Below are 525522 nucleotides of genomic sequence, written 5' to 3'. Positions count from 1 at the left end.
ATAAAAATGGTAATTTCACTTGACTGGAAAATAGTGTGGTCTTTACATTATTATTGGAATTTTGGTACATTTTTCTAAATGTGTTTTTGTAGGTTTATCACATTTGTCATTCTGTAAAGAATTCACTTAAAAGAAATCATTGTTGGTGATCTGAATTTTTATACATCTTGCATTTAGGTGTATATTTCTTGATTTTTATTCTTTGATTTTTCTTTTTTAATTTCCCTTTCTGTATTTGTATAATAGCTTTATCTGAAAAGTTGTCATTTATACTCTTAAAAATCTGTGAAACAAGACATTTATTCCTTCTTTCCCTCATAAATGTATGAAGGAATTTATAAAAGCATTTATTTAAATAATGGATTCTTGCAGATCATGTGTAAATAAGAACAGTATTATTTTTTCTAAATGTAGATAGGTGCAACAGATGTATTTTACTGATTTTTCAGAAGTATAAAAACCCCTAAGATGTATAAAAATCCCTAATTACCTGCAGGAAAATTTACAGCTAATTTTCTTTATATATTTCTCTCAACTTTATTGCATAATACCTATATATTAGATTCCCTCCCCACTCTCATGTGGAGACTGGTGGTAATTTATATAAGTACTTTTAACAGTCAAACAGTAAGAGCAATTTTGTACTTCTTTGCTTTCTGTTTTCAAAGGTAATTTATATATACAGGGCAGGATACTGTTGAGCTGTTGGTTTTTATTTCAATATCAGTTGAACATTTTAATCAATAACTATCACATTACAGCAACAATTTGCCTATAAATGCAGTCATACATAGTATCATAAACACAAATTTTTTAAACTTAGTTATTTTAAAATGAATAATGATAACTCTATAACTGTATTAATGTTGTCACTGTTTATAACTCACTGGATTCTGTCAGTGATATACAGGAATTGCATGCAAGAATATAAATGCAGCAGTTAGACCTCCCTTCATGTGTACATTCTCTTTCTAAAGTGAGGCAGTGGTTTGCCTTACTTTAGGAAGAGGATGTATAAGGGACACTCAGATTTTTACCTAAGTAATAAAGAAACAATGTAGCCTATTTTTTTTTCTCATTATATATACCCCCCCTTGAATTCAATATATTCTCCTCCATTTTGAGGGCAAATAGGGAATAGCTAAAAAAAAGTCATTGTTCTGATGATCTCCTTGATCATCACTGGAAAATTGATGGCCGTGCAGGTGTTTCTTCAGATTTCTGAACAGGAAATAATCACTGGGGATATTGTCATGAAGGAGCAATACACATTATGTCAATTTCCCATCTTATCTGTTCCTTTATGATACCTCCTAAATTTTTGAGAACAGCAGCAGAGGAATTGTTACTGGCTTAGCCGGAATTATATTCCAGTTAGGATAAGGAAAGTTTGTTGCATAAACACCTTAAACTCTTACTAAAAATGCACCTTATGTCTCCAAGACTATTTTATAACTAAACTAGAAAAGCATAATAATGACAGTTATGGCAACGTGCAGTACTGCCATAAATCTAAAAAAATTCGCATGCCACTCACCTCTAGCAGTACAAATGCATGAACCAAGGAGAGAGCACCACATTCGGAACAAAAACCACTTCTTAAGAGAACAATTTTCCCTGTCAGTTCCAAATGGAATGCATTTCAGTTATTGACTGCTATTGAACAAAATGTATACAAAATGCCTATATGATCTGAATACAGAACAGGAGGTAATGAACAAACTAAGCTCAAAAATGTAATATAGGCCATGGCTACCAATCTCTTTAGTATAAAATAAACAACAAACATAACAATCTCACTGTATGAGTCAATTGTAAGACCCCACTTTGCCATAAGTTCATATATCATAGGGAAAGAGATTTAGGATTTTAGAAATTTTCTTTTAGTCAGTAATTTGTTAATTACTGGAATAAGTTACTGCTGTAGGTAGTTTGAGGGATTAAGTGAGAAGATTCAACAAGAAATTGAGAGTACTCAATTTCTTATGATGATGATCAGTGGCGGCTGGTGACTCTGATGTTTGGGGGTGTTGCGTTTGATTAGAAAGCTGCATAACTAATGAGAGAGTGAATGCATTTGCTTGAATTACTTTTTAAGACTAAAATTGCATTATTTATGCTGGTAGTGTTTTTTTTTTTTTTTTGTTTTTATACAAAATTATATCAGTTGATTCAACTTATATTGCAAAACATAAAACCACCAGTTTCCAGTTACACCTTAGAAGATTTATGTTCCATCACTGCAGTGTTGATACTGATTGCAAAGCTGCATAACTAACAAGAGAGAGAGAGAGAGAGAGAGAGACTGCATTTGCCTTTTGTTAGTTTTTAAAAACATTTATGCTATTTAAAGTTTTTTTTTTTTTTTTATATATATATATAAAGTTTTCTCAGTTTGTTCAACTGATATTGCAAAACAAAAACCACTAGTTTGCAGTCATACCCTGTATAAGGTAAGGAATCAGAAGCTTTATGTTCTTTACTGCAGTGTTGATATTTAAGTATGATGGAAATAATTATTTGTGTTTTACAGTCATATTAAGGGGACTATTTTAATCTGGCAGTGGTTGTGCCCCCAGTCGTAACAAAAATGATTTGCATGCACATTTCTCCTTATGTATATAAAAATTTTAAAAAAATATATTAGATAATATTAGTCATCACTTCAACTTTCAATAAAATATATATACTGTATATAATTACTACAGTAAGGGTGTATATGTACGTTATAGTGTTCAAAGTGAGTCTTCAGACCAAAAAAGGCCATATCCCAGTTTATCAAAAAATAATTTGCACAATCTTGAATTCAATTTCATGCTTGTATTTTTTTTTTATATATGTATATATGTTAATTATGATGTTTAAATGAATTGTTGAAACTTCTTTTCAGCAATTTACTTCTCAGTAACTTCCATCTGTTTTTTGGTAAACTGATATATGGCCTGCCCAGATATTTTTATTTTGTTTTTTTTAAAAGTGTGTGTGTGTGTGTGTGTGTGTTAGAGAGAGAGAGATACTGTTATTTGCAAAATTTCACACACGTACATATTTCTGTTTAAAAATAAAAAAATATATATCTTTAAATGTATTTAAATAAATATGGTCTTTACAGTGAACCTCTAACTTTCCAGCACGTTATAATAACCATGATAGGTCCCAGCTGACTTCCCATGCTATTTTACATTCATTATAAAGATCTTGAAAGAGAAATTCTCTCTAATGGCCAAAAAATTTCTACCACTCTATTTTTTCACTCTTTTATTATTACAATATTCACATTTCAAAATGAAAGAACACTAGTTTGTTGAACTAATGATGAGCTTTCAGGCTATCATGAGAAATTGCCCATTGGCAATTCTCCCACTCGTTGGCTTAATGAAATTAACTTCAGCTGGTTCATTTTATTATATGGTGTGTGTATAGACTGCATGTGTATCAATACATATGTTTATCAATATACCAATCTCAGACAAAATTACAGACAGACAAATCACATATACAATTTTATAAGCCATAGATAATGACATGCATTCTAAGACCGATATTGCTAAACAGTTTGGCAATCCAAAAAGTACACTGCTGAATTCTAAAAGATCAAAAAAGATATACTCTTGGAACGGCTAATGATGATGATCAGTGGCGGCTGGTGACTCTGATGTTTGGGGGTGTTGCGTCTTAAAGTTACATTAAATTGCCTTGGTTATAAGACATGTAGACATACACAGTAATAATAATAAGCAAGTTAAAAATACTACAAAACATTAACAGACTTGAACTTTTATTTAAAAACAAAATCCAGTCTTCGGTTTTTATTTGTTGAAAATAGATTAACTTTTTCATTCAAGTTTGGTGCACTGTTGACCAAGCTTTTCTCTATTGAAAGCATTGCTTGAGCATTTAGTCTTTCCTGATTCATAGTTCTCCTTAAATATATTTTTATTCTTTTTAATGTTTAATGGCAGTGTTCAGGCTCTGAAGTGGTCATCGGAATGGTCAAAAGAACTTTTATGAGTTAGCATTAGTAGAGGCATATGATGCAAGAAAGCAAGCTTATGCAGCATCAGCCAAAAAAAAAACCACCCATTTCATCCCTCCATTCATTCCAAATGCCTGTCCAGCTCAGCCTTAAATTTATTTAGGCTATTAGCTTCCACAACAAAAGATGGAAGCCTGTTCCACCAATCAACTACTCGCTGGCTAAAGGCAAATTTCCGCCCATCTAATCTACAACTATCTTTCCTCAGTTTGAAACTGTGCCCCGCAGGTTCTTAGTCTTAGCAAGACGAAGAATCCCATCAGCATTCAACTTGCCCAACCCATTCAAGGCCTTATACACTTCAATCAGATCACCTCACAGGTGCCTACTCTCTCCAGGTGCTGCAATCTGCAGAACTTAAGCCTTTTTTGGTAAGAGCATGCACCCCCTTTGTTCCCCTCACCAATCTTGTTGCCCTTCTTTGTACTCGTTCTAGCAACTCTACATCCTTCCTAAAACCTGTACACAGTACTCTAGGTGTGGCTTGACTATTGGCTTGTATAACGAGATTATCACCTCCCTGTCCCTGCTAGCAAAATTCCTATGATATATAGGAATTTTGGATAGGAAAAAGCTAGATTTTGGCTTTTTCCTTTGTCTTCCTTCCATATAATTGAAATTTCAACGCTTTTTACAAATTACACCTCACCTGGATGCAGCCGTTCCTGAAGAAAACCCCAGGTAAGAGTATTCTTCTGCCTTAAAATAAAATATATAATATTCCTAAAATTTAATATTCCTAAAATTTAATATTCCTTTAAAATTTCCAAAAATAGCCTATACTATCCTTTTCAAAAAAATCCACAAAATTTATTTTAAATCCATAATGAGATCGCAGATCCTCTACAAGGAAAAATTACAACAAATTATTAGCATTTGTCTGAAACTTTTATGAAAATGAGCGGGTCTCGACTACCTAAGTTGTCTGTCCAACAGTACATTGAATTCCTGATTTTTAGAATGGCATTCTTAAAGTTTCCTGTATATTCATGTATTTTAACTGCCTCAATTTCTTGAGATTGCATTTGATTAAAAATAACTTCCATGTGAGGCATTATCTGATGGAAAAGTTCTAACCAGAACTCAAATTTTTCATTAGTCAAGATGTGCAAAATTCCAGTTGCTTCTGAAATCGTCTTATCTGCGTTTGCTATCGCTTGTAGTTCCTCCATGCACTTTAAGGATTCAAAATTTTCATAAACACTGTTCACAGTGTGTATATTGAAGTTCAATCTTGTAGAGGAAGATGGGACAACACGGCTGTCCATATGCTTTCTGAGAACAGCGAGACGCTGTCGTGATCTCGAGAAAAATGTTGGTATCGACATGAGGTTCGAAAAGAATATTCTTGAATCTTGAGTACTACTTATTGCATTTCTCATCATCAGATTCAGTTGGTGTGCATAGCAGTGAATAAAATGTGCATTTTTGTACACTTCTTTTATTTTAGCCTGAACTCCCCCTTGTCTTTCATCACACTTGCACCATCATATGTCTGAGAAACCAGTTTTTGAGTATTTCCTTCGAGGATCTAGAATGCACTTCGATATTCCGTTTGCCGTTTGGTTTTCTGGAGTGAAAAACCCCAAAAATGCTCAAAAATGTCTCCATTCAGTTCATATTTCAGAACGGTTACCATTTGTATATGTTCTGAAACATCTATTGTGTCATTAGCCATGACAGCTATGAATGAAGCTTCTTTAATTTCTCTTTTTATTTCATCCTGGCATATTTGCAGCAAACAGTCAGAATATCATTCTGAATAGTTTTTGAAATGCCTTTAAATGCTGCATTACTTTCTAAATTCTGCCCCTGTTGATGATGCATTCAACGACAAACCTTTTAGAAATTAAGGATGGTTCTTTAAATTGGAATCTAATGTACAGGTGAAATTTATTAATCCTCTGAATACTCCTGGATTTTTAGAATCACCTTTTTCGTCATGTCCACGTAAAGGAATTTCAAACTGTCCATTATTTTAGACAATACCTCATGATTCTTGGTAACTTTTCTCTTATGTTTGCAGATCGAAAGTCTGTAGGCCCCACTAAGCTGTTCTTTAATATTTATGCTTCCTGAAAGCGATGGTGAAATCACATTATCAATATGTTTCTTCGAACTCTCATGTTTTAGAGTTTTTTTCTTTCATTCTGTTTGTTTATAAAGCCACTTTTTGTCCACATTGTCACCTCCGAACAGTAAACATGGAAAACAAAACAATGCATTTTTAACTTCACAACCACAAAGCTAACTTTTCCTTTGGTACCATTCAGTTTTAAAACTGCAAATATATTTCTTATTATTACTTATTCCCCACTGAGAAATTTGAACCTTTGGTGTGGGGCAGCTTTCTTTTTTAATCACATTTTTTTCTTGGAGAGATAATTGTGAAAAATTAAGTTGCTGAAGTTTATTCACTGTCATGCGATTTACTTCATGAGGGCCATGATCGAATGAAATTTCACAAAATCGTGTGTCGTAGAAATAATGTTTTACTTACACATCACCTCATATATAACTTCAACTTACCAAGTTCAAGCTCAATTCACAATTAAGCTGTAATCACGTAATTACAATGTTGAGTATTGATATAACACTGATATTTAGTTACTTAATGAGAATTCGGGCGAATAACAAAAAGACACCGACATTGTGGCTACACACCCATCATGGTCAACGATGAAATCTGCACTGTGCACTTTACAGTGACTTTGACCTATAAAAAATGTATATTGGAAGTTTGGAAGTTGCCAATATGCTGGTTGCCAATGGCAACCAACTACCAGATATTCACTGGAATGCAAAATGTGTTACTGCCTGGCAGACAGTGAGGCCTACAGTTAATTAAACTTCAAAGTTGAAAATGATTTCGTGTTTTTATTTGTTTATTATTGAAATGATTACTGGAAATACAGGATGCACATACTATATGCTGGTCCTGTTAATAAAAATATTCATTGCGTTGCATTGTTCTCCACAAAATTTCATATAACTCCATTCACTGTATATCTAGATTTAAATAGCTGGGGGTGCTGCAGTGTCGCAGTGCCCCTGGACGAGTTGCCCCTGATGACGATGATGCATTCAAAGACAAATCTTTTAGAAATTAAGGATGAATTTGAAGATTTCAGGTCTTCTGATGGATGGCTCCAGAAATTTAAGACTTGTAATGGCTGTCTTCAAAAAGTGTGCAGCTTTTGCTGCACACTTTGTTGACACAGAAGCTACAAAAGAATGGAAGAATTGTTTACAAAATAAATGTTTTGTTGGCATGCAACCAAAACATCTTCAATGCTTGCAAAACTGGACTTTTTTTTTTAAGTCCAGATAAAATGCTTATATTTAAAGATGAGAAATGTAGTAGCAGAGTGAGAGATAGAGAGAAGGCAAAACAATGGATTACCACCATATCTCAAAGAGAAGCTCACTCTCTTATCACTGGGAAAGCCCATATAGCCCAGACACTTTAAGGGTTTGAAGACATTGCCAGCTGTGACAAAGCACAACCCAAGGGCTCTTGAATATCATTAATCTATGAAGAATGGATCGGAGACTTAAATCACAAAGATGGGTGGAGAGAATAGAAATTGTTGTTTGTGGATAACTGCACCCCTCATTGCCAAATGTATGGCCTATGTACAATCACTGTTTGAGTACCTGCAATCTAATATGACATCACTTCTTCAGCCCATTTGATCAAGGTGTAATTCAGTGTTTTATGAAAAACTATCGAAGGATGCTACTAAACAGAATTGTGCTTTATCTTGAAAGCAAAACAATGTGAAATTGATGTGCATGATGAAACACTTGTGCTGCAGGCAATGCATTCATTGCCTGAAGCACAAGTACATTGAACATGTTCTAATGTACACGACACACTATGGCCATAGATGCCAATGTGCCAAAAAAATCCCCAAACAAACAAACGATCTAATGTGCATTAAAACTTTGTTGTGGCTTTTAATATATGACCTGGTTTTGGCACATTATAGCCTTAGTTGCTGATGCGCCAATAAAACCCAAACCAAACCAAACCAAACTTTGTTGTGCCAAAGGAAGTAAGAAAATCCTTAGCCATTATTATGAGAGTACCCAAGGGCACTGGGGAAATCACCATGGACTGGAAATGTGCAACTGTATCACCAATTCACAAAGGGTGAAATGAGTAATTACAGACCTGTTAGTTTAACTTTTATTCCGGGGAAAATAATGGAGTCACTGGTTAAAGAAGTATTGCAGGCTCATCTAGACAAGACCGCAGTAATAATTGAGACACAGCATGGGTTACTTAAGGGAAAGTCTTTTCTGACAAATTTGATTGGATACTGTGATGTGGTTACAAAGGAACTGGATGCAAAAATTAATTTTGATATCATATACAGTAGATTCCGGTTATTTGGGCCACCAGTTAATCAGGGCAGTCATTTATTTGGGACAAATCTTAAAAAACAGAACCCAGTCGAGAAAATAGCCAGGGTTTACTTCACTTAATTGGGGCAACATGCTGTTTAATCGGGGGAAGAGACCGCAGCACTGGAGATTACCCTACGATTGTCTACGACCATACCACATGGTTCGGTCAGATTTCTGAAGGTCACAACCATAAAACAATTAGCAGTGGCCTGTTTATTGGGCTTTTCTGCAATCTATCATAAAATGATATTGAATTTGTGATAATACCAACAGCTGGAATTTTGTGGGTTATTATGGTGAAATGTGTTTACACTTCCATGAAATCTTCAATCTTATAAAAAAAATTAATTTTCAGAATCTTCTCTTCATTCCTATTTTTTAAGCTTCGTAACTTGTTACTCCGTTCTCACTTGCGTGTATCGCGTTACTTGCAATTTGTGTATGCCATGCTCTTTGTTATTGATTGCTTATCTTTTTTACTGTTTTAAATTTTAACCCCCACCCACAAATGTCAGTGAACAGAAATGTCAACTAGTTGGTATGTACATATTACAGTATGTATTAATTATTCCGATTTTCACGTTTCATTTAATTTTTTAATTGGTAAGGTAATAAAGGGTAAATTTGTGCTTAATATATCTTTACTTTTATGGCCTGTGGATAATATTCCTCCTATTTTCACTAATTAGAATCACTGTTCAATAGAATTAAAATTAAATTCACAAATGTGATCACAATGACCGGCGCTTACTACACATTGTATAGTGAATGGTACTTTACTATGGTGAGTCCATTGTAACGTGATATGATTGTACAGTGAACCAACTGTAAAGTGGGGGTCTATTGTATTTTTAACTATTTATGTGAAACTTCAGCTAATTGGGGCAGCTGCTTAATCGGGCCAAAATGCACTAGTCCCGATTTGTCCCAAATAACTGGAATCGACTGTACTTGGATTTCAGGGAAGTTTTTGATGCTGTTGTGTGTGGTAGCTACTGTACAAATTGGAGCAGTATGGTATTAAGGGCAAGTTGCTACAGTGGATAAAACAGTGGTTGAGTGGTAATCAATAGACAGTGCTTTTCATGGACTAATGTTATTAGTGGAGCCCCCCAGGGTTTGGTGTTGAGCCCACTGTTGTTTTGTATATTTATAAATGATATTGATGAAGGTATATCAGGCATAATGTCCAAGTTTGCAGATGATACAAAGGTTGGCAGGGTTGTTAATGACTGTAATGGTAGTCTGCTACTGCAACAAGATCTAGAAAAGTTTGGCAGATGGGCTGAGAAGTAGCAACTGAAGTTTAACATTGACAAATGCAAATTTGTCAATTTATATGAGTAGAAGTAACCCCAGAGAAACGTAACAATTGTGTGGTACTACACTTAGGGTGGAAGAGAATGAAAAAGACTTGGGAGTAATTGTGAAGTCAGATATGAAGTTTTCTGAGCAGTGCAGACAAGCTGCTAGAGCAGGTAATGGGATATTGTCAATGATATACAGGAATTTTGTTAGTAGGGAAAAGGAGACGATTATCCCTTTGTATGAGTTGTCAATCCATGCCTTGAGTACCGCGTACAGGTCTGAAGGCCTCATTTTAGGAAGGATGTAGAATTGCTTCGGCAAGTACAGAGAAGGTAAAAAAGATTGGTGAGGGGAACTAAGGGGGTCCTCTTACCAAGCACGGCTTAAGTTCTGAAAATTGCAGCATCTGGAGACTAGGCACCTGTGAGGTGATCTGATTGAGGTGTATAAGGCCTTGAATGGGTAGAGCAGGCTCAATTCTGATAGGATTCTTCCTCTTGCCCAGATTACAAACCTGATAGGGCATAAATTCAAATTGAGGAGAGACAGTTCTAGAATAGATATATGGAAATTTGCCTTTAGCCAGCAGAAAGTTGAATGCTTAAATAAACTTCCATCTGTCGCTATGGAAGTTGATAGCTTAAATAAATTCAAGGAGGAACTGGACAGGCTTTGAGAGAATGGATGTGTGAAATGTTTTTTTTTTTTTTTGGCTGATGCTGCATTATATTCAGCATCATGTCAAGTTGATGCATGTAATGCAGCATCAACTTGAAAATGGAAGCAGTAGAGGCATATAATGCAAGAAAGCTTGCTTTATATTGCCTCTGCTGCTTCCATTTTCAAGTGTATAAAACTATAAAAAGGTGCTGAAAATTTAGAGTGTCACCCTGTTGGTTGCATGCAACTAACTGGATGATAAAAACAATTTAACAAAAATGGTAGCATAGCAATTGACAGATGCTTTCCATATCTAGTTAAAAGTAAAAAAAAAAAACAAAAAAATCTGCTCAAGTATTTAGGAAAGTTGTGCAAAATAGTTTCTGCTATTAATTATGTGCTTGCATACATACACAATTCTCAAGTTGGTTAATGTTTCATGTATAACTTGTTTAGAAATAATATTAAGGTTTGGTGTCATATCTGTATTTTTCCAAGTTATTGTATACAGTTATAACAGATGGCAGTTAGGAAATATCTTTGAAAATCCAAAAAAAAGGATGTGCTTGATAGCTCCTGCTGAATTATATTTACAAAAGCCAGCATTTTTTTAAATATCTGATTTGGAAGTTTGATGCATAGAGTTTTTTTTTTTTTTTTTCTTTTTTAATGATTTTTGTCATAATTTGAATTTTTACAGTAATTTCATTTGATACTGGACACTCAAGTCAAAATGAGAACACTAAAATCATTCATGTGCAAAGTATTTATTTATTTTTTTAAAAAATTCAATCAACAAAAAAAGAAATTGCAAAATTCAGCAAAGAAACTTGCACCACCGAGCCTACCACCAGCACCTACAGCTTACATGTATTCAGCAAACTGAACACCACAAGCCCACACAATGAAAGGAATCTTGAACTAACAATTAATGCGATCAGTATTTTGGAGGGTACCTGTTGGGTCCTGTATAACCACTGCCAGATTAATCACTACAGTGCTTACAGGATTTTGCCCCATCCAATTTATGACTATTTTCAATATTATGGTTGGGACCATATTTATTTTAAGTTTAATTTTGTGCTACATAAATTTGTGACTTTTAATCAAGAAATATTTATTTCATCAGTTTTTACAAGGTGTGCTTAGCATAAATCTTGGTTTTATTATTTGGATCTATGGTGTCTAGCATAGTGGTTTTAGGCAATTGTAATGCATTAGTTTTTTGTATTTTGGTATAACTAATGATGTGTTCAGCTATGAAAAAGCTCTCCACCACTGTACCCATTGTACTAGTTTGTTTGTGATCAGTATTTAAAAATTACAGATTTGGAGGGTAAAGCATGTGCTGCAGGTAGGCAACTGCTTCTGTATCATATGAAAAATCTTTAAGAAATTATATTGCTTCACTGTCCAAGAAAGTCCAGCCTTAAGATGAATGTGTATCTTTCAGTGGACAAAATTAACTTGATATAATCTGTTCTTGTTTTGTAAAATTTTGTACTTAATGATTTTTTGATTTTTTTCATGTATAGCATAGCCTAAAAATTTATGTATATGCATCGTATCATCTGTTTTTTAAAACTATATACTTACTGTTTTTCCCTTAAGATTTTGCTTAATGTAATTCTAGTCATATTGCCATAGAAAAACTATTGTAATATTTCTAAGAAATATATTTAAGTTGAATGTTTTTTTTTTTTTTTTCAATGTCATAGAATGTATATGTTGATCATGTTAAAATTTAAAATAGAAAATGACTTTAGTTTAAAATATATGAGGACCACCTGAACTAAATCACTGGATTTGCTTATTTAATTATATAGTAACATTGATTTCATTAGCAATGTAATTCTATATATATCAGTACTATGAACATGCAGTGTAATGACTTTTTGTTGGATAATTATTGAGGATTGAGGAAAAATTCACATCTGTGACTATGCAAGAACCAACCATACTAAAGGACTCTAGTATATAATAGTTTTATATTTGAGAGATATAGAAGGAAGAGGATTATTCTCTCTCATCCTAAGTAAAAAGTGAGAAGCCTTGTTGATGAAGTAACACTAAAATGTAAAAGAAAAACATTTCTATTTTTTAGATTTAAAAAAAAAAAAAATTAAAATCACCTGTTAGTTCTTATTCACCAACTATCCTAATGTTGTTGGTTAACAGCAGAAGAGTTGATTACTGAATCTCAGTTTCACTTTTTTTTTTGTTTCTTTTTTATTTCTTTTTTATTTCTCAAATCATTTTATTTACATACTTTTTTCAGTCTCCGAACTAATAAAAAGAACTTTAGGTACATATGGGAATTTACGTTAGGATAACTTTGGAACAGCACCATTTTATCCCCAAACATCACACAGCCTTATAGTATACTATAGAAAGTTTCATTGTAAAAGAATCCTACAAAAATGCAAGTGCTATCTTTAAAGTGCATAAAAAGTTCTCTAAAAATGAAAATATAATGCACCAAAAAGTTGCCTTCTTGAGCAGTGGCATAGACCGGCTGGGTGCCATCCATATATGCACCTGATTAGCGGATGAAACCAAATAATACTAATTCTAAAGAAAAGCTTCCAAGAACTCTCACAGAAACATGTTCTGTTATGAGCTGTAAAATTCATTCATTCATATTTTGTGAGAAATGTTGGCTTTCCTCAATAATGTTTGTCTTTGTTACATGTACATCATGCATGTATATAGATGGCAGTCCACATCTTTATTGCTGTTTGCGTGAGTCCGGTTTGTCCTTAAACTGCTTAACTAAATGCCAAACTGTTATTTTTTGTTGGCAAATAATGTAAACTACTGGATTTTCTGTGTACTTCAACTGTAGGATTGTCATTTTTGTACTGGGTGGGAAAAGATGCCTATAGTTAAATTTGCTGCCAGGGCCCAGCATAATATTGTGTGGCCATAAGTTATTTGGAATTACTGCAGTAAATAAACAAAATACTCTATATACAACTAATATACAGGGTGTTTCAAAAGTGATGGTCAATAAATTTAAAGGTGAATTGTACAGACTACAATATGCAAAATAAGCCTAGTAAACATGGGTCCTTAAGTGAATTGTTTTTGAGATATTTGACATTTCTAATTGGGATCCACCACTAACAAGGTGAACTGTACATAAGTTGGGATCCACCACTGACTTGTTTGTTTAGGTTATGCTCATTCTCTCCCTTTCCCCTTTCTCAATACTCTGAGACATAGCAGTCATACTAGTATTTTGTCAAAGGGGATAGTCAACATGGAAAGAGGTTACAGCAACGAAGAGTATGCGGCCATATACATTTCATGTATGGTAAAGCCAACGGCAGTGTACCCGAGGCTGCACGTTTGTATCAAGAAGCATTTCCCCGCCGAAGGCAGCACAACAGGCGTACATTCATCAGTCTTAGAGAAAATAGGTGCTTTGCACATGGAGTACGAGCAGGTAGGCCCAGAAGCATAACATCTGATGTTGAGGAAAGGGTGTTAGAAAGAATAGAACAAAATTCGTGAATTTCGACAAGGAGGGTTGCTATGCAAGTGTGTACTGAGTCATAACAGTGTGTGGCAAATTTTACATTGCCAATTACTGTACCCCTACCCTATCCAGCATGTACAAGGTCTCAGCAATATAGACTACCCTCCTAGAGTGCTCCCATAGTCAGTGGTGGATCTTAACAGAAAATCTGCATTATCTTAGCATTAGTAGAGGCATTTGATGCAAGAAAGCAAGCTTATGCAGCATCAGCCAAAAAAAAAAAAAAAAAAAAAAAAACCACTTCCACTTCACCCCTCTGTTCGTTTGAAATACCTGTCCAGCTGAGCCTTAAATTTATTTAGGCTATCAACTTCCACGACAAGGGATGGAAGTCTGTTCCACCAACCCGCTGGCTAAAGGCAAATTTCGGCACGTCTATCCTACATCTGTCTTTTCTCAATTTGAATTTATGCCCTCTCAGGTGATTATTCTGAGCAAGAGGAGGAATCCCGTCAGCATTGAGCATGCTCAAACCATTCAAGGCTTTATACACCTCTATCAGATCACCTCGCTAGTGCCTAGTCTCCAGACATTGTAATTTGCAAAACTTAAGCCTTTCTTCGTAAGAGCACCCCTTTGTTCCATTCACTAATCTTGTTGCCCTTCTCTGTACTCATTCCAACAGCTCTACATCCTTCTTGAAATGAGACCTCAAGACCTGTATACAGTACTCTAGGTGTGGCCTGACCATTGCCTTATACAAGGGAATAATCACCTCCTTATCCCTGCAAGAAAAATTCCTGTATATCATTGACAATACACCATGAGCTACTCTTGTAGCCCATCTGCACTGCTCAGAGAACTTCATATCTGCCTGCACAATTACCCCCAGGTCCTTTTCATTCTCTACCACTGTCAGTGTAGTACCACAGAGTTGATACGTTGCTCCGGGGTTGCTGTTTCCCATATGTAGTACTTTACATTTGTCAATGTTAAACTTCATTTGCCACCTCTCAGCCCACCTGCTCAACTTATCTAGATTCTGTTGCAGCAGCATACTGTCATTAACAACCCTGCCAACCTTTGTATCGTTTGCAAACTTGGACATTAAGCTTGATATACCATCATCAATATCATTTATAAATACAGAAAACAATAATGGACCCAACACTGAACCCTGAGGGAGTCCACGATGAGCAGTGTCCATTGATTACCACTCTGTCTTCTTCCCCTCAACCACCCCTTTATCCATAGCAGCAATTTGCCTCCAATGCCACACTGCTACAATTTGTGCAGCAGTCTTCCATGTGCAACAGTAGGTCTATTCCAACTGCCATTCATGTATTCAATCTGAAGAAGGCTGCCTCCCAGCCGTAAGCTTATTAATTGTAACTCCAGTTTTGCTCTGAGAAACAAAATAAAATTTTTCGTAAATTGGTCAGGCAAGACTTTCCATTAACAAAACCATCCTGTGTCTGAGCTATAACTGAAGTCTTGTCTAGATGATCCTGCAGTGCTTCTTTAACCTGTGCCTCCATTAATTTTCCTGGAACAGAAGTTGAACTCAAGTGTCTATAATTACTTGTGTCAGCCTTTGATCCTCCTTTGTGAATTGGGGTCACATTTGCACATCTCCAGTCTGTGGGTATGTCAAGGAAGTTCTCATAATTATGGCTAAGGGTTTGCTTACTTCCTTTGCTGCCTCCTTTAATATAACTGGATAGATCCCATCCACCCCAGGTGCCTTTCTTGTGTTTATCTTCAACAATTTCTCCTCCACTTTACTCTCAGTTATTACAAGATTCTCTAGCTTACTGCTAGAGTTGAATACACCTCTGGCATTCCCCTCGCTGAGTAACTCCTCGTGTGAATGTCAGTGCAAAACATTCATTTAGTTTGTTAGCTACCTGAGCAGGATCATCTACAGTTGACCCATCGATATCAAGTGGACCAATCTGATTCATCCCCTTCCGTCTAGAGTTTACATAAGTAAAGAGCTCTTTGCTTCCCTTGCCAAAGATTTCTCGTAATCTGCCTTCGCCTGCCTAACCTCCTTTGTAACTTGGTTACAGATCAACTTGTATCTATCATAGGCTTCTGTGTCACGTGTTAATTTGTATGTATTCCATTCATTTTTCTTCTCTGCCATATGTCTCATCAGTTCGTCTGACATCCATTTAGGCCTAAACCTTGAACAATATTTCTTAGTTGGTATGTAAAGCCTAGTAGCTTCCAAGATAAGTTCTTTGAATGCTTCCCATTTTGAATTTGCTGTTGGTAACATCATCAGTTGGTCCCACTGTATAGAATTTAAGTACTGTCTCGGACCATCGTAGTTGCCTTTACGAAAGCAATAACCCTTCCCTTTACCCCTAATGGTAGTTACCTCTTTGAGTAAGTCCCACTTCAGCACACTGCGATCACTGCCACCTAGTCGTTTTTGAAAACGGGTCATTTGCAGCCTGATGTTCACTGGGACTTTTTTGCTTATTTTAGTTTGTACTTTTCACCTTTAAATTATTGACCATCATTTTTGAAACACCCTGTATATCACTTTATTTTCTATTTAAGTGTTTTTTGTAATATAAATAATTTCTATCTAAATATACAGGGTGTTGCATAACATGGGCCATACTTTTCATGATGAAATTATAAACAAAAAAACAATTTGTGTGTATTCCCATTTCTGAAAAATTATGGAGCCATGGCTGTTTGAATTTAAAACAAGTAATATAAAAAAAAAAATTTTAAAGTCAATTCCTACTTAGGTCAACAAAGAAAAAATTTATTTTTTTCTTTTTATTAAATAATTACAATTAATATAAATATGTATATACATATGACAGAATCACAATATTAAGTGGCAAAATAGAAAGCGAATTTTCCATTTTCCTTTCTATATATGGTGTTGGACTATTATTTTTATTCACATGTTTCATTTTCCATTTTGTTCCCTCCTTGACTCAGACTAGAACCCAGAATGAAAAAAGAATCTGAAAAAGAAATTTTTTTCCAGCGATCTACATGCTTCGCCACTGACGGTATTTATTCCTAAATTTATATCCTGCTAAATATCTTATATAAGGGAAATTTTTTTCTCCCATACAAAACTAAAATTAATTAATTAAATTTAATTAATGAATTAATATTTGAAAAAACTGTATTAACATCAAGTGTCATCCACTACAAGTTTAAAAAAATGTATTTGAACTTGAGTGGATGAATAACAAAAATTTAAAATTATTGATTTTTGCAAGAATTGAACTCGCATTCTTCACCTTCACGTGAAAAATACTGAAATCCTTGCATTTTACCGATTGAGCTACTGCCTGTTGATTTCAGTTTTATTCCTAAATTTATATCCTGCTCAATATCTTATATAAGAAATTTTTTTCTCCCATATAAAACTAAAATTAATTAATTAAAACTGTATTAACATCAAGTGTCATCCACTACAAGTTTAAAAAAATGTATTTGAACTTGAGTGGGTGAATAAAAAGTATTTTATTAACGATTGAAAATTTGAACAAGATATATAAATATATATATAGGGAGAGTGTGAACTAATAGTAGGAATTGAAAAAAATAGCTATGGTGTTTTCAGTGGTGAAAAATAAATAAGCAGATTCATTCATACTAGGCATGTGTTTGCTTATTCTTATTTTATTTGTTGCCATTAAAAATAGCCATTTTTTTTAAAATTCAAGCAGCCATAGTTTAGAATCAGTCACTTTTTTTTTCCCTTTTCATTGTTTTCAGACCCTGAATCAGTCACGAAAGTATGGCCTACATGTAATGAAACACCCTGTAATAAAATGGGAATTTTAAAATTAGTGAATTAAAGGCCCCATCACAGCATAAACTTTTATGCCCATCCTGAAGTGCTGTTAGCATTATTAGAGGAATATGATGCAAGAAACAGGCTTATGCAGCATCAGCCAAAAAAAAAAAAAAACCCTCCCATTTCACCCCTCCATTCATTCCAAATGCCTGTCCAGCTCAGCCTTAAATTTATTTAGGCCAATATATCAACTTCCACAACAAGAGATGAAAGTCTGTTCCAATCGACTACCCACTAGCTAAAGGCAAATTTCTGCACATCTATTCTACAACTGTCTTTCCTCAATTTGAATCTATGCCCCCTCAGGTTCTTAATCTGAGCAAGAGGAAGAATCCCATCAGCATTCAGCTTGCTCAACCTAATCTTCAATCAGATCATCTCACATGTGCCTACTCTCCAGGCAATGCAATTTGCAGAAATTAAGCCTTTATTGGTAAGAGCACCCCTTTGTTCCCCCTCACCAATCTTGTTGCCCTTCTTTGTATGTGTTTTGTTGCCCTTCTGTTTCACAATAACTCCCTGATGTGTGATGTTTTCGGTTAAAAATGGTACTGGTGCATTGCCAACATAAATTTCAAATATATATCTAACGTTTTCAGTTTTGATATTGCAAACATTGTAAAAAAAATATGCAAATAAGATATGACAAATTATCTTCTCCTCATGTTGTTCACAGATGAGCAACACAAATTCAGGATATCCAGCAAGGTAGCAGAATTAAGAAAATAAAAATGTGGTTTCAGTAGTAAAGATTGCAAAATAAGAGTGCAGTACTGCTGCCATTTCAGTTGGATTTTTGATTATACTACCTCTTGGACCTTATTAGGGCCCATCAAGTTTATATATAGAACTCCTTTCCCAATTCTTAGCTCTCCAGTGATTTTTCATAATCAGATTTTGCAGGTCTCACCCAGTCTTGCAAAAGATGAGCATGAAAAGTATTAGTAACACTCCTTTCTGCTGCTGGCTACATGTTTTTCTCCTCCCTATTTTTGTTGAAAGTTAATACATGACTGTGCAAGCCACAATTTGTGACCCCTAGGCCACACAAACTGCTTATTTCATAAACCCATAAGCATTGAAAATATAGTTTCAATGGCTTCATTTCCTCCTGAATTTCTTTTGTTTTAGAATAACATCATGTTTCTGTGCATTCAGGGAAGTGGTTATAGAAATATACAAAAATTTGTTTCTGTAGTATTTAGGGGCATTTTGTTTAAGTGAGAAAAGATATTTCCATTGGCTTTCAGGCAGTTGTTCCAAAGGGGTTCTGAGTATCTTTTTAACAATCATAAGTAATATAAAATCCAGTTTTATCATATAATTAGGAAGGTGAATCAAATGAAAACAATTGTTTTGTTATAACATATTTGCTTTTGATTACCAGTAACTTTTTCTCAACGTGCCGACTTCCATTCTCAGTCTGTTATTGGAACAGACGTGAATGCCATCACATCAAAATGTGATGCCATTTTGAAAGCAAATTGGTTTATGTAGCCAACACTACGCTTTGTGGTCAGTATTGAAATCAGATTGTCATTTTCAAGGGCCTAAAAAAGTGATAATTATGGACTATAGGATAAATTCCTTGATTTATGTCATTACATATGAAGAACAAAATAGCAGCTTTCTACAAATTGCCTGTTTACTTTTGATGGAAGTTACATTGAACTTCACCAACTTGCTACAATCTCCTAGTTCACTATGGACCACATTTCCAGCTGATGGGACTGCACTGTGTGAAGGACACTATCACCACTTCTTGCTAGTTTCATTTGGATTTAAGGCTGGCAGTGATGGATCTTGACTTGGTGCTTAATAAAATAAAATAAAACTTTCATAGCAGGCCAATAGTAAACTACATGCACCTTCTTTAACTCCACTCAACGTTATATTAAGATCAGCCAAAGTTCTCTCAATTTTCCTGTATCACATTTTCTATAGAATTAATAATGCAAGAAGGCCTGGCCAGAGAGCATTATCCAAATCCTGTAGAGTACACTGATGCTAGGAATATTGTAATGCTCCTAGAATCAGTGCTTCAAATTTTGATGAATTTGAAGTACTGATTAAGTTATCAGATGCAGACATTGTAGGAATAGCAGAAACACGATGTAACTCTGACATAAGTGATGGTGAATTTGAATATCGGAAGTATAATATATAAAGGAAGGACAAACAGGATGGGAGAGGTGGAGGATTTATGCCCTGAGTTAAGAAGAATATTAAATCTAAGGCTGTGCATTTGTTTGACTTGGGTGACAAGTGCAATGTTGAGTCAGTAGGAGTCTGTTATAGGGCTAATAACTGTGATGAGTATACCAAACAGCTATACAGGGAAAAAGAGTGGGCCAGCAAATTAAAAGTCTCATAATAGGGGATTTTAAAATTGGAATTTGTGGATTGGTCACACACACATTAGCAAGACTTTTGTGGAGTTCTTGGATTACTGTTTTCTACAGCAGCATGTTGGAGAAGCAACAAGAGAAAGCAATACACTTGATCTGGTTATCAGCAGTTGATGCTTCATGCATTAAGAATCTGCAGGTAAAAGATCCACTGGGTGGCAGTGATCACATTGTACTAATGTGGAATTTAATTAAAGATATAGCTAATGTCAAAGGTTTTGCTTTCAAAAGGGTAAGAACAATGGTCTCAGACGATTTTTAAATTCTGTGAGTGGGACCAACTGATGATGTTACCAACAGCAAATTCTAAATGGAAAGTATTTAGGGAAATAAAGAAGCTACTAGACTTCATATCAACGAAGAAATAGCGTTCAAGGCTTAGACATAAACGAATGTCAGATGAACTATTCAGACACTTGGCAGAGAAGAAAAGTGCATGGGATGCATACAGATAATACAGAAGTCTATGGTAGATATAAATTAGTCTATAATCACATCACATCACAAAAGTTAGGCAAGCTAAGGCAGATTATGATAATATAAGCAGACTTCTCTGCTTATATTATCAGTAAAAGAAAGGGGATGAATCACATTTGGCCACTTGATGATTATGGGTTAACTGTTGATGACCGTGCTCAGGTTGTGGACAAATTGAATAGGTATTTTGCATCTACATTCACACATAAGGAATTCTTCAGGGAAGGGGAAGCCAGAACTTTATTAAGCTCTAACAAAGAGCTAAATGACTGTGATAACTGAAAGGAAAGTGGAGGAGAAAATTTTGAAGATGAACATAAAAAAGGCACCTGGGGTGGATGGAATATATCCAGTTATATTGGAGGAGGCAGCAAGGGAAGATACCCTTAGCCATAATTATGAGAGCATTCTTAGATTCAGGGGAGGTCCCCATGGACTGGAGATGTGCAAATGTATCTCCTATTCACAAAGGGTGACAGGCCTGTTAGTTTAACTTCTGTTCCGGGAAATATAACAGAGTTACTGGTTAAAGAGGTGATACAGGATCACATAGACAAGACTGCAGTAATAGTTCAGACACAGCATGAGTTTGTTAAGGGGAAGTCTGACCAATATGATTGGATATAGAGGTGTATAAGGCTTTGAATGGTTTGAGCATGCTCAATGCCAATGGGATTCTTCATCTTGCTCAGAATAATCACCTCAGAGGGCATAAATTCAAATTGAGGAAGGACGGATGTCGGATAGATGTGTGGAAATTTGCCTTTGGCCAGCGGGTGGTTGGTTGGTGGAACCGACTTCCATCACTTGTTGTAGAAGTTGATAGCCTAAACAAATTTAAAGCTCAACTGGACAGGTATTTCGAACGAACAGAGGGGTGAAATGGGAGTGGGTTTTTTTTTTTTTTTTTTTTGGCTGATGCTGAATAAGCTTGCTTTCTTGCATCATATGCCTCTACTAATGCTAATGCTACGATGTGGTCACAAAGGAACTGAAGGCAAAAAATAATTTTGACATGTTCTTGGATTTTGGAAACCCTTTTGATACTGTTGCATATAGAAAACTGTCGTACAAAGTGCAATCTGGCATTAAGAGCAAGTTACTGCTATGGTGAAAGGGATGGTTAAGTGGAAGAAGACAGAGTGGTTATCAATGGGCAGTGCTCTTTGTGGAGGTCCTCAGGGTTCAGTACTAGGCCCATTGTTGTTTTTAATATTTATCAATGATATTGATGAAGGTATATCAGGCTTAATGTTTAAGTGTGTAGATGATACAAAGGTTGGCAGGGTTGTTAATGACAGTTATCAGTGTGAGCTACTGCAACAAGATCTAGGAAAATTGGATCGACGGGCTGAGAAATGGCAGTTGAAGTTCAACATTACCAAATGAAAGGTACTGCATATGGATTACAGTAACCCAGACTGACTTATCAATGTGGTACTGCAATCAGGGTAATGGAGATTGTAAAAGATGGGATAATTGTGTAGTCAGATATGAAATTCTCTAAGTAGTGCAGACAGGCTGCCATGACAGCTCATGGGGTTTTTCAATGATATGCAAAAACTTTGCTAGCAGGGAGAAGGAGGTGATTATCATTTTGGTTAGGCTACATATTGAGTACTGTATACAGGTGTGGAGGCCTCATGTATGAAGGATATAGATCTGCTGGAACAGGTGCAGCAGATCTATATCCTTCATATGTGACGAACAACCAGACTGGTGAAGGGAATAAAAGGGTGCTCTTACCTAGAAAGGCTTCAGTTCTGCAAATAGCAGCATCTTGAGACTCGGCACCTGTGGGGAGATCTGGCTGAGGTGTTTAAAGCCTTGAATGGATTGAGTAAGCTGCATGTTAATGGTATTCTTCCACTTTCAGAGATTACACACATGAGGGGGCATAAATTTAAGTTGAGGAAGGATGATTGCAGAATAGATGTGCAGAAGTTTGCCTTCAGCCAGCGGCTGGTTGATTGTTGGAACAGGGTTCCATCTGTGGTAGAAGTGAATAAGTTGAATAAATTCAAGGGAGAACTAGACAAAATCTTGCAGGGTACAGATGGGTGAACTGTTTTTTTTTTTTTTTTTTTTTTTGGTTGATGCTATATAAGCTTTCTTGCATCATTACTACTAAGAGCTGGTGAGTGGTAGATAAGAATTATGCAATTGGTCTCAAAGCATATTTAATTTAATCACAATTCCCAAAAAATATAATTTTATGGAGAACATCAATGCCAGAAATTACATTGATACTGATAAAACTGTATAATTTCAGGAAAAAGCTTAAGCTTCAGAAATCCTATGGTAAATACAGAAGTGCTTTAGCATTATTGTATACATGGCTAAATAAATAATAGCAAATAGGTTTGCAGAAGGCATCATTATTTGAATAGTAGTAGCAGCAGTGGCATTTGATGCAAGAAAGCAAGTGTTATGAGCTTATGCAGCATCAGCCAAAAAAAAAAAAAAAAAAAATCACACCATTCCTTCCAAATGCCTGTCCAGTTCCTCCTTAAATTTATTCAACCTATCAACTTCCACAACGACAGATGGAAGTTTGTTCCAGCAATTAACCACCCGCTGGCTAAAGGCAAATTTCCGCACATCTAATCTACATCTGTCTTTTCTTAATTGGAATTTATGCCCCCTTAGGTTCGTAATCTGAACAAGTGGAAGGATCCCATCAGAATTCAGCGTGCTCAACCCATTCAAGGCCTTATATACCTCAATCAGATCACCGTGCAGGTGCCTAGTCTCCAGCCACTGCAATTTGCAGAACTTAAGCCTCTCTTGTTAAGAGGATCCCTTCATTCCCCTCACCAATCTTGTTGCCCTTCTCTGTACACGCTCAAGTAAATCTATATCCTTCCTAAAATGAGGCCTCCAGACCTGTACGCAGTACTCAAGGCGTGGCCTGACCATTGCCTTATACAGAGGGACAATCACCACCTTCTCCCTGCTGGCAAAATTCCTATATATCATTGACAAAACCCCATGACCTGCCCTGGCAGCCTGTCTGCATTGCTCAGAAAACTTCATATCTAACTGCACAATTACTCCCAGGTTTTTTTCATTTTCTACCACCTTAAGTGTAGTACCACACAGTTGGTACGTTTCTCTGGGGTCACTTCTACCCATATGCAGTACTTTGCATTCGTCAAGGTTAAACTTCAGTTGCCACTTCTTAGCCCATCTGCCCAAATTATCTAGATCCTGTTGCAGTAGCACACTGCCATTACTGTTATTAACAATCCTGCCAACCTTTGTATGCCTTCTGGCAAACCTTCAAGTTGTCTTACTTATTCTCAGTTTCGTGCTACAACCCAGATTTCAGAGACTTTCTCATCCTTAGTTCATAGGAGCTGATGCATTTATGATTTGATCACACAAAGTGTGAGAGAGAGGGCAAATGGCGTTAGACACTATAAATCTGTAACAAAATTTAGAACATAGCCGTAATTTCTGTAGCAAACATACAGAAGTGCTTTTGCTCAATTTTATCCATGACTCAGTAAGTGTTGTCACTCTGGCTGTGGTGGTGACACTTAACTGAGAATAAGTAATAATAGGATTTGGAAAGGTAATTCATAATGTATGAGTAGGGCAATTACTTTGAAGAGATTCACAATATGAGATGTTCAACTTAGTTTGCTATTTTTGATTTTGCCATGAAGCACTTTTGTTAATTAACTTACCTGATTTAGTTTTTAAGTTTCCTTCAAATTCTCATCTACAATAGATGGTGGGCCTGCCTAAACAATTAAATGTAATCTTGGACCTCTATCGAATGGATTTTTAAAATCATTTTATAGGTTGATTTTAAGACAACATTTATTTTAAAAGTAGCTCGTGTGGTGTAAAGGGATCTTGGCCCCCTGCTGTAGACTAGCTTTAAACTTCTATGCACACACTCGTGGTAGTATCCTTAGAAAAACACATTACCACAATTGAACTTCATTCTGCTGATGTGTGCTTGTTTTTGCTGGTTTTTTCACATTCAGCGGAAAAAAATTCTGTAGCACTTCACATTTGTGCATAATACCACTATTCTGAAAGTGGGTAATGCAATGCACTTGCTGCCAGATGTTTTTGTGTAAGTTGTAGGAATTCAACTATTACTAGTATTGATAGCAAAAATAAATTAAATGTTTTGAATCTATTATACCAAAACAGTTGTTTTCAGTGGTTCTGTTCTATCCTTGTAAGAATAACTTTGCTGATATACACAAATATAAGAAAAATCTCTGATAAGGGGAATTATAATCAATATATATATAGATTAAATGTATTTTACATTACATTTTTCTCAAAGATTTTTGTCCTAGAAAGTTAATTCTTGTTAAGATATAGGATTAAGCTGTTAAATATAATATTCATCTGTTACATTAAAAATACATTTTGACTTTTGCATATTTAAGATTAGGATAAAGTACTTTTTCTCAGGAAATGTATATGTTCATGGTTGTGCCATAAGTTAAGAAAAATGCTAAAATTTTGGATGAACAATAATGTTATTGTTGTTGGCAACCCTACTACATAGTCATAAATAATAATAAAAAAAATTCTTGAAAATTATAAAATTTTAAGTGTGCAGTTAACTGAATTGTGATTTGCATTCCTTATAAATTTATCAATGAATGAATGAATATATATATATGAGCGGTGATCATTTAATTCGTGGACTGGTGCAAGATTTTATGTTTACTGCACGAACATTCCATAACTGCCGGTACAGGTTCTCTCCCTGATCACTAATGAGCACACTGTGTGTGTGCTTGCCGGTATAGTCGAGCTAGTGTTGCGTGAAGAAAGGTTTTTAGCCACATGTCACCGACAATCGTTTTGAAGCAAGTATTGTGTCGGATATACAGGTTGAACAACGATATGTGATCTGTTATTGTGTCAGACATGGCACAAATGGTATTGAGTGTCTTGGTAGGACTTCCATATTCTGCTGTGACCAAACTTTCCAGTGTGAAGTGGTTTCTCCATCAAGACCCACACAGCTAATATTGTGCAGGCAGTGAGGTTCTGCCACATCCCCTCCCCCTTATTCACCGCATTTAGTCCCGTGTGATTTCTTCCTGTTTCCATGTCTGAAGAAAGCTGCAAGGCAACCATTTCTCGTCCAACACAACAATGCTTGCAGCTCCACGACAGAAGCACTTCGGAGTCTTTTGAAAAATGGCTTGCAAGAAGCACTTAATGCATGGGTACGATGGTGGTGAAAGTGTGTAAAGTTAAGGTTCTGTGTATTTTGAGAAGGAGAAGCAGTTAGTTGGTCATCGCAAGAAACTTGGATGATATAATGCAACCCAATGCACAAGGCCTATATTCTAAGGGGAAATCCACAGAAAATTCAAATGACAACAATTAAGATAAGATCTTGCACCATTCCACAAATTAAATGATCACCCCTTGTATATATATATATATATTTTTTTTTTTTTTTTTTTGAACTGCATCATATGAATAAACTTAGCTTAGTCTAAGTTACATGAAAATATTAATTAATTGATATGTTTATCATTTTTGGTACAAAGTTTTCTGAAGGAAAGCGAAACCTGGTTTTCTAAAATGTTTCCTGCACCATAAGCAAAAACTTTCTAATAAATTGATATGACCAGTTAAAGGTTAAAGTAGTGGATTAATTATTAGAAGGAATGGTCTTTTAAGGTTAAAGGTAAAATAAATTTTACCTCAAAGAACCTTAAAATAACACCACACCAAATATTCCTCCAGAAAAAAAAAATCTTTGGCATCTCTTAGACTCCACATCTGGTACAGGGCTAAGGGGATAGGTTTTCTGAGTATTTTGCATTTACATTCACACATCACGAATTCTTTAGGAAAGGGGTGCCAGAAGTTTATCAAACACTAACATAGAGCTAAACGATTTTGTAATATCTGAGAAGACAGTGGAAATGAAATTGTAGCAGTTAAACATAAGAAAGGTACCTCGGGTGAATGGGATCTATACAATTATATTAAGGGAGACAATAAAGAAAGTAAGCAATTGGCTGCATAAATGAACAATCTGTGCGAGGTCATTATTAATTGTAAAAGCCTCACCATCTCGACCAACTGGGTCCATGTGACTTCAAAATGGAAGCAGGCGGGTTTGTGAACATTAAAATCACCAAGAAAAATTACCTCACTGGTAGGAAAATTGTTCTGGAGAAAGTCAAGTTTCAAAGAGTTCCAAGTGATTAGTGAAGTTGGGAGAATGATAGAGACAACAGATGAATTTGACAGAATGTGGTAGAGAGATTTTAAGCCAGAGAAGACCAAAATGAGGAGATTCCAAATTATTAAGTCACTGATAGGGAATATCAGAATGAACATATGCACAAGTACCACCTTTGAAACAAAAGGAATAATTCATGCAATTGAGTTGAGCAGTGGTTGAATCAAATGATAACTAGGATTCTGTCAGAAAATATTCTGGCAAAGTGGAAATGGACATCATTGAGATTAGAACAGTGACCACATATATATGTGAAATGAGCTTTCTTGGCATCAGGATTCTTCTGACTTCCTTTTGATGGAACACCACAATAGACAGTAGAGTGTACTGGGAATGGTAGGAGGTGGTTTGCCACCAAGATACAAAAGTTAAAAGAAATGTAGGATACGAATACGTATGCCATATCTTAACTAAGATGGTAATGGATCCAACAGTTTTAAACATAGTTTGGAATATAGATGGGAAAAATGTTACACACAATGGGTTTGGAAAGAGACCAGAATGCTCTACTACTATTTAGACAAAAAGAAAGTTTTCTACTCTTAACCTGTTCAAAATATGGACCAATCAATAACACTTTTCAGTTGTGGCGAGCTTTGAGATAAGCAGAAAATGAACCCGGAGATTTGATGCAAGCCAATTGTGATATGCAACATTCTTATCTCGAACAGCCTTAGCCCCCTTATTGTAAAACTAAGGCTTAGTTAAAGGACGAGATTTTGAGGAGTGTGGAATAAAGGATTTCATTATAAAGAATAATTTCACTGGCATGCTCTAAGCACACATTGACATCAGAAGATTTAAAACAGTAATCCAACCAATGAAAAGAAAAATACCAACCACACAGATCATTTCATTTTTCATTCTTGTAAATGTCAAACAACATGAGAAAGGCTCCATGGGAGAAGGGACCACAAAGTTGAAGTGCCTAGACAACCACTTACCTTGGCCATGTACTTTGAAGGGTTCATGAGAAAAAATCAAGTGTTGGGTGTGTGGTTATCACTTTTTTTTTCTGGTAGGTAAATGACAATCTGTGCAAGGTGATTAGTAATTTCAAAAGACTCAACATCTCAATCAGTCTGGTCTGTGTGACTGAAAAACTGAAACTAGCTGGAATTGCGAACAGTAAAATTGCCAAGGAAAATTCCTCACTTTTAGGAAAGTTGGAAAGGAGCAAGTAGGTCAAAGAAAGGAAGTTAGATTTCCATGTAATTAGAGAAGTAGGGAGAATGATAGAGGCAGCAGATAAACTTCACAGATGGGATAGATTCCAAAGCTCTGGCGGGAATATCAGAGTGAACACATGCACAAATATCGCCTTTGAAGTGAAAGGAATCATAAAATTAATAACTGAGATAAGCAGTGGTTGAGGCAACTGATGATTGGGATTCTGTCATAAAAATTAAGTGAGGCGGCTTGGAAGACTGCAGGTGGAAATGGACCTCATTAAGATCGGAACTGAGATCACATTTATTGGGAAATGAAAGAAGGGTTATGAACGGTTTATATCTTTTAGCAGTTAAGTTTTTCTACTAGCCCATTCATGATGTATTCAGTAATAAAGTGGGGGTGTTGTACGAAGTAATGAAATTTTTGGATATGGCATACACAAAACTAGAATACACCCAACTCCTTGACTATCTCCTGTATATACATACTACTAGGGCTCCCTCTGGTCACTGCCAACAAAATAAAGGTAAGGAAATGATACACTAACTAATCCAGATGCCTTCTGGAGAGCTGTGCCTTGAAATATAAGGAAGATTAGATCTTGCCCATCATAACCTCAAAAGACATTGATCGTATTGCATGATTGAAGAGACTGGGATTGTCGAAGCATTGCTCTAAAGACTAAATATGGATTTCACCACTTTGAGCCTTCAGTAAGCAGAGTTGTGGTATTGCAACCATTTATGAAAGTCATCTACCACCTAGTATTGCCTGAAACAGATGATATGGACACACCTTGATCCCATTTACATTGCTTGTTTATCTCCAGTATATTCTTTGCAGCATTTGTACACAGGCATTATACCTAGGGGCACCAAGAGTCATGAAACAGAGGATTTTGTTGTCACAGGACTGGCAAAGTTCAATCCATTTCACTGAAATTCAGTCTACTCATAAAGAAGTGTCACCTAAATATTAGTTCCACCAGTATTTTAGACTCCCAGGTGGCAAGCCCTAGCTTGTCATACTTGCAAGAATGTCTGTGATCTCACAGACCAAATATGCTCAAAGACTTAGAATATATAATAGATCACTGATACTAGTATGTTCTTATGTGATCCAAGTATAGCGTGTGCAGCTCTGCAATGTATATGTTGTATTCAGGGCAGGGGGTGGGATTCTAAGCACAGTAGTAAAGTACAATTAATCTCAAGTACGGTAATCTTAGATAAAGTAATATATGGAAAGACAGCAGAAAATCCTGCCCAGCACTTCGAACCATCTGTGTAAGCTGGCAAGAAGTCAATGTGATGGGATTCTGCCTCTTGCTCAGAAAAATCACCTGAGAGGGCATAAATTCAAATTGAGGAAAAACAGATGTAGGATAGATGTCCGGAAATTTGCCTTTAGCGGGTAGTTGGTTGATGGAACAGACTTCCATCCCTTGTTGTGGAAGTTGGTAGCCTAAATAAATTTAAGGCTCAGCTGGACAGGTATTTCGAACGAACGGAGGGGAAGCTTTTTTTTTTTTTTTCTGGCTGATGATGCTGCATAAGCTTGCTTTCTTGCATAATATGCCTCTACTAATGCTAATGTTCAGCTCTGTATTCTGAATAAAGCTGTAGGCAGAGAGAAGATGGAGTATCAGACTTCACCCGGTTCTTAAGAGAGAAGCCGCATGGTGGAACATGAGCATGTCGAGGTCGAAAGGTTTGCTTTTGTTTTTGGGTAGCTTTGTTTACTAAGATATGTAAATATTTAAGTAGCATGTAGCAAAATTCTAAAGGGACAATCGATTGGCATTATACAAGTTTTCCTGAGTTTGCGTGTTGATGCCGATGAGAGTAGACACGCAAGTGAAAAGTCTGCTTGATTGTGTATGGTGGCAGGAGACCCTCGATGACCGTCCAACCTGTTACCACCAATTACAGAACTTTCCAGATTGAAGCTATGGACGTGGAGACTCAAACCAATGCAGAAAGTAAGTTTTTTTTTCAGGTAAAAACTTAAATTTTTTTTCACTGAGTTTTTGTTTAATTCTGAGTGTTTTAAACAGCTACATGTAAAAGGAGGCAATTCGCAATGGCCACCATTGTTGCAACATTGTCTTTGTTTCGAGATTTAGCTGCCATGCTCATATCTTGCTGAAGTTCAGTGAAGGAGAACTCCTCATAGAATTTTATGAAACTGCATGCAATTTATGTAGATCAACTGATTTAGACAAGATTTATGTAATTTAGATAGTAAAACTGAAAGAATTGGGGTTGTCAGAAATTTTCATCCCTTCCCCATATTTTGTGTTTGATTTGTCCGACAGCTGCTCGGCAACAAAAGGGAAATCTTTCGTGCACCATATACCATTAGAATCATTAGTCTACCCTTTCTGATGTATATGGTACCATGTCTTAGAAACAGTTAAATAATAAGCCACAAGACTTAAATTCCAAAACAAAAAAAAAAAAGGCTGGAAAAATAATTTCCGAATCTGAGGATGTGGAACAGGATTTGAGCCCTACAGTTCAAACCCCATAAACTAAAATTGATGAAAAACCACCTCAGACAAAGTCTGGACTAGTATCCAGCAAAAGAAACAACAGGAAAATGAAGATATTACAGAGGGCACAGAAATAATTACGGATGGTGGATTTTTGGCTGCTGTAAACAGATTTGTATTTCTTCGTTATTTAACATAGTACGTTGTAATAGGTTTAGTGGCGTTTCTTAGCTTCTTATTTTGAATTTAACCAGCGATTTTTGGAAGTTATGACTCCAGATGTTAGCGCCAATATTGTTGAACTAGCTGCCATATTGTAGTCGAGCTTAACATATACAGGGTGATTCACTACCAGTGCGACAAACTTGCAGGAGGTGTAGGGGGCACAAAAACGAATCGGAATCACATAGCATTGCAGGGTCCGAAATGCCTTCGTCATGCGGTAGAGGACGTTGAACGGGAGGTCGCGTGAACAGTGATCCCGCTGGAAGTCAGCATTTGCGAACCGTTTCTGTTGAAGTAACCAAGTAGCAAAAGTCCTCCAGAGTGGATAATCTGCATGCTCCAATGATTGGACGCATTGCAGATGGTATGAACTCATTTGGTTTGTTGACAGTATCCTCCATACAATGGATTGGGAAATATCCAATCGTTCGCCTATCGCTCGAGTACTCGTACTCTGATTGCCTTCTGCAAGACGTAGGACATTCTCCTCATTGTCTGGCATCCTCGTCGTTCGCTCTCGATTCATGGTACCTCTTGTGAAACAACCAGTCTCACGTAACCTTCTGTGCACACGTGCAAAAATCGTATGATGAGGAGCACGCCTGTGCAGGAAACGTTCCTGGTACAAGCGCAGAGCGGCGTGTCCGTTACAGTCCGCAGCTCCATACGCGAGGTGCATGTCGGCCAGTTCAACATTTGAATACGCGTCCATCCTACTCCCTCGGGAACCAGTTCGCAAATGCCGACTTCCAGTGGAATCGCTGTTCACGCAACCTCCAGTTCAACATCCTCTACCACATGATGAAGGCATTTTGGACCCTGCAATGCTATGTGATTCCGATTAGTCTTTGTGCCCCCTACACCTGCAAGTTTGTCACACTGGTAGTGAATCACCCTGTATATATATATCTCAAACTGATAGTATAAGGTATAAAGTTCAACTAGATAGTGTAATACGAAGCACTGTATTAGGAATCTGTTAGCTTATTATAGTATATTATCAATTAATCAAAAATATTATTAATCTTATTAAATTGTATTTAAACGGAAATCATGACCCAGACTAGAGCTGCGAAGCAAAGGTCACAGACTAGCGAGAGTGCTGTGGCACGGGGGGGGGGGGGGGGAGAGAAACGAAGGGGGCAATTCTCCAACACATCACAGTCTCAAAAAATGTGAAATGTTTGCCGACCTTTCTAAAACAGAACATGATCTAGCCAAGGAGGATGCTTTTATGGGTGCTAGGTGTCTGGAGTGTCAAGAAATTAGATGCCAACTCAGCGTTCTGATGGGCGTCTATAAGAGCTTGAGGTGTAGGGCAAATGCCCTCGAAGAAATTAATATAAGGGGCCGTCAGGCTCTCAGCTGCCCAGCTCAACGACAGAGCTCAATCCTGTGCACCACGCAACACAGAGGCAATCTCCAAGGCAGAATGCACTGCTCCCAAAGGAATTAGTTATTGTTGGTGACTCTTGTCAGGGAGACGTGGAATATACCATGTAAGAAGGATAGGTGGAACAGGACCAGGGTATGTCTGCTAGGGGCAAAAGTTGATGTTGAACAGTTATCATCTTTTCAGGGCACAAAAGGTGATATGTTGTATACGGAACTAATGAGATTAAGAGTAAGAAATCTGCAGATTTACTCAACAAGTACAGGTCAATGTTGAAAAAAAGTCTCGAGTTAGGGTTAGGGTTGACGTGAAAATGACTGCAATTCTGCCCAGACACGATAGAAGGGAGTATATGATGAGAGCCTTGTCAATCAATTCGGTCCTGGAGAGATTGTGCAAGGCTCAAGGGGTAGAATTTTTTTCAGCCTGGTCTGTGTTTGTTGACAGGAGAGATTGCTTCTACAGGGATGGGATACACTTAAATAGAAAGGGTGCAAGAATATTTGCTGATGCTATCGAGGCAGTGTTAGGTGGGTCGGAAAACTGATAGCTTGGGGGGGATACAAGGACTAATACTTTAACAGTAGCCGTAGGCAGAGGTGAAGGTGATTCTTGCACAACTTCTATTAGAATAAGTAGCGACCTGGAGGGTAGGGTGTTGGGAGTTTCAGGACGGATGGCAGTCATCCTGAAATAGGTGGGTATATGGGATGTGTTAGGGTAACTAGGAATAGGAGCATGTATGTTTGCATGTATACCAATGCTAGAAGTATAGTAAATAAATTTGATGAATTTGAAGTGTTGGTCAAGACATCAAAGGCGGATACTGTTGGGATAGCAGAGACATGGTGTCACACAGATATAAAGAATGCTGAACTGGAATTTCGGGAGTACAATGTGTACAGAAAGGATAGAAAGGGAGGAGGTGTTATGCCGTTAATTAAGAAAACATAAAATCAAATGAAGTGCATCCAGTTGATATAGATGAACAGTGCACTGTTGAGTCAGTTTGGTGTGACATAAGCATTGCGAAAGGAAAAATAAGAGGAGTGTGTTATAGGCCTAATGACTCGAATGAGTACAATGAACAATTGTACAGAGAAATAGAGTGGGCTAGTAAATCGGAATGTCTTATAATGAGGGATTTTAACTTCCCAGATAATGACTGGAACTTGTGGGTTGGTCACTCACACACTAGTCAGACTTCTGTGAATTTATTGGATGATTGTTTTCTGCAGCAGCATGTTCGAGAGGCAACCAGAGAAAGTTATACTCTTGATCTGGTTATCAGCAGTGATCATTCGTGTATTAAGAATTTGCAGATAAAGGAACCACTAGGTGGCAGTGACCACAATGTACTGATGTGGGATTTACTTACCATCAGGGGTAAAGGAAAGGGTTTTTGCTTCTGTAAAGGTGAGTACAGTGGTCTCTGACAGTTTTAAAATTCTGTACAGTAGGATAAACTGACGATATTACCAACAGTAAATTCTAAGTGGGAAGCATTCAAGGAATTAATCGTGGAAGCTACTAAAAGTTTCATACCTATTGAGAAATATCGTTCAAGGTTTAGACCTAAATGGTTATCTAATTAACTAATGAGACTCGTAATAGAGAAGAAAAATGCATGGGATGCATATAAATTATCAAGCGACTCAGAAGCTTATTGCAGATATAAGCTAGTCTGTAATCAGGTCACAAAGGAGGTTAGGCAGGCTAAGGCAGATTACGAGAAATCCTTGGCAAAAGATGCTAAGAAAAACAGCAAGGATTTCTTTACTTATATAAACTCTAAAAGGAAGGGGATGAATCTGATTGGTCCACTTGACATCGATGGTTCGACTGTTGATGATCCTGCTCAGATAGCAAACAAACTGAATGAGTATTTTGCATCTACATTTACACATGAGGAGTTATTAAGGTTTGAAACGGCAGAAGGTTATCAAATTGTAGCAGGGTGCTTAATGATTTTGGAATAACTGAGAGCAAAGTGGAGGAGAAATTGTTAAAAATTAAATAAGAAAGGCACCTGGGGTGGATGGGATCTATCCAGTTATATTAAAGGGGACGGCAAAGCAACTAAGCAAACCCTTAGCCATAATTATGAGAGCAGGGGAGGTTCCCACAGACTGGAGATGTGCAAATGTATCCCCAATTCACAAAGGGGGGATCGAAGGGTGACAGGAGTAATTAGAGACCAGTTAGTTTAACTTCTGTTCTTGGTAAAATAATGGAGTCACTGGTTAAAGATGCATTGCAGGATCATCTAGACAAGATTGCAGCATAAATTCAGACACAGCATGGGTTTGTTAAGGGGAAGTCTTGTCTGACAAATTTGATAGGATATGATGTGGTTACAAAGGAACTGGATGCAAAAAATAATTTTGATATCATATATTTGGATTTCAGGAAAGCTTTTGACACTGTTGCGCATGGGCAGAATGGTATTAAGGGTAAGTTGCTACAATGGATAAAAGGATGGTTAAGTGGGAGAAGACAGAGGGTGGTAATCAATGGGTGCTGCTCTTCGTGGACTAATGTTATTAGTGGAGTCCCACAGGGTTCGGTGTTAGGTCCACTGTTGTTTTGTATATTTATCAATGATATTGATGAAGGTATATCAGGCTTAATGTTGAAGTTTGCAGATGATACAAAGGTTGGCAGGGTTGTTAATGACAGTAATGGCAGTGTGCTACTGCAACAGGATCTAGATAATTTGGGCAGATGGGCTAAGAAGTAGCAACTAAAGTTTAACCTTGACAAATGCAAAGTACTGCATAAGGGTAGAAGTAACCCCAGAGAAACGTACCAACTGTGTGGTACTACACTTAAGGTGGTAGAAAATGGAAAAGACCTGGGAGTAATTGTGCAGTCAGATATGAAGTTTTCTTAGCAATGCGGACAGGCTGCCAGGGCAGGTCATGGGGTTTTGTCAATGATATATAGGAATTTTGCTAGCCGGCAGAAGGAGGTGATTGTCCCTCTGTATACGGCAATGGTCAGGCCACGCCTTGAGTACTGCGTACAGGTCTGGAGGCCTCATTTTAGGAAGGATGTAGATTTACTTGAGCATGTACAGAGAAGGGCAACAAGATTGGTGAGGGGAATGAAGGGATCCTCTTACCAAGAGAGGCTTAAGTTCTGCAAATTGCAGTTGCTGGAGACTAGGCACCTGCACGGTGATCTGATTGAGGTGTATACGGCCTTGAATGGGTTGAGCATGCTGAATTCTGATGGGATCCTTCCACTTGTTCAGATTACGAACCTAAGGGGGCATAAATTCAAATGTAGAACAGATGTGCAGAAATTTGCCTTTAGCCAGCGGGTGATTAACTGCTGGAACAAACTTCCATCTGTGTGTTGTTGTGGAAGGTGACAGGTTAAATAAATTTAAGGAGGAACTGGACAGTCATTTGGAGGGAATGGTGTGATTTTTTTTTGGATGATGCTGCATAAGCTCATACACTTGCTTTCTTGCATCACATGCCGCCACTACTACTACATGGAAGACTGTTGTACATATCGGAGAGGTATGGCATCAAGGGTAAGCTACTACAATGGATAAAGGGATGATTGAGTTGGAGACAACAGAGAGTGGTAATAAATGGACACTGCTCTGCATAGTCAAATGTTATTAGTGCAGTTCCCCAGGGTTCGGGGTTGCATCCAATTTTGTTTTGTATATTTATCAGTAATATTGATGAAAGTATATCAGGTTTAATTGCAGGTGATACAAAGGTTGGCAGGGTTGTTAACAACAGTAATGACAGTATCCTACTCCAACTGGATCTAGATAAGTTGGGAAAATGGGCTAAGAAGTGGCAACTGGAGCTTCACATTGACAAATGCAAAGTACTGCATATGGGTAGCAATAACTGAAGAGAAACGTACCAACTGGGTGGTACTACACCTGGGGAAGTGGAAAGTGAAAAAGACCTGGGTGTAATTGTGCAGCCAAATATAACGTTCACTGAGCCGTGCAGACGGGCTGCCAGGGCAGGTCATAGAGTTTTGTCAATGATATATAAGAATTTGTCCTGAAGAGTAGGCACCTGCAAGATGATCTGATTTAGGTGTATAAGGCCTTGAATGGGTTGAGCAAGTTGAATGCTAATGGGATTCTTCGTCTTGCTCAGACTAAGAACCTGAGGGGGGTACAGTTTCAAATTGAGGAAAGTTAGCTGTAGAATAGATGTGTGGAAATTTGCCTTTAGCTAGCAGGTAGTTGATTGGTGGAACAGGCTTCCATCTTTTGTTGTGGAAACTAATAGCTTCAATAAATTTAAGGCTGAGCTGGACAGGCATTTGGAATGAATGGAGGGATGACATGGGAGGGGTTTTTTTTTTTTTTTTTTTTTTGGCGGATGCTGCATAAGCTTGCTTTTTTGCATCGTAAGCCTCTACTAATGCTAATGCCAATAACACTTGAGGCAGCTGGCTCTGCTCTGGATATAGCAGTTGATGTAAGACTACAATTAGAAGAGCTTATGGCCACTCAAACAGGTAGGACAATGGACACAGTTTGAAGATGTATCATTGAGTGTTGGACTGAGCATGAATGAACAGTAACTGACCCACACAATGAAAATGTACTACTTAAAGCTAAACTGTAAGTTTGGTTTTGGAAATAGAATTCCAAAAGTATCAACAAATGACCTTCATAAAGAGCCCACCATGACCAGAAAGCTGTTAAACCTCAAAGAAGACTTCCAATAAACAAGAGGATAATATTGTCATAATCAGGCCTACTGAATCAAATAAATTAAACTCTGAGGCAATAAAATTAGGGCTATCCATACAAATTTCGATCCTAAATTTTGAACCATCAAAATAAAAGGCTTGAGAAAAAACAGTACGTGGCAACACCACAAGCCATAGAATACAAATTCATAAACTAGCATGTGCAGGAGGCCTGCACTGCATCTGACCACTACACTATTACCTTTCCAGCCAGTGTGCCAACTAGATCAGATCCCCTCCAATATAGGATATCAGATATAACATCAAAAAAGCAAACTGGAAAAGATAACAAGAAACCCTTGGGTCCCTCCTTTAAGGGATACCCCCCCAGAAGGGAATAATGAAATGCATCCAGATCAAGGTCAATAAACGGATAAACCATTATCAGAGCTGAATATATGAGAAAGAAACAACCAAGATCATATGCAGTTCCCTGGTGAAGCTCTTAGCTCCAGCAAACCAGATTAAACATTTCCAGACATCCAGAACAAATTGACCACCAGCAGAGATAAATGCCAGAAGGGAAACTTACTGTAATTTAAGGAATCAGTACACAAGCCTTATAAGGTGGAAAAAGAAAGAATTCCATCAAATGCTTGTTGGTACCACTTGTAATCCCGACCAATGGAGTATACTGAATTTACCGAATTGTCACCAACAAGCTGCCAAAAGGTGACGTGGTAAACACTACCAACACTTGGAAGGAAACAGCAATATTCTTGATACACAAGACCAGTCCACTACTTGCACTAAAAACAATAGCTACCAAAATCTGGAGAATGAGACCCCTTTCACCCATAGCACTAGAAAAAACCAAAAACAATAAATGTCCAGGTAATGACCTTGTAGAAATAAAAATGGTAAAAGAACTGGCCAAAAACTATCTGCACCACCTATTGCAACTGTACAATAACTGTTTACAAAAGGATTGCTTCCCCACCTCTTGAAAGCAGGCTAACATAAGATTAATATCACACTTTCTTGAAGAACCCAGAAAAACCACCAACACTATATGCTGGAATACCACGAAATCTATACCAGCACAAGACTATCTCAGGGGATAAACAGGTACAGTCAAAACCATATATCAGTGCATTACCAGATGAGTGGCCTTGTTGCCAGTTTTGGACAAGGTAATGGAGAGGCTGATACTATTCAGGTTACAGACTTACTACCTCAATGCCAATTTACAATCATCAGACAAACAGTTTAGATTTAAACAGGGATTCCATGAACTATCTAGTCAAAACAAAACATATAGTAGAGGAAAAATATGTACAGGCCATATCCATTGATTTTGACGGAGTCTTCGATGCATCATGGTGGCCCAACATACTTTGCAGATTGCAATATGCAGAATATCGCAAAATCTATACCAGCATATACAAGACTATGTCAGGTTTCACTCAAAACCAGGTATCAATACATCACTAGATAAGTGCCCCCAGGGTTCAGTGCTGGGTTCCTGGTACTGGATGAATTCCTGGGGACAGATATTGGTCCAACTGACAGAATTGCCTTTGCTGATGACCTTATCCTGTTTATCAAAGGCACTTAGGCTGTTTTAGAACAGCATGGAAATTTAGCAATCTGTACCCTCCAGCAATGTGCAAGAAAACACAAACTAGCAATATCAGGCAGTAAAACCAAATTAATTCTGTTATCTTAAACAGACATCCACAGATTAAAATATCAAAAAAAAAAAAAAAACAATAGCCGTAGTAACAAAAATGAAATATCTAGATATAATATAATAAGTTAATTTCCTATCCCCATCTTATGCAATTGGCCAGAAAGGTCAAATTATGCTGGAATGATTGCTAGGATCAGTCACACGAACTGGGATTTTAAAAGGAAGATTGGTTGGATTCTCTTTTACTGGCACAAAAGAAGTTGAGGCTATAGTGTACCATGACCATTTCATAAAAGAGATAAAAAGGATTCTCAATGCAAAGCCTTTCAAAAAGATATATACACAAACATAAAAATATATGCACAAAATTATAAATATTTATAAAAATTAATAATTTGTAGATATTTAAAAACATCTCGCACATGGTCATTGTCTCATAAAATCTGACTGACTGTATAAGCCCCATGTCAGATGAGTATATGCTGAAAAACATATACTGTGAGCATGAGTAAGATTAATGCAATTTACAAAAATATGTTCGAAAGAACCTAAGGGGCATAGATTCAAATTGAGGAAAGACAGTTGTAGAATGGATGTGCAGAAGTTTGCCTTTAGCCAGCGGGTGGCTGATTGGTGGAACAGACTTCTATCTTTTGTTGTGGAAGCTGATAGCTTAAAGAAATTTAAGGCTGAGCTGGACAGGTACAGTCAGTCCTCATATAACACGTGTTTACACTACACAAATTTGATCATACACGATTTATAAATAGGGGAACGATATCTTATATAACATGAACCGAATTTGCTTATTCGCCTTTGTGTTTACAAGAAATGGCAGTCGAACGCAGAATCACCCCAACCGAATGCAACACGATAGGAATGAAGAGAAGATTCTGAAAATGTATTTATGTGTTTTATTTCAGTGATAGTCATAATAACGTAAAAACCAACACAATTCCAGCTATCGGTATTATCGCAAATGCAATTAGATCGAGTTTACTACCAGTTTATAACAGATTCCAACTAGCAGAAACGCAACTGGAAATTGTTTTTATTGTTTTATGGTAGTAACCCCTAGAAATGTGCTTTAGTAAAATGTGAGGTGTTAATAGTGTATCTCTGCCTTTACGGTGTTGTTTATTCAGTTGCTACACGCGTGCAGTTTTATTTATGTGTATCAAGCGTGCTTCCTCGTTTTGTAATTGTGCTTTATTCCCTAAAAATGAGTAAAATACTTAAAAGGTGTGAAAAGGAAGCGTCCTGGTGAAGATACTGCAGATTCAGAGAGAAAAAGAAAAGCAATATCGATAAACAGAGGCGGACTGTGTCAAAAATTCTTATCCGGGAAAATTTGTAGTGGCCTCATACTAGCATTTATGGCCAAAATCACACCGGCCTCCGGCCCACCGGGGTTTCGCCGGTAAGGCTTATGGCCAGTCCGCCTCTGTTGATAGAGAAAAAATATCAAATTGTGGAACGCTTTGAGCAAAATGAAAGACCATGTGATATTGCACGTGCTACAGGCCTAAATGAGACAACGCCGAGAATTACAAAGAATGCGGAGAAAATAAAAACAAGTTTCACAGCAGGAACAACTCAAAGTGTAATTAAAATCCATTAGATTAAGACACAAAGAATTAGAGATGGAACGGCTGTCATCTGTTTAGATAGAAAATCAAACAAAAAACAAGTTTGCTTACAATAGAAGTAAAAGCATTAGCAATATTTTATTACGTAATAGTCGTAATAAAATACGTAAGTATTTTATTACGATTATTTATTGTGTTTGGTAATGTTTTGGTTACAAATGTGTGTTCAATCTTGGGTGGTCGGCACCTAACCCCATTTTTCCCATAGGGCCTGTTGTTTATATTGCACGAGGGTTTCTAGGAACACAACTATCGTGCTATACGAGGACTGACTGTATTTGGAATGAATGGAAGGGGAGTGAAATGGGAGGATTCTTTTTTTGGCTTATGCTGCAAAAGCTTTTTCTTGCATCATATGCCTCTACTAATGCTAATACCTGATATCCTTGCTGATGAGGTAGAACATGTATTGAAGAAAATGAAGAATCAAAAAATCCCCAGGTGAAGAAGTTAATGTAGGGGTTTCTAAAATTAGGAGGAAGACAAATTACACAAAAACTGGCAAGACTGAAATACATTAGGAAAAGTATGATGCCTAAGAGGTGGAATAATTAAATCATAATTTTGCTACATAAGAAAGAAGATAAATTGGAAATTATAGACCAATTAGCTTGTTGTCCCACATCTACAAGTTGTTCACAAGAGTATTACTAACAGATTAAAAAGAATACTTGATGAAAATCAACCAAAAGAGCAAGCTGGCTTTAGGACATGATTCTCAACTATGATTCACCTTCACAAATCATAATGTATATCAGAATGATATACATTATTATTTTGAAGAAAATATATGAGAACACTACCTCCTTTATTAAACTAGACAAAGACAGTAGCACATTTAAAATTGAGAAAGGAGTTTGACAAGGAGACACGATGACTCCCAAGTTGCTTACTGCTGCCCTTGAAGAAGCTTTCAGAAGATTGAACTGGTCACAGAAAGGAGTCAATGTGAATGGAGAGTACCTAAACCATTTACGATTTGCAGATGACATTGTGATCATAAGCCAAGATCCCGAAGAAACAGAGGAAAATCTTAACCAGTTATGCAGAGTTAGTAAGTATTTCTAAAGATGAATATGGTTAAAACAAAAGTAATGATGAACAAGTATGCCACAGGAAGGGCATACTTGTTCATCATTACTTTTGTTTTAACCTGAACTGTATATGAATCTGCCTTTTCAGGCGGATTCATATACAGTACAGTCAGTCCTCGTATAGCACGATAGTTGTGTTCCTAGAAACCCTCGTGCAATATGAACAGGCCCTATCGGAAAAATAGGGTTAGATGCCGACCACCCAAGATTGAACACACATTTGTAACCAAAACATTACCAAACACAATAAATAATCGTAATAAAATACTTACGTATTTTATTACGACTATTACGTAATAAAATATTGCTAATGCTTTTGCTTCTATCGTAAGCAAATTTGTTTTTTGTTTGATTTTCTACCCAAGCAGATGACAGCCGTTCCATCTCTTCCAATTCTTGTGTCTTAATCTAATGGATTTTAATTACACTTTGAGTTGTTCCTGCTTTGAAAGTTGTTTTTATTTTCTCTGCATTCTTTGTAATTCTCGGCGTTGCCTCATTTAGGTCTGTAGCACGTGCAATATCACATGGTCTTTCATTTCGCTCAAAGCGTTCCACAATTTGATATTTTTTCTCTATCGACAGAGGCGGACTGGCCATAAGCCTTACTGGGAAACCCCGGTGCGCCGGAGTGATTTTGGCCATAAACCATAGTATGAGGCCACTATAAATTTTCTCGGGTAAGAATTTTTGACCTAGTCCGCCTCTGTTTATCAATATTGCTTTTCTTTTTCTCTCTGAATCTGTAGTGTCTTCACCAGGACACTTCCTTTTCACACCTTTTAAGTATTTTACTAATTTTTAGGGAATAAAGCACAATTACAAAATGAGGAGGCACAGTTGATACAAATAAACAAAGCTGCACGCGTGTAGCAACTCAATAAACAACACCGTAAAGGCAGAGATACACTATTAACACCTCACATTTTACTAAAGCACATTTCTAGGGGTTACTACCATAAAACAATAAAAACAATTTCCAGTTGCGTTTCTGCTAGTGGAATCTGTTATAAACTGGTAGTAAACTCGATCTAATTGCATTTGCGATAATACCGATAGCTGGAATTGTGTGGTTTTTACGTTATTATGGTGAAATGTGTTTCCCCTTCACTGATATAAGAAACATAAATACATTTACAGAATCTTCTCTTAATTCCTATCATGTTGCGTTCGGTTGGGGTGATTCTGCGTTTGACTGCCATTTCTTGTAAACACAAAGGCGAATTCGGTTTGTGTTATATAAGATATCGTTCCCCTTGATCGAATTCGTGTAATGTAAACACGTGTAATAAGAGGACTGACTGTACTTATTATGGACAAGTCATTAGCTTAATGATAAATAGCTGAACTGTAGTAAATGAACATGGAACTAATGCAGCCATCCAAACCCAGAGAGTACTAATGCACATGCCCAATGCTAATGAAACCATTAATGTATTTGGATTTGATTAGTGTTAATTGAGCATAGCAAGTTCGATTTATGTTGCTTTTTCGTTATTATAATTATTTGTGTAGTAGTCTGCTGACATCATGGACAGAAAGAAGTGTTTCTTTTGTAACAAAGCTGGAATGTGATTACACCGATTTCCGAAAGAACATTTAAGGTAATTTATCAAAATTGATAGAACTGGGAAATATTTAATGAAGAGTTACAAAAAAAAAAAAAAAAAAAACCCTACTGAATAGCTAATTAATAACTAATTCATAACTTTTTACATTAATTAATATAAATAGTGTATTGATATTAATCAAAGTAATGGAAAATTGAATAATTAAATAATTTAAATCTATAGATATTTCTAGATGACAGCTCCCACTTTTTTTAGTCTAGTGCACTTTTAGTCCACAAGATAGTCAAGGATGTTTCAATCTCTATCTGTATCAGTACCTTTCTTACAACTCCAATATCAAAATTATCTGAATTTTGAAGCTAGAATTGTAAGAAAGATACTGATATTTGTATTAGTAAAGGAAGCAAAGCTTCTCTCTCAGTAACAGCATGGAATATATGTCATAGCATCTTTACAGTTTACGAAATCAAGGATTGTATTATAGACTGTGACACACTGCTTTATTATTACTATTATTAATTTATTTAGTTTTGTTGCTTGTACTGGGCATATAATTCTTTAGTCTTGCTTTTAATTTTATGATTTAAATGAGCATGCTTTTTATATATATATATATATATTTTACAGGCTAGTTCATGTAATGATATTATTATTTCAATTTACAGAATACTACATATAATTCAAATATCTAAATGAAAGAATGCTAAATTACTTTTGTTAAATAAAATAACTAACTCAGTAATAAAGCAGTCAAAATTTAGTCACAAATTGTCTTCCAAATTTTCCATTGATTCCAGATTCTTTGTATTTTTGTGAAATATACAAAAAAAAAAAAAAATATATATATATATAAAAAATAATTATTAGTGGCCCTGGTTAGCAGCTAAATGATGCAGGGTTCATTTCATAGGATGCCAGGCCTAAAAGAATTAAATAAAAATTTAAACCAAATTCAAAAGGAGTTCAGTTCATTAAATCGAAACCTAAAACAAGAGTTCAGGTTAGTCAAATTGACCATATGTAGATAAGGTCAAATAAGTAATATTTTAAAATATAATGGCCAGACATTGGCTAAAATTCAGCCTAGAAGGAGATTAAGTTGAAGTCATGTGGGCCAGTTGCAATAAACATTAATAAATAAAGAATTTTATATACATACTACTGTATATAAATTGTGGGTAATTATAGCAGGTTTCAGTACAGTCAGACCAGTGCACCTGTCTCACTGTACTGAAACCATTTATTATTACATACCTGAATGTGTATATAAAAATCCAGTAGTGTGTATATAAAATTCTGTATTTATTAATGTTTATTGCAACTGGCACACATGACTGTCATCTTAATCTCCTTCTAGGCTATATTTTAGCCAGTGTGTGGCCATTGTATTAAAAATATTAAAAATATTTTAAAAAATTACTTATTAAATTATTATATGTGTGAAAACATAAGTAAATTACCATATTAAACTGGAGAAATGAATTTAAAGTATAAGAAGAAAAAACAAGGAGGGGGGAAAAAGAAAAAGGTAGGTGCAAAGGGAAGTGGATTTTAACTGAGGAAGGAGTAAACAGCTGTCTGCAACATTACCACACAACTGGTATTATAACCGTTGTTTCTTTATTCTTGAAATATTTACTTATGTTTATATTTTGCTATTCTGCCGTCTTTCATAGTGTATTTTTTTTTTTTATTGGAATAATATTTAATTATGAATATCTCATACTAATAATCGGTGAATAATATGCTGTCCATCGCAATTACAAAACTGTAGAAAATTCTCCAGCAACTCTTAGCAATGTTCCGGCCTGTTGCCATGTTCATACAATGATGGCTCCACTTGCTATGCATTTTAATATGTAAAAGGAATTAACATTATCTCCTTTGAGAGTAATTGGTCTATGATGTGGTTACAAAGGAACTGGATGCAAAAAATAATTTTGATAACATATATTTGGATTTCAGGAAAGCCTTATACAAGGGGACAATCAGCCCCTTATCCCTACTGGCAAAATTCCTCTATATCATTGACAAGACACCATGAGCTACTCTTGCAGCCTGTCTGCACTGCTCAGAAAACTTCATATTTGACAGCACAATTATCCCCCAGATCCTTTTCATTCTCCACTATTATGAGTGTAGTACTACCCAGTTGACATGTTACTCTGGGGTAATTGCACATATGACCCATATGCAGTACTTTACATTTGTCAATGTTAAACCTCTCAAGTAGCCACCTCTCAAGCCCATCTGCTCAACTTTTCTTTTCCAGATCCTGCTGCAGTAGCGTACTATCATTAGTCATTAACAACCTTGCCAACCTTCATATCGTCTGCAGACATTAACCCTGATATACCTTCCATCAATATCATTGATAAATACTGAAAACAACAATGGGCCCAACACCAAACCCTGGGGAATTCCACTAATAACATTATTCCATGAAGAGTAGTGTCCATTGATAACCACTCTCTGTCTTCTCCCACTCAACCATTCCCTTTTAGCAACTTGCCCTTAATGCCATAATGCTCCAATTTGTACAGTAGTCTTCCATGCACAACAGGGTCAAAAGCTTACCTGAAATCCAAATATATGTTATCAAAATTATTTTTTGCATCCTGTTCCTTTGTAACTACATCATAGTATCCAATCAAATTTGTCACAGAAGACTTTCCCTTAACAAACCCATGCTGTGTCTGAATTATTACTGCAGTCTTGTCTAGATGATCCTGCAATGCAACTTTAACCAGTGACTCCATTATTTTCCCTGGAACAGAATTTAAACTAACTGGTCTGTAATTACTTGTTGTTGTTTGGTTTTTAGGAGCATTAGCAACTAAGGCCATATTGCTCCGGGGATATGCGGTGGTCATTCCCTGACCTTTCCGCATCCTCCGTATTTGGTGGTCACGGGCTCAAACCCCGGTCTAATCAAGAAGTGTGTGCTACGCACTGCTGCTCCTGCCCACCTGGCTACGGAGGCGCCTGTAATTACTTGTGACACCCTTACAGTCCCCTTTGTGAACTTGGGATACATCTGCATATCTCCAGTTCATGGGGAACTTCCCCTGAGTCTAAGGATGATCTCATAATTATGGCTAAGGGTTTGCCACCTCCTTTAATGTAACTGGATAGATCCCATCCACAGCATGTGCCTTTCTTATGTTCAATTTCGACAATTTCTACTCCACTTTGCTCTCAGTTATTACAAAATCATTTAGCTCCCTGCCAGAGTTTGATAAGCTTCAGGCCCCCACTTCCCTACAGACCTCCTCACGTGTGAATGTAGCTACAAAATGCTCATTCAGTTTGACAGCTACTTCAGCAGGTTCATCAACAATCGAATGGTCGATGTCAAGTGGACTAATGTGATTCAATCCCTTCTCTCTAGAGTCTAAGTAAAGAAGTCTTTACTGTTTTTATTTGCATTGTTTACCAAAGATTTCTTATAATCTGCCTTTGCTTCCATCTACCATAGGCATCTGTGTCTCCTGATAATTTATGTGTCCCATGCATTTTTATTCTCTGCCACGAGTCTCATTAGGTCATCTGACATCCATTTCACCCTAAATCTTGAACAGTAACAGTATTTCTTAGTTGGTAAAAACATAGTTACTGCACAATTACTCCACAGTTTTTCTCCCTATGGTGACAGATGTTGTAGAGGATGGTTTCATAAGGTTAAAGTAATAAGCTTCAGTGCAAAATTATATTCATTACATAGAATAATGCTATTAGCCATGAGTTATTAGGGGCAATCCCACTGGATTTATATGTATAGTACTGAGGGTATAAAAGAAAGGTTCTCACTCGGGTTCTGAACATCAGTATTAATCTACAAACAGATAAGAAGACTGAAAAGAAAAGATCTTGGACTGAGCTGAATATAGCTTGGCAGAATAGGTGGAATTCATTCAGTCCTAGGACTCAGACCAACTTATCTGCAAAATAAAAAGGTTCAAATATGAGTTTGAGTTACAGTGTAACTCAAAGAGAGACTATTTCTGATTACGGGACACAGCTCTTTGAATGATAAATTATTCATGTTGAACCTTGCACACATCATATCTGCATATATGTGGTGTTAAAGAAAATTGGGTTCACATATTATTTAGTGCCTTGTATGAAGACCTAAGAAGTAAACTGAAAGAAGTTATGACTTTGTACCCAAAAAGATTTTGCTGGGTCAGTGTTCTCTAGAAGACAGCACCCAGACAGCACTGTTTCAGGGCTATTTGGCCCTTCGTCAGTGAGTGGGTAGGTACCCAAGTGATGCAATGATGGCAAAAACAGTTATGAACAGTTATGAACAGTTATGGGTGGTGGTACCTATCTGAGAATAAGTAACACTAGTCTTCTCCTTAGGTGAAGCGTTACTTATTCGAAGTAGTGCAATATCATGGCAACTCGTTGTGAAGGTATTCACAATATGAGATATAACCTAAAACGATGCCACCTTAAAAATTTTCTGTTTATTCAGAAATGGCTGTGTATTATGATGCTAAGCACTTTATATACATAGTCTAAATTTGTTCGCAGCTTGAGGCTCTAGCCCTAAATGCGCCTTAGTCTAAATACATCATACACCATCAGGCATCTCTCATATTGTGGAGTTATACTTCATAACTGTTTTTGCCATCATTGCATCACTTGGGTACCTACCCACTCACTGACGAAGGGCCAAATAGCCCTGAAACAGTGCTGTCTGGGTGGTGGTACCTATCTGAGAATAAGTAACACTAGTCTTCTCCTTAGGTGAAGCGTTACTTATTCGAAGTAGTGCAATATCATGGCAACTCGTTGTGAAGGTATTCACAATATGAGATATAACCTGAAACGATGCCACCTTAAAAATTTTCTGTTTATTCAGAAATGGCTGTGTATTATGATGCTAAGCACTTTATATACATAGCATAAATAATATGTAAACAGAACTGGAAACCAAAATTAAACTGAAAACAGCATTGCTGAGCAGTATTACATCACTTCCTGACAGGGAGTTTCTTTGCTAAAAGTAAAGTCAGGAAGAGACAGTCCCTCAGTCCTTCACTTAAATTCCCCAACCAGAACTTCCTTTTCTACAAGGTGTATCCTACTACTACTACAGGCCTCTGCTACTACTTTCCCGTGACGTTTCCGGATTTGTACCAATATTTTTGAGACACCCTGTATAACACTACTCATGGGAGAATGTTTAATGTGTATATTTTTATAATATGCAAGAAATGTATACACTTTTAAAATTTCTCATCAAATTTTAGCAGGCAATCAGGCAATTTTGTTTTGTTTTTTTGTTAATTTTGTATCAGTTAAAAGTCAATTTAAATCAGAGAACACCCCTCTTAAATCACGTATAGGTAAACCTCGTATAACACAGTAGTTTGGTTCCTATAAAATCTCATGCAGTACGAAACTGTGTTATATGGGACTAAGAACCAGTACAAAAAGGGGGTTACATTCCAAAAGCTAACAAAAATACACCATTTTTTTTATAACTATTGGAAACTTAATTTTTATTAAAATAGTAATAACTTAACAAACATCTTACAAACTGTGATACATATGTCAGATAATGCATGTTCATTAAATTTTCTTCCTCTTCATTACTGCTAAGCACAATCTTGGTCCTTGAGGTTGTCACAGACATTCTCTCAGATATGCCAGACAAGCTGAGAGAATAAAACGCTGATGGAACTGATATTCGGGTGACACTCAAGTCAAGAGGACCCAATTTCGGTGAAGTCCGGACGGTCTGTGACAGCCAAATCCTCTGCTTGCACCTTCAAGATGGTGGGACTGTTAGTAATCCTGGATATAACCTCCATGCACAAGTACATGGTGGGTGACCACCCAGGTGTGAACCAACGTAAGCAGGGGTCGAGGTGTGGCGCCCACACCACATGGAGGAACGCCGCCCCTCTATGTTACTAGGCAGTACAAGGTGGTAGATGACTCTCATCAACCGGTGAAATACCACCACTTTGCTTATTGGAGGCTTGAAGTGGTGGAACACATGTTTAGTCTCTAGAGATAAGTTCCAGTCAACCCTTCCCTATCTCTTCCATCATGCAGTATGATTGATGACTTTTGATGTTATGATGAACATCGTGGTGAGATCCAATATTCCTTAAATTTCGAGAGTACAGCTCTAAAATGATCGCAGGCTGGCCGCTAGTTAATACACCAGACAGAACCTATTGGTAACTCTCTAGGAGGCTTCCGGATAATCTTGCTACCTCTACTCTGCAGGATAGTGACTGGAGGGAGTCCGAGTAGTGTGTATGCAGGGAGCATTGTCGAGGCCACAACGTTATGTCAAGGATCTGGGTATATTCTTACCATGGGTACGCCATATCCAAAAATTTCATTACTTCATACAGTATGTCCCATCAACTTTTTCTTACTATTGAATATACTTGATGAATTGTCAACTAATAGAGTAAGCTTATCTGCGAAAAGATCTAAACCACAAAAGCACTTCCTAATTCATTTCACAAATATACGTGGTCTCAATTTTAATCTCAACGATGTCCATTTCCACTTGCAGTCTGCCAAACCCCATGTACTTTTTCTGACAGAATCTCAGTTATCGGCTGATTCAACTACTGCTCGTCTCCAATGCCCAAATTATCCGCTGTAGGATTCCTTTCGCCTCAAAGGTGGTACTTGTGCATATGTCCGTTCTGATATTCCCTGTCAGAGACTTGGCAATTTGGAATCTCCTCTCTTTGATCTTCTCTGGCTTAAAATCTCTCTACCTCATTGTGTCAAATTCATCTGTTGTTTCTACCGTTCTCCCAACTCCACTAACCACTTCGAGCTCTTTGACTTCCTCTCTTTGCAACTTGACTTTCTTCAGTCCAACTTTCCTAACAGTGAGGTAATTTTCCTTGGTGATTTTAATGTTCACAACTCCAGTTGGCTTCCATTTTCTAGTCACACTGACCTAGCAGGTCGAGATGCTGAGGCTTTTGCAATTACTAATGACCTAGCACAGATTGTTCATTTACCTACAAGAATACCGGACAATCCTAATCATACAGCCAATATGCTTGATCTTTTTCTCACAACCCTTCTAAGTACACGGTCGAAGTGAGAGGTCCTTTAGGAACTTCAGATCACAACTTGGTGATTGTCTCTTCTCCAATGGAACCTTTATCTCATGGCTATTCCCAACCTCGTGTTGTATGGCATTACAAGAATGCAAAATGGGATGACCTGCGAGACTTCTTTTCTTCTTTTCCTTGGTCGAATTACTGTTTCAAAACTTCTGATGTCAACATTTGCTCAGATCGTGTCAGTGAAATTATTCTTGCAGGAATGGAATCTTTTATCCCACACTCCACTTTAAAATCTCGTCCTTTATTTAAACCTTGGTTTTCCAATAAATGTGCTAAGGCTGTTCAAGAGAAGAATGTTGCATATCGTAATTGGCTTGTTTCTAATTCTTCAGTTTCATCTTCTGCCTACACCAAAGCTCGCAACAATTGTAAAGCAGTTATTAATCAGTCCAAACTAGAGTTTGAACAGGCTAAGAGTAGAAAACTTGCTTCTTGCCCTAATGGTAGCCAAGCATTCTGCTCTCTTGCCAAAGCTATTGGCCGCAACTTTTGCCCATCTCTGCTCCCAACTCTGTCCAAACCAGATGGTTCTGTTGTCACTTCAGCCAAGGATAAAGCTGACCTGCTAGCATCCCATTTTTCTTCCAACTCATGTATTAGTGATCTTGGTAAAACACCTCCCACCATTCCCAACATGCTCCATTCAATGTCTCCTGTAGTCTTCCGTCAAAAGGATATCAGAAGGATTTTGACGAATCTTGATGCTAAGAAAGCTCTAGGTCCCGATGGTATTTCTCCAGTTGTTCTCAAAACTTGTGCTTCTGAACTTACTCCTATTCTTTGCCGCCTTTTTTTCACTTTCTTATTCCAAAGGTGTTTTTCCTTCTGCTTGGAAATTTGCTTATATCCAGCAAGTTCCTAAAAATGGTGACAAATCCCTCCCATCCAATTATCGTCCTATTGCAATTACTTCTACTCTTTCTAAAGTAATGGAGAAATCAATTAACCGCCAACTCTTAAACTACCTAGAAACCCTCCGTCTGATTAACGATCGCCAGTATGGATTCCATCAGTGTCAATCCGCTGATGATATTCTGGCTTATGTTACCCATTTATGGACTAATTCAATGGAAAGGTTCGGTGAAACACAAGTAGTTGCTCTTGACATCTCAAAGGCTTTCGATCATGTTTGGCATAAAGGTCTACTAAACAAGCTTCCACCTTATGGTTTGCCAACTGTTTTTAGTAATTGGTTATCTAGTTTTCTCTTTGATTACTCACTGAGGGTGATGGTAGATGGCTCTCTGTCTTCTAACTTCTCCACTAATGCCGGTGTCCCCCAAGGTTCAGTTCTTTCCCCCACTCTTTTCCTCTTGTATATTAATGACCTTCTTCCATTGACTGGAAATCCTATCCATAGTTTTGCCGATGATAGCACATTGCATTCCACTTTCCATTTTGAGAAATCTTGCCCAGCTCAATCAGCTTCAACTTCTCGAAAATCTGCTACCAATTCCTTAAATGACGATCTCCAGGTAATTCTCCAGTGGGGCAAAGACAACTTAGTTGATTTCAACCCTTCTTAAACTCAGTCTTGTCTTATATCTCACAAAAAGGATTCTTCTTCTCTTATGCTTATCTTTAGTGACACTCCAATTTCTAAGCAAAATGATATATCTCTTTTGGGGATTACCCTGACTTCTAATCTCTCTTGGCACAAGCACATTACAAATATTGCTTCTTCTGCATCGAAAAAACTTGGTTTTCTCTTTCGCTATCAGCGTTACTTTTCTTCCAAACAGCTGCTCACTCTGTATAAATCGCAAATCCACCCTGCCATGGAATATTGTTCCCACGACTGGGGTGGTGCCCCTAAAACCTCTCTTAGGCTTCTTGATTCCATTCAGAACAGGGCAGTTAGATTAATTAATGATTCATCTCTAACAGAGTCTCTCCACTCGCTTTCTCATAGACGTACTGTTTCTGCTGCATGCCTCTTCTACAGATACTTCCATGGGCTTCTATATTTCTTCTGAATTGGCTTCTATAATTCCCGCTCTCTCTTTCAAAACAGTCCGAACATGTGCTTTTTCGTGTTGCCAAAAAAAAAACGTGGTTTTTTTTTTTTTTTTTTTTTTTTTTGGCTGATGCTGCATAAGCTTGCTTTCTTGCATCAAATGCCTCTACTAATGCTAATGCGCTGCCACCAGCCGACATCCATTTACTGTCCAACTTCAAATACACAGAACCAACTTTTCATCTTCCTCATTTATTCATTCAACTGCCGTTTTCTGGAACAACCTTCCTTCATACGTATTTCTGAAAATTACAATCTACAGAAGTTCAAGTCCAATGTCAACAAATATCTTCTTTCGTCTTCTCAACCCAAGCATGGTACTAAGTACTATAGGTTCTTACCTCTCGTGTTTGGGGTTCACTTAAAAAAAAAAAAAAACAAGAACTCTTCTCTGCAGCAGCATATCTTCACCTTCTGAAATTTTTTCTGCAGCATCCAGATTTTGTGTTTGTTGCTTATTTTAAAAAATCAGTAGTCTGGGTTTGTTTGCTTTTGCTTGATAGATCTTTGTAAATTTCATAGTATGGAGCTCAGCTGAGCATTTTTGAAGATCCCTATTGAACTTTGTAGTCCTTTCAGTTGAAGGATCTGTACTTGAAAAATAAGATTCAACATGCCCGGCTAAGCTTATGACTTCCCAAATGTTTCTTTGTGTAAAAATTGGAACTTCAGAATTTTTATTTCCACTATCATCCTGTTTGGATGACTTAAATCTTTCAGATGGTTTGGTACATTATCCAATAGTAATAAAACTTAGAAATCTAGGTTTTTTTCACTTTAAACCATTTGTCCATGTGGTGGTGGAGTTTTCCACAGCTGGCACAAAACAATTTAGAAACCATTATTTAAATAAATCAGCAGTTACTCAAGCTTTTTTATTTGCTTTCCATTATGTCTCCTTAGGAATGTAATCTTCTGTCTATTTGAAGTGGCTACTAGACAAAAGACTACATTCCACATCGGTAACTCTAGATTAGAAATATCCTTCTTTAAAAGAACACTGGCACTCATGAATAAGTTTCATCTCGATATGGCTGTGAACAGAAAAGAGTTTCACAGAACTATTTGGAGTAGATTGACTGGCTGACGGATGAGTTCTGGGTTAAAGATGTCTTCATTAATTTGTGTGTGTGTAAATGATGTCTCTTGCAGCTACCTGCTCTCTACGATTTTCTTCATGGCACAGGACTTGATGTCATGAATACCATTTTTATTTCCTTGATTTGGACTTTTTCTGTTTGAATGAACTTTCATTGTACAAAGAGTGTTATTCCTTTTTTTAGGCGTCTCCGTAGCCAGGTGGGAAGGAGCAGCAGTGCGTAGCACACACTTCTTGATTAGACCGGGGTTCGAGCCCGTCTCCACCAAATACGGAGGATGTGGAAAGGTCAGGGAATGACCACCGCATAGCCTTAATTGCTAATGCTCCAAAAAAAAAAAACCAACCAATTTTTTATTTTTATTTTTATGTTTTGTACAATCTTTGTTCTGTTATATTTTTTCTTCTCTGTTATATACTTTAACTGGGTGCATACCTGTTGTGTATATTATATGCTAAAATAAATAAATAAATATACCAGTAACATGCTTTTATTTACATCTTTCATTGCATGAGGATTAGAGGATCTATAAACTAGCATAGGTTTTATCATGAAATCTCCCGATTATCTTTTGATGCATTAAAACCTGGTGCAGTTTTCTCTCTTTTTGAAATAAACGTTCCATTGGGCAATTTTTTCACCAAAGGCCTGTCTCATTAACTTTTAAAAATGTTTTTAATCTCAATAAAAATGTTTGCTATGGCAAACAAGTGGGCCACACTATAAAAAAGGTAAAGTGCAGCCATTATCAACCCACTGCAGAATGGAAGCCTCCTCAACAATTCATGCTGAGGGAAATGGACCTTAGTCTGCCACGCTGGTCCAGTGCGCGTTGGCAGATCGACCATATTTAGCAGTCAGGGGCTAGAACCCCGGTCTACTCAAAGAGCGTGTGCTACTGCACTCCCGCTCCTGACCACTCGGCTACTTGGTGGCAACTGTACTTTCCTGATTCCAAAATTTCTTTCAATTTCAACCAAGTGTCGTGTTGTGTGAGTATATTGTATTTCTTGTGCATTCTGTTCTCTTCCCTTGCACTCAAAATTTATTCCACTCTTGCAGTGTTAAAAAGAACAAATTAATAAAATGAGGCATTTATTATTACCTGCAGAATTTATGAAAAGCTATTTCTGAAATGAATAATTCCACTGGTTACCATATTTGTCCATGAATTTTTTCTTGTCTAAGGTATTCAAAGTTGCTGCCACTCTTTTTAAACTAGATCTGCAAGAAATATCGAAGAAGTGCAGTTATAGAGGACTAGAATTTTAAGATTGAAATTTAAAAGTAGCTTAGAATTTTCATCATTATTTAGGAAAGAAAATTATTCTAGTTTCCTTGACCACATTACACCATACCCCAGAAAAGACAAATTTTAAATCAATAATATATATTTACATTATTTGATAGTATGAACCGCAGCTATAATGCTCAAGACGTTCTACGTTGATATCAATATTTGTAAAAAATAAGAGAAGTTTACCTCAATGTGATATGTAGAACACTTCCGTATAATACTCTCCAGAAATTAAAATGAAAAAAAAAAATTTTTAAATCAAAAATCATACATAACAGTAAGAAATAATTAAAAATCAATTGAACACAATTAAAAATCAACTTAACTCAATTAAAAATATAAAAAATGTATTTAACAAAAAATTGCAAAACGATTTTCCTTCCTTTGTAACCTTGTTGATATATCGGTTAGTTGAATGTTAGGCGATGGCGTGTTAGCGAACTAGCTGAAGTATTCTGCAGTAGCACACTGTGTGTATGCGGAAGTGGGGGGATCATCACCCAACTCGTATGCAATTGGTCACAAGCTTGTGACCAATTGCATACGAATTGTTTGAACTCATATAAATGTGTCTTGACCTTCCCAATAATGTATTCAATTTGTTAACATGTCTGCTTTTTTATTTCTGAGGCATGTGCTTCACGTTGCAAATCTATGGAGGTCTTCGATACAGACCAATCGTTAGGATGCAGATAATTTTTTTTAATTTTCCTCACTTGGGAAAGGTATTTTTGTTTATTAGAATACCAAGATCTTAAGGCAAGTTTAACTATATTATGCGATGTGGCAAGTGCTAGTTGCTTAATGCCCAAAATTTTAAATTGACCCTGGCAAACTTCGGAATGATGTTGTTTTGAAGGCAATATTTTAGAAAAGAAATATGATAACTTTGGGTCGAGTATCTTAGTGTTAATCTAATGTCATTTTGCACCAAGGTGTTCAAAAAATCCCATATAATTGTGTGTGTCGATAGGTTATACCTGAAGAGGAAGGAAGTGCCTACAGTGGTCTCAGACAGTTTTTAAATTCTATGTAATGGGACCAACTGATGATATTACCAACAGCAAATTTTAAACGGAAAGTATTCAAGGCTTTTTGTTCCTAAGAAATACTGTTCAAGGTTTAAGCCTAAATGGATGTCAGATGAACTAATGAGACACGTGGCAGAGAATAAAAATGCATGGGATACATACAAATTATCAGGTGACTCAGAAGACTATGGTCTTCTATATAAGCTAGTCTGTAATCAATTCACAAAGGAGATTAGGCAAGCAAAGGAAGATTATGAGAAATATTTGGCAAAAGATGGAAAGAAAAACAGCAAAGACTTCTTTACTTATGTAAACTCTAGAAGGAAGAGGACAAATCAGAATGGTCCACTTGATATCAATGGTTTGATCGTTGATGATCCTGCTGAGGTAGCTGACAAACTAAATGAGTATTTTACATCTACATTCAAATAATGAGCAAGTCTGTAGAGAAGTGGAGGCCAGACGTTTATCAAACTCTAGCAGGGAGCTAAATGATTTTGAAATAACTGAGAACAAAGTGGAAGAGAAATTTCTGAAGTTAAACATAAGGAAGGAACCCGGGGTAGTAGTAGTAGTAGTGGCATGTGATGCAAAAAAGTAAGTGTATGAGCTTATGCAGCATCAGCCAAAAAAAAAAAAAAACACACCATTCCCTCCAAATGCCTGTCCAGTTCCGCCTTAAATTTATTTAACCTATCAACTTCCACAACAACAGATGGAAGTTTGTTCCAGCAATTAATCACCCGCTGGCTAAAGGCAAATTTCCGCACATCTATTCTACATCTATCTTTTCTTAATTTGAATTTATGCCCCCTTAGGTTCGTAATCTGAACAAGTGGAAGGATCTCATCAGAATTCAGCATGCCCAACCCATTCAAGGCCTTATACACCTCAATCAGATCACCGCGCAGATACCTAGTCTCCAGCCACTGCAATTTGGAGAACTTAAGCCTCTCTTGTTAAGAGGATCCCTTCATTCCCCTCACCAATCTTGTTGCTCTTCTCTGTACACGCTCAAGCAAATCTACATCCTTCCTAAAATGATGCCTCCAGACCTGTACACAGTACTCAAGGCGTGGCCTGACCATTGCCTTATACAGAGGGACAATCACCTCCTTCTCCCTGCTAGCAAAATTCCTATATATCATTGACAAAACCCCATGATCTGCCCTGGCACCTGTCTGCATTGCTCAGCAAACTTCATATCTGACTGCACAATTACTCCCAGGTCTTTTTCATTTTCTACCACCTTAAGTGTAGTACCACACAGTTGGTACATTTCTCTGGGGTTACTTCTACCCATATGCAGTACTTTGCATTTGTCAAGGTTAAACTTCACTTGCCACTTCTTAGCCCATCTGCCCAAATTATCTAGATCCTGTTGCAGTAGCACTAAGCCTGATATACCTTCATCAATATCATTGATAAATATACAAAACAACAGAGGACCCAACACCGAACCCTGTGGGACTCCACTAATAACATTAGTCCACGAAGAGCAGCAACCATTAATTCCCACCCTCTGTCTCCTCCCACTCAACCATCCTTTTATCCATTGTAGCAACTTACCCTTAATACCATTCTGCTCCAATTTGTACAATAGTCTTCCATGCGCAACAGTGTCAAAAGTAATCCTGAAATCCGAATATATGATATCAAAATTACTTTTTGCATCCAGTTCCTTTGTAACCACATCATAATATCCTATCATATTTGTGAGACAAGACTTTCCCTTAACAAACCCATGCTGTGTCTGAATTAATGCTGCAGTCTTGTCTAGATGATCCTGCAATGCATCTTTAACCAGTGACTCCATTATTTTACCAAGAACAGAAGTTAAACTAACTGGTCTGTAATTACTCATGTTACCCTTCGATCCCCCTTTGTGAATTGGGGATACATTTGCACATCTCCAGTCCGTAGGGACCTCCCCTGAGTCCAAGGATGCTCTCATAATTATGGCTTAAGGGTTTGCTTAGTTGCTTTGCCGCCTCCTTTAATATAACTGGATAGATCCCATCATCCACCCCAGGTGCCTTTCTTATTTAATTTTTAACAATTTCTCCTCCACTTTGCTCTCAGTTATTACAAAATCATTAAGCACCCTGCTACAATTTGATAACCTTCTGCCATTTTCAAACCTTAATAACTCCTCACGTGTGAATGTAGATGCAAAATACTCATTCAGTTTGTTTGCTATCTGAGCAGGATCATCAACAGTCGAACCATCGATATCAAGTGGACCAATCAGATTCATCCTCTTCATTTTAGAGTTTATATAAGTAAAGAAATCCTTGCTGTTTTTCTTAGCATCTTTTTCCAAAGATTTCTCGTAATCTGCCTAACCTCCTTTGTGATCTGATTACAGACTAGCTTATATCTGCCATAGGCTTCTGAGTCGCTTGATAATTTATATGCATCCCATGCATTTTTCTTCTCTGTCATGAGTCTCATTAGTTCATTTGATAACCATTTAGGTCTAAACCTTCAACAATATTTCTTAATAGGTATGAAACTTTTAGTAGCATCCACAATTAATTCCTTGAATGCTTATATCCTTGCTAATTCCTTGAATCACTTATAATTTACTGTTGGTAACATCGTCAGTTGATCCCACTGTACTGAATTTAAAAACTGTCTGAGACCACTGTACTCACCTTTACGGAAGCAAAAACTATTTTCCTTTACCCCTGATGGTAATTATATATTTAAGTAAATCCCACATCAGTACACTGTGATCACTGCCACCTAGTGGTTCCTTTATCTGCATATTCTTAATACACGAATGATCACTGCTGATAACCAGATCAAGAGTATTACCCTCTTTGGTTGCTTCTCGAACATGCTGCTGCAGAAAACAATCATTCAATAAATCCCCAAAATCTTACTAGTGTGCGAATGACCAACCCACAAGTTCCAATCAATATCTGGGAAGTTAAAATCCCCCATTATAAGACATTCTGATTTACTAGCCCACTCTATTTCTCTGTACAACTGTTCATCGTACTCATTTGAGTCATTAGGCCTATAGCACACCCCTACTCTCAATTTTGATCTTCCAATGCTTATGTCACACCAAACTGACTCGACACTGCACTGTCCAGCGATGTTGACTGGCTTCACTTCCTTGGATTTTGTGTGTTTCTTAACTAATAGCATAACCCTTCCTCCCTTCCTATTCTGTTTATCCTTTCTGTACTCCTTATATCTGTGTGACACCACGTCTCTGCTATCCCAACAATATCCGCCTTTGATGTCTTGACCAACACTTGAAATTCATCAAATTTATTTACTATACTTTTAGCATTGGTATACATGCAAGTACACATGTATACTTGGGGTGGATGGGATCTATCCAGTTATATTAAACAAGGCAGCAAAGGAAGTAAGCAGGCCCTTAGCCATGATAATAAGGGTATCTTTAGACTCAGGGGAGGTCCCTGCCAACTAGAAATGTGCAAATATATCCCCAATTCACAAAGGGCATCGAAAGATGACACAAGTAATTACAGACCTCTTAGTTTAATTTCTGTTCCGGGGAAAATAATGGATTCTGGTTGAAGAAGCAATGCAGGATCATCTAGACGAGGCTGCAGTTATAGTTCCATCATAGCACAGGTTTTTTAAGGGGAAGTCTTGTCTAACAAATTTGATTGGATACTATGATGTGGTCACAAAGGATGCAAAAAATAATTTGATATCATATACTTGGATTTTAGGGAAGCTTTCGATATTGTTTTCAAATGAAGACAATTTTGTGAATTGGAGCAGTATGGCATTAAAGGCAAGTTGCAGCTATGGATAAAGGGATGGTTGAGTGGGAGAAGACAAGAGAGTGGTAATCAATGGAGACTGCTGTTAGTGGACTAATGTTATTAGTGGGGGCCCCCAAGGTTCGATGTTGGGCCCATTGTTGTTTTCTTTATTTATCAATAATATCGATGAATGTATATCAGAGTTAATGTCCAAGTTTGCATCTCATATGAAGGTTTTCAGGGTTGCTAATGGCAGTACACTACTTTAACAGGATCTACAAAAGTTGAGATGTGCTCAGAGGTGGCAACTGAAGTTTACAAATTAGGATAAAAAAAACAGAGCTATCGTGCCCAATGAGTTCTACATTTATATTAATATGTAGAATAGAGGAATTTACCTCAATGCTTTTTTGTAAATTCTTCACTACAACATCCTTCTAAATTCAATTGGACGTAAAAATATTACTCAATGGTTTCCTTCTCTCACAGACATATGAATGGTCTGACGTATCTGCAATCGGTAGTCAAGGTCTCCCAACTCGACCACCAACACATAAAACCACCACCACATAACGCTGAGAGTTAGAAAGTATCTTGTCTAATAATAAAATTATTAAACCCATTAAAATGATCGTGGTATATAAAAGTTAAAATCTTTAAATTAGCTAAAATAATTGAACCCAATTTTGAAAAAACTTCTCTTCTTTAAGCAGGCCTGGGCTTAAAACCATCCACTTTCAAAAGAACAGATGGAGGCCTGTTCCAACAATCAACCACCTTCTGGCTGAAAGCAAACTTCCACAGTCTATCCTGCAACCATCCTATCTCAACTCAAGCTGTTGTTCTTTCATTGATAAAGACTAGACAATATAGTAAAAAATGTTTAACTATTTGTTTTATGTGGTACTGATTACACTGGGGTAGTCTTTCGGTTTAAGAAAATAAGAATGGGTGAAGTATGTACATTCTATCTAGATTACTTCTTCCTTACTGACAGATCTTTCACTGTATTTTCACCGCTTTAAATCTGGCTTTATTTGTAAGAGTTTATTAGGAGTTTGCTCATTCTATCTGCTGCCAATGTCTTTTGCTGTTGACTTGGATGTTATATTTGTTGTTTGTACAACTTTTAAGGTTGAATTTATGGAGCTTGTTGCTCTTTTTGCTACATGGTGAGCTTGTTCATTTCCTTTAATTCCTGTGTGTCCGGACCCCATCAGAACATTACATTTTGTTTCTGCATGAGGAGTTTAGTTTTGGTTTGGATTTGTCTCAGGATTGGGTGGTAGTCCTTTCATCACACTGTTTAGACCCTAATTCTGATTTTCCCAGTCTGATCTGTAGGGAAAATTGAAGTGCCATATTTGGTTTATTGCTAACCACACTGCTTTAATTTGGCTGTACAGATGCTACTGTTGCGCAGGCTTTTTCTCCGTTGTAGTGTGTGCTTGCGAGTGTTCCAAAGCTTCTCGGTTATGATGTGACATGCTAGTTGGTCAAAATTAGCTGGGAACCAAACGGTCTCTGGCAAGTCAACACTACTATTTGTATCCAGAGAAAACTGGGTTTTATATGATTGCCTAGAGGTTTTGTATTAGGACAAAGATCTTGTGTTCTGAAAACTTACCCAAGGTGGACATTGAGCAAGCTTGCAACATCGAAGATTGCGTTGTGTTTTACACTCTGGTCTCCAGAGTGCCGCAATAACATAGTTCGTCTTCAATGACTCATTCAGAGACTTACGTGTCGTCAGAGAGTAATCATGAGGCAAACATTAACAAACAAAACATGGTTTATTACACAATACAATAGGTTACACATACAGTTAGGCGAAAACAATGCATATACCTATAGCATAGTGACATTAGGCTCTATACCTTTACATATTTAGGTAACCGACATATTAATATAACAATGGTATGTATTTGCAAAGTTGTTGTGTTCTTCATGTGGATTCGTACAACCAACTATTGCTCGTACACCGTGTAGCTGACGAATATTACAACACACTTGTGGAACATGTAAGTTTGTAGATTATAATTATTATTAAGGCATGCGTGGTGATAGGTTACATCATCATCAGCCATTTTCAATCCACTGCAGGATGAAGGCCTCTCCAGCAACTTTCCAGTTCCTTCTGTTTTGAGCACTGGCCATCCATTTACTACCCAAAAACTCATGAATTTCATCTATCCATCTCCGCCTTTGTCTTCCAGGTTTTCTTCTAGCTCCTCTTGGGTACCATTCTGTTATTTTCTTAGTCCATCTGTCATCATGTCTTCGAGCTATGTGTCCTGCCCAAGACCATTTTAGTTCTTTAGTTTTGATAAAAATGTCCTTTACTTGAGTTTGCTGCCTAATCCATGTGTTTCTCTTCTTATCTAACAGTCTGATTCCCAATATAATTCGTTCCATTCTTCGCTGTGTAGTTCTTAGCTTCTCTTCCATTCTTCTGGTGAGTGCCCAAGTTTGACTTCCATAAGTCATGGTGGGGAGTATACATTGGTTCATTATTTTACGTTTCAGACAAACTGGGATATTGCTCTTCAGTATGTGACTATATTTCCTGAATGCTATCCATCCAAAATTTATTCTTCTCTTGACTTCCAGCCATTTATCATTATTACAGCTAATAACTTGTCCCAGATAAGTATATGACTCCACCTTTTCAATTACTGCTCCTTCAATAATTATTTCCCTTTCCGTGGCATACTTGTTCATCATTACTTTTGTTTTAGCCATATTCATCTTTAGTCCAAAATCCTTACTAACTGTGCATAACTGATTAAGATTTTCCTCTAATTCTTTGGGATCGTGGCTTATGACCACATTGTCATCTGCAAATCGTAAATGGTTTAGGTACTCTCCGTTCACATTGACTCCTTTCTGCGACCAGTCTAATCTTCTGAAAGCTTCCTCAAGGGCAGCAGTAAACAGCTTCAGAGATATTGTGTCTCCTTGTCGAACTCCTTTCTCGATTTTAAATTTGCTACTGTCTTTGTCTAGTCTAATAAAGGATGTAGCACTCTCATATATTTTCTTCAAAATCATAATATATGGAGTATCTATGCCTTGTCTTTCCAGTGCCCGAAACATTGCCTTATGCTGTATGGAGTCAAATGCCTTTTCATAATCCACAAATGCCAGGCATAATGGTGTTTTATATTCATTTGCTTTCTCCATTAGCTGTGATATTACGTGAAGGTGATCCATAGTTGAGAATCCTGTCCTAAAGCCAGCTTGCTCTTTCGGTTGATTCTCATCAAGTATTCTTTCTAATCTGTTAGTAATGACCCTTGTGAACAACTTGTAGATATGGGATAACAAGCTAATTGGTCTATAATTTCCAATTTCTGATTTATCTCCTTTCTTATGCAGCAAAACTATGATTGCATTATTCCACTGCTTAGGCATCACACCTTTTCTAATGTACTTTGTGAAGAGCCTTGCCAGTTTTTGTGTTGTCTCTTCCTCCCAATTTTAACAACTCTACAGTAACTTCATCTTCCCCCGGGGCTTTCCGATTCTTCATTTTCTTCAATGCATATTCTACCTCATCAGGAAGAATATCGGGTATGTCATATGTGTTGCTACTTTGCAATCCATCTTCCCCACTGCTGGTATCATTCCCTCGCTCCTTGTATAATTCTCTATAGTAGTCTTCTGCTATTTGAATTATGCCTTCTCTGCTGTTTATAAGTACACCATCGCTATTCTTCAGTTTCAGTATCATTTGTCTTTCTGTATTACTGCTGATGGCTGCTGATTTAAATCCTTTGTTTTCCCTTAATGCTTGTTCTACTTTTCTTGTGTTAAATCTTCTTATGTCCTCTCTGAGTCTCTTTCTAATGGCTTTGCATAACACAGTATACTCAATTTTCTCCCTGTCAGTGTTTTTCTTGCTCTTCATTTGTCGTCTTTGGTTCATCATGACAAGTGTTTCTTGACTAATTTTTTCTTCTTTGGATTTCTGTTTCCCTATAGGTTTCTTGGGCTTTATCACTTTCAGAAAGTTGTAATATTCCTCGTTGATATCTTGGTCCTGAGCAGTCTGCAGAAGCTCAAACTTGTTCTTAAGTTCCAGTACATACTGCTTTTTCTCCTCCTCTGTTATTTCAAAGATCTTTGTATTATTTACTCGAGTCAGTTTTTTCCTTTCCTTTCCTACATCTATATCAAGTGTACATCTTACCATTCTGTGATCACTTCCAACATTTACCTTATTCAGGACGGTAACATCATTCACAATATATCTTCTGTTAGTGAGGATGAAGTCGATTTCATTAGTTGTTAATCCATTTGGACTCTTCCATGTCCACTTTCTGTTCACCCTTTTCTTGAAAAAAGTGTTCATTACTGACATTCCTTGAGATTCTGCAAATTCCACAAGTCTTTCACCTCTTATTTCTTTCACCAATTCCAAAATTTCCTATAGTTCCTCTTTCTGTGCTGTTTTGCCTTTTTCCAACCTTAGCATTGAAGTCCCCCATAATAATAGTGTAGTGGGTTTTCTGCTCATCTAGAAGACTCTCAATATCAGTGTACATTTCTTCAACCTCTTCATCATCATGGCTTGATGTTGGTGCATAAATCATTATAATCTTTAGCTTGTACCTCTTAGAAATCTTGAGTATTAGTCTTGACACCCTTGGTGATGTACTTTTGAATTCCAAAATGTTGTTTTTAAAATCTTTATGGACCAGAAACCCAACACCACCTTCACTCCTTTCACTGTTTCCATTGGTGTACAGCAGATTTCCACTTGATAAACTTATAAGTGATTCATTTCTTCTTGTTTCAGCCAAACCGATGATATTCCAATTCACATTTTCTAATTCCTTTTCCAGCTCTAATATCCTGTCTTCACCGTGATATCTTTCCAGTGATAGGTATCTATTAAATATGAAATTTACAGTATCTATTAAATATGAAATGCTAAGTGTAATAACAAAACTCTTATCAAAATGTGAGTGTCCATGAGGAAAGATGTCTTTAAACACGAATAATACAGGAGGGGGGTAGGTTCAACTTTGGGCAATATAGTAAAGTTTGTTATTAAGCCACAAGGGTTGACTTACCCGAATAATTCAGCATCGCCTCTGGAACTGTAGTTACACGACAGTAGTTCATCTTCGATTCCTTTCTATCTCTCCTCAACGGGTTTTATCCTTTTCTTCTCCCAGCTCTTCACCTTCTCTTCTTAAGGGTATTTTCTCCACATTCTACAAAAGACTATCATCACGACGGCTCTCCAACTTACTCAATACCAACTCCCTGCCAACTCCCACTTCCAACTAACTACTCCCACTGACTCCAACTCCACCTCTTCACGTATATGTCCCCCTTTTCTTGCCAACCCCTCTTGCATTCCTCTGGTTAATTTCATCTGGCAGAACATCTGGGGAACTGTCATTTACAGAGACCTGACTCAACCAAAAGTCCGATTTATGAAGGTAGTAAAAAGAATTTCATGTTTGTATGAGGTTGTATCTCTGAACCGGACAAAGGCCAAATGGACATAAAACTCGCCCACTCCGACACAAGGAATCTACGAAATAACAAACACTCTGCCAATGCCCGATTCAAATTACAACAGAAGTATTATTCTCCCAAATGTGACTCCTCTTCTCTGCGATTAGCGTCACGTCTAACCCCCCTGTTTTGTCAACAGTGTGCCCCAATGCCTATCCACTCCGAACGAATAAATAACCTCCGGCTGCGTTACGTAGCAGGCACCCGACGGTGGTTTGGTATTTCGTGTGTGCGGCCTCTGCTGCACGTGCCAAACCGAAAGTATTACAGCCTCCTCCGGGAAGTGAGTCTTTCTTCAAATACAGGGCAATGGCAAAAGTATGGGCGCCTTTTCTCTCCAAGGATGAATCAAAATGGTTAAAAATGAATGCATTTTTAACACTATACTGTTGAGAATTTCATCTGTTGCTATGTCAGTTTTGGATCCATCTTTATATATTTGCACATATAAGTAGAGTGAATTTTTTTGATAGATATACAGCATTTAGCCTTTATAAACAACTTCCTGGTAATGATCTTTTTCCCCAAATGTGGATGTCACAGATAAGCTACTGCAGTAGTTTTCAACATTTTTTTAATAATGGCACTTTTAAGTGATTTATTTTTATTTTGTGACACCCCTACTCAATTTTCTGCCTGATAGACAGATCGAAATCGCTTTCCCTCTTACATGATATCTAGGTTATATGGTATTATAATAATATAATTATAAGGATGTACCTTTTTATAATGAAATAAATACTTAAATTTAAAAAAAAATAATAAGTTTAAGTAACTTTAGCCAAATAATGTGGCACCCCTGGGATGGTGTCACAGCACCCCGGTTGAAAACCATTGGACTACTGTTTGCTGAGGAAGTCAAATACCCACTTAAGAAATAGTTCTTTAAGGTGCATATTTGCTGGTTTGTTAACTGTTGGATATGCTCTTCACATATTTTTTTTATTTTGGTGTATGAAAAGTTTCCTATACAGGAAGGTTGGGTATTGTAGGCTGGGCAACCAAAGTAAGTAATACACTTACTTTGGCTGCCCAGCATAAAAGTAATACTTGTCTTCTGAAGTGAAGTGGTGGTTAGCATTAGCATTATTAGAGGCATACGATACAAGAAAGCAAGCTTATGCAGTATCAGCCAAAAAAAAAAATCTCCCATTTCACCCCTCCGTTTGTTCCAAATGCCTGTCCAGCTCAGCCTTAACTTTATTTAAGCTATCAACATCCACAACAAAAGTTGGAAGTCTGTTCCACCAATCAACTACCCGCTGGCTAAAGGCAAATTTCTGCACATCTATTCTACAACTGTCTTTCCTCAATTTGAATCTATGACCCCCCCCCTCAAGTTCTTAATCCAAGCAAGAGGAAGAATCCCATCAGCATTCAGCTTGCTCATCCCATTCAAGGCCTTATACACCTCAATCAGATCACCTCACAGGTGCCTACTCTCCAGGTGCTAAAATTTGCAGAACTTAAGCCTTTCTTGGTAAGAGCACCCCTTTGTTCCCCTCACCAATCTTGTGCCCTCCTTTGTGCTTATTCTAGCAACTCTACATCCTTCCTAAAATGAGGCCTCTAGGCCTGTACACAGTACTCTAGGTACTGTGTACAGGCCTGGAGACAGTACTCTAGGTACTGTGTACAGATGATACAAAGTGGCCTGACCATTGCCTCGTATAATGGGATAATCACCTCCCTGTCCCTGCTAGCAAAATTCCTATATATCATTGACAAGACTCCATGACCTGCCCTAACAACCCGGCTGCACTTCTCGGCGAACTTCATATTTAACTGCACAATTACCCCCTGGTCTTTTTCACTTTCCACGTCCCTGAATGTAGTACCACATAGTTAGTACATTTCTCTTGTGTTACTGGTACCCATATGCAGCACTTTGCATTTGTCAATGTTAATCTTCAGTTGCCACTTCTCAGCCCATTTGCCGAACTTATCTAGATCCGATTGAAGTAGCATACCGTCTTTACTCTCGTTAACAACCCTGCCAACTTTTGTATCATCTACAAACTTGGACATTAAACCTCATATACCTTCATCCTCTTGCTCAGAATAATGTCCTGAGAAGGCATAAATTCAAATTGAGGAAAGACAGTTGTAGGATAGATGTGTGGAAGTTTGCCTTTAGCCAGTGGGTGGTTGATTGCTGGAACAAACTTCCATCTGCCGTTGTAGAAGTTGATAGCTTAAACAGATTCAAGGCAGAACTAGACAAACATATGAAACAAGTGGATGGGTGAAATGAGAATGGTGTGTGTGTGTGTGTGCGTGTTTTTTTTTGGCTGATGCTATATAAGCTTGCTTTCGTGCATCATGTGATCTTGCTAATGCTAATATCATTGATAAATATACAAAACAACAATCAGTCCAACACCGAACCCTGGGGAACTCCACCAATAACATTTGACCAAGAAGAGCAGTGTCCATTGATTACCACTCTCTGTTGTCTCCCACCCAACCATCCCTTTATCCCTTGTAGCAACTTACCCTTAATGCCATGCCTCTCCAATTTGTACAGCAGTCTTCCATGTGCAACAGTATCAAAAGCTTTCCTGAAATCCAAGTATATGATATCAAAATTATTTTTGTGTTCAGTTCCTTTATGACCACGTCACAGTATCCAATCAAATTGGTCAGACAAGACCTCCCTTTAACAAACCCATGCTGCTGTGTCTTAACTATTACTGTAGTCTTTTATAGATGATCCTGCAATGCTTCTTTAACCAGTGATTCTATTATTTTCCCTGGAATACAAGTTAAACTAATAGGTCTATATTTACTTCTGTCACCTTTTGAACTCCCTTTGTGAATTGTTGATACTTTTGCACACCTCCAGTCCATGGGGGCCTCCCCTGAGTCAAAGGAAGCTCTCATAATTATGGCTAAGGGTTTGATTACTTCCTTTGCTGCCTCCTTTAATTTAACTGGATAGATCCCATCCACCCCAGGTGCCTTTTTTATGCTTAACTTCAACAATTTCTCCTTCACTTTGCTCTCAGTTATTACAAAATCATTTAGCTCCCTGTTAGAGTTTGATAAACTTCTGGCATTCTCCTCATTGAATAACTCCTCATGTGTGAATGTAGATGCAAAATACTCATTCAGTTTATCAGCTACCTGAGCATGATCATCAATAGTCAATCCATCTATGTTAAGTGGTCCAATCTGATTCATTCCTTTCCTTCTAGAGTTTACATCAGTAAAGAACTCTTTGCTGTTTTTCTTTGCATCCTTTGCCAAAGATTTCTCGTAATCTGCCTTCACCTACCTAACCTTCTTTGTGACTTGATTACAGACTAGCTTATATCTGTCATAGGCTTCTGTGTCACCTGATACTTTATATGCATCCCATACATTTTTCTTCTCTGCCATGAGCCTCATTAATTCATCTGACATCCATTTAGGACTAATCCTTGAACAGTATTTCTTAGTTGGAATAAAAGCCTAGTAGCCTCCAATATTAAGTCCCTGAAGGCTTCCCATTTAAAACTCAACATTGGTAACATCATCAGTTGATTCCACTGTACTGAATTTAAAAACTGTCTGAGACCCCTGTAGTCATCTTTACAAAAGTAAAAGCGCTTTAGCCTTGATGGTAGTTACATCTTTAAGTAATTCCCACATCAGTACTTTGCGATCAATATCACCCAGTGGTTCCTTTATATGCAAATTCTTAATGCACGAATAATCACTGCTGATAATCAGATCAAGAGTATTACTCCCTCTGGTTGCCTCTCGAACATGTTGCTGTAGAAAACAGTCATCCAATAAATGCACAAAAGTCTTGCTAGTGTGTGAGTAACCAAACCGCAAGTTCCAGTCAATATCAGAAAAGTTAAAATCCCCCATTAAAAGACATTCTGATTTACTAGCCCACTATTTCTCTGCACAATTGCTCATTATTCTAATCAGATTAATAGATTAGAAGAGAACATGACAGGTGGAGATATAGTTATCATGGGTGACCTGAACGCAAAAGTCGGAGTGGAGAGACAAGGATTAGAATACGTTATGGGTCCGCATGACTGGGGACCTAGGAATGATGATGGTGACAGGCTGTTGGATTTCTGTTTACGGTCATAGGAAACACCTGGTTCAAGGAGAGAAAGAGTCACAAAGTGACAAGATATGGTTGGGAGAGTCAACAGGAACCCCGCCTTGACTATATACTCGTGGATATGAGCGACACAAGTCTAGTGGACAACAAGGTCATTCCTAGTGTCTCCCTGGGTAGTGATCACAGGTTAGTTGTTGGAGTTTTAAGATTCCCTAAATTGAAGAGGATCAAAATAACAAGAAAGAGAAAACTACGGGTGTGGAAGTTGAAAGAAAAGGAAAAGGGGGCGATGTTCAGAGAAGAGTTCGGGAAGGTTGTACCTAAGACATTGGTGAACAGTGTGGAATCAAAATGAAAAGCATTCAAAGACTGTATAGTAGGACTGACAGAGCAGGTTTGTGGACAGAGAAGCAATAGAAGGAGATGGAAAAAAATCCCATGGTGGAATGGTAGGACGAGAGAGGCTGTGAAAATCAAGAATAATGCATTCAGGACCTACTTTCAGAACAGAAATGACAAGAATAAAGAGAGATATGAAACCATGAAGAGAGAGAGGCCAAGAGGATAGTTAATGAGGAAAGAAGACTGTGATTGGAAGAATGGAGTGAAATTCTACGACAAGATATTGACGGTAATAAAAAGACGCTGATAAAAAGATATTGACTGTAATAAAAAGGTGAAGAGATGGTGAACAGAGCAAATACTCTATGGATGAGAATGAGAACCTAATAACCAAGGACAAAGAGATAAGAGGAACATGAAAGGAGTATTTTGAAAATCTGTTGAATGTGCAGAACAGCTAGCAAAAAGTGACAAAGGCAGGTTGATCATAAAAGAGGTGATGAAAGTGAAGATACGGAGAGAGAGCAGACAGACTTGATGTGGAATGATGTAGTGCAGGCATGGAAATACATCAAGACAGGTAAGTCTACTGGTATGGATGATATAAATGGAGAGATGCTGAAGGCTACAGGCAAGGCAGGGATAGCATGGTCATACAGACTTTTCCCTAAGATCTGGGATGAGAGACAGGTGCTGAAGTACTGGAAAGAAGCTTTGATCATCCCATTGTTTAAGAACAGGAACAGGAAAAATGTTCCCATTATAGAGGCATCACACTGACATCACATGTGAGTAAGCTGTATGAGAGGGTGTTAGAGTGGAAGATAAGAGGAACGATTGAAAATAGGATGGCCGAGGAACAGTACGGTTTTAGGCCCTGGCAGATCAATGATGGAAAATTTTTGCATCAGGCAACTGACGGAAAAGTGTTATGAACACAATAAAGAATTATGGATGGCATATTTGGATATAAAGAAAGCGTTTGATGCCGTAAAAAGAGAGAGAGAAAGTGTGGTAGGTTTGAGAAACTTTGGGGATTGGAGAGATGTGGAGAGAATTGAGAATATGTGCACCAATACAGTGAGCAAAGTAAGAACAGTGATGGGGTTGACAGAACTTTGAGGCAAGGAGGCGTCCTGTCACCACTACTGTTCATAGCTGTTATGAATGATGTGCAATGAAGAGTGGTGGAACAACTTGGACAGGACCAGATGAAAGTCATGCTCTTCGCAGATGACCTAAAAACAACATTTTGGAATTCAAAAGTACATCACCAAGGGTGAAGACTACTATTCAGAATTTCTAAAATGTACAAACTAAAGGTTAAAATGATATATGCACCAAAATCAAGCCATGATGATGAAGTTGAAGAAATGTACACTCAAAATGAGAGACTTCTAGATGAACAGAAAACTCATGAACACTTTTTTTCAAGAAAATAAACAGAAAGTGGACATGGCAAAGCCCAAATGGATTAACAACTAATTAATAATATAGCAATATTATTAATATTATCAGTGTGCTATCACACTAAAGTTATAAGAACGGTAAAGACATTAAAATTAGAAAAGTTGAGCTACATTAGTAATTTAAGATTAAGCCCGGAGGAAGAAGAAGTGCACTGCCCATTCCCCTGGTTGTCATATATAAAATCACTATGTAAACGAAAAAAAATAAATTCTTAAAAGTTGTAATGTAACAGGCCAAGAGTCCAAATGATAGACTTTCAAAGCATTCATCGTCAGTTGGCTGAAGGTGAGTGAAGATGAAGTTTAAAAAGGAATTTGATATGCGTAAGACTCCATATTGGAGAAAGACTAACTGGTAATTTTGTATTTAATATTTCAAGTGAAGTGTTATGATGGGAGCCATTATATTGCTAGTGTTTCATATTGAAGTATTTTATAATTAGACTTTAATCTAATTAAGGTAATGGCGGAATCAACTAAAGGATTATGAACCTGTAAATGTTGTGTGAGCTCAGTACTTGACTGATGGTTCTAAAACTATTGTAATGGTAGTATGCTCTCGTATTCGCTGTTTTGATGAACCATATTTTGTAGTGGTGCTGCCTATGTAGCAAGCATCGCAACCTGGTTGATGAGATATACTATATTATTAACATCTTATGTTTGGTATGTGTATGTTTCTTTATATTTACTGAAGAAAGCACCTAATTTATTATAATAAGAGAATATTAGTGTGATGTCCGTGCCTGCGAACACTCTGCGAAGTTGTCTTGCAAATTGGCTATGGTATAGGAGTAGAATTTGGGTGCTCTGTGTGAACACTTTTCTACAAAATTTCTACAAACGTTACTAATGTTGTTTTCCACATATGATATTGTATTTCGAATTAACTGTATGGGATATTTCCTAGCTGTAAACATTTTTTGTTAAATATTGCAATTCTGTGGCTAAATCTTCTTGCAAATGTGCATTCGCAAGAAATATTATATCAGTCAAGTAACACTGAAGGTAAGTCACAGTTGATCCCAGTTGAACTCCGGTTTAATGTCAACAAGATCTCTTTTTTTTTTTCTTCCCAACACCTACAACCATAGGGTTTTTGTTTGGGGTTCCCTTACAACATGCGCACGCATGCACGTAAAGTTAGTTACATAGATACTTTGAAAAGGCGTAATTAAAAATATTTAACAGAAGAAAACATCAGCAGCTATAAATTTAGAATTTTAGGGTATGTGTAGAAAAGCAAAAAGAAAAAGAAATAAAAGGGAAAGAATAAGACAGGTTTCCAAATATCAAGACAAGTATGATTATGTGGTATATATCATGACCTATTAAGCAAAGAATATTCTACATTTAGAAACTTTTTATTTATTATAATTTTGTTGTTAACAATATAAAGGTGCCACCCAAATGTTCCTGAAATTTTAATGTTGTGCAGGAACTATGTCTAATACAGACTTGTGGTGCCAGATAACACTGCATGCATCCTTTGTGAATCAGTGTACCACGTGGTGTCGGGCTAAATAGAGTCATTGAATATTTATGCACAGTTCTTTGGCAGTGTGTTTCGCATAGTTTGGGATTGTTGCAATGGCTGATTGTGAGAGAGCAATGTGCTTGCATCAAGTTTTGTTTCCTTCTTAATGACACAGCAACAGAAACTCATAAGAAGTTGAAACAAACTTTTGGTGACAATGCTTTAGGCCAGACGCAGACCTACTACTGGTTTAGCAGTTTTAAAAATGGTCGAATGTCGACTGATGACGTCGATCGCCCTGGGCATGCATCATCGAGCACCACCCCAGAAAATGTCACAAAAGTTCGGGTGCCAATCCATGAAGACCGCAGGCAGGCCATCCATGATATTTGTGGCATTGTAGGACTATTGTATGGCACGTGTCGGCAGATTTTGTTTGCTTCTCTCATGTTCAACTCGCAATGCTTCTCATGTTCAAATCGAGAAGCATTGTGGCGGTTCGTGCCACAGTTACTGATTGAAGACCAAAAGCAGCATCACATGGAAGTTAGCAGAGAGATCTTCAAGAATGGGCTAGGAGTGATCAAAACTTCCTTTCTACAGTCGTCACTGGTGATGAGAATTGGATATATGGGTATGACCCATATATCCAATTCCAGAAACCAAGCAACAATCATCCCAGTGGAAGAGACCATCTTTGCCCTGACCAAAGAAAGCCCAATAAGTGAGGAGCAATGTGAAGTCATGCTGATCTGTTTTATGGACATTGACAGGATTATCCATAAGGATTTAATCCCTCCTGCCAGACAGCCAACACAAAGTTCTACTGCAATGTCCTGAGGCAGTTAAGGGAAGCTGTCGGGAGGAAACGTCCAGAGAAGTAGTGCACAAAGAACTGGATCCTTCATCGTTACAATGCGCCAGAAGTCCATTGTCACGATGCCCACATATCTCTCGCTGTGGCACAGATTTTGGCACCCAACAATATGACAATTACCCCCCCACCCTTATTCACCAGACTTAGCCCCCTGTGACTTCTTCCTCTTCCCAAGAATGAAATCAAGCTGAAGGGTCAAAGATTTGACAGCATAGAGGATACCCAAACCAAATCGTAGGTGGTGCTGAACACTATGATGAAGAAGGACTTTCAGGATGCATTCAAATCATGGGAGAAGCACTGGGATCGGTGTTTACACTCTCAAGGGGACTACTTCAAAGGTGAAGAATAAGACCCAGGGTAATTCTAATTTATTTTATAAATACGTTTCAGGAACTTTTGGGTAGCACCTCGTGTGTGTGTGTGTGTGTGTGTGTGTAAACTGGAATCTAAAATTTTAAAACAGGTAATAGATTCAACATACTTGTTTAACACTTTTTTTTCAAGCCTTTTCCGGGAAGTGTTTTCAATAGCCTTAATATCTGTGAGTCCAGGATATCGTTTTCCTTTTCCTGACAGTCTTTGTTTGGTCCTTGTTTTTTTCTTTGAGGTTATTTTAAGATTAATACCTGTAGCTGCCTCAATATCATGCAACAATTCTGGATCTTGCCAATCTGGAATTGTCTGTGGATCTAAATTAAGCATAATCAATTTTTATAACAAATCTTAAGAATTGTTTGTTTAAACAGAATTTCATACATCAGAATAATAGCAGCCATTTAACATTCAAACCAGTAAACTAATCTTCATTTTGAAATACAGTCAGTCCTCGTATAACACGATGGTTGTGTTCCTAGAAACCCTCGTGCAATGCAAAATCGTGCAATATAAACAACAGGCCCTATGGGAAAAACAGGGTTAGGTGCCGACCACCCAAGATTGAACACACATTTGTAACCAAAACATTACCAAACACAATAAATAATCGTAATAAAATACGTAAGTATTTTATTACGACTATTACGTAATAAAATATTGCTAATGCTTTTGCTTCTATCATAAGCAAACTTGTTTTTTGTTTGATTTTCTATCCAAACAGTTGACAGCCGTTGAATCTCTTCCAATTCTTTGAAAGAGATGCAACGGCTTCAAACACAAACACCATATTGCAGTTACACAACTTCAAACGCAAATACCATATCGCAGTTAACACCATTCCAATAAAATAATGGAAAACCAACTGAAAAGCATAATTTTTTTTTTTTATAGGGCTTCTCAAACACCGATATACATAGTAATATGCAATTTTTCCCAGTACAATATATGAATAGCACTATTCTGGGGAAACCGAGTTTCTCCCTGGATTAAAAAATGCATTGCTCTCTAGCCTGTGGCAACTGTAATTTACAATATATATATATATATATATATATACACACATATATATACACATATATATATACACATATGCTTGTTCTTTATTGTTAATTGAACAACATACCGTATTTCCCCATGTATAAGACGCACCCTTTTTCGAAAAATTTGGGATCTAAAAACTGGGTGTGTCTCATACAGTAGTTGTAGATTTTTTTACTTGCATTTCCCACTTTTTCGCACTTGTTGTCTTTGCACTCATTGTTTCGCACTTGTTACCCATATATTAGGTTACGTTTTGCCATGTTCTGCCCAGAAATGGCTCAGAAAAGATTTTTGTACAGTGCTGAATTCGAGTTAAAAGTGATCCAGTTTGCAAAAGTGAATGGAAATCATGCTGCTGAACGTAAGTTTGGTCCTCCTCCAACTGAGAAAACAATCCGAGACTGGCTACAGGAAGAAGAAGAAACCCTACTGAAAACGCCATGGCAGAAGAAGGCCATGAGAGGCAAGTCAGCAAAATGGCCTGATTTAGAGAGGGAATTGAAGAGCAAAGGGCAGTTGGAATTATTGTGTCCACAAAGATGGTTCAGCATGAGGCAAGAAGAATTGCTGATGAAAAAGAAGTTACTGATTTCAAAGGAGGACACAATTGGTGCTTCACGTTCACGAAACGGAATGAACTAAGCATGCGTACACACACCAGACTTGCCCAGAAGATGCCTGAAAGCTATGAACAGAAGGTCCTTGAATTTCATCGTTTTGTCATTCAATGTCGGAAGACACATCAGTCTGAGTTGGGATAGATTGCAAATATGGACGAAGTCCCCCTTCAATCTGATGTCCCAAGTTGGGACATCAAATTGAAGGGGGACTTCAAATTTGAAATAAATCAAAATAAATCAAATATATATTATGTATATCAAATATATACCAAATTAAATCAAATGGATTATATCAATAGGTTTATCAATTAGACAAATACCAAAAAGTACCAGTTATTTCACCCCTTTCTTATCAACAGAACTGTTGATAAGAAAGGGGTGAAAATTGTAACTGTGAAGACAAGTGGACATGAAAAGAGCCATTATACAGTTGTTCTAGCTTGTTCTGCCAACGGAACCAAGCTGCCCCTGTGATGATTTTCAAACACAAAACAATGCCAAAAGAAGACATTCCTCAAGGAGTGATTGTCCATGTTCATGACAAGGGTTGGATGGATCAGGATGGGATGAAGATCTGGTTTGAGAAAGTTTGGAGCAGGAGACCAAGTGGGCTCTTACGCAAACCTGCCCTATTGGGACTTCATCAGTTCAGGGCACACATAACAAAAAACACAAAGAAGATTGCTGCAGAGCAAAAAACAAAACTTGCCGTCATACCTGGAGGCTTGACATCCCAGCTCCAACCACTTGATGTGGTTGGAGCTGGGATGTCAAACCCTTCAAAGCTGCCATGAGAGACGAATGGAACCAATGGATGAAGTCTTCTGGGGACAATTTGACACCAGCAGGAAGAGTGAAGAAACCAACTATAGGAGAAGTTTGTACCTGGTTGAAAAGATCCTGGGATAATATCAAGATTGAGATAGTTGTCAAGTCATTTAAGAAGTGTGGCATTTCAAATGCCATAGATGGAACTGAGGACGAGGCAATATGAAGACAGTGATTCGTCATCAGACACAGATGAGGACAAGCTAATGGATGGGAGTTTTGACAGTGATGAGGAGTTGTATGAATTTTATGATGAATAAAACTTGAGTTCAATAACTTTATTTAATAAATTTTTTTTCAAATTTCGGGCCCCAAAATTAAGGTGCATCTTATACATGGGGAAATACGTTATGTACTATTGTTCACTGAACTACAAGACAAATATCAGAGTAATGTTTGCAGTGCATTACATTTCAGGCACATTTGATTTTCATTTCTTAAATGAATTAAAATTTTTTTTCTCTTCTGTTATTAACAGAATGATTTTTTAATATTATATAAGGTAATTCATTTTACTTTTATTGCGCACACACACACACCCCATAATATTCACTTATCTGAATAGAGGTTTTGATTTATATTTTTCTTACCAACAGGTCTAAAGTATGGCAGAAGAGGGTTTTCTACTGCAATTCAGACTCGTTTTTTTTAAATTTATTTTTGAAAATAATAATTAAAAATAGGTTTTAAAACTTTTAAAATTAAAAATATGGTTTAATATAAAAAAATTAGATTTTTCAAAGTTTTATTCATAACAGACTGAAAATAAAGATGGTGTCAAAGAGTGAACCATAAACTGCACATGCATGGGGTTAATTAGACCCCCTTCGCCTAGTGGAGTAACAATTCTTTGCATTGTTTGCACTGTTATGACTGTTTATAATTTCCCACTTATTTCAATGATGTTCTGTGATTTATATCAAAATAAATCAAATATGTAATAAATCAAAAACAAAATCAAATATATTCAAAAATCAAACAAATTATTAAAAAAAATCAAATATATATAATGTATATCAAATAAATCAAAATAAATTAAATATATATAATGTATATCAAATATATACCAAATTAAATCAAATGGATTATATCAATAGGTTTATCAATTAGACAAATACCAAAAAGTATCTCAGATCACATATACAATCAACATACTTGCAATATAGTTATTTCCTCGTTGATTTCAATAAATATTACATTTTAATAAATAATAATAAATATGCTATGTTATGTCATTTATTAGCCTTAGTAGAGGCATATGATGCAAGAAAGCAAGCTTATGCAGCATCAGCCAAAAGGAAAAAAAAACACTCCCATTTCACCCCTCTGTTAGTTCGAAATACCTGTCGAGCTGAGCCTTAAATTTATTTAGGCTATCAACTTCCACAACAAGAGATGGAAGTCTGTTCCACCAACCAACTACCCGTTGGCTGAAGGCAAATTTCTGCAAATCTATCCTACATCTGTCTTTCCTCAATTTGAATTTATGCCCTCTCAGGTGATTATTCTGAGCAAGAGGAAGAATCCCACCAGCATTGAGCATGCTCAAACCAATCAAGGCTTTATACACCTCTATCAGATCACCTTGCTGGTGCCTAGTCTCCAGACACTGTAATCTGCAAAACTTAAGTTTTTCTTCGTAAGAGCAACCCTTTGTTCCATTCACTAATCTTGTTGCCCTTCTCTGTATTTGTCCTAGCAGCTCTAGATCCTTCTTGAAATGAGGCCTCCAGACCTGGATATAGTACTCAAGGTGTGGCCTGACCATTGCCTTATACAAGGGAATAATCACCTCCTTATCCCTGCTAGAAAAATTCCTGTATATCATTGACAAGACACCATGAGCTACTCTTGCAGCCCATCTGCACTGCTCAGAGAACTTCATATCTGCCTGCACAATTACCCCCAGGTCCCTTTCATTCTCCACCACTGTCAGTGTAGTGCCACAGAGTTGATATGTTGCTCTGGGTTTACTGTTTACCATATGTAGTACTTTACATTTGTCAATGTTAAACTTCATTTGCCACATCTCAGCCCATCTGGCCAACCTTTCCAGATCCTGTTGCAGCAGCATAGCATCAGTAGTGTCCTTAACAATCCTGCCAACCTTTGTATCGTCTGCAAACTTGGACCTTAAGCTTGATATACCATCATCAATATCATTTATAAATACAGAAAACAACAACAGACGCAACACTGAACCCTGAGGGACTCCACTGATAACATTAGTGCACGATGAGCAGTCTTCCATGTGCAACAGTATCAAAAGCCTTTCTAAGATCCAAATATATAATATCAAAGTTATTCCCTGCATCGAGTTCTTTTGTGACTGCATCATAGTATCCAATCAAATTGGTCAGGCAAGACTTTCCCTTAACAAAACCAAGCTATAACTGAAGTCTTGTCTAGATGATCCTGCAGTGCTTCTTTAACCAGTGCCTCCGTTAATTTTCCTGGAACAGAAGTTAAACTCACAGTTCTATAATTACTTGGTTCAGCCTTTGATCCTCCTTTGTGAATTGGGGTCACATTTGCAATATCCAGTCTATGGATACCTCCCCAGAGTCCAAAGAAGCTCTCATAATTATGGCTAAGGGTTTGCTTACTTCCTGTGCTGCCTCCTTTAATATAACTGGATAGATCCCATCCACCCCGTGTGCCTTTTTTACGTTTATCCTCAACAATTTCTCATCCAATTTCCTCTCAGTTATTACAAAATCATCTAGCTCACTGCCAGAGTTTACTTCACCTCTGGCATTCCACTTCCTGAATAACTACTCCTCATGTGTGAATGTAGATGCAAAATACTCATTTAGTTTGTTAGCCACCTGAGCAGGATCCTCAACTGTTGAACCATCAATATCCAGTGGACCAATCTGATTCATCCCTTTCCTTCTAGAGTTTACATAGGTAAAGAACTCTTTTCTGTTTTTCTTTGCATCCTTTGGCAAGGATTTCTCTCATAATCTGCCTCTGTCTGCCTAATCTCCTTTGTGACTTGGTTACAGACCAGCTTATATCTATCATAGGCTTCCATGTCACCCATTAATTTATATGTATCCCATACATTTTTCTTCTCTGCCATATGTCTCATTAGTTCATCTGATATCCATTTAGGCCTAAACCTTGAACAATATTTCTTAGTTGGTATGTAAAGCCTAGTAGCTTCCAAGATAAGTTCTTTGAATGCTTCCCATTTTGAATTTGCTGTTGGTAACATCATCAGTTGGTCACACTGTATAGTATTTAAATACTGTCTCAGACCATCATAGTTGCCTTTACGAAAGCAAAAACCCTTCCGTTTACCGCTGATGGTAGTTACCTCTTTGAGTAAATCCCACTTCAGCACACTGTGATCACTGCTACCTAGTGATTCCTTTATCTGCAGATTCTTAATGCATGAAGAATCACTACTGATAATCAGACAACTGGAATTTGGGGAGTACAATGTGTACAGAAAGGATAGACAGGATAGGAAGGGAGGAGGGGTTAAAAAATCATCCAATAAATCCACAAAAGCCTTGCTAGTGTATGAGTGACCAACCCACAAATTCCAGTCAATATCTGGGAAATTGTCTTTTCAGTTGACAGTTTCTTATTATACTCATCAGAGTCATTAGGCCTATAGCACACGCCTACTCTCAATTTTGATCTCACAATACTTATGTCACACCAAACTGACTCCACACTGCACTGTCCAGCGATGTCGACTGGCTTCACTTCCTTGGTTTTTATGTGTTTCTTAACTAATAGCATAACCCCTCCCCCCTTCCTATCCTGTCTATCCTTTCTGTAGACGTTGTACTCCCCAAATTGCAGTTCTGCATCCCTTATATCTGTGTGACACCACGTCTCTGATATCCCAACAATATCCGCCTTTGATGTTTTGAGCAATATCTCAAATTCATCAAATTTATTTACCAAACTCCTAGCATTGGTGTACACGGAAGTATACATGCACCTGTTCCTATTCTTAGCTACCCTAACACAACCCATGTGTTTACGTGTACCACAATGACTCCCAGCTCTCTCTGAAATATCCTGCATCTTGTTTTCTAGGCTCCTGCTCATTCTAATAGAAGCAGTGCTAGGATCTCTTTCACCTCTGCCAATGGCTACTGTTAATCTATTAGTCCTTGTATCCCCCCCAAGCAGCAGTTTTCCGACCCACCTATTTACTTATGTCACACCAAAATGGCTCATCATTGCACTAGCTACCATGGTAACTGGATGCAGTGTCTTAGATTTCATGTACTCCTTATATAAGAGTATAACTCCTTCCCCCCATGCTATCTGTCCTTTCTGTATTGGCAGGTACTGCTTCATACTATAAATAAATACAATAAATAATCAATACATCAATCTGGATTGACTGATGGGTCATCCATCAGACTGGTACCAGAATTGAAATATTTTAGCATCATCTTTCATTCAAAGCTGAGCTTCCTACTGCACCTAGTGCACCTTCCAAAAAAAAAGTAAGGAAACAGTGCAGCCATGATTACCAGATCTGACTAGGGACTTAAAGGCAGTGGTGTATTCGGGCCGGAACAACGTTCCGGTACTTTTTTCTAAAAGTCGTAATAGAAAATCATTAAATTTATACACTTAATATTATGAAACAATGGCATAATCAAAGGGGAGGGGGAAATAATATCTATTTTACCCACTGCTATTAAAAATATATATTAATAGTAATCTAAACATGTGGCAAGTTTGTTGTTTATTAAACTACATGGTCCACCATTAGAATTATGGAATCCAAATTATTTTTATGTCCGAACTTTTTGTGGTCTCATCGTTCTGCTGTTGACCAACAAACAAAAAGGGCAGTCACACAAGAATACGTAATCGATCCTGTATGGGAATTTCTATGATTCTTCTGAACAGTACTTTTTATATTATTTTGGAGTTTTTGTTTTTGTTTTTTTTTGTTTTTTTTTTCTTTTCTGATTTTTTTAAATTTTTTGTCTTCGTTTTTTACTTTTGAAATTTTTATTTAATAGTTATAAATATTCTAATCTTTGACTTATTTATTTTTGCAAATGAAAAAAGTGTAGTTAACTATTTGTAGTTAATCGACGAGCATTGCAGTACTATTTTTTTTTAACAATACACCTTACACCTTTTAATATTGCTTAAAGGACACCAGCCCACATTTAAAAAGCCAAATATCCCCCCATTATAGGTTATGGGACAGGCATATGATGTAACAACAAAGGAAGATAAAGCAAACCCAACACACTGCACAATGCATTATATTTCTCACTTTCACATGAGCTTGCTGCACAGTCAGTACCCCTGGCATCCAGGTACTTGCTGGGGCTTTCCCCTGGACTTGGAGGTGATTAGATGTGAAATGGCTTATCGTCACAGACAAAGTATCCCAAACAATATCCTGGGGATAGAACTTGACAACTTGTCACAGGGGAAAAACAAGAGGAAGAACATAATGGCAAAACTCTAAACGCTGACAGGGCTGTTGGGAAGAAACCCCTAACAGTGCAGTGAAAATGATCATCGTCAGGCCAAAGGCACCATCATGGTTCTCTCCAGGGCACTATACATTACTTTTCATCACCAGACATGGATCCTTTAACAACGAGTTCACAAGCCTTGGTCTTGGTTTGTTGTTTGTTTGAGTTTCAATGGTGCATCAGCTACTAGGGCTATAATGCACCAAAACCTGCCTTGGTCTTGGTGATGGCCCAACATGCAGCTATGACTGAATGAAACTTGGGAGAATGTCCCAAGAGAGCAGTGCCCATTTATATCCAGCCTCTCCCTCTTCTGCCTTGGTCTGAATGGAACCTGGGAGAACGTCCAATATGACTGCCCCAATGACGATGACCACAGATACCTACCTAATATTCAAAATTAGACATTTTGTCACACAGAGGTACCACTAACTACAAAGCATTGACTGCATTTGCACAGGCAGTGTTCAAGGCAAGGCATTGCCTTGAACACTGCCCACGCTGACATGGGTCTAAGACATGTGAGCTCCCCATTGACTCCTGTCTAATATAAACTTCACAAGAAGACAATGGGCTGCCATCTGTTTTGGACTTCACCCCCCCCAGACATAACTACTGCTGACACCTGCCAAAACAGCTGCGGGATTAATGATCTCAAACGATGTCCTAAAACTCCCTGCTAGACTTAGACACTGCTGACATCTGCCCTGGACAAGTGTGGGATATGTAACCTCTCTGCTTTAGGGAAAATCCCCTTTTTCATGGGTCTCTAATGTCTCCAACCAAGCTACAGACCAGACTACTGCGACAGGACCTGCTGGTGTGATATGGTATCTGCACCTATCTACTGATGAATGTGAGACGTCCAGATAGTAACTGCAACTTGACCAGTGGAAGCACAAGACCAGATGCCAGAGGCTTCCTGCATATGTCTGTGCAGGAAGTATATAAGCTCCTGAAACTATCAATATAGCCTTGGACTTGACAACAATGTCAATTGCTAACACTTGCAGTAGTGCAAGTGGTAAGCACCGTACCTAACTTTTACTTCACCCCCCCCCCATTCCCAACCATGCCCAGAACTCCACAGTGCTGATTGTTGTCAAGTCTCTAAGGCTTGAACCACACCTGACATTGGATGAGCATATGACGTCAGACCTCAGGCACCCAGTGTTATGGTGCAGAAAGTCCATAAACTTCAGGATTCAGACATACCGACTTAAAGTGCCTACAAAGTGGCAAGTGAGTACACAAGCTTCAGAGCAATGTTTCACTGCATGTTGGTTTGAATGAGAGCCTGCATTTTAATAGGTGAAATTTTAATAAGTGAGTGTTTTAAAAACTTCTGCTATTAAATAAAGCACCTACATGTCTTTCCCTGTCATCTATCAACTCGATTCCTAGTAGTGGTAGTAGTAGTAATAATAATAATAATAATAATAAATGTCAGCTTATTATTATTAGTAGTAGTAGAAGTTTTTATATATAATAGTAGTATTAGTATTTTTCCTAATTTTTATTTATTTTATTTTATTTATAGTAGTAGTATTTAATAGTAAAATATATCTTATATTTTATTATTATTAATACAATACGAATTCCTTGTTTCACTCTAACAAATGAGTATCTTATTTCTTAGAATAAATTTGCATATTTTATTTCCCCAATTTGAATAAAATTTGGATAGGCTCGCATTTTCTTTTATTTTTTAAGCCACATTCAAAATTAGAAGTCGGTTGTTGCATGCAAAAACCACATATACCAAATAAATTTCCTTTATTGTGAATAAGCCTAAAAAACTTATTCTTTAATAGGCGAATATGATTTTTTGTTCAAAACTTTATCCTCAGATTTTTTTAGAATTCACAACTTGATGCTTGCTCACTCACTCACTCAGCAATGTGAAGGCACTCTGAAATACTTGTTGCTAGCATGCTCTGTCATGTGCTTGCTTGCTCAACAATGTGTAGGCACTACCCTTAGACAGTGATGACACTTGTCCTAAATAAGTGTGGTGCCACTGCTGCCATGCTGTACTCTGATGTTCTCTGGGATGTTGTCTTCCCCTGAGCATAGATAAGAGCTGACCAGAGTAAACATCAGACTGGACTTGACCTTTCTGACAGTGTCTTTAGACATCGGGATATGCTGCTGTTGCCATATCTGCTACTGATGATTGTCTTCTTTCCCTGGGCTCAGGCATGTACTGGCCTAACAAGTAGTGAATATCTTCAGGTGTAGGAGTTCTTGCAGACACCCTATAAGGGTGTGGGATGACTTGCTGGCATTGCACAGTGGCTGAAACAGGAATGCTGTGCCAAGGAGCAACTACATAGGGCTCTGACCCTGTGACTTTTAGCTTCTCCCTCTAGGGATCTAAGCTCACCTCTATTCCCCTCCCTACTTTGCTTGGTGCCTCCTGCTTACACCCACTCCTTATTCTTCACTATCCCAACAAAAAAACACACATAAGGCACTCTGCTCCTATGCCTTTCACTTACCCCCCAATGGAATCCTCTTTTCCAGCTCCCTCTGGTGGTTACCCCCTCCCCAAAAAAAAATCTCATTTCTTCTTCACTTCAACAAAAAAAAAAAAAAAAACACCGGGCACTCTGAACCCTATGACTTTCTTTCTTCCTTCTATCTCCTCTTCTCACTACCTCTGGTGGGTGCCTCCAACTTATGTTTACCACTTTACTCTTCATCTATTCCCCATCTGACCCTCTAACTATCACCCCATACTGCTCTTAATTTTTTTTTTTTTTTTTTTTATGAGCCCTTCCCAGAAATCTCAAGCGATCCTGGGGTTGGCTCTGCCACATTTTACTGCATTACTTTCTGTCCTGGCTTTTTATGTGGGTGCACAATAACTAGGGGTGAGTGGTGTTCCACAGGAACCCCCTAGGCCAAGAGGCTAGATGAACACATAACCCACTTACACATACAAAACCTCACATTCTGGACTTTACAAAATATTATATGTTACGGAAATATTGCCACAGAGTTGAAGGACACCCTTGTTGCCACTAGACAAGATAAAACACCATAATATGTCCTTTCCTGAAGTGATTTAAAATTTAAAGTGGTTTAGAGTGACTAAATATGAAACAAAGTAAAAGGTACATGAATATCTGGTGAGTTATGTAATAAATCTAGACATTGGGGGTAGCCTGTTCTCAAGATATTGAGGTAAAGTTGATAAATAAGATTGATATTTGTTATACAGCTTATAATAGCTACCTATGTAATGGACGCATACAAAAATTCAAGGTATTGGTATATTAAATGTAAGGATGAGGTTTCTAGTCAGGACTAGATTCCTATTTCTTTGTACATACATTCACTTTGCAGCTATCACTGCTTGGCTTTTAAGCTCTGAACAGATTTCCCCCTCAGAAACTTTGAGAAGGTCCCATTCTGAGCTTATGCCTTGGGAGTTCAGTGTCTTGTGAGGGTGTAACTACAATTGGCATTTCCCCAACAGATGTTATTCAGAGATGTTCTGAGGGCCTATCTGTTTTAGCTTCAACAAGAATGTCACCAGAACTAAGCTGTTTAACCAATTTGGGTGGGTGCACCTGCTAGCCCTTCCAAACCCTTCTGGATGAAGGACAACATTTTTCCTATGGGATATTCACTGGTGGAATGTACAATCAGGTATCGCGGTGTTGGACCTGATGTATTTTCAGTTCTGGGTTTTAAGCTGATGTAACATTCTCCATATCAGTAGTATAATTCTCTGGTAGGGACTTTGTTGGAGTCACACAACAAGAATTTAGACTCTCAGCAGTCATAGTGGATTTTATGTCTGTTCAGTGCCGGGGCTCCCCACCCACCACAGAACTCAAATGGGGCACTCACTACCCAGCAAGATAAATGCGCTCGGAAATAGTAGTAGTAGTAGTGGCATGTGATGCAAGAAAGCAAATGTATGAGCTTATGCAGCATCAGCCAAAAAAAAAAAAATCACACCATTCCCTCCAAATGCCTGTCCAGTTCTTCCTTAAAGTTATTCAACCTATCAACTTCCACAATGACAGATGGAAGTTTGTTCCAGCAATTAACCACCCGCTGGCTAAAGACAAATTTCCGCACATCTATTCTACATCTGTCTTTTCTTAATTTGAATTTATGCCCCCTTAGGTTCGTAATCTGAACAAGTGGAAGGATCCCATCAGAATTCAGCATGCTCAACCCATTCAAGGCCTTATATACCTCAATCAGATCACCGCACAGGTGCCTAGTCTCCAGCCATTGCAATTTGCAGAACTTAAGCCTCTCTTGGTAAGAGGATCATTTCATTCCCCTCACCAATCTTGTTGCCCTTCTTTGTGCACGCTCAAGTAAATCTACATCCTTCCTAAAATGAGGCCTCCAGACCTGTACGCAGTACTCAAGGCGTGGCCTGACCATTGCCTTATACAGAGGGATAATCACCTCCTTTTCCCTGCTAGCAAAATTCCTATATATCATTGACAAAACCCCATGACCTGCCCTGGCAGCCTGTCTGCATTGCTCAGAGAACTTCATATCTGACTGCACAATTACTCCCAGGTCTTTTTCATTTTCTACCACCTTAAGTGTAGTACCACACAGTTGGTACGTTTCTCTGGGGTTACTTCTACCTATATGCAGTACTTTGCATTTGTCAAGGTTAAACTTCAGTTGCCACTTCTTAGCCCATCTGCCCAAATTATCTAGATCCTGTTGCAGTAGCACACTGCCATTACTGTCATTAACAACCCTGCCAACCTTTGTATCATCTGCAAACTTCGACATTAAGCCTGATATACCTTCATCAATATCATTGATAAATATACAAAACAACAGTGGACCTAACACCGAACCCTGTGGGACTCCACTAATAACATTAGTCCAAGAAGAGCAGCACCCATTGATTACCACCCTCTGTCTTCTCCCACTTAACCATCCTTTTATCCATTGTAGCAACTTACCCTTAATACCATTCAGCTCCAATTTGTACAATAGTCTTCCATGTGCAACAGTGTCAAAAGCATTCCTGAAATCCAAATATATGATATCAAAATTATTTTTTGCATCCAGTTCCTTTGTAACCAGATTATAATATCCTATCAAATTTGTCAGACAAGACTTTCCCTTAACAAACCCATGCTGTGTCTGAATTATTGCTGCAGTCTTGTCTAGATGATCCTGCAATGCATCTTTAACCAGCGACTCCATTATTTTACCCGGAACAGAAGTTAAACTAACTGGTCTGTAATTACTCGTGTCACCCTTCGATCCCCCTTTGTGAATTGGGGATACATTTGCACATCTCCAGTCCGTGGGAACCTCCCCTGAGTCCAAGGATGCTCTCATAATTATGGCTAAGGGTTTGCTTAGTTGCTTTGCCGCCTCCTTTAATATAACTGGATAGATCCCATCCACCCCAGGTACTTTTCTTACGTTTAACTTCAATAATTTCTCTTCCACTTTGCTCTCAGTTATTACAAGATCATTAAGCACCCTGCTACAATTTGATAACCTTCTGCCATTTTCAAACCTTAATAATTCCTCACGTGTGAATGTAGATGCAAAATACTCATTCAGTTTGTTTGCTATCTGAGCAGGATCATCAACAGTCGAACCATCGATGTCAAGTGGACCAATCAGATTCATCCCCTTCCTTTTAGAGTTTATATAAGTAAAGAAATCCTTGCTGTTTTTCTTAGCAACTTTTGCCAAGGATTTCTCGTAATCTGCCTTCGCCTGCCGAACCTCCTTTGTGACCTGATTACAGATTAACTTATATCTGCCATAGGCTTCTGAGTCGCTTGATAATTTATATGCATCCCATGCATTTTTCTTCTCAGTTACGAGTCTCATTAGTTCATTTGACAACCATTTAGGCCTAAACCTTGAACAATATTTCTTAATAGGTATGAAACTTTTAGTAGCATCCACGATTAATTCCTTGAATGCTTCCCACTTAGAATTTACTGTTGGTAACATCATCAGTTGATCCCACTGTACAGAATTTAAAAACTGTCGGAGACCACTGTACTCGCCTTTACGGAAGCAAAAACCCTTTCCTTTACCCCTGATGGTAAGTAAATCCCACGTCAGTACACTGTGATCACTGCCACCTAGTGGTTCTTTTATCTGCAAATTCCTAATACATGAATGATCACTGCTGATAACCAGATCAAGAGTATTACTTTCTCTGGTTGCCTCTCGAACATGCTGCTGCAGAAAACAATCATCCAATAAATCCACAAAAGTCTGACTAGTGTGTGAGTGCCCAACCCACAAGTTCCAGTCAATACCTGGGAAGTTAAAATCCCCCATTATAAGACATTCCGATTTACTAGCCCACTCTATTTCTCTGTACAATTGTTCATTGTACTCATTCGAGTCATTAGGCCTATAACACACTCCTACTCTAATTTTTGCTTTCGCAGTGCTTATGTCACACCAAACTGACTCAACAGTGCACTGTTCATCTATATCAACTGGATGCACTTCTTTTGATTTTATGTTTTTCTTTATTAAAAGCATAACACCTCCTCCCTTCCTATCCTGTCTATCCTTTCTGTACACATTGTACTCCCCAAATTCCAGTTTGGCATTCCTTATATCTGTGTGACACCACGTCTCTGATATCCCAACAATATCCGCCTTTGATGTCTTGACCAACACTTCAAATTCATCAAATTTATTTACTATACTTCTAGCATTGGTATACATGCAAGTATACATGCACCTATTCCTATTCCCAGCCACTCTAACACATCCCATATATCCACCTGTTTCACGATGACTGACATCCGTCCCTGAAACCCCCAACACCCCTCGCTCCAGGTCGCTACTTATTCTAATAGAAGTTGTGCAAGAATCACCTTCACCTCTGCCTACAGCTACTGTTAAACTATTAGTCCTTGTATCCCCCCAAGCTATCAGTTTTCCGACCCACCTAACACTGCCTCGATAGCATCAGCAAATATTTTTGCACCCTTTCTATTTAAGTGTATCCCATCCCTGCAGAAGCAATCTCTCCTGTTAACAAGTACAGTCCAGGCTGAAAAACATTCTACCCCTTGAGCCTTGCACAATCTTTCCAGGGCCGAATTGATCGACAAGGCTCTCATCATATACTCCCGCCTATCGTGTCTGGGCAGAATTGCAGACACTTTCAAATTCAACCCTAATTCACGGCTTTTTTTCATCAGTGACCTGTACTTGTTAAGTAATTCTGCCAGTCTCCTACTCTTAATATCATTAGTGCCAACGTGTACAACTATATCATCTTTTGTGCCCTTAAAAGATGATATCTGCTCTACAACGTCATCAACCTTTGCCCCTGGCAGACATACCCTGGTCCTGTTCCATCTATCCTTTCTACAAAGGATGTTTCCCGTTTCCCTGACAATAGCATCACCAACAACTACTAGTTCCTTTGGGACCGCCGACCGGGCTAGCCGAGTGGGTAAAGTACCTACCCGGCAACCCAAAGTCGCGGGTTCGATTCCCGCCTCGGGCTTGGATCAAAGTACTGCAAAAACCTTGGGAGGTGCAATATGGCCACAGAAGCCGATGCGCCAACAACTACCAAATCAACCAACCTTTGGGACCAGCGCAATCTGCCTTGGGGGTTGCCGCTGTGTTGCGTGATGACCAAGTGCAAGCTCTGGCGTTGATGTGGGCAGCTGAGAGCCTGATGGGCCCCTCAATTTAGATCTTTCGAGGGCATCCACCCTGTCCTTCAAACTCTCATATAGGCCCATAACAACGCTGAGTTGTCGCCTGATTTCCTTACACTCCTTACATCGCGCACACACAAAGACATCCCCCATGGCAATATCATGTTCCGTTCTAGATAGTTCGGCAAACATTTCACAAGTTGCACATTTTTTTAGGCTGTGATGCGTTGGAGAATCGCCCCCCCCCATCAGTTCTCCCCCGAGTCACAGCACTCCTGCCACTTTGTGCCCGTTGCTTTGCTGCTCTAGTTTGGGGCATGATATTTTAAATTAATAAGATCAATAAATTAAATTAAATTAAATGTCAATACTATGCTATCTAATAGAAACAGTGAAGCGTATTACTGTTTCTATAATTATACGTTAGAGCTATCTAACTACCTCAATTAAAAATTTGAATTCTCTATCACTATATACAAAAACAATGCCTGCAATATTCGAATGAAATAACTGTTTTATAAAGTATTACGTATATCTACAAGAACTGTTTATACAAATTAAAATAAAAATAACCAGCGTAATTAGAACTATAAGACTACGTATTAAGTACAATATAAAATAACAATTATGTAAATAAAAAGCAAAAACTTATCGTTTTTTTCGGAGCCTGTAACACGCAGCTCAAATGGGATGCCATTCTAGTTGCCAAACTACCCAGACACTGTGTGCATCTCCACCAGCCTGAATCCTGTCTCTTGGACCATGACACCGACATTTTTGACCCTTGCAGGCAAACCCACTAGCCAACTGATCCTGGCCAAACCATCCTGGACCACCTATCTTATCGAATCAGGGGCCAAAGTGGTGTGTGTTAAAGCTGAGCCTTATCTCCCTATCTAAATTTCCACAGGTTGCAGCATAAAACAAACATGGCAGATTCCTAATGGTATTAGCCTGGAACCTAGGCTGTGGACATTGGATCCCAGTGATGCTAATCTGGATGTCCTTCTGCTGTCCATCCTTGGACCCTTTCAAGAAAAGTCTTTTTTTTAATGAAATTTCCACACTCACACACAGTATTCCAAGTGCAGTCTTACAACTGCCTTATACAATGGACTTGTGACACCCTTCCAAATTTCTACAGGTTATTGTTCAATAAATCATTGATTCTGACCACCTGTTTACACTGCTCAGAGAACTTCATATCCACCAATATCATGACTCCCATATTCCTTTCTTCTTCTACTGTTTTTAATTCAAGCTTACCAAGAGTACAAGTTATTTTGGGGTTGCAATACCCAAAGTGCACTTTCCACTTTGCTGCATTGAACTGCCACTTTTCTGACCATTCTTGAAACCTATTCAAATCATCTTGAAGGAGCACTGATGTTTGGCACTGACCATACATCTCAGCCTTAACTTGTACAGCACTTCTCAGTGTGAAGGGTCTTTGCATTGGTCTTCCAATGCAAAGCACCTATTCATTTCATCAACATCAACTAGGTTGCCTAAGACTTTCCCCATCCCCAGTACACAACGGTCCAATCTGATTCGTTTTCTTCTTCTTTGTATTTGCATACATGACAACTCCTTGTCTTTCTTTGCTCTCTTAGCAACCTTAACCTTTTCTGTGGTACTATCATATGTACAGTATCGTATATACAGCAACTCCAGAACATTAGTTCTACTCCACCTTCTTACACTGTAATGAATACAGAACTCTGTAAAAGGCCAGAAATGTGTAGGCCCTTGTTATTACGCTATTCACTTTACACTCATTCGCTATAATGTTCTTTTACAGGCATACAGATTGGATTTTTGGCATGTTTAATGAAAACATTTCATCTGATGTAGTCGAGAGCATGAGAATGAATAGTAAAACAGCATTAAAATGTTTCCCACACCGACTTGAGAAATTTTCCAACACTCAATGAAATTTTTTCCCACACTAATTTAATTGCAGTATTTGAAACTGCAACGTTTTTGCAGTATTTGCAATTGCAACAACAAAAAACTAGTTTAATTGCAACATTTGAAAAATTATCAAGTTAAGGAAGGAATATGCAGTATTGCTTGTAATATATGCATTATATGCATTTATCTGAAGTCTAGTCATCACTCAATACAGTGTTAGACATCATCCGTAACAGACAGTTTACTTGAACACTGTATAATGATTAATGCAATGCAGTTACATTTTCGAATAGTTAATAATGGTGGATAAGAATGAAAACACAACAATGTCTGGATGCAATATGAAGACTACAAAGGTAAGAAAAAGATTGAGTTTGAAAATTAAATTAGACTTTTTAAAGTGAATTGATTCCAGTCAACGACAAGTGGATCTGTGCAATAATTTTGGACTGGCAGGTTCAACTGTAAGAATAATTTAAAAAAAATAAAGAATTATATTTAGTAGTGGGAAAGACAGCTGTTACAATCAGGCAACTAAATTGAATAGGACTATTACGATTAAAATGGAGAGACTTCTAAATAATTTTATTGAAGATAATATCCTGGATATGAAGTTCCACATAATTATATGTATACTACACAGAATTCCGTTAAGGTCAATTTACATTAAAGAAAAAGCAATTAGCCTATAAGAATATCTGAAGAAAGCTCACCTCGAAAAAAAAAAAGTGGAACCATTTAACACTAGTAAGGGTTGGTTCGATAGATTTAAAGCACTATATCCTACACAACATAGCACTCCAAGGAGAAGTCGTAATGTGCAGATCAAGGAGGAGCCTAAACTTTCAAAAAAGAACTTGCTAAAATTATTGAAGAGGGTCTTATATTGCTCAGCAAGTTTTTAAAATAGATGAAATAGGCATTTTTGGAAACAAATGCCTAAAAGAAGTTTCATATCGAAAGAAGAAAAAAACATGCCAGGCTTCAAAGCGGCAAAGGACTGGTTGACTTTATTGTTGGGTGGTCACACTGGAGGGATTTTAAATTAAAACCCCTTTTAGTTTACCGTTCGGAAAATCCAAGGGCTCTTAAAGATTTCACTAAATCAAACCTCAATATAATTTGGAAGGCTAATAAAAAAGCTTGGTCAAACCAATCCCCTTTTCATTGATTGGTACACTGAAATCTTCTGTCCCACAGTGGAAAGATATTGTGCAAAAAATAAGTTTGATTACAAAACAATTCTGATCATGGACAATGTGCCAGGACATCAAAGCAAAGAGAGCTTACAAGACTTGAACAATCATAAAAAAAAATTTTTTACATGCCTCCAAACACTACATCTCTGATCCAGCCAATAGACATGTGTTGCCGCCACATTTAAAGCTTACTACATAAGGAACACCTTTTCCCAAGCTATTAAAGCCATCAACACTGGTGAAAATGTATCGAGCCTAAAGGAATTTTGGAATTCCTACATTAAAACTGCTATCTACAACATTTCAAGTTCCTAGGAAATTAATTATGACGACGTACAAGAGATGATCGACAATGACAGGGATGGCCTCTCTAACGAAGAACTCGTAGAAATGACAAAAGAACAAGAGCATGCAATTGAGGGAGAAGATGATCAAGATCCTACAGATGATGAACCGATAAAGTCACTGACTGCAAAAAGACTTAGTGCTTTCGAACACTGAAAAAATCTGTGATTATTTCCAGGAAAATGACCCAGACATGGAAAGAAGTTCAAAGGAAATAAGAAATCCCTAGATGACTTTGTACAATGAGAGGAAGAGGGCCAAAGTAAGCACAATTTAAAATCGACACATTTTTCAGTCCAAAGATACGAAAACATAACAGCCCAGGGCCATAAGATTAATAAATTCATGATTTTAATTGCCATTTTAAGTTTAATTTTGATAAGTAAAAGTAATGTAGTTACTTACCACATAATTATATGTATGTAATATTTGTAAAAGAATAAGAGAAGTTTACTTCAATATGATATGTAGAATACTTTCGTATGATACTCTCCAGAAATTAAAACGGAAATAATAATAATAAAAAAAAAAAAATTGAATATCTTACATTACAGTAAGAAATAATTAACAATAATTAAAAATCAAATGAACACAATCAAAAATCAATTTAACACAATTAAAAATTAAGTAAAATATTAATTTAATGAAAAAAATGCAAAACGATTTTCCTTCCTGAAGCTGACAATGCTTTTCAACCACATGTCGTGATCACAGGAATGAAAATTACCGAATGGGGTGAGCATGGAACTTAAATAGGGATTATTTGTCTTTGCACATGTGCATAAAGGACCACGAGTCAGATATTAGATATGGCTGGAGAACATTAACAGAATTCTCATGTATTTTAATTTCGACGGTTTCTGCAATGAATAGTCTCGTATAATTACATTGGACACAGTATTTTGGGCTCGTTAAAGAAAAAAGTATGTTTTTCATTAACGGCATGAAAGGTTAATTCTGACGCTGCTGAATAAGAAGCACAAAATGAGGCTACGTGTTGATTAACACGAAAATTCAGAGGAAACTGCGTAGAAACCTGTTAAGGCGAGTCACTATCACTACAAGAAATGTATACTGGGTCATTTATTTGTGTTGCGAACGAGGAAAGGACTGAGCGATTGTTCAGTATAGTGTGCAATTTCCATATTGGCCTGGCTGCAATTTTAATTTGGTATCTTTAAAGAATCTGTTAAGTTGTTTGTGCCACTGTTCAACATATGAGGCAGAAATAAAGTATTTTTTGATATTACTATTGTTGATTTGTGTATTTTTTTGTATTCTATCCTTAGCTTGTACCCTAATTCTGTCTATTGTAGCAAGTGGGTAACCCATGTTTGAGAATCTGCTGGTTAATATTTGTATTTCTGAGCCCAAAGCAGATTCCGTCGTTGAATATTTATAAGCATTGAGAAATTGATTAAAGATAATTGATCTTTTGTAGGTGAACGGGTGATAGCTGTTATAATGCAGAAGCATACCAGTGTTTCTAGGTTTATGATAGATGTTAAATTGGATTTTATTCATGTCCCAAGTAAGCATGAAATTTGGAAAATTTAATGACTTAGTATCTGAATTTTCCCTCTCCAATTTAAATTTGAGTCTAGAATGAATATTATTAAACGAATGTAAAATGTCTTGGATAGTGCTACTATCGGTAATGACTAGAACATCATCTAAATACCTCCCATAGTATGTGATACAGGGTAGAAAAGGCGTCAAATGTATACATTAAATCATTGAGAGATAGATTTCCAATATTAGCCTTTTATGCCATTAATGAAAAACATACTTTTTTCTTTAACAAGGCCAAAATACTGTGTCCAATGTATTATACGAGACTATTAATTGCAGAAACCGTCGAAATTAAAATACATGAGAATTCTGTTAATGTTCGCTGGCCATATCTAATCTCCAACTCGTGGTCCTTTATATGCATGCGTGAAGACAAATAATTCCTATTTAAGTTCTTTGCTCACCCCTATTTGGTCGTTTTCATTCCTGTGATCACAACATACAGTCAAAAAGCATTGTCAGCTTCAGGAAAGAAAATCGTTTTGCATTTTTTTCATTAAATTAATTTTTAATTGTGCTAAATTGATTTTTAATTCTGTTCATTTGATTTTTAATTATTGTTAATTATTTCTTACTGTAATGTAAGATTTTCGATTTTTTTTTTTTTTTTTTTTTAAATTGTTTTCATTTTAATTTCTGGAGAGTATCATATGGAAGTGTTCTACGTATCATATTGAGGTAATCTTCTCTTATTCTTTTTCAAATATTGATATCAACACAGAACGTATTGAGCATTATAGCTCTGGTTCATACTATCAAATATGTATGTAATGCAGAATATGTTATATGCACAAAGTTTTGAATATTAAATATCTTATGGCATAGACCGCAACTCACAAATACATATGTTACCTTATGGGAATATGGCACTCGCTTAATGCCAATTCACTTAGCACTCTGTTTTTCCAGACCAAATTTCAGCGTTAAGCACAGGGTCACCTGTATAATGTTATGTTTGTGCAGTGTGTTCTTGCTGTGTTGTTTCTGGCCATTTTTTCCACCAGGAAGGCAATCACCTGGAAAGTCTGCCTAGTGGCTGTGGTGGATCTCAGGTACTACAATCATTGTCTACCCTAAAGGACAAAATCCAGCACCCATTGGAGGTAGTGAAATATTGGTCACTCAAGCATATATTTCTGTATCATCACACTTCATCACTCAGCTACAGTGATTGAAAACGTTATTTCCTTTTAATTTGCAATTCTCATTTCCAGTAACAATTATTGTGGTGGACATAAGTTACTGCAATGCATCAGTTCAGTTCATAATAAATCACCGAAATTGGTTTTTTTACAATTAGCATTAGCAGAGGCATATGATACAAGAAAGCAAACTTATACAGTATTAGCCAAAAAAAAAAAAAAAAAAACCCAACTTCGAATTCCCCTATCCATTCATTCCAATCATTTGCCCAGTTCTTCCTTGAATTTATTTAAGCTATCAACTTCCTAAACATAACATGTTAGTGCATTAGCATCATGTTTGTATGTAGCGAATAACCAAAAATTGTAAAATAGCATCATTTTTATTATATCTCAAATTGTGAATACCTTCACAACAAGTAGCCTGATATTGCACTACCTTGAATAAGTGAATATATCACCAACCAAAACATCCTCGATTTTGCTCAAAGGAACACTTGAACTACGCAGACCACCACAAATCAAAGTGGAAAATAAAACTAGTAGAAAATAAACTAGTGGAACAACTAAAACACCTCGGCCTTATACTTGACTCTAAACTATCATTCAAGCATACCTGGCATATAATCAGAATCACAAGATGAGATTGGGGGCTCAACAAATGCACTGTAACTGTATTATAAAACATCCTTCCTACCAGCAATAACCTACGCCTCTCCAGCCTGGTTTCAAAAAGTTGTAACTGCTGTAAATTGACGGACACTGGACACCACTCAATGGACAATACTGCTAACCATTACCCGTGCCTACTGTACCACCAGTACTCCCACCCTACAGGTATCAACAGGGGCCCTACCCCTGGACTTAGAGGTGATTCGCTACAGCATCACTCACAGCATTGCAAAAGGACAACCCTGCACCTTCCTTGGTTTTACAGTAAACACAGCTGTGAATCAGAAAGAAGAAAAAATCAGACTACAAAAGCACTTACAGCAGGTATGCCAGGAACAATGGACTGCCACAACCAAAGGCGAAATTACAAAGAAATTTCTGCCCACCATAGACAGGGTGTACCCCAAGCCCCCACCCTGGTTTCAACTCGGCTTCTTCACAACCTATTTTCTGATAGGCCACGGAGCGGTCAACGTCAAATTACCATCTTTCAGAATCCTAGAGGACCCACGTTGCTCCTTGGGGAACCAGACACCTGGACACAATATATGAATGTACCAACTATAAAGATTTACGGTGCAGACTTATTACAGCAACCACATACTTCCCAAGACATCTCGAGTCGCACCTACTAGATTCATGCGAAGAGTACAAGGTACTAACCAAATTCACGCAGGAGTTGTTTACCCGGGTGCTGAACACAAATTGCTGTTCAGAGGGAACCACAATAATAAGGAGAAACTCATGCAGGAGCTGCTTTCTCCCTCCAGCACAAAACACAACTGCTGTATATAAGAAACTTCAATAAGGAGGGACCTCATGGACCCTTAGGACAATGATCTACCTGATAGAGATGTGTAAATATGACTGACGCACGTGTGCAGATACCCACTCGTACATTGCCTGCACACAAGTTGATATGCTAACAACTGGACGGAATGGGACTGTCCCAGGAACGACAAACTTTCAACTATTGTGACTACATGCAGCTATGCTGCCATTGCCATGAGGCGATCCTATACCTGTGCTTGCTTGCACAGTGCTTTTACTCCTCTTCCTGGGCATGGGAGAGAGGGGACAGCTCTGCTGTTTCCTCTTCCCATCGCTCACTCCCCTCTTTTCCTCCTGGTAGGGCATGCCTCACTGACTTTCTCTGAGGTAGTCTTTCCTACTGACCCCATATTTCTGACTTTTCCCCCCAGCCTTCAGTCTCTCCCCCTCACTCTGACTAAACATCATAGCGTAAGCCCCACACATGCCCTTTTGGCCTCTAATAATCTCTTTAGCATCTTGCCCTGAAAATCGGCGCGTGTTACGTTATCTTTTTTTTTTACATTAAAAACATCTTTACCAGCGTTATTTGGAAAAAAGCATTATGTTAATTAGAAATCGTTATATGAAATCATCATGAAACTCGATGTTAAAAACATCTTTTCTTGGGTGCATACATTGTACTTGTTGCATGCAGTGATGCAACAAGTACAACGCATGCGCCCAAGAAGACTCAATTGAATTCAACAAGTGTAGTGATGCAACAAGTTCAATTGAGCAGTGATGCACTACATTATACTGTTATATCAGCATAATGATTAATACACTAGTGACTGTGCCATAATCTACAGCCCAGCATTCAAAGGAATATCGTGAAAGAAAGGGAAGTTGGACAGAAATGTCAATCCAGATGAAATTCAACAAGTGTTTCGTCATGCCTGGGACTTCTCAAATTGCACTCAAAAAAACTCGAAGGAATATTGTGAACTGAAGAAAAGGAAATCAGAATTAAAACTATTCCGAATCATAATGAAATTCAACCACAGAGTTCTACTATGCCTGATACTTATCAGGAATCTAAAACTCGAGCAGAATGAATGAAGGAATATTGTGCACGAAAAAAAGCAAAATTAGAAATGGCAGAAATTCCTGATTACATCCCTATAGTGTCTACATGAGCTGAAAGTGAGTTTGAAAAACTCAATTGTATTTAGTTGTAATGTTTGTGATCGTTTATGTTATGGTTTCAATTAGATTTGTAACCATTTCCAACAACTTCATAAGAATTACTTCAAAATGAATTTCCTTTACAAGAAGTGAGTACTTTCATGATGTGTAATACATGTCATACAAAGGGTACTAGGAAAGTTTTGCAATATGACGCAACAATGAATCACAGGAAGCTGCTTGTTGCTGCATGTTGAGACATGTTCATACGTGCATAGTAGCCGCCACGCCAAGTCGATGGGCTCAGTTATTCATTAGTAGTGAGAGTGTAAAGTGCTTGCGATGGCATCGTGGTCACGAAATGAGATAAGGACAGTTTTGCGGTATAATTTTGTGCGTGGTTTAACCACAGACCAGTGATTAGAAGAAATGACTCTTGCACTAGATGATGATTGTCCACATTGTACAACGATATTCAGGTGGTATAGAGAATTCCAAAGGGGAAATTTCACTCTGGAGGATTCTGAGAGGCCGGGAAGGCCACGAACGTCAGTTACGGAGGAAAACGTTACTGCTGTGAGGAAAATGCTTGACGAAAACAGGCGAGTGACCTACCAACAGATAGAGGATACTTTGGGCCTAAATGCACCATCAATTCGTTCGATTCTGCAAGATCATTTGCACGTGAAGAAACTTTGTTCTCTCTGGGTGCCGCATCAACTGACTGAAAAGCAGATGACACGACGTGTGACTTGGTGCCGGGAGATGTTAAAAAAGTTTGATAAGGGACAATCTCGGTATGTGAACAACTTCGTGACAGGTGACGAGACTTGGCTGTACTATTACGATCTGCCGACCAAGGCTCAAAACAAAGTTTGGGTCTTTGATGATGACGATACACCCGTAATTGTCAGAAAATCCCGATCTGTAAAGAAGAAAATGATAGCTGTATTTTTCAAATCGAGTGGAATTGTGGAACGTGTCGTTTTGGACACGCAGAAGACAATCACAGCTAAGTGGTATACTGAACAATGCCTGCCTAAAGTCATTGGATCTATGAAGAACCTGCGGCCAAAGTCAAGAATGGACACCTGGTACCTCCATCACGATAATGCTGCAGCTCACCGCGCCAAAGCCTGCACCGAATATTTGACCACGACAGGACTGAAACTTCTCGAGCACCCTCCCTACAGTTCAGACCTTGCTCCCTGCGACTTTGCACTGTTCCCGCATGTGAAAATGAAGCTAAAAGGGAGGCAGTTTTCCAGTGATGAGGACCTTCTACGGGCTTGGGACAACGAGTGTGCTTTACTCCCTAGTGAAACTTGGCAGAACTGGTTTAAAGATTGGTTTCGGAGGATGGAGAGGTGTATTGAATGTAGAGGAAATTACTTTGAAAAAATTAAATAAACAAAGCTGTATTGCAAAACTTTCCTAGTACCCTTTGTACTTCATTAAAAGAGGGATGGATACCAACTATGGCCACGTCAAATGGATTTATATATCCAACATATCCTACTGATTTGCCTCCACTGGATGTTGTTTTTTTTTTTTTTTTTTTTTTTTTATTTGGTAGTTATTGGCGCATCGGCTTCTGTGGCCATAATGCACCTCCCAAGGTTTTTGCAGTACTTTGATCCAAGCCCGAGGCGGGATTCGAACCCGCGACCTTTGGGTTGCTAGGCAGGCGCTTTACCCACCTGGCTAGCCCGGTCGGCACTGGATGTTGTAACTGAGCGTTTGATATCACCACAATTACCCTTTATGCAAATTCATCATTTACGTTATGAACATGGACAATATGGAATCATCATTAACTGGTAATAAATGTACCAGTTAACGTAAATACAATGGTTCATCAATTATCTAGAGAATTAGATGATTATGCCATTAATGTACATATAAAACGAAGACATACATAAATCATCATATCTACAAGGATGTGTGCAGAAGAAAATAGTGAAAATATGGTTACAATATTTGATAAATTCACCATTGTATAAATTCTACGGCATAAAAGTGAGTGAGTGACGATTTCTTGGGGACAAATCATGAGAGTGAACAGGAACATTCAGATGAAATTGTGAAACCTGTCAACAATGATGATGAACTATTGTTAATTCAACAATAAACATTATTATGATCTGAAGATAAATATTTATGTATAGCACCGAGTCAAAAATCATCTCCAACAAGTTTCATATTTGATATACATGCAGAAGAACTTTCTTTTCCAGCTATATATTTGGGACATGCACGAAAACTTAAAAATGGATTGAAAATTACTTCCTTCATTGAGTGAAATTCGTAGATCTGATTGTCATGAAGTAACTCCCCAACATTTGCTATATATGGCAATGAAAATTATGCAAATGCGTACTGCAGAAAATTTGCAAACTGCATTTAAATCTGTAGGCTAACAGCTAACATTACTCGTTCTATATTGGAATCAAAAGAATTTATAAACAAGTCATTAGAGTTTAACTTGGCAATAACTTTCTAAAATCAATTCCCAATTTAGCATATTATTGGAGTCAACGTAAACGAGATGTGTTTGCCATGATTCGTCAATTGGGAAAACCTACAATGTTCTTGGCGTTCAGTGCATGTGAACTAACATGGCCCGTATTACTATGTATGTTATACAAATTCAGATATAAACGAGAAATTACAACTAATGAAGTTATGGATCTATCTTACATGGAAATAACTACATTAATAAATGAGGGACATGTAATGTGTGCTATATACTTTAATAAAATTGTTGAGAGTATACTCAAAATTTTAAAAACGAAAACCTATAATCATTTAGGAAATATTATGTTGTGAATTTCTTTAACCGCATTGAATTTCAACATCGAGGAAGTCCACATGCATATATATTATTATGGATGAACAATACACCCTCTGCACAATTAGAAAAAAAGGAGGCGGGATGGAAGAAGAAATCCAAATGATAGATCCATTATGTTCTATAGAAAAAAACTTCAGATTATTCAAATTTATAGCAACATAAACATACTTTTACCTGTTATAAAAATAATGCAAACCGACGCGAATGTCGATCTGAAGTGCCTTTTTGGCCAACGTCGTAAACTCGTGTATTGATACCGAAAACCACAGATGACAATCGAAGATCCGCTTATCACAAAAAATATCGTAAAATGTATGACTCATTAGTTTGGATAATAATGTTAATTTTGAAGAATTCCTTAAATCAAATCAATGCCAATCAGAAGAAGAATATTTAAATATTTTGAGGGCTGGTATCAAACAACCTCATGTATTTCTTAAATGCAAGATAGAAGAGAAATTTATGAATAATTATAATCCTTGGATTTTAAGAGTGCTCAAGTCTATTTCGAATTTACAATTTATTATAGAAGAATATTCATGTAGATGAATATGTAGTTGAATAAGTGAATAAAACTAACAGAGGAATAGGCAACCTGCAACAGAAAATTATAGAGTTACAAAAAGAATATCCTGATATGGATATTAGCATTTAGCATTAGCATTAGTAGAGGCATTTGATGCAAGAAAGCAAGCTTATGCAGCATCAGCCAAAAAAAAAAAAAAAAAAAAAACCCACTTCCACTTCACCCTTCTGTTCGTTCAAAATACCTGTCCAGCTGAGCCTTAAACTTATTTAGGCTATCGACCTCCACCACAAGGGATGGAAGTCTGTTCCACCAACCAACCACCCGCTGGCTAAAGGCAAATTTCCGCACGTCTATCCTACATCTGTCTTTCCTCAATTTGAATTTATGCCCTCTCAGGTGATTTTTCTGAGCTAGAGGAAGAATCCCATCAGCATTGAGCATGCTTAAACCATTCAAGGCTTTATACACCTCTATCAGATCACCTCGCTGGTGCCTAGTCTCCAGACACTGTAATTTGCAAAACTTAAGCCTTTCTTCGTAAGAGCACCCCTTTGTTCCATTCACTAATCTTGTTGCCCTTCTCTGTACTCGTTCCAGCAGCTCTACATCCTTCTTGAAATGAGGCCTCCAGACCTGTATACAGTACTCTAGGTGTGGCCTGACCATCGCCTTATACAATGGAATAATCACCTCCTTATCCCTGCTGGAAAAATTCCTGTATATCATTGATAATACTCCATGAGCGACTCTTGCAGCCCATCTGCACTGCTCAGAGAACTTCATATCTGCCTGCACAACCACCCCCAAGTCCCTTTCATTCTCTACCACTGTCAGTGTAGTACCACAGAGTTGATACGTTGCTCTGGGGTTGCTGTTTCCCATGTGTAGTACTTTACATTTGTCAATGTTAAACTTCATTTGCCACCTCTCAGCCCATCTGCTCAACTTTCCAGATCCTGTTGCAGCAGCATAGTGTCAGTGGTGTCCTTGACAACCCTGCTAACCTTTGTATCGTCTGCAAACTTGGACATTAAGCCCGATATACCATCATCAATATCATTTATAAATACAGAAAACAATAATGGACCCAACACTGAGCCCTGAGGGACTCCACTAATAACATCAGTCCACGATGAGCAGTGTCCATTGATTACCACTCTCTGTCTTCTCCCCTTCAACCACCCCTTTATCCATAGCAGCAATTTGCCTCCAATGTCACACTGCTCCAATTTGTGTAGCAGTCTTCCATGTGCAACAGTATCAAAAGCCTTTCTAAGATCCAAGTATATAATATCAAAGTTATTCCCTGCATCCAGTTCTTTTGTGACTGCATCATAGTATCCAATCAAGTTGGTCAGGCAAGACTTCCTCTTAACAAAACCATGCTGTGTCTGAGCTATAACTGAAGTCTTGTCTAAATGATCCTGCAGTGCTTCTTTAACCAGTGCCTCCATTAATTTTCCTGGAACAGAAGTTAAGCTCACAGGTCTATAATTACTTGTGTCAGCCTTTGATCCTCCTTTGTGAATTGGGGTCACATTTGCACATTTCCAGTCTATGGGTACCACCCCTGAGTCCAAGGAAGCTCTCATAATTATGGCTAAGGGTTTGCTTACTTCCTTTGCTGCCTCCTTTAATATAACTGGATAGATCCCATCGACCCCGGGTGCCGTTCTTGTGTTTATCTTCAACAGTTTCTCCTCCACTTTACTCCCAGTTATTTCAAGATTCTGTAGCTTACTGCTAGAGTTGAATACACCTCTGGCATTCCCCTCGCTGAATAACTCCTCATGTGTGAATGTCGATGCAAAATATTCATTTAGTTTGTTAGCTACTTGAGCAGGATCATCAACACTTGACCCATCAATATCAAGTGGACCAATCTGATTCATCCCCTTCCTTCTAGAGTTTACATAAGTAAAGAATTCTTTGCTGTTTTTCTTTGCATCCTTTGCCAAGGATTTCTCGTAATCTGCCTTCGCCTGCCTAACCTCCTTTGTAACTTGGTTGCATATCAACTTGTATCTATCATAGGCTTCTGTGTCATGTGTTAATTTGTATGTATCCCATGCATTTTTCTTCTCTGCCATATGCCTCATTAGTTCATCTGACATCCATTTTGGCCTAAACCTTGAACAATATTTCTTAGTTGGTATGTAAAGCCTAGTAGCTTCCAAGATAAGTTCTTTGAAAGCTTCCCATTTTGAATTTGCTGTTGGTAACATCATCAGTTGGTCCCACTGTATAGAATTTAAATACTGTCTCAGTCCATCGTAGTCGTCTTTACGGAAGCAATAACCCTTCCCTTTACCCCTAATGGTAGTTACCTCTTTGAGTAAATCCCACTTCAGCACACTGTGATCACTGCCACCTAGTGGTTCATTTATCTGCAGATTCTTAATGCATGAAGAATCACTGCTGATAATCAAATCAAGAATATTACTCCCTCTAGTTGCCTCCCAAACATGCTGATGTAGAAAACAATCATCCAATAAATCCACAAAAGCCCTGCTAGTGTGTGAGTAACCAGCCCCCAAATTCCAGTCAATATCTGGGAAATTAAAATCTCCCATTATAAGACACACTGATTTACTGGCCCACTCTATTTCCCTGTACAGTTCCTTTTTATACTCATCAGAGTCATTAGGCCTATAGCACACTCCTACTCTCAATTTTGATCTCCCAATGTTTATGTCACACCAAACTGACTCCACACTGCACTGTCCAGCGATGTCGACTGGCTTCACTTCCTTGGTTTTTATGTGTTTCTTAACTAATAGCATAACCCCTCCCCCCTTCCTATCCTGTCTATCCTTTCTGTAGACGTTATACTCCCCAAATTGCAGTTCTGCATCCCTTATATCTGTGTGACACCACGTCTCTGATATCCCAACAATATCTGCCTTCGATGTTTTGAGCAATACCTCAAATTCATCAAATTTATTTACTAAACTCCTAGTATTGGTGTACACGCAAGTATACCTGCACCTGTTTCTATTCTTAGCTACCCTAACACAACCCATGTGTTTACTTGTATCGCAATGGCTCCCAGCAGTCTCTGAAATACCATGCATCTTGTTTTTCAGGCTTCTGCTCATTCTAATAGAAGCAGTGCAAGAATCTCTTTCACCTCTGCCAGTGGCTACTGTCAATCTATTGGTCTTTGTCTCCCCCCAAGCTAGCAGTTTTCCGACCCACCTAACACTGCCTCGATAGCATCAGCAAATATTCTTGCACCCTTTCTATTTAAGTGTATCCCATCCCTGTAGAAGCAATCTCTCCTGTTAACAAGTACAGTCCAGGCTGAAAAAAATTCTACCCCTTGAGCCTTGCACAATCTTTCCAGGGCCGAATTGATCGACAAGGCTCTCATCATATACTCCCTCCTATCGTGTCTGGGCAGAATTGCAGACACTTTCAAATTCAACCCTAATTCTCGGCTTTTATTCAACAGTGACCTGTACTTGTTAAGTAATTCTGCCGGTCTCCTACTCTTAATATTATTAGTGCCAACATGTACAACTATATCACCTTTTGTGCCCTTAAAAGATGATATTCGCTCTACAACGTCATCAACCTTTGCCCCTGGCAGACATACCCTGGTCCTGTTCCACCTATCTTTTTTACAAAGCATGTTCCCCGTTTCCCTGACAATAGAGTCCCCAACAACTACTAGTTCCTTCGGGACCAGCGCATTATCCTTAGGGGTTGTCTCTGTGTCACGCGATACCCAAGTGCAAGCTCTGGCGTTGATGTGGGCAGCTGAGAGCTTGATGGGCCCCTCAATTTAGTTTCTTCGAGGGCATCCACCCTGTCCTTCAAGCTCTCATATAGGCCCACAAGAACGCCGAGTTGTTGCCTGATATCGATACACTCCTTGCATCGCGCACACACCAAGACATCCCCCTTGGCAGTATCATGTCCCGTACCCGATTGCTCTGCAAACATCAAGCAAACAGTGCATTTTATAAGGCTGTGAGTCAGAGGACACCTCCCCTCCCTCAGTTCTGCTCTGAGCCACAGCACTTCCATTAGCTTGAGCCTTTTGCTTTGCTGCTCTGGTCTGAGTCATGATTCTATTAATTTATTAATTAATTATGTTATGTTATTAATTATATTACGTTTGTAATCTAAGTCGTTATATGTATTTATTTAAACGTACAATTTAACTGCTAACGAAGTTCAACTAACGCTATCTAGTACGGTATATCTAGTACGGTATATAACCTACGGTATATCTAGTACGGTATCACAATGGCGGGAAAGTTACTAACGGTAGCGGTAGTTACGAACGGTAGTTACGAACACGTGGAAACCCTTACCGATACTTTTACAAGGCCGAGTAAAGAATAAATACACCAAATTAATCAAAAAATCACAAAATAATGTCATACTACTAAATTTAAATCAAAAGTTTTAGAAAAACAATAATTTCAAATCAATAAATAAGAAAAATCCACTTAGCGGCTTTGAACACGACCGTCACCAGTAGCCTCGTCAGCAGGCTTGCTGATATAACTGATCTAACAGGAGCGCTAAGTGTAGATGAGTTCACAAGAGGCAGCTTGGTATTTATTATAAGCTTGGTATCTGCTTGTGCTTTGACTATACATAAATCTCAAGGAGGGACCTTCGACAAAGTTGTATATAATTATGAGAAAGATCATCAACAGCAACTTGTATATGTGGTGTTATTTCGAGTGACCTGATTACAAAGTTTATATTAGCATTAGTAGAGGCATATCATGCAAGAAAGCAATCTTATGCAGCATCAGCCAAAAAAAAAAAAAAAAAAGCTCCCATTTCACCCCTCTGTTCGTTCCAAATACCTGTCCAGCTCAGCCTTAAATTTATTTAGGCTATCAACTTCCACAACAAAGGATGGAAGTCTGTTCCACTAACCAACTACCTGCTGGCTAAAGGCAAACTCCTGCACATCTATCCTACAACTATCTTTCCTCAATTTGAATTTATGCCCTCTCAGGTGATTATTCTGAGCAAGCGGAAGAATCCCATCAGCATTGAGCATGCTCAAACCATTCAAGGCTTTATACACCTCAATCAGATCACCTCAAAGGTGATCTAGTCTCCAGACACTGTAATTTGCAAAACTTAAGCCACAAAAGCAACCCTTTGTTCCATTCACCAATCTTGTTGCCCTTCTCTGTACTCGGTCCAACAGCTTTACATCCTTCTTAAAATGAGGCCTTCAGATCTGTATAAAGTACTCAAGGTGTGGTTTGACCATTGCCTTATACAAGGGAATAATCACCTCCTTATCCCTGCTAGAAAAATTCCTGTATATCATTGGCAAGACAGCATGAGCTACTCTTGCAGACCATCTGCACTGCTCAGAAAACTTCATATCTGCCTGCACAATTACCACCAGGTCGTTTTCATTCTCTACCACTGTCAGTGTAGTACAAAAGAGTTGATACGTTGCTCTGGGGTTACTGCTTCCCATACGTAGTACTTTACATTTGTCAATGTTAAACTTTATCTGCCACCTCTCAGCTCATCTGCTCAACTTTTCTAGATCTTGTTGCAGCAGCGTACTGTCATTAGTGTCCTTAACAACGCTGCCAACCTTTGTATCGTCTGCAAACTTGGACATCAAGCTTGATATACCATCATCAATATCATTTATAAATATAGAAAACAACAATGGACCCAATACTGAACCATGAGGGACTCCACTAATAACATTAGTCCACAATGAGCAGTGTCCATTGATTACCACTCTCTGTCTTCTCCCACTCAACCATCCCTTTATCCATAGCAGGAATTTGCCTCCAATGCCACACTGCTCCAATTTGTTCAGTAGTCTTCCATGTGCAACAGTATCAAAAGCCTTTCTAAGATCCAAATATACGATATCAAAGTTATCATATATTTACCTGCATCCAATTCCTTTGTGATCACATCATAGTATCCAAGCAAGTTGGTCAGGCAAGACTTTCAGTTAACAAAACCATGCTGTGTCCGAACTATAACTGAAATCTTGTCTAGATGATCCAGCAGTGCTTCTTTAACCAGTGCCTCCATTAATTTTCCTGGAACAGAAGTTAAACTAACAGGTCTATAATTACTTGTGGTGCCCTTTGATCCTCCTTTGTGAATTGGGATCACATTTGCACATCTCCAGCCCATGGATACCTCCCCTGAGCCCAAAGAAGCTCTCATAATTATGGATAAGGGTTTGCTTACTTCCTTTGCTGCCTCCTTTAATATAACTGGATAGATCCCATCCACCCCAGGTGCCTTTTTTATGTTTATCTTCATTTCTCCTCCACTTTCCTCTCAGTTATTACAAAATCATCTAGCTCACTGCCAGAGTTTAATTGACCTCTGGCTGTTGTGGTTGTTGTTGTTATTTAGTTTTTAGGAGCATTAGCAGCTAAGGCCATATTGCTCCGGGAATATGCGGTAGTCATTCTCTGACCTTTCCACATCCTCCGTATATGGTGGTCACGGGCTCGAACCCCGGTCTAATCAAGAAGCATGTGCTACGCACTGCTGCTCCTGCCCACCTGGCTACTGAGGCACATCACCTCTGGCAGTCCCTCTCACTGAATAACACCTCATGTGTGAATGTAGATGCAAAATACTCATTTTGTTTGTTAGCCAGCTGAGCAGGATCATCAACAGTTGAACAATCAATATCCAGTGGACCAATCTGATTCATCCGTTTCCTTCTAGAGTTTACATAGGTAAAGAACTCTTTGCTGTTTTCCTTTGCATCCTTTGCCAAAGATTTCTCATAATCTGCCTTTGCCTGCCTAATCTTCTTTGTGTCTTGGTTACAGGCCAGCTTATATCTAACATAGGCTTCCATGTCACCCATTAATTTATATGTATCCCATGCATTTTTCTTCTCTGCCATATGTCTCATTAGTTCATCTGACATCCATTTAGGCCTAAACCTTGAACAATATTTCTTAGTTGGTATGTAAAGCCTAGTAGTAGCTTCCAAGATAAATTCTTTGAATGCTTCCCATTTTGAATTTGCTGTTGGTAACATCATCATCAGTTGGTCCCACCGTATAGAATTTAAATACTGTCTCAGACCACCGTAGTCGCCTTTACGAAAGCAAAAACCCTTCCTGATGGTAGTGATTTGCCCTGATGAGATTTGAGTAAATCTCGATTCGGCACACTGTGATCACTGCCACCTAGTGGTTCCTTTATCTGCAGATTCTTAATGCATGAAGAATCACTACTGATAATTAGTTCAAGAGTATTACTCCTGCTAGTTGCCTCCCGAACATGCTGATGTAAAAAACAATCGTCCAATAAATCCACAAAAGCCTTGCTAGTGTGTGAGTGACCAACCCACAAATTCCAGTCAATATCTGGGAAATTAAAATCCCCCATTATAAGACTCTCTGATTTTCTGGCCCACTCTATTTCCCTGTACAGTTTCTTTTTATACTCATCAGACTCATTAGGCCTATAAAACACTCCTACTCTTAATTTTGATCTCCCAATGTTTATGTCACACCAAACTGACTTGACACTGCACTGTCCAGTGATGTTGACTGGCTTCACTTCCTTGGATTTTATGTGTTTCTTAACTAATAGCATAACCCCTCCTCCCTTCCTATCCTGTCTATCCTTCCTGTACACATTGTACTCCCCAAATTCCAGTTCTGCATTCCTTATATCTGTGTGATACCATGTCTCTGATATCCCAACGATATCGGTCTTTGATGTTTTGAGCAATACCTCAAATTCATCAAATTTATTTACCAAACTCCTAGCGGTGGTGTATACACAAGTATACATGTACCTGTTTCTATTCTTAGCTACCCTAACACACCCATGTGTTTACTTGTACCTCAATGGCTCCCAGCAGTCTCTAAAATACCCTGCATCTTGTTTTCCAGGCTGCTGCTCATTCCAATAGAAGCAGTGCAAGTGTCACTTTCACCTCTGCCAGTGGCTACTGTTAATCTATTAGTCCTTGTATCCCCCTCAAGCTAGCAGTTTTTTGACCCACCTAACACTGCCCCGATAGCTTCGGCAAATATTCTTGCACCCTTTCTATTTAAATGTATCCCATCCCTATAGAAGCAGTCTCCATGACCTGCTCTGGCAGACCATCTGCACTGCTTAGAGAACTTCATGCCTGACTGCACAATTCCACCCCCCCATCTTTTTCATTCTCTACTTCTCTGAGTGTAGTACCACACAGTCAAAGTACTGCATATGGAATACTACCCATATGCAGTACTTTGCATTTGTCAATGTTAATATCAATTTGTCAATGTCAATGTATATATTACAAATCCCCACAACAATTTCACATTTCACCATGTCAAAGCTACTAGTAATATCAAACTTCATGGTGAACTAGATAAATCTATATCTTCAATGAAGGAAACAAAGTTTACAGACCCAAGTTCGATATATTGAAATGGACCCAATCGTACAGCCATGTAAAATATTGACATTAAGTGAAACATGGTTGGATAATGATGAACATACAGTAGATTCTCGATTTTATGGGATGGATGGTAAAAACAAATTTCCGGATAATTGATTTCCCAGTTAATCCAAAAATACAGTAAGTCCCCGACATACATAAGAGATACGTTACAGGACTTCTTACGTAAGTCGAGTTTTATAAACTTTGGAATGACTAATTTTGCTACTATATCTATTGCTACTATATCCCTGATATGCCAAAATTACAAAAACCACATAATATCCTCAGAAGAATGAAGAGAAATAATTATATATTTTTAATTAGTTTAATTAAATTATCTTGGGACATCGGTGAAGTAGCCGGAGTGACACATAAGAAAAGAAAACATAAAAGGAAGAAAAAAAGCATTTTATTGTACTTTAAAAACTGATATGTGTTTCGTAGCCTTGGTTATTATAGTTGACTTCATTGGTGCTGATCCCTTCACCGCTTCTCGTATTCTGTTTAACGTAACATAAATCTTGGAATTACTGTATTGAAAAATGTTCAGCAACCTACATAAAAAGTATGGCGATAGTAAAAAACAAAAGAAACTTGCTACGCACTACTCGTGTGTCTAGTACGATGCTTCCCTTTATTTTTTATGATGTCGATTTTAAATCGAATAGCTTTCCTTTATTTTTTACAGTGTTGAGTATGGTTTGGTTACCAACATTATAATGGTCATCAGAGATTTAACAGATGCACCATTTTCAAACTTTTGAAATGAATATTTTCAAGTTTTTGTTTTACTGAAAGCACAACTCTTGCGTTGGCCCATCATTTTCGCGATTTCTAAACAAAAAAAAAAAAAAAAAATGCCAACATCCCTGACATAAATAACAAAACAAAATTTGTCCTTTTGCGGTGTGATGAAACACAACAATCGATGCGGCTTACTGAACTAAAGATAATAGGTACTAATCTCCCAATGATGACTTATAATGGCTCTTCTTAGATTTCGCAAGTCACTTATTTATGACTTGCAAAACATCTGTTTATGCCTATTCTAGTTATTACTTGAATTTTATGGTTTCTGGTTAATTTTTTTTTTTTAATTTGGAGTCTTGAAGTGTCCCGGTAAATCGAGAGTCTGCTGTATATCACTTAAACCATTCCAATGTGTGACTCAATTCAAAAGATCAGATGTTCGTAGTGGTGGTGTTGCGATACATCAACGTGAAGGATCAACTATCATCAGTACACCACATATCTTTGCACAACATAATAGCAGTAATGCGACAGCGGTATCAGATGAAATTGGAGATATTTGTGGATCTTATGCAAATTCAATAGTAAATCTATTTTCATTGTTGCCAAATACATCACTCCAGGGATGTCGTTAGATATAATTCAAAAATTCATAAACAAGAATTTGATGCCGTATTCCATTGAAGGTACAAAATTATTGGAAGAGCCACTGGATCATATACCTATAGTTCTCGCTGGTGATTTAAATCTAGAATTAAATTCTGAGGCTGGAAAGAAGTTTTGTAAATTTATGAAAGATGACTTCAATTTAGATATTAAGTCAAATACTGTAGTACAGGAACTCTCCAATTTATGTAATACTCGACTTACAGAAATTCGACTTTACATAAGTTTTTGCCAGCCAGTGCAAACTTAAAAAAATTGTGAAAACGTGTTTTGCATCCCACAGGAATAAATGGAGGTATAGTGAAAATATCGTAACATGAACCCAATAACACATTGTTTTTTCTAATTCATTCCAAGTCCTTGGAAGCTGAAAATTTCGCTATATTACTAAGCTATTTATCTCTCTAAAAGATCATTTTTATAATGGAAATTGCACTACCCTTTCATCGTTATCATAATTATGTTCCCGTTATAAGAATCAATTTTGAACACCTTTGTGATATTTTTCTAAAGCACGCTTCTGGAGGTCACTACCATAAAATAATAAAAACAATTTGCACTTTCCAGTTTATTGGGCTTTTCTGTTAGTGCATCTAATTATAAATGGGTAGCAAACTCGATCTTATTGCATTTGCGATAACACCGATAACTGCAATTGTGTGGGTTTTTACGTTACGGTATTATGGTGCAATGTGTTCCCCTTCACTGAAATCTTCAATCATATAAAAAACAAATTTCCAGAAACTTCTCTTCATCCCTATTTACATATTACAATGATGAAGGAAAAGCGACCAACGGAAAGTGCAAGTACTGGCAGTGCTAGGAAACGAAACAAAACTGATTTAGAAATGAAGATGAAAATGATTAAGAAGTACTAAGCAGGACAAAGTTTGTCACCTGTTGCACAGGAATTAGGTCTCGTTGCTTCAACAGTGAATACTATTTTAAAAGACAGTATTGAGTATTACAGCTCTGATTCATACCATTTAAAGGACAGTGCATGTATAAAATAACATGTCAAAGGATCAACGCACTTAAGATCAAAAAAGTGATCACAAAACAACGTTCAGGTGCTATATCGAAGATGCTTGTGTACCATTCTGGAAATCCTCGTGCATTTAAGGGCTTGTGTACCATTCTGGAAATTCTCATGCACTTAAGGGCATCAATAAAGGCACCCTACCCGTGCATTTCGGATCGAACCAGAGAGCATGGATAACAATCTCTCTCTTTGAGGATTGGTTTAAATGCTACTTCATTCCCAAGGTTGAAAAAATATTGTAAAGACAATGACATTCCTTTCAAGATTTTACTCTATTAGATAATGCTCCTGGGCATCCTACACATCTAGATGATTTCAATTCGAACGTGAGAGTCATATTTCTACCACCAAACACAACTTCACTTATCCAACCTACGGATCAGGGTGTTATTTCGAATTTAAAAGCATACTATTTATGCACCACATTTCTGCATAAATAGTATTTATGCTCAGGCATTGTCTGCATAAATAGTATTTATGCTCAGGCATTGTCTGCATAAATAGTATTTATGCTCAGGCATCGTCTGCAGTAGATGATGAGAAAAATTTTACATTAAGAGACTTTTGGAAATCTTACAATATTTACCACTTCATCTTAAACATTAATAAGGCTTAGGCATAAATTACTAAAAGTTGTTTAAATGTCGCATGGAAGAAAATATGCCCATGGCACGTAAAAGGCTTCAAAGGGTTTGAAAAAGATGAATCATATGAAGAGGTTAGAGTTACTTCAGCTGGCGGTTGATGCCAAAGATGTGGAGGAGTTAACAGTGGAAGCAGAGAAGGAATTATCTAACGAATAACTTATTGATTTGCAGGCAGTGATAGTGAAAGAAGAAAATGCTGATGAAGCTCAAGATGAACCAAATGAGGAGCCGAGGCGCTTCATCACCAGAGCAATGGCAATGGCATTTCGTGAAATTGCATCAGCAATGGTGACGTTTCAGAAGATGGATCCTGACAGCGAACGATTCTTAAAAGTTAACAGAGGGGTGAATAATATGCTTGCTTGCTACAAAGAAATCTACAATGAAAAGAAAAAAGCCACAGACCAGTCATCCATTAACATGTTCTTTCGTAAGGTTGAGCGGTCGACCAATTCTAAATCTTCTCAACCTCCACAGCGGCGTACTTATCAGCTGATGATGTCGATTCTGACAACGATGCTCGAGAGGTAAAACTTACTGGCATTATGCCTGTCTCCTCTTTTTTTTTTTTTTTGTAATTTTATAATTTTGAAATTGCACACTTTTGTAATTTTTCCTGTGCATGAGATAAAAAACTGAATAAATAATTCTATTTACACGTTCGTCGAACATTTCTTTTTTGATTCAATCAATTCAGCGAGCACAGCTGCGAGTGCTGCACAAGAATGGGGGAAATTCCGCCTTACATAAAATCCGACTTACATAGTGTTCCGCGGAATGCAACCCTAATGTAAGTTGGGGAGTTCCTGTAAATACTACATGTAATGGAATGACAATTGATGGAGTATTCACTTGGGAATTAAAATCACTCGAGTGTCAAAATTATATATCTTATTTCAGTTACCATAGACCAATAATTTTAGTGTTATTATAATATTTTATACAAATTATCTCATTGCACACTAGTACAATGAAAAATTCCATTCATTGTACTGAAATTATTTTTTCAATAAAAATAATGCAGCAATACTTTTTTATTTATTTTACTGTACCAGTTTCATAATGAGTTCCTGCAGTAAAGAAGTTTTTAATGGCTGCCGCTATGACATTATCAGTGACACTATCAGTCTCAGAGTAGAGCGGCAGCAAATCATTATGTACCTGGTACATCATTTCGGTTTGCATTTTTTTTTTACATAGGCCAGAGTAATACTTTATACTACTGGGTACATGGTCTGCCTCCATGGGGCAACATTTGGCAACGTGTGGTCAATGCTGGACCTCAGCAGGGTCCAGCGGCTAAATGGCCAGATGAACAAAGATACACAGCACTACACATATACAGAATCCACACACTTTTTAAATCTCTGGCCTTCCCAGCAAACTGCTACACCAACAATGAAAGCAACGTGAGTAATGCTTCACCAGTGAAGAAGACTACTGTTACTTATTCTCGGTGGATAGCACCCCGTTTCAAGGCTGTTTGGACTCCGTCGATGGGTGGATAGGTAACTTGGGTTGCAATAAGTGACAACCCACTTATGAAGTATAACTTCACAACAGAATAGATTGAAAAGATTTAGGGCTACAGCCTCATTGACAAGACCTCATACCCACTCCAGCAGCCTGTCTGCACTGCTCACAAAATTTCATATCTGACTGCACAATTACCCCCAAGGTCTTTCCAATAGCCTACCAGAGAGATGTACCACGCAGATGGAACATCTCTCTAAGGTTTCTGCTATCTATATGCGGTATTTTGCATTTATCATCAGCAAATGTGGGCATTAACCCTGATATACCCTCATAAATATCATTGATGGATCCGGAAAGTTCACCGCCCACAATTCACCGTGCACACTATTCATTGCCCACAATTTATTGCTGGGAAAATTCATCGTCAGGGTTTAATTAAATACTTTAATATTATAATAACATTCTGTAGTAAGAGTATTTAAGGTGGGCTTGGCATAAGTACAAAGAAAATATTCAAAATAGAACAATGATAAAAATTTTGCTATTACACACAGAATAGTCAAATATAAAGTATTTTATTATGATACATACTAAACAGTTTATTACATATAAAATATTTTATTACGATAAAAATTTAGTTATCACTAATACTATTAAGAATACTATTAAGCATTAAATAGACAATTTAATAAGAAATGTTATTAGCATTACAAGCATAAGATGCAAAAAAGCAAGCTTATGCAGCATCAACCAAAAAAAAAAAAAAAACCCTCCCATTTCACCTCTCCATTCGTTCCAAATGCCTGTCCAGCTCAGCCTTAAATTTATTAAGGCTATCAACTTCCACAACAAAATATGGAACTCTGTTCCACCAATCAACTACCTGCTGGCCAAAGGCAAATTTCGGCACATCTACTCTTCAACTGTCTTTCCTCAATTTGAATCTATGCCTGCTGAGGTTCTTAATATGACAAGAGGAAAAATCCCATCAGCATTCATCTTGCTCATCCCATTCAAGGCCTTATACACCTCAATCAGATCACCTCGCAGGTGCCTACTCTCCAGGCACTGCAATTGGCACTCCCTTTGTTCCCCTCACCAATCTTGTTGCCCTTCTTTGAACTTGTTCTAGCAACTCCACATCCTTCCTAAAATGAGGCCTCCAGACCTGAACACAGTACTCTAGGTGTGGCCTGACCATTGCCTACTTCCACTTCCCTGAGTGTAGTAACACTCAGGGAAGTGGAAGTAGGTTTCTCTTCAGTCATTGCTATCCATATGCAGTACTTTGAATTTGTCAATATTAAACTTCAGTTGCCACTTCTCAGCCCATTTGCCCAACTTATCTAGCATATTGTCTTTACTGTCTTTAACGACCCTGCAAACCTTTGTATTATCTATAAATTTGTACATTAAGCCTGATATACCTTCATCAATATCATTGATAAATATACAAAAGAGCAATGGGCCCAACACCAAACCCTGGAGAACTCCACTAATAACATTTGTCCACGAAGAGCAGTTTCCATTGATTACCACTGTCTGTCGTCCACTCAACCATCCCTTTATCCATTGTAGCAAATTACCCTTTAATGCCATACCTCTCCAATTTGTACAGCAGTTTTCCATGTGCAACAGTATCAAAAGCTTTCCTGAAATCCAAGTATATGATATCGAAATTATTTTTGGCATTCAGTTTCTTTGTGACCACATCATAGTATCCAATCGAATTGGTCAGACAAGACCTCCATTTAACAAACCTATGCTGTGTCTTAACTATTACCGCAGTCTTGTCTAGATGATCCTGCAATGCTTCTTTAACCAGTAATTCCATTATTTTCCCTGGAACACAAGTTAAACTAACAGGTCTATAGTTACTTGTGTCACCTTTTGAACCTCCTTTCTGAATTGGTGATATATTTGCACACCTCCAGTCTATGGGACCTCCCCTGAGTTCAAGGAAGCTCTCATAATTATAGCTAAGGATTTTCTTACTCCCTTTGCTGCCACCTTTAATATAACTGGATAGATCCCGTCCACTATAGTAGGTGGTAGATGACTTTCATCAACTGGTGAAATACCACCACTTTGCTTATTGGAGGCTTGAAGTGGTGAAACCCATGTTTAGTCTCTAGAGCAAAGTTTCCGGCACACCCCTCCCCTCCCCCCATACTTCTCCTTCAATCCATGCACGGTACTATAGGTTTTGATACCTTCCGTGTTTGGGGTTTTCATAAAAAAAAAAAAAAAAAAAAACTCCAGGTACCTTTTTATATGTTTAACTTCAACAATTTCTCCTCCACTTTGCCCTCAGTTATGAGCTATGCCTCTAATAAAATCTAGAATATTATTCGGATCATATTCATCGACAAGTTTTCTCACACGCACCTCACAGTCACTGTATTTTTTTCTTTGGCATTTGTGATTCATGTCTACTCACATATTGTTCGAATCGCACTTTGTTTAGGCTTTGTTCTTTTTTTTTAAACAGTTTATAAATTTCCATATGTTTGTATGATGGGTTGATACCTGTTCTTCAAAACCTGTATGCCAACCTTCCACAGAGTTGTTTGTTTTTGGCAAACCTTCCAAAACAATTTCATATAAATTCCACATTTCATATGGAAAATGTGGTTTCCGTCGTTTCTGCTTTCTTTGTGGATGTTCAATCCACGTATCTTCAAAGTAGTCAAGAATTTCTTGAGGAAAAATCCCACTTTCAACATAAAAAGTCAAATACACCTACTACTGCAATTGGTGGCACAAAAGCTTTTGCAGATAACATACGCAACTTTAATGTGAAAACTGCGTCAGTTTCGTATCGTTGCTTCAGTCCATTTCTCTGAAGTGTAAGAAAAATACAACCTCAGTGTTTTGCGTTTGGAAATTCTTTCTTACACGCACTAATCATCGCCTTCTCAAAATCAGTGGTTATCGATAACGGTGAAAGTGATGGCTCTAAATTCTTTAACTGTTGTAAAAGAGTTAGGTAGGTACATCCTGACTTGTCAGGTAACAGTGCATACACTAACAGCAAAGATACATTCTGTTTCAATCTATGTATTGAGTATAACTGATGGAAATGAAGCAGAATAGTTTTGAAAGTTCCATCAGTGTGCCAGTGGTCACTTTGTGCCAATAAATGGAGGTTGCGTTGTGTTGAAAAAATTAATATCCACTTCTCTTCTCGACTGGAATCAAAAAGTAAAAACTGTTCTCCATTGCACGTTTTGATATAATCTTCGAGAAACTGAATATCACTACGGTGAGTCGGAAGAGCTAGACCAGATATATGTTGATTTCTAATATTTCTTATTGTTCTTTTAATACAGTCTTCACGTGAAAATTTAGGTGCTGCTGTTAGACTGCATTCACTATTAGCCCTTGATAGGGGCTCACATCTGTTGAGTATGGGCTTGGCACACCCAGGATTCTGAGTTGGATATCGTCATTCTTCTCTTTCTTGGTGATTCCCTTCTGCTTCTCTCTCTCTCTCTCTCTCTCTCTCTCTCTCTCTCTCTCAGGGTAACTCAGAATTTTTTTTTTTGGCTGGTGCAGCATAAGCCTCAGGCTTCCTTGCACCATATGGCTAATAACAATAATAATAATATGTAATGCGGTGCATCATTTGTAGTTTTCACATTTGTATGAATGATATCCAACTTTCACTGTCTCTACTTCTGCTGCGTCACCATAATGACTGTGTTTTTCTTCCATGTTCTAACAATTTTCTCATCAACTGTATTGACTCACATTTGACATTTTGTTTTTTGATACTTTTCACATTTCCAATGAGTCTTTTTTTGACTCTGCTTGTCTTTAAAGAAGCACTGACTGCCAATTATAAACTTCCTCTTTCCTTTCTCTGTCAGAATAAACTGGAGAGACATTTTGGACTGCTAATAAAGTAGAACAAAATAAACTAGAGCAAAATTAAGAAATGTCATATTTATATGTCCTCTTAGGTATACTACTAAAATAAAATTATAATATCCATGCACTAATTATTGGCAAAAATTATATTTTGGCTACATTGGAAATATAAAATAGAAAAATAGGTTATTCCATAACTTTATCTGAGCGAGATATGCCAATACAACCAAAATAAAAATACAATTTTATGAGAAATTTTATAAGGATTGCATACATTAACAGATAATTGTTAGACTGAACTCGAATTGCATATACCTGCAAATTACCTGCAAAGGATTATACCTTGATGGAACTGCAGGGAAAATTTCTGAATATCCATTAATCCCTCAATCGAATTGCATGCAAGTACCATTACTAAGATTAAATTAAGGCACTTAGATTTAACAAACAGTATATTTGATTATTCTGCAAAACATTTCAGTCAAATTTTTACTGTGCATACTGTGGAAAATGGGCAATTATACCTACCGTATTTGTACTGTTAAAAATCAAAGAGGAGAATTCACATGAAGGTGCCTTACATATGATAAAATAAGACTGTGCAGAACTCCCACATTTTTTATGAACAAAATGCGAAAATTCTTAGATTGCAAGTGAGAGAAAAAAATACTATTTTATAAAATAAATAAATAAAATCATTACATAAACAAACCCTTTTGATGATGAATTTTCCAGGCGGCAAATTGTGGGCGGTGAATTTTCCTAGATCCAAGCTTAACCATGACCGCTCAGGGACTCCGCTAATAACATTAGTCCATGAAGAGCAGTGTCCATTGATTACCACACTGTCTTCCCCCACTCAACCCTCCTTTTATCTATTATAGCAACTTGCCCTTAATGCCATACTGCTCCAATTTGTATAGTAGTCTTAATGCACAACAGTATTAAAATCTTTCTTGAAATCCAAGTATATGATATCAAAATTATTTTTTGCATCCAGTTCCTTTGTAACCATATCATAGTATCCAATCAAATTGATCAGGCAATATTTTCCCTTAACAAACCCATATTGTATCTGAATTATTACTGAAGTTTTGTCCAGATGATCTTGCAATGCTTCTTTAACCAGTGACTTCATTATTTTCCTCAGAACAGAAGTTAAATTAACAGGTCTGTAATTACTCGTATCACCTTTTCATCCCCGTTTTTGAATTGGAGATAAATTTGCACATCTACAGTCCATGGGGAACTCCCCTAAGTCCAAGGATGCTAATATAATTACAGCTAAGGGTTTGCTTACTTCCTTTTCTGCCTCCTTTAATATAACTGGATAGATCCCATCCACCACAGTGCCATTCTTATGTTTAATTTCAACAATTTCTCCTCCACTTTGCTCTCGGTTATTACAAAATCATTCAGCTTCCTGTTAGAGTTAAATAAACTTCTGTTCTCCACTTCGCTACATAATTCCTCACATGTGAATGTAGATGCAAAATACTCATTCATTTTTTCAGCTACCTCAGCAGGATCATCAACAATCAAGTGATGATCAAATATCAAAGATCCACTTGATAACAATCAAATGATTGATATCAAGTGGACTAATCTGATTTTTCCACTTCCTTCTAGAGTTTATATAAGTAAACAAATCTTTGTTGTTTTTCTTTGCATCTTTTTCCAAAGATTTCCCATCATCTGTCTTTGCTTGCCTAACCAGCTTTGTGGCTTGATTACACACCAGCTTTTATCTACCATAGGCTTCTGTGCTGCCTGATAATTTATATGCATCCCATGCATTTTTATTCTCTGCCACAAGTCTCATTAGTTCATCTGACATCTATTTGGGCAGAAACAGTATTTCTTAGTTGGTATGAAAAGCCTTGTAGCTTCCAAGATTAATTCCACAAATATTTCCCATTTACAATTTGCTGTTGGTAACATCATCAGATGGTACCACTGTATAGAATTTAAAAAATCTCTGAAAGCAAAAATCCTTCCATTAAATTACATCTTTAAGTAAATCACACATTAACAGATTAACAATAGCCTCTGGCAGAGGTGAAAGTGATTCTTGAACTGCTTCTATTGAAATGCATGCAATTGAGCAGCAGCCTGGAAAGCAAGGCAATGGGGGATTTCCAGGACTGCTGGGAGTCATAGTGGAACAAGTATATACATTGGCTGTGTTAGGGTAACTAAGAGTAGAAACAGGTGCATGTATACTTGTGTGTACTCCAATGCTAGGAATACAGTTAATAAATTTGATGAGCGTGAAGTGCTAGTCACGACATCAAAAGCAGATAATGATGGGATATCAGAGACGTAGTGTCACACAGATATAAGCAGTGCAGAATTGAAATTTGGGGAGTACAATGTGTAAGAAAGGATAGACAGGACAGGAAGGGAGAAGGGGTTATCCCTGTTAGTTAAGAAACACATAAAATCTAAGGAAGTGCATACAACTGATGTTGGTGGACAATGCAATGTTGAGTCTGTTTGGTGTGACATAAGCCCAGGGAAAGGAAAAATGAGAGTAAGTGTGTGTAATAGGCCTAATCAATCTGATGAGTATAATGAGCAATTGTGTAGAGAGAATGAGTGGACCAGTAAATCAGAGTGTCTTATAATGGGAGATTTTAATTTCCCAGAGATTGACTGGAATTTGTAGGTTGGTCATTCACAAACTAGCAAGGCTTTTGTCGATTTATTGGATGATTGTTTTCTATAGCAGCACGTTTGGGAGGCAACTACAGGGAGTAATAGTCTTGATCTTATTATCAGTAGTGATTCTATATTCATTAAGAATCTGCACATAAAGGAATTATTAGGTGGCAGTGACTCACAGTGTGCCGAAGTAGGATTTGCTGAGAGGTAACTAGCATCAGGGGTAAAGAGAAGGGTTTTTGCTTTCGTAAAGGTGCCTACGGTGGTCTGAGACAGTATTTAAATTCTATGCGGTGGGACCAACTGATGATGTTACCAACATCAAATTCAAAATGGGAAACATTCAAAGAAATAATCTTGGAAGCGACTAGGCTTTTCATACCAACTAAGAAATATTGTTCAACATTTAGGCCTAAATGGATGTCGGATGAACTAATTAGACATGTGGTAGAGAAGAAAAATGCATTGGATATATATAAATTAACAGGTGACACAGAAGCCTAAGATAGATATAAAATGGTCTGTAACCCAGATACAATGAAGGTTAGGCAGGCAAAGGCAAATTACGAGAAATCTTTGGCAAAGGATGCAAAGAAAAACAGCAAAGAGTTCTTTACTTAAGTAAATTCTAGAAGGAAGGGGATAATCAGATTGGTCCACTTGTTATCGATAGTTCAACTGTTGATGATACTGCTCAGGTAGCTAACAAACTAAATCAATATTTTGCATCGACATTCACACATGAAGAGTTATTCAGGGAGGGGAATGCCAGAGGTGTATTAAACTCTGGCAGTAAGCTAGATAATCTTGTAATAACTGAGTAAAGTGGAGGAGAAATTGTTGAAGATAAACATAAGAAAGGCACTGGGGTGGATGGAATCTATCCAGTTATATTAAACGAGGGAGCAAAGGAAGTAAGCAAACCCTTAGCCATAATTATGACAGCTTCTTTCAACTTAGATGAATTACCCATGGACTGGAAATGTGCAAATGTGTCCCCAATCCACAAAGGAGGATCAAAGGTAATTACAGAACTGTTAGTTTAACTTCTGTTCCAGGGAAATTAATGCAGGCACTGGCTAAAGAAGCATTGAAGGATCATCTAAACAAGACTTCAGTTATAGCTGGGAAACAGCATGGGTTTGTTAAGGGAAAGTCTTGTCTGACCAATTTCATTGAATAATATGATATAGTCACAAAGGAACTGGTTGCAAAGAATAATTTTGATATCATATATTTGGATCTTATAAAGGCTTTTGATACTGCTGCACATGGAAGACTGCTGCACAAATTGGAGCAGTGTGGCATTGGAGGCAAATTGCTGCTATGGATAAAGGGATGGTTGAGTAGGAGAAGACAGAGAGTAGTAATCAATGGGCATTGCTCATCGTGGACTAATGTTATTAGTGGAGTTCCTCAGGGTTCAATATTGGGTCCATTGTTTTCTGTATTCATTAATGATACTGATGATGGTATATCAGGCTTAGTGTCCAAGTTTGCAGACGATACGAATGTCGGCAGGGTTGTTAATGACACTAATGGACAGTACGCTGCTGCAACAGGATCTAGAAAATTTGAGTAGATGGGCTGAGAGATGGCAACTGAAGTTTAATATTGAAAATGTAAATACTGCATATGGGAAGCAGTAACCTCAGAGTAACGTATCAACTGTGTGGTACTACACTGACAGAGGTAGAGAGTGAAAAGGACCTGGGGTAATTGTGGAGACAGATATGAAGTTTTCTGAGCAGTGCAGACGGTCTGCATGAGTAGCCCATGGTGTCAATGATATACAGGAATTTTTCTAGCAGGGGTAAGGAGTTGATTATCCCCTTGTATAAGGCAATGGTCAAGCCATACCTTGAGTACTGTATACAGGTTTGGAGGCCTCATTTCAAGAAGGATGTAGAGCTGCTGGAACAAGTACAGAGAACGGCAACAAGATTAGTGAATGGAACAAAGGGTTGCTCTTATGAAGAAAGGCTTAAGTTTTGCAAATTGCAGTGTCTGGAGACCAGGCACCTGCGAGGTGATCTGACTGAGGTGTACAAAGCCTTGAATGGTTTGAGCATGCTCAATGCTGATAGGATTCTTTCTCTTGCTCAGAATAATCACCTGAGAGGGCATAAATTCAAATTGAGGAATAGATGTGCGGATAGATGTAGGATAGTAGGACAGATGTGCAGAAGTTTGCCTTTAGCCAGCGGGTGGTTGATTGATGGAGCAAACCTCCATCTGTTGTTGTAGAAGTTGATAGCTTAAACAGATTCAAGGCAGAACTAGACAAACATTTGGAGCGGGTGGATGAGTGAAATGAGAAGGGAAGGGGGTGTTTTTTTTTTTTTGTTTTTTTTTGTCTGATGCTATATAAGCTAGCTCTCTTGCGTCATGTGCCCTTGCTAATGCTAATCAGTACACTGTGATCACTGCCACCTAGTAGTTTCTTTATACACAGATTCTTAGTGCATGAATAATCACTGCTGATAATCAGATATTATCGGCTCCCTCTCGAACATGCTGCTGTAGAAACCAATGATCCAGTAAATCCACGAGCCTTGCCAGTGTGCAAGTGATCTGGGAAGTTAAATTTCCTTATCTGGGAAGTTAAAATCCCCCATGATTAAGGAATTCTGATTTCCTGGCCCACTTTATTTCTCTGGATAGTTATTTATTGTACTCATCAGAGTCATTTGTCCTGTAGCCCGCTCTTACTCTCATTTTTGCTTTCCCAATGCTTATTTCACACCAAACTGACTCAACACTGGAATGTCCACCAATGTCAACTGGATGCACTACATTATATTTTGTGTTTCTTAACTAAAAGCATAACTCCTCCTCCCTTTCTATCCATTCTGTCTATCCTTTCTGTACACATTTTACTCCAAATTCCAATTTTGCATTCCTTATATCTGTTGAAGTTGATATTTCTTCTACACTTAATCCCAACAATATCTGCATTTGATATCTTGACCAACACTTCAAATTCATCAAATTTATTTACTATACTCCTGTTCTTACTGTTAGTTACCCTAACACCCATGTTAGGGTAACTAACACTTGCTTAGTACCTTAAACATACTTGAAAGTTGCTGGAAATTTCAGGAACTTCCAGCAGTTCCTGAAATTTCCAGCAACTTTCTTTCCAGGATGCTACTCATTCCAATAGAAGCAGTGAAAGAATTACTTCCACCTCTGCATGTGGCTACTATTAATCTATTAGTCTACGAATCCCAACAAGGTAGCAGTTTGATGACCCTCCCTCTAACATTGCCTCAATAGCATCAGCAAATATTCTTGCACCCTTTCAATTTAATTGTATCCCATCCCTGTAGAAGCACTCTCCTGTTAACAAGCACAGGACCGCACTAAGAAATATTCTACCCCATTAGTCTTGCACAATCTCTCCAGGACCAAATTGATTGACAAGGCTCTCATCATATACTCCCTCCTTTCATGTCGGGGCAGTATTGCAAACACTTTCAAATTTAACCCTAACTCACAACTTTTTTTCAACATTGACCTGTACTTATTATGTCTGCAGATCTTCTACACTTAATGCCATTAGTGCCAACTTGTACAACAATATTACCTTTTGTGCCCTTAAAAGATATCTTCTCTACAACGTCATCAACTTTTGCCCCTGGCAGACACACCCTGGTCCTATTAAACCTATCCTTTTTTTGCACTATGTATTTCCCGTGTCCCTGACAACTGAGTCACTGACAATAACTAGTTCCTCTGGGAACAGCACATTCTTACCTGAAATTTGCAGCTGTGTTGCTTCATTTCGATTAAACTGCAAATAACACTAACTGAATTCACATACTACAAATACAAAATTTATTTGTAAGTTACAAATAAAAATATTATTTAAATAAGAATAGATGAATAATTTTTTCTTCTTAACAGAATAAGTTTCATTCTGAATAACTACTTGTTATTTTATTTGTATATAAAATAAAGCAGTTTTTATTCTTATTATTTTGAATAAATTTTGCTCAATGCTGCTCCCAGAGATGGGTTACTATTGCATACGGTAAACGGCAATAGTAATTGAATTTTCTACATGCAGACATAGTACAAATATTTTAGATAGTTTTTACCAATATGGTATCATGACATTTGAATTTGATAACAGAATATAACTAATAAAGTAGAATATATCAAGAAACTCCTTAAAGAAGGCTTTCTTGATAATAACAAGTTTCTTGTAAAAATTTATGAACTTTACCTTTTGATGCTGATGTTGATGCCTGCTCTAACTGTTGCTGTGGTTTTTCTTCATGCTTCATGGGATTTCCCTTTTCATCTCGAGGTATTATGCAACCATGAAATGGACACTGTATTATTATGTTTAAATATTTCATCAGGAAACAAAAAAAATCTAATTTATATAGAGTATCAGTAAAACTCGTCTATAATAAATGAAGTAACTGTAACATACCTTTTCAAATTGATATTTTTAAATCCCATTTTAATTTTAAGTTATTTTTTTTTAAGTCAGAAGATTCATCTAGTTAAAAATGATCATGATTACATTTATGAGCATCACTACATTTGAAATCAAAACAAATATATTTTTTTTACTTTCTTAAAATTTTAATTAGAAAAATACAACTACTATTCAAACAAAGAATCTCACACTTTCATAAAGATGCTTTGTGATTTTTCTCCTAGAAATTCAAAAGCAATTTTTAGTAACAAAGGCACACTTTTTTCCATAAAGAATGTCAGAAAAATAACCAAAAAGTAATAAATTAAATTTTTAAATGGATGGGGTAATAATAATAATAATTATCATTATTATTAATAATAATTTATTTATTATTATTATTATTAATAATTTATTTATTATTATTAATAATAATAATTTATTTATTATTATTATTATTATTAATTTATTTATTATTATTTATTATTTTTTATTATTTATATTTTTATATTTAATATTTATTTGAATATTTATTATTTTTAAAAAAAGCCTAAACTGCATGTTGTGATTTTTATTATTGATATTTTTGATAACACTACTTTTAATAACTTGAATAATAGATCAATATTTCTCACATGTATAATATACATTAAAAAAATTAATATAAGTATTATGAATTATCAATATACACTGAGTGATCACTGACTTATGACCACCTACCTAATACTTCGTAGGTCCTCCTTTTGCCCTCAGTATAGTAGCTATCCGACGTGGCAATGATTCAACAAGATGTCGGAAGTATTTGGGAGGTATGGCCAACCAAGCTGTGTGTGTGTGTAATGCAGTCAGCAATGCAGGTATGGAGGTGATTGGTGTATCCAGACGCCTGATATGCCTTTCCATAGTGTCCCATACGTGCTCTATGGGATTGATATCGGGGGAGTTCGGAGGCCAATCAATATGCTGGAAGTCATAACTGTGTTCCTCAAACCATTCCTGCACAACAAGTGCCCAATGGCTCGGCACAATGTCATCTTGGAAGACACCATCGCCATTGGGTAAAAAGTGTAACATAGTGTGATGTACGCAGTGAGCAAGCACAGTTAGATTGATATCCCCTGATATCAATCCCATAGAGCACTTGTGGGACACTATGGAAGGGCATATCAGGCATCTGGATACACCAATCACCTCCATACCTGCATTACACACAGCTTGGTTGGCCATACGTCCCGAATACTTCCGACATCTTGTTGAATCATTGCCACGTTGGATAGTTGCTATACTGAGGGCAAAAGGAGGACCTACGAATTATTAGGTAGGTGGTCATAAGTCAGTGATCACTAAGTGGATGATAGTGGAGACCACTGATACGTTGTTCTACATGCACCAGAGGTCCAAGTTCCTGCTAGTGAAACATGCCCCACACCACACAATCGCCTCCACCGGCTTGCACTTTTTGACACCATGCATGATGGATCAAGAGCCACATGTTGTTCATGCCAAATCTGTACACGACCATCCACGGTGTGGGGTAAATAATGTGACTCATCTGACCAGCACACCTTCTTCCGGTCTTCTAGTAGTAGTAGTAGTAGTAGTGGCATGTGATGCAAAAAAGCAAATGTATGAGCTTATGCAGCATCAGCCAAAAAAAAAAAATCACACCATGTACAACTTGCATGCTCTTTGCACCAGGTGATTATTTTATGCCGATAAACCTTGGTTAGGAGAGGATGCCGTAGGGGTTGTCTGCTGGTATAGCCCATACATGCGAGCACGCTATGCATGTATGGTTGGCCCATGCTGTATTGGGTAGTCAATTCTTCAACAGTGCTGCGCCTGTTTGCCTGTACAAGTCGTCAGACCCAGTGCTCACCTCTGACATCAACCTTTCACTGATCTTTGCAGTTTTGGTGTCAGGTCGTTGTTTGACCATTTTTGACGCCCATCCTGGTACACTTTAACTACGACAGCTCTCAAACACTCCACCAGTTCAGCCATTTGGGAAATCGAGGAACCAGCTCGTCGAGTACCCACAAGCTGTCTTTTATCAAAGTCCGATAAATCCTTCCTTTCACCCATCACGCTCAGAATTTTATTACGTATTGAATCACTGATACCTTATCTATGCTACGTAGGTCGATTAACTCCGCACTCTCATACCTGACGTGGTCAACGGGTCGAATTCAGTTTTCATAAGGGTGGTCATAATTCAGTGATCACTCAGTGTATATCATAAACCACTCTTATACCACGTGGTGTTACTAATATATTTTATTTAAGGATTAGCCTAAACTAATATACATTGGGTAACGTTTCAGGTACCTTGCCGACATGCATCATCAGACCATGCTGTCTGGGAAACAAAGATAAAGGTTACAAATTAGATTTTTCATTGATTTGGTCACAATTTAATAAATTTATAAGTTCTAAGACGAATTAACAGATGTTCATTACTATTTACAATTACACTGTCATTAATTCTGAGTTGAAATAAAATTTGAGAGTCTAAGTTATAGTTACGATATAAAGGAGCAATCCAATGTTACAGCAGAAATTGGTTACAATGAGCTCTTTTTATGTTACTTACTGTTAAACTATTTTCATATAAGATGATTATATTAAAATACAGTAGTAATACATAATAAGTATATATACATATATCTGAAGCAGGCAAAGGGAACACACAACAGGCATCATTGACAAGAAAAACTACATTGAGAATGTAGAAGAATTTCTAAAAGACACCAGCACCTACAAAGAATTAATAAACAGACCCCCCACCGGCAGCCACGAGAAAACAGTCAAAAGGAAACTACAATCATTAATGGACAGTAAATTTTTTGATGAAGATCTCCACAAGAAGTTGAACCCAAGCAATTCTGAAACGTCGTACATGTTCGCCAACATTAAAGCACACAAACCAGGAGGCGCCTCCGTAGACAGGTGGGAAGGAGCAGCAGTGCGTAGCACACGCTTCTTGATTAGACCAGGGTTCGAGCCCGTCACCACCAAATACGGAGGATGCGGAAAGGTCAGGGAATGACCACTGCATATTCCCGGAGCAATATGGCCTTAGTTGCTAATGCTCCTAAAAACCAAATAACCAACAAACCAGGATTCCCTGCCAGACCCATCATTAGCGGTAGCCATCACCCAAGACAGAAGATATCAAAATGGCTGACACAACTCCTCTCCCAGATAGTGTCGAAGAACCAAAGAGCATTAAAAAACACCTAGGATTTAATAAAACTTAAGGATGTTGATATCAACAAGAAGATATTCTAGTATCATTTGATGTAGACAACTCCATGTTTACTACCATTCCCTTAGAAGAACCAAAAACATGTCTCCTCCAAACTATAGACAGCCATTTCACAATGGGATACCCAAGACCCCTTCCGGCCACAGAAATAATAGAACTCATAGACTTCTCCATAGTTAAACCATACTTCACATTCAATGAAAAATTCTACATGCAGATCTCCAGCCTCAGCATGGGTAATGCCCTTTCTCCTCTACTAGCAGAAATTTTTATGCCTAAATTTGAAGATTTCCTGGAAAACCAACTGAAATAACCAAATTTCTGGAGTAGGTATGTGGATGACATCATAGCTATCTGGAATCATGGTGCAAATAATTTACAAAAATTCTTTGACGCTCTCAACAATCACAACCAAAAAATCAATTTCAAAATGGAAATTGAGGACAAAGGCCAACTCCTTTTCCTGGACATCCTTTTTTAAAGAAAACCCAAAGATACCGGCATCATACTAAACTATAAATCCTGCCACCCTTTCTCTACAAAAATTGGCATACTAAAGTCCTTTTTCTGGAAAGCCTACAGAATATACAAAGAAGAGAATATACAACAGGAGCTTCAAACTATTACCAGAATAGCCATAAAAAACACGGATATTCACGTCATCAATAAAGCCAACACCGACACAGCCAAGTCCATCGCACACCCCAAACCTAGCATCGACAGGGTAAAAAACTCCATATGTATACTATACATACCATCGATCAGCACCAAAATAGCCGAAGAAGCCAAGAAATTTGGTATTTTCACCTTTTACAAAAGTTCTGCCTCCATCAAACAGATCATAAAGCTGAGTCCAACAACCCTAGAGGCCCCATATATAAGATAAATTGTAGATGTGGAAGTACATATATTGGGGAAACATACAGATGCCTACAATGTAGAATAAAAGAGCACAAAAAAGATGTAGAGTATAGCAGAATTCAACAGTCTGATACAGCTCTCCACACCTTCCAATGTGACGACACCTGGAATTTCCACAACACAAATATCCTTTCCACAGATAGGCAATAGAAGAAAATTCAAAGAAGCATTTCTTATCAAATTATCCGGATATTCAGCAATCAATAGAAAACAAGGGGTTGAATTTAACCCACAGTATTTTCATCTCTTTAAGGAGAAAATAAGTGGTGAAAATGGGTAAAGTGGATAAAGGGATGGTTGAGTGGGAGAAGACAGAGTGGCAATCAATCAATGGACACTGCTCTTCGTGGACTAATGTTATTAGTGGAGTCCCTCAGGGTTCAGTGTTGGGTCCATTGTTGTTTTCTGTATTTATAAATGATATTGATGATGGTATATCAGGCTTAATGTCCAATAAATTTACAAATTTTCAAGTTTGCAGACAATACGAAGGTTGGCAGGGTTGTTAATGACACTAATGACAGTACACTGCTGCAACAGGATCTAGAAAAGTTGAGCAGATGGGCTGAGAGGTGGCAAATGAAGTTTAACATTGAAAAATGTAAAGTACTACATATGGGAAGCAGTAATACGGAAAATTCACTAACTGTAACAGGTAATGCATCAGCATCATGTTTGCACATAGTGAATTACTGAAAATGGTAAAATGGCATCTTTTTTATCATATCTCATATTATGAATACCTTCACAACGAGTAGCCTGATATTGCACTACATTGAATAAGCAACGTTAAAGTGTTACTACTAAAATACTTAGTAAGTCCTAAGTATTTTAGTAGTACTAAATAATTAAATGTTAGTAACTTCCTAATAAATAACACTAAAGTGTTTCTTATTTCAGGTAGTGCAATATCAGGCAACTTGTGAAGGTATTCACAATATGCGATATGATAAAAACAATGCCATTTTACCATTTTCCGTAATTCAGGACCCACAAACGAATTTTCCATAAGTTGAGGCTTTAGCCCCAAATCTCTTAAGTCTATACTGTTGTACACCATCTGGCATCTCTCGTATTATATTTCATAATTGGTTTTAAAAAAGTAAGAGTTTACCTCAATCTTTTTCGTGGAATGCTTCCAGTCAATTCTCTCCCAAATGTGACGAATAAAATTTAAGATGAAAAAAAACGAATTAATGAATTCCCTCACTCATAGAGATACAACCAAATCCGATGCGCAAAGGAATCGAAAGCCGAGAGCCCCAACCTGACCCCGAAACACATCAAACCACCACAGCAAGACCATGAGTGCAAGAAGACATTGTGTCAGAATAAATAGGTAAAACTGCTTCCGATAATAAATAATTAAAATCACAATTAAAAAGATTAAAAACACTATTAAAATTAAAAGGATTAAAAGTTACAATTTGGATGAATACTCAAATTAAATAAAGGAAGGGAAACAGATGTGCTTCTTTTGGATAAAGTCTATGAAGCTCGAAAGGGAAATTGTGGGAGCACCAAAACCTTGTGGGAACAACATTCCATGGTAGCTCAGATTGAAAATTTGTGCAGGATCAAGCTGTTTGTCAGCCAGTAAAAAAAAAACCTCTAATTTTTAAGATGTACAGGAAGCAACATTTATGATGTACTTATGCCAAGAGAAAAAAATCAAAGTGATTCCAAATAAAGATACGTGATCTTGTCAGAAATCAGTGTTACTGATGATCAGCATAGGAACAAAAGACTGTTTTGTGGGAAAGAAAAAAAAAAAAAAAAAAAAACATGGGACTGGTTATAGAAGGATGCTAACTAAATTTTCTTGGACCATTCAAGAACTACCTAGATATTGGGATTTAAAGAATTGACACTGGATATTCCAACAGCTGAAGCTATCTGAGCAGAGCAAGGTCTCCAAAACTGGAGGGTGTATATTATGATATCATCGGCAAAACTATGGATGGAATTTCTCTTCCACTTTCATCTCAGTTAACAAAAAATCATTTAGTTCTATGGCAGAATTTGATACTTCTGCCATCCCCATCCCTAATAAATTCCTCATGTGTTCAGTTTGTCAGCAACTTGAGCAGGAACATCAAAAGTTAAACCATTCATATCTAGTGAATCAATGTGATTCATTCCACTGCTTCTAGTGTTTACATAAATTTTTCAACAACTACCCATACCTTGATATGTGCAGAGATGGAATCTGAAGCTGTGCTGCAGAAATACTGATGTGCATTATCTTTATCACTGTCTATATTCCAATAAAGGACTCTGCTGCTGAAGTCCTCACTACAGTACAGGAGATGAGATTCAAAGGGCAGTTACAGTGCATATGCTGCACTTTCTCATCAACTGAATGAAAAGCTTTCTGTGAAAAAATGTGTTTCTATAAAAGGAACAATATCCCATGGTAGCTCAGAAAATCTCCAAGTTTTAAGATATAGAAAGTGTTTTGACTTTGCACTACAATATCTTTACTAACTGGAAGAGGATAAGAAATGATCCATCAGATGAACACTTTACTGTACTGAGTGGTGTAAACACATGAAACTCACATTCCACTCAAGCATCAAGCTTTCATGTACAAGACCAAAAACATGTACCACATGTTTTGCATAATTTATATCTACAATTGTTATCTAATCAGGCCACAGCTGCTCTGAAACAGTGACTCAAAAAGAATAGTTGTGTTCATGCAAATCAGTGTTCAATGTGCATGGATCACAATCCAAGATCTTTAATAAAGATTTTCCGAACAGTGAAATTTCCTATTGTTTTCTATGCATATGGCCTCCAACACCACATTTCTGGTTGTGAGGATATCTTCAAGTCCACAAAGAACCAGAACTGAAAGCAACTTTAAATTAAATAATCAATAAACATCCCAGAAAAATGTTTTCCTCAACTGTAGTGATTTCATCACAGATTTATTTCCAGAAGTTACTTAGTAATAACATGTGGTATGTCAAAGGCATATCTGAAAGTTTATACCATAAAGTTTCCTGATAGTCTGTTCGCAAAGTTTCCATAAAGTTGATCAAAGTTTCCGCAAAGTTGATCTAATTATAGCTATCCTTCATTTTATAGAACAAATTTATGGAATTATGCAAATCTAGCATAAATAACTTGGATATTTTGAGTTTGTGCCTGATATCAGAATATTCCACAATTTCAACTCTCTTGCAAGTACTTTGAGATGTAAGTACAGGAAATTATTATAATCATCCTATATATATTAAAATTAAATACACTTTACTAAATAGTGGTTTTACCCAAAAGAAGCTAAGGAAGAAAAGATAAAAGACAACTGACCTTGTATCTATCCTGCCGTGGACAAAGTCGTCCACTTGCCAGAGGGGTTCGACAAGTCCATTTGACAGGAACAAATTCTCCACTAAAATCTATTACCCTTTGCCTCAAGGATGCAACACTATCCTATTAAGAAACAAAAGTTATTAAAAGTATTATAATCAGAAATGTGATCTTCATTTTTATAACACTTCCTACTAGGTAAAAACATACAACTGGTTCTAATGTGTGACATATACTTCACATAACTCAAAAAAAAGTAGAACACCTGCCTACTTTCTGAAATCAGAATTTCCCAAATTTTTAACAGATTCATTTTTTTGCCAAAATGACAATCTAGAATGGTTCTTCCAAATAAATAATTTCAAAGTTAGGCAACTTACTCTATACATATACGAAATGGATATTTATTTTTCAAAGCTACTTTACTAATAACAATATCTGAGTAATTAGGAGATACTAAATACCAGGAATCATGCAAGTGTAGCTTCATTTCCTAATACTAAAGTTTCCATCCCATTTGATGATGTTCCACAAATATCAATGCCTTAAAATTAATAATAATAATAGTAGGCCTCCCAAAGAATACTTATATGCAACTCCCACAATCCTGAACAACTGTAGGATAGCAAGAGCGTTCCTCAATAAACAGTAATAATAACAATAATAGCAATAACAACAACTTCTGGACATAATGGCGAGATCCTATTTTCGTTACATTTCAAGGGTACAGCTCTAAAACGGTGTCCGTAGGCCAGCCGCTAATTAGTACACAGGACTGAACCTATTGGTAACTCTTAAGGAGGCTTCTGGATCAGCTAGTGTATAATCTTGCTACCTCTACTCTGCCAGATAGTGACTGGAAGGAGTCCAAGTAGTGCGTATGCAGGAAGCATTGTCAAGGCCACATTATGTCAAGGATCTGGGTATATTCTTACCATGTGTACGCCTTATCCAAAAATTTCCTTACTTCATACAGCAGTCCCCCACCCCCCACTTTTGCTTACTATTGAATACACCATGAATTGTCAAACTAATAAAGTAAGCTTACCTGCGAAAAGATCTAAACCTCCCAAACACTTCCCAGTTCATTTCACAAATAAACGTGGTCTCAATTCTAATCTCAACAATGTCCATTTCCACTTGCAGTCTGCCAAATCCCATATGCTTTTTATGACAGAATCTCAGTTATCAGTAGATTCAACTATTGCTCATTTCAGTTGCCCAAATTATTCACTGTATGATTCCTTTTGCCCAAATATATTCCTTTATCAGAGACTTGGTAATTCGCAATCCTCCTCTTTTTGATCTTCTCTGGCTTAAAATTTCTCTCTCTACCTCATTCTGTCAAATTCATCTGTTGTCTCTAACGTTCTCCCAACTCCACTAATCACTTGGAACTCTTTGATTTCCTATCTTTACAACTTGACTTGCTCCAGTCCAACTTTCCTAACAGTGAGGTAATTTTCCTTGGTGATTTTAATGTTCACAACTCCAGCTGGCTTCTGTTTTCAAGTCACACCGACCCAGCTGGTCAAGATGCTGTTTGTTTGTTATTTGGTTTTTAGGAGCATGAGCAACTAAGGCCATATTGCTCCGGGAATATGCGGTGGTCATTCCCTGACCTTTCCGCATCCTCCGTATTTGGTGGTGACGGGCTCGAACCCCGGTCTAATCAAGGAGAGTGTGCTACGCACTACTGCTCCTTCCCACCTGGCTACGGAGGCGGCGGTCAAGATGCTGAGGCTTTTGCAATTACTGATGACATTGCACAGATTGTCCATTTACCTACAAGAATACCAGACAATCCTAACCATACAGCCAACACACTTGATCTTTTTCTCATAAACAATCCTTCTAAGTACACGGTCGAAGTGCGTGGTCCTTTAGGCATCTCAGATCACAACTTACTGATTGTCTCTTCTCCAATAGAGCCTTTATCTCATTGCTATTCCCAACCTTGTGTTGTTTGGCATTACAAGAATGCAAAATGGGATGACCTGCAAGATTTCTTTTCTTCTTTTCCTTGGTCGGACTACTGTTTCAAAACTTCTGATGTCAATGTTTGCTCAGATTGTGTCAGTGAAATTATTCTTGTAGGAATGGAATCCTTTATCCCACACTCCACTTTAAAATCTCATCCTTTATCTAAACCTTGGTTTTCCAATAAATGTGCTAAGGCCATTCAGGAGAAAAATATTGCATATCGTAATTGGCTTGTTTCCAATTCTTCAGTTTCATTTTCTGCCTACACAAAATCTCGCAACAAATATAAAGCAGTTATTAATCAGTCCAAACTAGATTTTGAACAGGCTAAAAGTAAAAAACTTGTTTCTTGCCCTAATGGTAGCCGAGCATTCTGGTCTCTTGCCAAAGCTATTGGCCTCAACTTTTGCCTATCTCTGCTCCCACCTCTGTCAAAACCAGATGGTTCTGTTGTCACTTCAGCCAAGGATAAAGCTGACCTGCTAGCATCCCATTTTTTTTCCAACTCATGTATTAATGATCTTGGTAAAACACCTCCCACCATTCCCAACATACTCCATTCAATGCCTCCTGTGGTCTTCTATCAAAAGGATGTCAGAAAGATTTTGACGAATCTTGATGCTAATAAAGCCCCAGGTCTCGATGGTATTTCTTCACTTGTTCACATTACTCCTGTTCTTTGCCACCTTTTTTTCACTGTCTTATTCCAAAGGTGTTTTTCCTTCTGCTTGGAAATTTACTCATATCCAGTGGTGACAAATCGATCTCATCCAATTATCGTCCCATTGCAATTACTTCTCTTTCTAAATAATGGAGAAATCAATTAACCGCCAACTTGTAAACTACCTAGAAACCTTCTGCCTGATCAACGATCGCCAGTATGGATTCCGTCGGTGTCAATCCACTGCTGATATTCTGGCTTATGTTTCCAATTTATGGACAAATTCAATGGAAAAGTTTGGTGAAACACAAGCAACTGCTTGTGTTTCACCAAAACATCTCTAAGGCTTCCATCTTATTGTTTTACAACTGTTTTTTTGTAATTGGCTATCCAGTTTTCTCTCTGATCGCTCACTGAGGGTGATGGTAGATGGCTCTCTGTCTTTTAACTTTTCCACTAGTGCCGGTGTCCCCCAAGGTTCAGTTCTTTCCCGCCCCCCCTCTTTTCCTCTTGTATATTAATTACCCTTTTTCCATTGACTGGAAATCCTATCCATAGTTTTCCCGATAATAGCACATTGCATTCCACTTTCCATTTTTGAGAAACCTTGCCCAGCTCAATCAGCTTCAACTTCTCAAATATCTGCTACCAATTCCTTAAATTCCGATCTCCAGTGGGGCATAGACAACGTAGCTGATTTCAATCCTTTTAAAACTCGGTCCTGTCTTATATCTCACAAAAAAGATTCTTCTGCTCCTATGCTTATCTTTGGTGACACTCCGATTTCTAGGCAAAATAATATCTCTTTTGGGGATTACCTTGACTTCTAATCTTTTTTGGCACAAGCATATTACAAACATTGCTTCCTCTGCTTCTAAAAAAACTTGGTTTTCTCTTTCGCCCTCGGTGTTACTTTTCTTCCAAACAGCTGTTCACTCTGTACAAATCGCAAATCCGCCCTACCATGGCATATTGTTTTCGCATCTGGGGCGGTGCCTCCAAAACCTCTCTCAGGCTTCTAGATTCCATTCAGAAGAGGGCAGTTAGGTTAATCAATGACTCATCTCTAACAGAGTCTCTCCACTCACTGTCTCATAGACGTACTGTTTCTGCTGCATGCCTTTTCTACAGATACTTCTATGGGCACTGTTCTTCTGAATTGGCTTCTATTATTCCCTCTCTCTCTCTCTCTCTCTCTCTCTCTCTCTCTCTCTCTCTCTCTCTCTCTCTCTTCCAAAACAGTCCGAACACAATGCCATCACCAGCTAACATCCATTTACTGTACAATTTCAAACTCACAGAACCAACTTTTCTTCTTCCTTGTTTATTCATTCAACTGCCATTTTCTGGAACAACCTTCCTTCCTTCCTTCCTTCCTTCATATGTCTTTCCTGAAAATTACAGTCTAGATAAGTAGATTAATTTTCAGGAAAGACATAGTTCAAGTCTGTGAACAAATATCTTGTCTCATCTTCTCAACCTTCAACCCATGAATAGATAATTTTCAGGAAAGACATGGTTCAAGTCTGTGAACAAATATCTTGTCTCATCTTCTCAACCTTCAACCCATGAACAGTACTGGGTACTATAGGTTTTAATACTCTTGTGTTTGGTGTTTTCATTAAAAAAAAAAAAAACAGACATAACTAGACTGAGTGCATAGTGCACATGTGCAAGTGCATGCACTTGGTACCAGTACACACCAACATGAAGGGAAAAAGTTGTTTATTTTATATATAATAACAAATAATGATGATGTTTTGCATCATCATCATTATTTTTTTAAAACAATAATATGGAGCATGATTAACCCAGTGATTACGATGCTAGACTGCCATTTTCATAGACCAGGGTTTGAATCCCACTGTAAAGGGAAAAACAAAAGAGAAAGTCGCTTCAGACGTACCTTCTCCTAAGTCAAAGTTACAGCTGAGGCAGAGAGCGGTACCATCTGTTGTTGCTCCTATAACTACCACCCACCACTGGATGCAAAAACTAAACTAAAACAGGAGCACCTCCATAAATGGATGAAGATGACAAGAAGAAATACTGAACAAATCCACTGCACTGGGTGTAGATCAAGATAAAGTCACTTGCATCCAGGCCTTAGGTAGAGGGGTCAGTTTGAAAAGTTGAAGCGGAGAGCAGTGAAACAAGTGCCACTGTCTTCAGTATGGCTACCACAACTGAAGGACAAGACGACCCAGCCCAACCACCTGAAAGTGCTTCCTGTGCAACTGCGTTAGTGACCACCCAGGTAGGAAGAAGAAGCTAATGAATGAAATGGAACATTACAATGAATACATTCATAATACGAGCATACTATGAAGTAATGAAGCTGCAGACATACCACAATGTACTGGATGAAACTACACACCAAGAGTTTGGAACGTCTCCCAAATGTTCAGGTCACCAAACAGTGAGTAGCAGAACAGAGACGGACCATCATTAGCATTAGTTGAAGCATACAACGCAAATAAGCAAGCTTATGAAGCATCAGCCAAAAAAAAAAAAAAAAACCTCCCATTTCACCCATCCATCACACCAAATGCCTGTCTAGCTCAGCTTTATTTATTTATTTAAGCTATCAACTCCCACAACAAGAGATGGAAGCCTGCTCCAGCAATCAACTACCCGGCTAAAGGCAAACTATTCTAAAACTAAAGGCACATCTATTCTAAAACTGTCTTTCCTCAATTTCAATCTATGCCCCCTCAGGTTCGTAATCTGAGCTAGAAGAAGAATCCCATTAGCAATGAGCTTGCTCAACCCATTCAAAGTCTTATACACCTCAATCAGATCACCTCACAGGTGCCTAGTCTCCAGACTCTGAAATTTGCAGGACTTAAGCCTATCTTGGTAAGAGCACCCCTTTGTTCCCCTCACCAATCTTGTTGCCTTTCTCTGTACTTGTTCCAGCAACTCTACATCCTCCCTAAAATGAGACCTCCAGACCTGAACACCATAGTACTCAAGGTGTGGCCTGATCATTGCCTTACACAAGGAGACAATCACCTCCTTGTCCCTGCTAGAAAAATTCCTATATATCATTGACAAGACTCCATGACCTGCTCTGACAGCCCATCTGCACTGCTCAGCAAACTTCATATCTGACTGTACAATTACCACCAAGGCCCCTTAAGTACCACACGGTTGGTATGTTTCTCTTGGGTTACTGCTACCCAGGGCCGTACCAACCCTGTGTTCGAGTGTGCGATGAACACGGGCAGCCAAATCCAAGGGCGGCCGAAATGATGTAGAATCTAAGCATAATTTGAATAAAGAAATTCTAGTCATAATAAACTTTTTAAAAATGATTAGATAGTGAACCTGCAACTTTTTTGATTTTTCATTCATATATCAAACTCTTCTGACCATGTGGTTGTCCCGAAATATAAACAGAAAATTTATTTTATTTATATTAGTAGTTGTTGAGAGCCTATTATACAATATTACCTCGTTTAACGATAAGGACGCATTCACTGAGACAATTGGATCAAATTTAGGGGATTTAGTCGTTCGTACCTAGTTGTCACCAACTAAAAACTTTTGTCAGTTACATTATAGTGAGTGTCATTTACAGAGGTATATTATAATTAGATTTGTAAATATAAATTAAGTTAACAAAAAAATAGATAGCACACTTTTTAGGTTTTTTCCCTATAACAAATTCGACAGGAGAAGGGTTAAGTGCATTTATTTTCAACAAGTTTAATGAATTAGGCCTTGATATTAATGATATGCGCAGGCACGGTTATGTCAATGGAGCTAACATGAGGGGCAAACAATGGTTTGCAAAGAAAAATTTTAAATATCAACCACTGCTTTTTTGTACACTGTGCTGCACATAGTCTCAACTTGGTTGTTAATGATGCTGCCAAAATTAATTTTGAAACAGTAGATTTTTTTAACTCAGTTCAAGAATTGTTTATATTTTTTTTTTCTTCGTCCATGCATCGCTGGGACGTTTTTAAAAAATGTTTCGAAATTATTTTTAAAACCAGTAAGTGATACAAGATGGGATAGTTGTAAAGATGCAATAAGGCCATTAAGACAAGAAATTGGCGAAATTAATGATGCCCTTTTAAAAATAATGGAAGATAAGAATAAATGTTAAATCACGACACCGGTCAAAATGTTTAGCGTCAAAATTAAAATAATTTAAATTTATATGTTCAATAGTAATTTGGTACAAAATATTAAATAATGTGAATGCATTAATGCAAAATCCAAAACTGAATATAAATTCTTGGCTTGATCAATTAAATAATTTATCCAGTTACTTACAAAGTAAATGATCTGATAGTGGATTTTTAGAATTTTTAAATGAATCAAAACAATTAGCCAAAATATTGGAAACCGAAACTAAATTTCCTAATGTCGCTCTTGTACATCGACGTAAAAAGAAAATTCAATTTGAATCATTTGATTATGAAAATCCTGATGAACGCATAAATGATGTACAGTTAAATTTCAAAATTAATTTTTCAATACTAGACACAACAATAAATTCTCTTAAAGACAGGTTTGATTTATTAAGAACACAGTGATGATTTCAATTTTTTATGCGGCATACATAATTCAAAGCATGTAACCGATCAAGAAATTCTAAAACGTTGTAAAGATTTGCAAAGTAAATTAACAGACTATATCAAGAACGAAAAGGATATTGATGCCATTGACATGACCGACAAATTAAAAGTACTTAAAAATATTTTAAAACCAGATTTGAGAGTAACAGAAGTATTAGAGTATATTTTTGAAAATAATTTATCCACCACTTTTCCAAACATAGTGGTTGCTCAAAAAATACTTCTTACATTGCCAGTGCTAATGGGGAAAGATCATTTTCCAAATTAAAAATAATAAAAAATTATCTTTGTAGTAAAAAATCCCAAGACAGATTGGGTAATTTGGCACTAGTCTCGACAGAACATGATTTAGTTGAACGTTTAGATATGCACGGCGTGATAAAAAAATTTTCAGAACTGAAAGCCCGAAAAGAAAGTTCAATTTATTTATCTAGTCATTTTATTTCAATTTATTTTATAAATTAAATATGTAATAACATATGAATTAAACTTTATACATGTAATTATGTTTACTTATAAATAAACTTATAAATATATTATAAACAAAATATATAATATATTATTATATATTTATGTATTTTTATAACAATTATTATTAATATCTGTTTTCATGATTTTTTTTTCAAAACTAAGTGATATTATTCATACATATCAAATTTCGATAAAATTTATTCCACAAAGCTGTCTTAATTTTATGTTACTTTTTCATGTTCAAATATATGTAGCATGAATAAAGCGTGATAAGGAAATAAAATAAAAAATGTAAATATTATTTATAAATTTTAATATCGATAAAATATTATCACAAAAAATGTTATTTATTTTTGGGAAGGGGTTACAATGTTCCGGCGCAGCATATTTTTCCGTTGAACACGGGGGGGGGGGGCAATATATATGGTGTGGCCCTGCTGCTACCCATATGCAGTACCTTGCATTTGTCAATGTTAAACTTTAGTTACCACTTCTCAACCCATTTGCCCAACTTATCTAGATCCCGTTGCAGTAGCAGACTATCTTTACTGTCGTAAACAACCCTACCAATGTATCATCTGCAAACTTGGACATTAAACCTGATATACCTGATATATTGATAACCTTCATCAATATCACTGATAAATATACAAAACAACAATGGGCCCAACACCGGACCCTGGAGAACTCCACTAATAACATTTGACCGCGAAGAACAGTGTCCATTGGTTACCACGCTCTGTCATCTCCCACTCAACCATCCCATTATCCACTGTAGCAACTTGCCCTTAATGCCATACCGCTCCAATTTGTACAGCACTCTGCCATGTGCAACAGTATCAAAAGATTTCCTGAAATCCAGGTATATGATATCAAAATTATTTTTGCATTCAGTTCCTTTGTGACCACATCATAGTATCCAATGAAATTGGTCAGACAAGACCTCCCTTTAACAAACCCATGCTGTGTCTTAACTATTCTGCAGTCTTGTCTAGATGATCCTGCAATGCTTCTTTAACCAGTGATTCCATTATTTTCCCCTGGAACACAAGTTAAACTAACAGGTCTATAGTTACTTGTGATTTGGTGATACATTTGCACACCTCCAGTTCATGGAGACCTCCCCTGAATCCAAGGAAGCTCTCATAATTATGGCCAAGGGTTTGCTTACTTCCTTTGCTGCCTCCTTTAAATAACTAGTAGATCCCATCCACCGCAGGTGCTTTCCTTAACTTCAGTAGAGAAGACTATTGTTATTTATTCTCAGTGGGCACCACCACCCAGATGCGTTTCACAGCTTGTTGGTTCACTCATCAGTGAGCGGGCAGATACCCTGATAATGCAGACATGCCATCACGGTTGCAGAGTTAATTCCACAATATGAGAAATGTCAAATGGTGAAGATAATGATAATATTTTGAAGGCTAAAATGCACAAGGCATAATATGTTATGGGTTGAAATTAACTATATATTCTAAATATATATATAAGGTATATTAACTATATATAATTAACTTCGCATAAATAATGCTTCTCTAGTAGAGGAGACTACTTCTCTAGTACAGGAGACTAACAGTAGTCTCCTCTACTAGAGAAGCGTTATTTATTCAAAGTAGTGCAATACCTGGTATCTCGTTGTGAAGGTAGCCACAATATAAGATAAAATCAAATGATGCATTACACTACTTATGTAGTTAAATTTATGGGTAAACTATGGTGTATTTACACCAATATTATATAGTTAATTTCAACCCATAACATATTATGCCTTGTGCATTTAGTCTTCAAAATATTGTACAGTTATATAGTTCTTAAAACATAGACCAAGTAAATTTCATGTATTCTTTTTTCTAAAGATCAAACAGTATGATTATTTATTTATTTTATTTGTTGGATGGAATTTAACTCTTATTAAATTCTGATATGAATTCTCACAAATTTTGAAGTATTTTAACCAGTCAATTTGTATCCAAACTACTTACTCGTGCTTGAAATTCACTGATCTCATTTTCATTTGGCTGCCAGAATCGATGATTAGAATCAAATCTGAAGGTATAAAATATAAAAAATAAAATGTTACCCCAACTGTATACACATAATAAGTTTGATATAAAAATACTTAGATGTTACAAAAACTAATTAGTGTTGACAGAATCTGCATTTCTGCACAACATTGTTCAGTTTTTCAGTTTGGCTAGACTCCATTTTTGGAGTCGACCCAAACCACAGCCCATGCCACAAATATGGTCACTGTAACAGGAAGTACCATGCTGTGCAGCTATAAGTCACTAATTTTAACTTCCAAATTTACAAGATCATTTTGCAATATATCAATATTGTAGTTCAAATTTCAGATTCTGTTTCATTTACTCTGTTTTTTGTAATACTGTTTCTCAATTAATAGTCCCCTCCATTACAAATGACTGCTTCTGCACCCTATCATTTGCTTAGGCATGCAGGCACCAGGCTTCCACTTTTACTCCAGATTTATACTTATTAGATTAAAATTTCAAACATTAACTCTGAATATAAAATCTATTCATTTAAAAATGCATTGAAGTATGAACATTTTTAAATAGGCAGATTTTTTGAAAATTATAATATAGTGCATCATTATTACAAATGAAAATTTCTCAAAAGAAATAATTTTAAAATATTTAATAAATAAATAGTATCATCATTAGTAGTGGCAGATGACGTAAGGAAGCAAGTGTATACATGCATCATACAAGTGCATCACCAAAATAAAAAAAAAAAGAACTTCCCACATCACTATCAATCTCACCTCTAATAATTTGTCTAATTCTTCCTTAAATATATTCAAATTTATCTGCTTCCAATACACCAGATGGAAGTCGTTCTAACAATCAAATATCTCAGGCTGAAGGCAAACCTCCACACATTTATCCTGCAACCATCCTTCCTCAATTTAAATTTATGCCCCATTATGTGTGTTGTCTGAAAAAGAGTAAAAATATCATCAACATTTAGCTTACTCAATCCATCCAGAGTCTTAAACACATTAATAAGATCTCACAGGTGTCTAGTTTCCAGACACTGCAATTTGCAGAACTGAAGTCTTTCTTAGCACAGTAATCTTCACTTCACTAATCTCATTGCCCTTCTCTACACCTGTTCTGACAGATCCACTAGCTTCCACAGCTGTATGAAGTACAACAGGATATTACATTCTTAACACTGATGGAAAAATTCATGTATATTAATTACAAAACCCCATAAGCTGTCCTGGCAACCCATCTGCAATGCTCAGAAACTTCACATCTGAATTTCTGCATTTACTCCTCTTTTTCTTTCTCCATTACACTGCATGGAGAAGTTGTCATTATCTTGGAATTCCTGCTACCTATATGCAAGTACCTTGCATTTGTCAATATAAAAACTTCAATAGAGAGTTTTTTGCCCTTCTAATTTTTCTAGATCTTGTTTCAGTAGAATACCTTGATTACTGTCATTAAACACCCCATAAACCTCACAGTCATATGAAAATTTAGATACTGAGCCTGCTTTGCCTTTGCCAATATCATTAATTAAATACTGAAACAATAATGGGCCCAGCACTTAAACAAAAATGGGCCCTTAGGGACTCCACTAATAACATTAGTCCAAAAAGAGCAGCACCAACTGATAACCAATACAGTGGGGCCTTGACTTATGATGACATCGACATCTCATATACCTTCCATACGATCATTTATTTTAAGGACTGATAATATGACTCAAATTTAATAGCAATGCTTAATTTAGCGGTACTCACCTTAGTATGATTTGCAATTGATGCTTTGGGATAGGGAATTAAATAAATTGAGGTTGGGGTAATGAACTGAAAATCGAAATTAAAATAAGCTCAAGGAAGTAGGAGCGCACAACTTCGTCCTTGGTTGTCATTAATGAAATAGTTGATAAATTAATTAAGGGAGGAATTTAAAAGTTGAATTGGGTAGGCCAAAAGTCGTAACGAGTTGACTTTCGTTAGTTAACGTCTTCAGTTGGCAATGATGAAGTAAGGAGAGCGCGCGTATATTTAAAGGAGTTCTAAGTTCCCGTGATGCTCTTTGAAACATGTGGGAATCTCAGGAGTGTGAGATTCCAGACCAGGGAAAGATTGTAGGGTAGTTTGGTATTTATGACGTTGAGTTTGGAGTGACGGCGAAACCATTCAATGATGAGGGCTTTGTACTGAAAAATTTTATAACTGGATTTTAATTTAATGATAGTGATGGCTGAGTCGATTAGGGGGTTGTGATTATTGGAATGTACATGTTCTGTAAGTTCGGTACTTGATTGTCCTGTTCTAAAACTATTGTAAAGATAATATGCTCATGTATTAGGTGATTTGTGGAACTGTATTTGGTTGTGGTATTCTGATATAACAGGTATTGCAATTTTGTTGACATTTTATTAGGTATATGATGTTATTCATGTCATTAATTTGATATTTATATGTTTCTTTGTATGAGTTGAACATTGAGCTAAGTTTGTTATAGGCAGAAAGTGTGAGTGTGATGTCTGTACCTGCACACACCCGGCGGAACTATCCGGCCAGGCGGCTGTGGCAAGGGAGAACAATACGTGTGTTGCTATTTGCATTATGTTTAGGTGAATTATTGATGTTATTTTTGGCGGTAGAAATAGTATGTTGAATTAAATGAAATGGATATTTTCTGGCCATAAACTTTTCTGTAAGATATTGAAGTTCAGTCTTGTGTGGAGCTATATTTGATGGCGTTATAAACCTGATTATAAAGAACGGCTGTTTTCGTACTAAGTGGATGGTGTAAGTCAAAATGCAGGTATTTATTTCCCTGTATGTGTGTTTTTTCTGAAGATTCTGGTTCCAAGTTTGGTGTACATTTTGTATATGGTGAGATTAAGAAAATTGATCTGTCCATTTTCTTCTGTTTCAAGTGTATATTTTAATCTGTCATGTATTGAATTCAATTTAGTGAAAAGGATATCGATTATGGTTCTATTGCTTATTATTAGTATATCGTCTGCATAACGTATGTATAATACTGCTTGTATTGTATAATACAAGCAGTATAATACTGCTTGTATAATATGTATAATCTTGCACTGCTTCTATTGGAATGAGCTGCAGCCTGGAAAATAAGATGCAGGATAGTTCAGAGACTGCTGGGAATCATTGGGGTACAAATAAACACATAGGTTGTGTTAGGGTAGCTAAGAAAAGGAACAGGTGCATGTATACTTGCGTGTACACCAATGCTAGGAGTTTAGTAAATAAATTTGATGAATTTGAGGTATTGCTCAAAACATCAAAGGCAGATATTGTGGGGATTTCAGAGACGTGGTGTCACACAGATATAAGGATGCAGAACTGGAATTTGAGGAGTACAATGTCTACAGAAAGGATAGACAGGGTAGGAAGGGAGGAGGGGTTATGCTGTTAGTTAAGAAATACATAAAATCCAAGGAAGTGAAGCCAGTTGACATTGCTGGACAGTGCAGTGTCGAGTCAGTTTGGTGTGACAAGCATTGGGAGATCAAAATTGAGAGTAGGAGTGTGCTATAGGCCTAATGACTCTGATGAGTATAATAAGAAACTTTACGGGGAAATAGAGTGGGCCAGTAAATCAGAGAGTTTTATAATGGGGGATTTTAATTTCACAGATATTGACTGGAATTTGGGGGCTGGTCACTCACACACTAGCAAGGCTTTTGTGGATTTATTGGATGATTGTTTTCTACATCAGCATGTTCGGGAGGCAACTAGAGGGAGTAATACTCTTAATTTGATTATCAGTAGTGATTCTTCATGCATTAAGAACCTGCAGGTAAATGAACCACTAGGTGGCAGTGATCACAGTGTGCTGAAGTGGGATTTACTCAAAGAGATAACTACCATTAGGGGTAAAGGGAAGGGTTATTGCTTTCGTAAAGGAGACTGCGATGGACTGAGACAGTATTTAAATTCTATACAGTGGGACCAACTGATGATGTTACCAACAGCAAATTCAAAATGGGAAGCAATCAGAGAACTTATCTTGCAAGCTACTAGGCTTTACACACCAACTAAGAAATATTGTTCAAGGTTTAGGCCTAAGTGGATGTCAGATGAACTAATGAGACATATCGCAGAGAGGAAAAGGCATCGGATACATGGCGAAGGCAGATTACAAGAAATCTTTGGCAAGGGATGCAAAGAAAAACAGCAAACAGTTCTTCGCTTATGTAAACTCTAGAAGGAAGGGGATGAATCAGATTGGTCCACTTGATATCGATGGTTCAACTGTTCATGATCCTGCTCAGGTAGCTAACAAACTAAATTAATATTTTGCATTGACATTCACACATGAGGAGTTATTCAGCGAGGGGAATGCCAGAGGTGTATTAAACTCTGGCAGTAAGCTAGATAATCTTGTAATAACTGAGAGTAAAGTGGAGGAGAAATTGTTGAATATAAACACAAGAAAGACACCTGGGGTGGATGGGATCTATCCATTTATATTAAAGAGGCAGCAAAGGAAGTAAGCAAATCCTTAGCCATAATTATGAGAGCTTCTGATGACAGGGGAGGTACCCATAGACTGGAGATGTGTAAATGTGAGCCCAATTCACAAAGGAGGATCAAAGGCTGACACAAGTAATTATAGACCTGTGAGTTTAACTTCTGTTCCAGGAAAATTAATGGAGGCACTGGTTAAAGAAGCACTGCAATATCATCTAGACAAGACTTCAGTTATAGCTCGGACACAGCATGATTTTGTTAATGGGAAAGTCTTGCCTAAAAGTCAAAAAACAACTGGATGCAGGGAATAACTCTGATATTATATATTTGGATCTTAGAAAGGCTTTTGACACTGTTCCACATGGAAGACTGCTGCAGAAATTGGAGCAGTGTGGCATTGGAGGCAAATTGCTGCTATGGATAAAGGGGTGGTTGAGGGGGAGAAGACAGAGAGTGGTAATCAATGGACACTGCTCATCGTGAACTAATCTTATTAGTGGAGTCCCTCAGGGTTCAATGTTGGGTCCATTACTGTTTTCTGTATTTATAAATAATATTGATGATGATATATCAAGCTTAATGTCCAAGTTTGCAGATGATACAAAGGTTGGCAGGGTTGTTAAGGACACTACTGACGCTAAGCTGCTACAACAGGATCTAGAAAGGTTGAGCAGATGGGCTGAGAAGTGGCAAATGAAGTTTAACATTGACAAATGTAAAGTACTACATATGGGAAACACCAACCACAGAGCAGCGTATCAACTATGTGGTGGTACTACACTGACAGTGGTAGAGAATGAAAAGGACCTGGGGGTAATTGTGCAGGCAGATATGAAGCAGATATCTGAGCAGTGCAGACGGACTGCAAGAGTAGCTCATGGTGTCTTATCAATGATATACATGAATTTTTCTAGCAGGGATTAGGAGGTGATTATTCCCTTGTAAAATGCAATGGTCAGGCACCACCTTTTGAGTACTGTATACAGGTCTGGAGGCCTCATTTCAAGAAGGATGTAGAGCTGCTCGAACGAGTACAGAGAAGGGCAACAAGATTAGTGATTGGAACAAAGGGTTGCTCTTACGAAGAAAGGCTTAAATTTTGCAAATTACAGTGTCTGGAGGCTAGGCACCGGTGAGGTGTTCTGATAGAGGTTTTATAAAGCCTTGAATGGTTTGAGCATGCTCAATGCTGATGAGATTCTTCCTCTTGCTCAGAATAATCACCTGAGAGGGCATAAATTCAAATTGAGGAAAGACAGATGTAGGACAGATATGCGGAAATTTGCCTTTAGCCAGCGGGTAGTTGGTTGGTAGAACAGACTTCCATCTTGTGGAAGTTGATAGCCTAAATAAATTTAAGGCTCAGATGGACAAGTATTTCAAACGAACAGAGGCGTGATGTGGTAGTTTTTTTTTTTTTTTTTTTGGCTGATGCTGCATAAGCTTGCTTTCTTTGCATCATATGCCTCTACTAATGCTGATAAAAGACTTTGCCCCTGCAGAATTACCTGGAGATTGGCATTTAAGGAATTGGTAGCGATTATTCGAGAAGTTGAAGCTGACTGAGAAAGGCAAGCATTCTAAAACTGGAAAGTAGTAGTAGTAGTGGCATGTGATGCAAGAAAGCAAGTGTATGAGCTTATGCAGCATCAGCCAAAAAAAAAAAAATCACACCATTCCCTCCAAATGCCTGTCCAGTTCCTCCTTAAATTTATTCAACCTATCAACTTCCACAACGACAGATGGAAGTTTGTTCCAGCAATTAACCACCCGCTGGCTAAAGGCAAATTTCCACACATCTATTCTACATCTGTCCTTTCTTAATTTGAATTTATGCCCCCTTAGGTTCGTAATCTGAACAAGCGGAAGGATCCCATCAGAATTCAGCATGCTCAACCCATGCAAGGCCTTATACACCTCAATCAGATCACCGCGCAGGTGCCTAGTCTCCAGCCACTGCAATTTGCAGAACTTAAGCCTCTCTTGATAAGAGGATCCCTTCATTCCCCTCTCTTCTTGGCGCATTATAGCCTCAGCTGCTGATGCGCCAATAAAACACAAACAAACAAACAAACAAACAATCATTCCCCTCAACAATCTTATTGCCCTTCTCTGTACACGCTCAAGTAAATCTACATCCTTCCTAAAATGAGGATTCCAGACCTGTACGCAGTACTCAAGGCGTGGCCTGACCATTGCCTTATACAGAGGGATAATCACCTCCTTTTCCCTGCTAGCAAAATTCCTATATATCATTGACAAAACCCCATGATCTGCCCTGGCAGCCTGTCTGCATTGCTCAGAAAACTTCATATCTGCCTGCACAATTACTCCCAGGTCTTTTTCATTTTCTACCACCTTAAGTGTAGTACCACACAGTTGATACGTTTCTCTGGGGGTTACTTCTACCCATATGCAGTACTTTGCATTTGTCAAGGTTAAACTTCAGTTGCCACTTCTTAGCCCATCTGCCCAAATTATCCAGATCATGTTGCAGTAGCACACTGCCATTACTGTCATTAACAACCCTGCCAACCTTTGTATCATCTGCAAACTTCGACATTAAGCCTGATATACCTTCATCAATATCACTGATAAATATACAAAACAACAGTGGACCTAACACCGAACCCTGTGAGACTCCACTAATAACATTAGTCCACAAAGAGCAGCATCCATTGATTACCACCCTCTGTCTTCTCCCACTTAACCATCCTTTTATCCATTGTAGAACTTACCCTTAATACCATTCTGCTCCAATTTGCACAATAGTCTTCCATGCACAACAGTGTCAAAAGCTTTCCTGAAATCCAAATATATGATATCAAAATTATTTTTTTGCATCCAGTTCCTTTTAACCACAGCATAATATCCTATCAAATTTGTCAGACAAGACTTTCCCTTAACAAAACCATGCTGTGTCTGAATTATTGCTGCAGTCTTGTCTAGATGATCCTGCAATGCATCTTTAACCAGTGACTCCATTATTTTACCAGGAACAGAAGTTAAACTAACTGGTCTGTAATTACTCGTGTCACCCTTCGATCCCCTTTTGTGAATTGGGGATACATTTGCACATCTCCAGTCTGTGGGAACCTCCCCTGAGTCCAAGGATGCTCTCATAATTATGGCTAAGGGTTTGCTTAGTTGCTTTGCCGCCTCCTTTAATATAACTGGATAGATCCCATCCACCCCAGGTGCTTTTCTTACGTTTAACTTCAACAATTTCTCTTCCACTTTGCTCTCAGTTATTACAAAATCATTAAGAATCCTGCTACAATTTCATAACCTTTTGTCATTTTCAAACCTTAATAATTCCTCACGTGTGAATGTAGATGCAAAATACTCATTCAGTTTGTTTGCTATCTGAGCAGGATCATCAACAGTCGAAACATCGACGTCAAGTGGACCAATCTGATTCATCCCCTTCCTTTTAGAGTTTATATAAGTAAAGAAATCCTTGCTGTTTTTCTTAGCATCCTTTGCCAAGGATTTCTCGTAATCTGCCTTCGCCTGCCGAACCTCCTTTGTGACCTGATTACATATTAACTTATATCTGCCATAGGCATCTGAGTCGTTTGATAATTTATATGCATCCCATGCATTTTTCTTCTCTGTTATGAGTCTCATTAGTTCATTTGACAACCATTTAGGCCTAAACCTTGAACAATATTTCTTAATAGGTATGAAACTTTTAGTAGCTTTCACGATTAATTCCTTGAATGCTTCCCGCTTAGAATTTACTGTTGGTAACATCGTCAGTTGATCCCACTGTACAGAATTTAAAAATGTCGGAGACCACTGTACTCGCCTTTACGGAAGCAAAAACCCTTTCCTTTACCCCTGATGGTAATTAAATCTTTAAGTAAATCCCACGTCAGTACAGTGTGATCACTGCCACCTAGTGGTTCTTTTATCTGCAAATTCCTAATACACGAATGATCACTGCTGATAACCAGATCAAGAGTATTACTTTCTCTGGTTGCCTCTCGAACATGCTGCTGTAAAAAACAATCATCCAATAAATCCACAAAAGTGGAATGCAATGTGCTATCATTGGCAAAACAATGCATAGGATTTCCAGTCAATGGAAGAAGGTCATTAATATACAAGAGGAAAAGAGTGTGGGAAAGAACTGAACCTTGGGAGACACCAGCATTAGTGGAGAAGTTAGAAAACAGAGAGCCATCTACCATCACCCTCTGTGAGTGATCCGAGAGAAAACTGGAAAACCAATTACAAAACACAGCTGGCAAACCGTAAGATGGAAGCTTGTTTAGAAGACCTTTATGCCAAACATGATTGAAAGCCTTTGAGATGTCAAGAGCAACTGCTTGTGTTTCTCTGACCTTTTCCATTGAATTTATCCATAAATGGGTAACATACGCCAGAATATCAGCAGTGGATCGAAATTAACGGAATCCATACTAGTGATTGTTGATCAGACGGAAGATTTCTAGGTAGTTTATAAGAGTTGGTGATTAATTGATTTCTCCATTACTTTAGAAAGATTAGAAATAATTGCAATGGGATGATAATTAGATGGGAGGGATTTGTCACCCTTTTTATGAACTGGCTGGATATGAGCAAATTTCCAAGCAGAAGGAAAAACACCTTTGGAATAAGGAAGTGAAAAAAGGTCGCAAAAATAGGAGTAAGTTCAGGAGCACAGGTTTTGAGAAGAAGTGGAGGAATACTATAAGGACCTGGAGCTTTCTTAGCATCAAGGTTCGTCAAAATCCTTCTGACATCCTTTTGACGGAAGACCACAGGAGGCATTGAATGGAGTGCCTTGGGTATGGTGGGAGGTGTTTTACCAAGATCATTAATTCATGAGTTGGAAGAAAAGTGGGATGCTAGCAGGTCAGCTGAAGTGACAGCAGAACCATCTTGTTTTGACAGAGATTGGGAGCAAAGATGCGGCAAAAGTTGCAGCCAATAGCTTTGGCAAGAGACTAGAATGCTCGGCTAACATTAGACCAAGAAGAAAGTTTTCTAATCTTAGCCTGTTCAAAATCTAGTTTGGACTGATTAATAACTACTTTACAATTGTTGTGAGCTTTGGTGTAGGCAGAAAATAAAACTGAAGAATTGGAAACAAGCCAATTACGATATGCAACATTCTTCTCCTGAATGGCCTTTAGCACATTTGTTGTAAAACCATGGTTTAGATAAAGGACGACATTTTAAAGTGGAGTTTGGGATAAAAGATTCCATTCCTACAAGAATAATTTCACTGACATGATCTGAGCAAACGTTGACATCAGAAGTTTTGAAACAGTAGTCCCAAGGGAAAGAAGAAAAGAAATCTTGCAAGTCATCCCATTTTGCATTCTTGTAATGCCAAACAACACAAAGTTGGGAATAGCCATGAGATAAAGGCTCCATTAGACAAGAGAGAATCACCAAGTTGTGTTCTGAGGTGCCTAATGGGCCACTCACTTCAACAGTGTACTTAGAAGGGTTGTTTGTGTGAAAAAAATCAACCGTGTTGGCTGTATAGTTAGGATTGTCCGGAATTCTTGTAGGTAAATGAACAATCTGTGCGAGATCATCACATCTCAACGAGTAGGGTCATTGTGACTGGAAAATGGAAGCCAGCTCGAGCTGTGAACAGAAAGAAAATTAGCTCAACAAGGAAAATTGTTCCTCACTTTTAGGAAAGTTAGACTGGAGAAATTCAAGTTGCAAAGAGAGGAAGTCAAAGAGCTCCAAGTGATTAGTCGAGTTGGGAGAACTGTAGAGACAACAGGTGAATTTGACACAATAAGGTAGAGAGATTTTAAGCCAGAGAAGATCGAAAAGAGGAGATTCCAAATTACCAAGTCTCTGACAGGGAATGTCAGAATGGACATATGCACAAGTACCACATTTGAGGCAAAAGGAATCATACAGTGAATAATTTGGGCAACTGAGATATCCCGTAGTTGATTCAACTGATAACTGAGATTCTGTTAGAAAAAGTACATGGGGTTTGGCAGACTGCAAGTGGGAATGGACATTGTTGAGATTACAACTGAGACCACATATTTTCGTGAAATGAACTAGTAAGTGTTTGGCAGGTTCAGATCTTTTCACAGATAAGCTTGCTCTATTAGTTTTGACAATTCATGGTGTATTCAATAGTAAGAAAAACTGTAGGGAGGACATGCTGTATGAAGTAATGAAATTTTTGGATATGGCATACACATGGTAAGAATATACCCAGATCCTTGACATAATGTGGCCTCAACAATACCCCCCCCCCGCATACACACTACTCGGACTCCCTCCAGTCACTATCTGGTGGAGTAGAGGTAGCAAGATTAGCATTAGCATTAGTAGAGACATATGATGCAAGAAAACAAGCTTATGCAGCGTCAGCCAAAAAAAAAAAAAAAAAAAAACCCTTGCACTTCACCCCTCCATTCGTTCGAAATACCTGTCCAGCTGAGCCTTAAATTTATTTAGGCTATCAACTTCCACAACAAGGGATGGAAGTCTGTTCCACCAACCAACTACCCGCTGGCTAACGGCAAATTTTTGCACATCTATCCTACATCTGTCTTTCCTCAATTTGAATTTATGCCCTCTCAGGTGATTATTCTGTGCAAGAGGCGGTATCCCATCAGCATTGAGCATGCTCAAAACATTCAAGGCTTTGTACACCTCTATCAGATCACCTCGCCGGTGCCTAGTCTCCAGACACTGTAATTTGCAAAACTTAAGTCTTTCTTAGTAAGAGCAACCCTTCGTTCTGTTCACTAGCCTTCTTGCCCTTTTCTGTACTTGTTCCATCAACTCTACATACTTCTTGAAATGAGGCCTCCAGACCTGTATACAGTACTCAACGTGCAGCCTGACCATTGCCTTATACAAGGGAATAATCACCTCCCTATCTCTGCTAGAAAAATTCCTATATAGCATTGACAAGACACCATGTGCTACTCTTGCAGCCTGTCTGCACTGTCAGAGAACTTTATATCTGCCTGCACAATTACCCTCAGGTCCTTTTCATTCTCTACCACTGTCAGTGTAATACCACAGAGTTGATACGTTGCTCTGGCGTTGCTGTTCCCCATATGTAGTACTTTACATTTGTCAATGTTAAACTTCATTTGCCACCTCTCAGCCCATCTGCTCAACCTTTCCAGATCCTGTTGCAGCAGCAGCATAGCGTCAGTAGCGTCCTTAACAACCCTGCCAACCTTTGTATCGTCTGCAAACTTGGACATTAAGCTTGATATACCATCATCAATATTATTTATAAATACAGAAAACAACAATGGACCCAACACTCAACCCTGAGGGACTCCACTAATAATATTAGTCCACGATGAGCAGTGTCCTTTAATTACCACTCTCTGTCTTCTGCCACTCAACCATCCCTTTATCCATAGCAACAATTTGCCACCAATGCCACACTGCTCCAATTTGTGCAGCAGTCTTCCATGTGCAACAGTATCAAAAGCCTTTCTAAGATCCAAATATATAATATCAAAGTTATTCCTTGCATCCAATTCTTTTGTGACTACATCATAGTATCCAATCAAATTGGTCAGCAAGACCTTCCCTTAACAAAACCATGCTGTGTCTGAGCTATAACTGAATTCTTGTCAAGATGATCCTGCAATGCTTCTTTAACCAGTGCTTCCATTAATTTTCCTGGAACAGAAGTTAAACTCACAGGTCTATAATTTCTTGTGTCAGCCTTTGATCCTCCTTTATGAATTGGGGTTACATCTGCACATCTCCAGTCTGTGGGTACCTCCCCTGAGTCCAAGGAAGCTCTCATAATTAGGGCTAATGGATTGCTTACTTCCTTTGCTGCCTCGTTTAATATAACTGGATAGATCCCATCCACCCCAGGTGCCTTTCTTGTATTTATCTTCAACAATTTCTCCTCCACTTTACTCTCAATTATTACAAGATCATCTAGCTCAGTGTTTAATTCATCTATGGCATTCCCCTTCCTGAATAACTCCTCATGTGTGAATGTAGATGCAAAATATTGATTTAGTTTGTTAGCTACCTGAGCAGGATCATGAACAGTTGAACCATCGATATCAAGTGGACCAATCTGATTCATCCCATTCCATCTAGACTTTACATAAGTAAAGAACTCCTTGCTGTTTTTCTTTGCATCCCTTGCCAAAGATTTCTCGTAATCTGCCTTCGCCTGCCTAACCTCCTTTGTAACTTGGTTTCTGATCAACTTATATCTATCATAGGCTTCTGTGTCACATGTTAATTTATATGTATCCCATGCATTTTTCTTCTCTGCCATATGTCTCATTAGTTCATCTGACATTCATTTAGGCCTGAATCTTGAACAATATTTCTTAGTTGGTATGTAAAGCCTAGTAGCTTCCAAGATAAATTCTTTGAATGCTTCCCATTTAGAGTTTGCTGTTGGTAACATAATCAGTTGGTCCCACTGTATAGAATTTAGATACTGTCTCAGACCATCATAGTCGCCTTTACAAAAGCAATAACCCATCCCTTTACCCCTGATGGTAGTTACCTCCTTAAGTAAATCCCTCTTCAGCACACTGTGATCACTACCACTTAGTGGTTCCTGTATCTGCAGATTCTTAATGCATGAAGAATCGCTACTGATAATCAAATCAAGAGTATTACTCCCTCTAGTTGCCTCCCGAACATGTTGATTTAGAAAACAATCATCCAATAAATCCACTAAAGCCTTGCTAGTATGTGAGTGACCAACAGACAAATTCCAGTCAATATCTGGGAAATTAAAATCCCCCATCGCAAGACTCTCTGATTTACTGGCCCACTCTATTTCCCTGTACAGTTTCTTATTATACTCATCAGAATCATTAGGCCTATAGCACACTCCTACTCTCAATTTTGATCTCCCAATGCTTATGTCACACCAAACTAACTCGACACTGCACTGTCCAGCGATGTCCACTGGCTTCACTTCTTGGATTTTATGTGTTTCTTAACTAATAGCATAACCCCTCCTCCCTTCCTAACCTGTCTATCCTTTCTGTAGACGTTGTACCCCTCAAATTCCAGTTCTGCATTACTTACATCTGTGTGACACCACATCTCTGATATCCCGACAATATCTGACTTTGATTCTTTGAGAAATACCTCAAATTCATCAAATTTATTTACCAAACTCCTAGCATTGGTCTACACGCAAATATACATGCACCTGTTCTTTTTCTTAGCTACCCTAACACAACCCATGTGTTTACTTGTACCCCATTGACTCCCAGCAGTCTCTGAAATATCCTGCATCTTATTTTCCAAGCTGCTGTTCATTCCAATAGGAGCAGTGCAAGAATCACTTTCCCCTCTGCCAGTGGCTACTGTTAATCTATTAGTTCTTGTATCCCCCCAATCTAGCAGTTTTCCGACCCACCTAATACTGCCTCGATAGCATCAGCAAACATTCTTGCACCCTTTCTATTTAAGTGTATCCCATCCCTGTAGAAGCAGTCTCTCCTTTTAACAAGTACAGACCAGGCTGAAAAAAATTCTACCCCTTGAGCCTTGCACAATCTTTCCAGGGCCGAATTGATCGACAGGGCTCTCATCATATACTCCCTCCTATCGTGTCTGGGCAGAATTGCAGACACTTTCAAATTCAACCCTAATTCACGGCTTTTTTTCAACAGTGACCTGTACTTGTTAAGTAATTTCCCCCTGGTCTCCTACTCTTAATATCATTAGTGCCAACGTGTACAACTATATCACTTTTTGTGCCCTTAAAAGATGATATCCGCTCTACAACGTCATAGATTATACATTACCTGATCCGGAAGCCACCTAAAGAGTTACCAATATGTTAGCTCCAGTGTGCTAACTAGCGGCCGGCCTGCAAATACCATTTAAGAGCTGTACCCTCGAAATGTAAAGAAGATTGGATCTCGCCATGATGTTCATCCTAACCTCAAAAGTCATCAGTCATACTGCATGATGAAAGAGATGGGGAAGGGTTGACCAGAACTTAGCTCTTAAGACTAAACATGGGTTCCACCACTTCAAGCCTCCAATAAGCAAAGTGCTGGTATTGCACCGGTTGATGAGAATCATCTACCACCTAGTAGTGAAATGGCATTTTTGATATTTTCACGAAGATTATTCCAGGTTTTTGCACCTCTGTAATTTATATTTTTCTGACCTATGGCTTTTCTAAAAAGCAGAACCTTTAGATTTGCGTCATTTCTTAAATTATATGTTATTTCTTCTTCTATTGTTATAAAAGAGGATCTGAAGAGTGGAGGAAAGTTTGATGTTTTCAAAGCATTGTAGACAAAGACCGCCTCAACTTTTTGTAGCAGTTGGTAGATACTTGAGAGTCTTGCTTCCTTATATCTCAAAGTCACTGATGCATTCTAGGGAAGGCCTAATATTGACTGAACACATCGATTGACAAGGCACCCAGCAGATGCTTGGGCATGTATTCCTACTAGTGACAAAGTCTTCTTTCATAAGGTGATCATTTGTTTGTCCCAACTCAGCTTATCATATAGCCAGATTCCTAGAAACTTGGTATGATTCACCCTTTCGAGTTGTTTTCCTTTGTATGTTATTTCGAAATCAATATTTAATGGATTATTTTTCGTCCTAAACACCATATATTTGGATTTTTCTGGGTTTATTATATGCTGATTCTTTTGAAGCCAACTATGCATTACAGAGAGCAAGGCAGAGATTTTGAGTTGAAGCTGGTTAGGGTCTTTATCAGTGATCAGAATGGAAATGTCATCGGCATATGCTACTAGGTGGGAAGATGGAAGAAGAGAAAGAAATTCATTAATGTGAAGAACAAACAGGATAGGTCTGAGAAGTGAGCCTTGAGGTACTCCCCTAGAGAAATAAGAAATATCTGAAAAAGACTGGTTTGTTTTGATGACAAATGGCCGATCAGTAAGGTAGTCTTCAAGGAGAAGGTTAATTTTTCCTCTCAAGCCAAGATTGTTGAGCTTGTTGAGTAGAATTTTATGATTTATGCAGTCAAAAGCTTTAGACAGGTCTAGAAACAATGCTATTGCATAGTTAGTTCTGCTCAGAACTCAACAATTGCAGAACTCAACAACTGCCAGGTCAGTAGATCTTTTTGAAGGATAAGCGTACTGTTGTTGAAGGATAAGCTGATTGACTTCCAGGAAGCCCATGAGTCTGCCATGAAGAATTATTTTGAATAATTTTGCAAAAACTGAGAGTAGAGCTATTGGACGAAAACTGTTGATAGAGTTGCAGTGTTTCCCCTTAAGAACAAGAACAATGACTGTTTTTTTAATTGAGATGGGAACTTACCAAATTGAAAGGAAAGACTGTAAATATATTTGGTGGTTAGAATTGAGTTAAGGACCTTCTTCAGAAGAGCAGGAGATATTTCATCAAAGACAGAGGCTTCCTTTACTTTTAACTGATGTCTTCTAAAATCTCTTGATCTGAGAGCGGAGCGAGAAAAAAAGAGCTCCTCATTGAGTGCTTGACAGATTGTCTTTAAAAAGTTATAAAATTTGTCTTTGAAGAGGTTATTCACACTTGAGATAAAGTGATTACAGAAGGCTGCGAATTTTTCCCGGTCATCTGAAATCAGTACCTTGTTCTCAACTACATCTCCAACATAGCTCTGTGATTTCGATTTCCTTCCAAGTAGCAGCTTGTCCAAGACTATTCACTTTTCCTTGCTTGTAATGATGCCTTTAAGTTGGAAACTATAATATTTCCTTTTCTCCGAACGAATACTGTTGGTGGCTTTGTTTCTGTACATTGTGTATTTGTTTTTATCTGCCTCCTTTCATGTTGCTCTAGCAATTCTTGCAAGTTTGTCCCTTTTCTTTAGCATGTTACAAATTTTGTTTGAGATGAATGGGCATAATTTCCATCTTCGCCTAGTGGTCTTTTTATTCCCTGGGTTCCTGATATATGATGTGCATTTTTCGTAACTATTTAGGATATGCTCAAAGAAGAAGTTGATTGCAATTTCAGGATAATCTGTAGCAAGCGCCCCATCCCACGAAGACTTCTGGAGGTCATAACAAAGTTTATTGAGAGAGCCTGGAGTGACAGTTCTGTAAGTGTGCATGATCGCTTCCACAACTGCTTCATTTTCAATTACCATTATGATGGTGCGATGTTCAGAAACAGTTGAATCCAGTACTGCATAGGTTAGTGAGCATTCCCCAATTGCAAAGTCAAGAAGGGAATTGTGGGATTCTCCCATTCTAGTTGGGATATTTCCATCAGTCAGAAGAGAGAAACCATTGGAAGAAATGACATCTAGGAGTTGTCATTTCAGTGGTGTTAACATTTCAAACTAAATTTTGAACACGCTAAGAATATTGTTTGTTTGTTATTTGGTTTTTAGGAGCATTAGCAACTAAGGCCATATTGCTCCGGGGATATGCGGTGGTAATTCCCTGGTCTTTTCGCATCCTCCGTATTTGGTGCTGACAGGCTCGAACTCCAGTCTAATCAAGAAGCGTGTGCTACGCACTGCTGCTCCTTCCCACCTGGCTACAGAGGCGCCCAGGCTAAGAGTAGAAAACTTGCTTGTTGCACATATGGAAGTCAAGCATTATGGTCTATAGCCAAAGGTACTGTCTGCATCTTTTGCCCATCTCTACTCCCAGCTCTGTCAAAACCAGACAGTTCTATTGTCACTTCAGCTAAGGATAAAGCTGACCTGCTAGCATCCCATTTTATTTCCAACTCATGTATTAATCATCTTGGTAAAACACCTCCTACCATTCCCAGCAAGCTCCATTAAATGCCTCCTGTGATCTTCCATCAAAAGGATGTCAGAATTTTGACAAATCTTGATGTTAATAAAGCTCCAGGTCCTGATGGTATTTCTTCACTTGTTCTCAAAACCTCTGCACTCCTGAACTTACTCCTGTTCTTTGCCACCTTTTTTCACTTTCTTATTCCAAAGGTGTTTTTCTTTCTGCTTGGAAATTTGCTCATATCCAGCCAGTTCCCAAAAAAGGGTGACATCCATCCCATCCAATTATCATTCCATTGCAATTACCTCTACTCTTTCTTAAGTAATGGAGAAATCAATTAACTGCTATCTAGAAACCTTCCATCTGATCAACATTCGCCAGTATAGATTCCGTCAGTGTCGATCCACTGGGGATATTCTGGCTTATGTTACCCCATATATGGACAAATTAAATGGAAAAGTTTGGTCAGACTCAAGCAGTTGCTCTTAACATTTCAAAGGCTTTTGATCGCGTTTGTTATAAAGGTCTTTTAAATAAGCTTCTATCTTATGGTTTGCCAACTGTCTTTTGTAATTGGGTATCCAGTTTTCTCTCTCTGCTTGCTCACTGTGGATGATGGTAGATGGCTCTCTGTCTTCTAACTTCTCCACTAATGCTGGTGTTACCCAAAGTTCAAATATTTCTGCAAAGATATTTAAGTTAATGGCAGTTAACTCAAATATCTCTGGTAATACTACTTTATTCACTGTGAACTTGATATTCAGGTGGCAACACTGCCATCTTCCTTATTCTTTCATCTATTCACGAAAATGGACACTAATATTTTCGTATAGGGAAAAACAAATTTATATCTCTCCCACTACTTAATATTTCTTTAAACTTTAAAATATCCCTTGGATGCTCTGCACCAGACCTACCTAGCTATATAGTATTTATGAAGTTCTATTGATTTCTTAGTATTTAATTAGATAATTATCTTTCTAAATTTCAACTTATCTTCAATAAAATGGCTACCACTTTGTTAACCTATTTTCTGATACAAATTTATGCATTTTTCAAAACTGAATATTAAACCTTAAACGTTTAAATAGTGATTTATTATACAATGCCTTTATTTCTTATTGGGATACATATTTTTATTCAAAAGTAGTAGTAGCAGCAATATCGGCAAACGATGCAATAAAAAAAGTTCACCCTGCAAGAATTTGTGTAGTTCTCCCTTGAATTTATTCAACCCACCCACTTCCTCTTCCAACAATCAACCACCCCGCAGGCCGAAGGCAAACTTCAGCACATCTATTTTACAACCATCCTTCCTCAACTTCAATTTATGCCTTTTCATGTGCATAGTCTCAGCAAGTGAAAGAATACCATTAACATTCAGCTTACTCAATCCAATCTAGACTTTAAGCAACTTAAGGTAAGAGCACCCTTTTGTTCCATTCACCAATCTGGTTGCCCTTCTCTGCACCCATTCCAGCAGATTTATATCCTTCCTAAAGTCAGGCCTCTATACCCATATGCAGTACTAAAGATGTGGCAAAACCATGGCCTTATACAAAGCAATAATCACCTCCTTATCCCTGCTAGTAAAGTTTCTGTATATTATTGACAAAATCCCATGAGCTGTCCTGGCAGCATGTCTGCACTGCCCAGAGAATTTCATGTCTGAAATGCACAATTTCCCCCAATTCTTTTTCATTCTCTACTACACTGAGTGTAGTACCCACAATTCATAAGTTACTGTGAGGTTACTGCTACCTGTACGTACTTTGCATTTGTCAATTTTAAACTTTGATTGACATTTCTCAGTGCATCAAACAAATTTTCCTAGCTCTTGTTGCAGTAGCTCTCCCTGATGACTGTTGGTAACCACCATGCCAACCTTTGTATCATCTTCAAACTTAGACATTAAGCTTTCATCAATATCATTCATAAATATTGAAAACAACAATGGACGCAGCACTGAAACCTGAGGAACTCCACTATTAACATCAGTCCATGAAGAGCAGTGCACATTGTTGACCACTCTGTCTTCTTTCACTTAGCCATCCATCTCTTTATCCATAGCAGTATCTTGCCCTTAATGCCACATTGCTCCAGTTTGTACAGCAGTTCTTTTATGTGCAACAGCATCAAAAGCCTTCCAGAAATCCAGGTATATGATGTCAAAATTATTTTTTGCATCCAATTCCATGGTCACTGCATCATAGTAACCTATCAGATTGGTTAGTAGTAGTAGTAGTGGCATGTGATGCAAGAAAGAAGTGCAGCTTATACAGCATCAGCCAAAAAAAAAAAAAAAAAAAAAAAATCACACCATTGCCTCCAAATGCCTGTCCAGTTCCTCCTTAAATTTATTCAACCTATCAACTTCCACAACGACAGATGGAAGTTTGTTCCAGCAATTAACTACCCACTGGCTAAAGGCAAATTTCTGCATTTTGTATTCTATTCTACATCTGTCTTTTCTTAATTTGAATTTATGCCCCCTTAGGTTCGTAATCTGAACAAGTGGAAGGATCCCATCAGAATTCAGCGTGCTCAACCCATTCAAGGCCTTATATACCTCAATCAGATCACCGCGCAGGTGCCTAGTCTCCAGCCACTGCAATTTTCAGAACTAAAGCCTCTCTTGGTAAGAGGATCCATTCATTCCCCTCACCAATCTTGTTGCCCTTCTCTGTACACGCTCAAGTAAATCTACATCCTTCCTAAAATGAGGCCTCCCTGTACGCAGTGCTCAAGGAGTGGCCTGTCCATTGCCTTATACAGAGGGACAATCACATCCTTCTCCCTGCTAGCATAATTCCTATATATCATTGACAAAACCCCATGACCTGCCCTGGCAGTCTGGCTGCACTGCTCAGAAAACTTCATATCTGACTGCACAATTACTCCCAGGTCTTTTTCATTTTCTACAACCTTAAGTGTAGTACCACACAGTTGGTACGTTTCTCTGGGGTTACTTCTACCCATAGGCAGTACTTTGCATTTGTCAAGGTTAAACTTCAGTTGCCACTTCTTAGCCCATCTGCCCAAGTTATCTAGATCCTATTGCAGTAGCACACTGCCATTACTGTCACTAACAAACCTGCCAACCTTTGTATCATCTGCAAACTTCAACATTAAGCCTGATATACCTTCATCAATATCATTGATAAATATACAAAACAACAGTGAATCCAAGGATAGGCTCATAATTATGGCTAAGCATTTGCTTACCTCCTTTACTGCCTCCCTTAATATAATTTGATAGATTCCATCCACCCAAGGTGCTTTTTTTACATCCATCCTCAACAATTTCTCCTCCACTTTCCTTTAGATTATCACAGTCATTTAGCTCCTCATTACAGTTTTATAAACTTCTGGCCTCCCCTTCCCTGAAGATTCCCTCATGTGTGAATGTACATGAAAATACCTATTCAATTTATCCATAACCTGCGCAGGAATCTGCAGATAAATGAACCACTAGGTTGCAGTGATCACAGTGTGCTGAAGTGGGAGTTACTCAAGGAGGTAACTACCATCAGAGGTAAAGGGAAGGGTTTTTGTTTTCGTAAAGGCGACTATGATGGTCTGAGACAGTATTTAAATTCTATACAGTGGTACCAACTGATGATGTTACCAGCAGCAAACTCAAAATGGGAAGCATTCAAGGAAATAATCTTGGAGGCTACCAGGTTTTACATACCAACTAAGAAATGTTGTTCAAGGTTTAGGCCTAAATGGTTGTCAGATTAACTAATGAGACATGTGGCAGAGAAGAAAAATGCATGGGATACATACAAATTAATGGGTGACATGGAAGCCTATGATAGATATAAGTTGGTCTGTAACCAAGTCACAAAGGAGATTAGGCAGGCAAAGGCAGACTACAAAAAATCCTTGGCAAAGGATGCAAAGAAAAACAGAAAAGAGTTCTTTACCTATTTAAACTCAAGAAGGAAAGGGATGAATCAGATTGGTCCACTGGATATTGATGGTTCAACAGTTGAGGATCCTGCTCAGGTGGCTAACAATCTAAACGAGTATTTTGCATCTACATTCACGCATGAGGAGTTATTCAGGAAGGAGAATGATGTAGGTAAAGTAAACATTGGCAGTGAGCTGGATGATTTTGTAATAACTGAGAGGAAAGTGGAGGAGAGATTGTTGAGGATAAACATAAAAAAGGCACCTGGGGTGGATGGGATCTATCCAGTTATATTAAAGGAGGCAGCAGAGGAAGTAAGCAAACCGCTAGCCATAATTATGATAGCTTCTTTGGACTCAGGGGAGGTACCCATAGACTGGAGATGTGCAAATGTAACCCCAATTCACAAAGGAGGATCAAAGGCTGACACAAGTAATTATAGACCTGTTAGTTTAACTTCTGTTCCAGGTAAATTAATGGAGGCACTGGTTAAAGAAGCACTGCAGGATCATCTAGACAAGAATTCAGTTATAGCTCAGACGCAGCATGGTTTTGTTAAGGGCAGGTCTTGCCTGACCAATTTGATTGGATACTATGATGTAGTCACAAAAGAACTGGATGCAGGGAATAACTTTGATATTATATATTTGGATCTTAGAAAGGCTTTTGATACTGTTGCACATGGAAGACTGCTGCACAAATTGGAGCAGTGTGGCATTTGAGGCAAATTGCTGCTATGGATAAGGGGATGATTGAGTGGTTGTTGTTGTTATTTGGTTTTTAGGAGCATTAGCAACTAAGGCCATATTGCTCTGGGATATGCGGTGGTCATTCCCTGACCTTTCCGCATCCTCCGTATTTGGTGGTGACGGGCTCGAACCCCGGTCTAATCAAGAAGCGTGTGCTACGCACTGCTGCTCCTTCCCACCTGGCTACGGAGGCGCCTGATTGAGTGGCAGAAGACAGAGAGTGGTAATCAATGGACACTGCTCAGCGTGGACTAATGTTATCAGTGGAGTTCCTCAGGGTTCAGTGTTGGGTCCGTTGTTGTTTTCGGTGTTTATGAATGATATTGATGATGGGATATCAAGTTTAATGTCCAAGTTTGCAGATGATACAAAGGTTGGCAGGGTTGTTAAGGATACTACTGACGCTATGCTGCTGCAACAGTATCTGGAAAGGTTGAACAGATGGGCTGAGAGGTGGCAAATGAAGTTTAACATTGACAAATGTAAAGTACTACATATGGAAAACAGTAACCCCAGAGCAACGCATCAACTCTGCGGTACTACACTGACAATGGTGGAGAATGAAAAGGACCTGGGGGTAATTGTGCAGGCAGATATGAAGTTCTCTGAGCAGTGCAGACGAGCTGCAAGAGTAGCGCATGGTGTCTTGTCAATGATATACAGGAATTTTTCTAGCAGGGATAAGGAGGTGATTATTCCCTTGTATAAGGCAATGGTTAGGCCACATCTTGAGTACTGTATACAGGTCTGGAGGCCTCATTTCAAGAAGGATGTAGAGTTGCTGGAATGGGTACAGAGAAGGGCAACAAGATTAGTGAATGGAACAAAGGGTTGCTCATACGAAGAAAGGCTTAAGTTTTGCAAATTACAGAGTCTGGAGACTAGGCACCGGCGAGGTGATCTGATAGAGGTGTATAAGGCTTTGAATGGTTTGAGCATGCTCAATGCGAATGGGATTCTTCATCTTGCTTAGAATAATCACCTCAGAGGGCATAAATTCAAATTGAGGAAGGACGGATGTCGGATAGATATGCGGAAATTTGCCTTTGGCCAGCGGGTGGTTGGTTGGTGGAACCGACTTACATCACTTGTTGTTGAAGTTGATAGCCTAAACAAATTTAAAGCTCAACTGGACAGGTATTTCGAGCGAACGGAGGGGTGAAATGGGAGTGGTGTATTTTTTTTTTTTTTTTTGGCTGATGCTGAATAAGCTTGCTTTCTTGCATCATATGCCTCTACTAATGCTAAAGGATCATCAACAGTTAACCTATAGACATCAAGTTATCCGATGTGATTCAACCCCTTCCTTCTACTCTTAATATGAGCATATAATTCTTTGCCACTTTACTTTTCTTTGCATTCTTTGCCAGAGATTTCTCATAATCTGCCTTAGTTTGCCTAACCTCCTTTGTAACTTGATTACAGACTAATTTATATCTACCACAGGCTTCTGTTACATGATAATTTATATGCATCCCATGCACTTTTCTTGTCTGCCATGTGTCTCATTAGTTCAACTGAGATCCACTAAGGTATTTCTTCATTGGTATGAAAAGCCTAGTAGCTTCTCTGATTACTTTCCATTTAGAATTTACTGTTGGTAACATCATCAGTGTCTGCGATCTCTGTAATTACCCTTATGAAAGCAAAAGCCTTTACCCTTCCTAATAGGGAAGGGTAAAGGGAAAGGCTTTTGTCTTTAATTAAATTCTACATCAGTACAGTGTGATTGCTGCCACTCAGTAGATCTTTTACCTGAGATTCTTAATGCACAAAGAATCGCTGTGATAACCGGCTCAAGAGTATTGCTTCCTCTTGTTACCTCTCTAACATGCGAGAAAACAGTCAACCAAACAATCACTCATACACAAAAGTCTTGTGCATGAGTGACACACACACACAACTTTTGTGTGAGTGACCAAATTCTGTGTGTGTGAGTATGTAATTCCGGTCAACATCCTGAAAGCTAAATCCCCCATTATGACACATTCTGATTTGCTTGTCCCATTCTATTTTCCTGTATAGTTGTTTGGAATACTCATCACAATCATTAGGCCTGTAACACACCCTTACTCTCAATTTTGTTTTCCAATGCTTATATATCACCATACTGATTCTTCATTACACTCATCACCCAAGTCAACTGGATGCACTGTCTTAAATTTAATATTCTTCTTTACAAAGAGCATAACCTCTTCACCTCTCCTGTCTGTGCTTCCTATATACATTGTACTAGCCATATTCAAAATCAGCATCAATTATGTCTGAGGGAAACCATGTCTCCGCTATTCCTACAATGTCTGCATTTGATGACTTAATCAGTACTTCAAATTCATCAAATTTATTTACGATGCCCCTAGCATTAGTGTACATGCAAGTATACATGCACGTGTTCTTACCCTTAGTTACCCTAACACAGCCCATGTATTCATTTGTTCCATGATACCCACAGAAGGGCTCAAAATCCCAGACACCTTGCTTTCCTGGCTGCTGTATGTATCAATGGTGGCAATGCAAGGATCACTTTCAACTCTGTCTGCAGCTCTGGTTAAAAACTATTAGTCTGTGTATCCCTCCAAGCTAGCAGTTTTTTTGACCCACCTATCACTGCCTTGATAGCATCAGCAAATATTCTTGCAATCCTTCTTTTCAAGTGTAACCCATCCCTTTAAAAACAGTCTCTCCTATTAATAGGCACAGATTTTCATTAGTTTTTCACTATTTATATCTTGAGTCAATGAATTTATTTATGAGGTGGCACTATTAGTATCCTTCTTCCTCCCAGTTCATTTTCTAATATCTGTTATTTTCAATTAATTATTTTCGAATATATTTAAAATATTATTTTCTCCCAAACCATTTAGCTTACAACAATTTTTCATTTTCTTAGTCATATTTTCATGCTCATTCTCCCAGTCTCAATCCCCAATGAATACATCCCTTACATTTTACAATATTCACTCCTATATTTCAATTTTTAAACCTCTTTAAATAGCATAACTGCCATATAGTTTCCTGCACTCTTAGAAAAAATCCTCTAAGATTAATCCTAATCTTAGGGCCTAAATATTTATGACACCAAAATAAAATAAGTCTGAATCATCTTCACCTCATCTTCCTTATGCTAGCATTTATTTCCTGTTTATTATACTTTAAACCACCAAATTTTAATAAAACTGGGAGCACATTTTAACACAGCTACGCAGCCAATACATTGCAGCTCCACTTACTATAGAAGTACTGTGAAATTAATGCACACAACATAAAAACATTATTGATTGTTTATATTTTGCAAAAACAGACTACTACAGCACATCTGACTGTCTATTTTCTGATAAAAAGCAGAAATTTGCAAAATTAAGAAAAAAATTTTTTTGCAAAAAGAAAAAAAATGGAGAAAAACTAATTTTTTTGCAAAATGGAGAAACTATTTGTTTGGCCCTTACTCCACCTCAACAGTGAGACAGAGAAGGGTCAAAGTGAGTTAAAAAAAAATAAGAATTCTGTGGTATAAAATCCAGAGAATTGGCAGCTATGCTATTTATAGTCACTCCTGTCTGCTGCCACTGAACCATCCCTTTATCCATAGCAGTGATTTGCCCCTAAAGCCACACTGCTACAATTTGAGAATTCTCCACATGAAAGGCTGCAGTAGCAGTCTTTCATGTGGAGCATTCTCAAAAGTTTTGCTGCAATCTACCTAGATTGCAGCAAAACTTTTGAGTATGATGCCAAAATTATTTTTTGCATCCAGTCTGATTAGCTACTGCATCACAGTACCTAATCAGACTGCTCAGACAAAATATTCCCATGCTGTGATTTTGGTTTAACTATTCCTGTTCACATAATCCCAAAATTTAGCCACCAACTCCATTATTTTCCCTGGAACAGAAGTCTGGCTTACAGGTCTGAAATTACTCATTACACCCTTTGATTCCCATCGTGAATATGAGACACATTCCCAATCCATAGGTACCGCCACTGAATCCATGGATGCTTTCATAATTATGGCCAAAGGTTTGCTTTCTGATTTTGCTGCTTCTTTTGGATAGATTCCATCAACTGCAATGCCTTATTTACTTTTGGTTTCAATAATTTCTCTTCCACTTCATTCTCAGTATTCATTCCACTTCTTCTGGGAACTAAATGATTTACAAAATCATTTAGTTCCCAGTTATAACTTGGTGCAGATCCCAAAAACTTCTTCACAGATAAATGTAGATGCAAATATTTATTCAATTTATCATCAGCATACAGGATCATCAATAGTTATACCATTCATATACCAAAGTGGTCCACCCCTTTCCTACCAGCATCAACAGAAGCAAAGAGAGTTCTCGATTAAAAAAGAAAAAAAAATCTTTATGCATAAATTGAGAACATTTTGTTTCTGCTCATATTGTCATTAGAACCAAACAGAATATTGAATATTCACTGCTTCAGCTACAGTACATGGTACATGGATAACCTATATGATATGAAAAAAAGGAAATAATATTTGCTAGATTATGTATAAGTATAGTGCGAAAGCATCAATAATACATAGCCAAATCTGAATGAACAGAATATTACCAAAGCGGCATCATTTTAAGTTATACCTCATATTGTGAATACCTTCACAACGAGTTGCCATGATATTGCACTACTTCGAATAAATAACGCTTCACCTGAGGAGAAGACTAATGTTACTTATTCTCAGATGGATACCACCACCCAGACGGCACCGTTTCAGGCTATTTGGCCCTTCTTCGGTGGGTGGGTAGGTACCTGAGTGATGCAATATAGTCTAGACTATATATACATAGTCTAGACTTTTCCATAGCTTGAGGCTTACGCCCTAAATGCTTTATATTTGCTAGATTTGTATGTCTGGTTTTAATGAAATTTGAGATTGTTTAACAAATCTTTCAAAAAAGACCAAAATATAAAACTTCATGAAAATAAAGTTTTATATTTCAAATTAATTGGGAATTAAGTTTTTAACACGTGGATAGACAGAAATGGTGATAACAATATGGGCGCGTGCATATATTTAAGAATGTGTCTAACAAGATCAACTAACAATAAATGTGATCACATTTTTTTAGCAAGATTATCACCCTCAGTAGAGGAAACTGCTTTAAAAAATTAAATAAGCTTAGCCAACAAAATTATTAAACTTGATCAATGTACTTACTTAACTACCATTGGTGGCTCTAGCTTTTCTTCTTCCCAATGATAAAGGTCAATATCATATGGTCTGTGTGGAGCATTTTCTAGTAACTTGGCTTTACAAGATTTTTCATGGATATCAGGGGCAAACTCATTGTTATGAGTGAAAGTTAAATCAGTCGAGTGCCGTAAATGACTAATTAAAAAAGAAAAGGAAGAAACAATACCAAGAATATACCAATTTTGAGTGTGTTTAATTAAAAAAAAAATTATATATATATATATATATATATCATTTGAAAAATAGCATTAATAGACTTATCATTATCTACCTTCAAATGCATTAATTAATGGTCTCTTCAAAAAAAAAAAACTTCAATATTATCTACCTTCAATGCATTAATTAATGGTTTCTTCAAAAAAAAAAAAAAACACCTTGAATTTTTTTTTTTTTTTTTTTATGAAAACCCCAAACACGAAGGTATCAAAACCTATAGTACTTAGTGCCATGCATGGGTTGAAGGAGAAGTATGGGGGGAGGGGGATGCCGGAAACTTTGCTCTAGAGACTAAACATGGGTTTCACCACTTCAAGCACTTCAAGCCTCAATAAGCAAAGTGGTGGTATTTCACCGGTTGATGAAAGTCATCTACCACCTGCATTAAAACTGGGAAGAAGAAAAAACGGAAATATAAATGAATTTTTAAAGTTGAATCACCTTTAAGGCAGGTCATTCTAAGGATCAAAGTTGGAGAACATTTTATAAATGAGAATTAATTTTTTTTGATATCAACAGAAAAAAAAATAATAAAAATGCAATAAAGTTTACTTTTATGTGAAGGAAATCCATAGCCCGGCCCAGTAATTCCATACTCATGGATATCAGAACAGGAAAAATACACTAATATGAAAATGATTTTTGTATTGGAAAACAACAGGTTGCATTCTGCTAATCTGCATTTAGGCAAAAAATGGCATGTTACAATGAATGAATGTTAGACAAGCACTTCCTAATTCATTTCACAAATATACATGGTCTCAATTCTAATCTCAACGATGTCCTTTTCCACTTGCAGTCTGCCAAACCCCATGTACTTTTTCTGACAGAATCTCAGTTATCGGTTGATTCAACTACTGCTCATCTCAGATGCCCAAATTATTTGCTGTATGATTCCTTTCGCCTCAAAGGTGGTACTTGTGCATATGTCCATTCTGATATTCCCTGTCAGAGACTTGGCAATTTGGAATCACCTCTCTTTGATCTTCTCTGGCTTAAAATTTCTCTACCTCATTGTGTCAAATTCATCTGTTGTCTCTACCGCTCACCCAACTCCACTAATCACTTGGAGCCCTTTGACTCCCTCTCTTTGCAACTCCAGCTGGCTTCCGTTTTCTAGTCACACTGACCCAGCAGGTCGAGATGCCGAGGCTTTTGCAATGACCTAGCACAGATTGTTCATTTACCTACAAGAATACCGGACAATCCCAATCATACAGCCAATACGCTTGATCTTTTTCTCACAAACAACCCTTCTAAGTACACGGTCGAAGTGAGAGGTCCTTTAGGCACTTCAGATCACAACTTGGTGATTGTCTCTTCTCCAATGGAACCTTTATCTCATGGCTATTCCCAATCTCGTGTTGTTTGGCATTACAAGAATGCAAAATAGGATGACCTGTGAGACTTCTTTTCTTCTTTTCCTTGGTTGGATTACTGTTTCAAAACTGCTGATGTCAACATTTACTCAGATCATATCAGTGAAATTATTCTTGCAGGAATGGAATCCTTTATCCCACACTCCACTTTAAAATCTCGTCCTTTATCTAAACCTTGGTTTTCCAATAAATGTGCTAAGGCTGTACAAGAGAAGAATGTTGCATATCGTAATTGGCTTGTTTCTAATTCTTCAGTTTCATTTTCTGCCTACACCAAAGCTCGCAACAATTGTAAAGCAGTTATTAATCAGTCCAAACTAGAGTTTGAACAGGCTAAGAGTAGAAAACTCGCTTCTTGTCCTAATGGTAGCCGAGCATTCTGGTCTCTTTCCAAAGCTATTGGCCGCAACTTTTGCCCATCTCTGCTCCCACCTCTGTCCAAACCAGATGGTTCTGTTGTCACTTCAGCCAAGGATAAAGCTGACCTGCTAGCATCCCATTTTTCTTCCAGATCATGTATTAATGATCTTGGTAAAACACCTCCCACCATTCCCAAAACGCTCCATTCAATGCCTCCTGTGGTCTTCCGTCAAAAGGATATCAAAAGGATTTTGATGAATCTTGATGCTAAGAAAGCTCCAAGTCCTGATGGTATTTCTCCTCTTGTTCTCAAAACCTGTGCTCCTGAACTTACTCCTATTCTTTGCCGCCTTTTTTCACTTTCTTATTCCAAAGGTGTTTTTCCTTCTGCTTGGAAATTTGCTCATATCTCGCCAGTTCCTAAAAAGGGTGACAAATCCCTCCCATCCAATTATCGTCCCATTGAAATTACTTCTACACTTTCTAAATTAATGGAGAAATCAATTAACCGCCAACTCTTAAACTACCTAGAAACCTTCCGTCTGATCAACGATCGCCAGTATGGATTCCGTCAGTGTCAATCCACTGGTGATATTCTGGCTTATGTTACCCATTTATGGACTAATTCAATAGAAAGGTTCGGTGAAACACAAGTAGTTGCTCTTGACATCTCAAAGGCTTTTGATCGTGTTTGGCATAACGGTCTTCTAAACAAGCTTCCATCTTATGGTTTGCCAACTGTTTTTAGTAATTGGTTATCCAGTTTTCTCTCTGATCGCTCACTGAGGGTGATGGTAGATGGCTCTCTGTCTTCTAACTTCTCCACTAATGCCGGCATCCCCCAAGGTTCAGTTCTTTCCCCCACTCTTTTCCTCTTGTATATTAATGACCTTCTTCCATTGACTGGAAATCCTATCCATAGTTTTGCCAATGACAGCACATTGCATTCCACTTTCCATTTTGAGAAACCATGTCCTGCTCAATCAGCTTCAACTTCTCGAAAATCTGCTACCAATTCCTTAAATGACGATCTTCAGGTAATTTTCCAGTGGGGCAAAGACAACTTAGTTGATTTCAACCCTTCTAAAACTCAGTCTTGTCTTATATCTCGCAAAAGGGATTCTTCTGCTCCTATGCTTATCTTTAGTGACACTCCGATTTCTAGGCAAAATGATATATCTCTTTTGGGGATTACCCTGATTTCTAATCTCTCTTGGCACAAGCACAACACAAATATTGCTTCCTCTGCATCTAAAAAACTTGGTTTTCCCTTTCACTCTCGGCGTTACTTTTCTTCCAAACAGCTGCTCACTCTGTGAGCAGCTGTTTGGAAGAAAAGTAACGCAATAAATCGCAAATCCGCCCTGCCATGGAATATTGTTCCCAAAACCTAAGAGAGGTTTTGGGGGTGGTGCCCCCCAAAACCTCTCTCAGGCTTCTTGATTCCATTCAGAAGAGGGCAGTTAGGCTAATTAATGATTCGTCTCTAACAGAGTCTCTCCACTCGCTTTCTCATAGACGTACTGTTTCTGCTTACATGCCTCTTCTACAGATACTTCCATGGGCACTGTTCTTCTGAATTGGCTTCTATGATGCCCACTCTCTCTCTTTCAAAACAGTCCGAACACGTGCTGCCACCAGCCAACATCCATTTACTGTCCAACTTCAAACCCACAGAACCAACTTTTCATCTTCCTCATTTATTCATTCAACTGCCGTTTTCTGGAACAACCTTCCTTCATACGTATTTCCTGAAAATTACAATCTACAGAAGTTCAAGTCCAATGTCAACAAATATCTTCTTTCGTCTTCTCAACCTCCAACCCAAGCAAGGTACTAAGTACTATAGGTTCTAATACCTCTCATGTTTGGGGTTCACATAAAAAAAAAAAAAAAAAAAAAAAAAATGACAAGTTTGATTTTTAAACAATTTTAAAATTTAAATTCTTAAATTAATTGAATTTTATTAATTTTCTATTATTAAACAATGTGAAAAGTAAAAAAACTGCCATGTCATCAATTAATTACAAATTGATAAACTAGAAGACTAGACTGAACTGTGAAACACAGGAAAAAGATCATGTGGTCTAACAACTCTCAATTTACATTTTTATGCAGTGATGGTAGGGTGAATATTGGCGTGAATCTCAAGAAGCCATGGATCCAAACTGTCTCACATCCACCACTCAAGCGGCCGGTGGTATCATAGTATGGGCTATGTTCTGTTGATATAGAAAAATGTCTGCTTGTTTCCATTGAGAAGAAGAATAAAAAACAAAACCATTCACCAAAGTGAGATCAATGCCTGTAGCTCTTGCAGTTTCATCCAATATTGATCGCCTGTCACTTAAAACAATTTCTGCCACTTCCAGGTCTCGGTAGTGGAACTTGAAGCTTGTTATGGTAAACATCTCAACGTGAGAAAGCAGGATGAGTAAGTATTAGTATGAGTAAGTATTTGTATGAGAAAGCAATGTTCGCATCTGCCAACACTACTGTCTCATACTAAATGCTCCATACAGAAATCTGCATCCAAAAATAGTTGAATTAAATCACTTGAAAGCATCACAGTATTCGTATTGCCATATGGTGCCACAGAAAGTAAAGGCTTTTGTTTAAAATTTTTTAAATTAAAATAAAAAAAAATATGAGATAAATCAGGTGAATATGTTCAATGTAGAGAGTGACTGAAAACTGTTTGACAGAATGGTTGAATGTAAGGGACAATCAACCAGGAAATGACGGACTGTAAGTTGCGTGTGACAGGATGAGCACTGTGGTGGGCTTTCACTCAATAACAGGAAGAGATGAGTATGGTGAGTGTGTCCAATTCTGAGTCTTGCCAGTACCACTTCCTCTCGTCTGTTTCTTCGGAAGCCAGACAGCCACAGCTTTGGTTCTTCTTTTATCTGGTAAAGTTTATTGTTAGTGTTACTTTTCCAGGTCTGTGACCATTTATCGTAGCAGGCCTTGCATATGACACACTTAAAATCAGAGAAAGGAACCTGAGGATGTTGTGAGAGAGCAGGTTGAGGATGTTTAGCGGCAAAGTCAGCACCTTCATTTCCCGGAATGCCTGAATGGCCAGCAAAAACGGATCCAGCAAAAACTGATTGGACACACTGCAAGCGAATAGCTGGGAATGAATCTGTTTCAATGTAGGGTGAGAAATGGAGGAATTCTTCCTTATGGCAGAGACAGCACTAAGAGAATCTGTGTAAATTATGGCAGGTGAGATGGAAAGCTCAATTATCTTACTAAGAGCTAACTTAATGGCATATAATTCAGCTGTGAAGACGCTGGGCAAGCGGTAGTGTGGCTGAACTTGTACATAAAGGGAAAACCGCCGCAGCACCTACTGTACTCCCAGTTTTTGACCCATCCATATAAATTTTACGGGCATGGTTGTTCATAGCATGAGCTGAATGTAACTGTCTGATATTGCAGGAAGGTATATTTTTCCCCCACTGGAAGAAGTGTGTATCTTGAGAGACAGACACATATGTCCAAGGAGCAACAGGTGTAGTTGTGTCTTGGAAAATTTCATTTAAATTGACATTCCAAGTCTGAACAAGCTCTTTGATCCTGAGAGAGGAGGGTCTATTTTCATTTGGCCTGCTCTCATAGAAGGCATTCCAACGAGTATTATAGAGATACTCCCAACTTGGGTGCGATGGTAGACTTTGGATCTTAGCAGAGTAGTGTTTTTCTACGCAGGTGTAATGGGGGATCAGGCGCTTCAATATACAGACTTTGGATCGGAGAAGTCCTAAAAGCCCCCAGCGCAGTCCTCAGAGCTCTGTGATGAATCATATTTAGCCGTTTTAAAGTGGTGCTCCTGGCAGAGTCATAAACTGGACAACCATAATCTAGTCATGAATGGATTAAACTTCTATAAAGATGCAGCAAAGTACACCGATCAGCTCCCCATGACACAGATGAGACCGAACGAAGTATATTCAAATGCCTTAAACAAGAAGTTCTCAAATAAGTGATGTGAGCTTGGAAATTTAGTTTGCGGTCTAATAGTAGTCCAAGAAATTTAACGGTGTTAATGAGCGGGATTGGAGTATTGTTTATTTGTAGTTCAGGTTTGGGATGGAGAGCTCGCTTCTTGCAAAAGTGAGTGACAGTGCATTTCTTTTCTGAGACAGTCTATAACCGTTCCGTTAAGTCCAGGATTCTATTTTGGTTATGGCAAGTTGTAGCTGCCGTTCAATGGTATTCATACTTTGAGATTGACAGGAAATGGTAAGATCATCTGCATACATATAAGTTTGAACAATTTTTGGGATATCTCGTGTCATGCTGCTAACTCGGATTGAAAACAGTGTTGGACTGAGTATTGATCCCTGCGGGACTCCCTCTTCCTGAATGTGAGATGTAGAGAAGACGTTTTTGTATCGGACTTGAAAAGAGTGCAATTGCAGGAAATTCTGAATTATTTCTGGCAAATGACCCCTAAGCCCCAGATGGTAAAGGTCCATAATAATACATGCCATGTAGTATCAAATGCCTTTTCAAGATCTAAATTGACCATTACTAGGTGTTGTTTCATGACAAAGGCATTTCGGATATGAGACTCAGCTTTAATGAGCACATCTAGGGTTGATCTATTTTTTTTTAAAGCCATACCGGTGATCTGGAAGGAGATTCTCTGACTCCAGGATGTGAGTGAGCCTAAATGAACCATTCTTTCCAAAATTTTTCCCATGCCGCTTGTAAGAGATATTGGCCTGTAGTTTTCAACACAGGAAGGATTTTTTCCTGGTTTTGGTAAGGCGATAATGAACGAATGGTGCCATGAAGTTGGATAGGCATTTTCAGAGAAGATCCGATTGTAAAAAATTAATAGGGTCCTTCTCCAAGTAAATGCTTTAACATAATGTAATGAACTCCATCTGGACCTGCAGCACTATTGAAAGTTCTGTTTAATGATTCTTGAAGTTCTATTAACGTAAACGGTTGGTTGTACGGGAATGAGCAGCACGTGGAAAAGTTAATTTTATACCATTCTGCACCTGCTTTGATGTTCTGGAAGGTGGAGGCATAGGTGGCAGAAGCTGAGATTTTTGCAAATGATTCTGCTAATGCATTTGCAACTTCTTTGGGAGTAGAAATGTCTTTCCCTTTCCAATGAAGAATCGGAGAGGGCAGCCAAGCAAATTTGCCATTTAGTGCCCTGTATTCTTTTCCAGATGACTTGTGTGTCCGTTTCTTTGATAATGGTGGAGGCAAAAGCAATCTGTTTCGCTTTTTGCCTAACTTGTCTAGCTTTTGCTTTTAGTCTTTTAAAAGCAATTAGGTTACTAGTGGTGGGATACTTGCAGAAATGATTCCAGGTACGGTTTTTTTTTTTTTTCCTGTTTGGCAATTAAACAATCTGTAATCCAAAAGTGATTTCTGTGTTTTCGATATGGTGTGGATTTTGGAATGGAGGCCTTAGCTGCAGTCAGAATCTGATTGGTTATGTAAGTGTTTATGCCGATCGGGCTAGCCGGGTGGGTAAAGTGCCTGCTGGCAACCCAAAGGTCGTGGGTTCAATTCTCGCCTCGGGCTTGGATCAAAGTACTGCAAAAACCTTGGGAGGTGCATTATGGCCACAGAAGCCTATGCGCCAACAACTACCAAAAAAAAAAAAAAAAAGTAAGTGTTTACATCATCAATATGTTGTCTTTGAACATGAAATCTGTCTAAGCGTATCTGGGCAGAATAGCCACCCCAGTTTGTCTTTTTAAACTGCCAAGTGGATCGTTGGTCAGGAGTTGAAGTTACTCCTGTTTGTAGCAAGCAAATAATTGGAAAGTGATCACTGTTGAAGGGATCGGTTAATACCGACCATGTCATGACTGGAAATATGGATGGTGAACAAATTGACAAGTCTATTGTGGAAGCAGATCCGGTTGCTAAGTGGATGTAGGTAGGAGATCCATAATTTAATAAATTAAGATCATTATTATGCATGAATTCCTCCATCAATTTGCTTCTTATATCCATTGTGGCTGATCCCCACAATGGATGGTGTCCATTAAAGTCACCAAAAAGACAAATTGGAGTTGGGAGTTGTGCAATGAGGTTGTCAAGTTCTGAAAGCAGAAGTGGTGCAGATGGCGGAATATAAATGGAAACAATGGTAAATGACGTACCAACTGCAAGGCGAGCTGCCACAGCTCCTAGGGTAGTTCTCAATTGGATCGGCCTGGATGGTATGTTAGTGTTAACAAGAATAGCAACTCCTCCACGTGCAGGTGATACTGAGTTCCTATCTCGTCTGTAAATGGTATAACTTGAAAATTTTGGCAAAACTTGGAATGACAAGAATGTTTCCTGTAAGCATACACCTATGGGATTAAATTGAGCTATTAAATCTCTTAAGTCATCAGAATGAGTGCTTAGTCCTCTGCAATTCCATTGTATGATCTTATTCATTATTTAGGTTTACCTGAGGGTGATTCATCTGACTGTTTTCTGTATGTGGGACATTTTTTCCGGTCCTTTTTTGAGAATGTGGGGCGTCCAGTATCCATGGTGTCATCTGCATGGAGTTCTAGAATAGATTCCTCATTGTCTAGCAGCTCATCTACATCCATGCTTTTGGAGGGAGATTCCGTGTTTTTAGAGACTGATTCAGATTTTAATTGTTCTTTTCCAACTGGGACTGATGGGGTATGAGTAGGAATGCTGATTGGAGTATTTGTGGCTTCACTAGTTCTTTTTGGAGGATTATCTTTCTTTGAGGTTGAAAGCGTAGATTTGAGCCAGTTCGCTAGAGAGGTGTTAGGTGGAACTGATACATCTGTTTGAGTTGCAGTAGAAACGAAGTTCCGAGTGCGAGCTGCATAGGAACGACTACTAAGCATGGTCGACATAACTTGTCAACGTGCCTCAGGAAAGGTGACTTTATTTTCTATTTTGTACTTTTGAATTTTCTTTCCTGTAATCCATAGCTCACATATTTTGGAAAAAGCTGGGTGGCTTTCTTTGCAGTTTGGACAAACAGGGATTTTGACAGAGCAATCCGCTCGAGTGTGATCTTTAGAGCCGCAGATGGGAAATATGGCCTCACCTCTACATGCCTGCTGCAAATGCCCGTATTTCTGGCATTTGAAGCAGCGAAAGGGATTCGGGATATATGGTCTAATACGACAATTCAAATAGCCAGCTTTAATTGAGGATGGTAAGTCTGGCGTACTGAATGTTAAAATGATGGATCTTGTTGGAGTGAGATTTCCATCTGTTTTAGTCATAATCCGTTTCACATTTGTAACTTTTTGACTACTTAGTTCTTGAAGTAGCTCTTCTTCGGAGACTGTAATTAGGTCCCACTCACTCAATACACCCTTTGATGAATTTAAGATTCTGTGTGGAGTTTGTTTGTTTGTTTGTTTGGATTTTTTTGGCGCATTAGCTACTAAGGCTATAATGCGCCAAGACAACATGTGTGGAGTAATTGATACTGTGAGCCCACAAAATGATGTTGTGTTTAAGAGACGCTCAGAATGTTTTGCGGTGGCAGTTTCAATGAGGAGATCTCCGGATTGTAGTCTTTTCACCATTTTTGGTGATCCAGTAATTGATTCCAAATATTTTTGAATCAAGAATGATGATAATTTGCCTACAGGTTGTGAGGATAAAGAATGAATCACCAAGAAATTTGGTAATTCATCATGGCATTGAGGTTCCCTTCTAAGCCTTTTGCCTGGTTGGTGTCACGGTCGTTGTCAGGAATTTCTGACCTTGATGGCTCTAAAGGTGGATAACTACTCGTATCCATGTTAGCTCCTTTTGGCCCTGGGGGTATATTTTTACCGCCCAGATTACCGGCCCCCGCCATGGGGAGGCAGGAGCAGTGCCGCTTGTGACCAAATGTATAGGTTAGTACAGTTAGTAAGATGAATTAAATTTAAAAAAAAGGTTCTTTCCTTCTTCTGGGCTCTTTTCTTAGTGCTTTTAAGAAAGAAGGGCTACTTAACGGAAAAGTTTAATAAGCAAGGGAGAAAACAAAAGAGAACCTAGTCGCTTAGAGAAAAACGCTTTTCAATCGCATGAGAATCGCTTGGCCACGGAAACGTTTGCCACCCGGGGCCGACCAATGTTGTAGTCTCCACTTTTGACATTATACCAATCTGAAAAATACCTACCGAGCATAACACTGCCTTCTGCCCTGCAGCTATTCTGCAATCCATCATAGAATCTTTTCAGTAATCCCAAAATGTTCCAGCTTATAGAGTAACCTCTCATGAGGAACTGAGTCAAATGCTTTGCTAAAATCTAAATAAACTATGTTGAAATTGTTACCTACATCTGGTTCATAAATAACTGTGTCAAAAGAGTTTACTAGGTTAGTTAGAAAATATTTTCCCTTAATAAAATCATGTTATGTGTCCTTGAGAATGCCATTTCTTTCTAAATATCAATGGATTGCACTCTTAATCATTGTTTCTAAGACTTTCCCCACCACCACTGAATACAGACTAACCAGTCTGTAGTTACTAACTTCTCTCTTAGAACCACCTTTATGTATTGGCAATACATTGGCACTTCTCCAATCCAATGGAATCTCTTCCGAGCCTAATGATGTCCTCATAACTAACCTCACTGGTTCAATACACTCTCTGAGCAGTCTCCCTCAAAATTACTGGGTATATGCCATAAATTCCAGGAGCCTTACACTCATCACACAGCCTCTCTTCCAATACAAAGTACCTATTCAATTCATCAGCAACATCCGCAGGGTTATCTAAGACTCTACCACATCCAGAACACAAGGGTCCAATCTGATTTGTTGTCTTCCTCTTTGTATTTACATAGATGAAAAATTGCTTGTCCCCATTCTTTGCTCTCTATATTAGTGCTTTCTCATACTCGGCCTTCGCTTCCCTAACCTTATTTGTGGTACTGTTACAAATCAACTTGTAGCTGTTGTAGACTTCAGTACTTTTCATACTCTATAACTTTCCCATGCTGTCTTTTACTGCTCTATTAGACCAGCCAGCCAGCTCTGTGTTTATCCATTTCAGCATCCTCCTCGTGCAATATTTTCTTAATGGTATACTAGGAGGGCTCTGCTTGCTTCGCTTGCCAACCCCCACTGATGTAGACTCAAACGAGAAAACATTCGAGTCTACATCAGTCCTTTTCACTCTTTTAGCTCATTCCATCAACACTTCTCCATCAGGTGCCTCTGTAGCCAGGTGGGAAGGAGCGGCAGTGCGTAACACACGCTTCTTGATTAGACCGGAGTTCGAGCCCGTCACCACCAAATACGAAGGATGCGGAAAGGTCAGGGAATCACCACTGCATATTCCCGGAGCAATATGGCCTTAGTTGCTAATGCTCCTAAAAACCAAATAAGAACTTCTCCGTCATCATAAATGTAGATTTGGCCGAATTGTGAAAGTGGCTAACGGACATCAAACTCATTGCTCCTTTCACCATGGCACCTCCTTGTATTCGCATCATATAAGGGCTGCTGCCACCTTGAAAGTCCATGTTTTCGGCATTAAAAGATGTGAAGGCATAAATATTGTTGTATACTCAAACCTTTTCTTGGAAGTGTCTCCCTTTTTCCGTGTTGTCAAACAACAAAGTCTTTAAAGAGTCTGGATATTATTATTATTATATTAGGGTTACCTGTAATTGATTACATAAACCCATATTTCTGTCTATAAACTGTGTGTGCTCTCTGGTCGATTTGCCTGTTTTGTTGGAAGAAAAAAAACCCAGTTTCTGGGGGGAAAACCTTGCTATCTATGCCTGAGACCAACTAACTCAGCCACAGAGTGAAAATAGCCCATTAAAGTTCCTTGCATCATCGACAGGATTCTAACTCGGGCCTTTTCCACCTTGTGTGGGGAGGACAGTGATGATACCACTGTGCTACATGTGTAGACTAAAGTGTTTGGACAAGTATCTGCTGTCAGCAAATTACCCATCCACTAAATATCTTAAATTACCTAAAAAAAATTACATGAATACCTGGAGAGGCCAAGTGGCAAATCAAGCGTCACTGATTCCAGACACACCTGTCAAAGCGCACTGATAGATATCTAATCAGGATATGACCTATGTAATGCATGAGCAATACTGATGCAACCGAAAAAGCAGGATTAAAATATTTACAACCTATACAAATATTTACAAAATACTAAATTATTTACAAATATACAAACTATGTCGGGTCCCTTCATCAGCTAACATTACAATGGAACATCAAATGATGCTGGGCGTGGTCATGTATTAGACAGTGAACCACTTGCAAAAGGTTGGTGAATGTTATGGAGGCAGTTATGGCTCGAATAACTGATGTAATTGCCCAGCACTCTTCTCCCATTAGCTCGAATAAATATCGCTAGGAGGAAAATTTTTTTTAATGTATAGAGAGATAAGCATTAACAGGACTATGGATAAATGCAAAAATAAAATAAAATAAAATAAATAAATAATGAAATATGCTGACTCATATTTTTTGGATAATTAATTTAGTCAACTGACCTTAAAGTGGAAATAAATTTTAGCTAACCAAGCAACTGAACAGATTGTTAGCATTTCAGAACACACTTTGAGAGTACCACTTTCAAGATAACTGTAACAATAAGATGGAGAAAATGGCAGGTTAACAGTGGTAAGGTAATTATGTCACTGCTCTCTATTTATAGGTGTCACTATTTATAGGTGTGAGTATATATTTTTTTTAATATATGTTTCTGGCTTGGTGTGTTTTATAAAACACACCAAGCCAGAAACATATATTAAAAAATATATATATATTTTATCATCTTCACTGTACTATAATAAACACTGATTCGTAGACAAAATTAATGACATTATTTCTAAACAGAACAGCTAAAACTTAGTCTTTGTGTACTTATTTTCAACTGTACCATCACATTGCTTAATTAAAACAATATACGAGGGGTGTTTGAAAAAGTTTGTGGCCTGAGTATGAAGCATTTATTTGAGGAGTCTGGTAATTAGTTTTCAACATAGTCCCCCCCACTTGGAGTAGGGTGACCAGATGTCTCATTTTTAATGGAATTGTCCCCTTTTTCAGCCACTGATCCCATTGCGCTGAAAAAAATGCAAGCAGGAAGCCAAATGTACCATTTTTCTTTTCTTTCTTCTGCACATGAGAATCAACTTTTATGTGAAGCATGGCAGATGCGATAGACACGTGTGAATGAATTCTAATATTTTCTTTGTTGTTTTCAAAGTATTGATATGTTGGTGGTAACACAAACTCTGTAACATTATTTGAGGGGTTTCGTAATTAATTATAAATTCAATTTGTTGATAATAGGTCATGAGATGCCCAAACGAAAGTGTAGTTTCACAGACACGCTGAAACAAGAATTCCCTTTCCTAACTGAAAGTCATATCAACAGTAAAGTTTTATGCACTGTTTATACAGCTAAATTTTTTATTGAACATGGTGGTCATTCAGATATTACACAGCACACTGCTAAAAAGAAGCATAAAGAAGCAGTTGTAGCAAAAAGTGCAAGCCCGTAAACTAACCTCTTTCATGACAAAACAACAAGGTGTAAATGGCTAATGGAAACATCTTGCTGCACAAGAAGGATTGCTAGCTTTCCACAGTATCAAGCTTAACCATTCGTTAAGATCAGTGGATTGCACATCTACCCTCATATGAAACTTATTCCCATGTGCAAAAACAAAATGTGAAAGTATAGTTGTGGATGTACTGGCTCCTTTTGCATTTCGTGAAGTGATAAGTGACTTACATGAGGCAAAATATGTATCTGTTATGGTAGATTCATCAAATCACTCAAGCCTGAAGTTGGTTCCAGTTTTCGTGAGGTATTTTATACCTACAAAAAAAGGAATACAAATTAAATTGTTGGAATTCCAAAATCTCATAGGAGAAACGTCTGAGATATTAGTGGATCACATTTTGTTCATATTGGAGAAATATAAATTAACTAACAAGATAATAGCATTTTGTGGTGACAACTGCAACACCAACATCAGTGGCACTGCGAGAAAAGGAAGGATAAAGAATAATGTCTTTCATAAGTTAAGCAAGAACATTAAAATTAACATTAAAGAAGTAAAGATATGTGCCAATTGATGTGGAATCAATTATTAACAAAGTGTTTCCACGCTTTTTTGTTTTTGGTATTAGAGTTGAGGCACTGAAATCTTTCGGCAATTTTGTTGAAGTGAAATATAAGCAACTTTTCCTTGCTACCTGAAGTGGGAAGAATGATCGAAATGTTTGATCGTCTCCAAGTCATATTTTCTATCACAAGATAAAAGCCCCAAACTTGAAGAATTATTTTAATAATCCACAGTCTCTTCTCTGGTTCAAGTTCATTCACAGCCAACCTAAAATGTATAATAACACTATCAAAAAGATTGAACTTTGTAGCAGTGAAATGGCATAAGAACTGATTGCCCTCACAAAACAAATGCTCAATAGAAAGGAGCAGCATTTCTTTACATCTTTTTTGGTATCGGTATTTAAGGGCACAAGGGCAGCTAAGGCCAAAATGTGCCAGGTCCTATATTATTATTCTAAAGTAATATAATGTGTTCCATTTTGGCATCAGAGGAATTCATATTTATGTATTTAATTATATTTCCAATGATGTTCCAATGATGATATTTCCAATCATGTGGTTAAGCAATAGCGGTTCTTGCAGTTGTGATTGAGAGTGGAAAGTACTTCTGAAATGGGAATAGTGAGGGCAATCTAAAAGTATATGCTTGACTGTAACCGGTAGTGTACAATGTGTGCATCGAGGTGGGTCATCCCCCATGAGTAGGAACAAATGGGTTAGGTGTGTATGTCCAATCCTTAGTCTTGCTAGTACAACTTCTTCCTGTCTATTTTGTCTGAAGCTGGAAATCCATAATGCTGGTTCTTCTTTGATTTGGAGCAACTTGTTATTACTTTGTGCCTTCCATATTTCTGACCACTGAAACATACAGACTTTTTTTATATGCTTCAAATAATCTCTGTATGGTACTTGGTAATTTGCTGGTGTTGTACTGTTTGGTTTTTTGGCTGCCTGATCTGCTCTCTCATTGCCTAAGATACCAGAATGCCCTGGGATCCAGCAGAATTTCACTGAATGATTCCTACTTCGTAGATGGTTTAAACAGCAAATGATTTGTTTTTTGATTGGTTGTGATGTGGAAAATTGATTGCCCAAAGCAGACACTGCACTCAATGAATCAGTGTATATTATACTGCTAGCATTGTGGAGAGTGTTAATATTCTGTAAGGCTAGTTTGATTGCATATAACTCAGCAGTATAACTGCTGCATTCAACTGGTATTAAAGTGTATCTAACATTAAAGTGTATCTAACTTTTTTATATTGTTGAGGGCATGTTCTTTATGTAGTTGTTTGATATTTTCATCTGCCAGGGAGTTCTTTCCCCATTGCTGAAAGTGGGTATCACAGTGAGGGAGATTTACAGACCAGGGTGGGTCATGAACATCGCTCTCTTGAAGTATGTTATCAAAATCAATATTCCAGGTGTGAAGCAAATCTTTTAATCTAATGCCAGTTGGTCTATTTTCAGTCGGTTTACTGTTATGGAATGCTGTCCACTCAGGGTTGGAAAGCAACGGTCGAACGGGATGGTCTGGAAGGCTTTGAATTTTAGAAGCAACATTTTCCTTCGAAGGTGAAGTGGAGGTTCGTGTGCCTCTACATACAGACTCTGAACAGGGGAGGTTCTAAATGCGCCCAGAGCAGTGCAAAGGGAACTGTGTTGGATGGTATTAAGTCTGATTAATGCACTTTTCCTAGCTGAATCATAAACAATACCACCGTAGTCTAAACGAGATCTGATAATAGCACAATACAAATGTAATAGAGTGTATCTATCAGCTCCCCATGTCATAGCAGAAATGGACCTAAGTATATTAAGTTTCTTTAGACAAACAGTTCGGAGGTATGTAATATGTGGAATGAAGTTCAGTTTGGTGTCCAATATTAAGCCTAGGAAACGAAGATTACTGGTGAGAGGGATCAAACGGTTTTTTAATCTGAGTTCCGGTTCTGGGTGTAGCTTACGTTTTTTGCAAAAGTGAACTGCAATTGTTTTTTGATCTGATAAACGATATCATTCTGCACTGTCCATGTGTTCAACTTATTTATGGAGAGCTGCAGCTGTCTTTCAATGGTATGGATATTTTTTGAACGGCAAGAAAAAGTAAGATCATCCGCATACATATATAGTTCTACAGTATTTGGGATGTTGTGTGTTATGGTGTTCAGTCTAAGTGAAAAAAGGGTACAGCTCAGCACTGATCCTTGTGGGACACCTTCTTCTTGGGTGTAGGACCGAGAAAGTACAGATTGGTAGCGAACCTGAAAGGTTCTGTGTTGAAGAAAATTTCTAATGAATTCTGGTAAGTGCCCTCGCAATCCTATGGAATGAAGTTCTCTCAATATGCCATACCTCCAGGTAGTGTCAAAAGCCTTTTCTATATCGAGACTTACCATTACGGAAACCAAACTGATTGTTGTTCATCAGTGCTTTAGTTTCAAGAACCGAGGTAAGCCGTCTGTGTATCATTCTTTCTAGGATTTTACTTAGGCAGCTGGTTAGAGAAATAGGTCGGTAATTTTCTGAAAGTGGGTGGTCTTTTCCTGGTTTAGGAAAGGCTAAAATGATGGAATGATGCCAGGAAAATGGATATGTATCTTCAAGAAAAATCCGATTATAGAAAATTAATAGTAAATTCAAGGCCGTACTGTTTATATGTTTCAGCATTACATAGTATATACCATCAGGTCCAGCTGCACTGTTGGGTGATCTATTTAATGCTGTCTGCAGTTCAAATAGGTTAAACGGTTGATTATAGGCAATATATTGGGTTGTATGGAATTTTATTTTGTACCTTTCAGCCAAAGCTTTGATTTTAAGAAAGGAGTTAACATACGCTGACATGGCAGATGTTTAGTAGAAATTCTCTGCAAGGGTGTTAGCTATTTCTTCAGAAGAAGAAATTTCCTGTCCATTTTTGATTAAGATGGAAGAAGGAAGAGGTGGATATTTCGCATTTAATTGCCGAATCTTTTTCCAGATGAGACAACTGCAAGTATTCTTTGTAATAGTGGAGGCAAACTGTATCCATGATTCCTTTTTGGCTTTTCTTCTAATTTGTCTAGCTTTTGACTTTAGCCTTTTATACTGAATTAGGTTGTTGGTAGTTGGGAACTTCCGGAACAGGTTCCAAGCTTTATTTTTTTCCTTTTTGGCATTGGTACAAGCTTCATTCCACCAGTGTTTAAGGTTTTTGTGTTTACATATGGAGGCTTGAGGTATTGCTTCAGAGGCAATGGTCAGTATTTGCCTGGTAATATGCTCTGTGACATCATCAATGGGTTGCAGTCTGATCAATTGGCTATCAAAAGAAAGACGGGTTGAAAACTTTTCCCAATCTGCTCTGGAGAATTTCCATTTTGAGCGATTATCAGGGTATGATGTTTGAAGCGTTTGGATTCTGCATATGATTGGAAAGTGATCACTATTGTGTGGGTCATTTAATACTGTCCATTCTATACTGGGATATAATATGGGGGACCAGAGAGTTAAATCAATTACTGACATAGATCCAGAGGTAAGATGAGTATAAGTATTTTCACCAGTGTTCAGTAAAGTTAGATTCAGTTGGTCTAGTACCGTCTCGATCAAGTGTCCTCTATTGTCCATATGGTCTGATCCCCACAATGGATGATGCACATTGAAATCACCAAGGATACAAAAAGGTGGTGGTATTTGTCTTATAAGGTCTTCTAGTTCTTTAAACGTGCACATCTTGTTAGGTGGACGGTACAGAGATACTAGAGTTAGAATTTGTCCAACTGATACACGTACAGTAATAGCTTCTAAGTGGGTTTGAAGCGGAATGTTTCTAGAAGGTATTTTACAGTCAACTAGAATCGCAACTCCTCCACGTGCGGATAATGAGGAGTTTCTATCTTTTCTGTAAAATGTAAAATTTCTGATTGATGGAGTTACTTGTGGAGTTAGATTAGTCTCTTGTAGGCAAATGGCTATAGGACCATATCAGGAGATTAAATCATAGATGTCATCGGTATTGCTGCATAAACCTCTACAATTCCATTGAACAATGTTCTGCATTATCGGAGTTTGAGGAGGGAAGGCAAGTCTGTCTGTTTCTTGTGAGTGGTTTGCTTTTGACGGTCATATTTCATTTTATCTTTTTTAGGAAAATTGGGACGTCCGGGATCTTCTACGTCATCAGTTTGACCTGATGAAAATCCAGTCTCCATATCATCTTCTGTATGAAGATTAAGGACTGTTTCATCGTGTGTAGCTATATTTTCAGAGTCCATTCTATTTGAGTTTGTCTTTTGTAATTCAGTGGCTTGTTGCTTTCGTGATTTATTTGAAATTTTATCACATGATTTTATTTTAGGCGGAACTGTGATAGGGGTATTACTTATTTCATCAACTAGAACGGGTTTGGTGGTAGGTTGAGATGTCGATAGCACAGATCGTGCCCATTCTGCAATGGATGTATTGGGCGGAATTGATACCTCAGTTTGGGCTGAAACAGCTTGGCACTTTAGTGTAACGGAAGCGTACGTGGTTTTTGGGATAGTTGACTTTATTTGCTTTCTTGCTTCTTGATATGTGACCTTATTCTCGATCTTGTACTTTTGTATTCTTTTTTCAATTTTCCAGAGTTCGCATGATTTTGAGTATGCTGGATGGTAATTCTTGTAATTTGGACATTCCAGAGCCTTTGCAGTACACTGTTTGTGAATGGTTTTTTGATCCGCAGTTAGGACAAGTAGTTTTGCCTCTGCATGTTATCTGGGAGTGACCAAACTTCTGGCACTTGAAACATCTTAAAAGGTTTGGAATGTATGGACGAATACGGCAGTTTAGGTAGCCTGCTTTAACTGAGGTCGGCAAATTCGGTGTACTAAAGGTCAATATAATATTAAGTGTGGGAACAAGTTTGTCATCCTTCTTTATCATAATTCTTCTTGCTTGAGTTACTTTCTGTTCTAGTAATTCTATGACTATCTCCTCTTCGGTTACGTTCAACAAATCCCACTCACTTATTACTCCTTTTGAGGAGTTCAAGGTGTTATGTGGTGAGACTGATTGGGATTCCGCTTATAGATGACATTTTTAGTAAAAATTCTGAATGCCTTGCTTGAGTGGTCTCAATTAAAATATCTCCTGATTGGAGCCTTTTCACCATTTTCGGTGTACCTGCTGCATTCTCCAGACATCTCTGGATGACAAAGGGAGAGAGTCTGCTTAGCGGCTGAGTCGATAAAGAATGTATAATCAGAAAAGCTGGTGGTTCTGATTTGTTACAGTCCTTTTTCATTTTTTTTGGAAGATTGAGATCGTCTTCCATTCTTCGGGTCGCTCTAGTGGTGGACATGCATCACAGTCCATTGTTGCTCCTTTTAGCCCTGGGAGTGAGAGCTTTTCCTCCCAGATTTCCGGCCCCGCCACGTGGAGGCAGGAGCGGTGCCACCTTGTGGCCAAGCAGTTGGAGAGGTTAGTTTGTTAGTGCAAAAATTAATAAATATACTAGGAAAAGAATGGTAATTTTTCTTTCTGGGTTCTTACTTAGGATCTGTTAAGTACAGAACCACTTACAAAGAAATGAGGATGAGAAAAGCACTGGAAAGAAAATATAACTAAATCAATGAGAAAGAGCCCTATATATCACTTAGGAAAATCGCTTGGACACTATCGCTTGGCACTTGGGGCCTCTTTACATCTGCTGTCCTGGACCTCAGAAACCAACTGATAGAGGATGGTGTCATCAGAGCTTTGGTATTTACTGAAGCTGTCAACAATTTCTATGATACTTCCTAAATATGCAAAAAACTGGGCCAAGCCTTTTGCAGAGCTATGTGACTTTAAATGGGTTTTGTTAAATATCCCTTCATCTTGGTGTGTTGTTCAACAGTGTGTCCAAAACATATCCAAAATTGATACCGGCATACTAAAAGTAATAGATGAAGACGAACTATTCAATGAAGTGAATCATGTGAAGAATATATGTAATCTAGGATTGATCATTGGAAGAAATGTGGTGTTTAGGGAATATAATACACGTTGTGAGTTTTGTGTTAGGAATACAGGGGACAAATGCATCATTAGAGAGGGTGTTTGTTTTCTTTAATGAGTGCATTTTAGACTGATGAAAGGAACCAGTTGTCCGTTGAAACTGTACAGGCAATATTAATAATAAAAACATGTTTTAAAGACATTTCTTGTATGGACTTCTACAGTTTTATAAAGGAACGGCCAAACCTTTTGGAAGAAATCCAGTCATCAAAAAATAACAAAAATATTAATAGTGTATGTCCTGGACTGTCTGCTCAATAAAGATTTGTATAATTTGATAATGTTAATCTGAGACTAAGACAGTGATAAATATGTAAGTAATCTATGTTAATTTTAATCAGGCTAAACAGTTATGGCTAGTTGGTAAGAAACAAGTATAAGAGGATCATTTTAACTAGTATGACAGTCAAATCATGTTAATTGCCATGAGTGTCCCATTTTTTTTGTTTTATAAATCTGGTCACTCTCTACCTTGGAGTCAATACACTTTTACATCCTGGAATGTGTACAGTGCAGCAATGATGCAGCTATCATTGGGAAAATAGATGCCATCTAGGTATTTTTCCAAATTAGGAGATAGGAAAAAGTCCAATTGCATTAGCATTAACAGAGGCATATGATGGAAGAAAGCAGGCTTATGCAGCATCAGCAAAAAAAAAAAAAAAAAGCACGCTCCTATTTCACCTCTCCATTTGTTCCAAGTACCTGTCCAGCTCAGCCTTTAATTTATTTAGGCTATCAACTTCCACAACAAGGAATGAAAGTCTGTTCCACCAACAAACTACCCACTAGCTAAAGGCAAACTTCAGTACATCTATCCTACATCTGTCTTTCCTCGATTTGAATTTATGCCCTCTCAAATGATTATTCTGAGCAAGAGGAAGAATTCCATCGGCATTGAGCATGCTCAAACCATTCAACTTTATACACCTCAATCAGATCACCTCGTAGGTGCCCAGATTCCAGACACTGTAATTTGCAAAATTTAAATCTTTCTTCTTAGATCAACCCTTTGTTCTATTCACTAATCTTGTTGCCCTTCTCTGCACTCGTTCCAACAGCTCTACATCCTTCTTAAAATGAGGCCTCCAGACCTTTATACAGTACTCAAGGTGTGGCCTGACCATTGCCTTATATAAGGGGATAATCACCTCCTTATCCCTGCTAGAAAAATTCCTGTATATCATTGACAAGACACTATGAGCTACTCTTGCAGACTGTCTGCACTGCTCAGAAAACTTCATATCTGCCTGCACAATTACCCCCAAGTCCTTTTCGTTCTCTACCACTGTCAGTGTAGTACCACAGAGTTGATATGTCACTCTGAGGTTGCTTCTTCCCATATGTAGTACTTTACATTTGTCAATGTTAAACTTCATTTGCCACCTCTCAGCCCATCTGCTCAACTTTTCTATAGATCCTGTTGCAGCAGCGTACTGTCATTAGTGTCCTTAACAACCCTGCCAACGAAGGTTGGCAGGGTTGTTAAGGACACTAATGATGTCTGCAAACTTGGACATTAAGCTTGATATACCATCATCAATATCATTTATAAATACAGAAAACAACAATGGACCCAACACTGAACCCTGAGGGACTTCACTAATAACATTAGTCCACGATGAGCAGTGTCTATTGATTACCACTCTCTGTCTTCTCCCACTCAACCACCCCTTTATCCATAGCAGCAATTTGCCTCCAATGCCACACTGCTCCAATTTGTGCAGCAGTCTTCCATGTGCAATAGTATCAAAAGCCTTTCTAAGATCCAAATATATGATACCAAAGTTATTCCCTGCATCCAGTTTCTTTGTGACCACATCATAGTATCCAATCAAATTGGTCAGGCAAGACTTTCCCTTAACAAAACCATGCTGTGTCCGAGCTATAACTGAAGTCTTGTCTAGATGATCCTGTAGTGCTTCTTTAACCAGTGCCTCCATTAAATTTCCTGGAACAGAAGTTAAACTAACAGGTCTATAATTGCTTTTGTTGCTCTTCGATCCTCCTTTGTGAATTGGAGTCGCATTTGCACGTCTACAGTCCATGGGTACCTCCCCTGAGTCCAAAGAAGCTCTCATAATTATGGCTAAGGGTTTACTTACTTCCTTTGCTGCCTCTTTTAATATAACTGGATAGATCCCATCCACCCCGGGTGCCTTTTTTTTTATGTTTATCTTCAATAATTTCTCCTCAACTTTCCTCTCAGTTATTACAAAATCATCTAGATCACTGCCAGAGTTTAATTCACTTCTCATATTCCCCTCCCTGAATAACTCCTCATGGGTGAATGTAGATGCAAAATACTCATTTAGTTTGTTAGCCACCTGAGCAGGATCATCAACAGTTGAACCATTGATATAAAGTGGACTAATCTGATCTATCCCCTTCCTTCTAGAGTTTACATAGGTAAAGAACTCTTTGTTGTTTTTCTTTGCATCCTTTGCCAAGGATTTTCTCATAATCTGCCTTTGCCTGCCTAATCTCCTTTGTGACTTGGTTACAGACCAGTTTATATCTGTCATAGGTTTCCATGTCACCCATTAATTTATATGTATCACATGCATTTGTCTTCTCTTCCACATGTCTCATTAATGGTGACAGATCTGGTGAACTGGGTCCAAGATTCTGAAGCTACACACATAGAGTGCTGTTGTTGTTGTTGTTATTTGGTTTTTAGGAGCATTAGGAACTAAGGTAATATTGCTCCGAGGATATGCGGTGGTCATTCCCTGACCTTTCTGCATCCTCCGTATTTGGTGGCCACAGGCTCAAACCCCGGTCTAAACAAGAAGCATGTGCTATGCACTGCCACTCCTGCCCACCTGGCTACGGAGGCGCCTCATACAGTGCAACCATGGCAATGACACACTTATGAGTAGGCACATTGTCCTGGTGGAAAGACTCCTTTCCTAAGTTTTCCTTGGCATTTGTCTTTGTTTCACACAAATGCTCCACAAGGTTTCCATAATATGACCTTTTACAGTGTGGTTTTTCTGAGGATAATTTACTAGCAACACTCCATCAGCCCAAAAAAACCAATGCCATTTTCCAGCAGAAAGAATCAAGTTTAAATCCATCATGCTGATACCTCTTTCATAGCAAGGACCTCCATTACGTAACACATGTTGTAACACATGTTCAGATGAGATGGCCAAGATGCTGACAATGTACTAAACTATCACTCATCAGTAACTCATTACCAAATCATGTACACCCACCTACAACTTCTGAACTTCTGGATGTTGCAGGCCTTCCACAGCATGGGTCATCTTCAAGGCTCATCTCTCCCTCCCTCATTTAAATTTTGCTGCCCACTATAACCATAGAAAAGCAAAGGGCATCCACCCATCATGTTGCAACATATCTTTAGAAATTGCCTTTGGCATTAGTCTCTTTTTTCCCTCCAAATACTGGATGACTTTTGCCAATTACCTTTCCTCATTCACACAACTTTCATCTTCTAACGACGTTAGGTGTAATTAAAAAAAGAACATTATTGAAACTGCATGAAACTTGGTGGGTTACTATTTGAAGTTATATATTAAGTATAACACTTCAAATAGTAACCCACCAAGAAACTCAGAATTTTTTTACATTTTACCACTACCCATTCATACCCAGGCCAGAAACTTTTCAAACCCCCCTTGTAAACTTCACAATGGTTCCCCTTTATGTACATTAAATTAGTATAACTGTCTTTGTGTGGCCATACGGATAACCCAATGTCTCCAGAAATTATGCAACGTTTCTGTTGATTTCAAGAGACAACAATTCATAAAAGACAATTTCTTTTGTAATTAAAATTGTTTCCAAATACATCAATTGTTAGGCTAACAATATAAGATGCTGTTGTTGGTATGTACAATACTTCTCAAACTTATTAGCTCATCGAGGACATCGAACATCAAACAAATCATTAATTCACCACTTTTATAGTTATCGTAAAGGTTTCAACGAGTGACAAGAGCAAAATGTTAGGGGGGAAAGTCCACTGGGTTCTAAAGTTTATATTTCTTTTCTAAACAAATGAAATATTTTGTCCCCATAAGCTTTCCGTTACAGGTGCCACAAACTTCGAATTTAAATGTGGGGTTCATAACATGCAAAAGTAGAACTTATTTCCAAAAATCTTACTTTATATTTTCTTATTTTGACCAGAATTTTATGTATAAGTGTAATTTCAATGTTACCAGCTTTTTATTTAGCTTTTAAAAATATTAAATTTTCAGCTCCATACAAAATATTCTGTATTCCAAATCACTGGAAAATTAGGAATCAGAATCACTTCGTAATCTCATTAAATTCACTTTTTAAATAAGAAACAAGAAAGTGTTTCTACAAAGACTTTATCATAACTTTTTCTTACTTTATCTAGGGAAAACAAACTTTGCACTATAGCAAAAACTATTATTAACAAGCATTAAACTACATATTCACTTGAAGTTTCTATATCTAGCTCTTTTCCTTTTACCTTCTTTATTATTGTGGTCTTGTATCTATGCATTTTCTGCAAGTGCTAGTTTCCAGTGTTTGAAAAATCGAAACACTGGAAACTCATTACAAACAATGTCAGATACATAAACAACAATGGAAAGTGTGTTTCCATGTCATTTTTTTTTTTTTTATATACAATTGGCTTTATAAGCAGAAACAAGTACAATGAATACCTATTTCTAAACTTAATGAATTAACTCCTACCATCAAAAAGAATTTTCAGTAAGAATAATATAAAAAAATGGAAATTAGTGAAATAATGATCATTTTGATCTGCATGGAGTGTAACCCGCCTTTTATTTTCTTAAAGAATTATAGATTATTCTCAAATGTTTTGTAGTACTTCCTGTACCATTTCTTTGTTGTAATGCTTTAGGACACATTCAGCCATAACAGCATTGCGGCACGGTACTACAGGGACAGCATTACAGCCAGATTACACTCCATAGACGTTGAAGTGCTCATTATTTCATCAATTTCTATTTCTTGATATACTTGAGCAATGTGCCACTAAAAGAATGTTTACATATAAATACTTTTACTTATATATATATATATATATATATATATATATATATGTGTCAGATGTGACTATTAAATAATAATAGCCACATTTCATAATATATATACAGGGTTTCTCAAAAATATTGGTACAAACGTTTAGGGGAGGTAGGTAACATCTAAAGGAATGTGAATCACATAGGAACCCATAACCGGAAACGTCACCATAAGTTGGTACACGGCACTGTTCATCAGTTCGCAAGAGGGAAAATTTCTGGTTTACTCATTCAAGCAGTAGTTGCCGCAATAAGAGCATGCATCGATATACAAACTGTGAGCTGGCAGACATGCACCTAGTGTATGGATTGGCAGAGGGCAATGGACGAGCCGCTCAATAAATTTATGGAGAACGCTTCCCAGACAGACATGTACCGGACCACCGTTTGCTTGCACATGTGCATCAAAATTTGTGCAATTATGGGTCATTTAGAGGTAATAGGAGTAGTGTGGGCAGACCACGTTCAACGCGAACTCCCGCCATGGAAGAAACTGTGTTGAATGCCGTCCAGAATAATCCTACTACCGGCACACATGCTGTTGCCTCTGCCTTAGGAGTGTCTCGTTGCAGCGTACAGCTTGTCTGGCACAACGATTCCTTACACGCCTTTCATCTCCAAAGGGTTCAGTTACTGCTCCCCCAAGATCATCCTGCACGTGTGGCTTTTGCACAGTAGTTTCTCCAAGAAAGTGTTCAAGACTTGAATTTTCCAGCCTATGTTTTGTTCACGGATGCTTATTTCACTCGGGAAGGCTTATTCAGTCATTAAATATGATTCAGTCATTGTGTGGGCTCACGACAACCCACACGGTGTGCGCCCCCATGCAGCACAACATCGCTTCGCAATAAATCTGTGGGCAGGTGTAGTCGGTGACTGCTTAGTCAGCCCATACCTGTTACCATCCCGCATGAACTCCGCTAAATATCGGATCTTTCTTGAACAAATTCTACCAGGGTTACTTGACAATGTTCCAGCAAATGTGAGACGCAACATTTGGTTTCAATATGACGGGGCGCCTGCCCATTATGGAAGGTGTGTTCGTGATCATTTGAACAGGCGTTTTGGGTGTCGATGGATTGGCCGTGGTGGACCCGTTGCCTGGCCCCCACGCTCACCTGATTTATCGAGCCTTGATTTCTTTCTGTGGGGGGGCCCTCAAATCTATTGTGTATGAATAGCCTGTGGAGATGGAAATGGATCACGTGGCGAGACTCGTCTACGCTGCTGCTACTGTCAAAGAAACTTCAGGTGTGTTCGACCGTGTCCGCCAATCCATGCTGCGTCGGTGTCACGCATGCATCACATCTCGTGGTGAAACCTTCGAGCATCTGTTGTAACATCATGAAATGCATCCATCTTGTACTCCATTGTTAATATTATGTCAAATAAATGTTTGCCACTAATTACTCTCTTGTGTCATTTCTGCTTCTTGTGCCTCTGCTACTACTTTCCCGTGACGTTTCCAGTTATGGGTTCCTATGCGATTCACATTCCTACAGATGTTACCTACTTCCCCTAAACGTTTGTACCAATATTTTTGAGACACCCTGTATATAGGTAAATATATCATATTTTTATAATATTATGTGGAAGATTATAGGAAGATAACCATATTATATATACCTAGACAGATCTATAGAAAACGCACAGGATAACATAATGTACAAAAGTTAGTATACAAAAGTATAATATACAAAACTGAACGTTGCTTACCCATAATCTAGGTGACTTTGTTTGGAGTCAAACCACCAAAATTGAATTTAAAACAGCAAAAACAGATTCTCTGTTTCTGTGATGATCAATATGCACTAAGGCAAAATCAATTTTGAGGTTGAATAACCAATAATACAATTTGGTGTAATATAACATAATATAAATTTGATGAAATAAATTTAGAGGTTAAATAAATTGAATTATCTAAACTATAATACAATAAGAAAGATTTTTTAAAATACTGCATAGTGATCATTGATCCGACAGAGAACGAAGGATGTCAGTTTAGAAATTAAAATAGGAATAAAGCATAAGGGATATTTACCATGTCCAAACCAATGAACCATGTGTAGTTAAAAAGGAAATGGTATTGTGTGTAATGCATGGCCCTCTAGTGACCCCGTGTGTTGGATGTGCATAGAAATGCCTATAAATAGCCAATTAGTTATTAAATTAATGTAAAAAGAAACATGGCAATAATGAGGTAGCCTAAATGGCTAATGGAGTAGGAGTAATAGTACCTGATCTCCACAAAGGTAAAATAAAGGGAACTATAGTAGTAGGTTTAGAAGTAGTTTCTCCTATATTGTCAGATTGCCCTAATAATTTTGGAGAAATAAGAACGAAGAATATAGGACAGCTTAAATTCTGATGAAAGATATAAGGTGAGGCTCAGGTAAGCTCAGGATCGCAAGCCCATTCCTACAGTAGAATCCTAAGCTGAATTTGCACATCTCTTTTGCATGAACTTAAGTGGTGTTAAGTAAATATGCAATGCTATGATAAAAATAAAAAATAAGTAATACATTATAGGTTGCTAGCCAGTGGGTAGAGATTTTCCAGGCCATAATACACCAAGAAAGCAAAGTGTATCCTATATACATAATATACATAACTCTAAGGCCTATGAATCTGAAACAGTAATTTTTTGCTTTATAGTTGTTAAATGGGTGCAATGGTTCTGGAAGGAGTTTTGAAATATATTTTATATATACAGTGGATTCCGGTTATTTGGGCCACCGGTTTTATTTGGGGCAAATCTTAAAAAACATAACCCAATCGAGAAATAGCCAGGGTTTACTTCGCTTAATTGGGACAAAATGCCTTTATCAAAATGCCTTTATCTTTTGCCCCGATTAAACGGGGCAAGAGATCGCAGCACTGAAGATTACCCTGCGATTATCTCCGACCATACCACGTAGTTCGGTCGGATTTCTGGAGGTCACAACCATAAAACAATAAAAACAATTAGCAGTCACCTGTTTATTGGGCTTTTGTGTTAGTGAAATCTATCATAAACTGATAGTAAACTCGATCTTATTGAATTTCCGATAATACCGACAGCTGGAATTCTGTTGGTGATTATGGTAAAATGTGTTTACACTTCTATGGAATCTTCAATCATATAAAAAAAAGAATTTTCAGAATCTTTTCTTCATTCCTATTTTTAAAGCTTCGTAATTTGTTACTCTGTTCTCACTTGCGCACACCGTGTTACTAGCAATTTGTGTGTGCCGTGTTCTTTGTTATTGATTGCTTATCTTTTTACTGTTTTAAATTTTAACCCCCACCCACAAATGACAGTGAACAGAAATGTCAACCAGTTTAGTTAGTATGTACACATTATTACAGTACGTATTAATTCTTCTGATTATCACGTATATTCTTCCGAATTTCACGTATCATTTAATTTTTTAATTGGTAAGGTAATAAAGGGTAAATCTGTACTTAATATATCTTTACTTTTATAGCCTGTGGATAATATTCATCCTATTTTCGCTAATTAGAATCGCTGTTTAATTGAATTAAAATTCAATTCACAAACGTGATCACAGTGACCGGCGCTTATTACACATCGTATAGTGAATGGTACTTTACAATGGTGACTCCATCATAACATGATTTGATTGTACAGTGAACCAATTGTAAAGGGGGAAGCACTGTATTCTTAACTATTTACGTGAAACTTCGGATAATTGGGGCAGCCGCTTAATCGGGCCAAAATGCACTAGTCCCAATGTGTCCCAAATAACCAGAATCGACTGTATATATATATATATATATAGGGGTAAGTGATAGGGAAATTATTGTAGACCAGTTTATTGTACAATATTTTAATGTTAGCTGCATAAGTTGACTTTTAATGCAAATGGAAGCAATGGGATAGAATGATATTTGCATGTACTGATTTGGATATGTTGGATTCCCAGTTTGTAAGGCAGACCAAGTTGAAATTAAATGTGTCTCTTTTGTTATATACATTTACAGTTAGTCCCCAGCTTACGTAACTTCACACTTAACGTACATTTTTTTGGTAAAGTTGTAAAGATTCTTTTTGTATAATTTTTAAGAGTGAAGTCGAATGAAGGAACAATAAGAATAAGTTTCTATTTTCATTCCCATACAAACTGTGTTGGATAATAACCCGCAGCAAAACTAAAATCTAGGTAAATAACTAAAGTTAACATTTCATGTTCTGCTTTAAAAATTCTGAAGAAATATTTGACGTGTTTGAAACAGATGAACTACGTCAAAGCACTTCAGAGAAACCCCCACAATGTTCAAGCCACTGGACTGTGTCCCATCGGCTATTTCTTCAGAGAATTGCACTCTAGCCCTTCATCTCCACATCCTTTCCTTCCTTTCTTTCTAGATTGTAGAGTCAGTTCAGTTTTGTTGGAGAGCAAAGTGAGAGCTTTTGTTTGCATTTTATATATAATATTTGTTACACATGTTGGATTATTGTGAAGTTCAAATTCATGTTGTCCTACCATTTTTCTTGTTTAGTGCACACTTCATTCGCATGATGTAAGGTGTGACAGCATCTCTTGTAACTTAACCCTGTAAAGTTCTTCACAGACAATTGCATTTTGGATATTGTCTGTTGTAATCCTGAATGAAATGTGGACAGTTAAATAAACGTAAACCATCTACGTATCTGAACATTAATGGGTTATCTGGAAATCTTTATTCTGCTGAATATAGGTAAAGGATTGCAATTATACAGGATGCTGAACTTCCCATAGGAGTGCCTTTTACTTGTATAATGAATATAATGAGGTTCCGCTATATACATAATTATTAAAAATATAGGTAACCCCCGATTTATGCAGATTCGCTTTTACATGGTTTATTTAGAAGAGCAACAGCAAAGCTTGGGTGATGCAAACAATTTTTGAAGACTGGTTCAAAAATTATTTTTGTCCATTGGTTAAGAATTATTGCTCTAAAATTGGTGTTGAACCTCGAGCTTTACTGTTATTAGATCATGTTCCTGGCCATCATCTTAATTTGGAATCACTTAATGATTTTCCAAATCAGATTGAATTCCTACCTCCCAACACAACATCAATTCTGCAGCCTATGGATCAAGAAGTAATAGCCACATTCAAGGCATACTATTTAAGGCGAACATTTCAACAGTTAATTGCAGACACTGAGGGTCAAGACAAGGACAGTATGAGAGAGAATGGTGGAAAAAATTTAGAATCCTACAGGCAATTCGTAACATACATGAGTCATGGAAAGAAGTTTCAACATCTTGCTTAAAAGGAATATGGAAAAAAATATGCCCAGAAAATGAAGAGAGCTCACCCTCAGATACAAGTCCCAGATTTGTCAAAGAGATCGGTATTATGGCAACTGAAGAGGGAATTGACAGTGATGTCAACCTTTACAAATGAAGAGCTGCAACACCTAGAATTTAATGTGGCATTCATCGAAAAAGAATCTCAATCAACACTACAAAAACCATTGTCAATTTAAATTCAAGAAAAAGCTCTATCACTGCATGATTAAAGCATGAATTTGTTATAGAAGCACGACAGTGATTTTGCAAGGATAGATGCAGTTAGACGAGGTTGCGATCAGCTGATGGACTGTTATAAGCAAATTTTATAAACAAAACATAGGTAAGTGAGGCACACCATGTTGGATTCGTATTTTGAAAAACATAAAATAAATCTGCTATGACATGAATGAGTTCTATGTGATTTTTGTTCTAAGTCATTTTGAAAATTGCAATATGTATGTAATTAAAGTTTGTATTTATGCATACTTAAAATAAAAGTTTCATATTATTTCAATGTATTTTGAATGTAAATGATTTGTTTCACGATATTTTGTACACTGCATTGATATAAGAAAAGAAAAAAATTAATCAATAAATACAGTTAAAAGAAGTATATATAAAAAAAAAGTATCCCCATTTAACGCAGAAATTCGTTTTACATGGATTTCTTGAAAAGCATCCCCTGCATAAAACAGGGGTTGCCAGTACATGTTGATTATAGTGTCCCAGTAAGTTAATTCTAGGTTTATGGATTTTTGTGTTTCACGTTTAGTTAGCATTGTCATTAGTAGAGGCATATGTCCAAGAAAGCTAGCTTATATAGATCAACAAAACAAAACAAAAAAAAAAAAAAAACTTCCCATTTCACCCATCCAATCACTCCAAAAGTTTGTCTAGTTCAGCCTTCAATTTATTTAAACTGTCAACTTCCACAACAACATACGGAAGCTTGTTCCAGCAATCAACCACCATATGGCTAAAGTTTCATTTGTAGAATAGATGTGTGAAAATTTCAACACATCTATTCTACAACTGTCTTAGCTCAATTTGAATTTATGCCACCTCATGTATGAATAGTGAGCAAATTATTATTATTAGCTATATGGTGCAAAGAAGTCTGAGGCTTATGCTGCACAAGCCAATAAGAAAAAAAAAAAAATTCTGAATTGCCCTGAGAGAGAGAGAGAGAGAGTGTCAGCAGTAGAAGGGAATCACCAAGAAATAGAAGAATGATGATATCCAGCCCAGGACCCTGGATGTGCCAAGCCCATACTCGCCAGATGATGCCTGGGGTTAATGGAAAAAGTCCAACAGAATTGAGCTTGCTCAAATCATTCAAGCCCCTATACACCTCAATCAGATCACCTCGTAAGTGCCTGGTCTCCAGATGCTGCAATTTGTAAGCCTTAAGCCTATCTTGGTAACAGCAACCCTTTGTCCACTAACTAATCTCATTGCCCTTCTCTGAACACGTTCTAGTAGCTCAACATCTTTACTAAAACGAGGCCTCCAGACCTGTATGCAGTACTCAAGGTGTGGCCTGATCATTGCCTTATACAAAGGGATAATCACCTCCTTATACCTGCTAGCAAAATTCCTATATATATAATAGACAAGACCCCATGAGCTACTCTTGGAGCCTGTCTAACTGTTCAGAAAACTTGATGTCTGATTGCACACTTATCCCCAGATCTATTTCATTCTCAACCACCCTGAGTATAGTACCTCACAGTTGGCATGTTACTCTGGGGTTACTGCTACCCATATGCAGTACTTTACATTTATCAATGTTAAACTTCAATTGCCACCTCTCAACCCATCTGCTCAACTTTACTAGATCTTGTTGCAGTAGTGTATCGTCCTTATTGTCATTAACAACCCTACTAATAAACCTTTGCATCATACCCAACCTTGGACATTAAGACTGCCATACTTTCATCAATATCACTGATAAATACAGAAAACAACAATGGACCAAGCACCGAACCCTGGGGGACTCAACTAATAACATTATTCCAAGAAGGACAGTGTCCATTGACTACCACTCGCTGTCTTCTACCACTCAACCATCCCTTTACCCATAGCAACAATTTGTCCATAATACCATACTGCTCCAATTTGTACAGTAGTTTTCTATTTGATAATAGAGAGCTATTAAGTGCTCAATAATTCCTATATTCTATTATATTATGAGACAACAGGGATTACCTTTATTTCAGATATAGGAAGCTTCTTTTCCAACTGACTCTCCTGGTCAAACGCGCGCTAATAATTCTTTGGGAAGGCGATATCAATTTTACAAAACATGTGGGACATCTTCCCCACTGTCAGAACCGTAGTGTTCAGATCCCTCGGTCTCAACTTTGAGCGGTATCCAATCAAAGTGGTCAGATAAGACTCTACCCTTAACAAACACCATGCTGTGTTTGAACTACAACTGCAGTCTTGTCTAGATGATCCTGCAGTGCTTCTTTAACCAGTGACTCCATTATTTTCTTTCCCCAGAACAGAACTCAGAGGTCTGTAGTTACTCATTTCACCTTTCGATCCCCCCCTTTGTGAACTGAGAATACATTTGCAAATCTCCAGTACATGGGGACCTCCCCAAGGGTCCACGGATGCCCTCATAATCATGGCTAAAGGCCTGCTTACTTCCCTTGCTGCCTACTTTAATATAACTAGATAGATCCCATCCACCCCAGATGTCTTCCTTATGTTTAACTTCAACAACAACTCCTCCACTTTGCTCTCAGTTATTACAAAATCATTTAATTCCTGTTAGACTTTCATAAGCTTCTAGCCTCCACTTCCCTACAGAATTCCTCATGTGTGAATGAAGATGCAAAATACTCATTCAGTTTGTCAGCTACCTAAGCAGAATCCTCAACAATCAAACAATTGATATCAAGTGGACAAATCTGATTCATCCCTTCCTTCTATAGCTTACATAAGTAAAGAACTCTTTACGGTTTTTCTTTCCATCCTTTGCCAAAGATTTCTTGTACTCTGCCTTTGCTTGCCTAAAGTCCTTTGTGACTCGATTACAGACTGTCTGATATCTACCATAGGCATCTGTGTCTCCTGATAATTTATATGCATCCCATGCATTTTTATTCTCTGCCATGAGTCTCATTAGTTCATCTGACATCCATTTGAAAAGCCTAGTAGCTTACAAGATTAATTCCTTCGATGCTTCTCAGTTAGAATTTGCTGATGTATCATCAGTTGGTCCCACTGTATATAATTTAAAACATTTCTGAAACCACTGTAGTCACCTTTACGAAAGCAAAAACCCTTCCCTTTACCCCCGATGGTAGTTACATCTTTGAGTAAATCCCACATCAGTACATTGTGATCACTGCCACCTAGTGGTTCCTTTATCAGCAGATTCTTAATGCAGGGAGAATCACTGATGATAATCAGATCAAGAGTATTACTCCCTCTAGCTGCCTCTCGAACATACTAGTGTAGAAAATAATCATCCAATAAATCCACAAAAGCCTTGCTAGTGTGCGAGTGACCAACCCACAAGTTCCAGTCAATATCTAGGAAGTTAAAATCCCCCATTATAAGACAATCTGATTTACTGGCCCACTCTTATTTCTCTAAGCAGTTGTTCGTTTTACTCATCAGAGTCATTACGACTATAACACACTCCTACTCTCAACTTTGCTTTCCAAGTGCTTAAGTCACACTAAACTGACTCAACACTGCACTATCCACCCATATCAAATGGATGCACTATCTTAGATTTTGTGTGTTCCTTAACTAACAGCATCGCCCCCCCCTTCTATCCTTTCTGTACACATTACACTCCCCAAATTCTAATTCTGAATTCCTTGTCCTTGTGTAACACCAAGTCTCTGATATCCCAGCAATATCCACCTTTGACGTCTTCACAAGCACCTCAAATTTATCAAATTTATTTACTATACTCCTAGCATTGGTGTACATGCAAGTATACATGAACTTATTCTTACTCTTAGGTATCCAAACACAACCCATATATTTACTTGTTCCATGATGACTCCCGGAAGTCCTTGAAATTCTCAAAACCTCACTTTTCAGGCTGCTACTCATACGAATAGAAGAGTGCAAGAATCACTTTCACCTCTGCTACTGTTAATCTATTAGTCCATGAATCCCCCCCCCCAAGTTCTCTGACCCACCTAACACTGACTCGAGAGCATTAGCAATTATTCTTGCACCCTTTCTATTTAAGTGTATCCCATCCCAATAGAAACAATCTTGCATGTTAGTCTGTTGAGAACTTCTTTTAAGTGGTTAAGATTGATACTGGTGAATAAGCTCTTAAAGTCAAATGTTTGTAATTGTGCTATATTGTTATTTTTTAAAGCATTTAAAATAGGTGCATTGTTATTTATGATCATACTTTTATTTATGCTTTTTATTATTGTTTTCAGTGATTTTTCTAGGGTGTTACCTGGGGCTTTAGCATAACTGTTTCTACATGAGGTTATGAATCTGAATGCAATAGGCAATTTACGCATACGGTATATAAATGGCTACTTTAGGTTATTGTAGTTTAGTTTTAATTTTTTATTCAAAGCTATTAGTTTTTTGCTTATTATATTAGGGGAGCATGCTATGTATTTGTATGTGTTGCTAGATTGTAGTTCATTCTTAATAATTTCTATATAATATGTTTTACAAATCATTGCGTAATCAACCGACATGTAATTACACAATTATTTGTAAACCATTTAATTTTTATTTTTATCATAGCATTGCATATATACCTAAGTTCACGCAAAAGAGACATGCAAATTCACCTACTATAGGAACGGGCTTGTGATCCCGGGCTTACCTGAGCTTTACCTTATATCTTGCATCAGACTTTAAGCTGTCCTGTATTCTTCATTCTTATTTCTTCAAAATGATTAGTGCAATCCTGAGGATGTAGGAGAAACTACTACTAAACATACTATAGTTGCCTTCATGGAGTTCAGGTACTATTACTCCTATTCCATTAGCCATTTATCCCACCTCACTATCATCATGTTTGTTTTTGTGTAAACTTAATAATAACTAAATGGCTATTTATAGGCATTTCTACACACATTTAGGGGGAGTAGAGACTAGGCACCTGCGAGGTGATCTGATTGAGGTGTATAAAGCCTTGAATGGTTTGAGCATGCTTAATGCTGATGGGATTCTTCCTGTTGCTCAGAATAATCACCTGAGAGGGCATAAATTCAAATTGAGGAAAGACAGTTGTAGGATAGATGTGCAAAAGTTTGTCTTTAGCCCTCATTTCACCCATCCACTCGCTCCAAACATTTGGAGCGAGTGGATGGGTGAAATGAGAAGGGGTGTGTGTGTGTGTGTGTTTGCATCATGTGCCCTTGCTAATGCTAAAAAGATATAAAATCTTTATTGCAACTAAATTAATACAACGTACATATATAGATTTAAGTAAAGTTGCAATTGTCCAATCACGGCCAACGGCCAGGGGCTCACATCAGAATCGATTATTAGATAATAGATAACGCACATGGATAATAGATAATGCTCATATCAGGATATATGATGGATAATGCACATTCTAAAATTGAAGATGTAACATGTAAACATGTCATTACACTTCCTCACATTACACAGTATTAACTATATTTACAAGTGACATTGTACGGTTATATTTACAATAAAATTTACAATCAAATATGTCATTTACAATTTTATTTACAATAAAATATATAATATATATGAATAGCACTTCTCTGTCAAACGAGTTCTGTCATGGCACAGGATAGCTTGGCAGATGGTGTGGAGGATGCACGAACTTGTTCTCATTAGATTCTGGGATTGGAGCGAGCTGCTAATACTTCTTTCCTGTAGGTTTTATTGCTGCAAAACTTCTGGAGGTCAGTGTCGAGGTGCTGTACTTCCGGTAGCATTTGGTTTGGTTTGGGAGGAAGTGGTCTGAGATATGAAGCCTCCAATTCCTCGAGCGGAGCATCGGGGTTGACCGAAGTTCTGGCTTGGGTATTCGCCAGTAACACGAATCCCAAATGGACGGTGTTGAGATCTGGCCCATGATCATTTTAACTGTAGCTATCAGTTGTTGTATTTCAATGATGTCAGGGAGTCGCTGCATCCCCAGTGAGGTAGATAAAGCTGTAGTTCTGTCCTGTGGTGGGAGACAAGCTTTCCGGTTAGCCCATTTAAGTAGCCAGAATTCTGCAGCGAGGATTGGTTTCTTCATTATAGTAGCTGCTGATATCCACACTTCAGCAGCATAGAGGAGTGGAGAATAAACTACTGTTCTGATATATCTCTTAATTATACGAGGCTCCTTAAGTTAAATTAGTTGTTGTTTAGTTAGCCATCGGAGAGAGGCTGCTCTCTCCGATGGTCTACATGAGCATGAAACCGGAGTTTTGGGTCAAATACTATTCCCAAATCCACATGTGTAGGAGTGGCAGATATTACAGTTCCATCGAGTGTTGGGACTATTATTGTAGGGGTTGGTCTGAGAGAGAACACCATTAGTTTTGTTTTTTGTGGGTTGATTGAGAGTCCATACTGTTTGAGGTAAGAAGCGACGTTGATGAGACTATTATTGATACATGCTGTAGCCTCAAGGTGATTGTTGGAAGCAACAGGCATTAGAATTTTTATATCATCTGCATAGGTGATGATTTTCTCATTGTTACGGACAAGAGGCGCAATGATGGCTGTAAATAATAAGCCTGATAGGACTCCTCTTCGCGGAACACCAGCAGAAATTGCCTTCTTGTGCGATTGTGCATAGGCGTCGACTTGTAGTACCCTATCATAGAGGAGTGAAGCTATGAACCAGAGGACATTACCTTGGATTACATAGTGGTCTTCCAGTAAGCAGAGGAGCGCCGACACGTTGATGGCATCAAAGGCAGCTTCAATATCCAGGTACATGATTGCGAGTTCCTCTTGCTGTTCAAAGGCGGACAATATATTACATGTGGTTGCAAGGAGGTTCGTCACTGTGGATCAGTTTCGGATTGCGTAGTGGACCTGTGGCGGGCTATCTCCAAGAATCTGATTCATTAAGGTGGGCAGCATAGATTTTTCCAGGATTTTTCCAAAGATTTATTAAAGATGCATTGCAGGATCATCTAGACAAGACTGCAGCAATAATTCAAACACAGCATGGGTTTGTTAAGGGAAAGTCTTGTCTGACAAATTTGATTGGTTATTATGATGTGGTCACAAAGGAACTGGATGCAAAAAATAATTTTGATATCATATACTTGGATTTCAGGAAAGCTTTTGACACTGTTGCGCATGGAAGACTACTGTACAAATTGGAGCAGAATGGTATTAAGGGTAAGTTGCTACAATGGATAAAAGGATGGTTAAGTGGGAGAAGACAGAGGGTGGTAATCAATGGATGCTGCTCTTCGTGGACTAATGTTATTAGTGGAGTCCCACAGGGTTCGGTGTTGGGTCCACTGTTGTTTTGTGTATTTATCAATGATATTGATGAAGGTATATCAGGCTTAATGTCGAAGTTTGCAGATGACACAAAGGTTGGCAAGGTTGTTAATGACAGTAATGGCAGTGTGCTACTGCAACAGGATCTAGATAATTTGGGCAGATGGGCTAAGAAGTGGAAACTGAAGTTCAACCTTGACAAATGCAAAGTACTGCATATGGGTAGAAGTAACCCCAGAGAAACGTACCAACTGTGTGGTACTACACTTAAGGTGGTAGAAAATGAAAAAGACCTGGGAGTAATTGTGCAGTCAGATATGAAGTTTTCTGAGCAGTGCAGACAGGCTGCTAGGGCGGGTCATGGGGTTTTGTCAATGATATATAGGAATTTTACTAGCAGGGAAAAGGAGGTGATTGTCCCTCTGTATAAGGCAATGGTCAGGCCACGCCTTGAGTACTGCGTACAGGTCTGGAGACCTCATTTTAGGAAGGATGTAGATTTGCTTGAGCGTGTACAGAGAAGAGCAACACGATTGGTGAGGGGAATGAAGGGATTCTCTTACCAAGAGAGGCTTAAGTTCTGCAAATTGCAGTGGCTGGAGACTAGGCACCTGCGCGGTGATCTGATTGAGGTCTATAAGGCCTTGAATGGGTTGAGCACGCTGAATTCTGATGGGATCCTTCCACTTGTTCAGATTACCAACCTACGGGGACATAAGTTCAAATTAAGAAAGGACAGATGTAGAATAGATGTGCGGAAATTTGCCTTTAGCCAGCGGGTGGTTAATTGCTGGAACAAACTTCCATCTGTCGTTGTGGAAGTTGATAGGTTAAATAAATTTAAGGAGGAACTGGACAGGCATTTGGAGGGAATGGTGTGATTTTTTTTTTTTTTTTTTTTTTTGGCTGATGCTGCATAAGCTCCTACACTTGCTTTCTTGCATCATGTGCCACTACTACTACTACTACTACTACTACAAAGGGTACTAGGAAAGTTTTGCAATATGACGCAACAATGAATCACAGGAAGCTGCTTGTTGCTGCATGTTGAGACATGTTCATACGTGCATAGTAGCTGCCGCGCCAAGTCGATGGGCTCAGTTATTCATTAGTAGTGAGAGTGTAAAGTGCTTGCGATGGCATCGTGGTCACGAAATGAGATAAGGACAGTTTTGCGGTATAATTTCGTGCGTGGTTTAACCATAGACCAGTGCTTAGAAGAAATGACTCTTGCACTAGATGATGATTGTCCACATCGTACAACGATATTCAGGTGGTATAGAGAATTCCAAAGGGGAAATTTCACTCTGAAGGATTCTGAGAGGCCGGGAAGGCCACGATCGTCAGTTACGGAGGAAAACGTTACTGCTGTGAGGAAAATGCTTGACGAAAACAGGCGAGTGACCTACCAACAGATAGAGGATACTTTGGGCCTAAATGCACCAGCAATTCGTTCGATTCTTCAAGATCATTTGCACGTGAAGAAACTTTGTTCTCTCTGGGTGCCGCATCAACTGACTGAAGAGCAGATGACACGACGTGTGACTTGGTGTCGGGAGATGTTAAAAAAGTTTGATAAGGGACAATCTCGGTATGTGAACAACATCGTGACAGGTGACGAGACTTGGCTGTACTATTACGATCTGCCGACCAAGGCTCAAAACAAAGTTTGGGTCTTTGATGATGACGACACACCCGTAATTGTCAGAAAATCCCGATCTGTAAAGAAGAAAATGATAGCTGTATTTTTCAAATCGAGTGGAATTGTGGAACGTGTCGTTTTGGACACGCAGAAGACAGTCCAGCTAAGTGGTATACTGAACAATGCCTGCCTAAAGTCATTGGATCTATGAAGAACCTGCGGCCAAAGTCAAGAATGGACACCTGGTACCTCCATCACGATAATGCTCCAGCTCACCGCGCCAAAGCCTGCACCGAATATTTGACCACGACAGGACTGAAACTTCTCAAGCACCTTCCCTACCGTCCAGACCTTGCTCCCTGCGACTTTGCACTGTTCCCGCATGTGAAAATGAAGATAAAAGGGAGGCTGTTTTCCAGTGATGAGGACCTTCTACGGGCTTGGGACAACGAGTGTGCTTTACTCCCTAGTGAAACTTGGCAGAACTGGTTTAAAGATTGGTTTCGGAGGATGGAGAGGTGTATTGAATGTAGAGGAAATTACTTTGAAAAAATTAAATAAACAAAGCTGTATTGCAAAACTTTCCTAGTACCCTTTGTACTACTATTTCACTACACCCAACACACAGCGATCACCACATAGTAATTCTCACTAGAGGGCCATACCTTACAAACAATCCCATTTCCTTTTTGACTACAGTACAGGCTACACATGGTTTGCCATCTTGGACATGGTAAATATGCCTTATTCCTATTTTAATTTCTAAACGTGACATCCTTTGTTCTCTGTCGGGTCAACGAGCACTATGCAGTATTTTTAAAAATCTTTCTTATTGCATCATAGTTTAGATAATTAAATTAAGTAACCCCTAAATTTATTTAATCAAACTTCTATTATACGTTACATTACACAAAATTATATTACTGGTTATTCAACCTCAAAACTGATTTAGCCTTAGTGCATATTGATCATCACAGAAACACAGAGCCCCTTATTGCTGTTTTACTTTCAATTTGGGTGGGTGACCCTTAGGCAAAATCACCTAGATTGTGGGTAAGCAATGATAAGTTTTGTATACTAACTGTTTTACATTATATTATCCTATGCATTTTCTATAGATCTATCTAGGTATATATCATATGATTATCTTACTATAATCTTCAACATAAAAATACAATATACAACACATTATGGACGTAGTGCATCCATTGCTATCACAATTGCATTAGCCCATAAATATAGTTTATTAATGTCAATGTATTAATGATTACCTTCCATACTACTCATTTAATATATATAAAAATATACATAGGTAAATACACTGTGTGATCACTGAATTATGACCACATGAGGTATAAGAGTGTGCAGTTAGTCGACCTACGTAGCAAACAAAAGGTGTCAGTGGTTCAGTAGGTAGTAAAATTCCGAACATGAAGGGTAAAAGGAAGGATTTATCAGACTTTGATAAAGGACAGATTGTGGGAGCTCAATGAGCTGGTGCCTCGATTTCCCAAACGGCTGAACTGGTGGGGTATTTGAGAGCTGCCGTAGTAAAAGTGTACCAGGACTGGCTTCAAAATATTCAAACAACGACCAGGCAGCAAAACTGCAAAGGTCACCGAAAGGTTGATGTTAGAGGTGAGCACCGGGTCTGATGACTCATACAGGCGAACAAGCGCAGCACTGTTCAAGAGTTGACTACCCAATACAACATGGGCCAACCCAAAACAATATCTGGCATGACCATGCATCGTACGCTCACACATATGGGCTATACCAGCAGACAACCCCTACGGCATCCTCTCCTAATTCATCAGTGTAAAAGACACCTGGTGCAATGAGCATGCAAGTTGGACATTAGAACACTGGAAAAAGTGTGCTGGTTGTATGAGTCACATTATTTACTCCACACCATGGATGGCAGTGTACGGATTTGGCATCAACAACATGAGGCTCTTCATCCATCATGCATGGTATCAAAAGTGCAAGCTAGTGGAGGCGGTTGTATGGTGTGGGGCATGTTTCACTGGCAGGAACTTGGACCCCTGGTGCATGTGGAACAATGTATCACTGGTTTCCACTATTGACAACTGCATTATGAGTGTGTACACCCTATGTTACACTTTTTCCCAAACGGCGATGGTGTCTGCTAAGATGACAATGTGCTGAGCCATCGGGCACTTGTTGTGCAGGAATCGTTTGGGGAAAACAGTTCTGACTTCCAGCTTTTCAATTGGCCTCTGAACTCTCCAATATCAATCTCATAGAGCACTTGTGGGACACTATGGAAAGGCATATCAGGCGTCTGGATACACTAATCACCTCCATACCTGCATTTCTAGCCGCATTACACAAGCTTGGATGGCCATACCTACCCGAAGGCTTCCGACATCTTGTTGAATCAATGCCACATCAGATAGCTGTTGTACTGAGGGCAAAAGGAGGACCGACAAAGTATTAGGTAGGTAGTCATAATTCAGTGATCACTCAGTTTATAAGGTACTGTTGAAAAAAAATATATAATGAAATATTTTGTTCCTTACAAATTATTGCCTTCAAAACAATTGCCTTGGGCTTGCATAGCTGTTTCATGTTTCTCCCAAGCACAGAAACATTTTTGGAAGTCGTCTGCTGTAAGCTCTTTTAACACTTCGGTCAGTTTTTTCTGAATGTCTTTAGTGGACTGAAAATGGGCTCCCTTTTCCCTAAACTGTTCAGTTTAGGGAAAAGAAAAAAAGTCACAAGGGGCTAGGTCTGATGAGTAGAATGCATGTTCACAAACATGGATTTGCTTTTTGGCTAGAAACTGGTGAACAGAAAATGTACTGTGTGCTGAAGCACTGCCCTTATGAAGCATCCAACCAATCCCTTCACAATTCAGCTCTCTTCCTTCGAATTTTTTCATGCAACCTTGTCAGAACTTCAATGTAGTATGTTTGATTAACATTCTGATTTGATGGGATCTATTCAACCACAAAATAATTCCTTTAATATCAAAGAAAACAAGAAGCATCTTTTTCATTCTTGATTGGGCCTTTCTTGGTTTCTTTAGTCTGGAGGATTGTTTTGTCTTCCATTGCACTGACTGTCTTTTAGTTTCTGGGTCATTCTGAACTTTCATTACAAGTAATTACAGTACTAAGAAAGTCTGGATCATCTTCATTTTTTTTTTTTAAAACAGCTTCAAAGACTTAGAGTCTTCTCATTCTTTGTTTGTAATTAAAAAATTTTGGCACCATCTTGATGCACACTTTTCTCATGCCTAAATTTTCAGTTAAAATTTGTCTAACTATTTCTTTGTCCATATTGACTTTAATGCTTAAACAATGATCACTTCTAATCAATGTCCTTACCTGATGCTCATTTTCATCAGATTTTGTGGATACCAGATGGCTGTTTGTTGTCTTCCACACTCTCTCTTCTAAAAATCTTTTATGCCATTCAATTATGCAAGCTCTTGGCATAACAACTCATAACTTTCAGTTGCTATTTTCTGTAGTTTTTAAAAATTTGAGGTTGATTCAATGTTTGATTCTTTTGTCTATCATTTTTCCGACATTGCAAAAACACAAAGTAATGAAAACCTGTCTCACTGTAAAGTGAACATTAGCATATTGATATGTAACTTGGTAGACAAAAAGGGAAAGGTTCAAGGTTAAATGATGTGCTTTTTTTTAATGTTCCTTGTTCTGACTGGCGTTCAGTTGCTGCATGTGCAGTCTTGTTATTTAATAGCCACACCTCATATGAATATAATGCTTTCAACAAAAGATCAATGTGCACATTGAATAGGATTTTCCCCTTTTATTTTTAATTAATTTTAAAATAAGTCTAAATCACAAACTAAGTTGTTCTAATTTTCTTGCTTAAGTGTGCACATTATAATTTACTGACTGGTAGTTCACATCTGTTGAAGGACAAATTAGCAAAGTCTGAAATGCAAGAATCCTCATTACATTCAACTGCTCCCTTTATTCCATGATTTTGAGAATCTGGTATCAGCAGGTCTTTATTATATGGAATAGTCCTTACTTCAAACAATATGTTACGATATTTGACACTGTGTTCACTTTTTCAGGACTCCCTGATATTTTATTCATTCAGAAATAGCAATTGTCAATGCAGTTCTCCCCACACCAGAGCAACATCAAAAAGCATACTTTTAATTTTTGTCAATTAGCCACATTCTCAGTTTGGTTTGGTTTTAATGGGAGGTTTTCTGGCACAAAGAAACTAAGACCAAATTGTGTCTGTCACAGTAATTATGCCAATAAAATAAATTTTCCTAGTTGTGTTAGAAATATTCATATAAGTGAATCTGCTTTAGAAACCTAAATAAATAAAGAGAAAAATGCATGAGATGGATATAAATTATTGGGCGACGCAGAAGCCTATGGTAGATATAAACTAGTCTGTCATCAAGTCATAAAGGTCAGGTAAGTGAAGGCAGATAAGAAATTTCGGGCAAAAGAAGCAAAAAAAAATCCAGCAAAGACTTCTTTACTTATGTAAACAATAGAAGGGGATGGGTCAAATTCATCACTCAAATTCGATGGTTTGACTGTTGATGATCCTGCTCAGGATACTGACAAACTGAATGAGTACTTTGCATCTACATTCATATGTAAGGAATTCTTTAGGGAAAGGGATACATATTCATTCCTCCAATAGCTTGTCTGGTTCTTCCTTGAATTTATTTAAGCTATAAACTTCCAACAACAACAGATGGAAGTTTGTTCCAACAATCATGGCTAAAGTGGTTTGAGCAATAGGAAGAATCCCATCAGCATTGAGCTCGTTCAATCCATTCAAAGCCTTAAACACCTCAATCAAATCATCTTGCAGGTGCTAGTCTCGAGATGCTGCAATTTGCAGAACTGAAGCCTTTCTTGGTAAGAATACCCCTTGTTCCCTTCTTTGTACTCGTTTCTCTTATACAATGGGATAATCAGCTGCTTAACCTTGCTAGCAAAATTCTTGTATATCATTGACAAACCTCCACAATCTGTCCTAGCAGCCTGTCTGCCTTGCTCAGAGAATTTCATATCTGACTGCACAATTACCCCAGATATTTTTCATTTTCCACTACCCTGAGTGTAGTACCACACAGTACGTTACTCTGGGATTATTGCTACTCATATATATATATATATATATATATATATATCAGTGTTAAATTTTAATTGCAAATTTCTCAGCCCATCTGCGTAACTTTTATAGATCGTGTTGTAGTAGCATACTGTCATTAACCACACGGCCATCCTTTTTCATCATCTGCAAACTGTGACATTAAGCCTGATATACCTTCAATATCATTGATAAAAATATAAAACAACAATGGGCCCAAAACCGAACCCTGGGGGACTCCACTAATAACATTAGTCCATGAAGAGTAATGTTCATCAATTACCACTCTCTGTCTTCTCACACTCAACCATCCCTTTATCCATAGCAGCAACTTGCCGTTAATGCATGCTGCTCCAATTTGTACAGCAGTCCTTTTATGTTAATGTTACACATTAACATAAAAGACTGCTGTACAAAAAAATCTAAGTGTATGATATCACAATTATTTTTTGCATCCAGTTTCTTTGTGACTATATTGTAGTATCCAATCAAACTGGTCACAGGGGAGACTGCTTCAAATGGGATGGGATACAGTCAAATAGAATGGATGCCAGAATATTTCCTAATGCTATCGAGGCAGTGTTAGTGTGCCTAGGCTCTCTATATAAGCAAAATAATTCACACTACCATTAATATTGTTCTAACAACTGGGTTTGTACCCTTAAAACATTTCTCAAGCTCCTTGACTATTCAAAAGAGGGGGCAGTCAGATTAATTAATGACCCACCTCTTACAAAGTCTTTACACTCTGTCTCATAGATGCTCAAGTTTCTGCTACTTGCCTTTTCTAGACATTTCCATGAGCACTGTTCTTCTGATTTGGCATCTAATTCCACCATTCTTTTCATTACCAGACCAAATCTGTGCCAAAACTGGCAACCATTCACTGTACAACTCCAAATTTACAGAACTAACTTTTCCAATTCATAATTTATTCCTTCTATATCCATTCTCTGGAACAACTTCCTTGAAATGTTTCCCAAAAATACAATCTACAGAAATTCAAGTCTAATGTCAATAAGTATCTTCTGTCATTTCAACATTTAACCCATTGCATGTTCCTAATACCTTCTATGTTTGGGGATTTCCATTTCTTCCATCTTTTTCCAGCAGAATATAAAACTATTGAATCCTTATTTCTAAAATCTTTTATTCACCTTGTCTCATACAATCCTACCACGTTTACTTCTATCCATCTTCCTTCTTAAAGTTTCCAATTTCCCCCATCATCCTAATGTTCCATGTTACTGTCCTAAATCCTTAATATTCCTTTTTTTCAATTCAACATGAATTTACTAAACTGCAAGTTTAGTAGGCTAAACCAGGTAATCTTGAAGCACGTAATCAGGTAATCTTATATTTTTATTTGAAAGAAGAAGCAGAATTAGGACAGTAACATGGAAATGTTCTATTATGAAAGATTGTGAGGAATGAAATAAAATTCACTCTAAAGTTATTTATGCTACAAACCATTTATCAAGTGACATATTTGCACATTTTTTGGACAGGACATGCAGAGTTGATAACCGTGAAGTAGGATCATTAACACTGTCTTCCATTGATTTTAAGTTCCAGAGCCTATCTGCAGAGAGCTGTACAGATGAAGTGCTCTTGCTAGTAGATGGCAGTGGTTCCAAGCCTAACAGAAAGAAAAAAACTCATTCACATATTGTCTCTTCAACCCTCTAGTGTAGCAGTTCCCAACGTTTTTTGACCTGCGAACCCCTTTCAACATAATATTTTTATTGCGAACCCCTTAACCTATATTCTCTGAAATCGTATAAAAGTACTGAATTTTTATTATAAAATATTTCCAGTACTATGTTTTTATAAGCGACCTTGAGTAATAATAAAAATTATTATTAAATATTATTTCTACTTTGTAAAGCAGTTATTAATTAGTCCAAACTAGATTTTGAACAGGCTAAGAGCAGAAAACTTGCTTCTTGTCCTAATGGTAGCCGAGCAGTCTGGTCACTTTCCAAAGCAATTGGCCACAATTTTTGCCCATCTCTGTTCCCACCTCTGTCACAACCAGATAGTTCTGTTGCCACATCAGCCAAAAGATAAAGCTGCAAGCATCCTAGTTTTCTTCCAATTCATGTATTGATGATCTTGGTAAATCACCTCAAACCATTCCCAGTACATTCCAGTCAATGAATTCTGTGATTTTCCGTCAAAAGGATGTCAGAAGGATTTTTATGAATCTGATGCTACGTCCTGGTAATGCAACGTGGTACAAGGGTATCTGCCCACCCACTGATGACGAAGCCCACCAGCTTCGAAACGATCATCTGGGTGGTGCTATTCACTGAAAATAACAGTAGTCTTCTTTACTAGAAGAGCATTATTTATTTGAAGTAGTGCAATACCAGCTATCTCATTGTGAAGGCACCCCCACAATATGAGATACAATTAAAATGATGCCTTTTGATTACATACGTGCTTCAAATTTATGGGTAAACTATGGTATATCTACACCAATATTATATAGTTAATTACCTAAACTCATAAGAAATTATGCCTTGTGCATTTCATCTTACAATACATTATTGTTATCCATCTATGGAAAAATTCAATGGAAAAGTTGACATTTCAAAGGCTTTTGATCATGTTTGGTATAAAAGTCTTCTAAATAAGCTTCCATCCTATGGTTTGCCAGCTGTTCTTTGTAATTGTACATCCAGATTTTTCTCTGACTGCTCACTGCGGGTGATGGTTGACACATCTCTGTCTAATAACTTCTCCACCTAATGCCTGGTGTTCGCTAGGTTCAGTTCTTTCTCCCACTCTTTTCCTCTTGTATATTAATGGCCTTCTTCCATTGACCGGAAATCCTATCCAGAGTTCTGTTGATGATAGCACATTGCTTTCCACCTTCCAGTTTGAGAAACCCTGCCCTGCTCAAACAGCTTGAACTTCTCGAATATCCACTGCCAAATCCTTAAATGCTGATTTCCAGGCAATTCTCCAGCAGGGCAAAGAAAACTCAGTCCTGTCTTATATCTCTCAAAAAGGTTTCTTCTGCTCCTATGCTTATCTTCGATGACACTCCGATTTCTATACAAGATCTTGGGGATTACACTGACTTCTAATCTCTCTAGGCACAAGCACATTGCAAATATCGCTTCCTCTGCATCTAAAAAACTTGACTTTCGCTCTCAGTGTTACTTTTCATCCAAACAGTTGTTTACTCAGTAGAAATCGCAAATCTGCTCTACCATGGAATATTGTTCCCACATCTGGGGTAGTCGCCCGAAAATCTCTCTCAGGCTTCTAGATTCCATTCAAAAGAGGGCAGTTAGGTTAATTAATGACTCATCTCTAACAGAGTCTCTCCACTCACTGTCTCATAGACGTACTGTTTCTGCTGCATGCCTTTTCTACAGATACTTCCATGGTCACTGTTCTTCTGAATTGGCTTCTAATTCCTGCTCTTTCTTCCAAACCAGTCAAAAAACGTGCCGCCACCAGCCAACATCCGTTTACTGTCCAACTTAATGTCTGCCAGGGGCAAAGGTTGATGACGTTGTAGAGCGAATATCATCTTTTAAGGGCACAAAAGGTGATATAGTTGTACACGTTGGCACTAACGATATTAAGAGTAGGAGACCGGCAGAATTACTTAACAAGTACAGGTCACTGTTGAACAAAAGCCGAGAATTAGGGTTGAATTTGAAAGTGTCTGCAATTCTGCCCAGACACGATAGGAGGGAGTATATGATGAGAGCCTTGTCGATCAATTTGGCCCTGGAAAGATTGTGCAAGGCTCAAGGGGTAGAATTTTTTTCAGCCTGGACTTTACTTGTTAACAGGAGAGATTGCTTCTACAGGGATGGGATACACTTAAATAGAAAGGGTGCAAGAATATTTGCTGATGCTATCGAGGCAGTGTTAGGTGGGTCGGAAAACTGCTAGCTTGGGGGGAGACAAAGACCAATAGATTGACAGTAGCCACTGGCAGAGGTGAAAGAGATTCTTGCACTGCTTCTATTAGAATGAGCAGAAGCCTGAAAAACAAGATGCATGGTATTTCAGAGACTGCTGGGAGCCATTGCGGTACAAGTAAACACATGGGTTGTGTTAGGGTAGCTAAGAATAGAAACAGGTGCAGGTATACTTGCGTGTACACCAATGCTAGGAGTTTAGTAAATAAATTTGATGAATTTGAGGTATTGCTCAAAACATCAAAGGCAGATATTGTTGGGATATCAGAGACGTGGTGTCACACAGATATAAGGGATGCAGAAATGCAATTTGGGGAGTACAACGTCTACAGAAAGGATAGACAGGATAGGAAGGGGGGAGGGGTTATGCTATTAGTTAAGAAACACATAAAAACCAAGGAAGTGAAGCCAGTCGACATCGCTGGACAGTGCAGTGTTGAGTCAGTTTGGTGTGACATAAGCATTGGGAGATCAAAATTGAGAGTAGGAGTGTGCTATAGGCCTAATGACTCTGATGAGTATAATAAGGAACTGTACAGGGAAATAGAGTGGGCCAGTAAATCAGAGAGTCTTATAATGGGAGATTTTAATTTCCCAGATATTGACTGGAATTTGGGGGCTGGTTACTCACACACTAGTAGGGCTTTTGTGGATTTATTGGATGATTGTTTTCTACATCAGCATGTTCGGGAGGCAACTAGAGGGAGTAATACTCTTGATTTGATTATCAGCAGTGATTCTTCATGCATTAAGAATCTGCAGATAAATGAACCACTAGGTGGCAGTGATCACAGTGTGCTGAAGTGGGATTTACTCAAAGAGGTAACTACCATTAGGGGTAAAGGGAAGGGTTATTGCTTCCGTAAAGGCGACTACGATAGACTGAGACAGTATTTAAATTCTATACAGTGGGACCAACTGATGATGTTACCAACAGCAAATTCAAAATGGGAAGAATTCAAAGAACTTATCTTGGAAGCTACTAGGCTTTACATACCAACTAAGAAATATTGTTCAAGGTTTAGGCCAAAATGGATGTCAGATGAACTAATGAGGCATATGGCAGAGAAGAAAAATGCATGGGATACTTACAAATTAACACATGACACAGAAGCCTATGATAGATACAAGTTGATATGCAACCAAGTTACAAAGGAGGTTAGGCAGGCGAAGGCAGATTACGAGAAATCCTTGGCAAGGGATGCAAAGAAAAACAGCAAAGAGTTCTTTACTTATGTAAACTCTAGAAGGAAGGGGATGAATCAGATTGGTCCACTTGATATTGATGGGTCAACTGTTGATGATCCTGCTCAGGTAGCTAACAAACTAAATGAATATTTTGCATCGACATTCACACATGAGGAGTTATTCAGCAAGGGGAATGCCAGAGGTGTATTCAACTCTAGCAGTAAGCTACAGAATCTTGAAATAACTGGGAGTAAAGTGGAGGAGAAACTGTTGAAGATAAACACAAGAAAGGCACCCGGGGTGGATGAGATCTATCCAGTTATATTAAAGGAGGCAGCAAAGGAAGTAAGCAAACCCTTAGCCATAATTATGAGAGCTTCCTTGGACTCAGGGGAGGTACCCATAGACTAAAAATGTGCAAATGTGACCCCAATTCACAAAGGAGGATCAAAGGCTGACACAAGTAATTATAGACCTGTGAGCTTAACTTCTGTTCCAGGAAAATTAATGGAGGCACTGGTTAAAGAAGCACTGCAGGATCATTTAGACAAGACTTCAGTTATAGCTCAGACACAGCATGGTTTTGTTAAGGGGAAGTCTTGCCTGACCAACTTGATTGGATACTATGATGCAGTCACAAAAGAACTGGATGCAGGGAATAACTTTGATATTATATACTTGGATCTTAGAAAGGCTTTTGATACTGTTGCACATGGAAGACTGCTACACAAATTGGAGCAGTGTGACACTGGAGGCAAATTGCTGCTATGGATAAAGGGGTGGCTGAGGGGGAGAAGACAGAGAGTGGTAATCAATGGACACTGCTCATCGTGGACTGATGTTATTAGTGGAGTCCCTCAGGGCTCAGTGTTGGGTCCATTATTGTTTTCTGTATTTATAAATGATATTGATGATGGTATATCAAGCTTAATGTCCAAGTTTGCAGAAGATACAAAGGTTGGCAGGGTTGTCAAGGACACTACTGACACTATGCTGCTGCAACAGGATCTGGAAAGGTTGAGCAAATGGGCTGAGAGGTGGCAAATGAAGTTTAACATTGACAAATGTAAAGTACTACACATGGGAAAAAGCAACCCCAGAGCAACGTATCAACTCTGTGGTACTACACTGACAGTGGTAGAGAATGAAAGGGACTTGGGGGTGATTGTGCAGGCAGATATGAAGTTCTCTGAGCAGTGCAGACGGGCTGCAAGAGTAGCTCATGGAGTATTGTCAATGATGTACAGGAATTTTTCCAGCAGGGATAAGGAGGTGATTATTCCATTGTATAAGGCAATGGTCAGGCCACACCTAGAGTACTGTATATAGGTCTGGAGGCCTCATTTCAAGAAGGATGTAGAGCTGCTGGAACGAATACAGAGAAGGGCAACAAGATTAGTGAATGGAACAAAGGGGTGCTCTTACGAAGAAAGGCTTAAGTTTTGCAAATTACAGTGTCTGGAGACTAGGCACCAGCGAGGTGATCTGATAGAGGTGTATAAAGCCTTGAATGGTTTAAGCATGCTCAATGCTGATGGGATTCTTCCTCTAGCTCAGAAAAATCACCTGAGAGGGCATAAATTCAAATTGAGGAAAGACAGATATAGGATAGACGTGCGGAAATTTGCCTTTAGCCAGCGGGTGGTTGGTTGGTGGAACAGACTGCCATCCCTTGTGGTGGAGGTTGATAGCCTAAATAAGTTTAAGGCTCAGCTGGACAGGTATTTTGAACGAACAGAGGGGTGAAGTGGAAGTGGGTTTTTTTTTTTGGCTGATGCTGCATAAGCTTGCTTTCTTGCATCAAATGCCTCTACTAATGCTAATGCTAACTTCAAACTCATAGAATCAACTTTTCATCTTCTTCGTTTATTCATTCAACTGCCATTTTCTGGAACAACCTTCCTTCTTACGTATTTCCTGAAAATTATAATCTACAGAAGTAGTAGTAGTGGCATGTAATGCAAGAAAGCAAGTGTATGAGCTTATGCAGCATCAGCCATAAAAAAAAAAAAAAAAAAAAAAAAAATGCCTGTCCAGTTCCTCCTTAAATTAATTCAACCTATCAACTTCCACAACGACAGAAGGAAGTTTATTCCAGCAATAAGTACCCACTGGCTAAAGGCAAATTTCTGCACATCTACTCTACATCTGTCTTTTCTTAATTTGAATTTATGCCCCCTTAGGTTCATAATCTGAACAAGTGGAAGGTTCATAATCTGAACAAGTGGAAAGATCCCATCAGAATTCAGCGTGCTCAACCCATTCAAGGCCTTACACACCTCAATCAGATCACCGTGCAGGTGCCTAGTCTCCAGCCACTGCAATTTGCAGAACTTAAGCCTCTCTTGGTAAGAGGATCCCTTCATTCCCCTCACCAATCTTGTTGCCCTTCTCTGTACACGCTCAAGCACATCAACATCCTTCCTAAAATGAGGCCTCCAGACCTGTACGCAGTACTCAAGGTGTGGCCTGACCATTGCCTTATACAGAGGGACAATCACCTCCTTTTTCCTGCTAGCAAAATTCCTATATATCATTGACAAAACCCCATTACCTGCCCTGGCAGCCTGTCTGCATTGCTCAGAAAACTTCATATCTGACTGCACAATTACTCCCAGGTCTTTTTCATTTTCTACCACCTTAAGTGTAGTACCACACAGTTGGTACTTTTCTTCTGGGTTACTTCTACCCATATGCAGTACTTTGCATTTGTCAAGGTTAAACTTCAGTTGCCACTTCTTAGCCCATCTGCCCAAATTATCTATATCCTGTTGCAGTACCCTGCCAACCTTTGAATCATCTGCAAACTTCGACACTAAGCCTGATATAACCTTCATCAATATCATTGATAAATATACAAAACAACAAGGCACCTCCATAGCCAGGTGGGACGGAGCAACAGTGCGTAGCACACGCTTCTTGATTAGACCGGGGTTCGAGCCCGTCATCACCAAATACGGAGGATGCGGAAAGGTCAGGGAATGACCACCGCATATTCCCGGAGCAATATGGCCTTAGTTGCTAATGCTCCTAAAAACCAAAACAACAACAAAACAACAGTGGACCCCAACACCAAACCCTGTGGGACTCCACTAATAACATTAGTCCACAAAGAGCAGCACCCATTGATTACCACCCTCTGTCTTCTCGCACTTAACCATCCTTTTATCCATTGTAGCAACTTACTCTTAATACCATTCTGCTCCAATTTGTACAATAGTCTTCCATGCGCAACAGTGTCAAAAGCTTTCCTTAAATCCAAATATATGATATCAAAATTATTTTTTGCATTCAGTTCCTTTGTAACCACATCATAACCAATCAAATTTGTCAGACAAGACTTTCCCTTAACAAACCTATGCTGTGTCTGATTTATTGCTGCAGTCTTGTCTAGATGATCCTGCAATGCATCTTTAACCAGTGACTCCATTATTTTACCCGGAACAGAAGTTAAACTATAACTAGTCTGTAATTACTCGTGTCACCCTTCGATCCCCCTTTGTGAATTGGGGATACATTTGCACATCTCCAGTCCGTGGGAACCTCCCCTGAGTCCAAGGATGCTCTCATAATTATGGCTAAGGGTTTGATTAGTTGCTTTGCCGCCTCCTTTAATATAACTGGATAGATCCCATCCACCCTAGGTGCTTTTCTTATGTTTAACTTCCACAATTTCTCCTCCACTTTGCTCTCAGTTATTACAAAATCATTAAGTACCCTGCTACAATTTGATAACCTTCTGCCAAGTTCAAGTCTAATGTCAACAAGTATCTTCTTTCATCTTTTCAACCCATGAACAGTACTAAGTACTAAAGGTTCTAAAAAAAAATGTCCCTATATATAACAATGATCTTTGAGAATGAAAAAAAAAAAAAAAAAATAGTATGGCAAACATATTTATTTAAAAAAGGTTGTTTAGGCATGGGTAATGCATTTCCATCATTTCTACTTTCCATGTAGTATGCATACATCATTTGATTATATCTTATATTGTGAATACCTTTGCAAAAATTGCTGAGGTATTGCACTGCTCTGAATAAGTAACTTCACCAGTGGAGAAGACTAATGTTACTTATTCTCAGCGGATACCACCACCCAGATGGCACTGTTTCGAAGCTTGTTGGTTTACTCATTGGTGAGTGGACAGGTACCCTGTTATTGGAACAGTGACAATATGAAGTATAACTCCATAATATGAGAGATGCTCGAGGTGTGCATGGTTTAATCTAAAACTATTTCTTGACTAAATGTCTAAGAGTATAAAAAAGGTTGTTTAGGCATGGGTTATGCACTCCCATCATTTCCACTACTCAGGTAGTGGAAATGATGTTTGATTAAATCTCGCATTACCCACACATAAAAAAACCTCTTTCATACTCTTAGACATTTAGTCAAGAAATAATTTTTGATATTTATTCAACACGATATACTGTAAGATAGTAAAGTAATTATAAGGAACTGTGGTTTCTTTCTTTGGCAATTCTTTACTTTTTATTTAATTTTATTTTACTTTATTGTTTATTATTAGTTATATTTTGTCGTTTATAATAATATATTTATGTAAACTTAAGCAGACGCCATTACAGAATTTTTAGTGCGAACCCCTGGAACACTTTCGCGAACCACCGGTTGGGAACCGCTCCTCTAGTGGATACACCAAAAATAAATAAAATAAAGATAAATTAGGAAATAAAAATAAACATATAGTATTCAAAACATCACTATAACCATGTAAGATAAAAACAGGTTTAATGGCAAATGCTCTACTTAGAGATACAGAGAGAGAGAGATTTCAAATGGCTAAAAAATTAACTTAAATAACTTTAAATCATTCAAAGCATCCTAAACATAATGCTAGTACAGTCAGTATCAGAATTAAAGAAAACAGGAACTAGGGGATTTTAAATTATTAATTGGGAATCCAATAGTTATAGCTGCCTTTAGTAAATTTGTCTCCAATTTCAATTTAAAAATGTCCATTTCAGGTGCAATTTTTGAAATTGCAATCATTGCAGAATTTACCCAGTGTCTTCATTTATTGGATTTTAGACCAAATAATATACTATGTATAATAGCATATATTAATACATATAATATATTATATGTATTAGTATCTGCCACTAATAATATTTATTAATTGATGGTAATATTTATTAGGGGTGTCACAAATTTAAACAAGTACACCAGCCGTTCAACTATAATAGTTTAATACTGAAAACTATAAAATGTACCAGACGATACAGTACTGTAAAATAATATTTACAAAAACTGATTTACAAAATAAAATGTGGGATGAAATTTTAAAATACAATAAAATACAATAAAATAAAATGTAAATAAAAATTTTAAAATACAATAAAATATAATAAAATAAAATATAAATAAAAATTTTAAAATACAATAAAATAAAATATAAATAAAATTTTAAAATACAATAAAATAAAATATAAATAAAAATTTTAAAATACAATAAAATATAATAAAAGTTAAAAGCAATAAAACAATGATTGTAGCTTTCAGGGGCATCCGCCTCCTTTCTCAACAACAATGATGTTTAGGCAACACATCTTTAAATAACAGATTCACAGCACACGTGGCTGACCAGGTGCATGCTCAGTATTTCTTCAATGTGAACCAGAACCGGAAGTGGCTCGGGAGCATGGAAACGCAAAACGCTTGTCTTTTGCAACGATCACAGCCTCCAGCAGGGGGTGGAGCCAAACACCCCTGTCCCTATTCATATTATTGTTTTCGGACGAGCCAATCCACAAACTCTCCAGCCACTTACGGTCCCAGAACCTATGCGCCTGGTCAAGGATGACAGCATTCACTGGGGAGATCTGGTGTGTTTTTCCCAATAATGATCAGCAACAATGTGTCCTAACCCTACCCAAAAGTGCCCTGGCAACACTATTTTTATGCTGCGCAGTCTGTGCTGACCCATAATGGGTGTACTGGCTCCTACACATTGGTTTCCTAAAAACTGTAGTACTAAGCCTGGAGCCTTCTCTGTACACCATTACGTCCAGAAATGGGAGGGAACCATTCACTTCTACCTCTGAGGTAAACTGTATAAAAGGAGAGAAATCATTGAGAAAACTAACTACATCCTCTTCTCTCCCTTTTTGTACCAAAGTGAATGTGTCATCCATGTATCTCTTCCACTTGCATATAGGGAACTCCAAACTTGTAAAAACCCTATTCTCTAACTCTTCCATTGCTAGGTTTGCGACAATAGCACTGATAGGAGAACCCATAGCTGTGCCGTGAACCTGTTTGTACATCACTCCTTTATATAGCAAAGTGGTACTCAAAAGACATAATTCTACGCCACAGCATATATCCTCCACATTTCGGTGCGATCTAGTACTTAGGGTATCATCTTTTTGTAGTGCTACCTTTACACATTCCACCCCATGGGCTATGGGAATACAAGTTCTAGATTTATTACAGCTAATAAAAAAGCTCTAGATTTATTACAGGATGATAATACATATAAGATCACCCGCAGAAATCCTCTAGCCAGTTTAGAACAACATGTTAATAAGATTTTACAACTCTGGTTAAAAACGGGTAAGATTTCCAAAGAGAGGTACTGGTTTATTCATGCAATGGGGTGTCAGCTGCCCAGGTTTTAAGGGCTTCCAAAAACACATAAAGTGGGGGGTCCTGTTATGACCCATTGTTTCTTTTATTAGAAGCCCTACCTATGCTTCGTCAAAATTCCTGGCGCAGCTGATTTCCCCTATAGTGGGATGGTCCATGTTGTTAAAGATAGTGTGGATTTTGTGAACTTCGTCAAAATCCAAAATGTAGGAGAGAATGAAATAATGGTGCTGCTAGATGTAGTGTCATTATTTACTTGTACAGGCTTAGTACTACAGTTTTTAGGAAACCAATGTTTAGGAGCCAGTACACCCATTATAGGTCAGCACAGACTGCGCAGCATAAAAATAGTGTTGCCAGGGCACTTTTGGGTGGGGTTAGGACACATTGTAGTACCTCTGAGGAGAGAGAGAGCGAGAGAAAAAAAGAAAAAGAAATTGGGCAAGTTAGGGCGGATCTTATGAAATGTGGTTACCCCCAGAGGGTCACTGATAAATATAATAGAGACGTGGAGCCTAATCATGGAACACCGTCCGTTCCAGTTCCAGTCACTACAGTTAATATTCCCTACTATCCGGGCTTGTCAGATCGTATTACAAGAATGCTTCGTGACTTTCAGGCACGCTGTGTGCAGCTTCCAGGCCAGAGGTTGCACACAGTGGTGTCACAGGTCAAAGACCCCATTACTGGGAATTCCAGTAGTTGGGTCGTGTATGAGATCAAATGCCCGGATTGTGGGGAAGACAGGACGGCGACTAAAAGACCGTCTGGAGGGGTGGGGCACATGCGAGCCATACAGACCACAGAGTTTAATAAGTCCGCCATTGCTGAGCATTATTGGGAAAAACAACACCAGGTCTCCCCAGTGAATGCTGTCATCCTTGACGGGGCGCATAGGTTCTGGGACCGTAAGTGGCTGGAAAGTTTGTGGATTGGCTCATCCGAAAACAATAGTATGAATAGGGACAAGGGTGTTTGGCTCCACCCCCTGCTGGAGGCTGTGGTCCTTGCAAAAGACGAGCATTTTGCGTTTCCACGCTCCCGAGCCACTTCCGGTTCTGGTTCACATTGAAGAAATACTGAGCATGCACCTGGTCAGCCACGTGTGCTGTGAACCTGTTATTTAAGGATGTGTTGCCCAAACATCATTGTTGTTGAAAAAGGAGGCGGATGCCCCCCAAAATCTACAATCACTGTTTTATCGCTTTTAACTTTTATTATATTTTATTGTATTTTAAAATTTCATCCTACATTTTATTTTGTAAATCAGTTTTTGTAAATATTATTTTACAGTACTGTATCGTATGGTACATTTTATAGTTTTCAGTATTAAACTATTATAGTTAAACGGTTTGTGTACTTGTTCAAATTTGTGATATGAATTATTCTCCCAACTTTAGAGGCCTTTTTGAAGATTTATTAATGGTGGATCATTGTTTTCTATATCAGCATGTTTGGGAGGTAAAAAGAGGGAATAAAGAGGGATCATTGTTTTCTATATCAGCATGTTTGGGAGGTAAAAAGAGGGAGTAATACTCTTGATCTGATTATCAGTAGCGATTCTTCATGCATTAAGAATCTGCAGATAAAGGAACCACTAGGTGGCAGTGATCACAGTGGCTGAAGTGGGATTTACTCAAAGAGGTAACTACCATCAACGGTAAAGGGAAGGGATTTTGCTTTTGTAAGGGCGACTACAGAGGTCTGAGACAGTATTTAAATTCTATATGGTGGAACCAACTGATGATGTTACCAACAGCAAATTCAAAATGGGAAGCATTCAAAGAATTAATCTAGGAAGCTAGATTAGTCTCTGACTAGCCTTTATATACCAACTAAGAAATATTGTTCAAGGTTTAGTTCATCTGACATCCTAAATGGATGTCAGATGAACTAATGAGACATGTGGCAGAGAAGAAAAATGCATGGGATATGTATAAATTAATGGGTGACATGGAAGCCTATGATAGATATAAGCAGGTCTGTAACCAAGTCACAAAGGAGGTTAGGCAGTAAAAGGCTGATTATGAGAAATCTTTGGCAAAGGATGCAAAGAATTCTTTATGTACGTAAACTCTAGAAGGAAGGGGATGAATCAGATTGGTCCGCTGGATATCAGTGGTTTAACAGTTGATGAGCCTGCTCAGGTAGCTAACAAACTAAATGAGTATTTTGCAACCACATTCACACATGAGGAATTATTAGGGAGGGGAATGCTGGAGGTGAACTAAACTCTGGCAGTGAGCTAGATGATTTTGTAATAACTGAGAGGAAAGTGGAGGAGAAATTGTTGAAGATAAACATAAGAAAGGCACCTGGGGTGGATGGGATCTATCCAGTTATATTAAAGGAGGCAGCAAAGGAAGTAAGCAAACCCTTAGCCATAATCATGAGAGCTCCCTTGGACTCATGGGAGATACCATGAACTGGAGATGTGCAAATGTGACCCCAATTCACAAAGGAGGATCAAAGGGTGACACAAGTAATTATAGACCTGTTAGTTTAACTTCTGTTTCAGGGAAATTAATGAAGGCACTGGTTAATGAAGCATTGCAGGATCATCTACACAAAACTTCAGTTATAGCTTGGGCACAGCATGGGTTTGTTAAGGGGAAAACCAATTTGATTGGATACTATGATGTGATCACAAAGCAACTGGATGCAGGGAATAACTTTAATATCATATATTTGGATCTTAGAAAGGCTTTTGATACTGTTGCACATGGAAGACTGCTGCACAAATTGGAGCAGCGGCATTGGAGGCAAATTGCTGCTATGGATAAAGGGATGGTTGAGTGACACAAGACAGAGACGGTTAATCAATGGACACTGCTCTTTATGGACTAATGTTATTAGTGGAGTCCCTCAGGGTTCAGTGTTGGGTCCATTGTTGTTTTCTGTATTTATAAATGATATTGATAATTGTATATCAGGCATAATGTCCAAGTTTGCAGATGGTACAAAGGTTGGCAGGGTTCTTAATGACACTAATGACAGTATGCTGCTGCAACAGGATCTAGAAAAGTTGAGCAGAGGTGGCAAATGTAAAGTACTACAAATGGAAAGCAGTAACCCCAGAATAACATATCAACTCTGTGGTACTACACTGACAGTGATAGAGAACGAAAAGGACCTGGGGGTAATTGTGCTGGCAGATATGAAATTTTCTGAGCAGTGCAGATAGTCTTCAAGAGTAGCTCATGGTGCCTTGTCACTGATATACAGGAAGTTTTCTAGAAGGGATAAGGAGGTGATTATCCCCTTGTATAAGGCAATGGTCAGGCCACACCTTGAGTACTGTATACAGGTCTGGAGGCCTCATTTTAAGAATGATGTAGAGCTGTTGAAATGAGTATAGAGAAGGGCAACAAGCTTAGCGAATGGAACAAAGGGTTGCTCTTACGAAGAAAGGCTTACGTTTTGCAGATTACAGTGTTTGGAGCCTAGGCACCTTCAAGGTGATCTGACTGAGGTGTATAAAGCCTGGAATGGTTTGAGAATGCTCAATGCTGATAGGATTCTTCCTCTTGCTCAGAATAATCACCTGAGAGGGTATAAATTCAAATTGAGGAAAGTCAGTTGTAGGATAGATGTGCAGCCAAAGGGTAGTTGATTGGTGGAGCAGACTTCCATCTTTTGTTGTGGAAGTTGATAGCCTAAATAAATTTACGGCTGAACCAGACAGGTATTTGGAATGAACGGATTGGTGAAATCGGAGCGATTTTTTTTTTTTTTTGCTGATGCTGCATAAGCTTGCTTTCTTGCATCGTATGCCTCTACTAATGCTAATACTAAAATTGTACCAGATATAATCAGCTATATATTTAACCTCTAACTACAGCCATTATACATTGTAATTTACCTATTATTTACTACAATTAACTAACCTCAGTTACCCAAGCATTCCAATTCAGCTTTTATTTATTCTTTAATAATAATAAATTTTAGATGGCAACAATAATACCGTCTAACTTTCACTATTATTCTTGACATATCTTGTAGATGAAGAGAAGCTGTGCTTGAGAAAGCATCAACAAATGAGAAAAACATCAACAAATTGTTTAAGTATTCATAATGAGGTGTATTTAAATGAGATATTTCATTCAATAAAAGAATTTAATTCATTATGTAATATACTGGTGTGGCTTATTTAATTCTTTGTAGTGCTCAAATTAGCATGTTGTTGTTGTTGTTTGGTTTTTAGGAGCATTAGCAACTAAGGCCATATTGCTCCGGAATATTCGGTGGTCATTCCCTGACCTTTCCGCATCCTCTGTATTTGGTGGTGACGGGCTTGAACCCCGGTCTAATCAAGAAGCGTGTGCTACGCACTGCTGCTCCTTCCCACCTGGCTACGGAAGCGCCTCAAATTAGCATTAGCAGAGGCATGTGATGCAAGAAAACAAGCTTATACAGCATGAGCCAAAAAAATATATAAATAAATAAAACCTTCACATTTCACCATCTGTTCGCTCCAAATATTTGTCTAGTTCTGCCTCGAATTTATTTAAGCTGTCAACTTCTACAACAGCAGCAGATGGAAGTTTGTTCCAGAAATCAACCACCTGCTGGCTAAAGGCAAATTTCTGCACATCTATTCTACAACTGTCTTTCCTTAATTTGTATTAATGTCCCCTCAGGCAATTAATCTGGACAAGAGGAAGAATCCCATAAGTATTGAGCTTGCTCAAACCATTCAAGACCTTACACACCTCAATCAGATCACGTTGCAGGTGCCTAGTCACGAGACACTGTAATTTGCAAAATTTAAGCCTTTCTTCATAAGAGCAACCCATTGTTCCATTCACTAATCTTGTTGCCCATCTCTGTACCCATTCTAGCAGCTCACATCTTTCCTAAAATGATACCTTCAGACTTGTATACAGTACTCAAGGTCTGGCCTCACCATTGCCTTATACGAGGGGATAATCATCTTCTTATCCCTACTAGAAACATTCCTGTATATCATTGAAAATACACCATGAGCTACTCTTGCAGACCGTCTGCACTGCTCAGAAAACTTCATATCTGACTGCACAATTACCCCCAGGTCCTTTTTATTCTCTATCACTGTTGAGTAGTACCTCACAGTTGCTACATTACTCTGAGGTTACTGCTTCCCATATGCAGTACTTTATATCTGTCAATGTTAAACTTCAGTTGCCACCTCTCAGCCCATCTGCTCAACTTTTCTAGATCCTGTTGCATTAGCGTACTATAATTGGTGTTATTAACAACCCTGCCAATCTTTGTGTCATCTGCAAACTTAGCCATTAAGCCTGATATTCCGTCATCAGTATCATTAATAAATATGGAAAACAACAATGGATGCAGCACCAAACCCTGGGGGACTCCACTAATAATATTACTCCATGAAGAGCGGTGTCCATTGATTACCACCCTCTGTCTTTTCTCAATCAACCATCCCTTTATCCATAGCAGCGATTTGCCCTTAATGCCATACTGTTCCAATTTGTACAGTAGTCTTCCATGTGCCACAGTTTCAAAAGGTTTCCTAAGATCCAAGTATATGATATCAAAATTATTTTTTGCATCCAGTTTCTTTGTGACTAAATCATATTATCAAATCAAACTGGCCAGACAAGACTTCCCCTTAACAAACCCATGCTGTGTCCAAACTATAACTGAAGTCTTGTCTAGATGATCCTGCAGTGCTTCTTTAACCAGTGCCCCCCATTCGTTAATTTCCCTAGAACAAAAGTTAAACTGACAGATCTGTAATTACTTGTGTCACCCTTTGATCCTCCTTTGTGAATTGGGGTCACAAAGCTATGGCTAAGGGTTTGTTTTCTTCCTTTGTTGCCTCCTTTAATATAACTTGATAGATCCCATCCACCCCAGGTGCCTTTCTTATGTTTATCTTCAACAATTTCTCTTCCACTTTGCTTTCAGTTATTACAAATTCATTTAGTTTGCTGCCACCGTTTAATACACCTCTGGCATTCTCCTCCCTGAATAATTTGTCTTGTGTAAATGTAGATGCAAAACACTCATCAATTTGTTAGCTACCTGACCAGGATCATCAACAGTTGAACCATCGATATCAAGTGGACCAATCTGATCCATCCCCTTCCTTGTAGTGTTCTCAGTTTTGTTTAAACTGCCATACAATTATGGAACACTCACAGAAGCATTCAATATGTGTATTGCACTAGCTTAACAAAATAATACAAAAGTACTCAAACAGTTGAATAATAATTTAGGTTGTACAGGTTTTACCATGAGATTGCTTAAGCAACAGTTAAAGGAAATACATAGAGACTGCCATAAACTTAATAAAAACTTAATGAGTTACACAATAGTAGCGAGTCATTGGAGTAAGTTTCTGCTAAATGGTTGCCCAACTTATAAGAAAAATTAAATATCACCATTTCATAAATCTTCAATATGGTAAAGTTTATTACTTTTTTTAGGGACAGTTACGTAAAACACTCAAATTACTAGAAAAATGGATAAAGCATTGTCTAAGCAATTATCAATAATTTAGGCATTGCTAGATTTATAAATAAGAATTATCAGGAACAATCCGGTCTTTTAGCAATACTGTTTGGCAATATTAGCAATATTACTTTAATAATCTGTTTGCCAGTGTCTCACTTGATAATTTCATATTAATATTTGATAACTACTACAAAATAAGTTTTTAAAATGTGAAAAAAAAATAAAATAAAATAATGGTTGTCTGTTAAAATGTCTTTTCAACAATTATATGTCTGTCATGGTTCATCTTTATTTATTCAAATCTGGGGAATAAGCAATGGAGGCAAGTAGTTCATGTGCTGTAGCTAACTTTTATTTACATTATTATGAAATGAACATAGACCAAAAGCATTATGATCTGTCAATACATATAATTAATCAACCAAATTTCAATGAAAAAAACTGTGATATATATACCCAACTGACTTGATTGTTGAAGTACTAATACTGACAGGAACCTGGAAAGACTTCCATTATGACAGCCTCTAGTCTCTAGACACTCTCCACCAGTTTTTTTGTAAATTTTCTCCAATATATTTCACCATTCGGACTTTAAAAGGGCAACTAGTTTATCTCTGCTCTTTTGGCAATCTCTCCTCACACATATATGACAATCCAATTCATCCCAGAAAGGTGCTCTGTAGGATTCAGGTCAAGGCTCTGGGCTGGCCAGCACAACTTTTCAATGCCCATGTTCACAGACCAGTCTGTCACAGCACAAACAGTATGATATTGTCCTTTCGATAGAGGTATGGGCCTTCCCCCTACATGCTGCCAAAACATGTTAGTAGGTTAGTTAGGACAAGAATTATCATCCAGAAAGTTTACATAGATCTCAACATTCATGGTTTTGCCCAAAACCAATAGTCCCAGCCAGTGGTGGGATTCAAATAATTTAACAACCGGTTCGCTGCCCTAATGACCGTTCTAAGTATAAAAAAACTATATACCGAAAGGTAGTTTATTATTTCATGCAGTTAATACTTAAATAAGAACAATAAAATAAGTCCACAAAACTAGATTATGTTATAAGAAAGAGTTTTAAAATATTAATGAAAAAATATTAAATAATACCTGACAAAAAACAATAAAACTGTTATTTAAGATATTTCCATATTGTTTCTTGATTGGCGTCCTCGCTTGCAATTTTCTTCGCTTTTATCCGAGCATCATCGGCTGAGTGATTTATTCTTAACCACTGTAGGAGTAGGATCCCATTCCTTTAGAGGTAGACCGATTAGACTAATAGTCATTGTGTTTGATATATTAGAAACAGTTAGGCAACTTCTCTTCTCTGAACATATTATGTTCATCTTTGAAAAACCCCTTTCCGCTTCTGCTGAACTTACAGCAATTGTTCTGACAATATTTTTAGCTCTTTGAACACTTTCAGGATAATTCTGAAATTGCATAATTCTGGGAATTTTTTAAAACATTTTCCAAGAAATCTCGATAATCATTAATATCAATTTGGTAATTAAAAATGTCATTAAATACGAGTAATTGTTCTTCAGCTGCTTTCCATGGAACTAGTACTTCTTCAATATTCCAGTAATCTGGCTCCAAAAAATTGAGAAATTGTAATTTATTCCTATCTTGGAATTAGCTACAACTTGTTTTTAAATGTTTACAATCCATTAGTCTTTTTTTTTTCAAATTCGTTACGATGTTTTCTAAAAGTCTTTCCCGAGGAAGCCCGAGACAAATCGATGATTTTCTACAAATTTTATATTTTTGAAGGTTTCTGAAGTAATTAATTCATCAACTTTTTTTTTGTATGGACCCTTTTCTTTTCCAAGCATTTGAAATGCTTTAATAGATCTTATCACGAGTTTTTCAGCCTTTATTATGTCTATATTTCTTGCTTGCAGTGCATTTGAAAGAAGAGAAATTTCGTTTAAAATATCAATCATCAATGCCAAATCAGTTATAAAATATATATTTTCAAGATGGGCAGTCATACCTAAGTACTTTTTATTTGAATAAAAATAGTGATGTAGCACTGGATAAGCGGACCACACAGCTAGGGTTGACCTTAAACCACAAGCAGCCCATCTTGGTCCCAAAACTCTACCAATCTTTATAATTTCAATTCCAAGTTGTTCGGATATTTTGGAAAGTTCAATTTGGTTCTTATTGGATTGATGAAAAATACTATATATCTTATCAATAAATATTTTAAAATGATTTACTTGCTTTGTTTCCTTTATCGAATCATCTAAAACAAGATGGAGGTGATGATTTAAACAGTGCCATATTATTATGTTTGGAAACTCTTTTGCAATCCTAGTGCTCACTCAAGATTTTCTTCCAAGCATAACGCTGGCACCATTGGAGCAAAATCCTATTAAATTTTTTTCTAGGTAGTTCTTAGTAAGCCCAACATTATTTAAACTTTCCATAACTGAAGAACGTATTGTCTCTGCATCTTGTTTTTCCAATTCAACTAGTTCAACGAAAAATTGTTGGTGATGTAACTGAATCCAAGGCCAATTCTAATACAACAAATTCTGATTTTGGTTTCTTATTGAAAAAAATCTGTCAAACTCTGTTGCCTTTTCATCCTTTTAAGGGCTACTGCAAAAAAATTTTTAAAATGTTTTATTTTAATATATTATAGAGCAGGAGCGGATATGTGCCAATATATTTGAATATTTTTACTGGTTCTGTCCACGTGTGGTCATATCATAAACTTTTATAAACAAAGCACTATGCTTATACCATTGATAAACATCAGTCAGAACATACATTTTCTTCATTTTATCGATATTAAACGAAAATTTCTTGCTGAATTAATAAATGGCATAGAATACCAGGTGCCCACCTTAGAGAGAGAACCCTGATCACAAGTGCCATTTTAATAACCGATTCGCCGAACTCAACAAAAAATTAGGTATCGGTTCTGCCGAACCGGTGCGAACCGGCTGAATCCCACCACTGGTCCCAGCCCAAAAACCATGAAAAACAGTCCCAGATCATCATGCTGCCTCTGAAAAACTTCATTGTCAGGATGATACAGGTAAAGAACAGCAGGTAGTTTTCTCTGGGTATCCAACTACACCCAGGTATGACTGTTAGACTGGTGGACCACATACCATGATTCACCATTCCAAATCACAGCTTTCCATTGGTCTACAGTCCCAGAACAGCAAGACTTATACCAAGCTAAATGGCATTTGGCATTAGTCAAGGTGATTAGTAGCTTATGGATGGTTACATGACTGTGCAGCCATCCATAAGCCCTACGTAACCCATATCATAGAACATCCTGCACACTATACTGGAGCTGACATATGTCTCAATCATCTCACTGAGGGATTGTGCATGCTGTAACAACATCAAACTGCATTCCAAGCAGAATTCTTTGCAGGGCTTTCCTAACACATCCCTGCTGAGATGTGTTAGGAAAGAGGTTTTCCAGATTACTTCACAATGGTTTCGGCACCAGTCTGCTTCCATTTGATGATCATATCACCAATCATCAGCCTAGGGATCTTCAGTGCCATTGAAATGCCACATACAGACTGACTGTTTATGTGGCACTCTATTATCATTCTGCACTGGAAGTCTTAACTCTGTTGATCACAGTGCATTCATAATTGCATTACTGTCTCCTCAATTCCTACAAGCATATTTACAGTTGTATCTAACACATGGTTCTGCTTGGGTAGAATGTAACCAACAATCAACAGAAGGGATGGCTGGATATTAATTGTGGGGCACCATTAATATGTGTATGTGTGTATACAGAATCAGAACACCATGATAATATAAATACAAAAATGTATGCACCAAAAAGAATTTAACTACCACTGGAATATTTATAAAAAGTTACAGCAACATTAAATCACAATGTTTGGGGCTATGAACATTTGTAACAAATACATTAATTACACTATAGCTGAAATTCAAACACTAATTAAAAAAAACAAAAGCATAATAATGTACCCAGAGGCGTTTGTAAAATACAGTTAATGTTGTCCACGGTTGCATAACTTTGTCTTGTTACCAATTAATTACTAATTGACTAACTGATAATAAGTAAAGGTAACACACTAGCCAACAAAAAATATTTTTTATCATACCTCTGCAATGAAAATATTTGATTCTGGAGGAAATAAACATGCTGATTCTGAAAATTACCATAAAACGTCTCTATCGCTTGTACATCGAAAGATGTACCATTTAATGTTAAAATAAAGGGATATATATGTATAATTCAAGTTTGTAAAACAAGTGTAAGAAAATATTATATGTTCTCTATAACTCATTTAACTTCAGAAAAAATATCATAAATCACTGTGAAATAGTTATATTTCAAAAATAACTACAGTTGATTCCAGTTATTTGGGACACATCGGGACTAGTGCATTTTGGCCTGATTAAGCGGCTGCCCCAATTATCTGAAGTTTCACGTAAATAGTTAAAAATACAACGGACCCTAGCTTTACAATTGGTTCACTGTACAATCAAATCACGTTACGATGGAGTCACCATAGTAAAGTACCATTCACTGTACGATGTGTAGTAAGTGCCGGTCATTGTGATCACGTTTGTGAATTGAATTTTAATTCTATTAAACAGTGATTCTAATTAGCAAAAATAGGAGGAATATTATTCACAGGCTATAAAAGTAAAGATATATTAAGTACAGATTTACCCTTTATTACCTTACCAATTAAAAAATTAAATGATACGTGAAAATTGGAAGAATATACGTCATAATCGGAATAATTAATATGTACTGTAATATGTACATACTACATATGTACATGTACATAGTACATATATGTATATGTACTAACTAGTTGACATTTCTGTATATCATCATTCTTCTCTTTCTTGGTGATAACCTTCTACTTCCGACTTTTGATCTCTCTCTCTCTCTCTCTCTCTCTCTCTCTCTCTCAGGTTAATTCTGAAATTTTTTTTGGCTGGTGCAGCATAAGCAAAGAACACGGCACACACACAAATTGCAAGTAACATAATACGTGCAAGTGAGAACGGAGTAACAAGTTACGAAGCTTTAAAAATAGGAATGAAGAGAAAATCTGAAAATTAATTTTTTTATGATTGAAGATTTCATGGAAGTATAAACACATTTCACCATAATAACCCACAGAATTCCAGCTGTCAGTATTATCACAAATTTAATAAGATCGAGTTTACTATCCATTTAGATAGATTGCACTAACAGAAAAGCCCAGTAAACAGGTGACTGCTAATTGCTCTTATTGTTTTATGGTTGTGACCTCCAGAAATCCGACTATACCGCATGGTTCGGTCGGAGACAATCGTAGGGTAATCTCCAGTGCTGCGGTCTCCTACCCCGACTAAACAGCATGTTGTCACAATTAAGCGAAGTAAACCCTGGCTATTTTCTCGACTGGGTTCTGTTTTTTAAGATTTGCTCAAATAAATGGCTGCCCCGATTAATTGGTGGCCCAAATAACCAGAATCCACTGTATATGATAATAATAATAATATATATCAAAAATAACTATATTTCAAAAATAACTAATAATTATAGTTATATTTCAAAAAATATAATCAGCATACTTGTATTCCTGCTTACTCTCCCTCACAAGGAACCAGCAGTAATCCCAATCAAGTACAGGATCTCAGTGACCTTGGTACCACTTTTACATCGCGGAAATATCTTGATGAAACGGCTCCTCTTGTACATTACTCGCATCTCCCTGATTTTCGGAGGAAAATTCGAGATGGGAATGAAGAAAATGAATTTTCAACGACATTCATCAACAGCCCATGTTTTTGTAGCACTCGAGTAAATTAGACAACATTTCATAGTTTTCTTCTTTTCTATTACCCAAAAAACCATGCACTCTTTAAATGATTGCCAAGCTGCCAATTCAACCTCCTTTAACTGGGTTTCAAACCCATTTTCTTTCAGGAGTTTTGTAATTTGGGGTCCTAAGAAAATTCCATCCTTAAGTTTGGCATATGTTAAATTAGGAAACACATTTCTCAAGTACACAAATCTGTTACCATCTTTATCTAGTCCCTTCACGAAATTTTTCATCAAACCAAGTTTGATGTGCAGGGCTGGAAGTAGAACCTTGTTTGATTGCAGTAAAGCAATATCATCATCCACCTTCACAAACTCTTCAAATTCGCCAACAAAATCCATACGCTCCTTCAAATTCCTCCATTCCTCAATGTTGCTATTACATTCATCTGCTGGACCATGTTTTTTGATGATATTCTCTACAAATCCATTCTTTCTGAAGCAGTTCATTATTGATGCAATACTGTCCCAAGCAATAACTAGATTACAGATAGCATCCAAGACATTCAAATTTGGCTGCAAATTGTTCCCTCGTTCTATGTTGCGGTTCAAGTACTTTTTCAGGCGTGCTCTGTATGCTCTCTTGAGGTTATAAATAATGCCTTGATCCAGTGGTTGCATTAAACTGGTGGTATTGGGGGTAAAAAAAAAGCCATATATGTGTCAACTTAAGTGTCTCAGCAGAATGTGCTATACAACAATCTACAATAATCAAAATGTTCCTATTTTCTGAAGCCATTCTTCTCTCCACTTTTGATAACCAACACTCAAAAATTTTGACAAAGCACTTCTATTGGCCTCATAATCACAGGGAATTTGGTTAACTGCTTTAAAACATCTTGGCTTCTAAAACTTACCAATCACAAGTGGGCGTAGTTTTGTACTGCCACCTGAATTGCAGCATAACAGAACAGTGAGTCTTTGTTTACTAAATTTTCCACCATGACAAGACTCTCCTCAAACAGCAAATGTTTTGTTTGGCAGCAAATTATAAAATAAATCTGTCTCATCAATATTAAAAATATCCTTTGCCTCAAATTTTTAGAAAATGAACCATACAGAACACAACCAGTCTGCAGCCTTTTCTTTGTTGATTAATCCAGACTCACTGCAAACATTTAGCAAAACCAAGTTATTCCTGTCTTTAAATCTTTGGATTCAGCCACTGCTGCATTTGAAGTCACTAATTCCATGTTGCTGAGCTAGATAATTTGCCTTTTCTTGCAAAATTGGACCTGATATTGGCAAATTAGATGCACGCATTCATTGGAACAACTCAAAAAGTTTTGTTTCAAGATCCTTGTATTTTGCACCATGAATTCGTTTGCTGTTTTTCATTGCTGCTCCAGTTTCACGTACTTCTTCAAGTCTTGTTCGGTTTTTCAATATTGTAGATAAAGTAGGTAAATGGATGTATTCCTTTGCAATATCTGTTTTGCTTCTTTCCATTCTACCATTACTTGTATAATTTTTAGTTTAATTTCCAGGCTTAATTCTGTCGGTTCAGGTTTTGTTGCCATAAAACACTGCTAGATAAGATTTAATATAAACAAATTTTAAATAATTTAAAGACACAAATTCCAAAAAAGACATCAGCTCAGATAAAATGGCAAAAAACAATAGATTGCTGTATACGGTAGCAAAAAACTCTGAACTGGGGTAACAATTGCAGCTGACCTTATTCCCGTGGAGAGCAAGGAAGTACATGTAAACAACTTAGAAAAAGTTTTTATTCTTTTGTAAATTTAACACCTCATCCTTCAGAGATGATTTTTTCAGAGTGCACTTGATGTTGTAGCTACCATAAACTGCTTCTGTTTACACAAAACTAATTTCTAACATGTCAGCACCATCCTTCAGGAAGTAGGGAGCCGGGTGCCAGAGGCAATAGTAGGGGCAATAATCAGACAGCTCTGCCAAGATTTAAATTAAACATACAAAATGACAATATTTATTTCTCATGGGGTGAAAAAGAACTTTGTAATACATATTAACCGAATTTTGTAATAAACAAATATATTTACATAGAAAAGCTTATCCATTCACAGAGCAATGGTATGTGCTTCATATAAACGAGTGCTTTGTATAAAACGAGTTTGTATTAACAAGAATTTGCTGTAAATCAATGTATAAATGCATCCAGTTGATATAGATGAACAGTGCACTGTTGAGTCAGTTTGGTGTGACATAAGCACTGTAAAAGCAAAAATAAGAGTAGAAGTGTGTTATAGGCCTAATGACTCGAATGAGTACAGTAAACAATTGTATAGAGAAATAGAGGGTTTTTTTTTTTTTTTTTTTGGTAGTTGTTGGCGCATAGGCTTCTGTGGCCATAATGCACCTCCCAAGGTTTTTTTGCAGCACTTTGATCCAAGCCCGAGGCGGGAATCGAACCCGCGACCTTTCAGTTGCCAGGCAGGCACTTTACCCACCCGGCTAGCCCGGTCGGCGAGAAATAGAGTGGGCTAGTAAATCAGAATGTCTTATAATGGGGGATTTTAACTTTCCAGATATTGACTGGAACTTGTGGGTTGTTCACTCACACACTAGTAAGGCTTTTGTGGATTTATTGGATGACTGTTTTCTGCAGCAGCATGTTCGAGAGGCAATCAGAGAGGGTAATACTCTGGATCTGGTTATCAGAAGTGATCATTCATGTATTAAGAATTTGCAGATAAAGGAACCACTAGATGGCAGTGATCACAGTGTACTGATGTGGGATTTACTTAAAGATATAATTACCATCAGAAGTAAAGGAAAGGGTTTTTGCTTCCATAAAGGTACAGTGGTCTCAGACAGTTTTTAAATTCTGTACAGTGGGATCAACTGATGATGTTACTAACAGTAAATTCTAAGTGGGAAGCATTCAAGGAATAAATCGTGGATACTATTAAAAGTTTCATACCTATTATGAAATATTGTTCAAGGTTTAGGCCTAAATGGTTATCAAATGAACTAATGAGACTCGTGACAGAGAAGAAAAATGCATGGGATTCATATAAATTATCAAGCGACTCAGAAGCCTATGGCAGATATAAGCTAGTCTGTAATCAGGTCACAAAGGAGGTTCGGCAGACGAAGGCAGATTATGAGAAAACTTTGGCAAAAGATGCTAAGAAAAACAGCAAGGATTTCTTTACTTATATAAACTAAAAGAAAGGGGATGAATCAGATTGGTCCACTTGATATCGATGGTTCGACTGTTGATGATGCTTCTCAGATAGCAAACAAACTGAATGAGTATTTTGCATCTACATTCACACATGAGGAGTTATTAATGTTTGAAAATGGCAGAAGGTTATCAAATTGCAGCAGGGTGCTTAATGATTTCGTAATAACTGAGAGCAAAGTGGAGGAGAAATTGTTGAAGTTAAACATAAGAAAGGCACCTGGGGTGGATGGGATCTATCCAGCTATATTAAAGGAGGTGGCAAAGCAACTAAGCAAACCCTTAGCCATAATTATGAGAGCATCCTTGGACTCAGGGGAGGTTCCCACGGACTGGAGATGTACAAATGTATCCCCAATTCCCCAAGGCGGGATCGAAGGGTGACACGAGTAATTACAGACCAGTTAGTTTAACTTCTGTTCCGGGTAAAATAATGGAGTCACTGGTTAAAGATGAAGTGCAGGATCATATAGACAAGACTGCAGCAATAATTCAGACACAGCATAGGTTTGTTAAGGGAAAGTCTTGTCTGACAAATTTGATTGGTTATTATGATGTGGTTACAAAGGAACTGGATGCAAAAAATAATTTTGATATCATATATTTGGATTTTAGGAAAGCTTTTGACACTGTTGCACATGGAAGACTATTGTACAAATTGGAGCAGAATGGTATTAAGGGTAAGTTGCTACAATGGATAAAAGGATGGTTGAGTGGGAGAAGACAGAGGGTGGTAATTAACGGGTGCTGCTCTTCATGGACTAATGTTATTAGTGGAGTTCCACAGGGTTCAGTGTTGGGTCCTCTGTTGTTTTGTATATTTATCACTGATATTGATGAAGGTATATCAGGCTTAGTGTCGAAGTTTGCAGATGATACAAAGGTTGGCAGGGTTGTTAATGACAGTAATGGCAGTGTGCTACTGCAACAGGATCTAGATAATTTGGGCAGATGGGCTAAGAAGTGGCAACTGAAGTTTAACCTTGACAAATGCAAAGTACTGCATATGGGTAGAAGAGTAACCCCAGAAAAATCAGAATTCAGCGTGCTCAACCCATTCAAGGCCTTATACACCTTAATCAGATCACCACGCAGGTGCCACACTGCAATTTGCAGAACTTAAGCACTATTGGTAAGAGGATCCCTTCATTCCCCTCACCAATCTTATTGCTCTTCTCTGTACACACTGAAGCAAATCTACATCCTTTCAGTTCTCAAGGCATGGTCTGACCACTGCCTTATACAGAGGGACAATCATCTCCTTTTCCCTGCTAGCAAAATTCCTATATATCATTGACAAAACTCCATGACCTGCCCTGGCAGCCTGTCTGCATTGCTCAGAAAACTTCATATCTGACTGCACAATTACCCCCAGGTCTTTTTCATTTTCTACCATATTAAGTGTAGTACCACACAGTTGGTGGTTAATTGCTGGAACAAACACCCATCTGTCGTTGTGGAAGTTGATAGGTTAAATAAATTTAAGGAAGAACTGGACAGGCATTTGGAGTGCAATGGTGTGATTTTTTTTTTTTTTTTTTTTTTGGCTGATGCTGCATAAGCTCATACACTTGCTTTCTTGCATCACATGCCACTACTACCACTACTAATAATTAATTAATCCCCTTCAAACTTTGGGATATTCTTAAAATTAAAATGATTCAAAAACTACCTTAACATTTTGCACCAGTGCAAGACCAATATAAAAATATAAAGAATTCTACCTGCTGAAAAAATATTTAATGCAAATTAGTTCTTATCTTAATAGCAGAGATATGAAAATTAAAGGTTATTTTTAATAAAGTAAATAAATACAAACCATATTCTTCTCTCATATGATCAGGAATAACTGGTTCAAAACCCTCTTTCTCTTCAACCTCTTCAAATTCCTCTTCATTATCACTCTCTCTAATTCCTAAATATGAAAACATAGAGTCATATTTCATCCAATAAAAATTGTAACATAAATAAACCTGCCAGATAAGACTTATCCTGGATTATCTTCAGATAGTTACTTCAGGGATTCCAAAGTAAAACTAAAAGCTTCCCTAAAGCTGAATTAAGACTGTAGAAATGTACACTTACAATTTGATCTTACTTCCAGAATAATTATAATTAGATCTGAACATTTCTACACTTGACCTTACCTAAGCTTTCTTGTAGTCTTCATCTGGGGTTATGAAAAATAACTAACAGAGGAGTATAAATTAAAACCACAAAGAACAAAACATCAAAATCAAGAGGACAACTGTTAATTGAACATGAGGTTAACAATATGAATAGAAGTGGAACATTAGGCTAAAAGGAGCAGCCCTAATCCACAGAACTAGTGTCAACTATCTTCATTAAATATTTAGTTAGTTTTATAAAATAAGTTGTATAATGAATTAAGTTAGACAAATTAATGAAAGGAAAGCCAAAAATAGTACACCATAAAGCCAAATTTTTAACAAAAATCAATATGAAGAAGTGCACGCTCACAGGCGTGAGAACAGAGAACAATTAATTAATAACTTACATAGATATGATTCAGTCATATAATTTTCAACAAAAATTCTAAATGTTATTATTACAACAACCTATATAGTTGGCTTCACTCAGTCACCGTGAAATGGATTTGGCTGACGTGTAGTGGTCATATAAGAGCAGAAAGGAAAGAGTACGGTTAACAAGATGTAGTTGTTCCACTATAAGCTGATTAAAATTGCATCAGCTTAGAGTGGAATCAGACAGCTCTGCCAAGATTTGCATTAAACATACAAAATGACAATATTTATTTCTCATGGGGTGAAAAATAAATTAAATGTTATATAGAAATTTCTTTCAGAACAAAAATAATATATACTTAATAAACTAATTACATATGAGTAATTACTAAACATAATTACATGAGTCAGTATATAAAAAAGAATGATAACGATATACATTATATACATACTACAGCTAAGAATTTTCCAGACTAGCTGCACTAGGCAGCCAGTTTGGAAATTTTTCTGTTGTGAAACTGCAACATCTATATGTATGCACAAAGAAGTTCGTTAATCATTTGGCACAAGTTAATTTGCTGTGAAGCATTTACTTCACATGTAAAATTTTGAATATTCCACTTACATTAACTTTTGCAAACATTTAAAGAAATCTGCTCTTAAAACATTTTGAAAAATGAGACAAAAAGTCAGTTTTATAGAGAGATTTCCCTCTCATCTCAGTGCGTTTGAATGGCATTTTTGCCTTCAAAGAAGGAAAGGAAAGTTTAGCAGAGCGTGACTCATATGCCAGAAAAAAAAAACTGAACCAGCCAATCAGAACTGCTGTTCAACTTGCAGAAGTTAATCAATTCTTCTGGAACTGTCCATATTGGAAATAAATTGAACTTAATTTTTAAAATTTCACATGGAAGCTGTTGGAATTTTAATTGATAATTTGAACATGCATCAGGTTATTCAGAAAGTGGTACTTCAGATGACCAATGATCAATGCAACAAGCAGGTGTCAATTTGCAGCAATCTCATAACATATATGATAATGATCTGTCATTCAGAGATGCCATAATCACAATATAAAAGATTTGACATTTTCTCTATGATTCAAACAAGGCAAGAAATACCAGCTTCAAAATTACCTCATTTCCTACAAAAAAGCAAGAGAATTAGCATTAGCAGAGGCATATGATATAAGAAAGCAAGCTTATGCAGCATCAGCCAAAAAAAAAAAAAAAAACTTCCACTTCACCCCTCCGTTCGTTTGAAATATCTGTCCGGCTGAGCCTTAAATTTATTTGGGCTATCGACTTCCACAACAAGGGATGGAAGTCTGTTCCACCAACCAACTACCCGCTGGCTGAAGGCAAATTTCCGCACATCTATCCTACATCTCTCTTTCCTCAATTTGGATTTATACCCTCTCAGGTGATTATTCTGAACAAGAGGAAGAATCCCATCAGCATTGAACATGCTCAAACCATTCAAGGCTTTATACACCTCACTCAGATCACCTCGCTGGTGCCTAGTCTCCAGACATTGTAATTTGCAAAACTTAAGCCTTTCTTCGTAAGAGCAACCCTTTGTTCCATTCACTAATCTTGTTGTCCTTCTCTGTACTCATTCCAGCAGCTCTACATACTTCTTGAAATGAGGCCTCCAGACCTGTATACAGTACTCAAGGTGTGGTCTGACCATTGCCTTATACAAGGGAATAATCACCTCCTTATTCCTGCTAGAAAAATTCCTGTATATCATTGACAAGACACCATGAGCAACTCTTGCAGCCCAACTGCACTTCTCAGACAACTTTATATCTGCCTGCACAATTACCCCCAGGTCCTTTTCATTCTCCACCACTGTCAGTTTAGTACCACAGAGTTGATACATTGCTCTGTGGTTGCTGTTTCCCATATGTAGTACTTTACATTTGTCAATGTTAAACTTCATTTGCCACCTCTCAGCTCATCTCCTCAACCTTTCTAGATCCTGTTGCAGCAGCATAGCGTCAGTAGTGTCCTTAACAACCTTGCCAACCTTTGTATCGTCTGCAAACTTGGACATTAAGCTTGATATACCATCATCAATATTATTTATAAATACAGAAAACAATAACGGACCCAACACTAAACCTTAGGGACTCCACTAATAACATTAGTCCACGATGAGCAGTGTCCATTGATTACCACTCTCTGTCTTCTCCCCCTCAACCACCCCTTTATCCATAGTAGCAATTTGTCTCCAATGCCACACTGCTCCAATTTGTGCAGCAGTCTTCCATGTGCAACAGAATTAAAAGCCTTTCTAAGATCCAAGTATATAATATCAAAGTTATTCCCTGCATCCAGCTCTTTTGTGACTGCATCATAGTATCCAATCAAATTGGTCACGCAAGACTTCCCCTTAACAAAACCATGCTGTGTCCGAGCTTTATATCTGAAGTCTTGTCTTGTCAGTGCTTCTTTAACCAGTGCCACCATTAATTTTCCTAGAACAGAAGTAAAACTCACAGGTCTATAATTACTTGTGTCAGCCTTTGATCCTCCTTTGTGAATTGGATTCACATTTGCACATCTCCAGTCTATGGGTACCTCCCCTGAGTCGAAGGAAGCTCTCATAATTATGGCTAAGGGTTTGCTTACTTCCTTTGCTGCATCCTTTAATATAACTGGATAGATTCTATGCACCCAAGGTGCCTTTCTTGTGTTTATCTTCAACAATTTCTCCTCCACTTTCCTCTCAGTTATTAGAAAATCATCTAGCTCACTGCCAATGTTTACTTCACCTACGACATTCCCATTCCTGAATAACTCCTCATGTGTGAATGTAGATGCAAAATACTCGTTTAGATTGTTAGCCACCTGAGCAGGATCCTCAACTGTTGAACCATCAACATCCAGTGGACCAATCTGAAATAGTGGACCAATTCAGATTGGTCCACTATTCTTGAGTTTAAATAGGTAAAGAACTCTTTTCTGTTTTTATTTGCATCCTTTGCCAAAGATTTCTCGTAATCTCCCTTCGCCTGCCTAACCTCCTTTGTAACTTGGTTACAGACCAGCTTATATCTATCATAGGCTTCTGTGTCACGTATTAATTTATATGAATCCCATTCATTTTTCTTCTCTGCCATGTGTCTCATTAGTTCATCTGACATCCATTTAGGCCTAAACCTTGAACAATATTTCTTATTTGGTATGTAAAGCCTAGTAGCTTCCTTTGAACTTCCTTTATAAGTTCTTTGAACGATTCCCATTTTGAATTTGGCATTGGTAACATCATCAGTTGGTCGCACTGTATAGAATTTAAATACTGTCTCAGATCATCGAAGTCGCCTTTACGAAAGCAATCCCACTTCAGCACACTGTGATCACTGCCATCTAGTGTTCCTTTATCTGCATATTCTTAATGCATGAAGAACCACTGCTGATAATCAAATCAAGTATATTACTCCCTCTAGTTGCCTCCCGAACATGCTGATGTAGAAAACAATCATCCAATAAATCCACAAAAGCCTTGCTAGTGTGTGAGTGACCAGCCCCCAAACTCCAGTCAATATCTGGGAAATTAAAATTCCCATTATAAGACTCTCTGATTTACTAGCCCACTCTATTTCCCTGTACATTTTCTAATTATACTCATCAGAGTCACTGGGCCTATAGCACACTCCTACTCTCAATTTTGATGTCCCAATGCTTATGTCACACCAAACTGACTCGACACTGCTCTGTCCAGCGATGTCGACTGGCTTCACTTCCTTGGATTTTATGTGTTTCTTAACTAATAGCATAACCCCTTCTCCCTTCCTATCCTGTCTATCTTTTCTGTAGACGTTGTACTCCCCAAATTCCAGTTCTGCATTCCTTATATCTGTGTGACACCACTTCTCTGATATCCAAACAATATCCGCCTTTGATGCTGTGAGCAATACCTAAAATTCATCAAATTTATTTACCCAACTCCTAGCATTGTTGTAACCGCAAGTATACATGCACCTGTTCCTATTCTTAGCTACCCTAACACAACCCATTTGTTTACTTGTACTGCAATGACTCCCAGCCGTCTCTGAAACATCCTGCATCTTGTTTTCCAGGCTTCTGCTCATTCCAATAGAAGCAGTGCAAGAATCACTTTCACCTCTGCCAGTGGCTACTGTTAATCTATTAGTCCTTGTATCCCCCCAAGCTAGCAGTTTTCCGACCCACCTAACACTGCCTCAATAGCATCAGCAAATATTCTTGCACCCTTTCTATTTAAGTGTATCCCATTCCTGTAGAAGCAGTCTCTCCTGTTAACAAGTACAGACCAGGCAGAAAAAAATTCTACCCCTTGAGCCTTGCACAATCTTTCCAGGGCCGAATTGATCGACAAGGCTCTCATCATATACTCCCTCCTATCGTGTCTGGGCAGAACTGCAGACATTTACAAATTCAACCCTAATTCGTGGATTTTTTTCAACAGTGACCTGTACTTGTTAAGTAATTCTGTCGGTCTCCTACTCTTAATATCATTAGTGCCAACGTGTACAACTATATCACCTTTTGTGCCCTTAAAAGATGATATCCGCTCTACAACGTCATCAACCTTTCCCCTTGGCAGACATACCCTGGTCCTGTTCCACCTATCCTTTTTACAAAGCATGTTCCCTGTTTCCCTGAAAATAGTCACCAACAACTACTAGTTCCTGTGGGACCAGCACATTCTGCCTTGGGGGTTGCCGCTGTGTTACGTGATGACCAAGTGCAAGCTCTGGCATTGATGTGGACAGCTGAGAGCTTGATGGGCCCCTCGATTTAGATCCTTCAAGAGCATCCACCCTGTCCTTCAAGCTCTCATATAGGCCCATAACAACGCTGAGTTGTCGCCTGATTTCGTTACACTCCTTGCATCGCACGCACACAAAGATATCGCCCATGGCAATATCATGTCCCGTACCCGATTGTCCACAAACATCACGCAAGCAGTGCATTTTAAAAGGCTGTGATTCAGAGGGCAACTGCCCTCCCTCAGTTCTCCTCTGAGCCACAGCACTCTCATTAGCTTGAGCCTTTTGCTTTGCTGTTCTGGTCTGAGTCATGATTTTGATTTAATTTTAATAAAATTTCAATTTGAGTATAACCCTAAACTTGTATCCCAACACAGTTATAACGCTATATATATTTTTCAGCATCAAGTATTTTCTATGAGTTCCGTTTATATAATTTCCTGTCAAGTTATGTATTAATTAATTATGTTACGTTTGTAATCTAAGTCGTTATATGTATTTAGTTAAAAGTACAATTTAATTGACAACGAAGTTTAACAAAATTAATAGATTTTACTGATTAATTGACAATATTATATTATATACTATACTACACTTACTAATGCTATCTAGTTCGGGATATAACGTATCGTATAACAAAGGCGGCAAGTTACGAACGGTAAATCTAAGGACATTAGCATTAATAGAAGCATATGATGCAAGAAAGCAAGCTTATGCAGTATCAGCCAAACAAAAATAAAAAAGCTACCATTTCATCCTTCGTTCATTTCAAATCCTGTCCAGCTCAGCCTTAAATTTATTTAGGTTATCAACTTCCACAACAATAGATGGAAGTCTGTTCCACCAAACAACTACTCACCGGCTAAAGGCAAACTACTGCAGATCTATCCTACAGATGGCTTTTTTCATTTGAATTTATCCCCTCTCAGGTGATTATTCTGAGCAAGAGGAAGAATCCCATCAGCATTGAGCATGCTCAAACCGCGCCTCTGTATCCAGGTGGGTAGCAGCAGCAGTGCGTAGCACACGCTTCTTGATTAGACCGGGGTTCGAGCCCATCACCACCAAATACGGAGGATGCGGAAAGGTCAGGGAATGACCTCCGCATATTCCAGGAGCAATATGGCCTTAGTTGCTAATGCTCCTAAAAACCAAATAACGAACAACAAACAAGCTAAACCATTCATGGCTTTATACACCTCAATCAGATCACCACGCAGGTGCCTAATCTCCAGACACTGTAATTTGCAAAATTTAAACTTTTCTTCGTAAGAGCAACCCTTCATTCCATTCACTAATCTTGATGCCCTTCTCTGTACTCGTTCCAACAGTTCTACATCATTGTTAAAATGAGGCTTCCAGACCTGTATACAGTACTCAAGTTGTGGCCTAACCATTGCCTTATACAAGGGGATAACCACCTCCTTATCCCTGTTAAAAAATTCCTGTATATCATAGACAAGACACTATGAGCTACTCTTGCGGACCGTCTGCAATGCTCAGAAAACTTCATATTTGCCTGCGCAATTACCCCCAGTTCCTTTTCGTTCTCTACCTCTATCAAGTGTAGTACCACAGAGTTGATACGTCACTCTAGGGTTACTGCTTCCCATATGTAGGACTTTACATTTATCAATGTTAAACTTCATTTGCCACCTCTCAGCCCATCTGCTCAACTTTTCTATATCCTGTTGCAGCAGCGTACTGTCATTAGTGTCCTTAACAACCCTGCCAACCTTCGTATCATCTGCAAACGTGGACATTAAGCTTGATATATCATCATAAATATCATTTATAAATACAGAAAACAACAATGGACCCAACACTGAACCCTGTTAGTTAGTTATTAGTTATTTGGTTTTTAGGAGCATTAGCAACTAAGACCATATTGCTCCAGGATATGCTATGGTCATTCCCTGACCTTTCCGCATCCTCCGTATTTGGTGGTGACGGACTCGAACCCCAGTCTAATCAAGAAGCGTATGCTACGCACTGCTGCTCCTTCCCACCTGGCTACGGAGGCGCCTAAACACTGCCTGAGGGACTCCACTAATAACATTAGTCACCATTGATTACCACTCTCTGTCTTTTCCCACTCAACAATCCCTTTATCGATAGCAGAAATTTGCCTCCAATGCAACACTGCTCCAATTTGTGCAGCTCTTCCATGTGCAACAGTATCAAAAGCCTTTCTAAGTTCCAAATATCTGATATCAAAGTTATTCCCTGCATCCAATTCTTTTGTGACTACATCATAGTATCCAATCAAATTGGTCAGGAAAGACCTTCCCTTAACGAAACCATGCTCTGTCTGAGCTATAACTGAAGCCTTGTCTAGATGATCCTGCAGTGCTTCTTTAACCAGTGCCTCTATTAATTTCCCTGGAACTGAATTTAAACTAACAGGTCTATAATTACTTGTGTCGCACCTTGATCTTCCTTTGTGAATGGGGGTCACATTTGCACATCTCCATTCCATGGGTACCTCCCCTGAGTCCAAGGAAGCTCTCATTATTATGACTAAGGGTTTCCTTACTTCCTTTGCTGTGTCCTTTAATATAACCCATCCACCCCAGGTGCCTTTTTTATATTTATCTTCAACAATTTCTCCTCCACTTTCCTCTCAGTTATTACAAAATTATCTAGATCACTGCCAGAGTTTAATTCACCTCTGGCATTCCCCTCCCTGAATAACTCCTCATGTCTGAATATAGATGCAAAATACTCATTCAGTTTGTTAGCCACCTGAGTAGGATCATCAACAGTTGAACCATTGATATCAAGTGGACTAATCTGATCCATCCCCTTCCTTCTAGAGTTTACATAGGTAAAGAACTCTTTGCTGGTTTTCTTTGCATCCTTTGCTAAAGATTTTTCATAATCTGCCTTTGCCTGCCTAACCTCCTCTGTGACTTGGTTGCAGACCAGCTTATAACTATCATAGGCTTCCATGTCACACATTAATTTATATGTATCCCATGCATTTTTGTTCTCTGCCATATGTCTCATTAGTTCATCTGACATCCATTTTTGGCTTAAACCTTGAACAATATTTCTTAGTTGTTATGTAAAGCCTAGTAGCTTCCAAGATGAATTCTTTGAATCGTTCCCATTTTGAATTTGCTGTTGGTAACATTATCAGCTGGTCCCACTGTATAGAATTTAAATACTATTTCAGACCACCATAGTCGTCTTTATGAAAGCAAAAACTCATCCCTTTACCCCTGATGGCCGTTACCTCCTTGAGTAAATCCCATTTCAGCACACTGTGATCACTGTCACATAGTGGTTCCTTTATCTGCACATTCTTATTGCATGAATAATCACTACTGATAATCAGATCAAGAGTATTACTCCCACTCCTGCCTCCTGAACATGCATGTAGAAAACAATCATCCAATAAATCCACAAAAGCCTTGCTAGTGTGTGAGTGACCAACCCACAAATTCTAGCCAATATAGGGGAAATTAAAATCGCCCATTATAAGACTCTCTGATTTACTGGCCCACTCTATTTCCCTGTACAGTTTTTTATTATACTCATCAGAGTCATTAGGCCTATAACACACTCCTACTCTCAATTTTGATTTCCCAGTGCTTACCAAACTGACTCAACACTGCACCGTCCAGCGATGTCGACTGGCTGCACTTCCTTAGATTTTGTGTTTCTTAATTAATAACATAACCCTTTCTCCCTTATATGTCCTTTTCTGTACACATTATACTCCTTAAATTCCAGTTCTTCACTGCTTATATTTGTGTGACACCATGTCTCTGATATATTCGGGCTGGAACGACGTTCCGCTACTTTTTTCTAAATGTCATAATAGAAAATCATTAAATTTATACACCTAATATTATGAAACAATGGCATAACCAAAGGGGAAGGAGAAATATCTATTTTAACCATTGCTACTAAAAATATATAATAGTAATGTTTAAAATTAATAGATTTATTTAAAAACAAAAATATAAATTTTGCAATGAAACTTGAATGTTTCTTACTAAAGTACAATGTGTTAGATAAAGAGATCCAACGAATGATATATACTGTGATGCGTGTGAACGCTGCATTTTGATTCGCCATGAGCCGAATGCTAGAAGTGGTTGTTCTATGAACCGTGAGTCTGAAGTCTGATTCAGTTACTGTACAGTCGATGTGGCATTATCATATAATCTTCTGGAGAATGAGCATTCTGGTACTATTTTTTTTTAGCAATACACCTCTGCTGATATCCCAACAATATCTGCCTTTGATGCCTTGATGAGCACTTCAAATTTATTTACTATACTTCTAGCATTGGTGTACATGCAAGTATACATACACCTGTTCTTACTCTTAATTACCCTAAAACAGTCATCATGGAACAGATACTTGTTCCATGATGACTGCCAGCAACTCTTCAAATCCCCAGCAACTTGCACTCTAGGCTGCTGCACATTGCAATAGAAGCAGTGCAAGAATCGCTTTCGCCTCTGCCTGCGGCTACTGTTAATCTTTTTGTATGTAAATACCCCGCCCCCCAAGCTAGCAGTTTTCTGACCCCTTCTATTTAAGTGTATCCCATCCCTGTAGAAGCAGTCTTTCCTTTCGGCAAGCACAGACCATGCTGAAAAAAATTCTATCCCATCAGCCTTGCATAATCTCTTCAGGGCCGAATTGATTGACAAGACTCTCATCATATACTCCCTCCTATTGTGTCTGGGCACAATTGCAGACATTTTCAACACTTTCAAATTCAACTCTAGCCGATAACTTTTTTTCTACTAAATCTTCAGATTTCTTACTCTTAAGGTCATTTGTGCCATACATGTACAACAATATCACCTTTTGTGCACTTAAAAGATGATATCTGCTCTACAATGTCATCAACTTTGCCCCTGGCAGACATAACCTGGTCCTGTTCCACCTATCCTTTTTCCAAGACTCCTCCTTGGCTAGATCATGTCCTGCTCTAGATATGTCTGCAAACAGTTCACATTTCGCTCATTTTTTAGACTGTGATGCATTGGAGAATCGCCCCTTCGGTTCCCCCCAAGCCACAGAACTCTGGCTAATCTATGAGCACTGCTTTGCCTCTAGTTTGAGTCATGATTCCATACACCTCCTCCAAGAAATGCATATAATTTTGGACACTGAGCATAACTGGCAAGAAAAATGGACCAATTAGGTAGTCACTGATGAAATCATCAGTAGCCCAAATATTTTAATGAAACTGCTGTTGAGACTGGTTGATAACATGAGGATTTTCCTTTCCTCATTGGTGATTGTTGTGAAAATTCATAATGGCATCCCTTGTGAACTACAATTCATCTATGAAAAGTGGACAATGAAGAAAAAGTTAAATACACTAACAGCAATTTAATTAACAATGAAATTTAATAATATTAATAAATTTTACTGATTGATTGATAATACTATACTATACTAAGCTAACAGATTTCTAATACAGTGCTACATGTTTTGCTATCTAGTTTTATGTTAAACCTTACGCTATCTAGTTCGGGATATACGTTATGCTATTCCATATCGTATACCAATGGCGGCAAGTTATGAACAGTTAAAGCTAAGTATTAACTTTCAAAATCACTATCTAAATTCAAAATAAAGCAAGGAACTTGACTAGGACTATAAGCTACTTATAGAAAATAATTTAATATTACAATTAAGTCAATAAAACGGCTAAATACAGTTAAAAACTTATCGTTCACTGGAGCTACAAAATTTTCTCCTCAGAGCTGCAAAATTAATCAATGACTATTATAAGCAATTTAGATCAATTGTTGATAAAAGCCAGATCAAAATTTCCAGTGCTTTAAGAAGACAGTAAAACTTGATTGCTCATAATTAAAACAAACTTCAAGATTAGATGCATGAAGTTTTTTTTAATCTCTAAATAAACTAGAATAAATTTTTTGAATGTAACACATCTTTAAGGCAAGTAACATTTTTACAGAGTAAATTGAAATCATCCACTATCATTATATATGGAGGCTGCTCTGAAACTAATGCTTCAATTTTTTTTTTTCTCCTGTTCATATGATGCTGCATACAAAATGTAATGGTGTCAAATTAAAAACTTAAACATTACTGCCATGTATCCTGTAAGATTCAGCCTGCACACCAGGTGGCAGAGTTAGAGCAGTCAGTGTAAGTGGAGAGTTACATTGATGTGCATATAAATCTCACTTGAGATTCACCGACATCCAAAGAATAATAAGGTGTACATGACAGTCAATGCAAGCACAGCTAGATGGTGTACAGTGTGTTTTCACTGTCTAGCAGCATCAGGGATTTCCCCTTCATGACATATTTTTCATTGTGGGTGAAGACAGTACTCTGTCAAGGCCAGAGATTTAAAAGTATATGGATCTTGTTGTGTGTAATGTCATGTGCCCATTGTTCTTCTGGCCTATTAGCTGCTAGGCCCCTGATGGGACTCAGCATTGCCCAAGGCATACCCAGTTGCAAGTTTTACCCTGGCAGGTCCTTCCACCTAATTTCCTGAGATTTCAGTGGCTAGGATCTTAAAAAAAAAAAAAAAAAAAAAAAAAATGGAGAGATGCTGTGTATAAAGGATTTTACACTGAAAGGCAGGAGAAAATGCTAAAAGGTCAGGCATTAATTTTGACGTGTGGAGCAATCGCTGTATAAGTTAATAGGTAGGGGAGGGAGGTTGAAGGCTGGGGGAAGGAAAGGAAGTAAGGAGCCGATAGGTTAGATAGCCTCTGTAATGGTCAGTGAGGCAGGCCCAACCAGAAGGAAAATAGGGGATGGGACGGAGAAGAGAAGGCAGGGGCCTGCCTCTCCCTCCCTAGGATAGTGGTTAAAAAGTACCATGCTAGGGCACATGGTTGTTGGATCACCAGACAGCTGAAGGGCAGCATGGCTGTTAGTCCAGGTCAGTGTTTACTGTCCAGATGGGATCCCTTCTAACAAATCCACTTCAGGTGATCCAAGATCAGTTGGTTTGTATGAGTACATGTCAGTAAGGTGAGAAAGAGAACTGAAGAGGGCAAATGTTTTAATGTACTGAAAACAATTTAGGATACAAGAAATTGTGACAGGTGAGCTGCACAAATTCTTAAATTGGATCACAAGGAACAGAATGTACTGCAATCTTCTGGAGCAATATGAAATTATGGGCAATAATTCACCATAAACAAAGATGAGACCCAGGTACAACACAATGAAATGGAGTGAACAGTAATCTATGGAACAGTAACATAAGGATTCACTGATAAAGAAGTTCATGGCTCAGCCATCTGCTGGAAAAATCACGTTCCTTTTTTTTTGGATGAGGAGTTATGCTTATGGATTTCCTGGAACAGGGATTTGGATTATGGATTTCCTGGAACAAAACTGCTATACCCCATACAAGCATCCCAATAATGGACTTCAGGTGAACTTTTCTGCTACATCCCTCATCCAGTTCTGACCATGCACTATCAGAGTGTCACCTGTTTAACCCTATGAAGGATGGCTTTTGTAGGGAACACTTCGATAATGATGATGCCATCACTGCGGCTGTCAAGAAGTGGCTCTTGGAGGCCAACAGAAACTTTTACAAAGGGGGGAGGAAATGCAGACTTTGGGTTCAGTCATGAAGAAAATGTATACCAAGTGGTAAATATATATGTGTAAAAATAAATGTAAGCCCTCAGACTTGAAGTCCTGGCATACAATTTAAATTACCATACCTACAGTGTTATCCACAAAAAAAAGTGGGACGGCATTAGTTTCAGAGCAACACTTATATGTGGCTGATAACATGAGAAAAAAATCTTTTGCAACAGGCTGCTCCAAAATACTAAGAGAGGGTTGACTAAATGGGATAGGGAAGAGATAAGTTAGCTTCCCAGATAATCAAAATTAAATATATCAAAATTTATAAAAATTCTAACCTCGGTGTTTCAAAATGAGATAGCTATTTGTTTATAGACTGAGAATCCTAGAAGGATTATTATATGATAAAAAGAAATTTAAAAGTAATTCCAAAGCAAATTTTTAAATTAATCAACTACTAAGAAAAACATGAACTATAAATGAAACACAAGAAGAATTCAATGGCTTCATTTACATAATTACCTTGCTTACTGGTCTCCTGTGGCACAATTTTCATTTTATTGAATTTACTTACAGCTTCTTCTAAAGTCTGCTTCATATTTATAGCTTTCTTTAAGGAATCATTACAGTTAAATCCTTTAATGAAAACCTTTGCAAAAGAATAATAAAAATATTTTTTAAATTAAAATTATGTAATAATCATATTAGCTACACAATCTTTGAAATTTTCCAATTCTGTTTCTCCACGAACTGAAAAATTTCAATGACTACAGTTAAGTCTGACCAACTGGAAGTTCAAGGGAACCAAAAAGTAAAAATACATTTGTTTTGATTTAAATAGGTTCAAAAAAATTTCCCACTGTTAAATGTAATCACTTTGTCATTACTGACCCAATGGACTGTAAAACTTTTTCATGCAAGATAGTCATAGCACAAGAGGAAGAACCAGCACTGATGGCAGGAATGATCACACCTGACTTGTCCACATAAAATGGCTTCTATCAAAATTAAAGTTGCTGCTCAGAAATTTAGCATAGAGGAACAAAAGTTAAAACCTATGTATCCTCTTTTGCCATTGTTAAAAATGACACATCACTTGGCCACTGGCGATATAAGCTACAAAAAAAATGCAGCAAAAAAAATATGGCTGTAACATATGTGCCAAGAACCAACTCTGATTGAAGTAATCAGTGCAATAAGTTCCAGCATTACACTATTAGGGATCAGCATGGAAAACATGTTCACATATGTGGGCAGATGAGGTCCACGGGCAAATACATTCAGTTCCATTCGGTAATTTACATGTTTATTGAATGTAGTAACACCCTTTCTTATAAATAAAAAGAAATTTTATTTACTGAATCAGCACACTAGCCTATAAAATTACACAAAAAAATTTTTTCAATCAACTATGATTTGATAAACAGGTAGACTACCCCCTCCAATGAACAGATAATGGAAACTACCTTGTGTCATGTTTAGCAACAATCACATACCCAGATATTACCTTATTTTTATTTTCTTTATTCTCAGTTTTTCCACATTTTTCTTGGGTAGAATTTTTCTCAGCACGTTCTGTGCTTGTTAACAGAAGAGTAGTACAGGTAACCCTCATATAACACAGTAGTTAGGTTCGTATAAAATCTCGTGTTGTGCGAAACTGTGTTATATGGGACAAAGAACTAGTTCAAAAAAGGGTGCTACATTCCAAAAGCTAACAAAAAATACACCATTTTTTTATAACTATCGGAAATTAAATTTTTATTGAAAATAGTAATAATTGAACAAACGGCTTACAAACTGTGATAGATGTCAGTGTGATATACTATGATATATGTCAGATAATGTATTCATTTAAGTTTCTTCCTCTTCATCGCTGTTATGCACAACCAAACAAGAACATTTTCTCTGTTGCAGAAGCTGTTATTGTTGTTGTTGTTATTTGGTTTTTAGGAGCATTAGCAACTAAGGCCATATTGCTCCGGGATATGCGGTGGTCATTCCCTGGCCTTTCCGCATCCTTCGTATTTGGTGGTGGGCTCAAACCCTGGTCTAATCAAGAAGCGTATGCTACACACTGCTGCTCCTTCCCACCTGGCTACAGAGGCGCCTATTTTTGCAGAAGCAGAATATCTTCACCTTCTGAACTTCCTTCTGCAACAACTAGATTTCATGTATCTTCTGCTCTCTCTAAAAAATCAGTAATCTGGTTTGTTTGCTTTTGCATGATAGAACTTTGTAAATTTCAAGATATTGAGCTAAGTATTTTTGAAGCTCCCTTTTGAACTTTGTGCTCCTTTCAGTCGAAGGACCTGAAGTCAAAAAAATAAGTCTAATTGCTTGCCTTCCCGTATGCTTTTTAGGGTAAAATTTGGAACTTCAGAATTTTCATCTACGCTATCATCCACTGAATTGATTTTGTTTACCTCTGATGACATTTCAACCAAATCTGCTTTGCTGGCCTCTTTTTCTACCAATAATTATTGAACATCTTCAGTAGTCATATCATCAAAACCTTCCCCTCTTACACTTAGCAAGTTGTACTATCGCACTGATTTATTTCGTTTTCTGCTGGTTCAACCATATTTCCTAAATGAACTGACTCTGGCCATATGTTGACGTTAATGTTGACGGTTTGTTTTACTTTGAGCGATAAAGCTATGATTCCAATACAGTCCCATAAACGAAAAATGTTTCCATGCCTACATCACTTCAATAGATTCAGAATCAATTTTTTCCAAAATCAATTAACAATTTTCTGATGTAATGAGTTTTAAAGGTAAATTAAAGAAGATGTATCAGGTGGTAAGAATAATACTTCAACGTTTGGATGACTTAAATCTTTTGGATGGCCTGGCACGTTATCCAATAGTAATAAAACTTTGAAATCTAGATTTTTTCCACAAGTTCAATAGCACAGAACCTAATACAAGGATTTCCCAACAAAATAAAATACAGGGATTTCCCTTCTTTTTCTTTTCTTTTTTCTTTTTTTGCATAACAACTAGCGAGCCAAAAGCGGGGATTCACAAAAGAGAGTGGAAATGTTGAAAAATTATATCCAACATAATAGCAGGGTTTCCCCTGCACAAAAGCTCAAAAATACCTTGTTATATAAGTACTGTGCTGTGCAAGGACTGCCGCAATTTATCAATCGTGTTAGACAAAACACTATTGATTTGTTGTAGAAGTACCATGTTATACAGGAGAGCGGGTTGCCTGTACTAAAAACCTCCACTACCTCCTTTAAATTAGCATCAAACTGATCATTGCAAACACTCTGTGACTGTAGCAGTAATTAGCAAGAATAGTTAATATGATGTTATGAAGTTTACTTAATGGCTGGCAGTGAAGAAGAGGGAAATGTTATCCTTTTTTGCATGAATTGCAAGTATTAAACAGCAAATAGCATCCTAAAATATGAATATTCTCTCTCTCTAGAAAGTATACATAACTACATATAATAAAGAGCAGTAAAGCAAAATGCTCAAAGCAGGGATGCTATGACTCAGGAGAGAACCGTGTGTATGTAGTATGGGTGTTTAACGGCGCACAAGCTGCTATGGCTATAGTGCACCTATTCATAAGAATGTTAAAAAAAATAATTAATATGAAGCCAGTTCAATTTCATTTCAGCTCAGAAACTAATCATAGTCGTTCATACATTCCTATTTGTTTCAAAAAACAGAAAAGTTCATTAATATTTGCTTTCTCACCAATGATATGATTTAATGTTATCGGTTCAGTTCTCGGAGATTAGCCAGAGAATGAAATATTGAAATTCAATGTTGTTCATAATGTGAAAAAAGTCAATCAAAATATGTTTGACTGTTAGATGTTCAGAGCAGTAAGGACACTGAGGAAGATCATCGCCTGTGAATAGATGGAGGTGAGTCAGATGAGTATGCCCTATTCTAATCTGTGCAAGTACCACTTCTTCTCGTCGAACTGTCTAAATGCTTGAGTGCCAAAATTTTGGATCCTGTTTCAACTGGAAAAGTTTATTATTTGTTTATTCCATAGCTCTGTCCACTGTGCATGGTATGCTGCTTGAACTATGATATTATAATCAGAAGCTGGAATGAAGACAGAGGTTAAGTCTAAAGTTGATTTTTAGCAGAAATATTCCCTTTTCCAGTTCATTCCCTTTAATGCCTGAATGTGCTGGAATCCAGCAAAAGTTCACTAGTTGCTGATGATCTTCAATTTTCAACAGAAAATTCCTGATTTGATTTAAAACAGGGTGATCCTTATGAGAGGGATTCTGCATTGCTCTAATTGAGCTGAGAGAGTGTTGGTGTAAACTAAATATTTTGCAGATGGGTGAAAAGTCAAATTTTCTAGAGCTAATTGTATTGCAAATAGTTCCGCTGAAAAGTTGCTGTACTCGGGTGGAAGAGAAGCTGATATGATAGCAGAGGGGAAACACTGCTGCTACTCCAACAGTTGAATGAGATTTGGAACTATCTGTATATATCAGTAAGAAGTCAAAATAGTTTTGAATATGGCTAGCATGGATTTGCACATTCAGAGTCTGTAGATGATTCTTTCCCCATTGGAGAAAATAAGTATCACAGGTCGGTTGAGGAAAGGGAGTCCATGGTGGGGGAGAATTATTTTTTATCTGCTGCCTATTTCGGAGAGGAACATTCCAATTTTGTGACATTTCAAGAAGCCGTAGGCCTGCTGGTCGTATTTTATTTGGTTTATTCCTATAGAGATTGTGAAATGGTGGATTAAAGAGGTATGGCTGAATGGGGTGCAGAGAACAATTTTGTATTTTGACTGCATATTTAAGTAGTAACATTTTCCTGTGGAGGTACAGAGGAGGCTCATGGGCTTCAATATATAGACTATAGGTTGGAGATGTCCTATAAGCACCAAGAACAATCCGCAGCATATTGTGTTGTACAGGATCGAGCCAGCGTAATACACTCTTTCGGGCAGAATCATAAACTGGGGCACCATAATCCAAACGGGATCTAATCAGTGTTCTATATAAGAGCAGCAAAGTTGTATGACCTGCTCCCCAAGACAGGGCAGATAAAGCTCTTAGCATGTTCAACTTTTTCAGACAGGTAGTACATATTAATTTTATGTACTCAAAGAAGTTTAACTTGCTGTCAAGGATCAATCCCAAGAATCTGATATTGTTGGCAATCAGAATGGTGGAATTTGATATTCGAAGTTCAGGGTCTATAGGCAATTTACGTTGATTGCAAAAGTGGATTGCAACTGTGTTCTGATGGGAAAGACGATATCCATTGAACTCAGTCCATTTTTTTTTTTTTTACTTTATTGAGGAACATCTGCAATTGCAGCTCAATAGATCTCATGTTCTGAGAATGGCAAAAAATAGAGGGATTGTCAGAATAAAGATACATCTCCACAGTATTTGGGAATTCTTTTGTAATGGAATTAATTCTAAGGGCACATAGGATTGCACTCAATTCTGACCCCTGTGGTACTCCTTCTTCCTGTGAGAATGTAGAAGAAAAGGAGTTTTGATATTGAACCTGGAAAGAGCGGCTCTGGAGAAAGTTCCTAATAAATATAGGCAGGTTGCCTTGTAGACCGAGATTATGAAGGTCATTGAGAATGCCATACCGCCAGGTAGTATCAAATGCCTTCTCTATATCTCTGGAGACCACATAACGAGGTGTTCGTTTTTCACAAAGGCATTGAGAATTTCAAATTCAGACGATCATCAGATCTAAGGAGCACCTGTTTTTGCAAAAGCCATGCTGACAATTACTCAGTAGATGTTGAGTTTCAATGATCCAAATAAGTTGACTGTGGATCATTTTTTCAAAAATTTTACCACGGCAACTTGACAGAGAAGATTGGCCTGTAACTATTAGGACTGGAAGGATCTTTTGCAGGTTTCAAAAAGGCCAAAACTGTAGCATGGTACCAAGAGGTTGGATAAATATTTTCCAGGTAGATCCAGTTAAAGAAGACTAGCAGAAGTTGTGTAAGTTTTTGTCATCGAGATGCTGCAGCATAACATAATATATGCCATCTGGCCCAGCGGCACTGTTTCGTATTGTTCTGATGGCTTCTAAAAGTTCACAATATTGAAGAGGCTGATTATATGGAAGTGATAGTGAGGTTCGAAAGTTGATGGATCTCCATTTGGTGGCGGTCTTAATTTTCTAGAAATTTGGAGTGTAGTTTGATGCAGCTGAGATTGGGCAAAGGAAAAAGAGATGCTGAACTTACAGATAAGTCTATGGCTGATGTAGTTTTTTTTGTTAGTTCCCCAAGGCATTCGCTATATCTAGAGGAGCAGAGAGTTCTTACCCATTGCAGGAAAGAATTGGAGAAGGGATGATTGGAAACTTCCCAGAAAGCTGCCTAATTTTCTTCCATATTAATCTGGAGTCACTGTTTCTATTGATAGTAGATGCGAACTGAGTCCAAGAATCTCTCTTGGTTTGCCTTTGAATGAAATACACTTTTGCCCTTAGCTTCTTGTAGCTAATTAGATTAGCTGTGGTTGGAGACCGACAGAATAAATTGCTTTATTTTTTTTTTCCTTCTTCGAGTTTGTGCACTCTTCGTTCCACAAGTAGTTGAAGTGCCATCAGGTTGGGGGATTTTATGGAATTGCGTATTTAGCTGCAACTAAAACCGGGATGTTATGTAGTCAGTTACTTTATCTATAGACTGTAGTTGAATAGTTTTTTTATCCAGAATGATTGCTGACTGAAATTTGGCCCAACTGGCTTTAGAGAATTTCCATTTCCTGCAAGGTTGGTTTAATGGTGGTTCGCTAAACTAGTGTAGTGAGCAGGGTACAAACAACTGGAAAATGGTCACTGCCCATCGGATCATCCATAGCAGACTACTGAATGACTGGAAACAGTATCGGGGAGCAAATCGAGAGGTCAATTGCAGAAGTCTGTACGGTAGGTAACTGTATATAAGAATGGTGAGGTTGTTTCTCTAGTAGAGTTTCAATCAGTCGGCCATGTCTATCTAATTTAGAGGATCTCCATAAAGGGTGGTGGCCATTGATATACCCTAGCAAGTAGACTGGGGAGGGTAACTGGATTAAAAGCTCTTCAAGGTCATTATAAGAGTACATATAATTTGGTGGAAGATAGACTGACACTAGTGTTAATGCAATCTGAGTAATCAAACGCACAGCAATGGCTTCAATTTGGGTTTGAAGAATGATCTGGCTACAGAAATCGAAATAGCTACACCACCACAAAAAGAATCAGATGTATTCTGATCTCTTCAATAAATTGAGTAATTTTTATGAAAACAAAAATTTGAGGAGTTAAATAAGTTTCCTACAGACAGAAACCAACTGGAGAGTAGCATCAAATTAAGTAATGAATATCTTCAATGTTGCCACGAAAGTCTCTACAATTCCACTGTAAAATATAAGGCATTACTTGAATTTAGAAGAAGCTGTACCTGATGTGGCTGTCTTATGGTGTTCGGCTCAATTTTATTCAGCATTTTTTTTAGAGTAGAATTTTTCATAGCATGTTAATAGCACTGATGCTATTAAGTGGATCAGACAATGGCTAATTTGATGGGATACACAGACTGATAGCAGCTACAGACAGAGGTTTAAGTGATTCTTGCACTGCTTCTACCGGAACACAAAGCAGCCTGGAAAGCAAGGTGTTGGAGATAAGGCCTCTCAGGATTCTCATGGAAGAAGCAAATAAATGGGCTGTGTTAGGGTTGCTAAGAGTAAAAACAGTTGCATTATACTTGACGCATAGTAATTATATTTGATGAATCTAAAGAATTGGTTAAGTCATCAAATATAGATATTGCTGGGATATCAAAGAGACAGTGTTCCTCAAACATAATAGATGAAGTATTTGAATATAGGGAGTACATCTACAGAAAGTAAAAGATGAATCTAAAGAATTGGTTAAGTCATCAAATATAGATATTGCAGGGATATCAAAGAGACAGTGTTCCTCAAACATAATAGATGAAGTATTTGAATGTAGGGAGTACATCTACAGAAAGTAAAAGTGGGTGGGAGGAGTAATGCCCTTAGTTAAGAAAAGCACATAAAATCTAAGGCAGTGCATCCAGTCAACACATGTAGCCAGTGCAATGTCGAGTCAGTCTAATGTGGCATAAGCACTAAGGAAATTAAAATGACATTAGAATGTCTTAACGTTAGCATTAGTAGAGGCAATGATCCAAGAAAGCAAGCTTATACAGCATCAGCCAAAAAAACTTCCCGTTTCACCCATCCATCCCCTCCATTCCTTGAATTTACAGGGTGGGCCAAAAGTAGGTATACAGTACTGATCGGGTCATGGTATTTTTATTTTATTTTTAATTATCATTTCTTTTACTTTACAGGTATTGAGAACGATGGCAGGTAGTCTGGGAGAAAGTGGATTCTGAACCAGTATTGGAAGGCCAAAAGGGTGCACATAGAGCGTGGCAAGAGGCATTTGACACTGCTCCACCAACACGTCTGACAATTTATTGTATCACAGATGAATTTGATGCAACAGATTCAGTGGTTAATGTGCCGAACTCTGGACGTCCTCGGACATCTGTGACAGAGGAAAATGAGATGAGAGTCGCCTGACATTCGTGAGCATTCTGAAAGAGTCCACGCAACGTGGGTCTCAGGAGCTATCCATATCGAGAATGTCCTTGTGATGCTTAGTCCGTAAATTGAAATTGAAGCCATACCATTCAAGACTCTTACACAGTCTTTTGGAGGACGATTCAGACTGTTGGTTGCAATTCTGTGAGATAATGCATAACCAAATTTCTGACCAACCAGACCTTCTTGATAAGATCATCTGGTCAGATGAAGACTGTTTCAAGTTGTCAGGCCACATGAACAGGCATAATTGTGTATACTGGGCAGATAAAAATCCTCGTGTGGCTATCACAACTGAACTGAATCAGCCAGGCGTCACTGTGTGGGGTGGACTGTTCAGCGATGGTGTCATGGGGCCATTTTTTTTTTATATAACTGTGGATGGTAACAATTACCTAAACATGCTACACAACGTGGTGGTGCCACAACTCACAACCAGGGCTGACTTTGCCGAACTGTTCTTTCAAGATGGGGCCCCCTCCTCATTTTGCTTTGACAGTACAAAGCTACCTTGACACGATCTTCCCACAACGTTGGCTCGGGCGACATGGCAGCATTGAATGGCCACCACGTTCACCCGACTAGACACTTATGGACTTCTTTTTTTGGGGCGTAGTAAAGGAAAAGGTTTTTGAGAGGAAGCCCAACACAGTGGACGAATTGAAGAAGTTCATCTCTCAAGCATTTATTGACATTGGTGCTAACCAGAATTTGTGTGTTACTATGTGTCACAATGTAACACACATTTGTGTGTTACATTGTGACACATGGGCGCCTCTGTAGCCAGGAGCAGCAGTGCTTAGCACACGCCTCTTAATTAGACTGGGGTTCGAGCCCATGATCACGAAATACGGAGGATGCGGAAAGGTCAGGGAATGACCACAGTGTATACCCGGAGCAATATGGTCTTAGTTGCTAATGCTCTTAAAAACCAAATAACAATAACAAACATTGTGACACACATTTGTAGGAATGTTGCAACATTGATGGAGGACATTTTGAGAACCTAAGAGACTAAACACGACCCACTCAGTACTGTATAACTACTTTTGGCCCACCCTGTATTTAAGCTATCAACATCCACAAGATGGAAGTTTGCTCCAGCAATCAACCACCTGCTGGCTAAAGGCAAATTTTCGCACATCTATTCTACAACTGACTTTCCTCAATTTGAATTTATGCCCCCTCAAGTGTGTAATCTGAGCAAGAGGAAGAATCGCATCAGCACTGAACTTGATCTAACTATTCAAGGCCTTATACAACTCAATCAGATCATCTTGCAAGTGTCTAGTCTCCAAACACTGCAATTTCCAGAACTTAAGTACTCCCTTTGTTCCAATCACCAATCTCGTTGCCCTTCTCTATACTCATTCTGGAAATTCAACGTCCTAAAATGAGGCTTCCAGCCCTGTATGCTGAACTCAAGGTGTGGCCTGACCATTGCCTTATATAAAAGGGATAATCACCTCCTTATCCCTATTAACAAAATTCCTGTATATTATTGTTCGTGGGATCTGCACTGCTCAGAAAACTGCATATCTGACTGTACAATTACCCCCCAGATCTTTTTCATTCTCCACTACCCTGAGTGTAAGGTAAGAGCAACCCTTTATTCTTAATTGTTAATTTTAGGGTAAAGATTATCATGTGTTACAGGGCTAAAGATTATGATGAGAATAACAAACAGCTATATAGACAAATAAGAGTGGACCAGTAATTCAAATTATCTTATAATAAGGGATTTTAACTTTTCAGATATTGACTAGAACTTATATGTCGATTGCTCACAAAATATAGTTTCAACAAAGGTCTATAAGATAAGATTCTCTTGAAAGATCTGCTTGCCTTACCATTCATCAACTATGTTTAAAATTAAAAGTAATAATAATAGCCACTTCTACCTTTACAATAGTTTTGAAAATTGGCATATCAGAAGGCACACTTTCAAAAGATTCAAGACAATGTCAGCTTCTGCACATTGAAATTAAAAACATTGCCTGGAATTTAGATCCAGAATTTCATTAAACTGAATCAAATATATATATATACAGCAGGCCCCCGTTATAACGCGGTTCGCTTTACGCTGATTCGCTATAACGCTGTTCTTATATTATAACCCGTATCTGACTATAACGCTGTCACAGATCACTATAACGCTCTTTTACAGATTACATTTTTGACATATTTAACGAAATCGTTTCATTTGATGGAGTCGATAGCTTGAAAATTAATAGCAAAACAGCATTAAAACGTTTCCCACGCCGACTTGAGCAATTTTCCCACGCTCAGTGAAATTTTCTCTCACGCTAATTTAAGTACAGTCACTTGTTACGTAGTTCCAAGATCAACATTTTAAAAAATGATCAAATATATTGCTTGTAATATTTGCATTATATGCATTTATCCGAAGTCTAGTTAGTCATCACTCAGTACAGTATTAGACATCGTGCGTAACGGACAGTTTACTTGAACATTGTATCATAATTAATTGAACCAACGCAGTTATATTTTCGAAGAGCTAATAATGACCGACAGGAATGAAAATGCAACAACGTCTGGGCGCAGTACGAAGACTATAAATGTAAGAAAAAGACTGAATTTGAAAATTAAATTAGACGTTTTGAAGCGAATCGATTCCGGTCAACGACAAGCAGATGTGTGCCATAATTTAGGACTCGCAAATTTAACTGTAAGAACAATTATGAAAAAATAAAGAATTAATTTTAGCAGCGGGAAAGATAGCTGTTCCACTGCAAGCAACTAGGACTAGACCGGCTATTAGGATTGAAATGGAAAGACTAATTTTTTTGAAGATAATATTCCAATGCAGAATTCAGTTAAGTTAAATATTAAAAAGAGAGAGAGAGAGAGAGAGAGAGAGAGAGAGAGAGAGAGAGAGAAAGAGATTAGCCAATACGATGATCTGAAGAAAACTCGCCTAAAAAAAAAAAATGTGGAACCATTTAAAACTGATAGAATAGATTTAAAATCCCGGGAGAAGCCGCTAGTGCAGATTAAGGAGCCGAAACTTTCAAAAAAGAACTTGTTAAAATTATTGAAGAGGGGTATTATGTGTTATACTTCTCAACAAGTTTTTAACATAGATGAAGCAGGACTTTTGTGGAAACGAATGCCTAAAAGAAGTTTCACATTGAAAGAACAAAAAACATGCCAAGTTTCAAAGCGGCGAAGGATCGGTTGACTTTATTGTTGGGTGGTAACGCTGCGGGCCATTTAAAATTAATACCCCTTTTAGTTTATTTGGAAGAGGGCCAAAGTTCAACTCAAAATCCACACATTTTTAATGATTAAATTCATCCATTAAATTAAATCAATTAAATTCATTATTTTAATTGGAATTTTGTTTACTTTTGAGACGCAAGTAGTTACCACATAATTATACGTATGTAATGCAGAATATTTTATATGTGCAAATATTTGAATATTAAATATTTTGACCGACATTTGTGCATCTTTTCATTACCGTTTATTATTGATTAGGAAATATCCTATGGCACCGACCGCAGCTCACAAATACATATGTTACCTTATGGGAAAGCGGCGCTCGCTTAGCGCGGATTCACTTAGCGCTCTGTTTTTCCGGAACGAATGATCAGCGTTAAGCGGGGGTCACCTGTATATATGTACACATATATATTTTAAGAAAATTCAAAAAGCATTAATATATTGGACGTTAGCTAAACATTGGGAGAAGAAGAGGGATAACAGCACTACATCACTGAAAATATACAAAAAAAAAAAAAAAAAAAAAAAAGTGCAAAACTAACTGAATAATGCTGTTGTTGTTGTCGAGTTTAATGACACATAACCTTCCAAGGCCATATATTGTGTCTTTCTTGATGGTGAATATGAAATATCGCTTCATTAATATAATTATATTTTATAATATATTCCTATACTATTTAGCAAAGTAAACAGTTCTTCTTTATTACGATCATCTCCAAGAATCTGCAATAAATTAATTGATGACTGTGTATTAGCAATTGATTTAAAGGTGTTTAAGTGGATGTTTTTAAAGTGGGGACAGTCCACTAATAAATGTGAATGTCAGTTGTACTTGACATGATGTACATTGAGGAGCACTGTCATTGGTTAATAGATACAAGTGAGTGAGGTGCGCATGCCCAATCCTTAGCCTTCCTAAAATTTTTTCTTCTCGTCTGCTTTTCCAGAAACTGAAGAGCCATAGCTTTGGTTCTGGTTTTATTTAGTAAAGTTTGTTTCCTGGATAACCTCTCCAGATTATTGACCAGCTATTGTAACGCTTTACGGTTGATGGGTTTGAAATCTGTATTGGAACTTGACAATTCTGTAAAATAGAAATATTTGGATGTTTGGCTGCAAGATCTGCTTTTTCATTTCCAGCTAGTCCAGAATGCCATGGGATCCACCAGAATGTCACAGTTTGGTTTGACTCATTACACCCAAGTAATTTAGAATGGATTTGTTTTATTACAGGGTGAGAGGAGCTGGTATTAGTATTTATGGCAGAGACAGCACTGAGTGAGTCAGTGTATATTAAAGAAGACGAAATTAGATGTTCAATAATGTGATCCAGATCTAAGTTTATAGCATAGAGCTCAGCAGTGATGATACTGCATTCTACTGGCAATGAGACTGAAGTGCTGAATGACGGAAAGATTGCTGCAGCACCTACTTGGGTCTAAGTTTTTGATCAAACTGTATAGATTTCGTGTTTGAATTAAAAAGAGTGCAAATTGCAAGTAACTGTGCGATATTGGAAGGAGACGGGGTGTTTTTTCCCCAGTGTTGAAAGTATTCATCATATATTACACAGATATTTGTCCAGGGTGGATCTGGTGGTGTCGTGTCCTAAAATATATTACCGATTTCTGTATTCCATGATTGAGCCAGTTCTTTAAATCTAAGTGGGGTGGGTCAATTTTCATTAGGTTTACTGTTGTAAAATGACTTGTATTCAGTATTGTATAGACATCTCCAACAAGGGTGAGAGGGCAGACTGCAGATTTTTGCGACATATATCAGAAGTAATGTTTTTCTGCGAAGATGTAAGGGAGGTTCATGGGCTTCGATGTAAAGGCTCTGAACTGGGGAGGTTCTGAAAGCCCCTAGAGCGACTCTCAAAGCAATCTGCCGGATAGTGTTTAATCGTTCTAAAGTACTTTTCCTCACAGTATCATATACAGGCGAGCCATAGTCCAAGCGAAACCTCATGAGAGCTCTATAAAGATGGATGAGGGTATGATGATCAGCACCCCATGACATGGATGACATACATCAGCGGATGTTTAATTTCTTCAAGCAGATGGTTCGAAGATAGGCCATATGTGCTTGAAAGTTCAGTTTCCTGTCTAGTATCAGGCCAAGGAAATGGACTGGCACGTTATTTATCTTTAGCTCTGGATCAGGATGAAGTGACTGAAGTTTGCAGAAATTAGTGGTAATGGTTTTCTGTTCAGTGAGATGATATACATTGCGTAAGGTCCAGGATTGAATTCTTGTTAAAGCAATTTGTAGCTGTCTTTCGATAGTATTCATACTTTGCGACTGACAGGATATGGTGAGATCGTCAGCATACATGTATACTTCAATCGTTTTTGGAAGTTCTTCCACAATATTGTTGACCCTAATCGCAAATAGGGTTGGACTCAATATGGAACCCTGTGGGACACCCTCTTCTTGAATGTGAGATGTTGACAGCATGTTTTTATATCGGACATGAAATGTACACAATTTTAAAAAGTTCTGGATTATGAAAGGGAGATGGCCTCTTAGCCCCAACTGATGCATATCTTTAATAACACCATGATGCCATGTGGTGTCAAATGTATTATGAATATCCAGGTTGACCATCACTAGATGTTGTCTCCTGACGAAGGCATTACGAATGTTGGATTCAATTTTTACAAGTAAATCTAGGGTGGACCTGTTTTTACGGAAGCCATTTTGGTGATCAGAAGGGAGATTTTCGGAGTCTAGAATCCAGGTGAGCTTCTTATGCACCATCCTTTCAATGATTTTGCCCAAAAAGCTTGTCAATGATATTGGTCTATAATTCAGAACTAGAGAAGGATCTTTGCCTGGTTTTGGAATAGCACAAATATAGGAATGACACCATGACAGAGGATATGTATTTTCTGAGAAGATCCGGTTATAAAAGAGTAATAGTATGTAGAGATCGGCTTCACACAGATGCTTCATCATACTGTAGTGAATGCCATCTGGTCCTGCTGCGCTGTTTGGAGATTTGCTCAAAGGTTCTCTCAGCTCAGATAGAGTAAACAGCTGGTTATATGAAATTGAGAAATTAAATTTATGACGTTCTGCATCAGTTTTAGTGCGTTGAAAGGTCACATAAGAGGAAGAGGCAGAAATATTATAAAAAGATTCTGCTAAAGCATTTGCAATGTCAGTAGGAGAGGATAAGTCTTGCCAATTGCATTGTATTATCGGAGACTGCAGTGGTAGAAATTTCCCACTGAGAGCTTGAATTTTTTTCCGAATGATTCTCGAGTGTCAGTATTTTTGTTAATAGTTGAGGTGAATTTAATCGAGGAGTCACGTTTTGCTGTCTTCCTAAGTTGTCTTGTTTTGGCTCTGAGTTTTTTGTACATAATTAGGTTGGCGGTAGTTGGAAATTGTGAAACTAGTTCCAGGCACGGTTTTTTCTCGTTTTGCTTAGGAGCATTCTTCATTTCACCACTGATTCTGGTGTACATGCTTGAGCTGATCAGATTTTGGAATGGAAATTTCTGCTGCAGATAATATATGGCTTGTAATGTGGTCAGTTACGTCATCAATATGTTTTTGTTGTACATATAGGTCATCGAGAAAACACAAGTTGAATAGTTTTTCCAGTCTGCTTTATGAAAGTTCCAAGAAGTACGGCCTTTAGGACATGACACCGTCTGTGTTTGAATTGAACTGATGATAGGAAAATGGTCACTGTGGAATGGATCACTTAGCACTAACCATTCCATGCTAGGAAAAAGAGATGCTGAACTTATGGATAAGTCTATGGGTGATGTAGTTTTTTTTTTTTTTTTTTTTTGTTAGTTGTTGGCACATCGGCTTCTGTGGCCATAATGCACCTCTCAAAGTTTTTGGATTTTACTCTGATCCAAGCCAGAGGCGATATTCGAACCCACTAACAAACTTAGACACCCCACCAGCTGGGTCTATGTGAACAAGACACACTCCTGAGAACTGGAAGGCTTAGGAAATAAACCACACTAAGATAAAGGACTAACATGGATGGGACCCAGGTCCAAAAGATGACAACTTGGACATGACACCAGATTGGACACCACCAACAGGGTCATTGTATAGTTTTCCTGCAGACGCTTGTTGGCGATCGCACCGGGCTCCTCTGCCTGGTGCCTTTCCACCCCCCCACCCCCGTGCCGGTGGTGGGACAGCCCCCCCGGTACCCCCTACTTTCTCCTGGTGAGGCATGGGCCTGCCTCACTGACTTCTGGGGTTGCCTACTCTTTCATCCCCATATTTCTGCCTTAACCCCCCCCCCCAGCCTTCAGTCTCCCACACACAAAAACTTAATTATGTCAAAATTCCCGTTTGCCCATTCTTTTGGCCTTTATTATGCAAGCATTATCTCCCTCACCTAACGATCATCAAACCGACGATGAGGGATATATGTAGGAGTTTAGTAAATGCTAGGAGTTTAGTAAATAAATTTGATGAATTTGAGGTATTGCTCAAAACATCAAAGGCAGATATTGTGGGGATTTCAGAGACGTGGTGTCACACAGATATAAGAAATGCAGAACTGGAATTTGGGGAGTACAATGTCTACAGAAAGGATAGACAGGATAGGAAGGGAGGAGGGGTTATGCTATTAGTTAAAAAACACATAAAATCCAAGGAAGTGAAGCCAGTCGACATCGCTGGACAGTGCAGTGTCGAGTCAGTTTGGTGTGACATAAGCATTGGGAGATCAAAATTGAGAGTAGGAGTGTGCTATAGGCCTAATGACTCTGATGAGTATAATAAGAAACTGTTCGGAGAAATAGAGTGGGCCAGTAAATCAGAGAGTCTTATAATGGGGGATTTTAATTTCCCAGATATTGACTGGAATTTGGGGGCTGGTCACTCACACAGTAGCAAGGCTTTTGTGGATTTATTGGATGATTGTTTTCTACATCAGCATGTTCGGGAGGCAACTAGAGGGAGTAATACTCTTGATTTGATTATCAGTAGTGATTCTTCATGCATTAAGAATCTGCAGATAAATGAACCACTTGGTGGCAGTGATCACAGTGTGCTGAAGTGGGAGTTACTCAAAGAGGTAACTACCATTAGGGGTAAAGGGAAGGGGTATTGCTTTCGTAAAGGCGACTACAATGGACTGAGACAATATTTAAATTCTATACAGTGGGATCAACTGATGATATTGCCAACAGCAAGTTCAAAATGGGAAGCATTCAAAGAACTTATCGTGGAAGCTACTAGGCTTTACATACCAACTAAGAAATATTGTTCAAGGTTTAGGCCTAAATGGTTGTCAGATGAACTAATGAGGCATATGGCAGAGAAGAAAAATGCATGGGATACATACAAATTAACACGTGACACGGACGCCTATGATAGATACAAGTTGATCTGTAACCAAGTTACAAAGGAGGTTAGGCAGGCGAAGGCAGATTACGAGAGATCCTTGGCAAGGGATGCGAAGAAAAACAGCAAAGAGTTCTTTACTTATGTAAACTCTAGAAGGAAGGGGATGAATCAGATTGGTCCACTTGAGATCGATGGGTCAAATGTTGATGACCCTGCTCGGGTAGCTAACAAACTAAATGAATATTTTGCATCGACATTCACACATGAGGAGTTATTCAGCGAGGGGAATGCCAGAGGTGTATTCAAATCTAGCAGTAAGCTAGAGAATCTTGTAATAACTGAGAGCAAAGTGGAGGAGAAATTGTTGAAGATAAACACAAGAAAGGCACCTGGGGTGGATGGGATCTATCCAGTTATATTAAAGGAGGCAGCAAAGGAGGTAAGCAAACCCTTAGCCATAATTATGAGAGCTTCCTTGGACTCAGGGGAGGTACCCATTGACTGGAGATGTGCAAATGTGACCCCAATTCACAAAGGGGGATCAAAGGCTGACACAAGTAATTATAGACCTGTGAGTTTAACTTCTGTTCCCGGAAAATTAATGGAGGCACTGGTGAAAGAAGCACTGCAGGATCATCTAGACAAGACTTCAGTTATAGCTAGGACACAGCATGGTTTTGTTAAGGGGAAGTCTTGCCTGACCAATTTGATTGGATACTATGATGCAGTCACAAAAGAACTGGATGCAGGGAATAACTTTGATATTATATACTTGGATCTTAGAAAGGCTTTTGATACTGTTGCACATGGAAGACTGCTGCACAAATTGGAGCAGTGTGGCATTGGAGGCAAGTTGCTGCTATGGATAAAGGGGTGGTTGAGGGGGAGAAGACAGAGAGTGGTAATCAATGGACACTGCTCATCGTGGACTAATGTTATTAGTGGAGTCCCTCAGGGTTCAGTATTGGGGCCTTTATTGTTTTCTGTATTTATAAATGATATTGATGATGGTATATCAGGCTTAATGTCCAAGTTTGCAGACGATACGAAGGTTGGCAGGGTTGTCAAGGACACTACTGACACTATGCTGCTGCAACAGGATTTGGAAAGGTTGAGCAGATGGGCTTCGAGGTGGCAAATGAAGTTTAACATTGACAAATGTAAAGTACTACATATGGGAAACGGCAACCCCAGAGCAACGTATCAACTCTGTGGTACTACACTGACAGTGGTAGAGAATGAAAGGGACCTGGGGGTGGTGGTGCAGGCAGATATGAAGTTCTCTGAGCAGTGCAGACGAGCTGCAAGAGTAGCTCATGGTGTATTGTCAATGATATATAGGAATTTTTCTAGCAGGGATAAGGAGGTGATTATTCCCTTGTATAAGGCAATGGTCAGGCCACACCTAGAGTACTGTATACAGGCCTGGAGGCCTCATTTCAGGAAGGATGTAGAGCTGCTGGAACGAGTACAGAGAAGGGCAACTAGATTGGTGAATGGGACAAAGGGGTTCTCTTACGAAGAAAGGCTTAAGTTTTGCAAATTACAGTGTCTGGAAACTAGGCACCAGCGGGGTGATCTGATAGAGGTGTACAAAGCCTTGAATGGTTTGAGCATGCTCAATGCTGATGGGATTCTTCCTCTAGCTCAGAAAAATCACCTGAGAGGGCATAAATTCAAATTGAGGAAAGACAGATGTAGGATAGATGTGCGGAAATTTGCCTTTAGCCAGCGGGTGGTTGGTGGGTGGAACAGACTTCCATCCCTTGTCGTGGAAGTTGATAGTCTAAATAAGTTTAAGGCTCAGCTGGACAGGTATTTCGAACGAACAGAGGGGTGAAGTGGAAGTGGTTATTTTTATTTATTTATGTTACTTTTTTTTTTTTTTTTTTTTTGGCTGATGCTGCATAAGCTTGCTTTCTTGCATCAAATGCCTCTACTAATGCTAATGCTAATGCTAAATGTATCTGTCTGTACGTATGTGCATATAAAAGAGCGTGCGCGTTTTTTTTTTTTTTTTAGGTCCTAGCCTCTGAAATCTCAGGAAATTAGATGGCAGGACCTGCCAGAGTGAAACTAAAACTACTGGGTTCCTGGTCTGCCTCCACGGGGTGAAGGTGGGGCAACGTTGGGCCTCAGCAGGGGTCCAACAGCTAAATGACCAGATGAACAACGGTGCATGACACTACACATATACAATATCCATACAATTTTAAACCTCTGGCATTTCCAGCAAACTGGTACACCCACAATGAAAGCAACACGGAGATGGGGGAACCCCTGGTGCCGTCTGACACTAAATACACCTTACCTTTGGGTTGTCAGGCAGGCTGATGTAGTACCTGTAGGTAGTTGGATATGAGTTGGAGCGTCAGAATTCAACAGAGTCAGGTTATGGTTATCCAGGAATATTTCTATTAATTCGCCTCTCTTATCCATGGTGGAAGATCCCCACAATGAATGGTGACTGTTGAAATCACTGAGTAAACAGACTGGAGGTGGCAGTTGTGTGATAAGATTGTCAAGTTCAGTCTGGGAGAAAGGATAATCCAGTGGGATATAAATGGATGCAAGGGTTAACGATATTCCCATTGTTATCCGAACCGCTACAACTGCTAAGGAGGTTTATAGTTGGAGATGTCTTGACGGTATGGTAGTTTTGATAAGAATAGCCACCCCACCACAAGCAGGAGTGTCACGATCCCTGTCTTGCCTAAACATAGTATAATTTTTAATTTTTAGAGAAACTTGTGGTAATAGAAAGGTTTCCTGTAAACATACACCTATTGCTTTAGTTTGTATAAATAAATCATTCGAGTCATCTATATTACTGTGTAATCCTCTACAGTTCCAATGAAGGAATTTATTCATTGGTTGGATTTATTTGAGGAAAATTGATCTGACTATTTTTTCTGAGAAGGTTTCTGTCTGCTTAGTTTTGATTTTTAATTTCTGGGAAAGGTTGGGCATCCTCTATCCATGGTATCATTAGCATGTAACTCTAGTACTGTGTCTTCATCCTCTGACTGTATCTCCATTTCCATGTTGCTAATGTGTGGTTTCACTTTCTTCTGGTTTTCAATAGTAGCTGATTTTGTTGTTTCGGGCAAGGTTGAAATAGCATCAGTTGCGATACTGATTGGAGGTTGCTCGTCTCATTGACTGTTGTTTTCTTATTGTAAGTTAGCAAAGTTTTGGCCCAGGTAGCAAAGGAAATATTCAGCTATATGAAGACATCTGTTTGGGTTAAACTGAGTGGCTGTTTTTGGTGACCAATGCATATGATTGGCTAGGCATGGTTAGCATTATTTGCTTTCTTGCTTCAGGGTATGTGACTTTATGATCCATTTTAGCAAAGTTTTGGCCCAGGTAGCAAAGGAAATATTCAGCTATATGAAGACATCTGTTTGGGTTAAACTGAGTGGCTGTTTTTGGTGACCAATGCATATGATTGGCTAGGCATGGTTAGCATTATTTGCTTTCTTGCTTCAGGGTATGTGACTTTATGATCCATTTTATGCTTCTGGATTTTTTTACCTGTTTTCCAAAAGTCATACGCTTTAGAAAATGCAGAATGGCTTCCTTTACAGTTTGAGCAAGTGGGAGTAGAAGCTGTACAGTCTCCTTGGAGCCACAAATAGGGCACACAGCATCTCCTCGGCATGCCATCTGAGAATGGCCGCACTTAAGGCACTTAAAGCAGCGAATGGGATTCAGGATGTAAGGTCGAATCTTGCAGTTTAAGTAACCTGCTTTTATAGAAGATGGGAGATTCGGAGTACTAAATGTCAAAATAATGGACCTAGTTGGCAGTATGTTGCCAGCTTTTTTTGTCATAATTCTCCGTGCATGAGTCACTTTTTGTGTTTGCTAAGCTCTTGAATTATCTCTTCTTCAGACAAATTTAGTAAGTCTCATTCGCTGATAACTCCTTTAGAGGTGTTCAGAATGTTATGTTACTGAGATAAGAATATTGTTAAAAGTGTTAATTTTAACAATTTTTCTGAGTGACTTGGCTTACAAGATTCAATTAGAAGGTCTCCAGATTGGAGACGTTTAACCATTTTGGGAGATCCAACAACCAATTCTAAACATTTCTGTATTAGAAAAGGTGACAGCATGCCAACAGGTTGTTTGTTTGTTTGTTATTTGGTTTTTAGGAACATTAGCAACTAAGGCCATGTCGCTCCAGGGATATGCGGTGGTCATTCCCTGACCTTTCCGCATCTTCTGTATTTGGTGGTCACGGGCTCGAACCCCGGTCTAATCAAGAAGCGTATGCTACACTGCTGCTCCCGCTCACCTGGCTACTGAGGCGTCCCAACAGGTTGTGTGGATAGTGAATGCATTATGAGAAATGCTGGCATGTCTGTAGTTTGTTTTTCTGTCCATAGTCTCTTCGGACGATTCGAGTCATGCTCTGAATCAGTGTTATCACGTCTGGAGCACGTGGGCTCTAGTGTTAGATATGCATCACAATCCATCGCTGCTCCTTTTAGCCCTGGAAGAGGGAATTCCTTCTTCCAGGTTACCGACCCCACCCCATAGAGGAAGGAGTGATGCCAACCAGTGACCAAGCGATCAGCAGAAGAGGAGAGCAGTACATTACTAGCAATAGCAGTAACATTGCTAGCTGTAAAGCAGTGACGTTGCTCAGCGAGGGAAACAGTAACATTGCGAGCGGTGGAGGAATTATTAAAGCATTAGTACTTGCCCTAGCAAAAACTTGCCCTAGAAAATTGCACTAGAAAGATCGCTTGGCACTTGGGGTCTTGAATAATGCATATGTATATATATTCCATTTATATACACTGAGTCATCGCTGAATTATGACCACCCTTATGAAAATTGAATGTGACCCGTTGACCATGTAAGATATGAGAGCGCGCAGTTAGTTGACCAATGTAGCATAGATAAGGTGTCAGTGGTTCAGAAGGTAGTAAAATTCTGAGCATTATGGGTAAAAGGAAGGATTTATCAGTGATAAAGGACAGATTGTAGGAGCTCGACAAGCTGATGCCTCGATTTCCCAAACAGCTGAACTGGTGGGGTGTTCAAGAGCCACTATAGTTAAAGTGTATTAGGACTGGCGTCAAAATGGTCAAACAACGACCAGACAGCAAAACTGCAAAGGTCAGTAAAAGGTTGAAGTTAGGAGTGAACACCGGGTCTGACAACTCGTACAGGCAAACAGGTGCAGCATTATTCAAAAGTTGACTACCCAATACAACATGGGCCAACCTGGAACAATATCTGGAATTACCATGCATCGCACACTTGCACATATGGGCTATACCAGCAGACGACCCCCTACGTCATCCTCTCCTAACCAAGGTTAATTGGTGTAAAAGACTCGCCTGGTGCAAAGAGCATGCAAGTTGGACATTACAAGACTGGAAGAAGGTGTGCTGGTCGGATGAGTCACGTTATTTACTCCACACTGTGGATGGTCATGCAAGGATTTGGCATCAACAACATGAGGCTCTTCATCCATCATGCATGGTATCAAAAGTGCAGGCCGGTGAAGGCGGTTGTATGGTGTGGGACATGTTTCACTGGCAGGAACTTGGACCTCTGGTGCATGTGGAACAACGTATCAGTGGTCTCCGCTATTGTGTGCTGACTGTGTACACCTCATTATGTTACTTTTTTTTTTTTTTCGAATGGTGATGGTGTCTTCCAAGATGACAATGCACCGAGCCATCAGACACTTGTAGTGCAGGAATGGTTTGAGGAACACAGTTCTGACTTTCAGCATATCAATTGCCTCCGAACTCCACTAATATCAATCCCATAGAGCACTTGTGGGACACTATGGAAAGGCATATCAGGCAACTGGATACACCAGTCACCTCCATACCGGCATTGCTGGCCGCATTATACACAGCTTGGTTGGCCATACCTCCTGAACGCTTACGACATCTTGTTGAATCAATGCCACATCGGATAGCTGGTGTACTGAGGGCAAAATGAGGACCTACGAAGTATTAGGTAGGTGGTCATAATTCAGTGATCAGTCAGTGTGTGTATGTGTGTGTATATATATATATATATATATAACCATACAAATAAATTAGAATGAGAGTTAAAAATAAAAAATAAAATAATGCCAGCAGTATGGCAAGACAAGAGCAAAAAAGTCGAAATTAAACTTAAGAATCAAACCAAACAGGGAGGGAAGAGAGGGATAACAAGAGTAAAAATACTGCAGCAGAAAATCTCTAAGATAATTTAGAACATCTAATTATGAGAAAAATAATTCATTAAATTTTGAAAGGCAATTAAAATAGAAATTTAAAGGCGCCCCCTCTGACGGGCACCAGATCCAAATTTATGTGAAATATCATCAACAGAGATCTAGACCACTGCAGTAAAATAAAACAAAAATAAACCAAAAAATAGACTGACCATTACGCCCCATCTCAACAGAGGACCACAAGGCCAATAATGGGCAGGGAATTGCTGCATTTCGATCGCTAGACAAATAGTAGTAGCAGCAGCATGTGATGCAAGAAAGCAAGTGTATGAGCTTATGCAGCATCAGCCAAAAAAAAAAAAAAAAAAAATCACACCATTCCCTCCAAATGCCTGTCCAGTTACTCCTTAAATTTATTTAACCTATCAACTTCCACAACGACAGATGGAAGTTTGTTCCAGCAATTAACCACCCGCTGGCTAAATGCAAATTTCCGCACATCTATTCTACATCTGTCTTTTCTTAATTTAAATTTATGCCCACTTAGGTTCGTAATCTGAACAAGTGGAAGGATCCCATCAGAATGCAGCGTGATCAATCCATTCAAGGCCTTATATACCTCAATCAGATCACTGCGCAGGTGCCTAGTCTCCAGCCACTGCATTTTGCAGAACTTAAGCCTCTCTTGGTAAGAGGATACCTTCATTCCCCTTCTCTGTACACACTCAAGCAAATCTACATCCTTCCTAAAATGAGGCCTCCAGACCTGTACACAGTACTCAAGGCATGGCCTGACCATTGCCTTATACAGAGGGACAATCACCTCCTCTTCCCTGCTAGCAAAATTCCTATATATCATTAACAAAACTCCATGACCTGCCCTGGAAGCCTGTCTGCATTGCACAGAACAGCTCATATCTGACTGCCCAATTACCCCCAGGTCTTTTTCATTTTCTACCACCTCAAGTGCAGTACCACACAGTTAGTACATTTCTCTAGGGTTACTTCTACCCATATGCAGTACTTTGTATTTGCCAAGGTTAAACTTCAGTTGCCACTTCTTAGCCCATCTGCCCAAATTATCTAGATCCTGTTGCAGTAGAACACTGCCATTACTGTCATTAACAACCCTGCCAACCTTTGTATCATCTGCAAACTTCGACACTAAGCCTGATATACCTTCATCAAGACAAAACAACAGAGGACCCAACACCAAACCCTGTGGGACTCCACTAATAACATTAGTCCATGAAGAGCAACTAATATCGTGCCCCTTATTCTGTAACTTGTACAAAAGCTGATGCAAGTGCAGCCAAACGATTTCATTTGCACTCAGAATCAAAAACATTGTGGGTTTACCGAGCTGTCAAATCATCACATACAGATCTCGCTTACGTTGATCCCAATAATACGTTGAGTTTGGAATTGTCATTAGGAAGGGCAAGCAAATTGTTTTCAATACAGCTTTTAATGTATTCTTTGGATTGAACTTGCTCACGGGCCACTTTTGTGTCTTTACCTGTGATTTAGAAAGCCACTGTTAAAGAGTCTCTCATTCACAATTTCATTATCTTCACTTCTACGTAAAGAAGATGATATCGATTAATGGTGCATTGATTAGATCGTCTGAGCTTGCTTGTTGCAATCATGAACAGAGTCACACTTAAATTCTCTCTGAACGTTCTGAATTGTCCAAGATAAATGCTAGGAAATGACAGTTCCTCTCTGTGCTTGTCACACAATAAGCACTGCAGTAAGATAGTTTCTCCTGGGGCGAATCTAAGATATTTATCGTCGCTCCACAACATTTGCTGTTGCCGTTGAGACTTTACTTGATCGGGATGGCTTCACTTGTCATCTTTAGCCAAATTAATTTCCATGTAACTGTCATTAAAAAATGACTGATCTACTCTGATTTGATATAATCAATAGATAGGCGGGTCGATCAAATATTAAAGCTATGCTTGAACCACTCTCTTTCTTACTAACCCATTCAAATAGCTGGACTTGTCTATTTTCTTGCATTTTTTATATGCAAGTTTATACTACAATTGTCAGTCAATCTCCTTTGGCAAGCGATGGACCATACTGTTGACTGAAACAGGCACATTGATCACTAGGCCCAGAATGCCATATTGTCCGTATACATGTCTCAGGTGCCTCATTTGCATGAACAGTAAGTTAGGAGAAATGAGCCTCTCTGTGCCTATATCCAACTTCGGTAAATGCGATGGAATTTCTGGGTACACAAAGCTGTTCCACTTAGATATCGCTGGAAGGGCGCTGTTCTTAAGTGATCGTCTGAGTTATTACACTCAAGGATCCTATCAAAGTCAATATCAGGAAATGCAATGCATATCAATGGTGCAAGTTTTAGCAGCTGGTTTCTTTGTATTGTTTTCAAACCATAGATAATCACAAATGTAGCATACAGAACAGAAATCATTTTTCATAAATATCCTTTCAAATTCTTGATGTGCGTCCTTATGTAAATAGTAGTCAGTGTAAGGAAAAGGAGCTTGATCATTTAAACTCATCTGCTCTGCAATTGGAGAAATGTTCCATTGTACATAATTAATACTCACTTTGGGCACATCATTATTAGATAAGGCAGCATTGCTGGTTGAAGACACTGCTAAATCTAACGCTTGATTTTCTATTTTTGTCTTTTATGCAATCTCAATAGTCTGTCATTCTTGCACACTCATTGCTACCTCCATCTTTATTTCGTTAGGTTGGCTTGCTCGGTACTTTTAAAACACTCTGCATTTGACTTCGGTATCGTTCAACACAAAGGCTACAGCAGGGCAGCATTCAGTCACTGCTCGGAAAATTATTGACGTAAAAACATCTACAGCAGCACCTAACAATGGAATGTAACAAAAATGTGCACTGCAACAATACAAATACAGTGGATTCCGGTTATTTGGGCCACCGATTAATCGGGGCAGCCATTTATTTGGGGCAAATCTTAAAAAACAGAAACCAATCGAGAAAATAGCCAGGGTTTACTTCGCTTAATTGGGACAGTATGCTGTTTAATCGGGACAGGAGACCGCAGCACTAGAGATTACCCTACGATTCTCTCCGATGGTACCACGTGGTTCGGTTGAAATTCTGGAGGTCACAACCATAAAACAATAAAAACAATTAGCAGTCACATGTTTATTGGGCTTTTCTGTTAGCGAAATCTATCATAAACGGACAGTAAACTCGATCTTATTGGATTTGCGATAATACCGACAGCTGGAATTCTGTGGGTTATTATGGTGAAATGTGTTTACACTTCCATGAAATCTTCAATCATATAAAAAAATTAATTTTCAGCTCTTCTCTTCATTCCTATTTTTAAAGCTTTGTAACTCATTACTCCGTTCTCACTTGTGCGTATCGTATTACTTGCAATTTGTGTGTGCCATGTTCTTTGTTATTGATTGCTTATCTTTTTACTGTTTTAAATTTTAATCCCCAACCACAAATGTCAGTGAACAGAAATATCAACTGAAATATCAAATATCAACTAGTTTGTATGTACATATTACAGTACGTATTAATTATTCCGATTATCACGTATATTCTTCCGATTTTCACATATCATTTAATTTTTTTAATTGGTAAGGTAATAAAGGGTAAATTCGTGCTTAATATATCTTTGCTTTTATAGCCTGTTGATAATATTCCTGCTATTTTCGCTAATTATAATTGCTGTTTAATAGAATCAAAATTCAATTCACAAACGTGATCACAATGACCGGCGATTACTGCACATCGTATAGTGAACAGTACTTTACTATGTTGAGTTTGTCATAACGTGATTTGATTGTATAGTGAACCAATTGTAAAGGGGGGGGGGGATACATTGTATTTTTAACTATTTACGTGAAACTTCAGATAATTGGGGCAGCTGCTTAATCGGGCCAAAATGTACTAGTCCCAATGTGTCCCAGATAACCAGAATGGACTGTACTTGCATTGTTGAAATTATACTATTCAACAAATGGCTATAATCAAATAGGCTTTTAGGCTGAAACTGAAGAATACCGATAGTGTACTTATAAAAAAGTAGAGAAGGCATAATTCAAATAGCAGAAGACTACTACAGAGAATTATACAAGGAGCAAGGGAATGATGCCAGCAGTGGGGAAGATGGATTGCAAATTAATAACACATACAACATGGACGATATCCTTCCTGATGAGGTAGAACATGCGTTGAAGAGAGTGAAGAATCAGAAAGCCCCAGGGGAAGATGAAGTTACTGTAGAGTTGACAAAATTTGGGAGGAAGAGACATGACACAAAAACTGGCAAGCCTCTTCACAAAATGCATTAGGAAAGGTGTGATACCTAAGGAGTGGAAAAATGCAATCATAGTTTTGCTGCATAAGAAAGGAGATAAATCAGAAATTGGAAATTATAGACCAATTAGCTTGTTATCCTACATTCACAAGTTGTTCACAAGGTTCATTACTAACAGATTAGAAAAAATATTTGATGAGAATCAACCGAAAGAGCAAGCTGGCTTTAGGAGAGGATTCTCAACTATGGATTACCTTCACATAATATCACAGCTAATGGAGAAAGCAAATGAATATAAAACACCATTATGCCTGAAATTTGTGGATTATGAAAAGGCATTTGACTCCATACAGCATAAGGCAATGTTTCGGGCACTGGAAAGACAAGGCATAGATACCCCATATATTATGATTTTGAAGAAAATATATGAGAATGCTACCTCCTTTATTAGACTAGACAAAGACAATAGCAAATTTAAAATTGAGAAAGGAGTTCAACAAGGAGACACAATATCTCCGAAGTTGTTTACAGCTGCCCTTGAGGAAGCATTCAGAACATTAGATTGGTCGCAGAAAGGAGTCAATGTGAATGGAGAGTACCTAAACCATTTACAGTTAGTACATTGTGGTAATAAGCCACGATCCCAAAGAATTAGAGAAAAATCTTAATCAGGTATGCAGAGTTAGTAAGGATTTTGAACTAAAGATGAATATGGCTAAAACAAAAGTAATGATGAACAAGTATGCCACAGAAAGGGATATAATAATTGAAAAGGTGGAGTCATATACTTATCTGGGAATAATGATAAATGGATGGACGTCAAGAGAAGAATAAATTTTGGATGGATAGCATTCAGGAAATATAGTCACATACTGAGGAGCAATATCCCAATTTGTCTGAAACAAAAAAATGAACCAATGTATACTCCCCACCATGACTTATGGAAGTGAAACTTGGGCACTCACCAAAAGAATGGAAGAGAAGCTACACAGCAAAGAATAGAACAAATTATATTGGGAATCAGAGTGTAGATAAGAAGAGAAACACATGGATTAAGCAGCAAACTCAAGTAAAGGATGTTCTTATCAAAACTAAAGAACTAAAATGGTCTTGGGGCAGGACACATAGCTCAAAGACATGATGACAGATAGGCTAAGAAAATAACAGAATGGTACCCAAGAGGAGCTAGAAGAAAACTTGGAAGACAATGACGGAGATGGACAGAATGAAATTCGTGAGTTTGTGGGTAGTAAATGGATGGCCATTGCACAAAACAGAAGGAACTGGGAAGTTGCTGGAGAGGCCTTCATCCTGCAGTGGATTGAAAATGGCTAATAATGATGCTCTGCAATTGGAGAAATGTTCCGCTGTACATAATTAATACTCACTTCAGGTACATCATTATTAGATAAGGCGGCATTGCTGTTGAAGGCACTGCTAAATCTAACGCTTGATTTTCTATTTTTGTCTTTTATGCAATCTCAATTGTCTCTGTCGTTCTTGCACACTCATTGCTACCTCCATCTTTATTTTGTTAGGTTGGCTTGCTCGGTACTCTTGAAAACACTCTGCATTTGACTTCGGAATCGTTCAACAAAAAGGCTATAGCAGTGCGGCATTCAATCCCTATCACTGCTCAGAAAATTAATGATGTAAAAACATCTATAATATAATCTATAATTTGTATTATTGCAATCCAAAATGTGGATTGCAATAATACAAATACTTGCATTGTTGAAATCATACTATTCAACAAATGGCTACAATTAAATACGCAATTAGGCTTTTGGCTTGGATTTCGCTAACCTCTTCCAAACATTAATTCAGCAGAGTAAGCAGCGCGAGTGAGCATAAAACATTACATCGTTCATAGTAACTATTTCATTCTGAAGGATGATGTTAATGTCACTAATGTTAATTCGATAGAGTAAGTAGCGGACATGAGCATAAAATGTTACATCATTCACGACGATTATTCTAGCTGTTCAAACTTAAAATGATTAAGATTTTCATCAAAGATGTTTTCACATAAAACTTCTTTTGTGAGTGCAGGGTACACAGTTTTATTATTTTTTTTTTTTTTTTTGGCTGATGCTATATACGCTTGCTTTCTTGCATCATATGCCTCTGCTAGTGCTAAGTTTACCAACACCACTTTCACACTATATAATACTGGTGTAAATACACCATAGTTTACTCATAAGTTTAACTACATAGGTAGTGTAAAGGCATTGTTTGATTTTATCTCATATTGTGGCTACCTTCACAATGAGATACCTGGTATTGCACTACTTCCAATAAACAACACTTCTCTAATAGAGGACACTACTGTTATTTATTCTCAGTGGGCACCACCACCACCCAGACGGCACCGTTTCGGAGCTGGTTGGCTCATTCATTGGTGAGTGGGCAAGTACCCTGGTAATGCAAACACGCCATCACAGTTGTGAAATTAATTCTTGTGCATTTAGTCTTCTTAATATTATTATTATTACCTACACCATTTGGCATTTCTCATATTGTGGAATTAACTTCACAACTGTGATGGCATATTTGCATTACCAGGGTACTTGCCCACCCACTGATGAGTGAGCCAACAAGCTCTGAAACGGTGCCAACTGGGTGGTAGTGCCCACTGAGAATAAATAACACTAGTCTCCTCTATTAGAGAAGCGTTTTGTATTTGAAGTAGTGCAATACCAGATATCTCGTTGTGAAGGTAGCCACAATATGAGATAAAATCAAACAATACCTTTACACTACTTATGTAGTAAAACTTATGGGTAAATTATGGTGTATTTACACCAATATTATATAGTTAATTTCAACCCATAACATATTATGCTTTGTGCATTTAGTCTTCTAAATGTTATTATTACCACTTTTCCCACCTTCATGATGGCATCAGCAAATACTGGAGGGCAAAGGGACTATGGTGGGTTGTGTGGGATATACTCTTGGTAAAGAAACACAGTGTAATGTGATCAACACTGTAAAACAAAATTCAACATTGGATTTTGTTATACTGGCAGATGACTGCAATAAGTATAATGAACAACTAGAGAGAGAAATAGATTGGGCTAGTAAATCACAATATCTTACTGTGTGGGATTTTAACATTCCAGATATAGAACCTGTGAGTTAGTCACTCACACTGTAGCAAAACATTTCTGAATTAAATGGATGACTCTTTTTTGTATACCAGCATATAGAGAGGCAACTATATAAACCAATAATCTTAATGTGATTACACAGATCAACAAGTATTTTTTTTTCCACTGGGGAAAAAAAGGTGTAATAGACATTTGAACACTGATTTCAAATCTGATACAGCATGGGTTTGTTAAGGGGAGGTCTTGTCTGACAAAATTGAATGGATACTATGATGTGGTCACAAAACAACTGGATGCAAAAAATAATTTTGATATCATATACAGTCGGTCCTCGTATAACACGTGTTTACATTACACGAATTCGATCATACACGATTTATAAATAGGGGAACGATATCTTATATAACACGAACCGAATTTGCTTATGCACAATTCGCCTTTGTGTTTACAAGAAATAGTAGTCGAACGAAGAATCACCCCAACCGAACGCAACACGATAGGAATGAAGAGAAGATTCTGAAAGTGTATTTTTTTTTTTTTATATCAGTGAAGGGGAAACACATTTCACCATAATAACGTAAAAACCAACACAATTCCAGCTATCGATATAATTGCAAATGCAATTAGATGGAGTTTACTACCAGTTTATAACAGATTCCACTAGCAGAAACGCAACTGGAAATTGTTTTATGGTAGTAACCCCCAGAAATGTGCTTTAGTAAAATGTGGGGTGTTAATAGTGTATCTCGGCCTTTACAGTGTTGTTTATTCAGTTGCTACACGGGTGCAGCTTTGTTTATGTGTATCAAGCGTGCCTCCTCGTTTTGTAATTGTGCTTTATTCCCTAAAAATTAGTAAAATACTTAAAAGGTGTGAAAAGGAAGCGTGATGGCGAAGACACTGCAGATTCAGAGAGGAAAAAAAAAAAGCAATATCGATAAACAGAGGCGGACTGGGTCAAAAATTCTTACCCGGGAAAATTTATAGTGGCCTCATACTACAGTTTATGGCCAAAATCACACCGGCCTCCGGCCCACCGGGATTTCCCGGGTAAGGCTTATGGCCAGTCCGCCTCTGTCGATAGAGAAAAAATATGAAATTCTGAAACGGTTTGAGCAAAATGAAAGACCATGTGATATCGCACGTGCTACAGACCGAAATGAGGCAACGCCGAGAATTAGAAAGAATGCAGAGAAAATAAAAACAACTTTCATAGCAGGAACAACACAAAGTGTAATTAAAATCCATTAGATTAAGACACAGAATTGGAAGAGATGGAATGGCTGTCATCTGTTTGGATAGAAAATCAAACAAAAAACAAGTTTGCTTACGATAGAAGCAAAAGCATTAGCAATATTTTATTACGTAATAGTCGTAATAAAATACGTAAGCATTTTATTACGACTTACGTATTATAATTTATACTTACGTATTATAAAATACGTAAGTATTTTTTACGACTATTTTATTTAATATAATAAATTTACTATTTTATTAATAAATTTTTATTATTTAAATAAATAATAAAAAATAAATATTTTTAATTATTTATTATATTATAATAAAAATAAAAAAATATAATATTATTTTTTATTACGTATTTTAATCGTTAGAAAATACGTAAGTATTTTATAACGATTAAAATTACCCGATTATTTATTGTGTTTGGTAATGTTTTGGTTCCAAATGTGTGTTCAATCTTGGGTGGTCGGCACCTAACTCCACTTTTCCCATAGGGCCTGTTGTTTATATTGCACGATTTTGCATTGCACGAGGGTTTCTAGGAACACAACTATCGTGCTACACGAGGACAGTAGTAGTAGTAGTAGTAGTAGTAGTGGCACTTGATGCAAGAAAGCAGTGTAGGAGCTTATGCAGCATCAGCCAAAAAAAAAAAAAAAAAAAAAAAAAAAATCACACCATACCCTCCAATTGCCTGTCCAGTTCCTCCTTAAATTTATTTAACCTATCAACTTCCACAACCACAGATGGAAGTTTGTTCCAGCAATTAACCACCCGCTGGCTAAAGGCAAATTTCCGCACATCTATTCTACATCTATCCTTCCTTAATTTGAACTTATGTCCCCGTAGGTTCGTATTCTGAACAAGTGGGAGGATCCCATCAGAATTCAGCGTGCTCAACCCATTCAAGGCCTTATAGACCTCAATCAGATCACCGCGCAGGTGCCTAGTCTCCAGCCACTGCAATTTGCAGAACTTAAGCCTCTCTTGGTAAGAGGATCCCTTCATTCCCCTCACCAATCGTGTTGCTCTTCTCTGTACACGCTCAAGCAAATCTACATCCTTCCTAAAATGAGGCCTCCAGATCTGTACGCAGTACTCAAGGCGTGGCCTGACCATTGCCTTATACAGAGGGACAATCACCTCCTTTTCCCTGCTAGCAAAATTCCTATATATCATTGACAAAACCCCATGACCTGCCCTAGCAGCCTGTCTACATTGCTCAGAAAACTTCATATCTGACTGCACAATTACTCCCAGGTCTTTTTCATTTTCTACCACCTTAAGTGTAGTACCACACAGTTGGTACGTTTCTCTGGGGTTACTTCTACCCATATGCAGTACTTTGCATTTGTCAAGGTTAAACTTCAGTTGCCACTTCTTATCCCATCTGCCCAAATTATCTAGATCCTGTTGCAGTAGCACACTGCCATTACTGTCATTAACAACCCTGCCAACCTTCGTGTCATCTGCAAACTTCGACATTAAGCTTGATATACCTTCATCAATATCATTGATAAATATACAAAACAACAGTGGCCCCAACACCGAACCCTGTGGGACTCCACTAATAACATTAGTCCACGAAGAGCAGCACCCATTGATTACCACCCTCTGTCTTCTCCCACTTAACCATCCTTTTATCCATTGTAGCAACTTACCCTTAATACCATTCTGCTCCAATTTGTACAGTAGTCTTCCATGCGCAACAGTGTCAAAAGCTTTCCTGAAATCCAAGTATATGATATCAAAATTATTTTTTGCATCCAGTTCCTTTGTGACCACATCATAATAACCAATCAAATTTGTCAGACAAGACTTTCCCTTAACAAACCCATGCTGTGTCTGAATTATTGCTGCAGTCTTGTCTAGATGATCCTGCAATGCATCTTTAACCAGTGACTCCATTATTTTACCCGGAACAGAAGTTAAACTAACTGGTCTGTAATTATTCGTGTCACCCTTCGAACCTCCTTTGTGAATTGGGGATACATTTGCACATCTCCAGTCCGTGGGAACCTCCCCTGAATCCAAGGATGCTCTCATAATTATGGCTAAGGGTTTGCTTAGTTGCTTTGCCGCCTCCTTTAATATAACTGGATAGATCCCATCCGCCCCAGGTGCCTTTCTTATGTTTAACTTCAACAATTTCTCCTCCACTTTGCTCTCAGTTATTACAAAATCATTAAGCACACTGCTACAATTTGATAACCTTCTTCCATTTTCAAACTGTAATGATTCCTCACGTGTGAATGTAGATGCAAAATACTCATTCAGTTTGTTTGCTATCTGAGCAGGATCATCAACAGTCGAACCATCGATGTCAAGTGGACCAATCATATTCAGCCCCTTCCTTTTAGAGTTTATATAAGTAAAGAAATCCTTGCTGTTTTTCTTAGCATCTTTTGCCAAAGATTTCTCGTAATCCGCCTTTGCCTGCCGAACCTCCTTTGTGACCTGATTACAGACTAGCTTATATCTGCTACAGGCTTCTGCGTCGCCTGATAATTTATATGCATCCCATGCATTTTTCTTCTCTGTCACGAGTCTCATTAGTTCATTTGATAACCATTTAGGCCTAAACCTTGAACAATATTTCTTCATCGGTATGAAAAGTCTAGTAGCTTCCACGATTAATTCCTTGAATGCTTCCCACTTAGAATTTACTGTTAGCATTAGCATTAGCATTAGTAGAGGCATTTGATGCAAGAAAGCAAGCTTATGCAGCATCAGCCAAAAAAAAAAAAAAAAAACCACTTCCACTTCACCCCTCTGTTCGTTCAAAATACCTGTCCAGCTGAGCCTTAAACTTATTTAGGCTATCAACCTCCACCACAAGGGATGGAAGTCTGTTCCACCAACCAACCACTCGCTGGCTAAAGGCAAATTTCCGCACGTCTATCCTACATCTGTCTTTCCTCAATTTGAATTTATGCCCTCTCAGGTGATTATTCTGAGCTAGAGGAAGAATCCCATCAGCATTGAGCATGCTTAAACCATTCAAGGCTTTATACACCTCTATCAGATCACCTCGCTGGTGCCTAGTCTCCAGACACTGTAATTTGCAAAACTTAAGCCTTTCTTCGTAAGAGCACCCCTTTGTTCCATTCACTAATCTTGTTGCCCTTCTCTGTACTCGTTCCAGCAGCTCTACATCCTTCTTGAAATGAGGCCTCCAGACCTGTATACAGTACTCTAGGTGTGGCCTGACCATCGCCTTATACAATGGAATAATCACCTCCTTATCCCTGCTGGAAAAATTCCTGTATATCATTGACAATACTCCATGAGCTACTCTTGCAGCCCGTCTGCACTGCTCAGGGAACTTCATATCTGCCTGCACAACCACCCCCAAGTCCCTTTCATTCTCTACCACTGTCAGTGTTGTACCATAGAGTTGATACGTTGCTCTGGGGTTGCTGTTTCCCATGTGTAGTACTTTACATTTGTCAATGTTAAACTTCATTTGCCACCTCTCAGCCCATCTGCTCAACCTTTCCAGATCCTGTTGCAGAAGCATAGTGTCAGTAGTGTCCTTGACAACCCTGCCAACCTTTGTATCGTCTGCAAACTTGGACATTAATCCCGATATACCATCATCAATATCATTTATAAATACAGAAAACAATAATGGACCCAACACTGAGCCCTGAGGGACTCCACTAATAACATCAGTCCACGATGAGCAGTGTCCATTGATTACCACTCTCTGTCTTCTCCCCCTCAACCACCCCTTTATCCATAGCAGCAATTTGCCTCCAATATCACACTGCTCCAATTTGTGTAGCAGTCTTCCATGTGCAACAGTATCAAAAGCCTTTCTAAGATCCAAGTATATAATATCAAAGTTATTCCCTGCATCCAGTTCTTTTGTGACTGCATCATAGTATCCAATCAAGTTGGTCAGGCAAGACTTCCCCTTAACAAAACCATGCTGTGTCTGAGCTATAACTGAAGTCTTGTCTAAATGATCCTGCAGTGCGTCTTTAACCAGTGCCTCCATTAATTTTCCTGGAACAGAAGTCAAGCTCACAGGTCTATAATTACTTGTGTCAGCCTTTGATCCTCCTTTGTGAATTGGGGTCACATTTGCACATTTCCAGTCTATGGGTACCTCCCCTGAGTCCAAGGAAGCTCTCATAATTATGGCTAAGGGTTTGCTTACTTCCTTTGCTGCCTCCTTTAATATAACTGGATAGATCCCATCCACCCCGGGTGCCTTTCTTGTGTTTATCTTCAACAGTTTCTCCTCCACTTTACTCCCAGTTATTTCAAGATTCTGTAACTTACTGCTAGAGTTGAATACACCTCTGGCATTCCCCTCGCTGAATAACTCCTCATGTGTGAATGTCGATGCAAAATATTCATTTAGTTTGTTAGCCACCTGAGCAGGATCATCAACACTTGACCCATCAATATCAAGTGGACCAATCTGATTCATCCCTTTCCTTCTAGAGTTTACATAAGTAAAGAACTCTTTGCTGTTTTTCTTTGCATCCCTTGCCAAGGATTTCTCGTAATCTGCCTTTGCCTGCCTAACCTCCTTTGTAACTTGGTTGCATATCAACTTGTATCTATCATAGGCTTCTGTGTCATGTGTTAATTTGTAAGTATCCCATGCATTTTTCTTCTCTGCCATATGCCTCATTAGTTCATCTGACATCCATTTTGGCCTAAACCTTGAACAATATTTCTTAGTTGGTATGTAAAGCCTAGTAGCTTCCAAGATAAGTTCTTTGAATGCTTCCCATTTTGAATTTGCTGTTGGTAACATCATCAGTTGGTCCCACTGTATAGAATTTAAATACTGTCTCAGTCCATCGTAGTCGCCTTTACGGAAGCAATAACCCTTCCCTTTACCCCTAATGGTAGTTACCTCTTTGAGTAAATCCCACTTCAGCACACTGTGATCACTGCCACCTAGTGGTTCGTTTATCTGCAGATTCTTAATGCATGAAGAATCACTGCTGATAATCAAATCAAGAGTATTACTCCCTCTAGTTGCCTCCCGAACATGCTGATGTAGAAAACAATCATCCAATAAATCCACAAAAGCCCTGCTAGTGTGTGAGTATCCAGCCCCCAAATTCCAGTCAATATCTGGGAAATTAAAATCTCCCATTATAAGACACTCTGATTTACTGGCCCACTCTATTTCCCTGTACAGTTTGTAACATCGTCAGTCGATCCCACTGTACAGAATTTAAAAACTGTCTGAGACCACTGTACTCCCCTTTACGGAAGCAAAAACCCTTTCCTTTACCCCTGACGGTAGTTACCTCTTTGAGTAAATCCCACTTCAGCACACTGTGATCACTGCCACCTAGTGGTTCCTTTATCTGCAAATTCTTAATACACGAATGATCACTGCTGATAACCAGATCAAGAGTATTACTTTCTCTGGTTGCCTCTCGAACATGCTGCTGCAGAAAACAATCATCCAATAAATCCACAAAAGTCTGACTAGTGTGTGAGTGACCAACCCACAAGTTCCAGTCAATATCTGGGAAGTTAAAATCCCCCATTATAAGACATTCTGATTTACTGGCCCACTCTATTTCTCCGTACAATTGTTCATTGTACTCATTCGAGTCATTAGGCCTATAACACACTCCTACTCTTATTTTTGCTTTTGCAGTGCTTATGTCACACCAAACTGACTCAACAGTGCACTGTCCATCTATATCAACTGGATGCACTTCTTTTGATTTTATGTTTTTCTTAATTAACAGCATAACACCTCCTCCCTTTCTGTCCTGTCTATCCTTTCTGTACACATTGTACTCCCCAAATTCCAGTTCTGCATTCCTTATATCTTTGTGACACCACGTCTCTGCTATCCCAACAATATCCGCCTTTGATGTCTTGACCAACACTTCAAATTCATCAAATTTATTTACTATACTTCTAGCATTGGTATACATGCAAGCATACATGCTCCTATGCCTATTCCTTATTACCCTAACACATCCCATATACCCAACTATTCCAGGATGACTGCCATCCGTCCCTGAAACCCCCAACACCCCTCGCTCCAGGTCGCTTCTTATTCTAATAGAAGTTGTGCAAGAATCACCTTCACCTCTGCCTGCGGTTACTGTTAAACTATTAGTCTTTGTATCCCCCCAAGCTAGCAGTTTTCCGACCCACCTAACACTGCCTCGATAGCATCAGCAAATATTCTTGCACCCTTTCTATTTAAGTGTATCCCATCCCTGTAGAAACAATCTCTCCTGTTAACAAGTACAGTCCAGGCTGAAAAAAATTCTACCCCTTGAGCCTTGCACAATCTTTCCAGGGCCGAATTGATCGACAAGGCTCTCATCATATACTCCCTCCTATCGTGTCTGGGCAGAATTGCAGACACTTTTAAATTCAACCCTAATTCTCGGCTTTTTTTCAACAGTGACCTGTACTTGTTGAGTAATTCTGCCGGTCTCCTACTCTTAATATCATTAGTGCCAACGTGTACAACTATATCACCTTTTGTGCCCTTGAAAGATGATATCCGCTCTACAACGTCATCAACCTTTGCCCCTGGCAGACATACCCTGGTCCTGTTCCACCTATCCTTTTTACATAGCATGTTCCCCGTTTCCCTGACAATAGAGTCACCAACAACTAATAGTTCCTGTGGGACCAGCGCATTCTGCCTTGGGGGTTGCCGCTGTGTTGCGTGATGACCAAGTGCAAGCTATGGCGTTGATGTGGGCAGCTGAGAGCTTGATGGGCCCCTCAATTTATTTCCTTCGAGGGCATCCACCCTGTCCTTCAAACTCTCATATAGGCCCATAACAACACTGAGTTGTCGCCTGATTTCCTTACACTCCTTACATCGCGCACACACAAAGACATCCCCCATGGCAATATCATGTTCCGTTCCAGAGAGTTCGGCAAACATTTCACAAGTTGCACATTTTTTTAGGCTGTGACGCGTTGGAGAATCGCCCCCCTCAGTTCTCCCCCGAGTCACAACACTCCTGCCACTTTGTGCCCGTTGCTTTGCTGCTCTAGTTCGGTGCATGGTAGTTTAAATTAATAAAATCAATAAATTAAATGTCAGTAGTATTTGAATAGAAACTATGAAATAGAAACAGTGAAGCGTATTACTATATAATTATGCGTTAGAGCTACCGCAATTAAAAAATTTGAATTCCCTACAAAAACTTTGAATTCCCTATATACAAAAACAATGGCTACAAAAATCGAACAAAAATAACGGTTTTACCTATCGTAAGTAAAATCCACAAAAACTCTTTATCTAAATTAAAATAAAAAATAACCAGCGTAACTATAACTATATGACTACGTATTAAGTACAATATAAAACAACAATCATGTAAATAAAAGGCAAACACTTATCGTTTTTGCGGAGCCTGTAACTGTCAGCTGTAACCTTTAAGTACTTGGATTTTAGGAGAGCTTTTGATACTGTGGCACATAGAAGACTACTGTATAATTTGGTGCATTATGGCATTAAGGGCAAGTTGTTACAATGGATAAAAGGATGGTTGAGTTGGAGAAGACAGAGAGTGGTTATCACTGGACATTGATAACCATTCTCTGTCATTGCCCTTCATGAACTAATGTTATTTGTGGAGTCCCCAAGTGTTCAGTGTTGGGCCCATTGTTGTTTTTGGTATTTATCAATGATATTTATGAAGGACGGTGCTCTGGTCACGGAAGAGAACAGTCAGTGGATTTTTTGGCAGCTGTAAAGGGATAAGTATTCTTAATTTTTACCGTATTCTTCATTAATTAGCATAGTACATTGTGTTTTACAGAGATATTCAATAGGTTTAGTAGCATTCCTTAGGTTCTTATTTTGAATTTAACTAGAGATTCTAAGAAGTTACGACTCCCAGTGTTGGCAGCAATATTGTTGAACTAGCAGCCATATTGAAGTCGATGAGAAATAACGTAATGTATATATATCTCGAACTGATAGCATAAGGTATAAAGTAAAACTAGATAGCATAATACAAAGCACTATATTAGGAATCTGTTCGCTTATTATAATATTATCAATTAATCAAAAATATTATTAATCTTATTAAATTTCATTGTTCATTAAATTGTATTTAAACGGAAATCATGACCCAGACTAGAGTGGCGAAGCAAATACCACAGACCAGCGAGAGTGCTGTGACTCGGGGGAGAAAAGAAGGGGGCGATTCTCCAACGTATCACGGACTCAAAAATGTGTGAAATGTTTGCCGACCTTTCTAAAACTGGACATGATCTATCCAAGGAAGATGCCTTTGTGTGTACGCTAGGTGTCCAGAGTGTAAAGAAATTAGGCACGATAGCCTAAATAAATTTAAGGCTGAGCTGGACAGGCATTTGGAACAAATGGAGGGGTTAAATGGGAGGGTTTTTTTTTTTTTTTTTTTTTTTTTTGGCTTATACTGCATAAGTTTGCTTTTTTGCATCATATGCCTCTTCTAATGCTGATGAGAGGTGGCAACTGAAGTTTGACATTCACAAATGTCAAGTACTACATATGGGTAGCAGCAACCCCAGAGTAACGTATAAACTGGGTGGTACTACACTTAGGGTGGTAGAAAATGAAAAAGACTTGGGGATAATTTTGCAGTCAGATATGAAATTTTCAGAGCAGTGCAGATGGGCTGCAAAAGTAGCTCATGATGTCTTATCAGCAGGAATTTTGCTAGCAGAGATAATAGTAATAGAGGCATGTGATACAAGAGAGCAAGCGTACGAGCTTATGTAGCATCAGCCAAAAAAAAAAATTCATACAGCCATTCGCTCTAAATGTTTTTCAGTTCTTCCTTGAACTTATTTAAGCTAGCAACTTCCACAAAGACAGATATAAGTTTGTTCCAGCAATTAGCCACCCGCTGGCTAAAGACAAATTTCCACACATCTATTCTACAACTGTCTTTCCTAAATTTGAATTTATGGCCCCCTTAGTTCGTAATCTGAGAAAGTGGAAGAATCCCATTAAAATTCATCATGCTTAACCCATTCAAGGCCTTATATACCTCAATCAGATCACCTTGCAGGTGCCTAGTCTCCAACCGCTGCAATTTGCAGAACTTAACCCTCCCTTGGTTAAAGGATCACTTCACCTCACCAACCTTGTTGCCTTTCTCTGTACATACTCAAGCAAATCTACATCCTTCCTAAAATGAGGCCTCCAGTACTCATGGCATGGCCCTACCATTGCCTTATACAAAGGGATAATCACCTACTTTTCCCTGCTAGCAAAATTCCTCTATATCATTGACAAAACCCCATGACCTGCTCTTGCACTCTGTCTGCATTGCTCAGAAAACTTCATATCTGACTGCACAATTACTACAAGTAGTACCACACAATTGATATGTTCCTCTGGGGTTACTTCTACCCATATGCAGTACTTTGCATTTGTCAAGGTTAAACTTCAGTTGCCACTTTTCAGCCCATCTGCCCAAATTTTCTAGATCCTGTTGCAGTAGCACACTGCCATTATTACTGTCTTTAACAACCCTGCCAACCTTTGTATCATCTGCAAATTTTTACACTAAGCCAGATATACCTTCATCAATATCATTGATAAATATAAAAAACATCAGTGGACCTAACACCAAACCCTGTGGGACTCCTCTAATAACATTAGTCCACAAAGAGCAGCATCCATTGATTACCACTCTCTATCTTCTCCCACTCAACCACCCTTTTATCCATCTTAGCAACTTACCCTTAATACCATTCTGTTCCAATTTGTACAATAGTGTTCCATGCACAACAGTGTCAAAAGCTTTCCTGAAATCCAAGTATATAATATCAAAATTATTTTTTTGCATCAAGTTTCTTTGTAACCACATCATAGTATCCACTCAAATTGTTCAGACAAGTCTTTCCCTGAACAAACCAATGCTGTGTCTGAATTATTGCTGCAGTCTTGTCTACATGATCCTGCAATGCATCTTTAACCAGTGACTCCATTATTTTACCTGGAACAGAAGTTAAACTAATTGGTTTGTAATTATTCGTGTCACCCTTAGATCCCCTTTGTAAATTGGGGATATATTAGCAATCTCCAGTCTGTGGAGACCTCCTCTGAATCCAAGAATGCTCTCATAATTATGGCTAACGGATTGCTTACTTCCTTTGCTGCCTCCTTTAATATAACTGGATAGATCCCATCCACCCCAGGTGCCTTTCTTATGTTTAACTTCAACAATTTCTCCTACACTTTGCTCTCAGTTATTACAAAATCATTAAGCTCCCTGCTACAATTTGATAACCTTCTGGCATTTTCAAACCTTAATAACTCCTCATATGTGAATGTAGAGGCAAAATACTCGTTCAGTTTGTTTGCTATCTGAGGAGGGTCATCAACAGTCAAACCATCGATATCAAGTGGACCAATCTCATTCATCCCCTTCCTTTTACAGTTTATATAAGTAAAGAAACCCTTGCTGTTTTTATTTGCATCCTTTGCCAAAGATTTCTCGTAATCTGCCTTCGCTTGCTTAATCTCCTTTGTGACTTGATTACAGACTAGCTAATTGTCCCCTTGTATAAGGCAATGGTCAGGCCACTGACCTTGAGTACTGTATACAGGTCTGGAGGCCTCATTTTTGGAAAGATTTAGAGCTGCTGGAATGAAATACGGAGAAGGGCAATGAGATTGGTGAGTGGAACAAAGGATTGGCATTACCAAGAAGGGCTTAAGTTCTGCAAATTGCAGCTTCTGAAATTTAGGCACCTGCAAAGTGATCTAACTGAGGTGTATAACAATTTAAATCAGTGGTTTTCAACCATGGTGCTGCGGCACCCCGCAACAACATTCCAGGGGTGCCACATAATTTGGATTTAAGTTACTTAAACTAATTTTTTTTTTAATTTATATATCCATTTCATTATAAAAAGATGTTTATTTAATACCTCTATATAAAGAATAAAATTATACAGTATATATTAATTTGTATTATGAATTGTAATTTTGTTTTTAGCTATGTTATTGAAATAATTATCATATAACATATTTTTTTAATATTTTATATATATATATATATAAAATATTAAAAAAATATGACCATTATGCCCCTTATCGACAGACGAGAAATAACCTTTTCTGGTGATATTTCACATCTCTCGGAACTGGTACCTTACTTGGGTGCTAAATTATTATATAATTGGTGTTATTTTAAATTTAAAATGGATTTATTATTAATTGGATTTAATTGAATTCTAAATTATTTGGAGACTTTTGGCTACAATTTCTGTCTTGTTACCTTTACTTTCCCCCTCCCTGTTGATTTAATTTTTATGTTAACTTTCGCTCTACAGTTTTTCCATGCTGCTGGCTTATATATTAATTTGATTTTTATTTTTTATATGAATTATCTGTTATAAATATGTACTTAACTTATTTATACATTATTATTTTTAAATTGTGGTAGTGCTACTTTGGAGTGTCAGGTTTGTAGTGACCCCAACCAACTCACTAGTAATATTTAAAACTAGCCCTGGTATGGAAAGCCTTACATATAAAAATATAAGATACATATAAAAGCAACAAAATTAATGAAATTTTAAAGAAAGCTGGAGAAATTGGCAAATTTTAGTGAAAATAAGGAGCCAATATTTATTTAAAACTAAACGTCATTTTAAATAATTCCGATATATATATATATATATATATATAGAGAGAGAGAGAGAGAGAGAGAGAGAGAGAGAGAATTGGATCTAACAGGAAGAAAATTGAGCAGGGGTACCACAAAATAAAATAAATTACTTGGCGGTGCCGTTATTAAAAAAAAGGTTGAAAACCACTGCCTTAAATGGTTTGAGCAAGCTCGATGCTAATGGGATTCATCGTCTTGCTCAGATTACTCACGAGGGGACATAAATTCAAACTGACAATTGTAGAATAGATGTGCAGAAATTCACCTTTAGTCGGTTGATTGTTGTAACAAACTTCCATCTGTTGTAGTGGAGGTCAATAACTTAAATAAGTTCAATGCAGAACTAGACAAACATTTGGAGTGAATGAATGGGTGAAAAGGGAAACCTGTTTGTTTTTTTTTTTTTGGCTGATAAGCTTGCTTTCTTGCATCATATGCCTCTACTAAAGCTAATGTGTTTCCTCTAGCACATGAGACCAATTACATGAACATGATGAGATGAATTATACCACTCACTTGCCTATTTACCTAACCTACATGAATATAATTGTTACTTATTACTGTTTACACATTCATATTTATAAAACTGTTTGAATATATCTATATGCTTGTTAGAATGTCTATATCCTTGTTTTTCACTTGTTTATAATCAATAACTTAATTATTTGATTATAAGTTGTTTCGGGTAAGATGCTGTGAATTATGAAACATTCCCCATCATGCTTTGAGAGGGTAAAATTCAACTCAACATATTATGCTATATCAAGGGTTTAGTGTCAAACATTAACTATTAACAAAATGTAAATTTTTTTTTTTTTTTTTTTTTTTTGAGAAAACTTTAGTTTCACTTTATACAAATAAAAATGCATATCATGTCACAGAACTGTATCTCTCTAGTACTTTACACGTTAGCTTGGGTTGTAAGTACATTTCCAGTAAACGAAGAAAATGAAAAATTACTTTTTCTTGTTTAATTACAAAAACTTTCACTACAAAATGATTTTGTAATTAACATTGTTTGACACTAAACCCTCGATATGTATGGCTCTTTCACGCTTACAGTCACAATGAATATTTGGAAAATTAACCAGTTTTACCTTGACTGTCCTCTAGTTCACAGAATAAGTAGTGGGTACCACGTCATTTTGACCATTTGTTCAAATGGATTACGTGACTGGTTGAACAAAAACAAAAACTTTACACCATTTGCAATACCCACGATAAGGAGAGAGCCAAAAGACCACGATGCTGATCTGGAAACAGAAATGAAACAAATCGCTCATGGATGGCTGTATGCCAATTCGCCAATTCTATTACCTCCAGAGCATGTATTAGATTCTTTAGAAGAAGAAATATAATGAAATAAAAGTACAAATGGCAAATATCTAAGAACTTTAGCCAATCCTGAGTACACACCCAACAAAGAGACATTTGAGTTGAATCAACACTTTCTACATCTCTTCAGGCTTAGAGAGAGAGAGCTGAAATTCTCACCTCAATTCTCACCTCAAAACCAGAGCAAACAAATGGTTAAGAAAAATGTCAGATGGTCTCATTATTAAAAAGAAACCAAATTTTGCTGAGTCTCTCCTGCTACTGCAGGATATCATGGGAGTTTTTAGAGAATTGTTAAAATTACACATTAGCATTAGTAGCCAGGATATCAAGAAAGTTTTTAGAGAATTGATACAATTACACATTAGTAGAGGCATATGATGCAAGAAAGCAAGCTTATATAGCATCAGCCAAAAAAAAAAAAAACAAAAAAAACCTTCCGATTTCATCCATTCATTCACTCCAAATGTTTTTATTTAAGTTGCTGACCTCCACTACAACACTGCATGTTTGTTCCAACTATCGACCATCCGCTGGCTAAAGGCAAATTTCCACATATCCATTCTACAATTGTCTTTCCTCAATTTAAATTTATGCCACCTCAGGTGAGTAATCTGAGCAAGAGAAAGAATCCCATTAGCATTGAGCTTGCTCAATCCATTCAAGCCATTATACACCCTTACTTAGATCAACTCACAGGTGCTTAGTCTCCAGAAGCTGCAATTTGCAGTACTTAAGCCTTTCTTGCTTGTTCCAGAATCTCTACATCTTTCCTAATATGAGGCCTCTAGACCTGTATACAGTACTCAACATGTGGCCTGACCACTGCTTTATACAAGGAGACAATCGCCCCCTTATCCCTACTAGCAAAATTCCTGTATATCATTGACAACATACCATGAGCTACATTTGCAGCCTTTTTGCACTGCTCAGAAAACTTCATATCTCACTGCACAATTACACCCAGGTCCTTTTCACTCTCCACTATCCTGAGTGTAGTACCACCCACTTGATACATTACTCAGGGGTTAATGCTACCCATATGCAGTACTTTACATTTATCAATGTTGTAGTAGTAGTAGCATGTGATGCAAGAAAGCATGTGTATGAGCTTATGCAACATCAGCCAAAAAAAAAAAAAAAATCACACCATTCCCTCCAAATGCCTGTCCAGTTCCTCCTTAAATTTATTCAACCTATCAACTACAATGACAGATGGAAGCTTGTTACAGCAATTAACCACCCGCTGGCTAAAGGCAAATTTCCGCACATCTGTTCTACATCTGTCTTTTCTTAATTTGAATTTATGCCCCCTTAGGTTCGTAATCTGAACAAGTGGAAGGATCCCATCAGAATTCAGCGTGCTCAACCCATTCAAGGCCTTATATACCTCAATCAGATCATCGCACAGGTGCCTAGTCTCCAGCCACTGCAATTTGCAGAACTTAAGCCTCTCTTGGTAAGAGGATCCCTTCATTCCCCTCACCAATCTTGTTGCCCTTCTCTGTACACACTCAAGTAAATCTACATCCTTCCTAAAATGAGGCCTCCAGACCTGTACGCAGTACTCAAGGCGTGGCCTGACCATTGCCTTATACAGAGAGATAATCACCTCCTTTTCCCTGCTAGCAAAATTCCTATATATCATTGACAAAACACCATGACCTGCCCTGGCAGCCTGTCTGCATTGCTAAGAAAACTTCATATCTGCCTGCACAATTACTCCAGGTCTTTTTCATTTTCTACCAACTTAAGTGTAGTACCACACAGTTGGTACGTTTCTCTAGGGTTACTTCTACCCATAGGCAGTACTTTGCATTTGTCAAGGTTAAACTTCAGTTGCAACTTCTTAGCCCATCTGCCCAAATTATCTAGATCCTGTTGCAGTAGCACACTGCCATTACTGTGATTAACAACCCTGCCAACCTTTGTATCATCTGCAAACTTCGACATTAAGCCTGATATACCTTCATCAATATCATTGATAAATATACAAAACAACAGTTTTGTATATTTATCCTGCAATGTAAACTTCAGCTGCCACCTCTTGGCCCATCAGCTGAACTTTTCCAGATCCTGTTGCAGTAGTGTATTCTGATTACTGTCATTAACAACCCTGCCAACCTTCGTATCGTCTGCAAGTTTATTGTTCACGGTTTAGGCCTAAGTGGATGTCAGATGAACTAATGAGACATATGGCAGAGAAGAAAAATGCATGGGATGCATACAAATTAACACGTGACACAGAAGCCTATGACAGATACAAGTTGATCTGTAACCAAGTTACAAAGGAGGTTAGGCAGGCGAAGGCAGATTACGAGAAATCTTTGGCAAGGGATGCAAAGAAAAACAGCAAAGAGTTCTTTACTTATGTAAACTCTAGAAGGAAGGGGATGAATCACCTTGGTCTAATTAATATCGATGGGTCAACTGTTGCATCGACATTCACACATGAGGAGTTATTCAGGAAGGGGAATGCCAGAGGTGTATTCAACTCTGGCAGTAAGCTAGAGAATCTTGTAATAACTGAGAGTAAAGTGGAGGAGAAATTGTTGAAGATAAATACAAGAAAGGCACCTGGGGTGGATGGGATCTATCCAGTTATATTAAAGGAGGCAACAAAGGAAGTAAGCAAACCCTTAGCCATAATTATGAGAGCTTCCTTGGACTCAGGGGAAGTACCCATGGACTGGAGATGTGCAAATGTGACCCCAATTCATAAAGGAGGATCAAAAGGCGACAAAAGTAATTATAGACCTGTTAGTTTAACTTCTGTTCCTGGAAAATTAATGGAGGCACTGGTTAAAGATGCACTGCAGGATCATCTAGACAAGACTTCAGTTATAGCTCAGACACAGCATGGTTTTGTTAAGGGGAAGTCTTGCCTGACCAATTTGATTGGATACTATGATGCAGTCACAAAAGAACTGGATGCAGGGAATAATTTTGATATTATATACTTGGATCTTAGAAAGGCTTTTGATACTGTTGCACATGGAAGACTGCTGCACAAATTAGAGCAGTGTGGCACTGGAAGTAAATTGCTGCTATGGATAAAGGGGTGGTTGAGGGGGAGAAGACAGAGAGTGGTAATCAATGGACAATGCTCATCGTGGACTAATGTTATTAGTGGAGTCCCTCAGGGTTCAGTATTGGGTCCATTATTGTTTTCTGTATTTATAAATGATATTGATGATGGTATATCAAGCTTAATGTCCAAGTTTGCAGACGATACGAAGGTTGGCAGGGTTGTCAAGGACACTACTGACACTATGCTACTGCAACAGGATCTAGAAAGGTTGAGCAGATGGGCTGAGAGGGGGGCAAATGAAGTTTAACATTGACAAATGTAAAGTACTACACATGGGAAACAGCAACCCCAGAGCAATGTATCATCTCTGTGGTACTACACTGACAGTGGTAGAGAATGAAAGGGACCTGGGGGTGGTTGTGCAGGCAGATATGAAGTTTTCTGAGCAGTGCAGACGGGCTGCAAGAGTAGCTCATGGTGTATCGTCGATGATATATAGAATTTTTCTAGCAGGGATAAGGAGGTGATTATTCCCTTGTATAAGGCAATGGTCAGGCCACACCTAGAGTACTGTATACAGGTCTGAAGGCCTCATTTCAAGAAGGATATAGAGATGCTGGAACGAGTACAGAGAAGGGCAACAAGATTAGTGAATGGAACAAAGGGGTGCTCTTACGAAGAAAGGCTTAAGTTTTGCAAATTAGTTTCTGGGGACCAGGCACCAGCGAGGTGATCTGATAGAGGTGTATAAAGCCTTGAATGGTTTGAGCATGTTCAATGCTGATGGGATTCTTCCTCTTGTTCAGAATAATCACCTGAGAGGGTATAAATTCAAATTGAGAAAAGACAGATGTAGGATAGAAGTGAGGAAATTTGCCTTTAGCCAGCGGGTGGTTGGTTGGTGGAATAGACTTCCATCCCTTGTCGTGGAAGTTGATAGCCTAAATAAGTTTAAGGCTCAGCTGGACAGGTATTTCGAACGAACAGAGGGGTGAAGTGGAACTGGTTGTTTTTTATTTATTTTTATTATTATTTTTTTTTTGTGGCTGATGCTGCATAAGCTTGCTTTCTTGCATCAAATGCCTCTACTAATGCTAATGCTTCAACATTAACCTTGATATACCTTCATTGATAAATACTGAAAACAACAATGGGCCCAACACTGAACCCTGGGGGAGGGGGGGACTCCACTGATAACTTTAGTCCAAGAAGAGCAGGGTACATTGATAACCACACTCTCTCTCTCTCTCTCTCTCTCTCTCTCTCTCTCTCTCTCTCTCTCTCTCTCTCTCTCTCTTCTCCCACTCAACCATCTGCTGATATTGCTGATTTTTTGAACGCGTTTACATGCAGTATGATTGTTACAGCGTTAACGGTAGCGATCATACTATTGCAGATTTCGATATTGCAACGCCTCAAAATTCCAAAAATTGGGATAAATTTGTTGATCAAAATAGCTGGATACATGTTATTTCTGAGGGGAAATGTGAATTTCTGCTTAGATTAAACATACTTGCATATAAGAGTACCTTTCTTTGTGTGTGACGGTTTTCCCGCCAAAACAGGAAAACATTGCATTTTGGATCATTGAAACATTGCATATTATAAGGATCATTATAATAACAGAAAAATGACCAGCAAAGACCAAAACTCAAGGGAAAAAACTGAAAAATCAAAAAAGATCGATCGTGATCCTGACTTGAAGAACCTGCCTGATGCCTGATTGTGGAATATTATTATTATTATTATTATTATTAGCTATATGGTGCAAGGAAGCCAAAGGCTTATGCTGCACCAGCCAAAAAAAAAAAATTCCTGGGCCACCCTGTGTGTGTGTGTGTGTGTGTGTGAGTGAGTGAGTGAGTGAGAGAGAGAGAGAGAGAGAGAGAGAGAGAGAGAGAGAGAGAGAGAGAGAGAGAGAGAGAGAGAGAGAGAGAGAGAGAGAGGGGAATCAGCAAGAAAGAGAAGAATGATGATATCCAGCTCAGGACCCTGGGTGTGCCATGCCCATACTCACCAGATGTGAGCCCCTAAAATAGAGGTTCTAAACAATGAAGAAATTACAAACGAAGACTTAGAATCTTGCCACCTTAGTGTAAAAAGGCTACAAAAGGAAAAATCAGATAGAAAATACAGATCAAGAGGAGAATGATAATTTAGAGCCACAGGTAACAAAAACAGAGGAGGTCAGGAAATTTCAGCTTATAAATCAAATAGAGGATCCCATAAGACAAATTAAAGAAATTAAACTGTTCCTAGAAGAGTTTCTTTATAAACAGACAAATAGGATTACATCTGCAACAAGATTGCAGATAGTGAACTGCTGGTTTGTTTTGGAACATGGAGTGGTTGAAAACAAGGTATTGAAATCAAAAGTAGAAACAGTGACTGAAGAGAAGAATAATTATAAAGAAATAAATACCTTGACTTACGCCCAAGTAGCAAGGGCCACCAAAGCAGATTCATCACAAACTAAACAAACCAACAATAAGACTTAGGAAATACAAAAAAAGCAAAAGAAACAAACATAATAATTATAAAGGCTAAGCCTGACTACATACAAATCCAGCGAGGCAGTCAGGGACACTGACATGACAAAATTAAAACCTCATTTGAAAGAAATAAAAGTGAACAACATGAGAAAAATAAAAGATAGTGGAGTTTTAGCTGAAGTAGCAAATAAAGAGGATGTTAAAAAGATTAAAACCAACCCAGAGATAGTAAACTTGGGATTGCAAACAGAAAAGCCAAGGGGCAGGAACCCAAACATCATTATATTTGACATCTCTGAGACAATTCTGGAAAGAGATCTTATGTTGGATTTCTACAACAAAAACTTTATCAATATAATGGAACTGGACGAGTCTGCCAAAGAATTTCTCCTAAAAAGAGGGACATAAAACAAAAGAAATAGGCAATTCAATATCATTGTAGAAGTGTCACCCACAATTTGGAAAAACCTACAAGGACAGCAAAGAGTCTACACTGACTGGACCAACCATAAATTCAGGGAATTCTTTCCTGTACAGAAGTGCTTTAACTGTCATAAATATGGTCACACTGCCAGAGACTGGACTGCAGTCAGAATTCCCCCTGTGTGTGGCCACCGCACAGTCACTGGCCATGATTACAAGAATAGCCAAAATAAAAATCAGCAGCCAAAATGTGCTACATATAAAGCAGCATGGCTGACTGACTATGCACACAGTACCAGGAATGATAAATGCCCCTGTTAGAAAAAAATGGTAAAACTTATACAAACTAGGACCAACTATAGGCCAGATTGAAAACCTAAAATGTGACTAGGGCTCTAAATCTCGTCCTCTTGAATGCTCAAAGAGCAAGAGCTGTTGTAGATCAGATCAAACTCAAATTGGAAGAAAATAATATAGATACCTTGGTACTCCAGAAATCCTACACACATATGGGTAGGGTTCAAGGATACCCAAGGGACTATAAAATAATAGAATACAACTCAGGCATCCCTTCTACAGCAATAGTAGTTAAAAATACTGACCTTACAGTCACAAAGGTGGGGCCACCTCTGCTCTCCAGTGGCAGTGTGTGCCCATATCACCAGTGCTCTTTTTTTTTTTTTTATGAAAACCCCAAACACAAGAGGTATTAGAACCTAGAGTACTTAGTACAATGCTCAGGTTGGAGGTTGAAAAGACGAAAGAAGATATTTGTTGACACTGGACTTGAACTTCTGTAGACTGTAATTTTCAGGAAATACGTATGAAGGAAGGTTGTTCCAGAAACCGGCAGTTGAATGAATAAACAAGGAAGATTAAAAGTTGGTTCTGTGAGTTTGAAGTTGGACAGTAAATGGATGTTGGCTGGTGGTGGCACGTGTTTAGACGGTTTTGAAAGCGAGAGAGAGCGCAGGAATTATAGAAGCCAATTCAGAAGAACAGTGCCCATGGAAGTATCTGTAGAAAAGGCATGCAGCAGAAACAATACGTCTATGGGAGAGTGAGGTGGAGAGACTGTTAGAGAGAAGTCATTAATTAACCTAACTGCCCTCTTCTGAATGGAATCTAGAAGCCTGAGAGAGGTTTTGGGAGCACCGCCTCAGATGTGGGAACAATATTCCATGGCAGGGCTGATTTGCGATTTGCACAGAGTGAACAGCTGTTTGGAAGAAAAGTAACAGCGAGAGCGAAAGAGGAAACCAAGTATTTTAGTTGCAGAAGAAGCAATATTTGTAACGTGCTTGTGCCAAGAGAGATTATAAGTCAGGGTAATCCCCAAAAGATATATATCGTTTTGCCTAGAAATCGGAGTGTCACCAAAGATAAGCATAGGAGCTGTTGTTGTTGTTGTTGTTGTTTGGTTTTAGGAGCATTAGCAACTAAGGCTATATTGCTCTGGGATATGCGGTGGTCATCCCTGACCTTTCTGCATCCTCCATATTTGGTGGTCAGAGGTTTCAACCCCGGTCTAATCAAGAAGTGTGTGCTATGCACTCTGCTTCTGCCCACCTGGCTACGGAGTCGCCAACGCATAGGGCCAGAAGAATCTTTTTTGCAAGATATAAGACAAGACTGAGTTTTAGAAGGATTGAAATCAACTAAGTTGTCTTTGCCCCACTGGAGAATTACCTGGAGATCGGCATTTAAGGAATTGGTAGTGGATATTCGAGAAGTTTAAGCTGATTGAGCAAGGCAAGGTTTCTCAAAATGGAAATTGGAATGCAACGTGCTATCATCGGCAAAACTATGGATAGGATTTCCAGTCAATGGAAAAAGGTCATTAATATACAAGAGGAAAAGAGTGGGGATAAAAAACTGAACCTTGGAGGGCACCAGCTTGTTTGTTTGAGAATTTTTTACCCGCATGGGCATCTATGGTCATAGTGCGCTAGATACACCAGCATTAGTGGAGAAATTAAAAGACAGAGAGCCATCTACCATCACCCTCAGATCAGAGAGAAAACTGGATAACCAATTACAAAAAACAGTTGGCAAACCATAAGATGGAAGGTTGTTAAGAAGACCTTTAGGCCAAACACGATCTAAAGCTTTTGAGATGTCAAGAACAACTGCTTGTGTTTCATCAAACTTTTCCCTTGAATTGGTCCATAAATGAGTAACATGAGCCAGAATATCACCAGTGGATCAACACTGACGGAATCCATACTGGCGATCATTGATCAGAAAGAAAGTTTCTAGGTAGGTTAAAAGTTGGCAGTTAATTGATTTCTCCATTACTTTAGAAAGAGTAGATGTAATTGCAATGGGACAATAATTGGATGGGAGGGATTTGTCACCCTTTTTAGGAACTGGCTGGATATTAGCAAATTTCCAAGCAGAAGGAAAAACACCTTTGGAATAAGAAAGTGAAAAAAGGCGGTAAAGAGAGGAGCAAGTTCAGGAGCACAGGTTTTGAGAACATGTGGAGAAATACCATCAGTACCTAGAGCTTTCTTAGCATCAAGATTCTTCAAAATCCTTTTGACATCCTTTTGACGGAAAATCACAGGAGACATTGAATGGAGTGTGCTAGGAATGGTGGGAGGTGTTTTACCAAGATCATTAATACATGAGTTGGAAGAAAAATAGAATGCCAGCAGGTCGGCTTTATCTTTTGATGAAGTGAAAACAGAATCATCTGGTTTTGACAGAGATGGCAGCAGAGATGGACAAAAGTTGCAGCCAATATCTTTGGCAAGAGACCAGAATGTTCGGCTACCATTAGGGCAAGAAGCAAGTTTTCTACTCTTATCCTGTTCAAAATCTAGTTTGGACTGATTAATAACTGCTTTACAATTGTTGGAAGCTTTGGTGTAGCAGAAAATGAAACTGGAGATTTGGAAACAAGCCAATTACAATATGCAACGTTCTTCTCTCGAACAGCCTTAGCACATTTATTAGAAAACCAAGGTTTATACAAAGGATGAGATTTTAAAGTGGAGTGTGGAATAAACAATTCCATTCCTACAAGAATAATTTCACTGACACGATCTGAGCAAACATTGACATCAGAAGTTTTGAAACAGTAATCCTGCAAGATTTATTTTCCCAAGGAAAATAAATCTTGCAGGTCATCCCATTTTGCATTCTTGTAATGCCAAACAATACGAGGTTGGGAATAGCCATGAGATAAAGGCTCCATTGGAGAAGAGATAATCAAGTTGTGATATGAGATGCCTAAAGGACCACTCACTTCGACCGTGTACTTAGAAGGATTGTTTAAGTTCTAAGTTCTATAGGTTCTAATACCCCTCGTGTGTGGTGTTTTTTATAAAAAAAAAAAAAAATTATTTATTAGAGTAGAGGAAAAGATGAGGTGAGGTAGGTTGGGTTTTTTTTTTAGCTGATTTTTTTCTTTTTTTTTTTTTTTTCCCTTGCATAATTTGCCTCTACTAATAATAGCATGTATACTATTAAAGCTATATGGAACAAAAAATGCCAAACCCTACATACCTTTATCCACTTCAACACCACAGGTAAAAATTTTACACAAATTTGATGGTGTAATTCCTTAAGATTTTTAATAATACATGCAGTATCTTCATTATCCTCAATCATTAATCCACCTAACAATAAACCAGAAAAATTTCTATATTTCACATATACTACATGATACATAAAATATAACATTGTATGTTAAATACACTACTGAAATGGATCATTGTGGACAATTCAAATCATGGTTGGCACTCTTTTTCTGTATTTTATTCTGTATATTCAATTCAAAGATTCAGAGCTATCTGTCGAGCTAGCTGTTATCTTGCCTGTTTGCTTTTCAATTTAAAGTTTAGCATAGATTGCCTTTATGTTTATTATTTGGACCTAGTTAAACAGGCAGATAATCAGAAACAGATGGTCTTGCTAATTATTGGTGGGATATATCAAATGGTGTTAGCCCTCGAAAAAGTGCCATTCAATGTATCCAATTATCAATAATTAGCTGCATAATCATTATTTTATTTTATTCTATTTTATATTTTTATTTTATTTCTAATTATATGTTTATTTCTAGGGTATAGCAATGTAAACCAACACAGGCTATGTTAGTCTTTATAGGTTCTTTTGGCCTTAGGGCCCACTGAGTACTTTTATACCAATGTTTTAATACACTTTGAGTACCTATATAGTAGCAATTATACTTTTACAATGGTAATTAGACAATGCAATGTTCAATCTATAATTGATGACATTAATCTGATCAGACATATATTCCAATATTTCATAGCAAAATAAATACAAATATATATATAAAGAATCTTTCTTTCTTTTCCTATTATTTCCTAATCTATCATTTAAGGTCAGATTATGATATATAACAAAAAATAAAGAAACCTTTTCCTTTCTTCATAACCTAACCTAAATCAGCAATATAGTGAAAACATTCATGAACTCCAAAAATCTGCTTTTAATAATGAGAAAAAACATAATAAGCAACATAAAAATGAACGGAAGTGCTTTTTCAAAAAAAAAAATCAATTTCATAAATAGAAATCATATAGTTGCACCTCAAATTCACAATTTGATAACATTCTGAAAAGCACTTCATGATTTTTTTCATAAATTTGACGCCACATACAGGGTGTTTCAAAAATGATGGTCAATAATTTAAAGGTGAAAAGTACAAACTAAAATAAGCAAAAAAGTCCCAGTGAACATCTGGCCGCAAATGAACCATTTTCGAGATAATGCACATTTTCTGTTAAGATCCACCACTGGATGGGAGCACTAGTTTAGCAAAAAGCTGTGAATCTTTTGCTAAGGGTGGTTTTATTAAACATAAGATAATACATTTTAATTTTTGGTTTCAACACCACAGGATTTTACAGATGTTACAAGTTACAGGATGTTACAAAAGATGATACATAAAATATAACATAGTATGTGTTGTTGCATCCACCTTGCATCCGTACACAGCTTTGTAGCCTTCTCTGCATTGAGTTGTGAATCCTCTCAGGCATTCCTGGGTCATTTCTGATTTGCTGAAAGGCTCCTTCAAACCCAATGCTGCAATTCCTCAACTGTGTTAATGTCAGAAGTGTACACCAAGCTTTTTACATGACTCCAGATACAAAAATCCATAGGATTTAAGTCTGGTGATCTGGGAAGCCACATTACAGAACCACCTCTACTTATCCACCATTGACCATACCTTCTAGTTAGATACTGAGTCACAACTCGAGCAAAATGTGCCGGTGCACCATCATGCATAAAGCACATGTTCTGGTGTTGCTGAAGTGGAACATTATCACCATCAAGGAGGTCTGGAAGAACATTCTGCAGGAACTGAAGGTACAGCTCTCCTGTTAGCCTGTTTGGCAGAAAGTGAGGTCCAATTAGACAGTCTCCTAGTAGTCCTGCCCAGATATTCAATGACAAACGTTGCTGATGTCGTGACTCATGAATTTCATCAGGATTTTCATCAGGATTTTCGTCACACCAAACGTGACAGTTATGAAAATTAAAAGTACCATCACGAGTAAACCCATGTTCGTCAGTGAACTGTTAAAAATTGGGGGTTCAGGATACACTGTTGTTGCATCTACTGGCAGAAGTTAACTGTGGGAGGGTAGTCTGTATTGCTGAGAACATGTACATGCTGAATATGGTAGGAGTATAGTAATTGGCGATGTAAAATTCTCCACACACTGCTATGACTCAGTACAAGGTCTTGCAGAGCAACCCGCCTTGCCGAAATTCCTGGATTTTGTTCTATTCTTTCTAACACCCTTTCCTCAACATCAGGTGTTATGCTTCTGGGCCTACCTGCTCATACAAAGCGCCCATGGTCTCTAAAGCATTGATGTACCCTGATGAATGTGCACCTCTTGGACTGCCTTCGGCAGGGAAATGCTTCTTGGTACAAACATGCAGCCTTGAGTGCACTGCCTTTGGCTTTACCATACATGAAATGCATGTCCGCATACTCTTCGTTGCTGTTACCTCTTTCCACATTGACTATCCTTTGACAAGTACTAGTATGCCTGCTATGTCTCAGAGCATTGAGAGAGGAGAAAGGGAGACAATGAGCATAACCTAACCTAAACAAACAAATCAGTGGTGGATCCCAACTCTGTACAGTTCATCTTGTCAGTGGTGGATCCCAACTATAAATGTGCAATATCTCAAAAATGATTCACTTAAGCACCCATATTTACAAGGCTTTTTTTGCATATTGTAGTTAGTCTGTACAGTTCACCTTTAAATTATTGATCATCATTTTCGAAACACCCTGTATATTCATGTGACTCATCAACATAGTCTCTTCCACTGGGCTTCAATGTTATTCATATGTGTTCCTGTATGTGGATCTACAAAATGTTCCTTATGTTTCACCGTTAAATGTTTGTAATTCTTTTTTTCTATAACTGTAATATGCCTATATCCACACCATTGATCTGTTAATGATGGTAGCATTTTTTCCCCCTTCTTTTCGAATAATGCATAAAAGAGTTTTTGCTTTCCGATTTTTTATGAATTCCATGAACACGGATTTTGATTTTCTTTCAAATACTCCAAACACCCATTTCTTCTTGGCTGTTAAATTTCGTCCTCTGTGATGTTTTGGTTTTACCAATACAGTTTCATCTGTTCCTACAGTTTTCCCTGATCTGCCCAACTTAATGGGTTTTTTTAACAACTGCATTCGCAAATATCTCTTAGTGTCTTATAAAACTTAATTGCTGTTACTTTCGAAATCTCCAAATGGAATGTTGTCGTAGTTACTGGGGGCATGTTGACCAACAAGTATATAATGTACATTATTTTTTTTAATGGAAGTTTTGTATTTTCCATAAAACTATGTTTTAATAAAGAAATCCGCACAGAACATTTTCACAATGCCTGAACTTTCCACATGACTTTGTTCATGATTCAATTAGTTTAAAATAATTATTGCACTTAAAACAGTACAATTTCAGTGTTATTAATTTAATTTTCATAAAAAAATCAAGCAACGTTTCATTTTCCTTACAAATTTTGGCATACTTGCATTTTATGGGATATATCAATGCACCTGACATCATACTTTCAAATCTAGGTTTAGACTTATACATATGATACACTAACTCTTCCAACTAACATTGCGATTAGTAGTGATTGACATGCCTGGCCTGCTATGGTTAGTCTTAGGGTGTTTATCCCTCACTTGTCAATGTTTTAAACAGCAGCAAGTGGGGAATAAACACCCAAGACTAACGGATTAATGCGTAAAACAGTTTTCATAATCTATCATATAAGATACAAGATACAAGATTATGGACATGCTGTTTTTTGCTTGAATCAGTCCCAAATTGGTGGCGTAAACTAACATAACTTTAAGTGGTTCTAAATAAAATCTATTAAAAAAACTATACTTCTTTCACTTGAATAATCCAATGCCAAGAGAGAGAAAAGTGTTTTCTCAATCTATGTATAATGGACATGATACACTAAATCTGTATTTGCAAGAATGACGTCAAGTGCATTGATATACCCCGTAAAATGCAAGTATGCCCAAATTTTTTCCATCTTTAAAAGATTCATTGCTACTATTACCTATTCACAGTTCAGTATGAAACTAATTATGCACCGTTCTTTACTCATAAATACGCATCATAATGCCAACCAATGACTACACAGTATCTTGCTGTCAGTCACACCCACCACCAATCATTTCATTGCATGTCGCGCCTACATGTCAATCAATATATCATTCTCGACTTCTGCTCCAGACCAATAAGAATCACAGTAAGTTTCCCAAAGTTAAACCATAGTTCTCATGTTGGCTTTCTTTACCTTAACCCAATATTTCTTTGGTGAGCATTTGATGTTATCACAAAAGAAGAAATTCCTTTTTAGTACACAAGCCGAAAAAATTCACCAATCAGGATCATATGTTGTTCAAAGTCTGCATTTCCTGTTCTGAGCTGCAATAAAAAGGTACCCTATTGAAAAATAGATTTACTCCCTATCTCTTCTTTTGTTTTACTGTGGGAAGATTATTTCACACAAGCCTGTGACTGCTAAATGAGCTGCTGTTTCTTGTATTTTCTCTATCTTGTGAACTCCTCTGACCGTGTGGTCATCCCGGAATGTAAACAGAAAATTTTTTTGTTTGTTTGAATGCTGTCCAGATGGCACCTACCACCAATTATCAACTCGTTCACTGTCTTCTAAGTTACACTGTGTTCATGATTATCCCCTTTGGGGAATATTGGCAAATACTGACATCTGTCAGAAACAGAAAACAGTTTACGTTCCCCCACCATAACGAATTACTTTCGGTAACATAAAGGGTAACTTTCTGTTTGATTTTACAGCTAGGTACCTCTCAGGAAAAAATACCTATTGTTACTATCTTCACACTACTTGATATTATTTACAGATGGAATATTGACAAGTACTTTCCATCCATTTGAAGTAGAAAACATTCTCCACTACCCATTCTGTAATGGATTACTTTCCGTGCAATAAAGGATTACTACTGCTTGATTTTACTGCAAGGAGCTTTTCAGATAAATAAAACACTTGTAACTGTCTTCAGCTCACTTGGCAATATTTCCAGAGGGATTACTGACAAGTACATCGAGGGCTTAGCTTCAGATAATGTTAATTACAAAATTGCATTTTTGGTTTGAGACAACTTTAGTTTAACTTTACACAAATAACGATGAATATCATGTTTGAAATGTATTTATCGTAGTTTACAAGTTAGCTTGAGCTACAAGCACATTTCTGGTAAACCAAGAAAATGTCAAATTACTTTTCTTGGTTAATTACAAAAACGATTACTACAAAATGATTTTGTAGTTAGCATTAGTTGAGGCATATGATGCAAGAAAGCAAGCTTATAGAACATCAGCCAAAAACAAACCCATTTCACCCATCCGGTCACTCCAAATGTTTGTCTAGTTCAGCATTAAATTTATTTAAGCTGTCAACTTCCACAACAACAGATGGAAGTCTGTTCCAGCAATCAACTACCGGCTGGCTAAAGGGAAACTTCTGCACATCTATTCTGCAACTGTCTTTCCTCAATTTGAATCTATGACCACCCAGATTCTTAATCTCAGCAAGTGGAATTATCTCATCAGTATTGAGCCTGCTCAAACCATTCAAGGCCTTGTACACCTCAATCAAATCACCTCACAGGTGTCTAGTCTCCAGATGCCGCAACTGACAGAATTTAAGCCTCTCATGGTAAGAGAAACCCTTTGTTCCTCTCACCAATCTTGTTGCCCTTCTCTGTACTCTTTCTAGCAACTCTACATCCTTCCTACAACGAGGCCTCCAGACCTGTATGCAGTACTCAAGGTGTGGCCTGACCATTTCTTCTACAAAGGCATAATGACCTCCTTGTCTCTGCTATCAAAATTCCTATATATCATTGACAAAACTCAAATGACCTGCTCTGGCTCCCCATCTGCACTGCTCAGAGAACTTCATATCCGAATACCTAGGTCTTTTTCATTCTTCATCTCCCTGAGTGTAGTACTACACAGTTGTACGTTTCTCTTGGGTTACTGCTACCCACATGCAGTACTTTGCATTTGTCAATATTAAACTTCAGTTGCCACTTCTCAGCCCATCCACCTAACCTTTCTAGATCCTATTGCAGAATCATACTGTCTTTACTATCATTAACAACCTTGCCAACCTTTGTGTCATTTGCAAACTTTATCATATCAGGTATATCAGGCTTAATGTCATTGGCATCCATGTAGAGCAGTGTCCATTTATTACCACTCTCTGCTGTCTCCCAATCAACCATCCCTTTTTCCATTGCAGCAACTTGCCCTTAATTCCATACCAATTTGTACAGCAGTCTTCCATGTGCAACAGTATCAAAAGCTTTTGCATCCAGTTCCTTTGTGACAACATCGTAGTATACAATCAGATTGGTGACAGACAAGATTTCCCCTTAACAAACCCATGCCGTGTCTGAACTATTATTGTAGTCTCGTCTAGGTGATCGTGCATCACTAGTTAACATTGTCTAACACTAAATGCTCGACATGTTAGAAGCAGAAAATGTTCTCCATTACCCACACAATAGTGTATCGTGTATAGTGGAGTGGTTTTCAACTGGGGTGCATGTAATTTGGGTTTAAGTTACATAAAGTATTATTATTTTATTTTTTTTAAAGTTTGTATATTTATTTCATTATAAAAAGGTGTATGGTATCCATGTACCGTATCTTTTTAATTTTGTGGTGATCTAGAATTGATCTCTATTTAGTACCTCTATATAAAGAATAAAATAATTATATAGGTATATATCAAAAGGTTGAAGCAAGAAGAAGAAATGAATCACTTATAAGTTTATCAAGTGGAAATCTGCTGTACACCAACGGAAACAGTGAAAGGAGTGAAGGTGGTGTTGGGTTTCTGGTCCATAAAATTTTAAAAAACAACATTTTGGAATTCAAAAGTATATCACCAAGGGTGTCAAAACTAATACTCAAGATTTCTAAGAGGTACAAGCTAAAGGTTATAATGATTTATGCACCAACATCGAGTCATGATGAGGAAGAGGTTGAAGAAATGTATTCCGAAATTGAGAATCTTCTAGATGAGCAGAAAACCCACTACACTATTATTATGGGGGACTTCAATGCTAAGGTTGGAAAAAGACAAAACAGCGCAGAAAGGGGAACTATAGGAAATTTTGGAATTGGTGAAAGAAATGGAAGAGGCGAAAGACTTGTGGAATTTGCAGAATCTCAAGGATAGTCAGAAATGAACACTTTTTTCAAGAAAAGGATGAACAGAAAGTGGACATGGAAGAGTCCAAATGTATTAACAACTAAGGAAATCGACGTCATCCTTACTAACAGAAGATATATTGTGAATGATGTTACCATCCTGAATAAGGAAAATGTTGGAAGTGATCAAGAATGGTATGATGTACACTTGATATAAGAAGTAGGAAAGGAAAAAACTGACTCGAGTAAATAATACAAAGGTCTTTGAGATAACAGAAGGGGAGAAAAAGCAGTATGTACCGGAACTTAAAAACAAGTTTGAGCTTCTGCAGACTGCTCAGGACCAAGATATCGACGAGGAATATTACAACTTTCTGAAAGTGATAAAGCCCAAGAAACCTATAGGGAAAAAGAAATCCAAAGAAGAAAAATTAGCCAAGAAACATTTGTTATGATGAACCGAAGGCGAAAAATGAAGAGCAAGAAAAACAATGACAAGTAGAAAATTGAGTATACTGAGTTATGCAAGGCCATTAGAAAGAGACTCAGAGAGGACATAACAAGATTTAACACAAGAAAAGTACAACAAGCATTAAGGGAAAACAAAGGACTTAAATCAGCAGCCATGAGCAGTAATACAGAAAGACAAATGAGACTAAAACTAAAGAATAGCAATGGTGTACTTATAAATTGCAGAGAAGGCATAATTCATGCAGCAGAAGACTACTATAGAGAATTATACAAGAAGCAAGGGAATGATGCCAGCAGTGGGGAAGATGGATTGCAAATTAGCATCATAAGAAAATGCATTGAAGAAAATGAAGAATCAGAAAGCCACGGGGGAAGATGAAGTTACTGTAGAGTTGTTAAAATTGGGAGGAAGAGACATAACACAAAAACTGGCAAGGCTCTTCACAAAGTGCATTAGAAAAGGTGTGACGCCTAAGCAGTGGAATAATGCAATCATAGTTTTGCTGCATAAGAAAGGAGATAAATCAGAAATTGGAAATTATAGACCAATTAGCTTGTTATCCCACATCTACAAGTTGTTCACAAGGGTCATTACTAACAGATTAGAAAGAATACTTGATGGGAATCAACCGAAAAAGCAAGCTGGCTTTAGGACAGGATTCTCAACTATGGATCACCTTCACATAATATCACAGCTAATGGAGAAAGCAAATGAATATAAAACACCATTATGCCTGAAATTTGTGGATTATGAAAAGGCATTTGACTCCATACAGCATAAGGCAATGTTTCGGGCACTGGAAAGACAAGGCATAGATACCCAATATATTATGATTTTGAAGAAAATATGTGAGAATGCTACCTCCTTTATTAGACTAGACAAAGACAGTAGGAAATTTAAAATCGAGAAAGGAGTTCAACAAGGAGACACAATATCTCCGAAGATGTTTACTGCTGCTCTTGAGGAAGCTTTAAGAAGATTAGACTGGTCGCAGAAAGGAGTCAATGGAAACAGAGAGTACCTAAACCATTTACGATTTGCAGATGACATTGTGGATATAAGCCGCGATCCCAAAGAATTAGAGGAAAAATCTTAATCAGTTATGCACAGTTAGTAAGGGTTTTGGACTAAAGATGAATATGGTTAAAACAAAAGTAATGATGAACAAATATGCCACAGAAAAGGAAATAATGATTGAAGGAGCAGTAATTGAAAAGGTGGAGTCATATACTTATCTGGGACAAGTTATTAGCTGTAATAATGATAAATGGCTGGAAGTAAAGAGAAGAATAAATTTTGGATGCATAGCTTTCAGGAAATATAGTCACATAGTGAAGAGCAATGTCCCAGTTTGTCTGGAACGTAAAATAATGAATTAATGTATACTCCCCACCATGACTTATGGAAGTGAAACTCGGGCAATCACCAAAAGAATGGAAGAGAAGTTGAGAACTAAACAGCGAAGAATGGAACGAATTATATTGGGAATCAGACTGTTCGATAAGAAGAAAAACACATGGATTAGGCAGCAAACTCAAGTAAAGGACATTCTTATCAAAACTAAAGAACTAAAATGGTCTTGGGCAGGACACACAGCTCGAAGACATGATGACAGATGGACTAAGAAAATAACAGAATGGTACCCAAGAGGAGCTAGAAGAAAACCTGGAAGACAAAGGCGGAGATGGATAGATGAAATTCACGAGTTTGTGGGTAGTAAATGGATGGCCAGTGCTCAAAACAGAAGGATCTGGAAAGTTGCTGAAGAGGCCTTCATCCTGCAGTGGATTTAAAATGGGGGGGGGGGGTGTTCAGAGTAACCATTCCCCCCTGCCAAGGGAAGGGATGGAAAGCGAACCGTGTGAAGGTAGTAGTGGCATGTGATGCAAGAAAGCAAATGTATGATCTTATGCAGCATCAGCAAAAAAAAAAAAAAAAAAAAATCACACCATTCCCTCCAAATGCCTGTCCAGTTCCTCCTTAAATTTATTCAACCTATCAACTTCCACAACAACAGATGGAAGTTTGTTCCAGCAATTAACCACCCGCTGGCTAAAGGCAAATTTCCGCACATCTATTCTACATATGTCTTTTCTTAATTTGAATTTATGCCCCCATAGATTCGTAATCTGAACAAGTGGAAGGATCCCATCAGAATTCAGCGTGCTCAACCCATTCAAGGCCTTATATACCTCAATCAGATCACTGCACAGGTGCCTAGTCTCCAGCCACTGCAATTTGCAGAACTTAAGCCTCTCTTGGTAAGAGGATCCCTTCATTCCCCTCACCAATCTTGTTGCCCTTCTCTGTACACGCTCAAGTAAATCTACATCGTTCCTAAAATGAGGCCTCCAGACCTGTACGCAGTACTCAAGGCGTGGCCTGACCATTGCCTTATACAGAGGCAATGGTCAGGCAATTGCCTTATACAGAGGGATAATCACCTCCTTTTCCCTGCTAGCAAAATTTCTATATATCATTGACAAAACCCCATGACCTGCCCTAGCAGCCTGTCTGCATTGCTCAGAAAACTTCATATCTGCCTGCACAATTACTCCCAGGTCTTTTTCATTTTCTACCACCTTAAGTGTAGTACCACACAATGGTACGTTTCTCTGGGGTTACTTCTACCCATATGTAGTACTTTGCATTTTTCAAGGTTAAACTTCAGTTGCCACTTCTTAGCCCATATGCCAAAATTATCTAGATCCTGTTGCAGTAGCACACTGCCATTACTGTCATTAACAACCCTGCCAACCTTTGTATCATCTGCAAACTTTGACATTAAGCCTGATATACCTTCATCAATATCATTGATAAATATACAAAACAACAGTGGACCTAACACCGAACCCTGTGGGACTCCACTAATAACATTAGTCCAAGAAGAGCAGCACCCATTGATTACCACCCTCTCTCTTCTAGCACTTAACCATCCTTTTATCCATTGTAGCAACTTACCTTTAATACCATTCTGCTGCAATTTGTACAATAGTCTTCCATGCGCAACAGTGTCAAAAGCTTTCCTGAAAACCAAATATATGATATCAAAATTATTTTTCGCATCCAGTTCCTTTGTAACCACATCATAATATCCTATCAAATTTGTCAGACAAGACTTTCCCTTAACAAACCCATGCTGTGTCTGAATTATTGCTGCAGTCTTGTCTAGATGATCCTGCAATGCATCTTTAACCAGCAACTCCATTATTTTACCAGGAACAGAAGTTAAACTAACTGGTCTGTAATTACTCGTGTCACCCTTCGATCCCCCCCCTTTGTGAATTGGGGATACATTTGCACATCTCCAGTCCGTGGGAACCTCCCCTGAGTCCAAGGATGCTCTCATAATTATGGCTAAGGGTTTGCTTAGTTGCTTTGCCGCCTCCTTTAATATAACTGGATAGATCCCATCGACCCCAGGTGCTTTTCTTACTTTTAACTTCAACAATTTCTCTTCCACTTTGCTCTCAGTTATTACAAAATCATTAAGTATCTTGCTACAATTTGATAACCTTCTGCCATTTTCAAACCTTAATAATTCCTCACGTGTGAATGTAGATGCAAAATACTCATTCAGCTTGTTTGCTATCTGAGCAGGATCATCAACAGTCGAACCATCGATGTCAAATGGACCAATCAGATTCATCCCCTTCCTTTTAGAGTTTATATAAGTAAAGAAATCCTTGCTGTTTTTCTTAGCATCTTTTGCCAAGGATCTCTTGCAATCTGCCTTCGCCTGCCGAACCTCCTTTGTGACCTGATTACAGATTAACTTATATCTGCCATAGGCTTCTGAGTCACTTGATAATTTATATGCATCCCATGCATTTTTCTTCTCAGTTACGAGTCTCATTAGTTCATTTGACAACCATTTAGGCCTAAACCTTCGAACAATATTTCTTAATATGTATGAACCTTTTAGTAGCTTCCACGATTAATTCCTTGAGTGCTTCCCACTTAGAATTTACTGTTGGTAACATCGTCAGTTGATCCCACTGTACAGAATTTAAAAACTGTCAGAGACCACTGTACTCGCCTTTACGGAAGCAAAAACCCTTTCCTTTACCCCTGATGGTAATTAAATCTTTAAGTAAATCCCACGTCAGTACACTGTGATCACTGCCACCTAGTGGTTCTTTTATCTGCAAATTCCTAATACATGAATGATCACTGCTGATAACCAGATCAAGAGTATTACTTTCTCTGGTTGCCTCTCGAACATGTTGCTGCAGAAAACAATCATCCAATAAATCCACAAAAGTCTGACTAGTGTGTGAGTGCCCAACCCACAAGTTCCAGTCAATATCTGGGAAGTTAAAATCCCCCATTATAAGACATTCCGATTTACTAGCCCACTCTATTTCTCTGTACAATTGTTCATTGTACCCATTCAAGTCATTAGGCCTATAACACCCTCCTACTCTTATTTTTGCTTTCGCAGTGCTTATGTCACACCAAACTGACTCAACAGTGCACTGTTCATCTATATCAACTGGATGCACTTCTTTTGATTTTATGTTTTTCTTTATTAACAGCATAACACCTCCTCCCTTCCTATCCTGTCTATCCTTTCTGTACACATTGTACTCCCCAAATTCCAGTTCGGCATTCCTTATATCTGTGTGACACCACGTCTCTGATATCCCAACAATATCCGCCTTTGATGTCTTGACCAACACTTCAAATTCATCAAATTTATTTACTATACTTCTAGCATTGGTATACATGCAAGTATATACCCAGGTATACCCAGTTCAAATCGCCAAATGACGTTTCGGCAGCAAACTGCACAATGTCTTTGTTATGTTGTCCTGTCCATGTGAGTGGTCAAGTTCAGATAATGGCTCCAGTTAAAGCCAGTGGTCAGATCCAGGTTAAGTTAACGATTTGTTGTTCTTTAGATTGTAGCTGTTAGGTTTTTGTTTGGTTGAGGCAGCTAAGGATCTTTATTCTGAATGATGAGTGGTTGGTTTGCAGGAAAATTCCTGCTAAGGTTGTGGGTATATCCTTCTTCTAGTAAAAAGATCCTGCGCAAACTGCATTAAAGCTTTATAATTGTCCTCCCTCTCCAAGAGATATTGTTCTTGGTTTATTGGTGAGAAACATATTCTGGTTATTAAGCGGCAGCGGAGATCTTCGTATAGTTGGCAGTGGTGCATGAGGTGCTCCCGCGTCTCTGGCTGTCCACAGTGGCAGAGAGGGGTGTCACTCAATACCAAACTGAAGAGTTTTGCTCTTATTGAGCCATGTCTCGTGAGTAGATAATATGTCAGCAGTCCCGGTGAAAACCATTTTGGGCATTTTGGAAACACTAGTTGATTATCCAGTATGAATCTTTGGGTGCCTTCCCCTTTTCTCGAAGTTGTCCAGTGGGTTTGCCAGGCCTGCTGTAAGTGGGTGAGAAGGAGTTTTTTTCTCAAGTTTACAATCGTTTGCCGGATCAGTTGTATAGTCTAGGCAGGTGATTGCTCTACCTTTGGACAGTTGATAAAGCAACCCACAACGGACAATCTCCCGGTCCAAGGGGAGAGCACCCATGAGAACCTAAAGGGCATGGGTGCTTACAGTACAGCAGGTTCTCGATATTGTCAGTAGGATCAAACATTGAATGGTCTCTAGCTTCCTTTTGTTTACTGCTGTTACTGCCTTGTGGAATCAGACTCCTGATGCCTACGTTATTGCTGGTAAGAAGATTGCCTTATAGAAGATTGCTACGGTCCTCTTCTTAAGCCCCCAGTTGTGGCGAGTGACTCTAGCTATTAGTGTGGAGTATTTTTTGATTTTGCTTCGGAAGTAAGTAAGATGGGGTGTGAATGACAGATTTTTATCCAGCAGAATACCAATATATTTAAGTTCGGTGGAAAGCTTAATTGTTTCCTGAATATTTATCTGGGGAGGCCTTCTGATATTGAGAGACCTTTAAGTAGAATGGAGCAAGTTTTTGTTGGGGATATCATTGGGTGGCCCACTCTTGCAGGATGTTTATAGCTCAGTTTGCAGAGATCTCTAGTTGAGTTCTTGAGTCTGCCGCCAGCATCAGGATCAGGTCATCCTCATAGGCCTGTAACCTGACATCAACATGGTCCAGATTTAGAAAGCTGTTGAGCACTGCATTCCAGAGAAGTGGGCGAAGTACTGAGCTTTGTGGGCATCCTCTATAGACTAGTTGTGTGACTGAGCAGTACGGAGCACTGACAGTTATTTTTCTGTTTGTGAGATAAGTTTTTATACAATTGTACAAATTAGCTGGTAGTTTGGCCTTTCGGAGTCTGCTGAGGACGCTTGGCCACCAGAGGAAGTCAAATGCCCTGGCAAAATCGACTGAAATGACAAGGAAGTATTTATGATTGGTAGCAGTAGCTGCTTTGGCGATATTCTCTAAGGCATCCACCGGGGAGCATCCCCTCCTAAAGCCATACTGGTTTTCAGAGTGAAGGCCAGCCTTGGAGTAATGAATTTCTATTCTATTGCTCAGACGGTGTTCTAGGAGTTTGGTTAGCATGAATAGAAGAGAGATGGGCCGGTATGACTCCGGAAGGTCTTGGGGTTTTGTCGGATTCTTGAGAATAAGCCTTAATTTATTAGATCTCTATACTGCTGGGAAATGGCCTGCTTCAAGGCAATGGTTCAAGAGGTTTAAGATCTCATTTGGGATGGTTTCAACAGCCTTCTTTACGATCCCGGGGTCCAGCATATCTTATTCTGGAGATTTGTTTTTTATTTTTGCTGCAGCAGTGTAGCGGTCTTCCACTTGGGTGGTGTATGTGCTGTTTTCCTCACATAGTAGTATTTGCTCTGGAGTGTTTGGTGGCGTGTGTTGAAGGAACATGGCATCAAGGATGTTATTTATAGATTTGAACCGTGTCTTTGTATACGTGCCTTGTGGCATCTTGGTGGCTGGGATGACTTCTCCCCTGGGGAGTTTTTTATTTATTTATTTATTTATTTTATGTAAACCCCCAAACACGAAAGGTATTAGAACCTATAGTACTTAGAAGCAAGTTTTCTACTCTAAGCCTGTACAAAATCTAGTGAGTGTGGACTGATTAATAATTGCTTTACAATTGTTGCGAGCTTTGGTGTAGGCAGAAAATGAAACTGAAGAATTAGAAAAAAGCTAATTACGATATGCAACGTTCTTCTCTTGAACAACCGTAGCACATTTATTGGAAAACCAATGTTAGATAAAGGACGCGATTTTAAAGTAGAGTGGGGAATAAAGGATTCCATTCCTGCAAGAATAATTTCACTGACACGATCTGAGCAAATGTTAAAGTCAGAAGTTTTGAAACAGTAATCCGACCAAGGAAAAGAAGAAAAGAAATCTTGCAGGTTATCCCATTTTGCATTCTTGTAATGCCAAACAATACGAGGTTGGGAACAGCTATAAGATAAAGGTTCCATTGTAGAAGAGACAATAACCAAGTTGTGATCTGAGGTGCCTAAAGGACCTCTCACTTTGACCGTGTACTTAGAAGGGCTGTTTGTGAGAAAAAGATCAAGCATGTTGGCTGTTGGTTAGGATTATCCAGTATTCTTGTAGGTAAATGAACAATCTGTGCAAGGTCATTAGTAATTGCAAAAGCCTCAGCATCTCAAGCAGCTGGGTCAGTGTGACTAGAAAACGAGAGCCAGCCAGAGTTGCGAACATTAAAAATACCAAGGAATATTACCTCACTGTTAGGAAAGTTGGACTGGAGAAAGTCAAGTTGCAAAGAGAGGAAGTCAAAGAGCTCCAAGTGATTAATGGAGTTGGGAGAACGGTAAAGAGAACAGGTGAATTTGACACAATGAGGTAGAGAGATTTTAAGCCAGAGAAGATCGAAAAGAGGAGATTCCAAATTACCAAATCTCTGACAGGGAATATCAGAACGGACACATGCACAAGTACCACCTTTGAGGAGAAAGGAATCATACAGCGAATAATTTGGGCAACTGAGAGCAGCAGTTGAATCAACCAATAACTGAGATTCTGTAAGAAAAAGTACATAGGGTTTGGTAGATTGCAAGTAGAAATGGACCTGAGATTATATTTGTGAAATGAACTAGGAAGTGTTTGGGAGGTTTAGATATTTTTGCAGATAAGCTTACTCTATTAGTTTGACAATTCATGGTATATTCAATAGTAAGAAAAGTGGGGGGACATGCTGTATGAAGTAATGAAATTTTTGGATATGGCATACACATGGTAATAATATACCCAGATCCTTGACATAGCGTGGCCTCGACAATGCCCTTGCATACGCACTATCTCGGACTCCCTCCAGTCACTGTCTGGCAGAGTAGAGGCAGCAAGATTATACACTAGCTGATCCGGAAGCCTCCTAAAGGGTTACCAATAGGTTAGATCCTGTGTAATAACTAGCGCCCGCCTGCGAACACCATTTTAGAGCTGTACCCTCGAAATGTAAGGAAGATTGGATCTCACCACGATGTTCATCATAACCACAAAAATCAACAGTCATACTGCATGATGGAAGAGATGGGGAAGGATTGACTGGAACTTAGCTCTGGAGACTAAACATGGGTTCCACCATTTCAAGCCTCCAATAAGCAAAGTGCTGGTATTGCACCCGTTGATGAGAGTCATCTACCATCTAGTACTGCCTGGTAACACAGAGGGGCGGCATTCCTCCATGTGGTGTGGGCACCACACCTCAACCCCTGCTTACATTGGTTCGCACCTGGGTTGTCACCCACAGTGTTCTTGTGCATGGAGGTTACACCCAGGATTACTAACAGTCCCACCATCGTGAAGGTGCAAGCACAGGATTTGGCTGTCACAGACCATCTGGACTTCTACGAAAGTGGTCCAACCTGACTTGAGTATCACCCAAATATCAGTTCTATCAGCGTTTTAGACTTCCGGGTAGCATATCTGAAAGAATGTCTGTGACAACCTCAAAGACCAAATTTTGTTTGTTATCACTCTGAAGACCACTCCCCATGGAGCAGAATTTCCAACTGTAGAGACTAGGTGCTCCCAGGAGCACTTCTTCCTTTGTTTAATCAGGGCTGTGTATTCATTTCTTGCAGTTTAGACACAATAAGGAATTAATTTATAACACAGCTGTGAACAGAACTATTTTCTGGAAATTTCGTTAGAAGATAAAATATACATCCAGAAAATGTGTGCAACATTATTGTTCCCTAAAACAATTACAGTAATGCAATAATGCAAAACATTGTTCCCTAAAACGATTACAATAAAGCATTTTTTTTTTTTTTTATCAAATGCACATTGTAGTGCATTAGTCTTTTCCACTAGTGAAGCGTTACCTATTCAAAGCAGTGCAATAACTCAGCCACTCGTTGTGAAGGTTGATTCACAATATGAGATATAATTAAATGATGCACTGATACTACCTGGGTAGTAGAAATGATGTATGTGCAGTACCCTTGCATAAACCACCTCCTGAAATAAAGACATTACTATTCCGAGAGCAAATAAAGGAGATACAGTTGTAATACTCAATAAAACTGATTATATAAATAAGCTAGATTGAATTATATCAGATACTTCTACTTATTTAAAATAGTCCTGGCACTACTTATTAATTAGGTCAATCAGTACAATAAAACGTTACCCACGTATCAAAAAAATTACTACATTACTATGTCTCAGTTAAAGATAACTGAGACATAATAATGTAGTAATTTTTGAACTTTTTGGTCAGGTAAAATTGCATAAGACACGATTTCCTATTTAGCTCATTGTTTCTTAAAGAAACTCGGCATTTTCATTCTTAGCCACACAAGTATATAGTATTATAAAACTCTTTAGGCAGGCAATACAATTTGGGATAAAAAACTACGATACATTATTTAATAACCTTAAGGGCTTAGACTGCGATAATGATAGTTTATTCTCACTGGATTCTCACTTCGTTATATACGAATGTTAATGATAAATACACATTAGATATTCTTTGGGATAGGTTAAACAATAACTCTATACCGATTAATTATACGAAGCTTCCTATTAAAGAAATTTTTCACTTAAACTCTTAGTTGAAGCAAACTATATCATCTTTCAAGACAAAGTGTACAAAAAATTTTTGGTTTGCCAATGGGTTCGAGTCTTAGCGGCTTAATATCGGAGGTCTATCTCTCAACAATTCAGCATATACATTTGATGCCTTTTCTACCCCGTATCACATACTATGGGAGGTATTTAGACCTTATTATTACTGATAGTAGCACTCTCCAAGACTTTTTACATTCATTTAATAATATTCATCGTAGACTGAATTTTACATTGAAATGGGAAAATAATAAGTAATGGATAATAAGTCATTTAATTTTCTAAATTGCACGCTTACTCGGGACTTGAATAAAATCCAATTTAACATTTATCGTAAACCAACAAACACCAGTATGCTTCTGCATTATAACAGCTATCACCTTAACACCTACAAAGGTCTATTATCTTTAATCAACTTCTTAATGCCTATAAATATTCAAAGATGGAATCTGCTTTAGACTCAGAAATACAGATATTAACCAGCAGATTCTTAAACATGGGTTACCCCCTTGCTACAATAAACCGAATTAGGGTACAAGCTAAGGATAGTACACAAAAAAATATAAGTACCAACAATAGTAACATCAAAAAATACTTTATTTCTGTCCAATACATTGAACAGTGGCACAAACAGCTTAACATATTCTTTAAAGATACTGAATTTAAGATTGTGAGCAATCTCAAATTCAGTACCTATACTGAGCAATCGCTCAGTCCTTTCCTCTTTCGCAACACAAATAAATGACCTGGTATACAGCATTTCTTGCAGTGATTACATCTCATCTTATTCAAGGATCGATACAGTTTCCACTGAATTTTTGGGTTAAACGGCACATGTCCTCAGCTCGTGCTGCTCATTCAGCAGCGTCAGAATTAGCCTTTCATGCCATTAACAAAAAACATACTTTTTTATTCAGTGAGGTCAAAATACTTAGTGCCCAACGTAATTATACGAGACTATTAATTGCAGAAACCATGAAAATTAAATTATAAGAGAATTCTATTAACATTCACTGTCTATATCTAATTTCGGATTTGTGGTCTTTTACGCACATGCATAAAAACAAATAATCTCTATTTGTGCTCGCACATACTCTGTAATTTTCATTCCTGTGAACACGACATATGGTCGCAAAGCATTGTCAGCTTCAGGAAGGAAATTCGTTTTTCAATATTTACATTAAACTTTTTTTAAAAAATTTTTAATTGTGTTCAATTGATTTTTTAATTGTGTTCAATTGATTTTTTAATTATTTTCAATTTATTTTTTACTGTAATCATTTTGTGTTAATGTTATATTTTTTTAATTTCTGGAGAGTATCATACAGAAGTGTTCTGCATTTCATATTGATGTAAATTTCTCTTATTCTTCTACAAATATTGAAATCAATGTAGAACATACTGAGCAACATAGCTCTGGTTTATACTATCAAACTATAAAATAATTTATAGTTTGATAGTATATAATTTATAGTATATTATTAAAATAATAATATACTATAAAGTATAGCGTACTATAAATTACAGCATAGTGTACAAATTATAGCATAGTAGTATTTGTAGAAGAATAATAGAAATTTACCTCAATTTAAATTTATCTTCTTCTTCTACAAATATTGTAATCAATGTAGAACATATTGAACATCATAGTTCTGTTATATACTATCAAAGTATAGTAGTATAAATTTAAAAATAGCCCATACTTGGATTAATTTCTATGGCAAGATTGTATTTTAAATTTCCTAATCCATGACTCTGCATTAATTCTGAAGATGAAAATGCATCAGGTAAGGAAGTCTCTTGCAGTGTAGAAACAGAGTCCTCTGAAAATGGCAGGACCTTACTACCTTTACTCTTTTCTATATATACTGTCTTATCAAATGTTTGAAAATCTAATTCTGTGAAAATCTCTTCATGAGAACTTATCAACAGCTGGATGCAACCCTTCATTTCTGTAAGCACACTATCAATTTCAGGGGACATTTCTGTAAAGAAATAAGAAAAATATTTCAGACTAGCATTCATTATTACATTAATGTAAACTATTACAAAAAATGCAATTTGTTGAGTTGATTAGCTATAAATAAATTTCTTTTCATACTCTGTACAACCAACAATAGCTAGATGAGTTCACAGATTCCTTGAAATTTCTTATGGCAGTTGGCATATCAGTGTCATAATTAACAATTACCACTGCATTATTTGTGGCACCATACAGATTCAAATTCACAGCATCTGTGGTTACTGTACATTATCAAAGCATTCAATCTGGCCTTTAGATCTGGAACCATATCACATGAAATTGATGGATCAGATGAGTGAACAACAGTAGCTTAGAAAACAAATTTATTACTTGTGCATAACTATAAACTTTCAGAAATGTGAACTTAAAGTAAAATACAGATTCATCTAACAAGAATACAAAAAAAATGCTTTACTGGAATTGTGTCCTAAATCTTTACACCATGATATCATGGTGTAAAAAGTACAAGTAATTAGGAACAATTTTTACGGATAAAGCCAACAAAGAAAATGACTTACACAAATCTTGATTAAGAAATCAATTGATGTTTTTAAAAATTCAAATACTGAATGGAATTAATTCTGGAAGCTATTAAGCTTTTTACAACAACAAAGAGGTAATGTTCAAGATTTAGAACACACTGGATATCAATGTCAAAAAAAAAATAAAAGTCATGGGATAATCATAACTTGTCAGGGGAAAGAGAGCTATGATTAAGTTCCTCAGTGGGTTAGGTGCTGGCTACCAAAGCAATGCGTGAATTGCATCAGTGCACTTGATATGAATGACATAATCCCAGATGATGCTATTCAGGTTGCTGAATAAACATTTTGCATGCATGTTCACATTTGAAGTTTCTAGATACAGAGTTAAGAGAAGTCCATCTAATACTGATTAGAAGTAAAATAATTTTATGATAATGGGAAGGAAGGGATGCAGCTAAAATGTAAAAACTCTAAACGAATCAATCCAATTGTATTAAAAGAAGTATCAGCAGAGGTAATCAAACCTTCATCTATAATTAGCATTAGCATTAGTAGAGGCATATGATGATGAAAGAAAGCAAGCTTATGCATAATCAGCCAAAAAAAAAAAAAAAAACAAACCACTCCCATTTCACCCCTCCGTTCGTTCGAAATACCTGTCCAGCTGAGCCTTAAATTTATTTAGGCTATCAACTTCCACAACAAGGGATGGAAGTCTGTTCCACCAACCAACTACCCGCTGGCTAAAGGCAAATTTCCGCACATCTATCCTACATCTGTCTTTGCTCAATTTCAATTTATGCCGTCTCAGGTGATTATACTGAGCAAGAGGAAGAATCCCACTGGCATTGAGCATGTCCAAACCATTCAAGACTTTAAACACACCTCTATCAGATCACCTCGCCGGTGCCTAGTCTCCAGACACTATAATTTGCAAAACTTAAGCCTTTCGTCGTAAATACGAAAGGCTTAAGTTTTGTTCCATTCACTAATCTTGTTGCCCCTCTCTGTACTCGTTCCAGCAGCTCTACATCCTTCTTGAAATGAGGCCTCCAGACTTGTATACAGTAATCTAGGTGTGGCCTGACCATTGCCTTATACAAGGGGATAATCACCTCTTTTTTCCCTGCTAGAAAAATTCCTGTATATCCTTGACAAGACACCACTCTTGAGCTACTCTTGCAGACTGTCTGCACTGCTCAGAGAACTTCATATCTTCCTGCACAATTACCCCCAGGTCCTTTTCATTCTCTACCACTGTCAGTGTAGTACCACAGAGTTGATGCGTTGCTCTGGGGTTACAGTTTCCCATATGCAGTACTTTATATTTGTCAATGTTAAACTTCATTTGCCCCCTCTGAGCCTTTGATTAAGTCTTTGAATGCTTCCAATTTTGAATTTGCTGTTGGTAACATCACCAGTTGGTTCCACCGTATAGAATTTAAATACTGTCTCAGACCATCGTAGTCACCTTTACAAAAGCAAAAACCCTTCCCTTTACCCTTGATGGTAGTTACATCTTTGAGTAAATCCTACTTCAGCACACTGTGATCACTGCCACCTAGTAGTTCCTTTATCTGCAGATTCTTGATGCATGAAGAATCTCTACTGATAATCAGATCAAGAGTATTTCTCCCTCTAGTTGCCTCCCAAACATGCTGCCGTAGAAAACAATCATCCAGTAAATCCACAAAAGCCTTGCTAGTGTGTGAGTGACCAACCAACAAATTCCAGTCAATATCCGGGAAATTAAAATCCCCCATTATAAGAGACACTAATTTACTAGCCCACTCTATTTTTCTACACAATTGCTCACTATACTCATCAGATTCATTAGGCCTATAACACATACCTACTCTCATTTTTCCTTTCCCACTGCTTATGTCACACCAAACAGACTTAACATTGCATTGTCCACCCACATCAATTGGATGCACTTCCTTAGATTTTGTGTTTCTTTTAACTAACAGCATAAACCCTCCTCCCTTCCTGTCCTGTCTATCCTTTCTGTACACATTGTACTCCCCAAATTCTAGTTCTGCATTGCTTAAGTCAATGTGACACCATGTCTCTGATATCCCAACAATATCTGCCTTTGATGTCTTGACTAGCACTTCAAGCTCATTGAATTTATTAACTGTACTCCTAGCATTGGTGTACATGCAAGTATACATGCACCTGTTTCTACTCTTAGTTACCTAACACAGCCCATGTATTTACTTGTTCCACTATGATTCCCAGCTGTCCTGGAAATTCCCACTGCCTTGATTTCCAGGCTGCTGCTCAACTGCATTTCAATAGAAGCAGTGCAAGAATCACTTTCACCTCTGCCAGTGGCTACTGTTAATCTATTAGTCCATGTATCCCCACCAAGCTAGCAGTTTTCCGACCCACCTAACTCTGACTTGATAGCATCAACAAATATTCTTGCACCCTTTCTATTTAAGTGTATCCCATTCCTGTAGAAGCAGTCTCTCCTGTTAACAAGTACAGACCAGGCTGAAAAAAATTCTACCCCTTGAGCCTTGCACAATCTCTCCAGAATTGATCGACAAGGCTCTCATCATATATTCCCTCCTATCGTGTTTGGGCAGAATTGCAGACACTTTCAAATTCAATCCTAACTCATGGCTTTTTTTCAGCATTGTCTTGTACTTGTTAAGTAATTCTGCTGGTCTCCTACTCTTAATATCATTAGTGCCAACGTGTACAACAATATCACCCTTTGTGGCCTTAAAGGATGATATCTGCCCTACAACGTCATCAACCTTTGCCCCTGGTCCTGTTCCATCTATCCTTTTTGCACAATATGTTCCCCGTTTCCCTGACAATAGAGTCACTTACAACAACTAGTTCCTTTGGGACCAGCACATTCTGCCTTGGGGGTTGCTGCTGTGTTGCATGATTTTCAAGTGCAAGCTCTGACATTGATGTGGGCAGCTGAGAGCTTGATGGGCTCCTCAATTTAAATCCTTTGAGGGCCTCAATTTAAACCCTGTCCTTCAAGCTCTCATATAAGCCCATAACAATGCCGAGTTGGCGCCTGATTTCCTTGCACTCCTTATATCGTGCACACACAAAGACATTCCCCTTGGCAATATCATGTCCCGTTCCTGATGGTTCCACAAACATCAAACAAGCAGTGCATTTCAACAGACTGTGATTTAGAGGACAACCGCCTCCCTCAGTTCTCCTCTGAGCCATAGCACTTCCACTAGTTTGAGCCTTTTGCTTTGCTGCTCTGGTCTGAGTCATGATTTCTATTTAAGTTCAATAAAATTCCAATACAAAATATACTTTGATTCCTGTAAAGCTTTTGATACTGTTCCACATGAACAATCCTTACGAACAGATGAATTAGCTTCTATTTTTACACAACAAATAAATTAAAACATGCAGTAAAAATATATTAAAGAAAATAAAACAGTAAGACAAAAGCATAAGTAAGGCAAAAATTGTTGGCTGAAAAGCATACCTACCACATTTTACTTAAAAACACAACTATAATACATATATATTAAAAATAAGAATGTGTCACCAATTTGGCAAATCAAATAAGAAGCAAAACCAAAGAAAACCATCAACTTAACTACAGCAACTAATTCCTTATTCTCAACTTATTTACCCCTTCTATTTTTATTGTTTCTTATTTGGTTTGCCATATTATAGGTACATTCTGAATTCTTCATTTACATATCACACTTTTGTTTCAACATGTGATATGAAATATTATTATGTGGCCACCAACACGTATTAGCCATATAGTGCAGGGAAGCTATGTTATTTTCGTTATTTTGGTTTTTAGGAGCTTTAGCAGTTAAGGCCATATTGCTCCGGGAAATGCGGTGGTCATTCCCTGACCTTTCCGCATCCTCCGTATTTGGTGGTGACGGGGTCGAACCCCGGTCTAATCAAGAAGCGTGTGCTATGCACTGCTGCTCCTTCCCACCTGGCTACGGAGGCTCCTCCCAGGGAAGCCACAGGCTTTTGCTGCAACAGCCAACTCCTCACTTGACCTTTGAATTTCTTCAAACTGTCATCCTCAACTACTTGCTCAGGCAACTTGTTCCAGTAATCAACAACCCACTGACTAAAAGAAAACTTCCTACAATGTAATCTAAACCAAAGAGGTTTAGATTACATTGGATTGGATTACAGGGGAAGACCCTGTAATTTGGATTTATGGCCCCCAGTTCTGTAATTGTTTATAACAGTGAAATTTGTACATCCATTCATTTTACTAATCCTTCTCAGAGCCTTATAAATCTCAATCAGGTCCTCTCTAAGTTGCCTGGTTGCCAGGATCAGTGGCCAAATAACCTAAGTCTTTCCTCATATGTTGCCCTTTTGCTAATCTCACTGAGAATTGCCAGTCTTTGAACATTTTCAAAAAGTGAAGTGTCTTTTTTTCAGATGAGGTCTCATACCTGGACACAGTATTCCAAATGCAGTCTTACAATTGTCATATGCATCGTGGCCTCCATATCTCCACAGGATACTGTGGAGATATGGATAAATCATTGATAGGACACCATGAACTTATGGATAAATCATTGATAGGACACCATGAACTTTCCTGACCACCTATTTATACTGCTCAGAGAACTTCATATCTGCCCACACTGCAACTTCCAGACCCCTTTCTTCTTCTTCTGTTTTTAATTCAACCCCCACCAAGTATATAAGTCATTCTGAGGTTGCTATTCCCCAAATATAAGACCATGCATTTTGCTACATTAAAACATAGCTGCCACTTCAAAGCCTATCCAAGTCATCCTGATCATTGCCAAACTGCTTGGCAACGATCATTAACAACTCTCCCAATCTTTACAACAAAACCCTCTATTACTTTGTCAATGCCATTTCTGAAAAAGAAACAGCTGTTCAAAAACCAATCTTTGAGGAATTCCACTCTTGACACACTAATTTGAAGCATATATTCATTAATGGTCCTTGAGGTTGTCACAGACATTCTCTCAGATATGCCAGACAAGCTGTACTTGCTACCTGGGAGTCTAAAACGCTGATGGAACTGATATTCGGGTGACACTCAAGTCAAGTGGACCCAATTTCGGCGAAGTCCGGACGGTCTGTGACAGCCAAATCCTCTGCTTGCACCTTCACGATGGTGGGACTGTTAGTAATCCTGGATATAACCTCCATGCATAAGCACATGGTGGGTGACCACCCAGGTGTGAACCAACGTAAGCAGGGGTCGAGGTGTGGCGCCCACACCACATGGAGGAATGCCGTCCCTCTATGTTACCAGGCAATACTAGGTGGTAGATGACTCTCATCAACCGGTGAAATACCATCACTTTGCTTATTGGAGGCTTGAGGTGGTGGAACCCATGTTTAGTCTCTAGAGCTAAGTTCCGGTCAACCCTTCCCTATCTCTTCCATCATGCAGTATGATTGATGACTTTTGAGGTTATGATGAACGTCGTGGCGAGATCCAATATTCCTTACATTCGAGGGTACAGCTCTAAAACGGTTTTCGCAGGCCGGCCGCTAGTTAGTACACCGGACCGAACCTATTGGTAACTCTCTAGGAGGCTTCCGGATCAGCTAGTGTATAATCTTGCTACCTCTACTCTGCCAGATAGTGACTGGAGGGAGTCCGAGTAGTGTGTATGCGGGGAGCATTGTCGAGGCCACGTTATGTCAAGGATCTGGGTATATTCTTACCACATGTACGCCATATCCAAAAATTTCATTACTTCATACAGCATGTCCCACCCACTTTTTCTTACTATTGAATACACCATGAATTGCCAAACTAACAGAACAAGCTTATCTGCGAAAAGATCTAAACCTCCCAAGGATTTCCTAATTCATTTCACAAATATACGTGGTCTCAATTCTAATCCCAATGATGTCCATTTCCACTTGCAGTCTGCCAAACCACTTTTACTTTTTCTGACAGAATCTCAGTTATCGGTTGATTCAACTACTGCTCATCTCAGATGCCCAAATTATTCGCTGTATGATTCCTTTCGCCTCAAAGGTGGTACTTGTGCATATGTCCGTTCTGATATTCCCTGTCAGAGACTTGGCAATTTGGAATCTCCTCTCTTTGATCTTCTCTGGCTTAAAATCTCTCTACCTCATTGTGTCAAATTCATCTGTTGTCTCTACCGTTCCCCAAACTCCACTAATCACTTGGAGCTCTTTGACTTCCTCTCGTTGCAACTTGACTTTCTCCAGTCCAACTTTCCTAACAGTGAGGTAATTTTCCTTGGTGATTTTAATGTTCACAACTCCAGCTGGCTTCCGTTTTCTAGTCACACCGACCCAGCAGGTCGAGATGCTGAGGCTTTTGCAATTACTAATGACCTAGCACAGATTGTTCATTTACCTACAAGAATACCGGACAATCCGAATCATACAGCCAATATGCTCAATCTTTTTCTCACAAACAACCCTTCTAAGTACACGGTCGAAGTGAGAGGTCCTTTAGGCACTTCAGACCACAACTTGGTGATTGTCTCTTCTCCAATGGAACCTTTATCTCATGGCTATTCCCAACCTCGTGTTGTTTGGCATTACAAGAATGCAAAATGGGATGACCTGCGAGACTTCTTTTCTTCTTTTCCTTGGTCGGATTACTGTTTCAAAACTTCTGATGTCAACGTTTGCTCAGATCGTGTCAGTGAAATTATTCTTGCAGGAATGGAATCCTTTATCCCACACTCCACTTTAAAATCTCGTCCTTTATCTAAACTTTGGTTTTCCAATAAATGTGCTAAGGCTGTTCAAGAGAAGAATGTTGCATATCGTAATTGGCTTGTTTCTAATTCTTCAGTTTCATTTTCTGCCTACACCAAAGCTCGCAACAATTGTAAAGCAGTTATTAATCAGTCCAAACTAGAGTTTGAACAGGCTAAGAGTAGAAAACTTGCTTCTTGCTCTAATGGTAGCCGAGCATTCTGGTGTCTTGCCAAAGCTATTGGCCGCAACTTTTGCCCATGTCTGCTTCCACCTCTGTCCAAACCAGATGGTTCTGTTGTCACTTCAGCCAAGGATAAAGCTGACCTGCTAGCATCCCATTTTTCTTCCAGCTCATGTATTAATGATCTTGGTAAAACACCTCCCACCATTCCCAACACGGTCCATTCAATGCCTCCTGTGGTCTTCCGTCAAAAGGATATCAGAAGGATTTTGATGAATCTTGATGCTAAGAAACTCCAGGTCCTGATGGTATTTCTCCACTTGTTCTCAAAATCTGTGCTCCTGAACTTACTCCTATTCTTTGCCGCCTTTTTTCACTTTCTTATTCCAAAGGTGTTTTTCCTTCTTCTTGGAAATTTGCTCATATCCAGCCAGTTCCTAAAAAGGGTGACAAATCCCTCCCATCCAATTATCGTCCCATTGCAATTACATCTACTCTTTCTAAAGTAATGGAGAAATCAATTAACCGCCATCTCTTAAACTACCTAGAAACCTTCCGTCTGATCAACGATCGCCAGTATGGATTCCGTCAGTGTCGATCCACTGGTGATATTCTGGCTTATGTTACCCATTTATGGACTACTTCAATGGAAAGGTTCGGTGAAACCCAAGTAGTTGCTCTTGACATCTCAAAGGCTTTCGATCGTGTTTGGCATAAAGGTCTTCTAAACAAGCTTCCATCTTATGGTTTGCCAACTGTTTTTAGTAATTGGTTATCCAGTTTTCTCTCTGATCGCTCACTGAGGGTGATGGTAGATGGCTCTCTGTCTTCTAACTTCTCCACTAATGCCGGTGTCCCCCAAGGTTCAGTTCTTTCCCCCACTCTTTTCCTCTTGTATATCAATGACCTTCTTCCATTGACTGGAAATCCTATCCATAGTTTTGCCGATGATAGCACATTGCATTCAACTTTCCATTTTGAGAAACCTTGCCCTGCTCAATCAGCTTCAACTTCTCGAAAATCTGCTACCAATTCCTTAAATGCCGATCTTCAGGTAATTCTCCAGTGGGGCAAAGACAACTTAGTTGATTTCAACCCTTCTAAAACTCAGTCTTGTCTTATATCTCGCAAAAAGGATTCTTCTGCTCCTATGCTTATCTTTAGTGACACTCCAATTTCTAGGCAAAAGGATATATCTCTTTTGGGAATTACCCTGACTTCTAATCTCTCTTGGCACAAGCACATTACAAATATTGCTTCCTCTGCATCTAAAAAACTTGGTTTTCTCTTTCGCTCTCGGCGTTACTTTTCTTCCAAACAGCTGCTCACTCTGTATAAATCGCAAATCCGCCCTGCCATGGAATATTGTTCCCACATTTGGGGTGGTGCCCCCAAAACCTCTCTCAGGCTTCTTGATTCCATTCAGAAGAGGGCAGTTAGGTTAATTAATGATTCATCTTTAACAGAGTCTCTCCACTCGCTTTCTCATAGACGTACTGTTTCTGCTGCATGCCTCTTCTACAGATATTTCCATGGGCACTGTTCTTCTGAATTGGCTTCTATAATTCCCGCTCTCTCTTTCAAAACAGTCCGAACACGTGCCGCCACCAGCCAACATCCATTTACTGTTCAACTTCAAACCCACAGAACCAACTTTTCATCTTCCTCATTTATTCATTCAACTGCCGTTTTCTGGAACAACCTTCCTTCATACGTATTTCCTGAAAATTACAATCTACAGAAGTTCAAGTCCAATGTCAACAAATATCTTCTTTCGTCTTCTCAACCTCCAACCCAAGCACGGTACTAAGTACTATAGGTTCTAATACCTCTCGTGTTTGGGGTTCACATAAAAAAAAAAAAAAAAAAAAAAAATCACAACCCCAGCCTGCAGCCACCGTGGTCCAGCTTGGAATCCTGCCATGTTCCAACTTATACAATAACCTGTCATGAAGGACTAAGTTAAATGCCTTTCTAAAATCCAAATAACTTATGTAGAAATTGTTCTGCACATCCAGCTCATGAGTAACTGTATCAAAATACCTTACCAGGTTAATTAAACATTATTTTCCCTTAACAAAACAACCATAATATTTTGTGTCCTTCAGAATGCCATTTCCACCTAAACATCCCTGGATTGCACTCTTAATCATTGCCTCCTCCCCGCCACCAAATTAAAGACTACACAATATGTAGTTACCAATTTCATTTTCGAATCACTTTTATGTATTGGCAATACGTTGGCACTTCCTTAATCATGTTAGGAATCTCTCTTGTGTTCAATGATGCCCTCAATTAACCTTAGTGGTTCAATATACTCTCTGGCCACCTCTGTCAAAATTACGGTATACATGCCATTGATTCTGGGAGCCTTACTTGCCATTGGGTTCAAATGCTTTTCTAATAAACATCCATCCATCTGAAATTTTGAAATCACTAATTTCATATGTCTCAGCCTCACTCTCACACAGTCTCTCCTCAGCATGAAGAGTCTTTTGTCAGCATATAATCTGAAATACCTATTCAATTCATCAGCAAAATCAGCTGGGTTATCTAAAATTTTCCCACACTCATTACACAAGGGTCCTATCTGATTCGCTTTCTTCTTTTTTGTATTCACATACATAAAAAAACTCCTTGTCCCCATTCACTGCTCTCTTAGCCAGTGCTTTCTCCTATTCAGTCTTGCCCTCCCTAACATTATCTGTGGTACTAATACAGATCAAATGTAGCTGTTATAGGCTTCAGCCCTTTTCATCGCTCTAACTTTCCCATCTAATCTTTTTCTGCTCTATAAGACTGGCCAGATACATTTTCATCCATCTCGGTCTATATTTTCTTAATATACCATGAGGAGGAAGCTGTACACATGCAACATTTTAGGGTTGAATTTGAAAGTGTCTGCAATTCTGCTCAGACACGATAGGAGAGAGTATATGATGAGAGCCTTGTTGATCAATTCGGCCCTGGAAAGATTGTGCAAGGCTCAAGGGGTAGAATTTTTTTCAGGCTGAACTGTACTTGTTAACAGGAGAGATTGCTTCTACAGGGATGGGATACACTTAAATAGAAAGGGTGCAAGAATATTTGCTGATGCTATCGAGGCAGTGTTAGGTGGGTCGGAAAACTGCTAGCTTGGGGGTAGACAGAGACTAATAGATTAACAGTAGCCACTGGCAGAGGTGAAAGAGATTCTTGCACTGCTTCTATTGGAATGAGCAGAAGACTGAAAAACAAGATGCAGGATATTTCAGAGACAGCTGGAAGTCATTGCGGTACAAGTAAACACATGGGTTGTGTTAGGGTAGCTAAGAATAGAAACAGGTGCATGTATACTTGCGTGTACACCAATGCTAGGAGTTTAGTAAATAAATTTGATGAATTTGAGGTATTGCTCAAAACATCAAAGGCAGATATTGTTGGGATATCAGAGACGTGGTGTCACACAGATATAAGGAATGCAGAACTGGAATTTGGGGAGTACAACGTCTACAGAAAGGACAGACAGGATAGGAAGGGAGGAGGTGTTATGCTATTAGTTAAGAAACACATAAAATCCAAGGAAGTGAAGCCAGTCGACATCGATGGACAGGGTAGTGTCGAGTCAGTTTGGTGTGACATAAGCATAGGTAAATCAAAATTGAGAGTACGAGTGTGCTATAGGCCTAATGACTCTGATGAGTATAATAAGATACTGTACAGGGAAATAGAATGGGCCAGTAAATCAGAGAGTCTTATAATAGGGGATTTTAATTTCCCAGATATTGACTGGAATTTGTGGGTTGGTCACTCACACACTACCAAGGCTTTTGTGGATTTATTGGATGATTGTTTTCTACACCAACATGTTCGAGAGGCAAATAGAGGGAGTAACACTCTTGATCTGATTATCAGTAGTGATTCTTCATGCATTAAGAATCTGCAGATAAAGGAACCACTAGGTGGCAGTGATCACAGTGTGCTGAAGTGGGATTTATTCAAGGAGGTAACTACCATCAGAGGTAAAGGGAAGGGTTTTTGCTTTCGTAAAGGCGACTATGATGGTCTGAGACAGTATTTAAATTCTATACAGTGGGACCAACTGATGATGTTACCAACAGCAAATTCAAAATGGGAAGCATTCAAGGAACTAATCTTGCAAGATACCAGGCTTTACATACCAACCAAGAAATATTGTTCAAGGTTCAGGCCTAAATGGTTGTCAGATGAACTAATGAGACATATGGCAGAGAAGAAAAATGCATGGGATACATACAAATTAATGGGTGACATGGAAGCCTATGATAGATATAAGTTGGTCTGTAACCAAGTCACAAAGGAGATTAGGCAGGCAAAGGCAGATTATGAGAATTCCTTGGCAAAGGATGCAAAGAAAAACAGAAAAGAGTTCTTTACCTATTTAAACTCAAGAAGGAAAGGGATGAATCAGATTGGTCCACTGGATGTTGATGGTTCAACAGTTGAGGATCCTGCTCAGGTGGCTAACAATCTGAACGAGTATTTTGCATCTACATTCACACATGAGGAGTTATTCAGGAAGGGGAATGTCGTAGGTGAAGTAAACATTGGCAGTGAGCTAGATGACTTTCTAATAACTGAGAGGAAAGTGGAGGAGGTATTGTTGAGGATAAACATAAAAAAGGCACCCAGGGTGGATGGGATCTATCCAGTTATATTAAAGGAGGCAGCAAAGGAAGTAAGCAAACCCCTAGCCATAATTATGAGAGCTTCTTTGGACTCAGGGGAGGTACCCATAGACTGGAGATGTGCAAATGTAACCCCAATTCACAAAGGAGGATCAAAGGCTGACACAAGTAATTATAGACCTGTTAGTGTAACTTCGGTTCCAGGAAAATTAATGGAGGCACTGGTTAAAGAAGCACTGCAGGATCATCTAGACAAGAATTCAGTTATAGCTCAGACACAGCATATTTTTGTTAAGAGCAGGTCTTGTCTGACCAATTTGTTTGGATACTATGATGTAGTCACAAGAGAACTGGATGCAGGAAATAACTTTGATATTATATATTTGGATCTTAGAAAGGCTTTTGATACTGTTGCGCATGGAAGACTGCTGCACAAATTAGAGCAGTGTGGCATTGGAGGCAAATTGCTGCCATGGATAAAGGGATGGTTGAGTGGCAGAAGACAGAGAGTGGTAATCAATGGACACTGCTCAATGTGGACTAATGTTATTAGTGGAGTTCCTCAGGGTTCAGTGTTGGGTCCATTGTTGTTTTCTGTATTTATAAATAATATTGATGATGGTATATCAAGCTTAATGTCCAAGTTTGCAGACGATGCAAAGGTTGGCAGGGTTGTTAAGGACACTACTGATGCTATGCTGCTGCAACAGGATCTGGAAAGGTTGAGCAGATGGACTGAGAGGTGGCAAATGAAGTTGCCATTGACAAATGGCAACTTCATTTCCCACCTCTTCATTTGCCAACTTAAAATTGACAAATGTAAAGTACTACATATGGGAAACAGTAATCCCAGATCAACGTATCAACTCTGTGGTACTACGCTGACAGTGGTAGAGAATGAAAAGGACCTGGGGGTAATTGTGCAGGCAGATATGAAGTTCTCTGAGTAGTGCAGACGAGCTGCAAGAGTAGCTCATGGTGTCTTGTCAATGATATACAGGAATTTTTCTAGCAGGGATAGGGATGTGATTATTCCCTTGTATAAGGCATTGGTCAGGCCACACCTTGAGTACTGTATACAGGTCTGGAGGCCTCATTTCAAGAAGGATGTAGGGCTGCTGGAACGAGTACAGAGAAGGCCAACAAGATTAGTGAATGGAACAAAGGGTTGCTCTTATGAAGAAAGGCTTATGTTTTGCAAATTACAGAGTCTGGAGACTAGGCATCGGCGAGGTGAGCTGAGAGAGGTGTACAAGGCTTTGAATGGCTTGAGCATGCTCAATGCCGATGGGATTCTTCCTCTTGCTCAGAATAATCACCTGAGAGGGCATAAATTCAAATTGAGGAAGGACGGATGTCGGATAGATGTGCGGAAATTTGCCTTTAGCCAGCGGGCAGTTGGTTTGTGGAATATAGACTTCCATCACTTGTTGTTGAAGTTGATAACCTAAACAAATTTAAGGCTCAGCTGGACAGGTATTTTGAACGAACGGAGGGGTGAAATGGGAGTAGTGGTTGTGTTTTTTTTTTTTTTTTTTTTTTTGGCTGATGCTTAATAAGCTTGCTTTCTTGCATCATATGCCTCTACTAATGCTAATGCTAAACTCATGGCTTCTGTGATTTTTGCTTTAAAGGTATTAAATAATTCTAATATATTCATCCTCCCTTTTCCACCTGCCCAATTAATAGATGCCATGTTGTGCCTTAAAAATCGTAGTCCCCTCTTCTGAAATTAAAACCTGTGACTTTACTTTTAACTACTGCAGCATCTTTCCCTCTTCATCTTTCAAGTAACAACCGCATGATCGCTACCTGCTAATGGTTCCTGTACTTTAAGTCCTATGATGTCAACTGATTCATGAATAATGATAAGGTCTAGAATATTCTTACCCCTGGTATTTTCACTAACATGCATGTTGGTACAAATAATAATTATCTAGTTTATTTAATAAACTTGAAATGAGGTCTCCAGACCAGTATACAGGTCTGGAGACCTCATTTCAAGAAGGATGTAGAGCTGCTGGAACGAGTACAGAGAAGGGCAACAAGATTAGTGAATGGAACAAAGGGGTGCTCTTACGAAGAAAGGCTTAAGTTTTGCAAATTACAGTGTCTGGAGACTAGGCACCAGCGAGGTGATCTGATAGAGGTGTATAAAGCCTTGAGTGGTTTAAGCATGCTCAATGCTGATGGGATTCTTCCTCTAGCTCAGAAAAACCACCTGAGAGGGCATAAATTCAAATTGAGGAAAGACAGATGTAGGATAGACGTGCGGAAATTTGCCTTTAGCCAGCGGGTGGTTGGTTGGTGGAACAGACTGCCATCCCTTGTGGTGGAGGTTGATAGCCTAAATAAGTTTAAAGCTCAGCTGGACAGGTATTTTGAACGAACAGAGGGGTGAAGTGGAAGTGGGTTTTTTTTTTTTTTGGCTGATGCTGCATAAGCTTGCTTTCTTGCATCAAATGCCTCTACTAATGCTAATGCTAATGCCAATTTAAAATTTTGTTCCTCGTGGTGAGTTCCTCAATTAAGGGGAGATTGAATTCATCCATAATAAGATATTCACACTTCCTTTGCCATACCATATGCACATAAAGACTCTCATCATACTCTTCACAATCCTCTGGTCTGCAGATTACTCCAACTCTCATTATTCTTTTACTTCCAACTAACTCACACCATGCAAATTCTATGCTAGCAAGCGTAACTTCTAACTCAGAAAAAGTTCTTTTCGTGCTCAGGTTGATTTTAATAAAAAGCATCGCCACACCGCCTTTTCTATTTTCCTTGTCTTTCATAAATACATTATACTTACTATAGTGGAACTGGTCATCCCCAATTTTCGAGTGGCACGACATTTCTGTTAACCCTATTACATCAGCATTAGTTGTCCTAACCAAGAGTTCAAATTCACCCATTTTATTGGCAACACTGCTGACATTACTTTTGTTTGTTTGCTTAAGGGTTTTATGTCTGTGCCTGCTGACATTGCTGTAGACACAGTTAAGACTAAGTATTCTGTTACCATTTGCTAACCAGACTTGAAGTTATTTAAGCTTCTTTCCATAGTTTTATCTACCTGCTCCAATGAAATGTTGCCACCCACAGAAAATCTTGCCACATCAGCTGCTGCAACAACAAACAACAATTCTTGAAACATGAAAGCATTATTTTGACCCATGTCATCAGATAAATGTGGATCTATATTATAGCAGTTTCCTTACTAGCAGTTTCCCTGAACCTTAAAGTATCCTCAGAATACTAATACTGGCAAAAATCCTTCACTACCATTGTTCAAATGAATACCATCCCATCAAAACTGATTCCTTCTAACTACAAGTGCAGGCCATGTTGATAAAAATTTCTCCACCAAAGTCTTGCAGAATCCCTCAAGTCTTAAGTTAATCTACAAGACTTACATGTGTATGTATGTGTGTGTGTGGCCTGTTTGTAGCAGCTCCAGGACCTGGGTCCATCTCCACAAATTGTCTCTGCCTTGACTATAGAATCTGTGTAAACAGGGCCTGAAATGTGTGCAGCCAACACCTGAGCAACTGCTCCCTGATGCCCAGGCATGTGGAGCCAGGCATAATCTACTATCTGTGCCTCAGTAGTGTGCTAAAATCCCACATCCATTGGAGGTAGTGCAATACCAGTGGATTCCAGCAATCCTATACTCAGGATGCCCAGTCCTATACTCAGGATGCCCAGAAAAAAATAAATAAATAAAAAAATATAATAATAAATAAATAAAAAATAAATAAGTAAAAAAAAGAAAGAAAATAATAATAAAAAAGATAAAAAAATAAAAAAAATTAATTAATAATAAAAAAATAATAATAATTAAAAAAAAAACACCAGTGGTTGACATCTCTAAACAACCTCAGAGATCAAAAGAATTCAAGTCGTTGGTGAAGATTTGAAGGGCTTGAAAGTTAGTCTCATTTGCAATTAAGGCTTTAAGATTGACCTCTGAGATGTTCTGAAACTTATTTTTAAGTGTTGTTCTTCATATAGTTTGGGTAGGACGATAGAATTCCTCTTCCCCACAGGAGTAATGAGGATTTGTCGCCAGTCCAAATTTGAACAGTTTCGCTTTAGGAGCACCATGTCCTGTTAGGATGTAGGACATGCTCGAGGATGGGTAGAACCAATTACAATGCGGCTTATTCATGGCAAAGGTGACATCCAGGATAAAAAGTGACCTCTCCAGTGGGATGAAAGTAAGTTCCTCAGATGATGAAGCAACAAGATCATATGACGGTGATCATGTTTTATTAATTCAAGCTAATGATGACTCTGTACTTAAAAGAAGTGAAACTATCCGAATTGTTGTGGATAAGGAAATGAGAAACTTGTTAAAAGGGTCAGGATTCGGAAAGTAAGATAAGTATTTGATCGTGGCATTGTTATTGTTTTATAAATGCAAACTAAAAAATACATAGAAGAAATTAAAAAGTGTGAATAATTGACACACCTTGGGTTAGCTTTGGATTTCCCAAAAGCCTTGGAATGAAATTAATTGTGTATGATGTTATTAAGGAAATTCAGAAGGATCATCTTCTATGTGACGTACGAGAAAAATCTTTTGCATTTGGGATTGATGAAAGAGGAGTTGGTTGCTGAAGTCAACCAACTAGGAACAAGAATTTTCAGAAAAAATACTCACATGGGCAAATATTTACACCTTGAATCACATCACCCCCTCAACACAAAAAAAGCAGTCCTTTATAATCAAATTTACAATGCTATAAAATACAGTTCCACAAATTATGACCTTAATAATGAACTACAATATCTTACAAGTAAATTCATATCCAGGAAATATCCTATTCAATTAATCAAACAAACTATTATCACAGTCGAAAATAATATCAACAACCCACCCAAACGCATGTCCAATAATAATAAACGTATTATCCTCCCTTACCATAGTAATTTTGCCAACCAATTCCGCTGTTTATTCAAAAGTACTGATATCACCCTTACATTCTCATCTTACAATAGACTAGGTTCATTATTCAACTCATATAAAGATACACAAAATTACCACATTAGTGACATGAATAATATCATCTACTTAATAAAATGTCAAGATAACTGTAACGCTTGCTACATTGGTAGCACCACCACAAAATACAGTTCTACCAAAACATCAAACACACGTGCGTACTACCACTACAATAGCTTTAGGACGGGACAGTCCAATACCGAATTAGCAAAACATGTTCAATCCCACAACCACACCTCCTTAGTAGATTCAGCCATTCCTATTATCAAATTAAAATCCAGCTTTAAAATTTTCCAATATGAAGCCCTAGTTATAGAATGGTTTCACCGCCATTCCACTCTTCAAGTATTAAATTCCAAACTACCCTATAACATAGCACGGGTCTGGAATCTCATGCACCTGAGATTCCCACGTGTATCCAGAAGCATCACGGGAACTTAGTCTTCTTAAATACACACGTTTACTCTCATTCTACCATTGCCAACTGAAGACGGGTAAAACGAAAGCCACTTGTTATGGCTATTGGCCTTCTGTTTCCAACCGTATAACTTAAATCGTTTCAAATTTCAACATTGACAACCAAGGACGAAGATGTGCACTTCTACTTCCTTGGGCACATTTTAATTCTGTTTTTAAATCCTAACTCATTCATGCTAACTTAAATTTAAAATTATCATCCAATTTATTCCAACATCAATGCAGATTATAAAAAGGTGAGTATCATAATAAATTAAATTAAGCTACGCTATTATATTGTATCAGTTATAAATGGTACTTTAAGAGATCTACAATTTTCGAATTATTAAAATTCTTATTCCGTAAGATATTTGAAAAAAATAAAATAATAAATTTCTTTCTTAATGCAGCACAGTGTTATGTACGTAGATAAAAATCTTAATTGGGTTCCTCTTAATACACCTGTGAATTAAATCCCTGGCTTCATTTGTTAATCTTATGGCTGAGCAATGGAAAGCACCACCTGAGATAGGGAGAAAGAGTGAAATTGGTGTTCCCTTAGCTGAGTGGTCAGGAGCGGGAGTGCAGTAGCACACGCTCTTTGAGTAGACCGGGGTTCAAGCCCCTGAATGCTGAATACAGTTGATCTGCCAACCCGCACTGGACCAGCGTGGCAGATTATGGTCCATTTCCCTCAGCATGAATTGTTGAGGAGGCTTCCATCCTGCAGTGGGTTGATAATGGCTGCACTTTTTAAAAATACCAAAAAACTAAACAAGATTTAAACAGATTTGTCTCACTTGATAGATTCTTCTTATTCCTTTTATTAGATTACTTAATAACCAATAATTTTGATAATTATAAGCAGCGTTTAACAAAAGAATGAAGACGTGTATTTTAGACCCATTTAATTGCAACTAATCATTTATCTGGTAACTCTTATTCTAAAGTTATGCTCAACATTTTCTCTCCTGTATATTTATCAATCAGAATGTAGCCCTGTATTTTTGTAAACTATAAATTTCATTGGGTTTTTTTTTTATGTTCTTTTTTCTCTTTATACGTGCAGTTACCAACTTATGTTATTTAATGTAACTTTCGTGCTTTTTATCTTTCTTTGGATGTCTATAATAAACTTGTTTGCTAAAAACTATTTGTAATACATATAAGCCATAGATGACTTTCATCAACCGGTGAAATACAACCACTTTGCTTATTGGAGGCTTGAAGTGGTGAAACCCATGTTTAGTCTCTAGAGCAAAGTTTCTGGCATCCCCCTCCCCCACACTTCTCCTTCAACCCATGCACAGTACTAAGTACTATAGGTTTTGATACCTTTCGTGTTTGGAGTTTTCATAAAAAAAAAAAAAAAAAAAAAAATAGGCAGGGAGAATATGTAATTTTAATACTTAAAGGTGTTATGTCTATATAAATAATAGCAGATGCTGTAAACCACAGAGGAAAGGATAGTAGCAAGCCTCGTAAAAGACCCTATACCAGTAAAATGTTGAAAAAGATTCAGAATGATTTTTTTGCCTGTGTTAATAAAGATACACTACAAAATAAAACAATATTACCCTTAGAGAAGTAATTGTGCATAACTGGTTCTATGAGAGGTAACCAAACCTGCAAACACTTTCAGTGTGGGCAGTCCAATGTGCAAGTGTAAGTGCATCCAACAGGACATTCAAAGAAATCATTTTGAAAGAAAAGCACACTAAAAGTTGGAGTTCCCATATCCATAATGAGAGATCACATAAAAAAAGATGCCTTGCCTTGAAACACATGATCTTTCATTTGTGAATAAATTAAGTGATGCAGACCTGAAGGAATGATATGAAAAAATGGTGTTCATACAGATACTTCAGGGTAATTGTCTTTAGTGACTTGTTTCTCCAGCATTATGAAGAAATGCTGGAGAAACAAGCATTTTTTCAGCTTGTTTCTCCAGTATCCATAGTCCAGAATCAATAGGACTTCCAACTTAATTCAAATAGTAACTGCTTGCTTGCCTCCAACTAATGTTGGAAGTCCTATTGATTCACATTCATTTAAGTTCTCAGTTTCAAGAAACCACACAAGTCTTATGTGTCATGTTTTCCAATTTTTTTTTTTTTTTTTTTTGGAAGGGGGGGATTGAAGCTAGAAAGTGTATAAAATTCTAACAGAGAGCTGAATGATTTTGTCACAACTGATATATATAGATATATAGTGTTATAACTGCATTGGAATAAGAGTTTAGGGTTATAATTTTGTACTGAAATTGAAATTTTATTGAAATTGAATCAAAATCATGACTCAGACCAGAGCAGCATATCAAAAGGCTCAAACTAATGGGAGTGCTGTGACTCAGGGAAGAAATGAGGCAGGCAGTTGCCCTCTGAATCACAGCCTTTTAAAATGCACTGCTTACTTGATGTTTGTGGAGCAATCAGTTACGGGACATGATATTGCCAAGGGGAATGTCTTTGTGTGTGCGCAATGTAAGGAGTGTGCTGACATCAGGCAACAACTCAGCCTATATGAAAGCTTCAAAGCCATGGTGGATGCCCTCGAAGGATATAAATTGAGGGGCCCATCAAGTTTCACCTGCCCACATCAATGCCAGAGCTTATCACTTGATCATCACGCAACACAGCAGCAACCCCCAAGGCAGAATGAATGTGCTGGTCCCACAGGAATTAGTAGTTGTTGGTGACTCTATTGCCAGGGAAACGGGAAACATCCTTTGTAGAAAGGATAGATGGAACAGGACCAGGGTATGTCTGCCAGGGGCAAAGCTTGATGACGTTGTACAGGTGATATCATCTTTTAAGGTGATATTGTTGTACATGTTGACACTAATGATATTAAGAGTAGGAGACCGGTGGAATTATTTAAGTACAGGGCACTGTTGAAAAAAAGGCGTGAATTAGGGTTGAATTTGTCTGCATTTCTGCCCAGACACGATAGGAGGCAGTATATGATGAGAGCCTTGTCGAGCGATTCGGCCCTGGAAAGATTGTGCAAGGCTCAAGGGGTAGAATTATTTTCAGCCTGGTCTGTACTTGTTAACAGGAGAGACTGCTTCTACAGGAATGGGATACACTTAAATAGAAAGGGTGCAAGAATATTTGCTGATGCTATCAAGGCAGTGTTAGGTGGGTCGGAAAACTACTAGCTTGGGGGATACAAGGACTAAAAGAATAACAGTAGCCACTGGCAGAGATGAAAGTGATTCTTGCACTGATTCTATTGGAATTTTTTTTTTTTTTTATGAACATTAGCAACTAAGACCATTTTGCTCCTGGAATATGCGGTGGTCATTCCCTTGACCTTTCCGCATCCTCCATATTTGGTGGTGACGGGCTGGAACCCCGGTCTAATCAAGAAGCATGTGCTATGCACTGCTGCTCCTTCCCACCTGGTTACGGAGGCACCCTTCTATTGGAATGAGCAGCCTGGAAAACAAGATGCAGGGTTTATAATAACATACACGTATAAGTTATAAATCCAGTTTAACGTAAGAATACAAATATATACTAACAGTAGCTTTCGAGACGCGTGTCTCTTCATCAACTAACATTTAAATACAAAAATATACAACGAATAAGTGCTGAGTGAGGCACGTTAATCATGCGTCATTGTTGTTTCACGGACGTGCGCTGCTTTCTACTCCACTGATCATCTAGCATTAAAACTGTTGTCGCTAGGATGGGGTGTAGATGTATGCCTTTCTGGCGATTTAATGCCTTTGGATTGTTTACTATGTTGAGTGACTCTAGCTATAGGCGGTGGCGAAAGTGTCGTGAGTGGTCTACTATTTCAAAGTCGAGTTTGGGGTCAAGATTGTGGTTGGTGGCCCAAAAATGTTCCGCGACCGCGGACTGGTCACTTTCGGCAAGCCGGATTGCTCTGTCGTGTTCCGTAAGGCGATCTTGGAGACGCCTTGATGTTTCTCCTATGTAGCAACTGTTACAGTCTCTACAGGTGATGCGATATACTACATTGCTGCGTAAGACAGGTGTGACAGGGGTCTTCACGCTGGAGACAAGTGAACGTAGGTTCCTGCAGGGTAACTGCACACATTTGATGTTGTAATTTCTAAGGACCTTCGAGATCCGTCCTGACACGCCTGGATAATAGGGAATGTAGGCGGACGATATACCAACTTGGTTCAGTGGTCTTGGGTTGGATGTGAGTTCTTCTGCCTGTAATAGGCATCTGCTTAGCACATGGGATGGATAACCACATTTGGTTAGGTCCGCCTTCACACGGGAGATCTCGTTACGCCTAATTGTATCAGAGCTGGAATGGCTCCAAGCCCTGGAGAATAGGGTGCGGGCAGTGCTATTGAGATGGCTTGGTGCGTGGCCGGATCTGTAGTTAGTGAATTGACCGCACCACATAGGTTTGCGGTATACTGAAGTCTCTAGATGTGGGCCTACGTGATGCACTAGGACGTCCAGGAACGGGAGCGTACTGTTCACCTCTGACTCTATGGTAAACTTGATGAAATTAGATAGGGAGTTGAGGTATTCCAGTAGTGCAGTTTCAGACCCACGTGGTATTACGGTAAAATTATCGTCAACGTATCTACACCATGTTGTAATAGGTGTAGGTGGGTTCTGGTGTATCTGCTCCTCCAGATCTCCCATGGCGATGTTGGCTACTACGGAACTGACAGGGGCACCCATAGCAGTGCCGTGTACCTGCTGGTAGACTGAATCCTCAAATGTGAAGATGCTGCTTGATAAGCATAGATTGAGGGCGGTACAGATGTCATCAGTGGATAGTGATGTCCTGGATTGGAGGCTTAAGTTGTTCTCGAGGAGCCTTCTGGCGCAGTGCATGGCCTGTTGGACAGGAATTGAAGTGAATAAAGAAATCACATCAAATGATGCCATGACAGTGTTGTCAGGGATTGAAAGGTCCTTAATGAGGTGGATGAATTCACTGCTATTTTTAACGGTGTGCGAGGTATTACCTATAAGAGGTGAGAGGAGGGGCGTGATATGCTTAGACAGTTCATACGTTGGGGCACTGCAGCACGACACTACTGGTCTGAGGGGAATACCCAGTTTGTGGATCTTTGGTAATCCATAGAATTGTGGTAGTTGGCAGCCAGTAGCACGTAGAAGACGCTGACTTGTAGTCGAGATCTTCTTATCTTTAAACCATGTGTGGACGAGTTTATTCACATGTGTCTCTAGACGTTTCAAGACCTTAATGGGTGGATCAGATAGAGGTTCATATACGTTTGGGTCTAGTAGTAGGGTCAGGGCTTTCTCTCGGTAGGTTGATCGGTCTAACACAACGGTCCGGCGCCCTTTATCCGCAGGAAGTACGATGATGGAGTTGTCTTTTCTTATAGATGATAGGGTGGCATGTTGACGATGGTTAAGGTTTGAGTGTTTTTCGAGTACTGTGGAGGATTGCGGCAGTCCTGAAACAGATCTCGTTGGCAGTTTCTTCGGGAAGGTTGGTAATACTGGCTTCTATACCCATAGCGAGCTGTGTGAATGGAGGTTTGGATGGTATTCATGCCGTTGGATAACACATTCAGCTGTTCGATGGATAGTTGTTTGCTGCTTAGATTCAAGACGAAGGAAGTTTTATCACTTGAACATGTGCTTGCCTTTAAGGAGTTAGCTTCTATGCTTAAGTTTATGAATTTGCACTGTTGGCGTAAACGGTAGGTACTACCGTTTACGCCAAAGGTTGCAAGGCGTTTACCAAACTCCTAGCATTGGTGTATACGCAAGTATACATGCACTTAGTTACCCTAACACAACCCATGTGTTAGGATAACTAAGAATAGGAAAAAGTGCATGTATACTTGCGTATACACCAATGCTAGGAGTTCGGTAAATAAATTTGATGAATTTGAGGTATTGCTCAAAACATCAAAGGCAGATATTGTTGGGATATCAGAGAAATGGTGTCACACAGATATAAGGAATGCAGAACTGGAATTTGGGGAGTACAATGTGCACAGGAAGGATAGACAGGATAGGAAGGGAGGAGGGGTTATGCTATTAGTTAAGAAACACATAAAATCTAAGGAAGTGAAGCCAATCAACATCGCTGGACAGTGCAGTGTCGAGTCAGTCTCGTGTGGCATGAGCATTGGGAGATCAAACTTAAGAGTAGGAGTGTGTTATAGACCTAATGACTCTGATGAGTATAATAAGAAACTGTACAGGGAAATAGAGTAGGCCAGTAAATCAGAAAGTCTTACAATGGGGGATTTTAATTTCCCAGATACTGACTGGAATTTGTGGGTTGGTCACTCACACACTGGCAAGGCTTTTGTGGATTTATTGGATGATTGTTTTCTACATCAGCATGTTTGAAAGGCAACTAGAGGAAGTAATACTCTTGATCTGATTATCAGTAGTGATTCTTCATGCATTAAAAATCTGCAGATAAATGAACCACTAGGTGGCAGTGATCACAGTGTGCTGAAGTGGGATTTATTCAAAGAGGTAACTACCATCAGGGATAAAGGGAAGTTTTTTTGATTTCGTAAAGGCGACTACGGTTGTCTAAGACAGTATTAAATTCTATACAGTGGGACCAAATGATGATGTTACCAACAGCAAATTCAAAATGGGAAGCATTCAAAGAACTTCTCTTGGAAGCTACTAGGCTTTACATACCAAGTAAGAAATATTGTTCAAGGTTTAGGCCTAAATGGATGTCAGATGAACTAATGAGACAAGTGGCAGAGAAGAAAAATGCAAGGGATACATATAAATTAATGGGTGACATGAAAGCCTATGATAGATATAAGCTGGTCTGTAACCAAGTCACAAAGGAGATTAGGCAGGCAAAGGCAGATTATGAGAAATTCTTGGCAAAGGATACAGAGAAAAACAGCAAAGAATTCTTTACCTATGTAAACTCCAGAAGGAAGGGGGATGGATCAGATTAGTCCACTTGATATCAATGGTTCAACTGTTGATGATCCTGCTCAGGTGGCTAACAAACTAAATGAGTATTTTGCATCTACATTCACACATGAGGAGCTATCCAGGGAGGGGAATGCCAGAGGGGAATTAAACTCTGGCAGTGAGCTAGATGATTTTGTAATAACTGAGAGGAAAGTGGAGGAGAAATTGTTGAAGATAAGCATAAAAAAACATCCAGGGTGCATGGGATCAATCCATTTTAATTAAAGGAGGCAGCAAAAGAAGTAAGCAAACTCTTAGCCATAATTATGAGAGCTTCTTTGGACTCAGGGGAGATACCCATAGACTGGAAATGTGCAAATGTGACCCCAAAGGAGGATCAAAGGGAGACATGTAATTACAGACCTGTTAGTTTAACTTCTGTTCCAGGGAAATTAATGGAGCACTGATTAAAGAAGCTCTGCAGGATCATCTAGCATCTAGACAAGACTTCAGTTATAGCTTGGACACAGCATGGTTTTGTTAAAGGAAAGTCTTGCCTGACCAATCTGATTGGATACTATTATGTGGTGACAAAGGAACTGGATGAAGGGAATAACTTTGATATCATATATTTGGATCTTAGAAAGGCTTCTGATACTGTTGCACATGGAAAACTGCTGAACAAATTGGAGCAGTGTGGCACTGGAGGAAAATTGCTGCTATGGATAAAGGGATGATTGAGTGGAAGAAGACAGAGAGTGGTAATCAATGGACACTGCTCGTCGTGGACTAATGTTATTAGTTTTTTTTTTTTTTTTTTTTTGTTAGTTGTTGGTGCATCGGCTTCTGTGGCCATAATGCACCTCCCAAAGTTTTTGCATTTTACTCTGATTCAAGCCCGAGGCAGGATTTGAACCCACGACCTTTGAGTTGCCAGGCAGGCACTTGACCCACCTGGCTAGCTCAGTCGGCAATGTTATTAGTGCAGTCACTCAGGGTTCGGTGTTGGGTCCATTGTTCTTCGCTGTATTTATAAATGACAATGATGATGGTATATCGAGTTTAATGGCCAAGATTGCAGATGATATGAAGGTTGGCAGGGTTGTTAAGGACAATAATGACAGTACAATAATGACATACTCCTATGCTTATCTTTAGTGACACTCCGATTTCTAGGCAAAATGATATATCTCTTTTGGGGATTACCCTGACTTCTAATTTCTCTTGGCACAAGCACATTAGAAATATTGCTTCCTCTGTATCTAGAAAACTTGGTTTTCTCTTTCGCTCTCGGTGTTACTTTTCTTCCAAACAGCTGCTCACTCTGTATAAATCGCAAATTCGCCCTGCCATGGAATATTGTTCCCACATCTGGGGTGGTGCCCCCAAAATCTCTCTCAGGCTTCTTGATTCCATTCAGAAGAGGGCAGTTAGGTTAATTAATGATTCATCTCTAACAGAGTCTCTCCACTCGCTTTCTCATAGACGCACTGTTTCTGCTGCATGCCTCTTCTACAGATACTTCCACGGGCACTGTTCTTCTGAATTGGCTTCTATAATTCCTGCTCTCTCTTTCAAAACAGTCCGAACACGTGCCGCCACCAGCCAACATCCATTTACTGTCCAACTTCAAACCCACAGAACCAACTTTTCTTCTTCCTAATTTATTCATTCAACTGCCGTTTTCTGGAACAACCTTCCTTCATACATATTTCCTGAAAATTACAATCTACAGAAGTTCAAGTCCAATGTCAACAAATATCTTCTTTCGTCTTCTTAACCCTCAAACCCAAGCACGGTACTAAGTACTATAGGTTCTAATTCCTCTCGTGTTTGGGATTCACATAAAAAAAAAAAAAAACACCTTGGTTTTCTCTTTCGCTCTCGGCGTTACTTTTCTTCCAAACAGCTGCTCACTCTGTATAAATCGCAAATTCGCCCTGCCATGGAATATTGTTCCCACGTCTGGGGTGGTGCCCCCAAAACCTCTCTCAGGCTTCTTGATTCCATTCAGAAGAGGGCAGTTAGGTTAATTAATGATTCATCTCTAACAGAGTCTCTCCACTCGCTTTCTCATAGACGTACTGTTTCTGCTGCATGCCTCTTCTACAGATACTTCCATGGGCATTGTTCTTCTGAATTGGCTTCTATAATTCCCACTCTCTCTCTTTCAAAACAGTCCGAACACGTGCTGCCACCAGTCAACATCCATTTACTGTCCAACTTCAAACTCACAGAACTAACTTTTCATCTTCCTCGTTTATTTATTCAACTGCTGGTTTCTGGAACAACCTTCCTTCATACATATTTCCTGAAAATTACAGTCTACAGAAGTTCAAGTCCAATGTCAACAAATATCTTCTTTCGTCTTCTCAACCTCCAACCCAAGCATGGTACTAAGTACTATAGGTTCTAATACCTCTCGTGTTTGGGGTTCATATAAAAAAAAAAAAAAATGCAAGCATATGGCATCGAAATGAAAATAAGAAACAATTTAATATTAAATGTAATATTTATTAACAATTTCAAACAAATCTTTCAAACCAGCGCCTTTGCTAGCTAAAAAACTTATCCCGCCAGTGCTATCACCAGTTTCGCTAAAGTGTTGATAAAGGAGTTTTGCCTTTTCACGAATGATTAGTGAACTTAACGGAATTTTATTTTGAGTTCGGTCTTCTATCCACAGATTTAAAGCGTTTTCCATTTTTTCTAATTTAGCATCACGAGTTACAGAGCAAATTTTTGAAGCAATTAGCACGTTTTCACGGACACTACAGCGGATTTTGTCTTCCGATTTTTTGATTGATCCGTTGACTCATTGATTTTATAATGTTTTTATAATGTTTTGCCACTGAGGAGACACTTTCACCATTAGAAATTTTGTTTAATAACTCAATTTTATTCGCTAATGTCATCACCTTCTTTGATCTTTTCACATTTCCCTTGTTATTCGTAGCCATATTTTTGTACGGGTTAGAAAGAACTTGTCCACAATAAAGTCACTTTCTTCCGTTAACACACTTGAAAAAGTCTGTTTTACACTGCAAAACGGTAGATTTATAACTTTTGTAAGCATATCAATTTATAAATTGATAAATTTATTCAATTTATAAGCATATAAATTAAAAGCAAACGACCAAACCTTCCATGACAAGCGCATAACACATACTGAATAAGGATTAGCGAGAAACATCCACGCTCACGATTTTGTCACCCCTCACCCCCCCCACCACTGAGCGCTGTTTTGACCGGGAAAGATAATTTTAGCCACGCCCATGTTTTTTTATGGTGGAAAATGTTCAAAGCGCTTTAAAATTCACATTTTTTTTGGTTTTATTTTATATTAAATCAGTGACTGCTAATACGCGAAACCACGTATACAGATACTGAAAATTGCAAATAGCGGGGGTTTACTGTACATCAAATTGTCATATACTTTCGTGTGTGTGTGTGTGTGTGTGTGTGTGTGCGCGCGCGCATTTCATTCCAAAACCAACAATCTGATTGTTATTTATCATCTCCTCCCACACACTAATGACTTTAAGAAGTTACTTCTTACTTGAAATAAATATCGCTCCAACTGACAAAACAGTAAAATAAAACTTCATTAAAAATATACATTGAGAACTAAAAACAAATATAAAATTAGAAAATATACCATAAAAATACAAAATGGAAATATATTAAAAGTTATAGATAAAACAAATATATACCAAGTAGCTTTTGGAGCACTGTGTGCCCCTTTACCAACTTAGACAAGACGTTAAGACATACATCATTAAATATGCATTAAAATCAGGCTTATATCAGGATTAATGTTAAAGTTTACATATGATACAAAGGTTGGCAGAGTTAATGCCAGTAATGGAAGTGTGCTACTGCAACAGGATCTAGAAAAGTTGGGCAGATGGGCTGAAAAGTGACAACTGAAGTTTAACATACACAAATGCAAAGTACTGCATATAAGTAGAAGTAACCCTACAGAAACATACTAACTGTGTGGTACTACACTCGGGGGGGGGGGGTAAAGAATGAAAAAGTCCTGGGAGTAAATGTGCAGTCAGATAAGAAGTTTTCTTCACAGTGCAGACAGGCTGCCAGAGCAGGTCATGGGGTATTGTCAATGATATACAGGAATTTTGTTAGTAGGGAAAAGGAGGTGATTATCCCTTTGTATAAGGCAATGGTCACACCTTGAGTAATGCATACAGGTCTGGAGGCCTCATTTTAGGAAGGATGTAGAATCACTTGAGCGGGTATAGAGAGGGGCAACAAGATTGGCGAGAGGAGCGAAGGGATCTTCTTACCAAGAAAGGCTTAAGTTCGGCAAATTGCAGCACCTGGAGACTAGGCACCTATGAGGTGTATAAGGCCTTGAATGGGGTTGAGCAGGCTCGATTCTGATGTGTTCTTCCTCTTGCTCAGATTACAAACCTGAGGGGGCATATATTCAAATTGAGGAAAGCCAGTTGAAGAATAGATGTGTGAGAATTTGCCTTTAGCCAGCGGGTGGTTGATTGCTGGAACAAACCACCATCTGTTGTTGTTGTGGAAGTTGATAGCTTAAATAAATTCAAGGAGGCACTGGACAAACTTTTAGAGAGAATGGTTGTGCGAAATGTTTTTTTTGTTTTTTTTTTGGCTAATGCTACATAAGCTTGCTTTCTTGCATCATATGCCTCTACTATTACTACTATTAAAACATATACACATGTGCTAAAACCAAACTAATGCTGATCATGGATGGCAAAAAAGAAAAGGGTAGGGTGGAAAAGAATAAACAAACATCAGCTGACAAGACTCTGTGGTGTTAGGATGATTTTTGTTTGCCATATTGTTAGCTCACCATTTCTCATCATGTTACAAAATGACCACTACCATAATAGTGGTGTATGCAGGTTCCACAATTGAAATTAATGTTGGAACCTGCCACAGCTATATGGATAACTTCTAACCAGGCATGATGACGAGCATCATGTGCAGTGTCCAAAGTTTCAACATTATAACATGGGTTACAATTCACTTGCTGCTCATACCAATAAAGTTCCACAATAGCAGAGCGGACAAAACTGGCCTGAAGAATACCCCTCTTGTGCTCAAAAATACGATCAAAAAGTCTACACTTGGACTCACCAATATAATAAACCCCACAATCCAGGATGTACTACAATAAATTGAATCTGCTCATTGCAGCAAGGGAAATCGAATTAATCCTAGAAACCATTAACTGCAACTTCCTGCTTTCTTGCATCATATGAACACAACCAATATACTAACAATATAATACCCTGGGCAAGACATGCAGATATACCCAGAAAGTGCGGGGGATATAGGCAGTGGCAATAAACTTAGTATTTCAATTGGAATGGAAAGACCTAAAATCATGTAGTTGAAATCTATAAAACAACATGGAGGAGGGGATAACCACACCTAGATAAATCTGCCCTAATTCTGGAAATCTCAGCATCCCTAACAATAGCATTTTCTCAATGGGACCATGCCCAACTAACTGATGTTCTTACTGTATTATGTAAATATCCTGGGGCACGCACCGACTTATAATTAGTAAACTGCCAATGGCACACTGGTTTACTGTACACCAAAGTCACCAACCAGGAACCCACATGTTGAACCAAGACATCTAAAAATGGAAGAGCATGATATACCTCTATCTCCATAATGAAGGAAATATAGAAAGACAAGGAAATGAGATAATGGAAGAGCAGCACTTCTGACTCATTCCTCATCTGAACACATTGTCCACATATGATAATGAAGAAAGTAATCGATCAATAACAACTCCACAAAAAATTCCAAAGTAGCAGCCCCCCTCTCCATATCAGCTCCACCATTCAACCCAGACCTGGGAGAAAAATTCATCAAATGCCAGAGCCTAATAGAACCAGCAGATTCAAAAATGTCTTCTTCCAAAGCTTCCACAGTAATATTAGCAATAGGAGCACTAACTGGGGCAACCATAGTCATACCTTGAATCTGCCTATATAGTCACTAAACATGACCACACAACACATATTTAAACACATATGTGATGCCTTAAACACATATTTGTGATGCCTTAAATACATATTTAAGGCATCACAAATATTATCTATAGAGAGAGAGAGAGGTCTTATCCTTCAACGTGGGATCCCTGTCTAACAATTGCCTATCAAAAACAGTTTACTAATTATAAGTCAGTGCATACCCCAGGATATCTACATAGTTAGCAGTATAGGAATAGATGTGAACAGGTAGACCATGTCAAAGGAAACCATGATCTCATCCTCCAAAATATTAAAATCTTTAATAACAAGCAGGAAATGAACACTTCTATTTACAACATAGTCTGTATTAAACCAGCAATATGTTTAAATATGTTTCTGTGGCACCCCAAATATGAGGTGCAACAGAAAGCAACAATCAGATGCAGAGAAATGCACAATTACTGTGGCTTCTGTATTTTTGGCAAACCATAAAATTGGAGAAGTTGGCAATCCATCATATGAAATTTCCAGCAAACAGATTTACTAATTTCTTATCAACATACCATGAATAGACCAATGATTCACCACAGACTAATTTCTTAAGAATTTTAATAGAAACATCATCAATACATTTATACATCTGCTCGGCCTGCAGCAAAGACACAGCCTTTTGAATATAATCTGTTCTGTCAATAGGTGCATGTATACTTGCATGTATACCAATGCTAGAAGTATAGTAAATAAATTTGATGAATTTGAAGTGTTGGTCAAGACATCAAAGGCGGATATTGTTGGGATATCAGAGATGTGGTGTCACACAGATATAAGGAATGCCGAACTGGAATTTGGGGAGTACAATGTGTACAGAAAGGATAGACAGGATAGGAAGGGAGGAGGTGTTATGCTGTTAATAAAGAAAAACATAAAATCAAAAGAAGTGCATCCAGTTGATATAGATGAACAGTGCACTGTTGAGTCAGTTTGGTGTGACATAAGCACTGCGAAAGCAAAAATAAGAGTAGGAGGGTGTTATAGGCCTAATGACTTGAATGGGTACAATGAACAATTGTACAGAGAAATAGAGTGGGCTAGTAAATCGGAATGTCTTATAATGGGGGATTTTAACTTCCCAGATATTGACTGGAATTTGTGGGTTGGGCACTCACACACTAGTCAGACTTGTGGATTTATTGGATGATTGTTTTCTGCAGCAGCATGTTCGAGATACAACCAGAGAAAGTAATACTCTTGATCTGGTTATCAGCAGTGATCATTCCTGTATTAGGAATTTGCAGATAAAAGAACCACTAGGTGACAGTGATCACAGTGTACTGACGTGGGATTTACTTAAAGATTTAATTACCATCAGGGGTAAAGGAAAGGGTTTTTGCTTCTGTAAAGGCGAGTACAGTGGTCTCCGACAGTTTTTAAATTCTGTACAGTGGGATCAACTGACGATGTTACCAACAGTAAATTCTAAGTGGAAAGCATTCAAGGAATTAATCGTGGATGCTACTAAAAGTTTCATACCTATTAAGAAATATTGTTCAAGGTTTAGGCCTAAATGGGTTGACAACCTAAATGGTTGTCAAATGAACTAATGAGACTCGTAACAGAGAAGAAAAATGCATGGGATGCATATAAATTATCAAGCGACTCAGAAGCCTATGGCAGATATAAGTTAATCTGTAATCAGGTCACAAAGGAGGTTCGGCAGGCGAAGGCAGATTACAAGAAATCCTTGGCAAAAGATGCTAAGAAAAACAGCAAGGATATCTTTACTTATATAAACTCAAGGAAGGGGATGAATCTGATTGGTCCACTTGACATCGATGGTTCAACTGTTGATGATCCTCCTCAGATAGCAAACAAACTGAATGAGTATTTTGCATCTACATTCACACGTATGGAATTATTAAGGTTTGAAAATGGCAGAAGGTTATCAAATTGTAGCAGGATACTTAATGATTTTGTAATAACTGAGAGCAAAGTGGAAGAGAAACTGTTGAAGTTAAACGTAAGAAAAGCACCTGGGGTGGATGGGATCTATCCAGTTATATTAAAGGAGGCGGCAAAGCAACTAAGCAAACCCTTAGCCATAATTATGAGAGCATCCTTGGACTCAGGGGAGGTTCCCACGGACTGGAGATGTGCAAATGTATCCCCAATTCACAAAGGGGGATCGAAGGGTGACATGAGTAATTACAGACCAGTTAGTTTAACTTCTGTTCCGGGTAAAATAATGGAGTCGCTGGTTAAAGATGCATTGCAGGATCATCTAGACAAGACTGCAGCAATAATTCAGACACAGCATGGGTTTGTTAAAGGAAAGTCTTGTCTGACAAATTTGATAGGATATTATGATGTGGTTACAAAGGAACTGGATGCAAAAAATAATTTTGATATCATATATTTGGATTTCAGGAAAGCTTTTGACACTGTTGCGCATGGAAGACTATTGTACAAATTGGAGCAGAATGGTATTAAGGGTAAGTTGCTACAATGGATAAAAGGATGGTTAAGTGCGAGAAGACAGAGGGTGGTAATCAATGGGTGCTGCTCTTCTTGAACTAATGTTATTAGTGGAGTCCCACAGGGTACAATGTTAGGTCCACTGTTGTTTTGTATATTTATCAATGATATTGATGAAGGTATATCAGGCTTAGTGTCGAAGTTTGCAGATGATACAAAGGTTGGCAGGGTTGTTAATGCCAGTAATGGCAGTGTGCTACTGCAACAGGATCTAGATAATTTGGGCAGATGGGCTAAGAAGTGGCAACTGAAGTTTAACCTTGACAAATGCAAAGTACTGCATATGGGTAGAAGTAACCCCAGAGAAACATACCAACTGTGTAGTACTACACTTAAGGTGGTAGAAAATGAAAAATACCTGGGAGTAATTGTGCAGGCAGATATGAAGTTTTCTGAGCAATGCAGACAGGCTGCCAGGGCAGGTCATGGGGTTTTGTCAATGATATATAGGAATTTTGCTAGCAGGGAAAAGGAGGTGATTATCCCTCTGTATAAGGCAATGGTCAGGCCACGCCTTGAGTACTGCGTACAGGTCTGGAGGCCTCATTTTAGGAACGATGTAGATTTACTTGAGCGTGTACAGAGAAGGGCAACAAGATTGGTGAGGGGAATGAAGGGATCCTCTTATCAAGAGAGGCTTAAGTTCTGCAAATTGCAGTGGCTGGAGACTAGGCACCTGTGCGGTGATCTGATTGAGGTGTATAAGGCCTTGAATGGGTTCAGCACGCTGAATTCTGATGGGATCCTTCCACTTGTTCAGATTACGAACCTAAGGGGGCATAAATTCAAATTAAGAAAGGACAAATGTAGAATAGATGTGCGGAAATTTGCCTTTAGCCAGCGGGTGGTTAATTGCTGGAACAAACTTCCATCTGTCGTTGTGGAAGTTGATAGGTTGAATAAATTTAAGGAGGAACTGGACAGGCATTTGGAGGGAATGGTGTGATTTTTTTTTTTTTTTTTTTGGCTGATGCTGCATAAGCTCATACATTTGCTTTCTTGCATCACATGCCACTACTACTACTACTAACACCACAGTACAATCCCCTTCATCTGCCAGTAAGGCAACAATATCCCAATCTTTATATAAAGAACTAAGCACATTTTGTTGAATATACAAGGCAGGTTGGGGGTAACTGATCGAACATTTTCAATATCATTGCCACCTTAAAACGTATTTCTGTAGCGATTTCTTCTGGAACACAGGAAAGTGAAGTTTCTCTTCTCATGGCCAATTGTGTAATCGGTGGTCCTGAGGTAAGAAATTGCATAATTGAAAACCATTGATTATGCAATTACTATGTTATCCTGAAGACCACCACCCATTGTGACAATGCTATTCACAAGGATGCTGAGATTTCCAAAATTAAGGCATATTTATCTAGTGTGGATATCCTCCCCCCAAAAAAAATGTTTTCAATAGATTCAAACTACATTATAAGTCTGTTTCCTGATCTGATTGCAATACTGAGTTTATTGACACTGCCTATATCCCTCCCCAAACTATCCGGGCACATTTGCACATCGTGCAAGGGTGTTACATCACTTCCATATTGGATGTGTTCAGCTCTCTGACAGGAAGATGCAATCGATGGTCTCTAGGGCTAAATTATTAATTCTCTTGCTGCAATGAGCAGATTCAGTTTATCGGATTACATGCCTGGATTGTAGGGTTCATTACATTGGTGAGTCCAAGAGGAGACCTTGAGATTATATTGTGAAAGAATTATTTTTACCCACTCTGCTATTGCAGAACAATATTGGTGTCAGCAACATGTAAATTTTAACCTGTTATAATGTTGAAATTTTGGACTATGCACATGGCGCTCATTATCATTCGTGGTTAGAAGCGCTCCATATAGCTGTGGCAGTTTTCAACATTAATCGCAATTGTGGAACCAGCATACACTCGATTATAGAAGTGGTCATTCTGCAACATGATGAGAAATGGCAAGATAATAACATGGCAAACATGCATCATCCTACCTGCACAGAGTCTACTGGCTGTTTGTTTCTTCTCTCCCCTACCTCCTTCTTTCCTTTTTCGCCATCCATGTTCAGCATTAGTTTGGTTTTAGCACATGCGCATATGTCACACCTCTGCAGGATTTAATGATGTATGTCATACCTTCTGGTCTAAGTTGATAAAGGAACACATCGCACTGAGAACTACTTGGTGTATATCTGTTTTAACGCTCAGTCTTCATTTCTATGGCTCTTAGTATATTTACTTTTGGTAATTTAATAGCTTCCATACATTTTCTCATTATATTTTTGTTTTTAGTTCTCACTGTATATTTTTAATAAAGTTTTATTTTACCATTTCATCAGTTGTAGCAATATTTATTTCCTGTATACTTATTCCAGACACTCAAGGGCTTTTTGCTAATAAAGGTTACTTCTTGCCACATTTACAAAGATCCTTTATATTTTTAGGACACATTTATCAAGGCTAGTGAAAGTTTGTGTCTGGCAGTAACTTAACACCTGAGAACTCACTATATGGGATCTAAATACCAATAACTGAACAATCAGATTAGTTTGATGATAGAGTTAACCCAGAGGTAATGCAGTCAATTTAAAATGAGTTTATTTTATAACATCATTTACATTAAAACCTTCATATGCAGTCTCCTTCGTGAATTCTGTTTAACTGCCTGATGTGTTAGGTCATAACTGCACTCAACACAGCCATGACCCAATAGGCAGTATGCATTACTTTTTTTTGGATAACCCTAGTATAGCTACTAAACAAAAAAAAAAGGGCTTCTCTTGTTTCAAACAACAGAAACAAAATACTGTGTGGTTTGTGTCAGCAATTCAAAGTTATTTACAATTTTAACACTAGAAAATCTTCTGAGGGTAGTGCAATTAAAAATAATGTATTCCTTCATAGCTTTCCATTTCAAATAATTTCTCACCATTGGTTTTGACAAAGTGACATACTTTTCTCTGTTTTCACTGAAAAACATTCAGAATACCTTGCATTTCTTTAATAGCTTTATTCACAGCATTCTGGATAACGTTTTGAAGATGTTGTTCATCCTGTTCTTGCCTGTTTCTTTCGGCTATGCTTCGGGATTGTGCATCGCTGAAGTCTATCTATAATTATGAAAAAAAAAATATATATATATATATATATATATATAATATTATGTTTTTAAGAGAGGGAGTAATGAGCATGAAACTTATAAAAGAGTATGAAAAGTATAAGGGATTGTAGTTCTAGATTACTACATTAATAGTAGAAGAAACTATATAACTATACTGCTAGCAACTATAAGGAATATAGAAAAAAATATACATAGTGCCTTTAGGCATAAGGTGCAGAGTAGTCTAAAGAACTATCTGTTGAATCCATAGTAAAATTACAAGAAAGTACTAGTAAAGAAAAATTGCAAGAAAGAACCTGTAAAAAAGATGAAATTAGTAATGTGAAATTACTCATTGTTGCAATTACGATGATTTTGGCGTTCTCTTCGGGAGTCAGCTGCCAAAACCAAGGGAAATTCAACAAATGAGCAAGGGCCTCTGTTTTGAGCATGAGATATACTCAGTGCAGCGTAAATTACTGTGATAATGGACGAATAAAAGTGGGAAGAGAATGTGTGAAAGCTGACGAATATCTCGCAGCTGACCCTACAGAGGTGGAAGATATACTAATAATAATAACTATAATAATTACAACTGGCGTAAAAGTGAAAAAACTAAGAAAATAATATTCAAAGAAAGAGAGAAAAGCAATGAGAAGAAAGAATGAGATGGAATTAAAATAAATTTGTGGATCGAGGTGGTACTTACTAATGTTCCATGCTGAAGCTGGGGAGAGGGCCGCGAAGTGCATAACCGTACGCAGCGTAGGAGATTCCCGCTAATTGTTGGCATGTATGTGTAGAGGTGAAGCGACCTCGTGTAGGAAAGTGGAAGTAATAGAACACTGAATTATGATTGGGTGAGAATGGATTAAATGCAAGTAGCATGAATCCCAATTAATTGTAAAAGTATCACGATATAGACGCTGAACTTGTTGTAAGGCGAAAACAGAGAATATAGTAGAAAATAGAATCTTGATTACTTTCGAAAACCTAATTGCGCTCAAGAAGGAAAGTAAATAGAGTTAAGGATAGCAAATAGTATAATGGGGAAGAGTGACAAAGGTAGTGCTCGGGCAGTTTTGGGGTTGCGATTCCTGTTCCTCTAGTAGGACCCTGAATGAAGTTCTGGGAGCAGGTTACAAGTGTAAGTCAATTGTGTTGAAAATGGTGGAAAAAACATTTTTTACTATTTAGGGTTAAAACCTTTAATGTGTAACAAGTTTTAAAATTAAGCAGATATCCAAATATATAAAGAGTTAAAAAAAAATAAAAATGGTTTTAAAATTAAGAAAATATACATCAAATTTTAAATAAGTAAACCCCAGTTAATTAGCCAATCGGTGGCACAAGTTTTTCAGACTATGAGACACCAAAGAGGCACATACTGTACATATTTACACGGCCTGATAGGTGAGAATGATTGCTTTATATTACACATTTTATATTCGGCTGGCTGATTAATTTTTTGTAAAATAAAATGTGGAGAGTTTTATTGAAATGAAAGTGTAGGTAGGCTGCTGGAAACTTGTTATCCAGCAATTTGTTATAGAGGTATTTTATGTTTAGGGTGACTAAGTTGTGGGTTTTACATATAGTTACTATTCTTATACATTGCATGAGGACAATGTTAGTATGAATTTTCTTTGCAATGTTGGAGTGCCAATGTGTGAAATTGACTACTTTGAAGTTGAATGCATTACGTTTATTGTAGATGTTTATGGTAGTCTTGGCGTTATGGAGATTAATATCCAAGTCTAGATAATATACAGCATGGTTATTGCTATTAGTTTTTTCTAGAGTGAGCTCTGGAGGGTAGATGTGAGCAAAGTCTTGCAGGAAACTTTTGCAGTTGATAACTAGCAGGTTGTCGATGTATCTAAACATGCATAAATCTACAGGTAAGGCAGTTTCTGAGAAGAATAAGTAGAGGTTAGTTAGAATACAGCTAGCTGGGCTGCCCATAGGTGTTTGTTTGTTTGTTTGTTATTTGGTTTTTAGGAGCATTAGCAACTAATGCCATATTGGTCTGGGAATATACAGTGGTAATTCCCTGACCTTTCTGCATCCTCTGTATTTTGTGGTGATGGGCTCAAACTCTGGTCTAATCAAGAAGCGTGTTGCACGCACTGCTGCTCCTTCCCACCTGGCTATGGAGGTGCCTACCCATAAGTGTACCCTTAGATTGTAGATAGACAGTGGTGTCAGTAATTGTTTAATATGGATAGGTTGGTTAAGTTATTCCAGTAGTCTGGTTTGCAGTTTATAATATGCTTATACTTACAGTAAAGCTCTTTCATTACTAGTTTTAGGTCTATGCTAGTGAACAGGCTGTTGAAGTCAAAATTAGATATGTGAGTAAAACACTGATTTTTTAGGGCCTCTATAACTGGCTGATTATTTGCAATGATTCTGCTGTTGGGAAGAATGCTTAAGATAGGTTTAAGGAGTTGTTCCAGTGCTTTTCCAGGTTTCCGAGAATAACTGTTTTTGCAGGATGCGATAAATCTGAAACTTATGGAATTTTTATGAAATTTTGGGATAAAATAAATGTAAGGAGAGTTGCAATTATTAAAATTGATATTTAATTTTTTGCTGAAAGCAATGTTTCTTTGTGATGATACTACTATTTTTGGTAACAGGTTTGTATGTGGTACTAGAGTTAAGTTCTGCTATTATAGTTTGATAATAGAAGGTTTAAAAGATAAAAGCAAAGTTATTTGAAGCCTTGTCTACTGTAATTATGATGAAATGTTTATGTAATTCTGTTAAGTGGGATTTGATGTTGGAGAAGGTGTAAGTACTGCTAGATGTTGGGAGAGAGGATACAGTCTCATAATTGTTGAAAAGATCAGCATGTACTGTATTGATCCAGATTTGGAATGCCTCTATAGGAGTGTCATATTTGTAGGAAAGTTTTAAGCAGAAGTTAAGTAGGTTTTGATATACTTGTTTTTTGACCTTGGTAAAGTTGTAGTGCTCATATAGTCTGAATTTAATTCCATGTGCCATTATGTTTCTGAGCTTCTGGTTCATTATTACAGGCAATACCTAGATTTCTTGTAATAATGTGTCTGTAATGTGAGTTGACATAAGGCTGTAGGTTTGGTTGATAACATATGCAGCTGTTGGCATCTGGGGTGAAATTATTTAAGTTGGTGGATAAGTACTTATAATTGCAAGCTAATAAACCAAATGGTTTAGAGTAACTGAAGTTAGGTTTTATGTGAAGATATTGGCAGTTGTCAGGAAGGAGATTAGAGTGTCTGTTGATACAGCTATGGATGTTGCAGTTGTCTATATCACAGGGACATTCCCACTGGGTAGGCAAGGTAGAGAGTGCCTATCTAAACTAATTATAAATATTAATTATGAAATATAAAAAGTATATGATTTCCAATTCATTATAAAAATATTAATTTAATAATACATATTTAATGTATTATTTAGTAAATGGGTATATTTTGAGGTTAGACAGGCAAAATTTCCCTGTGCCTTTCAACCTCAATATATATATATGTTTTTATGTAAACCCCAAACACGATAGGTATTAGAACCTATAGTACTTAGTACCTTGCTTGCGTTGGAGGTTGAGAAGAAGAAAGAAAGAAGATATTTGTTGACATTGGACTTGAACTTCTGTAGACTGTAATTTTCAGGAAATACGTATGAAGGAAGGTTGTTCCAGAAACCTGCAGTTTAATGAATAAACAAGGAAGATGAAAAGTTGGTTCTGTGAGTTTGAAGTTGGACAGTAAATGGATGTTGGCTGGTGGCGGCATGTTCGGACCGTTTTGAAAGAGAGAGTGGGAATTAAAGAAGCCAATTCAGAAGAACAGTGCCCATGGAAATTAGCATTAGCATTAGTAGAGGCATTTGATGCAAGAAAGCAAGCTTATGCAGCATCAGCCAAAAAAAAAAACCACTTCCACTTCACCCCTCTGTTCGTTCAAAATACCTGTCCAGCTGAGCCTTAAACCTATTTAGGCTATCAACCTCCACCAAATATATGTAGAAGAGGTATGCAGCAGACACAGAACGTCTATAAGACAGTGAGTGGAGAGACTCTGTTAGAGATGAATCATTAATTAACCTAACTGCCCACTTCTGAACAGAATCAAGAAGCCTGAGAGAGGTTTTGGGGGGAACCACAGATGTGGGAAAAATATTCCATGGTAGGGTGGATCAGCGATTTGTACATATGAACAGCTGTTTGGAAGAACAGTAATGCTAAGAGTGAAAGAGAAAACCAAGTTTTTTAGATGCGGAGGAAGCAATATTTGTAATGTGCTTGTGCGAGATTAGAAGTCAGGATAATCCCCAAAAGAGATATCATTTTGCCTAGAAATTGGAGTGTCACCAAAGATAAGCATAGGAGCAGAAGAATCCTTTTTGCGAGATATAAAACAAGACTGAGTTTTAGAAGGATTGAAGTCAACTAAGTTGTCTTTGCCCCACTGGAGAATTATGAATTCAGTTCCTTTTACCAATTTTACCAGAATCCATTTACCAATTCCTTAAATGCCTGAAGATCAGCATTTAAGGAATTGGTAGCAGATATTCGGGAAGTTGAAGCTGATTGAGCAGGACAAGGTTTCTCAAAATGGAAAGTGGAATGCAATGTTCTATCATCGGCAAAACTATGGATAGGATTTCCAGTCAATGGAAGAAGGTCATTAATATACAAGATAAAAGAGTGGGGGAAAGAACTGAACCTTGGGGGACACCAGCGTTAGAAGACAGAGAGCCATCTACCATCACCCTCAGTGAGCGATCAGAGAGAAAACTGGATAACCAGTTACCAAAAACAGTTGGCAAACCATAAGATGGAAGCTTGTTTGGAAGACCTTTATGCCAAACACAATCGAAAGCCTTTGAGATGTCAAGAGCAACTACTTGTGTTTCACCAAACCTATCCATTGAATTAGTCCATAAATGGATAACATAAGTCAGAATATCACCAGTGGATCGACACTGACGGAATCCATATTGGCAATTGTTGATCAGATGGAAGGTTTCTAGGTAGTTTAAGAGTTGGCGGTTAATTGATTTCTCCATTACTTTAGAAAGAGTAGAAGTAATTGCAATGGAACAATAATTGGATGGGAGGGATTTGTCACCCTTTTTAGGAACTGGCTGGATATGAGAAAATTTCCAAGCAGAAGGAAAAACACCTTTGGAATAAGAAAGTGAAAAAAAGGCGGCAAAGAATAGGAGTAAGTTCAGAAGCACAGGTTTTGAGAACAAGTGGAGAAATACCATTGGGACCTGGAGCTTTCTTAGCATCAAGATTCTTCAAAATCCTTCTGACATCCTTTTGATGGAAGACCACATGAAACATTGAATGGAGCGAGTTGGGAATGGTGGGAGGTGTTTTACCAAGATCATTAATACATGAGTTGGAAGAAAAATGGGATGTTAGCAAGTCAGCTTTATCCTTGGCTGAAGTGACAACAGAACTATCTGGTTTGGACAGAGGTGGGAGCAGAGATGGGCAAAAGTTGCGGCGAATAGCTTTGGCAAGAGACCAGAATGCTCCGCTACCATTAGGGCAAGAAGCAAGTTTTCTACTCTTAGCCTGTTCAAACTCTAGTTTGGACTGATTAATAACTGCTTTACAATTGTTGAGAGCTTTGGTGTAGGCAGAAAATGAAACTGAAGAATTAGAAACAAGCCAATTACGATATGCAACATTCTTCTCTTGTACAGCCGTAGCACATTTATTGGAAAACCAAGGTTTAGATAAAGGATGAGATTTTAAAGTGGAGTGTGGGATAAAGGATTCCATTCCTGCAAGAATAATTTCACTGACACGATCTGAGCAAACGTTGACATCAGAAGTTTTGAAACAACAATCCGACCAAGGAAAAGAAGAAAAGAAGTCTCCCAGGTCATCCCATTTTGAATTCTTGTAACGCCAAACAACACGAGGGTGGGAATAGCCATGAGATAAAGGTTCCATTGGAGAAGAGACACTGACCAGGGTATGATCTGAAGTGCCTAAAGGACCACTCACTTCGACCGTGTACTTAGGGTTGTTTGTGAGAAAAAGATCAAGCATATAAAAAAATCAAGCATACCGGCTGTATGATTATGATTGTCCGGTATTCTTGTAGGTAAATGAACAATCTGTGCAAGGTCATTAGTAATTGAAAAAGCCTCAGCATCTCGACCAGCTGGGTTGGTGTGACTAGAAAACGGAAGCCAGCTGGAGTTGTGAACATTAAAATCACCAAGGAAAATTACCTCACTGTTAAGAAAGTTGGACTGGAGAAAGTCAAGTTGCAAAGAGAGAGGAAGTCAAAGAGCTCCAAGTGATTAGTGGAATTGGGAGAATGGTAGAGACAACAGATGAATTTGACACAATGAGGTAGAGAGATTTTAAGCCAGAGAAGATCAAAGAGACGAGATTCCAAATTGCGAAGTGTCTGACAGGGAATATCAGAACGGACATATGCAAGTACCACCTTTGAGGCAAAAGGAATCATACAGCAAATAATTTGGGCATCTGAGATGAGCCGCAGTTGAATCAACCGATAACTGAGATTCTGTCAGAAAAAGTACATGGGGTTTGGCAGATTGCAAGTGGAAATGGACATCTTTGAAATTAGAGTTGAGACCACGTATATTTGTGAAATGAATTAGGAAGTGCTTGGGAGGTTTAGTTCTTTTCACAGATAAGCTTGCTCTATTAGTTTGACAATTCATGGTGTATTCAATAGTAAGAAAAAGTGGGTGGGATATGCTGTATAAAGTAATGAAATTTTTGGATATGGCGTACACATGGTAAGAATATACCCAGATCCTTGACATAACGTGGCCTCGACAATGCTCCCCACATACACACTACTCGGACTCCCTCCAGTCACTATCTGGCAGAGTTGAGGTTGCAAGATTATACACTAGCTGATCCGGAAGCCTCCTAGAGAGTTACCGATAGGTTTGGTCCAGTGTACTAACTAGCGGCCGGCCTGCGAACACCATTTTAGAGCTGTACCCTCGAAATGTAAGGAATATTGGATCTCGCCACGATGTTCATCATATCCTCAAACATCATCAATCATACTGCATGATGGAAGAAATGGGGAAGGGTTGACCGGAACTTAGCTCTGGAGACTAAACATGGGTTCCACCACTTCAAGGTGCCAATAAGCAAAGTGGTGGTATTGCACTGGTTGATGAGAGTCATCTACCACCTAGTACTGCCTGGTAACATAGCGGGGCGGTGTTAGTCCATGTGGTGTGGGTGCCACACCTCAACCCCTGCATACGTTGGTTCACACTTGGGTGGTCACCCACCATGTACTTGTGCATGGAGGTTATACCCAGGATGAGGAGGAAATCAAAAAGGTAATTTATATATTTTTATTTACTTATTATTTTTAATTAATTTTTTTTTTTCTCTTTTTTTTTTTTTTTTTTTTTGGCCAGTGCAGCCCAGGAGTTCATTAGCACCATATAGCTGATGCTAATAACAGAGAAAATACCCTCTACAAACTTAACCGAAAAAAGATGACAATGGATAATCACCTGAATACTGTTTATTCATCACTATATATACAACAATACCTTGCTTCACACGGCTTCAAACAGCCTGGGTTTCAATTAGGTTTAAGTGGAAAATTTACTGCACATATTAAAACTCATTCAATAACCTAGATATGTACTCTATATATACACTGCTTTGTCGTAGCCTAGGTACGCATACATATATGCTGCAGTGCCAACTCTATTGTCTCACATGCACACGTGCCAATAGCTTCCCTCAGGCAGCCAGCAGCACCTTGCAACAGTGTTCAGTATTCTTAATTCCATCCTGACGACATGGTGATAGCTTTTCATTTCATAATTTACGTTTTACCCCTTTAAATACAAAATGATGAGTCAAAAAAGGAAGAGTAATGAAAACGGTGGAGCTACTAAACGTAAATGGCTTACATTAAAAAAAAAACTTGATATTATCAAGTGCCACGAAGATGTTGCATCGTATGCTAAAATTGCGTGGGAAAATGGAATGAATGAAGTATCAGTGCAAACGATTATTCGAAAGAAGGATCAGTATAAAGAGCAGGGAATTTCTACAGCATCTTACATGATGAAAGTGATAACCAAGCAAAGAAGTTTGCTATTGATTAATGTGCGATGTCTTTTATTAATGTGGATAGAAGATTGTAATCAAAAGAGACTTTCTTTCAGTCAAAACATCATTCCAGTGAAAGCCATGAGCCTTTACAACACACTGAAGGAAAAACAAGAAAATGAAGAGGAGGAGACTAAAGAAATATAACAGCCAGTCTTGGTTGGTTTTTCCACTTTAAAAACCGTGTTGGGCTTCACAGTGATCATATCTCAGGTGAAAGTGCAAGTGCAAAGACACTGCTGCAAGATTTCCCAGTGAATTGAAAGACTTCATTGAAGAAGGTGGCTACAAGGACGAACAAATTTTCAACGTTGACGAAACTGGACTGTTCTGGAAAAAAATGTCCTCACGAACTTTTCTAGCTGAAAATGAAAAGGCCCCACCTGGATATAAGGCATCAAAAAATCATTTAACACTTTTCTTGGGTAGAAACTCATCTGGGGATTTTAAATTGAATCCTCTACTTGTGTTCAGAGCAAGAAACCCAAGGGCTCTAAAGGGATGCGTGAAAAGCACATTGCTCTTAATTTGGCGATCCAATAAGAAAGTATGGATTACAAGAGAACCATTTATAGAATGGTTCACAAACCATTTTTTGTTTGAATTGTTTGAACTGCAACCAGTTTGAATTGCAAGTTCAGACAATTGCTGAAGATATATGAAGGTGGGAAAAGACTTGGAATTAAAAACTTTGGACATCGCCACTGTAAAGATGAAGTTCAAAATTTTGTTGCTTTTAGATAATGTACCAGGCCATCCACCTGAAATTTCTGATCTCAATGACAATGTAAAAATATGCTTTCTTCCATCTAACACAATGTCTCTCTTACAACCCATGGATCAAGGCATATTATCTGCGGCAAACTTTTTCTAAAGAAAATGAAGCTTCAACAGGAGTGGGATCATCATCTTTACAAACATTTTATAACATCAGGAATGCAATCGAAAATATATCTGCATCTTGGCTAGAAATCACTGCCAAACGACATGCATTCTGTTGCAGCATGTTTTGCCCCATTTGGCAATGATTTCACTTGTTTTGAATTGCAAGTTCAGACAATTGCCGAAGACATTGTGAAGGTCGGAAAAGACTTGGAATTCGAAACTTTAGACATCGCCAATGTATATGACTGCATTGACTCACATGCAAATGACTTAGATTATTCAACTCTCTTTGAAATTTACGAGCAAATTGCATATGAAGAAGAAGAAAACAATTCTGAAGTGGCACCAAAAGAATTTTCAACAGAAGAATTGCAGAAAGTTTTCGGGGGGGGGGGGGGCTGACATTGCCTGCCAAGCAATTACGAATGGAGATCCAAATGTTGAAATAAGCATCAAGGTATGGAAATTTTACATGAGATTCGATGCTACAAAGACTTCTACGCCGAGAAAAAGAAGAGTTGTCACCAGACTTCATTATTGAAATACCTAAATAAACAATAAAGCTTTTTTCACATCTCTCATTATGTCACCTTTTCATTAATAAATTTTTTGCAATATTTTTTATTTCAAATCCTTTTAATTGGCTATCAAACATAAATTGTTTATAGATTTATTATATTTTGTTTGTAGACTGCTTCTCTGGTATGCATTCAATTAAAACCCATCATAATTATACCTCACTCAGTATGGTTTCACATAACACGGAACAGTTTCGGTACAGTGCTATGTGGGGTACTGCTGTATTGTGATAAATTCTTAATCAGTAAATTAAATTATTAGAGAATAAGAAATACTATTAAATTACCTTTTTACATTCTTTCAAGAAGTTATAAGCTAAAACCAGCTGTTTGTATCCTTCTCCAAATTTCTGATACCACTCTTGCACTAGCTGTAGTGTTTTTATCTTCAAATGGTCTGCTGAGCACTATATAAAACAATAGCAAGAAATGTATGATTCAGTAAATTTATATAAAATATAATTATATAAAAATATAAATTATATAAAAATATAAATTTACATAAAATTTATATTTAATAAATATAAATACATTTATAATAATCTATAAATATATAATTAAATATAAAATTTTATTTATATACAATTCATATATCAGATGTTCTAAAAATATATTACTATAACAAGTGTATTCATTCTAGAAATTAAACAATTAAAAACTAAACTGCTAGGACAGAGCAATTTACAATTAAACTGCTCTGAACTAGCAGTTTATTCCTCTCGCCAATCTCGTTGTCATTCTCTGTACTGTTTTACATCCTTCTTAAAATGAGGCCTCCAGACCTGTATGCAGTATTCAAGATGTGACCTGACCACTGCCTTATACAATAACAAAACCCCATGAGCTGTCCTTGAAGCCTGTTTGCACTGCTGGGAGAACTTCATATTTGACTGTGCAATTACCCCAGGTCTTTTTCATTTTCCACTATCCTGAGTGTAGTACTACACGTTTGTAAATAACTCTGAGATTACACTCTACCCATATGCAGTAAATTGCATGCCAATATTATACTTCAATTGCAATTTCTCAGCCCATCTGCCTAATTTTTCTAGAACTTGTTGTAGTAACCTATTGTCATTATTATCATTAACTACCCTTGAAACCTTTGTATCATCTGCAAGCAGACACTAAACCTGATATACCTTCATCGATGTGTCGCTGAAGTCTCACTATTACTGAGGAAGGAGGTAGACACCTCCGAAAGCTCTAATAGTGTTTTTATCGTCTTTTTTATCGCTTTTTTTATCGCTTTTATATTTATTTTTTATCGCTTTTATATTTATATTTTAATGCATTTTATAATAGTGTTTTTATCGTCTTTTTTATCGCTTTTATATTTATATTTTAATGCATTTTAACTTATTTTATTTATTTTATTTTTGTTATAGTTTAGTTTTTTGTAAATAATTAAACGTTTTTTGTAAATATTATTTTACAGTCTTTTTTTATCATTTCATTTTATTTTATTTTATTTCATTATTCAATCAGTTATAAACGGTTGGTGTATGTGTCTAAATTTGTGGTATGAATAATCCCAACCTTAGAGGCCTTATTGCAGATATTCATCAATATCATTAATAAATACAGAAAACAATAATAGGCCCACCACCAAAAACAATAATAGGCCCATCACCACATAACCACACTGTGTTCTCCCACTCAACCATCCCTTTATCCATAGCACTAACTTGCCCATAATGCAACATTGCTGCAGTTTGTACAACAGTCTTCTATGCACAACAATATCAAAAGCTTTCCTGAAATCCAAGTATATGATAACAAAATTATTTTTTTTATAGCTAGTTCCTTTGGGACTGCATCAAAATATCCAAAAATCAGATTGGTTTGAATGGACAAGATTTCCCCATGACAAACCCATGCTGTGTACTGAAGTGTAGCTGCACTCCTGTCTAGATGGTCCTGCATTATTTCTTTAACCACTGACTCCATTATTTTCCCTGGAACAGAAGTTAATCTAACAAGCCTGTAATTACTTGTTTCACCCTTTGATCCCCCTTTGTGAATTGGGGATATATTACATCTCCGGTCCACGGGAAATTTTCCTAAATCCAAAGATGCTCTCATAATTATGGTTAAGGGTTTCCTTACCTCATTTGCTGCATCCCTTAATATAACTGGATAGATCTCATCAACAATTTCTCTTCCACTCTCCTCTCAGTTATTACAAAATCATTTGGCTTCCCATTAGAGTTTGATAAACTTCTGGCATTCATTCCCCTAAAGAATTCCTAATGTGTACATGTAGATGCAAAATACTTATTCAGTTTGTCAGCAACATGTGCAGGATAATCAATAGTTAAACCATCAATATCAAGTGGACCAATGTGATTTATCCCCTTCCTACTAGTATAAGTAAAGAAGTCTTTGCTGTTTTTCTTTGCATTCTTTGTCAAAGATTTTTCATAATTTGCCTTTGCTTGCCTAACCTCCTTTGTGACTTGATTACAGATTCGCTTATATCTACCATATGCTTCTGTGTCACCTGATAATTTATATGCATCCAATGCATTTTTCTTCTCCATCACAAGTCACATTTGTTCATCTAGCATCCATTTAGGTTTAAGCCTTGAACAGCATTTCTTACTTGGTACATCAGCCTAACAGCTTCTATGATTATTTTCTTGAATGCTTCCCATTTAAAATTTGGTGACATAATCAGCTGGTCTCACTGTACAGAATTTATAAACTCTATGAGATTATTGTAGTCACCATTATGAAAACAAAAGCCCTTCCCTTTGATAAAATTTCATCTTTATTTAAATCCCACATCAATACATTGTGATCACTGCCACCTGGTGGTTCTTTTATCTGCAGATTCTTAATGCATGAATAATCACTGCTGATAATCAGATCAAGAGTATTACTTTCTCTCTCTCTCTTGCTGCCTCTCTAACATGCTACTATAGAATGTAGTCACCGAATGAATCTACAAAAGTCTTGCTAATGAACAACCCATAAATTCCAATCAATATCTCTAAAGTTAAAATACCCATTATAAGAGATTCTGATTTACTGGCCCACTATTCTCTGTACAGTTGTTCATTGTATTCATCAGAATCATTGTGCCTATAACACACTCCTACTCTCATTTTTGCTTTTCCAGTGCTTATGCCACACCAAACTGACTCAACATTGCACTGGCCCATTCCATGAAACTGAATACACTGCCTTAGATTTTTTGGGCTTCTTAACTATGAGCATAACCCTCTACTCCTATCCTTTCAGTACTGCTGAGTAAGTTTCTTGGTATGGATATTGGCCGAGTTGACAAGGTCACCTTTGCTGATGACCTTATTCTTCTCATTAAGGCAAAAACTGGAGCAACATGCAAACCCAGCATTAAATACCCTACAAAATGGGCAAACATCTATACACTACAAATATCTAACACCAAAACCAAATGAATACTGCTTAAAGGTAAATTAAATAGATGCCCACAAATCAAAATCTCAGGGAAAATAACAGCCTTGGCATCAGAATTAAAATACCTATAAATACCTAACATTCTTCCAAAAACTAACCTTTCACACCATCTTATATATATAGCCAGAAAAGTAGAGAACTATAGTGGTATGATTGCAAGAACATAGACATACCAACTGGGAACTTAAAAGCAAGATTCTTGCACTTATTTATAAGGCAATCTTATTCCCGGTAATCACCTATGGTGCATATACCTGGTTTTCTAGAGCAACTCCAGTCAAGAACAGGGCAAAATTAGACACAATCCAGCAGATCATACTATTGACCATCACAATGACATGTACTGTATGCACACCTGCTCTTCATGTGCTAGTTGGTACACTCTGGATTTAGAAGTAATAAGAGGCCTAAATTACAGGCTTAAAAGACAAATACCAACAGACTTCTTGGGTATAACTCTAAACTTGGAGTATGACAGCGAGAGAGAGAATAAAAATTCTGGATACTCTCTATCAACGGTGGCAAACCAGATGGGATGAAGTTACCACAGGGGAAGGAGTCACTAGGAGGTTTCTTCCTCAGTAACCTAGTTTACCCCCCCCCCAATGCCCATGGTCTCTATTCAACCTTCTTGCTTACAGGGCATGGTTCCCTAAATGCAAAACTGTCAACTAGGATTTAAATAGGACCCTAAATGTAACTGTGGAGCAGATGAGGATTGGGCACATGTTCAATATGACTGTCCCAACTACCATCCTAACGGGTGTATACTAATGTCAAAGATAGGACCTATATATCGTGGAGATAAACATCTACTTATCTCTGATGAAAGACACTATATGGCTTCCTGTGACTTTGTTCAAAAGGTCTTTGAGTCAAAGAGAAGAAGCCAAGTTATGACCACCCAGACTGTGACCCCCCCTTACTTAGACAATCACAACCACCTGGACCAAGACAGTTCCCAATTCCTGTCATATCCATGACAGGAACTGTATATATGTTAAATGTAATATGTATGTTCATGTGAATCATTATACATGTACACATTATTATTATATTATACATTATATTATACACATTATAATGTGTATGATGTGTACATGTTTATTGGTATATGAGTGTATGTTATGGACATTACATTAGTCTCTGACTAATGTAATGTCCATGTGAACTTGGCTGTGGGCAAGGTTTGCATTTGCATGTGCAAATAACGAATGCCAGTTGGTATGTATTGAAAGTTTATGGTAGGCTGGAGCTCTCACTTACATCCACATTTTCCACAGTGTTCAGGTATAGGTGATCTCACTAGTGAGAATGTATAACCCCCCCAAAAAAACTGTCCCCCCCATAACTCAATGTAACAGAATGTGTAAATGTCGATAATTGAATGTAAGAATGTGTAAGTGTATCTTTATCTCCCCGTGTCTTATGTGAATGTATGTGTCCTGATATACTTGTAATAAGCTTAGGAACTAGAGAGTATATATGTACATAAATGTTTATGTGTATGTGCATATGAGGATATGACTGTTCACGAGTATATGTTAGTGGCAAGTGCAAATTTGTATGCGAGTGGGTGCATGTATGTATAAATGTGTGTGAGTGCATGAATATATGCTCATGCTTATATGCATATAAAAGTGAATGAGTGTCCACATGTGTATGTGCATATATGCTGGAGTTCAAAAAAAATGCATCACCCCTTAAAATTGTAATTGTCGTCCAAATAACCTAAGTATATGGCAATATTTCTTACAGATTGCATCAGATAAGATTGACACACGTAGGTGATGACGTAATATTGCATCAGCTGTTACTTTCAGCTATATAAGCACGCTCTGCAAGAGTTGCAGTCATTCCTTGCTTGTGTCAGGATGGCGAGTTACGTGCAGTTGATGCCACGAAGAAAGAGTGCTATTGTTGCTTTACGTGAGGAAAAATATTCTTCCCATCATATTGCTTATAGAGTGTCTCGTAATCAATCGACGGTGAGCAGATTTCTTTCCGAACTCAAGAAAACTGGTTCTGTTGATAGGAAAAAAGGAACCGGACACAAATGAGTCTCTACACCAAAACAGGACCGCGTTTTGAAACGCTTATGCCTTAAAAACCGTAAAGCTTCTTCGTCTGATCTGAAAAGAGAATGGAAAGAACATACAGGAGTGGTAGCAAGTGCAGTAACAGTCAGATGTTTATTTTACAAATGAAATCCTGAATGCAATTATTGAGTATCCAGAGCCGAAACTACGGTGTGACGAGCGGGACACCATCCCTAGCATTCGATCGGTTATGTATTTTAAAATTGCTTCATTTCTGATTTAATTACAGTCGGACCTCTGTTTAATGAACTTCTTTATAGCAAATTTTTTTCATTCCCATTGGTAATTACATTTAAAATAGTTTCCGTTGAACGAAGAAAATTTCCATGAAACGAACAGATTAGGAGAGACAACTGTGTATGCATCGTTCTCACCTTTGGCCTTTAGGTAATTAGAAAGCGCGAATTAAGGGTGAAAGCGATTACCGTTTCACAATGTTAGTGGTGTCCCTAAAACCTGCAGTCATATACCAAGAAGTCGCACTCGTCAATATGCTTTCCATAGCCACTCACAGGATTAAGCAGATTCCCCGACACGAATTATAGCCTCTGGTCAACCTGTGTTGCGGTTCCCCTTTACTCCTACAAACAGGCTATGTTTTTCGGAGAAGTGAGTGATCCATGCCTTCCAATAAATTTCTCTTGTCTATGTTTGCATGGTCACAGTAGCTGAATATCCATGTGATTCCATCACTGTGCACAATATTCAAAGAACTAGTGACAGACTGACAGTAGCAACGGTAAGGTGCCTCCGTAGCCAGGTGGGCAGGAGCAGCAATGTGCAGCACACGCTTCTTGATTAGACCGGGATTCGAGCGGGGCCACCAAATATGGAGGATGCGGAAAGGTCAGAGAATGACCACCGCATATCCCGGAAACAATATGGCCTTAATTGCTAATGCTCCTAAAATTAGACCGGGACCATCAAATACGGAGGATGCAGAAAGGTCAGGGAATGACCACCGCATATCCCCGGAGCAATATGGCCTTAGTTGCTAATGCTCCTAAAAACCAAATAACAACAACAACACACAGACATACCATTTATACTGTTCATTTTTAATCTTCCCTAACACATATTTCACATTTCCATAATCTTCTTTAATACGAACAGAGTATGCAAAAAGGAATTGATCAGCGTATATCCCGTTGTAAACAACACGGCTTTCAATCTTTTACTTGAATTTTCTATGAATGACAGTTGATTATGAAAAATAATCCAGAGTGCAGAATATTCACTAACACCAGTTTCTTCATAAAGACCAGTCATATCAAAACAGTAACACAGGGAATCTGCATCAGTGTAAAAACTTGCATAAATGAAATTTTTTTTTTTTTTTATTTTTTGTATGTGACAGTCTTTCAGTTGGGATCCACTACATTCAGCTCTTTTAGACAAGATGATTGGAGCTCTGCAGTAGATTTGATTAGATTCCCTAATTTGATAAGAACTGGGTGACTCATTGAGTCACCCAGTTCTTACTAATTAGGGAAATGCGGCTCTTCACTTAACAGGCTTCTGAGGAATAGCACCAGTTATCCAGATTCATCATCCAATTCTGATGACTCTTCTATGAAAGGTGGACTGGGAATTGACTGGCCCTCATTTTCAACAACAACAGTAGCAACGTAGAGGGGAGAGGATTGAGGCAACTAAAATATTACACGAACTTTGCAAAGAAGAAATTGGCAGATTTTGAAACTTCGTCAAGGCTTTCACTGTGAAGGAAATGTTCTAAAATATAATGGCATAGGGTCAATAATTAAAAAAAAAACAACTGTATGAATTATATCACAAATATCCAAAAACCCTGGAAAAAGTTCTTTAGCAAGCAAATTAAAGATGCTTGCTAAAGAACTTGATGCTGAAACTATAACGGTCGATCATGTGTTCAGGCTATGATGAACAGCTCGTTGCCTGCAGACAGCAATTGCGGGTTGAAGGAATTATCCCACTTTGTGCAAACATTTTGAATCAGAAGTTCAATATTCGGTATTATTAAACTGACTTTTCAATGTGGAATTTCTTAATGATTGACATCCTGCAGCACAGATATCTTGCTACCCTGTGTCATGCAGGAGCTCTCTTACCTTTCAGAAGCTTTACAGAATCACTATGATAAAAGCAGATAAATTAATTATTCGAACTATCAATAAATGCTATTGCTAATTTGAAAATTTCTAAAGGAAATTATGAAGCTAAAATTGAGAGCATGGTGAAGTGGAAAGAATTTGAAGGAATCAAAATCGAAAGTAAGAACACATTTAAAAAATTACCCCTTGACAAGTTATTATATACATTGTTTTATCCTTAAAGGATAAGTTATTAATGCAACAGAGCGATTTCAAATTAAATAATGAAAATAATGATTCCATTGACAACGAGGAATTGAAAGAAATTTTAAACATATGCTACCCGGAATCGTGGAATATGAAAGAACTTTTGTCTCGGTGACCACAGGGTGAAAACCGAATAAGAAATTTTTCCGTTTTCAAAGAAATTTTTAAGTTTTTCGATAAAATATGAAATAAAAATTAATGATTTTAGAGGTTTTGTCAAAGACAGTTTATCTTTACAATCGAGTGAAATTCCCTTTGAAAAGGGAATTTCTGGCTTTCTTAATTGAAATTAAGAAAGCCAGAAATAACTTTGAAACCACTGCAATTAGCAGTGATGAAGCTGAGTGAGCTTTCAGCATAATGAATATTGTTGACAATTAAACACGTTGCAGATTATGACATCTACATGGCAAACCATTGCTTCAATTTGATCCAGATCATTACGTAAAATCATCGCTCAGCTATTGAGCAAAGCAGATTGACAATAAATATTAATAAAGAAGTAAATTATGTCGCAATTTTTAGAATAAATTTTTCTTGAATATTTGTGTAATCATTTTTTTTTTTTTTTTCAAGTAATTAGCATTAGCAGAGGCATATGATGCAAGAAAGCAAGCTTATGCAGCATCAGCCAAAAAAAAAAAAAAAACCCTTCCACTTCAACCCTCCGTTCGTTCGAAATACCTGTCCAGCTCGGCGGTGCCTAGTCTCCAGACACTGCAATTTGCAAAACTTAAGCCTTTCTTCGTAAGAGCAACCCTTCGTTCCATTCACTAACCTTGTTGCCCTTCTCTGTACTCGTTACAGCAGCTCTACATCCTTCTTGAAATGAGGCCTCCAGACCTGTATACAGTACTCAAGGTGCGGCCTGACCATTGCCTTATACAAGGGAATAATCACCTCCCTATCCCTGCTAGAAAAATTCCTGTATATCATTGATAAGACACCGTGAGCTACTCTTGCAGCCCGTCTGCACTGCTCAGAGAACTTCATATCTGCCTGCATAATTACCCACAGGTCCTTTTCATTCTCTACCACTGTCAGCATAGGACCACATTGCTATAGAAACAGCAACCCCAGATACGTTGCTCTGGGGTTGCTGTTTCCCATATGTAGTACTTTACATTTGTGAATGTTTTTAACTTCATTTGCCACCTCTCAGCCCATCTGCTCAACCTTTCCAGATCCTGTTGCAGCAGTGTACTGTCATTAACAACCCTGCCAACCTTCGTATCATCTGCAAACTTGGACATTAAGCTTGATATACCATCATCAATATCATTTATAAATACAGAAAACAACAATGGACCCAACACTGAACCCTGAGAGCCTCCACTAATAACATTAGTCCACAATGAGCAGTGTCCATTAATTACCACTCTCTGTCTTCTGCCACTCAACCATCCCTTTATCCATAGCAACAATTTGCCACCAATGCCACACTGCTCCAATTTGTGCAGCAGTCTTCCATGTGCAACAGTATCAAAAGCCTTTCTAAGATCCAAATATACAAAGGGTACTAGGAAAGTTTTGCAATATGACGCAACAATGAATCACAGGACGCTGCTTGTTGCTGCATGTTGAGACATGTTCATACGTGCATAATAGCCGCTGCGCCAAGTCGATGGGCTCAGTTATTCATTAGTAGTGAGAGTGTAAAGTGCTTGCGATGGCATTGTGGTCACGAAATGAGATAAGGACAGCTTTGCGGTATAATTTCATGCGTGGTTTAACCATAGACCAGTGCTTAGAAGAAATGACTCTTGCACTAGATGATGATTGTCCACATCGTACAACGATATTCAGGTGGTATAGAGAATTCCAAAGGGGAAATTTCACTCTGGAGAATTCTGAGAGGCCGGGAAGGCCACGAACGTCAGTTATGGAGGAAAACGTTACTGCTGTGAGGAAAATGCTTGACGAAAACAGGCGAGTGACCTACCAACAGATAGAGGATACTTTGGGCCTAAATGCACCAGCAATTCGTTCAATTCTTCAAGATCATTTGCACGTGAAGAAACTTTGTTCTCTCTGGGTGCCGCATCAACTGACTGAAGAGCAGATGACACGACGTGTGACTTGGTGCCGGGAGATGTTAAAAAAGTTTGATAAGGGACAATCTCGGTATGTGAACAACATCGTGACAGGTGACAAGACTTGGCTGTACTATTACGATCTGCCGACCAAGGGTCAAAACAAAGTTTGGGTCTTTGATGATGATGACACACCCGTAATTGTCAGAAAATCCCGATCTGTAAAGAAGAAAATGATAGCTGTATTTTTCAAATCGAGTGGAATTGTGGAACGTGTTGTTTTGGACACGCAGAAGACAGTCACAGCTAAGTGGTATACTGAACAATGCCTGCCTAAAGTCATTGGATCTATGAAGAACCTGCGGCCAAAGTCAAGAATGGACACCTGGTACCTCCATCACGATAATGCTGCAGCTCACCGCGCCAAAGCCTGCACCGAATATTTGACCACGACAGGACTGAAACTTCTCGAGCACCCTCCCTACAGTCCAGATCTTGCTCCCTGCGACTTTGCACTGTTCCCGCACGTGAAAATGAAGCTAAAAGGGAGGCGGTTTTCCAGTGATGAGGACCTTCTACGGGCTTGGGACAACGAGTGTGCTTTACTCCCTAGTGAAACTTGGCAGAACTGGTTTAAAGATTGGTTTCGGAGGATGGAGAGGTGTATTGAATGTAGAGGAAATTACTTTGAAAAAATTAAATAAACAAAGCTGTATTGCAAAACTTCCATAGTACCCTTTGTATAATATAAAAATTATTCCCTACATCCAAATCTTTTGTGACTACATCTAGTATCCAATCAAATTGGTCAGTAAAGACCTTCCCTTAACAAAACCATGCTGTGTCTGAGCTATAACTGAATTCTTGTCAAGATGATCCTGCAGTGCTTCTTTTTTTTTTTTTTTTTTTTTTATATAAAAACCCCAAACACGAAAGGTATCATAACCTATAGTATTTAGTACCGTGCATGGGTTGAAGGAGAAGTATGGGGGATGGGGGATGCCGGAAACTTTGCTCTAGAGACTAAACATGGGTTTCGCCATTTCAAGCCTCCAATAAGCGAAGTGGTGGTATTTCACCGGTTGATGAAAGTCATCTACCACCAATGCTTCCATTAATTTTCCTGGAACAGAAGTTAAACTCACAGGTCTATAATCTTGTGTCAGCCTTTGATCCTCCTTTGTGAATTGGGGTTACATTTGCACATCTCCAGTCTGTGGGTACCTCCCGAGTCCAAGGAAGCTCTCATAATTTTGGCTAACGGATTGCTTACTTCCTTTGCTGCCTCCTTTAATATAACTGGATAGATCCCATCCACCCCAGGTGCTTTTCTTACGGTTAACTTCAACAGTTTCTCTTCCACTTTGCTCTCAGTTATTACAAAATCATTAAGTATCCTGCTACAATTTGATAACCTTCTGCCATTTTCAAACCTTAATAATTCCTCACGTGTGAATGTAGATGCAAAATACTCATTCAGTTTGTTTGCTATCTGAGCAGGATCATCAACAGTCGAACCATCGATGTCAAGTAGACCAATCAGATTCATCCCCTTCCTTCTAGAGTTTACATAAGTAAAGAACTCCTTGCTGTTTTTCTTTGCATCCCTTGCCAAAGATTTCTCGTAATCTGCCTTCGCCTGCCTAACCTCCTTCGTAACTCGGTTACAGATCAGCTTATATCTATCATAGGCTACTGTGTCACATGTTAATTTATATGTATCCCATGCATTTTTCTTCTCTGCTATGTCTCATTAGTTCATCTGACATCCATTTAGGCCTAAACCTTGAACAATATTTCTTAGTTGGTATGTAAAGCCTAGTAGCTTCCAAGATAAGTTCTTTGAATGCTTCCCATTTTGAGTTTGCTGTTGGTAACATCATCAGTTGGTCTCACTGTATAGAATTTAAATACTGTCTCAGACCATCGTAGTCGCCTTTACGAAAGCAATAATTCCCTTTACCACTGATGGTAGTCACCTCCTTGAGTAAATCCCACTTCAGCACACTGTGATCATTGCCACCTAGTGGTTCCTGTATCTGCAGATTCTTAATGCATGAAGAATCACTAATGATAATCAAATCAAGAGTATCTCCCTCTAGTTGCCTCCCGAACATGCTGATTTAGAAAACAATCATCCAAAAAATCCACAAAAGCCTTGCTAGTGTGTGAGTGACCAATCCACAAATTCCAGTCAATATCTGGGAAATTAAAATCCCCCATTATAAGACTCTCTGATTTACTGGCCCACTATTTCCCTGTACAGTTTCTTATTATACTCATCAGAGTCATTAGGCCTATAGCACACACCTACTCTCAATTTTGATCTCCCAATGCTTATGTCACACCAAACTGACTCGACACTGCACTGTCCAGCGATGTCGACTGGCTTCACTTCCTTGGATTTTATGTGTTTCTTAACTAATAGCATAATCCCTCCTCCCTTCCTATCCCGTCTATCCTTTCTGTAGACGTTGTACTCCCCAAATTCCAGTTCTGCATTACTTATATCTGTGTGACACCACAACTCTGATATCCCAACAATATCCGCCTTTGATGCTTTGAGCAAAACATCAAATTCATTAAATTTATTTACCAAACTCCTAGCATTGGTGTACACGCAAGTATACATGCACCTGTTCTTTTTCTTAGCTGCCCTAACACAACCCATGTGTTTACTTGTACCCCAATGACTCCCAGCAGTCTCTGAAATATCCTGCATCTTATTTTCCAAGCTGCTGCTCATTCCAATAGAAGCAGTGCAAGAATCACTTTCACCTCTGCCAGTGGTATTGTTAATCTATTAGTCCTTGTCTCTCCTCAATCTAGCAGTTTTCCGACCCACCTAACACTGCCTCGATAGCATCAGCAAACATTCTTGTACCCTTTCTAATTAATTAAGTGTAAACTATTTAAGTGTATCCCATCCCTGCAGAAGCAGTCTCTCCTGTTAACAAGTACAGACCAGGCTGAAAAAAATTCTACCCCTTGAGCCTTGCACAATCTTTCCAGGGCCGAAAAAAAATAATAAATATTGTGGAATGCTTTGTGATAGTTTTTATGTTATTTGTGATATGGGAAATATTTCATGTTACTTTTTATTCACAATATTATAATTTTATCATGAGAAAAATGTATCCATTATATTTCCCTAGTTGTTAAAAAAAAGACGACTAAAAAAGTTGCGTATGTGCCGAGCATGCGCGGTGCATGGTTTATGTGAAACAACCTCCGTGTTTCTTTTAGGTACAGTATTTTTGATTTGTTTATTGATTATGAAATAAAAGAGCTTCTGTATTATAAATATTTTATTGAACATTCACAAATTTTGTATACTTGCGAGTGCAAAGTATCTAAATATCTGTAAAATAGCACCGATTGATGTATTGATCTTGTAGTTGAAGAGACATACACAGCTGTTAAGGGCACCTAACAATGGAATGTAATGAAAATGTGAGATGAAAAAAATAAATTGTTCACTAATATTTGCATTGTTACAGTCATATGATAAACACTTGTATTCTCGCAGTCATATGACAAATACTTGTATTGTTGTAATCATACTTACTGCAGTAGTAACTTCAGAAAGTATGATTGTGATGTCATACTATTGAAAAATTCTAAAAAGAACTCCAGATTCTATCGTATCCAGATATCATCGTAAGGGGAGGCATGAGGACCAGGCTTTTACGGGTTTTTTAGATAGACCTTATACACATACACTGATACGCATGGTTAAGTGGGGTAACAAGCCTCATCTGTCCACCCCTCCCCCCGAATCCGCTCCTGACTCAAGATATCATCATACCAGCAGTCACGAAAAATGCATCACATGCACTAATCCGCACTACTAGAAGTGCAAGCATGGGAAGCACCTCTGGTGGAAACCGCGGATGACGTCATTTCCGTGACCGATCAAATTACTCGGTAGAAAGCCAGAAAAACTGCGAGCCCATTGTTAAAATATTCACAGCTCACCACTGCTCCTCACACAAAAATTGATATAGGCCCAATTAATTTGGTATAAGGAGCATGTCAAATGGACCCCCGAGCAGTGGAAATCAGTTATTTTCTCGGATGAGAAGAAATTCAACCTGCATGGCTCTGATGGGAGACAAACGATTCGCTGTAGACATGGTGAAGAATACCATCCAGACTATATGGTGTCTACAGTGAAATTCCCTACCAGCCAAATGTTATGGGGGTGCATTTCATATTGCGGAGTAGGTCACCAGCAGTTTATAAAAGGTTCCAAAAATGCCAATGGATACCTGGCTATATTGGAAGGCAAACTGCTGTCAACCACTAGAGACTATTTCAACCTGCCAAGTAACTGCATCTTTCAGGACGACTCTGCTCCTTGTCATCGGGCGAAAAGTGTAAGTAGGCACTTCTGTAGTTACTTTAGCTCCATTTCTGCATTAGAGGTTTGACAGTAATGTGTTTGATTTTTTTTTTTTTTTTTTTTTATGTAAACCCCAAACAGGAGAGGTATTAGAACCTATAGTACTTAGTACCATGCTTGGGTCGGAGGTTGAAAATATGAAAGAAGATATTTGTTGACATTGGACTTTCAGGAAATACGTTTGAAGAAAGGTTGTTCCAGAAAATGGCAGTTGAATGAATAAACGAGGAAGATGAAAAGTTGGTTCTGTGAGTTTGAAGTTGGACAGTAAATGGATTTTGGCAACACGTGTTCGGACTGTTTTGAAGAGAGAGAGAGAGAGAGAGAGAGAGAGAGAGAGAGAGAGAGAGAGAGACAGAGAGAGAGAGAGAGAGAGAGCGGGAATTATAGAGGCCAATTTAGAAGAACAGTGCCCGTGAAAGTATCTGTAGAAGAGGCATGCAGTAGAAACAGTACGTCTATGGGAGAGCGAGTGGAGAGACTCTGTTAGAGACGAATCATTAATTAACCTAACTGCCCTCTTCTGAATGGAATCAAGAAGACTGAGAGAGGTTTTGCGGGCACCACCCCAGATGTGGGAACAATATTCCATGGCAGGCCGGATTTGCAATTTATACAGAGTGACCAGCTGGTTGGAAGAAACGTAACGCCGAGAGCGAAAGAGAAAACCAAGTTTTTTAGATGCAGAGGAAGCAATATTTGTAATGTTCTTCTGCCAAGAGAGATTAGAAGTCAGGGTAATCCCCAAAAGAGATATATCATTTTGCCTAGAAATCGGAGTGTCACTAAAGATAAGCATAGGAGAAGAAGAATCCTTTTTGCGAGATATAAGACAAGACTGAGTTTTAGAAGGGTTGAAATCAACTAAGTTGTCTTTGCCCCACTGGAGAATTACTTGAAGATTGGCATTTAAGGAATTGGTAGCAGATTTTTGAGAAATTGAAGCTGACTGAGCAGGACAGGTTTCTCAAAATGGAAAGTGGAATGCAATGTGCTATCATTGGCAAAACTATGGATAGGATTTCCAGTCAATGGAAGAAGGTCATTAATATACAAGAGGAAAAGAGTAGGGGAAAGAACTGAACCTTGGGTGACACCGGCATTAGTGAAGAAGTTAGAAGACAGGGAGCCATCTACCATCACCCTCAGTGGGCGATCAGAGAGAAAACTGGATAACCAATTACTAAAAACAGTTGGCAAACCATAAGATGGAAGCTTGTTTAGAAGACCTTCATGCCAAACACGATCGAAAGCCTTTGAGATGTCAAGAGCAACTACATGTGTTTCACCGAACCTTTCCATTGAATTAGTCCGTAAATGGGAAACATAAGCCAGAATATCACCAGTGGATCGACACTGACGGAATCCGTACTGGCGATCGTTGATCAGACGGAAGGTTTCTAGGAAGTTTAAGAGTTTCCGGTTAATTGATTTCTCCATTACTTTAGAAAGAGTAGAAGTAATTGCAATGGGACAATAATTGGATGGGAGGGATTTGTCACCCTTTTTAGAAACTGGCTGGATATGAGCAAATCTCCAAGCAGAAGGAAAAACACCTTTGGAATAAGAAAGTGAAAAAAGGCGGCAAAGAATAGGAGTAAGTTCAGGAGCACAAGTTTTGAGAACAAGTGGAGATATACCATCGGGACCTGGAGCTTTCTTAGCACCAAGATTCGTCAAAATCCTTCTGACATCCTTTTGGCGGAAGACCGCAGGAGGCATTTAATGGAGCGTTTTGGGAATGGTGGGAGGTGTTTTACCAAGATCATTAATATATGAGTTGGAAGAAAAATGGGATATAGTAGTAGTAGTAGTAGTAGTATTGGCATGTGATGCAAGAAAGCAACTGTATGAGCTTATACAGCATCAGCCAAAAAAAAAATAATAATAATATTAAAATAAAATAAAAAATAAAATAAAAATAAATAAATAAAATAAAATAAAATAAAAAAATCACACCATTCCCTCCAAATGCCTGTCCAGTTCCTCCTTAAATTTATTTAACCTGTCAACTTCCACAACGACAGATGGAAGTTTATTCCAGCAATTAACCACCCGCGGGCTAAAGGCAAATTTCCGCACATCTATTCTACATGTCTTTTCTTAATTTGAATTTATGCCCCCTTAGGTTCATAATCTGAACAAGTGGAAGGATCCCATCAGAATTCAGCGTGCTCAACCCATTCAAGGCCTTATATACCTCAATCAGATCACCGCGCAGGTGCCTAGTCTCCAGCCACTGCAATTTGCAGAACTTAAACCTCTCTTGGTAAGAGGATCCCTTCATTCAACTCACCAATCTTGTTGCCCTTCTCTGTACACACTCAAGTAAATCTACATCCTTCCTAAAATGAGGCCTCCAGACCTGTACGCAGTACTCAAGGCATGGCCTGACCATTGCCTTATACAGAGGGACAATCACATCCTTCTCCCTGCTAGCATAATTCCTATATATCACTGACAAAACCTCATGACCTGACCTGGCAGCCTGTCTGCATTGCTCAGAAAACTTCATATCTGACTGCACAATTACTCCCAGGTCTTTTTCATTTTCTACCACCTTAAGTGTAGTACTACACAGTTTGTACATTTCTCTGGGGTTACTTCTATCCATATGCAGTACTTTGCATTTCTCAAGGCTAAACTTCAGTTGTCACTTCTTAGCCCATCTGCCCAAATTATCTAGATCCTTTTGCAGTAGCACACTGCCATTACTGTCATTAACAACCCTGCCGATCTTTGTATTATCTGCAAACTTCGACATTAAGCCTGATATACCTTAATCAATATCATTGATAAATATACAAAACAACAGTGGACCTAACACCGAACCCTGTGGGACTCCACTAATAACATTAGTCCACAAAGAGCAGCATCCATTGATTACCACTCTCTATCTTCTCCCACTCAACCACCCTTTTATCCATCTTAGCAACTTGCTCTTAATACCATTCTGCTCCAATTTGTACAATAATCTTCCATGCGCAACAGTGTCAAAAGCTTTCCTGAAATCCATATATATGATATCAAAATTATTTTTTGCATCCAGTTCCTTTGTAACCACATCATAATATCCTATCAAATTTGTCAGACAAGGCTTTCCCTTAACAAACCCATGCTGTGTCTGAATTATTGCTGCAGTCTTGTCTAGATGATCCTGCAATGCATCTTTAACCAGTGACTCCATTATTTTACCCGGAACGAAAGTTAAACTAACTGGTCTGTAATTACTCGTGTCACCCTTCAATCCCCCTTTGTGAATTGGGGATACATTTGCACATCTCCAATCAGTGGGGACCTCCCCTGAATCCAAGGATGCTCTCATAATTAGGGCTAAGGGTTTGCTTAATTGCTTTGCCGCCTCCTTTAATATAACTGGATAGATCCCATCCACCCCAGGTGCTTTTCTTATGTTTAACTTTAACAATTTCTCCTCCACTTTGCTTTCAGTTATTACAAAATCATTAAGTATCCTGCTACAATTTGATAACCTTCTGCCATTTTCAAACCTTAATAATTCCTCATGTGTGAATGTAGATGCAAAATACTCATTCAGTTTGTTTGCTATCTGAGCAGGATCATCAACAGTCGAACCATCGATGTCAATGGACCAATCAGATTCATCCCCTTCCTTTTAGAGTTTATATAAGTAAAGAAATCCTTGCTGTTTTTCTTAGCATCTTTTGCCAAGGATTTCTCGTAATCTGCCTTCGCCTGCCTAACCTCCTTTGTGACCTGATTACAGACTAGCTTATATCTGCCATAGTCTTCTGAGTCACTTGATAATTTATATGCATCCCATGCATTTTTCTTCTCTGTTACGAGTCTCATTAGTTCATTAGATAACCATTTAGGCCTAAACCTTGAACAATATTTCTTAATAGGTATGAAACTTTTAGTAGCATCCACGATTAATTCCTTGAATGTTTCCCACTTAGAATTTACTGTTGGTAAGATCGTCAGCTGATCCCACTGTACAGAATTTAAAAACTGTCGGAGACCACTGTACTCCCCCTTACGGAAGCAAAAACCCTTTCCTTTACCCCTGATGGTAATTAAATCTTTAAGTAAATCCCACATCAGTACACTGTGATCACTGCCACCTAGTGGTTCCTTTATCTGCAAATTCTTAATACACGAATGATCACTGCTGATAACCAGATCAAGAGTATTACTTTCTCTAGCTGCCTCTCGAACATGCTGTTGCAGAAAACAATCATCCAATAAATCCACAAAAGTCTGACTAGTGAGTGAGTGACCAACCCACAAGTTCCAGTCAATATCTGGGAAGTTAAAATCCCCCATTATAAGACATTCCGATTTACTAGCCCACTCTATTTCTCTGTACAATTCTTCATTGTACTCATTCCAGATGTTAGCAGGTCAGCTTTATCCTTGGCCGAAATGACAACAGAACCATCTGGTTTGGACAGTGGTGGGAGCAGAGATGTTCCAAAGTTGCGGCCAATAGCTTTGGCAAGAGACCAGAATGCTCGGCTACCATTAGGGCAAGAAGCAAGTTTTCTACTCTTAGCCTGTTCAAACTCTAGTTTGGACTGATTAATAACTGCTTTACAATTGTTGCGAGCTTTGGTGTAGGCAGAAAATGAAACTGGAGAATTAGAAACAAGCCAATTACGATATGCAACCTTCTTCTCTTAAACAGCCTTAGCACATTTATTGGAAAACCAATGTTTAGATAAAGGACAAGATTTTAAAGTGGAGTGTGGGATAAAGGATTCCATTCCTGAAAGAATAATTTCACTGACACGATCTGAGCAAACGTTGACATCAGAAGTTTTGAAACAGTAATCCGACCAAGGAAAAGAAGAAAATAAGTCTCGCAGCTCATCCCATTTTGCATTCTTGTAAGGCGAAACAACATGAGGTTTGGAATAGCCATGAGATAAAGGTTCCATTGGAGAAGAGACAATCGCCAAGTTGTGATCTAAAGTGTCTAAAGGACCGCTCGCTTCGACCGTGTACTTAGAAGGGTTGTTTGTGAGAAAAAGATCAAGTATTGATCTTTTTCTCTAAGTATTGGCTGTATGATTAGGATTGTCCGGTATTCTTGTAGGTAAATGAACAATCTGTGCAAGGTCATTAGTAATTGCAAAAGCCTCAGCATCTCGACCAGCTGAATCGTTGTGACTAGAAAACGGAAGCCAGCTAGAGTTGTGAACATTAAAATCACTAAGGAAAATTACCTCACTGTTAGGAAAGTTGGACTGGAGAAAGTCAAGTTGCAAAGAGCTCCAAGTGATTAGTGGAATTGGGAGAACGGTAGATTTGTTACAGATGACAAAAATGGCTGGAAAAACAGTCCATTACAACTCTGAGCTGACCGGAAAACAGCCTGGACCTGAATTCTATAGAGAACTGTTGGCATTGTGTGGAATCTGCAGTTGCCAGAAAGAAACCGAAAACCCTTTGTGAACTTCAGGAAGCCATAATTCATGTTTGGAACCAAGAACTATCAGTTGATTTTCTTCAAAAATTGATCTTGTCAATGCCTCGACGGTGTGCTGCTGTCATCAGGGCCAGAGGCGGTTCAATTGAGTATTAGTTTGCACCTGGTGAACTTTTCATTTCGTTTTCCATTTAAAATGATAAATTGAAGCAAATTAAGAGCTTCTGATAAAATTTCACCCATAATTTTTGTGTTTACCAAAACTGTTGTATAAAGGTTGCAAATGCTCATTTTGGAATATTTTGAGAGCACCTGTCAAATATTACTTAGCTTTGCCTTACTATTAATAAATATCCTTTGTTTATATTTCTTTTTGTGATGCTAGTCATTAATGTAACATACCATCGCAAAAAATGGTTAGAAAAGTGATATTCCTAGGTGATGCTGTTTGTTTGGTTTTTATTGGCGCATTAGCAACTAAGGCTATAATGCGCCAAACTCGGGTGATATGTAAAAAATTTTAATTTTCACTGACCTAATTACTTAGGTCACCATGTCAGTATATAAAATAACAAAGGTATAAAATGTAGAAAAAATAAATCAATAAAGAAATAACAATAACATGTAAATATTAAATACAAGTAAAAACCTTTATTGATTTAAAATAACTAAAAATAGCAGACACATTGTCATTGTCAGATAAAATCTGACTGAGTGTATATCCTAGGTGATGCACTTTCTTTGAACACCAGTGTATATGTGTGTGTGAATATATATATATATTCATTTGTGTTTGTGCTAGATGGGAATGAGTCCACTTACATGCAAAAAAAAGAAAAGTGTCTGTTCTTGACCTATTCAGGGTACTGCACTGAGTGAAATAAACATATGAGCATGGGGATTGTATAAGAACATCGATTAAGCGTTTAATATGTGTTAAATTGTAACCGAAAAATGTATATCCATTTAAAAAAAAATCTCATCCATGCAAGTTAAGTTGTATAAATGTGTATGAATGCCAAGTCATCTATGTAAACCATGTGACAGCTGAGTGACTAGTTTAAAAAAAAAGTGTATGTCTTAGTATATGTTATTTATATTAAGGCAATAATTGTATCATGTCTGGCTAAAAAAATGATGAATGTAAGGTGGCAAATGAGTGAGAAAGAAAAGTCATGTCTAATTCATTTGTATGCATTTAAATATATGTGAAGCATAAAAAAAAACGTCTTATTGTGTAAGTATGATAGGTGAGTGAGTGATAAGCATGTGTTGTTCTGACAAGTCCCCTAAATTAGATTGTGGTGGGGGGCAACCTACTTAGAAACCCCCTTGCTTGCTGACATCAAGCCTCCCCTCTTTAGAAGCATGGTGTGGGATCTGCTGACACTGACTGAGCCTGCAATTTCTTACTATATTGCACTTAGTGCCCACAACATGATTCCTCCCCCATAGGGCAACCTGACCCTATGACTTTACTCCCCTTCTGAAAACCACCTCCCATTCAAACATTTTGCCTAGTGAACCCTACCACCCCACATCTCTCTCTGTTCTCGATAGAGGGGTAGAGGGGCACACCTGTGGAAGGAGGTGTGCCCCTCTAACTATCCCTTTAACTTCTGCTCTCCAGGTGGCATCCTCTCTACTATCCACCTTCTTCACCTTTTTCTGTACTCCCCTATTCAAACTGTCTCCTCCACACTCCTTACCATTAGAAATGCCATTGATGTGTAAACATCTTTGGCGGTATCTACTAAATTTCAGACGGTAGTAAAATCAATTTGTCACGATTTTGCAATATGGAAATGACATCATTTGACATCATTTCCGTTTCATAACAAAGAAAAATGGAGTTAGGAGAGGAGATCGCACAAAGGATCATGGGACTAACGGTGAATCATGTGAATAAGGTTACTAATGGAAATGACGTCAACTGAAGTTATTTCCGTTAGTAACCTTAACAGAAATGAAGTCAAACGATGTAATTTCCGTTACGGTTACTAATCTTCGCATTTCTTTTAGGTATTTTGATTTGTATATCTTGGTTACGAAATAAGAGCTTTTGTATTGTAAATATTTTATTCATCATTCACAAATTTCCATAATTTCAGCTAGCTGGAAGACAAGATACAATGGATTTATGATAACTGAAGTAAGAGACGTATACTTGCGACTACAACATATCTAAAAACCTCTTAAAAACAGCATCAATTGATGTACCCAGTCTTGTAGTTGAGATTGAGGGATTAATGTTCATTGTGAGATCGAACATTTCTTGCAGGAAAGTAATTAACTGTTTACTTCCTTCCAATTTGAAGTTCATGTTGAAATTGCCACTCATGATCATGGGTATTTTATGTAAATCTTTCTTGAACATCTATCCACCTTGAATTGAGTACAGGAGCAAAGTGAAATGAATGAAGTCAATTATATCCTGTATATCACTGTTAGGAGAAATATAGACAACCACTGTATCACTTGGCAGTTGGGCAAAAGGCACTCCACTGTACATATATTGCCAACGGGCCGAACACCGACTGTGGGACCAGTCGTTTGTCGATAGATGACATTTAAGTACAGTGTAACATGGGCACTTATTTATATATTATGTATATAAACATTTACAAAATATATTTTTGTATACTTTTTATACTATAAGGTCAAATTTGTTTATATGCTGTGTTATAATAAAAATATATATGTGTATTAACATACAGATATGAAAGATATATTTTAAATCCATATTTAACATCAGTATATCAGAAGAGCTGTGCATAGCATTAAAATGAAATAATGATATCCGATGTTTATTCCATCAAAAGGGGTTCCACAAGGATCATCCCTTGGGCCTCTCTTATTCACCATCTTTGTCAATGATCTACCGCAATTTGTAGAGGGAGGTGGTATTAAAATTTTAATGTTTGCAGATGACATGAAACTTTACTCATGGATCAACAGCCTAGCTGATGCAGGTAATCTTCAAGCTGCTCTCAACTCTTTTGTTAATTGAGTTGCTTTAAATGGTCTGGAGGTAAATCCTAGGAAATGAAGCTCAATTTCCTTTGCAGGTTGGAGAAAATCTATGATTTTAGTAAATCAATACTGCATCAAGGATATTCTGATTACCAGAGTTGCCGATGTTAAAGATCTGGGTGTTACTTTTACCGATGGATGTGGGTTTGATAAACTTATTAGAAATATATTACTCCAAGTAAAAAAACAAATTGGCTACATCAAATGGCAGACATATAGATTCAAAGATCCTCAGTTTTCTGTGCTTTTATTCAAAGCAACTGTACTCCCTATACTACAGTTTACTGCTCCTATATGGAACCCACACTATACATATTTGATACAGCAAACAGAAACACTACGAATGAAATTCATCCAATATCTTTCCAGATGCAATCCCATGTTTAACCACCAAATTTTCTACCCGAATCTCTGCTCTTACTTCAAGCTTCAATCTTTGGAAACTCAGCGAACTGTTCTCGATCTAAAACTGTTGTACCATATCTTCACTGCCTGTCTGATCTTTTATGCCATATTGATTTTCACATTCCAGCAGTGGCTACTAGACAGAAGATGACATTCCACATCAGTAACTCTAGGTTAGAGATATCCAAAAACTCATTCTTTAAAAGAACTATGGCACTTATGAACAAGTATGATCTGGATATGGTTGTGGACAGGAAGCAGTTTCACAGAACTATCTGGAGCAAGTTGGCTGGTTCACAGTCGAGTTCAAGGTGAAAGTTATGAATAAATAGTATGTATTCTTTTATTTATTTACATGTTAATGTACAATCTTTGTATCTTCATGTATTTTCTGTTCTATTATACACTTTAACCGGGCTTATGCCTGTTGTGTATATTATATGTTAATAATAAATAATATGTTGAATAGTAAGCACTATAAAACTGGCACTTCACAATCTGGAATTCTTTAAAATCCAGCATATTTAAAATGTGCTTAAGAACATGATCCAGCGCCCTTATCAATGACCACACCTGTCTTTAAGAATTACTGCATTTCTGAAAATTACTGAAAAGGATGACATTTTTTCATAAGATGGCTGCAGGACTATCTTGTTCTTTAATTCATTTTTGGAGAAAATATATTTAAATTGCCTTGCTGATTAGGCAATAGTCTTAATTCTCAAAACAGACCAAACATGCCTTTGTAATGCATAGCCCTGATACTGCTACTTTCAAATATGTGGCCTCTCCAAAAGATTAACTGGCCATTTGTTTAAAAGATGAAATTGCTATGACTAACTAGTCCCGTCATCAGATACGAGGTCTCTAATGACAACACACAAACAAACACAGTTGTAAAAAAGTTGTTGAGGTGAACTGCCATGCAATAGATGGAATAAGTTTTTAAAGTTGTAATATAGCAAAGGCCATCTGATCAAAGTAGCGTAATACCAGGGAAACTCATTACAAAGGAAAGTTTGTTCTGCTGTGAGAATTAAGAACATTGGTAGATAATTGGGTAGATAGTTCAGGCCATGGAAAAGTTCTGTTTACAAGGAATTTTACAAATTTTATGGAAACAAAACTATATTTTAGGTTTCTGATTTTATTTTAAATTTTAGCTAAAGTATAATTAATATTGTTACAAATTCTGATAACCCCAAACATGTTCTAACAATGTTACCATGAGCTTTTCTTGAAATATTTGAATGCCAATTAGGAAAACTAATCAACTTGTAAGTTAAATGGTTATCTTTCACTGCAAATTTTTTGTACTTATTTTATCATGATACATATCCAAATAAAATCGCTTGGGGGCTGTTAATACATTCAACAATTAAGTCAAGTGGGTATAAATCTGCAATTTTTTCTTTGAAATTAGGTTGATTAATTATCAACAGGTCATCCATGTACCTATACGTAATAATGTTTTGGTCCGGATTCATTTCTCAATGATGTAAATAAAGGTTAGCTGTACACATGAATTACCCACCATCAGTGCTAAACCCCATATTAGCATTAGCATTAGTAGAGGCATTTGATGTAAGAAAGCAAGCTTATGCAGCATCAGCCAAAAAAAAAAAAAAATAAAAAATAACCACTTCCACTTCACCCCTCTGTTCGTTCGAAATACCTGTCCACCTGAGCCTTAAACTATACAGTCAGTCCTCGTATAGCACAGTAGTTGTGTTCCTAGAAACCCTCATGCAATGCAAAATCGTGCAATATAAACAACAGGCCCTATGGGAAAAATAGGGTTAGGTGCCGGCCACCCAAAATTGAACACACATTTGAAACCAAAACATAACCAAACACAATAAATAATCGTAATAAAATACTTACGTATTTTATTACGACTATTACGTAATAAAATATTGCTAATGCTTTTGCTTCTATCGTAAGCAAACTTGTACTTTGTTTGATTTTCTATCCAAACAGATGACAGCCGTTCCATCTCTTCCAATTCTTTGTGTCTTAATCTAATAGATTTTAATTACACTTTGAGTTGTTCCTGCTATGAAAGTTGTTTTTATTTTCTCTGCATTCTTTGTAATTCTCGGCGTTGCCTCATTTAGGTCTGTAGCATGTGCAATATCACATGGTCTTTCATTTTGCTCAAAGCGTTTCACAATTTCATATTTTTTCTCTATCGACAGAGGCGGATTGGCCATAAGCCTTACCTGGGAAACCCCAGTGGGCCGAAGGCCGGTGTGATTTTGGTCATAAACCCTATGAGGCCACTACAAATTTTCCCGGGTGAGAATTTTTGACCCAGTCCGCCTCTGTTTATTGATATTGCTTTTCTTTTTCTCTCTGAATCTGCAGTGTCTTCACCAGAATGCTTTCTTTTCACACCTTTTTTAAGTATTTTACTCATTTTCAGGGAATAAAGCACAATTACAAAACGAGGAGGCACGCTTGATACACAGAGAACACCTCACATTTTACTAAAGCACATTTCTAGAGGTTACTACCATAAAACAATAAAAACAATTTCCAGTTGCATTTCTGCTAGTGGAATCTTATAAACTGGTAGTAAACTCGATCTAATTGCATTTGCGATTATACCGATAGCTGGAATTGTGTTGGTTTTTACGTTATTATGGTGAAATGTGTTTCCCCTTCACTGATATAAAACACATAAATAGATTTTCAGAATCTTCTCTTCGTTCCTATTGTCTTGCATTCAGTTGGGGTAATTCCGCGTTCGACTGTCATTTCTTGTAAACACAAAGGCGAATCGTGCATAAGCGAATTCGGTTCGTGTTATACAAGATATCGTTCCCCTATTTATAAATTGTGTATGATTGAATTCGTGTAGTGTAAACAAGTGTTATAAGAGGACTGACTGTATTTTGAAATATATTATATATTTTGTCCATATTTTGAACAAATATGGATGGACCATTATACAGGGAGTGCACAAAATAATGGAAACACCTGATATGAATGTAGTAGTTCTTGCAACAGCTGCATGATGTATTTATGCAGTGTTTTTTGCTGTTTGTTTCTTGCAGGTAGTACTGTGAAGGAAAGACAGTTTAAAAGTAAAAGTTTATTTAAAAGTGATATAAAAATGTACATAAAGAAAATGACTGACCGGTCTGAATTCTAAAGAGGCCAAATTGTTGGTGCACTTTTTTGCAGGGGCATTTTACCATTGGTGGTAAAACTGCCAATTGATGACTTACACCACTGGTGACTAAAACTGCCAATTTGTTTAATATATCCAAAGCAACTATACTGAAAGTGATGTATGCATTCACCGAGAATATAAAAACAAAATCTGGATATGGTTATATAAGTTAGCATGAATTGTGGCAGAAAAATCAAAGCTGAGTGAAAGAGACCACCAAATACTGAAAAGGATTGTAGCCCGAAAAACAAAACGAGAGCCTCAAAAAATAACTGTTAAAATGCAATCCAGTTTCCACAAAACAGTTTAGTGAGATCTTCATAAAGCTGAAATTTATGGCAGAACTGCTACTGCCAAGCCACTTGTTACTAATGATTGTGCTAGAAAGAGGATGCAATGGTGTAAGTAGCACAAAAACTGGACACTCGATGATTGAAAACATCATATTTTCTGACGAATCATCATTCACACTTTTTCCAACATCAGGGAGAGTTTATGTTTGGTGAAAACCAAAGGAAAAGCATCATCCTAACCATAATCCGTAATCTTGTGCTGACTGTCAAACAGGGAGAAAGATCAACAACGGTTTGGGTAGCAACATCTTGATATTCTTTGGGTCCTACTGTCATCAAAAAAAAAAATGATGGCTCAATGCCATATTAGTGCATGCCTGTAACTCTTATCACAGGTGTTTCCATTATTTTGCCCCCCTCCGTACATATTTAAAATGACAATTTTAATAGGCTGAATCAATATGTTTTATCGTATTTTAAAAACTTATGAAAATCACTATAGATGTGGGTGGCTGTAGGGCATGGCAGTGAAATAAATTCATCAAGAGATTCCTGGGAGATCTCATTCCCATGAGGCCAATAAATGGAACAGACAGACAGACAAAAAATTCAAATTATTATATTAGGGCCACCCATAATTTCTTACATATACCCGTGTATGTATTATGTCCATAAATTGCGTGTGTTCTCCGGTCGATTTAACTGTTTTGCTGGATGAAAAAAACCCCAGTTTCTGGGGAAAAAAAACCTTGCTATCTACGCCTGAGACAGACTAACTCAACCAGAGAGTGAAAAAAGCCCATTAAAGTTCTTTGCATCATCGATGGATTTGAACCCAGACTTTTTCCACCCGGCGTGGGGAGGACTGTGATGATACCACTGTGCTACCCACACAGACAGACAGACAGGAGGAAGGAACCCTTCAACAACATGGACTGCAGCTACTTCCAAGGAAGTAGTAAGTGGAATTTGCTCAATGGATGTGATTGGCCACAATAATGGCAACTCCTTTATGCATAAGACTCTTCCCCCATCTTACTGAGCTGTTGAGTGCTGTTGTTATCAATACCTGTATTCAAGCAGTTTTGTATTGCAGCATACCTTGATTGCAAATAGGAAATTTGTTAGGGATCTATACTTTATTTCTGTTCGTGTATAATGCTTAAACTCAATTTTCACTTATAAAATTGTTTTTCTTGACATTATATAAATGGGCCAATCAGCTCACTCAACATTCTGAAATAAAACTAAAATTGGTAAAAGAAATACAAATGAGGTAATGTACCTTCATATGAACAGTTTGAAATCAATGACGTTCAGTGCAATCAACTGTGCTACTTACTTAAATTTGAAAAATGTAATCTAAATAAGAAAGTTTCTCTTTAAAAATAATTAATCATATTAAATCAAACTGTTTGAAATGGGTTTCCCTATCGACCCAGATTTAGAAACCTTACTTTCCATCAGTTAATGTTCTTTATCTCTCCCTCAAATAAATAATTCACAAGACATGTTCAATAAAATCAACTTAAATCTGAATGTATCTGAATATTTAGATGGTTGACATTCATTTTCTTTTCAAAATGACAAAATTTTTTACAAAGACTATTGTAAGATTACTATACAGATGGGTCAAAAACCATATATCTGTTACTGATAATACAAAGTCATTAACACAGTTAACAATATCTGTGAAAAGTATCCGATATTAAATCACCATTTACCCTTAATGAATACCATGCATCCTGATATTTGTTGAGCATGAGCATGCACTAACAGCTACCAGAATTATCACTTATGACCTACAGTGGTTAACTGTTTGGAGATCAATTTTTTGGAACAAAAGCTTTTTTTTTCTTTTTGCCTTGGTTCTTGTGGACACCAGAGTTAGCATTTACACAAAGTGTAACTGACACCAGTTCTGGTTACTATGAATACCAGTTACATACACATAACCAGTTTCATGCAATCCTTATATTATGTGAATATTACCCTTAAGTATTTAAGCATGATATTGTCACTGATAAAAGTAACTAATACTTTTAAGGAGCAGTCACAGTTGTCGCCAATAAATAGAGATCACCATTAAGCCACATCCATGCAGCATGTCAAAGTTACACAATCATTTCTACTATACATGTGTACACCATATGTAAGTCAAAAAAAGCAATAACATAAACCAAAGGGCTGATTACAATAAACGCTGTTTTATCTATGTTTTACTAAAGGTCTGACCAAGACTTCATAAAAGTGATAACATTACACAAATAATTATTCATAATCGCAGTCACTGTTTGTATATAGTGGGGTACACTGAATATAAAAAAGTTAATAAGCATTACAGTCTAATGGTAAAATGGTCAAGCACTGGTATACTCCAAGCATAACTCAAAAGCCACAATACATTTTTCAATTATTAAAGTCTGGGGATATGTGATACCCTCGGGTGCCGGCAGCATGGTGCAAGTGCACTATCTCTGGATTTCGAAGTAAAAGTAAAAAAAAAGTAAAGTGCAGCCATTATCAACCCACTGCAGGATGGAAGCCTCCTCAACAATTCATGTTGAGGGAAATGGACCATAATCTGCCACGCTGGTCCAGTGCGGGTTGGCAGATCGACCGTATTCAGCAGTCAGGGGCTTGAACCCCGGTCTACTCAAAGAGCGTGTGCTACTGCACTCCCGCTCCTGCCCACTCGGCTACGGCATATTTTCATTAATTTATTTAAACATTAAAACAATACAAAAAAAATGCTAGCTCAGCTGTACATGTAAATCGGTCAAACTAGATTTAATTATGATATTGCATGTATTCGAAAATTTGGTGAACAAAATTTATTCTCACATGCACCACCTTGCAAAATATCCTGCCGGCACCCATGGTGTATAACTTGTATAACACCCACTTGTATAACAAAACGGAGCAATGCTACTGCCAGGTTAAATCTGTTTTATTTCCAATGCCCATTGCAGTCACTTGCTTTATGCCTAGTAGCATCAGCAATCTGGTGAAATTTTCAACAATTCAAAATATATTTAAAATATATTTCATTAATGAAATGTGTGGCCACAAATTCCATTACTGAAGCATCACTATATTATTAATATGATATGTATCTCCATGCAAGAAATATGGTAATCTAAAAGTGTCATATGACTTTTTTCCTTTTTTTTTTTTTTTTTAAGTGTGTATGCATACACACACACGCTTAAAAAATAGATATTTCCTTACCTTAGGTGGTGGTAGTGGGCGATCAGAATCAATTTCAGTTGTCAATTCCAGAAATTCTTGGAAATCAGCCAGAAGAAGTTCCCTAAAGATATGCGATCTTCTGAACAACTCACTGATAACAAGAACTGTACTGTATCTTATTTCTGCATGTTCTTTATTCAGCTGCATCATCAGAAGATGGTATAACTGCTTTACATATTCATCTGACAGCCTACAAAAAATAAATAGCCACTTCAACAGATTTTTAAGTTAACATTTATGTTTATCTTCCCTGAAGATACATACAGTATGTATCTGAAACTAAGTTGTTTTTCAAATTTTATTAGCCAAAAAACAAAGTTCGTGGTATATTTACCTACTAAGAAAATGTTCAATCTCAATATTTTTCACATTTGGCACTACTACTAATAGTTGTGTATTACAAGTTTGCAAGTTTATCATACTGCCAAATTTAGAAAGAAAGGGCTTAGTACAGCTTGCCCATCCATTTCTTCCATCTGTGAACCTACAGAATATATTAGGAGAGTATGTTTTCAAATTCATGTTCAGAGAGAGAGGGAGGGAGAATCTTCTGCTGAACCAGAACTGCTGGATGAGTTATATGATCAATAATACAGACTGTAATGTCACTTAAGTAATCTATGTATATAACACAACATTACTATTGGTAAGTGCTTTTGTAATCGAAGGCTAACCCTATAGTGTGCAGCTCTGCAGTGAGTATATGTTGCACACATGAGAAACCTACTCAGATAATGTTGTATCTGAAAAGACAGCAGCAGATCCAACAAGTTATTCTAACTTCAAGCCCTGTATATAAACTGGCAAGGTCAGAATGTTCAGCTTGGCATACTAAATACTGCTGCAGGTAAACCAAAGATGGAGATGTCTAACTTCATCCAGTTTTTAAGTGAGAAATCTCATGCTAAATAGGTTGCCTTGGTAATAGGGCTATTTCATCTACTGTGATATATAAATCTTGGAGGAGCTCTTGCACACAAATACCAAAAGGACAGTTGGGAAATCTGAAGGGTGCCATCATAGCTCAAAAGTGTATGTCAAGGTAAGGTTGGATTTTAGTTTCAAAGCATAACTTAGAGAAAACTGCTTTTGTCAAAGCAATAATGACAATTTGTCATAATTGCCATTATTCTCAAATAATGATGTGTCAAAGCAATAAGCATTTGTTTCAATTAAAACTCTGAACAGACGTTCAAAATGTTTGTTCAAAATGTTTGAACTCATCCACCATCAGGCATAACCTGATGGTGGATGAGTTCAAATCATCAAAGTATGCTGTTTCTGGAAAATATAATCTAATTTTGATTGCTTAAGTGCACAAAAGAGATGGAGTAAGGAGCATTGGTCCTTAAGAAGAGAAGAGAACATAGGATAGTCAAACTTCTTGTCCACTACATACACGGTTGATAGATGTGTTACAAAAGGATCAACTTCTTATACAATTATGTCCAAGTTCAGATTCAGGATTAAGATTATACTTATGACAAAAAATGTGTGCAAAATTAAGCAAGAGTCTGAAGTCATTTGTCATTGCTCAAGAGTTTTGATGATAAATGGCATGTTACATCTGTCTTTCACATGTTGCATGACTGGGAAAATACTATATATATATATATATATCATTTCATATATATAACATCATATATGCTGTATATTTGATGTCATTTTATAGTGCATATCTTTGCTATAGCTGGCAGTTGTAAACAATTCAAAAATTTTTTAATGAATTGTTTGTTAATCCTAGGTATTCTACTATAGTGCACAAAGAATCCAATAATTTCTTGATGTATGTTTAAACACTGTTTCACTTTTGCATACATTTTCCACATTGTTTGTTCCCTGCTTATTCATTTTGCACTCTCACATTTTTCCATGTTTTTCGTTATATTTAGGGAATTGACTACTATTTAGTTGTTGACTACTATTTGGTGGTCACAGAACACAAGCTTTTCAAATAATGAGTCTTTATGAAATTAAGTTTGAAGCTAGAAGTAGTATATGTAGTTCACATTATATATTGTGGGATTCTAGTCAGCTTTTTTTTTTGGTACTTTATATTTTTTGGTATATCACATTTTGTAATTCTAGTCAGCTAGAGTTTTTGTTTGTTTGTTTTCTTCTGATAGCATCAGCTGTTGCTTTTAAAAGAAATAGAGATTAAATGCAAAAGGAACTTTTAATAAAGTTGAAACTTCTCACACAGGTGTCTTCACAGATAATTATGCATGCAGCTTGAATTTTAAAAGGTAAGAGTAGTTTACTGTTTGTTTTTGTGAGGGATGAGTTTGTTTTTATTGGGATTAACTTGCCAGAGACAAAGAGAGGGCCAACTTAACAAATGCAGTAATAGATACTGTAATTAAAGTTTTTTTTTTTTTTTTTTTTTGATTTGGTAGTTGTTGGCGCATCGGCTTCTGTGGCCATATTGCACCTCCCAAGGTTTTTGCAGTAAAAACTTCTTGTCCACTACATACACGGTTGATAGATGTGTTACAAAAGGATCAACTTCTTATACAATTATGTCCAAGTTCAGATTCAGGATTAAGATTATACTTATGACAAAAAATGTGTGCAAAATTAAGCAAGAGTCTGAAGTCATTTGTCATTGCTCAAGAGTTTTGATGATAAATGGCATGTTACATCTGTCTTTCACATGTTGCATGACTGGGAAAATACTATATATATATATATATATCATTTCATATATATAACATCATATATGCTGTATATTTGATGTCATTTTATAGTGCATATCTTTGCTATAGCTGGCAGTTGTAAACAATTCAAAAATTTTTTAATGAATTGTTTGTTAATCCTAGGTATTCTACTATAGTGCACAAAGAATCCAATAATTTCTTGATGTATGTTTAAACACTGTTTCACTTTTGCATACATTTTCCACATTGTTTGTTCCCTGCTTATTCATTTTGCACTCTCACATTTTTCCATGTTTTTCGTTATATTTAGGGAATTGACTACTATTTAGTTGTTGACTACTATTTGGTGGTCACAGAACACAAGCTTTTCAAATAATGAGTCTTTATGAAATTAAGTTTGAAGCTAGAAGTAGTATATGTAGTTCACATTATATATTGTGGGATTCTAGTCAGCTTTTTTTTTTGGTACTTTATATTTTTTGGTATATCACATTTTGTAATTCTAGTCAGCTAGAGTTTTTGTTTGTTTGTTTTCTTCTGATAGCATCAGCTGTTGCTTTTAAAAGAAATAGAGATTAAATGCAAAAGGAACTTTTAATAAAGTTGAAACTTCTCACACAGGTGTCTTCACAGATAATTATGCATGCAGCTTGAATTTTAAAAGGTAAGAGTAGTTTACTGTTTGTTTTTGTGAGCAATGTAGCCACATTGGGATTAACTTGCCAGAGACAAAGAGAGGGCCAACTTAACAAATGCAGTAATAGATACTGTAATTAAAGTTTTTTTTTTTTTTTTTTTTTGATTTGGTAGTTGTTGGCGCATCGGCTTCTGTGGCCATATTGCACCTCCCAAGGTTTTTGCAGTACTTTGATCCAAGCCCCAGGCTGGAATCGAACCCGCGACCTTTGGGTTGCCGGACAGGTACTTTACCCACTCGGCTAGCCCGGTCGGCTGTAATTAAAGTTAATATTTTCGGAAGATCATTTTAAACTGGACACAGAGAAAGAAAAATATGTACTCTACAAATAAAGAGCTGTTTATCTAAATGCCGTTGTAATTTTGCTGATTTTTGTTAATCAGCTGTAATTTAAAATTAGATAAGCTAATTTGCAGTTTCCATCATTAGCATTAAGTTTAGATGAAAAAAATCACATTAAGGAAATCATCTCAAAACATACATTTCCAGTCTAGTCAGATGGCCCAACAGGCCATCTGATTAGACTAAAAATTTATATTTTGAACACTTTCAGGTCCAATAGGCCATCTGACAACATTCATTTTTTCCTAAATAACATTTAGGATGAGTATGAGCCACTCACACCCCAGGGTTTGGCCTAAACAGCTAATCAGAGTGACAGTGATAATTTGTGGGAACTTTGGGAACCTTTCCTAGTTAACAAAAGGCAATGACAATTCCCTTTAGCCAGGAATCAGGAACTGCTCCTCCAGAAGCATTGCTATATAGGCAGAGCAGATGATCCATAGATTTTGGCGGAAAGTGTTTGACCATTTCACAATGGTCACTTCAAGATAAAGAAAAACCTGGATAAAGAAAGGTGACATTTTCCCAATAAACTTCTCACTAGTAGAGTGACTTACTGGGTATCACAGTGTTGGACTCATATAACTTCAGTTTTCTTTTTTCTGAGGTGACAGTATCTGGGAAAAATGTATTCCCTACTAGAAAAACATCTAATTTTTTGAGGAGGCAACTTGATAGGGTCCCAGAAGAAGGGTTTATATTAACAGGATTTATGGAGTTTAATTTTTTTTTCAGTGCCCAACTTTCAAATAAGCAAACTTGATAGATTCCTATAGCAGCACTCTGAAACCTAGGCTGCTTGCACTCGATCCTAGTGATGGCATTCTGGAATACCAGCAACATCCTGGAAGCAACCCTGCAATCATATAAAGGTACCCATGTCAAGGAAGTGCTATCTGCATCCAACTATTTAATGACTGCATTACAGCAATTTACCAGACTAGTCAACATTAGCATTAGTAGAGGCATTTGATGCAAGAAAGCAAGTTTATGCAGCATCAGCCAAAAAAAAAAAACTCTTCCACTTCACCCCTCTGTTCGTTCAAAATACCTGTCCAGCTGAGCCTTAAACTTATTTAGGCCTTAAACTTATTTAGGCTATCAACTTCCACGACAAGGGATGGAAGTCTGTTCCACCAACCAACCACCCGCTGGCTAAAGGCAAATTTCCGCACGTCTATCCTACATCTGTCTTTCCTCAATTTGAATTTATGCCCTCTCAGGTGATTATTCTGAGCTAGAGGAAGAATCCCATCAGCATTGAGCATGCTCAAACCATTCAAGGCTTTACATCTCTATCAGATCACCTCGCTGGTGCCTAGTCTCCAGACACTGTAATTTGCAAAACTTAAGCCTTTCTTCGTAAGAGCACCCCTTTGTTCCATTCACTAATCTTGTTGCCCTTCTCTGTACTCGTTCCAGCAGCTCTACATCCTTCTTGAAATGAGGCCTCCAGACCTGTATACAGTACTCAAAGTGTGGCCTGACCATTGCCTTATACAAGGGAATAATCACCTCCTTATCCCTGCTAGAAAAATTCCTACATATCATTGACAATACACCATGAGCTACTCTTGCAGCCCGTCTGAACTGCTCAGAGAACTTCATATCTGCCTGCACAACCACCCCCAGGTCCCTTTCATTCTCTACCACTGTCAGTGTAGTACCACAGAGTTGATACATTGCTCTGGGGTTGCTGTTTCCCATGTGTAGTACTTTACATTTGTCAATGTTAAACTTCATTTGCCACCTCTCAGCCCATCTGCTCAACCTTTCCAGATCCTGTTGCACCAGCATAGTGTCAGTAGTGTCCTTGACAACCCTGCCTACCTTTGTATCGTCTGCAAACTTCGACATTAAGCTTGATATACCATCATTAATATCATTTATGAATACAGAAAACAATAATGGACCCAACACTGAGCCCTGAGGGACTCCACTAATAACATTAGTCCACGACGAGCAGTGTCCATTGATTACCACTCTCTGTCTTCTCCCCCTCAGCCACCCCTTTATCCACAGCAGCAATTTACCTCCAATGTCACACTGCTCCAATTTGTGCAGCAGACTTCCATGTGCAACAGTATCAAAAGCCTTTCTAAGATCCAAGTATATAATATCAAAGTTATTCCCTGCATCCAGTTCCTTTGTGACTGCATCATAGTATCCAATCAAATTGGTCAGGCAAGACTTCCCCTTAACAAAACCATGCTGTGTCCAAGCTATAACTGAAGTCTTGTCTAAATGATCCTGCAGTGCTTCTTTAACCAGTGCCTCCATTATTTTTCCTGGAACAGAAGTTAAGCTCACAGGTCTATAATTACTTGTGTCAGCCTTTGATCCTCCTTTGTGAATTGGGGTCACATTTGCACATTTCCAGTCTATGGATACCTCCCCTGAGTCCAAGGAAGCTCTCATAATTATGGCTAATGGTTTGCTTACTTCCTTTGCTGCCTCCTTTAATATAACTGGATAGATCCCCTCCACCCCGGGTGCCTTTCTTGTGTTTATCTTCAACAATTTCGCCTCCACTTTACTCTCAGTTATTACAAGATTCTCTAGCTCACTGCTAGAGTTGAATACACCTCTGGCTTTCCCCTCACTAAATAACTCCTGATGTGTGAATGTCGATGCAAAATATTCATTTAGTTTGTTAGCTACCTGAGCAGGATCATCAACAGTTGACCCATCAATATCAAGTGGACCAATCTGATTCATCCCCTTCCTTCTAGAGTTACATAAGTAAAGAACTCTTTGCTGTTTTTCTTTGTATCCCTTGCCAAAGATTTCTCGTAATCTGCCTTCGCCTGCCTAACCTTCTTTGTAACTTGGTTACAGATCAACTTGTATCTATCATAGGCGTCTGTGTCATGTGTTAATTTGTATGTATCCCATGCATGTTTCTTCTCTGCCATATGCCTCATCAGTTCATCTGACATCCATTTAGGCCTAAACCTTGAACAATATTTCTTAGTTGGTATGTAAAGCCTAGTAGCTTCCAAGATAAGTTCTTTGAATGCTTCCCATTTTGCATTTGCTGTTGGTAACATCATCAGTTGGTCCCACTGTATAGAATTTATATACTGTCTCAGTCTATCGTAGTCGACTTTACGAAAGCAATAACCCTTCGCTTTACCCCTAATGGTAGTTACCTCTTTGAGTAAATCCCACTTCAGCACACTGTGATCACTGCGACCTAGTGGATCATTTATCTGCAGATTCTTAATGCATGAAGAATCACTGCTGATGATCAAATCAAGAGTATTCCTCCCTCTAGTTGCCTCCCGAACATGCTGATGTAGAAAACAATCATCCAATAAATCCACAAAAGCCTTGCTAGTGTGTGAGTGACCAGCCCCCAAATTCCAGTCAATATCTGGGAAATTAAAATCTCCCATTATAAGACTCTCTGATTTACTGGCCCACTCTATTTCCCTGTACAGTTTCTTATTATACTCATCAGAGTCATTAGGCCTATAGCACACTCCTACTCTCAATTTTGATCTCCCAATGCTTATGTCACACCAAACTGACTCGACACTGCACTGTCCAGCAATGTCCACTGGCTTCACTTCCTTGGATTTTATGTATTTCTTAACTAATAGCATAACCCCTCCTCCCTTCCTATCCAGTCTATCCTTTCTGTAGACGTTGTACTCCCCAAATTCCAGTTCTGCATTCCTTATATCTGTGTGACACCACGTCTCTGATATCCCAACAATATCTGCCTTTGATGTTTTGAGCAATACCTCAAATTCATCAAATTTATTTACTAAACTCCTAGCATTGGTGTACACGCAAGTATACATGCACCTATTTCTATTCTTAGCTACCCTAACACAATCCATGTGTTTACTTGTACCGCAATGACTCCCGGCCGTCTCTCTGAAATATCCTGCATCTTGTTTTTCAGGCTTCTGCTCATTCCAATAGAAGCAGTGCAAGAATCTTTCACCTCTGCCAGTGGCTACTGTTAATCTATTCGTCTTTGTCTCCCCCCAAGCTAGCAGTTTTCCGACCCACCTAACACTGCATCGATTACCCAAAATAGGAAAAAAAAAGTATCCAGTACATCTGATCATCTTCTCTAATACAGGTGACCCCTGTTTAACGATGATAATTCGTTCCGGAAAAAAAGAGCGTTTTTTTTTTTTTTTTTTTTGGTAGTTGTTGGCGCATAGGCTTCTGTGGCCATAATGCACCTCCCAAGGTTTTTGCAGTACTTTGATCCAAGGCCAAGAAGGGAATCGAACCCGCGACCTTTGGGTTGCCAGGCAGGCACTCTACCCACCCGGGTAGCCTGGTTGGCCAGAGCGCTAAATGTATCCGCACTAAGCGAGCGCTGCATTCCCATAAAGTAACATATGTATTTGTGAGATGCGGTCGGTGCCATAGGATATTTCCTAATCAATAATAAATGGTAGTAAAAAAGATGCACAAATGTCGGTCAAAATATTTAATATTCAAATATTTGTACATAAAAAATATTCTATTTTTTATGTATATAATTATGTGGTAACTACTTACATATCAAAATTAAACTTACAATTCCAATTAAAATCATGAATTTAATTGATTTAATTTGATGAATTTAATCATGAAAAATGTGTCGATTTTGTGTTATACTTTGGTCCTCTTCCTGGTAAACTACAAGGGTTTTTAATTTTAAATCCACTGCAGCGTTACCACCCAACAATAAGTCAACCAATCCTTCGCCACTTTGAAACCTGGCACGTTTTTTTCTTTTTTCAATATGAAACTTCTTTTAGGCATTCGTTTCCAAAAAAGTCCTGCTTCATCTATGTTAAAAACTTGTTGAGAAGTATAACACATAATACCCCTCTTCAATAATTTTAACAAGTTCTTTTTTTAAAGTTTCGGCTCCTTGATCTGCACTTGCGGCTTCTCCCTGGATTTTAAATCTATTCAACCAGCCCTTACTAGTTTTAAATGGTTCCACATTTTTTTTTTTTTTTTAGGTGAGTTTTCTTCAGATCATTATATAGGCTAATCTCTCTCTCTCTCTCTCTTTTTTTTTTTTATTATATTTAACTTAACTGAATTCTGCACTGGATATTATCTTCAATAAAATTAGTTAAAGTCTCTCCATTTCAATCCTAATAGCCGGCCTAGCCCTAGTTGCTTGCAGTGGAAAAGCTGTGTTTCCCGCTGCTAAAATTAATTCTTTATAATTGTTCTTACAGTTAAACTTGCCAGTCCTAAATTATGGCACACATCCGCTTGTCGTTGACTGGAATCGATTCGCTTCAAAACGTCTAATTTAATTTTCAAATTCAGTCTTTTTCTTACATTTATAGTCTTCGTACTGCATCCAGAAGTTGCTTTTTCATTCTTTTCCACCATTATTAACTCTTTGAAAATGTAACTGCGTTGGTTGCATTAATTATGATTCAATGTTTGAGTAAACTGTCCGTTACACACAATGTCTAATACTGTAATGAGTGATGACTATACTTCGGATAAATGCATATAACGCAAATATTACAAGCAATATACTTGATCATTTTTTAAAATGTTGATCTCGGAACTATATAACAAGTCACTGTACTGCAATTAAATTAGCGTGTGAGAAAATTTCACTGAGCGTGGGAAAATTTCTCAAGTCAGCATGGGGAACGTTTTAATGCTGTTTTGCTATTCATTTTCAAGCTATTAACTCCATCAAATGAAACGATTTCATTAAATATGCAAAAAATGCAATCTGTAAAAGATCATTTTAGTGATTTGTGACAGCGTTATAGTCAGATACGGGTTATAATATAAGAACAGCATTATAGCAAATCAGCGTAAAGCGAACCGCGTTATAACGAGGGCCTGCTGTAACACTGAACAACAAAATTTGAGTCATATCTTGTTACAGCAGGAGTGCTAAACACAGAAATGGTGCTTAAAATGGCAGAATGGCTCTTTTTTTCAAAAAAAATTGTTTTTTATATTTATACAAGGTATTTTTTATTTATATGGCAGTAAAATGTAGCTATGAACATACCGTATCAAACACAGCACCTGTTTGCCCTTCGCTTGTATTCAGTTTTGTGAGCATTCCTTTTCACCATCCAACAATAATCGGCTAACATGGCGGCAATCCATTTGCTTTTGCACCTTTTGCTTTTGCTTTCTCGCATTTTGCATTTGCTTTCTCGCAGAGAAAGCAATACTTAATGCAACCCTTTTTTAGACCTAATAAAATGGCACACCATTTTATTAGGCCACTCATACATCTGATAGTGTACACCTAAAAGTATGTTTACCATGTTTGCATATGTTTCCTTTTTGTGGAGTGCATACACAAGAAGTATTGAAGGCAGCATATTACCACTGTGTAATAACACAGTCTTAAGGCTAACCTTAGAAGTGTCTATGAATAGTCGCCATTCTTTGGGAATGTGCCTCATATTCATTGCTGCCATTAGACCATCAACATCCATACAAACAGTGAGTTCACCTTCTGTTTGATAAAATTTATCATAGTGTATTTCAAGTATGAAATGTTGTCACTTTCACAGAATGATCTAGAACAGCATTTCTTAACTGGTGGTATGCATACCACTGGTGTTACATGGAAAAAAGATTTGGTGGTACAGGAATAACAGACTGTTGAATTTTTTAAATTTATGAAATTATGAAAAATAAAACATTAAGAAATTCCCCTTCTAAAGGTAAATAATTACATATTTTACCTATCTCTTTTCAATCTAACAGGAGTTCACAAATCATGTGTTGATTTTCAACACATTTTGTTTGCTATATGTTTCTCGGAAAGCTTAAAATTGCAACAAAGTCTTATCTCGTGTTGTTTTCTATTCCTTGCTGGAAAACTCTTACATTAGCATTAGTTGAAGCACATGATGTAACAAAGCAAGCTTATAGAGCATCAGCCTAAAAAAAAAAAAAAAAAAAAAACATTTCACCCATCCGGTCACTCCAAACGTTTGTCTAGTTCAGCCTTAAATTTATTTAATTAATTAATCTATCAACTTCCACAACAGACGGAAGTCTGTTCTAGCAATCAACTACTCGCTGGCTAAAGGCAAACTTCTGCACATCCATTTTACAACTGTCTTTCCTCAATTTGAATCTATGCCCTTTCAAGTTCTTAATCTGAGCAAGTGGAAGTATCCCATCAGCATTGGGCCTGCTCAAACCATCCAAGGCACTGATGCTTTTGTGCAAAATACTAAACTCCCTTTCTAAAGGGCAGTAGAGTAGTAATGTAGGAGGGTCTGCTGTCATTGTCACTACTGCCTTACCCATTGCATGCAGAAGTGCATGCAATGGGTAACCTCTGGTCAAAACCAAATTCATAAGGGAGCACTTGCTCCAATACTTCAAGGTCACTGGAGTTCTCAGACCAATTCACGGTAAGCAATAAACTTTTTTAGCATTTTAATGAATCCAAATCTATTGATATTAAATCAATATCAATAGATTTAAATGCAGTATAACACAAATAGCAACAATATATTTTGCTGTATTGCCAGGTAACAACTTTTAATTATGCCACTTGAAGCAGGCCAAACATTCTCAAGCAAGTTTGTTACACTTGCTTGAATGCATAATGGCCCACATTAGGACAATATATTTTATGTGTATATGTGCCAATGCATGAGATTACCTAAACCTAGCATTGCTTATAGTGCTATTACTCTCCCCCTTTCCACTGTCTGCTTCCCCTCTCATACATTGGTCTGATCTGCATATGATGTTCACACCAGGATATCCCATGTAGCATTTGGTGCATAAGTGAGAGGTGGCTTATGTAATACCATGATACTAATCCAACAACAGATATATATCACAATATTCATTTGTTGATACATCGCAAACTTTGAGCCTTGTTCTGATGGCTATTTCCTCTGCTTCTAGTTTTGATTTTTAAATAGGATGTCGTTGTTGTTATTTGGTTTTTAGGAGCATTAGCAACTAAGGCCATACTGCTCCGGGGATATGCAGTGGTCATTCCCTGACCTTTCCGCATCCTCCGTATTTGGTGGCTCATGGGCTCGAACCCGGGTCTAATCAAGAAGCGTGTGCTATGCACTGCTGCTCCTGCCCACCTGGCTACGGAGGCGACTTTAAATAGGAAAGTTGTGACTGATAACTAGTTGCAGTGAGTGATTTGCATACATCATATGACCTGCACATTTTTTTTTATTCATGCTGTTATTCATCACATTAGTTTTGACATGCAAATCTATTATTATGATGATGGTGTTGTAGGAGTTTTATCCTGCTTTATTACAGCTGCATAAACAGTGATTTGGAATGGTGGTGCATTATAACAAAGTTGCTCCTGTAACCGTAAGAACAGCAACAACATATCTTTAGATTGCTATAATAATAGAATTTATAATGACAATATTTTCCATTCATTACATAATTATCAAACAGTACCAGCAGCATATTTGTAAAGTACAGAATGGGTACGCTTACAGACAAACTGGATTTGGACTATTCCTTTAAAGGAGAACAGAGCAGATATAGAAATAATCTCATGATTAAAGTCTATAATGTCAGTAGTAAATAGGTCACTGTGTGAGAGCCAGAAGTAATCCTGTATTTTTCTGCAGGAACAAAACATCTTAGTTCAAGCAGAGAACTAGCCACAGCATTATGGTAGTAAAACAAGGTTCTAGATTTCACCTATCAAAACTAAAATTACCGTATTTCCCCATGTATAAGCCGCACCTTAATTTTGGGGCCCGAAATTTGAAAAAAATGTACTACATAAAGTTACTGAACTCAAGTTTTATTCATCATAAAATTCATACAACTCATCACTGTCAAAACTCCCATCCATTAGCTTGTCCTCATCTGTGTCTGATGACGAATCACTGTCTTCATATATTGCCTCGTCCTCAGTTCCATCTATGGCATTTGAAATGCCACACTTCTTAAATAATTTGACAACGATCTCAATCTTGATATTATCCAAGGATCTTTTCACCCAGGTACAAACTTCTCCTATAGTTGGTTTCTTCACTCTTCCTGCTAGTGTCAAATTGTCCCCAGAAGATTGTTGTTGTTGTGTTTGGATTTTTCTGGTGCAAAGGCTACTTAGGCCATATTGCACATATCATAGTAGTTAGTACTAATTTTATTGGCTTCTATGGAAGCAGTTAGAAATGGTTATATAAACCGATTCGTTTCAGAAAGAAAAAGAATTCTGTAAGGTTTGAATTTTCGCCTATGATATGGCTAAGTGACAATTCCTGTAAGTTTGAGAGAGAAGTGAATGAAATTAGACGGGAGTTGTTATACAAGGTGCATTCCAGGAGTATGTGTTTTATTGTGAGTGGCTTGTGGCAATGTGAACACTGTGGAGGGTCATTACCTGATAACAGGAATAGATGGGTCAAATGGGTGTGGCCTATTCGGGGTCTGGCCAGGACAACCTCTTCTTGTCTGTTTGTTCGAAAATTGGAGGCCCATAATTGCGGTATAGGTTTAATTTCAAGGAGTTTGTTGTGAATGTGCGTTTGCCATTGTAGTTTCCATCGTTCCTTACATATATTTCGTATATATACTTTGTAATCCCTGAGCAGGACCAGAAAATTCATTGGGGATGTGCTGGATGGATGCTTGGCAGAATCATCTGCAATTTCGTTTCCCGGTATTCCAGTATGGCCTGGGATCCAGCAGAAGACAACATTTTGCCGATGATCTCGGAGGCGAATCAATTCTGATCTGATTAGCTGTAGTAGCGGATGAGTAGATGGGGAAATCTTTTGCATTGCTAATAGGGCACTTTGTGAGTCTGTGTAGATTATACTCTTTTTGATTGAGAGATGGGAAATGTTTTCCAGAGCAAGTTTTATGGCATATAATTCAGTGGTGTAACTGCTGCATTCTGTCGGAAGTGACACGGAAGTGATAGTGTCATGGAATACCACTGCTGCACCTGATCCATTCTCAGACTTTGAGCCGTCAGTATATATTTTCGCAAAGTCGGGATAACTTTGTAAATGTGCAGTGTGGAGCTGCTGGATGTTAATACCCGTTAAAGAGTCTTTCCCCCATTGGTGGAAATAATAGTCACAACACGGCATGATGACAGACCATGGAGGAACGTGATCTGTAGGTTCTTGGTGGACTTTATTGAGTTAAATATTCCAGTTTTCTGCTAGTTCTATTAACCTAATACCTGCAGGCCTAGTTGCTTGTGGTTTGTTTCTGTAAAAGATCGTGAGTGCCGGATCATTAAATATTGACCAATTAGGATGGGTCGACTGACTTTGGATCTTGGTTGCGTAGTTCAATAATAACATCTTTCTTCTGATGTTTAGAGGAGCTTCGTAGGCTTCTACATAGAGACTTTGCACTGGAGATGTTCTGAACGCATCTAGAGCTATTCTTAGAGCTGAATGTTGAATAGGGTTGAGACGAGATAAGACACTTTCCCTAGCAGAATCAAAGACAGGTGCGCCATAGTCCAGACGAGATCTAATTATGGATCTATATAAGTGAAGCAAGGTGTAGTCCCCAGAAGACTTCATCCATTGGTTCCATTCGTCTCTCATGGCAGCTTTGATGGGTTTGTTAATGCTGACATCAAGTGGTTGGAGCTGGGATGTCAAGCCTTCAGGTATGATGGCAAGTTTTGTTTTTTTGCTCTGCAGCAATCTTCTTTGTATTTTTTGTTATGTGTGCCCTGAACTGATCAAGCACCAATAGGGCAGGTTTGTGTAAGAGCCCACCTGGTCTCCTGCTCCAAACTTTCTCAAACCAGATCTTCATCCCATCCTGATCCATCCAACTCTTGTCATGAACGTGGACAATCACTCCTCAAGGAATGTCTTCTTTTGGCATTGTTTTGTGTTTGAAAATCAGCATACGAGGCAGCTTGGTTCTGTTGGCACAACAAGCTAGAACAACTGTATAATGGCTCTTTTCATGTCCGCTTGTCTTCACAGTTACAGTTTTCACTCCCTTCTTATCAACAGTTCTGTTACTTGGGACATCAAATTGAAAGGGGACTTTGTCCATATTTGCAATCTGTCCCAACTCAAACTGATGTGTCTTTCGACATTGAATGACAAAATGATGAAATTCAAGGACCTTCTGCTCAAAGCTTTCAGGCATCTTTTGGGCAAGTCTGGTATGTGTACGCATGCTTAGTCCATTCCGTTTCATGAACCTGAAGCACCAATTGTGTCCTCCTTTGAAATCAGTAACTTCTTTTTTATCAGCAATTCTTCTTGCCTCATGCTGAAACATTTTTGTGGACACAGGAATTCCAATTGCCCTTTGCTCCTCAATCCATATCTTCATTTCCCTCTTTAAATCAGGCTATATTGCTGACTTGCCTCTAATGACCTTCTTCTGCCGTGGCGTTTTCAGTAGGGTTTCTTCTTCCCGTAGCCAGTCTCGGATTGTTTTCTCAGTTGGAGGAGGACCAAACTTACGTTCAGCAACACGGTTTCCATTCACTTTTGCAAACTGGATCACTTTTAACTTGAATTCAGCACTGTATGAAAATCTTTTCTGAGCCATTTCTGGGCAGAACGTGGCAAAATGTAACCTAATATACCAGTAAGAAGTGCAACACGATGAGTGCAAAGACAACAAGCGCGAAAAAGCGGGAAATGCAAGTAAAAAAAAAATCTACAACCACTGTATAAGACGCACCCCGTTTTATACCCCAAATTTTTCAAAAAAAGGTGCATCTTATACGTGGGGAAATACGGTATTGTAACACAGAGCGAAAACGGATACAAATATAGATTGTTACAAGTATAATAATAGGAAATATGCATATATTAAATTAGGGCACCACCGTAGCTAGGTGGGCAGGAGCAGTAGTGCATAGCACATGCTTCTTCATTAGACCGGGGTTCGAGCCTGGGACCACCAAATACGGAGGATGCGGAAGGTCAGGGAATAACCACCGCATATCCTCAGCCCGAATAAAGGGTGAGGGTTGGCGTCAGGAAGGGCATCCGGCCGTAAAAATTGAATGCCAAAACAATAAAAAAAAACGCTGACCCCATATAATAATGGGAAAAGGCGAGGAAAAAAAAAAATACATATATTAGATTAGACAGATACAAACAAAAAGCTTTCAGTTGTTTTGTCAACCTTCCTCAGTTAAACTGACAGTTAAGAATGGAGCATGAGGGCGTGTACTGCCAATCTTGTACGTGAAGTGCGTGATTAATTGTTGGATGTTGAAGCCTGTGGCTGTGATGCATGCGGACGTTGCCAGCGTTTGTCAATAGTCAGGATTGCTGTTTCGATGATAGGGTGGATTTGACATCCACTGTTCCTGTTGACTGAGGTATTGGAGCATTTGATGTTCAACGACTCCAACCAGGTGCTTTGTCAATAGTGGCGGGACTTATCCACAATAATGGATAAAAAATAATTAAGCTAAAAAAATAATTTTTTTAAAAAGAATTTCAAGAAATATAATTTAATAGATGTCATCCATGCAAGGTTTCTTGGAAAAATGTTGGTGTTGCAAATCCAGGATTTCTAATGAATACAGAGGTTGAATTTTTTCTTTGATACTTATAAGTTTGAGAAATAAAAAAAATATTACGCAAGAAAATTTTTGCTCTCCCTTCCACCTTCCTCTATATATGAACCCCTATATTTCCTTCTTTCTCCTTATAAGTTTGGGTCATTCCAATTGCATGGTCCTCAAATAAAAACTTAACTAGTAGACATGGCCACTTATCCCCAGATCTGGTCCAGCTTTCAATTCCAATTCATTATTTGACATCTATATTTTAAGGACAATTATTTCACTTACTGATTTTTTTTTTTTTTTAATGGCATAATCCAAAAGATGATTTCAAGAAATATGATGGGTGCAATTTTATATTTTTTATATAAAATTAAAATTGGGAAAATTTATTTTTCCAAAACCTTATCACTTAAGGACAACTGCATATATTTCTTAACATATGATGTCCTCCAAAAAGAATCTAGACTCATCTGTTTTGCAGTGATGTCATTGCTACTCATTTCATAGCAACTCAAACCACCTTCTTTTGTTCACTGGAGGAAAGCCAACCCTCCTGGGTAGGCTTTCCTCCCATAGTTATTCAATGAGATTCAAAATAAAGCATTCCAACTTCGAGCCTGCTGACGAGGCTAGTGGGAATCAGAAGTGTTCAAAGCCGCTAAGTGGATTTTCTTATTAATTGATTTGAAATTATTGTTTTTCTAAAACTTTTGATTTAAATTTAGTAGTATAGCATTATTTTGTTATTTTCTGATTAATCTGGTGTATTTATTCTTTACTCAGCCTCGTAATTGCCTAAAAGTATCGGTAAGGGTATCAAATCCACAAGTTACAAGTTGCAGCTCCGCTGAACGAGAGGTTTTTAGCCACATTCAGCCGCTTTATTGACCAACTGTTACATCAAATTATTTTCTCTAAGTAGCTTATAGACCTAGTCAGGAACCTTAGTTTATTCTGAATTGAGACAGCGAGATTTGGAAGTTAATTAATACTTAAGTGCCAGTAGATTTACCGTTCGTAACTTACCGCCATTGTTATATGACACAACGTTATATTACGAACTAGATATTGTAAGCTTAGTATAGTACAGTATATAACATAATATTGTCAATTAATCAGTTAAATCAATTAATCTTGTTAAACTTCACTGACAATTAAATTGTACCTTTAGCTAAATACATATAATAACTTAGATTACAAACGTAACATAATAAATTAATACATAACTTGATACGGAAGATATATAAACGGAACTCATAGATAATACTCAATACAGAAAAATATATATAGCGTTATAACTGCGTTCGGATAAAAGTTTAGGGATATAATTTTGTACTGAAATTGAAATTTTATTGAAATTAAATCGAAATCATGATTCAGACCAGAGCAGCAAAGCAGATGGCTCAAGCTAATAGGAGTGCTGTGGCTCAGGGGAGAAATGAGGGAGGCAGTTGACCTCTGAATCACAGCCTTTTAAAATGCACTGCTTGAATAATTTTTGTGGAGCAATCAGGTATGGGACATGATATTGCCATCGGGAATGTCTTTGTGTGTGTGTGCACGATGCAAGGAGCGTAATGAAATCAGGGGACAACTCAGCGTTGTTATGGGCCTATTATGAGAGCTTGAAGGACAGGGTGGATGCCCTCGAAGGATCTAAATTGAGGGGCCCATCAAGCTCTCAGCTGCCGGCATCAACGCCAGAGCTTGCACTTGGTCATCACGCAACACAGCGGCAACCCCCAAGGCAGACTGCACTGTTCCCACAGGAACTAGTAGTTGTAGGTGACTCTACTGTCAGGAAAACAGGGAACATGCTTTGTAAAAAGGATAGTTGGGAACGGGACCAGGGTATGTCGGCCAGGGGCAAAGGTTGATGATGTTGTAGAGCGGATATCATCTTTTAAGGGCACAAACGGTGATATAGTTGTACACATTGGCACTAATGATATTAAGGGCAGGAGACCGGCAGAATTACTTAACAAGTACAAGTCACTGTTGAAAAAAAGCTGTGAATTAGGGTTGAATTTGAAAGGTCTGCAATTCTGCCCAGACACAATAGGAGGTAGTATATGATGAGAGCCTTGTCGATCAATTTGGCCCTGAAAAGATTGTGCAAGGCTCAAGGGGTAGAATTTTTTCAGCCTGGTCTCTACTTGTTAACAGGAGAGAATGCTTCTACAGGGATGAGATACACTTAAATAAAAAAGATGCAATAATATTTGCTGATGCTATCGACGCAGTGTTAGGTGGGTTGGAAAACTGCTAGCTTGGGGGGATACAAGGACAAATAAATTAACAGTAGACACTGGCTGAGGTGAAAGTGATTCTTGCACTGCTTCTATTGGAATGAGCACCAGCCTGGAAAACAAGATGCAGGATATTTCAGAGACTGCTGGGAGTCATTGTGGTAAAAGTAAACACATGGGTTGTGTTAGGGTAACTAAGAATAGGAACAGGTGCATATATACTTGCGTGTACACCAATGCTAGGAGTTTGGTAAATAAATTTGATGAATTTGAGGTATTGCTCAAAACATCAAAGGCAGATATTGTTGGGATATCAGAGACATGGCGTCACACAGATATAAGGAATGCAGAACTGGAATTTGTTATGGGCCTATATGGGCCAGGAATTTGTTATGGGCCAGGAGTACAGTGTGTACAGAAAGGGAGGAGGGGTTATGCTATTAGTTAAGAAACACATAAAATCCAAGGAAGTGAAGCCAGTTGACATCGCTGGACAGTGCAGTGTCGAGTCAGTTTGGTGTGACATAAGCATTGGGAGATCAAAATTGAGAGTAGGAGTGTGCTATAGGCCTGATGACTCTGATGAGTATAATACGAAACTGTACAGGGAAATAGAGTGGGCCAGTTAATCAGAGAGTCTTAATGGGGGATTTTAATTTCCCAGTTATTGACTGGAATTTGTGGGTTGGTCACTCACATGCTAGCAAGGCTTTTGTGGATTTATTGGATGATTGTTTTCAACATCAGCATGTTCGGGAGGCAACTAGAGGGAGTAATACTCTTGATCTGATTATCAGTAGTGATTCTTCATGCATTAAGAATCTGCAGATAAAGGAACCACTAGGTGGCAGTGATCACAGTGTGCTGAAGTGGGATTTACTCAAAGAGGTATCTACCATCAGGGGTAGAGGGAAGGGATTTTGCTTTCATGAAGGTGACTACGATGGTCTGAGAAAATATTTAAAGTCTATACAGCGGGACCAACTGATCATGTTACCAACAGCAAATTCAAAATGGGAAACATTCAAAGAACTGATCTTGACAGCTACTAGGCTTTACATACCAACTAAGAAATATTGTTCAAGGTTTAAGCCTAATTGGATGTCAGAAAAACTAATGAGACAAATGGCAGAGAAGAAAAATGCATGGGATACATATAAATTAACATGTGACACAGAAGCCTATGATAGATATAAGCTGATCTGTAACCAAGTTACAATGGAGGTTAGGCAGGCAAAGGCAGATTATGAGAAATCTTTGGCCAAGGATGCAAAGAAAAACAGCAAAGAGTTCTTTACTTATGTAAACTCTAGAAGGAAGGGGATGAATCAGATTGGTCCACTTGATATCGATGGTTCAACTGTTGATGATCATGCTAAGGTAGCTAACAAACTAAATGAATATTTTTCATCGACATTCACACATGAGGAGTTATTCAGCGAGGGGAATGCCGGAGGTGTATTCAAATCTGGCAGTAAGCTAGATAATCTTGTAATAACTGAGAGTAGAGTGGAGGAGTAATTGTTGAAGATAAACACAAAAAAGGCACCTGGGGTGGATGGTTGTTGTTGTTGTTGTTTGGTTTTTAGGAGCATTAGCAACTAAGGCCATATTGCTCCGGGAATATGCGGTGGTCATTCCCTGACCTTTCCGCATCCTCCGTATTTGGTGGTGACGGGCTCGAACCCCGGTCTAATCAAGAAGCGTGTGCTACGCACTGCTGCTCCTTCCCACCTGGCTACGGAGGCGCCACCCTGGGGTGGATGGGATCTGTCCAGTTATATAAAAGGAGGCAGCAAAGGAAGTAAGCAAACCCTTAGCCATAATTATGAGAGCTTCCTTGGACTCATGGGAGGTACCCATAGACTGGAGATGTGCAAATGTGACCCCAATTCACAAAGGAGGATCAAAGGCTGACACAAGTAATTATAGACCTGTGAGCTTAACTTCTGTTCCAGAAAAATTAATGGAGGCACTGGTTACAGAAGCACTGCAGGATCATCTAGACAAGACTTCAGTTATAGCTTGGACACAGCATGGTTTTGTTAAGGGGAAGTCTTGCCTGACCAATTTGATTGGATACTATGATGCAGTCACAAAAGAACTGGATGCAGGGAATAACTTTGATATTATATATTTGGATCTTAGAAAGGCTTTTGATACTGTTGCACATGGAAGACTGCTGCACAAATAGGAGCAGTTGCACTGGAGGCAAATTGCTGCTATGGATAAAGGGATGGTTGAGGGGGAAAAGACAGAGAGTGGTAATCAATGGACACTGCTCATCATGGACTAATGTTATTAGTGGAGTCCCTCAGGGTTCAGTGTTGGGTCCATTATTGTTTTCTGTATTTATAAATGATACTGATGATGGTATATCAAACTTAATGTTCAAGTTTGCAGACGATACAAAGGTTGGCAGGGTTGTTAAGAACACTACTGATGCTATGCTGCTGCTGCAATAGGATCTGGAATGGTTGAGCAGATGGGCTGAGAAGTGGCAAATAAAGTTTAACATTGACAAATGTAAAGTACTACATATGGGAAACAGCAACCCCAGAGCAACGTATCAACTCTGTGGTACTATACTGACAGTGGTAGAGAATGAAAAGGACCTGGGGGTAATTGTGCAGGCAGATATGAAGTTCTCTGAGCAGTGCAGACAGGCTGCAAGAGTAGCTCATGGTGTCTTGTCAATGATATACAGGAAGGTTTCTAGCAGGAATAAGGAGGTGATTATTCCCTTGTATAAGGCAATGGTCAGGCCACACCTTGAGTACTGTATACAGGTCTGGAGGCCTCATTTCAAGAAGGATGTAAAGCTGCTGGAACAGGTACAGAGAAGGGTAACAAAATTAGTGAGGAACAAAGGGTTGCTCTTACAAAGAAAGCTTAAGTTTTGCAAATTACAATGTCTGGGGACTAGGCACCGGCGAGGTGATCTGATAGAGGTGTATAAAGCTTTAAATGGTTTGAGCATGCTCAATGCCGATGGGATTCTTCCTCTTGCTCAGAATAATCACCTGAGCGGGCATAAATTCAGATTGAGGAAAGACAGATGTAGGATAGATGTGCAGAAATATGACTTTAGCCAGCGTAGTTGGTTGGTGGAACAGACTTCCATTCCTTGTTGTGGAAGTTGATAGCCTAAGTAAATTTAAGGCTCAGCTGGACAGGTATTTAGAATGAACGGAGGGGTGAAATGGAAGTGTTTTTTTTTTTTTTGTTTTTTTTTTGCTGATGCTGCATAAGCTTGCTTTCTTGCATAATATGCCTCTACTAATGCTAATGCTAACTTTTGTACATTCGTGATGATGAACCATTCTCAAACAGCACAAACAGCACCTATTGAAACAAACAAGGAAATGTAGCAAAGAAATGCCACATTGCAGGGAACAGAGGATTGTCTAAAATGTTAAGGTAGGCTTTAGCATTTGTGGTTCATTGCACAACCACCAGTGGTCCATGGCCATACCATGAGAAACAGTACATGGCAATGTTGCTATCAGTATGCATTGTTGCTTTACTGTGCAGCACTGAGGATTTAATAAAGGTAAGTATCAATCAGCGTAATCCGTGTCCTGCGTGCCTGCTCACGTAATTTGATGTCACATCAACATTTCCTTTCATTTAGCTTCTTCTAATTTCTGTTACTACAATGTTACGATTACGGTTTCTGGTAAAATTTTAGTCATAAGATTCATTGTAACAAACATTCCCAGAATTGGAGATGATAAAATTGCTATCCCTACTTCTGTTTATCATGTGTTTCTCCAGAAGCATGGGTCTTTTTTGTTTCTGCACAGCAATCATACTTCACAGATGCAGCAAATTCTGTGAATATGATATGGTTTGTTGAGATCTCACAAGATATTGACTGGGAACTTTTAGTTGTTAGGTGTCAATCATGCATGCCATGTGTTTGTAAGTCTTCGCCGCTGCTCTGCGTGTAGCAATAGCAACCTACCTGTTCTCCAATGATCTACGAGTATTAAATTTGGCCAATGTATGGTTTTTAAAAGGACAAGGTAAGCAGAAAAGTTAGTTCTTTCGTGTGATCAAAATACTTGTAAACTAAAATATTAAAATTGTTTTTATTGAATTCTGAAATTCATTTTTTTTACTTTTTACAGGAAATAAATCTTTTTCAAAATGTAAAGATGGCTAGGAAAGCTTAAGCGTAGAGCTGATGAGTGTGCAGGAAAACAAATCACAAAGGGTAGTGCAAGCATAATACTAGTAGCAATTCATCTAAGAAAAACACAAAAATTGTTACTAGAAAATACGATGAGAGATATTTGCAATTTGGGTTTATGGAGATGAAAGTGAAACTAAACATCAATGCCTAATTTGTTCTGAATTGTTATCCAACCACTGCATGAAGCCTTCTCTTCTTAAAAGGCATCTCGAATCAAAGCATGAACATTTAAAAAACAAATCTATTGATTATTTTACAAAGAGATTAACTGAGCTGAAAAATAATAAACAATTCTTGAAAACTTACAAATGAAAAAGTTTTAGAATCTTCTTATCTCGTAAGCTGAAGAATTGCTAAAACTGGTAAACCACACACTATTGGAGAAAATCTTATATTACTCGCAACTAAAGATATAGTTTTATCACTATCTGATGAGAAAGCAGCTGCCAAACTTGATTCTATTCCACTGTCAAACGATAGCTTGTGCTGATGCATTCATGAAATAGCAGATTGTGTAAAAGAGTCGCTTATTCAAAAGGTAAAACAAAGTCAGTATTTTTCACTACAATAAGATGAAAGTACAGTCAAAACAAGCTTTCCTCAATTTGGTATATATTCGATTTGAATCAGAAATCACAATTAATGAAGAATTTTTGTTCTATGAACCTCTTCCTGGTAAGAGAACTGCAAATGAAATATTTAAATCTATTATAATTTTATGACCGAACACAATATTCTTTGGAAGAATTGCATTGGCATGTGTACTGATTGAGCTTGAGCTTTAACAGGAAAGAATAGTAGTGTTGTAGCTACAATAAAGAAGGTTGCTCTTGAAGCTCTAAGTTCAATCACTGTAGTATTCACTGTGAAGTCATAGTTGCAAAAGCAAACCCGAAGAACTGAAAATTGTTATAGATCAGTCGGTTAAGATTGTTAATTTTAATAAATCCCGTACACTAAATTTATGAATGCTTAAAATTTTTTTCCAAGGGATGGGGAGTGACCATGAAAAACTACTACTCCATAGCAAGTTATATGGTTGCCCAGTAGTAAAGTTCTAAATCATCTTTTTGAACTTCAATCAGAAGTGCAAGTTTTCCTTGCAATTCAAAATGTGATTGATGAATTATTTTTTTGATGAATTATTGGTTGGATAGATTAGCATATTTAGCTAATATTTTTTGGAAGACTTAATGATCTGAATTTAACTTTACAAGGAGCAAATGTGAATCTTTTCATTGTTAGCAACAAAGTAAATGCAACAATAAAAATACTTGAGTTAATTATCAAAGACTTGGATAAAAAAAAATGTCTTAAGTTTTCTACCAACTTTAGAAAATTTCCTTGGAGAAAATAATTTAACATTGAGACATGAATTAGTATCAAATATAAAGTCATTGTTTTCAGTTAATACATAATTTCAAACTGGGTCTCCCAGAAGATTATGAAAAAGATAACTAGATCAAGAATCCATTTGTTTCAGATTATGTACCAGAATATCTTTCTTCTGAAGAAAAACTTTTAGAAATTTTGTGTGAAAATTTAATGGATGATTTCAAAAACAAGACTTTAATCAACTTTTGGATTAAGCATAAGAAAGATTTTAAAGAAATTTCAGAAGCAATAAGGAGCAATAAAATTTTTAATGTCATTTTGTTTGACATATTTATGTGAAACAGGATTTTCTTTTATGCTGTAATTCAAAAACAAATGTAGAACAAGAGTAACTTCAGAACCAAATTTAGGTTTGAAATTAAGTAAAATAGAAACAGATATAAAAAAAAAGTGGACTAATCACTCTCAAACAAGCTCAAGTGTCACAATAAGTCAATTATTTTTGTTAAATATTTGTTCAAGTTCTCCCCAGTTATTGCATTTCATTGTTATTGATTACAATAAAATCACCATGTTAATAAAGTATTTTATAGTTTATTTTGTATTGTTTTGTTTAATATTTATTTAGTTTGTTCAATTTTTCTATTAAAAATGAAATAAAAATATGTATAATTTATTATGTGAATATTCTTGACGTTTCCTATTAATACAAAACATTTTAATGAGTGGTACCAAAATTTTTCAATTTTGGTGTTACAAGTTTTAAAAAAGGGTGATAACCACTGATCTAGAAGATTCCACTGTTGTAGCCTCGAGGCCAAATTCTTCTGCAGTTCAAGACACCTGATGAGGTGATTAAGCTCATTTGCTGTGATCTTATGTGGTTCAAAAGGATAAAGGTTTGAAGAGAATGGTGGATCCCTTGACATATATGCTTGCTGTACTTCTTTGTGTATATCAAATTGATGTTCATTAGTGTCTTCATCTTCATCAGTGTACAGCGTTGGGTGGTTCAGGAATAGGCAGCACTTCACCATGAGGCACAAGACAAATTACAGATGGTATATTTGGGTACGTCACTGTCCACTTTTTCTTCATTGTAATTACTTTTCTAATAGGAGGAATTATATAAAAGTAGTCTGTAATGTGATTTGTTGGCTCCCTACATACCATGGGCATTGCAAAAGGCAATAAAAAGACCCTTTCGATTCAGCTTTGTGTTGAGTTTCGATGAACAGGTAGTGCAGGATATGTGTGGAGCCCAGTTCTTGTCCTGGTCGCCGACTGTAAACCCAAAATTTTTTTGTTTTTTTTTTAAATGTAAACCCCAAACACGAGAGGTATTAGAACCTATAGTACTTAGTACCATGCTTGGGTTGGAGGTTGAGAAGACGAAAGAAGATATTTGTTGACATTGGACTTGAACTTCTGTAGACTGTAATTTTCGGGATATACATATGAAAGAAGGTTGTTCCAGAAAATGGCAGTTGAATGAATAAACGAGGAAGATGAAAAGTTGGTTCTGTGAGTTTGGAGTTGGACAGTAAATGGATGTTGGCTGGTGGCGGCACGTGTTCGGACTGTTTTGAAAGAGAGAGCAGGAATTATAGAAGCCAATTCAGAAGAACAGTGCCCATGGAAGTATCTGTAGAAGAGGCATGCAGCAGAAACAGTATGTCTATGAGACAGCAAGTGGAGAGACTTTGTTAAAGATGAATCATTAATTAACCTAACTGCCCTCTTCTGAATGGAATCAAGAAGCCTGAGAAAGGTTTAGCTGGCACCACCCCAGATGTGGGAACAATATTCCATGGCAGGGCGGATTTGTGATTTATACAGAGTGAGCAGCTGTTTGGAAGAAAAGTAACGCTGAGAGAGAGAGAGAAAGAGAAAACCAAGTTTTTTAGATGCGGAGGAAGCAATATTTGTAATGTGCTTGTGCCAAGAGAGTTGTTGTTGTTATTTGGTTTTTAGGAGCATTAGCAACTAAGGCCATATTGCTCCGGGATATGCAGTGGTCATTCCCTGACCTTTCTGCATCCTCCGTATTTGGTGGTGATAGGGCTCGAACCCCAGTCTCATCAAGAAGCGTGTGCTACGCACTGCTGCTCCTTTCCACCTGGCTACGGAGGCACCGTGCCAAGAGAGATTAGAAGTCAGGGTAATCCCCAAAAGAAATATATCATTTTGCCTAGAAATCGGAGTGTCACTAAAGATAAGCATTGGAGCAGAAGAATCCTTTTTTGCGTGATATAAGACAAGACTGAGTTTTAGAAGGGTTGAAATCAACTAAGTTGTCTTTGCCCCACTGGAGAATTACCTGAAGATCGGCATTTAAGGAATTGGTAGCAGATTTTCGAGAAGTTTAAGCTGATTGAGCACGACAAGGTTTCTCAAAATGGAAAGTGGAATGCAATGTAATATCATCGGCAAAACTATGGATAGAATTTCCAGTCAATGGAAGAAGGTCATTAATATACAAGAGGAAAAGAGTGGGGGAATGAACTGAACCTTGGGGGACACCGGCATCAGTGGAGAAGTTAGAAGACAGAGAGCCATCTACCATCACCCTCAGTGAGCGATCAGAGAGAAAACTGGATAACCAATTACTAAAAACAGTTGGCAAACCATAAGATGGAAGCTTGTTTAGAAGACCTTTATGCCAAACACGATCAAAAGCCTTTGATATGTCAAGAGCAACTACAGTAAACCCCCGCTATTCATGGGGGTTACATTCCTGAGAAATGCCGCGAATACTGAGTTATGGCCTCCCACAGTAATAAAGGGGTTCCGTTCCAAAGTATGAAATATATAAGAAAAACTAGTCTAAAATTTTGTCTATGTATGTATTATATGTACCTTCATAATATGACTATGTACATAGACAGTACATAGTGAAATGCAAGCATATGGCATTGAAATGAAAATAAGAAACAATTTAATATTAAATGTAATACAGTATTTATTAGAAATTTCAAACTAGCAGCGCCTTTGCTAGCTAAAAAACTTATCCCGCCAGTGCTATCACCAGTTTCGCTAAAGTGTTGATAAAGGAATTTTGCCTTTTCACGAATGATCAGTTAACTTAACGAAATTTTATTTTGAGTTCAGTCTTCTATCCACAGATTTAAAGCTTTTTCCACTTTTTCTAATTTAACATCACGAGTTACAGTGCAAATTTTTGAAGCAATTAGCGCATTTTCACGGCCACTACGGTGGATTTTTTCTTCCGATTTCTTGATTGATCGTACCATTGACTCATTGATTTTATAATGTTTTGCCACTGAGAAGACATTTTCACCATTAGAAATTTTATCTAATAACTCAATTTTATTCGCTAATGTCTTCACCTTCTTTGATCTTTTCACATTTCCCTTGTTATTCGTAGCCATATTTTTGTATGGGTTAGAAAGAACTTGTCCACAATAAAGTTGCATTCTTCCGTTAACACACTCGAAAAAGTCTGTTTTACACTGCAAAACGTCAAGCATATAAATTAAAAGCAAACGACGAAACCTTCAATGACAAGCGCATAACACATACTGAACAAGGATTATTGAGAAACATCCACGCTCGCGATTTTGTCACTCCTCTTCCCCCACCAAAATGTTCACGGCGCTTTAAAATTCGCATTTTTTTAGGTTTCATTTTATATTAAATCAGCGACCGCGAATAGCGGGGGTTTACTGTACTTGTGTTTAAGGAACCTTTCCATTGAATTAGTCCATAAATGGGTAACATAAGCCAGAATATCACCAGTGGACCGACACAGATGGAATCCATACTGGCGATCGTTGATCAGACAGAAGGTTTCTAGGTAGTTTAAGAGTTGGCGGTTAATTGATTTCTCCATTACTTTAGAAAGAGTAGAAGTAATTGCAATGGGACGATAATTGGATGGGAGGGATTTGTCACCCTTTTTAGGAACTGGCTGGATATGAGCAAATTTCCAAGCAGAAGGAAAAACACCTTTGGAATAAGAAAGTGAAAAAAGGTGGCAAAGAATAGGAGTAAATTCAGGAGCACAGGTTTTCAGAACAAGTAGAGAAATACCATCAGCACCTGGAGCTTTCTTAGCATCAAGATTCGTCAAAATCTTTCTGACATCCTTTTGACGGAAGAGCACAGGGGGCATTGAATGGAGCATGTTGGGAATGGTGGGAGGTGTTTTACCAAAATCATTAATACATGAGTTAGAAGAAAAATGGGATGCTAGCAGGTCAGCTTTATCCTTGGCTGAAGTGACAACAGAACCATCTGGTTTGGACAGAGGTGGGAGCAGAGATGGGCAAAAGTTGCGGCCAATAGCTTTGGCAAGAGACCAGAATGCTTGGCTACCATTAGGGCAAGAAGCAAGTTTTCTACTCTTAGCCTGTTCAAACTCTAATTTGGATTGATTAATAACTGCTTTACAATTGTTGCGAGCTTTGGTGTACACAGAAAATGAAATTGGAGAATTAGAAACAAGCCAATTACGATATGCAACATTCTTCTCTTGGACAGCCTTAGCACATTTATTGGAAAACCAAGGTTTAGATAAAGGACGAGATTTTAAAGTGGAGTGTGGGATAAAGGACTCCATTCCTGCAAGAATAATTTCACTGACACGATCTGAGCAAACGTTGACATCAGAAGTTTTGAAACAGTAATCCGACCAAGGAAAGGAAGAAAAGAAGTCTCGCAGGTCATCCCATTTTGCATTCTTGTAATGCCAAACAACACGAGGTTGGGAATAGCCATGAGATAAAGGTTCCATTGGAGAAGAGACAATCACCAAGCTGTGATCTGAGGTGCCTAAAGGACCTCTCACTTCGACCGTGTACTTAGAAGGGCTGTTTGTGAGAAAAAGATCAAGCGTATTGGCTGTATGATTAGGATTGTCCGGTATTCTTGTAGGTAAATGAACAATCTGTGCAAGGTCATTAGTAATTGCAAAAGCCTCAGCATCTCGACCAGCTGGGTCGGTGTGACTAGAAAACGGAAGCCAGCTGGAGTTGTGAACATTAAAATCACCAAGGAAAATTACCTCACTGTTAGGAAAGTTGGACTGGAGAAAGTCAAGTTGCAAAGAGAGGAAGTCAAAGAGCTCCAAGTGATTAGGGAGTTGGGAGAACGGTAGAGACAACAGATGAATTTGACACAATGAGGTAGAGAGATTTTAAGTCAGAGAAGATCAAAGAGAGGAGATTCCAAATTGCCAAGTCTCTGACAGGGAATATCAGAACGGACATATGCACAAGTACCACCTTTGAGGCAAAAGGAATCATACAGCGAATAATTTGGGCATCTGAGATGAGCCGCAGTTCAATCAACCGATAACTGAGATTCTCTAAGAAAAAGTACATGGGGTTTGGCAGATTGCAAGTGGAAATGGACATCTTTGAAATTAGAGTTGAGACCACGTATATTTGTGAAATGAATTAGGAAGTGCTTGGGAGGTTTAGATCTTTTCGCAGATAAGCTTGCTCTATTAGTTTGACAATTCATGGTGTATTCAATAGTAAGAAAAAGTGGGTGGGATATGCTGTATAAAGTAATGAAATTTTTGGATATGGCGTACACATGGTAAGAATATACCCAGATCCTTGACATAACGTGGCCTCGCCAATGCTCCCCACATACACACTACTCGGACTCCCTCCAGTCACTATCTGGCAGAGTTGAGGTAGCAAGATTATACACTAGCTGATCCGGAAGCCTCCTAGAGAGTTACCAATAGGTTTGGTCCAGTGTACTAACTAGCTGCCGGCCTGCGAACACCGTTTTAGATCTGTACCCTCGAAATGTAAGGAATGTTGGATCTCGCTACAATGTTCATCATAACCTCAAAAATCATCAAGCATATTGCATGATGGAAGAGACAGGAAAGGGTTGACCGGAACTTAGCTCTAGAGACTAAACATGGGTTCCACCATTTCAAGCCTCCAATAAGCAAAGTGGTGGTATTGCACCGGTTGATGAGTCATCTACCACCTAGTACTGCATGGTAACATAGAAGGGTGGCATTCTTCCATGTGGTGTGGACGCCACACCTCGACCCCTGCTTATGTTGGTTCACACCTGGGTGGTTACCCACCATGTACTTGTGTATGGAGGTTATACCCAGAATTACTAACAGTCCCACCATCGTGAAGGTGCAAGCAGAGGATTTAGCTGCCACAGACCATCCGGACTTCGCCGAAATTGGATCCACCTGACTTGAGTGTCACCTGAATATCAGTTCCATCAGCATTTTAGACTCCTAGGTAGCAAGTACAGCTTGTCTGGCATATCTGAGAGAATGTCTGTGACAACCTCAAGGACCTATACCATAGTAAAGGAAGTACTTTGGTATAGGTCCTTGAGGTAGCCATAAAAAAGGCCTACTCCTGTACAGGAAGTAGGCCTTTTTTATGGCTCGAGTTAAGGGACGTTTTCTTGAAGCTGACGTGACTTCTCCACGTGCATAACAGAAGTCATCAGGACTATTCACACAATTACGGGGCATATTTATCTTACACAACACAAATACTATACAAAAAGTAGAAGTCTTACAGAAAAAACTGTTAATTGGAAACAAATCACCCAGTACCTAGAGGATTACTGCAACAGAGTTGAAGATGTATTTCAGGCAACAACTTATCACGTGACTCAGAGCAAGGCAACAGTTGCCGATCACATGATAAGAGCGCGGTGGTACTGCAGTATTGCTATGAGTTTTACAAAGATCCAATTTTAAAAAAAGAGCCAATCGACAAATTTTAATGTGATTTTCGTGTTCAGCAGCATAAAACTAGTCAAGATTAGGTATTGTAATTTGTCTAATTCTTTCTTAAATTAATTTGACAAATTTAGAGATGAATTTCGTAACACTATCAACTTCCACAATACCAGATGCAATAAACAATCACTCTCAGGCTGAAAGTGAATTTTCACACATCTATACTGCAATCATCCTTTTAAATTTGAGTTTGATCCCCTATGTGTTGAACAAGAAAGAGTAAGGATACAATATCAACATTTTATCTATGCAATACATTTAAAGCCTCAACCACTTCGACCAAATCTCCTCACAGCTGCCAAATTCCCAAATGGTGCAATTTTCAAATGTCAAGTCCTTTGCAGTAAGAGTATCTGTACCCTTGAATAATCTTAATATGAGTAGTGGCAAATGATGCAAGAAAGCAAAATTATACGGTATCAGCTAGGAAAAAAAAAAACCATCGCTCCAACAGTTCATCTAGTTCCTCCTTGTATTCAATCTTCTTCTGCACATCTTCCACAAAAACAGGTGGCCGTTTCTTCCAACAATCAATGACCTGTAGGCTAAAAGCAAACCTGCACATCTAGTCAACAACCACCCTTCCTCAATTTGAATTTTTGCCCCCAAGTGTGTAGTCTGAGCAAGAGAAAGAATTCCATTAGCATTTAATGCTTACTCAATCCATTCAAAGCCTTAAACATCTCAATCAGATCGCCTTGCAGGTGCCTGGTCTAGATTCTGCAATTTCCAGAACTCAAGACTTTCTTGATAAGCTCTTTGTTACCCTCACCAATCTCATGGTTCTACATCCTTCCTAAAATGTGGCCTCCAGACCTGTATGCAGTACTCAAGATGTGGCCTGACCACTACCTTATATAATAGGATAATCACTTACATAATTAGCATTAGCACAGGCATATCATGCAAGAAAGCAAGCTTATATAGAATCAGCCAAAAAAAAAAAAAAAAAAAAAAAAAACTTCCCCATTTCGCTCCAGATGTTTGCCAAGTTCTTGAATTTCTTTAAGCTGTCAACTTCTACAATGATAAATGGAAGTTTGTTCCAGCAATTAACCACCCGCTGGCTAAAGGCAAATTTCCGCACATCTATTCTAAAACTGTCTTTTATCAATTTCAATTTATGTCCCCTCAGGCGATTAATCTGGGCAGGAGGAAGAATCCTATCAGCGTTGAACTTGCTCAAATCATTCAAAGCCTTATACACCTTAATGAGATCACCATGTACCTGCCTAGTCACCAGACACTGTAATCTGCAAAACTTAAGCCTTTCTTCATGAGAGCAGCCCTTTGTTCCCTTCACCAGTCTTGTTGCCCTTCACTGTACTCGTTCTAGCAACTCTACATCCTTCCTAAAATGAGGCCTCCAGACCTGTATACACTACTAAAGGTATTAGTATTAGTAATGACCGCATGGTGCAAGAGAGTCTATGGCTTATGCTGCACCAGCCAAAAAAAAAAACCTAATAATTAATAAAAGAAAAGGGGATTAAACCTATCATCCTATGCATTTTCCTCACCCGAAGGTACTATCCAGATGTCCTTTGAATTTCCCCAAACTGTCAGCCTCTACCACCCATGTAGGCAACTTATTCTAGTAATTTATAACTCGCTGGCTAAAATAAAACTTCCTGCAGTACAATCTAAACATCTTCCCCCCGTAACTTAAATTTATGTCCCCTAGGTCTAGCATCATTTATAATCTTGAAAATTTCGTCCTCATTCATTTTACTGATGCCTCTCAGAGCCTTAACCACCTCAATCAAATCTCCTCTAAGGTGTCTAGTTTCCAAACTCTGCAGCCCACATATTCAAAGTCTTTCTTCATAAGGACGCCCTTTTGCCGATATCGCCAGGCGAGTTACCCGTCTTTGCACCCTTTCAAGAAGCTCAATGTCTTTCTTTAGGTTGGTTGGTTGGTTGGTTGGTGTCGTGTCCATTTGAAGTCAAATTGAACCATGCGCTGATATCACTGCTTTAGCTAAGTCCACGATCTTTTCGTTATAAAGTTCTCCCTGAAAAGGGGATTCGTCCATGATTTGCAAAGTCGCCTGAATTGCAGGACAGCTGAAGATGTGTTCCAGAGTAAGCTGTTCTTTCGGACAGTTTCTGCAAAGTTTATAAGTTCTGGTACCATCCGCACTAATTTTCATACCTGCCATGTGTCGAGTTCTCAGTCTGGCAATGGTCTTAGTGATGTTCCTATTTGCATTAATCTCGCAGATTTGGTGGTCAGTTTCTATATGTTTCTGTCTGAGTCTGTGTCTGGCGATAGCGTTAGCATCATCTAGAGTTATGGTTTTTGAGGTGTTGTGATTTAAGTTTCTTGCCTCTTTTGTCAGTTTATCGGCCGCCTCATTTCCTTCTATACCCACATGCGCAGGCATCCACTGTAGTGTGCAGCTCTTTCCCAATTGATGAACTGTCTCCAAATGTCGGTGAATGTCCTGTGTGAGTCCTGTGCATCCATGTTTTATTGCCAGCAGGGCCGCTCTTGAGTCGCAGAAGATTACAAGCCCTCTGGCTCTGTCTATGTCTCTTAGTGAAATATAACTATTTAGGGCCTCAAGGATTGCCCTTAGCTCACATGTAAAGTTAGAGGCGATGCTGCCTGCACCTATGCTTTGTTGCATTTTTGTAGTATTTGTCAGGGTGGTGTGTATGCCTGCTCCGCCCTTGAGGATCGTCTCGTCAGAGGATCCATCGGTATACATCTGTACTAAGTCGTGCCTCGAATAAGTCTCAATTGTTTTGATTCCTATAGCTTTGACAATGGTCTCGATTTCTTTTTTTGTGCAGTGTTCCACGAGATCCAAGTTTATTGTGGTATTTTGGGGGATGCAAGATGGTAAGGTGGGCTCTTGAAGTATGTCATATTTTGTGAGTTCAAGATCAAGACTTTCTCTGATTTCCTTATCGTATTTCATAGTAGATGACCTTTTGAGCCTTGACCTGCAGTTCCAATTTATAAAGGTCCTACGGGAGATGTGATCAATGTCTCTGCTGTTAGCCTTATTAGTGAATTTAATTGTGTGATATCTTCTTCTTTGATTGAGTGTCTGAAGGCCGCATTCCCGCTCTGCTTTGGTGTTGTTTGTAGACGAAACAGCCCCGATGATTATTTTGGCTGCTCTTGCTTGGATCCTGTCCAGTTTTCCAAGTGCAGACTCAGAAGCATGCGCCCATATTGGTGCTGCATATTCCAAATTAGCCCTGATAAGTGAGGTATAAGTTGTTTTAAGTGTTTTCGGATTTGCTCCCCAGTTCGTACCACATAAGCTTTTTAGGATGTTTAACTTCTTCAGTGCTCTGTTGGAGCTATTTTCAATGTGTTTGGTGAAACGTAGTTCTGTGTCAAGGGTTATACCCAGATATTTTTTTAGGTGCGGTCTCCATACTTGAACACGGTATTCCAAGTGTAGTCTAACAAAAGCCTTATATAATAGGATTATCATGTCCCTATCTCTACTTGCAACAGTTCGATAGATCATCGATAGGACACCATGGGCATTCCTTGCAACCTGTTTACAATGCTCAGAGAATTTCATGGCTGACCGTATCATAACACCCAAGTCCCTTTCCTCCAGTACTGGGTTTAGTTGAACTCCACCAAGTGAATAAGTTAATTTGGGATTACTGTTTCCCAGGTGTAATACCTTACACTTTGGATTAAAGCATAGTTGCCATTTTTCTGACCATTCCTGAAGTCTATCTAGGTCTCTCTGAAGAAGCTCAGCTTGACAGTGATCATTAACTACTCTACCAATTTTAACATCATCTTCAAATTTAGACATCACGCCCTCTATCCCTTCATCAATGTTGTTTATGAAAATTAAAAACAACAGTGGTCCTAAATAATTAAAAACAACAGTGTTCCCCAAGGATCAGTGGTCCTACTGATCCTTGGGGAACCCTGCTTCTTACATCAACCCAATCTGAGGAATAGGCATTTATTACAACCCTCTGCCTCCTGCCCTGAGCCACCCTGCTATCTACTTAAGGATTTTCCCAGTGATTCCAACCTGTTCCAGCTTATAAAGCAACCGCTCATGTGGGACTGAGCCAAAAGCTTTACTGAAATCTAAATAAACAATGTCGAAATTATTCCCTAAATCCAGCTCATGAGTGACCTTTTCAAAATAGCGAACCAGATTTGTTAAACATGATTTTCCCTTTACAAAACCATGCTGAGTATCCTTGAGAATATCAATTCTATCCAAATGATTCTGAATTCCACCCTTAATCATTGCCTCCATGATTTTCCCTACCACTGAAGTCAGACTTGATAGATCGATAATTTCCCACTTCACTCTTAGAACCACCCTTATGTATGGGAGATACATTGGCACTTTTCCAATCCAACGGAATCTCCACAGAATCTAGTGAGGCTCGCATAATTAGCCTCAATTGTTCAATGCACTCACCTGATGCCTCCCTTAAGATTACAGGGTATATTCCATCAACTCCAGGAGCCTTACAGGCCTGTAGGCTCGAAAGTCTTTTCATTAAATAATCTTGTGAAATTTCAATATCATTAATTACATATTTTTCAACTTCGCTCCCACAATTTCCCATTGCCACTAAAGGTTTTTCATCTGTAAATATCGATGCAAAATAACTGTTGAGTTCATCTGCAACGGCAGCTGGTGTATGTAATACTATCCCCTTATGTAAAGATCCAATCTGGTTTGTCATGCTCTTCTTAGCATTTATATATGTGAAGAATTCCTTATTCCCCCTCTTTGCTCTGTTTGCTAGCGATTTCTCATAAACTGCCTTTGCCTATCGAAGCTTTTCTGTGGCTCTATTACAGATCATCTTGTAGCTGTTATAGGCTGCAATACTTTTTATTGCTCTGTAACTTTTCCATGCCACCTTTTTCTGCTCAAGTAATGTGGCAACTTCACTATTCTTCCAACTTGGAACCCTCCTCATGGGGTATTTTTTTAATGGTAAATACGCATTCAAGGTGTCTGAGATTAATGTTTTAAAAGCATACCACAGTTCAATTGTATTCATTCCCTGTGCGATATCTACCCAGTTAATATAATTTCATCACCTTAAGGCAATGTAATTTCCTTTTCTGAAATTATAACCCATTCCTTTGCCTTTTACTCTACTATCTCTCACTTCATCATCCACCGTAGAACTCCGTGATCACTTCCTGCTACTGGTACCTCTACTGTCAGCCCTGTTATGTCATCTGATTCATGAGTGATGATGAGGTCTAGAATATTCTTTTCTCTAGTACTTTCCCTGACAGGTTGATATAAATAACAGTCGTCTAGTTGATTTAAAAATTTTGTTCCCCATGTCGAGTTTCCTTCCCATTTACTCCAATCAATTAGAGGCAAATTGAAATCACCCATAATAAGACATTAACACTTACTTGCCCATTCCATTTGCATGTAGAGGCTTTCATCATAATCTTCACAATCACCTGGTCTGTAGATTACTCCTACTCGCATTATACCTTTGTTTCCAACTATCTCACTATCAGGTGTGGTCTCACATTGCTTATTAGCATTAGCATTAGTAGAGGCATTTGATGCAAAAAAGCAAGCTTATGCAGCATCAGCCAAAAAAAAAAAAAAAAAAAAAACCCACTTCCACTTCACCCCTCTGTTCGTTCAAAATACCTGTCCAGCTGAGCCTTAAACTTATTTAGGCTATCAACCTCCACCACAAAGGATGGCAGTCTGTTCCACCAACCAACCACCCGCTGGCTAAAGGCAAATTTCCGCACGTCTATCCTACATCTGTCTTTCCTCAATTTGAATTTATGCCCTCTCAGGTGATTTTTCTGAGCTAGAGGAAGAATCCCATCAGCATTGAGCATGCTTAAACCATTCAAGGCTTTATACACCTCTATCAGATCACCTCGCTGGTGCCTAGTCTCCAGACACTGTAATTTGCAAAACTTAAGCCTTTCTTCGTAAGAGCACCCCTTTGTTCCATTCACTAATCTTGTTGCCCTTCTCTGTACTCGTTCCAGCAGCTCTACATCCTTCTTGAAATGAGGCCTCCAGACCTGTATACAGTACTCTAGGTGTGGCCTGACCATTGCCTTGTACAATGGAATAATCACCTCCTTATCCCTGCTGGAAAAATTCCTGTATATCATTGACAATACTCCATGAGCTACTCTTGCAGCCCGTCTGCACTGTCTAGAACTTCATATCTGCCTGCACAATCACCCCAAGTCCCTTTCATTCTCTACCACTGTCAGTGTAGTACCACAGAGTTGATACGTTGCTCTGGGGTTGCTGTTTCCCATGTGTAGTACTTTACATTTGTCAATGTTAAACTTCATTTGCCACCTCTCAGCCCATCTGCTCAACCTTTCCAGATCCTGTTGCAGCAGTGTAGTGTCAGTAGTGTCCTTGACAACCCTGCCAACCTTTGTATCATCTGCAAACTTGGACATTAAGCTTGATATACCATCATCAATATCATTTATAAATACAGAAAACAATAATGGACCCAACACTGAGCCCTGAGGGACTCCACTAATAACATTAGTCCACGATGAGCAGTGTCCATTGATTACCACTCTCTGTCTTCTCCCACTCAACCACCCCTTTATCCATAGCAGCAATTTGCCTCCAATGTCACACTGCTCCAATTTGTGTAGCAGTCTTCCATGTGCAACAGTATCAAAAGCCTTTCTAAGATCCAAGTATATAATATCAAAGTTATTCCCTGCATCCAGTTCTTTTGTGACTGCATCATAGTATCCAATCAAGTTGGTCAGGCAAGACTTCCCCTTAACAAAACCATGCTGTGTCTGAGCTATAACTGAAGTCTTGTCTAAATGATCCTGCAGTGCTTCTTTAACCAGTGCCTCCATTAATTTTCCTGGAACAGAAGTTAAGCTCACAGGTCTATAGTTACTTGTGTCAGCCTTTGATCCTCCTTTGTGAATTGGGGTCACATTTGCACATTTCCAGTCTATGGGTATAGGTGATTATACTAGGGGATAATCACCTCCTTATCCCTGCTAGAAAAATTCCTCTATATCTTTGACAAGACACCATAAGCTACTCTTGCAGACTATCTGAACTGCTCAGAAAACTTCATATCTGACTGCACAATTACCCCCAGCTCCTTTTCATTCTCTACCACTGTCAGTGTAGTACCTGGCAAGAGAGAACCTGGCAATCATATACCGTGCAATGTTCCAACTGTTATCACCTATGGAGCCAGTGCGTGGTTCACCTGCTCGGCCATAGTAAGAAATAGGAATAAATTAGAATCGATACAAAGGACAATACTACTCACTATTACCAGAGCATGTCGCACAGTAAACACAACTGCACTACAGTTGCTGCCGGAGCTCTCCCACTTTACCTGGAAGTAGCCAAAAGAGGCTTATATCATAGATTTAAAAAAGGGCATAGCCACAGAATTTCTGGGGATAGCCCTTAATACAACCAACACCTTTAATGATGAAAGAAAAAGAATAGCCACAAAGCTCCACGAGCTACGGCAAACAAAGTGGTAGCAGGAAACCAGAGGTCTGGTTAACAAACGGTTTCTGCAATGGGTGTCAATGGTTAGCCCAAAGCCACCTAAGTGGTATGTCCCTGGACTTTTTACAACATTTATATTGACAGGTCACGGCTCCCTAAAGGCAAAACTAACCTCCTTAGGGCTGATTGATGACCCAAACTGCACTTGTGGCAAAACTGAAGACTGGGCACACATTCTATGAATGTATAATATATGACATCCCCAGAGCAGAGCTAATAGCACAGATTGGCCCCCTTCCCAGGGGAGAAGAACATCTGTTCATCATAGAAGAGGTAAATTATAAAGTTTTACATCTTTCACACAGAAAGTATTCGAAATGCGCAGAACAATCCAAAGAATGGCAATTCAACCCCCCCCAGCAATTAAACAATAATCAATAGTTAAATTTTCCCAAGTTTCCCACCACGCCCAGATGATGACTTAAAAACTGGCAGGATAGCAGTATTCTGTGCCCTGACAGAAACTCGACATGACAAAACTCCCCAGGACTACCCTGCCATGTGTAGGAACCTCGGGCCCACACCAAATAAGTAACCATGTAGGGCAGAGAGTGTACAGGCAGCCAGGGAAGCAGATTAGCTGAAAAATATCAGTAAGTTAGTAGCAAAGAGATGCAATGTAGAATGAAAGAAGAATGAATGAATGAGAATTAAAGATAGAATGAACAGGCTGGGCACTGAGTGAACTCAGTGCCCAGCCTATTCATTCTATTATGGTAAAAGGGAACAAATGTCAGTTTTCATGAAAGAAAGAGTGACCTACCATGAGGGAAGGAGAGAGAGTAATGGTAATGAGTAGAAGAGCAAACGTAATTGACCGAAAGAATACAAAGTTAAAAATCACTTAAATTACTTTATATATACTGTACTAACAATCATTTACTAACCACAAACACTATCACTGCATTCTCCCCTGGCCTGCAAAAACAAAACTTGCGGCTAGGCCTGCACCACAACTGAAAAATAACAGTAAGTTGAGGTGCCCAGAGAGTGCAATGCAGAAAGTAAGAGCCGAATAAATGAGATGAGAGCTAGAAGAATGAATAAAAGTGTAAGCGTGTGAGAAAAAGAACACAAACCATAAATGCTACAGTTAAGTATACTAAACCTAGTTTTAATTAGTATGTAAATTTACACTACACATCATTGAATCCCCTCCTGGTGTGTGAGAAAAAAGATGAGAGTTGAGTGAAAAAAAAAAAAAAATATATATATATATATATATATATAAAACTTGGAAAAAACAAAATTATAAAATAAGAAAAAAGTATTAAAAAAAAAAAAATGCAAGTAGAGTGAGAATGCAAATTATGAATGAAGTAAATGTGTGTCTCTCTCCCACCCCTTTGCCTGGTGAGTTCCCCATTGCCAGCTAACATATCCCACCACTGGAGGCGGGATGGGCAGCTTGACCTTCATACCGGATTCAACACTGCTTGGACATGACACCGACGAAGACATTCTGCGGCTTTGTTGCCAACACGCCATTGCCGATCTGAACTAGGTACTCTAACCCGGTTCCCTTTAAAACCCCATCCCCAGGCAGGGGAGAGAGGAGACAGGTCTCTGTCTCTGGTAGGGCTCATCTCCACTGACCTCTTTGGGGATGCCTACTCTATCGTCCCTATTCTTCTATCTGTTTTCCCCCAGTCTTCAGTCTCCCCCTATCACTAAACAAACCGAGTATACCCCTCAACAATGCCACCAAATTCTACCAGTTTCATGTAAATCTCTAAGACAACTAACAGTATTATCTTTCATCTAGCGTATAGCCTCACATGTCTAAATTTAATAACATCAAAATTTTGTCCGACCTATTACGCGTTTAACACATCTCTTCAGTGTTCAACCCCAACTAGCGATTGTTAGGAAACAGCAATCCCATTAAACATTAATGTCAAATGCATAATTTTTTTTTTTTTATTTTTTTTTTTAGGTCATAGCCACTGAAATCCCAGGAAACTAGGTGGCAGGACCTGCCAGAGCAATTTGATACTGGATACACCCAGCTAGCATCCACATGGCAAGGTATGAGCAACATCGGGCCCCACTAGGGGCCTGGCAGCCAATAAGCTGGACAAACAATGGGCACAACATATCACACTGCACAGACATGGCCCACACACACTTTCAGGTCTCTGGCTTGACAGTGTACTATCCTCGATACAGTGAAACACACACGGAGATAGGAGAAATACCAGGTGCCGTCTGACATGTACATACCTTGTCAGTGTAGTACCACACAGTTGATACATTACTCTGGGGTTACTGCTACCCATATGCAGTACTTTACATTTGTCAATGTTAAACTTCAGTTGCCACCTCTCAGCCCATCTGCTCAATGTTTCTAGATCATCTTACAGTAGAGTAGTGTCAATAGTGCCATTAACAACCCTGCCAACCTTTGTATCGCCTGAAAACTTAGACATTAAGCCATCAATATCATTAATAAATACAGAAAACAACAATGGACCCAACACTGAAAGCTGGGGGCCTCCACTAATAACATTAGTCCAAGAAGAGCAGTGTCCATTGATTACCACCCATTCAACCATCTTCAACATGTCTTCTCCCATTCAACCATCTTCAACAAAAGCCTTGCTAGTGTGGGAGTTACCAACCCCCAAGTTCCCAGTCAATATTTGGGAAATTAAAATCCCTCATTATCAGACAATCGGATTTACTGGCCCACTATTTCTCTGTACAGTTCTTCATTATACTCATCAGAGTCATTAGGCCCACACTCCTACTCACAATTTGGCTTTCCCAGTGCTTATGTCCCACTAAACTGACTCAACACTGCACTGTCCACCCATGTCCCCTGGCCACACTTTCTCAGATTTTGTGTGTTTCTTAACTAACAGAATAATCCCTCCTCCCTTCCCATGCTGTCTATCCTTTCTGTACATATTGTACACCCAAAATTCCAATTCTGCATTCCCTATATCTGTGTGACACCACATATCTGATATCCCAACAATATCTGCCTTTGATGTTTTGACCAGCACCTCACATTCATCAAATTTCTTTACTAAAAGAAAGGTGGGGGGAGAGAAGAAAGGATGAAAGGGAAAGAAATTTGGCAATGAAATGCACCCAGGCTATAAAATATGGCCTACGACACGTATTCACCCTCCTTTGAAAATGGTATTAACAAAAAGCTCCCATCAGGCTTTAGGACATCATCTCCCTTTAAACTTATAATTACTCCCCATGCAAGGATTTAGGACAAAAGCTTTCTTTTTCCTTCGTCCCCCTTCTAGATATATGCTATTTCAACACCTTCTGAATTACATCTCATCCGGATGCAGCCGTTCCTGAAGAAAACCTCAGGTAAGAGAATTCTTCTGCCTTAAAATATATAATATTTCTAAAATTTAATATTCCAAAAATATTTAAAAAATCTTTTTGGAAAAAATCCACAAAGTTTATTTTAAATCCATAATGAGATCGCAGATCCACTACAAGGAAAAATTACAATAAATTATTAGCATTTGTCCGACTTCACGAAAATTAGCAGGTCTCAACTACTCAAGTTTTCTGTCCAACTGTCTAACAAAGTTTCGAGACTTTAGGACCTCCATAGCTTTTTTACACTACATCAAGGTAAAACTTGCTGACGTTATGCCTGTCTCCTCCCTCTTTTTGTAATTTTATAATTTTGAAATTTTTGTAATTTTGTACACTTTTGTCATTTTTCATGACCATGAGATAAAAAAATTGAATAAATAATTCTATTTACACGTTCATCGAACATTTCTTTTTTGCTTCAATGAAATTCAGCGTGTATAGTTGTGCGTGCTACATAAGCATTCAGGGAAATTCCAACTTACGTAGTTCCACAGAATGCAACCCTTACACAAGTCCTTGATAAAGCGATGACAGAGACTAAATTCTGTGAATCATTTATTGCACAGTTTTCATATGTCATAAAAATCATTTCTGATGTAGGTGACATTTGTTAATTTCATATTTCGTTTGAAGTTCTGAAGGCAGAAAGGTTGTTCTTTACAATACAGTGTTTTCCCATTTATTGTGCAGCATACTCTCAGCTTTTTTTTTTTTAATTCAACACTGTTCATCTACTTTCTGTGCTGGTACAATAATCAGTGTCTGTTCAACATGGCATCGACAAATTTCATTAATGACAGCATTATTATTATGTTAATAGTATTTATAAGAGTAAGATATGTTAGTTTAATTTAATAAAATCTTTTTTATTTTTTTCATGCTAAATATGTTGTTAATAACAACATATTTATCTTATAAAAGTTTATAGATAAACATATTCATACCATTGGTATGAATATGTTTGTGGCTTCAAGGATAAATAAATCCTTTGAATATTTCCCACAGCATATTTGTATCAAACAGCATACAGTAGTGTCAAGTCCAAGAAATCTCATTCAATTATAGCCCCTCTCTTGAAATTGGAGCTGTGACCATGCAGAAACCTATTTTATTACCTTGTGTACTTTGCAACTCCTAATGAAGTTTTTGACAGAATTAGGCTCCTTAATGAGAACTACATCTAAAATATTAGAGCCTTTGTACTCTCTTAGATGCTAAAATAAGTAGCAATCAACCAATTGTTCAAAAACACTTATCATATAGTATATTTCCAGTCCACTTATTCCAATAAGTCTATAATGTAGTAAAACCTACAGGTTGAAGTTGCCTGAAATGAAATCATCATATTAGTAGCCTAATCAATGAGCCTAAAGAGATAAATGGTTGCAACCCCCTCTGTATCTTTCCTAAATACACAATATCTATTAAAATGAAATTCATTTAATATCAATAAGTGACATCATGTCTCAGTAACTTACTTGATCAAAAAATCAAATTCCTTTAATTTGTTTATTACCTGCTATTAATACATCTGTTTATGAAGTAACCTGTCATTACTACATAAACAAATTAATTTATGTCCTTTATTACTCTGAACAGCCCTGATACTCCTCATAGCTTAAAAGTGCTTTTCCATGTGGTGTTCGATTTTTGGTGGATTTTACTTCTATTATGGTTTCTGAGAGAGAGAGAGAGAGAGAGATTTTGTCAGATGCAAACTGACCTGAGCCAATAGTGTGCCAACTTCCCTAACCCCACACAAACTAGCAGTTTAAATGAACATTGCCTTTCTAAATTAAATCTGGCTTACCAAGGCCAGTCCATAAGCCTTGCAGAATCCCTTGAGACTCCAATCAATCCACAAAGCTTTTATTAAGAAATCCCTCCTGTCATGGCCAGGCAGAATTTACACAAAAATATTTGTGTAAATCTGCTTTGAAGCAGACATCAAATGTGATGTCAAGCAAAAGCAAAATCACAAAGTAAAATAACTTTGAATGGGTTTGGAACCTGTTTAGGACTTAATTACCTGTTATTGTAAACAACCTGCAAACAAACACTGAACTGATTTTGTTGATTTTTTTTATTAATAAAAAAAAATTGGTGATGGCCTTTCATGACAAGCCCTGCACTGGCTGTGTCAGCATTGGTCTGCCCCATGGCAGACCAATTTCATTCAATGTTCACATTGATCGCACTGAAACTGGAAAAAGTTTCTGGACAAAACCACCAGACTAAGTACAAGGAATACCCTTTCCCCTATCCGAAGAAGGCTAATCCTCTTGCTCAGAATAATCACCTGAGAGAGCATAAATTCAAATTGAGGAAAGACAGATGTGCGGGTAGTTGGTTGGTGGAACAGGCTTCCATCCTTTGTTGTGGAAGTTGATAGGCTAAATAAATTTAAGGCTGAGCTGGACAGGTATTTTGGAACAAACGGAGGGATGAAATGGGGGCTTTTTTTTTTTTTTGGCTGATGCTGCATAAGATTGCTTTCTTGCCCCATATGCCTCTACTAATGCTAATGAGGGATCTTCTTGAAACAGAATTTGACTCAACAGATGTAGGCCACAAATTATGGGATGGATATTCCCAATATTCTAATACCCAATGACCTTTCTAGAATCAACTTACCTTTTAAGAATGAAACACCAAATTATTACAAAGGTTTACAGAAAGTTGGCAAATTTGGGAGTTATCCTCAACTGTTAATTATTCCACCCCTCTTCCACAAAAATAAGGATTATCCACTCCTATGTCTGTACTAGTAAGAAAACTTCTGCCCATCTAGAAAATACATCTGGATTGCCTAAAATGGTCAAAGGCTTCAGTCAGGTGATCTACTAATAGAAATGACTCAATCCAAATATTCAGAATACTTATTAAAACTTACATCGTTACATAGACTCCCAGTTCAAATTTCTCCATATGCCACTCTGAACTCCTGAAAGGGAGTAATCAGTGAATGGATGGATTCAGTAGATTCACTGAACTGTTCAGAAAAGGAAACAGTCTAAAAATTACAAAATCAAAAGGTAATATAAGCAAAACAGATAACAATCCAAAAAGATGTTAATGTAATATCAACACGCAACATCATTCTGACTTTTAATTCACCAAATATGCCAACTTCAGTCAAAACATCATCATCATCAGCCATTTTCAATCCACTGCAGGATGAAGGCCTCTCCAGCAACTTTCCAGTTCCTTCTGTTTTGAGCACTGGCCATCCATTTTCTACCCAAAAACTCATGAATTTCATCTATCCATCTCCGCCTTTGTCTTCCAGGTTTTCTTCTAGCTCCTCTTGGGTACCATTCTGTTATTTTCTTAGTCCATCTGTCATCATGTCTTCGAGCTATGTGTCCTGCCCAAGACCATTTTAGTTCTTTAGTTTTGATAAGAATGTCCTTTACTTGAGTTTGCTGCCTAATCCATGTGTTTCTCTTCTTATCTAACAGTCTGATTCCCAATATAATTCGTTCCATTCTTCGCTGTGTAGTTCTCAGTTTCTCTTCCATTCTTTTGGTGAGTGCCCAAGTTTCACTTCCCTTGAGACTCCAATCAATCCACAAAGCTTTTATTAAGAAATCCCTCCTGTCATGGCCAGGCAGAGTATACATTGATTGATTATTTTACGTTTCAGACAAACTGGGATATTGCTCTTCAGTATGTGACTATATTTCCTGAATGCTATCCATCCAAAATTTATTCTTCTCTTGACTTTCAGCCATTTATCATTATTACAGCTAATAACTTGTCCCACATAAGTATATGACTCCACCTTTTCAATTACTGCTCCTTCAATCATTATTTCCCTTTCCGTGGAATACTTGTTCATCATTACTTTTGTTTTAGCCATATTCATCTTTAGTCCAAAATCCTTACTAACTGTGCATAACTGATTAAGATTTTCCTCTAATTCTTTGGGATCGTGGCTTATGACCACAATGTCATCTGCAAATTGTAAATGGTTTAGGTACTCTCCATTCACATTGACTCCTTTCTGCGACCAGTTTAATCTTCTGAAAGCTTCCTCAAGGGCAGCATTAAACAGCTTCGGAGATATTGTGTCTCCTTGTCGAACTCCTTTCTCGATTTTAAATTTGCTACTGTCTTTGTCTAGTCTAATAAAGGAGGTAGCACTCTCATATATTTTCTTCAAAATCATAATATATGGGGTATCTATGCCTTGTCTTTCCAGTGCCCGAAACATTGCCTTATGCTGTATGGAGTCAAATGCCTTTTCATAATCCACAAATGCCAGGCATAATGGTGTTTTATATTCATTTGCTTTCTCCATTAGCTGTGATATTACGTGAAGGTGATCCATAGTTGAGAATCCTGTCCTAAAACCAGCTTGCTCTTTCAGTTGATTCTCATCAAGTATTCTTTCTAATCTGTTAGTAATGACCCTTGTGAACAACTTGTAGATGTGGGATAACAAGCTAATTGGTCTATAATTTCCAATTTCTGATTTATCTCCTTTCTTATGCAGCAAAACTATGATTGCATTATTCCACTGCTTAGGCGTCACACCTTTTCTAATGCACTTTGTGAAGAGCCTTGCCAGTTTTTGTGTTATGTCTCTTCCTCCCAATTTTAACAACTCTACAGTAACTTCATCTTCCCCCGGGGCTTTCCGATTCTTCATTTTCTTCAATGCATGTTCTACTTCATCAGGAAGAATATCGGGTATGTCATATGTGTTGCTACTTTGCAATCCATCCTCCCCACTGCTGGTATCATTCCCTCGCTCCTTGTATAATTCTCTATAGTAGTCTTCTGCTATTTGAATTATGCCTTCTCTGCTGTTTATAAGTACACCATTGCTATTCTTCAGTTTCAGTATCATTTGTCTTTCTGTATTACTGCTCATGGCTTCTGATTTAAATCCTTTGTTTTCCCTTAATGCTTGTTCTACTTTTCTTGTGTTAAATCTTCTCATGTCCTCTCTGAGTCTCTTTCTAATGGCTTTGCATAACTCAGTATACTCAATTTTCTCCCTGTCAGTGTTTTTCTTGCTCTTCATTTGTCGTCTTCGGTTCATCATGACAAGTGTTTCTTGACTAATTTTTTCTTCTTTGGATTTCTGTTTCCCTATAGGTTTCTTGGGCTTTATCACTTTCAGAAAGTTGTAATATTCCTCGTCGATATCTTGGTCCTGAGCAGTCTGCAGAAGCTCAAACTTGTTCTTAAGTTCCAGTACTTACTACTTTTTCTCCTCCTCTGTTATCTCAAAGACCTTTGTATTATTTACTCGAGTCAGTTTTTTCCTTTCCTACATCTATATCAAGTGTACATCTTACCATTCTGTGATCACTTCCAACATTTACCTTATTCAGGACGGTAACATCATTCACAATATATCTTCTGTTAGTGAGGATGAAGTCGATTTCATTAGTTGTTAATCCATTTGGACTCTTCCATGTTCACTTTCTGTTCACCCTTTTCTTGAAAAAAAGTGTTCATTACTGACAGTCCTTGAGATTCCGCAAATTCCACAAGTCTTTCACCTCTTTTATTTCTTTCACCAATTCCAAAATTTCTTATAGTTCCTCTTTCCTCTTTTTGCCTTTTTCCAACCTTAGCATTGAAGTCGCCCATAATAATAGTGTAGTGGGTTTTCTGCTCATCTAGAAGACTCTCAATTTCGGTGTACATTTCTTCAACCTCTTCATCATCATGGCTCGATGTTGGTGCATAAATCATTATAATCTTTAGCTTATACCTCTTAGAAATCTTGAGTATTAGTCTTGACACCCTTGGTGATGTACTTTTGAATTCCAAAATGTTATTTTTAAAATCTTTATGGACCAGAAACCCAACTCCACCTTCACTCCTTTCACTGTTTCCATTGGTGTACAGCAGATTTCCACTTGATAAACTTATAAGTGATTCATTTCTTCTTCTTGTTTCAGCCAAACCGATGATATTCCAATTCACATTTTCTAATTCCTTTTCCAGCTCTAATATCCTGTCTTCATCGATGTACTTTTAGTGATTTGTACGATGAGTGATCGTACGTTATAACAGGCCAAGTTCAGTTTCCATGCCAAAGCAGGATACTTAAATTGCAGTTTGACCATGCATCCCTAACCTTTTGCAAAGTTACAAATGTCAGAAATTTGGACAATCCCAGGCAGTTTGTTGGAATGACACCACTTGTGCAAATTGTGGATCCCAAAATCATGCACTACCACATCTCCACAATGTTCCAATTGCAAGGATAAATATGCTGCATTCTCAAAAGCATGCAATTTTTTGAAACAAGAGAAAAAATTCAAGAGTACAAGATTTAAAATAAAGTAACCTACCAAGAAGCAAGAAAACAAGTAAAATCAATTATAACAAGATATACAGTGGCAGACAAAAAACTGCATCACTTGTGAATTTTGCTACTGCAACAGGATCAAGAAAAGTTGGACAGATGGGCTGAGAGGTGGCAACTGAAGTTTAACATTGACATATGCAAAGTACTGCATATGGGTAGCAGTAATTTACCAACTGTGAGGTACAACTTTCAGAGTAGTGGAGAATGAAAAATACCCAGGGGGTAATTGTGCAGTCAGATATGAAGTTTTCTGAGCAGTGCAGGCAGGCTGCCAGAGCAGCTCATGAGGTCTTGTGAAAATGATATACAGTAATACCCCGAAGTTACGCGATAGGTGGGTCCGACAAAAATCACTTAAGTCGAATTCGCGTAAGTTGGGGTACAACTTTGCATATAAATACATATAAATTTTGCTTAATTGGGACCGAGGACTAACAAAAACACTAGTTTAGAAGAAAAATATTTAATAAAATTGCAGTTCTTTATACATATTAATACAAAATATGTATTAAAAAAATAAATGAGTTACGTAAAAAATTTATTTCTATGTCGATGGCTTCATAAAATCTAACAAATTCGCCTGACGACACAGCGCCTTCTTTTTTTCATGCAGAATTTCTTCATAGCAAGCTAATAAATTTTTTATTCCTTGCTTTATAGCTATAACGCATTCTTCAATTGAGCTGAGACCTTCTGTCAAGCTTGCAATTGTCATGTGCGTTATGTGCTTTTCTGGTGGAACTTGGTCTGAAATGTCGGATACTTCAGTGCTCACGTATCTCTATGAGCTCATTCATTGTCAGCTCCTGACTATGTGAATCCAACAGCTCGTTGACATCATCACCATTGACTTCCAAATCTAATTGCCTGGCAAGATTAACAACTTCTATCACATGAGCGACATGATCAGTTTCTGGCGTTGTTTTCGTCTCGGTTTTGAAAAAAAAAATGAACAAAATTACTTCCAGACACCATTTCAATGTTTTTTGTGAATTTCATCCCAAGATTTTTCAATGATTCTTACGGCATCTAAAAGGTTGAATTGTTTCCAAAAGTCTTTAACAGATATCTCACTATTTTGTCTCATAGCTTCATTCAGACATGCAAATTAACGCCTCGTGTAGTAAGCCTTGAATGTTTTGATGACTTTCTGGTCCATCGGTTGAAGCAAGCTAGTTGTGTTTGGAGGCAAAAACACAACTTACACACGTGGGTCGAAATTAATTAGGGTGGCAGGAGGGTGACCGGGTGCATTGTCAATAAGAAGCATCACTTTAAATGGAATCTGTTTAGACTTGCAATAACGTTCGACTTCAGGTATGAAATGGTGACCAAACCAGTCCCCAAAAACGGAAGCTGTCACCCAAGCTTTATGATTTGACTTCCAAATCACTGGTAAGCTAATTTTAGATATATACCAAACGAAAAAATCAAGAACTGCGTAACTCCGAGTTTGCACAAGTCGGGGTAGCGTAAGTCAAGGTATTACTGTATAGGAATTTTGCTAGCAGGGATAAGGAGGTGATTATTCCTTTGTATAAGACATTGGTCAGGTGTGCATACAGGTTTGGAGGCCTCATTCTAAGAAGAATGCAGGGCTGCTGGAACGAGAACAGAGAAGGGCAATGAGACTGCTTAAGGGAACAAAGGTTCAGGAAATAATGACATTTTATTATTTCCTGAATCTTACTCTTACCAAGAAAGGCTTACCAAGAAAGGCTTAAATTCTGAAAATTTCAGCATCTGGAGACTTGGCATCTGCATGGTCATCTGATTGAGGTGTATAAGGCCTTGAATGGGTTGAACAAGCTTAATGCTGATGGGATTCTTCCTCTTGCTCAGATTACGCACCCAAGGGGGCATAAATTCAAATTGACAAAAGACAGTTGTAGAATATATGTGCAGAAATTTGCCTTTAGCCAGTGGGTAGTTAAATGCTGGAACAAACTTCTTCCATCTGTCATTGTGGAAGTTAATAGCTTAAATAAATCCAAGAAAGAACTGGACAGACGTTTACCGCAAATAGATGGGTGAAATGGGAAGCATTTGTTGGGGTTTTTTTTTTTTTTTTTTGGCCGCAGATGTATGTATAAACTTGCTTTCTTGCATCATATGCCTTTACTAATGTCCCTGAATTTTTTCTCTCCTTAAAATAAATTCAAATATATGACCACTTTCGGGATAATTTTGCTTACTGCAATTATCCTGAAAGGCACAAATGGCCTGAGTAGCCCTTGCACCAGGAAACTCTCGTAACAAAAATAACAACATAAAACAGCTAACACTAAAGAATGGTTACCCAACAATGTCATCAAGAATGATTTAGAAGATAAGATTAAGGCTTATAAAAATAAACTTTCAAACCTAACAACAAATTCCAATCACCAGATCATTCAATCTAGAAATAAGCTGATGGATATCAAAAGAATTGGGATTCTTGAATTACCTATTATACAGGATCTAGTTCCCTGTTGGCCTTATAGAACCCTATAGGCCCACTTTATAAAATTAATTTGCCACTATAGAGGAGTTTACATAGGAGAATGTTCTTTTACTCAAATAAAAGAACATTCCAAAGATGGAGTATGGATGTATAATCAAATCAGATCTAGCCATTCATAAATTGCAATTCAGAATGGGATCAGTTCAGTATCTATCCTTTCCACTGATAATACTTACAAAAAAAAAAGGTTTCTAAAAACAACCATTCTATATCAAAAGCTACAGAAATGAAACCATCAATATGATGAGGAACATTTAGAGCTGTTTGGGATGCAGGCATTATTTTTGGAGAATAGTGCCTACATCCCAATAAAAGAGAGTCCAATAAACCCAAAAAAATGTAAAAAACAGCCTAATCCAGCAAAGTCTAATGCAAACCATAACCAAAGGAGAAGTGGAATCCACTGAGAAGACAGATCTGATTATTCAGCAAAACTTCAACAAAGAAAAGACATTTTTCATGTTAGTGGTTCTCATTAAAAAAATAATACAATAAATACTATGTACATTCATTATACATACTGAATTATTATTAGATACATATTTAAATTTACAAATATTGGCTTGAATACAAAATTAGAACTATTATTATGTACTAGAGAAACTATATATTATCAACATATATTGAAACTATATATTACCAACATATTATGAACGATATATTATCAACAATATAATGAATATATCACAGTCTTAGTGTGCGTGTGAGATCTTACGATCTTTGTTATGTTTATTTTTTGATGAGAGCAGGTTAAAAAATACAAAATGTTCAGGGACTGAGGGAGCAAGGATCTCAAGAACCTAAAATTATTCAGTTAATGTTTTATCATTGATTTTTTATCTATTTTAATTTTTTATCTTTATTTTCATTTTATTTTATTGAGTTTTCATTTATTTTAATATGATACAGACATTACAGTTAAGAGTTCGAGCCTATACCCACAAAATAAGGAGGATGCGGAAAGGTCAGGGAATGACCACTGCATATCCCCGGAGCAATATGGTCTTAGTTGCTAATGCTCCTAAAAACCAAATAACAACATTACAGTTAAAATTTTATTGTTCATTTTTACTGTTTTTAATGGTCAAGTTCTTTAAGAAGATTTAGATTTACCGAAGGGTTCCACAAACAAAAAAAAAGTTCGAAAAACACTGGTCTAAAAGAAATATTAACTTACTTGCATATGTTTCTAACTTTCTTCATGATTTCTTGATCTAAAATTTTTTTCCCACTTGTTGTCAAGGTATCAACATATTTTGAAAGCTCATTACACTGAACGAAATCCAAGCCAGCCATTTTCATCTACTAAAATCATCATTAAAAACATGTTAATATTACGAAACCACTACAAAAATAAAAATAATAAAAATTTTTAAATAATATATTAAATCTCAAAAAAAAAAAAAAATGAAAATGAAAAACAATAATACTGTATAAGCTTTCAAACTGTGTCTACATGCAAAATTTTAAACACACACACACCTCGAAGGAAAGCACCCTATGTTTCTTTCAGGGGGAGGGGGTATTTAAAATTTTGTGTTTAGAAACATCGTGCGTAATTTACAGAAGGATGTTTTCTAAAAACATCAACGTATTAAAAAACAATTTGGCCCATGTATTGACAATCACATTGATCTTTAAGAATCCATTGGAAAAAAAGAGTGCCATTCTTTCTTCATAGGTTGTTTGAAGTCCTTTAATCTCTTTTTTGTGACCACCAGGATTTAACCTGCATAGATATTGAAAGAGTCTTAAGTTTGTACTCGGATTATCAGGGTGCATATATTCCTGTTTGCACTAGCACATCCAGGGCCATCAGTAGAGAAGACAGGAAATTATACTGCTCAATTACCAGAATACAAAATTTATACCCTTCAATTTATAAATTTACTTTCCTTCTACTAAATATTTCAACATTCAGAGCAATTAGCACCTGAAGCACAGGAATATATTTCTATCCTAAATTCGCCTTCCATTTGCAAAAATTGTCATACAACTATCTTTGACTACAGCACATATTTAGACAAAGCAAATAAATAAAAGTGAGTGTGTGTGTATACATACACAAACACTCACCATCTGTTCTACCATTAAGGCCTGACGTAGCCCAGTGGTCAGGAGCAAGAGTGCATAGCACGCGTTCCTTGAGTGGACCGGGGTTCAAGCCCGTGACTACTAAATACAATAAATATGTGTATTGACAATTTATTATAAACTCTACTGACTTGGTTGTCATGCTGGGGTATAAACAGAAAATTTATTTATTTATTTTATTTATTTAATATCCAGACACCTGCATATCAAACAACTAACCTTTATAATAAAAAAAAAAAGGTAAACTGCAGCCATTATCAACCCATTGCAGGATGGAAGCCTCCTCAACAATTCATGCTGAGGGAAATGAACCAAAAATTGCCATGCTGGTCCAGTGCGGGTTGGCAGATCAATCGTATTTGGCAGTCAGGGGCTTGAACCCTGATCTACTCAAAGAGTGGGTGCTATTGCACTCCCACTCCTGACCACTTGGCTACAACCTAACCTAACCTTTATAATAAGAAAACTAATAATGCATGCTAAACTTTAGCCTTCATGAGAACCTCTACTCTACAGGGAACACTCTTCAACAGATTTTTTATAAATATCCTTCAATATTTTCCACTATTTGGCCTTCAAAGTGGCAATTAGTTCAGCTTTGTTTCTAGGTTTAGTTCAGGCAATTAGTTTCACATACCCAACGATCCAATTTATCCCAGAGTTTTTCTATATGAGTGAGGTCAGGGCTCTGGGCCGGCCAGTCTAACTTTTCAATGCTCATGCCCTCAAACCAGTCTGTCACAATGTAAACATTATGAAACTGAGTGATATCCTGTTGATAAAAGTATGGGCCTTCCTCTACATACGTAGCCCATTATTGTCCAGGACAAACATCTAGATCTGCCAAACAATAAAAAACAGCCCCAAACCATCATGCTGCTTAAACTTCATTGTCAGGATGATACAGTCCAGCAGGTAGCTTTCTCCAGGAATCTGCCATGCCGAGGCCCCAGTGTCACAGTGATTGACAATGAATGTGCATAACTTGTCACTCCAAAGTACAGCTTTCTATTAGTCTATGGTCTAAGAACAGCAGGCCTTACACCAAATTGGAATTAGTCAATGATTGATGGCTTGTGAACAGCTAAACGACCAGGATGAATCACACATGCAACACCTTGCCACTTATTACAGCTGACATGTCCCAGTCTTCTCACTGAGAGTTTGCATCCTACAATGTTAACTTGCATTCTAAGTGAACAACTCTTTGCAGAACTCTCCTGTCACATTCTATCAGCTTTAGAGGTTTTTGGATCATGTCATGACTGTCTGAGCACAAGTCTGCTTCCATTTGCAGATCAAATCACCAATATACTGCCTCCTCAAAGGCCTAGAAGCATACTTATAGATATTAATGGTAGGGCAGTGCACATATTCATTTTTAATCATTTGTCTTGTCTAAACATTATGTTTATATACAAAATCTGAATATTATATCAGTAGTAGTATGGGAATTTTTGCTAAACAGATACAGATACAGATATATATATATACACAGTGGAACTTCTCTATTACGAACTTCCATTTAACGAATTTCTCTATAACGAATTTTTAAAAAAATTAGTAAAAGCATTTTTGAAGATTTTCAAGCATTTACTGCTAAACAGCCACTCAAATATACAGCCTCCTTCCCTCCAAAATTACGCATTAGCATCTGGAATTAATCATCCTTTTAGTGAATACTTGTGGCCATTGACACCCATAGGAGGGTCTTTGTTTCATTTTTGTTACAGTTATAAAACCAAATGGGTTTTCTTAAAAGTGGTCATAAACTTTACGATAAATAGGATAGATTTTTAAATTGATGTTGGCTCAGGGGAAAACGAAATTTGCTGCGGTAAGCCTTTAGCGTGCTGCAACGGAAATACATAGAATGCTACAATGGTCAGTTTTTAGTAATGCCTACTGAGTGACATTCACTTCTCACCTCAACCGTACCATGTGACCTTCCTGTTAATCATTATATGATATGTCCGTTCTCATCTAACTGGACTCCCAGTAGATGGTTTCATGAATTTTTTTTTTTATTATTTTAGAACAATTTGTCATCGATCATACAGGCTATATGCTCTTGTATTTTTTTTTTTTTCTGAAAAGTAACATACAGCATACATTAACCGTAAATTTTCTTTTGTGTATATATGAATGAAAGTCGTATATTTCTTAAAAGTGATTGATAGGAAAAGTCATATGATACTGTTGAATTGGCAAGCGAACGTCATTGAGTAGGCAGAACTAACAATTCACTATATGGCCAGCGTAGCGAAGTTGGCAGTGTGTGTATCATGAAGAGCTGCATTTCAGTAATCGTTACAATTGTGGAAACAATGTCGAAGAGAAAGTGTTTAAAGTATTAATGATAAAGCAAAGATTGTTATGATATTGACCAGGGTTTTAAGAAAAAAGATATTACGGAGAAATATGGCATACCTGCAAGCAGCTTATCTATGATTTTAAAAAAATCGAGAATCAATTTTAAATGCACTTGAAGGAGGAGCAGACAGGAAGCGAATTAAGTTGTGTATATACGAAGATGTTGATAAAGCTGTTCTAAAATGGGTGCAAATGATACGTGAAAAGAATATACCAATATCGGGTCTAATAATTAAGCAACAAGCTCTGAAATTTGCAAAGTCCCTGGGACATACAGAATTTAATGCGAGCACTGGGTGGCTAGATAAATTTAAGAAGCGCCACAGAATTGTGGAAAAGGTTATTTGTGGAGAAAGTGTTAATGTAAGTGAAGAAGATTGCAACAGTTGGAGGAACAATACCTTAAAGATTTTGGAAGAATGTTTTTAATGCAGACGAAATGGGTTTATTCTTTAAATTTACCGAATAGAACACTTGCTTTAAAGATGATAAATGTTGTGGCGGAAAACAAAGCAAAGAAAGAATCACTGTGCTAATTGGAGCAAATATGACAGGAAATTAAAAATTAAGACTTTTAGTCATCGGAAAATCAAAAAACCCAAGATGTTTTAGAGGCACAAAATCTTTGGAAGTTGACTACACCTTTAATAAAAAAGCATGGATGACCAGTGATATCTTTGAAGACTGGATATTAAAACTAGACAAGCGTATAACAAAAGAAAAAAGGAAAATCGTGTTGGTTTTGTTTTGTTTTGTTTGGTTTTTAGGAGCATTAGCAACTAAGGCCATATTGCACCGGGATATGCGGTGGTCATTTCCTGACCTTTCCGCATCCTCCATATTTGGTGGCGACGGGCTCGAACCCCGGTCTAATCAAGAAGCGTGTGCTATGCACTGCTGCTCCTTCCCACCTGGCTACGGAGGCGCCGATCGTGTTGGTAACTGACAACTGTCCAGCACATCCTGCCAGTATTTCTGCCAAACTTAGAAGTGTGAAGTTATTGTTTTTACCACCAAACGTGACATCAAAACTCCAGACAATGGACCAAGGTATTATTAAAAATTTTAAATTTCATTATCGAAAGAGAATAATAATAAAGATTATCAATGCATTATCAGAAAATATAAACTTGGAGGTTACAATTAACCTTAGAGATTGCATCTCTGAACTGGCAAAAGTTTGGACAAACAATATCACTATTCAAAATTGTTTTTCAAAAGCGGGATTTGCATTGAATACAGAAGTCGAACATCAACTGGATGAACAAGATGAACTGCCCCTTTCACAACTGAAAAACTTTTGGACATTAGAATTGTCCGGAAACATCAAAAATAAAATAACACTGGATAGTTATGTTTATGTAGGTCAAGACCTGTGAAAAAAAGAACATTCAAATGAAAATGAAATACTGCTGAACAGTGTTAGATGCGACCATGATCACGAAGAAATTAACGATGACGCTGAAGACACATCAGAACAATCCATAGAAAAGCCAACTCGCGAAGAAATGATTAACACTTTTAAAACAGTTCGTATGGGTCTACAGTTTTGTGAAAATGTTCCTGATAATGTTTTTAATGCTCTGAACAAATGTGAGGTTTTTTTGAGAATCAGACATTTTTTAATTGTACTGTGCAAACGAAAATTACAGATTTTTTTTTAATTTGTGATACTTACCGGTGAAAATTGTGCAAACGTAATTTAAATAAGTGTTTTTAAATAAAATACATTAAAAATAAATGTAGATTCATTTTCATTTTCTAATTAAATAACAATTTCTAATAAAAAAGATATTCTCTGTATAACGAAATTTCTCTATAACAAATTTTTTCGCTGGATTTATCGAATTCGTTATAGGGAAGTTCGACTGTGTATATATATATATATATATACACATATATATATACAAGTATACATTTTTATGTTTTCAATAATAAATACTTAAAACTGTAATATAATGTGTGAATTCACTTAAGTATTTATCTAATTCACCAGAATTATGACTTATAAGATTGGAACATTTCAAAATTGATGGAAATTTTTGCTATATATATATATTAGAGTATAAGTGGAGGAATGCTGACCACATCAGATGTATTAATAATGGAAAAATTTTTCCATTGTAAATACATTTGATGTGGTCAGCATTCCTCCACTTGTATTCTAATCTATTTATATTCCATTATGGTCATTGGGTATTTCTGCTATTACTTGTCAATCCATATCAATATTTTTTAAGTATCATTCTTTTCAAGCTGTTACTATTCACTACAACTGCATGTTATTAATACAGTGTTTTTGTATACACACACACACACACAATGTGTATATATATACATACACACACATATATATATATACACACACACACACTGGTCTTGGCGCATTATAGCCTTAGTAGCTGATGCGCCAATAAAACCAAAAAAACCAAACCACACACACACACAGTACTTTTTTTGAGACGGTACGCAACGTCACTGTGCCGTGTGACATTTGGATGCAATGCACTTCGAAATTTGTAATATTCCATATATTTTTTTCGCATTTACCCGCTATTCAAATAAGCTTAAAGTTATTTAACTAAATTTGCATTTGCTGGCTACTGTTAAGATATTTTCTATATAAAACTTTATAATCATTTTTAGAATTCTAAATTACTCAGTAGGACCTCTGTTTAACGAACTCCTTTCATAGCGAATTTTTTTTGAATTCCCCTTGGAAGCTACATTCAAAATACAGTAGTTTCCGCTGAGCAAATTATTATTAGATACATATTTCATATTTAATTTCACACAAGTAAACATTTTTATACACAAGTATAAAAATGTATACTTGTGCATTTATAAAAATGTATACTTGTGCATGTATATATACACACGCACAAGTATACATTTTTATGTTTTCAAAAATAAATTCTCAAAACTGTAATAGTAATAAAGGCATGTAATGCAAGAAAGCAAGCATATGAGCTTATGTAGCATCAGCCAAAAAAAAAAAAAAAAAAAAAAAATTCACACAACCATTTCGTCTAAATGTTCGTCCAGTTCCTCCTTGAATTTATTTAAGCTATCAACTTCCACAATGACAGATGGAAGTTTGTTCCTGCAATTAACAACCCGTTGACTAAAGGCAAATTTTTGCACATCTATTCTACAACTGTCTTTCCTCAATTTGAGCTTATGTCCCCTTAGGTTTGTAATCTGAGCAAGTGGAAGAATCCCATCAGAATTCAGCATGCTCAACCTATTCAAGGCCTTATACACCTCAATCAGATCACCTCGCAGGTGCCTAATTTCCAACTGCTGCAATTTGCAGAATGTAAGCCTCTCTCTTGGTAAGAGGATCCCTTCATTCCCCTCACCAATCTTGTTGCCCTTCTCTGTACACGCTCAAGCAAATCTACATCCCTCCTAAAATGAGGCCTCCAGACCTGTACGCAGTACTCAAGGCATGGCTTGACCATTGCCTTATACAAAGGGATATTCACCCCCTTTTCCCTGCTAGCAAAATTCCAGTATATCATTGACAAAACTCCATGACCTTCTATTGCAGCCTGTCTGCATTGCTCAGAAAACTTCATATCTGACTGCACAATTACTCCCGGGTATTTTTTTCATTTTCTACCACCGTAAGTGTAAAAATGTATATACACAAGTATAAAAATGTATAAATGTATAGACAGTTAGTACATTCCTCGGGGGTTACTTCTACCCATACGCAGTACTTTTCATTTGCCAATGTTAAAACTACAATTTCCACTTCTCAGTCCATCTGCCCAAATTTTCTAGATCTTGTTGCAGTAGCACACTGCCATTACTGTCATTAATAATCCTGCCAACCTTTGTATCATCTGCAACCTTCGATACTCAGCCTGATATACCTTAATCAATATCATTGATAAATATACAAAACAACAGTGAGCCCAACACCAAACCCTGTGAAACTCCACTAATAACATTAGTCCACGAAGAGTAGTGTCCATTGATTACTACCTCTGCCTTCTCCCACTCATCCACCTTTTTATCCATTGTAGCAACTTACCCTTAATACCATTCTGCTCGAATTTGTACAGTAGTCTTCCATGCGCAACAGTGTCATATATATACATACACACACACACACACACATATATATATATATATAAACTTAAGTGAGAATAATGATTAAAATAAAAATAATAAAAATAAATAAAAATGCCAACAGCATGGCAAGACAGAAGAGCAAAAATTGTGAAATTATACGTAACAATCAAACCAACAGGGAGGGAAGAGAATAAAATTATTGCAGCAGAAACTCTCGAAGATAATTTAGAAAGCCTAAATACAAAGATAATAAAATATAATCAATTAAATTTTGAATAGCCAATAAAATAAAATTTAACGGCGCCCCTCTGACGGGCACCAGGTCCAAATTTATGTGAAATATCATGGGCAGAGATGTGAACTACAATAAAATAAAATAAAACAAAAACAGAAATAGACTGACCATTATGCCCCATCTCAACAGAGGACCACAAGGCCAATAATGGTCAGGGAATCGCTGCATTTCGATCGCTAGACAAATCGCCGCAAAGGCGAATCAATCGAAAGATCAGTACCACTATGCGATCCCCGGATCGAACCGCCAATGCAGAGAACTTGAATAGCGGTGGTCCTGATGCAGCAAAAATTAAAAATAGGACAGATAAAAGCACTCAAATGCAAAGCCACACCACTGACAAAAGTAATCTTAACCAGATTATATCGCCAAAACATGAACTATGGATGGCAGCACAGGCGCAGCATTAGCAAATCAGCCCACTACTGTCATGTGATATACTTATATTTGAATAATGTTTGAAATAATTGAAAACTGAATCTTACATTAAAAAAGAGGTAAAGCATACATCAGAGGCAGCAAAGAGCATTTTCCTCTACATGACACTTGAGATATAAACTTAAGTGAGAATAATGATTAAAATAAATAAAAATGCCAGCAGCATGGCAAGACAGAAGAGTGAAAATTGTGAAATTATACATAACAATCTTGTTATCTTCTATTCCTAGGAATAGTCCATGTCAACAAATATCTTCTTTCGTCTTCTCAACCTCCAACCCAAGCACGGTACTAAGTACTATAGGTTCTAATACCTCTCGTGTTTGGGGTTTACATAAAAAAAAAAAAAAAAAAACACACACACACATATATATATATATATACACACATATACTGTATTTCTCCATGTATAAGACACACCTTAATTTTGGGGCCCGAAATTTGGAAAAAAATGTATTACCTAAAGTTATTGAACTCAAGTTTTATTCATCATAAAATTCATACAACTCCTCATCACTGTCAAAACTCCCATCCATTAGCTTGTCCTCATCTGTGTCTGATGACGAATCACTGTCTTCATATATTGCCTCGACCTCAGTTCCATCTATGGCATTTGAAATGCCACACTTCTTAAATGACTTGACAACGATCTCAATCTTGATATTATCAAAGGATCTTTTCACCCAGGTACAAACTTCTCCTATAGTTGGTTTCTTCACTCTTCCTGCTGGTGTCAAATTGTCCCCAGAAGACTTCATCCATTGGTTCCATTTGTCTCTCATGGCAACTTTGAAGGGTTTGTTAATGCTGACATCAAGTGGTTGGAGCTGAAATGTCAAGCCTCCAGGTATGACGGCAAGTTTTGTTTTTTGCTCTGCAGCAATCTTCTTTGTATTTTTTGTTATGTGCGCCCTGAACTGATCAAGCACCAATAGGGCAGGTTTACGTAAGAGCCCACCTGGTCTCCTGCTCCAAACTTTCTCAAACCAGATCTTCATCCCATCCTGATCCGTCCAACCCTTGTCATGAACGTGGACAATCACTCCTCGAGGAATGTCTTCTTTTGGCATTGTTTTGCATTTGAAAATCAGCATAGGAGGCAGCTTGGTTCTGTCGGCACAACAAGCTAGAACAACTGTATAATGGCTCTTTTCATGTCCGCTTGTCTTCACAGTTACAGTTTTCGCCCACTTCTTATCAACAGTTCTGTTACTTGGGACATCAAATTGAAGGGGGGCTTCGTCCATATTTGCAATCTGCCCCAACTCAAACTGATGTGTCTTCCGACATTGAATGACAAAACGATGAAATTCAAGGACCTTCTGCTCATAGTTTTCAGGCATCTTTTGGGCAAGTCTGGTGCGTGTATGCATGCTTAGTCCATTCCATTTCATGAACCTGAAGCATCAATTGTGTCCTCCTTTGAAATCAGTAACTTCTTTTTCATCAGCAATTCTTCTTGCCTCATGCTGAACCATGTTTGTGGACACAGGAATTCCAATTGCCCTTTGCTCCTCAATCCATATCTTCAATTCCCTGTCTAAATCAGGCCATTTTGCTGACTTGCCTCTAATGGCCTTCTTCTGCCGTGGCGTTTTCAGTAGGGTTTCTTCTTCCCGTAGCCAGTCTCAGATTGTTTTCTCAGTTGGAGGAGGACCAAACTTGCGTTCAGCAGCACAATTTCAATTCACTTTTGCAAAATGGATCACTTTTAACTTGAATTCAGCACTGTACGAAAATCTTTTCTGAGCCATTTCTGGGCAGAACGTGGCAAAATGTAACCTAATATACCGGTAACAAGTGCGAAACAATGAGCGCAAAGACAACAAGCGCAAAAAAGCAGGAAATGCAAGTAAAAAAAATCTACAACCACTGTATAAGATGCACCCAGTTTATACACACACACAAGTATACATTTTTATGTTTTCAATAATAAATTCTCAAAACTAACATAATGTGTATTCACTTAAGTACGATGCATCCCACATAAGAGATGCATCATACAGTCCTATTGCATGATGTAATCATGCAGTAGGACTGTACGATGCATGTGAAATGTGCATTCACTCACTCACTCACTCACTCTCCCCCCCCCAGGAACCTTGGCCTAAAGGTTACAGTAACCGACATGTAGGAAACCACAGGCTTTTGCTGCACTGGCAAAAAAATAAACAAATAAATAAGTTACAGGCTAGTAACACTACATACCACTGCATCTGAGAACAGCATGCAGTAGACAATCTTAACCCTAATACTGGTCCACCACAATAAAATATTGTAGGGAGTTTGTGGAGGGCCTGGTAGATAACAAGTAAACCAATAAATATGCCAAATAGGTGGCAGATGACTCTTTCAGCCATTGCAATACCACAACTTTGCTTACTGGAGTTGTAGGGTGGTGAAACTCATGTTCAGTCTCCGAAGCAAAGCTCCATCAACCCCCATCTCTTCCTTCATGCAGTACAGTATGATTGATGTCTTTCGATGTTATGGTGAATGTCATGGCAAGACCCAATCTTTCTTAAATTTCAAGGATACAACTCTAAAACAGCATTCACAGGTCAGGTACTAGATAGCCAACCAGACCAGTGACTGGTCTGGTTGGCTATGTAGTACAGTGATGGGGGGAGAATTGTCAAGGAGCTGAGTATATTCTTGCTCTATGTAAACATATATCCAGGGGTAGGCCAACCAGAGGGTGGTCGGGATGCACTGTACCCAAGCACAAATGTTCAAGGGGCACCTGAAAACCTGAAATTTACATACACATATGAAGAAAATTTTAAAGGGGAGTGCCAAACTGCAATTTGCACCCAGGCACCACATTCCCTAGGAACTTCCCAGACCATATCCAAAAATTTCTTTACTTCATTCAAATGCCCCCCCAACACACGGTTCACTTTACTACTGAATATATCATGAACAGTCAAACTAAAAGTACAAATTTATCTGCAAAAAGATCTAAACCTCCCAAAACTTCCCCATTCATTTCACAAATATACATGGTCTCAGTTCCAATCTCAATTACATCCATTTCCACCTGCAGTATACCAAGTCCCACTTACTTTTTCAATGGAATCCCAATTAGCCAGCGGGTGGTTGGTTGGTGGAATAGACTTCTATCCCTTGTCGTGGAAGTTGATAGCCTAAATAAGTTTAAGGCTCAGTTGGACAGGTATTTCGAATGAACAGAGGGGTGAAGTGGAAGTGGTTATTTTTTATTTATTTATTTATTATTATTTTTTTTTTTTTTTTTTTGGCTGATGCTGCATAAGCTTGCTTTCTTGCATCAAATGCCTCTACTAATGCTAATGCTATTAGAGAGATTAATTGGGATTAGCAGTGGTTGAGGTAACCACTGCTAATCAAGTTATCCTAATTATTTGCTGTACGGTTCCTTTCACTTCCAAAATGTTACCTTGTGCATATTTCCACTCTAATATTCCATGTCAGGGAGTTGGTAATTTGGAATCTCCTCTTTTTCATTTTTTCTGGCTTAAAATCTCTCTCTCTACCCACTATGATATAGCACTGTTTCTTGACTTATCTAAAGCTTTTGATTGCATAATATTCTACTTAACAAACTCAATAATCTTAGCTTGAGAGGGAAAATTAACCTTCTCCTTGAAGACTATCTTACCGATCAGCCATTTGTCGTAAGAACAAATCAATCATACTCCGATATCTGTTATTTCTCCAGGGGAATATCTCAAGGCTCACTTCTTGGACCTATCCTATTTGTTCTTTACATCAATGAATTTCTCTCTCTTCTTCCATCTTCTCACCTAGTAGCGTATGCCAATGATATTTCCATCTTGATCACAGATAAAGACCTAATCAGCTTCAACTCAAAATCTCTGCCTTGCTTCTCTGTGATGCATAGTTGGCTTATACTGAATCCAGAAAAATCAAAATTCATGGTGTTTAGAATGAAAAACAAACTACTAAATACTGATTTAGACATAACATACAAAGAAAAACAACTTGAAAGGGTGAATGAAACCAAGTTTCTTGGAATCTGGCTAGATGATAAGCTAAGTTGGGCAAAACAAATGATAACCCTACGAAAGAAAACTTCGTCACTAGCGGGAATACTCACCAGGGCCTCTGCCTGGGTGTCTCCTTCCCTTCTCAGACTAGTATTCCTTTCTTTAATTCAGCCGCACCTTGACTATGGAATCATCTCATGGGGTACCACCAGCCAAGAAAACCTTACGAGCAAGAATCAACTCCATTCTCAATCGATGCGTTCATTCAATTTTGGACCTTCCCGGGAACGCATTGGTTAGTTCGAGATACAAGGAAGTGAGACTCCTAAGCATCTGCCAGCTATTGCAGAAAGCCAAGGCGATCCTTGTTTACAATGGTTTAAAGACACCAGACTTTCCCCCTCTCTTCAGATCCTTTTTCATAACCATAAAAGAAGAAATATCGTACAATCTAAGAAATGAAGCCGACCTGAAGGTTCCGCTTTTCAGAAAAGCCATAGGTCAGAAAAGTATAAAATACAGAGGTGCTAAAACCTGGAACAAACTTCCTGCAAAAATCAAAAATGTCACTTCACTAAATCAATTCAAGAAACTACTAATTGAACACATCACCAGGGATGCCTGATTCAAATTACTTTCCACTCAACTCCTGGATTTTAAAAACACCAACATGGAAATAACGTACAAATGTTACAGGAAGCAGTTGGCAAATAGTTTGTAAATTTCTGTGCAGACATCTCATCATTTTTATTCTCTCCTCATTTAATTGTAAAAATATTCACAATGATATTATAAGTAGTGATGCTTTTCGAAATCTTCTGTAAAGAAATGTACAAAAAAACTCCAATTTATTTGTCTTTTCTGTTGAACATTACCTGTACAATTTCAGAATGCTATATTTGTATATTCATCATTTTTTTTAAGGGAACACCCCCTAAAAAGCCATTGGCTTATGTGTTCTCCCTCCCTTTTTGCTGTTATCACCCAAAAAAGAGTAACATAAAATAGGGATAAATAAATTATTATTATTATTAGCGGTACAGTTCCTTGTGCATATTTCCACTCTAATATTCCATGTCAGAGAGTTGGTAATTTGGAATCTCCTCTTTTTGATTTTTTTCTGGCTCTTAAAATCTCTCTCTCTCTCTCTCTATCCATTCTTTCAAATTTATCTGCTGCATCTATCTTTCTCGCAACTCCACTAATCACTTGGAACTGTTGTTAAAGTGTTCCAAATGATTAATTTTGCAATAGCTGTTATAAAGATAAAATATCAATATCAAATAGTGGTAAGTTATTTCCACCTGCAGTATACCAAGTCCCACTTACTTTTTCGACGGAATTATTGGTTGCCTCAACCACTGCTAATCTCAATTATGCTAACTATATGCTGTTCCTTTCACTTTAAAAATGGTACTTATGCATATTTCAACTCTGATATTCCATGTCAGAGGGTAATTTGGAATCTCCTCTTTTTGATTTTTTTCTGGCTTAAAATCTTTCTACCCATTCTGTGTGTCACATTCATCTGCTGCATCTATCTTTCTTGCAATTCCACTAATCACCAAGTGATTAATTTTACAATAGCTGTTATGAAGACAAAATATCGATCTCGGTTAGTGGATGAAAAAGAATTGTGTACCAATATCATCAATGCACTGCATTTTTAAAAACTCTGCACCAAAATTCAAGCCCACCTTAATAACAATGTTATTATGGTTATATTTAAAGTTATAAATAAGCAAATTAATAAATACATTTAATGGGGTATACTTGTTTTAATACTAAATGCTTTTGTGCCCATTATCATCAACTTTCAGTTGTCAGTTTTAGTCTCTTTTACTTCCTCACTATTCACTCCATGTCATTATGAAAAATATGTTTCTTTCTTTATTATTTTTAATGGATGTTTAAGATTTGTTTGTGTGTTGTTATAAAAACTGTAAGAAATTCTTAGGTTTACCTGAATAAAATAAAGCTAAGAAAGTTCTTTTCCTAGATTGTTTTATGAAAATCTGGAGTGAGCCAACATTTTTTTTTAAGGAGGGGGGCATCATTACATAAATTTTAGAAACCACTGATGTAGGGTTAGCATTGTACACACCACGCATAAAGTATGAAATTTTACGTCTATTAAGTGCAGAAAATTAAAAGCTACTGTATAAAAAAAAACAAAAAAATACGAATCAAAATACTCCTATCAAAATACCCGTGGTGAATATTTCGTCAAAACTGTTTCAGTAAAAACAAAGATAAAATTTAACTAACTCCAGGGGCTCACATTTGGTGAGTATGGGCTTGGCACACCCAGGGTCCTGAGCTGGATATCATAATTCTTTTTCTTGGTGATTCTCCCCCCCCCCTCTCTCTCTCTGGGGTAATTCAGAATTTTTTTTTTTTTTTTTTTGGCTGGTGCAGCATAAGCCTGAGGCTTCGTTGCACCATATGACTAATAATAATAATAAATATTAAGTAATTACAAAATTTCCCTCGGCTCCCTTCGCTGGAGCTCGAATGTAAGTGTAGCAGACTCGGGTAAAAATGCAATTTGATAATTTTTTACATGTATGGCTATATAGTCCTTTAAAAAAAATTACAATTACTGCACAAAAAAAAATTATCTGGACCTGGAAACTGCTACATAAAGTTGTCCATGAGCAGAAACGCCAACTTTGTTGAAAGTTTGACCCAGAGATTTGATGATTGTGACCAAAAAAGTTAAGAAATTTTCTTCTCTTCAAGGTAAAGGGCAAGTTAGTTTCACGGAAAGCTATCCGTACCCTTTTGTAAACTTCAACCAAATCAATTCTCAGAATTGGAATCTCAGTCGGAAAATGTTTTGGAAATTTTTATTCCATCAAATTTACTGCTAAATAAATTGCATTACTCTGTTGAACTACTGCAACACACTCTGTGAACGCATCCGTAGAAACTGGTATCCACGCACAGTGTTGCCAATTTAGCGGAATTGCTTCAGGTTTGGCGGATTAAAATATGTAATAACGAATAGCGGTTTTTTTAGCTAAATGAGTTTAAATGTAAAAATTTTAAATATGTTTGGCATTTTATATATTTTGGCAATGTAAAATTTAAATTAAGAAATGTTTATTTATCAATATAAATATTTCATAATTGAAATGTTTTACTGATATACATCATAAACATAGTAGAGATATCTTATTTAATATATTTTTTTTTTTAGATCGTATGTATAGCTTAGCTTAATTTTCAGCACTCACCTCATAGTAATCCGCTTAGCTGGTGGAGGGTTTTATCACATACATAGTGGTTATAGGATTCTAATACTTTACAGGGATTATGGGTTTTAAAATTAAGTTATGGGCTGTAGAAAAATTTTTAAGAAAGGAAAGTGCACCTTCCATGGTTTCCCTTTTTTCCCTTTTTTCTCTTAATTTAATTTAATTTAATTAGGCAACCATGGAAGGTGCACTTTCCTTTCTTAAAAATTTTTCTACAGCCCATAACTTAATTTTAAAACCCATAATCCCTGTAAAGTATTAGAATCCTATAACCACTATGTATGTGATAAAACCCTCCACCAGCTAAGCGGATTACTATGAGGTGAGTGCTGAAAATTAAGCTAAGCTATACATACGATCTAGTTATTACATTACAGCACATAAGGACTCCTTAAAATATCAAGAGTATATTTTTTTTTATAAAGCGAGGAATCGGTTTAATATTATTCAGGGATCCCATGAGGAGAACCACAACAATTTCAATACGTAGTTACACTCGCGGCAAACTATATGACCGTTGATTCATAGCTTTAAATTGTGAATAAATCTAAATATGTGGAAGAAATTCTAATGAATTAGCCCCACCTTTTTTTAAAACCGCGAAGGAATGCCATTGGATTATTTTTTTTCATCGTACTTGAATCATCTGGAAAAACAAAATTATAGCCATGAATAACCTCATCATTAACCCCAGGGGCTCACATCTGGTGAGTATGGGCTTGGCACACCCAGGGTCCTGAGCTGGATATCATCATTCTTCTCTTCCTTGGTGATTCCCTTTTATTTCTCTCTCTCTCTCTCTCTCTCTCTCTCTCTCTCTCTCTCTCTCTCTCTCTCTCTTGGGGTAGTTCAGAAATTTTTTTTTTTTTTTTTTTGACTGTGCAGCATAAGCCTCAGGCTTCCTTGCACCATATGGCTAATAATAATAATAATAATAATGGGTATAATTATTGTCTCGGTAGAGATCTTTCTATGCAGGCCATCCATCCTGATGATACCCAGGGTCCTGAGCTGGATATCATCATTCTTCTCCTTCTTGTTGATTCTCTTATACTTTTGACTCTCTCTCTCTCTCTCTCTCTCACACAGGGTTACTCGGGAACTTTTTTTTTTTTTTCCTGGTGCAGCATAAGCCTCAGGCTTCCTTGCATCATATGGATATTATTAATAATAATAATAATAATAATAATAATAATAATAATAATAATAATTCTTGTACCTGACAATATTCTCTTTCATCAATTATAATAATTGATGATAGAGTTGTTCTATCTCTATTTTCTACCGGAACTAAAAAAACATTGTTTGGAAATTCTTTCGAATGCACCAAAAACCCATTGTGTTCCTCTTAGTCGTCCTCTATTATTTTATTATTATTATTATTATTAGCTATATAGTACAAGGAAGCCATAGGCTTATGCTGAACCAGCCGAAAACAAAAGACAGGGAGAGAGAGAGAAGAAATAGTAGTAGTAGTAGTAGTAGTGGCATGTGATGCAAGATGAGCTTATGCAGCATCAGTCAAAAAAAATCACACCATTCCCTCCAAATGACTGTCCAGTTCCTCCTTAAATTTATTTAATCTATCAACTGCCACAACGGCAGATCGAAATTTGTTCCACCAATTAACCACCCGCTGGCTAAAGCCAAATTTCCACACATCTATTCTACATCTGTCTTTTCTTAATTTGAATTTATGCCCCCTTAGGTTCATAATCTGAACAAATGGAAGGATCCCATCAGAATTCAGCGTGCTCAACCCATTCAAGGCCTTATAACCTCAATCAGATCACCGCGCAGGTGCCTAGTCTCCAGCCATTGCAATTTGCAGAACAAGCCTCTCTTGGTAAGACGATCCCTTCATTCCCCTCAACAATCTTGTTGCCCTTTTCTGTACATGTCTAAGTAAATCTATATCCTTCCTAAAATGATGCCTCCAGACCTGTGTGGAATTGTTGGTGTTGTGTGGGGTTGTTCGTGGAATGATTCGTGTTTAGAGCCGGTTATGTTATCAATATGAAATTTTGAATGATTTAATTAAGGATGCATGTAACAGGAATTTATTTCTGTGCATTTTTCTCTGCTTTGCCTCGGGAAATATTCTTCAATGTTCCAACGTTTATCGGTAATCCATCCTTGGATATTAATAAGTGGATAAGTCTAGTGTTCAATGTGAAAAATGTTTCAATCATTTTTAAGGAGGATGATGATGATAATTTTGTTCAGTAAAAGTGCTAAAATTATTAAAGAAGTAGATAAGCAACAGTCTTGTTTTACACCTTGTTGTGGAAAACGCCCGATGAAACTGGTTCTGTAAAGGACTGTTGGCAGAATCCAATTCCTTCCTGTAACGTGGTCAGTGAAGTTCATACACAAGTTTCAGAAAATAACACATAAACAGGAGAGAGTCATGTAGATCAGGTTCAGCCACCTCTATCACAACAGCCTACAACACCTACATCATGGATGTAACCTGAGAAACAAGAAAAACAGCAGGACTTGCAGGAACATTTGAAATCTGCATCGCAGACTAGCTGTAATCAAGGACCCCAGCTAAGTGCATACCAGTGGAAACAGTATTAAAAGAAGATGATGAAGAAATTATCAAGTAGTAGTAGTAGTAGTAGTAGTACTACTACTACTACTACTACTACTATTATGGTCCCACCTACAGATGAAAATAGTAAAGACAAAAGCCACAAAAATATATCCTCTCCAGCATCAGCACTTTATGATATATCCGGAGAAAGTTCTTCTGCAAAAGATTGTTGGAGAAATGATATGACAATCAGTGCAGAAGCTCTCCAAGCAGTCACTTCAAAAGAGCTTCAAGAAGAAGCTCTCCAAGCAGTCACTTATACAGAGAGACAATCCCCTCCTTTTCTCTGGTAGCAAAATTCCTATATATCAGTGACAAAACCCCATTACCTGCCTTGGCAGCCTGTCTGCATTGCTCAGAAAACTTATTATCTGACTACACAATTACTCCCAGGTCTTTTTCATTTTCTACCACCTAAAGTGTAGTACAACATGAATGGTACTTTTCTCTGGGATTACTTCTACCCATATGCAATACTTTGCATTTCTCAAGGTTAAACTTCGGTTGCCACTTCTAAGCCCATCTGCCCAAATTTTCTAGATCCTGTTGCAATAGCACACTGCCATTACTGTCATTAACAACCCAGCCAACCTTGTATCATCTGCAAACTTCGAAACTAAGCCTGATATACCTTCATCAATATTATTGATAAATAAACAAAACCACAGTAGACCCAACAACGACCCCTGTGCCACTCCAATAATAACATTAGTCCACGAAGAGCACCACCCATTGATTACCACCCTCTGTCTTCTCCCACTCAACCATCCTTTTATCCATTGTAACAACTTACTCTTAATACCATTCTGTTCCAATTTGTACAATAGTCTTCCATGTGCAACAGTGTCAAAAGCTTTCCTGAAATCCAAATATTTGATATCAAAATTATTTTTTGCATTCGTATGACCACATCACAATACCCTATTAAATTCGTCAGATAAGACTTTCCCTTAACAAACCCATGCTGTGTCTGAATTATTGCTGCAGTCTTGTCTAGATGACTCTGCAATGCATCTTTAAGCAGCGACTCCATTATTTTACCCGGAACAGAAGTTAAACTAACTGGTCTGTAATTACTCGTGTCACCCTTCGATACCCCTTTGTGAATTGGGGATATATTTGCACGTCTTCAGTCCGTGGGGGACCTCCCCTGAATCCAAGGATACTCTCATAATTATGGCTAAGGGTTTGCTTAGTTGCTTTGCCGCCTCCTTTAATATAACTTAATAGATCCCATCCACCCCAGGTGCTTTTCTTATGTTTAACTTCAACAATTTTTCCTTCACTTTACTCTCAGTTATTATAATAGCATTAAGCACCCTGCTAGAATTTGATAACCTTCTGCCATTTTTAAACCTTAATAACTCCTCATGTGTGAATGTAGATGCAAAATACTCATTCAGTTTCTTTGCTATCTGATCAGGATCATCAACAGTCGAACCATCGATATCAAGTGGACCAATCAGATTCATCACCTTTTTTTAGAGTTTATATAAGTACAGAAATCCTTGCTGTTTTTCTTAGCATCCTTTGCCAAAGATTTCTCGTAATCTGCCTTCGACTGTCTCACCTCCTTTGTGACCTGATTACAGACTAGCTTTTATCTGCCCTTGGCTTCTGAGTCGCTTGATAATTTATATCAAGTAGTAGTAACTACTGGTTCCTCTACTATCAAGACAGTAGAGGAACCAGTAGCAGGAAGTGATCACGGAGTTCTACGGTGGATGATGACGAGAGAGGTAGCAGAAGTAAAAGGCAAAGGAATGGGTTTTAATTTCAGAAAAGGAAATTACGATGCCTTAAGGTACTACATGGCCTCTATTAACTGGGTAGATATCGCGCAGAGAATGAATACATTTGAACTGTGGTACGCTTTTAAAACATTAATCACCGATGCCTTGAATGCGTATATACCATTAAAAAAATACTCCACGAGAAGGGTTCCAAGTTGGATGAATAGTGAAGTTGCCACATTACTTGAGCAGAAAAAGGTGGCATGGAAACGTTACAGAGCAATAAAAAGTACTGAAGCCGATAACAGCTACAAGGTGATGTGTAATAGAGCCACAGAAAAGGTTCGACAGGCAAAGGCAGTTTATGAGAAATCACTAGCAAACAGAGCAAAGAGGGGGGATAAAGAATTCTTCACATATATAAATGCCAAGAAGAGCAGGACAAACCAGATCGGACCTTTACGTAAGGGAAAGGGGATAGTAATAAATACACCAGCTGCCGTTGCAGATGAACTCAACAGTTATTTTGCATCGATATTTACAAATGAAAAGCCTTTTGTGGCAATGGGAAATTGTGGGAGCGAAGTTAAAAAATATGTAATTAATGATATTGAAATTTCGCAAGATTATTTAATGAAAAAACTTTCAAGCCTACAGACTAGTAAGGCTCCTGGAGTTGATGGAATATACCCTATAATCTTGAGAGAGGCGGCAAGCGAGTGCATTGAACCACTGAGGCTGGTTATGCGAGCATCACTAGACTCTGGGGAGATTCCCTTGGATTGGAAAAGTGCAAATGTATCTCCCATACATAAGGGTGGCTCTAAAAGTGAAGTGGGAAATTATCGACCTGTCAGTCTGACTTCAGTAGTAGGGAAAATCATGGAGGCATTGTTCAAGGGTGGAATTCAGGATCATTTGGATCGAATTGAAATTCTCAAGGATACTCAGCATGGTTTTGTAAAGGGAAAATCATGTTTAACAAATCTGGTTCGCTATTTCGAAAGGGTCACTCACGAGCTGGATTTAGGGAATAATTTCGACATTGTTTATTTAGATTTCAGCAAAGCTTTTGACTCAGTCCCACATGAGCGGTTGCTTTATAAGCTGGAACAGGTTGGAATCACTGGAAAAATCCTTAGATGGATAGAAGGATGGCTTCAGGGCAGGAGGCAGAGGGTTGTGATAAATGGCTATTCCTCAGATTGGGTTGATGTAAGAAGTGGGGTTCCCCAAGGATCAGTATTAGGACCACTGTTGTTTTTAATTTTCATAAACGACATTGATGAAGGGATAGAGGGCGTGATGTCTAAATTTGCAGATGATGTTAAAATGGGTAGAGTAGTTAATGATCACTGTCAAGCTGAGCTTCTTCAGAGAGACCTAGATAGATTTCAAGAATGGTCAGAAAAATGGCAGCTGTGCTTTAATCCAACAAAGTGTAAGGTATTACACCTGGGAAACAGTAATCCCAAAATAACTTATTCACTTGGTGGAGTTCAACTAAACCCAGTACTGGAGGAAAGGGACTTGGGTGTTACGATACGGTCAGACATGAAATTCTCTGAGCATTGTAAACAGGTTGCAAGGAAGGCCCATGGTGTCCTATCGATGATCTATCGAACTTTTGCAAGTAGAGATAGGGACGTGATAATCCCATTATATAAGGCTTTTGTTAGACCACACTTGGAATACTGTGTTCAAGTATGGAGACCGCACCTAAAGAAAGACATCGAGCTTCTTGAAAGGGTGCAAAGAAGGGTAACTCGCCTGGTGAGATCGGCAAAAGGGCGTCCGTATGAAGAAAGACTTCGAATATGTGGGTTGCAGAGTTTGGAAACTAGACACCTTAGGGGAGATTTGATTGAGGTGTTTAAGGCTCTGAGAGGCATCAGTAAAATGAATGAGGACAAAATTTTCAAGATTATAAATGATGCTAGAACTAGGGGACATAAATTCAAGTTACGCGGGGAAATGTTTAGATTGGACTGCATGAAGTTTTATTTTAGCCAGCGAGTTATAAATTACTGGAATAAGTTGCCTTCATGGGTGGTAGAGGCCGACAGTTTGGGGAAATTCAAAGGTCATCTGGATAGTACTTTCGGGTAAGGGAAGCGCATAGGATGATAGGATTAATTTCCTTTTTATTTAATTTTTAATTTCATTTTATTATTTTTATTTATTTATTAATTATTATTATTTATTTATTTATTTAATTTTTGTTTTTATCATTGTTTTGTTCGGATTTTTTTTTTTTTTTTTTTTTTTGGCTGGTGCAGCATAAGCCATAGGCTTTCTTGCACCATACGGCCGTTACTAATACTAATACTAATACTAATATGCATCGCATGCATTTTTCTTCTCTGTCACGAGTCTCATTAGTTCATTTGATAACCATTTAGGCCCAAACCTTGAACAATATTTCTTTATAGGTGTGAAACTTTTCGTAGTATCCACGATTAATTCCCTGAATGCTTCCCACTTAGAATTTATTGTTGGTAACATCGTCTGTTGATCCCACTGTACAGAATTTAAAAACCGTCTGAGACCACTGTACTCACCTTTATGGAAGCAAAAACCCTTTCCTTTACCCCTGATGGTAATTATATCTTTAAGTAAATCCCACATCAATACACTGTGATCACTGCCACGTGGTGGTTCCTTTATCTGCAAATTATTAATACAAGGGAATTACCAAGAAAGAGAAGAACGATGATGATATCCAGCTCGGGACACTGGGTATCCCAAGCCCATACTCACCAGATGTGAGTCCCTGGGATTATTATATATTTTCTCTTGAAAAATGCTGATTCAATAATTTCAACTTCGATAGGTATTCCATTTTGTGAAATCCCCCTGGGTTAACTATCCTAATCAATTATTGATATCATGCAGATCTCCCTCAGATCTTTGCATTTTCCAATAACAGTGTTTTTTTTTTTTTTTTGATATTTAAATCAAGAGCAATGCGATCTTGAGACCAATCTTAGGACCAGAAGTATAGAAATAATAAATTTTGAGATAACGTTAAGGTACTATCATCAAAAAATTATTTATGTCTAATACTCTGTTTTATGGCAAGGTTTCTTACAACCCCATCAAAACATGTCAGCTTTATATTTACGTTTTGTTAACCGCATTTCAAGTTTGCAAACTTCACCAAAAGCTGTACATTGCAAAATGTGATTTTTCGGCAACCAAGAAATCAAGTGATTAATATTTCTACTCCATAAATTCATCAACTCCGTTAAACGGTTATTTTTGACTTCTCCCTCAGAATAAACTGCATTTGATATGCAACTTGGAGTTTTTTATCTGGACATAATGTAGGGTCTTAAAATTTTTTATGGCACCCATTAATAGGATTTAACCCAAATGAAAATTTAAAATGTTGGCGGGTTGAGTGTTAAAAATAGCGAATTTTGAGCATGCGGCTAGCGGGAAGTATTATTAAGAGTAGGCAACACTACCCATGCATGCAGTTGACGGTGGGATGGCACACGGAGAAGTAAGATATCTACTACTCTGTGGGACGTCATTAGATTCCATGCTACTTCGCCCACAGAGTAGTAACATAACATATTACTACTTTTACATAATATATTATATTAGTAACATAATACATCTTATTCGGTAAAATCTCCAGATCTTGGGTACTAGTCCATATTTCAACAAACGGATAGGAACGAAGCAGTGATTGGCAGGCGCCATTCCCTACTTTCCCAGCCCACTGTCCTTTTAGGTTGATATGCCAATGGTGTTCTTACCTCAACTTGCTGATGTTTTCGAATCGGGAACTCGTTTTCCGATTTAAAATCAGCGGGAGAAGGGGATAAAGGTAATTCTCCAGTATAGCGTCATGGTCACGGTTACCTCTCAAATCACCGTCAGAACCAACCTGGAACAGATCCGACTTGTCACTGAACCTGTAATTCTGATGGCGCATGCGCGGCGTTCTCTGAATTAAAATTTGTGAAAAATAAGATCTTTCAATAATTTTTTCTATACTTTTAATCTGTTTTCACAAAGAATTTGATAATTTTCTCCATTTTCAATAATTGTTGTATAGTTTTAAAGCGTTTAACACATTACGGGCAGATCGGAAATTACTCTCAGCTCCAAGGATAAAGCTGACCTACTAGCATCCCATATTGTTTCCAACTCATGTATGATCTTTGAAAAACACCTCCCAGCACGTTCCATTCAATACCTCCTGTAGTCTTCCGTCAGAAGGATTTTGACGAATATTGATGCTAAGAAAATTTTAGGTCCGGTTGGTACCTGTGATCCTGAACTTACTCCTGTTCTTCGCTGATTTTTTTCACATTCTTATTCCAAAGGTGTTTTTCCTTCTGCTTGGAAATTTGCTCATATCCAGCCAGTTCCAAAAAAGGGTGGCAAATTCCTCCCATCCAATTATCGTCCCACTACAATTACTTCTGCTTTTTCTAAAGTAACGGAGAAATCAATTAACTGCAAACTCTTAAACACCTAGAAACATTCCGTCTGATCAACGATCGCAAGTATGGATTCCGTCAGTGTCGATCCACTGGTGATATTCTTGCTTATGTTACCATTTATGGAAAATGTCAGTGGAAATGTTCCGTGAAATACAAGCAGTTGCTCTTGACATCTCAAAGGCTATCGATCATGTTTTGAATACGGGTCTTCTAACAAGCTTCCATCTTATGGTTTGCAAACTGTTTTTTATAATTGGTTATCCAGTTTTCTCTCTGACCGCTCAATGAGAGTGATGGTAGATGGCTCTCTGTCTGCTAACTTCTCCACATATGCTGGTGTCCCATAATGTTCAGTTCTTTCCCCTACTCTTTTCCTCTTGTATATTAATGACCTTCCTCCATTGACCAGAAATCTATCCGTATTTTTGCTGATGACAGCACATTGCATTCCATTTACCAGGTTGAGAAACCTCGGCCTGCTCAATCAGCTTCAGCTTGTCGAATATCCACTACCAATTCTTTAAATGCCAATCTCCAGGTAATTCTCCAGTGGGGCAATGAAAACTTAGTTGATTTCAATGCTTCTAAAACTCAATCTTGTCTTATATCTCGCAAACAAGATTCTACTGCTCCTATGCTTATCTTTGGTGACACTCCAATTTCACGGTAAGATGATATATCTCTTTTAGTAATTACAGATCAGTCAGTTTAACTTCCGTTCCGGGTAAAATAATGGAGTCGCTGGTTAAAGATGCATTGCAGGATCATCTAGACAAGACTGCAGCAATAATTCAGACACAGCATGGGTTTGTTAAGGGAAAGTCTTGTCTGACAAATTTGATAGGATATTATGATGTGGTTACAAAGGAACTGGATGCAAAAAACAATTTTGATATCATATATTTGGATTTCAGGAAAGCTTTTGACACTGTTGCGCATGGAAGACTATTGTACAAATTGGAGCAGAATGGTATTAAGGGTTAGTTGCTACAATGGATAAAAGGATAGTTAAGTGCGAGAAGACAGAGGGTGGTAATCAATGGGTGCTGCTCTTCTTGGACTAATGTTATTAGTGGAGTCCCACAGGGTTCGGTGTGAGGTCCACTGTTGTTTTGTATATTTATCAATGATATTGATGAAGGTATATCAGGCTTAATGTCGAAGTTTGCAGATGATACAAAGGTTGGCAGGGTTGTTAATGACAGTAATGGCAGTCCTCTACTGCAACAGGATCTAGATAATTTGGGCAGATGGGCTAAGAAGTGGCAACTGAAGTTTAACCTTGACAAATGCAAAGTACTGAATATGGGTAGAAATAACCCCAGAGAGACGTACCAACTGTGTGGTACTACACTTAAGGTGGTAGAAAATGAAAAAGACCTGGGAGTAATTGTGCAGTCAGATATGAAGTTCTCTGAGCAATGCAGACAGGATGCCAAGGCAGGTCATGGGGTTTTGTCAATGATATATAGGAATTTTGCTAGCAGGGAAAAGGAGGTGATTACCCCTCTGTATAAGGCAATGGTCAGGCCACGCCTTGAGTACTGCGTACAGGTCTGGAGAGTTCATTTTAGGAAGGATGTAGATTTACTTGAGCGGGTACAGAGAAGGGCAACTAGATTGGTGAGGGGAATGAAAGGATCCTCTTACCAAGAGAGGCTTAAGTTCTGCAAATTGCAGTGGCTGGAGACTAGGCACCTGCGCGGTGATCTGATTGAGGTATATAAGGCCTTGAATGGGTTGAGCACGCTGAATTCTGATGGGATCCTTCCATTTGTTCAGATTATGAACCTAAGGGGGCATAAATTCAAATTAGCATTAGCATTAGCATTAGTAGAGGCATTTGATGCAAGAAAGCAAGCTTATGCAGCATCAGCCAAAAAAAAAAAAAAAAAAAAAAAAAAAGTAACATAAATAAATAAAAATAACCACTTCCACTTCACCCCTCTGTTCGTTCGAAATACCTGTCCAGCTGAGCCTTAAACTTATTTAGGCTATCAACTTCCACGACAAGGGATGGAAGTCTGTTCCACCCACCAACCACCCGCTGGCTAAAGGCAAATTTCCGCACATCTATCCTACATCTGTCTTTCCTCAATTTGAATTTATGCCCTCTCAGGTGATTTTTCTGAGCTAGAGGAAGAATCCCATCAGCATTGAGCATGCTCAAACCATTCAAGGCTTTGTACACCTCTATCAGATCACCCCGCTGGTGCCTAGTTTCCAGACACTGTAATTTGCAAAACTTAAGCCTTTCTTCGTAAGAGAACCCCTTTGTCCCATTCACCAATCTAGTTGCCCTAATATAAATTAATTAATAAATATAAATTAATAAAAGACAGATGTAGAATAGATGTGCGGAAATTTTCCTTTAGCCAGCAGGTGGTTAATTGCTGGAACAAACTTCCATCTGTCGTTGTGGAAGTTGATAGGTTGAATAAATTTAAGGAGGAACTGGACAGGCATTTGGAGGGAATGGTGTGATTTTTTTTTTTTTTTTTTTTGGCTGATGCTGCATAAGCTCATACATTTGCTTTCTTGCATCACATGCCACTAATACTACTACTACTACCTTGATTTCTAATCTCTCTCTTGGCACAAGCACAAGGGTGGAGGCGTCGCAATATTTTACAAGAAATCCGGTTTAAAGTTATTGGATAATAAATCCGACAACTACCCCAATTATGAAGCAATCCTCAGTACGTTAGGATACAACTTCGTGACGTTTGACGTCTGTCTGTTGTATATACCCCCAGTGCCTTTCCAGCAAATCATTCTTGAAGTTTCCAACTGGTTAATCAATCAGCTGCATTCCACAGCTTCTCAGTTAATTTGTGGTAACTTCAATTTACCTCCTCATTATCTAATCTGAAAAAGGTTCTTCTTGCACACTTGAGATGTGCTGACCTACAATTTATTAATGAAGCTCCAACCAGGGGGGGGATAACATCTTAGATCTAGTTCTAGCCTCTATCCCTTGCACCCTTGATTACATTGCAGAAACGTCATTTGACTCTGATCATGTCCCAATACATGTGACTGCATATCTGCCAGCCCCCAAATTAGCAGCCAGAAGGACAACAAAAAAGGTTGACATCACTAGCCCCAACTTACTTGATGTAGATAAGTGCATCAGTGCCGCCTCTCTCATTCGCTGAGTGGCCTTAGAGACTTGTGACCTAGAACTAGCTGTGAACATTCTCACAAACTGGATCACAAACCGGTTGCCAAATATGCTGCTTCTACAAAAATGACAATCAGTCCATATACAAGATTTTGGTGGAATTCAGAACTCAAAATGTGTTTCCAGCTGAAGCAACAGATCCACCGCACATGGAAACAGTCGCAAAATGTCAATGATCTCATCGTTTAATCAAGGGCACGTGCTCAATTTAATCGCCTGAAATCTGAGGCAAATAAATTATACGTTACTCGTGATCTGGCTAAAGGAAAAATTCCGTACAAGAAAGTGAGCTTTCATTTTCCTTTGCAACTTGATCCTGAATTGTGGCTCGATTTCGTCACAAGATTTAACCGTAGTCGTATGCCAAACTCAGATCTGGCTCTGCCAACAGAGCCCACGCTGCACGAAGTGTTAAATATCATTCAGATCACAAAACAACAGCTGATCGTAGCCATCAATTCTCTACCTGCCTCGTCAACCACTGGTGATGATGAAGTTCCCCAATTCATTCTCAAATGCCTATGTCCGAAAATTATTCAGCCACTTTTAATTATCTTAAACCAGTTACTCTGTAACCAGATTTTCCCACAGCAGTGAAAAAACTATCTCATCAAACCTTTAGCTAAAGTTCAGTCGCCATCGAAACCTAAACACTTCCGACCCATCTCCAACTCCTCCCGCCTGCTGAAGCTCCTGGAGAAGTCCTTACTCCCCATCGTCACTAAGCAGATCTTGCCCAGGAATCCAGCCCAAATTCACTACTCCCTTCCAAACAGATTAAGGATCACCAATCTGCTAGGGACAACGAATACTATCTTATCAGCATTTGAGAAAAGGCAAGAACTAGCTGTTACTTACTTAGACATTGAGGCTTCATTTGATGCCGTCCAAGTAAACCAACTACTCACCCTCCTGGAGTGCCACTTCCAGATCACAGGGAACATACTATGCTTTTCTCTCCTCGGTTCTGCAAAACAGAGTTATACATCTTCATACAGGAGATCGCACCCTTACAAGTTCCGTCACCGCAGGAGTCCCACAAGGAGGGGACCTTTCGGGCCTTCTGTTTTCATCTATTATCTTCCCTCTGGTTGCACACTCTCGATGTCTACTGAATTATGCGGATGATATCAAGATACTCACTTCCATAATCCCCGGTCAAGACCTACATCTGGTAAAAGCGAAAATTAACAACACTCTCACCGCACTCACATCTTACCTCTGCCAGTTCGGGCTCAAGATCAATCCTGCTAAATCCGAATTCATAGTGTATTCATTGAAGCAAACTCCTTCTTCTCTCCACCCTTCGGTCGGCAACACTCTCATCACAATTGTGTCCAGCCATCGTGATCTGAGCGTTGTATTCGACGCTCCAAACTTCGATTCAACGCCCACACAGACATACTTCTCAGAAGTGCTTCAAGACCCCGGTGGATAGCAAAACAACATCTCCTTCATATCACAGATAAAAAGACAACCGTGAGGTACATAAGAACAGTTATCTTTCCACCTTTACTCTATGCTGCTGAAATTTGGGCGTCAGCGGCACCGTCAATAAAGAAACCACTCTTAGACGCAGAATTCTGGCTTCTAAAGTGGGCCTACATGAAGCACAACCTTCCAGCTCTGATTCGCACCACGCAGCTTGCCGACTTTCTCGAGATTCCACGGCTTCCCACCTTAGTCGACGACTAACACCTCCTAGTAACAGTCCACATGATAACAGGTATAATTGCAACACCTTCATTCTGGGAAACCTGTGGCTGGAGGATTCCACCTCCTGCCCTTAGGGCAAATCCCGAGCTCTATTCGCGTTCAGCACGACCGCATCTCTCGGACAGGTTCCTCTCTCAGCAAATGCTCAAGCAAACCGAGGCACTTGATTCTGACTTGAAAAATTCGCTGTTGACCGGACCTACCGGAAAAAAATTATGACTAGCAGGACTGATGTGTACCTTGCATCTGTTCCTGTCTGATTGAGCTGGTGCTCTTATCTCGATGTTAAGCCAGCTCAATCAGACTTAACTCTAGTGAGGAGTTCTCTCCTTGGCATTAAAATATGTTTTCGTTTGTATAATTATCTTTTTTTTTTTTTTTTTTTTTTTGTAAATAATTGTTCGATTATTCCGGAAGATTCGGGAAGCTGTAAACCCCTGGATTTATGGCCGTGAAGGGCAATAAAGATTATCTCTCTCTCTCTCGCATTATAAATATTGCTTTTGCTGCATCTAAAAAACTTGGTTTTCTCTTTCGCTCTCAGCGTTACTTTTCTTCCAGCTGTTCACTCTGTACAAATCGCAAATCCGCCCTACCGTGGAACACTGTTCCCACATCTGGGACGATGTCCCCAAAACCTCTCTCAGGCGTCTAGATTCCATTCAAAAGACAGCTTTTATGTTAATTAATGGCTTATCTCTAACAGAGTCTCCACTCTCTGTCTCATAGACGATCTGTTTCTGCTGCATGCCTTTTCTACAGATACTGCCATGGTCACTGTTCTTCTGAATTGGCTTCTGGCTTCTATAATTCCCGCTCTCTCTCTCTCTCTCTCTCTCTCTCTCTTTCAAAAAGGGTACAAACACGTGCCGCCACCAGCCGACGTCAATTTCATCCGCAACTTCCAACCCACAGAACCAACTTTTCCTCTTACTCGTTTATTCATTCCACTGCCGTTTTCTGGGACAACCTTCCTTCGTATGTATTTCCTTAAAATTAGAGACTACAGAGGTTCAAGTCTAAATATCATCATTCTTCTCTTTCTTGGTGATTCCCTTCTATAATAATAATAATAATAATAATAATAATAATAATAAAGAGACAAATGCAAGAACCACACACTGCACCAGGGAAAATTAGTTGGCCGAAACTGTCAGCTGTTGACTGGTAAAGAAATCTGAACCATGACAGAAGTAGAGACCAAAAAATAACTAGGGATAATACAGGCTCACCAGTAAGAGCACAAGGAAATCAGGTAGTGCCTGATCAAAAAATATCATCAGAGACTCCGAAGCCTGCTGAAAGCAAAATTGAATGGAGGGAACACAGTTAAAGCCATAAACACCTATGCAGCTCTAGTACTAACATGCACCTTCGGAGTCATAGATTGGATTAACACCGAGCTAGAAGATATCATGCGAAAGACAAGGATAATGATGACCAATAGCCGCCAACACCACCCGAAGACTAACAATAACTCGAAAAGAGGGAGAATGGGCCTGATAGTGCAACAGAAAACAACGATAGTTAACCTGAAGGATTACTTCGAGAACAACACACCACCACGCCACCAGGCCATAAGGAAGATAGATAAGTGGTATACCCACCCACACAAATGGCACAAGAAACGAAGTTAGAAAGAGGCAAAGAAGACACTCCATGGCAGACACCACAATGAACTCCATCAAGATCATATCGATAACATTGCTTACAATGCATGGCTCACAAGCGAGACGCTCTTCCACGAGACTGAAGGATTCATGCTGGCCATCCAAGACCAGGTAATCAACACCTGAAACTAGAGAAAATATATCGCAAAGGAGCCTGGAATGCCAGATGACATATGTCGACGATGCCACCTGTCCTCAGAAACGATCCAATACATCATCGTGGGTTACAAAGTTATCACCCAGACTAAGTACACTCATAGACATGACCAGGTAGCCAAGAAAATACATCAGAAACTAGCGAGGAAATACCAATTGACCAAAGAAAGTGTACCATACTACAAGTACGAACCCCAGGCAGCAAGAGAGATCTGAACCCACAATCTGTACTGGGACTGCGCCATAATAACGGATAAGACCATCCCACACAGCAGACCGGCCATAATCCTTGTGGACATGATGGAAAAGGCTGATTGACATAGCTGATTGAAAAAACCTGATTGACATAGCGGTGCCCAACACTAACAATGTCCAGAAAACCCATGACGAAAAAATTAGGAAGTACACGAACCTGAGACATGAAGTCAAGGAGATGTGGCATATACAAGAAGTATCGACCAACCCGATCATTGTTTCAACAACCGGTATGGTGCCAATAATAAGGTCTTCCAGAGAACACCTACAAGGAACTCCAGAAAGTTACAATCCCGAACACCTGTAGGATAGTCAGAGATTACCTCAACCAACAGTAACAACAGACATTACAAACACCCTGTGTACTTGGTAGCAGTACCCGTTACGGAGTTGAATCCCCCAATCAGGGAGAAATAATATAAGACCAACAACAATAATAATAATGATAATTCATATTGCATTCCTATGGCGCATGATAAAATCACTCGCGTTCAGGCTTTAGGCAGAAGGGTCTGTTCTAAAAGTTGGAGATAGTCTCCCGAGCAGTGGAGAAAGTGCGGTGTCCCCCATAAGGCTACCACAAAAGAAGGCCAAGACCATCCAGTCTCACCAACTGGAAGTGCTTCCTACGCAACTGCGCCGGTGACCACCCAGGAAGGAAGAAAACGCGAACGCATGAAGTGGACCATAAAATGAATACGTATGTCATGTGAGCATACTATGATATAACCAGAATAGAGACCGATATGACAATGCACAGGTTGCGACTACATACCAAGTGGTTGGAACAAACCCTGGATATGCAGGTCTCCGAACAGTGATTAGCGGACCAAAGAAGGACCATCGTCACGAAGAACATAACAGCGCCTGCCATCTTGGAAAGAATCAAGCACGATGTCAGCGTTCAACCACAACGCACAAAGAATACGGCCAATATGCAACCAGAGGAGGAACAGCAAACCATGGAACCAGATGAGGAAGAGCAAGAAGAAATACAATCCAGAGTAGCTGACATGGAAAGAGATGAAGCGATGATATTCAGAATAGAAGACGAGTGGAAGAAGGCCCTAACAGAATTCGAAGGAATGGACCCCACAAGAACCCATTTTATCTGCTTAGGTGATACCTAAACAGAAGGAACCGCCAACTTGGGAATGAAGACTTCAGCAGAAGATAGAAGAATTAAGAGTCAAGATAGGTCAGTTGACCCAGTACCAACAGGTTAAAATAATTAAGAATTTGATTGGAAAGGTGAACAGCATCCTAAAGATAGAAACCGTCCACAGCAAACATTAGACCAGAAACCAGAGAATAGGAGAATACTTGGACATAATGAAGCACAACCTCCACGCACTCAGCAAGAGACTACACCAATACAAAGAGAGCTCCCAGATGAAAATAAACAACCGAATCTTCGATGAGGACCAAAGATCCTTCTAGGGGAAACTGGGTGAACATGAGAAAGCAGGAAACGGACCCTCCAAGAAGAAGACGATCGAAGAGTTCTGGGGAAATATATGGAGCTGTGAAGTAATACATAAGAGTAGATCACCCTTCATAGAAGTAGAACGGAAGAAAACCAAGGACATGCAAGAGATAAGAGAGTGGCAGATTCGAGAAGAAGTAAAGCAGTCGGGCTGGCTGTTCTGACTGTTCAAGCGATGTCATGTTTATGGAAGGCTCGGGGCCCCCCGAAGACGGAAATTTAGTTCCAAAGAGTTCCAACGTCATTTGGATGAGCTGTTAGGAGTCCGAGAGACCTCGAAACGAGGCAGGGATGGCCGATATCTTCGACACTCAGAGCCAAAATATAAGAATGTGCGAGTAGTCGCCTACAACCTTCGCGGTTTTGATGGCTACTTCGTGCTATCTTGATGATGACGATGATGTAAGTATGTCTATATATTTTTTTTAATTTTTTTTTGTCCGTGAAAACAAATCCCCCACCTCTTATGCGACTTTTTTTTTTTTTTTTTTTTTAATTTTAGATGGAGACGGCTCACATGATGCTGATGATGATGATAATAGTTTCGAGCGCTTTTACCACATACAGGATGGGGTTGAGCGCTATTCAAAGAAATGCCTTGTTTAATTCTTACGAGGTCTGGTTTAGAGATATAGTAGATCGAGCTGATGGTGATCTGTTTTTTTTTCCAACTTTTGGCGGATGCTTGAAGAGATAATAGCCAGCTTAAGTAACCAAGGCGTATATTCACATGTTAGGTTACGTTTAGATGCTACCAGCCTAAAAAACCCAATAAATCTCCCGTTCATGCCCCTGACAGACCTGACATTTGACTGCGTGATGTCTGCTTTCATAGCAGTCGATCAGTCAAACAGTGAGTTTATGCTTATGGATGACTTGAGTCTGGATGTCATTCTAATTAATACCACCAATAGGGGGAAGGTGCTCAACCGTACTGAGATCTTAAAAAAACGGGCAGTGTTGAATTTGAATGATTTAAAAAAAAAAAACCTGTTATTCAAATCAATAATACCGACAGTTTGTGTCTTGCCAGAGTTATAGCTGTCGGTATTTCAGCCCATCAGAACGGGGCTGAAACTTACAGACAGGTGAGAGAGGACGCATGTAATATGTAAACTATCAGGGCTACTAATTTACATGGAATCGCAGGGATTGCTTTAGGAAGCTGTGGTTTGAATGAAGTTGAACTGTTTCAGCATGCGATTCCCGATTACCAACTTCTGGTCTCCGCAGGGTGTGGCTTTGAAGTTGCATATCGGGGCCCCGCTGCTGATAAACAGGTATTTCTTCTCTGCCATGACGGTCAATATGATCTTGTGCAATCTTTGAAAGCTCTCTTTGGCAGTAATTACTATTGTCCCCTCTGACAGAAAGCTTTACCTAATCGCAGAGACTGAACACACACAATTGCTGTTTCAAGTGCAACAGATGCAGAGTTGTAGCTATTCATAATTAAACAACCTTCTTTAGCATTAGCATTAGTAGAGGCATTTGATGCAAGAAAGCAAGCTTATGCAGCATCAGCCAAAAAAAAAAAAAAAAACCACTCCCACTTCAACCCTCTGTTCGTTCAAAATATCTGTCCAGCTGAGCCTTAAACTTATTTAGGCTATCAACTTCCACGAAAAGGGATGGAAGTCTGTTCCACCAACCAACCACCCTCTGGCTAAAGGCAAATTTACGCACGTCTATCCTGCATCTGTCTTTCCTCAATTTGAATTTATGCCCTCTCAGGTGATTATTCTGAGCGAGAGGAAGAATCCCATCAGCATTGAGCATGCTCAAACCATTCAAGGTTTTATACACCTCTATCAGATCACCTCGCTGGTGCCTAGTCGCCAGACACTGTAATTTGCAAAACTTAAGCCTTTCTTCATAAGAGCACCCCTTTGTTCCATTCACTAATCTTGTTGCCCTTCTCTGTACTCGTTCCAGCAGCTCTACATCCTTCTTGAAATGAGGCCTCCAAACCTGTATACAGTACTCTAGGTGTGGCCTGACAAAGGAATAATCACCTCCTTATCCCTGCTAGAAAAATTCCTATATATCATTGATAATACACCATGAACTACACTTGCAGCCCGTCTGCACTGCTCAGAGAACTTCATATTTGCCTGCACAACCACCCCCAGGTCCCTTTCATTCTCTACCACTGTCAGTGTAGTACCACAGAGTTGATACTTTGTTCTGGGGTTGCTGTTTCCCATGTGTAGTACTTTACATTTGTCAATGTTAAACTTCCATTGGCACCTTTCAGCCCATCTGCTCAACCTTTCCAGATCCTGTTGCAGCAGCATAGTGTCAGTAGTGTCCTTGACAACCCTGCCTACCTTTGTATCGTCTGCAAACTTTGACATTAAGCTTGATATACCCTCATCAATATCATTTATGAATACAGAAAACAATAATGGACCCAACACTGAGCCCTGATGAACTCCACTAATAACATTAGTCCACGACGAGCAGTGTCCATTGATTACCACTCTCTGTCTTCTCCCCCTCAGCCACCCCTTTATCCACAGCAGCAATTTGCCTCCAATGCCACACTGCTCCAATTTGTGCAGCAGTCTTTCATGTGCAACAGTATCAAAAGCCTTTCTAAGATCCAAGTATATAATATCAAAGTTATTCCCTGCATCCAGTTCCTTTGTGACTGCATCATAGTATCCAATCAAATTGGTCAGGCAAGACTTCCCCTTAACAAAACCATGCTGTGTCCGAGCTATAGCTGAAGTCTTGTCTAGATGATCCTGCAGTGCTTGTTTAACTAGTGCCTCCATTAATTTTCCTGGAACAGAAGTTAAACTCACAGGTCTATAATTACTTGTGTCAGCTTTTGATCCTCCTTTGTGAATTGGGGTCACATTTGCACATCTCCAGGCTGTGGGTACCTCCCCTGAATGCAAGGAAGCTCTCATATTTATGGCTAAGGGTTTGCTTACTTCCTTTGCTGCTTCCTTTAATATAACTGGATAGACCCCATCCACCCCGGGTGCCTTTCTTGTGTTTATCTTCAACAATTTCTCCTCCACTTTACTCTCAGTTATTACAAGATTCTCTAGCTTACTGCTAGAGTTGAATACACCTCTGTCTTTCCCCTCGCTAAATAACTCCTCATGTGTGAATGTCGATGCAAAATATTCATTTAGTTTGTTAGCTACCTGAGCAGGATCATCAACAGTTGACCCACCGATATCAAGTAGACCAATCTGATTCATCCCCTTCCTTCTAGAGTTTACATAAGTAAAGAACTCTTTGCTGTTTTTCTTTGCATCCCTTGCCAAAGATTTCTCGTAATCTGCCTTCGCCTGCCTAAGCTCCTTTGTAACTTGGTTACAGATCAACTTGTATCTATCATAGGCTTCTGTGTCATGTGTTAATTTGTATGTATCCCATGCATATTTCTTCTCTGCCATATGCCTCATCAGTTCATCTGACATCCATTTAGGCCTAAACCTTGAACAATATTTCTTAGTTGGTATGTATAGCCTAGTAGCTTCCAAGATAAGTTCTTTGAATGCTTCCCATTTTGCATTTGCTGTTGGTAACAATCATCAGTTGGTCCCACTGTATAGAATTTAAACACTGTCTCAGTCCATCATAGTCGCCGTTACGAAAGAAATAACCCTTCCCTTTACCCCTAATGGTAGTTACCTCTTTGAGTAAATCCCACTTCAGCACACTGTGATCACTGCCACCTAGTGGTTCATTTATCTGCAGATTCTTAATCCATGAAGAATCACTGCTGATAATCAAATCAAGAGTATTCTTCCCTCTGGTTGCCTCCTGAACATGCTGATGTAGAAAACAATCATCCAATAAATCCACAAAAGCCTTGCTACTGTGTGAGTGACCAGCCCCCAAATTCCAGTCAATATCTTGGGAAATTAAAATCTCCCATTATAAGACTCTCTGATTTACTGGCCCACTCTATTTCCCTGTATAGTTTTTATTATACTCCTCAGAGTCATTAGGCCTATAGCACACACCTACTCACAATTTTGATCTCCCAATGCTTATGTCACATCAAACTGACTCGACCCTCCACTGTCCAGCGATGTCCACTGGCTTCACTTCCTTGGATTTTATGTATTTCTTAACTAATAGCATAACCCCTCCTCCCTTCCTATCCAGTCTATCCTTTCTGTAGATATTGTACTCCCCAAATTCCAGTTCTGCATTCCTTATATCTGTGTGACACCACGTCTCTGATATCCCTACAACATCTGCCTTTTCAAATTCATCAAATTTATTTACTAAACTCCTAGCATTGGTGTACAAGCAAGTATACATGCACCTATTTCTATTCTTAGCTATCCTAACACAACCCATGTGTTTACTTGTACCGCAATGACTCCCGGCACTCTCTGAAATATCCTGCATCTTGTTTTTCAGGCTTCTGCTCATTCCAATGGAAGCAGTGCAAGAATCTCTTTCACCTCTGCCAGTGGCTACTGTTAATCTATATGTCTTTGTCTCCCACCAAGCTAGCAGTTTTCCGACCCACCTAACACTGCCTCGATAGCATCAGCAAATATTCTTGCACCCTTTCTATTTAAGTATATCCTATCCCTGTAGAAGCAATCTCTCCTGTTAACAAGTACAGTCCAGGCTGAAAAAAATTCTTCCGTGTACATTTTACAATCGTTATTTCCAAGGCAAGCAATGCTTTAACTCACACAGGGAAAACATAACTTGCTCTGAAGTGCATCGCTGTAGCGTTTGTTTGTGCACTTTTCTTACCAGTACAGCACAGAAATGCATCGATCCCGACTTCTGTAGCCACTATAAGACTGTGAACAAAACACATTGTTTTTTTCAAAAACCTGAGGACCCGAAGCATGAAGTTTCTGTTGCTTCCTTTGACACAGAAACAGTCTTGCTAAACGGCGAGCACGTAGCTGTGCTCTGCGTTGCTTCTTTGGGTGACCAGGAATGCGTTTACTGGGGCTGAAATTGCATTGCAGAGTTTTTGAATGAGCTGTTAGGAGTCCGAGAGACCTTGAAACGAGGCAGGGATGGCCGATATCTTCGACACTCAGAGCCAAAATGTAAGAATGTGCGAGTTCTCGCCCACAACCTTCGCGGTTTTGATGGCTACTTTTTTGAATTGAGACGGGAATTTACCAGATTGAACGGAAATATTGTAAATATACTTCAGTGGTGTTAGAATTGAGTTAAGGACATTTTTCAGCAGAGTAGGAGATATTTCATCAAAGCCAGGGGTTCCCTTTTCTTTTAATTGATGTCCTGCCTCTAAAATCTCTTGATCTGAGAGCGGAGCGAGGAAAAAAGAGCTCCTCATTGAGTGCTTGACAGATTCTCTCGTTGCATTATCTCTAGAGTCAACTTCGTCTTTAAAAAGGTTATTCACGCTTGAGATAAAGTGATTACGGCTTGCTGCGGCTTTTTCCTGGTCATCCGAAATGAGTACCTTGTTCTTGTTGGAGATGTTGTTGGAGATCTACGTTGGAGATGTAGCTGAGAACAACTACATCTCCAACGTAGCTCTGTGATTTCGTTTTTCTTCCAGGTAGTAGCTTTTCCAAGACTGTCCACTTTTTCTTGCTTGTAATGACGCCTTTAATTTGGGAACTATAATATTTCCTTTTCTCCGACCTAATACTATCGGTGACTTTGTTTCTGTACGTTGTGTATTTGTTTTTATCCACCTCCTTTCTTGTTTCTCTAGCAATTCTTCCAAGTTTTCCCTTTTCTTTAGCATGTTACAAATTTTGTTTGACATAAATGGGCATAATTTCCATCTTGGCCTAGTGGTCTTTTTATTCCCTCGGATCCTGATGTATGACGCGTTTTTCGTAACTATTTAGGACATGCTCAAAGAAGAAGTTCGTCGCAATTTCAGGATCATCTGTAGCAGCCACCCCATCCCATGAAAACTGCTGGAGATCATAATAGAGCTGATTGAGAGAGAGCCTGGAGTCACAGATCTGTAAGTGTGCATGATCTCTTCCACAATTTCTTCATTTTCAATTACATTAAGATGGGACGATGATCAGAAATGGTTGCATCCAATTCTGCATAGGTTAGTTAGCATTCCCCAATTGCGAAATCAAGAAGGGACTTGTGGGACTCTCCCATTCTAGTCGGGATAATTCCGTCAGTCAGAAGAGAAAAACCATTGGAAGAAATGACATCTAGGAGGTCTTGCACTTGAGAGGAAGGGGTTTGAAGTAAGCTAATATTGAAGTCTTCCATCAGCAGAAGACTAAGGGATTTGCTTGTGAAGTGAGATAGAATATTGTCAAGAGTTACAAGGAAACTGTTGACTGAAGCTGAGGGAGGTCGGTATAGACACCCAATCACCAGAGAAGCAATGCGGATAAAAGTGATTTCACAAGCTTGATCAGGCAGATTTGTGATAGGAAAGGCAGAGCATCGCAGATGATTGTGAACGTAAATACCAACTCCACCTCCTTTAGAATCATATCTGCAACTGTGAAAGAGAGCATAGTCTTGAAATCGGACTGAAACTTCAGGAGAGAACCAGGTCTCAGTAAAAACCATCAGGTCTGGATGGAGATTCCATGATGTCAGTTGAGCGAGGATTTCATCATTATGTTTTACAAGACTGCGTGCGTTCATATAGAATACAATAATTGCATCTTTTGATGCTGTAGTAAGGCATAAGTTATTTGGTTTAATTGTTGGCAAGTGACATGGCAGAAAGGTATTTGCACAAGAGTTAGAGTCATTCAAATTCTGGTAGGATGAAGAGATAGATGAATCATTTATAGAAGTTCTTCCCAGTTGAGATTCCAGAATATCTGAAAAATGATCGATATGTTATTCCCGTTGACTAGTTTCGATTGCTAAGTCACTGGCTGATGACCCAGTACGAGGAAGAGGGGGACGTCCATAGAAAGGCCGAATAATGGCTCCCTCAGGCCATCAGTGATCCTTTAGTAATAGATCAAAATCCGTTTGTTGACACTGAATATAGAAAGAGCTGTAGGAATCGTGTTAATCGTGTTTGGAATTCATTTTTATTAAGTTTACTTCTATCTGCAGTTGAGTTCTCATATGCTGCTCTACTTCTGTACCGCACAGTTGGGGTTCGAGTCGCGAGATGAAAATACCCTTTGTTGAACTTTTAGTTCTTGGGACTGCTCTGATTGAAGAATTTGCTGTTCCCACAACAGCAGGGGTGTGTCGATGTCTTCCTGCCTGATTAGAGGCAGATTGATTCCGTTGTCCTCTGATGTGATCTGCCTGCCTCTTGGAGAAAATGACATCTTCTAGGAGTGGATTGACAGATCTATTGCCATATTTACACGCTTTCTGAGATTGACTAGTAACTGGAGGTTCCTTTACAATAGATGCATAAGTGGCTTCTGCTATAGGAGTCAGTTGAAATGTGGGATTTTCCATAGATTTCGCCAAGTTTCTTGTAGGACTGGAGTTTTGAATAAGTCTACTGGAGTTTTGGATAAGATTTGTTAAATCCCAAATTTTTTGTAGTAAGATATAATTTATTTCGCGAAGTTGGGCGTTTTCTGACCTGATTTTTTTAGTTTCATCAAGAAGAGAGGCCATCATGTATTTTTGAGTGTCCAGGATTTGAAAAATCATTTTCGTGGTCATCTCATTTGGCTTTTCAACTTGTGAGACTTCGTGGTTAAGAAGGTGAGAGAAGGAGCAATTTGTCTGCTCTGATATCACGTCATGAGGTATGTCCTCGGATGGCCCACTCTGTTGAGTGCCATTTGACGATGAGGTGAAACACTGAGATTCACCGTCGGAAAGACTTAAAAGATCCGTTGGGGTTGATCCTGAGTTATTTTCATTTTTCGTATGTTTTTTCTTCGTCTGCCTGTAAATTATGCAACAGGGACCTTTCCACGAGTCGATAGCTGCCTGTGACATCTTTTTCCAGTTTACGGTTGACAAATCTATGCATTTTATACAGTACACAAGACCGAATTCCGCATTGCACTGGAGGAAGACTTTGCATTTCTTTTTACAGATATGGCAAATAATTTGCACTTGCGGAGCCATTGTAATTAACAGTAAAACAATAAATTTCTTTTTTATATGAAAATATAAATATGTAAGGTAAAATGAAAAATTAAATGCAAAATATAAAATATGCAATATTCGAAACAATATTATCGCTATTTGAACTAATTTTACAGTAAACTAATCAGAGAATTAGTTGAAATACTTTAGAATTCTTTCAAATACATTCAAAGATTTAACTGCGATTCCTGAGATAAGCTTAGAACAGTCCTAATTTGAACAACAAGTAGTACTTAAGGTCACATCACTGCAGATTAATCAGTAGTCTTTTGAAAGGCACAGTCCCCTTTGTAGGAACAATGACAGGTGACCTTGCGGGCTATGATCAGACAAAAACAGTAAAGTGACTGACCTTGGTTAACCTGTGAGACAATAATCCTTACGCTGAAAACTTCCCAACTTCTTGACTGCCTATAGAAACTATATGAGATACCTTGTTGAAGAGGAACATAAATTTCGTTTACTATCGTTTGAAAACTATCTTTCGAGTACTTCTTTCTTCAGAGTTCTGAAGAGCAACGCTCGCTGACCCGTAGTGTATCAAAATGTTGGAACAGATTCATCTTGAATCATTAATTCTAGCATACATTTGCAGGAGAACAAACACAACACCACAGTAACCATTCGCGCACGCCCAGAAACCTGGCGGCAAAAGTCCACCCATCGGTCACTCTTTGACACAGATCACAGATGAACTGTCTGGAGATCATATTGTCGAGTTTTCTTCGACCGGTCCCAAATGTTACTCTTTCCGTACCCGAGGGGGTAAAACGGTGACCAAATGCAAGGGTGTGACCCTTAATGCCAAAAAAGGAAAGGTAGTCAACCTGGACGTTACGACAGCTTCAGCAAAAGCCATGTTGATGTTTCTGTCGAAGTACCGTTTTCTGTCCAGAGAGACAAATGTACTTCTGGTCTCCTTGAGTCCTCAGTCACAGAAACGTTTGGATTTACTTTCGCAAAACGTGTGGTTGGAGACGACACAAGCACTTACGCTTATGGATATTTCCAAGACACATAGTGAAAGCTAACCATCTAGACATCAAACTCTCAACATTAGAAAAATCCTCGTGAAATCCCCATGTTTTGACACTAAGCAGTTTTCAGTGGCTACCCCTGGTGGTGTCTCTTTTTTTTCAGGATGTTGGCGAGGTCAATCGGGCACGCACTCCTCCAGCTTATTCCCTCTGACGTCACGTTCATGACTGCACTCGTGTGGGGATCGCGGCACCCCCACCACCCTTCACGTAGTGACAGGTGCGCTTAGATGTTGGTGGGGAATGCACACAACCCTTTTTCGTGTTGTCAAGATTGGGTTCTTTTGAAAGACAGTTTCCAAAAGCATCTTTTTTCATAGTGAAATTCTCGCAACTATATTTTTTTTAAAAAGGGATCAATGCATCTTTTTTTTTCTGGAGACGTCACCTTCTATCTTTACCATTGCTAGTCCTGCCTGTCGTATCTGTACACATGCGCGAACACATAAATACAACGTCCAAATTCGCGCGATCACTTACACAAGGTCGAACCATCCCTTTACAGCTATAGTCTCCGGAGCAAAACAGAGTGGGAAGACAATGTTTGTATTGTCTCTGCTAGGAAATAGTGAAAATTTAATTTCGCCACCACCTCAAAGAATCGTCTATTGCTATTCAGACACTCAAGATAAATTTCAACGATACCCTCAAATCGAGTTCGTAGAGGGCTTAAACATCCGCGAATTTTATCCTAAAGTAAACAATTTACTCGTTTTAGATGATCTCGTTAGCCCGACAAAAGATAGTGTTGTAGTATCGGAAATATTTATAAAGGGATATTTCCACATTTATAAAGGGATACACCACAGAAATCTGAGTGTTATTTTATTAACACAAAACTTGTTCTCTCAAGGTACACAGTTCTGCGCTATTAGTTTAAATTCGCACTATCTTGTTGTTTTTAAAAGCCCCCGCGACTCGAGACAAATCTCACATCTAGCAAGTCAAGTATTCCCTGGTATGTCACGTGTTCTCGTTGACAGATATAAAATGCCGCACGCGATCCGCATTCATATCTGCTGTTTGATTTTTGTCAGGATTCTGACGATAGACTGAGACTGCACACACACACGTGCTACCAAACGAAGGATCTACTGTCGTTTATGTACCCAAATGGCTGGACAACTAAAACGCAACGCTATCTTTATAAAGTATCTGTCAGAAGCTCGACCTAAACAGGCCACTGCTATTTTGAAAGCCTGAAACCCCAACCAAATCAATTCACTCTGTGAGATCTTCAAAAACGTAATCAGAGGCAACATTCCTTTGACAGACAGTGAAAACCAAGTTACAGTGCAAAAAACGCCTGCTTAGAACACTAGCCGATAAAAAAGTCGCCTTTAAAACAAGAAGAAAATTAATCCAGCAGCAAGGGTGCTTTGTGCCCTCTGTTAGCAAGCATTATCGCACCGCTCATCACAAGTTTGATCAGAAGATGAGAGAATCTTTCCGCAAATTCCTGGTTGTAACTGCACAACCAGAACAAAAACAGCTAGTATCTTTAAACGACAAATGTCGGCTATCTTAAAAAGACAGGACTTGCTGCCCGAGTCTAAAATTAAAATGTATCTTCAGATTCTGCATTGTTAATTAGGTTTGAAAACCAACGCGGCAAAACAGTCGACTTCTACAGCAACAAGCGACCGCGAGGTCACTGTACCAATTTCCGCGTCGTTACTCAGCATTCCCTCTGAAGCGCGAAAAAAGCCCGAGGGTGGAGTGGAAATGCAGCGCAAGCTAATCAAATGGAGTTATATGGCATTGATTTCTCCTCAACGTTTGAGGAACAAACACAAATGGATATCGTTATGATGAGTATTTTTTTTTTCAATAAAACCAACACATTTAAAAAAATAAATAATTATATTTTGGAAGTAAATGTTGAATTACAACTAATGTGGCAATTACATCATTTGCCCACAAATCTTTACAATAATATTGTTTACAATCTTTTGCATAGAAACGCCTCTACATCTATGAGGTAGGAAAAAATACAGTGTAGTCCGCATGTTATAGATTCTGGATGTTAAATTAACACTTTGTTATAAGTCCATTTTTTGCTCTTCTTGCTAAGGAACTCTGCAATGTCCGGTGGTGGTCTTGTGAAGCTGTCGAAATATTGACTTTCGTTTTTTCCCAGCAAATACACACCCAGTGGATGCCTCGCATGTGTGGAAAGTCGGTATTTACAACGAGTAGGGCCGGTTTTCTCTGTATTCTTGACGGTAATTTGTCTCGTGCACAGACGCCGATCAGAAGTTTTCCCGATTCACTGTCAGCTTCTAACACTTTCAAAATCTGTTCACTGTTCATAGTCTATGAGAACTGCATAGTCTTTAGTCACAGAAAGAATGTTTTTTTCGAATTCGGCATACAAGATCACTGTTATTTATTTATTTATTTATTAAATCTGTTTATTGCTCTGCCAAAGAACCACCCCTTGGACAGCAAAAAGCCAGGGGGGTGATATTTACACACAGAGGTTAAGACAGGGACATGTGCCTGGCGGTTACATGGGGCCCATGTATGCTTAACCCCCAAAGGTACAGAACTTAGTGTTTATTATTTTACATAATTGAAAGGATTAAAGGATATTATTTTCTCAAAATTGCTATAAATTACATAAGCATGGGGGAAATATACAAAATATAAAGAAATGAGGCAGTCCTTCACCGGTTGTTACACATGGTTCTTCAATTCTTCAATCTTGAACGTAATATTGCAGCCAGGCGTCTTTGGAGTAGTAAATTCTAAGGAAGAGAGGACCAGTGATGGCTTCACTTTATTTTCCTTTTCGCCTATCTTTAACGGGATATATTGTGGTGGCATTTTCCTTCTGGTGGCGTCTCATAAGTGTATGTTTGCATACGTGTCCTTTAGCTTTTGACGTCTGTATGAATGCTGCTCGCAGAATCTATCCAGGTCGATGGCTAAATTGTTCATCAGATCTACCGTGTTTCCTGGGAACATGCGGCTCAATCCTTTTAGGTTGTTCAAACTGATTGTGAGTGTGAGCCTTGGGTCCATTTGATTCCTTCCGGCAATGTGTGGAGTTTTTATTAAATCCGTAATGTCAGGGGCTTCGAGCCGTCTTGTGATTAGTCTGGCAAGTGTTAGAAGGTTTGCTGCCACAATCTGTTGTTTCCATGCGGTGACTTCCAGATTTATGTAGAACTGAGCCCTAGAAATGGTGTATTGGTTGCCAATCCGCCAGTTGAGCCATTTCAGGAGCCAGTATTCCAGGCTGAGGAACTTGTTGAAATGTGTTGTGGGAGCAGAGGACCAAATGGTTGCAGCATAGAGAGGTATAGGATAGACACATCGGACAACATATTTCTTTACCAGGTCAGTGTCATGAATTCCCGTTAGTTCCTGGCGGATCGCCCACATAGCGGAGTACATTTTGGTTTTTGTGTTCAAGAGGTGAGCCTGGAATGTCAGCCCATCATCCCACACTAATCCGAGATCTTTGTGCGTTTTAACTTTCTGAATGGGTGATCCATTGATGGTAAGATTAATGTCATTGCGTTACTTCTTCCAGGTGAAGGACATTTGAGCTGTCTTTGTTTGGTTAATCTGTCGTCCGATGGAAGCCAAATATTGTTGAAGGTTATGTATGGTTTTACTTGCCTGCAAGGTAGTGCTACGAATCTGAGTTTGGTCAGAGGATGTAATATAAAGTTTCAGGTCATCAGCGTATGATTGGAAGTCTGTTTGGGATGCCAGGAAGGGCTCCAGCGCTGCGGCAAATAGGGTTGGTGATAGGACTCCCTTTGTGGGACACCCCTATTAGTAACGCAAGTTGTCAGAAATCTGCGATGTGATATGATGAGATGTCTATGTTCCAGGATTGATTTAATGATACTGAGAGTCCTTCCAGTGATATTAAAGTACTGCTGGAGAATGGTGATTACAGCTGTTATATCTATTTTGTCATAGGCCGCTTTTATGTCAAAGAAAATAACATCAAGCTGTGTCCTGTTGTTGAGGGCTTTCTGGATTCTAGTAAGGGTGTCTAGGAGGTTGCTGTTAGTAGATCTCCCCTTAATCACAGTGTGGAGGTACGGAGGCCTGTGATTGAAACAGTGGTCTGCAATGGTGGGCTGGATTGCTTTTTCAAATATCTTTAGGAACCCACAGCCGATGGCAATAGGCCTGAAATCTTGAGACCGCTTGGGGTCCCTGCATTTAGGGACTGGCCGCACAAAGTATGTGTTCCAGATATTTGGAATCTCACCACTTTCTAAGATTTTATTAAAAATATGGACTAGTGGGTCTATAATATATGTACTGCAGATTTTGATTAGAAACAGAGGAAACCGGTCGGGACCCACAACAGCTTTCAGTGGAAGTTTTTTGATGATCTCCATCAGATGGTTTCGGGTTATGGTTATGAGTGATATTGGAGGTTTGAAGGGAGGGCCAAAAAGTGTAACAGGGGGTGGAGCATGTGACTGGTCGGTCTGTTGAAAAGTAAGCTCAGTCCATTCTTTAAATATTTCTTCCTTCATATTGATTTGCTTATGGCTCTGTTTCTGAAGTCTTTTAGATCTTTTCAGCTTATCCAGGGCAAACTGGTTGCAGACAAGTCGTTTTTGTCTTAAGAAGAGAGCCCTTTGCCTTTTTATAGGCGCTGAAGTTTTCGGCATCAGCTGATTTTCTCCATCGTCTGTAAGCCTTCTGTTTCTGGAGAAAAGTCTGCTTGATTGTTTGATTAAACCATACAGAGGTTCTGGAGGTGATGCGTATTCCTTTTGCAGCTGCCTCTTTGGCTATTCCATAAAGCTCTTCGGCTAGGTGGCTTAGGGCTACATCACGAGGGACAGTGAATAGGTGTGTCCAGTTGAATTCTCTGAGACGTCTGAGGATGGTTTCAGGAATTTAGTAGAAAAGGTTAGTTCTCTCTCAGGTTGGTTTTCTTTTCTGGGCAAGTGATAATTGTGATTTTTTTGTAAGGCGATTTCACATGTGATAGGATTGTGGTCAGAGTAGAATTTAAAAGAAGAGGTGATCATAGATATGCTGTCAAGATTATGGAATACGAGGTCGAGTGTGCTATTACCTCTGGTTGGGCTGGTAATACTTTGTACGTGGCCCAGGGCAACAAATATGGCGTCCAGTTCTTTCTTGGCTTCTTCATGGCGTGGTGTAGGCATGTTGAAGTCACCGGTCACTATGGTTTTGATGTTTGTTTTTAAGTTTGTAGCTATCCAGTTGTGTAGCTCCACTCTTGAATCTTCAGTATGATCTGGGGGAAAATATATTACACAGACTTGAATCTGGGTATCATTGAACGATAACACTGTGGAAAGAGATTCAAAGTTAGATGTTTGGCTGGTTTTAGTTTTAGTGGGTTGAAAATGTTCTCTGAACACCAGTGCGACTCCACCTCCTCTTCTGGCGTCTCTGGAATTCTCTAAAGATCTATACTTTGTTGGCTGCGTGAGGGTATCTAGGTGATTGCTCTTGGGTAACCATGTTTCTGTGATACATATAATTTCATATTCTTCCATGAGGAGCAGGGATTGAAGTGTGTTTAGTTTGTTGGTGAGACTTCTGACGTTTTGGATGAAGCAACTGAGCTGAAGGCATTTCGGATCTGTTGGTTGCTATGTCGAATGGTTGATTTCGTTGGTGGTGAAATTTTCTCTCTGAACCCTGTCAATGAATGGTTTAACCAGGGTTCCTGGTGGCCAGATTTTGGGATCTAGAATTATGCTTTGTTTATCCGGAGGGCAGAAAATTACAAATGAGGTATAACTTGGGCGTCTTGTTTTGACGGGTTTCACTTCTAACTGTGCTGCGAACTCGGTGTCCAACATCATCTTGATGTTTTCGCCCGTTGTAGCTGGGCTCAATATTGAGACGAAAATTTTCCCGCGAGTTGGGACAGCAGTGATATTATAAATGGAAGACAAGCGTTGTGAGTGTTGGTCTCTTTGAAGTATTGATGATCTGGTGTCTGGTAAATAGTCATTTGCGTGAGGAACTTTGATGCCTGGGTCAATTGATTTAACCATATCTGCTGACTGTGGGTTTAACCGCCTGACAAGAGGAGAGGGAGGTTTAACTACTGACCGTGAGGTTAACCTGTCGTGCTTTTCTGGGTGCATCTTTACCACCTTAGCATATGTCTGTTTGGTGGGAGGGCTTGAAGGGTCACCCCGGTTTTTATTCTGGGGGTTATCTGCAGGCTGGCTCTGGAAGCTTCGTGATTTTGTACTTTGACTGCTGGTAGTTGCTAGGTTGTTCTCTTGTGCCAGTTCACTGGATGTCTCCACCGGGAAATACTGCTGCCTTGGGAGTGTGGTTGACAATGAGGTGTGATTCACTGGGGTGTGTGTTTGGAGAATTGATTCTCTGGTAGTCAGTGGTTGGATATCCTCAGAAAAATGGCAAGAGGGGCCTGGCATTTCTATCCTAATGGCGTCAGGTGAGTTGCTGCATCCTACTGGTTGAAAAGGGCCCCACTTGGGGATATTCGAATTGAGATCCTGGTTCAGTTCTGTTATATCAAAATCAACTTGAGACGTGGTTTTGTTATGTCGACACCTGAAGCGTTCAACAGATTTAGGAGAGTTCCGAAGGCACTGAGATTCCAAAATTAAGTGGATTTCGATGTTTACTAGCTGTGATTTTAGGTGGTAGATTTCTGTTAATATCTGTTGGTTCTGCTCGCGAAGCGAGTGCATCTCTTCTATTAGTATATCATGATTAGATTGGATGCGGTGGATGGTATTACTGTCTGAAGCACGATCCAAATTGTTCTGTCGAGTTAACTGTACGTTATATGTGTCTAAAACTTCAGTGATAAGGCTGCGAAAAACGTGGACTGTGTTGGCCTCTGAGATGTTTGCTTGAGGTGTTAAATTTTCTTCTTGGGTGAGATGTTCAAGGCTTGATGTGGTTGATTCTGGTTCTCCTATTAGTTCCCCATCAGTTGGAGTTGTCGATTCAGTAACATCCATGTTAGGCAAAGTCTTCTGTTGTGTTTCTTCAGGAGTTATCTGTGTTTCGTTGGAGTTATGCAAATAATCTTCTTTCGTTGTATTCTCTGTAGGAAGATCTGTGTTGTGAATAGTAGAGGTACGGTTTCTACATGCTTCACAGATCCATGCGCGTCTTCTTTGCTTATTTAATTTCTTTTGTGAGGGGGTTAGACAGGAGCTACAAATGTTCAGGTTGCATCGACAGCAAGTTAAATCAGCTTCCTTGTTTAATTGACAGATGGCACACGTGGTTGGGTGCTGAGTGTGTTGTTCGTCCTGCATTTTCTTATTTTATTATCCTGTTGAATTTTGAGCACTTAGAATCCTATTGCATTATGCAGCAGATACTGTTCAGCGAAAGGAATGTATTTGTTTGCGCCTTGTCTTGCCGAAGGCAGTCGGGATTGGCAGCGGACTGCTATTGTTGGGATAAGCTTCCTGAGGGGTTACGACCTTGTGTTGACCTTGATTATCTCCGTAGGCTTGGTGATTTGTTACTGTAGTATGTTCATAAAGAGGGCAAAGACAAAGCAGTGGGCGAGTGGCTAATATAAAATAATAATAAAAGTTTACCTGTTGGAAGGTCTTCTGTGGAAAATTAGTAGCTGACGAGCGAGTCTTTCCTGATCAGTACAGTCTTTATCTGGCATTCCTATGTGATCTATAACTACTTGAAATTATGAATTAATGGGAGCACTCAAATAATCGACCGCACCGTGGACGGCCTGGGTATTAGATTATGTTTTCGGGATAGTTTCTGCGAATTTCATTTCAAGGCAAACACCGCCTCGACGTGTTGAGCTTATGTGTTCAGATACTGCATTTTGATCTGGTGTTAAATCGAAGGCATAAATCACGTTGCCTTCTGTATAATCCAAGTGGGGTATGTCGTTTCCACAGTCTGAATTCCACTTGTTTAGGGATGTAAAAAGCAACTGGTAGGATCTAGTATAATGTCCGTCCTTATAATCGGGTGTGAGTGGTATGGAAGGATACTGGACCCCGTCAGCCATCAGAAATAAATAGCACAGGTTGTAGCAGGTAAAATTAAATGGGTTGGCTTTGAAGGAGCCGTTGAAACTGTCGCTGGACACAATACCGACGATTAGACGGGCGGGGTCTGGCCTAGATATATATTGTCTCTGTGTAGAATCGGACATGCCTTTGTGAACTGAGAAGGATTATTATTATCATTATTATTATCATCTGTTTATTAACGTTAAGTAAGTAACGTTAACTCTGTTAATGTGGTAAACAAGTGGGTATTTTTCATGAATACTCATGTGGGCTAACTGTATGTTGGGACTGATTTTAACTTTATGCACAAAAAGACAAGCTTCTCATATGTGCACCTTCGCCATATTGTCAAGAGATAACAGACAGAACTCGGGCGAGCTGCGAACCATTCTCAGATGGAGTTATATGTTGTTAATAATATATTTGGCCTGCTGGCACAAATCTAGTCTGACACGCCCCAGAAGTTCCACCTTTTTGGTTTTTGAAAAGTACTTCATATGCTGATTCATGCTTCTGTCGGGTTGATAAAACATTTGCGGCACATCGCAAACATTGTCTTTACTGAGTTGGAAGATTTTAGCTCCTCGGTCAAAGTTCAAAAGCGTTTCTAAATAAGCTCTATAGGTGTAGGTGTCACTGCTGGGATTGATTAGTTTATCTTGAACGAAAAGATCGACATGATTAAACATGGAGTGGAAAAAGTTGCAGACAACACCCACATTCGACTACAGTTCTTTACCATCGCTTTGGGTTAACTGTATTTTGAGTCGCAAATAAGTTTTTCCCATGTCCAGATATTCTTCCGATGTTCCCGGAACTGAAAACTCTATAGGTTCCAGTGTGTCCAGAGATGCTAAAGGCAAGAAAGTCACATAGGAAGACCGCTCGACGCACAGATTAGTAGGCGGCTGTGTGAACAAATCTAATTCTAACATCATCATCTGCATCATTGAAAGATATCCTGATATTTTTTTCGACGTTTGCCTCAGTTCTGACTAAGGACTTTTTGCTTTCCTGTCCCACTTCGGAAGCTCGATTTATAAATGTTCGTTTCACGGGTTCTCCTGAAATTATTATTAATAGCTGTATGGTGCATGGTAGCCTGAGACTTATGCTGCACCAGCCAAAAAAAAATTCCCTAGTTACCCTGAGAGAGAGAGAGAGAGAGAGAGAGAGAGAGAGAGAGAGAGAGAGAGAGAGAGAGAGAGAGAGAGAGAGAGAGAGAGAGAGAGAGTCAAAAGTAGAAGGAGCAGAATGATGATTTCCAGCTCAGGACCCTGGGTGTGCCAAGCCCATACTCACCAGATGTGAGCCTCTGGAAATGACATCATCGATCATATTACGAACTGCAGATGGCACTTGGCGACCGATGAACTTAGCCGCAGGCTTCAGAAGAGGAGAGAGAAATGTAAATGCAGAACGGAATATGCTGCCTAACCCTTGACCTCTCTGGATCGCTGCACCGGCAAAGTAAGGACTTATCCCCACCTGCACGGTGTAGTATTCCATGTAAGCGTTCATTTTGGTTGAAAATGCAGCTTAATTAGAGTTTTCCCTCCTCTGAATGGAAATATCTGACCGCTGTCTGTGCGAATTTGAATAGCCACTGAATGAATGCTTGAGAAAAGTACAGGGTAATAATCCAAATGCGAGAATTCACCTCTGTTCCCAAACGGTACTCTCGCAAAAGAGGTGCTTTGGTATCACCCACGATCTGATCTTCGATCACGTTACTATAAACGAAGTAAGAACCGACACCTCTATTTATATCGCCCTGAAATCTCGAGCTCACAGTTCCTTCGAAATCACCATGCAAGGTGGTCAAAACTGAGCAGCTCGCCTAGTCGTGTGTCAGGGAAACGAAGACACACACCGCTTTCTATTTCGAAAGAAACAAAGCCATGGGTATTTACACTCCCCTTAATTTCGCGGGAAATTTCTGTCATGGCTTGTAGGATTTCGGAGAATTTCATACTCACGAACATATTCGCGTTTCATACTCACAATCATCACGAGTCAAAGGTCCGATGAACACAAACCTCCTATCAATACTATTAGTCATTATTGGGGGTAGCATAATTTTACCTTTATGTATCCACTTTCCATTGTGCTAGCCTTTGAAAGTTCTATATTTATCAACAAAAACAACATCGCTCCTGGCTTTAGCTTTGGGGGCCAGTCCTAGAATTTCGGCAGTTCGGACAGCCATACGCAGCTCACTGCCGTTCTTAACGTTAATTGTGAATCGCCCTGATTTCTGTCTCTACTACTTTAAGCTCTAAATTGGTATTAATACTACACATATGATCAATCAATTTAGTCGAATTTTCGTACTCGCCATCTAGCATGTAAACCTCTGTGTTCCTGGCTGGTGGTTCTTTCTGCAGAGCCCAGCCTTCGGAAATATTGTTCCATTAATTAGGAACATGTATTTCAGCCAGTGCAACTTCCACCTGCCGTTGAGGGCTATAGCATCGGGTAAGACAACAGTAAAATTAGACTGTGTATTCTGAGGATGGAAATCCATGCTTGCGTTACTTGGTAGGGTTAAGAAGAACATCTTTAGCTGGAACCCAACTGTTGTAGGATGCTGGATATCCTAACCACTTAACACGTAATTGAAGCTCTCTACCCACACGTCGCTCCTTAAGTACTTTTACAATAAGATAGATGTCGGCAGGTAATGTGTCGTGGAGATTAACAAGTTGTAGTTGTTTGTTCATAAAAGGTGCCTTTGATCGTTTCACCTGCCTAGTCTTTGACTCTGTACACAACTGGTTGTCTTTGTTTCAATACTTGGGATATAGTAAAAACCCTCACGACTCCAGCTACCCCAGAATCTTTGCGGAAAAGGTTGTCAAGCAACATTCCTTTGGGGAAAGGGATGTTGCTTGAGATGAATAGGCTGAGCTTGGGCGAAACTATAAATTGCTCGAGATTAGATTTGATGTGTGGGGCATTCGCTTGTGTGCAGATAGAGTGGGGGAGGGGAGGCAGAAGACTAGGGGTAAAGGCAGAAGAATGGGGACGATAGAAAAGATGTCTCCAGATGATCAGTGGGGCATGCCCATGCCCCACCAGGAGAAGACAGGATCGGTGGGGGGGGAGCCAGGAGGCTGTCTTCTACCTCCCTGCCGGGGAATGTGATTTAAAGTGAAACGGGCTAGAGTGCTCGATTCAGGTCGCCAATACGGCTATTGGCAGCAAGCTGTGTAGTCCCAGCTTAGTGTGTAGCAGTCCGGTCCTAAGATTATGGTCATTCGTGTTGCATGGGTTCACGTCCATTTGTCTTCAGTTAAGTATGGAGTTGTGTGTCATTTTAGAGTGTCCAGTTAGTCAGTCTCTTGTTTGTGGATGGGATTCTGTTCTCTCTGGAAGGGTGAGTTTTAGTCTACCTGCCATATTTTGTAGTTAGATCATTTTAGCCTTTTGTGTGTGGTTGTTCCTTGCCTCAGATTTGTTGTACAGATCCCTGTGTCAGGTTTCTCCTATTCCTCTTGGTTAGGTTGTTTGGTTTGCTTGTTAAGGTTGCAGGGTTCGGCGTCTCGCGAATAGTTCCTGTGAATATTCAGAAAAGGGATTGTATGTCTCCGTGCCTTGTAAGAAACGTTGTTCTTGGTCTTTGGAACAGTATTGTATTCTTGTGATCATTTGGCAGCAGACGTCATCATATTGGTGGCAGTCATACGTAAGGTGCTGCCAGGTTTATTGCTCTCTGCAGCTACAGTTGGAATTGTCTGTAATTCCGAGTGACGTCAACATGGCTTTGATTGCACCATGTCCTGGTGGAGAATAAGCCTGGTGAATACCAAATCCGCATCTTCGGCTGCTATCTGTCCACTTTGGGGAGAAATTTTTTGGTGAATTTTCCCTTTGTGGAGGCATCCCAGTGCGCCTGCCACACCTGCAGCAGGTGAGTCTGGAGACTTCTTTTTTCTGCAGCGTGGTTGTTTGCAGGGTTTGCATTGAAATCCTGTTGTGTGCAGGTTGTTCCCCCGGTGAGCTCATACAGCATACCTCTTTTGACCACCTCAAGATCGACGGGGAGAGCTCCAGCTATAATCTGTAGTGCGTGTGTGTCCTCACCGTGCTGCAGGCGCAGGTAGCGGACAATAGCATTGTTCTGTCGGTGGAATCCAGAATCCTTAGGTTGACAGCAGTGCCTACTTTTTTATATCATACACCCGCTGCAAATATTGCTATTTGCAGAAGTGCTGGATTGTAGTACAGCTTCATTGTGCGTTGGCTTAATCCACAGTCTCGCTGGGCGATTCTTTTAACCAGGGCAGTGCATAAGCGTATTTTCCTTCTCAAGTGTTTGAGGTGCGGTTTGAACGACAGTTGCGTGTCGAGTATGACTGCCAGATATTTGAGTTCTTTGCTGAATCGGATGGTTGTATTGCTTATTTTTATCTGGGGAGGTCTGCGTATATCCAGCGTTTCCTTGAGGAGTATGAAGTTGGTTTTAGTGGGTGAGATTTGGAGCAAGTGAAGTCCGACCCAGTTTTGGAGGGTTTGTATGGTGCAGTTTGCCTGGGCCTCCAGTTGTAATCTGGAGTTGGCTGCAATTGTCGAGACAAGGTCGTCCGCGAAAGCCTGCGAACGAACTTCCTCCACATCCTAGATGCCATATTTCCAGAACATCTGGATCCATTCACGGTGGATCAAACACAGCTTTGCCAACAAAATATCTCCTACACAACAACACAGGAAGAGGAACTCTTCACCAGAATTGAGCTGCAGATTGCGGCTGCCAAGCAGAGGAACAAGAAGTCCCCAAGGGAAGACCTCTTAGAACCAGAGATTATTAAGAAGACAGTTGAGACCATTCCGGAGGAAATATTAAAACTATACAACAAATGCCTAAAAGAAGGATACTTCCCCGCACGTGGAGGGTGGCAATGCTCCAACTAATCCTAAAAAATCCATCAAAGTGGCAGGACCTCCTGGGGTCCTACCAACACATAGCACTCCTCACAGTACTCAGCAAACTGCTGGAACACCTGCTAAGAAATAGGATAGGAAACCACTATTCAAATACAGGTCTAGAGTCCTCGAATCAGTTCGGCTTCAGGAAAGGACATAGTGTGCATAGTACATAGTGTTAGGGTCGGGTGCCACCTGTGGTTTCTACATCTGCGCCATATGTACACTGTGAAGAAAGAAAGAACACCGTAAATGCCAGAAAAAGTGTAGTGTGTTGAATGTGTAGTTTTGTGTTGGGTTCTGTTGTGTGTCCTGGCATTTGGCCACAGGATCCCTGATTGGACCCTGCATTGCCAGAACACATCACTAGGAGGTAGCCAGGCTATCCATTATTCTCTGGCAGATTTCCATGAGGGTCGCCTGAGCTTCCTGAACGGAGACCAATTGAAAAAAATATATATAATAATAAAAAAAATAAATAAATAAAATAAAAATAAATAAAAAATAAGGTAGAGTGCGGCAGTACAGGGTGTATGGAAGAAGATGGGGGATGAAAGTAAGAGTAAGGGAATGTAGGTGAGGGCATCCCCTAAATTGGCAGTGGAGCGTATGTCCCACCAGGAGAAAAGAGGGGGGATAACTCCAGAAGGGTAGAAAACCACTCAGCAAGAGTGCTGAGTGCGACTTATATTTTGCGGTGGAATAGTCAAGACCACTGGACCCTACCCAACCATGTGGAAAGTTAGCAAGTGATCCTACCCTGGATGTTCCAGGGTTAGCAAGTCGATGGTGGTAAAACGGTCAAGTGCAGATTTTTTATTTCAAGTTTGAGCAAGTCCTTCACAGGTTTGTATCCCTAGCCTGAGTTGGTTGTAGAGTCCTGCACCTAGAAAAGAGGTTCTGTGCGTACTGAGTTAATAATTTGTAATATTGTTCGTCAGAAATTAACAGGTGCTCCTGTCCTTGAGGTATGTGTTTGAGTCTGGTGTACAGTGTTCTTCGAAGATCGTCATAAATTTGGGAGTTATAAAGAAGATGGTCCCAATCTTCGATTTCTCCAAATGCAGTAGGGGTTATTGATGATTCCCAAGGTAGTCAACTTATGATTTATAGAGCCATGTCCAGTTATAATATATGTACAGTAGAGGCCAGGAGAGAACCAAGGCGGCGACTTTGGATAAACTAGTTTGACGTTCGGGATGAATTTCTTAGTTATTAGGCCCTTGTCCGTCTCCTCCCATCTTGTCTGCCAAATTTCCGGAAAGGACATTATATTATTATTTTAGGGTTGCCTGTAATTAAATATATTAACCCGTATTTGTGTCTGTAAATTGCGTATGTTCCATTGTCGATTTGCCTGTTTTGCAGGATGAAAAAACCCCAGTTACTGTGGAGAAAAAACCTTGCTATCTACGCCTGAGACTGACTAACTCAGCCGCGGAGTGAGAAAAGCCCATTAAAGTTCCTCGCGTCATCGACGGGATTCGAACCCAGGCCTTTTCCACCCGGTGTGGGGAGGACGGTGACGATACCACTGTGCTACCTGTGCAGACTTCCGGAAAGGACATAGTGCATAGTGTGCATAGTGTTAGGGTCGGGCGCCACCTGTGGTTTCCCACATCTGCGTAGAAAACCACTCAGCAAGAGTGCTGAGTGCGACTTATATTTTGCGGTGGAATGGTCAAGACCACTGGAGCCTACCCAACCATGTGGAAAGTTAGCAGGTAATCCTACTTTGGATGTTCCAGGGTTAGCAAGTCGATGCTGGTAAAACAGTCAAGTACAGATTTTTTATTTCAAGTTTGAGTAAATCCTTTACAGGTTTCTATCCCTGGCTTGAGTTGGTTGTAGAGTCCTGCACCTAGAAAAGAGGTTCTGTGCATACTCCGTTAATGATTTGTAATATTGTTCTTCAGAAATTAGCAGGTGCTCCTGTCCTTGAGGTATGTGTTGTAGCCTGGTGTACAGTGTTCCTCGAAGATCGTTATAAATTGGGCAGTTATAAAGAAGATGGTCCCAATCTTCAATTTCTCCACATGTACAGTAAGGGTTATTGATGATTCCCAAGGTAGTCAACTTATGATTTATAGAGCCGTGTCCAGTTATAATATATGTACAGTAGAGGCCAGGAGAGAACCAAGGCGGCGACTTTGGATAAACTAGTTTGACATCCGGGATGAATTTCTTAGTTATCAGGCCCTTGTCTGTCTCCTCCCATCTTGTCTGCCAGATTTGTAGTAGCATGGCAGCAAGTTTGTTCTTTTCTTGCTTGCAGTCAGTATGTCCGATGGTATGTCCAAAGACATACCATCGGCACTACTGCACTACTGCCTGTCGCTGGGATTCCCCGCGACAGGCAGTAGTGCAATCCTCGCCGGATAACCTCCAAGTCAAGGGGGAGGACACCTGCAAGAACCTGTAGGGCCGGAGAACTTACTGTGCAACAGGCCCTGGTAATGGCAAGCAGTATACTTCGCTGAATTGTTTCCAGTTTTCATTTATTGCGAACAATTATTGCTCTATGGTACAAATTCCCGGATCCGTATGTAATAACAGGGAGGAATATAGCGTTATACAGGAGTTTGAGTGTTCTCCGGTTCAGACCCCAGTCACACCTGCTTACTCGGACGATTAAGGCTGCATAATTTCTGATTTTTACTTGAAGGTATGAGAGGTACGGGAAGAAGGAGAGCTTTGAATCCAGGATGATACCCAGGTGTTTTTAGGGAAGTTACCAGCTTGATGGTTTTTCCTTGTACTTTGATCTGAGATGGCCTTGATATTTGTAGGGTGCCTTTGAGAAGTATGGATTGTGTCTTCTGTGGAGAAATCCAGAGCTTGTGTAGAGTTGCCCAGTCCTGTAAGATCTGTAGTGCCTGATTTCCAGCGGCCTCGAGAGATGCTCTGGTGTCCGCTGCGATGGAGATGGTAATATCATCTGCGAATGCTTGGATAGTAACAGGGCCAAAATCCAGACCAAGTAACTCATCAAGGACGATGTTCCAGAGGAACGGGCCGAGGACCGAACCCTGTGGGCAGCCTCTGTAGATAGATTTAGTGAGCTTCTGGTATGGTGAGGAGATGGTGATCTTCCTGTTGGAAAGGTAACTTTCTATACACCTGTATAAGTTGGCTGGTATGCGTGCCAATCTTAGCCTGCGAAGAATGCTTTGCCACCAGAGCATGTCAAAGGCCCCGGCAAAGTCAATGGTTATGAGGAGAAAGTACTTGTAATTAGTGTTGGCTGCAGCTTGGGTTATTTGGTAGAGAGCATCCTCTGTGCAGCGTCCTGGGCGAAATCCATACTGTGAATTGGATTGTAGGCCAGCTTCTGTGTAGTGTGTTAGGAGTCTGGTATGGAGGAGGCGTTCAAGTAGTTTGCTCAATGTGGACAAGAGGGCAATGGGTCGGTATGAGTTAGGCTGTTCTGGATGGATTTTTCAGTATTAACTTTAATTCAGCTGTTTTCCAGCTTTCTGGGAAGGATCCCTGGGTTAGGTATTTATTGAACAGGTTAAGCAGAAATTGGGGATTTACCTGGGCGACCTTTTTTAGTATTTCTCGTTCAATGCGATCTAGTCCTGGGGATTTTTTATCCTTCATTTTGCCAAGGGCTTGCTGCAGTTCTTCAGTGTTAAATTCTTCCTCCACAGAGTCAATGTGGTAATTGTCATTATCTAGACAAATTTGCTGCTGTTGTGTTGTGAGATGATCGGCGTCGCTGATAAAGAGAGTATCCAAGATATTCATCATGGATTGCTCCCATGACGTTTTCATGATTCCTTGTGGTGTTATTGTGGAATGGACTACTTCTCCTCTTGGCAATTTGTTGGTAGTAACTCAGTACACCACTCCCCCAGGGTCCGAGTTACCAGTGGTGGTAACCAGCCGCTCCCATGTAGTTCTTTTCCGCTGCCTGATCATGGAAGTGTATTCGTTCCTGGTCCTTTTGTAGTCTTCACGAAGGGCTTCCACATCAGTAGCTGGCCAAGAGGTGCGAGCTCTCTGAAAAGCTTTCCTCTTGTTATGAACAGTCCAGCGTAGACGTACGAGTTCCTGAGACCACCATGGTACAGCACTTGGAAGAGGTTTTTTCTTGGGCATAGATTGATTGCAGGAGAGGGTGATGATGTTAGTTACATACTTTTGATGCTGCTCGGGATTCAGGGAGAGGATATTAGAAGGGTGATCTATGATTGTTGACTGGAGAGAAGTGGTGAACAGCTCCCAATTGGCTTTGCTAATGGCATAGCGGTTGATATCGTAGTGCGGAGTAGGAGTTGATTCTGTATTTCTTGTGAGGCTGTATGTAATTGCTCTATGGTCGGAGGTGGTCCAGGCTTCATTTACCTGCCACCCCAACACCTTACTTGAGATTGATCTTGTAGCAATTGTTATGTCTATTGTAGACTCCCACATAGTACTGGAGAATGTTGAGAGGTTATTGGGCCTGTTTATTATATTGAATGGTGAGGTGGCTAGAAAGTCTTCCAAAAGGCGCCCATTATGGCAACCAGGTCGGTCAGCTGTGAGGCTGTGCCAAGCAGGAGAACGGCAGTTAACATCTGCCCCCAGGATGATTTTAGCGTTAGGTAGAGTAGTGGTAACAGTTCTTAGGTAGTCAATAGCTGGGCCGATGTTTTGACTGGGTCTACAATAGAGTGATATTAAATAGAAGGCGCCTAAGGGACCAATTACATGGGCACAAACTGCCCAACCTGTGCAAAGAGAAGAGATTTTGGTGACCATTATGTTCGGGTTCCGGATGACTATGGCAGCCCAGGGAGTATCTTCATCTGCTTGAATTATTTTATATGTGAGAGGATAGCCTCTAACTTTCTTGGAGTGGGTGTATGGTTCTTGCAGTAATAATATATCAATGTTTTCTTCATCTGCCTTTTTTCTTATTTCCGCTGCTACTTCACGTGCTCGCTGAGCATTAAGTTGTATAAATTTAATAACACTGTTATTGAATGGCTTAGGCCTCACTACCATAGTCGGTCTTCAGTTGTTGGTTTCGCTTTGCCTTGATGTAAATAGGACATTTGTTGTCCCTGATTGAATGGTATGCATCCAGTTTTACTGCTTTGCAGTTTGCGCATGTCGGAGCAGATGATTTGTTTGAGCAACTGCTATAATGATGCCCTTTTTGGGAACAATGCCCACAGGTAGGATCCGTCTGTGTGCATGTGTGGGTGGTGTGCCCAAAACGGCAGCATCTGAAGCATTTAGGAACAGCCACATGTTCCTTGAAGCGGTGGCTGCTCCAACCAATAAAGATCCTGTCTTGAAGTTTTAGCTGGTTCCACGCTTGTGGAGAGAGAGATCCACTACCCAATTGCAAAGTTTGGGCGACTTTGACTTGGTGCAGTATTTTGGTTTTATGTGCTCCTTGTCTCTTTTTTCTTGGGTCGAGTCTCGAATGTTCCTGTGTAAAATTTCGTCAGCGATGCTGTCTGGAGTAATTTCCCTGTCCAAGTCAAAAATAAGAATTGATGGACCTTTCTTCTTGGGGTATTCTGCTGTTAGACCGAGGGAACTAATTCTAGGATTAGAAATTATTGCCTGGGCCTCTTGTTTTGTTGCAGTCTCAATTACGACACCAGTGTTTCTAGTTTTCCTGATGGATTTTATTTTAGTTGTTTTTAAGTCGTGAGCAAGCTGCTGAACCACAAGAGTTTTAACTGATTCGCTCGAGTCTAGCGATGAGTTGTTTGTAGCTTTCAATAGGACAAGGTGAGGTTCTTTGAGAAGCGTTTTCTTTTGATGATGATCCATTAGTTTGATGGTGGTAGTTGTATCCGGTGGAATCGTCCTCAGCGCTTGGGCGTATGTAAGGGGTGCTGTAATATTTTCATTCACCCTTTTATCTAGGAAGGCGTCAAGTTTCGCTTTGGTTCTCTAGTGTTCCACGTTCAAATTTGATAGCACATGTCCATTTTCGACCACACACACGGATAATTTCTCCTCTAACTGCAGCAATGATTCGATTATCCTTTTGGAGCAGGATATCCTCCAGGTCCAGGCGCAATGACAGTACTTGGTCCGTGATGGTTCCGTTTGGTAGTTGGGTAGTAGTTTGGTAGTCATTGTTGGTTGTAATTGTCTCTTCATTTTGGCCCATTCCTGAGTTTCGGGTTCGCGTGAGGGCTACAGAGCTCTCAACCTCAACGAATTGTTCCTCAAAGTCAGACATAGTTGGTGTGTGAATATAACTTTGTAATTATGGCTTCCGATTTGCGAGAGTTCGGATTAGCGGGGTTATTCCTACACAGGTGGGAAGTATAATTCGCAAGTGGTAGTTCAATTATCTCTGCCAAAGTTTAGAAGCCAAGATATGCGGCATAATGAGAGTCAGCACATAGTAGAAAAATTAAAAAGGACAGAGTTTTTCTGCAATATGACAGACTGGAATATTTTAACGCGTTCAAAAGTTACACATGGGTTGGGGGCAATAAGTCAGATGCAAGAAAACTTCAGTTAAAGCAGCTTGCCGGTCTGCGGTAATTAGCAGTCTTTGCTCCCGTTCATTTGCAGCGGTAAGTGTCGCAGCGGTAACTCACTCCCCTCAGTAGTGAGACATGGGAAGCTATCCAGCTGTGCTTTGACCTCTTTTAGGTGGGGTTGTGATCAAAATACTGTACGTTTGTTAGTGTGATTTTATACTGCGAAGCATTCCGTGGCCTGGTTTAAACAATGAATAGTTGGCTGGGAATTCAATATTCAAAATTGCTAATAAAAATTTACCTGGTCATTCCATAGTGATGCTTCATCAGATTTAGATACTCAGGACATTTGGGAATCACTGGATATCAAATACTTGACTTGGATAGAAAAATAGAATTGAAACAAAATACATTAAGCAGGAGCACAAGGCAATGCGACTGTCTCGCGTGGGCGCGTCCGCTTTCTCCACTCCGGAAAGGACACTCCACCACCGATGCCCTGCAAAACATTGTCAATGCTACCACAACAACAGATCGGAAATATTTCCTCGTCATTGCAATCGACTTCGCCGGAGCGTTCGACACCCTCTGGTGGCCAAGCGTCCTCGGCAGGCTCCGGGAGACCAACCTTCCAATCAACCTATTTAAGTGCATAAGTACATATCTAGCTAACAGATCTGTGAAAGTCACTGCTCCATACTGTACAGTAACAAGATCAATTTACAGAGGATGCCCACAAGGCTCCGTTCTGGCCCACTTCTTTGGAACGTGGACATGGACGGATTACTAAATCTGAATCTCGGAAATGTCGCATCCCAAGTGTACGTAGGTGACCTCATTCTGATGCGGGCGGAGGATAGCAGAACAAATTTAGAAAATACAGCAAATCGGGCGCTTGCCACCCTATAACAATGGGCCGACAGAAACAGCCTACCAATATCATCAGTAAAAACAAGCTCGATTCTACTCCGGGGGACCCTGGTTGTCAGGATACCTCACCAAATCAAAGTAAATGGGACCACTATCTAGCTCACAACAGAAATGAAGCACCTCGGTATCATTCTAGATAGAAATTTATCCTTCACCCTTCCCCCCTCCCATATAGAGTACCCCCTGAACAAAATTAGAAAATTTTCCTCTCTCTTTGCAAGAATCACCCGTAAGGACTGGGGTCTGAAGAAAAAGACCCTCGCCCTCTTCCACAAAATTGTCTTTCTGCCAGTCATCCTGTATGCGTCGGAAGTCTGGTATAAAAAAGCGACAACTGCAACAAACAGAAGAAAGCTTGAAACTGTACAGAGACACATCCTGCTCATGATCTCTCGAGCCTGCAACACGGTCAGCACTCATGCAGTCCAGATCCTTATGGGAGCTATTCCCCTGGACCTCGAGACAGTTTGCTGTGGCCTCCTCTACAACCTTTACAAAGGCAAACCTGCTATCTATCAAGAGAGAGAGAGAGAGAGAGAGAGAGAGAGAGAGAGAGAGAGAGAGAGAGAGAGAGAGAGAGAGAGAGAGAGAGAGAGAGAGAGAGAGAGAAAGCATTGGTACTAGACTTAACCAATGATCCCAAAATAGAGAAGAGGAGACTCACCTTACATCTTCTAGAAATCTGGCAAACACGCTGGGAGAACTCATCAAAAGGACAAATTACACGGAAATTCGTGCTAATAATACAAGCCGTCTACCCGGAATTGTGGCACTGGTTCTCCCCATGACTTCTGGTTATGTACCTGCTTACTGGTCACGGCGCCATCAGACATAAACTCTCAAACATTGGACTCAGTGACACCCCCCCCTATGCTATTGTGAAATTATAGAAACATGGGAGCATCTTATGCACCACTGTCATTTATATGACGACCTGCGATGCTGCCTTATCACTGAAATCCAAGATGTATTACAGAACCAAGAGGACCGTATACTGGAGGAGGAGGAGGAGGTTAGTTATAGGGCACTAACAAAATATGCACAGGACCTCTTTGACAGAAGACGAACCTTCCCTATGCCACAATCCCAGCAACCACAACCAAAGTAAACCCTAGCCAACTCCCTCAACGATACCACCAAAGATCACCGGAATCTACCAAACCAACCATCAATAACCTGGCAATGTAAACCAATACACAATTTCTATGAACGGACACTCAGCCAACTGAACCAAACTATTTAGGATAGGACCACATCCCATGAAAGATAAACCCTGATTGGGCTGGACCCGACGCTGGATGTGACAACCACAGGCAAAACCCATGGACTCAAACCCAAGGAACTGACCAAAAGCAGACATATTACTACTACGTGACAATCACGGACTGGACCAAACACCTCGATGTGGTAACCACTGACTGGACCAAACACCTCGATGTGATAACCACGGACTCGACCCAAAGATTTTACCAAATAACAAGTATATAGTCTGGCCCACTTTAGCCTCACTGGTGGCGAGGAGGTTGACAGACCTGCTGTCCCCTCCTCGCCACCCTTCTTTTTCTCTCCGGTGGGACAAGGGCATGCCCCACTGATATCTGATTGGGGTCGTCTTCACTATTGACCCCATTTTTCTGCCTTTCTACCCACAGCCTTCAGTCTCCCTCCTCTCTCTATCTTCATGCTAGCGTGAAGATAGAGAGGGGAGGGAGAATTTATTAACCATACTCCTAATTTATTAACTATACTCCTAGCATTGGTACATGCAAGTATACATGCACCTGTTTCTACTCTTAGTTACCCTAACGCAACCCATGTATTTACCTCTTCCACTATGACTACCAGCAGTCCTGGAAATCCCCATTACCTTGCTTTCCAGGCTGCTGCTCAATTGCCTTTCAATAGAAGCAGTGCAAGAATCACTTTCACCTCTGCCAGTGGCTACTGTTAATCTATTAGTCCGTGTGTCCCCCCACAAGCTAGCAGTTTTCCGACCGATCTAACTCTGCCTCGATAGCTTCAGCAAATATTCTTGCTCCCTTTCTATTTAAGTGTATCCCATCCCCGTAGAAAGCAGTCTCTCCTGTTAACAAGCACAGACTAGGCTGGGAAAAATTCTACCCGTTGAGCCTTGCACAATCTCTCCAGGGCCGAATTGATCGACAAGGCTCTCATCGTATACTCCCTCCTATCCTGTCTGGGCTGAATGGCCTACACTTTCAAATTCAACCCTAACTCATGGCTTGTTTTCAGCATTGACTTGTACTTGTTAAGTAATTCCGCCGGTCTATATGGCTAATAATAATAATAATAATAATAATAATAATAATAATAGTAAATACAGATAAGAAATAAAAAAAATTACTACGAGTACTTAGTACAGTACATTTCCAGTGCAGTATGATGCAGTGAGTGTGCTCCGTGAGAATTCTCAGTCCGTAGACGGGCAGACACAGGAGTGTCGTGCATGCTCAGTGAAATCGGAACTGCACTGTCAGAATACGATTCACGACAGGTTAGAGCTGTCGGTCACTTGAGAGCTGACCATCACTCCCGACTCTAAACTGCAGAATTACCTTTTTTTTTTTTTTTTTCTCATTCTTTTATTATTATTATTATTATTTGTTAATAACAGCTCGCAATTTAACAGGTACTATACGTGTAGATGTGTTACTTGTTATGAACTTCAAAACAACCTGTGACACGACCAGTGTCACAGGTTGTTTTGAATTTTGGTCCCATCGCTAGTCTGATCTTGTATTGTGATAAAAATGTTAATAAATCTTCTCAAGAAGGACTTATATGAATATAAGAAATATGCACCACTGTAGGACGAAAGCTTTTAGTATCTTCATTACGAATTTAAAGCTCACCAGAATTGTATTTATTATTATAATATGTCACATAGCTGCTGTTATTGCTGCCATCTACTGACGTTTTGCGTATTGGGAGCATTGGTAGTTGAACTTGGTGTTCTTCAGTTTTTTTTTTAACTATATTAAGTTTTTACAAAAGAATGATTAATAGTTTGACGTAGGAATTCTTTCTTTTTTTAACTGTTTTTTTTTTTTTTTTTTTGTTAAATATGGGAGGAAGGGAATGTTTTATATCTCGTAACTTCTTGGTTGACACAAGACCTCAAATACCTCCTGGTTTAGAATGCTTGTATGCAGCTTGCAGACGACTGTATCCTGATCAAGCTAACCCGTTACAAGTAACAGCCGTCTTGAAATACTGGTAAGTTTGAGTTTTTGAAACAATAAGCTATAGTAAGGTGTTTGGCATAGACTGCTGCGAGTTTGGCTGGTTTTTCTTCTACTGGGACAGTTTTAAATAAGTAATTTTAAGGAGCTTTAAGCTTAGTAAAATGCAAAATAACTTACGCCAAGGAAGTAGCATTAGTAGAGGCGTATAATGCAAGAAAGCAAGCTTATGCAGCATCAGCAAAAAAAAAAAACGAAAAAAACAAAACCCCCATTTCACCCCTCAATTCGTTCCAAATGCCTGTCCAACTCAGCCTTAAATTCATTTAGGCTATTAGCTTCCACAACAAAAAGATGGAAGCCTGTTCTGCCTGTTCAACTATCCGCTGGCTAAAGGTAAATTTCCGCACATCTATTCTACAACTATCTTTCCTCAGTTTCAAACTGTGCCCCCTCAGGTTCTTAGTCTGAGCAAGAGGAAGAATCCCATCAGCATTCAGCTTGCTCAACCCATTCAAGGCCTTATACACCTCAATCAGATCATCTCGCAAATGCCTACTCTCCAGGTGCTGCTTTCTTGGTGAGAGCATCCCTTTATTCCCCTTGCCAGTCCTCTTGCCCTTATTTGTACTCGTTCTAGCAATTCTAAATCCTTCCTAAAATGAGGCCTCCAGAGCTGTACACAGTACTCTAGGTGTGGCCTGACCATTTCCTTGTATAACGGGATATTCACCTCCCAGTTCCTGCTAGCAAAATTCCTATATATCAACGACAAGACTCCATTGACCTGCACTGGCAGCCTGTCTGCACTGCTCAGCAAACTTCATATTTGACTCCACAATTACCCCCCAGGTCTTTTTCACTTTCCACATCCCTGAGTGTAGTACCACACAGTTGGTACGTTTCTCTTGGGTTATTGCTACCCATATGCAGTAGTTTGCATTTGTCAATGTTAAACTTCAGTTGCCAATTCTCAGTCCATTTTCCAAACTTATCTGGATCCAGTTGGAGTAGCTTTACTGTCGTTAACAACCCTGCCAACCTTTGTAACATCTGCAAACCTGGACAAAACCTGATATACCTTCATCAATATCATTGATAAATATACAAAACAACAATGGGCCAAAACACCGAACCCTTGCGAACCCCACTAATAACAGGAGAGATTGCTTCTACAGGCAGGGGATACCCTTAAATAGGAAGGATGCAAGAATATTTGCTGATGCTATCGAGGCAGTGTTAGGTGGGTCAGAAAACTGGTTGCTTGGGAGGGTACAAGGACTAATAGATTAACATTAGCCAATGGAAGAGGTGAAAGTGATTCTAGCACTGCTTCTATTGGAATGAGCAGCAGCCTGGAAAACAAGATGCAGGGTATTTCAGAGACTGCTGGGAGTCATTGCGGTACAAGTAAACACATGGGTTGTGTTAGGGTAGCTAAGAATAGGAACAGGTGCATGTATACTTGCGTGTACACCCATGCTAGGAGTTTGGTAAATAAATTTGATGAATTTGAGGTATTGCCCAAAACGTCAAAGGCAGATATTGTTGGGATATCACAGATGTGGTGTCACACAGATATAAGGAATGCAGAACTGGAATTTGGGGAGTACATTGTATACAGAAAGGATAGGAAGGGAGGAGGAGTTATGCTATTAGTTAAGAAACACATAAAATCCAAGGAAGTGAAGCCAGTCGACATCGCTGGACAGTGCAGTGTTGAGTCGGTTTGGTGTGACATAAGCATTGAGAGTAGGAGTGTGCTATAGGCCTAATGACTCTGATAACTCCGGGGGCTCACATCTGGTGAGTATGGGCTTGGCACACCCAGGGTCCTGAGCTGGATATCGTCATTCTTCTCTTTCTTGGTGATTCCCTTCTACTTTTGACTCTCTCTCTCTCTCTCTCTCTCTCTCTCTCAGGGTAACTCGGGAACTTTTTTTTTTCCTGGTGCAGCATAAGCCTCAGGCTTCCTTGCACTATATGGCTATTAATAATAATAATAATAAATAATAATAATGAGTATAATAAGAAACTGTACAGGGAAATAGTGGGCCAATTCATCAGAGAGTCTTATAATGGGGGATTTTAATTTCCCAGATATTGACTGGAATTTGTGGGTTGGACACTCACACACTAGCAAGGCTTTTGTGGATTTATTGAATGATTGTTTTCTACATCAGCATGTTCGGGAGGCAACTAGAGAGAGTAATACTCTTGATCTGATTATCAGTAGTGATTCTTCATGCATTAAGAATCTGCAGATAAAGGAACCACTAGGTGGCAGTGAACACAGTATGCTGAAGTAGGATTTACTTAGAGGTAACTACGATCATGGGTAAAGGTAAGGGTTTTTGCTTTTCAAAAGGCATCTACGATGGTCTGAGACAGTATTTAAATTCTATACTGTGGGACCAACTTATGATGTTACCAACAGGAAATTCAAAATGGGAAGCATTCAAAGAATTTATTTTGGAAGCTACTAGTCTTTACATATCAACTAAGAAATATTGTTCAAGGTTTAGGCCTAAATGGATGTCAGATGGACTAATGAGACATATTGCAGAGAAGAAAAATGCATGGGATACATATAAATTAATGGGTGACATGGAAGCCTATGATAGATATAAGCTGGTCTGTAACCAAGTCACAAGGGAGATTAGGTAGGCAAAGGCAGACTATGAGAAAACCTTGGCAAAGGATGCAAAGAAAAATAGAAAAGAGTTCTTTACCTATGTAAACTCTAGAAGGAAAGGGTTGAATCAGATTGGTCCACTGGATATTGATGGTTCAACTGTTGATGATCCTGCTCAGGTGGCTAACAAACTAAATGAGTATTTTGCATTTACATTCACACATGAGTTGTTATTCAGGAAGGGGAATGCCAGACGTGAAGTAAACTCTGGCACTGGGCTAGACAATTTTGAATAACTGAGAGTGGAGGAGAAATTGAGGATAAACATAAAAAAGGCACCCGGTATGGACGGGATCTATCCAGTTATATTAAAGGAAGGCAGCAAAGA

General features: G+C 38.3%; 2 protein-coding genes across 3 annotated transcripts in view; one reads left to right on the top strand and one right to left on the bottom strand.

Annotated features, from left to right (window-relative positions):
• Window positions 1-54181: 54181 nt before the first annotated feature.
• Window positions 54182-472263, bottom strand: LOC150078544 (UV-stimulated scaffold protein A-like). Of its 2 annotated transcripts, none has more exons than XM_090384753.1 (16): window positions 472020-472263; window positions 457298-457425; window positions 405649-405859; window positions 376066-376185; window positions 366065-366185; window positions 329883-330164; window positions 310452-310564; window positions 256511-256637; window positions 242997-243092; window positions 215428-215596; window positions 169310-169480; window positions 142269-142332; window positions 132580-132702; window positions 124872-124980; window positions 73409-73616; window positions 54182-54302 (listed from the first exon to the last, which is right to left on the bottom strand). In XM_090384753.1, exons 2-16 carry the CDS (start codon window positions 457420-457422, stop codon window positions 54203-54205), a joined length of 2139 nt encoding a protein of 712 aa, XP_090240879.1. In that variant the 5' UTR covers window positions 457423-457425; window positions 472020-472263; the 3' UTR covers window positions 54182-54202. The 2 variants fall into 2 exon arrangements, with proteins under 2 accessions (XP_090240879.1, XP_090240880.1); XM_090384754.1 differs by having other exon boundaries at window positions 457298-457422.
• A 50107-nt stretch (window positions 472264-522370) lies between these two features.
• Window positions 522371-525522, top strand: part of Su(fu) (suppressor of fused domain protein) — a 382271-nt gene continuing 379119 nt past the window's right edge. Inside the window, exon 1 of the mRNA XM_090385208.1 lies at window positions 522371-522533. Within this exon, the coding sequence (XP_090241334.1) occupies window positions 522382-522533 (152 nt within the window). The 5' untranslated portion in view covers window positions 522371-522381. The remainder of the gene's footprint in view (window positions 522534-525522) is intronic.

The sequence above is a fragment of the Mastigoproctus giganteus genome, chromosome 11, assembly GCF_048544385.1.
Source record: "Mastigoproctus giganteus isolate SK-2022 chromosome 11, ASM4854438v1, whole genome shotgun sequence".
Taxonomy (NCBI): Eukaryota; Metazoa; Arthropoda; class Arachnida; order Uropygi; family Thelyphonidae; genus Mastigoproctus; species Mastigoproctus giganteus.
Note: the sequence above shows the minus strand (reverse complement) of the source record. Positions and strands in the feature narration are given on the sequence as shown.

Coding starts and splice junctions, on each gene's coding strand:
- LOC150078544 (XM_090384753.1), bottom strand. CDS start 457,422: ATGAAAATGGCTGGCTTGGATTTCGTTCAGTGTAATGAGCTTTCAAAA. Junction 215,597..242,996: donor TCATATGAGAGAAGAATATG/GTTTGTATTTAT, acceptor TCTTTCTGTTAG/GCTTGGAACCACTGCCATCT. Junction 73,617..124,871: donor ATCAACATCAGCATCAAAAG/GTAAAGTTCATA, acceptor TGCTTAATTTAG/ATCCACAGACAATTCCAGAT.